We start from the raw sequence: 576,716 nt of genomic DNA, 5'->3' as shown, positions 1-576,716 counted from the left end.
ATTTTTAAAAGGTAACCACGGGTTTTGCTGATGGAGAGATCAGACCAGTAGAGGCTCAGATGGGACCAGCGTTTGGCAGAGATGATCTGGGATGCTTGAAACCAGATTATTTCAGCTAAGCTTGGTGGAAAGGGCTATCTCTCCAGTTCCATGTTTTTCTTCCACCTCCAGCACTGAGGGCCAAAATCATGGGGCAAGAACCAGAATGCTCAGTTTTTCCTTCTCTCTGCAATCCCATCCACACGGCTCCACGGGGTATTCTATGCTCAAATCACATCACTAAGCTGGTCATTACTGACAGGCAAGGAGCTGGCTCAAGTAGGACAGGGCCTGCTGGGCCAGCTACTTAGCACTGCCCTGCAACTCTGCTTTATGATTTCCAATTAGGAGGACATTATCTGGATCATCAACCATGACTCCTATATAAACCTAGTTACTCAAAGCAGCTCAAAACAATTATTTTGGGAAGATTCCAAGTTGGGTGTAGAAAGGTTGGTCAGGAGTTCCCTGCTGGAACATTTGTAACTAGCTACAATTTATTGGCTCATTAGGGAACAAGGACTAAGTAAGTCCACTTTATATGTTCAATCCCAGGTCATCCTTTACAGACAATTGTAGATATCACAGACACAAATACTTCCCACTTCACCAAAAGTCGAAATGACTGACTTGCTTAAGACCACATAACCCATCAAGCCAGAGAGCTGGCATTCAAACCCAGGTGTCACTCCAAAATCCACGCTTTTAACCTGTGTTCAACATTTTTCACATGCATTTGCACTTACAGAGAGTTTTGGTCCTTTGGAACAAAAGAATCATGCAAATTTGAGAAGTATTTCACTGGTATTGGGGGGGAAAAAGAACAAAAGTTCTCTGACCACTCTCAAAGCTGCAAACAGATTCCATGGAAAAGTAGCCAGGCTTAATTCTACCCGAGTGCACACAATATGGCCTTTGGGTAGTTGGGTATGTTTCTCCCCCAAGTAATATATCACCTGAGCCACAGTAGCCTGTAATGAATGTCTTTGATATATTACCATGGGGAAGTGTTCTGATGATTTACTGGGGTACACATCATTGGCATTATGAGGCAGCATTAATCAAAGCTATCGGATTGGCTTCTGAAAACCATTAGGTAAATCTGAAGCTCTACTAATGTATTCACCTTGGACCACAGTCCGGAAGGAATGAAAAGATTTCATTGCCTTTGCTTTAAAGCTGCCTTTCCATTAGTAAAACTAGTGTGTGTGTGCGTGTGTGTGTGTGTGTCTGTACATACAAGTTACTTGAAATTTTTAAAGTGCTTGTTAGAGAACTTTTTTGTTAAAAAGTTTTCTTAATCAAGTTGTCTCTCTGAAGGAAGAAAGGCCCTAGTTATACGTTCCAAGGAGGAAAGCTGTCCTGGCTTTGTAGATTAGTTGCCAATCATAAGAACCAGTGCATAAAACCAGAAGCCATTCACTTTTCAAGAATAGCTTGAAATCACTTGTTGGAGAGTTGATGAGTACAAATTTGCTGAAAACAAATAGAGGACAGAGGAAGCTGTAAAATGGGAATCCACAGACAACCGGATTAAGAAACAGAATCTTGGACTAGGTGCTCTGCTTCTTTAGGAATTCTGTCTCCTTATTGCCTGCTCCCTCCTTAAAAGGAAAAAAATAGTCTGCTTACTCTTTTTTGTTTTTTGAAACAGGGTCTTGCTCTGTCACCCAAGCTAGAGCACAGTGGTTCGATCATAGCTCACTGCATCCTCTGCCTCCTGGGCTCAAGCGATTCTCCTACCTCAGTCTCCTAAGTAGCTGGGACTATAGGCATGCACCTCCATGCCCAGCTAATTTTACTTTATTTTGTAGAGGCAGGGTCTCAGTGTCTTGCCCAGGCTGTTCTCAAACTCCTGGCCTCAAGTGATCCTCCCGCCTCAGCCTCCCAAAGTGCTGGAATTACAGGTGTGAGCCACCACTCCTGGCCTTGTTTACTCTTTTTCGAACAGAAGGAAGCCTGGCAGAGTTGTCAGTGCTAACAAAAAGGAGAAGAGCCTCCAGAACAAAGACCAAATGCTGGTGCTCATTTCTGCATTTGATTTTTTCAAATGTACCTATCAGCCTTTGTACAATGCAAGTGCTATATTTGAACGTCCCCTCCAAAACTCACGTTGAAAGTCAATTCTCAAATGTGGCAGTACTGAGATCTGGGTACTCAAGAGGTGATTGGATTAATCCATTTATAGATTAATGGATTAATGGGTTAATGGATTAATGGGTTATTTTAGGAGGGGAACTGGTGGCTTTATAAGCAGAGGAAGAGAAACCTGAGCTAGCACTTTCGCACACTCAGTCCCCTGGCAACGTGATACCATGTGCCACCTCAGGCCTCTATAGAGAGTCCCCACCAACCAGAAGGCTCTCACCAGATGTGTCCCCTCCATCTTGGATTTTCCAACCTCCAAAACTGTAGAAATTCTGTTTCTTTTTTTGAGATGGGGTTTTACTCTTGTTGCCCAGGCTGGAGTGCAATGACACCATCTCGGCTCAATGCAACCTCTGCCTCTCAGGTTCAAGCGATTCTCCTGCCTCAGCCTCCTGAGCAGCTGGGATTACAGGCATGAGCCACCACACCTGGCTAATTTTGTATTTTTAGTAGAGACGGGGTTTTGTCATGTTGATCAGGCTGGTCTCCAACTCCTGACCTCAGGTGATCCGCCCACCTCGGACTCCCAAAGCACTGGGATTACAGGCGTGAGCCACTGTGCCTGGCCTCTGTTTCTTATAAATTATCCAGTTTCGTGTATTCTCTTATAAGCAACAGAAAACAGACTAAGACAGTAAGAATGTTTACATTTGTTTTTAATCTCAAGTATGCTTTTACCAGTAAACATTTATCAACCAAAATTAAAGGGCTATTCACTGAAGTCCAGTTACCACTTCTGGATTTTCTCAGAGAAGCTAGGCTTTTCCCTGGGCTTGAGAAGACACAGTGCCTCCAAGGCTCAAAAGGACCAGTACTTCCTGACCTCGTTCATCCCGCAGCGTGCCTGTATATGCCTAAGCAAGCCTCACTCCCTATGTCCTGAGATAGAGGCTGGCAATGTGGGGAGTCCGGGTGGCCAAATGGGAGAAGTTGTTGATGACAGGAAGAAACAGAGGGACAACAGGCAATATTCTTTTCAGGGAAATACTTTTGATAATGAAGGGAAAAGAAAGAAAAGAAATTAAAGGATTGTAGACTTGGGCAGCATTTAAAACCTAATAGACAGTGGGTCCTTGCTCTCATGAAGCTAAGTAGATGAGCAGGCATTAATTAAATAAAAACACAAATAAAAATGTTAATGATCAGACACCCTGCAGCTTTTGTGCTAATCACCATTTCCTTAAGAGGACTCCCTAAACTTCAGAGAAATGATGCTTTTCAAGAGCTTTGCAGAGGTTTGTTAATCTCCTTCCCCTTCCTGCATGAACAACTTTATCTTCACTTACAATTTATTTTACTAGTTTACATTCTTCAAGAACAGATGGTCCACCTGACCTGAGATAGCTCCTCTCGCCAGCAGAGTGTCGCTGTTCTGAACCGATTACCTTGTCATGTTCTAAGGAAAACTATTTCAGAAACAGGTTACTAATGGGATGTTTTAGAACTTAACACATCATTTAAAAAAAAAAAAAAAAAAACTACAAGTGATCTCATAAAGTGTTGGGAAATGTTTGAAATGAGACTTTATTAAAGTAGCAGTATGCCCGCCATCAAGAGCTCTACATATAATGTCTCTTCTACTGCATAAAACTAGCAGTATTAATTTTTACTTCTAGATTCCTACCCACTGTAGGATGATTGCTAAGAAACATAACTCCATCCTGGGCAAAGCAACATTTAACATATAGTCTGTGAATCTTAAATAGGCTGCATTGTTTCCCTTCATTTTTGTGTGTGCTACATTCTCTAATTACATTCTCAGCTGCTCCAGAAATCATTTATTTGATCATTTATTTACCCAAATTCACTTCAGGAGCAGCAAACAGGTATGTCAGGTGTGGGAAGAGAGACGTCCAATGTCTTTTACAAAATAATTTCTTAAATCTCCCTGGTACATTGACTGGGCAGAACTGACTCAAGGACTGCTACAATCAGAAAACAACTTTATTCCTGTCCAACACACTACCCATCCAAGCCCACTGTCTGAGGCTAATTTTTCCTTGACCCCTGGATGAAATCTAAAGCTGATAGCTTATTCACTCCTCTTAGGTAGTAAGTAATACCATAATGACATTACTAATTATTCGATTAATTCTTAGATGATAGGCAAAATCATAAGCACTGTAGGAAGACCCCACAGGAATCCACTCATTCCTAGTTAACAAAAAGCCCTCTGATCACTTACAATCACACAAAAAACTAATCACAAAAACAGAAATGTCCACTTTTACCTAATAGTGAGAATCCGAGCTGCATTTAAGAGAACTTTCTCCTCGCAGAGAGATCAGGACTCTGCAGCAGGAAGACCTGCAGTGGAGAAAATCCTTCTCCATTTCTCCGTCTTCTTCTCTTGCTTCTGCACCCCCCGACTCACTAGTCTGGCTCTGGCTTCCAGAAGGTTGTAAGGTAAGAGAAGTGAAAGAAAAAGGCCATGGAAGATCTTCCTTGACCATCATCAATTTCATCTGGGGTTGATTTCCTCAGGTTGGATAGGTACTTTAAGCTGATCCTCCCTAAACTAGGTGAATGGTTAAAGGTGGCCACTTTTCTTAGGGTGCATCTTTGGGTTCTTCAGAGATCATGGTAGGAACATCAGACTATAATTCTCTTTTATTTTTCCAATAAAGGTCTTTTACTGCATCATTAAAATATCACAAATAGGTTTTAGGAATCATCTGGCATCTAGTTTCTGTAGGTGGACAACTCTTGGGTCTTATTCATCAGCCTGCTGAACTGTTTGTTTTTCAGAAATACAGATACAATCCAAAAATGTTCTGAAATCCTTGTTTTTAACTGTTGTGGCTTGCCGAATCAAAGCAGCTGAATTTGAAACAAGCTCAATGTTATTTCCTTCAAGGATTAACTCACCTTTCTGGGCTTGAGATACTGAATAAGCAACACCTGGCCTCATCCAAACCCATTGGATGTATTTTTCACCCAAGAAATTTTGGATGTCAATAAGAGACCCATTCTCCTGATAACAACGTTGTTGGGGAAGTGAGCATACACAGAGCTCGCCTTGTAACGGAAACTCAGTGTAACACCCTTGATCATGTTCTGTGCGTGACTACAAAGAGTGTGAATGACAGCCAGTTCTTATTTTCCTATCATTTGTCAACCCAGAGCCTTTTCTTTTTCTTTCCAGGAAGACTGAGTTCTACAGTCAGATTGTGATTAAAGTCCCTCTGCAGGGTTCCTCTGGAGCTCTTCACAATAACTGTTCATCCCTTTCAGAGTGATGTCAACATTCACTGCTGAGAATGGCCTTCATTCTTGCTATAGACATGGCAAAAAAAAAAAATCATACCATGATTCTCTTAACATGAGTAATGCATTTCCCTCTGGCTGTTTTATTTCTTTCTTTAGCCCCAGGGAATTTAGTGGTCCAACCCCTGGTTGGGTTCACGTCACCCCTCTAGGCAGTCCTCTCGGGCTGATTTTATTTATTTAGACCAGATCTTGATCTGTTACCCAAGCTGGAGGGCAGTGGCATGATCACAGCTCACTGCAGCCTCGACCTCCCAGGCTCAGGCGATCCTCCTGCCTCAGCATCCAGAGTAGCAGGGACCACAGTCACACACTGCCAAACCCAGTTAATTTTTAAATCTTTTTGTAGAGATGGGGTGGGGGTTGGAGCGGGGGCCGGGGGGGGTGGTCTCCCTATGTTGCCTAAGCTGGTCTCGAACTCCTGGCCTCATATGATCCCCCCACCTCGGCCTCCTAAAGTGCTGAGATTACAGGCATGAGCCACTGTGCCAGGCCATTGGGCAGATTTTAAATGTTTCTAGCAGGGCTGCCTCTCACATTGCCCACTTCTGGTCCAAGAAAAAAACTCGCACTTATTCTTGCATCTTCCTCTCCCCCTCGGTGGGATGTGTGGCAAATTCCTAAGCTGCAAAGATGCTGTCACTCTCTGTACCCTGCTGCTTCAGGGGAATAGCCATAGCATCTCATCTTTAGATTCCTGAGACAACAGTCCAGTGGGTCCTCAAACTCCTGGGGCACAAGCTCTCCAAGTGGTCTTCTTGCTGCTCCTTCCACTGGGACCCATCAAACTGGCCACCACAAGCCAACCCTCCTCCAAGAAATTCTCTCTACTATCCAGCAGCAGCCTTTTCTGTGTTTGAGGTGGGTGTCGGGCTTCTGGTCATCATCATGCCCTTTGGAGGCCCCTGTTAGTTTTCTAGCAACTCACTTTGGAATGGAGGCATACCTACCATCTATTGCCTGGGACTTGGACTGGGAAAGAGTTCATCTTATTTACCGGTGATGGAAAGATTCATTTATTCCACAGTAAGCACCTGGGCCCTCCTAGCCGTTATCAGTGCAGCTGCCATACCCAACCTGAGTCCCAGAATACCTTGCTGCACTGCCTGCACCCTGTGGGCTGAATGTTGGGAATTCACTTGGACCAAAGGAAACAAGAAAAAAATCACAGCAAAATTTATTTTCTTTGGGAACAAAGTTCACTTTCTTGGCCTTTCTCAAACAGACTCCAAGAGACACCCGAGTTGCCTTAAGAGGCTCACAAACCCAACATTCACACAAGGCAACCCCTATCTCATCCCTGAAATAGACACATAAAAGGGCTCCCCCAGCTGCTCCTCTCTGAGGCCTCCACCACTTGTTTTAATGACTTTTATTTTGAACTACTCTGTACCAGTTGAAAGTCACAGCCAATAACTCGGGCCAGTCTTGGCCACTGAGTGCCAGCCATTATGGTTTGTTTAACTTTTATGGAAAGAAGACCTCTGAGGCCAGGTGAGCTTTAATTACACCTCTTTTGTTAGTTCAGAGTTTCATGTTATGCCAAGAAAGCATCAGCCTCATACCTTGTTTATACTAGAGAGGAATAAGAGGGCAAAATTGCTCCTTTTCCTTTATTTCCAAATCACTCTTTTTTTTAATAGGTTAAAGTTAAGTTCTTATAAAACCTTCACAATAAAACATCATGCTTAAAAAAAGAGAGTCTCAGGTTCTTGGCACCGAGCATTGCCAGCACTTCACAGTTAGATTTTTCCTCTTAGCTAGCTGTTCTTTTCCTTTCAGCAGGAATGCTTTCTGGTTTTTATAGCTAAATGGGATGAGAGAAGCAAAACAGCAAGAGGTATTCATGTAGTCACGTTACATTAAATTTCTCTAACATAGAGTTCCATTAGAGTTTCTTTCTTACTCACAGAATACCATTGTGTATATATTAGGATTTCAGTCCCCCAAAGCAGGCCTGCTTACAAGAAATAGGAGATTAAAGAACTGATGTCTCTATAGAAAAAGAAATAACATGTCAATTGTGTTTATTTGTTAGGTTGCGTGATTTATGCTTTCTCATGTGAAGATGGAACAGAGAAAAGGAGACACGTGACTTTGTTTAGATAATTCCCAAGGAAAGTTGGAGTCCCTCCTTCATGAAAAGAGTTGCCTTTCATTTAAAATATAAATGGTACTGACAGCTTATGGGGAAGAAAAAGATTTCTTGTGTAAGAAATGAATTCAAGATGCATCTAATTTAGTCTCCAGAGGAGGAAGATATTTAGCATTCTAAGAGAAAAAGAAAAAAAAGTGAAATGAAGGAAGACTCCCATGAAACAGGAAATTTAAGGGCCCTTTCATGAAACTTCATATTCATATAGATGTGAAAAGGAACAATGCAATTTGAGTTTAAAGTATCCATTTAAAATTCTTTGGTTACCCAGGACACATTTCAGCCTCACCTCACTTCTCTATATCTTAATTAATTCTCATCCTAGGTGGATAATTAAATAAAATAATAATACTGGGCAAAAGCTTTAGAAAACTCTAACATGAAAAAAGAAAATATGTTAATAAAGTTTCCAAATAGATGTTCTCTTATCTTGTTTTCCTATTGGAAAAATAGGTGGCAAAGAAGGGCCAATTCTAACTCTACTTATATAATTTGTGATTTCACAAGGCTACGAATTAGTGCATGCAATTAACATTAATGAGTATCAAAAAAAACCCTTCTGTGTATTAAAAGACTATTGTCTTGCACTAGATGTTCATTTTTTCTTTAAAATCTTCATCGCTGCTTCAGAGGAAGTTATATTTTAAAAGAGAAAATCCAGATGTAAATGTGTAGCAAGAAAAAGGAAAACCAACCAAAACCAAAGCTATGTTTATTGACTATGCTTCAGAATAGAAAAATCTCAACACACACACACATGCTTTCTCTGTGGATTAATGTGACTGCAATAATCATGCAGTGAAAGTGACGATATAATGATGTACTTTCTAAAAATCTATTGGGGACAACTTGTCATCTTTAGCACTTGGAAAATGGGAACCACATTCCATCACCCCTATATAAGCCCTTCTGTGGAGAGTCTCCCTGCCCTAACCCACAGGCCTTTAATTCAGCCACAGAATGAGGCTGTTAATTCATTGGGAACTATACGCCCCTTTTCTTATTGGGAAGTTTAAAGTCCCTGAAACTTGTCGTACATTCATCTTACAAGCAAGAACTTTGTTTACAACATATAATGATAAAAGAATCTTAGTTTAATGCCAAGAATCAGATTATTGCCTCAAAAAATTACCTCCCAAAGGAGAAAGATTCTTATTAAAAGGGGAGGATTTCAGAGTCACTTTAGAACGGTACCTCTGGGTGTTATTTTTCAGGTAACATAAAGCATTTGAATTCAGCTGCTTTTTGATCCAAGTAAAACACTTCTGAAGATAAGTGAGGTTTGTTTCCTGAGTTAAGGACATCTTTAAGTGACAGATGCAAGCCAATAAAAGGCCTTTTTCAGGCTCATATAAACTGGAACAACGACAAACAAATTTCAAGACTGCTGAGAGATTGAGAAACCTCACAGGACACCTCGCATTTAACACATTCTCAATGGACTTCAGACTTCCTGGCTGTTCCTGAACTATTTCCTGTGAAGTAAGACATCATATATCAGTGTCAAAATGCACTTCAGCTGATACTTTCCACAGCTCTCAGACAAGTCCTCAACAATCCGGCATATATGAGAACCAGCCTGTGAAAGAGGAGGCAATTTTACCATGGGAATGATCTCACCATTGCTCAGTTGTGCATATGCATTCATTCATTTGTTCACTCAAGAAACATGTGAGGCTTCCTGTCCTCTAGTAATGGTTCCCAATCCCAGCTAACCATCAGATCACCTGGGCCCTCCCACCAGCTGTTGGTTTGGTGGGTATGGAGTGGGGCCTGTGCATCTTTTTTTTTTGAGATGGAGTCTTCCTGTGTTGCCCAGGCTAGAGTGCAGTGGCACAATCTCAGCTCACTGCAACCTCCGCCTCCCAGGTTCAAGCGATTCTCCTGCCTCAGCCTCCCGAGTAGCTGGGATTACAGGTGTGCGCCATCATGCTCAGCTAATTTTTGTATTTTTAGTAGAGACGGGGTTTCACCATGTTGGTCAGGCTGGTGTCAAACTCCTGACCTCATGATCTGCCCGCCCCAGCCTCCCAAAGTGCTGGAATTACAGGCGTGAGCCACCGCGCCCAGCTGGGGCCTGTGCATCTTAGTTTTTAAATGGTCCACAGCCAGATTTGGAACCACTCCTTTTGTATTTAATGATCTCATTGATGAGAGGTTTACAGGCAGCGGGAAACCATCTTTATTCTCTAAATTCTTGAGCTACCTCTTCATCCTGACATCCTATTCTGCTCCTCTTTTGTTACTGAGTTCCCAAAGCTTCTCAGGCCAGGGCCAGTGGTGGAAAGATTGGTGATGGACAGAGGAAAGAGAAAGAAGGAGAATAAGGTTTAAAAATGATAATGTGATTCACTTTCCCTTACCATTTTACTGCTGCTTCTATTCCAGCTGCCAGGAATGGTGAAATTCCTTATGCCAGACTATCCCTCCTGCCAGTAACAATTATAAGCTCTGGACAAAATATAAAAACCAGTTGTTTGAAGGCACTGGAGAATGACCAAAAGCAAGCAGAAACTGAGAATATTTATACTTTGAAAGGAGGAACACAGTTGGTGAGATCCACATTTATCCAGGGCACTTCCCATTGCCCGTGTGCATGGAGGACACACTCATGCAGCAGTGACAGTGTTGCTGGGCTTGGAGGTCAGAACAAGTATCCAGAGCTCCCAGAAAGGCTGAAAATTGAGCAGGAAAATCGCATAAAGAAGAGAGCTACAGATGGGGGGATCCACAATATCTGCATACAGACTCTTTCAAATTCTTAGCTAATAGGTGAACTGCACATGTGCTGGGTGAAAATCCAAGGAACCCAGTGGAAAGCAACACCTGGAAGCCTGAAAGAGATGTCAACAGTTGCCTGATACTGGAAGGACAGAGTTTAAGATTCATGTCCTTCCAATCTAGAGGGGCTTGGTAAACAACTTGAATATTCCACTGAAACCTTAGGACTATAGCTTAAGAATAAGGACCACATCCAAAGGCTAAGAACTGTGCTTATTTATGCTGACCTACTAAGATTCAGATTGATCCTTATAAACTCCTGTCTAAATTACCTAAGACTTACTCAAACCTGAAGAGATATTGGGGCCAATCCATTCTATTGTTGTTGTTGTTGCTGTTAAGAACAAGGACTACTTCTACTTGTACCAGTCCTTGCAATGCTCAGATTTCTGATTAATAAACCTAATAGGAAAGACTATAGATTTGTTTAAAAACTCAGAGCAATCAATAGAATTATGATTCTTAGATTCCCAGTGTTTCCTACCCAAATACTATCTTGTCTTCCATTCCCTCCATGAGTCAATGTTTTATGGCAGTGCGTAAATATGCAGCTTTATTTTAGTAACCAGTAGTTAAAGAGATTCAGTGCTTGCTTGTTTCATATGCAAAAATCACCAGACTTGAGGACCTATGAAATCACCTTCATATTTTTCTCAATGTCTAAGTAAATGATCTTAAGGATCTAAGTATTCCATGAAGATCCACCCTTATACAACAATTTATTGCTGTGTTCTCCTGCTATAAGACTTCAATTATTTCTTAATGAAATTGGCAGAAAAGGGACATAACATGTCAACTGAAAAGTTACAACTCTACCTGAAAATTTCTAACTACATCATTTCAAAAGATCTACAAAATTTGAAATGACATGATTTTGGTTATGATCGGTCTGTAGGCAGATACTCTCTGTTATCCTCCAGAATAAAAACTATTTCATTTTATCTAAGCTCCCAAAATCAAAGGCAATTAAGATTTTCAGGGCCTGGCGCCGTGGCTTGCCACTGTAATCTCAGCACTTTGGGAGGCCAAGGAGGGTCACTTGAGGCCAGGAATTTGAGGCCAGCCTGGCCAACATGGTGAAACCCTGTCTCTACTAAAAATACAAAAAATTAGCTGGGCATCATGGCACGCACCTGTAGTCCCAGCTCCTCAGGAGGCTGAGGTGGGAGAATTGCTTGAACTCGAGAGTTGGAGGTTTTAGTGAGCCAAGATCACACCACTGCACTCCAGCCCGGGCAACAGAGCAAACCCTGTCTCAAAAAAAAAAAAAAAAAAAAAAAAGATTGCTCAGGATTGCCCTTACAAGAGCTTCCTAAGACATGATTACAGGCCCCTTCACATGGGATGAAAAGGCAGAAAAAGTCTTCCCCTCTCTGAAGGTCTCCCCCAGCAACTCTATACTTCGTATATCCCTAACTGTGCCAAACAGAGGAAAGACAAAGCTGCCTAATAGGAGCATTAATTTGGCTGAGAGAAGCTTCACACCAGTAGTGTATTGGCTCTCTGAACAAATCTCTCGGTCTGGTGGCTACAATGTACTCTCCCTGCCTACACAGGCCGGGGGCAGCAGCTCAGTGGTCAGAGCTCCTGCAGCAGGCTGACTAGCGCTTACTGCTGCACCAGCTTTTTGCATTCCACATGCTGTGCAGTCCCTGTTACTCTAGGCAGCACTCAGCGTTTCTCTGTCAGCTGCCTCACTGATGATGAAATCCTTCTACTGTCCACCTCACAATTGCACATCCTTAAGATTTTAATCCCACCATTGACTCCCTCTTCTATATAAGGAGGAATCCATGACTGTTTGTGGTACCTGGGGGATTAAGAATGCCCAGCTCCTACTAAACACATGCCTACCCTATTACCCAGAAATGCATCCAAGACAAATCAGTCCATCTGTCTACTAAAATAAATGCACAACAATATTCATAGCAGCTTTATTCATAACAGAAAGTGGTAACACCCCAAATGTTCATCAACAGTAGAATGAATGAATGAATTGTGGTATAGTCACACAATGGAATGCCACACAGCCATAAAAAACAACGAACTGGCTGAGTGTGGTGGCTCACGCCTGTAATCCCAGCATTTTGGGAGGCCAAGGCGGGCGGATCACCTGAGGTCAGGAGTTTGAGACCAGCCTGACCAACATGGAGAAACCCTGTCTCTACTAAAAATACAAAATAAGCCGGGTGTGGTGGCACATGCCTGTAATCCCAGCTACTCAGGAGGCTGAGGCAGGAGAATCGCCTGAACCCAGGAGGCGGAGGTTGCGGTGAGCTGAGATCGAGCCATTGCACTCCAGCCTGGATAACAAGAGCCAAACTCCATCTCAAAAACAAACAAACAAACAAAAACTACAAAAATATATATGAATATCACGGATATTATACTTATAAAAGAAACTAGAAAAAAGAGTACATACTCTGTAATTCTACCTATACGAAATTCAAAAATAAACAAAAGTAACTGATGGTGATAGAAGTCAGAATGGTGGTTACTTCTGGGGGAAGAGGGGGTGTGTATTGACTAGGAAAGGGGCACAAGGGAACCTTCTGGGTTGCTAGGAAGTGTTCTAGTTCTACTTGGGAGATATTACACAGGTATGTATAGACAAAAGTAGAAATTCATTGAGCTCTCCACTTGATTAGTAATTTATTATATAAATTATATTTTCAGTAGAAAGTAAAAACTAAACACACAAGAATGCCTAGATCAAATCTTAGTCAATTCTGACTTAATACTGTTTGTAGATGACTTACCTTAAAATAACAAAGACATTTTCTGTACAGAATACTCTGTCGCCACCTAACATGCAGCTATCAAAGCTGCTCCATGGGCTAATGTTCAATGTGCCCAAGTGGATAAATGAACACCTCTGACTTGGTCTTGCACTTTGGCAAAGAAGAAATTGTAAACACTAAACAGATAGTAGATATGCATTTGGAATTGCTCATAACTGTGGGATGCTAAGAAACAAAGTGGATATGTTTACTTTTTAAGTTACTCTGATTGAAAATGGTAAAGATACTAAAACTACCAAAAATGGTAAAGACACTGAAAATTCATTATAAGCTATTCAATATGAAAAATATGTGTCAGTTAAGTTACAAACTCACAAACTACTACACTGAAAACCAATGACAATGCCTTTGCTAACTCAATGCTAAACAAGTAGCTTTTATTACCACAACTACAAAGAGTTCCATCAAATTGACATCTATCCCCACTTGGAAGGAAAATTGGCTCAATTTAGACAAGCTATAATTGGCTCATAACAATCAATCCAGCCTTCTGAGAAACAATATTGGCAATTACAGAGACATTTTCTTCATAAAGCTGGGTGCTGGCAGTCTCTGACAGCGGCCTGGGAGTGCCATGATCCATCAAGTGGATGCTAACTTGACCCATGATTTTTTGCATCATGAAAGAATCAAATTAAGCTCCATGGTAAATAAATAATGAAAAAAATCAAAATTTCATCAGAAAGTGGGAGAATAATGTCTCATCTACAACTAACATAACCCAGTTATAACCAAAAAGGGAAAACAAAATACAGAAACTCCTCAAAGCCCTTTCAGAATTTACAAATGGGTTTTATACAACTATCCAGGTCATTAAGCTATAAATATATATTAGTAGTAGTCTGTTATCAGGATGGATAGAACCTGTTCCTTGATGAAAAGCTACAGATGGGCCAGGTGTGGTGGCTCACGCCTGTAATCTCAGCACTTTGGGAGGCTGAGGCAGGTAGATCACTTGAGGTCAGGAGTTCGAGACCAGCCTGACCAACATGGTGAAACCCTGTCTCTACTGAAAATACAAAAATTAGCCGGGCGTGGTGGTGGGCGCCTGTAATCCCAGTTACTTGGGAGGCTGAGGCAGGAGAATTGCTTGAGACTGGGAGGTGGAGGTTGAAGTGAGCTGAGATTGTGCCACTGCACTCCAGCCTGGGCGACAGAGCAAGACTCTGTCTCAAAAAAAAAAAAAAAGAAAAAAAAATACAGATGTTTCAGAAAGAAAACATTGCTAGACTTTGTGTTCCCAATACAGGGAATTCCTGCTTCTATTCAGTGACTGTGGAACTCATTTCACCATAACAGTCCTATAGGATTCTGCAGAATTTCTCTCCTAACACAAAAACTACTCTCCATTCAGGAAAGGTAAAAAAAGAACAAATGGAGGCACTGAAACAAAAGCTGTCCCAATCAGGGGCTGGCACACTACAGCCCATGGGCCAAATCTGGCCTGAAGTCTTTTCATATGGTCCATGAGCTAAAAAATTTTTCTTACATATTTTAAAAGTTTATAGAAAAAACAAAGAGGGATATGGACTATGTGACAGAGACCACATGAGGCCTTCAAAGCCAAGAATATTTACTATCTGGCCTTTTACTGAGAAAATGTGCTGACTCCAGGTCTAAAGTATCAAAAATCCCTAATCTGCCTTAGCCTAATGTTTTGCCACCAGTGTTAATGGCCACAAGACTACCTCCTCAGAGCTCATACAGATTTTCTCTCTAGGACATCATTTATAGCATACCGTATGTGGTTAGGAATAACTCTACCGAGAACTATTTTTTGTCACATGCAGACTTAGCTAAATACTGTCAGAAGCTCATTAGTATACGGTTTTGTGCCCAGTAGGTACAAGCCGCCTTTCCAAAGGAGACATCACTCAAACCTTTATATGAATTCTAGTTCAGTGACCAGTTCCACTAGAAGAGAAATCAATGTTTGCTAAGTTGAAAAAGTGGCCACAAATTCTTCCCATTCCATATGCATGCTCCCTAGTATGCGACTTTACAAATCTGCCCACCAAGAAATAGAGTCTAATTATCTACTCTTTGAGTCTGGGCTTGGACATATGACTTAGTTTGGGCAACAAGGCATTAGCAATATGACACAAGCAGAGGCTTGAACGCTGCTTGCATACTGAAGCTCGCCCTCTCTTACTGCTCATAGGCACTCTCAGATCAACATCACATAAATGCACTTGGGCTAGCCTCTTGGATAATGAGAGACACATGACCCGGTTACCTCCATTTCCCTGCCAACAGCCAGCAACCACCAGATATGTGAGGCCATCAACTATCAATTGAGTGTAAATTCATGTGTGAGGGTCAGACATCATCATGTGGAGCAAAGCAGTTGTTCTAGTTGAGCCCAGCTCAAATTGCTCATCCCCCAAATCATGAGTAAATAAATGATTGTTTTAAGCTACTTAGTTTGGGGTGGTTTGTCCTACAGAAAATGCTAATTAACACAGACACAAAAATGCATTAGAACGTTATTGGAAGGAGCCACTTCAGGTCCTCTTGACAACAGCTACAATTGACCCACAGTTACATGTGTCATAATGAAAATGAACTTTCAACTAAAACCAATGGACTTCTACTCCCATGAGTGACTGCAAGTTGAGGCTAACCAACAAGCCTCCAAAACCTGGTTTCAAGGCACAAACAGCTTACCTGCGATCTTCAGGTCAAGCAGACAACTTTGTAAGTGCAAATTCCACCCAAGACAATGAAAAAAAAAAAAAAAACAGATCTTTTTGTTATGCCCAATCAAATGAACTGACTCCCATGTAAAATTGCTGTGTAACTAAAAGCTATTGCTTTCCTTTTCTATGACTCTACTTTTCTTCATTTTTTCCCCTCCCTTTTTTGAAGCAAAATACATTTCCACTACCTTGTTTTTAAGAATGAGAGACCATAGCTTCATCTGCTAACCTGCCTCTTGCTGGACCTGTTATCCATTTCTAGCTCCAGGCAACACTCAAATCATAGGAATACCTCTGCTTAATGCTAGCAAACAAATCCACCAAGTTTAAGATCTGAACATCTTCTATATACTTTAGAGCTTACCACAAATATCTCTAGACTCAGCTACTCAGGCTGTTGTTGTAATTACATAGAACTACACACAGTCAATATTTTATCTGGAGAGAAAAGTCAACCCAATGACATTTTAAATTATCTTGAGTGTCCATGGTACTTTTATAACCCGTCCGACTATTGGGGAATGTGACCAAAGGAAATAAAAATACTTACCAAGCTTGACAAGCAATCCTGTACAACTATCCTGATGATAGAAATACCTCTTATATTACAATTTACATATTTACTTATAATGTAGCACCTTGTAAAAAATAGAAAAATGTCCACGTTCAGGAAAAGTAGGATACAAGATGCCAACTCAAATAGTTTATCACCATAATTCTGGGAAAAAGACATACACTTTCAACTCTTTACATATATATTAATTATAGGGCCAGTGGGCCTGTTCTTTATCTGTGACCTCTATGTATACTGAGAACTACTCCTGGGGCGTATGTATTCCTGGTACATAGACTCCTTACCAGCTCCTTTGAAGATTTTAAGTCCTGTTCAGTCTCATCATCTGGGTCTCTTCAGAAGTCTCGTAGGAGTGACCTCCCAGGAGATGGTAGGAGTGTACTGAACTGCTTGAGGGTTTTAACTTTGGTTACGGGTCCCTGAATTCCAGAGATGTATCAATAACTTATTCCTCACTATGGCTGAAATTATAAATGTCACCATTCATACTATAAAGACCCAGAAAAAGAGCTATGATTTGCTTGCTGTCTTGGTAGAGGACCATCAAATAGCTTTACAATATTTACAGGCCTCGTAAGGGGGCATCTGTACTCTGGCTAATATTTCCCATTGTTTCTAGGTAAACACTTCAGGACAAGAAGAAAAAATTATTTTAAAAAGAATACAGACACAGGCTGATGATTCTCAAAGGTTTGACAGTCTGACACTTGAAATCTACCCCTCATTCTCCTACCTAGGTCAAATAAAAACACTGCCTTCATGAAATTCCCTAAACTGTAATGATCAGATTTCTCATTAGAAAATTTGCTTTTCTCTAGTGCATTTCTAATAGAGTCTTCAAAAACTACTGTGCAACTGATGTTTCATGATCAAATGATGATTCCATATTAGGGGGAGACAGAATTTCTTGTGGTTAATCTCTGTCCTCCAGGAGAGGCATATGACCAAAAGCAGGAATGACAAATCCTGAGGTGACTGCCCAGCCTCCCCCTGAGGATCCACGCCACACTGTACCCCCATGTCCTTCATACTTCATGTTTGTTAAACAGATGCATATATGGATGTATAATAGAAAAGAATGCTTCAGTGAGTTTTCTCTTAGTAACATCACAGAAATATTAAGGACCGTACTCTCCATTATTGTTCAAGTTACTCATATATAAGGAAATACCACAGCATCAGGACATCTTTTAAAGGATGAGTATATTTCAATTATATAATAATAATTCTTTTTTTTTTTCTGAGACAGAGTCTCACTCTGTCGCCCAGGCTGGAGTGCAGTGGCACAATCTCAGCTCACTGCAACCTCCGCCTCCTGGGTTCAAGCAATTCTCCTGTCTCAGCCTCCGAAGTAGCTGGGACTACAGGCACACGCCGCCACACCTGGCTAATTTTTGTATTTTTGGTAGAGACGGGGTTTCACCATGTCGGCCAGGCTGGTCTCGAACTCCTGACTTCAGGTGACCCACCTGCCTCGGCCTCCCAAAGTGCTGGGATCACAGGCATGAACCACTGCGCCCAGCCAGTTATAGAACTATTTTTTCATTGGGGGTGGTAATATATTATGAACTTAAAAATGCTACTTTACTTATTTTTAAAATGTTTTGAGTTAATAGAAAAACAATAAAAGATCTAAATATATATGTTTAGCATTTTAAAGAGTTATTAAGGAACTGGAAATCTGTAAGTAATAAGAAACATTTTGAAATAATCTTCTAAGAATAAAAATATTTATTCAAGATTCTATTAAAGTATACAAAGAATGAATTTAGGATTTAAAAGAAAGGAGCATTTTATTTATTATTATTATTTTTTTGGAGACAGAGTTTTACTCTGTGGCCCAGGCTGGAGTTAAGTGGTGCAGTCTCAGCTCGTTGCCACCTCTGCCTCCTGGGTTGAAGCGATTCTCCTGCCTCAGCCTCCCAAGTAGCTGGGATTACAGGTAAGCGCCACCATGCCTGGCTAATTTTTGTATTTTTAGTAGAGACAGGGTTTCACCATGTTGGCCAGACTGGTCTCGAACTCCTGACCTTGGGTGATCTGCCTGCCTCAGCCTCCCAAAGTGCTGGGATTACGGGTGTGAGCCACCCGCACCCAGCAGAAAGGAACATTTTGAACACGTTACCCAGTGTTAAGGCATGTTAGCTCAGCAATTTTTTTTTTTTTTTTTTTTTGAGACACGGTCTCATTCTGTCACCCAGGCACAACCACGGCTCACTGCAGTCTTGACATCCTGGGCTCAAGCAATCCTCTCACCTCACCCTCCTGAGTAGCTAGGGCTACAGGTGTGTGCAACCATGCCCAGCTAATTTTTTGTATTTTTGGTAGAGATGGGTTTTGCCATGTTGCCCAGGCTGGTCTCAAACTCCTGAGCTCAAGTGATCCGCCCTCGGCTTCCCAAAGTCTTGGGATTACAGGCATGAGCCACAGTGCCCAGTCACAGCCCAGCAATAGTAACAGCCTTGATCTTGATAGTCTACCTCTTAATAGCATGTCTCATAAATAGTTTATTCCGGAAGTTGGAAATTGTAAAATTTAATATAAAATAAAAATTTTAAAGCTTATAAAATCAAAAGTTCCATTTAGTTTGTTTTTACATACATAGTCTTATTCCAAAAGGATTTGAAGTGGTTGGCAGAGGAATGTGTACAGGAGTAACCGTGAACAGAAATAATCCTATAAAACAAAATACTGATGAATGCTGGGTGCAGTGGCTCACGCCTGTAATCCCAGCACTTTGGGAGGCTGAGGCAGGCAGATCACCTGAGGTCGGGAGTTGAAGACTAGCCTGACCAACATGGAGAAACCACATCTCTACTAAAAATACAAAATTTGCCAGGCGTGGTGGCACACGCCTGTAATCCCAGCTACTCAGGAGGCTGAGGCAGGAGAATCGCTTGAAACCAGGAGGCAGAGGTTGCGGTGAGCTGACATCACACCACTGCACTCCAGCCTGGGCAACAAGAGCAAAATTCCATCTCAAAAAAAAAAAGAAACCGTCGAATGGACACTAATTTTTTTTAAAAAGAAAAGCTCACGTGCACAGTAGAATAAATCCAAGATTACACTTCTACCCTAAAGTTAGAAAAGGCAGGCTTTCTATGGTTAGGGGGAAAAATCTACCAACACCTTTAAATAAAAAATGCTTTAACTAAACCAAGATTTTGCTAAAATCCTTCCAAGGCAGAAAAAACTATGAAAACCAGAAACCAAGGTTGGGGGGTGGGGTGTCATGTTTAAAATGAAGCAGCACTAAGCAACATTTCTCCAGCTTTCACCTTGCCCAGAGTCTTGTAGATGAATATCAAAAACAAATTAAAATCCACAGAGCAACATTTTTCTTCCACTTGTTTAAAGGAAACTGTTATAAGCAGAACTGTCCAAAGGGCCATATCAAAGAAAATGGGTTCTAAAGTGAAACCTAAAACATTCCAGTAACCAAATACCTGAGAGAAGCTGTGAGGAAGTGCATGTGGAAGGCTGACACATTTCTGAGTTTCCATAGATTTTTGCAGCTTCTATGTTCAGTGAGAAAAAAATCCCCAGGCAATGGCCCCTATTAGAAGTTTAAGGAATTCTAAATTGCTCTTCAGTAATTCTCAGCCTTGAGTGCCCATTAAAATTACCTGAAAAGGTCTTTTTTTTTTTTTTAATACCAATGCCTGGACCCCATCCAAGATCAATTAAATTGAAATCCCTTGGTACAAGGCCCAGGCATTAGTATTTTTTAAAGCTCCCAGAGGTTCTAATGTGCTGCCAGTGCTGAGATCCACTTAGCAACCTACAAAAATGCTGAAAAAGTCAAGGATGACTATAATTACTGTGTGTTTGAAATTCAGTTGCGACAGAAAATGATTTTTCTGGGAGGTAAATTTTTTTCACTAGTGCTACGCTGCCTTTCTTTTCATGTGCTTATACCCTCTACTATACAGTACGGAAATCCCTCAAGATAATAAGAACACCACCATTTATTGAGCACTTACATGGTATCAAGCACTGTGCTGGGCACTACCCACCCCCATCTCCACACACAATCACTAATGCCCATTATTCTGCAAAACTAAGTATTAAACCCATTAATCTGAAACAGCTGATAAGAAGGGGTTTCGTTGGCCCCTATCACAAAGCAAGAAGTTACAGAAATTGGGATTAGAACCTACATGTATCTGATTACGAAGCAATGCTTTTTATTTCCCTTTAATTTTATGTATTTATGTTGCAAAAGGTAATAGAGTTACATGTTTCACAGGTTTATAAAGGTTTATATGGTATACATAAGGCATATAAAAATTAATCTCACTGATAATTTTTTTCTATCACAACTGAAGTTCAAATACATAGTAACCACGATTATCCTTGATTCCTATCACTTAGCCTCTCCTATCACCCAGCCAACAATTCTCCTCCCTGGAGACAAACTTAGCAGTTTCTTGTTTATATAATATATTTACAAGCAAATACATGTAAGAATATGTGACATACCATACATTTGAATTCCTCCCCATCCCATTTTAAATAATTTCAACAATTGCATAGTTCATACACTATTTTGCACATGGCTTTTTTCAGTTTAACAGTGCATCTCAGAGATTATTCCATATCAATAAACTTTTTAAATTCTTTTTTTGTAATACATAGTATTCCATTGTACTGATGTACCATCACTTTAAAACCAGTCTATTATTGATAGACATTTGATTTTTTCTATTTGCTGTTATAAAAATGTTAGAATGAGTAACCTTGAGCTACATAATTTTATAAATACATACAGATAATTACACCTATAGATTAAATGCCTAGATGTCAAAAGCCATGCCCTTTCACTACTCTATGCTATCTCAGGATTCTAAGAAACAACTCACAATCAGACTTATGATGACTTATACTTATTTTATTTAAAAACTTTAAATACCCAAATTATGCTTTTCATTTTATTTAAAAAACTGGAAATTTTTTTCAGAATATGCTCAAAAACCAAACAGTCTGAGAGAGGGTTTTAAGCCAAGGTAAAATGACTTTAAAACCAGTGGCATAAACACTGTGCTGGCTGTCTCTTCTCGTTCAGAAGGTATCTGCCCCTGAAGACTCCATGTCCTCCTGCATCGTGCTGAGACTCAGAGACTGAGAGCAATCCTCGAGGTTCACTGAGGGCAGCGTCACTGACATCTTGGCAGGGGGCATCTGTGAAGCGGAGAGTGGCACTGCTTTCCCACCTGCACAAAGGAGAAGCTCATTCAGCTCAACATGCGTATCCTGAGTATTTACGTGCTTTATACTTTGCAAAATAATATGAGGTTGGGGGGGGCGCGGATTCCAAATAAGGATTGCACACGAGGGACTCTCTTGTCCCAAGGTGCTTAGAACTTGTCAGAGAGGTAAAATGCACCTTCCTCCTTTCTACCCTCACTCCTAATCAGTCAGAGACAACATTAGTATACAAGTTAAAAGTTGTGATACAGATGATAAATGCTAAGTAAGATCAAATGGGGTTAAGGGCCTAGTCTTTGAAATCCAGACTTAACTTCTTGCTGGCTGTGTGACTGTCAGCAAGTTATTTTACCACTCAAAAGTTCAGTTTCCCATATGTTAAATGGGATAATAGTACCTACTTTGCACAGTATAGTGAGGATAATATAGTGTCAGTGAAGAGCTCAACAACAGAGCTTAGCACTCAGTAAGTGGTCAAAAACTAAGCGCTCCCATTACCACTAAAAGATAGCCATTATTACTACTGTTACCATTAAGTAAATAGCTAGGAGAGCAATAAAACACTATAATAGCCAGAAATTAAAGGTTTGTGATTAGAGCAAGAACTTTTTTTTTTTTTAAGAGGTAAGATATGAGCCATGCAAAAGGCATTTGAAGTCAAAGGTTGCCAAGGCACTTTGCTCTTCCTCCTATTCCTAAAAAATAGACTCTTAAACTCAAGAGCATGTCATTAATAATGATTTACTGAGTGCCTAAGGGTGCTATGCTATCAGTCAACAGAAGTGATATAAGGTTAGCAATGTCAGAGGAAAAACATACTGCAGTGGTCATCCAAGTATTACTGATACTTGACTTTGGAAAGCATTTTTCTCTGTAAAATAGACTTTTCTCTCTACTGTAAAGTAGACATTATCTCTACATTTAATGAAATATGAAAAAAAAATTCCCACTTCATGGATTGAGAGCAATATTATAATGTCTAATATGAAAGCTAGCTGGTGGCAGAGGGCAGGCAGTTTGGGATAAATAATTCATTAATATGTAAAAAACTCAAAGTTGACTACATAAGTGTATGTATCTGCCTATACCCGAATTCACCCCTGTAAGTTTAAAGCACGATGCCTAAGAATATAAAGACTGTCAACTTGGTATTATTTAAAACAAACAAAAATCCTCATTTAAAATTTCATGGATTTACCATAGACATAAGAACAATAAATACATTAAAAATAAATGACCTTAAACAATCTTAAAGACATATTTCAGACAAGAGTCACAGTAATTTTTCTAAAATCCCTTTATGTTTTTCAAGTAGTTTCTACAGTAATAACATAGAATTTTTCATTAAATTTTTATAGGGGCCACAGTACAATTAAGACAGTTCTGGAGATTTTACTGATGACTCAATCACAGCTGTCCAAGATCAGAATACTTGTAAAAGGAAAATTCCTTTCATATAAGGAAATTTAACAAAGACTGTTTTAAATACTGTATCACTCCTTTTTGTTACTATTTCATTTTTTATAAAAAGCAGAGGAAGATAAGATTTGGTATCATTACAGCAATATCACAAACTATAATATAATACCATAGTATTTAAAAAGAAAACAAGTTTTATGTGAATTTAAATAGAATAAATATTTCAAATAGGAAAAGATTTTAGTCTTTTCAGTTTGTCAGGATGTAATAAAAATGCAATGAACAGACACTAAAGACTATTTTTTTTAATCTTTTTTTTGAGACAGGGTCTTGCTCTGTCACCTAGGCTGGAGTGCAGTGGCGTGATCACGGCTCACTGCAGCCTCAACCTCACAGGCTCAAGCGATCCTTCCACCTCAACCTCCCAAGTAGTTAGGACCACAGGTATGTACCACCATGCCTGGCTAATTTTTAAAAATTTTTTGTAGAGGGAGGGTCTCCCTATGATGCCAGGGCTGGTCTCAAACTCCTTGGTCTCAAGTGATCCTCCTTCTTCAGCCTCCCAAAGTGCTGACATTACAGATGTAAGCCACCATGCCTGGCCTTAAAAATGTGTATAGGACATAAGCATTAATAATATGTAATATTTAAATATTCTTATATTTTACAAAGCCATGATGCAGAATACACAAAATAGCTGAGGGAAGCAGCCAATATCAGAGCTCACCTCATCAATAAAATAAAAACTAACACTGGATATAACTAAGTCCTAGAGCAAATTAATTTTCCACTCATACAAACAACTTAATGTTACCTTCTAATCCATTCCTTGAGTTACGCATCTGCCAAAAACAACAGTGATACCAAATACTCTTCTTTTCTCTGTTAATTTCCCAAAACCACTTTGTATATACCTTCGTTTTCTACTTTGTGCATAAAATTACAGATTAAATTGCTCAATGTTGTAACAAGAGCTATAACTTTTTAGGGTGGGGGGATCTCCTAGAAGTTTCCAAGTCTCAAGGAACATACTGAATTCAATCACTGTAAGCATTTCTTGCAGTTATTGCCTTATATTTGTATAACAATTCAAATTTTGTAAACATGTTTTCACCATCATATTATCTGATCCTAACAGTAATTCTCGGAAACAGACAAGGCAACTGAGGCCCAGAGACATTAAAGTGGGCTTCTCCAAAAGCATATATGCACTAACTAAACATCTATATGAATCTTCTGCATGTATGGAGCTAAGAGCATACACAGATGAAGAAGACAGAGTCCTCATCCTCAAGAAGTTCATCACCTAGTAGAGGAGATAAACATGTATAAGAATACTTAAATGAAGTGGAAGGTAGCCATTGAGTTGGGACTGAAAAGATGGTGGGAAGGCAATGAAGGAAAAGAGAATAACAAAATAAAGTCAAGATAAAGTTAATGTGTTAAGGGAACTCTGAGTATTCTGATATCAAATATTGTTTGGATAGGAGGAATGGTGAGATAAGGCTATAAAGCAAGGCCAGGGCCAAGTCCTGTGAAAGCAGTAAGGAGTCACAAAAAATTTTGACCAGAGGAATAATTTGAGCAAATGTATGGTCTAATATCCAGCATCTATAAGGAACTTAAAACAAATTTATAAGAGAAAAACAACCCCAAAGGACATGAACACTTTTCAAAAGAAGACATACATGAGGCCAGGAAGTATATGAATAAAATCTCAATATCACTGCTTATTAGAGAAATGCAAATCAAAACCACAATGAGATACCATCTCACACCAGTCAGAATGGCTATTATTAAAAAGCCAAAAAATAACAGATGCTGGTGAGGTTGCAGAGAAAAGGAAACACTTACTCACTTGGTAGGAGGGTAAATTAGTTCAACCGTTATGGAAAGTAATATGATGATTCCCCAAACAGCTAAAAGCAGAACTATCATTCGACCCAGCAATTCCATTACTGAGTTTATACCCAGAGGAATATAAATCAGTCTACCATAAAGACACATATACGCAAATGTTCACTGCAGCACTATTCACAACAGGAAAGGTATGGAATCAACCTAAATGCCCAAGAATGACAAATTGGATAAAGAAACTGTGGTACATGTATACCATGGAATACCATGCAGCCATAAAAAAGAACAAGATCATGTTTTTTGCAGGAACATGGATGAAACTGGAAGCTATCATCCTTAGCAAACTAATGCAGGAACAGAAAACCAAATACTGCATGTTCTCACTTATAAGTGGGAGCTAAATGATGAGGACTCATGAACACAAAGAAGGAAACAACAAACACTGGGATCTACTTGAGATTGGAGGGTGAGAGGAAGAAGAGGAGCAGAAAAAATAACTATTGGGTACTAGGCTTAATACCCGGGTGATGAAATAATCTGTATGACAAATCCCCACAGCCTGAGTTTACCTATACAGGAAACCTTCTTCACATGTACCCCCAAACCTAAAATAAAAGTTAAAAAAAAAAAGGTAAAAATCATCCTAATAGCTGTGTGGAAAATAGAGAGAGAGGAGAGGGATCTACAAAAATAGTCCATGGAAGAACTAATGATCCTTGGCAGTGGAAATAGGGCCAAGATATTTTGGATGGAGACTTAGTACTTATAAAGAACCAAGTTTCACTCTGAAATGACAGATTTGGTTGACTGACTAGGCAGTAATAAGAACACCAACAAACTTGGGAGCGGTGATGAAGTTTTAAGCATAAGTCTCTTCATGACAGATCAAGAGTAGGGTCCAAATCAGGTCACTTAGGAATGGCCCCACCCAGACTGCTGGTGTGAGGCTTCTGTATGGGAAGGAGTAAAAGGCAGAGGGGATAAGAGAATGGATTCTGGAACAGGGCAGAGCTCAGCTCATCCATCCATCCAACAGATATCAACTGTGCACCTACTATGTGCCTGGCACTGTTCTAGACTCTGGAGAATACAGCAGTGAAGAAAACAAAGGATCCAACCTCACTGGCCGCACATTCTGTTGGGTTCAGGGGATGAATGACAAGTAAGGAAATAAATATCTAATATAACAGGAAGTACTAAGTACTACAAAGAAAAATAGGTGAAAGGTAAGAGGGACAGCAAATAATAAGAGACTGAAAAAGTTACGTAACTTCTCTGAACCCCAGTTTTCTCAACTATAAAAAAAAGTAAGTACCGACTTCAGAGGTGTTTTTTGTTTGTTTGTTTGTTTGAGACGGAGTCTCGCTTTGTCACCCAGGCTGGAGTGCAGTGGTGCGATCTTGGCTCACTGCAAGCTCTGCCTCCTGGGTTCATGCCATTCTCCTGCCTCAGCCTCCCAAGTAGCTGTGAGGGACTAAAGGCGCCCACCACCAAGCCCGGCTAATTTTTGTATTTTTAGTAGAGCTGGGGTTTCACCATGGTCTCAATCTCCTGATCTCGTGATCCACCCGCCTCGGTCTCCCAAAGTGCTGGGATTACAGGTGTGAGCCACCACGCCCGGCTAACTTCAGAGGTTTTTATGAGGATTCAGCGAGATAATACATACAAAGTGTTTTGTATAGTGCTGGAACATAGAAAGCACACAAACATATCAGCTCTTACTTTTATGTAATTGGAAAGCCACTATCTAAGAGGCAATGAGGCTCAGGGTGGGCTGCAAAAGGTACTTTGCTTTAGAAGGAGGAATAAGAATGTTTCACTGAAATACAATTAAGAAAAAAAGAGGGAGTGGGGAAAGAGAGAGTACACTCTGGAAGGCCTCCAAATAGTTATGCTAGTTTAAACTCTAGTTAACTGTGTTTTAATCAAGAAGTTATAGCAATAAAATGTACCATCTTATCTAAAGGTATTTGTTAATGTACATTTTGGGAGTTTTTTTTTTTTTTTTGAGACGGAGCATCACTGTGTCACCCAGGCTGGAGTGCAATGGCATGATCTTGGCTCACTGCAACCTCCACCTCCCGGGATTAAGCGATTCTCCTGCCTCTGCCTCCTGAGTAGCTTGGATTAATGGTGTTCACCACCGCACCCGGCTAATTATTGTATTTTAGTAGAGACGGGGTTTCACCATGTTGGTCAGGCTGATGTCAAACTCCTGACCCCGTGATCCGCCCACCTTGGCCTCTCAAAGTGCTGGGATTACAGGCGTGAGCCACTGCGCCCGGCTGAAAACTTTTTATTTAAAGTATTCATTTACACAAGCTAAATCACAGTTTTAGAACTTTGTAAAAGAACTCGTTAGACTGGGAACATTTAAAAAAGCATCACTTAGATTACTGTGAACAGGCGAAAAGGGTAACATTCATAAAAAAATTAATTTTTTTAAAGAAAAGACATAATATTTTAATAAATCACCATGAAAGCAAATATAAATCTTCTACCTCTATTAAATATAGTTTGATGCTTTTAAAGTTTGACTTTTTAAATTTGCACAGTCAAGTCATTACTCTATGATGTAATTGTTTCAACAGCTGTTTTCAGGTCTATAAAAAAGACTATTCCTTGATTCCATGGCTTTGCAGTGTGTCATTTAACCTGGCATGCATTTAAGCGGGGCATGCCATGGAGTCAGACCATGCATTAGAAGCTTCCTCAGATATAATTTAATACACGTTTTTGACATTTGAAATTCCAATTTTTTGCTTTAAAAATATTTAAAATTCATAAAGAAATTTTATGTTTTCTGTTTTTGGATGTCAGATTTATAAAACTAAGTAAAAGAAAAACTATAATTTATTCTGAGTAATAAGTTATGTAACGAATGGTAGGATTCAATTCTCTGAATTGTTTTTCCAGTGATAGTGGTGAAATATTAGTTCCTCTCCTGTTAATTGTGGCTGTCTTATTCTGACTGCAGCACTTACCAGACTGCACTGTAATTATTTATGTATCCGTCATTTCTACCAGGCAATGCATTCCTTAAGAGCATGGACAGTCTTTGGAAGTGACAGTCTTTGTGTTCCGGGTGACTAGTATAGCAGGTACACAGTAAGTATCTGTGACCTTATCACCTTGTATTATTGTTACTAACTTGTAAGTCTGTTATTTCCATTAAAGATGTGCTCCACTAGGACAGTGACTGTGTCTTATTTACCTCTGCATTCTACAAAGCCTCAGCATGATGCTGGACAAACAGTGGACCTTGAAATGACTGCTGAACCAAATTGATTTGTTTCTACCTAGAGAGTCTGTGGTTTCTCTTTGCTAACAGCTTGCTTAGATTCACACTGACCAGATCTTGTCTTTAAAATCAGCCCTGAGTTCCAGCAATGCAGTTGCTGCCCAGCTGTCTGTGAAAATGTTACAGTATTTCAGCTGTGTTTTATTGAGTTCTTGAAGCATTTTTCCTGTACACCCTGGGCTCATCCACTCTTGCTCCAATTCCTGTGTAAGCAGCTGCTGAACTATCCTGCTGTATTCAATTCTCCTCACATACTTAACCCAGTCCTACAGATTTGCAACATCATAGCCGCAGTGTTTGAGAATAAATGAAAGTCTTGATGAAGAAGGTGCCTCATCATTTGATGTTAAGTATAGTATGCAATATTTTATTTACTTTTGCTTTCCAGAATTAGTCACTATTAAACATTTCTTTCCTTACTCATGTTTTAGAAAGGGTAACTTAAAATGTTACAAAGATCTTATCCCAAAATATCTTTTAGGCATATGAATCCTTTTACTTTTTTTATTTTTCAAATGAGTTGACAAATGCTTATTTTAAAATTTATAATTTAAGGTAAAAACAAAGCAGTTCTTATAGGAAGAATAAATGTTCTGACACCTGTAAAAACAACTCCAATTCTTTTTCCTCTAAAAAGCAATCGTTAATGTGAAAGATCTGTTTCTTCTTATGCCAGGTTCCAGCTGCTTCACTTTGTTTAAAATGACTTCAAAGTTTAAACACTGTCCTGTCCCAAGAAATAACCTCCCCCAGATGGAATTATCTTGAGTCCTATCCTTAGTGCTCTGAATACCACACCTGCAGCCTTTTAATTCATCATTTTATAAACTTTCCAAAGCGAAACGATAGGTTTTCTTTCCTGTCCTCTAACTTACGCCTTTTGGAGAGCTGAGTTTATAACCTGGGGTGAATTTACAGATATTACATAAGAATTAAAAATTGCTATTAGTATTTCTACTGTGTTGATTATTATGAGAGAAAGAATCATAAGGAAATGAAAAAATCTGAACAGCTCCAAGTTCAAGAACTTTTAAAGTAAAAATCTTACCTGAAAATACACATGTGAGGTATGGATTAAGCTTGATTTGTGTCCGATCCATATCACCTGGTGAAACTACATAAAAATTTATTTTTTCAGAAGAAAATTAGTTAAGCATAGAAATAATCATGATTCATTCCTATTCACTAAAAGAACACAAACCAAATGCACTCCCACCGTTAGTCTCACAAAACCAGGTAAACAGAAGTTTGATCTAGTGGCCTTAATGTAAAGAAGGAAGTTAAACAGCTGAATTTTAATGACTATCAATAGAAAAATACTTTAACAGATTATTATCTTTATGCATCACAGATGAGAGAGGGGGGAAGCAAAGGGTCATGAGAAAATCTGAAATTTGTATTAAATAAAGGAAATTAATGGGCCATTTCTTCCAAGGTGAAAAGTTTTCACAGATTCTCTTACCTAATAATTTAATAATTACAAAAAGAGGTTTAGAATTTCCCTTCTTCCTAGGCCAGCCTGGAGCATATTACTCAACACAATCCATAGGAAACAACCCATAAAGCTGGCAGGGAGCACAGAAGAGTAATACACTATTATAGCAAAGCAAATTTTTAGTATTGAGATAAAATAGGCTGAGGAAAAAATCTTTTTTATGGCCAGAGAATCGGAAAGTTAACTGAGAGAAACCTATAGCACATATAGGTCTCAGGCCAACAAGACACCCTGGATACTAAGGGCATGGCTCCGTTATGATGCTGTTAATCTGTGCTGTGAAGTACAGTCAGTTAACAACCTTCTATAACTTATTTCAAACAAATTCTTGGGGTAGGGTGATATGAAAAAAATTATAATGTTGTATAATCAGTATTTCTTTTCTAATTTTCTTTAAGATAAAAATCAGTTATCTCTTAAGCTTCATTTATTTCACAAAAATTTCAGGTAGTACATGTACACAATGGAGTGTTATCCAGCCATAAAAAAGGATGAGATCCTGTCTTATGCAACAATATGGATAGAACTGGAGGTTATTAAGTTAAGTGAAATAAGCCAGACACAGAAAGACAAACTTTGAAGGTTCTCATTTATTTGTGGGAACTAAAAAATAAAAACAGGCCGGGTGAGGTGGCTCATGCCTGTAATCCAAGCACTTTGGGAGTTTGAGACAGGTGAATCACTTGAGCTTAGGAGTTCAAGACCAGCCTGGGCAACATGGCTAGACCTAGTCTCTACAAAAAATACAAAAAGTAGCCAGGTGTGGTGGCTCGCGCCTGTAGACCCAGCTACTTGGGAGGCTCAGGTGGGAGGATGGCTTGAGTCCAGGAGGCAGAGGTTGCAGTGAGCCAAGATGGTGCCACTGCATATCAGCCTGGACAACAGAGCCAGGCCGGAGAAAAGAAAAGAAAAGAAAAGAAAAAAAACAATTGAACTCATGGAGATAGGCAGTAGAAGGATGGTTACCACAGGCTGGGAATGGTAGTGGGAGTGGAAGGGAAGTGGGAATGGTTAATAGGTTTAAAAAAAAAAATAGGAAGAATGAATTAGGCCCAGTAATTTGCTAGCACAACAGGGTGACTATAGTAAAAAATAATTTAAATGCACATTTTAAAATAACTGAGTATAATTGGATTGTTTGTAACACAAAGGAGATGCATACTCCAATTACCCTGATGTGATTATTACACACTGCATGCCTGTATCAAAATATCTCATGTAACCCATAAATACATATACCTACTGTATACTCACAAAAATTAAAAATTAAAAAAAATTTACACTAAAAATTAAAAAAATTTTTGGGTGGATTTTTATAAGAAGATATTTAAATGGGCAAGTTTATAAGCATTCCATATTTCATTATGCTGGGCAATACATTCTCACTGGAGATAAACATTCATGTTAAACTATTATTGTTATACTGTAGAAAATTTAATGTTTTATAAGGACAAGAGTGTGGACAAATACAAGTTACATATATTTGATATCCACAAATAGTCCAAAATTAAACATACAACTGTGATATAGGTTTTGTTTGTTTGTTTTTTAAAGAAATGGGGTCTCATTCTGTCACCCAGGCTGGAGTGCAGTGGTACAATCATAGCTCACTGCAGCCTCGACCTTCTGGGCTCAAGGGATCCTGCCATCCTGCCACCTCAGCCTTCCTAGTAGCTAGAACTACAGGTGTCTGTCACCATGCCCAGCTCAACTGTGACACCATTTTTTAAAATCTTTAAATGTATTAAAAGTGCTTACTATGGGCCGGGCGCAGTGGCTCATGCCTGTAATTCCAGCACTTTGGGAGGCCAAGGTGGGCGGATCAGGAGGTCAGGAGATCAAGACCATCCTGGCTAATATGGTGAAACCCTGTCTCTACTAAAAATACAAAAAATTAGCCGGGCATGGTGGCAGGCACCTGTAGTCCCAGCTACTCGGGAGGCCGAGGCAGGAAAATGGCGTGAACCCGGGAGGCTGAGCTTGCAGTGAGCCAAGATCGCGCCACTGCACTCCAGCGTGGGCAATAGAGCAAGACTCCATCTCAACAACAACAAAAAAAGTGCTTACTATGATGTTAATGTTTAAACGCTATCTGTGTTCACTTCTCACTCTGTTTCTAAATTTCCAAGAGTTTGAGAGGGAAGAAATTATTACTGCTTGGTCCCTCCAGTTTAATAGAGCTCCCTTTCAAATTCTACAGAGAACATAGAGTATAAACATGAAAACAAAGGTATCAATACCACCTCAGAGATCACTTCCATTGAAGAACCACTTGTTTATGGCAAGTAATGAGAATATTACCTCCCTAACTGAGTTGATCAAGGATCTTAGCAGAGTATGCCACATAAAGGAAGGGTACATAAATGGTAACTATGACATATTGTTGTTGCTGTTATTGTAAACATAAAACTCTCCTCAGTCAAAACTGGGGGAGGATCTTGACTTCTGCAGTGATACCTCTTAACAGTTAAAAAAACAAGCCACTATCACAATATCAGAGTTGACCACTTTTATTCTTATAACAAGTAGTGGCTTCATAATTCTCACTCGTTGATTTACGGGGTTTACTGGAAGGGTGAGTATTGTGCTCTGCAGTTGATGATTAAAACAGCAAACATGGCCTACAACTAGGTCAACACAGCTTGAAAACTGCTTCTCAAGTTTGTCGGTTCTTACAGTTCTTTATCCTGCTGATCAAAACTGGAAAAAAAAAAAAAACCATAATACTGGTATTGAAGTCAAAAGACGAGAAGGAAAATTTTGGAATTATTTGATCTATAAATTTCTATTAACATTTCTATGGAAATTTTGAATGAGCAATGCTGACTAGAAATTGAGTTATATATTAACTATAAATATAATTTATATTTTTATCTTTACCACAAAAAGCTGACTTGTTAGCTTTTACTTAAATGTTTGAAGATACTACAAAATAAAGAACAAGTGAGCTTAGATTTGGAAACAGAATTCCAGCCTGGAAAAAAAGGGATACTGGCTGAAAAAGCTTTAATTGAAGGCACACAGGGAGTACTGTGGGATTGCACTACTTGTACACACTGTGCTTTTTCCAAATACCCCCCTTATTTCAATATTTTAGCTTTTCATTTCAAATAATCGTTCAAAATATTGTTGCTATCTCTGGTGCCAATTGAAAGTAAACCATGTTATAGTGTACACGCTTTTCAAAAATTGGTATTTTTCAATGAATACTACACAGCCATAAAAAAGAATGAAATCATGTCCTTTCCAGCAACATAGATGGAGCTCATAGGCCACTAACCTAAGTGAACAAACTCAGAAGCAGAAAATTCATTACCACATATTCTCACTTATAAGTGGGAGCTAAACAATGGGTACACATGGACATACGGATGGAAATAATAGATGATGAAAACTCCAAAAGCCGGGGAAAGGGGGGTAGGGTTGAAAAATAACCTATCAAGTACTATGTTAACTATTTGGGTAATGGGTACATTAGAAGCCCAATCCCCACAATTAAGCAATATACCAATATATCCATGCAATAAACATGCACATGTACCCTCGAATCTAAAATAAAATGACATTTATAAAAATTGGTATTTAAAAAAAATTGAAATTTGGGCTTTATAATAGTTATACTCTTATATTTTAAAAAATTTATTTTGGGCTTGAAAGCTTACCTTCTGACTCTTCAATGCTATTTTCAGTAAGAGTCACTGGTATAGCAATACTTACATCTGTAAATCTTTATAGTATTACTTTAAACAAATTCTTTATGGATTATTTAAGACAACAGCATAAAACTATAAGGCTGTTAACTGCAAAATAAGGATATAAAGATGAAGCCCCCCAAAATGTGAATTTTTTAACCCACAAAACAACATAAATTTTTAAAGGGCTGAAGTACAGAATTTAAAACAAAACTCAAAAAGGAGACATCTAAAATTAGTAACAGTCAGGATAGCTACATTTTTATACGAGTTTGAGTTCACTAAAAAAAAAAAAAAAAAAAAAAATCCAATAAATTATTAGGGTACTTAAAAATATATAAAAAGAAGTTAGTATTTGTTAAATAACCTGGCCAGATCCTCCAAATTAAGTTACTCATTGGCTCTAGTAGGTATACCAACTCTCTTAAATAATAGCATTTTCAGAAACAGGATCCTGGCGGCATAAAAGTATATATCCCACTGCCAAGAAGTTGATAGTTAATTCAGAAAATAGATGACCCACCTATCCTGAATGCAAATCACAATTAACTTGAGTAATGTACATTCAATTATTAAAGCTTATTAAAAAGCATTTAAGTACTTGACTGTATTCCTGTTCGTGTTATGACAGAGAGAGTGCCTGCCTTTTAGGGGCAAGAATGTCTAGAGGGACATTCCAGCATTAAAATTTGGTTGAGAACTGAGAGACTCTATGTTTTAATAGACAACTTTATCTACAACTCACTTCCTGTTAGTTGAACAGCCTGTGAAACAGCTACTAAAACAAATTCCTCTCAGATCATTCTTTATAAAAGCATGCCATAATAGTTTAAAAACTAAAAGAATCTTAAAAACTACAATAGGTTTCCCTGGTGAAAGAAGCCATACATACCGTATGATTTCATTTATGTGAAGTGCAAACAAGGAAACTAATCTAGGTTGTTAGAAGTCAGAATAGTGGCTTTATGCTTGTGGGAGTAGAGACTGTGGCTGAAAGGGAGCATGAGGGTCTTTGGGGGTCTGGCAGTGTTCAATTTCTTGAGCTGGATACTGCTTGCACAAGTATACTGTATTTGTGAAAATTCTTTGAGCTGTATACTTACGATATGTGTACTTTCTGAATGTATATTATTCTTCTATAAAAAAGTTAAAATGGAAAAAACCAATAGGGTAGTTTCAGCAATTAAAAGATTATACCTTTGTAGTTTTAAACTTTTTTCCAATGATAAAATTAAGCCAAATTACTGACATTACTAGGTAACCTTTAATATCAAATAAATAGTTACACTAAGTCATAGGCCATACTGCTGACTACAAAGATGAATTCCTTTCTTTTTTTTTTTCCTGAAACCTTGAAATACCAGTGCACTGAAATTATTCAGAAGCAGAAGGTGAGATTTTGTTGCTGCTGTAGTTTAACTCTCACAGGGCTTGCTGTAGTTTAACTCTCACAGGGCTTACTATCTAGGATACTTCATGCTCTACAACAATCAGCCACTTGATTTAATTGAAAGCACAAATTATAATCCAGTTTTAACTAATCTTCAGCATTTAAAAAATCTTAATACATTGTAAATTCACATTTAATTCCTTTCTTTGGTACAAAAGAAGTTTGCTGTTTCAGTTTATGTCTATTAAGCAATAATATCATAACTACACTTAAACTCAACCATATCTTTGTCAATAATAACACCCATAATCCTAATACACCTATGTTATACCAGGCCACAGACTGTTAGAGAAGGTCACTATTATAACATTCTTATAAATGACATTTGATAATTACCAAAGCTGATGGCAAAGTAACTCCCTAATATTTACTAAGCAGTTTGAAGCTAAGTGCCTCTATATCTATACACAGAAAATCTATTTTCTGAGATGGAAACCCTTCCTAAATATGAAGACTTCTCTCAAATTATGGCTTGTGGTTATCACTAAAAATACACTGTATTATCTGTGTAGCCTTGACAGTGGGTTTTGACATCTCTAGCCATTCCTAACTAAATATGGAAACAAAAATGAAATGTGACATAGTGACCAGTTCACTTCCCTAAGGCCAGACCTGGTAACTTTTGAAAGAGTGAAAGAATGAAAAATGAGCTTTCAAATACAGGAAGCCACTAGAAAATAAGAACATCACCATTCCACATCCTAAAATAAGAGCTTTAAAGATTTTCTGTTGAATAGCAAGTTTTGGGGCAAGGGGGAGAGAGGGAGAGGGTGGGTTTCTGCTCACTGTACACACGACACCAGTGGGAATAAGGGCCAGTCCAAGTTCTACGTTACCATTACTCTGGGTAATAGTTCCAAGCTGTGAGGCACAGCTGTATAGGCCCTGCCAGCAAGGCCATCGCAGCAGTGCTTTGATAGCGTGGGGCCCCGAAGTGTCAGGATATAGAGAAGGCAGCAGTTGTTGGCTGTGAAAACAGTCTGATACAAACCAGATGGGAACTTACTAGATGGGCAACACAAAGGAAAACAATTGGCTCATTCAACAAAGTCAGGCCCCTGCCCCAGAGAATTCACAGAAGACAATAACAGTCACCCAGAGTTGATGCAAACAAGAAACAGCCATGTGGTTACAGTTTAAAGAACTGTTTTTCCTTAGACTAAACAAAGTTTTGATTTCTAATTCTTGTACTCATTAATTGAAGTTTGGTGTACAGGTCTTTTTGCCAAAGATAAATATTTCATTTCTTTTGTGACACCAATAGAAACTAATTTTGTGCTGCTTCCTCTAAAGTGCTATGAACATAAGCTAAGCTATTTCAGGAAACTGGCAAATTTAGAAAATGATTGATCATGCTGACACAGTAATTAGAAAATATCCAACATATTATTTCCAGGACTTCCTAAGTCCTACTTTGTGTAATGTAGGCAGAATGACACAAAAGGCAATAATCGCAAGGCTCTCAGAACTATATTTCTACATAAATTGTTTTTTCTGACTTCATTAGGTGGTACAGTATTACTGCAATTATATTCCCAAGAAAAAACTGCTCCTGTTTTCCATAGCCTCTGTGAGGCTTATCACAAAAAAAAGTTCCTGACCATTCTGAGCTGACAAGTGTAACAAAGACTAACAATTAGATTTTAAGATACATTTTAGCAATAACATTTTACTTAAAGACTTATGTGGGTATATATTCCATAACGAGTAATTTGTTTTACCAGTTTAACAGAGAGCAAATAGCATTGGAGCTTAAAATAATTCACAAGTAATTGCATTTCTTCTTACTAGAAACCCAAGAGTAATTTTGACCTCTGTATTTACTCCAATTAAAAAATACACCCAAGAAAGTCTTAAATTTGGAATCACCATTTTTAGGTCAAGGATAAGGAGCCCATCAGGGACACTCTGAAAATAATGAGGTGTATTACACAGCATTTGTCATGCACATATTTAAAAATATTTTGTAATTATATAAAAGAGTGATCCTGTTTTATTTTGCTTTTATAATAATAATAATAAATAGATTTCTTAAAAGACATCTTTTCTGAAAAGGAGTTGGTTTCATTTCATTTTCATCTGTGGAACTGCAAAAATTACTATGGTATATGAGATATAAGACTTGGGTTTCCCAGTCAGCATGTGCAGGATTGCCCAGATTATACATACCCATTGGCTACTCCCATCCTAAAAGCTGAGGCTGAACACAAATACCCTTTCCTGTTCCATTAAATCTTTCATCCTATGCAAGGTAATTCTGAAGTAAGCCGGAGAAACAGAAGTGAAGTAACAATTTGGTATGTAGTTTGATGCCGTCTTATCAGCCATAGGTATTTACCTCCTCTTGTCTGCTGCATACACATACATGTTCAGACATACTTTTTTTTCTTTTTTTTTTTTAATTACACATTAAGTTCTGGGATACATGTGCAGAACGTGCAGGTTTGTTACATAGGTATACACATGCCATGGTGGTTTGCTGCACCCATCAACCCATCATCTACATTAGGTATTTCTCCTAATGCTATCCCTCCCCTATCCCCCACCCCCCGACAGGCCCCAGTGTGTGATGTTCCCCTCCCTGTGGCCAAGTGTTCTCATTGTTCAACTCCCACTTATGAGTGAGAACATGAAGTGTTTGATTTCCTGTTCCTGTGTTAGTTTGCTGAGAATGATGGTTTCCAGCTTCATCCATGTCCCTGCAAAGGACATGAGCTAGTCATAATACGCATGGCTGCATATTATTCCATGGTGTGTATGTACCACATTTTCTTTATCCAGTCAATCACTGATGGGCATGTGGGTTGGTTCCAAGTCTTTGCTATTGTCAATAGTGCTGCAATAAACATACGTGTGCATGTGCCTTTATAGCAGAATGATTTATAATCCTTTGGGTGTATACCCAGTAATGGGATTGCTGGGTCAAATGGTATTTCTGGTTCTAGATCCTTGAGGAATCACCACAATGTCTTCTACAATGGTTGATTTACATTCCCACCAACACTGTAAAAGCATTCCTATATCTCTACATCCTCTTCAGCATCTGTTGTTTCCTGACTTTTTAATGATCGCCATTCTAACTGGCATGAGATGGTATCTCATTGTGGTTTCGATTTGTATTTCTCTAATGAGCAGTGATGATGAGCCTTTTTTCAGATCTTTGTTGGCCGCATAAATGTCTTCTTTTGAGAAATGTCTGTTGCCCATTTTTTTTTTTTTTTTTTTGAGACAGAGTCTTGGTCTGTCCCCCAGGCTGGAATGCAGTGGCGTGATCTCAGCTCACCGCAAGCTCCGCCGTCTGGGTTCAGGCCATTCTCCTGCCTCAGCCTCCCAAGTAGCTGAGACTACAGGCGCCCACCACCACGCCCAGCTAATATTTTTTTTTTTGTATATTTTAGTAGAGACGGGGTTTCACCGTGTTAGCCAGGACGCTCTCCATCTCCTGACCTCGTGATTCACCTGCCTCGTCCTCCCAAAGTGCTGGGATTACAGGCGTGAGCCACTACACCCGGCCCCTTTGCCCACTTTTTGATAGGGTTGTTTTTTTCCTGTAAATTTGTTTAAGTTCCTCGCAGATTCTAGATATTAGCCCTTTGTCAGATGGATAGATTGCAAAAATTTTCTCCCATTCTGTAGGTTGCCTGTTCACTCTGATAGTTTCTTTTGCTATGCAGAAGCTCTTTAGTTTAATTAGATCCCATTTGTCTATTTTGGCTTTTGTTGCCATTGCTTTTGGTGTTTTAGTCATGAAGTCTTTGCCCATGCCTATGTCCTGAATGGTATTGCCTAGGTTTTCTTCTAGGGTTTTTATGGTTTTAGGTCTTATGTTTAAGTCTTTAATCCATCTTGAATTAATTTTTGTATAAGGTATAAGGAAGGGGTCCAGTTTCAGTTTTCTGCGTATGGCTAGCTGGTTTTCCCAACACCATTTATTAAATAGGGAATCCTTTCCCCATTGCTTGTTTTTGTCAGGTTTGTCAAAGATCAGATGGTTTTAGATGTGTGGTGTTATTTCTGAGGCCTCCGTTCTGTTCCATTGGTCTATATATCTGTTTTGGTACCAGTACCATGCTGTTTTGGTTACTGTAGCCTTGCAATATAGTTTGAAGTCAGGTAACATGATGCCTCCAGCTTTGTTCTTTTTGCTTAGGACTGTCTTGGCTATATGGGCTCTTTTTAGGTTCCATATGAAATTTAAAGCAGTTTTTTCTAATTCTGTGAAGAAAGTCATTGGTAGCTTGATGGGGATAGCATTGAATCTATAAATTACTTTGGGTAGTATGGTCTTTTTCACAATATTGATTCTTCCTATCCATGAGCATAGAATGTTTTGCCATTTGTTTGTGTCCTCTCTTATTTCCTTGAGCAGTGGTTTGTAGTTCTCCTTGAAATGATCCTTCAAATCCCTTGTAAGTTGTATTCCTAAGTATCTTATTCTCTTCATAGCAATTGTGAATGGGAGTTCACTCATGATTTGGCTCTTTGTCTATTATTGGCATAGAGGAATGCTTGTGATTTTTGCACATTGATTTGGTATCCTGAGACTTTGCTGAAGTTGCTTATCAGCTTAAGGAGATTTTGGGCTGAGATGATGGAGTTTTCTAAATATACAATCATGTTATCTGCAAACAGAGACAATTTGACTTCCTCCTTTCCTATTTGAATACCCTTTATTTCTCCCTCTTGCCTGATTGCCCTGGCCAGAACTTCCAGTAGTGTGTTGAATCGGAGTGGTGAGAGAGGGCATCCTTGTCTTGTGCTGGTTTACAAAGGGAATGCTTCCAGTTTTGCCCATACAGTATGATACTGGCTGTGGGTTTGTCATAAATAGCCCTTACTATTTTGAGATATGTTTCATCAATAGCTAGTTTATTGAGAGTTTTTAGCATGAAGAGGTGTTGAATTTTACTGAAGGACTTTTCTGCATCTATTGAGATAATCATATGGTTTTTGTTATTGGTTCTGTTTATGTGATGGATTATGTTTACTGATTTGCATATGTTGAACCAGCCTTGCACCCCAGGGATGAAGCTGACTTGATTGTGGTAGATAAACTTTTTGATGTGCTGCTGGATTCGGTTTGCCAGGATTTTATTCAGGATTTTTACATTGATGTTCATCAGAGATACTGGCCTGAAATTTTCTTTTTTTTTGTTGTGTCTCTGCCAGGTTTTCGTATCAGGATGATGCTGGCTTCATAAAATGAGTTAGGGAGCAGTCTCTCTTTTTATATTCTTTGCAATAGTTTCAGAAGGAATAGCAGCAGCTCCTCTTTGTACCTCTGGTAGAATGCGCCTGTGAATCTGTCTGGTCCTGGGCTTTTTTTTGGTTGGTAGGCTATTAATTACTGCCTCAATTTCAGAACTTGTTATTGATCTAGTCAGGGATTCGACCTCTTCCTGGTTTAGTCTTGGGAGGGTGTATGTGTCTAGGAATTTATCCATTTCTTCTACATTTTGTAGTTAATTTGTGTAGAGGTGTTTATAGTATTCTCTGAGGGTGGTTTGTATTTTTGTGAAATCAGTGGTGATATCCCCTTTATCATTTTTTATTATGTCTATTTGATTCTTCTCTCTTTTCTTCTTCATTAGTCTAGCTAGTGGTCTATCCATTTTGTTGATCTTTTCAGAAAACCAGCTCCTGCATTCATTGATTTTTTTAAGGGTTTTGTGTGTCTCTATCTCCTTCAGTTCTGCTCTGATCTTAGTTATTTCTTGTCTTCTGCTAGCTTTTGAATTTATTTGCTCTTACTTCTCTAGTTCTTTTAATTGAGATGATAGGGTGTCAATTTTAGATCTTTCCTGCTTTCTCCTGTGGGCATTTAGTGTTAGAAATTTCCCTCTACACACTGCTTTGGCTGTGTCCCAGAGATTCCGGTATGTTGTGTCTTTGTTCTCATTGGTTTCAAAGCACTTATTTATGTCTGCCTTAATTTCATTATTTACCCAGTAGTCACTCAGGAGCAGGTTGTTCAGTTTCCATGTAGTTGTGCTGTTTTGAGTGAGTTTGTTAATCCTGAGTTCTAGTTTGATTGCACTGTGGTCTGAGAGACTGTTTGTTATGATTTCTGTTCTTTTGCATTTGCTGAGGAGTGTTTTACTTCCAATTATGTGGTCAATTTTAGAATAAGTGTAATGTGGTGCTAAGAAGAATGTATATTCTGTTGATTTGGGGTGGAGAGTTCTGTAGATGTCTATTAGGCCTGCTTGGTCCACAGCTGAGTTCAAGTCCTGATTATCCTTGTTAATTTTCTGTCTCATTGTTCTGTCTAATATTGACAGTGGGGAGTTAAAGTCTCCCACTATTATTGTGTGGGAGTCTAAGTCTCTTTGTAGGTCTCTAAGAACTTGTTTTATGAATCTGGGCGCTCCTGTATTGGGTGCATATATATTTAGGATAGTTAGCTCTTCTTGTTGCATTGATCCCTTTACCATTATGTAATGACCTTCTTTGTCTTTTTTTATCTTTGTTGGTTTAGTCTGTTTAATCAGAGACTAGGATTGCATCCCCTGCTTTTTTTGCTTTCCATTTGCGTGGTAAACATTCCTCCATCCCTTTATTTTGAGCCTATGTGTGTCTTTGCATGTGAGATGGGTCTCCTGAATACAGCACACCGATGGGTCTTGACTCATTATCCTATTTGCCAGTCTGTGTCTTTTAATTGGGGCATTAAACCCATGTACATTTAAGGTTAATATTGTTATGTGTGAATTTGATCCTGTCATTAGGATGCTAGCTGGTTATTTTGCCCATTAGTTGATGCAGTTTCTTCACAGTGTCAATGGTCTTTACAATTTGGTATGTTTTTGCAGTGGCTGGTACCGGTTTTTCCTTTCCATGTTTAGTGCTTCCTTCAGGAGTTCTTGTAAGGCAGGCCTGGTGGTGACAAAATCTTTCAGCATTGGCTTGTCCCTAAAGGATTTTATTTCTCCTTCACTTATGAAGCTTTGTTTGGCTGTATATAAAATTCTGGGTTGAAAATTCTTTTCTTTAAGACTACTGAATATTGGCCCCCCACTCTCTTCTGGCTTGTAGGGTTTCCGCAGAGAGAGCCACTCTTAGTCTTATGGGCTTCCTTTTGTGGGTAACCCAACCTTTCTCTCTGGCTGCCCTTAACATTTTTTCCTTCATTTCAACCTTCTTGAATCTGACGATTATGTGTCTTTAGGTTGCTCTTCTCAAGGAATATCTTTGTGGTATGCTCTATATTTCCTGAATTTGAATGTTGGCCTGTCTTGCTAGGTTGGGCAAGTTCTCCTGGATAATATCCTGAAGAGTGTTTTCCAACTTGGTTCCATTCTCCCCATCACTTTCAGGTACACCAATCAAACGTAGGTTTGGTCTTTTCACATAGCCCCATATTTCTTGGAGGCACTGTTCATTCCTTTTCATTCTTTTTTCTCTATTCTTGTCTTCACACTTTATTTCATTAAGTTGATCTTCAATCTCTGATATCCTTTCTCCCGCTTGACCAATTTGGCTATTGATACTTGTGCATGCTTCACAAAGTTCTCGAGCTGTGTTTTTCAGCTCCATCAGGTCATTTATGTTCTTCTCTAAACTGGTGATTCTAGTTAGCAATTCGTCTAACCTTTTTTCAAGGTTCTTAGCTTCCTTTATTATGCGGGAAGGAATTAAAGAGAAGAAAACGTGATTATGATTAAGGCAATATACTCAGACTATTTAGGTTTAGATGACCTGAGTAAGCAAAGGAAAATTACAGCCCAGCTTTCTGTAGTCCTTTCCAGAGCTAATTTGAAGGAATAGAAAGGGTTAGAACATGCTCCTCTAGCTCGGAGGAGTTTGTTATTACCCACCTTCTGAAGCCTACTTCTGTCAACTCATCAAATTCATTCTCCATCCAGTTTTGTTCCCTTGCTAGCGAGTTGTGATCCTTTGAAGGAGAGGCGTCTGGTTTGGGAATTTTCAGCCATTTTGCCCTGGTTTTTCCTCATCTTTGTGGATGTATCTACCTTTGGTCTTTGATGTTGGTGACCTTCAGATGGGGTTTCTGCGTGGATGTCCTTTTATGTTGATGTTGATGCTATTCCTTTCTGTTAGTTTTCCTTCTACCATTCAGGCCCCTCTGCTGCAGGTCTGCTGGAGTTTGCTGGAGGTCCACTCCAGACCCTGTTTGCTTGGGTATTACCAGCAGAGTCTGCCAAACAGCAAAGATTGCTGCCTGTTCCTTCCTCTGGAAGCTTTGTCACAGAGGGGCACCCGCCAGATGCCAGCCAGACATCTCCTGTATGAGGTGTCTGTCAACCCCTGCTAGGAGGTGTCTCCCAGTCAGGAGGCACGGGGGTCAGGGACCCCCTTGAGGAGGCAGTCTGTCCCTTAGCAAAGCTCGAGCACTATGCTGGGAGATTCGCTGCTCTCTTCAGAGCTGGCAGGCAGGAACATTTGTCTGCTGAAGCTGCACCCACAGCCGCCCCTTCCCACAGGTGCTCTATCCCAGGGAGATGGGAGTTTTATCTATAAGCTCCTGACTGGGGCTGCTGCCTTTCTTTCAGAGATGCCATGCCCAGAGAAGAGGAATCTAGAGAGGCAGTCTGGCTACAGCGGCTTTGCTGAGATATGGTGGGTTCCACCCAGTTCCAACTTCCTGGCGGCTTTGTTTACACTGAGGGGAAAACCGCCTACTCAAGCCTCAGTAATGGCAGATGCCCCTCCCCCGACCAAGCTTGAGCATCCCAGGTCAACTTCAGACTGCTGTGCTGGCAGTGAGAATCTGAAGCCAGTGGATCTTTACCTTGCTGGGTTCCATGTCAGTGGAATCTGCTGAGGTAGACCACTTGGCTCCCTGGCTTCAGCCCCGTTTTGAGGGGAGCGAATGGTTCTGTCTTGCTGGCGTTCCAGGCGCCACTGAAGTATGAAAAAAAAACTCCTGCAGCTAGCTCAGTGTCTGCCCAAATGGCCGCCCAGTTTTGTGCTTGAAACCCAGGGCCCTCATGGTGTAGGCACCTGAGGGAATCTCCTGGTCTGCAGGCTGTGAAGACCATGGGAAAAGCACAGTATCTGGGCCGGAATGCACTGTTTCTCACAGCACAGTCCCTCATGGATTCACTTGGCTACAGGAGGGAGTTCCCTGACCCCTTGCACTTTGTGGGTGAGGCAACGCCCTACCCTGCTTCTGCTTGCTCTCAGTGGGCTGCACCCACTGTCTAACCAGTCCCAATGAGATGAGCTGGGTACCTCAGTTGGAAATGCAGAAATCACCCACCTTCTGCATTGATCTCGCTGGGAGCTGCACACTGGAATTGTTCCTATTCAGCCATCTTGCCCAGGTCCCTAAGATATATCTTATACATATAATCTTAAATATATTCGCTGAAGAGAAACAATTTTGTTGAAAGTTAATTTATCTCCCTAACACTATATTGAACATGTACCATCTTTAGCATTTCCTCACCAGCATCCTTTAAAGCTTAGGACAAATATAGGTTCATTTCCTATCTGTTAAAGGAGAGCTGATTATAACATGAGTATTCAAAAAGGAGAGATTTCCTAGAAACAGTCATGCTAATAAAAGCTAACACTTTCAGGGCTGGGCATGGTGGCTCATGCCTGTAATCCTAGCACTTTGGGAGGCCAAGGCAGGCAGATCACAAGGTCAAGAGATCGAGACCATCCTGGCCAATACGGTGAAACCCCGTCTCTACTAAAAATACAAAAATTAGCTGGGTGTGGTGGCACGCACCTGCAGTTCCAGCTACTTGGGAGGCTGAGGCAAGAGAATCACTTGAACCTGGGAGGCAGAGCTTTGCAATGAGCAAAGCTAACACTTTAATAGCTCTTAATATATGTCAGGTTCTGTAAAAGTGTATTTTATGTCTTTAATTACCATGAAATATCTATACCATATTACAGATAAGAAAAGCACAAAGAGGTTAAGTATTTTGCCCAGGGTCACCAGCTAGTAAATAGATGAGCTAGGATTTGAACTCATGCAATTTGTCTCCAAAGTGCCTCTAATTCTAAATAGAACAGAATCATCAAAAACAACTGGAGTCCTTAATCAGTGTTTCTCAAAGGGTGGTCCTCCCTCTTCTGCATCCGAATAACCAGGGGTACTAGTTTAATGTTTACATTCCCAGGCCCCATCTCAGGCAAACAATCACTTTAGGATCTACATTTTATTAACAAATACTCCTGGAGAATTCTATGTCTGTTAAAGTTTGAGGAATACTGTATTAGAGACTAACAATCTAGTAGTGGTTCATCCTATACGTATAATAAGACTATATCACTTCTCTGTTCTAATTTATTAATTTATTTTAGTTTTCAGTCAAGCTTTTAGTAAAAAGATCATCAAATAACAGTTTCTCACAGCCATACATTAAGACTGCACACTTCTGAATGGAGAGATCACTCACCGGTGAATTGCTTTTTTATGACACTGGACGGCTGCGTAGCTGCATCTCTGGCCTGAATTTATTTGAGGGCCATGTATTCTGAACTGAAAAAATCAAGCTTCTCTTTTTATTTTCATTATATGAACAAAAAGGGTAGAACTGGTTTAGTGGAATAATCCACTGTCATCTGGTTGAAATAGCCGGCCTAATTTATATAAAATTAAAATCACTAAAAAATTTTTAGTAAATGATTACTAGGTTGATTAGAAGAATAGCATTTGTAATACATCAACTTGCAGTTAATTTGGAGGACACTGTGGTATAATAAAAATAATACTGAGACAGGGAGTGGTGGCTCATGCCTGTAATCCCAGCACTTTGGGAGGCCAAGGTGGGAGGATCACTTGAGCCCAAGAGCTCAAGACCAGCCTAGGCAATATAGCAAGACCCCATCTCAATAATAATAATAATATTCAACTAGAAGTAAGATCAGATGCTACTCCTAATCGTAATCACAACCTTTGGTTCTCTTGAACTGGAGATGGTTCCTCTGCTCCCAAGTCTTAAGTATTTACCTCATTAATATCAAAATGTAAAGATTTTTATCAAATCTGTATTTACCTCTGTGATTATAAGGTTAAATTATTTGTAATAGCTGTTGAATAAAAAGGCTACTAATTGATCTAATAGTTTAAATTATATTTTATATCAATTTGGTATCTATTTTAAAAATCGTAATAAAAACTTTAAAGTCAAGTTTCAGGAAATCTGGTTAAGAACAATGAAGGGGTTGAAGAGGTTTTTGGAATGTTGGCAAGTCTTCAAAACAATCCTCGTGTATGGTTTTGGTGAGATGTGTTTAATGTCAAAAAGATGAGAAAAACCCAAGCTCTCCATATAATTATACAGTGTATAATTAATTTCACAAAAAGGAAATTAAATAATTTCCACAATTAAAATGCTTCTATATTGAAAAGGAAATTACTTTTAGTACCAACAAGTAAAAATGTTATAGAAATCCTTGCATAATATTCAATGTCTTATTTAACAGATTTTCCATGTCAATCCTTTATGCATTTTGCTCATTCTGAGGGATCATCCTTAGTTACGCACTTTGGCTGTTAGATTATATATATATATGACATAGATACAGATATTATATATAGATATGCATATATATATTCTATCTCTTAAAAAGTATAAATCCTTTCACATTGAAGCAGTTAAAATAATCACCTATGTTTAAAAATCCATTATTGTGCCAGAGAAATATTTTTTCTCATATGGATTATGCCTCTCTCATCCAAACATTCTCACATAAAATGTAAGAAATGTATATACATAAAAACAATCTGCAAGTTGACCTAACACACTTGTTGCCACGCTTATTTTTCAGCACTATAAGAAAACAGTGACAAGTTGACAGTTTAATTATAGAAAGATGTTTGCCTTTTCATATTTAATAGTATTCTGACAAATTATTTCTGAGATGCAATGTTTTAAAGAAATTATTCTTCTCAACTATTCCTTTCTTCTTTTTTTGTCTTTTTTCCTGGTTTAACAAGGACTCGTTTATCTTGAGGAAAAAAGGTCCCAAACATCAGGCTGTTCACAAAAATAACCCACAGTATCAACTTTAGAAACAAATCTTAAGACTACAACACTAATTATTTTTCTAGAGGACGCATTTGACATGCCAGCTCTCATTCACAAAACTAAGTTGTTGCATTTGTGTTGAACTGCCTCACACAGCACACTAATGTGGGAGTGTAATACACATACTTCTAACTCAAAGCTGCTTTCAGGAGCTACACAACTAAAAGAGACTGCCTTTGCAGTTAGGGAAGCAACTACTGAACTTACATACGAATGAAAAGAACTGTACTCCCTGCATAACAAGAGATTATTTTGGAGACAGTTGATAAAAACCACATAACCTTTTTAAGTCATAAAGAAGTATCAAAATTAAAAGCAAAAATTACAGGGTAAGACTTAACAAAACTACTAGGGCATCAAAGGAGGTGAAAATGGAACTAGGCGCAGGGCATTATGAATTAATGAACATGGGAAGGACAAGGATTGGGAGAACAGTGAGCATGTGCTGAAGATACTGTGGGAGAGGATCTGGTGAAAAATTTGATCTCAGACAAGCACCTACGTAAAGAAATAATGGGATAAGATTTCTAAACCCCACTATGTGCTTAAGAGTCACCTTCGCCATTGGCGCTGTCTCTGTCATCCTCTCCTTCTTCAGCCTCTTTTTCATCATCCTTGATCAACTCCAGCTGGTCATCCCCCATCTTCATTGTCATCATCATCCAGTAGGTCCTCCTCAGCAAAGACATCTGCAGCCCCCTCAGACTCCACCTTCACATTAGTCTCATCTTTCTTCATGGAACTGCTGCTCTGATCCTCTTCCGACTTATCATCCTTCATCTCTACTGCTTGTTTCCCCTGTTCCTTTTCAATTTTCTTCTAGGTTTTCTGAGAGAGGATCCACTTTTTGTTTTATCTGGGTCAATTCCTTCTTAAAGGCCTGAAGGTCATCTCCTTTCAACTTTCCAGACTTGGAAGATCCCTGCTGTCCTCTCTTAGAATTGAAGCCACTTTTTCCCCTTCATGAGGTGTTTCCTGATACATGCTGACATTTTGAGGGCACTACAGCCCAAGCAATATGCTGGGTAGGAGGAGGAGGAACATGTGCTGGGTAACTGTACATCCTATCATAATCCCTATCATAATGGAAAGTCATGGTCCAAGTCAAAAGAGGAGCTGTACATCTCCACCTACAGCGGCCTGGGTATTTCTCTCATTAACATATTAAACAAAGGCAAAGCCCTTATGAACAGAGCAGCCCACAATTTTGCCATACTTTGAAAAGATTGCCTCCACATCAGATTTCTTGAGCACAAGAGTGTTGAGATTCCCAGTGAACACACGGGAGTTCATGGAGTGAGGATCTGTCTTGTCGGTAACGTTGCTGGCCACTGTGTTGGATGATGAGGTTTCTCACAAAGCCGAAAATGTAGCTGAAGATCAAAAAAATCTCACAGAAGTGGGGAGGCAGAAGAGATTCGATTCTGAGACTCCTACTCCCGGGTACTATGTGGAGAAGCCAACTGCTGCTCAAGGTCGGCAAGGCGGCCACAACTGCTCAGTCTTCATCTCTTCACAAAATGGCCTTTCTTCTTTTTATCCCTGGAGAGCAGATGCTTTGTTTTATCCATCTCTCTAGGGCCACAGCACTTTCTATGGTACTTTATGTAAAGGGATGCTAAAAAAGATTAACCTAAGAATGAATGCACAATGGAATATTATTCAGCTATAAAAAAGAATAAAGTAATGATACCTGCTACAACATGAATGGACCTTGAAAACATTATGTTGCCAGGTGCGGTGGCTCATACTTGTAATCCCTGCACTTTGGGAGGCTGAGGTGGGCAGATTGCTTGAACCCAGGACTTCAAGACCAGCTTGGACAACAGAGTGAGACCTTGTCTCTACAAAAAATGAAAACAAAATTAGCTGGGCATGGTGGCACACGCCTGCCATCCCAGCTACTCAGGAGGCTGAGGTGGGAAAATTGCTTGAGCCCGGGAGGTCAGAGGCTGCAGTGAGCCATGATCACGCCACTGCGCTCCAGCCTGGGTGACAGAGCAAAATTCTGTCTCAACAACAACAACAACAACAAAAAACCCCAAAAAACTAAAAGAAAACATTATGTTAAGTGAAAGAAGCAAAAAGAAAACCACATCTTGTATGATTCCACTTATATGAAATGTCCAGAACAGGGAAATCCAGAGAGACAGAAAGTAGATTAGTGGTTGGCAGGGATAGGGCTGGGGAGGGTAGAACGGAAAATAATTACTAATAGATATGGAGTTTCTTTTTAAGGTGAAGAAAATGTTCTGGAATTAGGGATGGTAATTCAGCAACTTTTTGCATATACTAAAAACCACTGAGAATTTAAAAGGGAGAATTTTACAGTATGTGAATTATATCTCAATTTAAAAAGAGTGAATGAATGTCCACACGATTTTTCTTTCTCATCTAAAGTTCAAAAAGATTGCCCATGAACTAATATCTAAGCTGATTTAATTTTCCCCACCCTTGGGCATATTCTCGGCTGTCCCTACCCTCTGTTCAACTATTTTGTCCTCAAAGAATAAAAATCTATCTAATACTATAAAAAAAATCAATCTTTTGGAAAAGCAAATAAAAATCACTTTAGATTAGTCTACTGTGGCTGTTTGCATGACTGTCTACATTAAAAAGAGACAGTAATGGAAAAATGATTGTAATGAAATACTCTCATTTTTCTCTTCCCTTCCTTCTTCCGTCTTATTACTAAATAACAGAATTAAATGTTGTTTGGGGTTAACAGCAAATGATGTAATCATCAAATTCAATTCCATGAACATTTACTGATCACCACAGTGCTACAATAGGAAACAAGCTCTCTTAAATAAGAAACAGATAACATATCTTAAAAACAAATCACAACACTATCCCATATATCACTTTCTTTGGAATATTAAATAATCAGTCCGGGGAATACAGAGATGATAAAGGCAGCTCTTGTCAACAAGCTGTTTATCACACGATAAATATTTATTAAATGCTTATTCAATAAATAGTATTACATAAGGAAAGGAGCAACAGCTTTGCAATCAAGTCGATCTGGGCTGGAATTCCAGATCTTCATTTTCTAAATTGTGTGCTTTGGGAAAATTAGTTAACCTTCATGAATCTTATCATTCTCTCTTGTAAAACAGGAATAAAACTACCTGAATCAGGCATGATGGCACACACCTGTAGTCCTAGCTACTTGGAAGCTGAGGCAGGAAGACTGCCTGAGCCCAGGAGGTTGAGGATGCAATGAACTATCATACCCCTGCTCTCCAGCCTGGGTGACAGTGAGACTCTATCTCTATAAAACAAACAAACAAAACTACCTGCATGGCATGGTATTGTGATGAATAAATGAAATTAACATAGAACACACCTAGCAAACCTCTGGTAAATGTATTCCCATTTTTTGTTTTGTTTTGGTTTTGGTTTTGAGACAGAGTCTCACTCTGTCGCCCAAGCTGGAGTGCAGTGGTGTGATCTCAGCTCACTGCAACCTCCGCCTCCTAGGCTTAAGCAATTCTCATGTCTCAGCCTCCCAAGTAGCTGGGACTACAGGCATGTGCCACCACGTCCGGCTAATTTTTGTATTTTTAGTAGAGACGGGGTTTCGCCATGTTGGCCAGGCTGGTCTTGAACTCCTGACCTCAAGTAATCCACCCGCCTCGGCCTCTCAAAGTGTTGGGATTATAGGTGTGGGCCACTGTGCCCAGCAAAAAACTGTTGTTAAGATGATGATTATGTTCAAGGCAGAAAAGAGCTAGGGGAAGAGAGTGGGTTAAAATGAATAAGACGTTTTCAATCGGAGGTTCAGTAAGAACTCAGAAAGATGGAGCTGAATGTTGAAGAATAAGTAATTTGTAGGCATATAAAAGTGGAGAGAGAAGGAAACTCTGGGTGGAAAGAAGATAATGCAGAAAGGCATCGAAGCTTAGTAGCGCAGAGTGTGGAGGGCCCTCAATTAATGTTTACTGAGTTAAACTGTGTTGATTACACATTATATTGGATGTGCCAGTAAAAAACACAAGTTTTTGAGCTGACAGTTCTTCCCTTTCTGAAATCTAAAAAAGAAAATTTTAAACAAGAGTATTTCCACTGTAGATTTATTAGCATATACAATTTTTCTTTGTTTCCAGTTAGTCACTATTAATTATAAAACATAAATGTTTCAGATTTCTAGTCTAAATGGAAAGTATTTTTAAATAAACACCTAAAAATCCAATTTACATTGTATTGAAAATATACTGTATTATAAAATGTCAAACTATCTCCTCCTAAAGTGTTAAGAAAAAGATGTAAGAGTAAATAAATGTAATACAGTATCACATTTACACACCTTTTAACAACAAAACCTTTTATACCTTCCCAAGTGATAAGCTTTTAGTACAAGCTAATTAAGAAAATTCATAATAAGCAAAAGAAGTGTCATAAACTCAGTAATATGTACATCATTTTATTGAAGTATAATTTATAATCAGTAAGACTAACCATTGAAAAATTCTTAGTTATATAGACACTACCCCAATCAAGATATATAATATTTCCATCAAAATGGAAAAAAGTTCCCTCCTGACATTTGTTGTCAAACTCTTCTTTGAGGCAACCACTGACCTGTTCTCCATATCTATAGTTTTGCCTTTTCCAATAAATTTTTCCTTTTCCATATAAATGGAATCATACAGTATGTAGCCTTTTAACCTCTTACACTACATTTAATGCAATTGAGATTCACCTGTGCTGTTGTGTGTGTATCAGTAGTTCACGTCTTTTCATTGCTGAGTACTATTCCATTGTATGGATGTACCACACAGATTGTTTATCCATTTACTTGCTGAAGGACATTTTGGTTGATTCCAGTTTTGGGTAATTATAAAAGAAACTGCTAAAAAAGTTTTGAGTACAGGTTTTGTGTGAAAATAAGTTTTCATTTATCTTGCATGAATACATAGGAAATGGACTGCTGAGTCATATGGTAAATTTATGTTTAATTTTATAAGAAACTGTCAAACAGTTTTCCAAGGTGCAAGTTGCATTCTGCATTCCCACCAGCAATGTATAAGAATTAGAATTGATCTATATCCTCACCAACACATGGTAGTATCAGTTTCCTTGATTTTAGTCAACCTAATGGGTATTCAGTGGTATTTAATTTTTAATTTGCATCTTCCCAATTACTAATGATGTTGAACAATTTTCCATGTGCTTATTTGCCATCCAAGTATCTTTTTTGGTGAAGTATCTGTTCAAATCTTTTATCCATTTTAAAAATTGGGTTGTTTGTTTTCCTAGTGTTGAGTTTTGTAAGGTTTAAAAATATATTCTGGACATAACTGCTTCATCAGAAAGCAAATTTGCAAATATTTTCTTCCAGTCTATGATTTGTCCTTTTTCATTCTCTTAACACTGTCTTTTGAAGAAGAGAAATTTTTATTTTGATTAAGTCCAATTATCAATAGTTTCTGCAATATCTTAGAAATCTTTGCCCAACCAAAGGTCACAAAGAAACATTTTCCTCCTATATTTTCTTCTAGAAGTTTTGTAGTTTTAGGCTTTACATTTAGATCTATGATCCATTTTTTAGCTCATTTTTGTGTGTTTGTGAAATATAGATTGAGGTTCTTTTTTTCTGTATATAGATGAGCTCTGTCCAAACACCATTTGTTGAAAAGATTATCCTTTCTCCATTGAATTGTCTTTCCCATTTGTAAAAATCAATTGATCAACTGATCATAAATGCGTGGACTTTTTTTTTGAATTCTCTATTCTATCCTATTGATATTTATGCCAATATCCCACTGTCCTGATTACTGTAGCTTTATAATAAGTCTTAGAGTTATATAGTATAATCTTCCAACTTTATTTTTCTTTTTAAAAGTTATTTTGGCTATTCTAGGTCCTCTGCATTTTCTTATGAGTTTTAGATTCAGCTTGTCAACTTCTACCCAGAAATCCCTGCTGCAATGTTTTTGAGATTGCACTCAATCTATAGATCAATTTGGAGGGAACTGACATTTTAAATTCTGCCTTGTCCCTTTGGCAAATTTTGTACAGGACAGTTTCCAACCACTCTCCCAACAATAAGAAACTTCTAATAGTGCTAATAAAAGATTGTGGGACCAAGACTATTTCCTTCTTCTCTGCCAGGAGTGGATTCTTTTTTATCTTTACCCTTCCCCCAGCCACAATAGGTTTTCACCTATACCCTGGAAATAACAGATGTGTTGCCCCTTCCTCAGTGGCTTAAGGCTTTTGTTCTTAAAGGAGAAGGGTCAAAGTGGGGCATCCTGTCTTTCTGGCAGTGACAGCCACTCCCCTCATTCAGGCCTGCACCAGTGAGAGAGACTCTCTGCCTTTCCCAACAATCTTTCTCTGGAGGTCTGTGCAGAAGATGCCTACATGTGGGTGTGAACTCCACTTGTATCTGTGACTACCAATGGTTCTATACTTGGCCTTTAGAAACCCACTTAAAAAGTTTAACCAAATACTTCTTATCTGCTTGATTGGTGCCTGGTGTCTTCCTGTAACCACGCTCTGTCACAAGTGAGACAGTGCTTGTGTCTCACCTCTTTTTGGAGGAGTCTCTCTTTCCTTGGACTTTAGGCTACTTAATTGCTCTGCATCAGAAGCTCTCTGATGGGTTCAAGAAATGTTAATGATTTTGTAGTTTATCTGACATTTTATTATGGTTAGGGTGAAAGTGACACTTTCCAATTTCCTCATCCTAGGTGGAAACAAAACTCCCAAATTCAGCAACATTTCAAAGTGAATTTATTTTTTGTTAATCAATAATAGCATGGATTTGTGAACATTTATTCAGACAATGCTTGTTACACATTTGGATTCACAGATTTTTGGCACACTTATTAGTCTGTGCCCCCACCCCTCCCTATCAGAGACCCACACACATAGTTTTGAAATCCCTATCATATCTTAAGATTTTTAAAAATCAACTTAAAACCATTTTAACTATGGTTTTGAAATTACTAAGGTCAATTGTAGTTCTGATAGCTATTGTAATTTAGCTAAATTTCAAATACAAAGGAAAAAAATGCACCATTCTACTAAAAAAGAAAAATTATTTGCGCACGTGGTCAAAATTAGCTTCTAAGAATATATAAGCTTTGAATTTCCTAATGCTCACATATTTAAAGTCATCATCACAGCTATATGAGTATAAAAGGTGCTAAATTTTCTAGAATTTACCTCAGGACATAATGCCAGAAAGAAATATTTGTGATTCTGTATTTCCCACAAAAATGTAAACTGATTTTGACAAATAACAGCAATTACACCTATTACTTTCAGCACTTTGATACTTATTTTCTGAGTAACATGTGTAATCTACAAATAAGAAAAACTGAAAACTGCTGTGATTTTTTTCAAGCAAATTTGACAATCCAATCTATCATAGCATTTTACCATAAAACATATGACTTATTTTTTCCCCATCGACTGATAGTGTAGTATATAGTATGTTTGACTTTGTAATGATAATTTATTATGATGGTCTTAAAATTTAAAGAGAAAAAAAGAAGGAAAATAATTTTTAAAGTGTACTATTTTAATACATTACTTTATAGAACTTAATTGTTCCTGGGATCATCACAAATAAATTGACTTAAAACTAGCCTCTCATTTGTATTGATGAAAGTTAACTTGTATAGCAAAAGATGAGTAAAAATTAACTTGCACAGCAAAGGGGGAAAAATAGAAATGACCATTCAAATACTTTTTTAAAAAGTACTTTCACTATAAAACTGTTAGATACATTAATCAGTACATAGAATCAGATAAGTGGTATCACGTGGTCAAAGATAGACACAATAAATTCAATACCAAATAAAAAGGTTTTACTCTTAAAGGCTCCAAAGATACCGTTTGTCAGAACAATGAATTCCTCCATTTTATATTAAAATCTGAAAGTAATAATCAAGGGGGAAAAAAACTAAGTACTTTACTAAGTTCCTAGCAATACGGTGCTGGAATCTGTGTCCTACCATTCTTCAGTTAATTTTTAATGGGTGATCATTAAAACAGCTGCTACTGCTTCTTTCTTTATAGACATATATTAAACTACTACACATTTCAAGTGAAATACATGATACTTCCCCCTGAAATAGCCAAAATTTGGGGTTCTAGTATTCTTGGAAGCATTTATCTGCTAGAAAAGATGTGGTTTTAATTCCCTTGTGGTAAGGTGAATTTCCTTCATTATCTTCAAGGTTTCTATGTATGAGAGGACTGAATTCCTTCAAGGTCACCCAAAGTCCTGAGAGCTCCAGAGAATTATTTTGGCACTCTGACTTCTATTTTCTGGAACATTTGGCAGAGTTTCATCAGAGAAAAAAAATAATAAAACCCACAAAATCTATGGGGAAAAAAGTCATAACTGACTATATTTGCCAAGGCAATCATATTCATTCAAGAAATTTTCTAGTATGAAGATATGTACCAATTACAGAGTGAAAGACTTTGCCTATATTTAAAATGTTCTCTTTATAGCCCACTGGTATTTATTTGTCTTAGTCAAGGCTGGTATAGGTCTGCTCTCCTACCTTTTGTATTAGATGTAAAATTAAATGTAAAACATTTCAAATGTATTAAATCCAACTGTTGTAAACCCTTTCCACATAAAACTTCCTTCTACTAGCTAACATCTTACCAGAGATATTTTCCTATCAGCTGAGAAAATTAATTATTTCATTACATACAACATCCCCAAGAAAATGAAATTCATTTATAATGTCAAAAATGATTGATTTTTAAAAACATTAAAGAAACTATCATTGACTGTGAAGGACAGTTCATAAATGAGAACTCAGTAGAAGAACATGAAGTAAATTCTGACATTATCTTAGAAACATTTATCTGCCCATATCGATATACTATCATGATTAATTCTTAAGTCACCAGAAGAAGAGTTTTATAGGCATTTTCCATAGTACATTAATATTAACATACTATGGTGAGGTTAAAAAAAAAAAAAGGGTCAGGAGGACAAAGTTCTGAAAACTTGGAGCAAGAGGGGAACAGACAACAAATGGAAGAGTGAAAACCTAAACCTTAAGTGGCATAATCTTACTATTTTGAGCACTTCCTCATTTAGGTCCTTCCCAAAACACCAAATGCATAGTTACATTTGCAATTATACCGGCATTCAATAATATGCATTTGCTCAATTAAATATTATTTGAAAATTAAATAAAAATCATAGTTACAAAAGCAAAAAAGAAAAATTCCACTTCTCAAAATATTTCTAATACTTCTTCCATGATTGTGGGCAGAAAGTTTTTAAACAGAAGAGATCTTAATTTCTACTGCCAAATTTCAGATTTCAGGTTATGCAAAATGTAAATGACTAAGAAGCAAGATGGCAAACAAAGCACAAGGCCAACAGCCTTGTAGAAACATAGAGACAACATCAAAATGCTTGAATGCTGACTGTGGAATTAAAGGTAACCACACAAGTTTGATAAATAACTATGATATGGTCATCCATATCACAGTATGTAATATGAGAGGCAATTGCTTTTAAGTTATACTGGGTCAACATCACCATGCACTAAATAATATGCTTTATAAAGCACATTAACAGCCATAATTCCTGTCTTTAACATATTATAATTTCAAACAGACCTATATACAGATAAAAAGACCTTGGTATTCAATTGAACAACAACTAAAAGGCAAGGGTAAAGGAAAGACAGCAGCTAAGAATTTTAAAAATCCACTAGAAATAGTGTTTACTGGTAAAAAGAACAAACTAACATAGTCAAATATAATACCGATTCTTCATGTAAATGGACTAAATGAGAGAAAACAAAAGAAAACAAAAACCTAGAGAGCAGTGGGATGTATACAAAAGTAAAGAATTCTCATATTTGTTCAATATTCAGACAAGTATCAAACTATTGTACTATTACATAAAAACAAGTCTTACCTTGTTGCTGTGAAGGTGCAATATCAGATTTATCTCTAACATGTAGGTAACTTTGTGATGGTTTGTGTTCAACTTGCTTAACATCCTGATTTTGCTTTTGTTGGTACTAAATAATTTAAGATATGAAGTCATAATATTATTTTTTAGTTACTTAAAAAAATCTGAGAAGTCAAATTATTCAAGTGTTTATAATATTTTAATAATATGCTTGCTTTCTAGTTGCTTTTTATTGCCTTTTATTTATTAGCACGTCTACCAATAAATAGGTGACAAGGTACATATTACAAAAGAAAAGATGTTGCAAAAAAAAAAAACCTTTAAAAAGATTTGGATCATATATACAGATTTCAAATATTCAAGTCATTTCTATCTATTTTTATTAGAGAATTCAGAGCTACTTATGAATCAAACTACTTTATATACATATAATGGATTTAGACAGGATAAGAACTTAATTTGGCAGCAAACTCTTCCATATAACCACTTTTTGCATAAAATGAAAATCTGCATAATGCACTGCAATTTTCAAGGAGGTTTTATATATAGTAACATCATTTAATTCTCAGAAGTGTGAGTAGGTATTGTTATCTTCCATTTGCCATTCAAGAAACATACGCTCCATCATAAGCACTATCATCTCTCTCCCTTAACTATAACATAACCAAATTTGAAATTTACAGTAGTCACAAATCTCTTCATAATCACACATCACAAATTGTGTGATTTTCTTTCTTCTCTTTCCTATTTTATGTGCTTAATGATAAATGAGCCCCTGAAAACAGCTATTACAGGAGCCCCTGAAAACAGCTTTAACAGGAACTTAAAAAGAAATCCCTGGACCCTTATCAATAAATACAATCATAGAAGAATCTGAAACATCTGTCCACATGGACACAATGTAATCACTGCACCTTTGACAGGCACCCTCTTTATCTAGGGGTAAAAATTAGTAGCTCCAAGCTGCAGTAATAATAACTAGCCTTAACTCTGGTCTTCCAAGTTTAGAGCCGTTAGTCATGTATGTTTCTGCCTTGAAGGAAATATTATTTTGGTGGGTATTTCTAAGATGGGTACTAGGACTACCTCTGGCTCTGGCTGCTGAGACTTTGAACGTTTCTACTGGTTTCCTTACTTACTCACAGCGAATAAGAGCTGTGACCACAGGAGCTAAACTGCTTGTGTTCAAATCTGGGTAAGGCATTTTCTAGCTTTGACCTTGGGCAAGTTATTTAACTGCTCAATACCTCAATTTCCTCATTCATGAAATGGGGATAATAGTAACAACTACCTCATTAGGCTGTTACAAGGATTAAATAAGTTAAAATACGTAAAAAACTTAGAACAGCATCTAGCACTATAAATGTGTGCTATTATTACTAACCATACATCCCTGCTAGCTAAAGAAATCTAACAAGGGAATTTTTTGAGACCCTTTCTTCTGGTAACACTTCATAGTTTTATTCTAAAACAAGCCATCAATTAAAAGGCAGTAATCTTTTATTTTTAAAGTTTTATTGAGATATATGTAACAGATAATAAACTGCACATATTTAAAGTGTCCATTTTGCTGTTTTGACCTACCTATAAACCCATGAAACCATCACCACAATCAAGATAATACAAGAAACATATCCATCAATCTCAAAAGTGTTCTCACACCCTTTTATCTTCTCCTTCTTGCCCTTTCCACCTCTACCTCCTACCGTCCCCAAAAAAGAACTGAAATGCTATTACTATAAATTAGTTTGCATTTTCTAAAATTACATATAAATAAAATCAGTGTTTTGTTTTTTTTTTCTTGGTATGGCTTCTTTACTCAACATAATTTTTGTAAGAACCATCCATGTTATTGTTTGTATTCATAGTTCATGCCTTTTGGTTGCTAAGTATTCCACTGTACAGGATACACCACAATTTGTCCATTTACCAGTTGATGGACATCTGTGTTGTTTTCAGTTTCTGGTTACTACAAATATAAGGTTGTATGAACATTCACATACATGTCTTTGTGTAAATATATGTTTTAGTTTCTCTTGAGAAACTAGGAGTGAAATGCATGGTTCATATGGTGGGTGTATATTTTTAAATGGCCAAGCTCTTTTCCATAGGGGTTGGATCGTTTTACATTCCCAATCAGCAAAGTATGAGAGTTCAGTTGCTCCACATCCTTGCCGACACTTGGCATGACAGTCTTTTAGATTTTAGATATTCTTATGGATACGTAGTGGTAGCTCATTGTGGTTTTATTTTTCATTTTCCTAATGACTAACTCTGCTGAGAATCTTTTTTTTTTTTTTTTTTTTTGAGAAGGAGTTTTGCTCTGTCACCAGGGTGGAGTGCAGTGGTGCAATCTCGGCTCACCTTCCTCCACCTTCCAGGTTCAAGCGATTCTCCTGCCTCAGCCTCCTGAGTAGCTGGGACTACAGGTGCACACCACCATACCCAGCTAATTTTTGTATTTTTAGTAGAGACGGGTTTCACCATGTTGGCCAAGATGGTCTTGATCTCTTGACCTCGTGATCCACCTGCCTCGGACTCCTAAAGTGCTGGGATTACAGGCGTGAGCCACCATGCCCGGCTGAGAATCTTTTTATGTGCTTATTTGCCATTTATATATCTTCCCTGGGTAAAGGACTGGTCCAAATCTATTGTTCATTTTTAAACTGGATTGTTTGTTTTCTTGAGTTATGTGAGCTCCTTATATATTCTGAACGCAAGTCTTTGATCAGATAAGTGATTTGTAAATATTTTCTCCCAGTCAGTGGCTTGCCTTTTAATTTTCTTAACTGTGTTTTGAAGAAGTTCTTATTTTTGATAAGACCAATTTAAAAAATTATTATTCATAGATAGTACCTTTGGTATCATATCCCAGAAATGTGTGCCTAATCATGGTCACAAGAATTTTTTTTATACAGAAGTTATTAACAGATACTTCTTCATTATTAACTAGTTTTTCCTGATCATTGCTTGGTCACAGGTTGGTAATACTGAACCCCACATAATCATGTGTTCCATAAACAATCTTTATCTTACATATTTTTTGGTTTCATCCTTAACACATGTCCTGCTGCACAATACCATGAATACTTATTCATAAATTAGTTCAAAATGGGTAATTTTGAACGAATTGCCAATACACAAAATAAAAAACTACTTAATATTGAACTTTTTTAGATTAACATCTTGATGAGTAATTAACCTATTTTTTCGGTACACAAGATTGCATGGGCCATTGGCTTACCTCAGTATTAAATTTCTTATGCAATACATTTCTTATGAAACACTTTTTACAAATTTCAATGTAATAAACACTTATCAAGCACCTACTATATGCAAATTACTGAGCTAGGTATTGCATGCAGATACAGAGATGTAAACGAAATAGCTACCTTACTTTTATATATATTATTTTTATGTTTTATTTACTTATTCATTTTTTTTGAGACAAGAGTCTCACTCTGTCACCAGCTGGAGTGCAGTGGTGTAACCTGGGCTCACTGCAACCTCTGCCTCCCAGGCACAAGCAATCTGCAGCCCACGTCAGCCTCCCAAGTAGCTGGAACTACAGGAGCCCAGCTAATTTTTGTATTTTTTGTAGAGATGCTGTTTTGCCACATTGCCCAGGCTGGTCTCAAACTTCTGAACTCAAGCGATCCGCTGTCTCAACCTCCCAGAGTGCTGGGATTACAGGTGTGAGCCATTGCACCTGGCCATTACTTTTATTCTTTAATTTAAAGATAGGGAATTAAGGCCTAAAAGAGGCTAAGTAATGTGTTCCAGGGCACAGCTTGGGTGAACTTGATTTATATTCAGGCTTGAGTTAGGAAATAAAGGAGGCATGATTTGAAGCTATCTGACTCCAGAGGCTTGGCTCTTGACGGGGTACCATGCTAAGGCAACATTGTTTCAATTCTCATTTTAAGTAAAATACAAGTGCTATTAATTTGGTACCTGCGGAAAATCTTCAGCGGCTACTGGTAAATTAACATCATTTTCTTGTGCTGTCAGAAGTGTTGAGGGAAGAACCAGGTTACAATTTGGCTCCAACTCCAATTCTCCCAAACTCATTGGACCATGACTAGCACATGAATCTTCATAAATACTACCTGTTATCAAAAATGTAAACAAAAAGTTAAAATAAATTGTTAAATTTATCTTCAAAAATGAACAAGTAGTTGACTAAAACCACCAATATTTCTCACCTGCTGAATTAGAACTAGCAGCGTACTTAAAAAAAACACCTGGACCAAGCCTTCACTGCAATTAAAACCAAAACTCAGAATGCAAAAAGTACCACGTTCAAACAAATCCACGGAATATTCTATGTAAAGTTCCAATCAACAAGTTGCCCATGCAGTTCATCTGCAGCATCCTTCCCACATATGAACTCTTAATACTCCTGCTTACCTTTCCTATCTCTAAGAGTCAATAGAATACTTTCTATCTAAAACGTAATCTTAAAGCAAAGGGCAATTTCCTGCCTGGGAAATGCTGGTATTGGCTAGCTCTATTCTGTAGATTTTTTTCTTCAAGTGACCAAGCTCTTATTTTCTTATCTAAATGGCACCTCTGGCTGAATGCAGTAGATCATGCCTGTAATCCAGCACTTTGGGAAGCTGAGGTGGGTGGATCGCCTGAGGTCAGGAGTTTGAGACCAGCCTGGCCAACAGGGTGAAACCTGTCTCTACTAAAAATACAAAAATTAGCTGGGTGTGGTAGCACGGCACCTGTAATCCCAGCTACTCAAGAAGCTGAGGCAGGAGAATCACTTGAACCCGGGAGGCGGAGGTTGCACTGAGCTGAGATAGCGTCACTGCACTCCAGTCTGGGTAACAAAGTGAGACGTCGTCTCTAAATAAATAAATAAATAAATGGCACTTCAGTCAAATCAGTAAAAAGAAGACAAGAGCAGAGATATCTATGTATCTAACCACTGTATCTTTGTATTGCACTATATACTCCAAGCACTTTCATATATGAGTACATTATCTTATTACATTTGAACTTTACAATCATTCTGTAAGATAGGTTAGACAGCATTGTAACTGTCTCTCACTGACGTTACTAAGGTTCAGAGAAGTTAACTAACTGTCCAAAGTCAAAGAGCTAGTAAGAAGCACAAAGGAATTAATTCACTGCTCTCTGTTTCAGTCTTGCTAGACAACCTTTTAAAATATAGTCAATAGAAATAGACATGAAGTTATATGCAAATTAAGTTTTAAATATATATATTTAAATATTAAATATATTTTTTAAATATTAAATATATATATTTAATATTATATATTTAATATTAAATATATATATTTAAATATTAATATTTAATATTAAATATATATAAATATTAAATATATATTATATATTAATATATATATTTAATATTTATATATATATACTTTTTTTTTTTTTAAGACAGTCTCACTCCTGTTGCCCAGGCTGGAGTGCAATGGCATGATCATGGCTCCCTGCATCCTTGACTTCCCAGGCTCAGGTGATTCTTCTACCTCAGCATCCTGAGTGGCTGGGACTACAGGTGTGTGCTACCACACTTGGAAAATTTTTTGTATTTTTAGTGGAGACAGGGTTTTGCCATGTTGCCAAGGCTGGTCTGAAACCCCTGGGCTGAAGTGATCTTCCTGCCTCAGCCTCCCAAAGTGCTAGGATTACAGGCATGAGCCACTGCACTGCACCCAGCCTGAAAAAATATTTTAAAGACGCCATAGATATTTTCCATTTAAAGGCATTCTGTTGACAATTTCCTAGATATAGCAAATAATCACTCTGATTGATCTTTTACGTTAATCTAGTTTTCAATGGGCTTTTACATAAAGCGAAATACATCTATTGAGTTTTAATTTTTTTTTTTTTTTTTGAGACTGAGACTCACTCACCCAGGCTGGAATGCAGTGGTGCAATCTCGGCTCACTGCAACCTCTACCTCCTGGGTTCAAGCGATTCTCCTGCCTCAGCCTCCCTAGGAGCTGAGACTACAGGCATGCGCCACCATTCCTGTCTAATTTTTGTATTTTTAGTAGAGGCAGCATTTCACCATATTAGCCAGGCTGGTCTTGAACTCCTGACCTCAAGTGCTCAAGTGATCCACTCGCCCCGTTCTCCCAAAGTGCTGGGGTTACAGGCATGAGCCACCATGCCCAGCTGCATCGAGTTTTGATTTTTACTATTATGGTATCAAATCTGTATAAAACAACTTATCAAAATTATTACCTGATTCTCATTTAATTATCTAACATAAGATTAATTTAAATAATGGTAATAATACCTATAATTTAGAGTAACTAATGTCTCAGGCTTTATTTGCCTCTTTATATTCTGATACACCTTTTTCTATTCCTATGTGACTTGTTCAACATTTTTCTAAGAGTGGCAAATGAATTAAGAGAAAAGAATTACATATAATGTTAAAAAAGAAGATATTGAAAACTCTTTTGCTGATATATGGTATATGCCTAGAAAACCCAAGAGACTTTAACGAAAACAAAAGAATTCTATTAGAACTAATAAGAGAATTGGTAATGTGACTGGATATCAGATAAATAGATAAAAATGATTAGCTTTTTTCTACAGTATAGCAACATAATCAAGCCATGAAAGCACAGAAAGTATAAAAGATAGAAATATCTACATATAAATTTTTAAATTATATGGCAAAAAAAGATCATCAACAACGTCAATGAGCAAAATCTAAATTTGGATAAAGATATTTGCAATACAAATAGTAGAAAACATCTAAACTATAGAAACAGCTTTAAAACTAACAAGAAAAACTGAGAACCTCCCAGATGGGAAAAGAACTTTATAGGAGTACATACAAATGGCCAACAAACATATGAATGAAAAGACATATAAACTCACCAGGAGTCAGAAACATATCTTCATATTTCTACTGAGGCATGTAAAAAAACTAATCAACACAATTTCAGGAGGGGATGTAAGGAAAGGGCACTAATAAATTGCTGATAAAAATAAATTGGTTTAAACTTTCAAGAAAGCAACTTGGCATTATCTATTTCTAAACTAAAGATACATTTGCTTGTGTATAGAAGAGCTTCCCAGGAGTACATACACTGGAGTAAGAAGGGGTATATAAAACACAACAATCTGGTAGGATATGTGTGTGGATACTTACTCTAGCATTGTTTATAGAGCAAGGACATGTTAATAAACATCCATCAACAGAGAAACAACTAAATAAATTATTGGAAATCAACACTGTGAAGTTTTACGTAATCATTAAAATGAATAAATTTAAGGAATACCAGTTGACCTGGAATAATCTAAGGGTTTACTGGGTAAAACACAAAATGCAGGCAAATGTGCAAGATATGATCTCAAGTTGTAAAATAATGGCAATCACACACACCATATATATTGTACATGCATGTGTGCATATAATTATATGTGTGAGGTAAAAAACAGGAGGGTTATATGCCAGAATCTTAACATGGGTTACTTGGGATAAGGCATACATGAGACAGGAAAAAAGTGGTGGTGGGGAGCACTCAAAAAGTGTGTAATAGCTTTCACATAATATACCATCCTATAATTTAACAGATATTTACTATGTTCTGTATACTACATAACCTGCTAGGTGACAGGGATATGACAGTAAACAAGATAAAGTCTGTACCCTCACATGAGATTACAAATCAGTGTGATAAGAGCAATATTAGGCAGGTGATACTAGAGAATTATACAGAGTACATATGACAGGTATTTAACCCAGTGATAAGGGTCAGGAAAGGATTCTATGACAGCAACTGTAATAGTGCTGAATTTGCTGTGTCTTCTAACAAGCAGGCTCATTTAGTGTGTCTTACCTGTATAATGCAAGTTAGACCTTTAAAAGAGGAATATTTAAAATATTATTTCATTCAAGTCAAATTTAATTTAATTAATCATAACTAGAAATCCCTAATTTTACTTTCCTAGAATTTTGTTATAGTGGAAAGCAACCACAGCAGACTTTTAGAGAAGACTAAGTTTGCCTAAAATTGCCAGTCCAGCAAGAGTTTTTGGTCTGGCATATCTAATGGATTTTTTTCATTTGTATGAAAGTCAAAGGCATCACAAATTCAGTATGTATAAACCCCACTCAATCTCTTTCCTCCTAATTCTGTCCTTCCTCCATATTCGCTCTCTCTCAGTGACTGAGATGACCACCTATCCAATAATTCTAGACAGAAACCTAGGGATTTCTTAGACTTTCTGCTTCTTTTGTACTGCTCACATTCAAATGAATTCCTGTCCATCTCCTTAATTCTCTCTCAAATCTCCCTTTTTATATATCCTCACTACTGAATAATGTCTCATCAGGTCAACTTTAATGGTTGTCTAATCAGGCTCCTTGCCTCCAGTCTTATCTCTTCCAATCTATCCATCACATTGCACCTCAGATGATCTTGCTAAATAAAAGGTAAATATGATCATATCACTCATTTACTTATAATCTTTAACAGACTGATGAATATCACACAACATTCAGAATTGACAGAAACTTAAGGCTGAATTGTTCATGGGAATAAGTATAAAGTAAGACTGTTATTATTTCCCATTTTGTATACAAAGCGATCCTTACTATACTCCTTAATAGATCCATCCAGGGCTTTTCATGACCTGGTTTCTGCTCCCTGCTGCAATTTCACTACATCTTAAGCTCTAATTCTTTGACAAAAACACTGCATTTCCGTGATTAACCCTTGCTTTTTTTTTTTTTTTTTTTTTTTTTTGCCTTTGTCCCCTGTCTCATTGCATATTCTGCCTGAAAGGTCCCTCCTCACTCACCACATGGCAAGCATTTATTCATCTTTGAGGAGTCACTTCAAGCAAGACTTCCCTCATCTATGAAGTCTTTCCTGAATCCCTTCAACTACAATTGACCTGTACCTCCATCCTATACCGGCTTCTTCACAATAACTACAGTAATTTATTGCATGTTTTTGCTTTCTTATCTACTATGTCTACTAGAGAAAAAAAATCATTGTGAACAGGGCCTTACTAAGTTTCATATTCCTAGCACCTAGCACATGCTCAGCACATAGCAGGCACTCAAAAATGTCTTCTGAATAAGTAAATGAACAAACTGGAATATTCTTATCATAATTTACCATCTGGCTAATTCCCTTAAGATTCAATTTCACATTGGATCTTGCAGAAAACCTTTTCTAAGCCCTCACAAATGAGTTAAGTTCCTCCTCTGCACTCCCACAGCCGTCTGTGTTGTACTAGTCACACAATATTATAATTGTTATTTATTTCTCCCACACTAGTTAGTAAACGTCTTGAGAGCAGATATCTATCATCTTTGAATCTTGAGTGCTTAATGTAGTACTTACACAGTTCTAGGTATACAGTGGGTATTCAATACAGGTTTTTTGAGTAAATAAAAAGCTGTAGTTGGTAGTATATCCCAGGGTCCACAAATAATTCACTCAAATTATAGCTTACATTTTAGGTTTCCCAAGACAACTCCTCAAAGCCAATTTTGCAACTTTCAATTACTCAACCCAACCTGAGAACCTCAGGAATCAAGACAGTGATAGAGGACTACAGAAAATAGGACACTTACTGAAAATTAGCAGGGGTGGAGAGGGGCAAAGTAAGAATAGATGACCCTCTGTAAGCAAAGTTATTAAAAATCAAGATGAAAAGCAATACCAATAACTAGCATATATAGTTGATTCTCATCTATGGACCACAGTTATAGCCTGTGCTCACCAGGAGAAAATCTTGAAACAAGAGGAACAAATTAGTTTTCTATAGGCAAAGTCCTTTTAGTCAACTGTTGATAGTTTCTGATTCTATTAAGTACATATAAGATAGTACTTTTCATACTCCAAGCATTATTAAAGAGAACACCACCATGTGCCAAGCACTGTGCTTACTACTTTACATGCATTATCAAATACATGTACCTAATAACCGTAATAAGATAGACACTATTACCTCCAAGATAGCCCCCAATGATCCCTGCCCTCCTGGTATCTATACCTTTTAAAAGTCACCTCTTAAGTTGTTCCATGATTGGTCTGTGTTATCCATGGAATATGAAAGAAGTGATGGCATGTCACTTTAGAGATTAGGTTATAAAAGACATTATCAGCTGGGCGCAGTGGCTCACACGTGTAATCCCAGCACTTTGGGAGGCTGTGGCGGGTGGATCACTTGAGGTCAGAAGTTTGAGACCTGCCTGGCCAACATGGCAAAACCCCGTCTCTACAACAACATACAAAAATCAGCCAGGTATGGTGGCGTGCATCTGTAGTCCCAGCTACTCAGGAGGCCGAGGTAGGAGAATCACTTGAACCCAGGAGGCAGAGGTTGCGGTGAGCTGAGATCGCACCACTGCACTCCAGCCTGGGCAACAGAGTGAGGCTCTGTCTCAAAAGAAAAGAAAAAAAAAGACATTATGGTTTCCATCTTGATTGCTTACTTTCTCTTGGGAGATGTCTGCTACCACATCATTCACGGTCCTATGGACTGGTTAACATAGTGAGGAAGTGAAGCCTCTTGCTAAATCCATGTGAGTGAGCTTGGAAAGTGGATCCTTCAACCCTAGTCAAGCCTTCAGATGACCTCAGTCCAAGCCATCATCTTGACTGCCACATCAGGAGAGATCCTGAAAACCACCTAGGTAAGCCACTACCGGATTTGTGACTTTCAGAGTTCTGTGAAATAATAAATGTTTGCTGCCTTCAGCTGTTAAATGTGGGGTAATTTTGTACATAGCAATATTATCCCCACTTGACACATAAAGAAATTTGGGTTCAGGAACATTAAGTTACTTGACCAAAGATACACAGAGCTGGAATTCAAACCCATTTCTGAAACTCTCAAAGCCTAAACTCTTAGCTATTCTGCTATATTGCCTTACATATGTGCTCAATCTTATGTTATACCATATTACTTATTTTTTCCAATTAAACAAATACCTACAATGTACCTAAGATTAAAAATGCACTGTACTATAGGTAGTCTGCTAGGGTTACCAGAGATTTAAAAAGGACTGGAGAGGCTATCTCCTCAGGGAGTTTATTCCGTAACATTTCAACTAAGTACCTAGTTGCTCTCAGGTACCTAGTAGCTCTTAAGTACCTAGCAGTTCAAGTGATCTGCGAGAGCCACCTACTGTTAACTCTGTTTAATTGCATTCTGCACATTTAGCTGGACATAAATGTAAATCACATTTCATGCCATTTGAATCCTACAAATTTTAAAGAATGTAAAACATTTAATACTCTCATTATGTGTACAAAATGAGAAATAAGGCCAATCTTTACATTTATTCACATGGGAAATTCAGTCTCGAACTTCTCCCAGTTCTGAATGATACAAGATGTTCACTCAATATGAAACTAAATACTCTAACTTCAGGCTTTTCCTTTTCTGATTTCTGGCAGATCTGCATGCCTCCAGAAGTTTCTTTTCACTTAAGAGAAAGAAACAATGGGCATTTAAAAATCAATAATAAGAATATAGCAGATCCTCATTTATTTGTAAATTACATATTTGCAAATTTATCTACTCACTAAAATGTATTTATAACCCCCAAATCAATACTTGCAGCACCTTTGTGGTCATTTGTGGACATGTACAGAGTGGTGAAAAACTTAAATTACCTAACATGCATTTTTCCAGTTGATGCTGAACAACGATACATTCCAGCTTATTCCAGCTCTCATACTGTAAACAAGTGACCTTTTCACAGTATACGTAAAGCTGTGTTTTTCACATTTCATCCTTTTTTTTTTTTTGGTGATTTCACAGTTTAAAATGGCCCCTTAGTGCCGAAGTACTGTCTAGTGTTTCTTTTCTTTTTTTTGTTTTTTGAGACAGGGACTCGCTCTTTTTGCCCAGGCTGGAGTGCAGTGGCGTGATTTCGGCTTACTGCAACCTCTGCCCTCTGCCCTCTGAGCCTCCCGGGTTCAAGCAATTCTCCTGCCTCAGCTTCCCAAGTAGCTGAGATTACAGGCATCTGCTACTATGCCTGGCTAATTTTTGCATTTTTAGTAGAGATGAGGTTTCACCATGTTGGCCAGGCTGGTCTTAAACTCCTGACCTCAGGTGATCTGCCCACCTTGGCCTCCCAAAGTGCTGGATTACAGGCGTGAGCCACCGCACCTGGCCTGTCTAGTGTTTCTAAGCACAAAAAGCCTCCGCTGTGTCTTATGGAGAAAATATATGTGTTAGATAGGCTTCCTTCAGGCACAAGTTATACTGCTGGATTGTTCAATGGCTGTGAGTTCAATATTAATGAATCCAAAATATATATAAAATAAGATTTCTTTAAACAGAAACATAAATAAAACCAGGTTATATATTGATCAGTTGATAAAAATGTTATGACCAGAGGCTCACAGAAACCTAATCCTGTATTTCCCCTAGGAGCAATGGTTCAATATTTGTTAATATGTTTGTGGTGACCACAGAACATAACAATGGTCCATAGATGAGAGTCAGCTATATATGCTAGTGATTGGTATTCTCTATTCTATCCTTATTTCCAATGTGTCACAGCAGAAAGTTTATTTAAATTCTAAAATAGTCCTGAACGCACTGAGTGCTACTAAAATTCATATAGTATAAAGAATAAATTCTACAGTATTATCTAATTTAACCTTGTCCTAAAGATCTGTTATGTCAATTTTCATGGATTCATTATATTTTTCTAGTACATATTACAATAAATGCATCGGCTGGGCACGGTGGCTCACGCCTGTAATCCCAGCACTTTGGGAGGCCAAGGCGGGCAGATCACCTGAGGTCAGGAGTTCAAGACCAGCCTGGCCAACATAGTGAAACCCTGTCTCTAATAAAAATACAAAAATTAGCTGGGCATGGTGGCCCATGCCTGTAATCCCAGCTACTCAGGAGGCTGAGGCAGGAGAATAGCTTGAACCCAGGAGGCAGTGGTTGCAGTGAGCCAAGATCTTGACATTGCATTCCACCCTGGGCGACAGAGCAAGACTCCGTCTCCAAAAAAATAAAATAAAATAAAATAGGCCGGGCGCGGTGGCTCAAGCCTGTAATCCCAGCACTTTGGGAGGTCATGGTGGGTGGATCACGAGGTCAGGAGATCGAGACCACCCTGGCGAACACAATGAAACCCCATCTCTACTAAAAACACAAAAAATTAGCTAGGCATGGTGGCGGGCTCCTGTAGTCCCAGCTACTCAGGAGGCTGAGGCAAGAGAATGGCGTGAACTCGGGAGGCGGAGGTTGCAGTGAGCCGAGATTGCACCAATGCACTCCAGCCTGGGTGACAGAGCAAGACTCTGTCTCTAAATAAATAAATAGAATGAAATAAAATAAAAGTATCACAGTTAAAAAGTTTTAAGTGTATGCATGTGTATTACCAAAATTAATTCACATACCACCCAATGGTTCATGTACCAACATTGATATATGAATCACATTTGGGGAAACACTGCTACATATACTATAAAAAACGTTATCACCAAACTTTTCAATTATTAAAATCCCTTTTAATAAAGAAATTTTGCAAGCCCCTATCTGAAAATAGGTATACTTTTCTCAACTCAGATTAAGGATACTACTATGACACATCAAGAAAAAATATTTTGGTGTCTACCTGAAACTGTGTCAAATTGCCGAGATAATGGTTTAGGATCACATTGTTGATCCAAAGACTGTGCATTAGTGACAGATGGCTGCATATAGAGAGAATGTCCCATTAAGATGTTCTCTGCTGCCGCTGTTAGCTGGGGTCTTTGTCCTTCACTAAGTTCACCCACACTGTTTTCCAAGTCCTTTAAAAAGCAGAAACAATTGTTAAAACCATTATATTAAAATCAAGTCAAAACAGGAAATGTTTGCCAAATATCATGAACAATACCCTTTGACTCCTTGGAAGGTATTTTACAAACTGCCCTTCTATGCCACATATACATTACGTGCAAGAAAAGTTCAAGAAGTTAGTCTAATAAGCCTCGTGATAGGCATTGTTTTCAATATAATAATTTCATACATTTTATGAAATTAACCACTGTTTTTCAAGCACCAATTAAATAGCAATAAAACATATAAGAAAAATTATATTACAATTTAAAAGACTCAATGGGGCCAGCACGGTGGCTCATGCCTATAATCCTAGCACTTTAGGAGGCCGGGGCAGGTAGAACACTTGAGCTCAGGAGTTCAAGACCAGCCTAGGCAACATGGCAAAACCCCATCTCGACAAAAAATACAAAAATTAGCTGGGCATCATAGCACACACCTATAGTCCCAGTTACTTGGGGGGCTGAGGCAGGAGGCTAGCTTGAACCCCGGAGGCAGAGGCTGCATTGAGCGAGATTGCACCACTGTACTCCAGCGTGGGTGACAGAGTGAGACCCTGTGTCAACAAAAAACCAAAAATCAGCTGGGGGCAGTGGCTCACGCCTGTAATCCCAGCACTTTGGGAGGCCAAGGCAGCGGATCACAAGGTCAGGAGATCAAGACTATCCTGGCTAACATGGTGAAACCCCGTCTCTACTAAAAATACAAAAAATTAGTGGTGGCAGGCACCTGTAGTTCCAGCTACTCGGGAGGCTGAGGCAGGAGAATGGCGTGAACCCGGGAGGTGGAGCTTGCAGTGAGCTGAGATTGCGCCACTGCACTCCAGCCTGGGTGACAGAGCGAGACTCCGTCTCAAGAAAAAAAAAAAAAATCAAAACCACTAAATGCTGGTATGCATTACACATTGTTCATACAGCTTAAAATGGGAATAACAGAAAATTTCTCTCATTCTTCATGAATAAAAACTGCCTAAAGTTTGTTAGTGTAAACTTTATAATAAACAACTGATGAGGGGAATAATATACTTTAAACAGCATAAAGGTTACCCCATATATCAATAATAATATTTATAAAAGTATAGAGGCCTGGCGTGGTGGCTCACACCACCCAGCACTTTGGGAGGCCGAGGCGGGCAGATCACAAGGTCAGGAGTTTGAGACTAGCCTAGCCAACATGGTGAAACCCCGTCTCTACTAAAAAAAAAAGTACAAAAATTAGCCAGGCGTGGTGGCGGGTGCCTGTAGTCCCAGCTACCCGGGGGGCTGAGGCAGGAAAATCACTTGAACCCAGGAGGCAGAGGCTGTAGTGAGCCGAGACTGAGCCACTGAACTCCAGCCTGGGCGACAGAGTGATACTCTGTCTCAAGAAAAAAAAAAAGTATACAGATTATAGAAGAATACTTTAGTCATATTTAATAATGTTATTTTCTCTGGGAAAAATAAAAACACAAAAAGCACAAAAATTGTTGGCTGGGCATGGTGTCACGCCTGTAATCTCAGCATTTTGGGAGGCCGAGGTGGGTGGATCACCTGAAGTCAGGAGTTCCAGACAATCCTGATCAACATGGCAAAAACCCATCTCTACTAAAAATACAAAATTAGTGGGCATGGTAGCGCATGCCTGTAACTCCAGCTACTCGAGAGGCTGAAGCAGAAGAATCGCTTGAACCCAGGAGGTGGAGGTTGCGGTGAGCCGAGATCCCGCCACTGCACTCCAGCCTGGGCAACAAGAGCGAAACTCTGTCTCAAAGAAAAAAAAAATTGTTTTAAATGAAATCTATGAAATAAATGAACAAATGAAAAAATATAAGACTCCTATTTTCTTTATTAAAAAATTATATGTCCTAATCACTAGTACATTTTATGACTTGAGATATTCTAATTAATGAATTTACTAATTAAGAACTGAAGAAAAATTCCAATTATCTGAAAGCTCCCATGTTTCTCATTTAAAAGGGGTTTAATTTCAGCCAACAAGTGTTTTTTTTAACTAGACTATATGAAGAAATCACTGCTGAAATGCCTTTGATGATTCCATTGACTATAAAATAAAATCTAAACTTCTTAGCTCAACATTCAAGATTCTCTTCAATTTGCCTTCATTCTCCTATGTACATCTCTATCTCTCCTTATTCCCTTAGCCTGACTCTTCTTTAGGAATACTGATTGCCTCAACATCCTCTAAATTAAAAAATACTGTTTCACAATTAATATGAAATCCCTTGGAGACTCTTGGGCAGTGTTTAGAATGACGGCAATTATGTTTTCCCCACAAATTAATGAGAAATATTTCACAATGCCTATATTACTCTGACAGTCTACAGTAACTTCTCTGTTGTGAATCTGTTTTCTAGGATATTTGCAACTGCTGAACTATTTAACACCTTAAGAATACTCTATGACCCTACTGAAGACTTATCTTGCCTATTTACAAAATGGTCTCATACTCATAAGTATCTCTGAGTTTTGGATTATACTCAGTGCTTAAACTCATGCCAATTTAAGTCAGGTTGCCTATAATACAGAGTAATATACCTAGCCCATCTACATACATGTACAAATTACAGTTTTGCCATCAGTCAGCTCTCACTGACCAAATGCCCCTCTAAGCAAGAAGTTTCAAGCACAAAGAAAAACCACAACTTAGCAAAGCAATATTTTAACTTATAATGTATCAATATTACTAGTTCTTATTATATAGCCCTTTAGACAGGAAAATATGCAAAATATTAATAGCCCTTTAGACAAGAAAATATGCAAAATTTCACTGTTAATCAGACTGGCAAAAATTTAAGATTAAAAGCATTATGTGTGACATGGGAAAGGGATCTCATACAGCTAGGGGCAATTTTTCAGTGCCTACTTAAATTATGAATGCTTATATCTTTGAGCCAGCAATTCCATGCCTTAGTATCTAAATCTAGAAAAATAATTTCTCTTGAGTACAAGAAAAGGATTTTACACCTAGTATAGTTTGATTAGAGAATAATTGGAACCAATCTAAAAATCCTTCAATAGGAGAATAATTAAACTATGGTATACTACATGGTAGATAAAAAGAATATAGTAGATATTCAGGATTTATGTTAAATTTTAAAAAGCCTTGCAACCTGCTTTTTAAAATTTAAAATTGCACAACAATATATACACACACCTCAAAATTATATACTAAGCCAGAAATGGTGGCTCATGCCTATAATCCCAGGACTTTGGAAGGCTGAGGCAGGAGGATCACTTGCGGTCAGAAGTTGGAGATCAGCCTAGCCAACATAGTGAGACCCCGTCTCTGCAAAAAATAAAAAATTAGCTAGGTATGGTGCACGCTTATAGACCCAGCTACTCTGGGGGCTGAGATGGGAGGATTGCTTGAGTCCAAGAGTTCGAGGCTGCAGTGAACTGACTGAGCCACTGCACTCCAGCCTGAACAACAGACTGAAACTGTCTCAAAAAGATTCATATATATATATATATATATATATATATACACACACACACACACATATACACATACACAAATATATTTTTATACATATATAAATGCTATGCTTAGAAAAAGATCTGGAGAAGATAGAATTCTAACTTCTGCATTGCTGGTCTAGCCAGGACAGCACAGTAACAAAGGCTGCCAGCTCTCAAAGTCAACACTGGAGTAACTAACTACAGAGGTGAAAAAGAACCCATGGATTCTGAGAACTAAAGTAAAAGTTGTGAAAAGCCCCTGGAAAGAAAGACAGTTAACTCAAACTGGAACATGTGGAAAGAAAGGGGCTGCATCCTAGGGAGGAGGCTGTGTGGAGGGGCTTCATGAGAGGAATGAATGGAGAAAAGTCATTGTTTCTTCCTCCATTAATTTGAGATTACTGCTTGCCCCTCAACCATAAAAGTCTTCTTGTTAACAACCCCAGCTGCAAATGCTGGCGCCCCAGAGTAATATCAGGGAACATGAAGGCCTAGCTATGGTGACAACTACAGATGAAATCTGTCCAGAAGCCCATCCGTGGGCATCATTCCTTCACCTTCTTCCCCTCCAAGCCCCAGGACTAGTGGATTATAAACCCTCCCAAAGCAACGTCTTCCTAAGGGCTTAAAGACACAATAATCACCAGGAGGACTATACAGTGGAGTAACAGCAAACAGCAGGGACAGTGACCAAGGGTGGTTCTGTGCTGCCTGAGGCTTTCCTCCCTACGGCTCTCTCCTCCCCTCTTCTTTAACTCTCTGAAACAGACCATGGACTGGTTTTATCCTTACCCAAATTCTCAGACAGAATAGTTGATCCCATCAGTGAAATAAGAACTCACAGGTCAAAAGAACCAGATACCTGAGGAGTCAATAAGTTTAAAAAAGAAAAAAAAACAGACAACAAAGTGAATGATATTAATCAGACAGACAGACACAGAGTAGGCAATAAGAAAAGATATTAAAATGCAAAGCAAAAAAAAAAAAAGAATGTCAAGTATGAAAAACACAATAAATGGGATAAACAGTATAGTAGAGAACAAATTAATAGTTAGCAGATCAGATTGGGGAGCTCTCTCAGAATGGAGAAGAAAAGAAAGACAGAAAATTTAAGGGATAAGAAAAACAGAAATAGAAGTGTCAATATCTGGAAACAAGAGTTCTAGAGAGAGGGGGGAAAAATGAAAGGAAGAAAAAAAAAAGAGAAAGAAAGAATGAAGATAAATTTCCCAGCATCTAAAAGATAAAAACGTCTGATACAATTGAACGAATAAATACACTGATATTAGTGATTTCCAAAAAGAAAGAAAACTAGGATTAGTCAGTGGAATTTATAAATTATGCAGACACTTCTGCTATTTGCCACCTCTTTCTGTACCATTTGCTTGTCTCATTCTCTCCCTCCTTCCCTCTCCCTCTTTCTCTCTCCTTTCCACGCACACATGCGCTTTCTCTCTCCTTTCCACACGCACATGCGCTTTCTCTCTCCTTTCCACGCGCACATGCGCTTTCTCTCTCCTTTCCACGCGCACATGCGCTTTCTCTCTCTCCCCTCCCTCCTTTCTCTCTCTCAGCTTACTGGTTTCGATACTAATCATCCTAGTTTCTGTAGCTATGAGAGTATGTTTTTGAATTTAGCGACATAGATATCACAACTAATATTTTTCCAGTGAAATGGTCTATTGCTAACTGAAGTTGCAGAAAATTTAATTATTTTAATTCAGAAGGAATATGTTAAGCCTTCATTTTTTCCCATTACTAAATTTTATATCTTCTCCTACCTTTCCTAATCATTTAAAGTTTTAAAAATAAAAATAGAAAATAAAACCAACCATCTCCTTGGGCCCTATATAGTCTTCAGATCTCCAGCTCATCTAAAGCCAGTTGACATTTGTTCATGCAAAGACAACCAGATACGATAGAAACAGCACTATAGATCAAGAATCCTAGTCCCAGCTCCATCATTAACCAGTCTGAATGACAATGTTGTACATTTCTACCTGGAATTTCCTTAAGCACCTTAAATACAATGTGTATATCAAACTCATAACTTTCCCCACAAAATCTGGCACTCTTCCGTCTGCACTTCTAAGCCAACAACTCTATAATCACCCATCCAAGCTCCTAAGGTAGGAACCTCAAGATTATCCTTAAAAAAAAAAAAGCTTTTTTACCTCTCTCAACCAATGACCAATTACTGTCAATAAATCTCTCTCCTCTCTATTTCTGCTGTAACTGTCTTTGTTCATGTTCTCATTCTCTCTTGCTGGGACTACTCCAGTGGTGTTCTGACAGATCCCCCATGTCTCCCTCATTTGTTTATGGCTTCATACTCCTTCCTAAGGCAACTCCCTTGTCCAAAAACCTTCATGGGCTCCACAGTGCCCAAGCCTTACCATGGTCTAAATAAAATGTTCCCTATGATCATCTGGTTCAATCTCCTTCTCCAGACGTATCTGATTCTTCATCTAAAGTTCCAGCCACACAGAGATTTTCAATACTTTCCAAATATGCTTTAATATTTCTTGGCTGTCATCCCTTAACAAATGGTATTTCTGCTTCTGAAATGTCCTTCCCTTTCATTGCTGCCTGCAAAGTCCTACTCCATCTTTAAAGACTGACATCAATGTAATATCGTGTATGAAGTGTCATCTAACTTCAAGCAGAGTCTTTCCTCCTGTGTGTTCATATAGTACTTGTAAATACAGCTATTTGATCAGTTATTGCACTGTTGAATAATTACTTGTGTAAGCACTTATCTTCCTACACGACTGTAAGCTGCTTAAAGGTAGGGGTCATGTCTTATTTATCTTTGTATCTTTTCCAAGGTTGTGTCTGGCATATAATGGATACTTAATAAATAATTGCATAATGAATAATCCTCACAAAGCTTCAGCTTTTTTAGCGGTAGAACAAGGTGGTTGGAATAGATGGTCTAAATTCCTTTCAGTTATAAAACTCTACAGTTCCATAATTCCAAGTTAAAGTTGCTGTAACACTGACTCTTGAAAAAAATAAAATACTAGCATGCTTTAACTAGTAGTAAGAATATTTTAATTTTTTCCTGTATTTAGATCTAACCAAAAAAAAAAAAAGTCATTAAAGTTAAAAAGTACCTCTGAATGATAGACTGCTTGCTGGGAAACTGTAGACTCCTGGTTTTGTTTAGCAAAAGAAAGAATTGCATCTGCATGAAATTTTTTATGGGACATCCTAATCACTTGCCCTTCACTAGGAGGATCATCCTCCTAAAAGAAACATAAAGACAATTAATAAAAATAAATTATTTCAAACAATTGCATTTTTCTCAATTTAAGATTAATAAAAACTTATCAGTCATGAAATGATGATATTAGCATTTTTGGAGAGGAGATGAACTCTTTATTTTCATCTAGTTCTCATTTCCATTTGTCTATAATAAAAGCCCTCTATCTTTGCCTCAAATATAAACCACAGTATAATTTGGTACAACGTAAACTGGAGATCATAAAAACATAAAAATCAAACCGTCTGTCCCACGCAGTTGAGCTACCATGAATCATAAATATTTTATACGATATCATTATTTTTGGGTCACAGCCTCCTCATATTTCTGCAGTAAAGTAATGCCACAGTGTGGCAATGGGGGCAAAGCATTGTAATGCTGCAACTTGGACCACAAGCAAAAATGAAAAATTGTAGAAGTATGGTATGGCAGCTATAGACCTCAATGTCCCTTTGCCTTTGGGCTGACATCTGGCTTACTTGGCGAGGGCGTTGGTATTGAAGACCCTCACTGGAGCACCCTGTATAGGCTTCTTCATGCCTCAAAATAGGCCCATCCCAACAATGAGGAACAGTGTGGGCCTCAGAGTTCAACAAAGTAGATTATCTTGTAAATACAGATATTAACATGATTTTAAATTCATTGAAAGTATTTGTATTTATTTTTCATGAAATAAAGTTTATTAGCTCCAGATTATAAGTCCCTATCCCCTAGCTATGTATAGATAAATGCCCACTGGTACATGATTTCAAGTTATTTGGGGTTTTTCCAGATTGTACTTTTGTATTTGACTTTATTATGAATTTGTAGCATATGTGATTTAGGCATAGTAAAAATATCAAAATTAGAACTTAGTTTCAAATGTAGAAAAAGAGAAACAAGTTATAATTTAGTCTTGGTTCAGTTTAGCTATTTACTTTAAATAAATTTAAACATGGTTTGCCACTTGAAAAAGTTCAAAGAAAGGAGAAAAATGCTATAATGGTACACTAATAGGCCAAATGTTAGTAATGCTTCTCTGAAAATAAAGATATCTCATTTATGCCTTCTTCCCATATTATTTCATAAAAGTGATTGCTATGCTCTCTTCACAATTAGCTCAACCAATTACTTGCAATAAATAATTACTGTTTAAAAATTGTTTCATTAAAATCTTATCAAAAAACTTCTTAATGAAGTATTTTCATAGGCCTATGTGAAATAACTTAAAAAAATAGCAACAATGCTTTAAAAAGATGTGAATAAACATAGATGATAGTTGAGTACAATTACTTTTCCTTGCTTAGGTTGTTTAAAAATATATAAAAAGTAAAGATTTCTATTCCTTAACGGTTTTTTCAAAAGAAAATTCTTACTATCACTTCTATATATTTATATACAATGTGATATTTTTAAATACCAACTTTTGCTTCTACAGACCTAGATAAAAACTAGAAAGGGTTAACATCCCTGTACCTCATTTTTCTTTTTAAGCCATTAACTTTAAATATTTATTAGCACAAGGAATTATAATCATGGTTAGGGAAAAATAACAAATGTATTATAATACAGTTGGGTTTAGATAGGTAAGATCCTGCTTAAATATTGTACAGGCAACATACAGAGGTAACAATTTGCAATCAGCTAGATTTCATTACCTAATTACATTAAATGTATTTTTTTTACTATTAGAGCCACGAGGGTTAATAATAACTTTTTTCATTCTCACAATTATAAGATTATATAATGAAATGTGCAAGAAACCCTAAATTATTTCATGGTTACTTTACTAAATTTTGTGTCTATAACTCAAAAAATTGAGAAAAAACCTGATCAATGGCAACCAATTCATAAAGATATTCTTCCTATCAGAAATCAGTGTTGGAGTCAATCGTTACTTACCATTTCAACGGCATCATGCAGAGTGCTGGATAAGCTATCATTAAGGTTTGTCAGGTACAGTCCTACATCTTCTAAAACTAGAAATTAAAATATAAAAATTTAGAAAAAAAAGAAACACAAATTTAGTAAATAATCTGACCATAAAGCCACAGCATATTAGATTCAAAATTATACTGCAATGGAAATACTGGCAAAGTTTATAAACAAGCAATTCACAAACTACTCAATCTTACCAGTTTTTTTAAAGTACAATTTATAACTAAGATGAGAATTTTGTTTAACCTACCAGTTTGTTAGAAATTAAAAACTATAAATATCAATTGTAGTTATGAAATTGAGAAACAGGTATTCTCATATACTGTTGATATAATTAAAACTGATTAAGAGCTAAAAATCCTTTCTAGAACTTAAAGCAAAGAAAAAAAAATCCTTTCTAGAAAGCATGTTGGTGATGCATCTTTAAAGTAGACTCAGCAATTTCACTTTTAGGCATGTATTCTAAGGAAGAGACCAGATAACTGCACCAAGACATATATACATGAAAGGATGGTAATTAGAGAGTTGCGTATAGACTGAAAGCATTGAAAACAATCTAAATGCCCTCTATTAAGGGATTAAACAGACTACACAGCCATAAAAGAAAAATAAGAAAAATATGGAGTTATATTAAAAGATATCCACAATATATTATTAGGTAAAAAAAAAAAAAATTCAGGTTTCAGGCTGGGTGAGGTGGTTCAGGCCTATAATCTCAGCCCTTTGGGAGGCCAAGGCAGGTGGATCACTTGAGCTCAGAAGTCTGAGACCAACCTGGGCAAAACGGTGAAACCTCATCTCTACAAAAAAATATAAAAGTTAGCCGGGCATGGTGGCACATGCCTGTAGTCCCAGTTACTCAGAAGGCTGAGGTGGGAGTATCACTTGAGCTCAGGAATTTGAGGCTGCAGTGAACCATGATCATGCCACCTCTCTCTAGCTTGAATGACAGAGTGAGAACCTGTCTCAAAAAAAAAAAAAAAAAAAATTCAGGTTTCAAAACAATATGCATAGTAAGATCCTATTTTTAAAGGTAAACATACATCCACATACATATGTATTTATATGTCTATATATGCATAGACAAAAAAGACTGGAAAGGCCTACCCCAAACCATTAATAGTGATATTATTTCTGGAGGGTGGGATTATGAGGAAGATTTTACTTTCTGAAGTTAAGACCCAGAAAAGTTAACTAAATTGCATCGAGCCCCCTATTCTTTCTACTATACCATGTTAAATCTTGAAAGTTAAGTAAAAACACTTTAAATAGAAAAGTATTACTTAGGGAATTACTATAATCTAACAAGTGAAATCAACTAATACAAATTAACTTACTCTTGGGGGCCAATTTTTGACCACAGCTAAATAAAATCTCTCCTTCAGAGATGGGTTTATCTAAAGTTTCAGTTTCAGTGACAGTAACACTCAGTGTGCTCTCCAGTGTTGATGAATCAGAACCTGGCATCTGTGAGGGGGAAGGCGCCTTGGTGCCGGCAGGAAATGGCATAAAGGGAACTGGCTCTGGAGGTGGAGGCTGAGCAGGGAAATCCATACTCTCTGGTTCTTCATCCTTAGCCACAGACATTACACTAAGAAAATAAAGACATATTTGGAGCTTGTTAGGTCACTGAAGGCTTGTATTCATTTTGATATAAAAAACAGACTCGAAGACTGTCTCCTTTAGCAAAATATTTTTTTAAATCTGCACTACTATAATTAACAAGATTTTTAAAAATTGTTTTCATGCTTTAATCATACGCCATCTTGAAAGCTCTTCCATACACAGAGATATAAAATAAAAGTTAACTGATGATAGTAAATAATGATCCACAATAGGGAGAAATTGTTTTCTATTTTATTAACAATATAATAGATACCTTTATTTCTAGCTGTTTCAAACCTTTTAAGAAAAAAGGTGAAGGTATAATTTGATAATTTTTCAAAACTCAACATTTATGAAAGTTCTTTCTTTCAAAGTATAAGGTAGTCTGTGGTTTATAAAGCTTTGTATAATATTTCTATGTTTTCAATGGATCACATAAGTCAAACGTAAGTTGAAATGTACAGTTACTAGTGAGTATGTTCTCATTTACATAGCTCTTGGATGAAGTTCTTCTTGAGGTGAGTTAGGGTTCTCTTCTTCCAGTGGCAGGTCTCCATCACCCCATGGTTTGGGAAGCTCTGGGCTTGATACCTTCAATTTATCAATGGAAATATCTGACAAAGTTGGGGTAAAAACTGCCGCCGCTGGAGGAGGTGTAGTAGTAGGGGTAACTGTTGGAGTATTAACAAGCATGATGGCAGGCATATCATCTCCTAAAGATTTTTTTTTTAAAAAGGACAGAAAAAGATAGCAGTCAGTAAAGAACTCCATAGGATGGCATGATACACTGCTTCAGATATCCCTTACCATTTTCGCACACAAATAACGGCAATTATAATTAATAATAATAATGACAATGGTGGTAGCCATTAATGTGATAATTCCTAAATTTAGTAAAGCATTAAAAAATACCTTGAGAAGATATCATTGTTAATACCACCATATACTTAAAGTAGTCTAAGCATCTATTCAATTGTATACTTTTTTTTTTTTTGAGACAGCGTCTCACTCTCTTGCCCAGGGTGGAGTGCAATGGTGCAATCTCTGCTCACTGCAACCTCTGCCTCCCGGGTTCAAGCAATTCTTCTACCTCAGCCTCCTGAGTAGCTGGGATTACAGGCATGTGCCACCACATCTGGCTAATTTTTGTACTTTTAGTAGAGAGGGATTTCACCATGTTGGTCAGGCTGGTCTCAAACTCCTGACCTCGTGATTCACCCGCCTCAGCCTTCCAAAGTGCTGGGATTACAGGCGTGAGCCACCATGCCTGGCCTCAATTATAGACTTTAAGAAGTCACAATCAATTCCTAAATTTCCTTGCAAGAAAAAATGATTTACTAAAACCTAGTAAGCAACAAGTACACATACAACAATCTTATAAAGCATCTTATAAGACAAATCATGAAATTTAATAGTTGCTAAAATTAAAACTGAGTTATAGAAATAAAGTTTCTACCTTTTTCAGCACATATTTCTTTCACAGGAAAAGCCATATCATGATCCGAATCACAGGGAGAAGAATCTGGAGTCTTTACCAAAACACACTCCTTAGTAGGTGAAGGTGAGCGAGGAGGCGTAGGCTGTGGGGTAGCCAGTGGGGTGCACACTCTTGCCTAAAATAAATTAATAAAACAAGATAAACTGTGTTTATAATCACCCAAATAAAAGTAATTTGAAAATAATATGAACTCATTCACAGACTATATATAATTTAAATTGATGGCGGGGTTAAGTACCCTACCTCTTGAACCTCTACCTGTTAGTCTACGATTGGCCTGCAGCAAGTCTCAGGCAATTGAAATAACTCTGCCTCTGAAGTGGTCCCCACAGAATTCTAAGGCACCCTCTTTTAAAATAGAGAAGAAGTAATTTACATTCCTACCAACAGTGTATAAGCGTTCCGTTTTCTCTGCAGCCTCACTAGCATCTGTGGGTTTGTATTTTGTTGTTGTTTGTTTTTAAAATTTTTATTTTTAATTTTTGTGGGTACATAGCAAGTGTATATATTTATGGCAATCTGGTTTTTTTGACTTTTTAATAATAGCCATTCTGACTGAAATGGTATCTCACTGTGGTTTTAATTTGCATTTTTCTGATGATTAGTGATGATGAGCATTTTTTCATATGTTTGTTGACTGCTTGTATGTCTTCTTTTGAGACCATTACTGGGTATATACCCTAAGGATCATTATACCAAAAAGACACATGCACTCATATGTTCATTGCCACACTATTCACAACAGCAAAGACATAGAGTCAACCTAGGTGCCCATCAATGGTGGACTGAATAAAGAAAATGTGGTACACATAAACCATGGAATACTACACAGCCATAAAAAAGAACAAAAATCATGTCATTTGCAGCAACATGGATGGAGCTGGAGGCCATAATTCGAACAAACAAACAGAGGAAGAAAAAAACAAATACCACATGTTCTCACTTATAAGTGAGAGCTAAACATTGAGCACACATAGACATAAACATGTGAACAACAGACACTGTGGACTATGATGGCAGGGGGCAGGAGGGAAGAAGGGGGAATGGATTGAAAAACTGCTTTTGGGTACTACACTCACTTACCTGGGTCCAATATATCCATATAACAATCCTACACATGTACCCCCTACACCCAAATAAAAGCTGAAATTTAAAAAATAAAGAAGACGGAAAGATTAAATAGGTAAAGCTGATGATCAAACCCAATTACAGACATGAAGGAAAGGCATAAAACAGAAAGGAAGCATTTTAACTGATTGACAACATACCAAAAAATCAGGCTTTTTGCATACACACACACAAAAACTGAGTATATAAAAAGTAATGGAAGGATAAGAAAGAGTGGGAGTTAGGGAGAGATGAAGACAGCAGGGAGATGGAAAGTACTGGAGAAGGAAAAATGTAACAATTTAATATTAATTTGTTGAATAGGTAATCATTCAAATGGTTCAAAATTCAAAAGATACAAAAGGATAGTGAAAATTAAGTCTCTCTCCTACTCTTGTCCTTTCTACCTAGAGCCCTTCCTCAGAGTTATCAAATAATCTTGACTTCAGTCATTTCATATGTATGATATATGGATATATCTATGGAATAAGTTCCCAGAAGTGGGACTGCTCTATTAAAGGACTAATTATGTTTTTAATTTGAATAGATATTGCCAGATTTCCTGCTACAGGATTTTACTATATTATACTACCACCAGAAGGTAGGAAAATACAATTTCCCCCAGATTTATCAAACTTTTAGAGTTTTGCCAATCTGATCAGTAAAAATGCAATTTCAATAACTTTTTTCATATTATCTGAGGTTGATCATCTTCATCTTTTTATATGTACATGGGTGATTTGTATTTCTTCTATGTGTATGAACTGTCTGTCCTCTGACCATTTTAAAAGTATATTATTTGGGCCAGGCGCAGTGGCTCACGCCTGTAATTCCAGCACTTTGGGAGGCTGATATGGGCAGATCACGAGGTCAGGAGTCCGAGACCAGCCTGGCCAACATGGTGAAACCCCGTTTCTACTAAAAATGCAAAAATTAGCTGGGTGTGGTGGCAGGCGCCTGTAATCCCAGCTACTTAGGAGGCTGAGGCAGGAGAATCATTTGAACCTGGGAGGCAGAGGTTGCAGTAAGCTGAGATCGCACCACTGTACTGCACCCTGGGCGACATGAGCAAAACTCCGTCTCAAAAAAAAAAAAAAAAAAATATATATATATATATATATATATGTATATAAAATTTGACTTTTTCTTCATTCTAAAAAGTCTTTATATAAGGTGATTACCCTTTATTCTGTATTATGGGTTGCAAATTAAGATGCAATTTAAAACCATGAAGCATATTAGAATTTCTATAGCATTGTTTAATAATTAGTGTACTCTTAGCCTTCATTTTAAAATGAAAGAAGTACACTATGTCTTTTTTTCCTCTTGACTGCATAAACATATAGCATAGAAGTGTTGTTTTCAAATATAACACTATATTTAATATACATAGCTCATATATAACTCATCATGATGAAAGGATCTGAAGGTATTCTTCTAGTATTGGTAATGGATAATAAAAATGATAAACTATTAGTAACTGAGTGTTTATTTACCAAGTTCTAGGCACTAGATTAAGCTCTGTCCATATAACATCTCACTTAATCTTCCACAAAACTTTGGCAAAGAAAACACAGTACCATAAAGATGTCTATCCTTCTTAAATGCAACCAGTCAAAATTGGTTTAATTCCCACTGAAATCTCAACAATATTTTTTATGGAACTTAAGAACTAACTTTAAAATATATGTAAGAGATTAAATGGCCAAGAAAAGCCATGACAATTCTGAAGATAAAGAATGATAGGTTGCAGGCTGGGAGTAGTGCTTGCCCTACTAGATATTCAGGAAGCAGATTTCAGCAAAGCCATGGTCATTTAAACTAAGTATTCCATCTTTATTACAGAGATAAAACTAAAGTAGTGGAGCTTGGAATTCAAATTCAACTTTTACCAACCCCCAAATCCAAGCTCTTTACACTGGTTTTCCCACATTTTCTCATCCAATCACCCTCATGAAAATATATGCAATATATAGGCAGAAAGCAAACCAAAGTAATTGGCATAGAAAAAACCATAACCCTGACCACATCTGTACTGCATATATTCCCAATGAGCTAATAAAATAAAGCACAGATCAAAACTACAGATCAAATCTTTGGCACACTAACCACATTATACCACAACAATCTCTACAAAAGTAAGATACAGTATATAACTTTATATTTATACATCGAATGATGTTTAAATGTTTCATGTATATAAAATGATGTCCTTGTGATCTATTGGATCAGAAGTAACTATAGTTTTAAACAGCTGGTAATACAGAGTAAATTTTGGCTTTGTATAATTTCATATTGCTATAATAGATTATAAATTCTTTTTAACACAAGTAAGGTTGATTAAACAAGCAATAAAAGTTCCTGAAATGCATTTTTTTTAAAGATTAAAAATATCAGTTTATATGATAACGCAAAGCAATGTATGATCCTTGGCTATATCTTGATTAAAAAAAACTATAAAGGATACTTTTGAAACAATTAGGGAAATCTAAATATGGTCTCTATATTCTACATTATTAACATGCCAATGTTAAATTGGGGGGGGTGTGATAATGGGATTTTGGTTATATAAGAAAGCAACTTGTTCTGTGGATATACTGCTGATGCTTCTGAGGTAAAGTGTCATGATGTCTGCAACTTTCAAATGGTTTTCAAAGGATATATAATATATAGCAGATATAAAGACAGATTTTTATAAGTGTGCCAAAATATTATCAATCAATAAATACGAATGACCCTTGAATAAATAAATAAAAACCTAGGTTTGAACTGCAAGAGGCCAATCATACAAATTTGGTTTTTTCAACCAAATGTGGATCAAAAACAGTATTCATGAGATAAGAAATGCATACATATAGAAGGCTGACTTTTCATATTCTTTGGTTTTACAGGGCCAACTGTGAGACTCGAGTATGCAAGGATGGGCCAATTCTCCATGTATACCAATGGACAACTGTATAGGTAAAGGGTGTACATATGTTCATTGTATCATACTTTCAACTATTCTACAGATTTAAAAGTTTTTAAAATAAAATGCTGGGGGAAATGTTACTTTAATCATAGTAACAAGGAATAAAATTCTACCACAAGCTGGGCATGGTGGCTGGTGCCTGTAATCCCAGCTACTCAGGAGGCTGAGGCAGGAGGATCACTTAAGCCCAGAAGTTCAAGACCAGCCAGGGCAATAAATAAAGACCATGTCTCTAAAAATGATAATCGTACTTCTACCACAAACCATGATCTTATGGTATGCAGCTTAAAATTCATCTATTTTACTATTCTTCAATAAATGCATCAAAAATTCCCCATACCGGCAAATATGTTTCATTTGTTGAAGCATCCCCAGAAACACCTGTAGCAACAGGACCTTGCTTCTTTGCTTCTCTGTCACCCAGCATGACAGCAATGGTCTCAGCAAGAGCTTCATTCACAAAACGGTTAATCACGTCTGAGTTCACAGGAACACCAGCATCAACAAAAAGCTGGAGGGCGCCACTGCTTGTTCCTTCCACTAAAAGTAGAAAAAAAATTCAGAATAAGTGGGCAAGAAACATGCTTGCAATTCAAACTTTCATTATTATTATTATTTTTTTTTTCTTGAGATGTAGTGTCACTCTGTCACCCAGGCTGGAGTGCAATGATGTGATCTTGGCTCACTGCAACTGCCACCTCCCAGGTTCAAGCGATTCTCCTGCCTCAGCCTCCTGAATAGCTGGGACTACAGGTGCACGTCACCATGCTTGTCTAATTTTTGTATTTTTAGTAGAGATGCGGTTTCGCCATGTTGGCCAGGCTGGTCTTGAACTCCTGACATCAGGTGATACACCTGCCTCAGCCTCCCAAAGTGCTGGGATTAACGGCGACAGCCACCGCGCCTGGACCAAACTTTCATTCTTAAAAGTTCAGAGATGCGTTAGGAAAGAGAGAGGAGGAGCCAAGATGGCCGAATAGGAACAGCTCTGGTCTACAGCTCCCAGCGTGAGCGACGCAGAAGACGGGTGATTTCTGCATTTCCATCTGAGGTACCGCGTTCATCTCACTAGGGAGTGCCAGACAGTGGGCGCAGGTCAGTGGGTGAGCGCACCGTGCGCCAGCCGAAGCAGGGGCGAGGCATTGCCTCACTCGGGAAGCGCAAGGTGTCAGGGAGTTCCCTTTCCTGGTCAAGGAAAGGGGTGACAGACGGCACCTGGAAAATCGGGCCACTCCCACCCGGATACTGCGCTTTTCCCACGGGCTTAGGAAACGGCGCACCAGGAGATTATAGCCCGCACCTGGCTCAGAGGGTCCTAGGCCCACGGAGTCTCGCTGATTGCTAGCACAGCAGTCTGAGATCAAACAGCAAGTCGGCAGCGAGGCTGGGGGAGGGGCGCCCGCCATTGCCCAGGCTCGCTTAGGTAAACAAAGCAGCCGGGAAGCTGGAACTGGGTGGAGCCCACCACAGCTCAAGGAGGCCTGCCTGCCTCTGTAGGCTGCACCTCTGGGGGCAGGGCACAGACAAACAAAAAGACGGCAGTAACCTCTGCAGACTTAAATGTCCCTGTCTGACGGCTTTGAGGAGAGCAGTGGTTCTCCCAGCACGCAGCTGGAGATCTGAGAACCGGCAGACTGCCTCCTCAAGTGGGTCCCTGACCCCAGACTCCCGAGCAGCCTAACTGGGAGGCACCCCCCAGGAGGGGCAGACTGACACCTCACACAGCCGGCCGGGTACTCCAACAGACCTGCAGCTGAGGGTCCTGTCTGTTAGAAGGAAAACTAACAAACAGAAAGGACATCCACACCAAAAACCCATCTGTACACCACCATCATCAAAGACCAAAAGTAGATAAAACCACAAAGATGGGGAAAAAACAGAGCAGAAAAACTGGAAACTCTAAAAAGCAGAGTGCCTCTCCTCCTCCAAAGGAACACAGTTCCTCACCAGCAACGGAACAGAGCTGGACGGAGAATGACTTTGACGAGCTGAGAGAAGAAGGCTTCAGACGATCAAATTACTCCGAGCTATGGGAGGATATTCAAACCAAAGGCAAAGAAGTTGAAAACTTTGAAAAAAATTTAGATGAATGTATAACTAGAATAACCAATACAGAGAAGTGCTTAAAGGAGCTGATGGAGCTGAAAACCAAGGCTCGAGAACTACATGAAGAATGCAGGAGCCTCAGGAGCCGATGCGATCAAATGGAAGAAAGGGTATCAGGGATGGAAGATGAATGAAATGAAGCGAGAAGGGAAGTTTAGAGAAAAAAGAATAAAAAGAAACGAGCAAAGCCTCCAAGAAATGTGGGACTATGTGAAAAGACCAAATCTACGTCTGATTGGTGTACCTGAAAGTGACGGGGAGAATGGAACCAAGTTGGAAAACACTCTGCAGGACATTATCCAGGAGAACTTCCCCAATCTAGCAAGGCAGGCCAACATTCAGATTCAGGAAATACAGAGAACACCACAAAGACACTCCTCGAGAAGAGCAACTCCAAGACACATAATTGTCAGATTCACCAAAGTTGAAATGAAGGAAAAAATGTTAAGGGTAGCCAGAGAGAAAGGTCGGGTTACCCTAAAAGGGAAGCCCATCAGACTAACAGCGGATCTCTCGGCAGAAACCCTACAAGCCAGGAGAGAGTGGGGGCCAATATTCAACATTCTTAAAGAAAAGAATTTTCAACCCAGAATTTCATATCTAGCCAAACTAAGCTTCATAAGTGAAGGAGAAATAAAATACTTTACAGACAAGCAAATGCTGAGAGATTTTTGTCACCACCAGGCCTGCCCTAAAAAAGCTCCTGAAGGAAGCACTAAACATGGAAAGGCACAACCGGTACCAGCCACTGCAAAATCATGCCAAAATGTAAAGACCATCGAGACTAGGAAGAGACTGCATCAACTAACGAGCAAAATAACCAGCTAACATCATAATGACAGGATCAGATTCACACATAACAATATTAACCTTAAATGTAAATGGACTAAATGCTCCAATTAAAAGACACAGACTGGCAAACTGGATAAAGACTCAAGACCCATCAGTGTGCTGTATTCAGGAAACCCATCTCACCTGCAGAGACACACATAGGCTCAAAATAAAAGGATGGAGGAAGATCTACCAAGCAAATGGAAAACAAAAAAGGCAGGGATTGCGATCCTAGTCTCTGGTAAAACAGACTTTAAACCAACAAAGATCAAAAGAGACAAAGAAGGCCATTACAGAATGGTAAAGGGATCAATTCAACAAGAAGAGCTAACTATCCTAAATATATATGCACCCAATACAGGAGCACCCAGATTCATAAAGCAAGTCCTGAGTGACCTACAAAGAGACTTAGACTCCCACACATTAATAATGGGAGACTTTAACACCCCACTGTCAACATTAGACAGATCAACGAGACAGAAAGTCAACAAGGATACCCAGGAATTGAACTCAGCTCTGCACCAAGCAGACCTAAGAGACATCTACAGAACTCTCCACCTCACATCAACAGAATATACTTTTTTTCAGCACCACACCACACCTATTCCAAAATTGACCACATACTTGGAAGTAAAGCTCTCCTCAGTAAATGTAAAAGAACAGAAATCATAACAAACGATCTCTCAGATCACAGTGCAATCAAGCTAGAACTCAGGATTAAGAATCTCACTCAAAACCGCTCAACTACATGGAAACTGAACAACCTGCTCCTGAATGACTACTGGGTACATAACGAAATGAAGGCAGAAATAAAGATGTTCTTTGAAACCAACGAGAACCAAGACACAACATACCAGAATCTCTGGGATGCATTCAAAGCAGTGTGTAGAGGGAAATTTATAGCACTAAATGCCCATAAGAGAAAGCAGGAAAGATCCAAAATTGACACCCTAACATCACAATTAAAAGAACTAGAAAAGCAAGAGAAAACACATTCAAAAGCTAGCAGAAGGCAAGAAATAACTAAAATCAGAGCAGAACTGAAGGAAATAGAGACACAAAAAACCCTTCAAAAAATCAATGAATCCAGGAGCTGGTTTTTTGAAAGGATCAACAAAATTGATAGACCTCTAGCAAGATTAATAAAGAAAAAAAGAGAGAAGAATCAAATAGATGCAATAAAAAATGATAAAGGGGATATCACCACCGATCCCACAGAAATACAAACTACCATCAGAGAATACTACAAACACCTCTACGCAAATAAACTAGAAAATCTAGAAGAAATGGATAAATTCCTCAACACATACACCCTCCCAAGACTAAACCAGGAAGAAGTTGAATCTCTGAATAGACCAATAACAGGAGCTGAAATTGTGGCAATAATCAATAGCTTACCAACCAAAAAAAGTCCAGGACCAGATAGATTCACAGCTGAATTCTACCAGAGGTACAAGGAGGAACTGGTACCATTCCTTCTGAAACTATTCCAATCAATAGAAAAAGAGGGAATCCTCCCTAACTCATTTTATGAGGCCAGCATCATCCTGATACCAAAGCCTGGCAGAGACACAACCAAAAAAGAGAATTTTAGACCAATATCCTTGATGAACATTGATGCAAAAATCCTCAATAAAATACTGGCAAACCAAATCCAGTAGCACATCAAAAAGCTTATCCACTATGATCAAGTGGGCTTCATCCCTGGGATGCAAGCCTGGTTCAATATATGCAAATCAATAAATGTAATCCAGCATATAAACAGAACCAAAGACAAAAACCACATGATTATCTCAATAGATGCAGAAAAGGCCTTTGACAAAATTCAACAACCCTTCATGCTAAAAACTCTCAATAAATTAGGTATTGATGGGACATATCTCAAAATAATAAGAGCTATCTATGACAAACCCACAGCCAATATCATACTGAATGGGCAAAAACTGGAAGCATTCCCTTTGAAAACTGGCACAAGACAGGGATGCCCTCTCTCACCACTTCTATTCAACATAGTGTTGGAAGTTCTGGCCAGGGCAATTAGGCAGGAGAAGGAAATAAAGGGTATTCAATTAGGAAAAGAGGAAGTCAAATTGTCCCTGTTTGCAGACGACATGATTGTATATCTAGAAAACCCCATTGTCTCAGCCCAAAATCTCCTTAAGCTGATAAGCAACTTCAGCAAAGTCTCAAGATACAAAATCAATGTACAAAAATCACAAGCATTCTTATACACCAATAACAGACACAAAGAGAGCCAAATCATGAGTGAACTCCCATTCACAATTGCTTCAAAGAGAATCAAATACCTAGGAATCCAACTTACAAGGGATGGGAAGGACCTCTTCAAGGAGAACTACAAACCACTGCTCAAGGAAATAAGAGGATACAAACAAATGGAAGAACATTCCATGCTCATGGATAGGAAGAATCAATAGTGTGAAAATGGCCATACTGCCCAAGGTAATTTACAGATTCAATGCCATCCCCATCAAGCTACCAATGACTTTCTTCACAGAATTGGAAAAAACTACTTTAAAGTTCATATGGAACCAAAAAAGGGCCCGCATTGCCAAGTCAATCCTAAGCCAAAAGAACAAAGCTGGAGGCATCACGCTATCTGACTTCAAACTATACTACAAGGCTATGGTAACCAAAACAGCATGGTACTGGTACCAAAACAGAGATATAGATCAATGGAACAGAACAGAGCCCTCAGAAATAACACCACATATCTACAACTATCTGATCTTTGACAAACCTGAGAAAAACAAGCAATGGGGAAAGGATTCCCTATTTAATAAATGGTGCTGGGAAAACTGGCTAGCCATATGTAGAAAGCTGAAACTGGATCCCTTCCTTAAACCTTATATAAAAATCAATTCAAGATGGATTAAAGACTTAAACGTTAGACCTAAAACCATAAAAACCCTAGAAGAAAACCTAGGCATTACCATTCAGGACATAGGCATGGGCTAGGACTTCATGTCTAAAACACCAAAAGCAATGGCAACAAAAGCCAAAATTGACAAATGGGATCTAATTAAACTCAAGAGCTTCTGCACAGCAAAAGAAACTACCATCAGAGTGAACAGGCAACCTACAAAATGGGAGAAAATTTTCGCAACCTACTCATCTGACAAAGGGCTAATATCCAGAATCTACAATGAACTCCAACAAATTTACAAGAAAAAAAAAACAACCCCATCAAAAAGTGGGCGAAGGACATGAACAGACACTTCTCAAAAGAAGACATTTATGCAGCCAAAAAACAGATGAAAAAATGCTCACCATCACTGGCCATCAGAGAAATGCAAATCAAAACCACAATGAGATACCATCTCACACCAGTTAGAATGGCAATCATTAAAAAGTCAGGAAACAACAGGTGCTGGAGAGGATGTGGAGAAATAGGAACACTTTTACACTGTTGGTGGGACTGTAAACTAGTTCAACCCTTGTGGAAGTCAGTGTGGCGATTCCTCAGGGATCTAGAACTAGAAATTCCATTTGACCCAGCCATCCCATTACTGGGTATATACCCAAAGGACTATAAATCATGCTGCTATAAAGACACATGCACACGTATGTTTATTGTGGCATTATTCACAATAGCAAAGACTTGGAACCAACCCAAATGTCCAACAATGATAGAGTGGATTAAGAAAATATGGCACATATACACCATGGAATACTATGCAGCCATAAAAAATGATGAGTTCATGTCCTTTGTAGGGACATGGATGAAATTGGGAATCATCATTCTCAGTAAACTATCGCAAGAACAAAAAACCAAACACCGCATATTCTCACTCATAGGTGGGAATTGAACAATGAAAACACATGGACACAGGAAGGGGAACATCACACTCTGGGGACTGTTGTGGGGTAGGGGGAGTGGGGAGGGATAGCATTGGGAGATATACCTAATGCTAGATGACGAGTTAGTGGGTGCAGCGCACCAGCATGGCACATGTATACATATGTAACTAACCTGCACATTGCGCACATGTACCATAAAACCTAAAGTATAATAATAAGAAATAAATTAAAAAAAAAAAAAAAAGTTCAGAGATGCCGGCCGGGCATGGTGGCTCACACCTGTAATCCCAGCCCTTTGGGAGGCCAAGGAGGGTGGATCATGAGGTCAGGAGATTGAGACCATCCTGGCTAACATGGTGAAACCCCGTCTCTACTAAAAATACAAAAATTAGCCGGGCGTGGTGGCGGGCACCTATAGTCCCAGCTACTCAGGAGGCTGAGGCAGGAGGATGGCGTGAACCCGGGAGGTGGAGCTTGCAGTGAGCTGAGACAGCGCCACTGCACTCCAGCCTGGGCGACAGAGTGAGACTCCGTCAAAAAAAAAAAAAAAGTTTAGAGATGCCAATATACGTGTATGGGGGTGGGTGGGGGAGGGTGGAAAGAGGAATAAAAATGAAAATACAAACATATCTACTTATTATGAAAAAGACTAAGAGGACAACTTACATAACAAATATTCTCTGTAAATGAAAAAAAGGGAGATGAAAATTTACTCAGATGGCCTCTTCTCTACTACTACAGAATTTAGTGATAAAAATGGGCACATTAAATGCCCTTGTCTGAATACAACTCACATTTCCAAGAGTATAACAACAGGAAACTCTGTGATAGATCTTGACTAAAACAAAAGAATGCAGTAAATATGAAGGCAAACCTCCCTTCCTTCTAGTTTCAGATACATCAGTTATTAACATCTGCTGCAGTTGAGGTGCTTGTTATCAGATGTCCTATAGGTATATTAATATCTGAATGGGTTGTACTTCTCACTTACATGAATGTACATCAAATTAAGTAAAACCTCCTGAAGAGACTTTACTTGACTTAAAGTAGTGATATTTATAAAGCTCCATGTGGAAAATAAGTGGATACTAATCTGTACAACCTGATGGAGATGTGACCTCACCAAAGAGTACTGCTTAAGTAACACAACTATAGTAACAATATCCACAATTCCCTAAAAAGTGGGTAGAAGTGTAGTGGGATCACTTGTTGATGGGGTTGGTAGCAGCAATTTGCTCTTGAGTTACCATAGCAGAGACTATCACAATCCCAAATTAATATTCAACAATATATGTTGATACATCTCCTTTTTAGTTTTCATAATTCATTCTTTGAGCATGGCCCAAAATCAGAACATTGTTTTTATAAGGTCCCAAATCCCTACCCAGACACTGGCAAAACAAAAGCAAACACACATCTTTTACAGGGAAGAAAACAGGATCTAAATATCCAATTTGTAAATTGTCAGATTTTCACCAGGAAAACAATTTTCTCATAAATTTGTTGTTCATTTTTGTCCTTCCTTCAAAGATGAGATGATGAGAGAAAACCGGGATAGTAACAACAGAAGTAGGCATGTGAGCTATGCTAAATAGGACAAATTAGCCAAATGCAACAATAAACTCTATGAAGCTGGGATATACAGTATGGCTGAGAGGGGAATGAAGAAGAGCAAAGCAAAGAAACAAATAATAACTCCAAGGCTTTAGAGATTATGGGTGCTGGGAGAACTGTGATCTCAAAAATGAGAAGCATTTTAGACATACTAAGGATGAGATGCCAGGGGAGCATCAAGCAGAATATTCATCAAGCAGAACTGCAAGTTGTTGGCCCAAATACATGGCTTAGGGTTCATCAACTGACACAGGATAACCAATGTCAGGAGGAAACTGGAAAAAAACAGAAAAGAGGGCAAAGCATGGGAACTAGGGAAATAATTTTATTCAAGTAGCAGAAAATAAAATGAGAAATGAAGGTTTTAAAGAAGTTTAAAAAAAAAAAAAAAAAGAGGAAGAATAACAGAATGAAGTCTAAGAAGCCAACACCAGAAGAGTTTAAGAATCAGAGATGGTCAATAGTGCCTATGCTTGAGCCATACAGTAAAACAAGGATTTGAAAAAGGGAAGCATTTTTGACAAGCAAATGCTGTGAGAAAGGAGTTTCTTGAAGGGGAGGGCAAAAGAAGGCCAACCCATAAGGACCAAAGAGGAAGTGGGTAATGAGAAATTAAAGTGGTGAATATAGACTCTGAAGTCTAGGATTCGGGCTGTTAAAGGATAGTCTATGAGGGAGAAAGAATAGCTTATCCTGAGGCTGGAAAGAAGAAAAAAAGTAGAGATAATGATAAACAGGAATAAAAAAACAAAAAAAGAACAAAGTTAGAAAAACTTTCACTATCCAATTTCAAGTCTTACTATTAAATTACAGTAATCAAGAAGTATGGTATTAGTATAACTTGGAGGTGAATGGGACAGGATACAAAGTCCAAAAACAAAATGCACACATATATAACCAATTGATTTTCAACCAAGGTTTAAGGTAGTTCAATGGAATAATGATAATCTTTTCAACAAATGGTATTAGAACATCTGGATATCCATATGCCAAAAAACCCCAAACAAAAAAGAACTTGATCCTTACTTCACACCATAAAACTTAACTCAAAATATACTATAAACCTAAATATGTAATCTAAAACCATGCATCTTCTAGAAGAAAACATAGGAAACTATCTTAATGATCTTGGGTTAGCAAAGATTTTTTTAAAAGCAGCATGCAAAAATCCCTACAAACTACTAGAAAAAACCTGATAAATTAGACTTCTTCAAAATCAATCTTTTTGTCTTCAAAAAATAATGTTGAGAAAACAAAAAGGCAAAACACAAAGTAGAAGAAAATATTTACAAAACATATATCCAATAAAGGACTTGTATCCAGAATAGATAAAAAACTTCATACTCAGTAATATGAAGACACAACTCGAACTTAAAAATGGTCAAAAGATTTAAAAATATTTCACCAAAGTAAATATACAGATGGCAAATAAACATATTAAAAAGTTGTACATCATTAGTAATTATACTACTCAGTTATTAGTATAGTTAGGGAAATACCTCCACATATGTTCAGAAATGGCTAGAATTATAAACACTGATAACACCAAGTGTTGGGGAGGATGTGGAGCAACTAAAGTCACATACACTGCTGGGTGGAATGCAAAATAGTACACCCACTTTTGGAAATGTTTAGCAGTTTCTTATAAAGTTAAACATTTACTTATCATATGACCAAGCAAAATTAGAAGGTTTCTACACAAAGATTTGCTTATAAATGTTCATAGCAGCTTTATTCATAATAGCCAAAAACTGAAAGACTATGAATATCCATCAACTGGTAAATGGATTGACAAATTATGGTATATCTATACATTATGCTATTACTACATGCAATAGCATGATTGTCAAAATATTATGCTAATAAAAGAAGCCAGCCAACAACGGGCTACATATTGCACGATTACATATGTATGAAATTCTAGAAAAGGTAAAAATACAGTAATAGAAAGCAGATCAGTGTTGTTAGGGGCCAGTGGGCATAAGTGAGGTTTAGGAATTGACTGCAAAATGGCATAAGGAAGCTTTTGGAGAAGATAGAAATGTTTTTCTATCTCATGATTATGTGGCTAATATATAGCTGTGTGAACTTGTCAAAGCTTGTCAAACTGGGCCAGGTGCAGTGACTCACTCCTGTAATCCCAGTGCTTTGGGAGGCTGAGGGAGGAGGATCACTTGAGGCCAGGAGTTTGAGATTAGCCTGGGCAATATAGCAAGACCCCATCTCTACAAGACTGATTGATTGATTGATTGATTGATTGATTGAGACAGAGTCTCGCTCTATTGCCCAGGCTGGAGTGCAGTGACGCGATCTTGGCTCACTGCAACCTCCGCCTCCTGGGTTCAAGCAATACTCCTGTCTCAGCCTCCGGAGTAGCTGGAATTACAGGTGTGTGTCACCATACCCAGCTAATTTTTATATTTTTCATAGAGATGGGATTTCACCGTGTTGGCCAGGCTGATCTCAAACTCCTCACCTCAGGTGATCTGCCCTCCTTGGCCTCCCAAAGTGCTGAGATTACAGGCGTGACCCACTGTGCCTGGACCCAAAATTATTTTTAGCTGGGCATGGTGGCACACACCTATGGTCCTAACTACTTGGGAGGCTGAGGCAGGAGAGTTGCTTGAGCCCAGGAGTTAGAGGTTACAGTGAGTTATGATCATGTCACTGCAGTCCAGCCTCTAGCCTAGACGACAGAGGGAGACCCTGGCTCTAATTAAAACAAACAAACAAACAAAAAACTTGTCAAACTGTACACTTAGAAGTGGTGACTTTTATGGCAAGTAAACTTACCTCAAAAAAACAAGGAGGAGGTGGAAAGGAAGAAAAACAGGAGGAAGAGGAAGAGAAGGAAAAAATGGGGAAGAGAATGGGGAGAAGAAGAGGGAAAGGGGGAAAGAGAAAAAGAAGAGGAAGAAAAGAAAAAATGGGGAAGAGAAGGGGGAGAAGAAAAGGAAAAGGGGGAAGGAGAAAAAGAAGAGGAAGAAAAGAAAAAAATGAAGAAGAGAAGGGGAAGAAAAGAATGGCATAGGCTCCATAAAGAAAGAGGCTCATTTTAACCATTCAATGAATACTTAAACTCTTGTTGGGTATCAGGCAAGGACTAGGCACAAAAGGAGAAACATCCTTAAATCCTGAGTAATTTATAGTATAAAAAGTGAGACAGATATGGAAACCAACCTTAATATAATCTGATAATTACTATAACAAAAATATGTACAAAGTACTATGGGGATAACAGAGAGATTTGGGGTGGGAGGTATGAAGAGTGGTTTAATAATCTGAAAGCTGCAATATGAAATAAGAGGGTGAGAGAGAACTAACCATCACCAAAGAAGTACTAGGAAGTAAGGTTAAAAGAGCTTACCTTTTGTTACTGGAGGATTTACTTGACCTCTGGAATATATAAATCCACAATGAACTAAAGCTTTTGTCTTTTAATAAAAACAAAAAAAATTCCATTTCACTTACCAATGTCAGAAGTCAGTGGTTCACTTGTCTCACTGACTGAAACACTGATATTAGGTGCAATCTGTTGCTGGATTGGAAAGAGCCCAGAGATAATTCTTGACATTATTTCTTGCTCTACCCTGAGGGGATGGTGGGACAGATAAAAGCTGAGATTCCTCAATTTGATTGAAATGTAAAAAATGTTAGACATACCACCCTTAAAAATAACCTTTACCAATGCCACAAACATGTTGGTGTGAAAGCAGTCATTCTGAAAGTTAAATCTAGAAGAAAAAAAATAAAATGGGCTGGGCATCATGGTGCACACCTGTAATCTCAACACTTTGGGAGGCCACGTTGGGTAGACTGCTTGAGCTCAGGAGTTCATGACCATTCTGGCAAACAGGGCAAAACACTGTCTCTACAAAAAATACAAAAATTAGGTGGTACGTGTCTGTAGTCCCAGCTACTCAAGAGGCTGAGGTGGGAGGATGGCCTGACCCCAAGAGGTTGAGGCTGCAGTGAGCCGTGATCACACCACTGCACTACAGCCTGGGCAATAGAGTGAGACCCGGTCTCAAAAAAAAAAAAAAAAAAAAAAAAAGTACCTCTGAAGAAGATAAACGACACTCAACAGAATCTCCTTGTGGGAGATAGTTTATGAAATCAAATTAAAATCTTTTAGATTAGTCTAATGAAAAGCTTAAAAGAACTCCTAAACTCAAAATAAGACTTGGGCCAATGACTATCTGGCATATCATGTACCTAAACTGTTTGATTTCCACTCTGAGCGCACACATAAAAACCATATAAGATCAGAGCTAGAAAAGAAGTCCAGCTGCCTTCTCTTGAAGGCAATACACATATAGGCTGTATTATAGGTAGTTTTCCTCTTAAAATGTAAAGAAAAAATTTATTTCCAAGGTCATCTTCAGAAAGGGAAAGGGGAACAGGAGACTTCTAGAACATTTCTTTAGTGCAGTTAATAGACTTCTTAAAAATTATTATATAAATAATAGGTGTTCATTGTAGAAAATTTAGAAAATATGTAAGAGTTTAAAAAATTGATAAAGCTCACCTATAATCCTAGGTTCAGGGATAAACAGTTAATTTGGTATATATGCTTTTTCAAACTTTTGTTTTATGCACTCTTTTGTTTTGTTTTGAGACAGTCTCACTCTTTCGCCCAGTCTGGACTGCAGTGGCGCAGTCTCAGCTCACTGCAACCTCCGCCTCCCAGGTTCAAGCGATTCTCCTGTCTCATTCTCCCGAGTAGCTGGGACCACAGGTGTGCACCATCGCACCTAATTTTTGTATTTTTTTTTTTTCAGTAGTGACGGGGTTTCACCATATTGGTCAGACTGGTCTCGAACTCCTGACCTCAGGTGATCCACTCACGTTGGCATCTCAAAGTGCTGGGATTACAGGCGTGAGCCACTGTGCTAGCTGCATACTTACTTTTGAGTAAGATCTTGTAAACTGGGGTTACATTGTTAGTATCCTGCTTCGTTTATATGCCAATACATTATTAATATCTTTTTATATCACTAAATTTCTTCTAAACCTAATTTTCATGACTATATTAATATTCAGCCATTTCACTTATTCCATAACTTCCTTAAGGTTTCTTACAAGTAAAAATACAAATAATAGCATTCATTTCATATTCATATGTAACAAGTTAGCTGTTATCGTAATATGTAACAATAATAACATATTACAGCTTGTTGTTATCAGTATGTAACAAACCTAGAACAGTGCCATCTTTGTAGTGCTAGGTATTATATGGCCTAGTATAGCAGTCCCAACCTTTCTGGCATCAGGGATTGGTTTTGTGGAAGACAATTTTTCCACAGACCAGGGCAGGGGTGGTGGGGTAGGGGGTGGGGGGATAGATTCGGGATGAAACTGTTTCACCTCAGATCATCAGGCATTAGATTCTCATAGGGAGTGTGCAACCTAGATCCCTCGCATGCACAGTTCACAATAGGGTTTGTGCTTCTATGAAATCTAATGCCACGGCTGATCTGACAGGAGGTGGAGCTCAGGCAGTAATGCTCACTCACCCGCTGCTCACCTCCTGCTGTGCAGCTTAGTTCCCTGGTTCCTAACAGGCCACAGACCGGTACTGGTTTGTGGCCCTGGCCTAGTAGCAATCTATAATTACTTCCTTAGTATAAGTTTCTGGAAATGAAATGACTGGATTCAAGAACATGTACATTTTTAAGGCTTCCTAACAGTCTACTTTGCCAGAGTAGACAGACTGAGTACAAATATTCAAGAACAAAAACAATAACCTCCAACAATAGTTAAGCCCTCAGCATTATATCAAAACACTTTCCAGTGACTAAAGCAAAGAAAGTTTAATAAACAAAAGAAGACAAGGAATATTTTCAGCCACAATTTAATACTTTCCATTTATATTGGCTACTATGGTTCTATTCATACCAAAAACATTGTAAACTTACCATTGAATTAAGCTATTTTCCAGTGTTTCTTTTCTCTCAATAACTTTATCCAGAATATCGGCAGTGGGCTGAAAAGTAGAAGCAACTGGCGGAAATGGAGGACCATTATATTTTGTAGAATCAGCTTTAACACTTCTGTTAAACTCCAGAATTGGTTCAGAGTCTGGAATTTCATCACATTTTTCCTCTTCCTGGTAGTAACAAAAACAAAACTATTACATTCATATATTTGTTCCACATTTACTGAGTACCAACTATAGGCAAGGAATTGGTGAATTAAGAAACCCTTCTAAATTAACCAACAGCATTTCTAATTAGGTGGTATCACATTAATTATAATATACACATTAGTCATACATATCATATTGAGGAACCCTTAATCACACAATCAGTTTGTCTTTTTAGAACCCAATATTCATTTTATGCAATCACAAAATAAACTAGAAACATAATTATTCCTACATAAAACACTATTATTTCTCTCTAGAAATGTATGAACTTAATAATTATCATTAAAAAATTGATGCTTCCTGATATGGTTTGGATATTTGTCCCCTCCAAATCTCATGTTGAAGTGTGATCCCCAGTGTTGGAGATGGGGCCTGGTGGGCAGTGCTTGGGTCATGGGGGCGGATCCCTCATGAATGGCTTGGTGCCCTCCCCATGGTAATGTTAGTTCATGTGAGAGTTGGTTGTTTAAAGGAGACTGGCACATCCTCCTCTCTCTCTTGCTCCCTTTCTTGCTTTGTGACACACCTGGACCCTCACAGCCTTCTATCTGAGTAAAAGCTTCCTGAGGTCCTGACCAGAAGTAGTTGCTGGCACCATGCTTCTTGTACAGCCTACAGAGCCAGGAGCCAATTAAATATCTTTACTTTTTTTTTTTTTAAAGACAGAGTTTCATTCTTGTCACCCAGGCTGGTGTCCAATGGTGCGATCTCAGCTCACTGCAACCTCCACCTCCTGGGTTCAAGCAATTCTCCTGTCTCAGCCTCCCAAGATGCTGGGATTACAGGCGCCCACCACTATGCCCGGCTAATTTTTGTATTTTTTGGTAGAGACGGGGTTTCACCATGTTGGCCAGGCTGGTCCTGAACTCCTGACCTCAGGTAATCCACCTGCCTCAGCCTCCCAAAGTGCTGGGATTACAGGCATGAGCCACTGTGCCTGGCCTTAAATCTCTTTTCTTTATAAATTACCCAGTAATTCCTTTATAACAATGCAAAATAGACTAATACACTTCCAAAATCACTTTTTACTCTTATACAACTTATAATTTACATTTAAATATGCAATAAGGTCAGTCATCTTGCAAATTATTTGCATTACCACATCATAACCAAGAGAGTTATTTCTGGAATTGTTAAAATTTTTATTACAAAAAATATCATATGTGTTTAAAAGTAAACAAATAGCGTCCATGTACTATATCTGTTACATAAATAACATGAATTGCATTTATCCGCTCCTCAGCTTTAACAATTATCAACTTATGGGCAATCTTGTCTCATCTAGCCACTTCCCCCTTCACATATCATTTTGAAGCAAATCACAGATATCACATCGTTTTATCTATAAATAATTCAATCAAAAACACTTTGGGTCTCTCTAAATACTATAACTCAGTAATATCATTCCATTGAAAAATGAATTCCACACCTTATAAATGGCAGAGCTACTACAGGAACATTTGTCTTTGAATGCTAAATCCTCTGCTACTTCTATAACCATGTCTTTCACTTGTATATTGCATAAACAATTACCAAGTACCTTTGCTAGGCATTAGGAATATAAAAATAAATAAGGTCCCTGCCTTCAAAATTCTCATGTGGCACTCACATGAGAAAAGACATATCTGTGAGCGAATAACATTAATATACTGCACACCTCTGCGTATTCTAAAATTGGATTTCATTTTATGATTAACAAAACTGATCTTAGCTCTAAAAGTCAAAGAAACATGATCAAATGTGTTCTTTAAAGTCTACTGACATAATAGTCAAGTAGTTTCAATGTTCTATGATCTTTTCTCCCATCCTTTATAATTTACTTCCGCCTATTTTTCCCTCTATTTCATTATTTCTATCATTTCTATAACTCTTCCTTCCATATGGGATATTTCTTTGGATTAGCGATTCCTCACAACTTTTTTCTCAATATCAATTACTAGTCACCTCACTACGAATCCAAAAACCAAAATTAATACAATGAAAAAAAGACAAACTGGAGGAAAAGAAGCCAAAGGAAGTGGAAAGAAAGAAGAAAGTAGGAAACAGAAAAAATCTAGGTGGGAAACGGCAGATAATCATGAAGCTTCATGAAGGCAGATAGGTGATATAGATTAAAAACATTCTAGAATAACAGCTTTATAATTTTTAAAAGTATATTTAACTCAAAAGTAAAAGAAAGTATCTCAAAGCACTGTAACATAATATTGATAGTTCAAAGATAGAAAACAACCTGGAAAAATACTGGTAGAAAAATAATTTCTCATGGTTTCTAAGCTTTGTTACCTGTATGACATCGATTATTTCATCAAAGTTAGTTCCTGGAAACTTCACCTCTTCTTCATCTACCTTCATAACTTCTGGAGTCTAAGAAAGCATTTTCAGAAAGTTTTTGTTGTGCTTAACACTTTTAAAACTTATAAGTAATTTATCATATTTCCACCTATAGTATAAGCTTATAATTACATGGTCCTTTTAAATCATTTTAATACCCTATTCGGAATTGATTTAATTAGTAAATGAAATCCAAGCTAGTCCCCAAGCCATTAGGTCAACATTTCAATAGCTTTAAAAAATTAATCAGCTGTTTTTCTGTAAAGGACTCCGTCAGCAAATCACTTAATTGATCAACAGATTGATATGAGACTTCTCTTCTAGAATTAAGATAAAGAAAAGTGTTTACATGTGTAGATATCTAAGTATAAACATATATGAACTCACATGAAGATGGATACAGAATCAAATAATTCAGGAAAAAAAACAAAATAGTCATTTTACAAATCTAATCATTAGGCCTCATTATATAAAATGTAGTCATGCAATAGCCTCTTACTGAGAGCAGAATGATAAACAGTCCAAAAATTTATTACTTGTTATCACAGAAGTTTCAATAAACAGAAGGTTAACAAAAATTACTGATGAAAAAATTCAATTAAGCACAAATGTCACTTAGGGTCAGTTCTATTTCGTTACTTGTGATCATGAAAGATTGCTGGTGTTCTTTCTCCTTTTAAAACTGTACCCTCGGCCACATTTGCTTACAATAAACAAAACCTGGGGTAAGTTACAGTGCTATTTTGCTGTGTAGTAAAGCCATAACTTCATTATTCAAAAGCAAATAAATGCCAGGAAGAAATGCATATTTTTGTATCATGTCAACAGTAGAATAACAAGGTAACATTCCAAAATATAAACTCCCAACTATCACTATAAAATTCACTTAGGGTATCTATAATTACCATGTAAATCAAAGATTCATCACCAAAGCAACAGAAATTCTTTCTTTACATGAGAGTTTCACAACTTAAATTACCAAAAAGTTACACTAAAGATAATCACTTTCCAAATAGTTACAAATGTAAGGATCTGAAACAAACTTTCAAGTTCATAAACAATTCAAAATTTGTTTTGGGCTGGCGTGGTGGCTCACGCCTGTAATCCCCGAACTTGGAAGGCCGAGGTAGAGGGATCACTTAGAGTCAGGAGTTCAAGACCAGCCTGGCCAACATGGTGCAACCCCGTCTCTACTAAAAATACAAAAATTAGCTGGGCGTGGTGGCAGGCACCTGTAATCCCAGCTACTCAGGAGGCTGAGGCAGGAGAATTCATTGAACCGGGGAGGCGGAGGTTGCAGTGAGCTGAGATCACACCACTGCACTCTAGCCTGGGCGACAGAGCAAGACTCTGCCAAAAAAAAAAAAAAAAATTTGTTTTCAATCTTTTCTTCAAAATCTAAATTATTATAATAAGTTATCATTATGATAAAAGGCTTTAAATGGAGTAACATTAGTTAAAATCTACAGTCAGACATTACTTAAAATAATATGATAAAATTCTGAAATATACCTTTATCCAAGTTTGCACAGGAGGAAGAGATGCTTCTTTGGGACTAGACAGAGGTGAAAGGACATCAGCGCTACCATTTGAAATGCTGTCAATATCTACACTGGGTAATACCTAAAACAGAATACAATATTCAGCTTTCCGTTTATCATTTTTATTCAAACATTTTTATGAGTATGTGTATATACATGTATATGTGTGTGTATGTGTGTGTATACACATATACATAAAAATAAAGCATGCCCTTTAAGTATTTATTGTGAAGCCGATGGATAACAAAATTTTTTAATTATGAAAGCATATTTTATAAAATATGAGAAATAAAGAGGAAAACACACAAAATTCTATCTTAAGATAACTTCATTTTCACTATTCCCTTTGTCTTTTACTATCTACTTATACATAATTAAAATTTAAAATAGTGTTCATTCTTGATTTTTCATTGTGATTACAAGAACCATAAACACTTACCATGCTTTTGTATAGACTTCATAATTATATTTTTAAATGACTATATAACATTTCAACAAACATGTCTTAATTATTTAATTATGTTTCAATTGGAAAAATTTAGGAAATTTCCAATTTTTCCACTATTATATATATCACTACAAAAAAAACTTACACACACATACACACACACACACCCGCACAGTTTTCTTCCTAAACTCTAAATTAATTCACTATACTAGATAGCCAGATATTGGATTAACTTTCTGGGCCACAGGACACGAATACTTAAGATTCTTGGAAGTACTGATGAAATGTAATCCTAACAACCTCTATCTACATCATCAAAAACATAATTAAGTCTAAGTTTTACCCAACCCTCACCAAAATTAGATAATATGATTGTTTCAGCAATAATAGTTTTTAAACGGAAGCATCTTATTGTTATTTTAATTTGCATTATCTTGGTTACTGGCAAAATTTATTTAGTTTGCTTGCTGATAAACTGTACTTCCTCTTTTGTAGAGTCTTATTCATGTCCTTTGAACATTTCTAGACTTGGATCTGTGTTTTCTTATTAATTTATAGAGATCTTTATATTTAAAAATTAATGCTTTACTAGCATCTTCGTTTCATATGTTCTTACTGTGTGTTATTTGCCTTTTAATTTAGGATTCTTTCCCCCCGATCTAGATCCTCTAATTTCCTCCATGAACTGACTGTGCTAGTGATGCTCATTCGTTCAACACACAATGACCGGGTTTGCACTTGGCTCAGGGAGCTGTCCAGGCTGAAGTGTCCCCAGGTCTCCTGAAGCCTCCATAGCTGCTGCACCACTGGGTTAGTGGGCCTACACTGTCAGAAGGATGCCCAAAGACTGCTGTAAGTGAGGAGCACATTTGGCTTCATGTTGGGAGTTCCCTGCCCTGCAAGAATGACTGGAAGTTGAAAGGTTCCACGGCCAGGGCTTTATTGTGCACTTGCTCCTATCAAGCACAGGGCCGGGAATCTTCCTGAGACCCACTGACTGCCTCAGCCCTAACAACCTGGCTGTGAAAACACACTGTCAATTTTAGCTGCAGGGTGGAAGTCAATCTATGAGAACGAAGTGCTTGTGGAGCTACATGGGCAATTTCTAAGTCCCTGGAAATCTCTCAGGCTGGTGGGTTGAGGCTGTTCTGTATAAATTTGTGTAGAAGAAATGGATGGTTCGTTTGTTCAGGGAGGAGTGTCCAGTCAAAAATCAGTACTGAGAGCCTATTGACTGTTCATGTGGTGGCATCTGACAGCTCCAGGATTATCTTCTCCTCAGTGATCAGGATCCAAGAATGAGGCAAGTCTTCTCTCTTCCCAGAGGGCATACTAAGTTGCCCAAGAAAACTCATTTGTCCTGGCTCAATCAAAAGAGGAACCCTGGAGCAGTCCAAGGACTGGAGTGTTCTAATTATTTGTAAGTAAGCAAGGATGGTAAGATGAACACAGGAGTTGGAGTAAATCAGCCAAAAAGTTTACCACAGTTCATGAACACTTTCCTACAGTTGCCTCCTGACTGGTCAATAGAAAGTCGCATATAAATACTCATGTTCATTTTTGTCCAGACCTAGTGAAGACCTCAGCTTCTACAGCTGGATCCCAGGCCGAAGGGTAGACGTTTGTGAAATGTCAAAGGGTTTCTTCCCACATGAGCCTGTTGAAGTCTTGTATTCATTCAAGTCTTCTAACATATGTTAGTGTAAAGTTTGAAGTATTAATTATATAAGTCACATACATTAACTTTTTAAAATTAATTATAATACACAGTTCAATTGTTCCCTTTGGAATATCACCAAGCCACTTGTATATAAGTCATTGGCCTAGAAGAGCAGCTTAAATCATGCAAAACAGGATAGAAACATCATATTAATATCACAGTTTTAAAAATAACAGAGCCGGCCAGGCACGGTGGCTCATGCCTGTAATCCCAGCACTTTGGGAGGCCAAGGCAGGTGGATCACCTGAGGTCAGGAGTTTGAGACAAGCCTGGCCAACATGTGAAACCCGTCTCTACTAAAAAAAAAATACAAAAAATTAGCTGGGCGTGGTGGTGGGCGCCTGTAATCCCAGCTACTTGGGAGGCTGAGGCAGGAGAATCACTTGAACCCAGGAGGCAGAGGTTGCAGTGAGCCGAGATTGGGCCATTGCCCTCCAGACGGGGCAACAAGAGCAAAACTCTGTCTAAAAAATAAAAATAAATTTAAAAAAAAAAGAGCCATGATCAAAAGCAATATTTTCATGAAGCAATATAATGGATTTTCATACTAACGTTGAGCAAAAAAATTTTTTCTTCCTTAAAATTTTCTACTCATGCACCCTGGCATACCTGTACAGTAAGCTGAGGAGGATCCTTTTTTTCTGACTTCATTTCTACAATGGCTATGTTAGGTTTCTTTACTCCAGTTTCTACTTTTCGAGATGATGGAGGAATAGAAGTAGTCACAGTTACAGGGTGTGGCTTGCTGACAATCACTCCAGCAGGTGGCATGGTATCACTATTACTTTGGGTTTGTCCTAAGAAGTTTAGGGGAAAAAATAAGTCAATTAGTTCAGAAAAAAAGGGAAAAGTCTAATATACCATCTGGATCTTAATGGCTATATTCTCATATTTAAAAAAGCCTTATCTGACAATCACCTCTCCCTCCATCATCAGTACTGTCGACATACTCACCATACCCAGTGACTTTTATTAGGTACTTATATGTACTCAACAATTCACATCACTATCTAATTTAAACCTCAAAATAAAGGCTAATAGAAAGCTATTAATATTATCCACATTTTAAAATGTCAAAAACTTTCACTTCCAAAGTCCCGCTTGTTTTCTACATATCAAAGTAAAGAGGGGTAGTACAGTGTACTTGTTGAAAACACAGACTATAAAGCCAGACTGCCTCTGCCTGGGTTTGAATCCTGGCACCACTCTAGCTGTGTGGCCTTTGACAAATTATGTAACCCTTTTGTGCTTCAGTTTTCTTAGCTATACAATTTGTATATTACCATGTACTTTATAGGGTGGATTAAATGAGAGAATCTATGTAAAGTGCTCAGAACTGTACCGGGCGCACAGTAAGGACTTTAAAAGTGTGAGCTATTTTATTACTAGAAGATATGTTTAAACAGAGAGCTATTATGTTGACACGAAATTAACCCATAATATCAAAAATAAAAAAGTATCTTATGTTAAAAAAAATTCATACTTAAATTGTTAATCAAACAAAAGAACAGCAATGACACTAAAGGGAAAAAAGAACTAATTAGACTTGAAGAGCTGGTGTGAGGACAAAAATGATCTGTTCAATTTTTAACATGAAGACTCAGAGAGAAGACAAATAAGTAAATGAACAGCTATTGGCTTAGATTACACACCCACACAGCTTTCACTTATGAGAGCCTAGTTCAAAAGTACAAAAAAAAGTACCTTAATACTTCCCCAAAGATGTAATGATATTAACAAGATAATCAAACTTATTGAATTATTATGAATGTCCATAACATATTTAAACTTTTTTTTTTAAGAGACAGGGTCTTGCTCTGTTGTCCAGGCTGGAGTACAGTGGCATAATCATCGCTCACTGCAGCCTCAGACTCCTGGACTGAAGGGATTCTCCTGCTTCAGCCTCCAGAGTAGATAGGACTACAGGTGTTAGCCACCAAGCCCAGTTAATTTTTTTTTTTTTTTTTTGAGACAAAGTCTTGCTATGTTGCCCAGGCTGGTCTCAAACTCTTGGTCTCAAGCAATCCTCCCATCTTCCCAAAGTACTGTGATTAAAGGCATGAGCCACTGTGCCCAGCCAAAACATTGTTTAAAATTTCATTTCATCTACAATAATATAACATACCAAAAGAATTTTTCCTATTGGTGAAACTACAGCAGGAACCCATCATTTCAGAGATTGCTATTACACAGCATAAAATATATTGTGAGGCCTTCCCCACAAAAACAAATAACATTTACAGGAAAAGGTAGAGGACTATCATGTTAGTACCATTTTGTAAGTTCTGCTACTGCTAAGAGTTTAAAATTCAATGGCTGGGCATGGTGGCTCACGCCTGTAATCCCAGCACTTTGAGAGGTTGAGGTGGGTGGACTGCTTGAGTCCAGAAGTTCCAGACCAGCCTGAGCCACATAGTGAAACCCCGTCTCTAATAAATAAACAAACAAACAAATAAATAAATAAAAAAATAAAATCCACCCCACATATTTTGTTGATTCTTACCTAAAAGAATTGCCATAGGAATCAGATGACCTTCCAGTGTACCTGAAAATGTAGGCATTTCTCTACTTGGGCTGAACAAATACTGCTGATCGCCATGAGGTAACACAGGAATGGAATGTTTCATTTTAGAATCCATCTTCATAGGTTTCGTTGCATAGAAGTCAGTCTGTGTTCTTATTGACTTTACCTTAGTGCCTATAAAAATCACCAATGGCAGATATTTTAAAATATTGTTAGAATATCTACTATCCAGACATCCAGAAATACAACAGCTCTTCACAGAAAAATCTTAATTCTATATAAGGTTACAAGGCCCCAGAACAGAAGTAATATATAGACCAGAGGTAGCAAACTTCTTAAATGGCCAGACAGTAAATATTTGTCTGGCAGGCCGTGTGATCTCAGCTGTAATGACTCAGTTCTGCTGTTGTATCATGAAAGAAGCCATGGACAATATATACATGAATGAACACAGTTAGAGGCAAATGAAACTTTATAAAAATAGGCAGCTCACGAGTAGGCCACAGTTGCCAGCCCCTGAATAGACATACAACTTGTACAGCTACTATGACAAAATAGATATAATAACTAGAAAAAAATGTTAAATAAAGATTCTGAAGAATATTCCTACAATGTTTGAATTCCTTAAATTTTTTCCCATAGGTACGAAAAAGTTAATGATCATTTTTTGGAATTGATGATTTTCATTTTCTCATTACACCTTTACACACAACGTAATTCTGAATAACCAGCTTTATCTTTTTAAATTATGTACAGATAATCAAATTCTATACTTACTTAAACCTTACTAATTAATATCATTATACAGTAGTCTCTCCTTATCTGTGGTTTCTCTTTCCCTGTCTCAATTACCCAGGATCAACCTTGGCTGGAAAATATTAAATGGAAAATTTGAGAAATAAACAATTCATAAGTTTTTACAAATTATTTATTATTTTTTTTTTAGATGGAGTCTCACTCCACCCAACCTGGAATGCAGTGGTGCAATCTCAGCTCAATGCAACCTCTGCCTCCCAGGCTCAAGTGATCCTCCCACCCTAGCCTCCCGAGTAGCCAAGACCACAGACTCGTGCCACCACGCCCGGCTAAGTCATAAGTTTTACAATGTATGCTGTTCTGAGTAGCACGATAAAATCTCATGCCATCCTGCTCCATCCTGCCCAGGACATGAATCATCCCTTTGTCCAAGGTCTCTACACCATAGACACTACCTGCCCATTAATAACTTAGTTGCCATCTCAGTTATCAGATTAAAAGAACATAGTACATGTTAGGGCTTGGTAATATCCACGGTTTCAGGCATCCATTGAGGGTATTGGGACACATCCCCCATGAATAAGGGGGGACTACTGTACATTTTTTTCTGTTCCTATGATGTATACATACACATATAGCCATTATATCCTAAATCTTAAAAAATTAAAAATTTGATTTTATGTCTCTTTGGAGAAGTGGATAAATGTCTATGGAACACACACACACACAAAAGTAAAGAAAAGAATAAAGTAAACGGGCAAAGGAAAAGAGGCTAAAATATTTTCTAAATAATTTCCTGACATTACATCTTTACTTTTAACATGTGGGTGCTTTTTTTTTTAAAATGCAGGAACTGCCAAAGTTTTAGTGTTTAATAATTAATAGCACAACTGACCAAGGTCCAAGATGTGAAGATACTACATTCAAGAAACTGGGGGGTAAACTGCTTTATAAACTAACAATATAGTATGTGATAAGAATGCACACTTTATAATATAAAACCTGTCTACACACAGTAGTTAGCTGAAAAAAGCCATTCAATCTTCTCTTGGCTCAGAAAAATGATGTTCCAGATTCCATTATATAAATTATTAGCAACCCTCAACTCTTTTGTGTGGCAGGTATCCTGTTTTCACCTTCCAGTTCTTCCAGCCCAGCCTGTGTCATGGGGTCTGTGATGTTCTTCTCCAGATCATCAATGTGACTACTCATATCATCAATTCTCCCAATTATCTGGTCAGACATAGTCTGAAATTCATCTTGCATCTGCTGCAGGGGTGTCTATACCACCAAGGTGAGGTCCTGCAAGGTCTTAGGGTCAGTCTTGGCCATCTCCCCAGTGCTCAGGTTGGTGGTGATATCTCAGACCGTCACCTACACTTCCACTTCACATGTGGGTGTTTCTATGTATCTAATTTTTTAATGTATCTATTTTTTTTTTTTTTTCGAGACAGGGTCTTTCTTGCTCAGTTACCCAGGCTGCAGTGCAGTGGCACTATCATAGCTCACTGCAACCTTGAACTCCTAAGCTCAAGTGCTGAAGTGATCCTCCTACCTCAGCCTCCCAAGTAGCTGGGACTACAGGCATGCCCTGCTAATTTTTTAAATTTATTGTAGAGACAGGATCTAGCTATGTTGCTGAGGCTGGTCTCAAGCAATCCTCCTGCCTCAGCCTCCCAAAGTGCTGGGATTACTGTGCCCAACCTATATATCCAGACTTTTAAATATAGTTTCCTTCTGTTTATGATCCCAGGAAGAAAAATTGTAATACCATGTCTATATTCTTTCATCTTGTTCTCTGATAGTCATTCATTCTATTGAATGAATATTTTTCTTGAGTGTTTATTTAAAATGTTTGTTAAGCATTTAATATGTGTTAAACATTGTTTCTGGCACAAGGAATACAGAGGTGACTAAACCAACTGTACTCATGGAGCTTACAGTCTAGTAGTGACAAAAAAATAATAAAACAAATAAAAATATAACACAGGAAATGTGAAGTGCTATGAAGAACAATATGGCAGAGTGAGGAGATATAGAGGAACAGGAGATAATTCTTTGAATAGAATGGTCAGGGTAGAGCTCTCTAAGGAGCTATCATCTAAGAGCAGAGACGGAAGAATTGAGAGAGAGAACCATGCAAGTGTCTGAATGAAGAGCTCTCCAGACAGAGGAAATGGCAGGTACTGAGGCCCTAGGATAAGCATAAGTCCTTAGGTTCTGATATGGCTTGGCTCTGTGTCCCTACCCAAATCTCATCTCAAATTGATCCCCATGCGTCACGGGAGAGACCTGGTGGGAGATGATTGGATCATGGGGGCAGTTTCCCCTAATTTGTTCTTGTGATAGTGAGTGAGTTCTCATGAGATTTGATGGTTTAAAAGGGCATGGCTTTCTTTGCTCCCTCTCTCCTGCTGCCATATAAGACATGCCTTGCTTCCCTTCGCCATGCCTGTAAGTTTTCTGAGGCCTCCCCAGAGACGCAGAACTGTGAGTCAATTCCACTTTCTTGTCTTTATAAAAGATTACCCAGTCTCAGGTAGTTCTTTATAGCAGTGTGAAAATGAACTAATACAGGCTCTTAATCACTTCTGATCATTAAAAGGGTTATTGAATAAAGTTATTTTTGGATTTGAAAGCATTTTAAAACCTCAAATTATTTTTTGCAAAGACTTTCAAAACCCCACATATAAATTAATAGCAAAGCTACACTAGGCCAGGCACAGTGGCTCACGCCTGTAATCCCAGCACTCTGAGACGCTGAGGCGGGTGGATCACCTGAGGTCAGGAGTTCAAGACCAGCCTGGCCAACGTGGCGAAACCCTGTCTCTACTAAAAATACAAAAGAAAATTAGCTGGGCATCGTGGCTCATGCCTGTAATCCCAGCTACTCAGGAGGCTGAGGCAGGAAAATCGTTTGAACCTGGGAGGTGGAGGTTGCAGTGAGCCAAGATTGTGCCACTGCACTCCAGCCCGGATGACAGAGCAAGACTCCGTCTCAAAAAAAAAAAAAAATTATAGCAAAACTACACTAAATAAGAGAAAACTTTAGGGTAAATATCATCCATTAGGATAAGTATCACCCATAAGCTATATGCTCTCTATTTTAAATTAGTAAAATTTCTATATAACCTGACACTCTATATGATTGCATAACCTTTAGAAAGCAAAGGGAACCAAAGTAACCACCACAGCTCCAACTTCTAGAAAGGATAAGAGAGGAAAATGGGTTTGTATCTACTAGTTATCATATATTGTCAGCTGCAGCTTACTGATTGCTAAGAAGCTGAGAAACTATAATACATAACCAAAGTCAACAGACTCAGTATATAACCAAAAGTTGTATTTAAATACACAGTACCAGTGAAACAGTAGATGTGACTCAAAACACACAGTGATAAATGAAGATGTTTTCAGTTGTGCACAAAAGCAACAAAAAAGTTTTCACCTTTCTACCTAAGTCTCTTTGAAAACAAAACTGCTAAAGTGCTCATCAACACTTTTATAATAAACAGGATATGGCTGATCTTTCTGTTCATAATGGACCTAGGTCTTCAGGGAAATGTCTACTTTCCTAGATTATAATTTAGATGCTCAAGATTCATCATCACCCAGTGTGGGCAATGTGGTGAAACCCTGTCTCTACAAAACATACAAAAAAATTAGCCAGGCGTGGTAGTGTGCGCCTGTCATCCCAGCTACTTGGGAGGCTGAGAGGGGAGGATCGCTTGAGCCCAGTAGGTCGAGGCTGCAGTGAACCATGATTGTGCCACTGCACTCCAGCCTGGGGGATAGAGTGAGACCTTGTCTAAAAAAAAAAATTTAAAAAAAAATCATTTTCTCCTAAATAAAAATTTTATGATGCTTTATCTGAATATGCCATTTAATCCTACCTTTCTTCCCAATTATTCCTATCTTGGGTCTTTTTTAAAATGTTGGTCTATTTCTTCCTACCTCTCCTAAGAGGAATTATTTTTCCATCCCCAAGCATTATATAATTTGAATGGCAAGTATAAGCAATAAATACAAAGCAAAAAGAAACTTTACATATTAAACTGATACTATTAAGAAATGAGATTAAACATAAAAAATGAGATTTCTTACCTTTAACTCGTTCTATTACTTTTGGTCTCTGTGGTCTGGACTTAGGAGATGGAGAATTAAATCTGAGATATGGTCCTTTTTTAAGAGTGCTTCGATGGCCCTGATAAACTGGCTTTCCATAGACTTGTAACATATAATCTTCATCTTGTATTACTGGGGTTGCTTTCAAAAGCCCCTATGTGTACAAAGTTATTCAACTCACCATGAAAACAGTCATCAAACACTTACCTCATTTTTCTAAAGCCTCCTTTTGCTAGCTTAAGTATTATAATAAGAATGATTAAGTAAAAAATAACCTCTATTTTCAACAGCCCTTAAATTCTAGATACAGGTTTCAAGCATTAGTTCGAAAAACTTTAAATATAAAAATCATCCACCTAAGAAATATGAAAATTTTTACATTACTAAGTATATTTTCAGCACCAACAAGAAACATTTAAACACATTTTACATATTTATTATACTCCAGTACAATAAAAATACAATAACCTTAACCTTTAAATAATTTTATATATTTCTGAACCCACCTTCAACCATAATCTAAATGTCACACAAAGGGAGCATTTACTGAGCATCTACTAAGTACAAGCATTGAATTAGATGCTTTACTGATCTGCTCAACAATCCATGTTTGGCACTTAGAAACTTATAGCCTAGTTACAGCAGTCAAAAAAATTTCCTCCATAACATCTAGTACCATGCCTTGCATATACTAGGCACTAAACATCCATTTGTTAAACTGAAAAATAAACTATACACACACACGCAAATGAAACACAATTTTGAGTACCATAAACTAGAGAATCTAGTTTTTGGACTAGATGATCTCTAGATATACCTTTATACCTGCTATAACTACAAAATGATGATGCCAGCGTGTGAGATCTCGTAAGAAAGGAACTATTTTGTTCAGTGCTTTTCACATTATAAATCCAAAACCCTAAATATCAATAGTGTAAAGATAACTTACATTTGTATAGTCCTTCATATTTTTAAAACACCTTCACATTCACTTTGTTATTTATCTCTTAAAGGAAATGATCAATTATAACACAACAATTATGTTAAAAGAATAGATTAGGATCTTACCTCCTTTCTCTCTTTCTGTAAACTTGAAGCAGGCATGCCCCTCATAGGTAGATTTCTAAAATGCTCTTCTATTTGCTTTTGAGAATGTTTTCTTGGAACTACAGATTTGTTTACAGTTTTATCTTGTGTGTTGGTTCTAATATCTTTAGTCATATTCTGACCTTTCTTGGTTCTCTGATTCTTCTGATCAAATCTTTTTTGTTCATAATCTGTTCTTGACAGTTCATCCTTAACATAACCAAAGTTAAAATTACTTAAAATATCTACAAATAGTAATGCTTTCACATCAGAAAGTATTAGAATTTATTTTTTGCTGTTATATAAATACAGTTTAGCAGTTTTAAATGCGTTAAAAATAAAGGATATTGGCTTTATTGGATATATAAAAATCAAAATTCTCTGGAAAAATAAACAAAACCCTAAAAAGACTAGTATCTTTTGGAGTGGGGAATGGGAAATAATAGAAGGGTTGCAGGGGTAGCAGGACAACTTTGCATGACAAACCTTCTTATACTTTTTGATGTTTGAACCATATGAATTTTGCTAACAGTTTAAAAAATTAAAAATACATTTCAAAAAAAGCAAACAATTTTGTAACAAAACTCTGAGATAAATATAAATTAAAATCATGTGAAAGTTTAAACAAATATATTTTACATGGGATTCATTGCAAAAGAGTAAGATACATTGCCAGTTAGCTGTAGAGCGAAAACTAGACTTCAAATCTTCTGACTCTTAGTTCAACTTTTTTGTGTGTGTGTACCACATAGTACCTAAATTTTTCATAACTTCATTAGAAATCTATATTCTTCAACAACAAAGTTTTAAAATATATTTCTGTGTTTACTGCTGTGGAAACTACTGATGCTTCACCTTGCTACCCTTGTAAGTAGCATATAAGCACATCTACAGTCAAAAAAACACACCTTGCACCCCAGGACAAAATAACAGCTTAGCCTGCCTAGTTCTGCTCACTCAAATATATAAAATTTTTAAATTTCCTCTAAATTATGGATCCTCTAAGAAAGATAACTCCCAGACTTTTCCAATGCTGGATGTTTGAAGATGTACCATGCCCGTTGTGGATGTGAGAAAGAGGCTGTTTTTCCATCTGGAACTGACTTCTGTAAACTTAGTAAATCTACTTGGTTTTTTTCTCTTTGCATTACTCTGGTATTTTTACTTTGGCAGGCCAATGCTCCTAAATCCACTGTCTTCAAATATCTTTGCAAGTATAATTCTTTTTCCAAACACTTTTGCTAAATTTTCTTTCAGATTATTCATGTTTTAGGTTTTGTCCAACAATTTGCCAAATAAGAGCGAGAATATAATTGGAGATAATATACTTGTTAAACAAAGCTAAATTTATTACTAAGTAAACATAAAGAGTGACAGTTAAATTAAAAATAAGTGGATTTTTATATAAGAAATATTTTGAGAACAAATGTAATGCCTATAAATTGGAATCAATATTATCTTCTGAGAATTCACTTAATTTTCAGTTTTTTTCCAAGACATACCTGAATTTCTGCAGAAATAGTTTTAATCCATTCATCCACTGTCTTTCTGATCCTAATTTTCTCTGACATCTCTCTATAAAAGAGAAAAAGGAATTTTCTTAAATTAGCACTTACTGTCCTGAGCAGGACTTGGATCAGATCTAACTCTTATCTAGTTGTGAACCTACTATCCTAATATCTTTCATCTGAAAAGGAAAGGATATTAGGATAGTAGAATGGGGGCCTAATATCCTTCATCTGAAAAGGAAAAACCTTTGCTATTTGTTTTCATGGTATTAGTTTTCATCAAATATTTGAAGGATAAATGTTTGAAAAGCACATGTGGATCCAAGAAGATATGTACCAAAGAAAGAAAAAATTAAAAGAAAAATTTCCACCAGAAAAAAGTAGTACCACCATATATCTATATCCAAATTCCAACTTTATAATAAGTTCCACATTTTCAAAGTCAATAAAGAACCTTTTAAAAATATTAAAACTAATAGGAAAATACAGTGCTTAGAAAAAAATTATGAAGAAAGTGGAACTGGCAGACTCATAAATAACCTTGGATGCCAACATCCTCTTACCTGTTGGTAGATAAAGCATTGATAAGCGAATACATGGCAGCTCCATCTTTTGCACGAATAATAGCTTCCAGGTTTTCTTCAAGTAGTTTTTTATTGTTTTGTACTCCTCTCAAAATCTTCTCAGCATCTTTCAATACAGATCTTGTTGTATTGGTTGTTTGAAGCTTAACAGAATTCTGTGGAAGATCTGGAAGCTTCAACATACTCAGAGATTCTTTTGGCTTAAAAGAAAAAAGACCAGAAAGTTACTAAACTCACATTGATTCCTTTAATCAAAATAACAGCTATCACTATTGTTGAGGCCATACATTATACCAATATATTCTAAGGACTCAATTTGTCAAACTGAAGACTTACAAAAGAATACTTGGCAATCAAAGTGTTTTTCCTCCATTTAGAAACACTAATGTGGGCCAGGCATGGTGGCTCGCGCCTGTAATCCCAACACTTTGGGAGGCCGAGGCAGGTGGATCACCTGAGGTCAGGAGTTCAAGACCAGCCTGGCCAACATGGTGAAACCCTGTTTCTACTAAAAATACAAAAATTAGCCAGGTGTAGTGGCACATCCTTGTAATCCCAGCTGCTCGGGAGGCTGAGGTAGAAGAATTGCTTGAACCGGGAGGTGGAGGTTGCGGTAAGCTGAGATTGCGCCCTTGCACTCCAGCCTGGGCGACAGAGCAAGACTCTGTCTCAAAAAAAAAAAAAAAAAGAAAAGAAAAGAAAAGAAAACAAACTAATGTGAGTGTTAAATAAAATAGAGGTGGGAAATCCATAGCAGTGCTAAGCAGTCCAGCGACCAATAATAGCTCTCTCTCTCTGCTGAAGAAAGCTAAAATAAAATAAAATACAAGCAAGTTGGCTCTTTATGTATGGAAGATATGGCAGACATTGTGGACTGGATAAATGAAGTCCATTCATTCACAGGTCTCTTTTCCCCTTCCTCCCTTTCCAACAGAAGCTGGGAAGCCAGAGGTGGCTATATGGCTCAGTCCTGGTCAAGGAGCGATAAGTAGAAATCACTTGGTGAAGGCCTCTGGAAATACTTTATAAATGGAACAGACGTGGCTGACATGTCTTTTTCAGTGCTTTTTCTTCATCCTTCCTCCTAATTTCTATCTTTATAACTCTTTTATTCCTTTTTAATTTTTATCTTAACTAATCATCAATTTTAAGACCATTCCCACTTTACCTGGACCATGCTATTTGTTTCCTGCTCCTTTTGGCCAAGGTCATGAAGAACATCATCAGACTTCCGCATAGTCACTTTAGTTGTTTCTAGCTCTTCACAGGAAGGAAATCTTTGAGAAGGCAGAGTTTCAACGCTACAGAAGATTTTTAAAAAAGTTTCCTAAATTGTTGTAAATTCAGTAAACATTTCATTACACAAATCTTTGATACAGTCTTAGCTATATTACTAAATGGTATCCTATTAAAATTGAACTATGGAATTAATCAGTTATGTGATTAAACAAATGAAACACAGAAAATCACAAGGGACAAAATTATCTAACCAGAAAAGTTTAGATGTAGCAGAAAAGGAGCAGGAAAAGGTTATGCTTTCAAGAAGCTAACATCCAGAAGCACTTCCAGATTGGTGGAGTAATAACTTCTGAAAATCTGCTTCTCCATAAGCACAATGAGAACCCTATCAAAAATCATAAAAATCAAGTTTTTCTAACCTCTGGAAATTAAAGACTTGCAAGAACCCCAGGAAGATTTATTCAAGAAAAATGGCTGACTCTAGGTAAGAAGAGCAAGCTTTATGGAATTTTTTTAACTTGCCTCATTCTCGGGACCCTATTCCCAACTCTGTGGCGAACTCGAAAACCAACAGCCTCACAACCACTAAAGACAGTAGAATGGTTTCAAGCTCTCCTAAAAGTCTCATTCATAGTGTTTGCCTTTGTTTGACCTGACTCACTGCTAGCTCAGTAAGAAAGTATCCCCAGGGCATTTTTCAAAAACAGTGGCAATTGTTTAACATCTCAGCAGCCTGAGGCAGTGACACTAGTTGGGGCAAACAAGACTGTGGTCAACAAATGTTAAAAATCTAGGTAATAAGATGTCCAAAGTGGAGTTTTGAAAAGCTCCAACATATTCCTAGGAATCTAGGTCATGCCTTCTAGTCCACATACAGGGCTATGCACATGCCCAAGAGAGACCTGGGAAGGTCCTAATCACTCACTTCCGACCTTGAGGCTCTGTGCAAGTAGGAAGTGAAAGGCTAAAACAGACTCATATATCTGCCAGGCACTGGAGGCATGCTCTAGCACATGCGTGTGCATGCACTTGCACACACACATACACACACACACACACATGATCCATGGCAACGAGAGGGAGACTTATCAGTTCAAGGCAGTTAAGGAAATCTCTTTCCAATCATTAGCAGACTAAGCTAACAAAACAGAGACTTCAGTGGGGGCACATGACAAAGAATACAGACTTCACAGAATTAGTCAGGAAGGTCACTAAACAAACAGCAACAACAATAACCAGCAACAATAAACTCTGGGAGGTGAAAGAATCTAATTTCCAGAGTTGCCACACTATATTATTTAAAATGCCCAGTTTTCAACAAAAATTTATGAGACATACAAAGAAACTGGAAAGTAGAGCCCAAACACAGAAAAAAGCACAGTCAAAAGAAACTGCTGTTGAGGAATCCCAGATATTAGACTTACCAGGCAAAGACTATAAATCAGCTATTACTAAAAGAAACCAGTTTTAAAATTAAAGGAAAGTATAAGAATGAAGTCTTGCCAAATATAGAATGATCAATAAAGAGATAGAAAACATTATTTTAAAAGACAAACAGAAATTCTGCAGTTGAAAAATATAATAACTGAAATGTATAATTCACTAGAGGGGCTCAGCACCACATTTGAGTTGGCAGAAGAAAGAATCAACAAACTTTAAGACAGGCTAATTGAGATTATGAGGAAAGGATTATGAGGATAATTGGGGAAAGAAAAATGGATGAAGAAAAATTAAGTCATAGAGACCTGTGGGACACCATCAAGCACACCAACATACAACTCCTCATCAGAAACCATAGAGTCCAAAAGGCAGTCAGGTGACATATTCAAAATGCTGAAAGAAAAAGAACATCTACCAAAAATTCTGTATGTAGCAAAACTATTCTTCAAAAGTGAAGGAGGGGACACCAGGGGTGTGTGTGCAGAGAGGGATGACCATGTGAAGAGACAGCAAGAGGGAGGCCACCTGCAAGTGAAGAAGAAAGGCCTCAAAAGAAACCAACCCGGCCAGCACCTTGATCTTGAACTTCCAGCTTCCACAACTATGAGAAACCAAATGTCTGTTTAAATGACAACGAAAAAGTGAGAAAGAAATTAAGACAGTACCAGATTAACAAAAACTGACAAAATTCACTGCTAACACACCTACCCTATAAGAAATACTATCAGGAGTCCTTCAGGGTGGAATAAAAGGACATTGGGCTAACTTGAATCCATATGAAGAAATAGAGTACTGTTAAAGATGAACTATACAGGTGAATATAAAAGCCAGTATATGTATTTTTGTTCATATCTCTTTTCTTTTCGTATCTGATTTAAAAGAGCTGCATCAAGTAATAATTATCAGACTACACAGATGAGCTTATAATGTACAAAGATGTAATTTGTATGATAATAATAGAAGAAAAGGGGAGGGAACAAAGCTTTACTGGAGCAAAGTTTCTGAATAATATTGAAATTAAATCACTATTAATCCAAATTAGATTGCTTTAAATTAATATGTTAATTGTAATTCCTAGAGTGACCACTAAGAAAATAACTCAAAAAATAATAGTAGAGAAAACAACAAAATAATTAAAATGGTGCAACTAGAAAATGTCTAATACAAAAGAAGGCACTAAGGGAGAAACAGTGAACTAAAAGACCTAAGGCATATAGAAAGCAACATGGTAGACATAAATCCTACCTTATCAGTAATTACATTAAATGTAAATAGACTAAAATTATACAATATCTCCACATAAAATTACTCAACATATGGCTCCTCTAGTTCTTATTACTGTAGTTTTCAAGATGTTGAAGATAAATATAATTATCATGGCCCAGATTTGATTTTTTTTAAACCTTTTATTATATAAAATTTCAAATATACACAAAAATAGAGAAAATACTAAAATGAACCTCATACACCCAATATTTAACTACAACGATCATTAACTTTTGGCTAGCCTCATTTTATCTATACTCCCAACCTACTTGCCCCTAACCTATCTTGCATTATTTTTGAAACAAATCCTAGATATCATTTAATCAGAAATGAATAATCCATACATTAGAAATTAATAATCTGCATTTTGAAAAAATGAGATATTCATTTCATAGCTATATTATAGAAAGGGGGAAGATATATTAGCATCAAAAAATAGTAACTAAATCTAAGATAAATTTAAGAAGCAATGCTATAATTTATTAAAAGTCCCAAAGAAATTTGAAAAATCTGAACAAAACTCTTTTCAATCTAGTTTTCATTCCAATCTCGTTTTTACCTGTTTGTTTTCTCAGGAGTCCATCCTATTTTTGACCTAGTTAGTGAGGTGGTGTTTGATGATTCACTTTTTCTTGTCAAAGAATCATTATTATTCAAAATTTGTTCCAATAGTCTTACATTTCCTGAAATAGAAGAGATATAGTATCATTTTCCAAATACTAATTCATTTCTCTTGTATATAATATCTCACATATTGCATTCTAGCCTAAGTTAGCTTCTTATGATGATTATCTACTCAATTTATAGCCTACAAGCCGGGCGCAGTGGCTCACGCCTATAATCCCAGCACATTGGGAGGCTGAGGCGGGTGGATCATCTGAGGTCGGGAGTTCGAGACCAGCCTGACCAACATGGAGAAACCCCGTCTCTACTAAAAACAGAAAAAATTAGCTGGGTGTGGTGGTGCATGCCGGTAATCTCAGCTACTTGGGAGGCTGAGGCAGGAGAATTGCTTGAACCTGGGACGTGGAGGTTGCAATGAGCAAAGATCGTACCATCGCACTCCAGCCTGGGCGACAAGAGCGAAACTCCATCTCAAAAAAAAAAAAAAAAAAATTTATAGCCTACAAAGTAGCCTACAATTTAGGCCATAAATATACTCATCAAATAAAACTAAATATTTATACCTCATAAAAACTATACCACAACCAGGCGCAATGGTTCATGCCTGCAATCCCAGCACTCTGGGAGGCCAAGGCAGCAGGACTGCTTGAAGCCAGTGTCATCATCACGAAGTCCAGTAAAATAGACGACTCTTATAAATTAGTAAAGAAGAGATTTATCTATTTCTTCAAAGTACCAATAAGTGGATCTATCCTTTAGCCTTGTTTGTATGTAGTAAGACTACATAATAATTTTTGGTGTGAGGTTGCCTTCTTTATTAAAGATTTTATTATCTTGTGACTTTCTTAAAATTTTTTAAATGTGTCTAAGATAAGACTTGCATGCATTTAAATGATTCCAAGAATAAAAGTGTTTAGTTTAATATTTCACTTACTTTTGTTAGAAGGGGTACATTTTAAGACTCTGTAATATACTATTTTTCTTTTTAATTTTTTTAATTTCCATAGATTTTTGGGGAACAGGTGGTATTTGGTTACATAAGTTCTTTATTGGTGATTTGTGCGATTTTGGTGCACCCATCATCTGAGCAGTATACACTGAACCCAATTTGTAGTCTTTTATCCCTCACCCACTTCCCACCCTTTCCCCACAAGTCCCCAAAGTCCATTGTGTCATTCTTATGGCTTTGCATTATCATAGCTTAGCTCCCATTTATGAGTGAGAACATATGATGTTTGGTTAATACATGTCCCTTATAAAAGTTCTTGTTCTGTGTTAAAAAGTCCATATATGGCCAGGTGCAGTAGCTCACACCTGTAATCACAGCACTTTGGGAGGCCAAGGCGAGTGGATCACAAGGTCAGGAGATCGAGACCATCCTGGCTAACACGGTGAAACCCCGTCTCTACTAAAAATACAAAAAATTAGCCAGGCGTGGTGGCGGGTGCCTGTAGTCCCAGCTACTTGGGAGGCTGAGGCAGAAGAATCGCTTGAACCTAGGAGGCGGAGGTTGCAGTGAGCCGAGATGGCACCACTGCACTCCAGCCTGGGTGACAGAGCGAGACTTCGTCTCAAAAAAAGTTCATATATTAGCGCTTTTTCCAAGTGAACATGGTGATGAATGTTAAGTTTCTCTACGTTTTATTATTGAAATTCACACCTAAAAACAATATGAGGAAGCATGCTCTAAAAATGATCAGCCTTACCTTCAGCAAAGCATTGTTTTTTATTTATTAATAACAAAACTTGGCCAGGCACAGTGACTCACATCTATAATCCCAGCACTTTGGGAGGCTGAGGCAGGCAGATTGCTTGAGCCCAGGAGTTTGTGACCAGCCTGGGAAACATAGTGAAACCCCATCTCTACGAAAAATACAAAAATTAGCCTGGTGTGGTGGTGTGCACCTGTAGTCCCAGCTACTCAGGAGGCTGAAATGGGAAGATCAACTGAGCCTGGGGAGGTAGAGGCTGCAGTGAGCCATGATCACGCCATTGTACTCCACTCTGGGTGACAGAGTGAGATCTTGTCTCACAAAAAATAAATAAAAATTAACAAAACTTATTGAGACCATCCTGGCTCACATGGTGAAACCCCGCCTCTATTAAAAATACAAAAAATTTAGCCAGGTATGGTGGTGGGCGCCCGTAGTCCCAGCTAATCGGGAGGCTGAGGCAGGAGAATGGTGTGAACCCGGGAGGTGGAGCTTGCAGTGAGCCAAGATCACACCACTGCACTGCAGCCTGGGCGACAGAGCGAGACTCCGTCTCAAACAAAAAAAAAAAAAAAAAAGTTAACAAAACTTGTTCATTAAAGGTTTAAGTGATAATAACCTGTAAGACATAAAATAATTATAAATGTATACCTCCAACCCCTTTTACAAAGAATCTAAAGAAGCTTGATTTTCCCAGCAAGTGTCATTTAAAGTAAAATATTACAAATAGAGATCCCACTTCAGTTACTACTAGGCACAGAAAATCTCATGACAATTTCCTAATTTGGGATAGGTCTAGTAAAAGTCTCTATTACCTCTGTGACACGACACTTCCATATTTTCTTTTTCTTCCAAAAGATTTTCCCTCTTTGATAGTTCATCATCCCTTGAAACAGGTACAGGAGCAAATCTGCGAGGTGCTGGTGTCTCCAAAGGAGATTTCTGTTTATCAAAACTCGTATCTTCAACTTCTTTTAAAGGTGCTTTAACAGAAAATTTTTTAAAAACTTAACTTGCTTTTAAAAAGCTTTAAAAATTATAGCATATTACTCTTCCCTATACTTTAAAAATAAATTCAAAATTATAAATGATGAACAAATTATTAAGTGTAGAGAAATAACTTTACCCCATTAAAAATCAAAGGAAATGAAGACTACAAACATTTTACACTTACATCTAGTAAATACGAATCTATATGATAATATTCAGAACTACTGAAGCTGTGGTGAAACCGGCACGGCCAGATACTTTTCATGGCAGTGAAAACTGATAAACCATCTGGCAATAAGTATAGGAAGAATTAAAGTTTTATATACTTTAACATAGTAATCTTACTCTTATGAAATTATTCTAAGGAAATAACATAAAAGAAAGAAAATGTGCTTTAAATATGATGTTTATTACAGTATTATTTACGAAGATGAAACCCTAAAAAGTGCCTGAGTATCTGAAACAGGCTAATGGTCAAGTAGATTGTAAAATAATTATTCAATAGGCCACCCTTTAGTCATTACAAGTTAAAATTATGAAGACAACTATATAAAATATGGCAAATCTTTTTATGTGCTAGTAAAAAAGCTGTATAAAATGCTACAATTACAAATATGTAAACATGATATTTGCCCAAGAAAAAGCATAGAAAAATTAAAAGTTTAATGTACTGAATTTTTAATTTACTCATTATTTTCTTTCATTTGTTACTGTAACTTATATATACAAAGAAACAAATTCAATTTACAATCAATAAAATAGACACCTTTTTCATGAAAACTCAAGTTTAAGAAAAACAAAATTATAAGCAAGAAATTCTCTGGAATTGAGTTATGAAAGAAGTGTCCACTGCTATAGAAGGCACTCAGCTGGGTCATACTGAAACCTGAGTTCTGGCCCTAGCTCTGACATCCTCCCTCCCAAGTCAGGTAACCTTGAGCAGACAAGTCACACCATTCTGTGCTTCACTGTCCTCTCTTCCTAACTTAAAAATGGACTCATACTACTTCACAACAGTTCTTTGTTGTTGTTGTTTGTTTTTTTGTTTTTGAAACAGGGTCTTGCTCTGTCACCCAGGCTGGGGTACAGCTGCATGATCACAGCTCACTGAAGCCTCTACCTCCTGGGCTCAGGCAATCCTCCGACCTCACCCTCCGAAGTAACCGGGACTACAGGCATGTGCCACCACACCTGGATAATTTTTTTATTTTTATTTTTAGAGACAGGATCTCACTGTATGTCCCAGGTTGGTCTTGAATTCCTGGACTCAAGTGATCCTCTCACCTTGGCCTCTCAAAGTGCTGGGCACAACAGTTTTGGAAGGACCACTCATTTATTGCAAAATGTAAAGCACCTTATAAGCATGAGCAATCTTTAATGACTGTAATACAACACTGCTCTAACAAATCAAGTGTTGAAAATATTGTACTATATAGATCTGTATATCATTAAAGGGATAGTCGCTCGATTTTCTTTAGTTCATTATTCAAATATCAATAACTTAGAAAAACATTTATTCATTTATTTTAAATACTAAAGTTTTAACAAGTAAGCCACGTATTCCTTTGTTATTATAGAGTTTTAAAATTCAATCAAGATAAGCAGACTTGCATTACTAATTCTGAAAATATTTAGAAATGGTTTAAAAATGTACTCAGGTAGTTGCTCTGACAGAATCAAGAAAGAGCAAACATGCAGTTTGTCAGAGAACAGGAGAATTGATTTATTTACAAGCATTTTTGTAGTAAATAAGTAAATTTTTTCTAAATTTATAAGTGCTTCTGATAATTTATGAGGATTATTAATTAAAACCACAGATAAGAACATAATCCATAATTTAAAAAAATTTCAAAATAACCTAAAAATTACTTGACGTAAAAAAAAGAACTCATTTTATCTAAGACAAGGTAGCCTGAGAAAGAAAATTTCTAAAAAAGAACATTTAAAAAAAAATTGTTTTATAAAACGAAAACTCCTATAAATAAATTTTATAAAACAAAAACTCCTACTGCTCAGGAAATATGTTTTCAGCTTATGTAGCACAAAGAAAATTCATGGCTGACATTTTTTATTCACAGAGAACTACATATTTTTACCTTGTTTGGAAGCAAATGTGTTATATAAAGATGGATTACAGCTACCAAGATTAGGGTGTTCTGGTTTTACAGAATACTCTTCCACTGCTCTGGAGGAGGGCATACTAACAGGTTGAAAACTACCAGTCTTGAGTGCAGCACTAATAAAATGAGTCTAGAAGAAATAAGATTATTTTATTATTTTCAAATATCATTTGAAAGAGTTAGATGATAAAATACATTGAAATATTAGAGGAGTTAAACATAATTTACTGCATTTAATAAACAATGAAAAATATATATTACATTGCAACTATCCACTGTAGCGGCAGCAGTGATGCCACTGGAAAGATGTAGAAGCACAAAGATCTGACTAAGCCTGACTCTGCTGTGTGACCTTAATCATTTTCCTTAACCATTCTAAACCTCAGTGCTGTCCCTTCTCCCACAGACATGGCTCAGGGGCCATTGCAGCCGGCTAAGAGAAGACCAGGAAGGAGAGGCCCTCGCCCTAAACCTCTACTTGAATCAGAGAATTTTAAACAGAAACATCCCATCTTTTATATCCTAAATGGTAGGATTTTGTTTGAGGTCAAGGTTTGAAAATCATTGATAGTGAGTACTCAAATAAATATCCATGCTTAGCAGCAGCAATAATACATGCATTTGTATATAAATGGAAACTAGAGTGACAACATAGTTTTCAGCACTATTTATTAAAATACCTGAAATGGGGCCAGGTGCAGTGGCTCACGCCTGTAATCCCAGCACTTTGGGAGGCCAAGGCAAGTGGATTACCTGAGGTCAGGAGTTCGAGGTCAGTCTGGCCAACATGGTGAAACCCCGTCTCTCCTAAAAATACAAAAATTAGCTGGGTATGCTGGCAGGAGCCTGTAATCCCAGCTACTCAGGAGGCTGAGGCAGGAGAATCACTTGAACCCGGGACGCGGAGGTGGCAGTGGGCCGAAATGGTGCCACTACACTCCAGCCTGGGTGACAGAGCGGGACCCTATCTCAAAAATAAAATAAAATAAAATAAAATATCTCAAATGAGCAAGTATCTTAACTAATAAAACTGGTTTCAAAAAAGAGGATTTTATTGTTTTGTTTTGCTTTGTTTTAATTTTTGTGGGTACATAGTAGGTGTATATATTTATGGAGCACATGAAATACTTTGATACAGGCATGCAATGAGTAATAATCAAAATAGGGTTTTATGCCAGGCCAAGAAAAACCTAAAAAAATTTATAGTTTTACAGAATTTCTAAAAGTGTGTTGAGATCCCTCTATGTAAAACAGATGAAACAGACTCAACTAATTTCATTTCATTAAGCATTTACTGAACAACTAATATATCCAGTATGTAACCAAAACTTCAACTCTCTCTGTAATTATAAGCTTTATAAGTAAGACATCTAAATTAGCAAAGATTCCATTCTTCCAAAATTAGAAAGTCATTAAGTTACAGATTTAGTTATGGAAGGATGGAAGATGGCAGGTAAGTACTTAGGACTAAGTAAGAGCCTCTCCTTAAGGAATCAATGTGCTTTTCAAATGTGTCATCTCATTTTATCCTGAACAACAGAAAATATTTTCTAGGTAAAGAAATTGAGGCTTAAAGAAGTAAAGTTATCTATAAACTAATAGTTTATAGACTCATTCCTGGTCTCTCACTCGATAATTTGCTGCATACTCAATTTTAGTCATGCAGGGAGTACTTACTAAACTTTACTTGGTATGCATATAATCATTCCAATAAAATATTATCTTCAACCACATGAAAAGCTCAAGATAAACCCTGTTAAGTCTTGAAAATTATAGCAAATTAATGTCTACTTTATGATGATATATTAAGTATAATAAACTTATTTTAGTACATTCTTCTGAATTTGTCTTAACAAAAAAATATATAATTTAGAAAGTCATTAAATTATAGATATATACATATATATGTGTGTGTATATATACACACACACACACACACACATATATATATATTTGTTGTTGTTGTTGTTAAGATAGAGTCTTGCTCTGTCACCCAGGCTGGAGTACAGTGGCCCAATCTCAAACTCACTGCAAACTCCGCCTTCCAGATTCAAGTGATTCCCCTGCCTCAGCCTCCTGAGTAGCTGGGACTACAGGCATGTGCCACCATGCCCAGCTAATTTTTTGTATCTTTGGTAGAGACGAGGTTTCACCATGTTGGCCAGGTGGTCTTGAACTCCTGACCTCAAGTGATCCACCCACCTTGGCCTCCCAAAGTGCTGAGATTATAGGGATGAGCCACCATGCCCAGCCTGAATGTTATATTTTAATTTTTTTAAGTTTTTAAATCACAGTAGGCCAGGCGCGGTGACTCACGCCTCTAATCCCAGCACTTTGGGAGGCCAAGGCAGGTGGATCACCTGAGGTCAGGAGTTTGAGACCAACCTGGCCAACATGGTGAAACCCCATCTCTACTAAAAATATAAAAAGTTAGCTGGGCATGGTGGTGGGCGTCTGTAATCCCAGCTACTTGGGAGGCTGACGCAGGAGAATCACTTGAACCTGGGAGGCAGAGGCTGCAGTGAACTGAGATCACGCCACTGCACTCCAGTTTGGGTGATAACAGCGAAACTCCGTCTCAAAAAAATAAATAAATTTCATATTAATTAGAAAAAAAAGGAAATTAAAACCAACACATTTACATTGCTGATCATTCCCTCACTCACTCAAAAAAAAAAAAAAAAAGTTTACTGAGTGCTAAGTAGTGTTCTAGGAGTTAGAAATTCCAAAATAGGCCAAGCACAGTGGCTCATGTCTGTAATTCCAGCACTTTGGGAGGCCAAGATGGGCGGATCACTTGAGGCCAGGAGTTCGAGACTGGTCTAGCCAACATGGTAGAAACCTGTCTCTACTGAAAATACAAAAATTAGCTGGGCGTGGTGGCGCAGGCCGGCAATCCCAGCTACTTAGGTAGCTGAAGCATGAAAATCACTTGAACCTGGGAGGTGGAGGTTGCAATGAGCCGAAAACACACCACTGCACTCTAGCCTGGGCAACAGAGTTAGACTCCATCTCAAAAAAAAAAAAAAAAAAAAGAAAAAGAAATTCCAAAATAAATAAGAAAGTATGCTACAGCTCCTTGTGAGGATAACACTTTTTATAATAGCCCAGTGCCTTATTCTCAAAAGGCATTAAAAATGTTCATTATTTTAATTAAATGCAAAAGCAAACAGGTACACCAGGTAGTTCTTGTCCAAGGGTGTGCATCAGAATCATTATGAAGCTTTCAATGATTGCCAGGCACTACCTCAGGATCGCTGGCTCAAAATCTCTGAAAGGCCTGTGCGTGCGTGCGTGCGTGCGTGCGTGCGTGCGTGCGTGCGTGCGTGCGTGCGTGCGTGCGTGCGTGCGTGCGTGCGTGCGTGCGTGCGTGCGTGCGTGCGTGCGTGCGTGCGTGCGTGCGTGCGTGCGTGCGTGCGTGCGTGCGTGCGTGCGTGCGTGCGTGCGTGCGTGCGTGCGTGCGTGCGTGCGTGCGTGCGTGCGTGCGTGCGTGCGTGCGTGCGTGCGTATAATTTTTTTTTTTTTGAGATAGGGTCTCACTCTGTCATCTAGGATGAAGTGCAGTTGTGTTCACTGTAACCGCAAACTCCTGGACTCAAGGTCTCCTGCAGTCTCAGCCTCTCAAGTATCTGGGACTACAGGCACATGCCGCCATGCCAGGCTAATTTTTTTTTTTTTTCTAAGAGATGAGGTCTTGCTACATCAACCAGGCTGATCTTGAACTCTCGGCCTCAAGCAACCCTCTTAGCTTGGCCTGCCAAGCACAAATATTTTTATAAAGCTGTTCAAGTAATTCTAATGCACATTCCCAGACTGAAAACTGCTGATGTAAACCAATAGTTGCAACGTGATATAAGCACTTAAAAATGTGGCTGGGCATGGCAGTTCACGCATGTAACTCTAGCACTCTGGGAGGCCGAGGAAGGCAGATCACTTGAGGTCAGGAATTAGAGACCAGCCTGACCAACACGGTGAAACCCCACCTCTACTAAAAATACAAAAATTAGCTGGGCATGGTGGTGTGCACCTATAATCCCAACTATATGGGAGGCTGAAGCAGGAAAATCTCTTGAACCCAGGAGGTGGAGGTTGTAGTGAGTGGAGATTCCACTACTGTACTTCAGCCTGGGCAACCATAGCAAGACTCCATCTCAAAAAATAAATAATAAAAATGATATGAACAAAAACAGTGTAAAAGGAGGAAAAGCCAACTAAAGGGCGAGGTCTCACACAACTAGTGACATTTGAGATATAACATTCAGAGTTACCCGCATTACAGGAGAAGAAAGATGATAAGCAAATCATGATTTCAGAACTAAAACTGTTACAATCTAATGAGCTACTGCAATTATCAATGAATATTAGCTGAGAGATCCAAGTGATAAAAGATCACAGAATCTGTACTGGCTTTATTACAGATACCTGAATATCTATTTGTTGTTGCTGTAATTTTTCAAGATGCCTTATGTGCTGCTCCATAAACACATTCATTTGCTTTTCGTGATCATGACAATGTAGTTTCTCTTGTTTCCTCTGAATGCTTGTTTGCTGCTCTGTAACACGTTGTAGGTGTTTGTCAGTCTCCTGTAACTTACTAAGTAATTCTGTAACAGAATTGACTTTTGCTTCCAAATCACTCTGCACCTAAAACAATAAAAATATTTTTAAAAATTCACATCATAGGATACCAAAAATATGTCTAATTACTAGAAACGTTATTTAAATCAATTGGCATTGATAAGTGATCATATTTGAGCCTTTACCCACTAAATGTCTAATGATTTAATGCCTTTATTTTTAGAGTCACAGAAATGAAAGGCAGAAGATAGCTATCCTTAGATAAATGTTTCCTCTCAAACAAAAGAAAAAAAAATTGGCCAGGCGCGGTGGCTTACACCTGTAATCCCAGCACTTTGGGAGGCCAAGGCAGGCAGATCACGAGGTCAGGAGATCGAGACCATCCTAACCAACACGGTGAAACCCCCATCTCTACTAAAATACAAAAAATTAGCCAGGCATGGTGGCGCGCGGCCTGTAGTCCCAGCTACTCGGGAGGCTGAGGCAGAGGAATCACTTGAACCCAGGAGGCAGAGGTTGCAGTGAGCTGAGATCGCGTCACTGCACTTCAGCCTGGGCGACAGAGTGAGACTCTGTCTTAAACAAATCTGCCACAAATAATTTTATGATGCCTAAAACAAGATACTTAAATGGAAATTAAAAAGAAGAAAACAGCAAAGCAAAGTAGCTTTTGATATTTTACTAACATAAGGCTGAGTTAGGTCAGCAGCCTTGAGTTCTAGTTTTGGCTCTGTCACTTACTCGTTCCAGACTCATAGACCTACTCTGACCTGTTTCTCTGCTTCCCCATTTACAAAGTGACAGCTAAGGCACAGATTATCTCTAAGGTTCCTAAGGGTCTTCTAGCTCTCAAATAAAAATAACCGATTATCCAGGTTGCCAGGATCAAGGTGTTTCCCAGGATGTAGGACTCTCAGTGCTAAAACTGGGAAAGTTCTAAATTCGCCAGTGCCATCACAGTATTAGAAGGTAATTTTCACAATTCCTGAGAAGTAACACACAACCACAAATGGGAAAATTCTTTCAAATTGAGAGCAACTACAATGTTCCTAGTCTATAACTGGACACAACCATTTATAGACTCAGTTCTTAATAAGTACTTCTATATTTCACAAAGTAGTTATGAATATCTGGGAAGAAAAATATACCTTTATCAATGGAGCTGCGGTTGCAATGGCAGCAGCAGTTGCTGCAGCCACGGTTGTAGCTGAATCAATTCCACTGGGTGAAATTCTAGTCTCCTGAGTAACAGCATCCTTCTCTATGCCTGCATCTTCTAACAGATGTACCTTTACTTCCTTAAAAACAGGCATGCTTTGAGCTCTATAAATAAAAAAGCAATAAAAATGTATTCAGTAAAGTACATTGAACCATTTCAAGAAATACTTAACAAATGGTAATCTGCTGAAGGTGGTTTTGATTTTTTTAAATTAAATCACCTATCAAACAAGGTCATTTGGTTAACAAAATTTATCAAGGTCCAGGTCACTAAGGGCTAAAGAAATGAGAAGATAATTCCTTGAAGGTAGTAATATTATTTTGGAAAATAAGAATTAAACATATGAAAAAGGTATAGCACAATTACAAAGATACATTTTCAAGAAGTACAAATTTAAAACACTCACAAGGTGGCACGGTGGGATTATGCCTGTAATCCCACTTTGGGAGGCCGAGGCGGGTGGATCACCAGGTCAGGAGTTAGAGGCCAGCCTGGCTAACATGGTGAAACCCCGTCTCAACTAAAAATACAAAAATTAGCTGGGCGTGGTGGCATGCGCCTGTAGTCCTAGCCACTCAGGAGGCTGAGGCAGAATTGCTTGAACCCGGGAGGCGAAGGTTGCAGTGAGCCAGGATTGCGCCACTGCACTCCAGCCTGGGTGACACAGTGAGACTCCGTCTCAAAACAAACAAACAAACAAAAACTACTCAGAAAAAGCTCCAAGAATTAAAGTACCAAGCTTTACTCCTAAAGGCAGACAACCCAAGAAACACTATTGTTTTCTTTTTTCTTTTATTATTTTTTTAGAGACTAGTCAAGTACAGTAGTGAGAAGGGGAGAAAAAGTGGAGTAAGTTTGGTCTGTGCTGGGTGTGGTGGCTCACACCTATAATGCTAGCACTTTGGGAGGCCCAGGCAGGTGCATCGCCAGAGCTCAGGAGTTTGAGACTAGCCTAGGCAACATGGTGAAACCCCATCTCTACTAAAATACAAAAAATTCGCTGGGCATGGTGGTGCATGCCTGTAATCCCAGCTACTCGGGAGGCTGAGGCAGGAGAATCACTTGAATCCGGGCAGCGGAGGTTGCAGTGAGCCTAGATGGCACCACTGCACTCTAGCCTGGGTAACACAGCGAGACTCTGTCTCCAGAAAAATAAAATTTAAAAAAAAGTTTGGTCTGTAATTGACTGTGAACAATCAGTTGAGATAACTTACTACCTTCAGACAAGCTGCTGTGGTTTTTAAGTTATTGATAATTTTATCCTCCAAATATTTATATAAGAATTATAACATTATTGGCCAGGTGCAGTGGCTCGCATCTGTTATCCCAGCACTTTGGGAGGCCAAGGTGGGCAGATAGCTTAAGGCCAGGAGTTCGAGACCAGCCTGGGCAACATGGCAAAATCCTGACTCTACAAAAAATACAAAAATTAGCCAGGCGTGGTGGCACACACCTGTAGTCCCAGCTACTCAGGAGGCTGAGGTGGGAGGATCTCATGAGCCCAAGGAGGTAGAGACTGCAGTGAGTCATGATCACCCCACTGCACTCCAGCCTGTGAGACAAAGTGAGACACTGTCTCAGAAAATAAAAAAAAAAAAAAAGAATTGTAACAATTATAGCACTATTGATATACACTTTGTGACTATTGATATCCCACTTTATTGAGGTATAATTGAAAAAAATTGTATATATTTACAATGTGATATTTTGATATATGTATACATTGTAAAATGATTATAGTCAAGCTATTAGCATACCCATCACCTCACATAATTATCTTTTTATGTGATGAGAACATTTAAGATCTACTCTTAAATGTCTTAGCAATTTTCAAGCATACAATTCATTATTATTAACCATAGTTACATGCTGTACAATAGATCTCTAGAATGTATTAATCCTGTCTAAGAGAAATTATACCTTTTGACCTCTATCTCCCACTTCCTCCCCACCCGCAGCCCCTGGCAACCACCATTCTACTTTCTGCTTCTATAAGTCTGACTTTTTCAGATGCCACATGTAAATGAGAATACATGATATTCATCTTTCTGTACCTGGCTTATTTCACTTAGCATAATGTCCCCAAGAGGGATTGTTAACACCACTGAAAAGAATTTTCTGAATTCTAGCTCATTTAGATTTACTTAACAAACATCACTCAGGTAGGCTAGGCACAGTGGCTCACGCCTGTAATCCCAGCTCTTTGGGAGGCCAAGGTGGGTGGATCACCTGAGGTCAGGAGTTTGAGACCAGCCTGACCAACATGGTGAACCCTGTCTCTACTAAAAATACAAAAAATTAGCCAGGTGTGATGGCGGGCACCTGTAATACCAGCTACTTGGGAGGCTGAGGCAGGAGAATCGCTTGAACCCAGGAGACGGAGGTTGCAGTGAGCACAGATCGCACCATTGCATTCCAGCCTGAGCGACAAGAGTGAAACTCAGTCTAAAGAAAGGACAGGACAGGACATGAAACAGGGAGGGAGGGAGGAAGAGAGAGAGAGAAAGAAGAAAAGAGAAAAGCAGAGCAGAGCAAGACAGAATGAAAGGAAGGTCACTCAGTTTATTAAAATGTTCACAAAATACACTATTAAGAAGCCTGAATTAGGTGGGTGTAGTGCTACATGCCTGTAATCCTAGCACTGTGGGAGGCTGAGGCGGGAAGACTGCTTGAGCCCAGGAGTTCAAGACCAGCTGGGCAACATGGCAAACCCTGTCTCTAGAAAAAAAAAAAAATTAAAAATTAAAAATTAAAAATTAAAAAAAGACCCTGAAATAAAAACAAGTCCAGCAAATAGACACATATTTGCAATAAGGCATTTAATTAAATACTAAAAGAAAAAAGAAGGCTAGCCAGTTTGCTCAATATTTGGCCTCAAAGAAAACAATGAAAGGAACCACTGACAAAACTGAAGAGTCCCTAAGAAAGTCTAAGTAAAATTGGCAGGAATACATTGCATCTCCAGCTGCTGGACTCCCCCCTTTACTTTTAAAGGCATCACAGAACTCTTAAACTTACTTCTCTTTGGTATTTCCCCATTTCTACTAAGAATAACATTTTTCTCTCAGTCTCAAAATGTTGAAGTCATCTTGACTTCTCTACTTGCTTACCTTCTCATATCCAATTGAATCATAAAGAGTTGTCAATTATTTCATCACAATTACATGAAGAGTGTCATAGAATCATAGAGCTGGGAGAAACTTACAGGACATCCATCCTAATTTCCTAATTTTATAGATGAAGAAATTGCAGTCCACAGAGGTCACAGGATATCCTAATTTCCTAATTTTACAGATGAAGAAATGGCAGTCTGGCCAGGCACGGTGGCTCACGCGTGTAATCCAAGCACTTTGGGAGGCCGAAGCAGGCGGATCACGAGGTCAGGAGATCGAGACCATCCTGGCTAACACGGTGAAACCCCGTCTCTACTAAAAATACAAAAAATTAGCCGGGCGTGGTGGCAGGCGCCTGTAGTCCCAGCTACTCGGGAGGCTCAGGCAGGAGAATAGCGTGAAACCGGGAGGCGGAGCTTGCAGTGAGCCGAGACTGCGCCACTGCACTCCAGCATGGGCAATAGAGCGAGACTCCGTCTCAAAAAAAAAAAAGAAAGAAAAAAAAGAAATGGCAGTCCACAGAGGTAACAGGATTTACTTGATCACTGTCATAGAAATAGTTATTAAGTGGCAGAGTTAGGGCCCAATTCCCAGAGGTCTTACCATGACACCAGAGCTTTTTCTCTCAGTTTGGCACATTTCCCTTCTCACTTCTCTCTCTCAACCATAAAGTTTCATCACCTATTACTAACTCTTCCATTCTTCCAGTTTCTACTTGCTTAGAAGCTTCCTACACATGTCACCATTCAAAAATCTAAAATTATTCCTTATAAACAACTGAATTTGCTAATTTCCTCTGTTTGGCTTTCCATACACAAGGCACTCCTCACTAACTACACATACCATGCCATGCCCACAAGTGACTCCACACTTTGCCTCACCCTGCTCTCTCACCCTTCTTCCACCCAACTTATTACATCTTTCTCCTCCTTTAAGGTGCAATGCAAGCACTACCTTCTTCAAGAAGCCTGTTCTTCTAGCACTTCCTCTTGATCTCTCCCTTCATTGACTACTTTTGCATTTACTACCTACCAATGGAGGCTTGCTACTCAGCCATCCCAGGGTTTAGATATCTGTATGGGACAATTTAATAATATATTGAATGTAATTAATCACTAATTCTTCCATATATGTACATATTATCTCCCCAATTAAGCTGTAAGCAACCTGGGGTTGGGAACAGTAGTGGGACTTTTTTCATACCAAATAGCAAGTAACAAAGGGTTAGGTACATAGTAAGTGCTCAATATATATATTTAACCAATTGAGGGGTAGAGTATGAAAATATAATTCAGGAATTCCTTATTTTTAAGGTTTCTGCCTGAAGTCTGAAAGTGACTTATCTTTGCCCAAGAAGAGAAACAACATTACAAGGCTAGACATAAATTTCTTAATAAGCTTTTAAATTTTACTTTTTCCAATTATTACATTAATAAATGCTCAATGTGGCAAATGTAAAGAGCTATGACATATAAATGTCAAAAAAAATGCACATAACCCTCCCATTAAGAAGCAATTATTTCATTCTAGTCTTCTTTTTTAGCCAGTTTTTCTTTATTCTTAAACCCACTGAACATCCCAATGCTATGCTGCAACTATTCTCACCAAAGCCACTAAGATTCCTGCTTGCTCAATTCAGTGTACATTTTTCAGTCCTTAGCTTCCATTACCTCAGAGCAGTATATCACACTTGGAACCTAATTCCCCTTGGCTTTGTTAACACCATACCCCCTACATCTCTGGCCAAACTTAGCAGCATTTAGAAGCTAGCTTGCTTTCTCCACATACTCCTTAAATGTTTTTTTCTCAGACTGCATCCAGCCCTAGCCATCTTTCTTTCACTATCATAACCTCATTGAATCACTTCAACTATTCCCAGAGCTTAGACTTAGACTACCACTTACATAATGATGACTTCTGCATCTTAATTTTCAGCTTGCATCCCTTTTGTGAACTCCGCCTTTTTTTTTTTTTTTTTTTTTTGAGACAGGATCTCACTGTCACCCAGGCTGGAGTGTAGTAGCACAACCATGGCTCACCGCAGCCTCAACCTCTTGGGCTCAAGCGATCCTCCTGCCTCAGCCTCTCAAGTAATGAGGAGTACAAGCACATGCCACCCCGCCTGGCTAATTTATTGTTTTTAGAGATGGGGTCTTGCTATGTTGCCCAGGCTGATCTCAAACTCCTAGGCTCAAGCCATCCTCCCAGCTTGACCTCCCAAAGTGCTGAGATTATAGGCATGAGCCACTGTCTGGCAACTTGACCTTTATATTCCATTTTCTCCTGAACACTTCTTACCCACATTTCTCACAGGAACCTCAAACCCTTACCCGTGCCCAGAATAAGTTATCCCCCACAAGGATTTCCTTTCTCAATGAGTAATACTACTCACCATGTATTTGTGAAAGCCAAAAATCTGGGATTCAACCTTAGTGCCTTCCTTACCCTCATATCTAATTAATGATTCCTGTCAATTCAATCTCCTAATCATCTTCCAAATTTGTCTCTTCCTCTCCAACTGAGTATGATTCCCATTACCATACCACCAATGCCCAGTGTATTCAGGACCAATCTAATTCACTCCTCCCTGAAAACTCCAGAGCCAATTCATTTGCTGGACTACAGTCTAGCCATCTTCTAATCCATTTCTTCATATGGCTACCAGAGTGAGTATTTTAAGAAATATATCTAATTCTTTAAAACTTTTCAATGATTTGCCATTTATCTTATATTAAAGACCAAATTCCTTTAGAGGAGTTCATAACCTAGTCCCTTGCTTATCTCTCCAGTCACACATAAGGGAGTTCTCCCCTTGTTCTAGACACTCTGATCAGATTCTTCATTCCTCTAAGGCTTTAGAGTACATTATAATATCAATTAAGGCAAGTTCTCCATCATCCCATTTTTGCTTTTGCTTTTCCAAATTTATCTTAGCTATTCCAAACTGAATGTATTCTATATGGATGTATCCTTAATTCTGTGTGTATGTATATACACACATATATAGTATAAATATATACATACAGTATACACACTGGCACATACATTTTTTTTTCTCAACAGTATGTTCTTCTAGGTAAGTGTTAGAATTACATTTCCAATTTACATCTACCACTTATTCTCAAAATAACAAAAAATTTTAAGACTGACCACAGCCAAACATATGCTAATTTTGTAATAACTTATATTTTTACAGCGCTTAGTCTTCCCATCCAAGAACATGTTGAGTCTGTTAATTTATCTTAGCCTTTGGTTATTTCCCTTGACAAAATTTCATACGTCTTCGGACAGATTCTATAGACTTCTGGTTATGAGTATTCCCCAATTTTTTTTTTGGGGTGGGGACATTGCTATTGTAATTGTTATTTCATTTTATTATTGAATAATATGCTGAGTATCTGGTCACCTTCCTGAACTTTCATTAGTGTAAAAATTTCTGAGTTAGTGGTCTCTTGGATATTCTGAATACACAATATTTTCAACAAATTATAACTTTGCCTCCTCTTTTTCAATATCCATACCTGATTTCATTTTCTTATCTAACTGCTACAACTAAGGCTTCCAAATTAAGTTTAAAAAATAATGGACATCTTGTCTTGTTCCCAATTTTACTGTTAAACAGGGTATTGACTATAGGTTTCCAATAAACATTGTCCTTCATGCTAAGAATGTATCATTCTGGCTGGGCACGATGGGTCAAGCCTGTAATCCCAGCACTTTAGAAGGCCAAGGTGGGCAGATCGCCTAAGGTCAGGAGTTTGAGACCAGCCTGGCCAACATGGCGAAACCCCGTCTCTACTAAAAATACAAAAAATCAGCCGGGCGTGGTGGCACATGCCTGTAATCCCAGTTACTCAGGAGGCTGAGGCAGGAGAATCACTTGAACTCGGAAGGTGGAGGTTGCAGTGAGCCAAGATCACACCATTGCACTCCAGCCTGGGTGACAAGAGTGAAACTCTGTCTTAAAAAAACAAAAAAAGAATGTATCATTCTATTCTTAAAGAAGTTTGTGGGTATTAATATGTGTGTGTGTGGTGACTGAGTATAAAATGGGTATGGAAGGGAGGCATAGGGAGAGATTTGTTAAAGGATACAAAATTACAGCTACATAAGAGAAATAAGTCAGGAATATGTTACAGCTAGATAGGAGGAATGACTATAGTAGGATGAGTATAGTTAACAATGTGTTACATGGTTTCAAATAGCTAAAAGGAGGATATTGAAGGTTCCTAACACAAAGAAATGATAAATGTTTCAGATGATGGATATGCTAATTACCATGATCTGGTCACTATACATTATAAGTACAACACTATGTACCCTACAAATATGTACAATTATTTGTCAATTTAAAAAATAAAAAAATTAAGAAGATATCGGCATAAAATGTCATTAAATGTGACTGTAGTGCTTGTCACATATATTTTCTTATTTGATCAAATGATATAAATATTTTAATAGATCATGAATTATTATAGTAGCGCAATGGTTAAGAGCACTGTCTCTGGAGAGAGACTGCCTGGGTGACTTAAACCCTTCTATTCCTTAAGCTTGAAACATTATTAGACATGCTAGGCTTTTGTAAAGATCAAGTAGTATGTAAGAAGTGCAGCCAGGTATGTTGGCTCATGCCTGTAATTCAAGCACTTTCAAAGACTGAGGCGGGAGGACTTCTTGTGCCCAGGAGTTTGACCAGCCTGGGCAATATAGTGAGACCCTATATCTACAAAAAGTAAAAAAGTTAGCTGGATGTGGTGGCACATGCCTGTAGTCCCAGCTACTCTGGGGTGGGGTTAGGGGGACCTCAGGTCATAGGATTACTTGAGCCTGGGAGGTCAAGGCTGCAGTGAGCCGTGAACCTACCCATGAACTTCAGCCTGGGTAACAGACCGAGATCCTGTCTCAGCAAAATAAAAAACAAAAAGTAAAACAAAAATAAAGAAGTGCAGAGGACAGTGGCTGGTGCATAAGTGTTACATCAGAATTTGCTATTACCGTTTTTAAAACATTGCTGCATTCCAATCATTGTGTATTAATCTTTTAACATATAAGATATAATTTACTCACAACTTATTTATAATAATAATATATCAATACAATTGTATCTTTTTCTGTAACTATTAGAATAGTATTAGATTTAATTATTTTATTTCAAGAACTAGGTTTGTTTAAATTACAATAGCATGATGAAAATATCTCTGATGAAACTAATTGTTAGGTGTTGATACTTGGGCTAGATTAGCATCATAAAATGACATGAGGGGCATTCTTTGCTTTTCATTGCTCTGGAGCAGAATATATAGCATAATCATAATCTGTTTCTTAAAATTTTTCAAGAACTCAAACAAAATCATGACTGCTTTTGGAGATTGCTCTTTGAAGGCTTTTTTTCATTTATTTCCCAGTAACTGGCCTATTAAGATTGCTCTTTGAAGGCTTTTTTTCATTTATTTCCCAGTACCTGGCCTATTAAGATCTTCTTGGTTATATGGTTATTTTTGGTGAGTTATTTCTTTCATCTAGATTTCTTAATTTGTAGCATTCAAGTACACAGTATTCTTAATACACAGTATTCTTAATACCTTCTAAGTCTATCATTATGTCCTCTTTTTACTTCTAACATGCATTCTCTCACCAGTTTTCTGACTTAGACTTGTCCAAGATTTGCTTATTACACTGACATACTTCTATAACTAGTTGAAAACATTCTACTGTGTTTATGTTTTCTTTTATCTGGTATACTTGATTTCTTCTGCTTTCCCTGCTTTTTTTCCTATCATTCAGCATCTGTCTGTCTGTCTGTCTCCCTATTTTTCTGATGAGACGGGGTCTCATTCTGTCACCCAGGCTGGAGTGCAGTGGCATGAACATGGCTCATAGCAGCCTCAAACTCCTAGGCCCGAGTGATCCTTCCACCTCAGCCTCCCAAGTACCTGAGACTACAGGCACACACCACCATATCCGGCTAATTTTTAAAAACTCACTATATTGCCCAGACTTGTCTCAAACTCTTGGGCTCAAGTGATCCTCCTGTCTTGGACTCCCAAAGTGCTAGGACTACAGGCATGAGCCACCATGCCCAGCTTCCTTCAGCTTTTATAAGAAATTATTTTCCTGTTAAATTTCTAAAACTGTTTAGACTCTTTGTCCTCAAATTTCCATATGCTGTAATTTGATACAAAAAGGTGGTGTATTAACAGATCAATCCTAATTTCACAATAAGAGATATAATCAGATATCTATGTATCCCGATGTATTACACAGGAAGTATATAGTATCACCTATCAAGCATTCTTGCCACTTGACAGAAATTCAAGGTTGAAAGAAACATGTTAAAGACAACAAACGGATACATTCAGCAAAATCCAGAAGGTAGAAAATTTCTTAAGACAAACAAATTATAAGAAAAACAAAATAAGGGTAAATCTGTAGATTAAAACAAACTGAAGGCTGATCATGGTGGCTCACACCTGTAATCCCAGCACTTTGGGAGACCGAGGTGGGCGGATCACCTGAGGTCAGGAGTTTGAGACCAGCCTAACCAACATGGTAAAACCTCATCTCTACTAAAAATACAAATAATAGCCAGGCATGGTAGTGCATGCCTGTAATCCCAGCTACTCAGGAGGCTGAGGCAGAATTGTTTGAACCCAGGAGGTGGAGGTTGCAGTCCAGCCTAGGCAACAGAGCGAGATCCTGTCTTAAAAAAAACAAAAACAAAAACAAACTTAAGAGACATATCATTCAAATGTAAAATGTGGCTCTTCCTTAGATTCTAATGCAAAATTAAATTAACCACAGGGCGCAGTGGCTCACGCCTGTAACCCCAGCACTTTGCGGGGCCGAAGCAGGTAGATCACCTGAGGCCAGGAGTTCAAGACCAACCTGGCCAACATAGTGAAACCCCATCTCTACAAATATACAAAAATTAGCTGGGCATGATGGCAGGTGCCTGTAATCTCAGCTACTTGGAAGGCTGAGGCAGGAGACTGCTTGAACCTGGGAGGCAGAGGTTGCAGTGAGCCGAGATTGTGCCACTGCACTCCAGCCTGGGCGATGCGAGACTCCATCTCTAAATAAATAAATAAATAAAAGAAAAGAAAATGGGGAGTCTATAAAATTGGGATAGTAATGAAATCTATTTTATAGGTGTGTTAAATGAGTTAATACTACAGCCCTTCCATAATAACTGCTAACTGCTACTGAGTATTTTATATGTGTCTAGCAAGATGAGAAATGCTTTATACATATCACACAATATATATTTCACATAGTGAAAAGAAGGTTTTTCATATGTCCAAAGTACAAATGAAGCTGATTTTAAACATAAGAAATGGTCCAATTATTTTCTGTAAATGAAACTTACTTTTGCTTTAAAACTGTTCTTAGAGCATCTTTCTGTCCCATTGTATACTGAGAAATGAAGATGTCATTTGCTGCAAAATCAGACACAAAAATATATATTAAATTCCTGAATATTTATTAAACTTTAATAAGCTACTAAAAAAATCTTTTTTAACTAAAAGAATGTTTAGGAACTCAGCCATAGCATTCCACAATCGAAAAGGACAAGGAACAAATTAAGTGATTAAGCAATAATATAATCCTCATAATCCCAAACCCACAGCCAACATCATATTGAACGGGCAAAAGTTGAACACATTCCCCCTAAGAACTAGAACAAGACAAGGATGCCCACTCTCACCACTCTTCTCAACACAGTAGTGGAAGTCCCAGCCAGAGCAATCAGACAGAGAAAGAAAGAAAAGTCATCCAAAAAGTAAAAGAGGAAGTCCAATTATCTCTGTTCACTGATGACATGGTCCTATACCTAGAAAACCCTGAAGATTTCTCCAAAATGCCCCTAGATCTGATAAATGACTTAAGTAAAGTTTCAGGATACAAAATCAATATACAAAAATCAGTAGCGTTTCTATACACTAATAACGTTCAAGCTGAGAATGAAATCAAGAACTCAATGCCATTTACAATAGCGGCACACAAAAAATAAAATTCCTAGGAATACATTAATCAAGAAGGCGAAAGATCTCTACAAGGAGAACTACAAAACACTGATGAAAAAAATCACTGATGACACAAATAAGTGGAAAACATTCCATGCTCATGGATTAGAAAAATCAATATCGTTAAAATGACCATACTGCCCAAAGCCACCTACAGATTCAATGCAATTCCTATTGAATTACCAACATCATTTTTCACAGAATTAAAAAAAACTATTTTAAAATTCATATGGAGCCAGACACGGTGGCTCACGCCTGTAATCCCAGCACTTTAGGAGGCTGAGGTAGGCAGATCACTTGAGGTCAGGAGTTTGAGACCAGTCTGATCAAGATGGTGAAACCCCGTCTCTACAAAAAAAAAAATAGAAAAATTAGCTGGGTGTGGTGGTGTGCACCTGTAATCCCAGCTACTCAGGAGGCTGAGGCAGGAGAACTGCTTGAACCCGGGAGCCGGAGGTTGCAGTGAGCCAAGATCACGCCACTGCACCCCAGCCTGGAGAACAGAGGGAGACTCCGTCTCAAAAAAAAAAAATCTATAAACATATCTAATACTAAACCTCTGCAATAGGTTGGTAATAACAAGATAACCTTCACCATTGCAAACCTTATTCTGGATTTTATAGCTTCTAGTAATAGCTTAATTTGGGAAGAAAAACTAATTTAAAATGAAAATAATAAAAACTATAAGACTATGTAATAAACGTTTAAAAATAAATTCTACCCTTAAGAAGAAAATTCTGACACATACTACAACATGGATGAACCTTTAAAACATTATGCTAAGTGAAATAAGCCAGTCACAAAAGGTCAAATACTATATGATTCTACTTATATAATGTACCTAGGGTAGTCAAATTCATAGAGACAAGAAGTAGGATGCCCAGGGCTGAGGGGACGAAAAATGAGCAGTTAATGTTTAATGGGTAGAGTCGGGAGAGATGACAAAGCTCTGGATATGAAAGGTGATGATGATTGTACAACAATGTGAATGTACTTACTGTCACAGAACTGTACATTTTAAAGTGGTAAACTTTATGTTATGTATATGTTGTCACAATAAAAAAAAAATCAATATTATTCTTTTACCTTTTTGTTTGTTGTTCTCTTCTATTTTATCCAAAGGCAACACTTGCACTGCAACGTCTTTAGAAAAATCCTTTGGGATATGAAAGGAAGAAATAGGCTAAATAAACTTCATGATTTATTATTTATCAAGAACCACTTACTAGCTATGTGACTACTGTGTTCTGGGAGGGCAGGACTGTGTATTTCATATTCTTCATTTCCATCACCACGCAATGCTGATGTATCTTAAAGCTACTCAAAGATTTGTTGAATGAGTGAGTAATACACTATCAGACAAGTGAATGAATGAGTAAATGAACCAGCAAGCAAATGTAGCACTGAGGTTCAGACTCAAACCAGTTTGCCACTTGTAGCAGAGCAAGTCATTTAACATCTCAGTTGCTTCAGTGAAATGTGAAAATCTGACTCATTGTGAGTCAAACGGAATAGATAAGGATGGCACAACATCACAAAGATCACCCATTTATTCTCAATTATACAATAACAGTGTATCCATACATTTGAGAAATTTAGATATCATTAAATAAGGCCTGCCTAAAAAAAAAAAAGACAAAACAACAACAACAAAAAAACACTCCAAAGTCTAGGCATTTACTTAGGGATCAAGTACAGCACATAATTATACATTTTATTGTGAGCTTTTGACAAAATTGTCATATAGTCTCAATTGAATTATCAGTTTGCCAGCTTCAATTTTCAAAATAGCATATTGTGAAACTCTCATTATACAGACTTATTAAACTGACAATACATAGGTCAACACTATGATCAGCCGTCAAAGTCTGATTAGATCTCATAACCAAAACATTGTATTTATCAAATACTTTCGGCATTATAAAGTTAAGATGATAACTTCAAGTTATTCTTAAAGAACCTCCCTTCTAAGAAAACCAAAACCATTCTCACAAGTGTTAGAATGACATGCAAGCACACCTCACATTAAAGAAAAATTGTACTGTTAGTTGTTCCTTTTCTTTTACCTAAGAATATGTTAAGTCTCTGGGCAAGAACACCTTTTCCCTGAATAGTAAGAGAGTTTCTTTTCAGTTATCATATCTCTTTCAGCGGCCATTATCTTACTAATGGGTATTTTTGATTCTAGGGAAGGCCTTTTGTTTAATGTCTCTAACACCATTCAAAGTCACAATTGTAGTATATAAAACATTTGTTTTGGTAAGTGATATTTAAATAAAAACAAGGCATGCTGCTAATCAAACATAATTTAAGAATGCATTATTTGACAATACTGAAAATTTTAATGTGAGCATAATTAAGAATCCTTTTGCTTACACTTTCTGACACCATGGGATTTTCTAATAGAGGCTGGTGACAATTTCTAGCAGAAGTTAAGTCTGATGAACCTAGCAAAACAAAGGAATAGATTTTAGTGATTTTAAAATCAGATCCTTAGCTTTAGAAACTGTATAGGCATGATTCAAGATCTATAAACTCCATATAATGCAAAAGTTGGAAAGACAATTTACATGCAAAAAAAGTTAAGAAAATGTATTTAAACATATCTGAATGAAGGCTTTTATAGTTGATATTTGGGAAAATAAGGTTCGGTACTGACAATAAAGTGAGATAAGCATGAAACATTTTAAAATATAACCATACACGATTGGATGTGGACAAACTATGGGTAGAAATATGTATACGACGTAAAGGTCTAATTAACAGCAGGACTATTTGAGTGTCACCGCTGTATCCCCCAAAGAGCAGCATTATAAAAGCATTTTGCTGTTTTTGCTCACATATTCATTAATTTAATCCTCACAATTAGCAGCGAAGTGGGTAAAGCATATGTTATCCTTATTTTCACTGAGCTCTAGACAGATTAAGTGAATTGGAATATAGAAGCCATCAACTGGCAGAACTCCCTCTTTTCCCACTATGAACAGAAAGTAGTGCATTAGGTAAAAAGCACTACTTGGGGGAAAACTATAAAAAACACTACGCGGGGGAAAATAAAGCACATTATACAAGTTAAGTGTATCCACCATAGATATAAACAAAAACAATATGCAAAAGTCAATGCCAAAAAAAAAAAAAAAGCACAACAGGAGACGTTAAAGTTTCATTCATTCCATCTATTCAAACATTTTATAGGCTTCCTGGCCATTTTCCCGGGAAACAGGGTCAGTTTTCAAACATCTGTACAAACTAGACTTATATCTTACGTTTGGGAATTTAAACAAATAAGGACTAAAGATTTACTAAACTAAAACTGATTGAAAAACTACATGGAATCACATACCACGTGATGTTCCATTCAAGCTAGTCCCCGTTCCAACAGGAAGACGTTTATTTGCAGACAACGCCGGAGGAACACAGGGCAACTCATCTTTCAGCAAAACCAAATGATCTCCATGATTTTGAGAAACTACCTCACGAAGTCTCTTCGCTGGCATCTTAATCCTTTTTTTCTTCTCCAAGCTGACCTCAGAGCCTTTCATATTGTTGGTCACAAAACAAGTCCCACACTTATGGAAGGAAAAACTTTCTCTGTGTCCTTAAGACTTCAGAACAAAATTTTCACCTCTTTGCAAAGAACTGTTTTTAAAATGTCGAACATCCACAAAGCTGAAAATCTAAATTCTGATATTGAATCCAGGATTAGAGCTGACTATAAAATCATATTTACCCGTTAATCCCACTCAGTCTATTAATACACCACGCCAAAATGTGAAAGTGGGGATGACAAGAGAATGGCCACAGGAGCAACAATAACCATAACAGTGCACTCCCCAACCCCAGAGCTGGTAGGGCAAAACCAAACACATGTAGAGGCGGGCTTAAAATTTGTTGAGATGAGGCAGTCAAGCAGATAAAACCGAAATGCTATTTTTTAAATAATGACCCACATAAGAAGCGTAATAGCTTTCTTCAGCCACAGAGTCTTACACACCCCTCCAGATGCAATCGGCGGAAACATAAATTCACCCCTACGTGTCTCCAGAACGCCCGAGACCCGCGCCGTCTCGGGTGTAATCTGACAACAGCGTCAGTTGCCCGCGGGTCAACACCCAGTTCCCTTCAAACCCGCCCTCGAGACACAACACGCATGCGCGCCAAGAAACTCACCCAAAACATCCAACCAGAAAGCTAAGCGCTCTCTGGTGCTCTTCCATTCCTCTCCGGGTGGAAACACACTCCGGACATTACGGGGGTGTATTTATTTATTTATTTATTTATTTATTTATTTATTTATTTATTTATTGTAGCACATTGCCGCACAAGACCGCTCTACAGTCTCATCCAACACTTGAAGAGCTCCCGACTTATAATACTACTTGTGTTTACCAGGTACTGTTTACACTGTTTCGCTTCCGAAGACCGTTAGGGACGCGGGATTAGGTAAATTAGGCTTCCAAAAAGTTTCGACAGATTCGGGACATTATTGGAGAGGAAGTCGGGAATAGAAAGCGTCGTCTAAGCAGACAATAACAGAGGTTAATCCTTAGGAGATTTTAGAATTCGCTGATGGTACCTGCTTTTTCTTCTCGATTTCCTCGCGTTATAACGAATCGGCGTCTAAGGGTTTAAGTGTCACTTGACATCACTGCTCCCACGTGTTCTTTCCCATCTGGCGGCCGCGGCTCCTGTCCTGACCCTGACTCTCCCTCCCGAGGCTCAGCCGTCCCCCAACACCCCCCAGCCTTGTACTGATGTTGGATGCGAGAGCCTGTGCTTAAGTATGGTGTCTGTTCTCTGCCGTGAGAATCCGGGGTTCCCGGACGGGGGGTGGCAGGCTATGCTCCAGGAAAGTGGCGGGGTCTCCCGAGGAGGCCGCCGCACGTACTTGGGGCAGTGGGGGGTGCGAAGCGGGATAGCGCTTCGCCGGGTCGGGTGCAGACCTTCCTGGGGATGATGTCACCTGGGCGAGGGTAGGAACTTTAGGCCCTGAGCCACCCCCAACCCGGATCTGGGGAGTCGGGGGTCTTGTTTTGGGACATTGAATTAGACTATAAGGTATTTACGCTGTGACCTTGAGCTGCCCGGCGGAAGATCCTCCTTTAAATGAAAGTCGTCTTTAGACATAATACCAGGTCTGACACCCCTTTCCTGATCTGCTCATTTCCCAGGATGCGCTACTTAGAGCTTTCTCTTTACGCCTTACTGGAGGCTTTAGAATAATCAAAGCAGAAAATGTAATCCGATCTAAAAGCTAAATAACTAATTTTATTTCTTTTACATCTTGGCAGTCTACTTTCATAGAAGTCTAGACTTAAAATGGACTTTAAAGTCCGAGCGCGGTGGCTCACGCCTGTAATCCCAGCACTTTGGGAGGCCAAGGCGGGCGGATCACGAGATCAGGAGTTCGAGACCAGCCTGGCCAGCAAGGTGAAACCCCGTCTCTACTGAAAATACAAAAAATTAACTGGGCATGGTGGCACGCGCCTGTAGTGCCAGCTACTCAGGAGGCTGAGGCAAGAGAATTGCTTGAACCCGGCAGGTGGAGGTTGCAGTGAGCCGAGATTGCGCCATTGCGCTCCAGCCTGAGTGACAGATGAAGACTCTGTCTAAAAAAAAAAAAAAAAGACTTTAAGGGCTCGGCGTTAAAGACCCTTTTAATTATTATTTTTTTGCAACTTGCTGAGTTTCTCTAATGAGTTTTGTGTTTGTTTTTTTTTTTTTTTTGAAACAAAGTCTCGCTCTGTCGCACAGGCTGGAGTGCACTGAGACGATCTTGGCTCACTGCAACCTCCGCCTCCCAGGTTTAAGCGATTCTTCTGCTGCCTCAGGCCTCCTGAGTAGCTGGGATTACAGGCGCCCACCACCACGTCCAGCTAATGTTTTTGTATTTTTATTAGAGACGGGGTTTCACCATGTTAGCCAGGTTGGTCTTGAACTCCTGACTTGATCCACCCGCCTCGGCCTCCCAAAGTGCTAGTATTACAGGTGTGAGCCACCGCACGTGGCCATTATTTTTTATTTTAGTTACATTTTCTCTTCGTAATTGGGCTCATAGGTGGTACCTGTTTGTTCACGATTTATTGTATATTATGAGTGTACTGAAAGAACTACAATGTCAGAGTTGCCAGAGACCTTGGAGATAGTTTAACTCTTACTTTCTGGGTGAAACTTATGTGAAAGAAACAGTGACCTAAGATCTGAGTGTAGGCACTCCGAATTATTAAAATGACCAATAACTTAATTTGGATCTTACAGCTCTTTGTCATTACTCTTTAGTTCCTTTTTCTTTTTTTTTTTTTTCCCAGAGACAGGGCCTTGCTCTGTCATGATCATAGCTCCCTGCAGCCTTCAACTCCTGAGCTCAGGTAATCCTCCTGTCTCAGCCTCCTGAGTAGCTAGGACTACAAGCACGCTAATTTTTTACTTTTTTGTAGAAACTAGGTCTTGCCTTATTGCCCAGGCTTATTTTCTTTTTTACTTTCTTTCTTTTTTTTTTTTTTTTTTTTGAGATGGATCTTTGCTCTGTCGCAAAGGCTGGAGTACAGTGGCATGATCTCAGCTCACTGCAACCTCTGCCTCCTGGGTTCAAGTGATTCTCCTGCCTCAGCCTCCCAAATAGCTGGGATTACAGGCACCCACCACTCTGCCCAGCTAATTTTTGTGTTAGTAAAGATGGGGTTTCACCATGTTGGCCATGTTGGCCAGGCTGATCTGGAACTCCTGACCGCACGTGATCTGCCCACCTCAGCCTCCCCAAAGTGCTGGGATTACAGGCGTGAACCATTGCGCCTGGCCTTATTTTTTTACCCTAAATCAGCCCTCTCAACCCCTTTTCTTTATGACTGACACTTTTGAAGACACCAGCCAGGTTGTCTTACAAATTGTTCCATGTTGTAGATTTTCCTAATTATTCCCTCATGATTGGAGCCATATCAAACTTTGGCCAGAATACCACATAGGTGATGCTGTCTTACTGTATCCCACCAAGAAACACCTAATGTTGGCACCCATGTTTGTGATGCTAGGTTTTATGACTTAGCTTATACGTTTTTTCTTTGAGACAGGGTCTCTTTCTGTCACCCAGGCAAGAAAGCAGTGGTGTGATCATGGCTCACTGCAGCCTCAAGCTCCTGGGCTCAAGTGATCCTCCTGCCTCAGCCTCCTGAGTAGCTGGGACTACAGGTGCACACCACCATGCCAGCTCATTTGTATTTTTTGTAGAGATGGGGTTTTGTCATGTTGCCCAGGCTGTTGTAGAACTTTTGGGCTCAAGCTATCCACCCACCTCAGCCTCCCAAAATGCTGGGATTGAGCCACTGCACCTGGTGAGTCACTTAGCTTATAACATATATTTGGCTATTTGGAAAATATTTTTAGATAGATGATATATGTCATAATAGCTTATAAGACACTTTATAGGTCTTAAGTAGGTCATTTTATAGGTGCAATGGGGAAAATACTGGATTTTGAAGTCCAGAGACCTTAGTTAGGCTCCAGCTGTCCAGTTACTATCTGTATAAGTGACCTCATGTAAGTTTCTTAAGATTTCTGAACCATCCCTCCCAGAATTAATAGGAAAATCATAAGGGAAGTGTAATGTATACTTATACCTGGATAAATAAGGACAGCATGACATTAAGTATTTTTTTTTTTAATAGTAACACATATGCCAAAGAATTGTAACCTCAGAATAGAGGAAACTAATTTCACTTACTGAAAAGGAAGAAACTTTAAAAAAATAAATGATTAGCCAATAGAAGTTTACATTTCATTGAAAAGACTATTAGAACTTGAAGGGGACTTAGTAATCATATTACCTCATTTTTCAGGTAAGAATCAGGCCTTACTGGAGACATTCAAGCAAAGGTTGGACAACTACTTTTCCAGAACAGAAAGGAAACTCATGCATCAGAAAAGGTTAGAGCTTGATGACTGATAAGATCTCCCTTTATTCTTAAGTTCCCTGGTTCTATGATATATTTTGTTTGCCACAAGAATAACAGCATCATTGTAATCATTCCCAAGATCTAAGCCAGTGATTCTAGAATTCGCTTATTTCTTCTCTCCCTCTCCAGGTTTCAGGGATATAATCAGAAGGTAACCCCTGATGGGTCTTTGCCGCAGCAACATAAATTTGCTGTAATATCTGGAAACTAGGATCAAATAAAAGAACAACCACATTACTGCTACCTGTTCTCACCATCAGGTGGTTTATGTGGCTGGTGGAATTTGTCAGTCTAAGCTTACTATTAAATAACTGCAAAGTGAATAGTGAAAGACTTACAAGACCTCAAATTAGCAAGTAACTCTGAAAATCATTTATTTACTTAGTCATCTCCAGTATTTTCTCTGAACCAGTTGCCTACAATTATGTATACCATAATCTTTTTTTTTTTTTTTTTTGGAGACAAAGTCTCGCTCTGTCACCCAGGCTGGAATGCAGTAGCACAATCTCAGCTCACTGCAGCCTCTGCCTCCCAGGTTCAAGCAGTTCTGCCTCAGCCTCCCGAGTAGCTGCGATTATAGGTATGTGCCACCATGCTCGGCTAATTTTTGTATTTTTAGTAGAGACGGGGTTTCACCATGTTGGCCAGGCTGGTCTTGAACTCCTGACCTCAAACGGTCCACCTGCCTTGGCCTCCCAATGTGCTGGGATTACAGGTGTGAGCCACTGTGCCTGGCCTATACCGTAATCTTGATAGATACTGGTGACTACCAAGGATAGCTTTAGAGATTTAAGCAGACTTAAGAAAACTTCTGATTGTTAGCTCTTGAGTTCAACTGTACATCTGGAAAAAATATATTAAAAAAAAAAAAATACGAAATTGGTCTGGGCGCGGTGGCTCACGCCTGCAATCCCAGCACTTTGGGAGGCTGAGGCGGGTGGATTACCTGAGGTCGGGAGTTCAAGTCCAACCTGGCCAACATGGTGAAACCCTGTCTATACTAAACAAAAATTAGCCAGGTGTGGTAGTGCATGCCTGTAATCCCAGCTACTCAGGGGGCTGAGGCACAAAATCACTTGAACCCAGGAGGCGGAAGATGTAGTGAGCTGAAATTGCACCACTGCACTCCAGCCTGGGTCTCAGAGTAAGATGCTGTCTCAAAAATAAATAAATAAATAAATAAATAAATCTCAAAAATAAGTAAATAAAATACACAATTGAGTGATTCTAAAGAAAATAAATCATAATGTTAACATAGTGGTCTGTGAACGGTAGAACTATTTATCTTTTGTTTTTCAAATTCTCAATAAATATATTACTTTTATAGTATGATAAACTATTTCACTGAAAAGAGGAAACATGCACTGTTTAAGTAACGTATATTAATACATTAATGAATAAAGAAGATTCATACCAACAGCACTTGGGGCATTCCTCATATATGTCTTTTCAGATTTTTCAGTAACAACCATCATTTGTCACCAAGAGATATATAATAAGGACAAGATGTGTGTAGAGGCAGCACAGGGTACCAGTATGATACTTAGAGAACATTTAAAGATTTCATACTTTCGACTGGGCACAGTGGCTCATGCCTGTAATCCCAGCACTTTGGGAGGCTGAGGCAGGAGGATCACCTGAGGTCAGGAGTTCAAGACCAGCCTCACCAACATGGAGAAACCCCCGTCTCTACTAAAAATACAAAATTAGTTGGGCGTGGTGGCGCATGCCTGTAATCCCAACTGCTTGGGAGGCTTAGGCAGGAGAATCGCTTGAACCTGGGAGGTGGAGATTGTGGTGAGCTGAGATGGTGCCATTGCACTCCAGCCTGGGCAACAAGAGCGAAAACTCCGTCTCAAAAAAAAAAAAAAAGATTTCATACTTTCTGTCTCTCTGACCTCTGGTTGATAAGTCAATAAATAAGAATTTTAACCCAAAGAAATACAAGGATGGAAATTTAAAAAAAAAAGAACAATAGATTTTGGCATTATAGGAAGGAAATCAGATCTGTGTTCTTTTTTGATGTGAACTGTAGAAAGTCCAGTTTGCTGGGTGTCCTCCTGAGGTGCAGTGAGTGTACTGTCCTAATTCGACAATTCAAAAGGCTCAGGTCTAGTAGATGACCTTTTGAACTTTCGGCTAGGAGCCTATTGGTAAACCAAGTTCCTTAATGTATATTTTATTACCCTTGTATTTTTTTTCAAGTTCTCACAAAACAGTGATTTCATTTAATACTTCTTTAGAAGTTGTTTTACCAGTTCTTAGATCTTTTCAGACTGTTTTCTGAGTGGGAATCCAGAAGAACTCTAGCTTGGAATGCTTGCTAACAGTATCTACCACCTGCATGTTGTTCTTTGGCAGGTACCAGAAAGTTATACAATAACATTTTTTTTCTTTATTATTAAACTTTTTATTTTGAGGTTAGTGTAGATTGAAATACACTTCCAACAATTAATACAAAGGTCCCCTGTGTCCTTTACCCAGTTTTCCACAATGGTAACATCTTACAAAACTGGAGTACAATGTCACATCCAGGATACTAATATTGATACAATCAAGATACAGAATATTTCTATTACAAAGGTCTTGTGTTGCCTTCTTATAGCAACACCTACTTTCTTCCTTCTTCCTACTCCTTCCCTCATCCATTCCTTAACCCTTAGCAACCATGTGTTCTTCATTTCTGTTAATCTGTTATTTCAAGAATGTTGTATAAGTGGAATTATACAGTATGTAACTTTTTAGGATTGGCTTTTTTCCTCAGCAGAATTCTCCAGGCTTTTGCAAGTATCAATACCTCATCCTTTTTATTGCTGAATAGTATTACAGGTATAGATGTACCAATTTGTTTAACCATTCACCCACTGAAGAACATTTGGGTTTTCAGTTTTTTATTATTAAGAATAGAGTTTCTATAAAGATTCACATATAGGATTTCCTGTGAACACAAGTTTTCATTTCTCTAGGACAGATGCCCAGGAATGCAATTGCAGGGTTATATGGGAGATGAATGTATAACTTCTTTAGAAACTGCCAAACTGTTTACATTCCCAACAGGAATATGTAAGTGATTCAGTTTTTCCATGTCCTCACTAGCATTTGGTATTGCCACTGTTTTTTTTTTGTTTTGTTTTGTTTTTATGTTAGCCATTCTGATAGGTATGTAGCTTGTTTTGTTTTGTTTTTTGTTTTTTGTTTTTTTTTGAGATGGATTTTCGCTCTTGTCACCCACGTTGGAGTGCAGTGGCGTGATCCCGGCTCACTGCAACCTCCACCTCCTGGGTTCAAGCAATTCTCTTGCCTCAGCCTCCCGAGTAGCTGGGACCACAGGCATGCACCACCATGCCTGGCTAACCTGTATTTTTAGTAGAGATGGGGTTTCACCACGTTGGCCAGGCTGGTCTCAAACTCCTGACCTCAGGTGATCCGCCCGCCTCAGCCTCCGAAAGTGCTGGGATTACAGGCGTGAGCCCCCCGCCCAGCAGCTTGTTTTGGTTTTAATTTGCATTTCCCTAATGGCTAATGATGTTGAACATCTTTTCATGTATTTATTAGCCATATGTATTTCCTTTTTGCTGAAATACCTTCTTATGGCTCTTGCTTGTTTTCTAATTGGATTGTTTGTGTTTTTACTGCTGGGGTTTGAGAGTTCTTTATATCTTCTGCTTATTAGTTCTTTGTCAGTTATGTAGTTTGCAGATATTTCCTCCTGGTCTGTAGCTTTTCATCCTCTCAATGTTCTTTCATAAAGCAAAAGTTTTTAATTTTTTAATTTCATTTTTAATTTTCATGAAGTCTAATTTATTAATTTTTCCTCTTATAGATTGTGTTTTTGATGTGAAATATAAGAACTCTTTGCCTAGCCCTAAAGCCAGATTTTCTAATATTTTTCTAAAAGTTTTAGTAGTTGGCCAATCATGGTGGCTTATGCCTGTAATCCCAGCCCTGTGGGAGGTGGAGATGGAAGGGCTGCTTAAGCCCAGGAGTTGAGACCAGCCTGGGCAACATGGTGAGACCCTGTGTTTATTAAAAATAAATAGTTTTAGTAGTTTTATATTTTACATTAAATTCCTGATCCTTTTTTTAGAGAGAGGGTCTGTCACCCAGGCTGGAGTGCAGTGGCACAATCTCGGCTCACTGCAGCCTCCGCCTCCTGGGCTCAATCTATCCTCCTACCTCAGCCTCTCGAGTAGCTGGGACTACAGTATGCGCCACCATGCCCAGCTAAAAGTTTTTTTGTGTGTGTATTTTTGGTAAAGACGGGGTTTGTCATGTTACCCAGGCTGGTCTCAAATTCCTGGCCTCAAACCATCCGCCAACCTTGGCCTCCCAAAGTGCTAGAATTACAGGCATGAGCCACCATGCCTGGCTCCCCGATGCATTTTGAGTTAATTTTTGTATTAGGTGAGAACTTCCCAAAAATCAGTTGGGCAGGGGTGTGTGTGTATGTATGTGTGTGTGTGTGTGTGTGTGTGTGTGTGTTTGAGACAGGGTCTCACTCTGTTTTCCAGACTGGAGTGCAGTCGTGCAACCATGGCTTACTGCAGCCTCTACCTCCCAGGCTCAAATGATTCTCCTGCCTCACACTCCCAGGTAACTGGGACTACAGGCATGTGACACCATGCCCAGCTAATTTTCTTAATTATTTGTACAGACAAGGTCTCGCTGTGTTGCCCAGGTTGTTCTTGAACTCCTGGGCTCAAGCAGTTCTCCCTTCTTGGCCTCCCAAAGTGCTGGGATTACAGGTGTGAGCCACCTCACCTGGCCAGTTGGGTTTTTTGGTGTGAATCTGTTATTGGATTCTTTGTTATGTTCCACTGACTATTTGTCTGTCCCTCCACCAGTGGCACACAGAATTGATTATTGTTGGCTATTCATGTCTTGAAATCAGGTAGACCAATTCCTCTCACTTCAATCTTCATTTTTCAAATTTGTTTTAGCTATTGTGGTCCCTTTGCTTTTTATATAAATTTTATATAAATTTCCATATAAATGTTTTCCATATAAATTTGTGTATATTTATAAGAAATCTTGTTAGGACCTTGATAGAAATTGCAATAAGCCTGTATATCAGCCTTAAGAAAATTGGCATTCTTACTATATTGAGTCGTCTGATCTCTGAACACACAGTATGTCTCTGTGTGTTTAGGTCTTTGACTTCTTTCATCAGCATTTGGTAGTTTTCCACATACAAGTCCGTACATGTTTTGTTAGATTTGCCCCTAAATCTTTTTTTTGGTTTGAGTAATTGTAAATGATATTGTATTTTTACTTTCAGTATACATGTGTTCATTGATGGTATATAGAAATACAATTGATTTTTTAAATATGCTTATTGTGTATACTGGACACTGCTGAACTTATTAATTCTAGGAGTTTATTTGTAGATTCTTTCGATTTTGCATGTTTATAATTATGTTACATGCAAACAGGAACAGTTTTATTTTCTTCTTTTACAATCTTTATGTCTGTTTCCTTTTCTTGCTTCACTGCACTGGGTAGAACTTTCAGCAATATGTTAGATAAGAGTGGTGAGAGTGGACATCTGTCCTTGCTCACAATCTTATGGGAAAGTATTATCTTTCCCCATTAAGTATAGTGTAGCCTGTAGGTTTTTTTGTACATGCTGTTTATCAAATTGATCTTCCTTTTTTTCTGAGATATTTTGCTATGAATGGGTATTGCATTTTTTCAAATACTTTTTCTGCATCAAATTTTATGATCATTTGGTTTTTCTTCTTCAGTCTATTAATATGTGGACTTAAACGGACTAATTTTCAAATATTAAACCATTCTTAATCCCTGGAATAAACCCTACTTGGTCAAGTTGTATAATTCTTTTTATATATTGCTGAATTATATTTGCTAATATTAATAGTAATAGACTTTTTTATATCTTTCATGAGGGATATTTTTATGGTTTTCTTTTTTGTACTGTCTTTGTCTGGTTTTAATATCAGGATAATACCAACTTCATAAAGAAGTTGTCAGGTTTATGTATGTAGAGTTGTTTGTAATATTCCTGTATCCTTTTGGTGTCTGCAAAACCTGTAGTAATGTACACCCCGTTTCATTCCTGATAGTATAATTTGTGTCTTCTCTCTTGCTAGTAGGTTTGTCAGTTTTATTAATCTTTTCAAAGAACCAGCTCTTTCTTTTTTTTCTCTTTTCATTTAAATTGATTTCTGCTCTTTATTTCCTTCACTGGGTTCATTTTGCTCTTCTTTTTTAGGTGCTTGAGGTAGGAGGAGCTTGGATTACTGATTTAAGACCTTCCTTCCTTCCTTCCTTTCTTCCTCCCTTCCTCCCTCCCTCCCTCCCTCCCTCCCTCCCTTCCTTCCCTCCTTCCCTAAGTCCCTCCCTCCCTCCCACGCTCCTTTCCCTCCCTCCCTCCCATGCTCCTTTCCCTCCCTCCCATGCTCCTTTCCCTCTCTCCCTCCCCTTTCTTCCTTCCTTACCTCCACTTCCTTTTTTTTTTTTTTTTAACAGGGTCTTGCTGTTTTACCTGGGCTGGAATGCAATGGCATGATCATAGCTCACTGCAGCCTCAAACTCCTTGGCTCAGGCAATCCTGCCTCAACCTCCAAGTAGCTGGGAGTATAGGAAATGCCACCATGCCCAGCTACTTTTCTAACTTTTCTCTTTTGTTTTCTTTCTTTTCTTTTCTGTCTCTCTGTCTCTTTCTCTTTTTTTTTGGAGAGAGACGGTATGACTATGTTGCCCAGTGTATTAGTCCGTTTTCACACTGCTGGTAAAGACATACCCTAGACTGGGCAATTTACAAAAGAAAGAGGTTTAATGGACTTACAGTTCCACATGACTGGGGAGGCCTCACAATCATGGCTGAAGGCAAGGAGGAGCAAGTCACATCTTACATGGATGGCAGAAGGCAAAGAGAGAGCACTTGTGTAGGGGATCTCCTCTTGATAAAACCATCAGATCTTGGGAGACTTATTCACTGTCATGAGAACAGCATGGGAAAGACTTGCCCCCATGATTCAATTACCTCCCACCCTGTCCCTCCCACAAGTTCATCTTGAACTTGGGAATTCAAGATGAGATTTGTGTGGGGACATAGCCAAACCATATCACCCAGGCTGGTCTTGAACTCCAGAGCTCAAGGAATTCTCCCACCTCAGCCTCCCAAAGTGCTGAGATTACAGGCATGAGCCACCACACCTGGCCTTTTTCCTTTTCTAATGTATGCATTTAGTACTAAAACTTTTCCTCATGGCACTGATTTAGTTTATCACTGTGTAATGATGTCAGCATATTACCAGTTCAAGTGAAGTATAGAAACCTTAATTGTCTACATACATTTAGAACCACAATAGATGGTTTTATAATTTTTGCTTCAATCGACAAACATAATTTAGGAAACTCAAGAGAAGTGTATTGTACTTATTACTGTGTTTTCCTCCTTGATATTCCAGGACTACTACTTTTATCATTTTCTTTCTGTTTAGAAACTTGAGCCATTATTTTAGGTAGCTATGCTGGTAACACATTTTCTTAAGTTTTCCTACATTTGAGAATATCTTGATTTCTCCTTTATTCCTCAAGGTTGTTTTCACTAGATACAGGTTTCTGCATTGACAGTTCTTTTCTTTTAGCACTTGAAACATTTTGTGCCACTTCCTTCCGGCCTCCATAGTTTCTAAAGAAAAATCTGCTGTCATCCTAATAGTTTTACCCCTACAGGCAAGATATAGTTTTTCACTTCCTGCTTTCAATGGTTTTTTGTCTTTATTTTTTATGTTGTTTATTGTTATTTATTTATTTATTTATTTGCTACAGAGTCTCACTGTCGCCCAGGCTGGAATGCACTGACACAATCTTGGCTCACTGCCACCTCTGCCTCCTGGGTTCAAGCAATTCTCGTGCCTCAGCCACCTGAGTAGCTGGGATTACAGGTGTGTGCCACCACGGCCGGCTGCTTTTTGTATTTTTTTTTTTAGTAGGAACAGGGTTTCACCACGTTGACCAGGCTGGTCATGAACTCCTGACCTCAATCGACCCACCTGCCTTGGCCTCCCAAAGTGCTAGGATTACAGACGTGAGGCACTGCGCTCAGCCTTGTCTTTAGTTTTCAGATGTTTGACCATTATGTGTCCATGCAGGTTTCATCAGGTTTATGCTGTTTGGGGTTTGTTCAGCTTGTTGAATCGGTAGGTTTATGTCTTTTGCCAGACTTGGGGAGTTTTCAGCCATTATTTCTTCCAGTAATTTTACTACCCTACCCTTTTCTTCCTCTCCTTCTTGGACTCTAATGAGACAAAATATTCGTTCTTTTATACTTCTACAAGTCCTTTGTACTCTGTTAATGTTTTTCATTCTGTTTTTCTCTGTAATTCAGATTGAAGAATTCTGTTTTCTGGCTTCCAATTCACTGATTCCTCTGTCCCCTCCATTCTCTATTGATTTTATTCATTGAGTTTATTTTTGTTATTGTATTTTTCACTTCTTAAACTTTCCATTTGGGTCTTGATATCTTCTATTTCTTTGCTGAGACCTTCTGTTTTTTCATTTGTTTCAAGTGTGTTCATAATTGCTCACTGAAGTATTTACAAGGTGCTGTTTAAAAATCTTTGTCAGGTAATCCTAACACATATTACTCAATGTTGAGCATCTGTTGATTGTCTTTTTTTAATTCAGTTTGAGATCTTCCTAGTTCTTGGTGTGATGAGTGATTTTTTTAATATACTGTAGCTTGGACATCTTGCATATCATGTTATGAGGCTCTAGATTTTATTTAATCATTTTATCTGGCTCCTTTTGACAGTGCTCCATGAGGGGAAGTGGTGGGAGGTACCACTTCATTACTGCCAGGTGGAAGTAGAAATTCATGTTCCTCGCTCTGACACTTGAAGGGAGGGGCAGGGAGTTTCTTGTTACTGCTAGGTGGAGTAGGCATTCTGGCTCCTCACCAGGCTTCCACTGATAACTCCTTGGCTGGGAAGGACTATAGTGCTTTGTTACTCTCCCCATGTGGCCTCCACTGACATTACAGGAGGGTATATGGCCTAATTGTCATGAGGCAGTAATGCAAGTCCTGAATGTCAAGTAGGCCTCCTTAGATACCACCCCAGAGTAGATGGCGATGGGTACCTCATTACTGCCAATTGGGGTGGAAGCCAGGCTCCCTGTGTGGTTTCCACTGACACTCACTGGGGACTGGGGAGGCTTTTCTGTGCATACGAAGGAAATGACTTTTTTTTAAATGTCAGTAGTTACTGTGATTTTTTTTTTTTTTTTTTTTTTGAGACGGAGTCTCACTATGTGGCGCAGGCTGGAGTGCAGTGCTGCAATCTTGGCTCACTGCAACCTCCACCCAAGGGTTCAAGCAGTTCTCCTGCCTCAGCCTCCTGAGTAGCTGGGATTACAGGCATGAGCCACCATGCCCAGCTAATTTTTGTATTTTTAGTAGAGACGGGGTTTCACTATGCTGTCCAGGCTTGTCTCCAACTCTTGACCTCAGGTGATCCACCTGCCTCAGCCTCCCAAAGTGCTGGGATTACAAGTGTGAGCCACCGTGCCCAGCCTAGTTATTTTGATTTTATAGGATAAGAAAAAAGGAGGAGGGAAGAATAAATGCAAAAAGGAGGAAAGTATAGGTATGGTTGAGACTGGTGGAATGGAATTACTGTTGATTGTATGTGTTGATCAAAAGCAGAATGTTAATTTTTTTTTTGTGATGGTGGTATACACTTTGTCCTAAACTTGAATTTACTACTAGTTTCAACAAAGCTTCATAAAAATTAGTTTCAACAAAGCTTCATAAAAAATTTGTGTTTTTCAGAGATACTTTAATAATTGATAAGCTAATAAAGATTTGCACATCCAGTTTATCATTTTTGTCTTGGTTATCAGAAAACTCTTAACTAAATAAAATGTATAGCATTTATGTTAGTCTACAGTGTACATGATTCATGTTTTCCTTTTACATGCTCTTTAATTTCTGTTTTAAACAGCTTTATTTTATACAAATCTTTTTTTTTTTTTTTCTTTTGAGACGGAGTCTCACTCTGTCGCCCAGGCTGGAGTGCAGTGGCAGGATCTCGGCTCACTGCAAGCTCCACCTCCCAGGTTCACGCCATTCTTCTGTCTCAGCCTCCCAAGTAGCTAGGACTACAGGCACCCACTACCACGCCCAGCTAACTTTTTGTATTTTTAGTAGAGACAGGGTTTCACTGTGTTAGCCAGGATGGTCTCAATCTCCTGACCTGGTAATCTGCCCTCCTCAGCCTCCCAAAGTGCTGGGATTGCAGGCATGAGCCACCACGCCTGGCCTATACAAATCTTTTATATGAAATGCTCAACCTTTTTAGAACTAGCCAGGATATAGTAAATAAATAATGTGATACACATTCTTATATCTAGATTAAGTGAATCTAAGTCCTACATTTAGGATATGTGAAAATCTCAGGAATTCAGAAAGGCTTTTTTATTTACTTGTCTTCCCTTCCCTGTTGCTGCCACATTAGATTATAATTAGAAGTCTCTGATTAGTCTCTGTGATTGCCCTTTTTGAACTACAGAATGTGTAGTAGAATGTATAATTCCTGTAACTTTCTTTTAAAACTCTGAATATCCTTCATGAGGGTTGTCAATTACTAAGCAAATGGTGTTTGTTAACTGGTGTTTAACTGTTAGTAGAACCTTTGTATTTACATTGTAAAAGGATCATTAGTAGTAAGGGTCAGAGTTAAATTAGCAACTAATTTTAAGTGTATTTGGAGTGGCTGAGATATGTGAATCTACTTTTTCAACAATAGATTTTATTAAATCTAAATACAGGCCAAGTATTTCTGATGAAAATTTAGCATTCAAATTGAGATGTGGTATAAGTGTAAAATGCTTACCAAAATCAAAGACTTACTACCAGAAAAGGAACGTAAAATGTCTTATTAATACTTTTTATGTTGATTGCATATTGAAATGTTAAAATTTTTTATATTTTTGATGTATTCGATTAAGTATAATAGTAAAAAATTTAAAATAAGCAAATTGGTGACTAGTGGAATAGTTAAGTAATTTCAGGAAAACAGCAAAAATCTCTTGATTTCCTTTATTTTTGTTATTATTATTATTATTATTATTATTATTTGAGATGGAGTCTCACTTTGTCGCCCAGGCTCGAGTGCAGTGGCGTGATCTTGGCTCACTGTAACCTCAACGTCCCGAGTTCAAGTGATTCTCCTGCCTCAGCTTCCCAAGTAGCTGGGACCACAGGCACATGACACCACATCTGGCCAATTTTTGTATTTTTTGTAGTGATAGGGTTTCACTATGTTGGCCAGGCTGGTTTTGAACTCCTGACCTCAAGTGATCACATGCCTCGGCCTCCCAAAGTGCGGGGATTACAGGCGTGAGCCACCACACCTAGCTTTTTTTAATTATTTTTTTAAACCCAAACCTCACCGTCTTGGTTTCCTTTATAACCCTCCTAGGAATGGGGCTTTAAGTAGCTTAGCAAGGTAGCAGAGCAAACTATCTTAAAACTGGAGATTTTGATAGACAGGGCCTTTGAGTCCCAAACTAGCATTAGAAAATCGAATTCTCTGGCCGGGCGCGGTGGCTAATGCCTGTAATCCCAGCACTTTGGGAAGCCGAGGCAGGCGGATCACGAAGTTAAGAGATCGAGACCATCCTGGCCAACATGGTGAAACCCCATCTCTACTAAAAATACAAAAATTAGCTGGGCATGGTGGTATGCGCCTGTGGTCCCAGCTACTCGGGAGGCTGAGGCAGGAGAATTGCTTGAACCCGGAGGCAGAGGTTGCAGTGAGCCGAGATTGCACCACTGCGCTCCAGCCTGGTGACAGAGTGAGACTCCGTCTCAAAAAAAAAAAGAAAATCTAATTCTCAACTGTAAGGTTCTATGGTCATTAATGATCTGAGAAATTGGGGGTGGTGGCATACAATTACATACACAGATTTATAAAATATGAGCAGTGATTCCCTAACTCTTCAGTTAGACTAAAAACATTTGTTTATAGATTGACAAACTTGTTTTGAATTTTTAAATTAGGTGACTAATAAAGGTACCAGAAGAATATGGCTGCACAAATACCAGAATCTGATCAGATAAAACAGGTAAGGTATTCTAATTAAGGGGAAAAGATTTTGCAAAAAAATGTAAGGTGCTACTAATGCCACCATGTCAGGCTGGGTGCAGTGGCTCACATCTGTAATCCCAGCACATTGGGAGGCCCAGGTGGGTGGATCACTTGAAGTCAGGAGTTCAAGACCAGCCTAGCCAACATGGTGAAACTCCGTCTCCTAAAAATACAAAAACTAGCTGAGCGTGCTGGCGCACACCTCTAGTCCCAGCTACGTGGGAGGCTGAGGCACGGGAATTGCTTGACCCAGGAGGCAGAGGCTGCAGTGAGCCGAGATTGTGCCATTGCACTCCAGCCTTGGTGACAGAGCAAGACTCCATCTCAAAAAAAAAAACCATGTCAGTGGTTTCACAAAACAATTGTTTCATTTCCAAAATGGATATTAAATGTTATAAAGTGTATGTATTTTTCTTGTTCTTTTTTTTTTTTTTTTTTGAGACAGTCTCGCTTTGTTGGCCAGGCTGGAGTACAGTGGCACGATCTTGGTTCACTGCAACCTCCATCTCCCGGGCCCAAGCAATTCTCCTGCCTCAGCCTCCTGAGTAGCTGGGATTACAGGCATGCGCCACCCACGCCTGGCTAATTTTTGTATTTTTATTAGAGACAGGGTTTCGCCATGCTGGCCAGGCTGGTCTTAAACTCCTGACCTCAGGTAATCCGCCCACCTCGGCCTCCCAAAGTGCTGGGATTACAGGCATGAGCTACCGCGCCCGGCCAAGCATATATATTTTTCATCTGACTGATAATCAAGGAAAAATTAAATATTCAACTAGAAAATAAAACTATTCTGTAGATCATGCTGTACCCATTTAAGTCAGCATAATAACTATGATTTCAAGTGTTATAGTATATTTTGTCTAAATTTTGTCTTAAAATACCAGTAATTTAAGTTTCAAAGCATCTTTGTTTTAAAAACCAAATACTAAAGAACATTCTGGTTTGTTTGTAGTTTAAGGAATTTCTGGGGACCTACAATAAACTTACAGAGACCTGCTTTTTGGACTGTGTTAAAGACTTCACAACAAGAGAAGTAAAACCTGAAGAGGTATGAAAAGTGTTACTCACTAAAATTCTCCAAGCCTGTCATAAACACTATAAGTAGGATCCCCTTAAGCATTTCACTTGTTCCTACTTATTACAGGAATTTAGACTACCTTTTATGTTCCATTGCTTGGAAGAAACTGAAGCAGCCACTGAACCACGGCATTGAGTTTAACGGTGCCAAATTTAATATGACAGTTACATTGTACCAAGTCAGACCATTTTAGAGAAGATGCCTGCAGCTGCTGAGTTACTGTTTTCACAACAAAGATTCTTACTAATTAGCTTTCAGCCAAGATGGCCTACCTAGAGAAACTTGGCACAGCCTTTCTGTATGGCCCTGGGAATTCTGGTTGGCTTTGGAAAAAGCAAAGCTTGACTTTGGTGGCTCATATTGAAAACCTCATCCTATTAGAAGTCTTAACTTTTTTTTTTAAGACAGAGTCTCGCTCTGTTACCCAGGCTGGAGTGCAATGACATAATCATAACTCACCGTAACTTTGAACTCCCAGCACGTTGGGAGGCCAAGGCAGGTGGATCACTTGAGCCCAGGAGTTCGAAACCAGCCTCAGCAACATGGTGAAACCCTGTCTTTACAAAAAAATACAAAAAAAAATTAGCTGGACATGTTGGTACATGCCTGTGGTCCCAGCTACTCAGGAGCTGAGGTGAGAGGGTCACCTGAGCCCGGGAGGCAGAGGCTGCAGTGAGCTGTGATTGCACCACTGTACTCTAGCCTGGGTGACAGCGCAAGACCCTGTCAACAACAACAACAAAAAAGCACCAGCCCTCATCTCTACTAAAAAATAAAACGAAAAATTAGCCAGGTATGGTGGTGTGTGCCTGTAGTCTCAGCTACTCCAGGGGCTGAGGTAGGAGGATCACTTAAGCCCAGGAGGTTGAGGCCATAGTGAGCCACTGCACTCCACCCTGGGCAACGGAGAGAGAACCTGTCTCAAAAAAATAAATAAATAGGCCGGGCGCGGTGGCTCACGCGTGGAACTTCAGCACATTGGGAGGCTGAGGCAGGCGGATCACGAGGTCAGGAGATCAAGACCATCCTGGCTAACACAGTGAAACCCCGTCTCTACTAAAAATACAAAAAATTAGCCAGGCATGGTGGCAGGCACCTGTAGTCCCAGCTACTCGGGATGCTGAGGCAGGAGAGTGGCGTGAACCCAGGAGGCGGAGCTTGCAGTGAGCCGAGATCACGCCACTGCACTCCAGCCTGGGTGACAGAGCGAGACTCCCTCTCAAAAAATAAATAAATAAATAAATAAAATTAACAAAAAGTAAAAGGTTGAGAATTAAGAATGCTGTTTCTCATAAAAAGTTACTACTGGGTCTACATTTTAACAATCGAAACAAGAAGACAGGAATGTGGGCTTTCACTTAATACACTTGCAGAAAATCTAGTCCAGAAGCTTCTTGAAAACAGAGACTTATCATTGCTCTTACTGACTACAAACTGGCAGGCATTCAATATATATTAATGCTTGTCCGTGGATGAAAGTATCAATTAAAAGCTATAATCAGTTGCTGCCAATTAGTACTGTTTAATTCTCAGATATATTCAAAGAAAAGCAAACTACCCCACTGATTGTTTTAGAATACATGCATTTTAAAAAATTCATATTTTTGTGTTGCCTCTTGGATCTTCCCTTTTCATTCCTAGACCACCTGTTCAGAACATTGCTTACAGAAATATTTAAAAATGACACAAAGAATATCCATGAGATTTCAGGAATATCATATTCAGCAGAATGAAGCCCTGGCAGCCAAAGCAGGACTCCTTGGCCAACCACGATAGAGAAGTCCTGATGGATGAACTTTTGATGAAAGATTGCCAACAGCTGCTTTATTAGAAATGAGGACTCATCTGATAGAATCCCCTGAAAGCAGTAGCCACCATGTTAAACCATCTGTCATGACTGTTTGGCAAATGGAAACCACTGGAGAAACAAAATTGCTATTTACCAGGAATAATCACAATAGAAGGTCTTATTGTTCAATGAAATAATAAGATGCAACATTTGTTGAGGCCTTATGATTCAGCAGCTTGGTCACTTGATTAGAAAAATAAACCATTGTTTCTTCAATTGTGACTGTTAATTTTAAAGCAACTTATGTGTTCAATCATGTATGAGATAGAAAAATTTTTATTACTAAAAGTAAAATAAATGGAAATATCACTGAACAGTTGTTTATACTGTATGGTACCATAGTATTCTCACTGGACTGTGGATACGTTGAAATGTTTTTCAATCAGGATCATCCTCCAAGCATTCCTGTTCATTCATGTCTGCCTCAAATTGCTGGTGAATACATAAAATAGTTACTTGCTAATCATTTCAACGCACGATCCTTTTCTTGCCTCCCTTGTGTCAGGGTGGGCATTACATATATATATATTTTTTTTTTTTTTGAGACGGAGTTTTGCTTTCGTCACCCAGGATGGAGTGCAATGGCGCGATCTTGGCTCACTGCAACCTCTGCCTCCCAGGTTCAAGCAATTCTCCTGCCTCAGCCTCTCAAGTAGCTGGGATTACAGGTGTGTGCCACCATGCCCAGCTAACTTTTGTATTTTTCGTAGAAATGGGGTTTCACCACGTTGGCCAGGCTGGTCTCGAACTCCTGACCTCAGGTGATCCGCCTGCCTCAGCCTCCCAAAGTGCTAGGATTACAGGCGTAAGCCACCGTGCCTGGCCACATATTCTTATCTTACCTATGTTTTCATATATCTTCAGGAAACAATCCCATCTGCCCTAGTTTGGGAATGTTTAAGAGTTGACTGTTATACTGTAATGGAGTTCATGTTTGTGTTTTGTTCAAACGCTGACAGTCAAATATGATAGATTCCAAGGCTTGCCAATGATAAAAAGTGAACCAAAGTTAATGTCTTTTGGCTAATGAATCCTGAAATGAATCCAGGCTTTTGCAGGAAATTCTAGTTGATGCATACATATACCAAGCAGTTTAGTAAAATGGAAGTGGACTAAAACTTACTAATCAACTGGCTTATGAATGGATTTCATTTGATACCATTTTAAACCTATATTTAAGAGAATGCTAATTAGCCTGTATGTTTAAATTTACCAAAGTGATTTCTATGTTTTGTATGTTAATGGAAGTAGAAGTATTGTTCTGCTTTAAGACTGAACTGTTGAAATACGGATAATACTCAAGAAAATATACAATTTATTATAGTCAAAGGAACATGAAGAATAGGCTTGCTTCTGTTAAAGGAGCCAAAAATTCAGAGATTTCACTTATTTAAGATTTTGGGCAATTCACACACATACTTTGATATTTCTGTGTAGTCAAGCATAACATAGCTATTTACTGTGTACATTTCACAAAGATAATTAAATATGTGCTCACCTGGCAAATAAGGGGAATTTTGTGCAACAGCATCTCAAATACCTTGGGAGGGAGTGTGTGTTTGAAAACTTTCAGAAGTTCCCGTGGTTGCTCACACACTAAAAGGGCATTGCCGAGGTGTTGAACCCCCATTCTGTGCTCTCCTGAAACAGAATGACAAGTTTTGAGCAAAATTTTAAAGTTCTTTAAAACAGACATTCTACAAATCCAAGAAAGCAACAAGCATTAAAAATTAAAAGCATATCAAACTAAAGACTACTTAGACAAGTCTTGTGAAGAGTAGACTACAAATATGAGGGAAGATGTTGAGCTTCACAGTGGTGAAGCGGCAATATTAATAATTTTGAGCCAAATTACAGCAAGTATAATCTTACTGTTTAGAAGTGCACTCTTGCATTGGAAATGCTCGTGTTCTATAATTTGGGTATGGAGGGAAGAGGATACTGAGGTTTTTTGTAAGCAGTTGTCTGCTTTTATTAATAACTGATAGGTTATCTTTACATGTGTGATTGATAAAATATTATAGACGAAACATCTGATGTTCCAACTAAATGGAACTTAAAAAAAATAGATTTCACTATCAAAGAGTTGAAACAAGATTTAGTGTAACATGAATTACATACCCCGAGGAAAAAAATAAGAGATTTATGAACTCTTGATTTCTAAGCACAGTTTTAAAATGAGTTTTAGGATGATTGGCTTTGAAGTAACAACAAATGAAAATATGTGAAGAGTGAAAATTAATCATAGCATTTCTGTTTAAGTTAGAACATGGAATGACTTTAATCTCACTCCCTTGTTTTACTTTAAGGAAACTGAGGCAAAGATCAGTGAAATGATGTAAAGTTTCAATGCTGATTAATGCTAGCATTAGGAATATAATCTAATTTTCTGACCCTTCAAACTAGAGTACTGCCTCTCTTCAGGTATTCAGTAATCACAGGAGTTGAAATATTCACATACTTCATATAACTAGGTAGAAAATAAAATATGGCCCTACAGGTAAGTATAATAATAGATTTTTATTAGCTGAAACTAGTTTTCCATTTATCAGTTGAAATACATGGTCATAGGAAGAGAAGAGTGCGTGACAGAAAAAAATGCTTTCCAAAGATTTGTATTAAGCTTAAACAATAGGGATATGTCCTGACTTAAATACATTAATTTTACATTTTCAACATAAGATATAATAGTGCCTGTTCTCAAGATTGGTGGTGCTAACTGCCAAACAATCAATTTGGTCAAATAATTCAACCAACCAATAAATTCAATCACACCAGCTACTCAGAAATTTCAATCAAAATTATTGGCCCTATGGTCTCATATAGACATAGCCACCATTGAGATGGCTACAGAACTATATTTTACCTGACAGAAAATGACGAAAATTGTGGGTGGTAGCAAAGGGTAGTGGAGAAAGTTAAGAAGACAGCAGAAAACTGGGTGAAAAATTGCCACATTGGATAGAATACTGTACTGGTTGGTTCTCAATGTTTTAGTAACCTAGGGAGATTTTTTAAAAAATATTGACACCTGGGTTCCAGCCCCATAGATTCTGATTTAATTGGTTTGGGGTTTGATGAAGAATTAAAGAATAAGCAGCCAAGACCGAGAACTGCAATATAAGTAAAATATGGAAGTATAAAACTTCTGTAAAGAACTATTGGGGGCTGGGCGTGGTGGCTCACGCCTGTAATCCCAACACTTTGGGAGGCTGAGGAGGGTGGATCACTTGAGGTCAGTTCGAGACCAGCCTGGCCAACATGGCAAAACCCAGTCTCTACTAAAAATGGAAAAATTAGTCAGGCATGGTGGCACACACCTATATAATCCCAGCTACTTGGGAGGCTGAGACATGAGAATTGCTTGAAACCGGAAAGCTGAGCCAAGATCATGCCACTGCACTCCAGCCTGGGTGACAGAGTGAGACACTGTCCCCCAAAAATAAAAAAGCTATTAAATAATTTCGCAGTTAAAAATTTAAAAACCCAAGTTTGCAACGTGTGTTCAGATCACCTCTAAATCTAATTAAACTATTACATCATAGCTCTTAAGCATAAAGTAAATAGGAATAAAATGTGATAAAATACGTTATCTTTTTTCTTTTGACTTATAATTCAGAACTTTCTTTCCCACAATTTGAGGGCCCTTGTTTACAAAAAAGAATATAAAATTATGAGTACAAAATTACTAGGGGTGGCTGGGCGCGGTGGCTCATGCCTGTAATCCCAGCACTTTGGGAGGCCAAGGCGTGTGGATCACTTGAGGCCAGGAGTTTGAGACCAGCCTGACCAACATGGTGAAACCCTGTGTCTACTAAGAATACAAAACTAGCTGAGTGTGGTGGTGCATGCCTGTAATCCCAGCTACTTGGGAGGCTGAGGCAGGAGAATTGCTTGAACCTGGAAGGCAGAGGTTGCAGTGGGCTGAGATGGCACCATTGCACTCCAGCCTGGGCAACAAGAGTGAAACTCCATCTCAAAAAAAAAAAAAATTGCTAGGGGGCCTTAGAGGCCTATGCAAATAAAGGTCTTTAGACATAAGCTTCACAGGTTTATGTAAAGTCACTTCTGTTTATATCATTTAAGTCAGTTGTAACTGTACATTTTGTCATCAATATTTAGCAGGTATTTTTAGTCCATTTCAAAAATTACTCCATCTAAAAGCAAAAATTATTAATATTTAGCATGTATTTTTAGTTCATTTCAAAAATTACTCCATCTGAAAGCAAAGACCAATACTAAATAAAATACTAAAATACAAATTACAGTGATTAACGTGCAATGATTTTGAATGCCTGCAACTTTTTCATTTCTCAAAACCTTTATAATGGTTTTAAGCCACTGAATAAAAATCTCGGCCATTGCTGTGAGTTGTCTAGGATTTTGACTTCTTCTTTGTTTTTATAAATCCTGGAGGATGCTGCTTACAGATTGGAAAATAAAACCTTTTGGAAAAAAAAAAAAAAAAACAGAGGCAAAAACAGGTACAGGCACTGTGATATGCAAGGGAGTTTGCAACACTTAAAAAATATATATACATTGTACTGATGGGTGTAATGCTGATTTATCCAGCAACATCAGTTACTTCTTAAATTAAGAAGCCTCAAGACAAATTTTCCTTTCCAGGGTTTAACACCAGAATAAGGACATTATGATTATAATATTTATACAATAATAATATTATCTACCATCATTTTGCCTGACAATATTATGAAGTTTTCTCAAATCCATCTGGAATTAGGTAGGAATAAATTATTTATTTATTTATTTATTTATTTTTTGAGCCGGAGTCTTGCTCTGTCGCCCAGGCTGGAGTGCAGTGGTGCGATCTCAGCTCACTGCAAGCTCCGCCTCCCAGGTTCATACCATTCTCCTGCCTCAGCCTCCCAAGTAACTGGGACCTGCAGGCGCCCGCCACCATGCCTGGCTAATTTTTTGTATTTTTAATAGAGACAGGGTTTCACCGTGTTAGCCAGGATGGTCTCGATCTCCTGACCTCATGATCTGCCTGCCTCGGCCTCCCAAAGTGCTGGGATTACAGGCATGAGCCACCGTGCCCAGCCGGTAGGAATAAACTATAACTCAAAATATGACCATTAAGTGTAAGATAGCCCCGACAGGCATCACTCCACTAAACACAGTAAAAGAATGGACATTCATAGGGAATTAATTTATCAACAAAGTAAATAAGTATTAAGAATATTCTAAGAAAGCAGGAGCATTTTTATAAAGCAGTTAGAATTTTTTAAAGTTGTTTTGTTTGTTTTCTTGAGACAGAGTCTCTGTCTCCCAGGCTGGAATATAGTGGCAAGATGATGGCTCACTGCAACCTCAAACTCCTGGGCTCAAGTGATGCTCTCACCTCCGCCTTCTCAGTAGCTGGGACTACAGGCACATGCCATGGTACCCAACTAATTTTTAAAGTTTTTTGTAGAGACAGGGTCTTGCTTTGTTGCCCAGGCTGTTCTTAAACTGTTGGCCTCAAGCAATCCTCTTGCCTTGGCCTCCCAAAGTGTTGGGATTACAGGTATGAGCCACCACACCTGGCAAAAAGTTTTTATTCTTAACATTTAGTCACTTGGAAAACTCACTGACTTAGAATTTTATATAACAATAAATGAGGTATTTTTGTATTTGGCTTTGCTACTCCGTTTGCCCACTTCCAAGTCTACGACTTGAACACTAAATGCTAACATAATGCAAGAGTACAGTGTGATGAAGTGAACAGGCTGGGATAGTTTTTCTTTAATGAGGGAAGTTGGCTAACACATCCAGCTAGTTATTTGACATACAAATACTAATCAATAAATATTTCTCAAGTATAAGCTGTCGTAAGTAACTTACAAAAGAACATTTACATTCTTACCTCTAGATAACCAAAGTTCTCCCATCCGTACCTCTTGCAAGAAAAGTTCTTGCAACTTTTTATTCTTCGCTGGATCCCACAACTAAAATATTCATAAAATATTCAACAATGAGTAATGAATGTAAGGTATATGGTTACTGATCAAATTATTTTTTATTTAAAAAGGACATCTTGGGCCGGATGTGGTGGCTCACGCCTGTAATCCCAACACTGGGAGGCCGAGGTGGGCGGATCACCTGAGGTCGGGAGTTCGAGACCAGCCTGACCAACACGGAGAAACCCCGTCTCTACTAAAAATACAAAATTAGCCAGGCGTGGTGGCGCATGCCTGTAATCCCAGCTACTCGGGAGGCTGAGGCAGGAGAATCGCTTGAACCTGGGAGGCAGAGGTTGCAATGGGCCAAGATCACACCATTGCACTCTAGCCTGGACAACAAGAGCGAAACTCTGTCACAAAAAAGAAAGAAAGAAAAAAAAAGGACATCTTGAACCTAGTCTCTAAATCCAAAGTATGACAAATGTAGTTGTTCTTTATAATATTTAAACCAATTTTCTAAAATGGGATTATTTTAAGTGATTTAAAAAAACATGACATATTTGTTAGGTTGAGATGCTTATAATAAATAACTCTCATCCCATATTTTACCCAGCCACATATAGCAGAAATCCTACTGTAATTAATATAACAAAGGTAGTTTTGTATGTTGCAAAATTATTTTCTTGCCCAGGATATTAACAGTGCTTGTTGATTTGGTTGCATAATTTCTCTGGCTTACAAGGTCATTTTGGTCTTTTAGTTGTGAGACCTGTTCATGCAGCAGTAACTCTAATCAGGGAAACAAAAAACTATGCTAAGCCTTCTGTACTCACGCCCTCAAAAGGAAAGGGACAAAGGACGTGGTGGGGGGTTGGCAGGGGAGTGAGTGTTCAGAAGGATGCTTTGGTTTACTGCGGTTGGTTCATGAAGGCGACCATGGCCACAAGATGGCATCATCATTGGTACTACACCTAGGGCTGGTCTTTCAAGGTACACTGTGTAAACCCTAGCCCAAAATATCAACTCCACTGCCAGTTACTTCAGCTCCAATGTTTCAAATCTGTACGGTTTTCGTTTTTGTTTTCCCCCAATAATTTTCTTTTTAAAATGCAATGAGCCTGGAAAGGGGTCACTTTTTTTTTTTTTTTTTGAGACAGAGTCTTGCTCTGTCACCCAAACTGGAGTGCAGTGGCGCAATCTCAGCTCACTGCAAGCTCCGCCTCCTGAGTTCACGCCATTCTCCTGCCTCAGCCTCCTGAGTAGCTGGGGCTATAGGTGCCCATCACCACGCCCAGCTAATTTTTGTATTTAGTAGAGATGGGGTTTCACCTCGTTAGCTACGATGGTCTCGATCTCCTGACCTCGTGATCCTCCCACCTCAGCCACCCAAAGTGCTAGGATTACAGGCGTGAGCCACCATGCCCAGCCAGGGGTCACCTTTTAAGCTTGTATCATCAAATATACTAATAATCAGTAACATCAGAGGTTTTACTCAATAGATGTTTAGTGAGCACTGGCAACGGCAGGACACTCAAGGAAAAGCTGGAAGGAATTGGAGACCAAGACCCCTGTGCCCATCCCCAAGGAGCCACAGTCTAATAAAGGGAAAGTGATCATGTAGGTACAACAAGAAGTCCAATGTCCTCTGGGGCTCAAAGTACAGAGACGTTACATCTAGTTGGAGAACTGTCAAAGGCTTCTCAGAAAAGATAGTGTTTGAGATGTGGAGAGGTTCAGTGAAAGTTTGATGAGGAAAGTATAAGCAATGCAAAATTGCAGGTAACATAGCAAGTGAACTTAATTAGCTGGATTATGATAGGGTAAATGTTGGTTTGTTTTTTGAGACAGAGTCTTGCTTTGTCGCCCAAGCTGGAGTGCAGTGGCGCAATCTCGGCTCACTGCAACCTCTGCCTCTCGGGTTCAAGTGATTCTCCTGCCTCAGCCTCCTGAGTAGCTGGGATTACAGGCGCACGCCACTATGCCCAGCCAATTTTTATATTTTTAGTAGAGACAGGGTTTCACCATGTTGGTCAAGCTGGTCTCAAACTCCTGACCTCGTGATCCACCCACCTCAGCCTCCCAAAGTGCTGGGATTACAGTCCTGAGCCACCGCACCGGCCATAATAGGGTAAATGTAGCAACAATATTACCATTATTGAAGGCCAGCTATAAACTAGGAACTTTACATATATTATTTCCAATCCCTAGGAAAATAAGGCAGTCAATCGAAACAGGCACCCATCAAAGGCATAGCGCCAAGCTGAGGCTGGTTTTTTTTTTTTCTTTTTTTTTTTTTGGAGACTGAGTCTCACTCTGTTGCCCAGTCTGGAGTGCAGTGGTGTGATCTTGGCTCACTGCAACTTGCAGCTCACTGCAACCTCTGCCTCCCACGTTCAAACGATTCTCTTTCTTCAGCCTCCCAGGTAGCTGGGACTATAGGCGTGCGCCACCATGCCTGGGTAATTTTGCATTTTTAGTACAGATGGGGTTTCACCATGTTGGCCAGACTGGTCTTGAACTCCTGACCTCAGGTGATCCAATCACCTCGGCCTCCCAAAGTGCTGGGATTACAGGTGTGAGCCACTGCACCCAGCAAAGCTGGTCTTTAATCTGCAGAGGAGGGAGCTACTGCAAGGAATTACATATTCAGAGCTGCCATTTAGAAGAAATTTACTCTGACAGCATAAGAATAGAGGCAGGGTGACAAGTTAGGAAACTATTACAATAACTTGGGTAAAAGGTAATAAAATCCTTTAGTTGCAGGGAAGTAACAGAAATAGACAAGTGGGAGATATATATATATATATATATATATATATATATATGCAATAGAGCATTTGAAAATAAGAATTGGTCATTGTTTACGATGGATGAAGTTGATATTTAAACAAGATGAGTCAGGGTCATAGCAGGGAGGCTAGTGACACCAGGAGCATCATAAGGAAACAGGAGTAGGCACAGTGGCAAGGTGGGGGAGATGATGAATTTACTCTGGGACACACTAAGGTGAGGTGCCAACAGAATGTCCAGATGACAGAGTCTGGTAGGCAGATGAAACTTGGGACACCAGGTCTAGAGTAGTACATTTGAAATCACTTTTGGAGAAGGGAAGGATCTTCTAGGGAGTGGGGGAAGAATACAGAACCCAAGGCCCGTGTTTCACAAAGCATCACCTGAAGAAGCTGTTAAAACTGCAGTTTCTTGGGCTCCACCCAGACCTACTGAATCAATCTCTGGGAGTAGGGCCCAGGAATTTGCATTTTTAAACAAACTCTTCAGGTGATTCTTATGGATCCTAAAGTCTGACAGTCACTGTGCCAGTAAGAATTTCCCAGGCCACTGGATCAGGATTGCTGGGATCAGGGTCAAATAATCCATATTTTAACAAATGCTCCAGGTAAATCTAATGCAGCAATGGACCATACTTTGGGAAAGTCCTGGGAAGGAGAGGAAGAAAGACCCTAGAAAAGGTGAGAAGAGACTCTTTCTCTGCTTTGGTTTATTCATCTGTAAAATGAGAATAGAGGCCAGGCACAGTGGCTCCCTCCTGTAGTCCCAACACTTCAGGAGGCCAAGGCCGGCAGACTGCTTGAGCTCAGGAGTTCAAGACCAGCCTGGGCAATGTTGTGAAACCCATCTCTGTAAAAGTACAAAAAGTAGCCAGGCATGGTGGTATGCACCTGTAGTCCCAGCTATTTAGGAGACTGAGGTGGGAGAATCACCTAACCCCAAAAGGGTTGAGGCTGCAGTGAGCTGTGGTCATTGCCACTGTACTCCAGCCTGGGCAACAGAGTGAGACCCTGTGTCAAAAAAAAAAAAAATTAGAATAGAGTTGTGACAATTATATGAAAGAACATTTGAAAAATCCTGCTTGTGCTGCTTCCTCACTTGAAATAATTTATTATTTCATGTATGGGAAATAATATTAACAATTTATTAATAATTATTGATTTATATCAATAAATTATAGTATGACTTAGTTATGGCATAATTAATATGAATATAATTAGATTATAATTCAAATATAATTAATTTATATTAATATAAATCATTTATTATTTCCCATATGAACTGCCATTGACTGATTTTCCTGTCTTCAACTTCCTTTCTCCACACTGGAACCAGAATTGTCTTATTTAAAAAATAAAACCAAAATAATTGTGTCTGTTCTCTGAAATAAAGTCACCATCATTAGTTATCCATCACAACAGAAAAATGTCCTGACTTTTCAGTTTGGCATTCAAAGTCCTCCACAATAAGACACTAAACTCACCCTCAGTTATCTCTCTGGCCATAATACTCCTTGAGTATTACAATTTCATGTTCTGTGCCTCTGCACAAGGTGTTTCCCTCTGCCTACAATGAACAACAATATTCAACAAACATTTGCTGGGCACCTACCGCACTAGACTCTGTTCTAGGCACTGGAAACAATGGAGAGTAAAAAACAAAGTCTTCCCTCACAGAGCTTAGTATAATAAACAGAAAGCATTAATCAAATAATTACACAAATGTGCAAGTGAAACCATGGACAATGACGAGGGACATGGAGCTGTATGAGGCTCTGTCCCAGTCAAGTCAGGGAAGGTATCTCCATTCCCATGTCCAGCTCTTTGGACACTCCCTACCCAGTTAACTATGTCAAATGGGCTTTTATTCTCTACTGTGATTCCATTTTGAAACCCCAGAAGTGTCTTTGACTCCGCCTCTCCATTACCCTTTACTCAGTCGGCATGAACTGTATTCTTCCCAGTTAGCACTACCACCACCATAGTTCAGGATTTTTATTACCTCTCAACTAAATTGCTGCAATAGCTTGTTTTCTCTTCCAATCCATTAAGTACACTCCTGCCTCATCAATCTAAGAATATTTCTCTTCTGCCTTTCTTTGCTTCTTTTTAAAAAATTTCTGCTTAGAAATCTTCAGTAATTCCTCCATTGAATCTCAATTCCTTAACCTGGCCTTCAAAGCAAGCCTTCCCTAATTCAATCCCTACTTTCGCTCTCCAACCTTACCACCCACTATTCCTCAGTATGACTCCTTTGCCAAACTGGTTTACTGCATGTGCTTGGCAGATGCCCCACTTTGCATCTTTATGCACATGCTGTTTCCTCCATCCTGTATCCTCTCCCCTGAAACCAAGCCACAAATTCATCATCCTTCCAGGCTCAGTTCAATGCCACTTCCGCTACAAAGTCTCCGGAAAAACTGCATGTTTCAAAAATGGCTACCGCAATATTCCCGGTCACACAAGTGCTTTCAAAACCTTGCTATCCCTGTTGAGAGGTAGAATCTATTTCCTCTCCCTTTAAATTGAGTAGGCTTCAATGTTGCCAGAAGTGGTACCATCTGCTCTTCCACATGGGCACATGTTCTAGTTCACATGCATGTGCGTTCTCTCTCTCTATACACACACACACGCACACACACATATATATATATACACACACATACATATATGTGTTTGCTTGCCCCTTGGGACACAGCCCATCACGCAAATGAAGAATCTCAGATCACACAGACATGTGTAGGTGCTCTGGCTAACAATCTCAGCTAAGTAAACATCCAGCATCAACTGCGGATTGCTTGTGGCCAGGAGTTCTAGTTCAGCCTGGGCAACATAGGAACACCCTTGTCTCTTTCTTTTTTTATAGACAGTGTCTTGCTCTGTCGCCCAGGCTGCAGCTGCCACCTCCCGGACTCAAGCAATTCTCCTGCCTCAGTCTCCCGAGTAGCTGAGACTACAGGCACACGCCACCACTCCCGGCTAATTTTTGTATTTTTAGTAGAGACAGGCTTTCACCATGTTGGCCAGGCTGGTCTCAAACTCCTGACCTCACGTGATCTGCCCGCCTTGCCTCCCAAAGTGCTGGGATTACAGGCGTGAGCCACCAAGCCCGGCCCGCCTCTTAAAAACAACAAAAAGGGACTAATCAAATTTTGCCGCAGAGATTTAGAAAACACGAAGATGCCTTCTGCTTCTGAGCTACAAAAAAGGCCCTGCGGGAAAACAATCTAGAAGTTACTGCCATGTGACCGTGGCCAGCCTGGGTTTTTAAGTGTCCTGTGCGGCTCTGACAGGGCAAAAGGCTCCTCTTCCTTCTTCCAGTTAAAAGTTCCCGTTGTACAGTGTTTTGCTTTACAGCTGCCTTTTTATAACTCCAACTTCTTCCTCCTTCCTTCCCTCCCTTTTGTGAGAGGAGAGTGACTGGGCCTGAGGCGGTGCGTGGCGCGGGAGGGCAGGCCTCCTCCCGGGCACGGGCGGCTGAGGAACTACCTGCTGCCAAGCCCGCCAGGAGCCAAGCAACCCAGCGAGCCCGGACCTGCGTCTACTAAGCTACCTGTGCGGATCGAAAGCACTGCACCTGCGTGCCCCGCTCCTCAGCATTTTGAGGCTCGGCTCTTCTTTCTGCGAACACAACACGGCACGTGCTGGCTGGGAGGCCCGTCCCGAGGCAGGCGTGGGCCCAGTGGTCCTGCCTGCCCGGGCGCCGCTGGCCCTTCGGCAGAGGCTGCAGCGTTCACGGCCCGGCCTCTCACTGGGGGTGCCCTCCCGGCCGGCAGCCCGCCCGCGCTGCCCGTCCCGGCCGCGCCTCCGCCTCGGTCCCACTCACTGTCCCGCAGGCGGCGCTTGAACGCGGGGTCCCCGCGCCGCTTCCGGTCGAGGTAAATACAGTAGCCCAGGAAGGCGAAGGCGCCACAGGCCGCCGCGGCGGCCAAGAGGCCGAGGAGGAAGCGGACGGAGGGCATCTGGCCGCGGGCGTCCCACAGGCCGAGCGTTGGGCGCGGGCCGGCCGGCAGGGGGCGTCGGCGGGGCGGCCCATCCGGCCTCGGGGCCTCCTGCGCACCCGGTGGCGCGTTGACGCCTCGCACCCAGGCTTGCGGACCGGGGAGGAAGCCGAGCGTTCGGGAGGAAGTGTGCGGGAGCCCTCACAGCCAACGAGTAGCAGAGCTCTGTTCGAACCTACGTCTGTCGCACTCCAAATTCTGAACCCTTTCTCCAAACACACCTCTGCCCCTGTGTGTACATCACGCATTCAGGCAAAGCACAGTATGCTGCGAATCTGCTTTACTGGGAGCCGGTGGTCGTTTAGGTCTCTGTTCCCTCACCTGCAAAATCAAGTTGACTCTAAGGTCAACTTTGGTCACCTCCTAGTTCACATTGTCTAACACTAGCCCGTACTCCCCAACCTGGTATCCTTTGTCGCCTGAAAGGACCCAGCACTCCAAGGTCCAAGGGAGGAATTCAGAAGCAACACTGTTTAATCTAGAAAAATACGTTAAATTGCTGGGCTGAGCCTGACAGTCAAAGGTCCCAAAGCAAAAACAACTGAGAGTCCCATGATACTGGCCTAGCTGCTTTTCTAATATTTGCCTTACTCAGCGGACACAGCAGAAAGAAAGAAGGTAAGACTTTGTCCTAAATACCAGAGTTCTGACTTTTCTACTAAGGAGAAGAGAAAGCATAAGCTAGGGACCTAAAGAACTAGATAATTCATTTTTATTTAGGTTATACAATTGCTATTTACTGATTTACAATTTACTGTTATCACTAGTGTGTGCATAGCAAGGTGCTCATCACTGCTTTGAATACCAGTGGGTCTGGCTAGGTGCAGTGCTCACAACTGAAATCCCAACACTTTGGGAGGCTGAGGTGGGAGGATCACTTGAGCTCAGGACTTGGAGACCAGCCTGGGCAACATTGCAAGAACCCATCTCTAAAAAAAACAAAACAAGGGCTGGGCACAGTGGCTCATGCCTGTAATCCCAGCATTTTGGGAGGCCGAGGCAGGCAGATCACAAGGTCAAGAGTTTGAGACCAGCCTGGCCAACATGGTGAAACACTGTCTCTACTAAGAATACAAAAATTAGCTGGGTGTGGTGGCGCGTGCCTGTAATCCCAGCTACTTGGGAGGCCGAGGCAGGAGAATTGCTGGAACCCGGGAGGCAGAGGTTGCAGTGAGCTGAGATCACACCACTGTACTCCAGCATGGGCAACAGAGCAAGACTCCGTCTTGATAAAACAAAAACAAAACAAAAAAATACTGGTCGTGGTGTGCACCTGTAGCCCTAGCTACTCTGGAGGAATCACTTGAGCCTAGGAGTTGGAGGCTGCAGTGAGCTATGATCACTGCCACTGCACTCCTGCCTGGGTGACAGAATGAGACCCTGTCTCTATAAAAATACATAGGTGGCTGGATGTGGTGGACACACCTGTAATTCCAGCACTTTTGGGAGACCGAGGTGGGTGGATCGCCTGAGGTCAGGAGTTTGAGACCAGCCTGGCCAACATGGTGAAACCTCGTCTCTACTTAAAATACAAAAATTAGCCGGGCATGGTGGCACGTGCCTGTAATCCCAGCTACTTGGGAGGCTGAGGCATGAGAATTGCTTGAACCCAGGAGGTGAGGAGGTTGCAGTGAACTGAGATCAATCACACCACTGCACTCCAGCCTGGGCAACAGAGTGCGACTCTGTCTCAAAAAAATATATATATAGATAGGTAAATGATAAATTGGTAGATAGATTAAAAAACCAGTGGGTCTGAGTAGTAGCCTCAGCCCTCAAAATTTAAGAGTTAGCAGGGGTAAGTTACATATCATGCTTTCTTGAGTACTGTATGTTTTTTTCTCATGATAATTGTCTTCTAGAAGGGAACTTGGTTATTGTGAAAACCTGATTGTAAACACAGAGGAGAGGATAGTGTCAGCATCTTGTAAGTATTACTGGTGATTAGGGACTGGTTCAGAATCTTAGCAAGGGTTTAGCCCAGCTTCAATTGATCTTTCTTTAGGTTGACGGCAACTTGTCTTCTAAGACCACCAGTCTTGTGGCCTTCTTCCCATCTTTCACCTTCCCTTTCACATAGTTAATACCTGTGGTAAACGGAGAGGGATGGAGCGAGAGAAACTGTTGAGATTACCTGGGTATTCAGGAGCAAAGTAAACAGTGACACATAAAAATAGGAGAATTATTACAGCAATTAGGAATAAACAGATTTCTAAAGTTGAAATTGCCACAGAGAGAGGCCATGAGGAAACATAATTGAAAAATTAGGCAAGTTTCTATGGGACAGGTAGATATTTTCTTCTCAGATATAGGCACCACTCTTGCTAATTTGGTGATCAGAATTCCTATAAAGCTTTGATCATTTTCATATTGAGATAGCACTAATAATAGTTGTCTTCAAAACATGGTTCTATGCTGGATGATAGCTCTCTTTCTTTTATTTATTTATTATTATTTTTTGAGATACAGTTTCACTTGTCGCCCAGGCTAGAGTGCAATGGCACGATCTCCAGGTTCAAGCAATTCTCCTGCCTCAGCCTCCCGAGTAGCTGGGATTAGTGGCGTGCGCCACTATGCCCAGCTAATTTTGTATTTTTAGTAGAGATGGGGTTTCACCATGTTGGCCAGGCAAGTCTCGAACTCCTGACCTCGAGTGATCTGCCCGCCTCGGCCTCCCAAAGTGCTGGGATTACAGGCATGAACCACCATGCCCGGCCACTCTCTTTCTTTTAAATCACTTTATCGAGGTAAAATTGATATACAATAAATTGCAGATATTTAAGGTGTACAGTTTTATAAATTTTGACATATGTATGCATCCAGGAAACTATCATCAAAATCAAGATAGTAACCATATATCTATCTACCATTAAAGGTACTTCTTTAATAACTTTCTCCATCCTTCCTTTCCCTTGCCACAAACATGCCCTACTTTCTGTCACTGTAGATTAGTTTACATTTTCTAGAGTATTATATAAATGGAATCATATAGTATGTACTCTTTTATTGTCTGGCTTCCTTCACTCAGTACAATTATTTTGAGATTAATCCATGTTATTGTATCAATAGTTCATTTTTATTGGTAAGTAGTAGTCCATTTTATGATCATATCAAAATTTGTTTAACCATTCATCTGTTGAACTTTGAATTGTTTCCAATTTTTGACTATTACAACAAATAAAGTTTCCATAAACATTTATATAGAGGTCTTTATATGAATATGCCTTTCCTATTCTCTTGAGTAAATACCTAAGGTAAAATAGCTGAATCCTATGGTAGGGATATGTTTTTTTTGTTTGTTTGTTTGTTTTAAGAAAATGCCAGCCAGGCGCAGTGGCTCACGCCTGTAATCCCAGCGCTTTGGGAGGCCGAGGTTGGGGGATCATGAGGTCAGGAGATGGAGACCATCCTGGCTAACACGGTGAAACCCCATCTCTACTAAAAATACAAAAAATCAGCCAGGCATGGTGGTGGGCGCCTGTAGTCCCAGGTACTCAGGAGGCTGAGGCAGGGGAGTGGCATGAACTCAGGAAGCAGAGCTTGCAGTGAGCCGAGATCACGCCACTGCACTGCAGCCTTGGCGACAGTATGAGACTCTGTCTCGAAAAAAAAAAAGAAAGAAAATGCCAAACAGTTTTCCAAAATGGTTATACCATTTTGCAACATCAATGTATAAGAGTTCTAGTTCTGCTGGGCGCGGTGGCTCACGCCTGTAATCCCAGCACTTTGGGAGGCTGAGGTGGGTGTTCAAGTTCGGGAGTTCGAGACCAGCCTGGCCAACATGGAGAAACCCCGTCTCTACTAAAAATACAAAATTAGCCGGGCGTGGTGGCGCATGTCTGTAATCCCAGCTACTCGGGAGGCTGAGGCAGGAGAATCACTTGAACCTGGGAGGCGGAGGTTGAGGTGAGCCGAGATTGCGCCATTGCACTTGAACCTGGGCATCAAGAGCAAAACACTGTCTTAAAAAAAAAAAGAGTTCTAGTTCCTCAATATTGTCACTAACACTTGTCTGTGTCAAATTTATAAATTTTAGCCATTCTAATAAGGCTATAGTAGATTCTCACCATGAGTTTCATCTTGCATTTCCTTAATGCCTAATGATGTTGAGCAACTTTTTAAATAGACGTTAATTTTTAGAACAGTTTTAGGTTCACAGCAAAATTGAGTATAAAGTACAGAGTTCCTGTATCCCCCCGACCCCTACACATGCATAGTCTCCACTACTATCAACATCCCTCACCTGAGTGATACATTTGTTACAATTAATGGACCGGCACTGACACATTATTACCATCCAGAGTCCATAGAGTTTACATTAGGGTTCATTCTTGGTTTTGTACAAATGTATAATGATTTGGAAAAATATATAGTGACATGTATCCACAATTCTAGTATCATAGAAAATAATTTCACTGCCCTAAAAATCCCCTGTGCTCCACCTGTACATCCCTTCCTGTCCTCTAAATGCTGGCAACCACTTATCTTTTTACTATCTCCATAGTTTTGCCTTTTCCAGAATGTCATATATTTGGAATCATCCAGTATATAGCCTTTTCAGATTGCGTTTCTGCACTTAGCAGTATGCTTTTAAATTTTCTCCATGTCTTTTCATGGCTTGATAGCTCATTTTTTTTAGTGCTGAATAATATCATATTCTGGATATACCACAGTTTTTCCATTCATCTACTTGAAGGATGTCTCAGTTGCTTCTAGGTTTTGACAATTATAAATAAAGCTGCTATAAACAAGCATGTGCAGGTTTTGTTTGTTTTGTTTTTTTTAGACAAGGTCTTCCTTTGTTGCCCAGGCTGGAATGCAGTGGCACGATGATCAAAGCTCACTGCAGCCTCAGCCTCCCAGGCTCAAGCAATCCTCCAATCTCAGCCTTCCAGGTAGCTGGGACCACAGGCATGCACACTATGCCTGGATAATTTTTTTATTTTTATTTTTGTAGAAAAAAATATGTTGCCCTATTCTGGATGTGTGTACTCTTATGTTGCCCATGCTGGATGCGTGCAGGTTTTTGTGTGGCCGTAAATTTGCAACTCATTTCAGTGTATACGAAGGAGTGTGACTGCTAGATCATGTGGTATAATTATGTTTAGGTTTTTGTTTGTTTGTTTGTTTTTTGAGACAGAGTCTCACTCTGTCGCCCAGGCTGGAGTGCAGTGGCACGATCTTGGCTGACTGCAACCTCTGCCTCCCAGGTTCAAGCAATTCTCCTGCCTCAGCCTCCCAAATAGCTGGGATTACAGGCGCCCGCCACCACGCCCTGCTAATTTTTAAATTTTTAGTAGAGACGGGGTTTCACCACCTTGGCTGGGCTGGTCTCCAACTCATGATCTCGTGATCCGCCCGCCTCGGCCTCCCAAAGTGCTGGGATTACAGGCGTGAGCCATCGAGCCTGACCTATGTTTAGTTTTATAAGAAACTGAAGGCCGAGCACGGTGGCTCACGCCTGTAATCCCAGCACTTTGGGAGGCCGAGGCGGGCGGATCATGAGGTCAGGAGATGGAGACCATCCTGGCTAACGTGGTGAAACCCTGTCTCTACTAAAAATACAAAAATTTAGCCAGGCGTGGTGGCACGCGCCTGCAGTCCCAGCTACTCGAGAGGCTGAGGCGGGACAATAGCATGAACCCGGGAGGCAGACCTTGCAGTGATCCTGCAGAGATCCTGCCACTGCACTCCAGACTGGGTGACACAGTGCACTCCACTGGGTGTCACTGCACTCCAGACTGGGTGACACAGTGAGACTCCCACAGTGAGACTCCGTCTTAAAAAAAATAAAAAAAAGAAAGAAAGAAACTGAAGACAGCCAAACTGTCTTCCAAAGTGGCTGTAGCATTTTTGCATTCCTACCAGCAATGAGAGTTCCTGTTGCTCCACATCTTCCCCAGCATTTGGTATTGTCAGTGTTTTAGATTTTTGCATTCTAATAGGTGTGTAGTAGTATCTCAGTGTTTTCATTTGCAGTTCTCAAATGACATATACTTATGATATTGAACATTGTTTCCTATGCTTATTTCCCATTTATATATCTTCTTTGGTGAGATGTCTGTTGAAATCTTTTGCCAATTTTTAAATCAGGTTGTTTGTTTTCTTAGTGTTGCGTTTTAAGCTTTGTATATTTTGGATAACAATCCTTTATCAGTTCTGTCTTTTGCAAATATTTTTTCCCAGTCTGTGATTTGTCTTCTCATTCTCTTGAAGAACATCTTTTTTTAATGTGCATAATTGCCATCCATATATCTTCTTAGTTGAAGTATATGTTCACATCCTTAGTCTATTTTTTAGAAATTGCATTTTTTACTGTTTTGATAGTTCTTTCTATATTTTGAAGTCCTTTATGTGATGTGTACTACGCAAGTACTTTCTCCCAGTCTGTTTATTGTGTTTTTATTCTTTTAACAGTGTCTTTTAAAGTACCAAAGTTTTAAATTTTGGTAAAGTCCAATTTATCAATTTGTTACTTTATGCTTTTGATGTTGTATCCAGCAATCTTTGCCTAACCCAGTTAGGCAAAAGGTCACAAATGTTTTCTCCTATTTTCTTTTAGACGTTTTATAGTTTTAGGTTTTCTGATCCATGTTGTGATCTATTTAAGGTTGTGATCCACTTTGTTTTCATATATCTTGCAAGGTATGGATCCAAGTTAATTTTTTTGCATATGGATGTCCAACTGTTTCCCTCCCTCCCTCCCTGCCTGCTTTCCCTTCCTCCCTCCCTCCCTCCTTCCTTCCTTTCCTTCCTTTCTTCCTTCCCTCACTCTTTCTCTCTCTTTCTTTTTTTCTTTTTGAGGCAGAGTCTCACTCTGTTGCACATGCTGGAGTGCAATGGCCTGATCTCGGCTCACTGCAACCTCAGCCTCCTGGGTTCAAGCGATTCTCCTGCCTCAGCCTCCTGAGTAGCTGGGATAACAGGTGCCCGCTACCACGCTCGGCTAATGTTTGTATTTTTTTGGTAGAGACGGGGTTTCACCATGTCGGCCAGGCTGGTTTTGAACTCCTCACCTCAAGTAATCCGCCTGCCTTGGGCTCCCAAAGTGTTAGGATTACAGGCGTGAGCCACTGTGTCCGCCCTGCACCATTTCCTTAAAAGGCTGTCTTATCTTCACCATATTGCCTTGGCACCTTTGTCAAAAATCACTTGTCCATACATATGAGAGCGTATTTTTGGCTATTCAGTTCTATTGATCTATTTGTCCATCTTATTCCAGTACCACCCTGTTTTTGATTACTATAGCTTGATAATAATTATTGAAATTAGGTAATGCTAGGCCTTCAACTTAGTTCTTATTCAAAGTTCTTTTCGGCTTCTCTAGGTCCTTTTTATCTCCAGATGAATTTTATAATTAGCTTGTCAATTTCTACAAGATACCTGCTGGTATTTTTATTGGGATTGCACTGAATTTGAGGAGCAAAGAATCTCAACAATACTAAGTTTTATGACCCATGAACAAGGTATAGTCCCTCATAAAGACTATCTTTGTCTCAGCAATATCTTGCAGTTTTCAATATAGAGGTCTTTCCCATCCTGTCAGATTTATCCTGATATATTTCATATTTTTATGCTACTGTAAACGGTATTTTAAAATTTCCAATTATTCAATCTTTATTGCTAGTGCGTAGAAATCCAAATGATTTCTGTATACTAAACTTGCATCTCATAATCTTGCCAAACTCGCCAGTCTAGATACCTATATGATTTCTTTTTCTTACCTAAATGCTCTGGCTAGAACTCCTAGTACAATGTTGAATAGAAGTGGTGAGAGGCCTGCCAGGCGCGGTGGCTCACCCCTGTAATCCCAGCACTTTGGGAGGCTGAGGTGGGCAGATCACGAGGTCAGGAAATCGAGACCATCCTGGCTAACACGGTGAAACCCCTTCTCTACTAAAAATACAAAACATTAGCCGGGCGTAGTGGTGGGGGGCCTGTAGTCCCAGCTACTTGGGAGGCTGAAGCAGGAGAATGGCGTGAACCTGGGAGGCGGAGCTTGCAGTGAGCCGAGATCGCGCCACTGCACTCCAGTCTGGGCGACAGAGCGAGACTCTGTCTCAAAAAAGACAAACAAACAAAAAAAAACCAAAAGCAACAACAACAAAAAAGAAGTGGTGAGAGGCCAGGTGTGGTGGCTCATGCCTGTAATTTCAGCACTTTGGGAGGCCAAGATGGGAGGATTACTTGAGCACAGGAGTTCAAGCCCAGCCTGGGCAACATAGTGGGACCCTATAACTATAAAAACTACAAAAATTAGCCACGCATGGTGGCTCAAGCCTGTACTCACAGGTACTTGGGAGGCTGAGGTGGGTGGATGGCATCAGCCTAGGAGATGGAGGCTGCAGTGAGCTGTGATCCAACAACTGCACTCCAGCCTGGGTAACAGAGTCAGACCCTGTCTCAGGGAAAGAAAAAAAGCAAAAAAAAAAAAAAAAAAAAAAGGCAGCAGCAAGTAGAGTAGATATCTGTCTCATTCCTAATCTTGAGGAAGGCCGAGCATGGTGGCTCATGCCTGTAATCCAAACTCTCTGGGAGGCCAGGGTGGGCAGATCACTTGAGGTTAGGAGTTCGAGACCAGTCTGACCAACATGGGAAAACCCCATCTCTTCTAAAAAAAAAATACAATAATTAGCAGGGCGTAGTGGCAGGTGCCTGTAATCCCAGCTACTTGGGAGGCCGAGGCAGGAGAATCACTTGAACCAGGGAGGCAGAGGTTGCAGTAAGCCGAGATCGTACCACTGCCCTCCAGCCTGGGCAACAAGTGAGACTCCATCTCAATCCATCAATCAATAATTTGAGGAAAAACATTCAGTCGTTCATCATTAAATATGATGTTAACTGTAGGTTTTTCATAGGTGTCCTTTATCAGTTGAAGAAGTTCCCTTCTATGCTTACTTTGTTGAGAATTTTTATTGAGAACAGATGGATTTTGTCAAATGCTTTTTCTGCCTCATAAGGTTTTTCTTTTTTAACTTGTTAATGTGGTAAATTACATTGATTTTTATTTTGTTTTTGAGACAGGGTCTCACTCTGTTGCCCAGGCTGGAATGCAGTGGCATGACCATAGCTCACTGCAGCCTTGAACTCCTGGGCTCAAGCACTCCTCCTGCCTCAGGCTCCCAGGTAGCTGGGACCACAGACATGCACCACCACACCTGGCTAATTAAAAATTTTTTTTTGTAGCGACTCACTCTCATTATGCTGCCCAGGCTGGCCCCGAACTCCTGGGCGCAAGTGATCCTCCTGCCTCAGCCTCCCAGAATGCTGGAATGACAGGCGTGAACCACTATGCCTCACTGATTTTTAAAAAATATTAAACCAATCATGTATTCCTGAAATAAATCCCACTTGGCCCACGTTGTATTATCCTTTTAATATGTTGTTGACTTTTATTTACTGAAATTTTGTTTAGAATGTTTGCATGTATTTTCGTGAAGGATATTGGTCTTTAGTTTTCTTCTCTTGAAATGCCTTTGTCTGGTTTTAGTGTCATACTTATGCTGGTCTTGTAGAGTGATTTAGAAGCAATCTTCTTCAGTTTTTTGGGAGACTTGGAGTTGAATCACTATTATGCCTTCATTAAGTGTTTGGTAGACTTCACTACTGAAACCAACTGGATCTGGAGTTATTTTGTGGGAAGTTTTTTTTAACATCAATTCCACTTCTTTATAGATATAGGGCTATTCAGGTTATCAACTTCTGGAGTGAGCTTCAGTAATTCATGTCTTTCAAGGAATTTTTCTATTTCAGCAAAGTTGGCAAATATATTGGCATAAAGATGTTCATGATATTCCTTTTTTTTTGAGACAGAGTCTTACTCTTGCCCAGGCTGGAGTGCAGTGGGGCGATCTCAGCTCATTGCAACCTCCACCTCTTGGGTTCAAGTGATTCTTGTGCCTCAGCCTCCCAAGTAGCTGGGACTACAGGCACATGCCACCATGCACAGCTAATTTTTGTATTTTTAGTAGAGATGGGGTTTCGCCAGGTTGACCAGTCTGGTCTCAAACTCCTGACCTCAGGTGATCTGCCTGCCTCAGCCTCCCAAAGTGGTGGGATTACAGGCATAAGCCATCATGCCTGGCCTCCCTATCTTTAAAATAGCTATAGATACAGTATGTAGTGATCACGACCCTCATTCCTGATACTGGTAGTTTATGTCTTCCTCTTTATTTCCTGATCAGCCTGGATGCAGGTTTATCAATTTTACAGATCTCCTCAAAGAACTGTAGTTTATTTTTGAAGTCTATTATTGTTGTCACATTGAGTCCATTGTACTAAAATGCTACTATGCCAGAGCAGTATATGGTATATAGAAAGCACTCTATCAGTATTCATTGAATGAGCCAGTGAATGAAAAAAAAGGAACCACCAATTTCTCCATGTAAAGTCCTTTCATTAGGACTGTTTTAGACAACAGCAGTTAGTCTTTAGACATGAGACCAATCTGTTTTGAAATCAGCAATTTCCTTATCTCTTATTTATGTCTTTAGTACTAATAAGATAGAACTCAGTAGAAACTTCAGAGGCCAAGTGAAATGAAAGGCTTGAGGAAGTACCCCAAAAGAAGGCTAAAAGGAGATGAAACTTGCTACTGGCAATGAGGGAGGGAGGGAACCTTGAGAAGAAAACAGATGGGGAGGCTGGAGACACAGTGGATCAGAGAAAGAGTAATAAAACTATAACACAGTAATCTTGGGATATTAAAGGTATATGAAAGAGTTTAAACTCTAGTAACAACAAATGAAGGTCATACCCAAGAGTGATGACTACCTCAGTCATTACAGTAAAAATTTCAACTTAATAGCATCAGTGTTTCAAAAAGGTACGTGAGAAATGCTCAGATATTAAAGGAGAAGGGGTACATAAATTGACTTAGGAAAATTGTGAAAAATAGGATTTCCATTTATATTTAACACTGAAAAGTAATATACTGGGCCTATCTACTTCCTGACCTATTTAAAGGGAAGATTTTAAGATTTCTAGTCAAAGAAGGAAGCACAAAAGGGCCATGACATACCTAGGTGGAGAAAAGCAGAAATCTCTCATTGTATTCACCAGGCTAAAAAATCACCAACTTGATTAAACTTGAGTTCTAGTCTCAGTACCAGCCAACCACAGTGGCCTTGGGTTTGCATGCCTGCTATGCTGTTTGTATTTTGGAAGGTTTTTTTCCTCTGATGTTCAAATTGCACACATTTAGAAGTATGTCCTTTTTTGCCCCCTACCTTCAGGTATTTCTTTATAGAAGTACATACTTTTATTAATTTTCCTATATATATTCACCTATGCAACCACATCCACCACCCCCAAGGTTTCCTCCGGCCCCTTGGTAATCTTTCCCTTCCATTCCACCCCCTCCACATATCCCACTCCAAGTTTCCAGGGAACCACTGATTTATTTTGTTACTATACATTAGTTTGTATTTTCTATTTTTATATACATGGAATCAGAGTGTATACTTTTTGTCTGACTTCTTTCACTCAGCATAAGTATTTTGAGATTCATCTATTTTGTTGCTTATATTATCAATTTGTTCCTTTTTGTTGGTGAGTTGTATTCCATTGTATGGCTATGCAACAATTTACTTATCCATTCACTTGTTGATGGAAATTTGGGTTGTTTCAAATTTTTGCCATGATTTATAAAGCTGCTATATGCAGACATATGCTTTCATTTCTTGGGTAAGTACCTAGAAGTGGAATGGCTGGGTAACTTCTTTAACTTTTTAAGAAATTGTCAAAAATTTTCCAAAGCATTAACTCTTTCCTGAATTCAATCAAAAGAAAAACAAAACATAATATTTTCCAAAGTGGTTGTACAATTTTGCACTCTCACCAGCAGGCTATGAGAGTTCCATTTCCTCCACATCGTCCTCAACCCTTGGTATGGGCAAAGAGAACCTTTGGGATCTGGGATTCTTCTTATTGGGATTTATAAATACATTCATTTATAACTTAACTATTTGTACATGGACAAATCACTTTACCGCTGTGTCAGTTTTTTTATGTAAAGTGAAAGGTTTAGATTCTAAAATTGTTTTTAATTATTGTTTTCATTTCAGTGACATTTAAGAAGTTTCAAATCTATTTTTGAGTGGATAATACCTTCTTTTGGTTCAAAACTTAAAGGACACAAATGACTACAATGAAAATTCTCCCACCTCTGTTCCCCAGTTACAGTTTCCCCTTCCCAAAGGCAACCAGTGTTATCAGTTATCTTTCTACAGATATGCTATGCGTTCTCATTCTTTTTTCAGATACATAGTAGTCTATTTTTATCAGTGTGCCACAATTTATTTAGCTATCCCTGTAGAGACGCCATTTGCGTTAATTCTAATTTTTATGACAATCAGTGCTGCCACTAATAGCCTTGAACATATATTATTATACACATGGGTGAGAATACCTATAGGATAAATTCCTGGCGGTGGAATTATTGGATCAAGATATATGTGCATTCTTAATCTCAGTCAATACTGCCAAAATATCTCCCACAAAGGTACTCTAAATTTATACTCCCATAAGTACTGAAAAAGTTTCAGAAAATACCATTAGAAGTTTGCATACTTTTGCAAAGTATGGATGAAGAATGGATGGTTCAAAGAAATACCTAAAAGTTGGTAACCTAGACCTCCAAAAAATAGGAGAGTAGGAATGTACAATACCATGGAGTACAAAGTAGTCACATAATGTGGAATAATTATTCATTAATGTGAAAAAGTGTCCATACTCCATTGCCAAGTGGAAAAAAACTGATTTTAAAACCAGTGTACAACTCTATTCATGCTTTAAAAAGTTAGGATGTTGGCTGGGCGCGGTGGCTCATGCCTGTAATCCCAGCATTTTGGGAGGCCGAGGCGGGTGGATCACCTGAGGTCAGGAGTTCGAGACCAGCCTGGCCAACATGGTGAAACCCTGTCTCTACTAAAAATGCAAAAATTAGGCTGGTGCAGTGGCTCACGCCTGTAATCACAGCACTTTGGGAGGCCGAGGTGGGCGGATCACGAGGTCAGGAGATCGAGACCATCCTGGCTAATACAATGAAACCCCGTCTCTATGAAAAATACAAAAACTTAGCCGGGCGTAGTGGCAGGCGTCTGTAGTCCCAGCTACTCAGGAGGCTGAGGCAGGAGAATGGCATGAACCTGGGAGGCGGAGCTTGCAGTGAGCCAAGATCGCGCCACTGCACTCCAGCCTGGGCGACAGCGAGACTCTGTCTCAAAAAAAAAAAAAAAATTAGCTAGGCATGGTGGCGCATGCCTGTAATCCCAGCTACTTGGGAGGCTGAGGCAGGAGAATCGCTTGAACCTGGGAGGCAGAGGCTGCAGTGAGACAAGATCACGCCATTGCACTCCAGCCTGGGCAACAAGAGTGAAACTCCATCTTCCCCCCACCAAAAAAAAAAGTTAGGATGTTTATATGTAACGTTTAATATTTTTATACACATAGCAAAAGGCATGCAAGTATATATACCAAAATGTTAACAGTAGTTATTTCTTGTTACTTAATAATTTTTAGTTTTAACTCATTTTGATATTCTAACTTTTCTATAAAACTAAAATGTTTTAAAAGTTTCAGAAGTTATAAAAAATGCCAGATGGTCTACAATTTAAAATAAAGGATTTTGTTCAGACAAAAAGTAGTTCAGTAAGTAAAGGGGTTATCTGGAATATTATGGGGGCCAGAGGAATAAAAACCTTGTCTAAATTTGATCCTTGTCGGCCAACAGTTTTGGAGTCACCAAATTTTACCTTGTGACAGATTTTGAAAGGAGAAATAAGAAATGGAAAGTGACAAGACAGTAAAAGATAAGTTGGCATTTTCTCCTGCCCCTCAAAATTGCGACTTGCCAGTATTCTGATTCATAAAGGTTCCTGGCTCAAGAACTGAGTATTTAGTAAGAATGCAACCAGTGCTTCCAGAGAGCAGAGGCTTAAGACAGTACTGACATAATGGAACAAAAGCTGGACTTGGGAATCAGAAGAAATGGGTTTGAGTCCTAATTTTGACACTTCCTTGACCACTCTCTTGACCACTTGGAAACTGTCTTCTCTTGTGTCAAAATAACAGTGCTTCTTTCATATGGTTGAAATAGTATGAATGGAGCTTAATTCACTAATAGAGCACTCAGTTCTACCAATTCTTTTCATCTTATTTTGAAACAGTTCATTGGGTATTTTTAAAAATTATTAAACACATTTTAACATAGCAAGGAACAGAGAAAATATGATACTCAACTTATTAAATCATAACATTTGGTCATATTTACTTTAGCTCCTTTTAGAGGGGGGAATAAATGCCCTTGTATACCCTCCCCATGCCCTTCCTCTTTTTCCAGAGAAAACCACTATCTGAATTTGGTGTTCTTCATTCCCATTCATGTTATTTTTTTTCTTTTTGTTTTTTTGAGATGGAGTCTTGCTCTTGCCAGGCTGGGGTGCAATGGTGAGATCTTGGCTCACTGCAACCTCCGCCTCCCGGGTTCAAGCAATTCTCCTGCCTCAGCCTCCCGAGTAGCTGGGATTACAGACATGCGACACCACAGCTGGCTAATTTTTGTATTTTTAGTAGAGACAGGGTTTCACCATGTTGACCAGGCTGGTCTTGAATTCCTGACCTCATGATCCGCCCGCCTTGGCCTCTCAAAGTTCTGGGATTACAGGTGTAAGCCACTGCGCCCAGCTTCAAGTTCTTATATTTATGATGACATATACAAACTAATATATTATTTTGAATATTCCAATTTTGTATAACTGTTACAAGTATGATTTGGCAACTTGCTTTTTCTACTTGTTTTTGAGATGCTCAGCCATGTTGATACATTTAGCTGCAGTCCATTCATTTTAACTGATTTATAGTATTGCATTTTGTTAATATGCCACAATTTATTTATCCATTCTCCTGTTAATGGCCACTTAAAATGGTGTATATTGCTAGGGGGAATTCAAGATGGTACAGTCAAACAATCCAGCAATCTTACTTCTAGGTATTTACTCCAGAGAATTGAAAACATTATGTTCACACAAAAAGTTATATATGAATATTTATGGTGCCTTTATTCACAATTATTAAATGTCTGGTCATAGATAAGTTTAGTGAGATTTAATTTATGTTTCTATTTGAGAGCAAGTCTGGATAGGGAAGAAAGAGGAGAACTCCTGAAAGCAGTTTCCACTTGGTGGGAAAGGTGCCCCATCAAAAGAACACTCCCAGAAAAATCTGAGTGTATTCAGAACTATCTTGTCAAAAGTTAGCTATCATAGTACATATAGGGCCAATCCTGGAGAAAATGACTACATCAAGGAAATGGTTAATTGAAAGAAAACACTGATGGGGCAATCCAAATTGTTAAAGAGGAAGTCAGACTGTTACTAGATCATTATGCTGTTATCGCTGTTTGCTGATAAAATGATCGTATACTAGAAACCCTAAAAACTCTCCAAAAGCTCCTAGAATTAATAAATGAATTCAGCAAAGTTTCAGGATATAAAATTAATGTACACACATCAGTAGCTCTGCTATACACCAGCAGTGACCAAGCTGAGAATCAAATAAAGAACTCAACCCCTTTTACAATAGCTGCAAATAAAATAAAATAAAATACTTAGAAGTACACCTAACCAAGAAGGTGAAAGACCTCTATAAGGAAAACTACAAAACACTGCTGAAAGAAATCATAGACAACACAAATGGAAACACATCCCATGCTCTCAGATGGGTAGAATCAATATTGTGAAATTGACCATCCTGCCAAAGCAATCTACATATTCAATGCAATTCCCATAAAAATACCATCATTCTTTACAGAACTAGAAGAAACAATCCTAAAATTCAGGTGGAACCAAAAAAGAGCTGGCATAGTCAAAGCAAGCCTAAGCAAAAAGAACAAATCTGGAGGCATCACATTGCCTGACTTCAAAATGTACTATAAGGCCATGATCAACAAAACAGCATGGTACTGGTTTAAAAATAGGCACACAGACCAATGGAACAGAATAGAGAGCCCAGAAATCAGGCCAAACACAGCCAACTAATCTTCAACAAAGCAAACAAAAACATGAAGTGGGGATAGGACATCCCATTCAACAAATGGTGCTAGGACAATTTGCAAGCCGCATGTAGAAGAATGAAATTGGATCCTCATTGTTCACCTTATGCAAAAATCAACTCAAGGTGGATCAAAGACTTCAACCTAAGACCTGAGACCATAAAAATTCTGGAAGATAACATTGGAAAAACCCTTCTAGACAGTGCCTTAGGCAAAGACTTCAAGACCAAGAGCTCAAAAGCAAATGCAACAAAAACAAACAGATGGTACTTACTAATAATTAAACTAAAAAGCTTCTGCACAGGAAAAGAAACAATCAGCAGAGTAAACAGATAATCCACAGAGTGGGAGAAAACCTTCTCAATCTATGCATTCAACAAAGGACTAATATCTGGAATCTACAAGGAAGTCAGACAAAATCAGCTAGAAAAAAACAAACAAGTCTATTAAAAACTGGGCTAAGGACATGAATAGACAGTTCTCAAAAGAAGATATACAAATATCCCACAAACATGAAAAAAAACTCAACATCACTGATTTTCAGGGAAATGCAAATCAAAACCACAATGTGATACCACCTCACTCCTGCAAGAATGGTCATAATCAAAAAATAAAAAAAAAATAGATGTTGGCGAGGATGCGGTGAACAGGGAACACTTTTACACGGCTGATGGGAATGTAAACTAGTACAGCCACTATGGAAAACAGTGTGGAGATTCCTTAAAGAACTAAAAGTAGAACTATCATTTGATCCAGCAATCCCAGAACTGGGTATCTACTCAGAGCAAAAGTCATTATATGAAAGATACTTGCACACGCATGTTTACAGCAGCACAATGCACAATTGCAAAAATATGGAACCAGCCCAAATGTCTATCAATTAGTGGATAAACTGTGGTATATATATACACCATGGAATACTACTCAGCCATAAAAATGAATGAAATAACGGCATTTGCAGCAGCCTAGATGGAATTGGAGACTATTCTTTTTTTTTTTTTTCCTTTTTGGAGACACAGTCTTGCTGTATTGCCCAGGCTTGAGTGTGGTGGTGTGATCTCGGCTCACTGGAATCTCCACCTCCTGGGTTCAAGTGATTCTCTCCCCTGGGCTTCCCAGGTAGCTGGGATTACAGGTGTGCATCACCACGCCCAGCTAATTTTTATTTTAGTAGCTGGTTTCACCAGCTACTAAACATGGTTTCACCATGTTGGCCAGGCTGGTCTCGAACTCCTGACCTTAGGTGATCTGCCTGCCTCGGCCTCCCCAAGTGCTGGGATTACAGGCATGCACCACCACACCAGGCCTGGAGACTTATTCTAAGTGAAGTAACTCAAGAATGGAAAACCAAATATTGTATGTTCTCACTCATAAGTGGGAACTAAGCTATGAGGATGCAAAGGCATAATATGATACATTGGACTTTGGGGACTTGGGGGAAGGGGTGGGAGGGGGATGAAGGAAAAAAGACTACACAATGGGTACAGTGTACACTGCTCAGGTGACGGGTGCACCAACATCTCAGAAATCACCACTGAAGAACTTATTCATGTAACCAAACACCACCTGTCCCCCAAAAACTTACTGGGAAAAAAAAAAAAAATCACTGGTGGGCTGCCCATGCACATTCATCCCTGGAAACCAAGAGAAAACCTGAGCAATTTGTTACCCTCCAACTGGGACCAAAAAAGTTCTTTAAGGATAATAAATATATGTTTTGTGTTATAGCAGAAGGGCAACTAGTATAGGGTTTAAAGATAAAATACAGGATACGCAGTTAAATCTGAGGTTTTTGTGTCTGTTTGTTTTTGAAACGGAGTCTTGCTCTGTCGCCAGGCTGGAGTGCAGTGGCACGATCTCAGCTCACTGCAACCTCCTAGTTCAAGTGATTCTCCTGCCTCAGCCTCCCAAGTAGCTGGGATTACAGGCATGTGCCACCATGCCCAACTAATTTTTGTATTTTTAGTAGAGACGGGGTTTCACCATGTTGGCCAGGATGGTCTCAATCTCCTGACCTTGTGGTCTGCCCGCCTCGACCTCCCAAAGTGCTGGGATTACCGGTGTGAGCTACCGCGCTGGGCCTTTTGCTTTTTTTGAGATTGAGTCTTGCTCTATTGTCCAGGCTGGAGTGCAGTGGCACAATCTTAGCTCACTGCAACCTCTGCATCCCAGGTTCAAGCAATTCTCCTGCCTCAGCCTCTTTAGTAACTGGGAATATAGGCATGCACCACCACATCCCACTAATTTTTGTATTTTTTGTAGAGATGAGGTTTCACCATGTTGGCCAGGCTGGTCTTGAACTGCTGACCTCAGGTGATCCACCCACCTCAGCCTCCCAAAGTGCTGGGATTACAGGCATGAGCCACCACGCACAGCCTAAGTGTGTTTTAATAAATAACCATTTTTACATGGGACATCCTTATATGAGGAAATTATCTGTTGTCTGAAATTCACATTTAACTGGGTATCCTGTATTTTTATTTGCTCACTCTGGCAACCCTAAAATGATGGGATTCTTGAATCAGATTGTCTTGTTTAATGTAATTTAGCCTGGAGAAGAAATCCAATTACTTGTACAGAGTAATCATTTATTGTATCTATGTGGAAGTTCCTTAAGCTTTTCACAGTAGAACTTTTCAACATGAATTCTGCATGACAGATTACACAGTGAAGACAGCTTCATAATTATGTAAAGTAGAAATACCAAAATTATAAGCACTGTCCTTATTCTGTTTAAAGAGATACATAATGGATCTATATGAATAAAAGAAGTTTTTTTTTGTGCTTGTCAACATGGAAAACATTTGATTTTGTAATAAAATTTAAAGAACTAAAAAAATTTCTACTCTGTGAAAACATTAAGCATGTATTTGTTACAAATTCCTCATTAGGGCAAACTCCATTCTAAGAGTCAACCAACCTTCACTAATGATGGATGTCATCACTTATTGTACTCTTCCTTTAATGTGATAAAAATCTGTGTGTAACCACATGAAAGTAATGGGAAAAGGAAGAACAAACAAGGAGAGAAGGAAAAATAGCTCATCAATTTAGGAATATTTTCAGATCAGACTGTTAAACAAATCTACTTTAACACTTTTCAAATGATTTTTTTTTAATTACTTTGTGAAAAGAACCTTGGCTGGCATGATGGTTCACGCCTGTAATCCCAGCACTCTGGAAGGCCGAGGCAGGTGGATCACTTGAGCCCAGGAATTTGAAGACTAGCCTGGGGAACATGGTGAAACCCTGTCTCTACTAAAAACATAAAAAAATTAAACAGGCAAAGTGATGAACGCCTGTGAGTTCCAGCTACTTGGGAGGCTGAGGTGGGAGAATCATCTGAGCCAGGGAAATAGAGGCTGCAGTGAGCCATGATTGCACCCCTGCACTCCAGCCTGGGTGACAGTAGTCAAATGTAAGACCCTGTCTCAAAATAATAATAATAATAATAACCCTAAAGACCTCTTTTAAATGTCTGGCTTTAGGCCGGGTGCCGTGGCTCACACCTGTAATCCCAACACTTTGAGTGGCCAAGGCGGGTGGATCACTTGAGGTCAAGAGTTTGAAACCAACCTGGCCAATGTGGTGAAACCCTGTCTCTACTAAAAAACAAAACAAACAAACATATGTCTGGCTTTAAGAACTCAATCATCTAGTAGGATAGAAACACACATGCACAAGTAAACATCAGGTAAATTGTCAAGTAAAGTAATACAGATTGAAAAGCTATCAGAGCATAAAAGAGGGCACTATTCTGGTTGTAGTGAGAAGTCACCAAAAGCTTCACAGAAAAGTGGCTCTGGAGACACCTCTGGACAAGCAGGGCTAAGAGTGGTAGGGAACTGCTCAAACCTTGACTACCTGTCCCTTTTGCTTCTGTTCCCCTACTACTCTCAGCCCTACTTGACTCCTATCCTGCATCAGGTCTACTCTTGCCCTGGCTTATTACCTGGACCATTTCTACCAATCTCCCCTCCCCCATGTCCTTGGAACACTATACTCTCCATTATCTCTCCTTCTACTTCCCCAGCCAATTCATCATCTTCACTGGAGTTCAGTTTTACTGTTGCTTTCTCTGCAAAGCCTTCCCATACCACCCTTGCCTTCAAACTAGTGGGCTCTGTATCATTATCTCATTGCACACCATAACTTCATATGCTTATTATACCTGCACTTAAGAATTACATGAGTTTGGATAAGCAGAGACTGTAATAAAAAAATAATAATTACATGAGTTAACTGTTTACATCTACCATATTATTATACTGTGATTATACATTCCATGAATATGGAATATTCATGAAGATAAGGACTTTATTCTGTCTTGTTCACCATTGTGGCTCCTGGGCCTTAAGCTTATGCCTGGCACATAGAAGATACTAAATAAATCATCAATGAATGAATTCTGTTCATAGGTTTTATATATGGCTGAATATAGCTTTGAATGCTTTCACAATCTTGATAGCTATGTTAAATTACAGGGCGTAAGCCTGGGCGCGGTGGCTCGCGCCTGTAATCCCAGCACTTTGGGAGGCTGAGGCGGGCGGATCACGAGGTCAGGAGATTGAGAACATTCTGGCTAACACGGTGAAACCCAGTCTCTACTAAAAATACAAAAAATTAGCCAGGCATGGTGGTGGGTGCCTGTAGTCCCAGCTACTCAGGAGGCTGGGCCGGAAAATGGCATGAACCCAGGAGGCAGAGCTTGCAATGAGCGGAGATCGCGCCACTGCATTCCAGCCTGGGCAACAGAGCAAGACTCCGTCTCAAAAAAAAAAAAAAAAAAAAATTACAGGGCTTATAAGAAAGGTATGTAAGCAAATTAATTGGGCAATCCACATAGATTTTCATAACTTAAAGCAATTTCATAGAAGGCATAGTATGTAGTAGTCTTTTAATATGCTAAGTGTAACCATCTTTGTTAGTGAAAGAGAGGAAAACTAGAAATTTAACACAAAATAACAAACAATAAAAGCACACAATGGCCAGCTGGGCACAATGACTCACACCTATAATCCTTGCACTTTGGGAGGCCGAGGAAGAAGGATCGCTTGAGCCCAGGAGTTCAAGACCAGCCTGGGCAAGATAGCAAGACCCTGTCTCTACAAAAAATTTAAAAATTAGCCAGGTGTGGTGGCGCATGCCTGTAGTCCCAGCTACTCAGGAAGCTGAGGTGGGAGGATGGCTTGAGCTCAGGAGGTCAAGGCTGAAGTAAGCTGTGTTCACACCGCTACACTCCAGCTAAGTGACAGAGCAAGACCCTGTTTCAAAAATTGAAATACATAAAAGCACGCAATGCAATATTAAAACAGAAAGCACCACAATCTTTTAAATAACTTGATTTTACAGATGGCAACTTCCATTATATTAGAGTGTCTTTATATTTTTACTTTTTTTTTTTTTTTTTTTTTAGACAGAATCTTGCTCTGTCATCAGGTTGGAGTACAGTGGCACGATCTGGGCTCACTGCAACCTCTGTCTCCCAGGTTCAAGTGATTCTCCTGCCTCAGCCTCCTGAGTAGCTGGGACTACAAGTGCGTGCCACCATGCCCAGCTAATTTCTGTATTTTTAGCAGAGACGGGGTTTCACCATATTGGTCAGGATGGTCTCGATCTCTTAACCTTGTGATCCGCCTGCCTCTGCCTCCCAAGGTGCTGGGATTACAGGTATAAGCCACCGCACCCAGCCTATATTTTTACTTTCTTAGTTACATTTAAGAGGTATCTATCCAAAGTTTACCTAAACTCAAAATATGCTCAATATTTGAAATGTCATTGTCAATATTCACTTAATTTCATAATCCTTTCCCGCCTCCAAATAAAAGGATTTTAACAGTGTGTATCTATTCAATGAATACACAATTTTGCTCTTTGTAGCAACATCCCAATACTTCATGACCAAATTTGTATCAATTAGAAGGGACAGTACTCAAGCTGATAACTTATTTATCTCACATTTATTGAATTGCTACAGAAGGAAATCATTAAAATATTTGATGTATAAATCTAAGGTTGCCTCCTAGGTCCAACTGGATTTAAATGACACTTTTTTTTTTCATTTTTATAATTAGTAGAAATATTTTATTGTAAAGGCTGAATATACTAAAATGCTTGGTTTTGTGAAATCTGATTTTCCAACTGTAAGTTACAAGCACTTAGGAAAAAAGCAATCACTTAAATGAAAACTAAAAGTATAAAGCCTATGTTTAAAACATGGCCTTTATTAATACTGCCCACTGAGCTCCATTTTTATTTTACATTGAGATACTTCTGCTTTGCAAAGAAAAGACAGAAAAGTGCATTTTACAAGAGTACTTTTTTTGTTTTTAATTCTCTGAGAAAATGGAATCTGAATCACAAGTTCACAATGTAGTAAAATGAAATTAAGAAACAATGATTTCAGTAATCCTATGCCATCACTAGTGTTTAGCTCTGACTTTTTCTTGTAAATCAGATCCTGATATACAGTCTAGAGCATCTAGGTTATTATTCTACAGCATATTAAACACAGAAAAGGAGGTTTAAAAAAAAAACCCCTTTCAATGTACAAACATGAATTTAAAAATTGCTTTTAAAAAATCACCTTTTTACATAATATATATGCAAAACTGCTTTAAATACATGATTTTGGAAGAATTATTTACAAAATGTATCAGTCTGTGGAACAATTCACAGACAAAGCATACATAGTTGCTTTACTTAGTTGTTGCATCTCAACTTTGGGAGATATAAATTCATTCGGCAGTATAGCAAACATAAAAACTGTGACAAAGTTATCTTAAGGGCAACCAAAAATTTGATCCTCAAAACAGTTTAAATACTAGGACTGCCAAAGTTTCTAAATAAGGACATACTTTAATGATCCAGATGCCCGTTTATAGTTCTATACTGTTTGACGGACTGAGACAGACTCCCTTTAACACAGGCAAGGCTGCAGGATGCAACCTCCTGTAAAAAGGACAGCTGAGAGCTATTGTCATCCAAAGAGTGAATTAACCTAGAATTTTCTTTTTTTCAATTTTATTAATATTTTAAAAAATACATAAAAATACAACATCCAATGTCTGAATAAATATATTTAACAAGTTGCAAGATAATACCTTATTTTACACAAAAATTTCAGCTTTAGAAATCTTGTTAAATAACTTCATTGTTGTTATATATTTCATTTTTGTCTTTTTGTAACAAAATAAAAACTCTGAAATTACATAGAAAAAAGACAAAATATTTTTGTCAAGGGATAAGATAGTCCACTGAAAACTTATTCACAATTCCACTGTAAACATTAATAAACATTAAAATATTTGCATAATTGTGTGCTCAAAAATCCTATAAAAAGTGGAAGACTTATTACAACTGTAGTTTTCAGTCAACTACACTTCCTTTCACAATTTATTTTGTCCCATTTACACCTTTAATCCTGGGCACACTGCTGAACATATACTTTGGCAGTTCTAAATAGCAAGTGCTTCCACAAAAATAAGAAAAACAACAATAATGAAGAAAAACACAACATAAACCCCCTACTCACCAAGTGTTCAAATACATCTTAGTGAAAGTGCAGCAGTAACTATTCAGCTGGGTAATATTTTGATGTTTATCATGTGCACTTGCTTGTCTACGATTTCTATAACACCTGAAAGCTTTATTATACAAATTCAAATTTGCTAAGTGCCCTTTGTTCTATATCACAACAAACGAAAAACAAAAGTAAAGAGGAAAAATTATGACAAATATGGCAGGCTGCTTAACCTTCACTTATTAATCAGCTTATTTTTTGCAACAAGAAAAAAGAAGAGAGAGGGGAATAGATACAATCCAGCTTGGAAAAGTATACAGGATATACTTAGCAATGTCAAACCAGTTGAGTGCTTTCTGTGGTTGTAATTCAGGGTTTGGGGATTTATGTCCATGGCAGCAAACTGCTGGGAAGGTAGAGAAAATGTTTATCACCTGCATTCTACAGCAAGTACATTTTGTGGGGGAGATGATGATGAGGGACTCATTCCAGTGTCTGATGAAGCAGATGACATGGAGGCTCCCGCATGAGACACTGTGGAATCAAAACAACTAGGTTAGATCCAAAAACTGTTACACAAAGATACCCAGCTAACAGCAAATTAGAAATAAAATTCTTAACATTATTCACCTTAATCACAGGCCTCTATGTCACATGAAGGAGTAACAAATCGTCAGCAAAAATTTTGTTTGGCTCAATTAAATGGAGTTAGTCTTTGGTCAGTTAAGTACTACTCAACACTTAAAAAGACATCATAAAATGTAAAGATTAAAGAGACAAAAACTCTTAAACCTCTAGTTGGGAGAGCCCATGAAGGAACTTGGCTCAATCAGTAACAAGGTCAACCTGAGAAAAACATGGAACCATATGGAATTTCTGCTTTATCTATAGGTCATAGGACCAGAGGAGGATTAATTTAACTCAGAGGATTTCCTCTGACAGGTATGAGAATCATGGAGATCAGGATCGAAGTAATGATGTGTGATAAGCAAAAAGTCCTCAAATGGTTTTAACATAATTTTCTCCAGGAGGACATAACACAGATTAGGGATCGGTACTCTGAGCATTAGGTGTTTTGCCACTTTTTAAGTTCTTTGCTTTTATCTTCTCTTTCCTTGCAAAACTCTTGTCTTCTGCCAATCTTTGCCTGATTGTTCCTATTTAAAGTTTTAATTTTTGTTTATTCAAGTATCATGACAACCTCTGGGGCTCAAGCGACCCTCCTGCCTCAGCCTTCCAAGTAGCTAAGACTATGGGTACATGCCACTGCACCCAGCTAATTTTTAAATTTTTTGTAGAGATGGGATTTCACTACATTGCCCAGGCTGGTCTCAAACTCCTGGACTCAAGCGATCCTCCTGCTCCAGCCTCCCAAAGTGCTGGAATTATAAGCATGAGCCCCATGCCCAGGCAACAAATTCTTACATGTATGCTAGAAATCACTCAAATTTCAATTTAATAACTCATTATAAAAACCTAAACAAATAAAAATGGGGAAAAGACTATAATAAGCCGGGCATGTTGGCTCATGCCTATAATCTCAGCACTTTGGGAGGCCAAAGCAAGAGGATTGCTTTAGAACAGGGGTTCCAGACCAGCCTGAGCCACATAGTGAGAATGTGTCTCTACAAAAAAAACTAAAAAATTAGCTGGGTGTGGTGGCAGGCATCTGTGGTACCAGCTACTCGGGAGGCTGAGGTGGGAGAGTCGCTTGAGCCCAAGAGTCTGAGGCTGCAGTAAGCCGTGATCACGCCACTGCACTCCAGTCTGGGTGCCAGAGCCTGTCCCCCACCCCCGCCCAAAAAAAAGACGGTAATAAAAAAATCTTTTTGGCTGGGTGCTGTGGCTCACGCCTGTAATCCCAACACTTTGGGAGGCCGAGGTGGGCGGATTACTTGGGATCAGGAGTTGGAGACCAGCCTGGTCAACATGGTGAAACCCCATCTCTACTAAAAATACAAAAATTAGCCAGGCATGGTGGCAGGCACCTGTAATCCCAGCTACCCGGGACGCTGAGGCAGGAGAATGGCTTGAACCCGGGAGGCGGAGGCTGCAGTGAGCCAAGACTGCACCATTGCACTCCAGCCTGGGCAACAACAGCGAAATTCTGTCTCAAAAAAAAAGAAAATCTTTTTAATTGTCTGAAATGTATGTCACCTTTAGGAAACTGACCCCAGAGCAAGTGGTGGGTTCTCTGAAGAAATTTTAATTTGCTAATTTGTTCTTTTCTTCTTTTGATATTCAAAAGTTCTGTAAAGACTTCTTGCTATTTACAGTTTTTAAAAGAAAAGGATGAACATGAGAAGTCTGATCTCCTTCCATTTGCTCCATCCTGTTCCTATTTCTAGGAATTAAAAACTGCTAGACTTGGAGCACAATGGTCAAGGCCACACATGACAGGTCACTCTACCACAAAGTCATCCACTAAATCTCTACTAGAGACAGAAAACTTCTCTCAACATGATCAACCCTATCAGGTAATTTACCTTTTATTTGTTTTTTAAGAGACATCCCTTCTGGAGCTTTCCCCTCCTGTTCCATCCTACTCCTGGAATAGTTGCTTTCTAGGTCTGCTATGCAGTGGTCATCCTAGAGCTTCCATTCACCATCACCTTCAGATATTCCTTCACTATTTTCCTATGTAGGATTCCTTGTTTGCCGGTCCCATGTCTTCTTAGCTTGGCTTCTAGTTTCTAGTACTACCATTGAGAAATCGGATGTAAGACTCTTGATGCTGTTCTGAGATCCATTTCTTTTTATATATGTATCTTTATATGGTAAATTTTTAGAATCTACTTTTTTTTTTTTTGAGACAGACTCTCACTCTGTCACCCAGGCTGGAGTGCACTGGCGCGATCTCAGCGCTCAATTCCGGGTTCAAGTGATCCTCAAGCCTCAGCCTCCTGAGTGGCTGGGATTACAGCCATCTGCCACCATGCCCAGCTGACTTTTGTAGTTTTAGTAGAGACGGGGTTTTGTCATGTTGGCCAGGTTGGTCTTAAACTCCTGGCCTCCGGTGATCTGCCTGCCTCTGCCTCCCAAAATGCTGGGATTACAGGCGTGAGCCACTGTGCCAGGCCTAGAATCTACTCTTTATCCATAGGATTCTGAAATTTCATATGCTTTGGTGATTTTCACCCCCATTATTTACAGAGGGCACAGTGAGTCCTTTCAATTTTCTAACTCATATCCTTCAGTTCTAGAATTTTAAAAATATCTTTGATGACAACTTCCTCTTGTTTATTCAACTCTCCTTCTAGAAATCCTATGATTCAGAAGTTGGATCTCTTCACCAGATTCCATATTTCTCTTATTTCTTCTCTCCTATTGTCTTTTTGACCCTGTAGTGGAATTTCTTCAGCTTCACTGCCTTATTATTTTTTTTTAATTCCTGCTATCATATTTTAAAGATATCCTTCTTGTTCTCTGAATTTTTAAAATAGTTATTATGCTTTCGTTTCAACGTGGCAATATCTTTCCCTTTATCTCTGGATACAAATCGAACATCCCTAATCCAAAAATCCAAAATCTGAAACTTTTGAGCACCAACGTGATGCCACAAGTGGAAAATTCCACACATAAGCACTTACCACAAACTTTGTTTCATGCACAAAATTATTTATATAAAATTACCTTCAGGCTATGTGTATAAAGTGTCTATGAAACATAAATGAATTTTGTGTTTAGACTTGGGTCCCATCACCAAGATATTTCATTATGTACAAATATTCCAAAATCTGAAAAAATAAAAAACCCAAACACTTCTAGACCCAAGCATTTCAAATAAAGGATACTCAACTTGGATTAACTATTGAGAATAGTTTTGTGCTATTTTTTTTTTTAATATGGTACATTATCTGTTTTTTTCTTCCAGTTCCTTTTTATTCTCCTTTTTCTACTTTGTCTTCTGCCTTTATATAGGGGCTTTCCTCAAATGTCTGGTCATGTGGCTTCCACATTTAACATTAAAAAGCTGACTGAAAGCTGTATATCAGCATCAGGGCTTTTAAATATGGACAATGCACATGTAATGATTGGCAAGGATCTTGATTTTTGTTTCAGGAACATCCAAATAGTAGGTAGTTTTTCTTGGGCTGGTCATTTTCTTTAAAAGAATCTTCCAATCTCCTCCCAGGAATAAGCATAAGCTTGGCTGCCAGCTTTCAGGGAGCCAAGAGGATTAGGCCTTGGGTTAGAAGAGGGACAGCAATCTAACTATTCAGTATGCAAACTTTCACTTCCATCCATTATTTTGGTTTAGCACTTAATCATTACCCTCAGCTGTGGCTGGTGCCCCCAAGTCTACAAGCCTACTGATTTCCTCATTCTCTTTTAAGTTATCTATTTTCTGCTTGAGTTGGGGGTGAGGTAGACTTGCTTCACAGATAGGAAGAAGAGATCCAATTTCTCCTTCCATTTTCAACCAATCCCATTTTTCAGCATTGTCCCATATACCTTCTGAAAGCTTTTCTGGGGTTACATGGTATTAATTGGCTTGCTTCTTGTTGTTTTGTCCCACTACAAGGACAAGCAAGCTTAGTTTCAGCATTATCTCATGTGCTAGGACAGTTACAGTAGTCCATCTGTTATGCAGCTTCCAAAAGATATACTGTTGATATTTCTTGTCTGTTGTGGTCATTCTCTTGTCCTTTTGAGTTTAGGGCTTTTAATTTCCTTTACTGTTATTTTAGCAGGGCTTGGGGATGGACTGTATATGGACATGTTCATGTTTAACTGGAAGTCAATCCTACAACCCCCGAAGGGCTACCTCAGACACTACTCCCTCTCTGTGACTACTCCAAAGTAACCTCTCCTTCCACTAACTCCTGTACTTGTTAATATCATTCTCAGGGTACCCACTGTTCCATAGATGTTAAGATCTTTGAGAAGAAAGTCTGTATCTAACTCATTTCTGTACTTCTGCCACCTGGCAGAGTGCCTGACACATGGCACGTGCTCTTTAAAGTTGCTGAGCTGCAATATCTTATATTTTAGTTGCTTAGGAAATGATTTATAATCCCAACAAGATAATCTCCTTGAGAATAAGCCTTATGTCTCATTCATTTTGGTGAACCCCATAACAAATACAGTGCCTGTTAACAGATGACAATAAATGTTTGAGCAAAGAGTGAATTTCAGAAGGACTGTGCTCTACCTGAGAATCCATCACATTTAGTACAATCACACATTTTGAAAAACAGTTCATACTCCCTTTTAAGGGTGTCATTCTGATTAACTCAGCTGCTGACCTACTCATTTCCACAACAGAAAACACTAGGAATTTAAAAACAGCAATTAATGAATGTGTACTGTATTCAAAGAGTATCACATTTAAATCTTCTAAAATGATAGGATATAGTTTTGAAATATAAAGGGAGAAAAATTATAATAAAATTACCTTCCCTGTCTTTCTTTTTTAATCTTTTTCTCCTCCTGTCTATGGTTGCAACTTCAGACTTCAAAGACATATAATATTTTCTGATTTCCTGTAGTTTTTCTTGGAGAAATGAGATTCTCTCTGTACTGTTCATATTATCTAATTCATCTAAAAGGGGGGAAAAAAGTTAATTTGGATTTTAAAATAATTCTGTGAGAAAAATGATGGCAGTTCTATCAAACGTCTAACTCATAAATCAACAAAAGCTTTAGTTTATTAAAATCTACTACAGTAAGCTGAATAAGACTGTGAACAGGCAAGACATGAATTAGATTCATGATTAAGAATTATTTTTAGATCCCAAATTTTCTATACTAAACATTTATTACTTAAATGATCAGAAAAACATAAGAAAACATCAACACAAACTAACCCTGACCTATCTATAATTATAGTTATCAGAATAGTTTCCCTGTATTGACATTTTCTTCACTACTACTAGTTACATAATAGAAATAACTACTGGTTATTTCTAATTGTTAGTGCTACAAAGGGCACTTCAGTTTCACTGATTTATATAAGTCATACACGGCTTCTTAATGGATACCTTCCTGTAAGTCAATATTTATCAAGTCAGTTTTATGAAAAGACACAGATTTATACTTAACACGTGGTGATTCTTGCTAAGGCAATATTTGGAATAGCTAAATAGTTAATCATTATTCCTTATTTTATTAACATTAATCCAAGTTGATATTTTAAGATCTATTCCACTTTACAGTATTCATCTGTCAAGTTTTCTATAAGCTTCTTACTGAGTTGAAAGCTCCATTTATATGTCCTAGGGGATGAATTCGGATGTTTTTCTCTGTGTTTATCTTTCTCTCCATCTTTGATGTGCGGGGATATTCTTGCAGGAGATCGTGCAAGTTTCTGTGGCTTAGATACATTAAGATGCTTTACTGGGGTACATTTACTTGAATTGTCTGGGACAGGAAGATCTTCACTATCACTGCTTTGTCCTATAAATAATAAAAAAGATTGACTCAGATTATAAATAAAATTCTTAAATATCAAAATGCAACAGACCTAACAATTACATTTCTTGGTATCCTACAGAAATACGTGCACAAATGCACAAAGTTTATAACAATATAAAAAAAACAAAAAAACCTAAATGCTCACCAACGGGTAAATGGTTAAAAATGATAAACTATTGAATAGTTTCCTAAAGTTGTTAAAAAGAATGAGCTAGAGTTCCTAAGAATAAAAATGGCAAAATATCTAGTATAATACTGTTAAATGAAAATGCAAAGTTATAAAACAATATAGTATTGTTCCATTTATGTTTAAAACAAGCCAACAAACTGCTAAAAATACTAACACTATACAAAAGCTAGCATTGAAAGACACCAACCTGTTCCATTCTTTTCATTTTTGGCTGCAGCACTTGTTCGCTTTGGGGTACGCTTTTGCTTTTTTGCCATTAATCCACTATTTCCATCACTTGGCCTTTTCTGACCTGAAATAAGGGGAAAGAGAGAATGTTGAAAAAAAAAAAAAAGAGCAAGTATATTTATTCAACAGACTACACTGACATTTCTTTTTAATAAGAAAAGAAGAGAGAAAAGAAAAAGAAAGTACTTTACAGATTAACAGTACCTAAAACTCAACAGTTTTAATTTTTGGTTTCATATCAACACTTACTTTTCCCTAGAAAGTCCTTACCCTTCTCTCTGCTCTCTCTCTCTTGTACAATTATACTACAGGTACCAGAGGAAACATTAGTTTCAAATCCATTTGCTGATTCCCTCTCACAGAGACCTTCTTGAGATTCTTCAGCAATACTATCAACTTCAATCGTTATATCACTCTCACTTTTTACGCTTCGAGACTCATCTTGACTAAGAGTAAGTGGTGAAGCTACTGAAAAGTTATGTTGGACTACAGGAGGTAGGGCAGGTGGAATAGAAACAAGAGAGTTAGACTCAGAGCTTTCAACTGCTACATCCTCAATGCTGGTCTTATCCTTTTCATCCAAATCATCCAAATCTACTTCATGGCAAACCAAGGTTTCAGGCCCGATCAGAGGCATTGCATCCTCATCTTCTTTTAGTGGAATATTTACAGTTTCTTCAGCTGGACTATCAAATCTTTCACTAGTCAGTTGTTGGATGCATTGGTTTGACTCTGCTATCAATGATGGCATTCCTTCATTTTCTCTTTCAAAGTGCTGTTCAAAATTTAAGTTTTTCATTCCCTCAGATCCAATACAATCACTGGTCCTTTCTTGAGATACAGTATTTGTCATTTCCATTCCATTCTCAATTCTTATCTTTTTCTCTGGTGATGATTGTCCTAGTATTTTCCGTTTCAACTTCTTTTCTTTCACACATTGGTCAATTTCATCTTCTGTAGCAGAAGAAAAGTTTTTATTGTCTAATGAAGACAATTCAAGACTACGAGCTTCTATATGAGGTTCACTTCCTGCTTCATTCTGGCCAAATGATGAAATCTTTATAATTTCTAAAGAAAGATCTTTTGTCTTGCTTCGTCTTCCCTTTCCTTTTGGAGATTTTTCGGCTTCTTTCTTAACTTCTTCTGCTTGTTCCATTTTGTTCCCAAAAATCTGTACTATTTGTTCATTCTCTCCAACTTCTAACTTCAGGGTTTCTAAAGGCTGCATTTGAGTCCTATCATTTTCTTTTAATATATGTGCAGAAATCTTTGGATTTTCTTCATCTAGCTTATCATCATTCAAATTTTCATTTTTTTCTAGTTCATCTTTAAGAGAAAGTTCTTCATTTATTAAATTCTTTTCTAAAGCATCTTCTGTTTCACTATCAGATGAACAAGAGTCTGTAAGAGGAAATATTATTATATTATACAGGTTTTTATATTACCAATGTAATTTTATAATAAAAATCTTACCAAAAATAACAATAAAAATCTTTAATCATGTACCTCTGAATACCTCCCTGTAGAAATTTCTGAAATAAAACAAATCATAACATTTGTGCCAAGAATTTGAGGGGGAGGGGAAACTAAGCTCCAAGCAAAAATATATTACCTTGCATATTAGTAACTCAAATCTATATGAAAAGCTATTTTGCAATATTCCCCAGTATCATATTTAGGTACAACAGTCCTTAAAAAAGATCAAAGGATTAGTACCTAGACATCCTAGACATGAAGTTAATTTGTTAAGTGGTTTGAGATAGTATCTAGGAGGGACAGGTGATGGGCATTTTGTATCCTAAGAAAAGAATATGACATTCTACTTAAAATAACTGTGGAAAGAAAAGGTTTTTTTTTTTTCTTGTCTTTTCTTTGTGACACAGTCTCACTTGGTCGCCCAGGCTGGAGTGCAGTGGCGTGATCTCAGCTCACTGCAAGCTCCACCTCCTGGGTTCAAGCATTTCTCCTGCCTCAGCCTCCTGGGAGCTAGGATAGGCGCAGGCCACCACGCCCGGCTAATTTTTGTATTTTTAGTAGAGACGGGGTTTTGCCATGTTGGCCAGGCTGGTCTCAAACTCCTGACCTCAAGTGATCCGCCCACCTCAGCCTCCCAAAGTGCTGGGATTACAGGCATGAGCCACCATGCCCGTCAAGAAAAGTTTTTAAAATGGGCAATTGGAATCCTCAAAACTTTAAATATTCTTAACAGACAAGAAAGTACAGGAAACAAAAATTGTTCCCTGTAAGAGAACTTGTAAAATAATAAAGTAGGGTTCTAAGACCGTGTAGGATCTAAAAAATATAAAAATATTGTCCACATAGTGCTCAAATCCTCAAGAAGTTCAAAACTGCAAACATGAATTTTTTAGTGAAAAGGTGTATACAGTTTTATTTTGTGGTTTTATCATAAACAGAATGTAGAATTCATTTTCATGTTTTAAAAAATCCCTTTCAGTGGTAGTTTAATAAGGCTGGTATGTAGTTGTACAGACTGGACACTGCACACAGGTATGTCTTCTAAGAGGGTACCTTTCACTTTGTGGACATCTTAAACATTTGTCAGCAGATGGCAGTAAAGAGGAAGGATGTCCTTTTATAATTTGCACACAAGCACCATATGGACTAATAGCAAACATGTAGTTCAGTATAGCTTTTTTCTTGAAAGAAGAAAATTTTTATATAAGACAACCATTTAAAATTTCTTTTTTGGTGGCCGGGCACAGTGGCTCACACCTGTAATTCCAGCACTTCAGGATGCTGAGGCGGGTAGATCACTTGAGGTCAAGAGTGCGAGACCAGCCTGGCTAACATAGTAAAACCCCATTGCTACTAAAAATACAAAAATTAGCCAGGTATGGTGGTGCACACCTGTGGTCCCAGCTACTTGGGAGGCTGAGGCGGGAAAACTGCTTGAATCCAGGAGGTGGAGGTTGCAGGGAGCTGAGATTGCACCACTACACTCCAGCCTGGGCAACAGAGTGAGGTGGGGTCTCCCTCTGCTACCCAGGCTGGAGTGCAGTGATGTGATTACACTTGCTGCAGCCTTGACCTCCCAGACTCAAGCAATCCTCCCACCTCAGCCTCCTGAGTAGCTGGGACCACAGGTGCACACCACCATGCCTGGCTGATTTTTAAATTTTTTTGTGAAGATGGGGTCTATGTTGCCCTGGCTGGTTTAGAACTCCCGGGCTCAAGTGATCCTTTTGCCTCAGCCTCCCAAGGTGCTGGGATTACAGGCATGAACCACTCACTCAGCCTAAAATTTCTTAATTACATTTAAAAGTATACAGAGGTAGAAAAGTGGGGGAAACAAGTACAAGCAGAATAAAATATGTTCACCTATACTCATTATAAAACATGCCTGCACCACAGTAGTCTGTGTTCTCTTAGAACCACATGGTCTCAGCTTTGCTGAAAGATCCCAGATGAACAGCATTGAATTTATAGGAGACGCTGGTACAGGCTTTGAGGGAAAGTGTAGCACACATTAGGATGCATGGATTGTCAATTCACCTATTAAAATATATTATTTTTAAGATACTTATGAGAAAAAGTATTCCTAAATGAAAACATCACTTCATTTTAAATAAAAATGATATAGCAAAATATTTTCTTCAAATCAAATTTTATAGTTTAAATCATATGAAATTAAAGTCCTAGGTGATTTACAGGTTGAACACCCCTAGTCCAAAAACCTGAAATCCAAAATGCTCCGAATTCCACAACTTTTTGGGCACCAACATGACGCCACAAGTAAAAAATTCCACACCTGACCTCATGGGACATGTTGCATCCAAACACAGGTGCACAACAGTTTCTTCAGCAACCCCAAGCTAGTGTACAGGTAACCTTTTAATGAAAACACAGCATCGTAGGTGGAGACTGAAAGCCTGCTGTTTGTTTTCGCTGTTGTTTAGCAGCTGATACAGGTATTCTGGTGATGCTACCTTGCTGCTTAGTTTCCCCACACACACTATTTTTCCACTGTATTAATTGTAAGTCATATGTTTTACTGTTATGTAATTATGTGTGAATAAGTGTAAGAAAACTGCTTATCAGGAGGTGGCATATAAATTCAGAGTCAAGAATAACAGTGATGCCAAACGATCACAGACTGTTCACATGGGTGGCTGAGACAATTATACCTGTGATTTCTGATGGTTCAAAGAACACAATCTTTATTTCATGAGCAAAACTATTAAAAATATGGTATAAAATTAGTTTCAGGCTATGTGTATAAGGTGTATATGAAACACTAATTTTCATGTTTAGACTTGGGTCCTATCCCTAGAATATCTCATTATGTATATGCAATATTAAAAAAAAATCAAAAATCAAAAACACTTCTAGTCCCAAGCATTTTGGGCAAGGGATACTCAACCTGTACTGTGAATATTTCGCACAATGGAAGTTTTATTATTTATGTTATTGATTTTTTTTCAAGTCAGCCATCCTCAAAATCGAGCACCTTCCATTCCATTTGACAGAGGTGAGCTGTCTGGTATATTGCTGCGAGCACTTCTGGTACCTGATTTTCCTTCACTGTTTGCTGTCTTAGATAAGCCATACGGCATGTTTGATGAAAGGGTTGATTTTAAAGGAGGTCGTCCCCGTTTTGACTTCTGCCTCTCCTCATCTCTCTTTTCGTCCTTTTCACTATCTTCTTTATTCTGGGCAACAACAACAAAATGTATGAGAAGGGCCAATGCTTTATGAAAAATGAACATTCTACTTATCCAAAGAAAACTACATCTCAAAAAAGGTTTGATATTTTATATGTCACTTCCTAGTCTGTGCTTACAGAAGAATCAAGAAGAGTTATCTGGCTGGTCTGAGAGGTTATCAGAACTTATTAACATTAGTGTCACTGAAATTGGTATATAATCCTCCACTGCTGAATTTCTAACATATTTTGTATTTATGTAAATACAATATTGTACAATTTGTAATACTGCAATTATATTGTGATGGTCAGAGTCAGAGCATTAGAAGGCTATACAACTATTCAGCACTCCCCGCTGTTCCCTACTATCCCCTGCAGAAAGGAAAGATATCTATCATCCAGTAGACAAAACAATGGGCAAATCTCTTTGATTGACAACTGAATCAAAGCTTGACAACTGAAGATGAGGGTGAGGGTACAACTGGCCAGTATATATGTGTTTTAAAATTTTAATATTGGCTTCTAGCATTTAAAAGTCAAATTTCACATTTTAAGAAAGATAGTGGTCTTGAAAAATCCTAAAATCTGGCAACCCTGGGTCTGCATTCCCACAGCAGAGCGGTTAGTTCCATTCCATCTAAATGAGGAATGTGACCTCTCGTTTGTCACGGTTGGTCCTACTTTATCCTTCTATAAAGCCTCTACAGGAATTTGACTTTGAAAGTCATGCCCTAGGGGTTGCTGGTTTTCACCTTTGCTGAAACAATGTGGTAATGTGTTAGTTTTAAGCTCCTGGGTTATAAAGAGAAAATCACAATTATCTTTCAAGAATCAAGTTGTTTTTTTTTTTTTGAGACGGAGTCTTGCTCTGTCGCCCAGGCTGGAGTGCAGTGGCGCGATCTTGGCTCACTGCAAGCTCCGCCTCCCGGGCTCACGCCATTCTCCTGCCTCAGCCTCCCGAGTAGCTGGGACTACAGGCGCCCACCACCACGACCGGCTAATTTTGTCTGTATTTAGTAGAGATGGGGTTTCACCGTGTTAGCCAGGATGGTCTTGATCTCCTGACCTCGTGATCCGCCCGCCTCGGCCTCCCAAAGTGCTGGCATTACAGGCGTGAGCCACCGCGCCCGGCCAAGATGATTATTACAATAAGATTTATTAAACACAATACCGTATATGCATATTACTAAGCAAAAGAAGCCAATCTAAAAAGGCTATATGGTGTATGATTCCAATTATATGATATTCTCAAAAAGGCAAAAACTATGGAGAGAGAAAAAGTCAGTAGTTGTCAGGGGTTGGGGTGGGGGTAAGAATAAGCAGAACATAAAGGATTTTTAGGGCAGTAAAGCTACTCTATATGATACTATAGTGATGGATCCATGTCATTATATATTTGTCAAAACCCATAGAATATACAACACCAATAGTGAACCCTAATGTAAACGATGGACTCTGAGTGACAATGTGTCAATGTAGGCACATCAGTTGTAACAAACATCCCACTCTGGTGGGGGATGCTGACAATCTGGGAAGGCTACGCATGCATGGGGCAGACAGTATATGGGAGGTCTACATACCTTGTTCTAAACCTAAAACTGTTCTTAAAGTCTTAAAAAACACACAATACAATTTGGACAATTCCTACACATATTATAAAGGACATAAATCTACAAACATACTTTAGCTTTTTTCTTCTGTTTTTTCTTTGGTCCACCTTTGTCCAAAGGCCAGATTATCCTGTCAGCCTTCACCCACTCATCATACCTTAAAAAAAAAAAAAAAAAAAGAGTTTGTACAAACTTTATAAATTATAACCTTTTTGAAATGTATTCACCAAACAAAAACAACAGTGAGACAGATTAAATAGTTTGTTCTTAGTGTTGGCAAGAATATGAAGGGCACAGGGGCTGGTTTGCTGGTAACATGTGCCAGTAACTGTAGTAGGTATTTTGTATACTCACTAGGGAAAGGCAAGAGGATTTCTTAAGAGTTAACAGGTTTAGAGGGAGAGTCTTGGAAAGCAAACTCTAGATTCAAGACAATCTGAACTGTTTTGTTTTCCACAGCTTTTACAGACCTGAGCTTATAATCAGATTCTGCACTAGAATTCGTGCTACTGAATGAATAATAGAAAGCTAAGTCAGATAAATTCAAATTTGCAAGGTGATCAGTTTCAGGTTATTTTATCAAGTCCATTTCAACTTCCTTTTCCTCCTCAACACTCTCTCTAGTCTCTAGTATTTCCAATAAAATTTTCTTCTGAACTACACTGCCTTTAGGACTCTGAAATTTTTTAGAGATATCTGTATTTCACCTCCTTTATCTAAGTGTATTCTGTTTAGCTCAAGTTGAAAACTCATTTCCCCTAAACATTTACTTAAAAAATTTATTTTTAAATTTATTTTAAATTTTGTTTATTTTTATTTTTGGGGGGATAGTTTCAATGTTGTCACCCAGGCTGGCATGCAGTGGTGCCATCTCGGCTCACTGGAACCTCTGCCTCCTGGGTTCAAGTGATTCTCATGCCTCAGCCTCCCGATATCTGGGATTACAGGTGCCTGCCACCACGCCCAGCTAATTTTTTATTTTTCGTAGAGATGGGGTTTCGCCATCTTGGCCATGCTGGCCTCGAACTCCTGACCTCAGGTGACCTGCTCACCTCGGCCTCCCAAAGTGCTGGGATTATAGGGGTGAGCCACTGGACCCGGCAATTTTTTTAGAGAGGGTCTCACTCTGTTGCCCAGGATGGAATGCAGAGGCATGATCTCCTGGGCTCAGATTATCCTCCCACCTCAGCCTCCTGAGTAGCTGAGACAATGGGTGTACACCACTGCACCAAGCTAATTTTTGTATTTTTTATAGAGACGGGTTTTGCCATGTTGCCCAGGCTGGTCTTGAATTCCAGAGCTCAAGTGATCTGCCCACCTCAGCCTCCCAAAGTGCTAGGATTACAGGCATGAGCCATTGCACCTGGCCTTCTCAAATGATTACTATCACTTTTGAATGTCTATAGTCCAAGTGACTAATCAGGGACAAATAAGAAATTAAGCTTTCTCGAACTAAATAACAGTTTTTACATTATATAAATATACAAGTATTTATAGAATTAAGTCAAAATCTAAAAATATGTACAGTTAAGAAACAACACGCAGTCCTTGCTTTAGACCAGGAATGTCCAATCTTTTGGCTTCTCTGGGCCACAATGGAAGAAGAAGAATTGTCTTGGGCCACACATAAAATAACACTAACACTAATGATAGCTGATGAGCTAAAAAAAAAACCAAAAAAACAAACAAAAAAAAAAGCAAAAAAATTTTAAAAATCTCATGTTTTAAGAAAGTTTATGAATTTGTGCTGGGCCACATTCAAGGCCATGCCGGGCTGCATATGGCCTGTGGGCCACAGGTTGGACAAACTTGTTTTAGACTGTGGCGTGTTAATAGAAACTCATGTATCTGGAAACCATATTCTTGCTTTGTAAACCAGTTACCATGGAGATGTACAAAGTAAGGACATGGTTCCTTTATGCATGTATTTCAGTTGACATGGTACCATGACTACCTATACAGATGCTCCTTTACTTATGATGCCATTATGTCCTGATAAACTCATCACAAATTGAAAATATCCTAAGTCGAAAAATGCATTTAATACATCTAGCCTACTGAACATCACAGCTTAGCTTAGCCTACCTTAAACATGCTCAGAACACTTATATTAGCCTAGAGTTGAGCAAAATCATCTAACACAAAGTCTATTCTATAATAAAGTCTTAAATATCTCATGTAATTTATTGAATACACTGTACAGTATTGGTTGATTAGTCTCATGATTTCTTGGCTTTTTGCTGTGGCTGCACAGTCTGATGAGAGAGTATCATACTGCATATCGCTAGACTAGGAAAAAAAATCCAAATTCAGGCCAGGCGCAGTGGCTCACGCCTGTAATCCCAGCACTTTGGGAGGCCGAGGCAGGCGATCACAAGGTCAAGAGATCGAGACCATCCTGGCCAACATGGTGAAACCCTGTCTCTACTAAAAATACAAAAATTAGCTGGGCATGGTGGCGTGTGTCTGTAGTCCTAGCTACTCGGGAGGCTGAGGCAGGAGAATCACTTGAACCCAGGAGGCAGAGGTTGCAGTGAGCACTGTGAGCACAGGAGCAGTGCAGTGAGCACAGTGAGCACAGGAGGCAGAGGTTGCAGTGAGCACTGCACTCCAGCCTGGCGACAGAGCGAGACTCCATCTTTAAAAAAAAAAAAAAAAAATCAAAATTCAAAATTCTATGGCTTCTGAATGCATATAGCTTTTGAACCATTTTAAATTAAAAAAAAATTGAAGTTGAACCACTGTAAGTTAGGAACTGCCTGTACTATGATTTGAAAACTATCTCTCACTCATTAACCCAGTATCTAGTTTCTAAAACGAGACTGGCTATGAGCATCATATTAGGCTTTTAAACATCTGTACTTTGTTAACTTATATGGAAATGTTTATTCATTTGAACATTTACTGAGGGCCTACTAGTATGCACTGGATCAGGAAGTATGTAGAGAATAAACATGGCCCATGCTCTCATGCAACCCATAATCTGTTATAAAAGATAGACCTATAGTAAAATCAAGTATAGGCTGATGAGTGCAATAAGACAGTTATGTATCTCATCCAGGGCTAACAAAGGGATAACTCTATCCAATTCCATAGGAGGTATCAGACAACCAAGAAGCACAGGCCTGATTTTTAGTGTACTTGGTCCTGGCGACACTGGACAAAGCAGTATATCATGTAGGTACTTCTAGCACTAATATTGCTAACCAAGGATAGTCCCAGGATTTCTCAATGAGAGACCAGGACTCTTCTCACACTTCTTACACTTGCAGATACTCCCTTTCAGGAGTCTGGCTAAATTCTTTAGGAACCATGGTGGCTTCATCTCAATTGAACAGGCCAGAATTATACCAGCTTTTAGGAGTAGAGAAGAACAACGAAAAACCATGAACCAGGAGAGTACCAGTTAGGTAATTAATTAGAGAGATGACCAATCCAAAACCTGAGCGTATAATAAAATGACTGCTGAGAAGAGTCATAAAGTAAAACATTAAAAAAATGAGAAAGAAAGATGATAGGGGAAATTCTAGAAAGCAGAACAGACATATACAGATGTGAAACAGGAGTGGATAGTTGTGAACTAAAGAATCTGAGGAATAAAGATGGCTATCATGTGATGCAACTGGAAATATAATGACTGAAAGTTGGTAAGATATACTCCTTTTCCCCTGAATTCAATAACACATTGTAAAGAAAAGAAAACAGTTAACATTAATGGAGCACTAAGTGCCAGGCATGGTTCTAAGCATTTACATCTAAATACAAATATTATCACTACAGTAGTCCCTGCTTAGCCACAGCATAGTTCAATTACCCATGGTCCAAAAATATTAAGATATTTTGAGAGAGAGAAAGACCACATTCATATAACTTTTATTACAATATATCGTTATAATTGCTCTATTTTATTATTGTTGTTAATCTCTTACTGTGCTTAATTTATAAATTAAACTTTATTGTAGGTACGTATGTATAGGAAAAATCATAGGATATATAAGATTCAGTACTATCTGAGGTTTCAGGCATCCACTGGGGGTCTTGGAACACATTTCCAGCAGATGAGAGGGAACTACTGCATTATACAACACCTCTACAAAATAGGAACTGTATTTTTCCCAGTGTAGAGATGAGGGACTTGAGTCATAACAGAGCACACATCTAGTGTATAGAGAAACCCAGGAGCACTCTGGCTCCAAATAAATACAGGGCAACCAGAGATATTAAACATGCCAGATTTTGTAAAAGAGAACAAGAAAGGCAGCCCCTGACATTTAGGAATTTGCCTGGCACTACTGGGCCTTGGTGTTGCTTAGAGCTAGTCTGGCACTCATAGCTAGGCCACACTGTCCTGCTGTTGAAACATGAACAATTTCAAAGAGCATCAACATCGGACAAGTCCATTCTGTGACCATGATGTATCAAAACAAAAACAAGACAACTTCCTAATCGTGTCTGAACACAGAAAAAACAGGAACATTGTCCAATCCACAAAAACGACCAAACATCTTCTTTTTCTTGACTAATGTGGGTGACTGCTGTTTCTTTACCAATTATAATGTTACTGTGGTCTAACTGTCTCTCCTTCTAGATAAGATTTATTAAGAAAACCAATTATAATTACCCCAGCTTCCTGACAGGATCCAATACGGAGCAAAGTCTTTTTCTTTTTTTTTTTTTTTATGAGACAGGGTTTCGCTCCATCGTCCAGGCTGGAGTACAGCGGTATGATCATAGCTCATCTCAGCCTCCAACTCCTGGGCCCAGTGATCCTCCCACCTCAGCCTTCTGGGTAGCTGGGACTACAGGTGCGTGCCACCATGCCAGGCTAATTTTTAATTTTAATTTTTTGTAGAGATGGGGTCTAACTATGTTGCCAGGTCTGCTCTTGAACTCCTGGCCTCAAGCAGTCCTTCCACCTCCACCTCCCAAAGTGCTGGGATTACATGCAAGAGCCACCATGCCCTGCCTTTCTTAAACCCTCCCCAAAATCATCTAATGGAAGATCAAATTTAAGTTCTAACGTTCTTTTTTATTAATTAGTCGACTTAGAATTATTACAGTGCTTGACATAGGTTTGATTTCTGATTAATGAAACAAAGACTTGCACAGTTGGAAGTTGCAGGCCTGGCTCTCTGCTCATAGTCAGTAATATGTCTATGAATATGACATTAATATGTCTATGAATATGACAGTAATATGTCTAAGAATTATGAATTATTGTTTTCCCAAAGATGGTGCCTTGAGCCTTTGTTGATTCATTTAACCCCATATTACTAAGATGCCCTATGGTTCCCCTTGCTGTGTGTTCTCCCTCACTATAAATGAGTAATAAATGTAACTTGTTCTAACTACAGGTGTGATCCTGGTAGTCTCTGGCTAGAAGCATTGACACTGCTAGTGTAACAGCAGGAATGTCAAAGTCTTGGAAAATTCAGAATTAAGGTGTGCTTTGTAAATATATACCATTATTTGCTTTCACTCTTCATAACACTAAGTTGATGTTCTAGTCAATCATTGAAAAAATTTCAATAGTAAGAAAATACTTTCTTGCTTACCTGACATTCCATCCATAGTAATGTACCAAATATAAAACTTCTCCGTCATCAATTTCAGTGCTTTTAATACTGGCTTCATAAATTTTCTGAGTCTTTCCTCGTCCATATTTTACTTTCACTTTGGTTCCTGTTAGGCAGGGTTCCATGTCTTCCTCATCTTCCTCTCCTTCAGAGTCACATTTGCTTTCAGTTTCTTCCCTGCAGTAAGTTATAATACTGATAATGCTACTAATAACTTAATGGAGAATAAAATATGCTAAAAGAATCCAACAGGTAGATTATTCACAACCTAAGTATTACCTTAATAACATATCAGTGGAGGAGGAGAAGAAGGAGGAGAAGGAGAAGATTTTTGTGGCCTACTTACTAAGGAATTTATTACGTAAAGGTGCACTGTACCCAAAGTAAATCCATACTTTTTAAAAGCCAATCAAGTCACAGTTAATGATGATCTGTAATCAAATAAGTCACTTCTGACAAAACAAAATAAGAAAAATATGCTCTGAAAAAATTCTTTAGAATTCATATTTAAGTGCCACCTTACATGTAAAAAAAGATTTAAGGATATTTTGTAACTTCCTATAACTGAATTATCTTAAATCTGCTTTACTACCAAAATTAGAATAGTTCTTGGCAAGACTAGTTTTTTTGGTGGGCAAAATAATAAACAAGGGCTATCTACCTTAGTAACCATGTCTTTTAAACTAATTTATATTTCAAAGGTTTCCCAGCGCTTACAAAGAAAAGAAATTTGAGTATTAGGTCATTTGTTGACACTGTAGCATAGCACCACGAGAACAAAGCTTTACATTTGTGTTGAATTCTAGTTGTTTACTCATCTTCCATCAGCTTTTCTTTGTATTGATAATCAGGTATAAGGAAGATTAACACAGGGAGAGCTAAAAATACTTTTAATATTTTTATAATGAAACATTGTGTATCAATCCTGTAAAGACTCATAAGAGAACTGCATCAAAGATCATTCTAGTGTCACAAGCATTAAAAGCTCAACAAGTAGTATTGTGCTCCGAAATAAATATAGGGCATTATTTTGGTGATCCCTGGGGGTCCTGACATGAAGCTTTGACAGCCCATTTGCAGTGAGAATGTTTTCTCTTGGAAGGCACCTTCCAATAATAGACCGATAAGGTAAAAACCAAAACACTATGAGAAAAACTACTTAAAGATAATATTGTTCTTATATTCAAGCCTGTGAAATTTTCTCTAAAATAAATCTTTGTCCATTTACATAACAGTTATAGTCTTTTTAAATCACATTTTACATAGATGTATTATATGTTTTATATACATATTACAATATACATATTTTGATATTTTTCAGCTTTGCTTAAATTTTTTGTCCAAATATTTAAAATTCTACACTCATTATACTCAACTCCAATTAGTTCCTCCTACTTTTCCTAATCCTAATTATATTTCATTACAGAACTTTTTTTTACTCACTAACCTAGTTCATATGTAATTGTGATAGCTCCTGTGCCTATGTGTATTTAATCAAATTACCTCTCCCATTCACCAATCATCCTATTTTTCCGAATATTTATTCTCTCAATGGCAGGTCAGTTTTCCCAAATTTGGCTTAACAACTCAAATTTCTAGAAAATTTAACATCACATAATAATAGAAAAATAACTATGGAAGAGAGCTGGTATTACAAGTAAGTATGTTATGTTGTTGCTCATTTAAAATTCATTTTTAGTCGTGTCCTAAAATTAGTAAATCCATTTGACAACACTTACAGAAACAGCTAATAACTTGGTCAGAGACTACCTTGATCTTGCTGGACTGCCTAATATTTGACTATTTTTAAGTCAGTTCAGTCCATACTTGTCTAATACACAGAAAAAAAAATACAGTTTTTACTCAACAGCAAACAGGACGGACATTAAAAAATTTGAAATTTATTGGTGTGATGTGGGGCAAGAATGTATTTTCCAAACTAGAATCAGGGGTGCATGCCACTTAATCTAATACAATAACTTGAAAAAGAAAAATGTCTTAAAGCTAACACACAGAAACATCTGCTAGTACTGTGCACCCATGTGTTTGTTAGCTTTCCCACATTGTACCTTTTTTAAAATGGAATTTTTGCTGTCGCTGTTTCCTCTTGTCCACTTCCTCCATTTTTCTCCAGCTCCCTTCCCTGCTGTCAACTGCAGGACCTTTCTTTTGACTGGGTGGCGCAGCCTTCTTTGAGGCCACTGTTTAGGGCACAAGTGCTATTAAAATGGTGCGACCAGTATATTCTCCAATTCCGAAAGGCAATACACATCATCTTCACAATGTGTCTCACCTTCATTAGACAAGAGGAACGGAAGTCCCAATAAGAAAACATTCCCTCAAACCTGAATCTCTAAGCAGGAACAAAGCGCTGTTGTACCCCAGACAGGTGCTTCTGGAGAACAAACATAAGATAATGTACCTCTCTTGGTTCTTCTCTTCCTCTTCATCTGAGTCTTTGTCAGAATCCTCCTGTTTTTTAATTTTCTTCTCTTTTTGCTTTGGTGTATTTTTTCTCCCCAGTAGTAGCTCATTTTCTTTTTTCTCTGCAGTTTCATAGTCATCATCTACATCCTTATTTTCTGTATCATTATCTTTTAATTTGTCTTCTGTTTTTTCTTCTTCAATTTCCTTTTTAATAGAATTTACATCTCGAGCAATTCTCCTTCGTCCCTAGTAGAGGGGATAAAAACTTTAAAATAGCTATCACTATAAAGGGGAAAAAAGCAGGAAAAAATATCTTTTCCTTTAACCTTCACAGCAATGTCTCTGGCTTGAAATATGGCCCTGAAAACCAACTCAAAGGTACCTTTCTCTTCCTTTTGAAAGTAAATGAATAACCGATAGAATTACTTAATTACGTCCAGGTCTACTTTGGCTATATACTACCTAAGAAATATCTGTCAGAATCTGTTTGAATGAAAAAAGTAAACAACAACAACAAAAAAGAAATAAAAATTTTCTCCTCTGTTTACATCATTTTATCTCACTTTTATTATTTCTCGACTATAATAAAAATTTAAAATAAATTATCTAATGTTAATGATAAAATGTAACAATAATAAAACTAATCCCCTGAATTTTGCTTCTTTAAAAGCTCTGTGGTCTCTAATTGTACAGCTTAGTAAGACAAAATTTACATTGTCACTGTATTTGTGGATGATTACATTTTTAAAGGACTGAATTGCATCAATGGCAAAAAAGTGAGCAGACTTCTTTGAATGAGTATCTGGAGAGCTCGCTGGGCCAACAGCAATATGTCTTACCCCCACTAGCTTCTATCTAGCCCACTGAATGCTGAAATGACCATGACTGGTGAGCAATTTCACCACCTCCTAGGTTCTCCTTCAAGTCAACTTCTATACACTGGCAGAAGTCTCCTCTTCTTGGAATAAAGCAGATAAAGAGCCAGCAACTTAGGAAGCATTAGGATACAATTAATATCTCAGTAAACAAATGTTTTCCCTAGTTGCTGGCTACGTGCTATTTACACTTCAAAGGCAGAAAAAGAAGAAATTAATTTCTTTCTATCATAAAGCACTAACACACAAGTTCCAAGATGGCACTTCCATCTCCTCAGATCTACACACTGGCTGGCACATAGCAGGTGGCAGGTGCTCTTTTTTTTTGAGACAGAGTCTCGCTCTGTTGCCAGGCTGGAGAGCAGTGGTGTGATCTCAGCTCACTGCAACTTCTACCTCCCAGGTTCAAGCGCTTCTCAGCCTCCTGAGTAGCTGGGACTACAGGCGTGCATCACCATGCCCAGCTAATTTTTGTATTTTTAGTAGAGACAGAGTTTCACCACATTGGCCAGGATGGTCTTGATTTCTTGACCTCATGATCCGCCCGTCTCGGCCTCCCAAAGTGCTGAGATTACACGCATGAGCCACCCCACCCGGCCTAGCAGGTGCTTTTAAAGCATCTATAGGTAAATGAATGAAAACAACTGCTATACAATTTGGGTCTGTATACCTTTGTCCCAGAAATACCATTTTTATTTATTTATTCATTTTTTTGAGATGGAGTCTTGCTCTATCGACCAGGCTAGAGTGCAGTGGTGCAATCTCAGCTTGCTGCACCCTCTGCTTCCTGGGTTCAAGTGATTCTCCTGCCTCAGCCTCCTGAGTAGCTGGGACTACAGGTGAGAAATGCCATTTTTAGAAGCCTGGCTTACATATGTGGATAAGTGATGAGGATATTTTTACAAGCAAATGTATTACAGCACTTTTTTTTTTCGTATTTTTAGTAGAGACAGGGTTTCACCATATTGGCAAGGCTGGTCTTGATCTCCTGACCTCGTGACCCACCCGCCTTGCCCTCCCAAAGTGCTGGGATTACAGGCGTGAGCCACCGCGCCCAGCAGCACTTTTTAAAATAGTAAAAAATTGGGAGAAAATCTTGGAGAAGGTAGATTTATGGTTCATCCATACTAGACAGCACACTGCAGATATTTTATGTAGGACGAGGAAGGTTTTTAGGTAATGAAAAGAAAGTATGTCCACAATACATACAATAAAATATTATTCACCTTTAAAAAGGGAGGAAATTCTGATATGTGCTACAACATAATGTCTTACAGACATTATGCTGAATGAATAAGCCAGTACAAAAGGACAAACACTGTATGATTTCACTTATATAAAAGTACCTAGAATATCAAATTCATAAGTACAGAAAGTAAAATTGTGATTGCTAGGGGTTGGGGAGGAATGAGGAGTTACTGTTTAATGGGTACAGAATTTCAGTTTTGCAAGATAAAAATATTCTGGAACTGGACGGTGGTGACACTTATGCAACAGTGAGAATGTACTTAATGCCAATGAAATGTACACTTAAAAAGAGTTAAGGTGGCAAATTTTATGTTATATGTACTTACCATAATTAAAAAAAAAATTAAAACAATCTGGAAATTTCATGACATTCACTAGAAGATTCCATTTACTACATGAAAGAACAGTTTTAAAAACTGGTTTCTGAACTACAAGACAAAGCAATTTCACATTCTCTTTCATTAAATATGATTCCACCAAAAAATAAGACGTAGTAATTAAACTTCTTTGATAGTGTGGTAAATTCCTTTCTCTTTCTAAAATTTGATAAATCCTACTATGTAAACATCACTGGACGCTGATCCAAATGCTAGATGACAATTCCTAAATAGACCTTATATATTAAAGGAAAGAAGGAGCAAAGTTGGAAGATACAACCAGCATATATGTACACATCACTAGAGCTACACAGTGTGCTATAAAGTTACAAAGACAAGATACCATCTAGTTTAGGGCACAGGCAGTATAAAGAGGTGATTCATTTATTCAGCATCTATTTAATAAGCCTTTATTATGTGCCAGGCACTATTCTAAATGCCTGGGATCTGTCAATAAACGAAATAAACACTAATCCCTGACCTCGTGGAGTGTGATTCTAGTGTAGAGTGGGGCAAAACAGATAATCACAATAAACAGAATAAATAAGTAAATTACAGAAAGAGCAACATTAGAGGGACTGAGAGTTCCAAAGAGAGGAGGCAGGTTACAATTTCAGATAAGGTGACCAAGATAGCCTTCAATGAGGTGATACTTCAGCAAAAGACTTGAAAAGGAATATCTGAGATTCATCCCAGATGAGAATGACTTGATCGAATATAAACAGAAAACAGAAGGAAGGGTTTTCAGGTAGAGGAAATAATATACAATATATTTCAAAAAAAGTAGCTAGCTAAGCAGCATTAAATACTGGAAAATAAACTAGGTTCACTGTAGTACTTTTGTGTATATATGAAAATGGCTATAATAAAAAATTTTAAATAATACTTAAACCGGATAAAACTAGTATTAAGAACTCACCCTCAGAGATTTTAATTCTGTCTCTTCTCTGTCACTTTCACTGTTTGAATCGATATTTTCCTCAGGTTCACTCTTCACTTCTGTTAAAGGCATTTCTTGATCTAATTTGAGAGCCTCTTCCATTGATTCTTCTAAGTCTTTTTTTTCCTCTTTTACTTTTGGTTCATGGTGATGGACAGTTCTGAATTGAATATTTGCCGAACGGCAGTACTCCTCAAAACCATAGAGATACCTAAACAAACAACATTTCATTTAAGAAATCTTACAGTCTTTGCATCTAACTTGAATTCATGTTATTAAACACATTTTTAAAAAGTAAAGCCCAGTAATTTAAAAAAATTTTTGTTATTCTTTTCTGTGTTACTATTTTCTTGGTGTTTTAGATAGAATTATAAACAGAAAAACTGATCATAAAATGCCATCCTGAAACGTCTGAGCTTGTGATAACTAAACATAACTATCATAAGTTTTGATATAAAGGCTGTTCACCCGAAAAGATGTAGCTCTGTAACATGTATCATAATCGCAGACACTACCTGCATCTTGATTTTGGAAAGGAAATCAGGACAACATAAGAAATGGAGTAAAGCAGATTTGATGCACTGAAATAACTTTCAATCACAAGTATCTGTCAACCTAAACCTTTTTATATACTTTCTCTAACTTTAATGTTTCTAGATTGATGTATTCTTGTTAACAAAGTAAATGGAAAATATTTCCTATAAATATATATTCTTTGATGAATAAACTATACTACTTACTTTCTATAAGCAGTTTTTACATTGTAGGAAGCAGCTGAATTCAAAATAGGAATGCCAAGGTCCATATAAATTTGCTTCCATACAGCACCACTATCAATCTGGAAAATTAAGTTTTTATGTTAACATTTGCAAAGGGAATTAATCTTTTTTTTTCTTTTTTTTTTTTTTTTTTTGAGACAGAGTCTCACTCTGTCGCCCAGGCTGGAGAGCAGTGGTGCAATCAGGGCTCACTGCAGCCTCGACCTCCTGGGCTCAAGTGATCCTCCCACCTCAGCTTCCCGAGTAGTTGGGACCACAGGCATGCGACACCACGCCTGGCTAATTTTTGTATTTTTTGTAGAGATGGGGTTTCGCCATGTTGCCCAGGCTAGTCTTGAACTCCTGAGCTCAAGCAATCCACCCGCCTCAGCCTCCCAAAATGCTGGGATTACAGGCGTGAGCCACCGTGCCTGGCCAGGAAATGATCTTTATCCTAATATTCTATGTTCATTAAGAAAATGTATTTATTATCCAATGTGCATATATAATAATGCAATATAAGATAATTTAACTTTTTACCACATCAATACACGTTTCAAAAAGCAATGTTATACTTACATTGTCACATCCACCCTGATGATAAACCAGTCTGAAGAGTTTGAAGAGATTGAGATCTTTATAGCCCAAAACAGGTGGTTTGTTGATTGGAGTACCTTTTCAATGTAGGTAGAAATAAAATGTTTACTCAAATGAGAAATACTAATTTGAAAACAAAGCTGTCAATTTCTAATTTCCCAAATTTCATTAATTAGAGGCACATATTTAAAGAGCCTTAAACAATGTAAAAAAACACAAGATATTCTCTCTATTATTTATATAGCTTTGTGGGGATCTTCAGATTTTAGGTGTTATACTTCTAAAACAAAACTAATAAAGCCACCTCTTTAACTGCCAATGAATTGAGTAAAACTAAAGTAAACACTGCATGGTGTGGCCAACAATGTTGCTGGTTCAAGAAGCTTGGGCATAGGGCTGGGTGCAGTGGCTCACACCTGTAACCCCAGCACTTTGGGAGGCTAAGGCAGGAAGATCACTTGGGCTCAGGAGTTTGAGACCAGCCTGGGCAACATGGTGATATCCTGTCTCTACAAAAATTAAAAGGAAAACACCACAGGTGGTAGTGTGCACCTGTGGTCCCAGGTACTTGGGAGCCTGAGGTGGGAGGATTGCTTAAGCCCAGGAAGTGGAGGCTGGAGGGAGCCATGTTCACGCCACCACACTCCAGCTTGAGTGACAGAGCAAGACTCTGTCTCAAAAAAAAAAAAAAAAAAAAAGTTTAGGCATAAACAAACACAATAGAAAAGATAAGATTTACACCCTTGTTCCACTTTCACTACTTTGACACAAATGTTAAGACTGTTAGCAGCAATCTGAAGGATGACTTCTGAAGGCCACACAGAATGTTTAGGACCAATTTATCTTAAGATTTTGTAGGACTAACAAATGCCAAGGAGTATGATGGTTTATAATTTTTCTATTATTCTACCTATATTAGAAATCTCATCTTTTTCAGATAACGATTGGTCTCCTATTATGTTTAATTTGCTGAGAACAAGGATCAGGCTAGTTTATCTACTTTATTTGCCACAAATACAGCATTAGTAATTAGTGGGTAGGCAGATTAACATTATAACTGGTCACTTTCTATTTCTGAAATATCAGAATATTCTTTAGCTTTGTAAGTGACAGGAAAAACTAAATTGTATCAAAATACTTTCTCACTTGTTTCTATGTAAAATAGATATTAACAGTTTAATTCCAAATATTTTACTACTGTCAGGTGTAACTGATTCTAGGATTTATTTAAAATCCAAAACTAGATAGTCATGGTGGTTCACAGCTGTAATCTCCACACTGGGAGGCAAAGGTAAGAGGATCACTTGAGGCCAGGAGTTTGAGACCAGCCTCGGCAATATGGCAAAACCCATCTCTACAAAAAATAGAAAAATAAAAAATTAGCTGTGTATGGTGGCACGTGCCTATAGTCCCAGCTACTCGAGAGGCTGAGGCAGGAGGATCACTTGAGCCCAGGAGGTCAAGGCTGCAGTAAGCCAGGAGCAAATCACTGCACTCCAGCCTGGGCATCAAAGCAAGAACCGGCCTCAAAATAAATAAATAAATGAAATCCAAAACTGTTTATCTGCAATACTAACGAAAACAATGCATATACCTAGAATGCAAACATGTAAAAGAAATGACTACTTTAAAATAATGAGCATGAAAATACCTCTGTCTTCCATAAACTTATAAAGCTGCTGGAGGAAGTTGTCCCTCTCTTCAGGATCAAGTTCTTCCTCAGGCTGTAAAGATAAAATATATAAATGTATGGCACAGTGAACTGGAAAAGATACACGTCTTCTTTTATTTTTGTGAACCCAATGTAAAGTCATCAAATTTTAATAAAGCTGAAAAATCTGAATTTTCTCAATGTCCTACAATGACAGATTTTAAGTCATATTTATGAAGATATACAATGTCTACCCTTCAGCCCATTTACCACTCTAACTCTACCTTTCAGTATCACAGTAAGGACTAAGATTAGCCAAGAGGAAAACATTGAGGAATAAAATGGGAGTGTTACGTTTTCACCTCACCTGGTATTTTTTTTTTAAAGCCCATTAAAATACTATGTGGCCCACACAAATATACTGGCAGATGAGCACAATAATGACACATGTTCATTATATCATATATTTATATATAAAAATAATTTTCATATAAACATAGTTTTTGTTATTGTCAGATGAATATAAACCAGGGATTGCAAAGTCACAGTGGCAAAGGATTTCTGTTTAGATGGCACAATGTTTTAAAGAAATTTAAATACATTTAAGTGAGTCATATACATTCTATTTTACCCCAGACCTCATCACCCCCTCATCTCACAATAACCTGGTTTTCTCTTTTGCCTTTCTAGTATGGCCCCTGTAGTTGACTTTGCAACACCTAAAAATAAGATGATAAAATAATTCCAGAAGTAATTCTTAGGGAAGGAAACTAGATACATAATTACTTATTTAGCTTCTTTCAAAATTCTTAAAGTTTAGCAATACTACAGAGAAACAAAACACTGATATGTTTCCTCCATATAAATGATCATAACTTAGAGTATTACTCTCCTCTGTTCTAAAAGAAGAGCTCAGATTTTTGTCTTTTTTTTTGAGATGGAGTTTTGCTCTTGCTGCCTAGGCTGGAGTGCAATGGCATGACCTCTGCTCAATGCAGCCTCTGCCTCCTGGGTTCAAGCAATTCTGCTGACTCAGCCTCCTGAGTAGCTGGGACTATAGGAGTGTGCCACTACACCTGGCTAATTTTTTTGTATTTTTAATAGAGAAGGGGTCTCACCATTTGGCCAGGCTAGTCTCGAACTCCTGACCTCAGGTGATCTGCCCACTCCAGCCTCCCAAAGTGCTGGGATTACAGGCACGAGCCACAGCACCTGGCCTGGATTTTTGTCTTTACAAAGCCATATTCAAAACAAAGGCAATGCTCAAGCAATAAATGTTGAGTTTTCGGTGTCCAGAGGGCAACAGGCACTTTAAAATTGTGTTATCTAATAGCTGATAATATAGCCAGGATCAATAAGCATGTAGTTGATTAAAATATATAATAAAAAACCATGAGGCAATCAAGAGAAAGGGAGTAGGATCTTTTATTACATTATTTCTATTTCTTTTAGTACATTCATTCATAATGATTTATAACACTAAAATACTTCTACCAAATATAAAGAAATTTAAATCTAAGTTCTAACATGTGTCCAAAATCAGCAATTTACAAAGTTAATAATCACCATAAAGTAGTTAGTGAAGGTCATTACTTAATGCTCAAATTAAGAGATGGCAGTTTTTTCCCCATGTGAATTTAAAAATCTTGCTTTTACAAAGTTTACTGCCAATGAGTTAACTCAAGAAAATAGGTAATTCAATAGCCCAAGAACCACTTCACACATTAATTTTAAGAACTTCTAGCGTGGGGAAAAAAAATCAAAACCAAAAACCACTTATGCCAGACTGGCTCTATGCTTTGCCTGTGCCCTGTAATCATAATATTCTCTCTTCAGACGAAAACTTCATTCCAGTATTTTTTTTTAAAGACAGAGTCTTGCTGTCACCCAGGATGGAGTGCAATGGCACAATCTCAGCTCAATGCAACCCTCTGCCTCCCGAGTTCAAGCGATTCTCCTTCCTCAGGCTCCTGAGTAGCTGGGATTACAGGCATGCACCACCACACCTGGCTAATTTTTGTATTTTTAGTAGAGACTGGGTTTTGCCACATTGGCCAGGCTGGTCTCGAACTCCTGACCTCAGGTGATCCACCCACCTTGGCCTCCCAAAGTGTTGGGATTACAGGTGTAAGCCACTACACCAGGCCTCATTCTAGTATTTATGATCCTACAGAATTCAGATAACACTTCTGTATCCAATATATGTTAAAGCAATTCTTTAAAAAGGCACTAAAATCAAAGTTGCTCCCCAATACAAGTAAACAAAATCAACTCATCAACTGCAAATTAGGTTGTACCCAACATTTGATAAATTTTTAATGTTAAGAATATATTTTTATAGATAAAATTTGATTTATGTGTATTTTATTTAAAAGTTAGTGGGTAACCAAGAGTGCTTTAGGTTTCACGAGAAACTATGGCCGTAAAATTGTAGTTTTGGTACAGTTAAACAAGATATAAATGAATAAAGAATTCTACTTACAAACAAATGCCTTGAGGGGAAATTTCTTTTCCACCAAAAATAAATAAAACGACGCTATAAACAAAGTTTTAAACTTATCTGATGTTTCTGTGAAAATTAAAATTGCTTATCTCTTACAATAAGCCACTCCTCATAATTATTTTTGAAAACTAGCCTTGCTGCTAGTCACCTTGCAGTAAAACTGCATATGATAGAGAACGCCTCCAATTAGAAGAATGTGCCTTCATGACTTTTGTATGGGGCTCTTAATTGCTATCACGGTTTGCTTTCTCTGTCCATGGCATTTTCATAGCAATTTCTCTCCTGGTGAAGGCCTGGGACTGTTGCATCTTTCAAGGGTGTTGGAGTGCGAGAGGGTTTTAAGAATGGGAGGTAGAGGTCCACTAGACCATCTGAGACTTCTTCCCTTCATTTAGTCATTTACATTTATACAGGTAAAGAATAACTACGTACCCAGTAAAATGCCAGAGAGCCAAGAGTCACATTCATGATCATAATTTCAAGAAATTTCCAATTTTAGTTAGTATTAGTATATACTGCTTAGTATTATAAGTAGTTGGATATCTATCTACACTACTAGATTGTGAATTTTCTGACTTTAGGCACATGTCTTCAGATTAAGCTCAAACATCTACTGATGGTTACCATGAATCAGAGATTGTTCAAAAGCACTGTGGATTAAAATGAGAACACATGGTACCTTCTATTTTTGCTGCTCTGAGTTTGGCAGGAGGTGTAGAAAGGTAAAAGAAGCCAATATAACACGACGTGGTAAGTGTTGTAAAATACATCAAAGAATATAGGAGGAGCAAGTGAGGGAATGAATGGTTCTCCTCGAGATGAACTGGCAGTGGTAGTATTAGGCAGCTTCAAAATGTAAATAGTAGACAGCCCCGGAGCTAGAGCAAATGAGCGAACAGCGTTAAGCATGAGACTGACAAAGGCAGGCTGGGATTAGGAAAGGACTTTGTAATAGTATGCTAAAGAAACAAAACTTGATACTGTGGCTAGATGTGAAGCTTGAGACAGCTAAAGAGAATTAGATAAGATTTGTGTATTTAAAATTTCTCAACCAAGAATGAGTCTGATGGATTGGAAGAGAAAAGGAAGCCATTATAACAGTCCACAAGGAAGAGAATGCATGCCTGAATTAGTCCTGCCAGCTGGGATGGAAAGCTCACCTCTTCCCATGAAAGGAAGACGAAGAGAGAGAGACAGAAAGACAGAGACTGATGGAGGGATGGGGAGAGGGAGAGAGAAGGGGAGAAGGAAGAAGAGAGAACCACTGTGCCTGGCTTACTCATAATTTTACGACTAATGACTGCCATTTAGTTTAGACATTACTCATGTGAATGAAAATGATATCTGTGCAAATGAATTGTGTAGAGTTTTCTTGTTTCACATTCATTGAGTATGAAAGCTAAGATTTATGATAATATAAATGCAAGAGTCAGAGAAAGAGAGGAAATAAGAATAGTTGAGGATGTTCTTAAGACACAGGTGGGGCCGGGCGCAGTGGCTCATGCCTGTAATCCCAGCACTTTGCCGGGCCGAGGCAGGTGGATTATCTGAGGACAGGAGTTCGAGACCAGCCTGGCCAACATGGTGAAGTCCCGTCTCTACTAAAAATACAAAATTAGGCCGGGCACAGTGGCTCATGCCTGTAATCCCAGCACTTTGGGAGGCCAAGATGGGCGGACTGCCTGAGCTCAGGAGTTCAAGACCAGCCTGGGCAACACGGTAAAACCCCATCTCCCCTAAAATACAAAAAATTAGGCGGGCGTGGCGGCGTGTGCCTGTAATCCCAGCTACTCAGGAGGCTGAGACAGGAGAATCACTTGAATCCAGGAGGCGGAGGTTGTAGTGAGCTGAGATTGTGCCACTGCACTCCAGCCTGGGCAACAGAGCAAGACTCTGTCTCAAAAAAACCAAAACACCAAAAACAAAATGAGGTGGGCATGCTGGTGTGCACCTGTAATCCCAGCTGAGACTGCGCCACTGCACTCCAGCCTGGGCAAAACGAGTGAGACTCCGTCTCAAAAGAGAAGAAAAAGAAAAAAAAAAAAAGACACAGGTGGTTATGGCCCTTGACTTGCTGGCATTCACCTTATCCCTTGTCCAAATATATTAATCTGAAAATGAACGATTATGCATTTGGAAATGGCAAAAATTCTAGTAAACAGACTTCCTACCATTTTAGTGGGACGGGAAACTGATGTGGTTTGGCTCTGTGTCCCCATCCAAATCTCATATTGAATTGTAATCCCCAATACTCGGGGAGGGACCTGGTGGGAGGTGACTGGATCATGGGGGCAGATTTCTCCCTTGCTGTTCTCATGATAGTGAGGTCTCATGAGATCTGGTTGCTTGAAGTATAGCACTTCCCCCTTTGCGCGCTCACTCTTTCTCTCTCTCCTGTTGCCACGTGAAGATATGCTTGCTCCCCCCTTCACCTTTTGTCCTGATTATAAGTTTCCTGAGGCCTCCCCAGCCATGCCTCCTGTACAGCCTGTGGAACTGTGAGTCAATTAAACCTCTTTATAAAAGACCCAGTCTAACAAAGTTCTTTATGACAACGTGAGAACAGAGTAATACAGAGACAAATACAATTTGAAAAATAAGATCACATCTTATTTTTGTAGGAGCTATTAACTTTCTTAGCTAGCAAGTCTACTTTCCAATACACATTAGGAAGGTGGACAGATAGTGTCCAAATTGTCAAAATATGTCAGTAAAAGATGATGAACTTTACCCAAAGCTCCTCAGACCCATGTAACTTGTACACAGTTCTAATTGGTGGCTTGGGATAGTTTCCTAGCGTATAACATATCGGAGCCACAAAAATTGACATTTTTAAAGTGAGGAAAGGTATAACTAAACTTGATCTTTGTGGTTTCCCTGTACTGTGTATTGTATGTAACAGAACATATTATTGATGGGTATTCTCAGGTTTCAAGAACCCCTATGGGAATCCCTTAAAATTTTTGGTCAGGCTCAGTGGCTCCTGCCTGTAATCCCAGCACTTTGGGAGGGCCAGGCAGGAGGATCACTTGAGCCCAGGGTTTTAGACCAGACTGGGCAACATAGCGAAACCTTGTCTTTATAAAAAAATAAATAAATAAATTAGCCGGGCATGGTGGTGCGTGCCTATAATCCTAGTCCCAGCTAGGAGGCTAAGGTGGGAGGATGGCTTGAGCCTGGGAGGTAGAGGCTGCAGTGATCTATAATCAGCACTGCACTCCAGCCTGACAGACAGAGTAAGACTCTGTCTCAAAAAAAAAAAGAAAGTTTTAATAATTATATAACACCCCTACCTTTTCTGTGTATTGGGGGTGGGGGGTGGGGGGGTGTACTCCAGTATACCACACTCACTTTTTTCAATACCAAAGGACTTTTGTGCAATAATGTTACTTTGGACACAAGCAACTTTGTTTCTCCTTCATGATAAATAAAAGTAAGATCTTTTATTACATTCTTTTTTTCTTTTAGTACATTCATTCATAATGATTTATAACACTAAATACTTTTACCAAATATAGAGAAATTTAAATTTCTTTATGATGCTGTCTATAGTCCCTCTTCTGGCCCTCTTCATGGGCTCCCCTTCTCACCCCAACTCTGAAACTCCATCACAAGTCCTCACACTCCTCAGCTCTCACAATCCCTCCATCCCCTCTCCTTCATCCCTACCACCTCCAAAAATGAGGCTCAGTTTGAAGGCAGCAGGAGGAGTCCTCTGAAGTGGGCAGATCCCTATCATGGAAAGAGAGATGTTAAGACAGCACCCTCCAAGCTCCACTCTGGAGAGCTAAGCACTGCAAGGAGTACATCAGAAGTGGCAGTTCTGAGGACATGTCTGGACTGAAGGACTCACAGGAAGGAAGCAGTGATTCCAATAGCTGCTTACATTTTTTGTATAAAATTTTAAATTTATAATATATTAAATAGTGTGATTTTTTAAAAATGTGAAATATTAGAACTAAGGTAAATGCATCGAACATTTGTAAGCTGTACTCACCCACTTTAATTCAAGTAGAGCCCTCTTTGTTCCTACAGACATCTGTTGAATTTTTAAAATCTCAGCTGTTGTTTATCATTTACTCATTTTCTGAGTTTTTAAAACTTGCATTTATCTTTCCTATCATATTTAATACTAACAAAGGGAATGGGCAACACAAAGGCAATATTCAATGCAATATATCTTAACAGCTCAACAGCAGCTTCTGAACAATATCTAAGTGGCAGCAGGGGAGCTATAAGAAGTCCCATATCATGGAAGAATAATGGAAGGGAGAATAAAGAGGTGGGCATGGGTCAAATCATGATCAGGCAGACTTCTAAAGGCCTGTGATAAAAAACCCAGACTTCGTCCTGAAGGTGCTGAAAGCCAATAAAGGGTTACCATCAGGAACCACCTATGTTTTATAAAGATGTTTATGGATAATGAATTCGAAGAGAAAACACCACAAGGAAGATACCTGGAGTAAGTGGAACAAAATACAAACAAGGAGCATTGTTAATCAATAACTTTTACTACAAGTGACAGAAAACTATCCCAAGATGGCTTAAGCAAAAAATAATTTATTTTATAAACTCACAAAATTATGTAAGAAATTGAGATTGCCTACAGAGTACACAGCTTGAGAAAAGAGATATTATAAAGGGAAGTTAGATATCTTATCCCTTAGTTCCCCCTGCCAAGGTGAACTTTCTAGAACCTTATAACAAATCTCCCACCACCTTGTTTCAAAGAGTAATTTACTACAACAATTGAATAACCCATATTCATTCATTTAATGAAGGTTTAATATGAGCCAAGCAAGCTCTGTGTTGATAGCTGTTAGGTATATATACTGGTAGGAAAAGGAAAAAACAAAACTCCTGAGATCCCCTGCTTTCACAGATCTTACAGTCTAGAGGAGGAGAGAACATTTTCTTAAAAGCCTGTAAGAAATTCTGAAACCTCTCTAAACCTCGGTTTTCTTAATTATATATATAAATAAAAAGAGAAGGTTCTTAGAGATTTGTTGTAAGGTTCTAGAAAGTTCACTTTGGGGCTTGGCGCAGTGGCTCATGCCTATAATCCCAGCACTTTGGGAGGCAAAGGTGGGAGGATCACTTGAGGCCAGGAGTTCGAGACCAGCCTGGCCAACACGGTGAAACCTCGTCCCTACTAAAAGTACAAAAATTAGCTGGCCATGGTGGCACATGCCTGTAATTCCTGCTACTGGGAAGGCTGAGGCATGAAAATCACTTGAACTCGGGAGGTGGAGGTTGCAGTGAGTGGAAATCGCGCCACTGCCCTCCAGTCCGAGTGATGGAGTGAGACTGTCTCAAAAAAAAAAAAAAAAAAAAAAAAGAAAGAAAAGAAAAAAGAAAAAGAAAGTCCACTTTGGGAGGAACTATGGGATAAGGTATCTAACCTCCCTTCATAATCTCTCTTTTCTCAGGCAATGCACTCTGAGGCGATTTCATATGTATATATTTATTTATATACATATTTTCATAGACTGTTGTAAGGACTAAACAAACAGTCTTACTTTAAAAACCACCAAGTCTCCATGAATAAACTGAGAACATTATTTGGCGTGGTTATCTTTACTTGTTTGTATCTCCTACAAAAGGTAAACATTTTAATAGTGGTATAATGAAAGGTAGATCTTGATGTATGTTCTGGTACAACAGATATTTTTTTTGTCACAACACCTTAGGGAAACAGCAAATAAAGACAAATTTAAAAAGAAAGCTTAAAATTTTAAACTTTCAGTTAAACTTCAGGTTTAACTTAAAGTGAAAAGAAAACAAAACAAATAGTAAGTCTGGTAACTCAGGTGAGCCATAGGTCAAAATGACTACATAGGTTATCAATAAGCCACATCCCAAGTGGAATTCTGAAGAAATGTCCAGAAAGTTATCATATGTAAAAACTGAGAATTGACAATATATAGATTAAAGAAAACTGGGAGAAAAATTCACAATCTTTACAGACATATGTCATTTGGTGTAAGGACTAAGAGCCAAGACAGTATGTGTATTACAAGAATGCAATAATTAAATCTTGAGTAAATATTACATTAAATAATGTACATTATACTGCTTTTAGAAAAAGGTGGTATTACGCAATATGCTTTAGAAATATTTTAATCCAAAAGAATAAAAACCACAACCTCTTTTGTTCTCTAAAGGAATCACATATATATTTGCAGTTAGAAAAAAAAAAAAAATTACTGTAGATCCAGTACAGAGAACAGATTGGAGGAGGGCAAGCATGGACGTTGAAAGAACAATTAAGTTGTTATTGTTATTGCATTAGTCTAGGTAAAAGAGAACAGTGGCTTGGAGTAAACTGGCAGAAAGAAGAAAAGAAACCAAACGAAGTGGGCAAATTTGAGAGCTATTCGAGCAGGTAGAAGAGAATGGACCGGGTATCTGATTGGACAGGGGGTTAAGAGAAGAAGAATCAAGGTGACTTCTGTGTATCTGGCTTGGACAGCTGGGTGGATGTTGCTTTTATTAAAATGAATTAAAGACAGCCAGGGAAAGGATAGGTTTAGGGAAAAAGAAGACGAATGCAGTCTTGCACATACTGAGTCTGGGTATGTACAAGTTAAGATGAAATCCTTGGCCAGGCGCGGTGACTCACACCTGTAATCCCAGCACTCTGGGAGGCCGAGATGGGCGGATCACCTGAGGTTGGGAGTTTGAGACCAGCCTGACCAACATGGAGAAACCCTGTCTCTACTAAAAATACAAAATTAGCCAGGCATGGAGGTGCATGCTTGTAATCTCAGTTACTCAGGAGGCTGAGGCAGGAGAATTGCTTGAACCCAGGAGGCGGAGGTTGCAGTGAGCCAAGATCACGCCATTGCCTCCAACCTGGCTAACAAGAGCAAAACCCTGTCTCTTAAAAAAAAAAAGGATAAAATCCTCATTGGTTTGATATAAATGTCTCGAGCTAAGAAGAGACATCTTTGATGTACATACAGATATCGAGTCATTATGTCATTTTAGATAGGAAGTAGGCCAAAAATGTGATGTCGTCATGGATATCAAGCGTTCTAAGAAGTTAGGTATGTCAGAGGTACTGAATACTACTCAGTATTCAAATAAGATCAAGACAAAAATGTGTTTGGTTTAGTACAAAAGTTTGTTGGAGTCACTGGTGACCTTAGTAAAGTTGTTTTAGTTGTGGGAAAGCAAGACACACTACAGTGAATTAAGAGTAAAGTGGAGGTCATGAACAGTGTATATAACTCTAAGCATTCTGGCCATGACGATGAAGAAGGACTGTAGTTATCTAGAGGAAAGCACAGAGGGTGTCCGAAGACTAGTGGAGGAAATATGGAGGGGTTGTCAGAAGGCTGGGAGAGATGTAACCATGTTTTAAAAAGCTGATGAGAAGGATATAACTGAAAGGAGTAAGTTAAAGATGCAAGAGAAGAGAGTCGATAGTCTCTCTTTTCCTGAAAGGAGGAAGGGAATGAGATCCAGAGCATAACCTGAGAGACTCATCTTATAGAGGAGGACAAAACACTATCAATTGTGCCTTGAGCGAAAGAGAGCAGGCAAACAGGTTTACAGCATGCTCGCATCTGAAGCTCCCAATTTCTTTATGAAGTTGTGTGGAGTGGGTATAGGATTATTGGTTTAATGGAGGAAATAATGATTTGCTTACAGAAATTGGGAATTGACCAATAGTGCTGAAGGCCCAGTGAAATTTGGTAATCATAAAATTTAGAGTGGTACTATTCTTTCCTGTTGTACACCTACAGAAAATTTCAGGGCTCACATAAGAGATGATATATTCATAGTAAGGCACTTATAATTTCAGAGAACAGTTTTAACAACAGCCTGCCTAAAATAAATGATTACGTGATTCTTGTATTTTATCAGTTAACTGAGCCTATAATTTTTCCCCATTTGAAAAGGTACACATTTTAATCATCAAGATGTCATTTAAATGCTATCAAATCCAAGATTTTTAGTACAAGTCAACTATATCATATGACCACAACTATAAAATGCATTGATATAAAAGTGTTTTTTAATACATAAAAATATAGCTGTATGTAGCTGTATTTGTGTGTACAAAAGTGGAATCCTTATTAATCTGATTAGATGACCCTAATTGGGCTAGACTCTTACACTAACACTGTGAAGAAAGACTCTGCTAAATATATAAGGGCATTTTTGTTTGCTTAATTGGCTAAACTTCAAGATTTTAGCAAGTCAGTTGTCATATATGATTGCAAGATAAAGTCCCAATTATTCATGGAAGGTTGGCTTTTTAGGATCTGCTTAGAAATGCTTCACTGGCAACTTAAGTTATTAGATATACTTAAAATGTTAACATTACATTTAAAATATTCTTTAAATTCTACCAATTTAGCATGGATTTCCTAAGTTATCCAGCATTTACTGTAAGTTTATACCTAAAGTAATCTTGAATGACCACCAACAAATGCCTTTACAATCTACAAAAAGGCATAAATATGCACAAATAACACGATTTAAACATCAAAAATAATATTCATGTTTCCATGAACAAACTCAAGTACTTACGATTTTTTACAATAGTGGAATATAATCTTAGGCATTAATGTATCAGTGGTCCCTAAACAATTCCCAATATTAGAGAAATGGCAGTAGTTATTTAAAAATTGACTGAATTCAAATTTTCATTACTAAATAGGAAATTTTTAAAAGGGCCCAACCTATAAGCCTACTTATTATAAGCCAAAATGATTTTAAAAGCTAACACTGGTCATATTCCCCTTAATACTCAGTTTTCTAAACAACCATCCATTTATTTTACCCTTAGAAAACTCTTCTATATTTATCCAAAGTAAATATAAATCAGGAATAAATGAATAATTGATATGATTACTTATGTTTACATGGACTTTTTGATCAATTTCAAAGGTGAAAAATCCAGTAATATCTTTTCTAATACAAAATTTTCTTAACAAAAACATTTAAGTAATACCCATAAAAATATCCCCCAGGGATTTTTTCAATGTAATTATTAAGTTCAACTTTGAAGTAATATAGATAAAATTTACTTTCTGTCAGATCCTCAATCTTTTCCCACACAGTAACAGCATGAGATCTGTATTTTGTACTCAAATCCTGAACTACCAATACTTAGGAATTCAAATTAATATTAAGTGGAAAAGGTGCTCTTTCATGTAAAGTCACAGAATCTCAAATCTCCTTATTAAGGCTAGTTAGGATACCCAAAGCATCAAATATAAAAACAATGTTCACTGCCCATTAACACTGCAGAAGTATCTAACACTTGTATGATTCTACTGCATAAAATTTGCTTGCTATACTAAAAACACCAAATAACAGACTAGAGTATTGTTATAGTGATTTAGAGAACCTTACAAAAGATCTTTTTGATTATTGTAATGCAACATTGGATCTTCATGAAAAGCATAGCATCGTTACATTTTGTGAAGACTCTGATCTGTAATGTAATTCAACAGCGTAGCCTCACCTACATGGTGGTAAAGGCCCATAATGACTAAGCCAGGTAGGCCATGGCTTATCAGATTCTTATTCATTTTACACCATAGTCACTCCCCTCCTCTTTGTTGTATATAAAGTGCTTTTCAGTTTATCAGTATATTACACTTTTAAAAAATAACTGTTCAAGACAAGTTACAATGATTCAGCAACTAAATCTTAAACCCAAGAGCAAGAAATGCAGCTGATTTTTTTCTAAAGCAACAAAATTTTACTCAAGAAAATCTTCCTGTATGGCCAGAGAAAAAGAATTAGTTTAATAATTCAATAAAACATATGCTATGAAATTGACCATCCGAAAAATAAATAATCATATGAATCAGTGCCTAAATTCTGTAATTTTGCTGTTATTTTCCAGTAGATGAAAAGCATCCTGATTCACTTAATTTTAACAGGCTCATAATTTAGGTGACACATTTTAAGATACTATCCTTGTAAGCTTCCTTACCTTTAAAAATTTATTTACTATTACCTGCAAACAATAGGTAACAGAGCTTTGCCTCTGCTCTTCATTCTTTTATACTAACGTACACTCACAGCTTGAATAAAACATTACAATATTTATGAAATTAATCATTGTAATAACAGCACTACTTACAATTTACTATTTTATAGTCTCCCTCTGCAACTTTCTACAAAGCTCTTTTTACCCTCTTTGTTTAAAATTTCAGGGTTTTTGGGGGGGGGGGGTAGGGAAAATGCATTCTGGAAGGGACAGCAATTAAAAGTATTAGCAAAAATAAAGAGACTAATCTTTCTTCAATATTGGACAATATAAGATCCTAACTAATGTTAATTTAAAAAACAAAAGCTAAATCACAGATTTGCAACAGTTCACACCCTGAAAATGTGGCCTAATTAGCCTGAAAACATATAATCTATAAATAAATACAGATAACATACAAAAATCACATTTAATATTCTGACTTTAAATCCTGAATTTTGCCAAACTGTCTCATTATCATTTTCATTTCAAAATCTATCTTGTTCCAGAAAAATAGCCTTCATCCATTGATATTCTAAAAATAGACTCCTACTGTCTTTTTTACAAGAAAGAATATCGCTTGGTTCTGAGTCCTTCCCTATCAGCTACATCATCAATACCTAAAATTCTTATTTAATCCCGTTTTTGGCAATCAAAATGGTAACTAAACATACAAAAAAAAAATCTTACCTATATGCTGCATTTTCTTTCAAATGCAAAGTGGTTAGATTCCCCTTCTACTTAATCAGTACAGGGTCTGGACATTTTTCAGTCTGACTTGCAAATATTTGCTTTCCCTCTTAGGGCATAGCATCCGCAGGGTTATACAGCACTACTTACATTCTTTTCCACATAAAAATCAGACATTACATGAAAGGAAAAGAAAGACAGCCCATTTCAAAGCATCTGGCAAACCTCCATTGGCAACCTGCCAAGCCTCTGCTAAACCTTCCTGTCTTTCCGAGCATGCTCACTTAAAACCAACAGCACGTTACTATGGCAACTCTGTAGGCAGCCTGTAAGTATGAACCGCCATTCTGATTTCAGAGTGTAAAAAAACCAAATACTGCAGGGGAAGTAAAAGGAAAGAAATAGCGTATGCCCTTCATTACATATGAGTATACTTGTTTCATTTCATAAATTCATATATGTGTATTTAAAACAGAAACAAGCATCCCACATTTTTCCAGGCCAATATTTTTCATGCTCAAATAGGTCCCCCTTTTCAGTAAATTCATTGTCTTTGTCTTGCCCCTAAACCCTTTTACCCCGTAACAACCAAAAATATACCAGACAGTTTATCCCATTTGATACAACACTGCAGAATAGACAACAGTATTCATATAAGCAATCATGAAGTACTCCATGGATGATTTCCTACAATTATATGCATATTATAAATGACATGGCAATATTACAAAGAAAACCATTAGCACTTAGAACATACAATCTAAATCTTTTCTATGATTTATCAAATTGCCAAATAAAATTTTCTTTGGGGTTGGGATAGGATTTTTTTTTAACCTTAATTATCCTTGAAATATTGTGAAATGTCTGAAAGAGGTTTTAAAGTTGAGACAGGCCAGACCTGGGTACAAATCTCTCTTCTACCCATTTTAGTTGTGCCAGCTTGGGAAAGTTACTTAACTTTTCTGAACCTCCCTTTCCTTACCTTTAAAGTAGGATAACAACAGTTACTTCATATGTAGTAGTAGTTTAAATGAGTTAACACATATGAAATATCTAAAAATTACATTTTTTTCCCTCCTGGGTTGTTTTGGAAAAGACCCCAAAAAAACCAGTTTGCACTTGTTGATTAACTAACCTGAAAAGTATTTTCTTGTAATCTCTTACTAAAAATTAGTTCTGATTTACACACTATGCTATGAGCCAAAAAGCTTCCTCAACACCCAAATTAAGCAATGCTAGAAATGGACAGAAACAAATAATAGAGAATCTAAACAGAGGGAAAAATATATGAAGGTATTATTTTCACTAGAGAGTATTAAGATGTTTTTGTTACAAACATGAAATTACACCTACCACCTCTTCTTCTGTCTTTTTGGCCTCCTTTTCCTTCTCTTCATCATTTTCTTCAGCTGGGCCATCTTCATCATCACTACTGGATGACTCTAGGATTTCACTTATATCCATTTTCCAATTATCAGGAACAACTCTAGTTTTTAAGAAGATGCTTGCTTTCTGAAGCCCTAAGAGTGAAAATGTACTTCAGCAGTTGCTAAGGAATTGGCAGCATAGAACAATAGAAAAGGCATGGCATTCAGAATCAGAAGATCTGAATTCAAATTCAGCTGTCATTTATAAAATGATACAGTAAGCTTGAACATATTTCATAAGTTATAATGTTATATAAACATTTGTTATTACTTTACGGAATACTGTGAGACATCTTAATGGTAAAATATGAAAAGTTAAACTTATCTAATCACAAATCAAATATTATATCTAGACATTAAAAAAAAATCAAGTAAGAGTGGATATCAACTCTAAACAGTTAAAATGGTGGCACCAGAGAGTATCAGTCTTGCTTTATTCGCTATTTTCCAAATAGAGCCACAACATAAAATAATAAGGTAATTCATCTTTCTTTTACCTGGTTTAGTGGAGAGCTCAGATTCCGGTAGATTGAGAATGTCTACTTCCTTAATGTCCTTTCTTGCTATAGAGTAACTAATTATCAAGAACAAGGGGAAGAAAACAATTTATTCAATAAAAATTATCACTTAAATAGTCCATGTTAACACATAGAAAAATAAAAACCTCAAAATCAAAATATTGTCTATAAAATGTTTTTATCTTAGTCCTTAATGAAAGGTAAGAAGAGGAAATACGGGCAAAGTTAGTTATCTTAATTCTGAAGTTTTATATACTCAAAGTACATTGACAGCCTCACATTCACAATATTTCAATCTATACAATCCTCCTACAGATAGTACGGGGTAATTTATATCAGCATGATGTTTTCAACACTTGTAGACAACAATGTCTATTTTAATATTTGTGAAATTTATTTTTCATTTTAGTAAAAAAGCACATTTACTAGATAGTAATATTGAAATATTTTTATCACTATAAGATATATTATGGCATTAAATTTTTCACAGAGAACTATAACTCAAAAAAACTTTTTAAATTTCACTTTTTTGATCACAAAGCAGAGATGAGGTTAGGAAAAAGTTTCTGTAAGTCTGGATTTATTTTTTTTGAGACAGAGTCTCACTCTGTCGCCAGGCTGGAGTGCAGTGGCGCGATCTCGGCTCACTGCAACCTCTGCCTCCTGGGTTCAAGCAATTCCCTTGCCTCAGCCTCCCGAGAAGCTGGGACTACAGGCATGCACCACCACACCCGGCTAATTTTTTATATTTTAGAAGAGACAGGGTTTCACCATGTTGGCCAGAATGGTCTCGATCTCCTGAGCTCATGATCTGCCCACTTCAGCCTCCCAAAGTGCTAGGATTACAGGCGTCAGCAACTGCGCCCGGCCCAGAAGTCTGGATTTTTATCATGAAAAAAGTCAAAATAATTGCTCTTGTAATACAGATTAAAAAATAAGCTTTGGAGTTAATAATAAATGTCACATACTACTAGTACATGATAAAAATATAGAATTTTACAATTAAGGAAAAAAATCAATACCATCCTTTGCTAAAAAAAAAACTGTTCTTAATATTGTTCTCACATAATGTTCACAGTTTTTATATAAAATTTATTAGTGAAAAATACCCTACATCACAAAAAGTCAAAACCTATTAGGTAACAACTTCTCAGTTCATGAATGATCAGACTTTTAAAAATAAAGTTTTGGTGGGGGAGGTGTCTATCATTGTAATTCCATTTTTTTTTTTTCCTCCTACGTAACATCATTAAAGGATTCATTACTCACAATTTGGAATCAATAAATGATCGAACTAAACACTGATCCTTTTTCACTGTGATGTCATCATTACAGCTGGGAGATATTACCTGAAATATAAAATAAGAACAGATTGATTCCTATTTCCTGTGCTCAGGAAAACAGTATTTTTCAAAAGAACAATTCTGGATCCCCTAACTTCTCAAATAGATTATATTTTACAAAAAACAGCTTCATTATAAATAACTTCTATTATTAATGAATTACATACAAAAAAAATACCCTTATATGTTTTGTCTGCTCATTGGTTGTCTAGAAATTTAATTTATCCATAGTCATTAGATTATAAAATGAATAATTAATGAAATACAGGGCCAGGCCTAGTGACTCATGCATGTAATCCCAGCACTTTGGGAGGTCAAGGTGGACAAATGGCTTGAGCTCAGGAGTTCAAGACCAGCCTGGGTGGCATAGTGAGACCCTGTCTCTACCCAAAATGCCAAAAATTAGCCTGGTGTGGTGGTGTGTGCCTATAGTCCCAGCTACTCAAAAGGTTGGGATGGTAAGATCACTTGAGCCCAGGAGGTGGAGGCTGCAGTGAGCCAAATTCACGACACTGCACTCCAGCCTGGGTGACAGAATGAGACCCCATTTCAAAAAGAAAAGAAATATAAATTGAAATGTGACCAGCACTTTAAAAATATCAGGATTTATTCTAAGTTAAATTATTGTCCACAAAATAAAATGTATAATCTGTGATGAAAATTTGGCATATAATTTTTAAAAATATACTTGAATAGGGATCTTTTTTGAAATCTGGTCATTAAAAAAAATCTATGTTACCTTTTTTAACCAAGATGTGTACAATCCTTAGTAATTAAAACAAGTTAAAACATGAACAAAGAACTTTTTAATTCCTTAACTTCTGAAAATAATATCTTAACAGTATCAATGGTAAATAATCTCTGTATCCTTTATACAGCTTTATATTTTTTAGAAGATGATTAAATGTACCTGTTCATGCTCTCCCTAACACTAGCCTCTCTCTCTGCTACATTCCAGCAACATTCACAGACCTTTGTGCACTGATGGAAATGTTCTATATCTGCACTGCCCTATACAGTAGCAGTGAGTCACATGGTGCTAAACACTTGAAATGTGGCTGATGCAACTGAGAGAATGAATTTTTAATTCTATTTTATTTTAATTAAGTTACATTTAAACTTAAATGGCCACATATGGTTCATGGTTATCATACTGAACAGTGTATATCCAGATAATTGAATATTCTTGGCAGTCACATCAGCTGTCTTAACACCAGATGGAAGTATTTTTTGTTTGTTTGCTAGGTGCTGGTAATTATTAGACTAATAATATAGCTGTGCCAACCTTCAAGGAGCTAACAGTGTACTGCAGGGGCAAACATAAAAAGATACACAAAAAGAACACAATGGAGGATAAGTACAGTGATACCACTAGGCACATAATAGTATGAAAACATCAAGGAGGAAGATTTCACCTAACCTGGGCAAGGAAAAGGTGTGGCAGGAAAAGCTTAAGGTAAATTTTAAAGGATGAGTAGGCATAACCCAAGGTCTAATTACCTTACCTATGAACTATTTAATGGCCTTCAAATAGATTCCTGCCACCTCCAGTCTTTCTAGTAACACGCCATTCTTCATTCACATTCCTAAACATGTAGCTCAAATAACAACACTCTTCTGGAAAATTCTCTGCAGAATTATGTCCAAATTCCTTAGATGAACTTTTAAAGACTCTTCTGCCCTAGATTCAAATTATGTTCGCAGGTATATTTCCTATTATTCCCCCACTCACATCTAATATTTAGCCAAAATGGATTCCCAGAGCAAATAGTTCCATGAACAAACCCATTCCTATTTTTTTTTTCTGAGATGGAGTCTTGCTTTGTTGCCCAGGCTGGAGTGCAGTGGCGCGATCTCAGCTCACTGCAAGCTCCGCCTTCTGGGTTCACGCCATTCTCCTGCCTCAGCCTCCCGAGTAGCTGGGACTACAGGTGTCCGCCACCATGCCCAGCTAATTTTTTGTGTTTTTAGTAGAGATGGGGTTTCACCATGTTAGCCAGGATGGTCTCGATCTCCTGACCTCGTGATCCGCTCACCTCGGCCTCCCAAAGTGCTGGGATTACAGGCATGCTATTTTTTTAACCTATTTTTTTGTTTCCTCTAGTGAAGCTTTGCCTACTATCTTTAAATCCTTCAAAGCTCACCTCAAAAGCACCTGCTTTGTGAAGGCTTTCTATATTTTCCTCAAATAAATGTAATCTCTCAGGCCAGGGAGTCCTAATACTGAACATGTACTATTTTATATTACTGTCACTTGGATTATTCTGTACATTATACATAAAATCATCAAATATAAGAATAGTGTCTTACTTATTTTTTATTTTCAATATCCTCTGGTAAATGATAAATCTGAGTAAATAAAAGAATTTGTTATTTAAAAAAAAAAAAACTCTTGGCAAACCTACAATCTGAATATTCTGAATCAAAATTACTTGTTTTTCTATACAACTGAAAGGTTCAAGGGACTTCCAGAATTTCCCCATATAAATTAAATCTATTATCTAGAAACTGAGTAATATATTTACATGCACATAGAAACCTAAAAATATACTTTTGGTTCTTTACAGGATTATAATCTAATTTGGGATATATTTTGTGCCACAATTATTATTAGAGATAAGTGACACCAAAATTCAAAGGGGCATATTTATGTTAAGAGTATTTAGGGCCAGGCGCAGTGGCTCACACCCATGATTCCACCACCTCGGAAGGCCAAGGCCATTGTCTGAGCCCAGGAGTTTGAGACCAGCCTGGACAACATGGCGAAACCACATCTCCACAAAAAAATACAAAAATTAGCCGGGTGTGGGGATGTACACCTGTGGTCCCAAGCTACTCAGGAGGCTGAGGTGGGAGGATCACCTGAGCCCAGGGAGATTAAGGCTGCAGTGAGCTGTGACCACACCACTGCACTCCAGTCTGGGTGACAAAGATCCTCTCTCAAAAACAAAACAAGAGTATTTAAGAGAGACCTTGCAAAGAATGCAGGACTTGAGCTGAACTTTAAGAGATATTTAAGAGGGGACGAGGAAGTGGAGGAGGAAGTAAAGGAGTAGGAAGAGAAGAAAAAAGGCATTAATTTCCAATTATTTTTTATTCCTCTCTGAAATAATTCTCTTGTGTATCTCTTCTTCTTATTCCTTCTCTGTGTAAGCAAAAATTAGCTTTCTCTACCAACCCACCCAAAACTTGTCATTTCTAAAATCTTCCTTAAATTTTAGGTGAACCCCTCCTTTCTTACTCCATTCAGTACCAAATTTTTAATTTACTATACAATCTTTAATAACTATGTAATCTCTTACATGTCTACAGTAAGCTTCTTGAGGGCAATACATTTAAGCCTCGTATGTGTTTATCTTCTAAGGAACTTAGAACAAAGCTGAACTCACTGCAGATCCTCAGTAAATACTAATTAATTTAAGGCAGGGATAAATGCTTAGAGGAGTGATGTATCTTAAATACGGGGCAGTTAAAGAACTTGAGTAGAGTTTACACTAAAAATAGGAAATAAATTGAGAGCCAGGGATGGCCTCAAATATCCATTTAAAAAATGCAAAACTGATCAACTAGGCAGACTCACTGAAGGTTGTCGATTTCTGAGAATGGGACTATCATGACTAAATTAATATTTTAAAAAGATTTCTCAGCCAGGCATACCGGCTCATACCTGTAATCCCGGCCCCTTGGGAGGCCAAAGCGAGAAGATTGCTTGAGCCCAGGAGTTTGAGACTGGCCTGGGAAACATCATGAGGCTACATCTCTACAAAAAATAAAAAATAAAAAAATAGCCAGATGTGGAGGCACACCCCTGTACTTGTAGCTGCTTGGGAGGCTGAAACAGAAGGAACGCCTGAGCCCAAAAGGATGAAGCTGCAGTGAGCTGTGCTCACGTCACTGCACTCCAGCCTGGGAAACAAGAGTGAGACCCTGTCTCAACAGAAAGAAAAAACTGTTTCTCTATAAAAGTTAGTACTGGAAAATTAATCTGAATTAATAGTAAAGAAAGAATTCAAGAATCAAGTTAAGGGAACCCATGGTAATGGGAATAGAGTAAAAAGCCATTGGACATATTATGAGGGAAGAAATATAAAAGAGCTCAATGAAAGGTTATAGAGAATTAAAGAAAGAATAACCAAAGAAGACAGTGAAGTATTCTGGACCTGACTATGATTATTCAATTAAAAAATCTCCAATAAAGTCCAAATTTGTTTAATACTTTCAAAATATTTTAAATGCTTTTAAAAAAATCAATTTTAAACAAATATTTAGATGGCTGATTAACTCTGCAAAGAAACTTTACTTACCAAAGCAGGATACCATTCAGTCCTCTCAGTTGCAGACACCACACTTACAACTTTTCCTAGTAATTCATCATTAAGACGGCGCTTGTCTTCATCTTCCTCTTCACTACTTTCTTCTTCCTTTTCATCTTCAGTACTAAAAGTTAGAATAACTTGATCATTATCCTAACACAAACAATTATTTGATAGAGTATCGTGAATTTAATATAGTCAATTCAATTTCTAATGGACTACACCCCAAAGTAGTAGCCTCTTCATTCTTATTATAACTGAAGACATGGGTCCTTCCTTAGCCTCACAGAGGTATGTAGTCCTGAGCTGTCTATGGTAACTCTGAGTCCACTTCACCAGATCAATGCGTGCTTAGACTTAGGCTCTCATGCCACCACCAGCTGGGACAGAAAAACCTAATTACACCACCATTAAATACTTATTGTGCCAAATACTTTTTTTTTTTTAAGATTGCCCTTCTATTTTTATGCCAGATAATACAACTTTAATTTTCTAACTGGCTATGAAAATATCTCATTAAAACACCCATAAGGGTTTACTTAAGGTAACTTATCTGGGCAATGAAAGTTTACCCTTAAGTTTCAACAAATTTTAAGCATATATATATATATTTTTTTGGAAATGGAGTCTCGCTTTGTCACCCAGGCTGGAGTTCAGTGGTGCTATCTCAGCTAACTGCAACCTCTGCCTCCCAGGGTTCAAGCGATTCTCTTGCCTCAGCCTCCCGAGTAGCTGGGATTACAGGCGCATGCCACCACACCTAGCTTATTTTTGTATTTTTAGTAGAGACAGGGTTTCACCATGTTGGCCAGGCTGGTCTTGAACTCCTGACCTTAAGTGATCTACCCGCCTCAGCCTACCAAAGTGCTGGGATTACAGGTGTAAGGCACTGTGCCTAGCCAAGCCTACATTTTTAAAATAAAAATAACTATGTACTCCCCATTTGAGCTCTTAATTAATATATATTGAATTTGACATCTTGAAGACATCCTGCAATATATTGATAATGTTGGAGTTTACTAAAGTATGCAGAGCTATTAACTCTTATTAAATGGCTCAAAACCACTTGGTTCATTATATTTTTATGGTTTTAGTCCTTCTTTTCTTCTCATAGACTTCTCAGCTGTGAGACAACACAGTTTTCTTTATTGACTGCATCTACTAATCTTTCCTGTATTTCCTTTTGACACATCTTCCAATCGGCTGCACTCTGAGAAACCAGATAACTCAACTTGTTAAAATTATAAAATAAGTATAAGGGAGTTTTCAGTAGAAGTCTATGGAGTTAGCTTAGAAACAAAATACTGGGTATTGAATTATTAAATATATATCATGTCCTGAGTACTTATTACACACTGATAAATTTATATACATTATCAGCTGGGCGCAGTGGTTCACGCCTGTAATCCCAGCACTTTGGAAGGCTGAGGCGGGTGGATCCCTTGAGGTCAGGAGTTGGAGACCAGCCTGGCAAGTATGACAAAATCCCATCTCTACTAAAATACAAAAATTAGCCAGGTGTGGTATCACACACCTGTAGTCCTGGCTACTCGAGAGGCTGAGGCACGAGAATCACTTGAACCTGGGAGGCAGAGGTTGCAGTGAGCCAAGATCGCACCACTACACTCCAGTCTGGGTGACAGAGTGAGACTCCATCTCAAAACAACAACAACAACAACAACAAAGAAAATTGTATACATTATCTAATACAAAAACCAGCAAGACATTACTGTTCCCATTTTCCTCAGCTATAAATTGAGAATAATAATATCTTGCAGGTTTTTGTGAAGATTTGAGTTAATATACATAAATGTAGTTAACTTTAAAGAGGTTAAGTAATTTTCCCAAAGTGATATATCTAGTATATGGCTGAGTTAGGATTTCCATTTAGGGTCCTCAGAGGTCTTTTATTATTTTCTGGTTTGCAGCTTAGGTGTTATTTGACTTTGCCTTTAAAAATACTCATTATATACTCCCCAGCAGCAGTGAGTACATATCTAATACCGGGATCTTGGTTTCTAAATATTAATTCCCACTAAAATAAATGAGGGACCCTTGCAGAAATGGCCAACTCCAGGGTTGGCGCAGGAAAAAAATTAACATGAGCCTAGGATACCTTGTCATGCCAGAAGGTGAAAAAGTGCTCAAGAAATGGTGAGGCCATATCAAAAGAACACAGAAGCCATCCTGGAAAGGCTCCCTTGGCTAAATCTGGAACAACCTGAATTATAACCCATTAAGTAAAATTAGAATCCACAGCATTAGGAAAAGAATTTCATTATAGCTAAGTGATAACCAAAAAATGTAGCAAGAATGAAAAATTAGAAAAATCAGCATTTTGCTATCATAATAGTACTAACTGATTCAGGCAAGAATTATTAGTACATGATAAAACTTGTGAATCAAAGTTTGACAGAGAATAGAATATTTAAATAGTCTCAAAGTATCTCCACACAGATTTTACAAAGGGGAAAAACGGTAACTATAGTAATTCTGAAGTTGAGAAATTTGGCAGGCACCACCTTAATCAAAGTTAGTATCACCAGATATGGGACAAACTGATAATACTTCTTGCTGTGCTTTCCTTCAGGACACAACATCACTTATGGAGTATAATATATAACCTGAATCTAACAATGAGAAAACAATCCGACAAACCCATATTAGGGAACAGGTTACAAGACTATTGTCTTGTATTCTTCAAAAACGTCAATGTCGTTGGCTGGGCGTGGTGGCTCACGCCTGTAATCCCAACACTTTGGGAGGCCCAGGCGGACAGATCACGAGGTCAGGAGATTGAGACCATCCTGGCTAACACAGTGAAACCCCATCTCTACTAAAAATACAAAAAATTAGCCGGGCGTCGTGGCGGGCGACTGTAGTCCCAGCTACTCGGGAGGCTGAGGCAGGAGAATGGTGTGAACCCGGGAGGCAGAGCTTGCAGTGAGCCGAGATCCAGCCACTGCACTCCAGCCTGGGTGACAGAGCGAGACTCCGTCTCAGAAAAAAAAAAAAAAAAAAAAAGTCAGTGTCATGGAAAAAAAAAGGCTACAGAATATTTTCAGATTAAACGAGACTCAAGAACCACATAAACTAAATGCAATGCATGATCTTGAATTGGATCCTGTAATCAGGGGAACTGGGGGACGCTATAAAGGCTATTATTGGAACAACTGGCAAAGTTTGAAATATTAACCATATATTATGATAGTAGTCTATCAATGTTAAATTTTCTAAATTTGGTATTCATACTTTGGTTATGTAAGAACATCTCCTTGTTCTTAAATATTTAATGATAAAGGATCATGATGCTTGCCACATCCTCTCAAATAGTTCAGCAAAATAAAATTATTACAAAATATAAAAATAATTAGTATAGGCTGGGTGTGGTGGCTCACGCCTGTAATCCCAACACTTTGGGAGGCTGAGGCAGGTGGATCATGAGGTCAAGAGATCAAGATCATCGTGGCCAACATGGTGAAACCCTGTCTCTACTAAAAATACAAAAATTAGCTGGGCGTGGTGGCAGGCGCCTGTAGTTCCGACTACTCAAGAGGCTGAGACAGGATAATCGCTTGAACCCGGGAGGCAGAGGTTGCAATAAGCCCAGATTGCACCACTGCACTCCAGCCAGCCTGGCGACAGAGTGAGACTCCGTCTCAAAAAAAAAAAAAAAAAAAAAAAAAATTAGTATATATAGAGGGAATCATAAAGCAAATGTGTGAAAAATGTTAAGAACTGGTAAATCTAGATAAAGAGTATATAGACATTAGGCCAGGTGCAGTGGCTCACATCTATAATCCCAGCCAGCACTTTGAGAGGCCAAGGCGGGCAAATCACTTGAGGTCAGGAGTTCGAAACCCGTTTGGCCAACACAGCGAAACCTCATCTCTATTAAAAATACAAAAACTAGCCAGGCGTGATGGTGCTTCCGTAAACCCAACTACTCAGGAGGCTGAGGCAGGAGAATCACTCGAACCTGAGAGGCAAAAGTTGCAGTGAGCCAAGATCATGCCACTGCACTCCAGCCTTGGTGGCACAGAAACTCCATCTCACCAAAAAAAAAAAAAAAAAAGAGTATATAGACATTCATACATAGACATTCGTGTATTATTCTTGCAATCTTTAAGTCTGAAATGTTTTTGAAGTAAAAGATAAACAAAATATACTCACTTAAAATAGAAAAATCATCATATCAATTAAAAACTTTGGGCCTGGCACAGTGGCTCAGGCTGGGCGTGGTGGCTCATGCCTGTAATCCCAGCACTTTGGGAGACTGAAGCAGGTGGATCACGAGGTCAGGAGTTCAAGACCAGCCTGGCCAATATGGTGAAACCCCATCTCTACTAAAAATACAAAAAAAAAAAAAAAAAAAAAAATTAGCCGGGTGTGGTGGCATGTGCTTGTAGTCCCAGCTGCTCAGGAGGCTGAGGCAGGAGAATCGCTTGAACCCAGGAGGCGGAGGTTGCAGTGAGCCAAGATTGCACCACTGCACTCCAGCCTGGGCAACAGAGCGAGACTCCGTCTCAAAAAACAAAATCAAAAACAAAACAAAACAAAAAAAGCTTTGGCAAAGTACCGTAAAACAAAAATAATCTTTTTGAAGTAAGAGTTGTTATCATTCCTGGGCAAATAATGGGAATAATTAAGAACAAGGTCCACTCAGGGTAAAATGTCTAACATAAGGATACAATATGCTATGGAAAGCTTACCCAAATGAATTTAGCCATCCTAACAAAATCCCTTGTTTAAGGTTATAACAATTGTAATTAAAACGATACCATATATGAAAAAACTCACACAGGAAGAGAAGATCTCCTTCCTCTGTTCGTCTTCTTTGCAATTACTGGAGTTCCAAAATGCTCTGGATTTGTTAATGGAAGCTGGTCAAGTGTCTGTATAAGAAATAGATTAATTAAATCACGTTTTACCTCTAGATCAGTACCTGTAGTTCAATCCAAATAGTCCATCCGTGTCACCCTACCTCACTCTCTGCAAAATGTCTCTCTCCTTTCAGACAAAGCGAGGTACGTCTCAATGTTCGCTCATCACCATCATCAAACACTATAATAAGCAAAAGATAACAGAGAATTTATGCACACTAATGAAATAAAAACTTAAAAGCACAGAATGCTATTATTGCTATTAATTAGAGCTTAATATTTGTAAGAACCATTATTTTAGTCATTTTTCAAAACCTTTACAATGAGCATACCATGCCATATTTTTCATTCTTATAGATACCAAAAGCACAGGTTAAATGGCTGCCCACAACTGCTTAAGTATTTCCATCTGCTTTTTTTATTTCTATCACTACAGAACCACCATCTTAACTCATTGGCAACCTAGTCAAAGCATAAATATTAAATTAGCTGCAATCCTAGAAGAATGAACAAAAACCTGATTTAAAAAAAAAAGTACTACGGATCTTTCCACAAAAGTTTAATATTAGAGCACCCCTAACTTCCAGAAACTGACTCCTGGTATTGCTATTGAATTATTCTACTGCTTCTATTTATTTGCATGATAACCTACTACACATGTACTGGCTGCCAAATTCTAAAGTCATAAGACACAAGTTCTTTCTTTTGTTAGAAAAGGATATAAGTAGTCTGTTTAAAAAAAAATTTTTTTTTTAAATAAAGACAGGATTTTGCTATTTTACCCAGGTTGGTCTCAAACTCCTGGCCTCAAATTATCCTCCCGCATAAGCCTCCGAAAGTGCTCGGATTACAGGCATCAGCCACTGTACCCAGCTGAGTAGTTTAGAAATAAAGGTTGAAATAAGGAAACAGAAAGATAAAAGTTTTTAGGGCAGGCATGGTGGCTCATGCGTGTGGTCCCAGCTACTGGAGAGGCCATGGTGGAACGACTGCTTGAGCCGCGAAAAACCAAGGCTCAACCATGGTTAGTGAGCCATGATTGTGCCACTGGGTGACAGCAAAACCAAGATTCTGTCTCAAAAAAAAAAAAAAAAAAAAAGACAAACATAAAGGTTTTTTAAAAAAGACACTTTAGACCAGGCGCGGTGGCTCACGTCTGTAATCCCAGCACTTTGGGAGGCGAGGTGGGCGGATCACGAGGTCAGGTTAGGAGATCGAGACCATCCTGGCTAATACGGTGAAACCCTGTCTCTACTAAAAATACAAAAAAAATTAGCCAGATGTGGTGGCGGGCGCCTGTAGTCCCAGCTACTCGGGAGGCTGAGGCGGGAGAGTGGCGTGAACCCGGGAGGCGGAGCTTGCAGTGAGCGGAGATCTTGCCACTGCACTCCAGCCTGAGCGACAGAGCGAGACTCCGTCCCACCAAAAAAAAAAGAAAGAAAGAAAGAAAGAAACTTTAAAAAAAAAATCATAATTACATAGAAGCTTTCTCAAATTTTTTTTTTTTTTGAGACGGAGTCTCACTCTATCCCCCAGGCTGGAGTGCAGTGGCGTGATCTCAGCTCACTGCAAGCTCCGCCTCCCGGGTTCACGCCATTCTCCAGCCTCAGCCTCCCGAGTAGCTGGGACTACAGGCACGTGCCACCCCGCCTGGCTAATATTTTTGTATTTTTAGTAGAGACGGGGTTTCACCGTGTTAGCCAGGATGGTCTCCATCTCCCGACCTTGTGATTCACCCGCCTCAGCCTCCCAAAGTGCTGGGATTACAGGCGTGAGCCACCGCGCCTGGCCCTTACTACGTATTTTTAAAAATCATACTACTTGGCCGGGTGCAGTGACTCACGCCTGTAATCTCAGCACTTTGGGAGGCCGAGGCGGGCGGACCACCTGAGGTCGGGAGTTCGAGACCTGCCTGACCAATATGGAGAAACCCTGTCTCTACTAAAAATACAAAATTAGCCAGGCGTGGTGGCACGCGCTTGTAATCTCAGCTACTCGGGAGGCTGAGGCAGGAGAATCGCTTGAACCCGGCAGGGAGAGGTTGCAGTGAGCAGAGATTGCGCCATTGCACGCCAGCCTGGACAACAAGAGCAAAACTTCGTCTAAAACAAACAAACAAACAAAATCGTACTACTTGACTGTATTTAAACATTTCAAGGAAATGGGGTAAGGAATTTTACAATTTATCCCTAATATTCTCCTAATCACTAACAATATATTATTTTGATAATTGTATAGGTTTAACTTTTGAGACTGTATTCTGATTTTAGCATCCAACATTTATAGTTTATTAAAAAGAAAATGCTCTCAGAAGGTACCTCATTGCCCCAGGTTATGAATAAAATTATACTTCAGATACTTAACATCCATATTCACTTAACAAGAAAGCATATATATGTACCCAAAAACAATTATCAAGATTTAGTACTAATTTTCACAATTCTAGATACTTTTTTCCATTCTAACAGAATAAGTTAGTGTTAAAAAAAGAAATTCTACATTTCATTTGATATCTTAGAATTTTTTAATTGGTTACCTAGGAAATTATAATCCTGAATTATTTTCTTAAAAGGTTGTTTTATTAGCAAACACTTTGCCTTCAAATCCTACACTTATCTTTAATGAATAAGTTTTTTGAAAGAAAATTATATAAAAGCTTTCAACATGTTAAATATTTATCTACTTCACTCAGTTCTCCCTCTTAGACTACAGATACCTAGCTTAGATTCTTTTACATGCAGGAGACAATGTGGAAAAAATTAAAAACTCCTGAAGCACATACTCAAAGAACCACGATTCTAAAAAAGCAGCTGTGCTATACACAGTCAATGATCCAGAAATTAATGACTAGCTGCAGGCACAATGACAGGTTAAAACACAACATCCTCCAATGATTACATCACTGCTCTGCACTTGAGTAATAGTGCGCGAAATATTTGATATAAAAATTATGATTCATATAGTGTCAAGTCTAACAAATTAACCACTGTTCTCTTAAAGTTTTTAAATCATTAAATTATCACAAACCAAACTTAATATAATTCTTGTTAGTATTAGTATCTGTAAGTATAAGATTTCAAAAAGAATAAAACCTGAAAGGTTTTCAACTTTTCTTAATGCCTACAATACCAAAGATGACGATACTAGACACACACACACACATTTAAATGGAGGTATGAAAAAGGAAAATATGAATGTAAGACCAACACTCCAAAATTTATATAACAAAATATTTTCTATAATGTTTTATCATTAATCAATGGCAGCCCTAAACCAAAATGTTCTGATGAAAAATTTCAACAATTTCAACATTTTAAACAAAATATTTCAGCAATTTTTGAATTTCAACAATTCAAAAATTTCAATAATCACTTTGAAAGAAAATCAGATTTTTTGAGGGAAAAATTCATTTCACTTAAATATACCTTATCATGGATAGAAATTGTTTTTTTAAAAGGGATTGCTCAAAAGGGGATTATGATACAAACAACTATTTTACAGTTTTATATAGGAACCCTCCCAACTTTAAGTGAACAAAAAGAAATAATTTAAGATGTATTTATTTATTTAGAGACAGAGTCTCATTCTGTCACCCAGGCTGGAGTGTAGTGGCATGATCTTGGCTCACTGCAACCTCTGCCTCCCAGATTCAAGTGATTCTCGTGCCTCAGCCTCCCAAGTAGCTGGGATTACAGGTGCACGTCACCAGGCCTGGCTAACTTCTGTATTTTTAGTAGAGACAGGGTTTCACCATGTTGACCAGGCTGGTCTCAAACTCCTGGCCTCAAGTGTTCCACCCACCTTGGCCTTCCAAAGTGCTGGGATTACAGGTGTGAGCCACTGCACCCAGACTAAGATTTTTTTAATTCACACAATTATACAAATATATGTTGGGTACTTTATAAATTTGTAATTTTTCAAGATTTTCTGAAAAATAGAAAACCCAACAATGGGGGGCGGGGGTGTGATGGCTCACACCTGTAATCCTGGTGCTTTGGGAAGCCAAGGCAGGAGAATCCCTTGAGTCCAGGAGTTGGAGACCGGCCTGGCCAACACAGCGAGACCCCGTCTTTTAAAAAAAAAATTTAAAAATTAGCTGGGTATGGTGGCAGGTGCTTGTAGTCCTAACTACTTGAATGGCTGATGTAGGAGGATCACTTGATCCCAAGAGTTTAGGGATGCAGGGAGCTATAATTGCCACTGCAGTCCAGCCTGGGCAACAAAGTGAGACCCTGTTTCTATATTTCTATGTTTTTTATAAAACCAACAACATTATGAACTTATCAATCATGACATCCCTGATGATCAAAACCATGAAGAAGCTCCATCTAAAAGAAACTTCCTCTCTTAACTTCCATGTTAGAGCTCTCATCTAAAAGAACACAACATTTGTAGACACTGAAGAGTATCATTTTTGTAAGAGTGAAATAATTAATGCTGTATATAGCAAGTCTAGCTTCTTTTTAGTTCAGTCTTCTACAGCATGCTAAGAGGAAAAAAAGTCAGACTACAAGGATTTAATAATTCTATGAAATGTCTTATGTTTTCCAAAAATGGCTTTTGAATAGATTGTTCATTGAGTCTAGCAGAACATACTTATAACTAAAAGTGGTATATCTGTTACTATGTTAGGTATTTTGACAGCTAATTTTCGATGTGAACTTGACTGAATTAAGGAATACCTAGAGAAGAGGTAAAGCAATTACTTCTGGGTGTGCCAGAGGAAACTGGCACATGTGTCAGTGAACCAAGTGGGGAAGATTCACTCTCACTGTGGGCAAGTACCATCCAATTGGCCGGAGGCCCAGACAGAACAAAAAATGAGAGAAAGGGATTTCCTCTCTCTCCTGGAGCTGGGACACTCTTCTCCTCCTGCCCTTGGACATCAGAACTCCAGGCTCTTTAGCTATGGGACTCTGCACCTTATACCAGCAGTCTCTCAGATTCTCAAGGCTTTGGCCTGGGACTGAGAATTATATCCTCAGCTTCCCTGGTTCTAAGGCTTTCTTTCTGAATTGGACGAAGCCTAGCTATTGGCATCTCAGGTCTCCAGCTTACAGAGAACCTGTCATGGTCATTCTCAGTCCTGATAATATGATGAGCAAATTTCTCTAATACTGGGGTCTGCAACCCCCAGGTCACAAACCTGTACCAGTCCATGGCCTGTTGGTAACCGGACCGCACAGCAGGTCAGCGGTGGGCAAGCAAGCATTACCAACTGAGCTCTACCTCCTATCAGATCAGCAGTGGCATTAGATTCTCATAGGGGCACAAAGCCTTGTGAACTGCACAAGCGAGGGATCTACCAATAGGTTGTGCATTCCTTATGAGATGCTAATGCCTGATGATCTAAAGTGGAAGAGTTTCATCCCGAAACCATCCCCCAGCACTCCCATCCATGGAAAAATTGTCTCTCATGAAACCGGTCCCTGGTGCTAAAAAGGTTGGGGACCACTGCTCTCAGAAATCCCCTCTCGTAACAATCTGTCTATCTATCATCTATCTATATCTTATTGGTTCTCTCCAGAGAATCCTAATAGGGATTAAAATATTAAAATCTATTAAGAGGAAAATGACAAAGCTGAGACTTTCACAGTAACACCAACCATACTAAACACAATAGACAAAGTAATGCCAATGCAAACAAACACACAAATCCTAACCCTAATCAGCTAGAATTCAAATAAAAGGATCTGATCAACTACTAAATACAAAGACCCATTTCCCTGTTATCACAGCACTGATACTGAAAGATAGTAAAATAATAACAGTAAATTAATTTTATCTATCTATAAATATAATTGGCTATCACTTATTAAGCTTCTACCATGTCCTAATACTCACAACAGCCTCTACAAAGTAGGAACCATTATCTTCCTTTTATAGATAAAGAAACTGAGAATCAGAAAGTTAACTGATGAGCTACAATTTAGTTAAGGGGGTATCAAAAGACATAATAGGCACGAAACAGAAGTATAAAATGAAGTCTGAGAAAGAAGTCATGAATTCTGTCTTTGGAAAATTAAATATCATTATTGTTATATCCATGTACAGCAGTTATGATTAACAAAATTATAGAATTCTTCACATAATGAAGTAAACATTTTAAAATTTAAAACATACGGATGCCCTAGGTAAGACCAGTAGTTTAAAAAAAAAAAAATTATTTATTTCACAGGGCACGGAGGCTCATGCCTATAATCCCAGCACTTTGGAAGGCCGAGGCAGGTGGATCACTTGAGCTCAGGAGTTCGAGACTGGCCTGGCCAACATGGCGAAACCCCGTCTCTACTAAAAATATAAAAATTAGCCGGGGTGATGGCGTATGCCTGTAATCCCAGCTACTTGGGAAACTGAGGCAGGAGAGTAATTTGAACCTGGGAGGTGGAGCTTACAGTGAGCCGAGATCGCGCCACTGCTCTCCAGCCTGGGCAACAAAGCGAGACTCCATCTCAAAAAAAAAAAAAAAAATTTAACATTAATGGTATGTATTTATGTTACACAACATGTTTTGAAATATGTATACAATGTGGAATGGCTAAGCAAGCTAATTAACATGTGGATCACTTCACAGGCTTATTTTTTTGTGTGTGGTGAGAACACTCAAAATCTACTCTTAGCAATTTTCAAGTATGCGATACATTGTTATTGGCTAAAACCACCATGTTGTACAATGGAGCTCTTGAACTTATTCCTTCTAACTGAAATTATGTATCATTTAACCAACATTTACCCAATCCCTCACCCCACGCCCCCCCCAACCAAGCTGCCCCCACCCCTGATAACCAACATTCTACTCTCTAGTAAGAGCTTGACTTTTTAAGTGAGATCATATGGTATTTGTCTTCCTGTGCCTGGCTTATCTCACTTGGCATAATGTCCCCCAGATTCAACCATGTTGTTAGAAATGTCAGGATTTCCTTCTTTTTAAAAGTTGAATAGTATTCCATTATGTATATATATCACATTTTCTTTATATATTCATCTGCTCGTAGAGACTTAAATTTATCCAATATCTTGGCTATTGTAAATAGTGCTGCAATAAACATGGGAGTACAGATACATCTCTGACATACTAGTTTCATTCTTTGGTTATATACCCAGGAGTGGGATTGCTGGATCATATGGTAGTTCTATTTTTAATTTTTTGAGGAACTTCTATGCTATTTTCCATGATGGCTATACTAATTTACTTTCCCACCAATGGCGGGCAAGGATTCCCTTTTCTCCATATCCTTGCCAGTGCTTGTAACCTTTTATCTTCTTGATAATAGCCATTCTAGCAGGTGTGGGGTAAAATCTATTTGTAGTTTGAATTTGCATTTCCCTGATGATTACTGATGTTGAACAGTTCTTCACATACCTGTGGGCCATTTGTATGTCTGCTTTTGAGAAATGTCTATTCAGGTCCTTTGCCTATTATTTTCATTTATTTTTTTTTAGATTGGAGTCTTGCTCTGTCGCCCAGGCTGGAGTACAGTGGCGTCATCTTGGCTCACTGCAACCTCTGCCTCCAGGGTTCAAGCAATTCTCCTGCCTCAGCCTCCCAAGTAGCTGGGATTACAGGCATGCAACACCATGCCCAGCTAATTTTTGTATTTTTAGTAGAGATAGGGTTTCACCATGTTGGCCAGGCTGGTCTCGAACTCCTGACCTCAAGTGATTCACCTGTCTCAGCCTCCCAAAGTGCTGGGATTACAGGTGTGAGCCACTGTGCCCAGCCTTTCGCCCATTTTTAAAATTGGGTTGTCTTCTTGCTATCGAGTTGTTTAAGTTCCTTATAAATTTTGGATATGAACCCCTTATTAAATACAGAGTTTGCAAATATTTTTTCCGATTATGAAGGTTGTCTCTTCACTCTCTGGATTGTTTCCTTCTGCTGTGTGGAAGCTATTTAGTTTGATGTAATCCCAGTTGTCTAGTTTTGCTTTTGTGCCTGTGCTTTTGGGGTCATTAAAAAAAAAAAAAAAATCAATGCCCAGGCCAGTGTCATAAAGCCTCTTCCCCTATGTTTTCTTCTAGCGGTTTGACAATTTCAGGTCTTAAGTCTTTGATCCACTTAGTTAGTTTTTGTATATCCAGTGAGATGAGGGTCTACTTCCATTCTTCTGCATGTAGATATCCAGTCTTCCCAACACCATCTACAAAGAGACTGTCCTTTCCCCAATATGTGCTCCTGGCACCCTAGTCAAAGATCAAATAACCATAAATAGGTGGATTTATTTCTGGGGTATCTATTCTGTTCCACTGGTCTATGTGTCTATTTTTATGCCAGTATCATGATGTTTTGATTACTATAGCTTTCTAGTATATTTTGAAATCAGGTGGTATGTCTCCAGTTTTGTTCTTGATCAAGACTGCTTTAGCTTCAATAGTTCTGTTATTCATAGAATCAACTGTGATAACTATAGAAGTCCCTCAGCAGCTAAGGTTAAAACAAACAAACAAACAAACAAAACTCCAGGAATCTGAAAATTTAAGAAATTAACACTCAAATACATAATTACATTAAGAAAATATCATGGGAATACTAAGTCTTAGGGAAGGCCATTTAAAAAATGAGTTAAAGCCTATCATAGGATTAAACACTTTTTTTTGTTTACTACTTTATTTCTTAACGAATTATCTTCTAGTCAGTAGAATAGCCACCTGGGTTTGAAAACATTTTGTGGTTGATTTTAACATTTGTCATAAGCGAGTCTGACTACATTAAAAACCTTATAAACCTGCAGGACATTCTACAAAATTTAATTAATTCACCAGTTGAATCTAAACCTCCTCTACTCAATATTAACTAGAACTTACACAAAATCTCATATAACTGATGTTCAAAACAGTAACTACAAGGTACAAAATAATCTGAATCTTAAGTTCTTGTTACAAAAACATTAATATAGATGATAGATTTTAGTGCTAAACTTGTTAAATGATCTGTGTGTGTACATTTTCAAAGTTAATTACTAGAATTACTGAAATTTTTATCCTTTACCTTTTCCTTACTTTTCAAGTATATGTTTTTATATTACAAAAAGGCAAAATAGAGAGTACCTTCAAAATGTCTTACTGACAGTTGTATTTACCAGGAGTTAGTGGTAACATTTACGTGGACATATTAATTCCTTTTTTAAAAAACATAACTAGAGATTTGGGCTGGATAGAGATATGAATTCTAATCCCAATTTTAACACCTTTTGAATGACTGAACAGATAACACACTTCCACATATTACAGATTCTTTAATGGCAAGGATAAGAACTATCAATGAGTAAACTATGGTAGCAATGGCAGGAAGAGGAAATATTTCTATTGCTCAAAAACAGAAACAAAAAAATCCCCTTGAGTTGGTGCTGTTTACTATTCAACATTAAAGGGGAAGCCAGGAGCAGTGGCTCATGCCTGTAATCTCAACCCTTTGGGAGGCTAAGGTGGTAAGACTGCTTGAGCCCAGGAATTCAGGGCTGCGGGGAGCTGCCTTTTTTTGTTCAGATAGTGCTACTGAACAAAAGCCTGGGCAACAGAGCAAGATCCCGTCTCTAAAACAAACGAACAAACAAACAAGAAATAAACCATTAGAGGGTAAGACATCACCAGATTTTTTAAAAACTGAGTCATACTATATCCATAATCTCTTTCAAAATTGGTTAATCAAGTTTAACAGAAGGGAAATTGATACCTGTATTATGTAAGAAGTTAGTATCACTGACTCTAATGATAACTTTAGATCACTAATGATGATAACTCCTATTTGATCCAAACCAGCAATGTGGTATCCTCTTGTTTTATTTTTAATAATCTGACATAATTTCTGGTATCTCATGAAACCAAAAGGGTAACGGAGGTCATAAACACTTTGAATAATTTTCTGACTATACCTACGTATACTTTGCTAGGAACTAGAAATCAAAAAAATTCCAGAAAAGAGCAATTATACCCAACAGGTAGTAGGTACTCACTGAAAGAAAAATACAGGATGTTCATGACCCAAGAGGTTTTACATTTCATTTTACTGTTTTTTTAAACTAACTGGTAACTCAGGTCATTATACTCTGATCATTCTTTATGTGATCCACTCCCTTCAATATCTAAATGTTCTTTATAGCAGTGCTATCTTGAGTTTTCTGAATGGAACAGTGCCTTTCAAAATCTTTTTATGAATTTCCTTCATGCACATAAGTGCAAAAATCTTTAATATTTTGAATTTTTCTCCCAAATAAATCTGTTTTTCCCTGTTTTTATAAGTGTGAACTACCTGCATCAGAATCACTGACATGCTTATTGAAACATTCTTGTATTGCCATCCCCAGGCCTACTAATTGGAGAGGCTTGGAGTCCTCAAATCCTCATTTTTCTAAGCAAGCACCAAGTGATTCTTATGTACACTAATGCTTGATACCTCAATTATATGCAATTAAGATTCTAAAGCTCTTTGAGAACAAGAATTATACAATTTCTTCTGTAATTATCCAACACAGAAAATCACCATAGAGAATGCTTAGCAGTGACTAGTTTTTAGAAACACTAAAATGCTACTCATGTAGAGGACAAAGGTTGCTATTCATAATTGAATAACTACTCTGGGATAAAGAAACCCAAAATGAGAAAACCTGAAAAGTAGTCCTTCTGTAGAGCATGCGCATTTTATCAGTAAAGCTTCATAAGTAACGTGAGTACAACCTTTATAGTGAGTACAATATAAGGTGCAATATTAATATCTGAATATGCATCATATATTTTCCGGTGATTCCACACACACCTGTAATTTTTATCAGGTCTTAGTTTAATAAAGCAAAGGTGTATTTACTTAATCTCTAAGAGTTAACATTAAGCTTAGTTTTTATTTGTTTTGAGACGCAGTTTTGCTCTTGTTGACCAGGCTGGAGTGCAATGGCACGATCTAGGCTTACTGCAACCTCCGCCTCCCAGATTCAAGTGATTCTCCTGCCTCAGCCTCCTGAGTAGCTGGGATTACAGACGCCCACCACCACTCCCAGCTAATTTTTGTATTTTTAGTAGACAAAAGGCTTCGCCATGTTGGCCAGGCTGGTCTCGAACTCTTGACCTCAAGTGATCCGCCCACCTCGCCCCCCCAAAGTGCTGGGATTACAGGTGCGAGCCACCGCATCCGGCCACTTAGTTTTTAAAATTTAACAACTATTAATAGCCACAACTAAGCTTCCTAAAAATATGTAGTTCAGAATAATAGCACCATTGTGAACCAACACTAAATTCTAGCAAGTCCAAGAAGAATCAAAGAGGTTCGAAAAAAGTAGTTACACACAGCAAATTGGTACTACTAATAGAAGGCATAGGGTAAGACAGAGAAATTTTTAACCAAAGCATAGTTCTTCACAACATTGAGCATCAACTGGATGTGAATGATTTTTACCCAAAGCAACAAATCAAGTAAACTAAAAGTAAACCTAAATGGTCATTCTTTTATTTCTACAAGAAAACCACAAAATAATTATACCGCTTAAACCAGGAAATAAGTATAAAAACCAACAATGCTATAGATTGGATGTTATCCTCAGGATTGTGTAGTTTGAAAGTACTGAGAGGCGATTTGGAAATGTTACCTAATGCTATTTTCATCAACATAATGACAGCAACTATTTAAGTACTACTTTAAGGTTTTAACTTACAAAAGTATTACGACACTTGTTGCTTCTTACTATTAATACAATAAAGTTACCTAAAGCCAGTATAAGCTTATGCACGGAATGTTAAGAATGCATTCATGCATTCATATTAGGAGCATCTATATTTTTCTTAAAAGCTGTTTTCTTTTTTTTTTGAGACCGAGTCTCACTCTGTCGCCCAGGCTGGAGTGCAGTGGCATGATCTGGGCTCACTGCAACCTCCACCTCCCAGGTTCAAGCGATTCTCCTGCCTCAGCCTCCTGAGTAGCTGGGATTACAGGCATGCACCACTATCCCCAGGCTAATTTGTCTATTTTTAGTAGAGACGGGGTTTCACCACATTGGCCAGGCTGGTCTCGAACTTCTGACCTCAAGTGATCCACCCGCTTCAGCTTTCCAAAATGCTAGGATTACAGGCATGAGCCACAGTGCCTGACCTTGAAAGCTGTTAATATGAGCACCCACACTGTATCAAAAATTGAAGACTAAGTTACAATCACCTATTCTTGAATCTACTATGGTCAGGATTTTTTAAATCTGTAAATTGTCTGGCAACATCTACATTACCCTTATATAAAATATGTAGCAATACAATAACGATCGCAACTATGCAATTTTAATTGCAATTATAGAAGTGATCACAATCTTGTGATCTAACTTTCTTGAAGAGAAACATCAAAATAACCTAAAATAGAAGTACATTCTTGGATGAAATAGACAAAAGTGGCCAAGTTACTGTAAGAGATAAGAATGTAAGGGCATTCTTAGAATTTTAGTCAGCTATATGCAGTAAACTGACAGGAAATAATATATATTTCTCCACCAACACAATGATTCAGTGTATCCACAAAACACAGATATATGCAACCTCCAAATCAAATCTGTGTTACTTAATTACTTACCCACGGTATACCAACTAGCATCTGTCAACTTGCTGATAATAGCTTCCTGAAAAGATCCATCTGATGTCCTTGTTTCAACAATAGCTCCAACCTAAAAAATGTGAAATCCCAATTTCCTTACCAAATTTAAACAAATAAACCAAATCACTCCCACCAACTATATAATCTAGCTAAGAAAAATAAACACCATACTTATGATAAAGTTCTAAGACAGTGTAAGATAGAATTATCATTCATAGTACTTATCTATTTATTATGCAATTTGAGCTCCAAAACACTTTGACAGAAGTTAGGTAGCTATTATTACTACTTTACACACTAAAAATTGCAGTTCAGAAAAAGAAAATAATTTGCAGAGTCCAGCATGACAGCCCAGTCTCTTAAGTCTTACTTTAGAGCTTTTCCACTATATCACATTGCCTTCAAGAAAATTAAATCGAAGAACTGTAAAATTATAAGACAACAAAAATAGCATCCATTTTCTTTCACAGAAACAGTGAATACTGGATTCAGCATTTGTATTTAAGGGACCTTTTAGATAAAGGTTCACCTGGAGAGATAGGGATGGACCAGTTGACCTTCTTTCAGTTCCCAGACCTTTGTGTATCAGATATTAACTAGAGTGGTACTCTGATATAACAGATTTATTACATAAACAAATGGCCAGAAATGGATGGAAAACGTAATCTAGGTATTCATTAAATTGAATTAGGAAGTGAACATAGTTTACTTGGTAAATTAGAACAACCAAAGATTGATGGTTATGATACTCAACTTAGAAGGCTAAACATCACCTCAGATACAGCAACAATGTGAAAAACAAAGCCAGGTATCCAGTTCAAGAATTCAAAACAGAAAGGTAGGTGAAAAACTTAACATGTTTATATATATTAAATTACCCTTCTAGAAGATGTTTAGTATTCTACAACTTAGAATACAGCCATTGCAATATCATAATTTATACTAATTATATTTAAACCCTTCATATGTATTGTTTTCTGATTAACGTTCTCATAAAATGTTAAGTCTATGTAGAAATGTAAATTCAGTAAATATGGTATAAATCTATGATTATTTTAGATTTTAAACCGTACAACATACATACTCTTAAAGGACCCTTTACTTGGTCATCTTGTACCAATTGTGTGGTATTATCCTGTTTCAGGAGTACCTGAAAAACATTTTGCACAATAATTTGCATATTACTTTTAAAACAAATACCTTTATAGTAACACTATAACAATAATGTCTTTAATTTATGCTTTCTTAGCACCATGTGGTGACCCCTGCTAATGTAATACTTATTACATTCTCTTATTAACTGTGAGCTCGAGGGCTGAGTCTTCCCTTCATTGCTATATCCCCAACAGTTAGCAAGTGTCAATGCATATTATCAGCCCTTAATAACTGTCTACTAAATGAATGAACTATATAATAATCTGTAATGATTACTATAAAAAAAACTGCCTTTATTGCTTTTTATCAAGTCACAAAAGGTTCTGATTGCCACCAAGTACACAAAGAAAAACAACAGTATCAAACTGTATTGCCTATATGAAAGGTAAACAAATTAAAACCAGAACTCTGATCCTTTATAAAGTGAAGCTAAGCAATAATCATAATATGCACTGATACAAACAAGTGCTCCCTTCTACTACACATCTAAAGACAGAGTAACTCTATGTTACAGATGGCTGGTTACTATGGTCCAAATAATAGATGGTCCAAATAAATTCAAAATCTAGGTAATGTATGATAAGACCTCCTAAAATAATCATTGTATTAATTTTAAGTAAATAAGAGCCACAATACCAAATTTGAATTGTTAAAGAATCTCAAATAAATATAGAGTAATCAAATCCTATATAGCTGACATGATAAAAACACTGTATGAAACAAAAAGAAATGAATGTCAATTGACATCCTATCCTAACAATACTTGAAGGTTCATCAAGAAAACTGAAACATCAATTTTATAATAGTCACAGATACATCTATTTACCCTACAAATCACACTCATCTAGTCAATGTTTCTCAAACTTTTTTTTTTTTTTTTTTTTAGACAGGGTCTCAACCTCCGCTTTCCCAGCTCAAACAATTCTCGTGCCTCAGCCTCCCAAGTAGCTGGGATTACAGGCGTGCACCACCATGTCTGGCTAATTTTTTGTATTTTTACTAGAGACAGAGTTTCAACATTTTGGCCAGGTGGGTCTTAAACTTCTAGCCTCAAGTGATCTGCCTACTCTGGCTTCCCAAAGTGCTGGGATTACAGGCATGACCCACCGTGCCCAGCCTAATTCTTAAACTTTTAACATGCATCAGAAATATTTAAAGGGCTTATTAAAACACAATTACTGGATCTTACCCCCAGAGTTTCTGATGAAGTAGATCTGGGGTGGGGAAAATTTGCATTTGGAACAAGTTCCCAAGTAAGGCTGATGCTGCTGGTCTGGGGCGACCCCTTTAGGAATCACTGCTCTAGTTCACCGATTCATTCAACAAATTTTGAGTGTCCACTATGTATCAGGCACTACTCTATGTGTTGGGCCTAGAACAAGTCAGACGTTTCCTCCTTTTATGGTGCTTAATTCTGGTAGGAAAACATCAGATATATAAGTGAATAAAGCAAACTGCAATACAGCATGATCCAATACCAATGACATAATTTTATGACTGGCGCAGTAAAAAAAAAATCTGGAAGACCACATCAAATCTCTTTGGAGTCATATCAAGGAGGACTTTCACAGTGTTCTATACCACTGCAGGATGACTGTAGTTAACAATGCTATATTACATGGTTTCAAATGGCTAAGAGGAGGATACTGAACATTCCTAACACAAAGAAATGAAAAATATTTGAGATGATAGATATGCAAATTATCTTGATTTAATCACCATACATTATATGTATCAAAACATGACTATGTAGCCCATGAATATGTAAAATTATTATTCATCAACTTAAATAAAATTTTTTAAGGAGGACTTCATGAACTATATGATATACCTCTATAATGTTAAAAATGTTTATAATAAGCATAGGAGGTATCTAAGTATAAAGTAACAAAGACTATTAAAAATATATTCATATAAAAAATTACTGGCAGGAATCACCAAAAAAAAAAGTTATTTCAGAGTAAAAGCATCTTAAAAAAAAAATTTTTTTTTTGAGATAGGGTCTTGCCCTGTCATCCGACCTGGAGTGCAGTGGCACAATCACAGCTCACTGCAGCCTTGACCTCCCAGGCTCAAGCAATTCTCCCATCTCTGCCTCCAGAGTAGCTGGGACCACAGGTGCCTGCCACCACACCTGGCTGATTTTTTTATCTTTTTTTCTGGACAGACAAGGTCTCACTATGTTGCCAAGGCTGGTCTTGAATTCCATGGCTCAAGCAATCCCCTCACTCAGGCTTCCCAAGTGCTGGGACTGCAGGTGTGAGCCACTTCACACAGCCAAAAATATACGTATGTATTTTTAGTCTCCCTCTGTCACCCAGGCTGGAGTGCAGTGGTGCGATTTCGGCTCACTGCAATCTCCACCTCCTGGGTCCAAGCGATTCTCCTGCCTCAGCCTCCCGAGTAGCTGGGACTACAGGTGTGCATCACCATGCCAGGTTAATTTTTTTATTTTTTGGAGATGGAGTCTCGCTCTGTTACCCAGGCTGGAGTGCAATGGCATGATCTTGGCTCACTGCAACCTCCGCCTCTCGGGTTCAAGCAATTCTCCTGCCTCAGCCTCCTGAGTAGCTGGGATTACAGGTGCCTGCCACCACACCCAGCTAATTTTTGTATTTTTAGTAGAGACGGGGTTTCACCATGTTGGTCAGGCTGGTCTTGAACTCCTGACCTCAGGTGATCCACCCGCCTCAGCTTCCCAAAGTGCTGGGATTACAGGTGTGCGTCACCATGCCCGGTCCAATTTTTGTATTTTTAGTAGAGACAGGGTTTCGCCACGTTGGCCAGTCTGCTCTTGAACTTCTGGCCTCAAGTGATCTGCCCACTTCGGCCTCCCAAATTGCTGGGATTACAGGCATGAGCCACTATGCCCAGCTGCAAAATAAACCTTTTAAATGCTTTTTTACACTGTCTTGAAAACATAATTCCTGTTGTATTTGTATTGTCCTAAACACTGAAATTGTCTCTACCTGAACATTAAATGAGGGAAGAAAATAGATTACAGTCCAAGTATGCTACCACAAATAGTTAAGATCCAAATGACAGGAAATATCATGAGCATGGTATTTTGATGGTAGCATTTTGGAATACCTTCTCCTTTTGAGTTCTTTATTTCTTGACTTTTGATGTGCTTTTCCTGTAAGTTTGGTATATAAAGGGTTTTCGTATAATGACTCAATAAAATGCTGATTTGCAGTCTCTCCCCAAATTTCTTCAATCTAGAGTTAATAAAACTATTGCATAAAAACAAATATTACCTTAACTTTCACCAGCCTTTTCACAGTCTTAATCTTTGCCTCACAGAAGGCACCTCGGTACTTGGCACTGACATCAGTTCCCACTGTCAGGTAGGCAGGCTCATCCGCCGCCTGGTGAAAGGAACATAAACTGTGAATGTCATTACTATGCCTCCCTACTCCAACCTCAAGTCTCATTAAAAGGTTGTGTTTGAAGCATTAAGAATATTAAAATGACTTGTTTATTAATATCATTGAAAATTTGAAAAATACCCTAAACATTTGATTAGCAACCTTTCATTTTATAGACTGATATCCTGATATGATAAAATGTTTTAAAGTTGTAATTCAAAATTATCAGTGAGTAAATATGTTTTTTTCTCCAGATACAAAATTTTTCAAAAATTCTACTATTATATAAGCAGAAAAACAAAAAAAAGAAAAATATTTCATATTACACATATCATAAAACTCAGTTATTCATTTATAGCTTCCTGAAATTTTTCAAATTAAAAGAAATGTTGCTACTAACACTAACAATACATAACTGTTTATTGACATGGCCACATAAAGGTAACATCTTTTCATAAGGAAAGTATCATTTGGAAAATTCATCTGCTAAAAGCTGCACTTGAAAGGTTTTAAGTCTGAATTCAGCCGATGAATGCAGATACGAACTGATGGCTCAAGACTTGTAGGCATACCTAGTTTACCACACTAATCTTCTTAGTATAAAAAAATAAGCGTTACTAAGAAACATCTACCTTCAGCAAAGGGACACGACCAGAATGATACATAGAAAGATGTAAGAAATGTCACTCTACCACTCATTTTAATTTTTAGAGTAACAGGATGATTGCTATCTCAATCTGTCATTTTACCTTTTTTTTTTTTTTTCCGGAAGTTAAAGTGTATCTATACAAGTTCAACTTAACATTGTTAAGTGCAAAGTTAACAGTGTACACTTTGGAGATACGTTTTTAAGTAGAAAATGATTTTTTGTTTTCTAATTAAGTTTTCCCAAGTAATATTAAAGAAGGTTAAATATGTCATTTACTTCAAGAAAATAGAAAACCACGAGAAAGTTTGGGAAAATGCTATATTTCAGAGCTTAATATAATGAAACAGTAAATAACACAAGAATTGGGTACCTTTTAAAGTAAATGCATTTACAAAAAATACAAATTGAATAGGAATGCTTTTGGCAAATAAAAATCTGACCTGAAACATTCAATGGCCACAGCATTCAAGAACACTATATGAGATCCTTTCCCTTTAACCATCCACATACTGATATTTGCAGTCATTCTCAGTAGAATATATATCTTTTTAGGATAAGTATATGTTTTAAAATACTTACTGGAAAGATTTAACTGAAACTATTATTATAGTTCAACTTCAAATATTTTAGCCACATAAGTTCACTTTACACACAGAAGAAATGATACCTTCATTACTTAATCCACGTATTCTTTCTTTTAGAAAATCGCATTGGCACAGGGGAAGAAAAAAATTTACAAAAAATCCCCCAAAGAACCAAAGCAGGACAAAAGCTTTACTTCTGCAAAGGTTGCTGCCAACACAGGAAGTGTTTAAAAATACTATCCGAATGGACAACAATTGAAAGGCTGCACCAGCCTTTCCAAAGTACTGCTACAGAGAGGGCCCAAACTCCGCATTTAGACACACAGATCATTTCTCACCCATTCAACACATCCTTCTATGCCGAAACTGCTGATCGGTAGGAACATCAATTTTGAGTAGCAAAACAAATGACATTCCACGGCACTAGCCTTACGACTGGCAGTGTCCAGGGCGCGAGGATCGGGGCAGCGTTGACTCCACTTACCTTCATTTTTGTTGGTGATCTGTGGGGTTCCAGCTCAGCGAGCTATCTTCGCAGTCGCTAGAACTACGGGGAGGGGGAAAGACAGGCACAGACAGAATCAGTCAACTGCGGGGAGCGACCAAGGGAAAGAAAGTAAACAAACGCCAGCGGGGAGGGGCAGAATCCTCACCAGCCAAGGGACAAGACCCCTTACGAGGGCAGCCAGGACGCAGGAGCTGAGGGGGCAGCGAGAACCCCACGCGCGCCAAAGGGCAGCCCGTTCCGCCCCAGAGCTCGCCAGCGGCCCACCGCGCCCCCGCCTCTCTGGCCACTTGACCCGTAATGCTCAACTCGGAGCTCCAGGACAGATAGCTCCGAAAAACGCCAGGGCTCCGTTCGGGCTTCCCCAGGTCCCCCGCGGAGGCGACCGCCGAGCCTCCGCTCCGCTGTCCCCCGGATACCCCGACTTCGGCCCGCGCCCCGCCTCCGCCGCTCGGCCCCCTCGGCCCGCCCCGGGCCCGCGGTGGCGGCAGCGGAGTGTCACGGCGCCATTGCTCTCCTTCCTTCGCTCTGCACCATGTCAGAAAAGAGAAGCGCTCCTTCACCCAAAGGGGCAGGGGCCGCGGCCTTCAGCCGGGAGCCGCCAGAGCCCCGGGGGACCCGCGCGGGGGAGGGGGCAGGGGGCGGAGGGGAGGAGGAGGGGAGGTGGCCCGGACAGGGTGTGGGAGGGGAGGGGAGCCGCACCGCAGCAGCCGCTGCCTCCTCCCAGCGCCCGCCTCAACTTTTTGTACAGCCCAGAAAGGTATCAGCTCGCAGCCCCTCGAGTCCTGCCACGGACTCCGCAGAGGTGGACGCGCCGCGGAGTTGGGGGACGGCTCCCCCAAGCAGCCCGCTCTTCACGGCGCGGAAGCAAACTTAGCGGCGCGGCCAGCCCCACAGCCATTTTCCCGGGAACCCGGGGAAGCGGACGAGGAGGCGGCTGCAGCTGCGGCGGCGGTTCCTGCAGTTGCTGCCGCTGGTCAATGGCTGGCCCCTTCCCTTGCGCTCGCCGCGCCACTTGCCTAGCATCCCTCTCCCCACCTCCAAAGCTTCCAACTGCACCGGGACCCCGGGCAGCAGCAGCTGCTGCTACTGCCGCTTCGTCCATTCAGTATCCCCCGATTCCCCTCTCCCCACCTACCAACTGCGGGTGAAGTGCGCGCTGTCAGCTCCAGAGTCCTCCTCCCCTCTGACCTCCGTGGGCCCCCGTCCGGGCAGCACCACTCCCAGCCGCGGCTGCAGTTCCTGCGCCCGGTTCCCCACTCGCCCCGATTTACTGCCACAATCCACCAAATAACAAGCTGTTGAGCAGACTCGCTTCTACACGAACTCCTATTGGCTGCTCATGACGCCGAAGAGCTTCGGATAGGACCTCGCTACCTGCCGTCCTCATTGGATGTAGCTGTGAAACTTCATGGATTGGTGAGAAAAACAGCAGGTAGGACATCTTCCACTTATGATTGGCTTTTTCCGAAGACCAACGTTATTGGAGAGTTGGTTATTGAGTAAGCAAGTCCTGAGAAATGATTGGTAGAGACGACTCCGGATGTGCTTGACTGGGCACTGATTGGTGAATTGAGGGGTCAGGAAGAGCAGTTCGACACGAGGATTGGCGGCGGAGTGTCCCATGGAAACGGAACCCAGAATTGCAGCCAGGGGCTTGCACGGGGGCGGGGCAGGGTCTTTCCAAGGCGCCTGCGCTAAACCAGCTTCTCGGCGCCATTTTGTCTCGGCAGCGGTGGCCGTAGCTCCATCGCATTTTATGTTTCTGGCGAGAAGGGAACGGAGTTTTCATCAGGTAGATTGGTTTTTGTGCAGCCGTCCTCCACCGTTTCCTCCAGGACAGCACCTAGTCGTGGCCGGAAGAGTCTCAGAGCTGTCAGAAAGGTCAGTTGGAGGCTATGGTTGTCCGATTGACTGGGGGGATGGCGCAGCCCTAGCGGCACCGGCACCGGAAGTGAAGGAGCCGTAGGCAGCCATGGTAAAGTTCTCCCTGCGGCGGGGTGGGGAGAAGGGGCGGGATGAATGGGGGCGAGGCTTCCTCTCCCGCCGAGAGAAAGAGATGGAGGAGAGGCAAACGTCTTTCTTGGAGGTTCTCTTTCGGGCTTTCGAGAATGTGAGAGATTTTCTGGATTCTGTCCCACTGCAATCTTTCCTGTCTTTGGAAGTGCATTTCGGGGACTTGCCATGTTCTCCACCTGATTGGCACCAGCTGTGGGAACCTTCTTAGTTAAGACAGGGAAGAAGTGGTTCTTAGAAACATCCTGCAGGGGTAGAGGTTTCCGCGTGCTCCTCACGGGATAAAGCTGTGAGGAAACTGGAGAAACCGCTGGCTTTCTGGATACTGAGGAATTTATTTGCCAGCGTATACGCTGCTTCTGTGACCTTAGACAAGCGTCTGTGTCACTCTGCACGAGGCTTATGCTACTTTTTGAAAGCAAACAGTGGTTTTGCAGGGACTGAAAACATCTTGGGTAAAAGGATGTCCCCGATAAGATAGACGTTGATCTTGTTCTGTTAACATCTTGTATTCTGTTAAACGAAACAGACACATTTTTAAATAGTGGAATTGGGGTATAAATTGACTAGTTTTATAGAATGGAGTAATTTTTAAAATGTGACATATCGTCACTAATCCACGTGGACTAAATTTTCTCGGTAAGAAAACAACTAAGCAGAATCAGTTTTTTATTCTTAACAGTGATTTTGCTCAAAAGTATTCATAAAAACGTGAAATGCATGTTGGCATTTCTAGTGAGTGACCTAGTCACACTGGATAGATCCTAATGGTTACCCTCAGTACCTCTGATTTAAACCCTACTGCTATATTGGTGGGGCCCATGATTAGAAAATGATTGTGTGACCTAACAGTTACTGGGTTTTTTGGCAGTTGTGCTGAAGAAAACAAAACATCTCGGTGATTACTGAGGTGAGTCATACTGTCTAAAAATCCTTAGAATTGCGGGGGACTACCTGGAAAAACTTTCTGTGGATGAGTAAAGGAATACCAGAATGGGAAGAAGCGTAGTTGAAAGATGTTTTGTTTGGTCAGATTCAAATGAGTCTGTATAATTAGCTTTCTGGTGTAATATTTTAGAATGAAATCCCAAAATTAGGACATCCTTATGGACTTGTTTACCCATTTACGTGGTTCTCATTTCTGGACTTTGATATACCTAATGTTTTTGTTATAAAACATTATGCGTATTTTTGTGATTTCCTCCCCCCCACCCGCCTATTTTAAAAAGTTCTTATATAGAAGAGATCTTGTAAATGGGAGTGTTTAGGAGTGAAGCAGTTTTTTTTTTGTTGTTGTTGTTGTTTTTTTTTGAGACAGTCTCTGTCATCCAGGCTGGAGTGCAGTGGCGCAGTCTCGTAGGAGTGAAGCAGTTTTTTAAAAGATCTTATAAAACAATATATTACTGAAGTTTCTAGGGGGTAAGCATCCATAATTCCACTATCAAAGTTTAAACTGTTATTATCGAATCCAAATAATGCATGGACATTTGGAAATTACTAAAAAGCCCAAAGAAGAATACAAAAATGTCTTCCCTCCTCCAAAAGGTAGTTACAGTTTATACTATAGTTATATATTATACAAAAGGCTTTGTCTTTTCTGTTGGTTTTGTTTTACAAAATATTCTAGTGTTGTTCATTTTCTTACCATCTATTTTTCTTTATAGAAAACATTGGGAACATTGGAAATATTTTATTGTAAAGCATAAAATTATGTCTTCATAGTGTTTTGTGGGATAAATATACCATAATTTATGTAACGTGTTTATTTTTCTATAATGGTAGTAATATGTCAGTGAATATCCTTGTACATGTTTTGCAAAATATTGTGTCTAAGAAGGTCGTTGCAAAAGTAATCGTGGTTTTTGCATTATTGGAATTTGCCATTTGATGTTGGACTGCATTGTTAAATAAATGTGGTTATGTTATACATAATTTTAATGGGCATTTCTTGTTTTGTTCTTTTGGTAATGACTTACTACTTGCTGTTTATTTCATGTTTATTTTATTTTATTTTTGAGACAGAGTCACGCTCTGTCGCCAGGCTGGAGTCAGTGGCACGATCTCGGCTCACTGCAACCTCTGCCTCCCACGTTCAAGCAATTCTCCTGCCTCAGCCTCCCGAGTAGCTGGGAATTATAGGCGCGTGCCACCACACCGGCTAATTTTTTGTATTTTTAATAGAGAAGGGGCTTCACCATGTTAGCCACGATGGTCTCGATCTCCTGACCTCATGATCTGCCTGCCCCGGCCTCCTAAAGTGCTGGGATTACAGGCATGAACCACGTGCCCAACCTTCATGTGTATTTTAGACAATGAAAATGATGTTAGACAAAAAAGCAAATTCGAGCAGTTTTCCTTTTTGAGTTAAAAATGGGTTGTAAAACAACAGAGACACCATATCAGCAATGCATATGATTCAGGCACTGTTAACTTACAGTGCAGTGGTGATTCAAGAAGTTTTTTGTTGTTGTTGTTGTTTGAGATGGAATCTTGCTGTTTCAGGCTGGAGTGCAGTGGCATGATCTTGGCTCACTGCAACCTCTGCCTTCTGGGTTCAAGCCATTCTCCTGCCTCAGCCTCCCCAGTAGCTGGGATTACAGGCACGCACCACCATGCTCAGCTAATTTTTGTATTTTTAGTAGAGATGGAGTTTCACCATTTTGGCCCAGGCTGGTCTCGAACTCCTGACCTCATGATCCGCCCGCCTCGGCCTCCCAAAGTGCTGGGATTACAGGTTTGAGCCGCTGTGCCTGGCAGATTCAAGAAATTTTGCAAAGGGGAGGAGAGTCTTGAAAATCAGGAGCGTAGTGGCTGGTCGCCAGAAGTTGATAACTACCAGTTGAGAGCAATCAGCGAAGCTGATCCTCTTACAGCTACTTGAGATGTTGCCGAAGAACTCAATGTGGACCATTCTACAGTCCTTCAGCATTTGAAGCAAATTAAAAAGTGAAAAAGCTCGATAAGTGGGTGCCTCATGGACTGACCGAAAAAAAAAAATCATTGTTTTGAAGTGTCGTTTTCTCTTATTTTATGCAACGACAAACCATTTCTTGGTCATATTGTGATGTGCAAGAAAAAGTGGATTTTATACGACAACTGGTGATGGCCAGCTCAGTAGATGGACTGAGAAGATTCTCCAAAGCACTTCCCAAAGCCAAACTTGCACCAAAAAAAGGTCATGGTCACTATTTCGTGGTCTGCTGCTGGTCTGATCCACTATAGCATTCTGAATCCCGGCGAAACCATTACATCTGAGAAGTATGGTCAGCAAATCGATGAGATGCACCAAAAACTGCAACGCTTGCAGTCGGCATTGGTCCACAGAAAGAGGCCCAGTTCTTCACAATGCCCTTCTGCATATTGTACAACCAATGCTTCAAAAGTTGAACAAATTGGGCTATGACATTTTGCCTCATCCGCCATATTCACCTGACCTCTCTCCAACCGACTACCGCTTCTTCAAGCGTTGCGACACCTTTTTGCAGGGAAGACACTTCCACAACTAGCAGGATGCAGAAAATGCTTTCCAAGAGTTCATCGAATCCTGAAGCATGGATTTCTACACTACAGGAATAAACAAACTTAAAAATGTGTTGATTGTAATGGTTTCTATGTTGATTAATAAAGATGTGTTTGAGCCTAGTTATAATGATTTAAAATTCACGGTCTGAAACCGCATTTATTTTTGCACGAACGTAAATGATGAATTTTAGATGCTGAAATTTCTGGGCATCTAAATCTTCTTTCACATCCCTGATTATTTTTGGAATAAACTCCCAGAAGTGGAAATACAAGGCTGAAGGCCTGGTGTGGTGGCTGAAGCCTGTAATCCCAGCACTTTGGGAGACCGAGGTGAGCAGATGGCTTGAGCCCAGGAGTTAGGGACAACATGGTGAAACCTCATCTCTACAAACAGTGCAAGAAATCAGCCAGCATGGTGGCATGCACCTGTGTTCCCCACTAATCAAGAGGCTGAGGTGGGATGATCACCTGAGTCCGGGAGATCAAGGCTCCAGTGAACCATGATTGTGACAGTGAGACTTCATCTCAAATATATAGATGTGTATATGTGTATGTGTGTGTGTATATATATATGAATGGATTATGTATTTAAGGCTAGGGATGCTTGTATAGTCCATCAGAAAGCTTTTTTTTCTTACTGCACTTTATTTGTTGTCCTTTTTATTACTGCCCTGCCCCCCAAAAAAATTTCTGGTCTTTCTTTAGCTTTATTTCTGAACATTTTATCTTGGACCTCTCTTTCTTCAAGTAGAAATAATCGGCTGGGCGTGGTGGCTCATGCCTGTAATCCCAGCACTTTGGGAGGCCCAGGCGGGTGGATCACCTGAGGTCGAGAGTTCAAGACCAGCCTGACCAACATGGAGAAACCCCATCTCTACTAAAAATACAAAATTAGCCGGGCGTGGTGGCGCATGCCTGTAATTCCAGCTAATTGGGAGGCTGAGGCAGGAGAATCCCTTAAACCTGGAAGACGGAGGTTGCAGTAAGCGGAGATCGTGGAATTGCATTTCACCCTAGGCAACAGGAGCAAAACTGTCTCAAAAAAATAATAATCACAGTCTTTAAGTTACACATACCATAAAATATATGAGAATTTTTCTTGGACCCTAGGGGTGATTTTTTTTTTTTCCACTTTAGGTGAGCATTTGTACAGTGAAACATTTTGCTACACAAAAGTGATGTTTAGGAATAATAACAAATTATTTTCATGGTTAGTTAGTTGTGTTTAACTACTTTGTGTTTCCCTGTAGTCTTCTCTAAAGTTTCCCCTTCTTGTATGTATTCATTCTCTCAGTGCTTTTGTAGCCTGATAGGACCCCCTGTATGTGTGCCTCTTTGCATTTGTTTGACTCTTCCCAAATTTGAAACTCTCTTCCCAGAAAGCAGCAACTGTTTTATTTAATCACTGTTAGGTTCCCCCACCTGATAGGTGCTTTGTTGTGGATACTTCTTCTAAATCTGTATGCACATTTGTACACAAAATGTGAAATAAGCCAACTTAACATCTTTCGTTTTCTTAGGTTTTTGTTGTTGTTGTTGTTGCCGTTGTTGTTGTTCAGGTTTGTTTTGTTTTTGAGGCTGGATCTTACTCTGTCACCCAGGCTGGAATGCAATGGCATGATCATAGCTCATTGCAGCCTCAAACTCATGCCTTCCGAACAGCTGGGACTACAGATGTATGCCATCAGGCCCGGCTAAATTTTTTTTTTTTTGGTAGAGATGGGGTTTTGTTAGTTGCCCAGGCTTGTTTTTTCAACATAACAATAATTCTTTCTTGAAAATTAATGTTTCACAGATGCTGTCTTAACCTTAAAATTTTTAAATATTCCAGATACTTAGCTTAATACCAAATTGATTTGTAATTGCTAATAAAATATAGATTTAGAGGACCATTAAGAATGTGTCATGCTCGCTTTGGCAGCTTATCTACTAAAATTGGAACCATACGGAGATTAGCATGGCCTCTGTGCAAGGATGACATAAGAAGCATTCCATTTAAAAATAAAAGCATAGAATGTATCAGAGTATTAGTTTCTTCCGACCTCTTTTTATTCTCCAATCTCTTTTTAAGTATTTTATAATATCTTAATGGTAACTATAGATGAATATTAGTAATTACCAGACAATGTTTTGGGTATAAATGAATGAAATTATGAAGTAATTGTATTTTTGTAACCTATTAGTTAAATGAGCCCAAATTAATAGGAGTCATAATTATCAACTTTTTAATGTTTCTGCGACATAAGGTTATATTGAAGAATGTTTTATTTCTTTGATAAGAGTTTGAACGATAATACATAATTATCTTCCCAATGTGGTATTTTAGATCGAAATCTCAAAGTTAGCACATTCGTACGGATTTGTGTACCCATTCGTGTGGTTTCCAGTTTTAAGTACTTGATATTTTTATCACAGAACACCATGAACATGTGTGTGATTTTTTTTTTTTTTTTAACCAGTCTTATCAATGAGAGTGTTTAGGAAGGAAGCAAATTTGTGTGTGTGGTTTTTTTTAATCAACAGTCTGTATTCTGAACGTCTGAGTTATAACATACTCAAAATTTTTAAAAAGTCTTTTGTCTTTTAGAATAAGACTGATTTTATGGGAAAATTAAGCAAATGCTCCAGTTTGAAAAACCTGGATCTGCGATCTGTTTGTGGTAAGTAATTTTACTTAGCTACTCTTAGGTAATCAAGACTGGTCATGTTGCGTGTGTGCGTGCGTGCGTGTGTGTCTGTGTGTGTGTGTGTGTGTCTGTGTGTGTGTGTGTGTCTTTTGAAAAATGATAAACGGGCATGGTGGCTAACGCCTGTAATCCCAGCATTTTGGGAGGCAGAGGCGGGTGGATCACCTAATGTCAGGAGTTCGAGACCAGCCTGACCAACAAGGTGAAACCCCGTCTGCACTAAAAATACAAAATTAGCCGGGCGTGGTAACACATGCCTGTAACCCCAGCTACTTGGGAGGCTGAGGCAGGAGAATCACCTGAGGCAGGAGGTGGAGGTTACAGTGAGCTTAGATCATGCCAGTGCACTCCAGCCTGGGCAACAAGAGTGAGACTCCGTCTCAAAAAAAAAAAAATAGAATTTGTTCAACTGTGCAATTGTTTCTGTACACACGAGTATATATTGAGAAGTGGAAATGATTGCTGTGTTGAATGTAGCAGCTTTCCTAAAGATTCAGGTATTTTATGGAAAGTTACATAATTTACTTATTTGTAACCAAAGCAGACTTTGCAATTTCTATATTGTCTTTTGCCCTATTCAATTTTTATTTATTTATTTATTTTTTGAGGTGGGGTATCGCTCTGTCCCCCAGGCTGGAGTGCAGTGGCATGATCTTGGCTCACCGCAACCTCTGCCCCTCAGGTTCAAGCGATTCTCCTACCTCAGCCTCCTGGGTAGCTGGGAATACAGGTGCATGCCACCATGCCCGGCTAATTTTTGTGCTTTTAATAGAGATGGGTTTCACCATATTGGCCAGGCTGCTCTCGAACTCCTGGCCTCGTGATTCACCTGCCTCGTCTCCGAAAGTGCTGGGATTACAGGGATGAGCCACTGCACTCGGCACCGTGTCAGATTTATCTGCTGATTTTATGGCCACATGGAGTCATAGATAATGGTTCGTATAATTCAAACTGGAATGACAGCGTATTTTAGGATTCGGATTCAAGCAAATATGAGTTACATAATGGCTTTCCTACAAGGATCTATGCTGCAGAAGCTTAAGGTCAATAAAAGGGAGAATGTAATTACACATGTGGAAAGTGAATCTAAGTAGTTATTTCAAAAGATTTAAGCAATCTATATAACCTTATTTATAGACTTAAATGGCTCCTGATAATAGATTTGTCAAAGTTCTGTATACAATCAGATCTAGTGGTTCTTTTAAAAGAGACAAATTGCTTTAGAAAGAGCAGAAAGAAATTTATAATGGTTATTAAAGGCTTTTCAAGGATAGTGAGATATAATGTGTAAAATTAGAAGGAGAGAAGACATTCTAATTGGATGAAAGATTGTGAGCAAGAATACAAGGAAATATGTATTTGGGACAGAGGGTAAACCAGCTCAGAAAGGATGATTGGCTGAAGATTATGTAGGGAAAATTGTGTGTGGCCAACCTACCCCTGTTTCTAGGGTTAGCTGCACATCAGAATCCAATGAGGGTATTACAGGGTTCTAGAGGGTCTTGGAAGATTGGGTGTAAGCAGAAATTGATCATTATTTTTGTCTTGTCTTATTTCAAGTTTTACAAATTATAATGGAACTAAACAAAATAAAATGCAGCCATGCATGGTGGCTCACACCTGTAATCCCAGCACTTTGGAAAGGCCAAGGTGGGCAAATCGCTTGAGGCCAGGAGTTCGAGACCAGCCTGGCCAACATGGTGAAACCTCATTTCTACTAAAACTACAAAATTTAGCCTGACGTGGTGGCACATGACTGTAATCCTAGCTACTTGGGAGGCTGAGGCAGGAGATCCTGGGAGGTGGAGGGTGCAGTGAGCCGAGATTGCACCACTGCACTCCAGCCTGGGCAACAGAGTGAGACTGTCTCACAAGAAAAAAGAAATCACTTTTAATGCCACTTTTAAAGAGATTTTTAAAATTTCTTTCCTCCTTGTCTGTATGTATTTTCTTTAGTCTTAGAGTAGTTTTTGGTTTTCTTTGTTCCTTTAACATTATAACAAGCATTCAGTGTAACGGACAGTCTCTATAATGATTTTAATGTCTGAAAATATTCCATCAAGCTTTTTTATCCTTCTAATTTTTCTGTTGCATGACTATGTAGGTTTCATAGTCCTTCAGTATTGTGCTTCAGTTATCTTCTGCATGCATACAGTATTTTCTCTTTTGGACTGTTCTTTTAGGAGTACATTTAAAGAGTCATTGTATGAACATTTTTATGACTCCTGAAACATTGCTGTGTTGTTTTTCAAGCTGGTTATAATTTACACTATCACCCTCCCTGTGAGTTTATTTAGCTAGTGGCATTAGTCTATAATTTTCATTTTTACTAATTTAATTGGTACAAAATATATTGAGCTCTTTTTTTCTTTGTAATGTTTTTGTTGTGAATTAGTGAAATGGGACCTTGTTCTGTGATTTCACTTACTGATTCTTTTACAGGTTGTCAATTCACATTTCTAATTATGTATTAGAATCTTGATATTTTATTTCTTCATTGGTTGAGTTTATTATATAATAGTGGTAACTTGCTGCACATATTTTTCCATACAGATTTCCCTTTTAATTTTAGTTACTTTTGCTGAGAGTTCTTGAAAAGACACAGAAAGGCATAGCATAAACAAAATACAGTGTTGGAAAATTATTTAGAAACAATACCCATTGTAACTGAAGAAATGACACAGGAATTGGAAGTAGGGAGACAAGATACTGTTGAAGTGGTATCAGCATGAGATGAAACGAGTAGGATCTGGAGAGAGAAAGGAATAGGTGAGCAAGGAATTGTTTTGGAGAGGAGGAAAACTTGACAGCATTTGATCTCTGATTATAGAGGTAAAGAAGAAAGAAAACGAAACATACTCAGGATTTAAGAAAGAGGGAACGAGCAGTACCATTCACTGATTTGGCAAGTCAAGAAAAGCCACTGGTTGGTAAAGATGATGAAATCTGTTCTAAACATGCTAGTTAGAGCTTGAAATGTCCAGTAAGCATTTATTCTTCGTTTTGTCAAAATCTTTGTGGGTTCCCTAATTGGGACAAGGCATTGTCCCAAACCTTACATTGTTTCTACATTGTGACTTTTAATTCCATTCTATTAGACTTAAGTGTAACTGATACTTTAGTTCAACTTGAATTAAGAAAAAATAAGTTCAGGAAAACCAGATGATTCTCAAATTAAGGAGAGATTTGTTTTTCATTATTGAAAAAAATATAGTTTTGTGAGAACATAAATTTTCTTGCACCAAAATAAGTTCATACTAACTTGTTATAACATGTTTGAACAGGATCCAGTTTGAGGCACTAAGAAGGATAGGACATCAGTTTGCAAAGAGCCCCTATCAGGGCAAAATCCATTCTGCTAAAATTGTAGCAAGGACAAACATCAAATTGATGGTGAAAGTTGTGATGTGGAAGAATGGTGAAATCATTGATACTTTACCAATAGTTTATGGGGACAATGCCCCAAAGAAATCAGTAGCAGTTTACAAATGCATAACTAGTTTAAGACGAAGCAAAGTTTTAGATGAAGCCTGCAGCAGCAGACCAGTCACATCGATTTGCAAGGGAAAAGTTAATCTTGTTTATGCCAACATCTCAATTGGTTCAGCTTACACAATTTTGATGGAAAATTAAATTTGAGCAAACTTTCCACTCAGTGGATGCCGCCACAACTGTACACCCAGATCAGCTGAAGACAAGAGCAAAGCTTTCAATGGAAATTTAAACAAGTGTGATCAAGACCCTAAAGGATTTCTTTGAAAATTTGTAACAAGAGATAGAACATGGCTTTACCAGTACACTTTTGAAGACAAAGCACAGTCAAAGCAATGGCTACCAAGAGGTGGAAGTGGTCCAGTCAAAGCAAAAGCAGGCTGGTCAAGAGCAAAGGTCAAGGCAAAACAGGTTTTTGGAATGCTCAAATCATTTTGCTTGTTGACTTTCTGGAGGGCCAAAGAACGATAACATCTGCTTATGAGAGTATTTTGTTGAGAAAAATTAGCCAAAGCTTTAGCAGAAAAACACCTGAGAGAGCTTCACCAAAATGTACCCTACCCCAACAATGCAGCCAAGGCCCTTCATCAAACTAGGGCAGTTTTGCAAGAATTTTGATGGGAAAATATGAGGCATCTACCTTGCAGTCCTGATTTGGCTCCTTCTGACTTCTTTGATTCCTAATCTTAACAATTTTTTTTAAGGGCACCCATTTTTCTTCAGTTAATGTTTAAAAGACTGCAGTGACATAGCTAAATTCCCAGGACCCTCAGTTCTTTAGGAATGGACTGAATGACTGGTATTATTGTTTACAAAAGTGTCTTGATTTGGTGGAACTTATGTAGAGAAGTAAACTTTATGTTTTTTATCATTTAATTCTATTTTTCCACAAATTTTTTGAAGTCCCTTCATATATGTATGTTTTAAAAGGGCTCAAATGGAATAGAGTGAAATATCTTTCCTTTTCCCCTCTTCCTGAGTGCACTAATTTTTGTGTATTCTGTTTTAGTTTATTTTTAAAATAATGTCTAGAGGGAACAGGTATTTTTATGGAACATGAATGTTTAGCCAGGATTCTTTATCTGAAACCCAGGTAAAGGTGTTAAGTGTCTTGTTTTTATAAATCATTTTTATTTCAACAAAATGTTCAGTATAAGAAATTTCTTTTAATAATTACGTCAAAACGTGCAGTAGGTGGACTTTTGAGCTAACTCTGGAGAAGGAGCTGGATTTCACCAGTTAGCCTCCTGTGGATCTGCCACCATCATCACCCTCCCACCCCACCTCCACTGCCTTTTTTCCCAAGACTTTTTAAAAAATGTTTTATTGGCCAGGCACAGCACTTTGGGAGGCTGAGGCGGGCATGAGATTGGGAGTTTGAGACCAGCCTGACCAACATGGAGAAACCCCATCCGTACTAAAAATACAAAATTAGCCTGGCTTGGTGGCACATGCCTGTATGTAATCCCAGCTACTCTGGAGGCTGAGGCAGGAGAACCACTTGAATCCGGGAGGCAAAGGTCGCGGTGAGCCAAGATTGCGCCATTGTACTCCAGCCTGACCAACAAGAGCGAAACTACCATCTCAAAAAAAAAAAAAAAAAGCCGGGTGTGGTGGCCCACACCTGTAATCCCAGCACTTTGGGAGGCCGAGGCAGGCAGATCACCTGAGGTCAGGAGTTCAAGACCAGCCTGGCCAACATGGTGAAACCCTGTCTCTGCTAAAAATACAAAAATTAGCTGGGTGTGGTTTCAGGCAGCTGTAATCCCAGCTACTTGGGAGGCTGAGGCAGGAGAATTGCTTGAACCCAGGAGGCGGAAGTTGCAGTAAGCCGAGATAGCACCACTGCATTCCAGCCTGGGTGACAGAGCAAGACCCATCTCAAAAAAATAAAGTTTTATTTGCTGCTCTCTCCTGATTTTGTTTTAGAAAAAAGCCAGTCTCTTATCAATTACATACCAATCACAATATTAAATATACATATTTTTTCTTTTTGATTCCACTTTTTAGTCTGCTTTTATGAAACCTAACTTTTTTGGAGTTTTACTTTTGGGATGGTATGTGAGCTTATGAAATTTGAGCTACTTTTTAATATTTATCAAGACAGTCTTTGATTTGATTTAAATAGGTACTTAAAATTTTTTCCATTGTAGTGCTAGCTTTGAGTTACAAAGATACCTGTTTTCAGATTGAGGAAAAAAAACAGTATATTTAAAAACCTAACATATGTGCATCAGTTTACAACTTTCTGAGTTTTTAATGAATGTGTGGTTATGTGTATGTTTTTATTGCTTCACTTTTTATCTCTTTTGACACCTTTTGTTATTTTTTTCTAATAAAAGTATTTACATAGAAGCATTCAGAGTGTCAACAAAACAGCTGCAACTTTTCTTTTTTTGCAATTGCAGAGTGGTGTTCAGTTAACAGAACAATTATTTCGTATAAGCCACATCAGAGACGACTGAAGATGAAAAAACTACCATCCCCATATATAACTAATTTGTGCTGTGCACCAACAAGAACCTGCTTTAAATTTCCATGGCAATTTACAACCCCCATACTGTACCAGGCAAGGTTAGTGGCTACTGAAAATACCACCAGGACAGGGCTATCTAAAGACATATTTAGTAGTGTGTTAACTATACAAAAAAAGACACTGTACAGTTTAAAACATTTTACACAGCCTTACATTTCAGTTTTTTTTCTTTAAAAAGAGTGAGTTGTGTACAGGGGAGTTAAATGTTTTATAGACAAAACCGCTAAAACCAGCGTATTCATAATCAGCGTATTCATTATCGTCGTCATCTTCATCTTCCTCCTCATCCTCTTCCTCCTCCTCATCCTCGTCATCTTCCTCATCCTTCCTTTTCTTGCTTTTTTCAGCCTTGACATCTCCCTTTTTCGCTGCATCAGGCTTTCCTTTAGCTCGATATGCAGCAGTATCCTTTCTGAATTTTTCCTTCAGCTTTGCAGCCTTCTTTTCATAAGGCCGTTTGTCATCTGCAGCAGTGTTAGTCTGCATCTCTCCCAGTTTCTTTGCAGCATAATCAGTGGACAGGCCAGGATGTTCTCCATTTGATTTTTGGGCAATACTCAGGCTGAAGGGAGGCCTGCTTGGGTGCATTGGGATCCTTGAACTTCTTTTTTGTCTCCTGTTTAGGAGGAATATAGGTTTTCATTTCTCTTTCATAATGGACCTCGTCCGCCTTTGCCATATTTTCAAATTTTCCTTTCTCTTTAGCAGACATGGTCTTCCACTTCCCTGAGCACTTCTTAGAAAACTGTTTGAGAAGTTTACTGAAGCATCTGGGTGGTGATGCTTATGCTCCTCCCGACAGGTTTGCACAAAAAATGCGTATGATGACATTTTGTCTCTTGGCTTCTTAGGATCTCCTTTACCCGTGTTTAGTTATTTTTCCTCAGCGAGGCACAGAGTCACCCAGTGCCTGTCTGGCTCTCACTTGACACCTTTTATTTTTTTAAGGATTCTTAAGTCATTTAGGTTACTTTGTAGGTTTTTCCTGTGCCCCCATAAGAATGATAGCTTTAAAAATTATGCCGGGTTGGCAAAGAACGTACTTCCAGCTTTAGAATGTGTAGGTATAGCCAGGATTTTTGTGAGGAGGGGTGATTTAGAGCAAATTTCTTATTCTCCTTGCCTCATCTGTAACATGGGGATAATAATAGAACTGACCTGACAAGGTTGGAATTAGTATTACATGGTAAATACATGTAAAATGCTTAGAATGGTGTCAAGTGTTTGGGAAGTACTTGGGTATGAGGTGGTGGTGGTGGCGGTAACATATGTAATACTCTTACGTGCATATCATTCCAAGAGAGTTTTAAATGTATACGTTTATTGCATTGATATACAGAAATTAAGCATCTACACCCTCTTGTCTTGATTGTGAGACCCTACTAAAGGTCATATCCACCTCTCTCCAACCTTATTTTTTACTACTTCAAGCATCATATGCTGCAGTCACATTCAACTATCATGGTTCTCTTGTACAAGCCATATGTTTTCTCATTTACTTATGTTCATACTGTTCTCACCAATTTGAATGTTATCCTATCTCCCTGTATTCAAATGCTACCTTTTTAAGTGAAGTTTTCTGATAGTTCAGTAGGTAGAACTATATAGGTAATCATCATGTGAATTTCATATGTTTCCTCTTACATGATTCTTTAACACTTTTTGTATTGCACTTTAGCCTTTTATTTACATATGTCTCTTTTACTGTGTTATGCAATCTTTACAGGCAGAAAACTGTACCTTTTTCTTCTTTGTAGGTTTAGAACCTATCATAGGCCTTGGGACTTAGTAGGCATTCATTTGTGTAATGAAAATTTATAAAAGGTATCGCAAGCTAAAAGATTATGTTTAATGGACAAATGCATGCCAGTAAAAATGTGTTTTGTCAGTGTTTGTACATTCAAGAATGTCCTGGCCAGTCACTTAAAATGAAATCACTTTTTTAAAAAAAGATTGTATCTCTAAATAACCACCAGAGAATGGTTTTTCTGCTTGTTGTTACCTCATTTTTCACAGATCTTCCTAATAATTATCAGTGGTACAAATTTGGGAAAAGTTCATCCAGGGCTAAGGGTTCGTCACCTGCCAATAGTGGGATAGATAAGCCATGTGGCTCAATAAATTGTTGAATCCATAGTCTCACCCTCCAAGTACTTTTCTTTTTTAATTACAATACCATAATGCCTTTAGGTGTGAAACTGGGTATAGCCTGAGAATAGGAACTGGATGAGATATTTCATGAAGACCACTTGAGCCTTGCTTGCTGTGGTATTGCTATGGGCGTGGCATCATGATTTGGACGAAATGAGAATGGCAGGAATTGGGGAGATAAGTTAAAATATCAGGCTCATAGTAGGCCTTCATAGAGTTAAAGCAGTAGTTGTGTGCACTTAGCTCCAAAATTCTCAGAATTTTTACAGTAATTCAACAGGACATTGGATTGAATAAGCACTCTAATACTGAAACACTGGATTTGAAAACTGGATGTTATGTGTTCTACTCATAAGCCTGTTACTCATTGGCTGTGACCTGGGATACACCACTGTTTTTGCTTTTAGAGAATGAGGGTCATTGGGCTAGGTATTTATAGCTCTATTTTAGGGTTGCAGTCTAGCACCATATTTTTAAAACAAGAATTCTAAGCTTCTAATATCCACCTGTTCCTTGCAAGGTTAACTTTTTTTTAATAAACTCAGAATCAGAAGTCTTAGACATTTACTTGATAATTTTAGCATTTGAGGAACTGGCTGATGTTCCTGGAATCAAATTCTGACAGAAACTTTAATGCCCCCTCTATCTCACTGTTTTATTTAACAAGAGTTCTGATTGCTTTCATTGGTTGGTAAAACAGATATTTCAAGTAATAGCCACACTGATTAATTTCATTATGGTGACATTTCATTAATGTCATTATAGTGACATTTCAGTTTTATATATGTGTCTATGCTGCCCACACACAAAAGTACTACAGTGTGATTCAATATTTTCTTCTGTAGTTCATTTGTATAAAAAGTCAGATGTGGGGCCGGGTGCGGTGGCTCACGCCTGTAATCCCAGCATTTTGGGAGGCCAAGACGGGTGGATCATAAGGTCAGAAGTTCGAGAGCAACCTGGCCAATATGGTGAAACTCCGTCTCTACTAAAAATACAAAAGTTAGCCGGGCGTGGTGGCGCGCATGTGTAGTCCCAGCCACTTGGGAGGCTGAGGCAGAAGAATCGCTTGAACCCGGGATGTGGAGGTTGCAGTGAGCCGAGATCATGCCACTGCACTCCAGCCTGGGTACGGAGCAAGACGCCATCTCAGAAAAAAAAAAAAAAAAAAGTCTGATGTGATCCACAGAAGTGGTTTCATGACTTTACTGTAGGTCTGTCTCAACCTGCTTTGGACAGGGTGAGGAATCAACTAGATAATAACGTTTTAAATTTGTTTGGTACTTTAAGATTTGCTGGACACTTAGATATACTACTGCACTTATGTGTAATAGCTTAAAAGTTGGATACAAATTAATCATTACCTGAAAAATTTCTAACAGCAGTGGGTTGAGTGGGAAAAAAGGCATGGAGGATGAATTCATGGTCTTTTTTTTTTTTTCTTTCTGTTGGCGTGTTTGATACGTTTAATATGTTACTGAGTCTACCAGTTCAAATAGCCCACTTAGGGATCTTAGGGATTTGTATTTATTTACATTTAGGGTTACCTCAAATCCTATGGCAAGCAAAAAAATAAAAATAAATCCCCAATTATTTCCCTCAAATCAAACCAGAATTCCTACTGTTTCTCAAAAAAATCTTAGTTTCTTAGTCTATATATGCAATCATAAAGCTTCTTCCAGTGTTTGTATAATTTTGGTGGCCTAGATCTTGGTCAGATGGGACAGGGAGGGGAATTTTTTTTTTGTATGGAGGAACATAACCAAAAAAAAAAGCACCACTTTCTTGTTTCTTATTCCTCTGTGTATCACGTGATACTGCTTTTAAGGCCTTAGAATTGCCGAGGCCGTGGTAACCCAAGGCAGACTTGCTGTTTTCCTCTCAAATTTGAAGTTCTGCATTTTATTAGTCAGGAAGAACTAGTCTGTTACCAGTAAATACTTAAGCCACAAAACTTGCTTGTATGTGCTGCTGTGTACTTCCTGTTTTGTCAGATTTCCATTTAGGGAAAGGAATGGATTTTATGCTAGGCTAGCTTCTGAAATTCAGTTTGGAAGCCGTCCAGATATCTAGAGCGGGTGGTGGGGGAGAATGGCATGTCTTGTCTACATATGATGTCATTTGTCAGAAAGATTCATTTGGCTGCTTATCATGAAAGAGAGGGTTGCCAGGAAGCAAGAGAAACCTTTCGGTGTCAGAACTATTTAGTGTATGACTTGCCTACTTTGTGGCTTGCCTTTAGGCTTTCCATGTCAAATGTGTTTAAGGTTGTGAATGAATTATTAGATTGCCTATGAAGGAAGGATCTATGTTCATCTCTAGTAGATTTTTATTCCAGAAATATGTAAGAACTGCATTTAGACACATTTGCTTCACTTATAGAAGAGGCAGGTCAAAGGTTAGATGGTAATTAGAACTGGGCTACATTGTAAATGTTGAATATGTTTTGGGGGAAAGTTGCAGTAAAACCATTTTAAGAATCTTTTGCAGCTAAAATAGTAAATAGAACATCTAGTTATAAATGATGAATTTTCTGTCAGTTTTTATCCTATGAAATGAAATTCCAATTAGTTGTTAATAGAATGTGTGAGTAGAATATGCTTTTAGTGTAATCCTGAATCCTACTAATACTGCTGGTAACGGAATATTGTTTTGCAATGGTAGAACCAAAGCTCGTCTATAAAATTCTCTTTGACCAAATTGACCTGGTCTGCATTAAGTCAGAGCTAATTTTCTCTTTTTTGACCTGTCAGTCAAATATGAAAGATGCTTTTCAATCCCTGACCATTAGTGAACAGTTACAGAATTTCTTCTTTATTGGCACCCTGGCTCTTTGTTCACTCACATGTTGGAAATGTTCTCCTAACATCTGTATGTTGTCTTCCTTGGGAGCTGATGTTGAATTCTAAAATATTTGGAACCATCCCTGTAAATTTTCTGCCAGATTCTTCCCTCCCCTCCTCCCCTTCCCCCCACCCCCCACTCTTTTTTTCATCTAGGTGTATGTATGCTGCTATTTCTGAGACTTACATTCCTTACACAATCACGAAAAAAATTTTCCTAGATACCCATCATCCCCTACTGCTTCTTCCCCCATTTTGCTTTCTAAATGTCATCTCTTTCTTTTTTTTTTTTTTTTTTTTTTTTGAGTTGGAGTCTTGCTCTGTTGCCCAGGCTGGAGTGCAGTGGCGTGGTCTCGGCTCACTGCAACCTCCGCCTCCCAGGTTCAAGTGATTCTCCTGCCTCAGCCTCCTGAGTAGCTGGGATTACAGGCGCCTGCCACCACGCCTGGGTAATTTTTATATTTTTAGCAGAGACGGGGTTTCATCATGTTGGCCAGGCTGGTCTCGAACTCCTGACCTCAGGTGACCAACCCATCATCTTGGCCTTCCAAAGTGCTGGGATTACAGGCGTGAGCCATCACACCCTGCCCTAAGTGTCATCACTTTAAAAGTAACCTTTTCTGTTACTCTATTCTCCTTTTAATAACCTGTTTCCAAATCAGTGATTCTCAAATTTTAGAGTGTTAATAAGAATTACCTCAGGTACTTATTCAAAATACAGATTCCTGGGTCCCTCTTCATACCTGGTGAATTCAAATCTGTAGAATTTTGACTTAGGTGATCTTTGAACCACACTTTGAGAAAGTTGTCTGTTGCATGCATTCCCACTATCATGTAAATTCTGTTCTTCATATTTTTACATAGTCTACTTTGTTTTAATTACTGGAATCTCAGAAGTTTTTTGCTCATAATTATTGATAATGCTTTTTCTCCTGAATTCACTCATTGGAGGGGTCTTCCACTAGGTGTCCAGGAAATGTTCCCAAATTCCCTTCCATATTTGTCAGAATTTATGTCTTCTCCTTCCCAAAGCACATGTTTATAGTTCAGTATAGACATACAAGTATATGTATACACAGCTCTTTTTTATTTTTTTTTTGAGACAGGGTCTCACTCTGTTACCCAGGCTGGAGTGCAGCAGCACCATCTTGGCTCACTGCAACCTCTGCTTCCTGAGTTCAAGCAATTCAGCTGCCTCAGCCTCCCAAGTAGCTGGGACTACAGGCGCCCGCCACCATGCCCGGCTAATTTTTGTATTTTTAGCAGAGATGGGGTTTCACTGTGTTGGCCAGGCTGGTCTCAAACTGCTGACCACAAGTGGTCTGCCCACGTCGGCCTCCCAAAGTGTTGGGATTACAGGTGAGAGCCACTGTGCCCAGCCTGTATACACGTTTAATAGACCTTGCCAGTGATTTTTAGTATCTGCTTTTCTCACTGGGGAAAGAACTATATCTTAACTTTTTAAATTTTAATCTTCCTTGGTGATGTGATACATCGTAGGCATCCAAATATTTGCCTTGAATTTTTACTGCTATCACTTGGTTGCTGCTGATACTCAAACCAGTCAGACCTACTAAATATCATATATTATTATCTTTATACCTGTAATTTTCCTATAACATTTCCTTTTCTCTAAATTACCAGAATTTTCTTTAGTGCTGTCTTAAGAATAATTCCCTTATATTATATTAATCTTGAATCCCATTGGCTTTTCCTGAAAAAAAATTAACTCCCATTTCCACGTGGATCTTAACAGTTCAACTCTTTATTTACATGAATTTCTCTCCAAACTTTGTGATTCCATGTAGTAGAAATGAAATGTAAGTCCAAATGATACATTTCAAAGACAAACCCAAGATACATGAGTAAGGAATCCTGCTCATCAACTATCTTTATATGTTAATCACATTATACTAGTATTTATTTCAAAGAGATACCTGGACTGGAAGGATACACTTTAATAGAGTACCTCTTGAAGGGGTTGAGTGGTCAAAGAAGGAATATTACTTTTACTTGTCATGTTTTAATATTTATATGAGGGACAGTAAATAGGTACATATGAACATACCATATAACTTAAGGACATACATTGCAAAAACAATGGAGGCTGGGCAGTGGCTCACACCTGTAATCGCAACACTTTGGGACGCCGAGGTGGGAGGATCACTTGTCAGGATTTGAGACCAGCCTGGACAATATAGAGAGAGCATGTTTCTTCAAAAATTTTTAAAAATTAGCCAGGCATGGTGGTACATGCCTGTGATTCGAGCTACTTGGGAGGCTGAGGTGGGAGGATAGCTTAAGCACGGAAGGTTGAGGCAGCAGTGATCTTTGATCCTGCCATTGTACTCTAGCCTGGCAACAGAGTGAGACCCTGTCTCCGGAAGAAAAACAAAACAAAAAAACCATGGAAGCAAGCAAAAAAAAAAAAATTCCTAAAATAGTTATTCCAGGTTGTGGGAATATGGATGGCTTTCTTCTTTGCCCTCTTTGTTATTTTTGTTGTTGTTGTTCAGATGGAGTCTCACTCTGTCGCCCAGGCTGGAGTGCAGTGGCACAATCTTGCCTCACTGCAAGCTCCACCTCTTGGATTCAAGCAGTTCTTCTGTCTCAGCCTCCTGAGTAGCTGGGACTACAGGTACCTGCCTCCACACCTGGCTGATTTTTGTATTTTTAGTAGAGACGGGGTTTCACCTTGTTGGTCAGGTTGGTTTCTAACACTTGACCTCGTGATCTACCTGCCTCAGCCTCCCAAAGTGCTGGCATTGCAGGCGTGAGCCACCACGCCTGGCCTTATCTTTTTTTTTTTTTTTTTTTTAACTTTATACAAACAAGGTCTCGCTATGTTGTCCAGGCTGGAGTGTAGTGGCTATTCACAGGCACTTTCACAGCACACTGCAACACTGCTCAAGCAGTCCTCCCACCTCAGCCTCATGAGTGGCTGGGACCACAGTTGGACACCACCACACTGAAGTCTTTTTGGTTTTTTTTTCCTTACTTTTTTTTTTTTTGGTGGTGGTTTAGTTTAAGCAGCAACATGTGAAAAGGTATCTTTAAAATTCACCCCACTTTAAAGGAGGGTAAGATATAATTTAGTGGTTTTATAAGGAAACAGCTTCTCAGAATATTTTGTAAAGGGCAAGAATCACGTTTTCTATTTCGTGTGTCCTTTAACAGTTCTAATAAGCAATTAATGTTTATTATGATTGAGGTATGCTGGGTGCGGTGGCTCATGCCTGTAATCCCAGCACTTTGGGAGGCCTAGGTGGGTGGATCACCTGCAGTCAGGAGTTCGAAACCAGCCTGACCAACATGGTGAAACCCCGTCTCTACTAAAAATACAGAATTAGCCAAGTGTGGTGGTGCGTGCCTGCAATCCCAGCTGGTTTGGAGGCTGAGGCGGGAGATTGCTTGAACCCGGGAGGCAGAGGTTGCAGTGAGCTGAGATTGTGTCATTGCACTCCAGCCTGGGCAACAACAGTGAAACTCCGTCTCAAAAAAAAAAAAAAAAGAAAAAAGACCAGGCGCGGTGGCTCCCCAGCACTTTGGGAGGTCGAGGTGAGCAGATCACAAGGTCAGAGTTCGAGACTAGCCTAGCCAACATGATGAAACCCCGTCTCTAGTAAAAATAGAAAAATTAGCACCTGTAATCCCAGCTACTCGGGAGACTGAGGCAGGAGAATCGCTTGAACCCAGGAGGCCGAAACTGCAGTAAGCCAAGATCATGCCACTGCACTCCAGCCTGGGCAACAAGAGCAAAATTCTTTTTGGGGGGGCGGGGGGAAGAGGTATATTTTTTGGATTAAAATGGAATGCTTTCCTCAAACTGTTAAAATTAGGTAGTGTTACAAGTTTAAAGAATAGGTTTAGCCAGTGTGATTATTGCAGTGTAATAAAAAGGATCCCAGGTGGCACACATGCTAGTGTGGTGTGCAGATGCTCAACTGAAGTGAAGGATAACATGCGTTTCAACATTTTCTATATACTAGGCAGTTTTTCTTAAGTCTTGGTTTATTGTGATATAATACAGTAAAATTTACTCTTTATACGTATCATTCCATTAATATTAACAAATTTAAACAGTCTTACAGCTAAATACAATCAAGATACAGAACATTTCCATCACTACAGGAAGGTGTTTTGTGCTAATTTAACAACTTCTTACCATGCTCAACCCCGCCCACCCCCATCCTGAGAACCACTGCTGTGTTTTTCTGATCATATAGTTTGGCCTTTTCAAAAATGTCATGCAATTGGAATCATATAGTATGCATGAGTCACGTAGCTGAAGTTTTCATTTCACTTAGGTGAACACCTAGAAATAGGAGTGCTGGGTTATATGCTAAGTGTTAAACTTCATAAGCCGCTAAACTGTTTTCCAAAGCATCTGTACCATTTTCCTTTCCTGCGAGCAATAAAGCATCCATTAGTCTACGTACTCACCAATGCTAGTGTGGTCAGAATGTATAGTTTTAATTGTACACATTCTAATAGATGTAGAGTGGTATCTCATTGTGATTTTATTTTGCATTTTCCTAATGAATATCTTTTCTTATATATTTGTCATTCGTGTGTCTTCTTTAGTAAATTGTCCTATTGTTTTGCCCATTTTTAAAAGTTGAGTTTTCATATTGTTCAATTTCGAGAGTTCTTCATATATTCTGGACACAAGTCCTTTGTCAGACATGTGATTTGCAAATATTTTCCCCCAGAGTTTTTCCTGTCTTGTCAGTCCCTTAATAGTGTTTTTAGGAAGGAGAACAGCTGCTTTTAATTTTGATAAGGCTTGTCAATTGTTTTTCTTTTATGGATCATGCTTTTGGTGTAGTATCTGAGAACTCTTTCTTAAACTAGTCTCACACATGTCTTCTGTTTTCTTTGAAGCTTTATAGGTTGAGGTACATTTTGGTCTATGATCACTTTTGAGCTACTTTTTATATATAGGTAGTATAAGATATGGTTTGAGGTTTTTGTTTGGGGTTTTTTTTCTTCCTGCATATGAATGTTCAGTTGTTCCAGCACCATTTGTTGAAAAAACACTATCCTTTTTCTAGTAATTTGCTCTTTTACTTTTGTCAGTTGACTGTATTTGTGGGTCTATTTTTAAACTCCATTCTATATTATGTCTACATCATGAACTTTATATTTAGTCTTGAAATCAGGTAGTGTGGGTCTTCTAACTTGTGCTTTTCAAAATTGTTTTGGCTCTTCTAATTCCTTTACTTTTCCCACATAAATTTTAGAAACAGCTTATTGATTTCTACCACTTTCCCCCAAAAAGCCTCTTGGGAATTTGACTAAGTTTACATCGAATCTAATAAATGATTTTGGAGAGAAGTGATATCTTAGCAGTACAGTCTTTTCTGATAACACTTCCTGTTTTTCTTTTTCTCATTTAATAATTTTCCAACATTACAACCTTGGACAAATTTAGATTTCTATCTGAATAATCCCAGTTTTGTTGCCATTTAAAATGGTACATAATCCTTATTTTATAGATGAGAAAATTAAGTCACTTGCCCAAGTCACACAATTACTAAATGACAAAGCTAGATTGAAATCTATTAGCTTATAAACTAATGTCCTGTTTTGAACTACAGTACTAGTTTTATTAAATTGTTGTGGTTAAACTGGGATAGAGAGGAAGCCCTAACTTCTTTTAAGAAAAAAAATCCCACTACTGTAGTTCATAAAAGAATTGGTCCCCCCACACTTACGTATTTTCAAAGATTCAGTTTTCCAGATCTGTTCAGGTGATAAACCATGTTTTTTTTTTTTCTCCCTTCCTCTTTCTTTGAGACAGAATCTTGCTCTGTCACCCAAGCTGGAGTGTAGTGGTGCTATCATAGCTCACTACAGCCCTGAACTCCTGGGCTCAAGATATCCTCCCACCTCAGCCTCTTGAGTAGCTGAGACTACAGGCGCATGTCATCACGCCTGGCTGACTCTTTTTTTGTAGAGAAAAGGTCTCTCACTATGTTGCTTAGGCTGGTCTTGAACTCCTGGGTTCAAGCGATCCTCCTGCCTCAGCTTCCCAAAGTGTTGAGATTACAGGTGTGAGCCACCACACCCAGCCTCCATGTTCATGTTAGTTTAGAAGCCTTCGACTGACGCATTTCTGCATCAGTGATTTTCAAATAGTATACCTTATCCAGCAGTTAATCAATATGATTTCAATGTGTACCTTTAGCATGTGAATAGTTATTTGTGCTCACCAGTTGAAATACAAGGAAAAGGATTTTTTTTTTTTTTTAAACAACTCTTCAGTTTTGTGCGGGGGTGGGGGGGGTGCGAGGTGGTGGTATATACTTTATTATAGTTCAGCCATAATAGATACATATGGTCAGTTGGAACAACAAAAAAAGCTATACTTGGTTGGGGTTACAATAGCTGCATTTCATGTTTTGAAGTTCCTTTGATAGGTGGATATTTTTACAAAATGAGAATATTTCTAATCTTAATTTGCTACTTTTCCTGTGAAATGAAGAATATTCTAATGTTGAGATCTGTTAAACATTGATAACCTACAAGTTGATTTTCTTATTTTTTAGGTCTCTATGAATAAAGAAATAAAAGCAAATAGAATCTTATCAGATAAGTGCTGTTGTAAGTCTAAATATATTTTATTCTTTGGAATCTCTAAAGCAAAACTTTTAAACTTTTTTTTTTTTTTTTTTTTTTTTAGGTACCAGCATCAAGATGATTTATGGTAATAAGGTACTCAGTCTTTGCTTAAAATAAATTTTACATTTATCAAAGTAAAATTTACCAGTTTTTTTTCCTAAAGAGGCTAGTCATATCTCATCAGTGGTTACAAAGTATCCTTACAATTGAACCTACACTTGTTAATCCTGTTTAGTGTGTATGAAAATCACTTGGTGGCCGGGCATGGTGGCTAATGCCTGTAATCCCAGCACTTTGGGAGGCTGAGGCGGGCAGATCACAAGGTCAGGAGTTCGAGACCAGCCTGGCTAATATAGTGAAACCCCATTTCTACTAAAAATGCAAACATTAGTCAGGCGTGGTGGCAGGTGCCTGTAGTCCCAGCTACTTGGGAGGCTGAGGCAGGAGACTCTCTTCAACCCGTGAGGCAGAGGTTGCAGTGAGTCGAGATCATGTCACTGCACTTCAGCCTGAGCGACAGAGCAAGACTCCATCTCAAAAAAAGAAAATTACGTCACTTGATGTTCTTTCTTTCATAAGAGTTGAAGAGCTAGGTATATCTGCTTATATTATGGCATCTATAGTAGCTTAGCTGCTCATATTTGGGTCTCTTTAGAACCAGTGTCTTTCAAAGAGGGTTTTAACTATGCTGGTATAAATTTTAAAAATAGATACATTCAAAGAAGAATTAAGATTCATGTGACATTCATACTTTGGAACTTTGGGAAAGTATAGGAATGACCATAGATTGGCTTAGGGATAGTCAATTTACCTGTCTGTAAATGGATCCAATTTAGTATTGTTCCTGTATTTTTCTAAGACCAACACTTGTGTCATTCACAGTTAAATATATGAGTTGTGGCCAGGCCCGGTGGCTCATGCCTGTAATTTCAGCATTTTAGGAGGCTGAGGTGGGCAGATTGCTTAAGTCCAGGAGTTCAAGACCAGCCTGGGCAAAATAGTGAGATGCTGTCTCTACAAAAAATTTTTAAAAGTTAGCCAAGCATGGTGGTGCTTGCCTGTGGCCCCAGCTACTCGGGAGGCTGAGGTGGGAGGATTGCTTGAGCCATATGCTCTAATATATTTTAAAATACATATTTTAAATATATTTTGAGTGGTAAAACATAGCAGATAATGTTACATAAAAGCAGCCATGGTAATGACATATGACATTACTGGTTTTGAGTTGTTTGTGTAGTAGTTAGCTATTAATATTCAGCTATAATGATTTGCTATTTAAACTACACAAATGCTCAAAGTCCAGCGATAACCCTGCACCCAAATTCAGTGGCTAGATTACCTTCTTAGGAAAGCACAACACTTGAATGGAGTGACATTGGCATGAGTCCACTAGAGGGTGTGTATACGTGGCCTGAGTTCAAATTGTTTGTTCCTGCTGTGAGTACTGCTTTTCAGCTTCAAGTTATTCTTCTCCGCCACAGTACTGTTTATTCCACTTACTAACAGTTCTGTTTACAGAGCACTTTCACATAAATTCTGATTTTTAAGATGAAAGCTGTCTGATGTTAGTATTTTTATTTTAATCTTTAGAGATCAAGAAATTTTTTTAGTGACAGAATAGGAACTTCATTGATCCTTAAATCCACCCCTCACCACAATAAAGGAAAAAAGCAAAAACATCCTTGACTCATGTATTGAAGGGTCTTTTTTGAGAAGGGTCAGTTTTTGAAAAATTATCCAAAACTGAAACATCTGTCATCTGTATCACATCTAAAGATTAACAGTGACGGATAACCACCAGTTATTTCATATGAAAGTGGGAAACCGTATCAGTTATTTGTCCACTAAGTTGGTAGGTGCTTTTTGTACAAAAGCCCAGGAGAATATGATCTGTAAATTCTAGTTGAGTGATGAAGATGGGGCTTTGAATTAATCTACAGTCTTGGAATTAATTCTGCAGCATTTTAACCACAGAATTTTTAAGTAGTCATAAATCTATATTTTAATATTGAGTAAATGTCCTCATTTACCCCCACCAATTTTGTAAAGCAGATATTAACCAAACTTCAATAGTTATAAGACAAAAATTTAATGAAAATTGGACAGTATGTATAATCCAGGGCTAAATAGTTACATTGGACTGGAGTAGAAATTTAAAATACAATAGATGCTGGAGTAAATGTTACATATTATCATCATCTGATTCATCTTCTTCCTTCAGAGATTCCTGTTAAGAGAAAACAGGTGTTTAAAATTGATTTTTAAAATTGTTATATCCCACACCTGTGGACACGTTACGCTACAACAACCTGAATTAAGTGGTTAAATTCCTTTACTTGTAACTGAATGAACAGTTTTACAATAAGATACCCAAGCAAAGTTAATTAAGCAAATGTTGCTCTAACATGCAATGACTGTATCTTTGATAGAATATATACTTAAGAGGCCTGGTGCAGTGGCTCATGCCTGTAATCACAGCACTTTGGGGACGGGGGTGGGGGGGGCCAAAGTAGGCAGATCACGTGAGGTCAAGAGTTTGAAACTAGCCTGGTGAAAACCTGTCTCTGTATTATTGGTGAAGCCAAAAATACAAACAGTAGCCAGGTGTGGTGGCATGCTCCTGTAATCCCAGCTACTTGGGAAGCGGAGGCAGGAGGATCGCTTGAACCCTGGAAGCAGAGGTTGCAGTGAGCAGAGATGGTGCCACTGCCCTCCAGCCTGGGTGACAGAGCAAGACTCCGTCTCAAAAAAAAAAAAAAAAAGAACAAATATTTAAAGTATTAAAAGTCCTAAAAAAAACTTTGCAATCTAAACCTCCCAAGTTTTTTTTTTGGAACCAAGGTAACTTTACCCACTAGAGATAACCTAGAAAATTTCTTTCTTTAGTTCAACTGAACTATCAGTGTTATTTCACAGAAACCACCCCAGTCTATTTATATTATTCAACACATAATTTTGGTTAGAGAATTTTTTTTTTTTTTTTTAATTAGGGATGGGGGTATTGCTGTGCTGCTCAGGCTGGTCTTGAACTCCTAGGCTGTGATTCCCTGACTGTACCTAGCCAAGAGAAGTTTTTGTGCTGTGGCTTACCTTAGCATATTTCTCTGCTTCTTCCCTTATATCTTTTGGAACAATTTCATGTCTTCCATTAGTTACTGTAAATTAAGCCACATGTGTAAATGAATTTTAAATTGAGTACCATATTGTAACTTGCAGTATACCATAGGATCTACCCAGTCCACATATCTGACTCACCTAAGGTTGCAAAGTTGTACTATGAGTAATACTCGAATATTTTTGTGTGCTGCTTCTACATGAGATTATATGTGCCTACATATTAAGTTCTTATGGAAATGAAAGTAAATTATGCTATTTATAAATCCTAAGCATTAATTTATAGCATAATATCTTAAAACCATGAAATGGATGTTTCAAAAAATAACCTGTTCACAACTTAAGTCAATTATTAAGCAGAACTTTCCCTTCATTAGACAACCTAGTAAATTTGTTTTAGCTTTCATTATATTAGAAAGGACACTCAGTTGTAACTTAGCTGTGGTACAGATCATTCCTAAGGCAAATAAATGTACAAAAACAACTTACATTCACCAACCCAGCTGAGTTCTAGTTCAAAAGCTTTATCCTTAACTTCATCATGTACTATGTAAATTCTAGAATAGAAAAGGGAAAGGTAAGATTTTGGTAACCTCCAAACACTAGTAGTTCACAGACCCATAGTCAGTACAAATTAGAATGTCCGTCCATAATAAAAGTATCTATAAAATTACACAAACACATTCTACATAGTATTTAACATTAGAGAAGACAAATTACACAGGGACTGAAATAAAATGAAACATCTACTCTCCCGACAAATGTTGAATATACCTAATCAACCCAAGTTCAGTTTATTTTTGCACATTGCTTTAGAGATATGACTTGGCTGGGCACAGTGGCTCACACCGGTAATCCCAACACTTTGGGAGACCAAGGCAGATGGATCACTTGAGGTCAGGAGTTTGAGACTAGCCTGGCCAACATGGTGAAACCCTGTCTCTACTAAAAAAAAACAAAAATCAGCCAGGTGTGGTGGTGGGCACCTGTAATCCCAGCTACTCAGGAGGCTAAGGCAGGAGAATTACTTGAACCCGGGAGGCAGGGGTTGCAGTGAGCCAAGATCACACTACTGCACTCCATCCTGGGCTACAGTAGAGCAAAACTCCATCTCAGAAAAAAAAAAAAAAAGATATAACTATAAAAGATAACTCATAAAGAACACGGATTCACTAGGAAGAGGTGTCATTAACTGCCCTTTTAGAATATTTATTTTTTGTCCATTAATTTAAATATTTTTAAAACCAACTAAGTGGCTGGGCACGGTGGCTCCTGCCTGTAATCCTAGCACTTTGGGGAGGCAGAGGCGGATGGATCATGAGGTCATGAGATCGAGACCATCCTGGCCAACATGGTGAACCCACATCTCTACTAAAAATACAAAAATTAGCCAGGCGTGGTGGCATAGGCCTGTAGTCCCAACTACTCGGGAAACTGAGGCAGGAGAATCGCTTGAACCCAGGAGGTGGGGGCCGCAGTGAGCCGAGATCACACCACTGCACTCCAGCCTGGGCAACAGAGTGAGACTCTGTTTCAAAAAAATAAAACTAATTTATGTGCTTGCAATTATTAGTGGTCTCTTCAACCTACAGCTTCTTGGCAGTAGTCTTTTTAAGCCCCTTGTGCACTTTATAATGGCATATATGCCACATAACCTGGCCTTCACATTGTAGTACTTTACAAATTACAGCAAAGAAGGAGGCACTGTCATGCAACATATTAAAGTAACATAAAAAGTATCAAGAGGCCAGGTGCGGTGGTTCACATCTGTAATCCCAGCACTTTGGGAGGCCAAGGTGGGTGGATCACAAGGTCAGGAGTTCAAGACCAGCCTGGCCAAGATGGTAAAGCCTGTCTCTACTAAAAATATAAAAATTAGCCAGGTGTGGTGGTGGCCGCCTGTAATCCCAACTACTTGAGAGGCTGATGCAGGAGAATTGCTTGAACATGGGAGGTGGAGGCTGCAGTGAGCCAAGATCGTGCCACTGCCCTCCAGCCTGGACAACAGAGCGAGACTCCATCTCAAAAAAAAAAAAGTATCAAATTAAGTACAGTAGCAGAGTATAGCTTTATCTAATACTATGCACTGAGTTACATACCTTACTTTTTGGAGGGTCTTCTAAAACCTTGCTATAATATGAGAGGATCTTGATTTTCTAGAACTAAGTAAAAGATAACATGCTGCTCCATTTTCTTAAATGATGAAGGGATGGCTTTCCTAACATATAACACTTAACAGATGACTACCATTATACCTAAATATAAAAGATGGTGAGAACTGATTTCCAGAAGGACTTCAAAGGATTGGTTCAGTGAAGGAAACACAGTATATCATGATAAAATACTATACAATTCGAGGAAGATATCTGACTTCCTTTCTTAGCAGCTCTGCTGTATGTTGGTTCCTAGTGTTGCCGTTATTAACTGACAATCATAGAATGGCTTCTGCTTGTTTCACAACTGAAACTAGGAGGGCGGAGGGGAGGAGGTGGCAAGAGGGGTAAAGGCAGCAGCAGTAATGATGGACCGGTTTATAAGAGACTGTGAGTGTCATGTAAATATTATGTTTATTATACAATAGAGCCCATTGGAATTTTTTTCTTCCACGTATTGTTAGATGTAAAACCTGATACGCTACCATACAGACAGCTGATTGACTAGACCTTGCTCATGTAGTTCTAATGTGGAATACTTAGAGTTGTTATGAATTATGATTATAACTTTTGAATCTAAAAATCTGGCTACACAACGTATTTTGTTGGAATCTTTTTGTAATACCAAATGTCTACACTCTTTGATCTAGAAGAATCACAAAATTTTAGAAACATCACTACCCAGGTTAATTGACTTTTTTATTGTTTACTGTCCAAATATCTGTTACATATTAATAGTATTCTACTTTATATACCTGTAATAAACTATTCAGGGTTTCTTAAGCTGGTTTTTGAAATGTTTCGTAATACTGCTCTTCTTACCTTGTTATAGGAACTTTTATAATAAACCTGAAAAAGTGAAACATATCTTTCCCAAATAAATAGCAGATTATATAAATGAGCCAGCTTCATGGATCATGTATTGAAATAATTAGTTGTAACCTATAAAGTTTGCAAGCATTCTTAGAGGCAATCTTAAGATTACTATTATTAGGACTTAAGAGATTTGAGAAGTTGGGAGCTAACAAATTAAGACTCTAGTGGTATTTTGTATGTCCTTAACCTGTAACAGGAGTTTATTTTGTCAAGCTATTTTTCCCATCCTATTCATTACTACTAAAAAATGTTGCTTAAAAACATTTTCTTCCTTCGTGACGCTTACAATGTTAAACTTACCTTCTAAAAATTATTCACTAAGTTATTTTACAGGAAAACAGCTTCTTAGGATTAATGTAATATATATATACAAAGGTCAAGTGAAATATTTTTGTGGATGGTAAGAAAAATTTCAACTTACATTTTTGCAACTTCTTTAACGATATCACGGCAGGTCATTTCTTTCATCTATAGAAAATAAAATGTATATTGTTCATCAGAAGAACATTTTCCACTTGTGTAATAACTATTTTCACTTTTATACTCAGATATAAAACCAAGGAAAATAACCTAGAGTCTGAAAAAGACCAGAATCGAGATTTCCTGATTCATATTTTAATGTTTTGAAATTTATACTCCAGGCCGGGTGCAGTGGCTTGCGCCTGTAATCCCAGCACTTTGGGAGGCCGAGGTGGCCGGATTGCCTGAGGTCAGAAGTTCAAGACCAGCCTGACCGACATGGTGAAACCCTGTCTCTACTTAAAATACAAAAGAGCCGGGCATGGAGGTCGTGCGCGCCTGTAACCCTAGCTACCCGGGAGGCTGAGGCGTAAGAATCTCTTGAACCCAGGTGGCAGAGGTTGTAGTGAGCCGGAATCACGCCACTGCACTCTAGCCTGGGCGACAGAGAGAGACTGTCTCAAAAAAAAAGGAAAAGAAAAAAATTTATACGCCAAAAAAGATATTCTGAGATAACCTGTAGTTACCACTAACTTTGTGATAAAATTATAAAAATCCACAGCCATCTATGAATCTATAGGCAAACCTGACGTTTGAACGACTGGTGAAGACATCTGATTTTCTTTATAGCCAAGTTAGGATAACAAAATGCAAACAAATCATTAATATCTACTATATGCAAGATATAGAAAGATGAAGGAAGGTGTAAGAAATTATCCTTCGTGGAACTATTCAAAGCAAAAATGCAAAATACCAGGGAAGACTTTGAAGAACCAAGATTTGAGCAGGTTCTTAGAATATAGATTGGATTGGATTTGATTTCAAGAAAGATGAACGTATAAAGCAGAAGTGGGAAACCAAAAGCTTTTTTCCAAATTAGAATTAAGCATTCTTTCAATGAACACTTGGAAATCAAGGTAGAAAAATACCCCTAGGGCCTAGCTGAGGAGTCTGTATGTCGTTGGGTTTTGATAGTAACCAGTGCAAGATTTTATTATTAGACGTGGGTTTCTGAATAGACAGGCATTTCTGAACAGACATGACAGGATCAAAACAATGTTTGAGCAAAGTGCCCTTCATCTATTGTGGATACGTTGGGGGATGATGGAATATAGTGAAAGATAATGGGTGCTCATACAGCAGTCTAGACTTAAGGTGATTCAACTGCTATATATTTAAACTAGATTATCTTTTTTTTTTTAATTTTGAAATCTGGATGCTCAAGCTCTGCCTGCACAACCACATGAGGAAGAAGGAACAATGACAACAACAAAAATAACACTAAATTTAAATTTAAGAATACAAATTTTAGGAAATAGACAAACTATTATTTGGGTACAACTAAAGGCAACTGGCATAGACTCAAATATTTGGGGGAAGAAAAAGACTAAAAGAGATCTAAGGAAGAAAATGTGAACCTCGTTAGTTTGAAACAGTTAAAAAGACAGTGTAGAAACTGCTTAGGCAGTTTGATTATGGGACTATTAGATGATACCTGGGTCTGATAATGGTATAAGGAGAATAAAGTATTTAGGGATCCAATATTACGCCTGCAGCTTTTTTCAAATAGTTCATGGGGGAGGGGGATGTGTAAGTGGTTAACTGAAGTCTAACTAGATAGGTTTGTTGTAAGCTTATGATGTTTACAGTTCTTCATGTTAAGTTGAGGGTGATGGGAAGGGAAAGAAACTGATCTTTAAATTTTTGTCCTTATTAGTTAAGTTCTGTATTTAGTGAATTAATTGCATCCTAAAAAGTCAAACTTGAAAAGCACATTTTAAATGGCAAATATATTTTTTATATATGTTTGTGAAGTTTTTATTTTTTGGTAAACTGACCATCAGAAGAGAACAATGATACAGAGGCAGGGGTCAGCAGATGGATTTTGTAAAGTATCAACTTGTAAATATTTTCAAGTTTATTAGCTGTATGGCTCTGGTTTCTGTTCCGTGTTCCAAATGTTAAAGTCTACTGTTGTATTCTAAAAGCAGCCATGGACTGAATGTAGCTGTGTTCCAATAAAACTTACACAAAAGCAGGCAGTGGGCCATAATTTGCAACACCTGATTCACAGCATAATTTTGTCACAAACTGAAAGTGTTCCTCAATTAAAGTGATTTTTTTTTCTTGATTTTTCTCTGGGATTTATTGTTTTTCCCATTCCTTGCTAGGATTTAACTACAGAAAGACAGATAGTAACTGCTCTAAATATTCTAATTTCCTTTATTTTTTTGAGATAAGGTGTCGCTCTGTTGCCCTGGCTGGAGTGCAGTGGCGTGATCATAGCTCACTGTAGCCCCCAACTCCTAGGGCTCAAACAGTCCTCCTGCCTCAGCCTCCCAAGTAGCTGGGACTACAGGCATGCACCACCTCACCTCGCTAACATTTTGTTTTAGGAGATAGGGTCTCACTCTTTTGCCCAGCCTGGTCTTGGAACTCCTGGGCTCAAGCAATCCTCCCAACTTGGCCTACCAAACTAGTAGGATTACAGGGGTAATCCCCCTCAACTGACATAAATATTCTTAATTTTCAAATTTCCATATAATAGTATGGAGAGATGAAAACAAAAGGAAAAGAGTAGAAGATAGGAACCTAGCATCATACTAGTAAGTGTGCAGTGGAAAAGAACATAGGTCTAAGACTCATAAGGTCTGGATACTGTTCAGAACCAGCTGATTCTGTGGTCCTATGCAGTGTGTTTAATCTGCAGTTGAGCTTGGGCTAAATGACCTCTAAGATCCTTTTGTCAACTTACTAAAATATGAAACAAATCAGGTTTTATAAGGGGTTCTAGAACTTAGCATTGTATAAATGCCAAGCGCTAATAAATATTTTCTAGAAGCTGGTCTTAAATAAGTTGAATGAGTAATTAGTTGAGCAAGGTTCTAGTACAGCATTAACATTAAATGTATGTGAAATTGTATCTCACTTCAGTTTACCAAAACACGCTGACAAATGGTATGCCTGCTTAAAATTTTAGGCAAGTTTCTGACAGGTAATCAATAATATTGAAACAGTATCCATGAAGTCTTTTAAGTTGATCAATGCATGGCTAAAAGGAAGACCAAGTTTTTAAGAAAACTTTTTCACACTAATAGCTGAATTTAAGAGTATAGGCTTTATGCCTTATCTGGCTAGGAGCAAAGTTAAGAGAACCAGTGGAGCACAGCCAGACATAAAAGCTGTGTTCCAAAGAAAGAAAGAATATAGGAAAAATATAACTTTTTAACTCAAAATTTTAAACAAAATTTTCAACAAAATTTTCAAACTAGAGCTTACAGAGATTCATAAATAGGTTTCAAGGATTTTGTGAAATCATATCAAAAGTTGTGTTTTTCTAGATTGAGGCTTTATAGCAGTTATTCAGAATCTATAAAGGGATGTATAACACAACTCTACAGATAATATGTTATCAGCTTTCCCATTTAGTGACTTAGCAGCTTCATAAACTCTCCCATTCAGTGACTTAGCAGCTTCATAAACTCTCAACATCAAACCACACTATATCCTTACACCGAGCTTCTCCAGCCACAGGCTGCATGGGGCCAAACACAAATTCGTAAACTTTCTTAACACATTATGAGATTTTTTTTTTAAGCTCATCAGCTATCATTAGTGTTGGTGTGTTTTATGTGTGGCCTAGGGAAGCCAAATGATTGGACATCCCTGTCTTAGACTGAAATGTCTGCGGTGATAAAATTCACTGGGGATGACGATGTAGTAAAAATTCAAGCATTAATTATTACCTGAAGCTTCTCTATTTCCGTCTTTGCAGCTTGCCTGGCTTTGCCAATGGCACAGCCCCAATAACCCTATTTAGAAAAAAATATAATCATTGAATTAGCACACTATCATATATAATTAATGACTACTAATATTACTATTTATAACCCAGTGAAAGGATGTTAAATGACTTTTAAAAGCAAGTATAGAAAAATATAGTCAAACACAGTCTGATGAATGCCAAAGGGCTCAAAAATATTAAAATACCAAACAATTCTAAAACAACTTGTATTTTTAATAAAGGTATATCCAAAAATATGTAAATTATGTAATCATATACACTTTAAGACATTTTGGGGAACAGGAACGGAAAAGATTTTAGCACTACGACAATGAAAAATGAAATTATATATTCCTGAGAGACAGAAATAAAGTTAATTCCTATGAGTTCGGTACTCTAAACCCCCGATTTTATTATTTTGTATATTTTTTTAAAGATAAGGATGCACAGCCGGGCGTGGTGGCTCATGCCTGTAATCCTAGCACTATGGAAGGCCAAGGTGGGCGGACTACCTCAGGTCAGGAATTGGAGACCAGCCTGGCCAACATTGTAAAACCCTGTCTCTACTAAAAATACAAAAAAATTAGCTAGCTGTGGTGGCAGGTGCCTGTAATGCCAGCTACTCGAGAGGCTGAGGCAGGAGAATCGCTTGAATCTGGGAGGCAGAGGTTGCAGTGAACCGAGACCGCGCCACAGCACTCCAGCTTGGGCAACAGAGTGAGACTCCATCTCAAAAAAAAAAAAAGATGCACACATATATACTTCTGTTACAGCAAAACATATTTAAGAATCTTCATTTTCTTCAATTAGTAAAAATGACAAAAATGTAAGGATAAGAAAACAGTTAAGAAACGGTAACAGGCCGGGTGCAGTGGCTCACGCTTCTAATCCTAGCACTTTGGGAAGCCAAGGCACGTGGATCACTTGAGGCCAGGAGTTCCAGACCAGCCTGGGCAACATGGTGAAACTCTGTCTCTACTAAAAATACAAAAATTAGCCAGGTGTGGTGGTACAGGCCTGTAATCCCAGCTACTTGAGAGGCTGAGGCACAAGAATCCCTTGAGTCCGGGAGGCAGAGGTTACAGTGAGCCAAGATTGCACCACTGCAGTCTAGCCTGGGCGACATAGCAAGACTCTGTCTCGAAAAAAAAAAGAAATGGTAATAATTTAGAGAAAGCTCTTAGAAATCACATTTAAACCTTCTCTTTAAAAGGGAAGGCAGGGCAAGGTGGCTCATGCCTATAATCCCAGCATTTTGGGAGACCAAGGTGGGCGGATTACTTGAGATCAGGAGTTTGAGACCAGCCTGGCTAACATGGTGAAACCTCGTCTCTACTAAAAATACAAAAATTAGCCGGGTGTGGTGATGCATGCTTCTAATCCCAACCTACTCGGGAGGCTGAAGCAGAATTGCTTGAACTGGGGAGGCGGAGGTTTGGCGCCACTGCACTCCAGTCTGGGTGACAGAGCAAGATGTTGTCTCAAACAAAATTAGGTCCAGTGCTGTGGCTCACGCCTGTAATCCTTACACTTTGGCAGGCCGGGGTGGGCAGACCACCTGAGGTCAGGAGTTGGAGACCAGCTGGCTAACATGGCAAAACCCCATCTCTACTAAAAATACAAAAATTAGCCAGGCATGGTAGCACATGCCTGTAATCCCAGCTAATCGGGAGGCTGAGACAGGAGAATTGCTTGAACCTAGGAGGCAGAGGAGGTTGCAGTGAACCAAGATTGAGCCACTGCACTCCAGCCTGGGAGACAGAGTGAGACTCCACCTTATAAATAAATAAATAAAATAAAAGGGATGACATGGCTGGACATCAATGTTCACGCCTGTAGTCCCACCATTTTGGGAGTCCAAGGCAGGGGGATTGCTTAAGGCCAGGAGTTTAGAGATCAGCCCTGGGAACGTGGAAAGACCTTGTCTCTATAGACACCAAAAAAATACAAAAATTAGCTAGGCATGGTGGCATGAGCCTGTATTCCCAGCTACTTGGGAGGCTTAGGTAGGAGGATCGCCTGAGCCCAGGAGTTAAGAGGCTGAAGTGAGCTATGATTGTGTCACTGCACTCCAGCCTGGGCAAGAATGAGGAAAAAAGAAAAAAGACATTAAATACAGTTTTAAGACAGTATTTATAGTAATAAAGGAAAATCACATATTCAAAATACTATATGCACTAGTTTCTATAAATAACATACTGAAAACAACAAATCTTTGATCTGCCTCTTATCGGTTATTAATGATAAACAAGAAAACATGGCTGGGCACGGTGGCTCACACCCGTAATACTCGCGCTTTGGGAGATCCAGGTGGGTAGATCTCTTGAGGCCTGGAATTCAAGACCAGTCTGGCCAACATGGCAAAGGCCTGTCTCTACTAAAAATACAAAAAATTAGCCAGGTGGTGCACACCTGTAATCCCAGCTACCCGGGAGGCTGAGGCAGAAGAATCGTTTGAACTGGGAGGCAAAGGTTGCAGTGAGCCGTGATCACGCCACTGTGCTCCAGCCTGGGCCACAGAGTGAGACCCTGTTCCCCCAAAAAGGAAAAAAAAAAATTCTGTTGGACAAGAGGTTGTTGTAAAAAAGAAAAATTACTTTCCTTGAATGAGTTTTTTCTAATTTCATATAATCTTATAATGAGACTTAAATACTAATGAAATACCATTAAACTAAAATAGAATTTCAAATGATTCAAAAGTACTCACATATGAAACACCTGATGGGTCAATCATGTAGAGTTGCGCACCGTCATTCACACTGTAAGACCCTAACATGAAACTGCATAAAAGTATACAAACAGCTTAAACCATGGCAATAACATAAAAGTATTTTTGAAAAAATTATTAAAATGCAATTATATGTTGTTTTTGAGATAAACTAATACACATATAACTCATAGTAAGTACTTTGAAACAGTGGTTTCAATTAATTAAAACTAGTACATGAGATTATTCAGAATTCATGTAGCTTCTGTTTGTTTAGTATTAATCTGTCTAATGAAGGTCTCCTGGAAAGTCTAGCAGTACAGGGAAAGGAGTAATGATAGATGAAAATCACAACTATGAGAGAGCCCAATAAATAAGGCATAAACACAAAAAGGTCAGGGAACAAAATTCCTGATGGAGAGTATACTGAATCCATGTGAAATTCTTTCCACCCTTCATTCTGTTTCCCAATATCCTGCCAATCATTTCTCTGCAATAATCAGAATTGGTTCAGTGTATTTTTCTATGCTCAACAAATTAGGCTATTAGCTGATTGTATGAAATACTGATTTTCTGAAATTGCGACATACAGTGGGCACTGTTTCCATGAGTTCTGCATCTGTGGATTCAACAAACCACAGATAGAAAACTTTCAAAAAACATTGCTTCTGTACTGAACAACTGTGATTTTCTTGTCATTATTCCCTAGACAATACAGTGTAACAGCTGTATACACTGTGTTAGGTATTGCAAGTAATCTAGAGATGACAACATACAGGAGGATATGCACAGGTTATATGCAAATACTTAACCATTTTATATCAGGGACTTCAGCAACCTTGGATTTTGGTATTCATGGGAGGTCCTAAAACCAATCCCCCACAAATACCAAGGGACAACTACATTTGCCTTAGAGTAGAAAAGAAATCAGCATCATCTTACACATCATATCATATGTGGAATATTTTAACTATTCAATTCCCATCCCTACCGTCATTTCCTTCCATTTTCTACCCTGATATGAGACTTATCCTTCAGAATATGTAGCTCATTGTCACTATTTTAAAGCCTTTCAACATTTCCTTTGAAGAAAATCAGCATGGAGCACAGACTTTTATATGACTAGACTCCTTCCTACATCAATATCATCTCTAAACCTCATACTCTACACACCAAGCATACTTAACTCTCTCTGGCGCACGTATTGTCATACCAGTTCCTGTGCTTGCAACTACCAGGTCTCCCTACATCTCACAGTCCTCCTTGCCTCCTGTCCAGAAACAGTCCGTTCCCTAATTGTTGTCCCTTTATCATATCACTAATATTTTATCAATGTAACTTCACACGTGTGTCTCCACATTTATGACTAACTTAGTGCCCAACAGATGTTTACTGAAAAAGTTCTCTCTGGTCCAGTGCGGTGGTTCATGCCTGTAATCCCAGCACTTTGGGAGGCTGAAGTGGGCAAATCACTTGAGGTCAGGAGTTCGAGACCAGCCTGGCCAACGTGGCAAAACTCCAACTCTACTAAAAATAAAAAAATTAGCCGGGCGTGGTGGCAGGCGCTTGTAATCCTTGCTACTCAGGAGGCTGAGGCAGGAGAATGGCTTGAACCCGGGAAGCGGAGGTTGCAGTGACCCAAGATCATGCCACTGCACTCCAGCCTGGGCGACAGAGTGAGACTCCATCTCAAAAAAAAAAAAAAAAAAAAGTTATGAAAAAAGAAAGTTATCTCTACTATTCTTACTCCCTTAAAAGGAGTAGAGAAGTTAACTGATGAACTCAGAGCTCAGTTGAAAGGTATTTTACATAGTCTGAAAACAAAGTGTTTCATAATGTAATTTAACTGAGAAGCTTAAGAATGACTAATGTCAGCCTGGGCAGCATGGTGAGACCCCGTCTCTACAAAAAAAATTTTGTTAATTAGCCAGGCATGGTGGCCCATGCCTGTGGTCCCAGCTACTTGGGAGGCTGAGGTAGGAGCATCGCTTGAGCCAGGTCAAAGCTGCAGTCAGCCATGATGGCACCACTGCACTCCGGCTCAGGTGACAGAGCAACTGTCTCAAAAAGTAAACCAAAACATAAAACACTAATGTAATATTACCAATAGAATAAAACTCAAGTTTTCTTTAATATCTTAGTAATTAAATATGACTGATGATAAACAACTCAAAGGTAGGACTACAGCTGAGCACTCAGATGTTAGTATATGTATTATTTTGACCAAACATGTTTGACTGTTTTAAGTCATAAGCCAAACATGTCTTTTCATTTTAGAAAAATCTAGTCACAAGTCTTCTCTGTGAAGCCAAATTTGAATATTTATACCTATTCCAGGTCTTTATGCAGCTGAATCCCCACTTTACCCCAAAATAAAATATCAGCACTTCAACAGAAAGAGAAACTGTGCCTAATGGGAATTGTGAGACGTAATTTTTAAAATTACCTAAGAATATCAGGGACTAATACCAGAGAGCTTATTATAATCAGATTAAAGTCACTGTTATCAGTTCCTTGTTTTATAATCACTTCAGACCTATATAGTCCTTTTCACCATTTAAACTTTTTTTTTTTTTTTTTTTTTTAAAAGAGGCAGAGTCTCTATTGCGCCGGCTAGAGTACAGTGGTATGGTCACAGCTCACTCCAGCCTTGAACTCCTGGGCTCAAATGATCCTCTCAAGCAGCTCCTAAGTAGCTGTGACTACAGGCATGTGATACTACACCTGGCTAAATTTTAAATTTTTTTGTAGACATGGGTTCTCACTGCGTTGGCCAGGCTGGTCTCATACTCCTGGGCGCAAGGGATCCTCCCACCTCAACCTCCCAAAGTACTGGGATTACAGGCGTGAGCCATGGCACCCAGCCTCAAGTAGTTTCTATGTACACTGTTTTATTTAATCATTGCCCTAATACTTCTCGACAAGAGTTCCTATTTTTAAGTATGTAAAAGGCTAAGATGCTGGGGAACATAATAAATATCTATAGTACAGATCTGCCTTTTGAATAATTCACAAAATTTCATACCTGCAGCCAAAAGGTCTAACAGCACTGTAGAGTGTATATGCATGCACATACATGGCCACTCTGTCTGCAAGATGCTATGGAGGGAAGCAGAAGAGCTTATTAATAAACTTCTATTACTGTCCAAAAGGTTCCTCAATATGTTATCAACTTACTTTTAGTGGAATGTTGTAGCCAAAGTTAGATCTAAAGTTGGAAGCTTCTTCTCTTGCTATGTCTGCTAAAGAACGAGCATCTGCCAACAAACCTGCTACTGCCTGAAAAAAAAGCACCAGTTTACTAGAGAAGCACATTCCTATCACAAATCAAAGTCTGCAATTAATACAGACGTATTAAACTTTTTTTTAAACAAGTATTACCATTCAAAATAAACTTTTTTGGCTTAAAGGTCTCTCTACAAGGCATTTTGATGCTTCAGTATGAAAGTATAATTTAGAAATTTACTAAGTATAACTTCATTGCTTTGTCCAATGTTCATACTCAGGAAATTTCCTCTTTTTTTTTTTTTTTTTGATACGGAGTCTCGCTCTGTCGTCAGGGCTGGAGTGCAGTGGCATGATCTCCGCTCACTGCAAACTCTGCCTCCTGGGTTCACGCCATTCTCCTGCCTCAGCCTCCCGAGTAGCTGGGACTACAGGCGCCTGCCACTGCGCCCGGCTAATTTTTTTGTATTTTTAGTAGAGATGGGGTTTCACCATGTTAGCCAGGGTGGTCTTGATCTCCTGACCTCATGATCTGCCCACCTCAGCCTCCTAAAGTGCTGGGATTACAGGCGTGAGCCACCGTGCCCGGCCAATATTCAGGACTACTTCTATCATAAATCCTCTTCCCCTGATTTACTACCACTACCTCATTATAAAGAATAAAAACCATGGGTCTTGGTCAGATTTCTTTTTTGAGACAGAGTCTCACTGTGTCACCTAGGCTGGAACGCAATGGCGCCATCTGGGCTCACTGCAACCTTTGCCTCTCAGGTTCAAGGGATTCTCCTGCCTCAGCCTCCCCAGTAGCTGGGATTGGCTAATTTTTATATTTTTAGTAGAGACAGGGTTTAGTTTCGCCATGTTGGCCAGGCTGGTCTTGAACTCCTGACTTCAGGTGATCAGCCCGCCTCAGCCTCCCAAAATGATGGGATTATGGGTGTGAGCCACCGTGCCCGGCCCAAATTTGATCTTTTCTCTAAGGTTATTACAGGTTGAGGATATCTAATCCAAAAATCTGAAATTTAAAACGCTTCAGAATCTGAAACTTTTTGAGTGCCAACATGACACTCAAAGGAAATGCTCAGGCCGGGCCTGGTGGCTCATGCCTGTAATCCCAGCACTTTGTGAGGCCGAGGTGGGTGGATCACAAGGTCACGAGTTCAAGACCAGCCTGGCCAAGATGGTGAAACGCTGTCTCTACTAAAAATACAAAAATTAGCCAGGCGTGGTGGTGGGCATCTGTAATCCCAGCTACTCGGGAGGCTGAGGCAAAGAATTGCTTGAACCTGGGCGGCGGAAGTTGCAGTGAGCCGAGATCGCACCACTGCACTCCAGCCTGGGCAACAGAGTGAGACTCCATCTCAAAAAAAAAAAAAAAAAAAAGGAAATGCTCAATAGAGCTTTTTGGATTTTGAATTTTCAGATTAAGGATGCTCAGCTGATGAGTATATAATGTAGATATTCCAAAATCGAAAAATATCCGATATACTGCTGGTCCCAAGCATTTTAGATGAGGGATACTCAACCTTTAAGTGTTTTGTTCTAAAAGGCACAGTTGCAAATCTTTTTCAGCCTATTGGCTGAATAAACTACAATGATAAGCCATTCATCTTTCAAGATTTGTGGCTTTGAACTGCAGTTACTAGGCTGGGCGCGGTGGCTCATGCCTGTGATCCCAGCACTTTGGGAGGCCGAGGCGGGGGGATCACCTGAGGTCAGGAGTTTGACACCAGCCTGGCCAACATGGTGAAACCCTGTCTCTACTAAAAATACAAAAATTAGCCAGGTGTGGTGGCGGGCACCTATAATCCTACCTACTCCCAAGGCTGAGCCACGAGAATCACTTGAACCTGGGAGGCGGAGGCTGCAGTGAGCCGAGATCACGCCACTACACTCCAGCCTGAGCAACAGAATGACATTTTGTCTAAAAAAAAAAAAAACAAAAACGAACAAAAAAAAAAACAGAATTGCAGTTACTATGTATGTGCTGAGAGGCCCTGAGGCACTGCAGTGAAATCACATGTTAGTGTGGCATATTTTTCTTTTTTTTTTTTGAGATGGAGTTTTGCTCTTGTTGCCCAGGCTAGAGCACAGTGGTGCAATCTCGGCTCACCGCAACCTCCACCTCCCGGGTTCAAGGGATTCTCCTGCCTCAGCCTCCCGAGCAGCTGGGAGTACAGGCATGCGTCACCACACCCAGCTAATTTTTGTATTTTTAGTAGAGACAGGGTTTCTCCATGTTGGTCAGGCTGGTCTTGAACTTCTGACCTCAGGTGATCTGCCCGCCTTGGCCTCCCAAAGTGCTGGGATTACAGGTGTGAGCCACTGCACCTAGCCTAGTGTGGCATATTTTAAGTTTGGAGAAAAATGTCCAAGTAGTTCCGTTTGAACATTAGATTGTTTTACTACATTCCTTTCAATGCCGTCACATCTTTGAGAAGCTTGGCTGTTAGTGGTTGCTGTCAAAAAAATTAAGTACTGTGCAAAAATCAGTGTGGAACAGGAAATGACAGTGGCTGCATCCAAATTTGGGAGGTTGTGCAGTGTACATACTAGAAATTTTGGTTGCTTAAAATAAAACATTTTAATTTTTAAATAAAAATATTTTTCACTATGTGTGTATTTTTTTTTTTTCAAAAATGGCTACTAAGTTTTTAGGATGTAAACACTAAGTTCTTTGGACCTAAATACTTAATAAACGAAACCATTAGGTATTTTCAGCCTAGGGAAGCCATGAGAAAAACTACTGAGACACTTAAGGTACCATAAACCAACTAAGTTTTTGAAACCCTCTAGCCTAGGACAGTTACAGAATTTAAAAATGGTATCAAAATCTTTAATAGCCTTTTTTTCCTACGCTACCCAGTAATAGTAATAATGATAATTACTAACAGATACTGAGCACTCATTACATGTTAAGCATTTTACATAATAATGTTTAACCTCACAACAACTGTATGTGCCAAGTACTATTATCACCCTTGTTTTGCAGACAAGGAAATGGGTGTTTAGAATAGCTTCCCCAAGGTAACCCACGCCAGTAAGTGACACCACTTAAAGAATCTTCTATTGCTTTAGAGAAAGCTTACTGTAAAGTCACATAATTCTCAAATCACTTAAAGATGACAACTGTGGAAGGAGGGAGGATATTAAGTCTTAATTTTCTCCAGCCCTCTTCAATGTCTAATGTTGACCGGGCACACTGGCTCATGCCTGTAATCTCAGCAACTCAAGAAGCTGAGGCAGTAGGATCGCTTGAGCCCGGGAGTTCAAGACCAGCCTGAGCAACACAGCAAGATCATATCTCTTAAAAAAACCCAAAAAGTTAGCCAGGTGTGATGGCACACTTGTAGTCACAGCTGAGGCAGAAGAATCACTTGAGCCCAGGAGCGCAAGGTTGCAGTGAGCTATGATCATGCCACTGCACTCAAGCCTGGGCAACAGAGGAAGACGTGTGTGTGTGTGTGTGTGTGTGTGTGTGTGTGTGTGTGTGTGTGTGTGTGTGTGTGTGTGTGTGTGTGTGTGTGTGTGTGTGTGTGTGTGTGTGTGTGTGTATGCATAATTTTTTTCAAAATATAAACTTCTTCTAGTACATAAGTGTGTGTGTGTGTGTGTGTGTATGCATAATTTTTTTCAAAATATAAACTTCTTCTAGTACATAAAAGAATACAAGATCACCTCCTACTAGCTCGGTTACAATCTAGCAAGTTTCATCAAAAAGTATCAGTTTCACTGGCAATAATAAATCTGTTCAGCATTATTCTTAGCAAACTAACACAAGAACAGAAAACCAAAAACCACATATTCTCTCTTATAAGTGGAAGCTAAATGATGAGAATTCATGGATACAAAGACAGGAACAACAGACATTGGGGCCTACTTCAGGGTGGAGGGTGGGAGGAGGAAGAGGATCAGAAAAAATAACTATTGGGTCCTAGGCTTAGTACCTGGGTGACGAAAAAAATCTGTACAACAACAACAAAAAAAGTAAAAAGAAAATTTACATATACACAATGGAATACTATTCATCCTTAAAAAGAAAATGCTAGTCTGGGCACGCTGGCTCATGCCTATAATCCCAGCACTCTGGGAGGCCGAGGCGGGTAGATCACTTGAGGTCAGGAGTCCGAGACCAGCCTGACCAACATGGTGAAACCCCGTCTCTACTAAAAATACAAAAATTAGCTGGGTGTGGCAGTGTATGTGTGTAATCTCAGCTACTTGAGAGTCTGAGGCAGGAGAACTGCTTGAACCCGGGAGGCAGAGGTTGCAGTGAGCTGAGATCGCGCCATTGCACTCCTTCCTGGATGACAGAGTGAGTCTCCGTCTCAAAAAATAAAATAAAATCCTGTAATTTGCAGCAAAATAAAAAAATCTGTTCAGGAGAAACATACTGTTGAGATAAAATAATCTTTGAAGAAGAAAAAAATTAGCTTTATGGTTTACTGGTTATACTTTATCAGTACTTTTTGTGTTTGTGTGTAACATTAAATCTCATTTAGATATAAGAAAGCCATCAGCTGAACGATATGGGTCATATAAGGTGTCTTTTCATTTAGAAAGGGCTCTCGAGTAACATGCAGACCCAAGTTTGAATCCCAGCTTTTCTTTACTAGCTGTGCATCTATTTTTTCACCTGTGAAAATGGCATTAGGCCGGGCGCAGTGGCTCACGCCTGTAATCCCAGCACTTTGGGAGGCTGAGGCAGGCAGATGGATCACTTGAGGTCAGGAGTTCGAGACCAGCCTGGCCAACATGGTGAAACCCTGCCTCTACTAAAAATATAAAAATTAGCTGGGCATGGTAGTGGGCACCTGTAGTCCCAGCTACTTGGGAGGCTGAGGTAGGAGAATCGCTTGAACCCAGGAGGCAGAGGCTGCAATAAGCTGAGATGGCACCACTGCACTCCAGCCTGGGTGACAGAGCGAGACTCTGTCTCAAACCAAAAAAAAAGAAAATGACATTGATATAACCTTCACTGGGTTGTCAAGATTAAACAAGGTAATTTATGTAAAGAGCTCCCAGCATAGAACCTAATATACAGATATTCTCCTTTCTTCCTTTCCTTTTCAGGTGGCAGGGTTAGAATCATTTCATTCTTTTTGTTGTTTTTTTTTTGTCGGTAGTGGTTCTCACAAAGCCAAGTCTGCCATCTATGTAGGGTAACTTTAGTATATGTCAGTCATGTATTTATGGCTTGGCTTGCAATTTAGTCACTCACAACTTAGATACCAACTGCATGAATAACTTCAGTGATGCCCTATGAAACTATTATGGATGTGTTCACTTTTCCTTTTCATTAAACATCCTTTCCTGATGTTCCACCTTATATAAAGGTGTTCGCTATCTGATGGCATCTTTGACAGTGATCCCCACAAGAGATACAGAAAGCTAAAGATTCTTCACCTCTCAAGCATATACCTTCATTAGTGATGTGTGCTGCCAAGATCTCATTTCTACGCATACTCCCCACCCCTCTCCCTCACCTGCTCTTCTTTCAGCAACTTGGTTTTTCCCCTATCACTAATAAGGTTATGAGAATGCTGCCTTTCTACTGGACAGTGAACTGGACAAATGCAGTAACTTGCTCTGATTACTTTTGTGACTGCACAGTGATCTATTCCAATCAGTTACTTCAAAAGAAATTGGACAAGACAAAAAGGAACATTTTAAACATGACCTTACCATTCCAACATGCCGATCAACATTAAAAAGTCGTTTGTTGGAACCTTCTTCATAAAGTTTAGAAAGGACTAATTTTTCTACCCCAAAGACAACACCATCTTTGCATCTGATTCCAATAGCTGTACTGAAACAAGGAGAAGAAAATCAGTTTTTTAACTGAAAATAAAAGAAACTTCATAAACTTAAGTTTACCAAAAAAACAAAATAAGTAACATTTAAGGCATGCCAAATACCTTAAAACACTTGAAAATCAGGAAGAGAAAATACACTAAAGTGTAATAAATACATTAAATCCATATAAATATCATGTCACCCTCCCTCCAGAATCCAGTACATCATTTGACTAAAAATATATTAATATGTAAGTATAAAAATGATGCTAACGAAACACAATATGGCACAGTGTCTGGCTTATGATAATCATGTTATAAACAAATGTTGACATAAATTCATGTCCATTAAAAATGGTACATAACAGACATAAAAGGTTAGATACAAACTAAAAAGTTAACAGTGACTGCTCTGGGTAGAAGGATTATGATTTATTCTTCCTTTTGCTCATCTCTTTCTTCCAATTTTTCCATAATAAACATATTGCTTCTAATAAATATATAAAAATAAAATATATGTTCTGCTACAACTGTTTAAAATAAAAAGATCTTAAAATAACCTCTTAAGACCAGGCACGGTGGCTCATACCTGTGATCTCAGCATTTTGGGATGCTGAGGCAGGAGGATCTCTTAAGCCCAGGAGTCCAAGACCAGCCTGGGCAACTTGGCGAAACCTGGCTTAGCCAGGCATGTTGGTACACGCCTGTAGTCCCAGCTACCTGGGAGGCTGAGGTGAGAGACTGCTTGAGCCCAGTTAGGTGGTGGCTGCAGTGAGCCAAGATTGCACCACTGAACACCAGTCTGTGCAACAGGGTGAGACCCTGTCTCAAACACACACACACACACACACACACACACACCCTCTTAAGTAAAATGTGGACAAATTACATGTTGCCATTTCAAGATGAAAATGTGTTACACTTTATTCTTCTATTCCTTTTTAATAAAGATAGTTCTGATCGGAAACAATAGAGACAAAATAAGCAATGCTTGATTGTACAGTTTTCTGGTAAAATTATCTCAACTTTTTCTTTTTTTTTTTATTTTAAAGAAATGGAGTCTTGCCATGCTGCCCAGGCTTGAATTGAAGTCTGGGGCTTAAGTAATCCTCTCACCTCAGCCTCAGTAGCTGGGACTACCGGCACAACTTCTCTATTTTGGATAATATCACCAAGCTCTACATCCTCCATGTTGAGCTTCTATTTACTATTAATTTTTTTCTTCAAAATTTCCTTCATATCCACTTCTTTACAATAATTATACCAGCATTGCGATCCTTATAATTTCAGGCCTAGATTACTACAGCATCTTTTCTACTTCTCTAATCCATTTTATCTAAGACCAGCATAATTCCTAGCTTTGTTTCATTTTGCCATAATCATAATCTAAAAAGGGATCCACAACCTAAAAAGCAGGGGAATTGTGTTATTCACAGGCCTCTTAAAATATGATGAAACTATGGCATTTCTTCCCAGAAAAATGAACAGATGCACACAACAAATTTTCTAAGAATTTCTGACACTCCTTCCCCAACACTTTAGGTGTCTTCCATGGCTCCCCTTGCAAGTTTAAACTCCTGAGAGTCTGGCAGAGCCCCCTGAGCATATTCAACTTCCTGTTATAAATTCTGTACTCTACTGGTTACCTCACTGTCAACCTTCAAAAACCTCATGTTCATTTTTGATTCCATGTCTTTGAGGTTATCCTGGATGCTAGAATACATTTCCTCTTCACCACTGCCTATTTAAATGAATTTCCCCAAAAGGTTTGCAAACTTAGTTGAACTCAAGCTCTACAGGTCAGAATGTAACCTCAGGACTTTGGAAGGCCCAAGTGAGAGGATTGCCTGAGGCCAGAAGTTCAAGACCAGCCTGGCCAACATTTTGAAACCCTGTCACTACTTTTTTTTTTTTGGAGATGGAGTCTCGCTCTGTCTCCCCAGCTGGAGTACGGTGGCATGATCTTGGCTCACTGCAACCTCTGCCTCCTGGGTTCAAGTGATTCTCCTGTCCCAACCTCCCAAGTAGCTGGGATTACAGGCGCCAACTGCCACGCCCAGCTAATTTTTTGTATTTTCAGTAGAGACGGGATTTCACTGTGTTGCCCAGGCTGGTCTCGAACTCCTGAGCTCAAGCAGTCCACCTGCCTCAGCCTCCCAAAGTGCTAGGATTACAGGCGTGGCTCACGCCCAGCAGGCAGCCTGTCTTAATGATCTCAACTCAACATCTTCCACACTGTTTAAAATATTCTTGAAAATCTGGAAATCTCTGAGATCCTTTCAGGCAGTCTTCGAGGTCAAAATTATTTTCATAAGAATTCAACGACTTCGGCTCACACCTATAATACCAGCACTTTGGGAGGCCTAAGCAGGCAGATCACTTGGGCTCAAGAGTTCAAGACCAGCCTGGGCCACATGGTGAAAACCCTGTCTCTACAAAAAATTTGCGAGGCGTGGTGGCACATGCCTGCGGTCCCAGCTACCTTGTGGGGCTGAGGGAGGAGAATAGCTCGAGACCAGGAGGTCGGGTCTGCAGTGAGCTGTAATCACACCACTGCACTCCAGCCTGGGTGACAAAGCGAGATCCTATGTCCTGCCCCCCAAAAAAGTTTTTTTTTTAAAAAAAAAGGAATAATAGGCTGGGCGCAGTGACTCACACCTGTAATCCCATCACTTTGGGAGGCCAAGGCAGGAGGATTACTTGAGCCCAAAGTTCAAGACCAGCCGAGGCAACATAGTGAGTGAGACCGTGTCTCTTTTTTAAAATAAATAAATAATTTTTTTTTTTTTTTAAGTAAGAAGCTATCATTTGTTCACTTTGGGTGTAGTATCAAAGGACAGGTTACATACATCTTTAAAAAGAAGAACTTTTAGGCCGGGTGCCGTGGCTCATGCCTGTAATCCCAGCACTTTGGGAGGCTGAGGCAGGCGGATCACCTGAGGTCGGGAGTTCAAGACCAGCCTGACCAACATGGAGAAACCCTGTCTCTACTAAAAATACAAAATTAGCTGGGCGTGGTGGTGCATGTCTGTAATCCCAGCTACGCGGGAGGCTGACAGAATCGCCTGAACCTGGGAGGCGGAGGTTGCGGTGAGCCAAGATCGCGCCATTGCACTCCAGCCTGGGCAACAAGAGTGAAACTACGTCTCATTTTTAAAATCCTAGCTTTTTCTTTTTTTGAGACAGAGTCTCTGTTGCTTAGGCTGGAGTGCAGTGGTGCAATCTGGGCTCACTGCAATGTCCACCTGCCAGGTTCAAGTGATTCTTCTGCCTCAGCCTCCCAAGTAGCTGAAACTACAAGCGTGTGCCATCACACCTGGCTAATTTTTGTATTTTTTAATTTCTTAGTAGAGACAGCGTTTTACCATGTTGGCCAGGCTGGTGTCAAACTCCTGACCTCAGGTGATCCACCCGCCTCAGCCTCCCAAAGTGCTGGGATTACAGGCGTGAGCCACCATGCCCGGCTGCATTTTTTTCTTCATTCAGGAAAAAAACACATTTGTTTTTAAGGTTTCAATTTTTAAAGATATTTCCTCATCGTTGAATAAATCCGACTTTTTAAAATCATATTTAGGCTGCCCGCGGTGGCTCACGCCTATAATCCCAGCTCTTTGTAATCAACAAGAAATATAGGACTGGGGCTACTCTCTGGGAGTCCGAGGTGAGCAGATCACTTGAGGCCAGGGGTTTGAGAACAGCCTGGCCAACATGGCGAAACCCCGTCTCTACTAAAAATGCAAAAATTATCTGGGCATGGTGGCACATGCCTGTAATCCCAGCTACTGAGGAGGCTGAGGCAAGAGAATCACTTGAACCCAGGAAGCGGAGGTTGCAGTGAGCCAAGATCGTGCCACTGCACTCTAGCCTAGGTGACAGAGTGAGACTCAGGTCTCAAAAGAGAAACAGACATAGAAAAAATCTTTGCTGAATCGAACATGTGACTAATTGCATAAGACATTTAAAACACAAGATGTATGAGAAATAAAAAATAACAAGGTCACAAACCTAATGGCTAAGGAAGCCTATGATACAAATCAAGAATTTGAAAATGGAAAACAGATGATAATGAATGTGATTTATACACTCTGCAACATGGATAATCTAAGTGGATAATCCTGGAATCAACGAGAAATATAGGACTGGGGCTCATGGAAAGCATCTGGCCTAGAAAGAGATCTGGAAATGAATAAATTGAGATTTGGGGACATATACTAATTTGTACCAAAGTAACGTAACAAAGCCTAATCACCAAAAATATATAAAATAAAAGGAGACATGTAATACCTGGTTAAATGTTTCTTACCTACTATTTTCCACAGCCTTCATAGCATATTCAACTTGAAAAACTCTTCCGTCAGGAGAGAATGTAGAGGCTGACAGGTCATACTTAAGGAGAAAAGGGCAACAGTAAGCTTGTATCTTTGGCAGTAATGACCATACAGTTTCTTCCCCTCTAAATGGCTTAAACATCAGGAACCTGTTATATCTCAACAAAGACCTTGCTTTCAAGAGAGGAAAGGGAAACTTGTCAGAGCAGCAACAGTAGCTAAGATAAAGCTATATACCTTAGATTTCAGCTATTGAAGAGTAATGGATACAAGTCCCAGGTGAAGTCAGAACACTTTTCACACAGACTACAAAACTCATTTTTGAAAAAGATTAATATGGGGCAGTAGAACCAGCACTGGAGTTCGAACATTTAAATTTGTAACGATAACTCTGCCATTAACAAACTAAAAGACTTTAAACAAATCATTCCGCATTCACCAAGCAGTTAATGAGTATCTATTATGTTAGTCACTATACCGAATACAAAGGTCATCACTCATTCATTAAGTCCTTCAATTTCAAATCAGACATGAATCTAGGTGCTAGAGATACAGCAGTAAATCAGAAAAGGCACTAAGATGAAAATAAAAGAGTAAAGCAATGGAAGGAACTACTACAGACTACATCATCAGGGAAGGCCTTCTGGGCAGTTATATTTAGGCTGAGTCAGACCTAAATGACAAGGAGCTAGCCATTTAAGATATGAAGGAAAAGTCTTCTTGGCATTTGGCACAAAGATCTTAGGGTAGAAATAAGGCTAGCACAGTGAAGAAACAGAAATAAGGTCACTGTGTCCCAAGCACTGTAAGCAGCAGAAGAGTAAACTGTGTTAGTGAGGTAGCTGAGGGCCAGATTATGTTGGGTCTTCCAGGTTGGAATAAGGACTTTGTATTTTATTCTAAATGCAATGAGAAATTTAAGCAGGGGGAGTGGTATCATCTACATTTTTAAAAACATCATTCTGGCTTTATGTGGAAAATAAATTGTAGAGAGAACAACAGAAGCAAAGATAAGGTGTTCCAAAGATAGTGGTAGTAGCTTAGAAGAGAGAAGAGGTAGAAGGGAATATTTTTTGAGAGTAAAAAAATAAAAATAATAAAAATAAACTTGCTAGGCCGGGCGTAAATGGCTCATGCCTGTAATACCAGCACTTTGGGAGGCCGAGGCGGGCTGATCACGAGGTCAAGAGATGGAGACCATCCTGGCCAACATGGTGAAACCTCGTCTCTACGAAAAATACAAAAATTAGCTGGGCGTGGTGGTGCGCACCTGTAGTCCCAGCTATTCGGGAGGCTGAGACAGGAGAATTGCTTGAACCTGGGAGGCGCAGGTTGCAGTGAGCCAAGATCGTGCCGCTGCACTCCAGCCTGGCGACAGAGCAAGACTCCGTCTCAAACAAAATAAAAAAAAAAAAATAAACTTGCTAAAGCGTTGGTTCTGGGAGTAAAGTAAAAAAAGGAATTAAAGATGAATCACAGATTTTTTCATATGACCATTCACTGAGCTGAAGACTGTAGTAGATGCAAAATGGCAAGGTGAGGAGAAAACCCAGAGCTCTACTTTCACATGCAGTACAAAATGACTTTTAAACGATCAAGTGGACAGACATGTCAAGCAGACAAATATTCATATCTGGAGTTCTCGGGAGAAATGAAGACAGGAGATAAGCCTTCAGCAGTGGTACTTTCTGAGTCTGTTTCCTGATCTGTTAAACCCAGATCATTAACCCTACCACTGTTACTAAAATATCCCACATGGTTACATTATCAAGTATTCTTTAAAAGGTTTGTAGAATGAAATACTATCAATTGAAGGTAATATTAATATAATTGCAAAGTCAGTTTGCTACAAGATTTAATATTGAGCATTTACTCATCCAAGAAAAGTATGGCAGAACTTTAGCATTCATAACCGAATGGATTAAACCATTCCAGACATAAGTTGCCTATTATCAAATTTACAACACCAGTACTTGAACTTAAGGCTGAGCATGAGGATCTTGTTAAGAAGTAGAAATTGAGGAACTGAGAAACTCATTATTCACTAACTCTAGAGCAAATAACCAATAAATCTTTTAGAAACTGTATTTTCTATATAGAGAAGTACATAAAAGGAGTAAACTGACTGCACATATGCAATACGTTTAACAAAGGAAAGCCAAACAAGTTAACAAGTCCCACTGCAAAATCCTCAACAGTCTGAAAAGTCTGAAGCTGTTAAGTTCCTAAGTAACCATTTAAACGTTTACGGAATAAATGTCTACAAGCGCTGTTAGGTAATTTGTATAGGAAAAACGAGAAAGGAAAAACTGAAGGATTCATCAGATTGTTTTTCAGACCATTTTTATTAGTTCTGTTCCGACAGGGTTTCCAGTGACTCTTAAACTGAGCGGTCAATGATCTGCACACTTAAAGACAGAGAAGGCCCGTGAATCAGCAGCACCCTGGGAACTGCAAACGCAGTCCACAAAAAGCACGATCTCCAGACCGTGGAATCCCAAATCTCACTGCCTCGGTGGTTCTCAAGAGAACACACTATTTCAAGCCCCACGAGTTTCCACTTTCGGTTTCCCTAAGTGGCTGAAGAAAGTGACTCAGCAATCCAAAGCGGTCCAAACCTCACTGCGGCGACGCCAAGCCGGCTACACCTGCGCTGAAAAGCTTCAGGAGTCACGGTCACCTGAGACGCAGGCCTAGCATATAGGGGATAAAGACGACCGGTCTCCAAACAGCTGCAAATGGCCCACCCAGCCGAAGGCGGTCTCAGAGCACCGCGGGTCCGCGAACCCCATGTGGTGTGTCCGAGTTCCCTTCAACCCCAATCCTTAGGTTAAAGTATTACACCGACAGACAGCGAACTCACCCCGGTGCCGATTGAGCTCATCGTGCTAAACCCAACGGGACGCGTAGGGATTCCAGGCCTGGAGCGCTTCCCCTATTCCACAGGATGCCGCAAACTAGTAACAGGCCCGCTCATTGGCTGAACCGCCAACCAATAACTTTTTTCTCTGTGGCTATTCCGCGGCTCCGGCCCCCAGGACGAGGAGTATTGTGGGAAAGAAGCGGGACGGGAGAGACTGGAGGCGCGCATGTGCAGAAGCAATGGAGGCGGGGTTGGGGAAAGCAAAGATTCTTCCTTCAGTTTACGTACTTTGAGCCGCTTGGCATCGTGGTATCTGAGAAGCTGCTCTAGTCCTTTCTTTGGAATTATTATTTATATTTTATATTATTATTCTCTCCTCACTTTATTCTTTCTTTAAGCCAAAGGGAGAGATGCTCGTATACTCTCACAAAAAGTAGAAAAAGCAGTAGGCGCGAAGTAACCTGTCTTCCTCCGCGTCCCGACCCTGACCCAGAATGGCATCCACTTCATCTTATGCTCAGGCTGTCGTGAAGTTTCACTTCAAGGGTATCGTCTTTGAATTCAGCTTAGAATTTTACAGAAGTATTAGTGCTCTTTCTATGAGTATAACGCTTTTTGGTAAGAGTTAAAGATAAGTCTGATTAAAGATATTTTTTGAGCGCTAATATATTCCATGTGTTCAAGAAAAAGCCGTGAACAGAACATACCCCCATTTCTAATGGAATTTCCATTCAGTGGGAAGAAATAGGTAACAATAAATAAGCAAAATAGTAAGAAGGAAGAGTGCTTTAATAGACAATGGAGGTACTACCTTTAGGCAGTGTGCTCAGGGAATGGCTTTCTGAGTGAGTGATATTTAAACTAAAATAGGGTAACAAAAGACAGTGGTTTAGGGAACAGTAAAAAACTTGGCTTGCGCTGGGAACTGTCACGTCAGAGTGACCTCTCATAATGATTAAGTGGGGAAGAATGACAGGAAGAGAACAAGTGCACATGAGACCAAATCTTGAAGTGGTTTGAATTTTAATCCGATTGTAAATAGGGTATCAGCATTTTTTTACTCCTAAATATTAATACGTCAGTGTGTATTTTCCCCCAACACAGGAACATTATTTCACATAGACACAGTATTATTGTGAAAATCAGAAAATTAGCAATACTATGATCTATCAACTTTATGCATTTTTTTTTTTTTTGGTAAATGGCCCAATAACGTCCTTCATAGCAAAAGAAAATCCAAGATCACACCTTGCATTCAGTTGTCATGTTTCCAGTCTGCTTTAGTCTGGAAAATAGTTGCTTAGTATTCCTTCAGTTTTCATGGCATGAACATTTGTGAAGAATACAAACCATTTATTTTGTAGAATATTCCTTAATTTAGGTTTGATTTTTTTGTTATTTGATTCAAGTGATGCATTTATGGCAGGAATACTACAGAAATGACCTTGTATTCATGCATGTCAGAGCATTATATTAGGAGGGACATGATGTTAGTTGTTTTATTGCTGATAATGTTAACTTTGATCACTTGCTGAAGATTTATCCCTGATAATGTGTCATTTTTCCCTTTGTAATTAGTATCTTGTGAGGAAATACTTTGAGAATATGTACACATCCTGTTTACGCCTCGACATTTCACTCATTAATTCTAATATCTGATGATTCTTATTTGAATTGAGTATTACAATGGTTGCCAAATGGTGATTTTCTAATTCCATCATTCTTTTCACATTTATTATTGGTTTTCTACTGTGAGGTTATCAGGAGTTTTTAAAGCAGGAGAATTATATGATTTGATTTAAATCATTAAATGAGCTCTTGTTTCTGTGTGAAGAATGATAGCTAAGGGAAAGAAGAGAGGCCGGGATACTAGTTGGAAAGTTATTGCACTTTTGTGAGCTAGCAGTAATGGAGAGTGATTTGGACTAAAGTGGTGGCAGTAGAGGTGGAAATGTGTAGATGGATTTCAGACGTGTAGGGTGCTATGGTTTGAATGTCCCCTTCAAAGCACGTGTTGAAATTTAATTGCCAATGTAATGGTATTGCGATGTGGGGCCTTTAAGAGGTGATTAGGTCATGAGGGTACTATGGATGAATGACATTTTCGGAATGGGTTAGTTATCTTGGAAGTGGGTTCCTAATACAGGGATGAATTTCACTGGATTTCAGCTTTCTCTGTCTCACATATTCGCTTGCTCTTCTGATCCACTGTCATGGGATAACACAGCACAAGGCCCTTGCCAGATGTCAGTGCCATGCTCTTGGACTTCTAAAACCATGAGCCAAATAAACTTTTCTTGTTTATGAATTACCTAGTCTGTGGTATTCTGTTATAGCAGCAGAATATGGGCTAAGACATAGGGCTTGCAGAATTGGATATAGAAAGTAAGGGGGAAAAAGGAATTTCAGTTGCTTTTTCCTAGTAGTGAAGCATTACAATTGATGTTTTTATTCTTGAACAAATCGAGAGATAAAAGGACTTGAATGACTTGGAAGACTAGCCACTTAATTTAGCTAACCCTCGTTAAAACATTCCAGTTGTAACTTTTTTTTTTTGAGACCGAATCTTGCTCTGTCACCCAGGCTGGAGTGCAGTGGCATGATCTCTGCTCACTGCAACCTCTGACCCCTGGGGTTCAAGCGATTCTTCTGCCTCAACTGCCCGCGTAGCTGGGATTACAGGTGTGCACCACCATGCCAGGCTAATTTTTGTATTTTTAGTAGAGACCGGGTTTCACCATGTTGGCCAGGCTGATCTCACACTCCTGACCTCAGGTGATTCGCCCTCCTTGGCCTTCCAAAGTGCTGGGATTACAGGCGTCAGCCACTGCACCTGGCCTCTGGTTGCAGTTCTTTCCTGGGGAGTTCAGATTTAGACCAAGATAGTCCAAGAAAGTGGTGAAGAAAGCTAAAGGTTAATAGTTGCAGAAGGGTTGGCCTTGGAGGTAAACCGTAAGTACTCAAAACTTGTTTAGGTATCCAGTTAATCTTTTAATTAACATCATTACTTGTGTGTGATAAACACTATTTGAGTGTCTAGTGCACTCAATATTTACTAATAATTAAGAATTTGGGGGCTCTTTCGGCCGGGCGCGGTGGCTCACGCCTATAATCCCAGCACTTTGGGAGGCCAAGGCAGGCGGATCACCTGATGTCAGGAGTTTGAGACCAGCCTGACCAACATGGTGAAACTCTGTCTCTACTAAAAATACAAAAATTAGCTGGGCGTGGTGGTGCATGCCTGTAGTCCCAGCTACTCTGGAGGCTGAGGCTGAGGCAGGAGAATTGCTTGAACCCAGGAGTTGAGATCACGCCATGAGTTGAGATCACGCCACTGCACTCCAGCCCAGTTAGACTCCCTCTCAAAAGAAAAAAGAAAAAAAGGCCAGGCGTGGTGGCCCATGTCTGTAATCCTAGTCCTTTGGGAGGCCTAGGCGGGTGGATCACCTGAGGTCAGGAGTTCAAGACCAGCCTGGCCAACATGGTGAATCCCGTCTCTACAAAAAGTAGCCAGGCATGATGGCGGGTGCCTGTAGTCCCAGCTACTTGGAAGGCTGAGGCAGGAGAATCGCTTGAACCCGGGAGGCGGAGGTTGTAGTGAGCCGAGATCATGCCACTGCACTCCAGCCTGGGCGACAGAGCAAAACAACTCTAAATGTATACTATTTTATGACATATCTTATTATTTTTAAATTGAATACCTCAGGAAATGTGATGGCCCAGGTTTCTAGCTTCCAAATACTGTGCTTTGGGGAATACTATCCTAAGAATTCTTTGTTATTTTCAGGTTTAGAAATTGGTCTTTAACTTGCACTGCTAAGTAGTAGTATAAACACCACACCCCTCTCCATTATCACAGAAATTAGAATAATTTCATTTTCTTTTTTTTTTTCTTTTTTTTGACATGGAGTCTCGCACTGTGGCCCAGGCTGGAGTGCAGTGGCGTGATATTGGCTCACTGCAACCTCCACCTCCCAGGTTCAAGCTACTTTTCTGCCTCAGCCTCCCGAGTAGCTGGGATTACAGGTGCCGGCCACCACGCCCGGCTAATTTTTTGTATTTTTAGTAGAGATGGGAGTTGGGGGCGGGGAGGTGGGGGAGGGGTGGCACTATTTTGGCCAGGCTGGTCTCGAACTCCTGACCTCGTGATCCACCCGCCTCGGCCTCCCAAAGTGTTGGGATTACAGGCATGCCGCGCCCGGACAGAATTTCTTATCTAGAAAGGTTCACCATCATTTCAGAATATATGTATTTCCATATGACATTATTCCGGTATCTCCTATGGTAATTTGATTAAAATCAGGTTTCTGACCCTTTGCCTCTTAGAGTTCACATTCTCTACCATTAGATTCAGAGACTATAATTCTTTCCTCCCAGCTTCTGTCACTTGAGGAAAATAATAGCACCCTCCAAACGTCCTATCTCTCATTGTTAGACAATTACTCTAAGAAGATCTTATATTAATTGACTCGAAGCCCCCTTTTCTGAATTTAACTCTCCTTCATCAGACCATACTAAAGAAAATAGCTAAGCCCCGCGGTTGTTCAGGGAAACTAACCCTCAGAGATTGGACTTTGTTTCTAAATGCGGAGCCCAAACATGTAGGAATCCGGAATGCCATTTGATGGAAGTTGGATGGCCTTGATATGTGTTTCTGTAAACAAAACATATTGGTTGGTAAATATTTTTAAACACTTTGTTAAAAAGATTCAATGACTCTGTAATGATAAAGATTCGCATAAGTTTTCAATGATCTTTGGATACATATACAAACATTCTTAAATCTAAGTACAATTAAATATTTAGAACGCTCTTAAAAATAATCCTGAAGTGCCGATCTAATAGTACGTTATAAATTTTTTTAGTAAAGAAAGTACACGAAGAATATAAAACCGTGTAGTTAAACACTCCTCAAGAGGTAGAAATGCAAGCCGTTACGACAGGCGCCCGGCTAGCTCAGTCGGTAGAGCATGGGACTCTTAATCCCAGGGTCGTGGGTTCGAGCCCCACGTTGGGCGCGGGTTGTACTTCATTTTTCTGAAACTTAAACGGTTTCAGTAAAGCACTTAAACTACAGAGTTCTTAAGCAGAATTAATTTAAACACTTTCAATATTAACCAGATTCCCCACTAAAAAGTTAACCTTTTGTAAACGAAACAGGTCACAAACTGTTTGCACAATCGAAATCACACGTCCTCCCCGTGTTCTCCTTAAAATACAGAGGAAACCAAATGCCCACTGTTAAAGACTAGTTTTTTGTGTTACTATGCATACTTGGATAGTTGGTGGTAGACGGCAGTTTTAATTGTTATCTTAACAAACCTATGAGCCCCACATTTTGGCTGCTCTTCCAAAATTTAAGAGACCGGATGTAAAAACATTCAGAGGCACCTGAGGACTCCGAAGAAAAAGAACCAATTTATCCTTCTCTGTTTCTCTTCCTCTCTCTCTCTCTCTCTGTCCTTTTTCCTCCTCTCAATATGGAGTCTGTCCCTGAAGAAATATATAATGAAAAATAGTTCTTTTTGTAGTGAGATTTATACCACCAGTGCATACATCAAGTTTTCTTCCACTCTTCTTGGGGATGGATACTAGGAAATTAAGATTCTAGTAAAGGCTCTTTAAAGACGTACAAAACAACTGAGATATGAAAATTAGGATAGGCAATTGGATATGTGAGGGAGGAAAGGTTTCCGCCTTCTCCCCTTTGCACTGAGAACTGTGAGGTCAGCAGAATGTCCTCGCCCACTCGGACCACCACAGCCAGACACATTCCAGGATCTCACCTGCCAGACCACGTAGGCAAACGGTTTATGCTCCTTCCTACCTGAAGCCAACCCTACCTAAAGCACTCGATCCTGTACCCTCCACGTGTCATCCCCCAGCTCTCTACTAAAGGATCAATTTTTCTCCCTTCTTGATTTTTCCGTTCAACACACAAACATGCTGTTATTTATCTTAAAAACTTCGACCTAGTTTCCTCACAGGCTGCCATTCTATTTATTTCTCTGTTCCCCTGTGTAGCAAAAGCCCATCCCCTTTTGCCTAAGCTCAAGTTTCCCCTCCCTCCCATCTCTTAACCCTGACAATGTCCTTCAGCCATAGACCAAAAAAAAAAAAAAACCAAACAAAAAAAAACCAAACAAAAAAAGCAGAAAACCCCCACACCTGTTGTCAAATACGTTTAGTTTATTACTCATGGCAACAAGGGAGAAGTGTGGGGTGATTCAGTAAGATGGTGATTATAGGATCTTGGCTTTTGTTGGGTAATTTGGGGGAGGGTCTAAGTAAGTAGGGGTTCTGAATTGGGTGCTCTCAGAAAACCAGGGCAATTCTAGGATCTGAAATCTTATCTATAAGGATGGCAGACTAAAGGAGGGATAAAGATGAAACTGATAAAGTAAGACACTCCTTTACCAAGAGGGGTGTTTGGTGTTTTCAGTTGGACAGTGACCAACTTGTCTGAAGTGTATGTTATGTGAAAAACAGAAGAAAAGCATAGTTTGCTGAAAGCGTCACATCAATCTGTAATAGCATTGAGGCTTACCTGTGTTAGATTAGTTCCCAGATGTCAGGCACTTCTTGCTCTTCTCAGCCCACCCTAGTCAGGACTTCCTGCCCCTCCCGGCACACCCCACTAGTTACTAAATTGTACATGAAAAGGTCATCATTCATCTCCACAAAATCGAATTGTTAATTGCAAGGCCTAATTTACTTGGACTATCAGAAATTTGTTACAAATTTGATCACTGCATGCTGGATCCGCATCTCCCCCTTGGCTTCCAGGACACTAATACTTTCTTGTTTTCTACCCTATCTCACCAGCTACTTCCTTTCTCTCCTATCTCTTCACTTGGGAATGCTCCAGGGATGGGTGAGTCCTTGGTCCTCTTCTTTATCCACACTTATGCACTTGGTGATCTCACAGTTTTAAATACCAGATACTTGCTGATGATTCACAACTTTTTTTTTGAGACGGAGTCTCACTCTGTCACCCAGGCTGGAGTGCAGTGGCATGATCTTGGCTCACTGCAACTGCCGCCTCCCAGGTTCAAGCAATTCTCCTGTCTCAACCTCCCGAATAGCTGGGACTACAGGCACCCGCCACCACACCCGGCTAATTTTTGTATTTTTAGTAGAGACAGGATTTCACCATATTGGTCAGGCTGGTCTCGAACTCCTGAGCTCGAGTGATCCACCCGCCTCGGCCTCCCAAAATGCTGAGATTACAGGCATGAGCCATTGTGCCCAGCCGATTCAAAACTTTTAAGAGAGCCCAGATCTCTCTCTTAAATGTCAAACGTCTATATCCATTTGGATGTGTAGTAGATATCTCATACTTAACATGTACAAAAACTAATTCTTGATCTTTGCCCCAAAACTTGTTTCTCCTGTAGTTTTCCTTTTTTTTCCCCATTAACGGTAACACCATCCTTCTAGTTGCATGGATGAAAAATATTGGAAACATTATTGATTCCTATCTCTCCAACCCCATTGTGAAAGTGTCTTTCAATATTCCCCTCCCATATTGACTGTGAACTTGGCCACGTGACTAACTTTGGCTAATAGGACAACAGAAAGCATGATGCAAACAGTGTCTTGAGGAGAACTCACACAATGGAGCTTGGATCCAAGCTGCCAAGTAACAAATCAGTATTCTGAGACCACCATGCTGAGGGAGCCTAAGCCAGCCATGTGGAGAAAAGCATGTGGAAAACAGAGAAAGCATGTGGAGAGGACTGACACTGAGACTTGTAAACAAGGCTGTCCTAGACCTTCCATCCCAGCACACCAATTAAATACAGCCAGGTGGCTATCTCCAGCTCATACTACGTGGAACAGAACTGCTCACCTGAGTCTTGCCTGAATTCTGACCCACAAAACCATAAGCAAATAGGATTCATATTGTTTTAAGCTACTTTTAGAAGTTTGTTACATAGCAATAGGTAACTGAAACATCCACATAAGATCTATCAGGAAATCCTGTTGGTCTACCTTCCATGTATCCAGAATCAGGCTTCTCATCTTTACTGCTAGCACCCTGGCTTAAAACATCATCTTACTGGGATTACTGCAATGGTTTCTTAACTGATTTTCCTGCTTCAGTTTGTCTCTCTAAACTCTATTCTTAACACAACATCCAGAATAATCCGGTTTAAACAAGCCAGATCTTGTCATTCCACTCAAAACCCTCCAATGGCACCCTGTTTCACTCAGTAAGATGTATCCTTACATGATATCCACCCACTCCCCCATCTACTATTGCTTTTCTTCTTGCTCACTCTACACAAGCCAAATTGGTCTCCTTGTCAATCCTGGAATATGTTAGGTATGCCTTTCCTTAGGGGTTTTTTGTTTTTTTTTTTTGAGACAGGGTCTCACTCTGTCACCCAGGCTGGAGTGCAGTGGCGTGATCTTGGATCACTGCAGCCTCCACATCCCGGGTTCAAGCAATCCTCCTGCCTCAGCCTCCGGAGTGGCTGGGATTACAGGCATACAGGACCACACCTGGCTAATTTTTGTATTTTTGGTAAACATAGGGTTTCACCATGTTGACCAGGCTGGTCTTGAACTCCAGACCTCAAGTGATCCACCTGCCTCAGCCTCCCAAAGTGCTGGGATTACAGGGATGGGCTGCCACAACTGGCTTCCTCTTCTTACAAAGATGCCAGTCTTACTGGATCAGGGTGCCACCCTAATGATTGCATCTTAATTTGACTACATCTGCAACTCTATTTCCAAATAAGGTCACGTTCACAAGGTACAGGGGTTGGGACTTCAACCTATCTTTTTGAGGGACATAATTCAACCTATAACAGAGGGCTACATTCCTTAACTTCAGCCACTAGTTGTCTGCTACTTTACAGCTAGTTTTAAAGCTCTATTTCAGTCACAGATCCTGTTTTTGATATTATTCAATGATGAAAACTTCTCATAAATAATCTAAATTCACCAAAATATGAGGTCAATATAAATGTAAAGTTCATGTTTACTGAAAAAAGAGATAATGTTAATAAAATAGTAAATCCATCCAATTGGCAAATAATAGTATACCTATTCCTGGCAATCCTCCTGGGAGGTTTCAAAGTTAAGAAATAGACAAGCCTTGTTCTAATGGAGCTTATATTCCAGAAAAGAAGATAAAATCTCTGTTGAAACGATTACAAGGTAAAAGTTAGAAGTGCCCCAATTATGGATACTGTGCTTAAGGAAAGAGTGCTATGGAAGAGCGGTAGGATTAGAGGACACAGGTATCCCGAAAGAATGAAGCCAGCAAAATTTCAACAAGAGGTCGTTCATTAAAAACAAATGAAAAAATAAAATAAAAGTTAAATGATTGAGTACATATTTCAAGAACCTCTGCCCTGAGAAGATATAAAGCACAAACGCAAAGATTAATGGCATTGTGAATACATTTTTATAAAGCAGTTGTAACCTTATATAAAAATGAAGTATCTTTTTTCTTAGAAATGTAGAATTGCTCATTAAAAAAACTGTAAAGTTAAAAAGTGAACATTTCCACACTTTGCTTAACAAATTCTTGACTATGTCACCAAACATTCTCAGTCCAAAGATCAAATATATTTCTGGAAAAACAACATTATTATAATATGGACACCCAAGTACCAAAATAAATTTTTTTTTAAATGGGCCCATGTTAGTATTTGAAATAACTGGTAATGGTTAACACTATTTATGCTTTAAATGGAGTTACTGCTGGAAACACAATTAATGAGCCCAGAACAGGTTATGTGAACTGTGGAGAAATACTATTCTTTTTGAAAAACAAGCAACATAGGCCGGGTACGGTGGTTCACGCCTGTAATCCCAGCACTTTGGGAGGCCGAGGCGGGTGGATCACGAGGTCAGGAAATGGAGACCATCCTAGCTAACATGGTGAAACCCCGTCTGTACTAAATATACAAAAAATTAGCCGGGTGTGGTGGCGGGCGCCTGTAGTCTCAGCTACTCAGGAGGCTGAGGCAGGAGAATGGCGTGAACCCAGGAGGCGGAGCTTGCAATAAGTGGCGATCGCGCCACTGCACTCCAGCCTGAGTGACAGAGCGAGACTCCGTCTCAAAAAAATAAAAAAGCCACACAACAAACTTCCAAAATCAAACTGCTTTACTATACTTTATTGATATAAATACAACAAATCTCAATAAGTACCAGCTACCATTTTACCACTACACAAGAGAAACAAAGTCAAAAGAATTATATATTAATGCAAAGAGTAAACACAGAAAGCTTTCACTTCCACTATAGTCCCCTATAACAAAACATCCTACATACTTTGTACAATTTGCTTATAATTGGTTAAATATTTGATATGAAGCAAGGTTGATTTTTAATCAAACTTCTATTTCTCAGTGGAAAACGCTCTCTTCATCAGAGGTGGTTGAGTTTTCCCGACATCAAACATCATTTCCAAAGGTGGGTTATTGAGAGAACACCAATCAGGTATACGGCCCGTCTGATTATAATATTCCTTTGAAACAGAACGGCTCCCAAGTATATCTTGTAATGCTCCAAAAATAGCCCCTGTGTGACAAAAATATTTTTTATAGCTAAGATGAAAACTTTTACCAGAAAACTTTATGTACATATACATCTACTTCACTATATGACAAAAGTGGACTGGTAAAATTCAGCAATGCATAGCCACAATCTTCAAAGTAATTCCAGTTAAGCCATTCTTTATTTTACATTTTGAATAATAGGGTAAGCCATAACTCCATGTTAAAGTAATTGAAATGGCCTTTAGCAGATAATAGTGAATATGATAACAAGTATTATTGCATTTAAAAGCAAGTGAGATAGAGTGGAGTGAAAGTATTTTCAACTTTGTGTAAATACAAGCAATAAGATTCTGAGTTTTCTCTCTCACAGCTAAGGTTACATATCAATAAATAAAATGGTACTGCAAAACCCAATAAACATCACCATAATGTCCTAACATTCTATAGTGAAGACCTTATTAAGACCCACAAGGCAGTCTTTTAAAAACAATTCCATTACTAAATCAATTTGTCCTAGATCAAAACTATGTTTTGACCAAATTCTATTTTACAAGAAATAATATAACATTCATTTTAAAATGCCATACTACTTTGTTTCTCTCTCTGAATGTACAATCCTGATACCTTCCAGCTCTAACTGCATCATAAAACACATATCAGAATGTATATAAATGTACATATTCATGATTGTTTTTCCCTTCAAAGTAGTTACAGCTGACCCTTGAACAATGCAGGGATTAGGGGTGTGGACCCCCAAGCAGTTGAAAATCCATGTATAATTTTTGACTCCCCGAAAACTTAACTACCAATAGTCTACTATTGACTGAGAAGTCTTACCAATAACATGAATAGTCGATTAACACATAAACAGACCAGTATCTATCTATATATATATTTATACATTCATGATGTATCTTTTTCTTAATTTTTTTTGATATTTCTAGGCTACGTGGTTTGTCTATGTTTTTTCAAATTGTTGCAAATCTCCAAAATTTTTCCAGCATATTTCCTAAAAACAGCATATGAGTGGACCCACATAATTCAAACCCATGTTGTTCAAGGGTCAGCTGTACTTACTAGGTTAATTGCTTATTTCAGTGAAACCATCACTACTTAAAACATTTAAAGAACTCAGTCACAAATATAGTCATAAATTAAAGAGGCCAATTTTCATATGTGGCTCACTAGCTTTGGAAGACATTAAAATAAACATTTTAAGAAATGGTAAGCCAGGCGCGGTGGCTCACACCTGTAATCCCAGCACTTTGGGAGGCCGAGGCGGGCAGATCACCTGAGGTCAGGAGTTTGAGACCAGCCTGACCAACATGGAGAAACCCCGTCTCTACTAAAGATACAAAAAACTTAGCCAGGTGTGGTGGTGGGCGCCTATAATCCCAGCTACTAGGGAGGCTGAGGCAGGAGGATTGCTTGAGCCTGGGAGACGGAGGTTGCGGTGAGCTGGGATCATGCTATAGCACTCCAGCTAGACAGGCAACAAGGATGAAACTACGTCTCAAAAAAAAAAAGAAAGAAAGAAATGGTAGCATCACTGGAATAAATTCATGGCTTTCACTATTTGAGAGATGACTTTAACTAAATGAGGACGTTTACTTAATATCACAGTGCAAATGCCAAGAGAAACAGATATAAAATTCTGAAAATTAATACAATTTAAGAAAAAGTCAGCTGGGCGAGGTGGCTCATGCCCAGCACTTTGGGAGGCTGAGGTGGGTGGATCACGAGGTCAAGAGATTGAGACCATCCTGGCCAACATGGTGAAACCCCGTCTCTACTAAAAATACAAAAATTAGCTGGGCGTGGTGGTGCGCGCCTGCAGTCCCAGCTACACGGGAGGCTGAGGTAGGAGAATTGCTTGAACCTGGGAGGCGGAAGCTGCAGTGAGCCGAGATCACGCCACCGCACTCCAGCCTGGTGACAGAGTGAGACTCCGTCTCAAAAAAAAAGAAAGAAAGAAAGAAAGAAAGAAAATGTCAGTGTTAGTTCTATTTATAAAGTGGGCAGTTCTGAACCCTGAATGATTTATTCTAATATACTCATTAATAGTGTCATTCAGAGACCAAATACTATATAATCATTACATTTTAAAAGTGAAATTCTTACCTCCCAACCAGGCCACACAATTAGCTTTTGCAGGTGGGGTATGAATTCGAAATGTCTTAGTGCCAAGTGCTTTTTTATATTTTGGTTTTTCTACCAAATACCTTATTTCTGCAAGCAATCTGTGGAGAAATCCTGGCAACATAGAAGTGCCACCTATGACTACCAAATTCTCTGCTAGTTGCTTCCTGGTGTCTATCGGACACTGTTATTAAAAAGAAAAAAAGGAGGATTTATTCTGAACTGTATAAATAATGTTTGACTGAACTTAAGAAAATATACATATTATATATACTATTATTATACATATGATTATTATTATACTACAGATTAAACAGGTGATCATTTGTATCACAAAAAGGGCCACAGCAAGGTTTCTTTCATGTAGCAAATATAACCACCATAAAAATACTGCCAAATATATACATAAACTTCAAAGATTTTAAAATATTTTAAAGTCTAAAAGTATAGAATTTTACATTCCACAGGGCATATGTGAGTGTTCTCACTGTCAGGGTAGCAATGATTAAGTAGGGCAAAGAGCATGAGAAGAAATAACTTCTCTTTTTTGGGATAAGGGAAGTATGTGGAAATTTAATTTTTCTAAGGTGTATTCACAGTGCCAGTTGTTAAGGAGGAAGATAACACTCCTAGAAAAATTATGGTTCTACATCAGTTCTCTTTAAGAGTTAGCAATGATCAGGTCCTTCAATGAATGGAGCCCTAGAGGTAAACATATCTTCCAAGGCAATGGTATTTCATGCGAAGTCCTATAATTACATAGTCATTAAACAAAAGAGACATATTATTGCCATATGTCCTTTGGAATTTAAAATTGAATACTATACAACCCTGAATTGGAAGGAACCACAAGCCACATTAGGTACAAAATAAAAATCTGGTCCCTGGTCTTAAAAGAATGCACATGTTGCTGGGCTTGGTGGCTCACACCTGTACAGCCCTTTGGGAGGCCGAGACAGGTGGATTACCTGAGGTCGGGAGTTCAAGACCAGCCTGACCAACATGGAGAAACCCCATCTCTATCAAAAATACAAAATTAGCCAAGCATGGTGGCACATGCCTGTAATCCCAGCTACTCGGGAAGCTGAGGCACGATACTCACTTGAACCCAGGAGGCGGAGGTTGCGGTGAGCTGAGATCATGCCATTGCACTCTAGCCTGGGCAACAAGAGCAACACTCTGTCAAAAAAAGAGAAAAAAAAGGCCAGGTGCGGTGGCTCACGCTTGTAATCCCAGCACTTTGGGAGGCCGAGGTGGGCGGATCACAAGGTCAGGAGTTCAAGACCAGCCTGGCCAACATGGCAAAACCCTGTCTCTAAAAAATATAAAAATTAGCCGGGCAAGGTGGTGGGTGCCTGTAATCCCAGTTCTTCAGGAGGCTGAGGCAGGAGAATCGCTTGAACCCGGGAGGCAGAGGCTGCAGTGAGCTGAGATCGCACCACTGCACTCCAGCCTGGGTGACAGAGCGAGACTTTGTCTCAAAAAAAAAAAAAAAAAAAAAAAAAATGCACACGTCCATGGCACTCATTATCCTGGGGTTTGGAATGTTGTAGATGCCATTTCTCAGTGCCAGAGTAAAACTCATGAACTATAAAATTTTAAAATGAAAGTTTAAAAAGTTAAAAAAAGGACCGTATTCTGTAAAAATTAATAAAATTTAATAAGCAGATTAGTTGTTGACACATATTAAAAATAATATGTGACAAGGATTGCTAGTTGCCTAAAATAACATTTAAATTTTATATTTAAAGTACTGTGATAATAAAAGGAATTTTTTGACAAGATAAAATACCTGTATAAGGGAATCCAATATTAAAGTGGCAACTGATTGCTCTTCATTATCTTGTTCAAAAAGAATTTCCACAACTGAATCTCTAATGGGATTTGAAAAAGAGAGCTTTCTGTTGGTGTCAAGTATTATAATATTACACAGAATATACCATTATTTCCATTTACCTAGTATTTTTAAGTATCAATACTACATTAACAAAGAATAATTATTAAAATACAAGGTGTTCTCATTTGTAAATGGAGAAGATAACCATGCCTGCCTCACAGGGGTTGAGGTGAAGATGCAATGAGTTAATAGAACAGGGTCTGGCATATAGGAGGTATTCCCTAAATTATTAGCTGTTACTATTATTATGTATAGATTTACATTTATTTTGTGTCCAATTATAACTCCCCAAACCTAATAAGAGAAAAGAAATAGTATTCTATGGAAGTTAGTAAGATTCAACAAGCAGATTAGCTAGTGATACAAGAGATTTATAAGCAACCACCCCCCATTTCTTTGTTTTTTAAAATAATACAAGGATCACTAGTTGCTTAATAAAATATCCATTTTCCAGTTTAATCTCAAATTAAAATTACTCTATTACTTTTTGGTAGCATGAGGAAGATCTTTGTGGTGATGAAAGAGTTCTATATTTTTAAAAAAATTATATATATTATATTTAAGGTACACAACATATTTTGATATATACATATATACACACACACATAATGAAGTAATTACTACATTCAAGCAAACTAACCTATCCATTACCTTCCATAAGCAGTAAGAGCACCCAAAATCTATTCTTTTTTTTTTTTTGAGACAGAGTCTTGCTCTATTGCCCAGGCTGGAGTGCAAGTGGCTTGATCTCGGCTCACTGCAAGCTCCGCCTCCTGGGTTCATGCCATTCTCCTGCCTCAGCCTCAAGAATAGCTGGGACTACAGGCACCCGCCACCGCGCCCGGCTAATTTTTTGTATTTTTAGTAGAGACGGGGTTTCACCGTGTTAACCAGGATGGTCTCGATCTCCTGACCTCGTGATCCGCCCGCCTCGGCCTCCCAAAGTGCTAGGATTACAGGCATGAGCCACTGCGCCCAGCCCCAAAATCTATTCTTAGCAAATTTTCAGTATAGAATACGGTGTTACTAACTAAAGTCCTCATGCTGTACATTAGATCTCTAGGCTTATTCATCACTCATAACTGCAAGTTTGTGTCCTTTGACCCTCTCCTCATTTCCTTCCCCTCCCAACTCCTAACAACCACTGTTTTACTCTCTGTTTCTAGATATTTGACTTTTTTTTTAGATTCCACATATAAAAGTGAGATCAAGCAGTATTTTTCTTTCTGTCTGGCAATAGTTCTATATCTCCATTGTTGTAGTGACTGTAGAAATCTACACATGATAAAATAACACAGAACTGACATATATTTTATGCCAATGCCAATTTACTAGTTTTGATATCATATTATAGTTATATAAGATGTTTAACCATTGGGAGAAACTGAAAGGGTATATGAGACCTCTCTGTATTATCTTTTACAACTGCCTGTTTATCTGTAGGATTTGAAAATAAAAAAAGATAAAACTCCATTTTTAAGCTGGATATATTGTGCCTCCACCCCATCCCACTAGTTAAAATATTGTATTTACCAGCCTCTGGCCAGATGCAATGGCTCATGCCTATAATCCCAGCATTTCAGGAGGCTGAGGCAGTGCAGGGGAATGGCTTGAGGCCAGGAATTCGGGAACAGCCTGAGCAGCACAGTGAGACCTCATCTCTTAAAAAAAAAAAAAAAAAAAAAAAAAAAAAAGTCTTTCTTGCAACTAGATGTAGTTAAATACCAGACAATGAATGAGATGGAGGCAGAAGTAATATGTCGGACTTTTTTTTCCCCCTTTTGAGACAGAGTCTCGCTCTGTGCAATGGTGTGATCCCGGATCAGCCTCCCAGGTTCAAGCAATTCTCATGTCGCAGCCTCCCAAGTAGCTGCGATTATTGGCCTGTGCCACCATGCCCAGCTAATTTTTTGTATATTTTCAGTAGAGACGGGGTATCGCCATGTTGGCCAGGCTGGTCCCGAACTCCTGGCCTCAAGCGATCTGCCCATCTCAGCCTCCCCAAAGTGTTGGGATTATAGGCATGAGCCACCGCACGCAGCCTATGTTGGAGTTTTAATTAAGAGTTAAGCACTTTCTTCTTTCCCTTCTTAGGACTACTTGCTTGAAACAAAAACATGGTAGTTAAAACTCCAACAGCCATCCTGGACCTCAAGGACAAGGGCTACATCTCAGAGATGATAGATGGAAAGATGTTTGGGTCTCTAATATGAGATGATAATATCATCCCTGGATGATCTACCTCTGAACTTTTCTTTTACTTTCAAATTTTTTGAGTAGGGTCTTGCCCTGTTGCCAAAGCTGGAGTGCAATGGCACAGTCTCAGCTCACCGCAACCTCTACATCCCAGGCTCAAGCAATCCAACAGCACTGGCATCCCAAGGTGCTGGGATTACAGGTGCGAGCCACTGCGCCCAGCCTTGAACTTCTTTTAAATGAGATAAACTTCTAACTTGTTGAAGCCACTATTTTCAGGTTTGTATAACTGTGGCCAAATCAAATCCTAACCAATGCAATACAAAATTAACTATACATATACAGGTATAAACTCTGTTTTTTATAAAATTGGGATATTATGCATAACTATTTTAAAGCTTTTAAAAATCCTTTTCAAAACATAAAATCCTCTTCATGAGACTCAATCTACTAGCTAATTTTTTCCACTTCACCACTAAAGTATACTAACTGAGGCCTGCAGTATGCTGAACGGGCATAGCTGGTCAGGCCCTTGCCACTGTGCCTGCAGACTTCTTCCACCAGTTGAGCTGCATGCTTACAAAGAGTCACTCTTCTTTTTCCAAATCTTTTGTCAGCTGATTTGATATTAAAATTACATAACTTAACAATTATTACTTAACCAATGAAATATTAAGGTAGAAAACAAGTTGTTCTTTCTATGAATGTTGAGAGCTTTGGAAAGACAAGTTAATTTTTAAAAATATTTGTAACATAGGTGAGACAACTGTGAAAGTCTAGAAGAAAATAACTACATGGATTCTGTTTATTTTTAGTAGAGATGGGGCTTCACCATGTTGGCCAGGCTGATGTCAAACTCCTGACCTCAAGTGATCCGCCCGCCTTGGCCTACCAAAATGCTGGGATTACCGGCATGAGCCACCACGCCCAGCCAACTAGATGGATTCTGTACCAAGACTGATTCCTAGTAACTTTAAGCTCTTACTGTACTTATAAAAAGAAAAAAAAAAGCTGGAAATCATAAATTATGAATTACTGGTTTATATAATTTTAAGTCAGAACTCTATAAGCAGACTTAGCCTCAAAGAAAAGGTCTTGGAAAAACATAAATACACACAAATTTTAAGTTAAAATAAAATGTTTAGTATAAGATTTTTTATAATGGTCCTTTACTTTAACCCTTTTTTTGCTTCACCACCAACTACTAGTCAGTATTGTGTCTAATTAGAAGGTTTCAATGGAACTATACCTTTTGGTAGAAACAACATGTTAGGCTGGGTGCGGTGGCTCACACCTGTAATCTCAGCACTTTGGGAGGCCAAGGCAGGCGGATCACCTGAGGTCGGGAGTTCGAGACCAGCTTGACTAACATGGAGAAACCTCGTCTCTACTAAAAATACAAAAATTAGCTGGGCATGGTGCGCATGCCTGTAATCCCAGCTACTCGGGAGGCTGAGGCAGGACAATTGCTTGAACCCGGGAGGTGGAGGTTGTGGTGAGCTGAGACCACATCATTGCACTCCAGCCTGGGCAACAAGAGCGAAACTCCACCTCAAAAAAAAAAAAAAAAAAAAAAAAACCACAAAAAAAAACCAAAACACAAAAAATATGTTAGTAAATGTAAATTAATTGGGTTTGGAATGTAAGACATACTGGCTTCCTTTATTCACAACGCATTTTCCTATTATTTTGGAACCAACAATTCCATGTTCATTGAATTTTCTTTTTTTTTTTTTTTTAAAAGAAAATAGAGATGGGGAGCCGGGGGTGGTGGCTCATGCCTGTAATCCCAACACTCTGGGAGGGCAAGGCGGGAGGATTGCTTGAGTGGAGTTGGAGACCAGCTGGGCAACACAGTGAGACTCCATCTCTACAAAAAAAATTTTTTAATAAGAAAAAAAAGAGATGGGGTCTCGCTCTGTTGCCCAGGCTGAAGTACAGTGGTACAATCATAGATCACCATAGCCTCAAACTCCTGGGCTCAAGTGATCCTCCCACCTCAGCTTCCTAAATGCTAGGACTATAGGTGTGTACCACCATGCCTGGCTAATTAAAAAAAAATTTTTTTTTGTACAGACAGGGTCTCAAACTATGTTGCCCAAGCTGGTCTTGAACTTTTGGGCTCAAGATATTCTCCCACCTCCACCTCCCAAAGTGCTGGGGTTACAAGTGTGAACTACCAGCCAGGCGCAGTGGCTCACGCCTGTAATCCCAGAACTTTGGAAGGCCAAGGCGGGTGGATCACCTGAGGTCAGTAGTTCGAGACCAGCCTTGCCAACATGGTGAAACCCATCTCTACTAAAAATACAAAAATTAGCCAGTCATGGTGATAGGCGCCTGTAATCCTAGCTACTTGGGAGGTTGAGGCAGAAGAATCACTTGAACCCAGGAGAAGGAGACTGCAGTGAGCCGAGACCGTGCCAGTGCACTCCAGCCTGGGGGAAAAGAGCAAAAATTCCGCCTCGAGAAAAAAAAAAAAAAGTGTGAACTACCATGCCTGGCCTCTGTATTTTCTTTAAATAGTTATCTTCTTCTTTTATACTGAGATCCAATAAACAATCAGGAGAAAATTTTAAAAAGTAATAAATTTAACTTAAATAAGAGATTAAAATGATATAAAAATAGCTAGCAAAAAGTACTACATTCTTACTCTTTTGCTGGTCCTACCGCCTTTAACTTCTGTATATTTATGTTCATTCTTTTAATACTTCAAGCTCTACATTAACTCAAAACCTAATAGGATGTTCAATATGTTACATAATAATAATTTTTTGTGTACCTTCTGACCTTATATTTTACAAGGAAACTTTTATAATATAAATTTTATAAAGTTGCATTATAAACAAATGTTATATTGTTACTAATATGCTTATGTAAGTCTTAACAACAACTTATATTGGATCATCAGAGAGAATAGTCAAATCAATAAACGGTGAATTACTAAGTCTTAAAGACTGAGTATATTTGGAAAAATGCATTCTTTCTAACAAAAAGTTTTAAAGCAGGAGTTAGCAAACTATGGCCTGAGAATGAAATCCAGTCACCACCTGTTTTTGCATATAAAGTTTTACCGGAACACAGTCATGCTCACTCATTTAAATATTATCTATGGCTAATTTTGTATTCCAACTATAGAGTTGAGTAGTTGCAACAGAGACCATATGGACCCATAAAGCCTGAGCAATTTTTTTTTTTTTTTTTTGAGATGGAGCTTCGCTCTGGTTGCCCAGGCTGGAGTGCAATGGTGTGATGTCGGCTCACCACAACCTCTGCCTCCTGAGTTCAAGCGATTCTCCTGCCTTAGCCTCCTGAGTAGCTGGGATTACGGGCATGTGCTACCACAGCTGGCTAATTTTGTATTTTTAGTAGAGACTGGGTTTCTCCTTGTTGGTCAGGCTGGTCTTGAACTTCCAACCTCAGGTGATCTGCCCGCTGCAGCCTCCCAAAGTACTGAGATTACAGGCATGAGCCACTGTGCCCGGCCAAGCCTGAGCTATTTACTATCTGGTCCTTTACAGAAATATTTTGCTAACCCCTGTTTTAAAGTGTCATACTTCCTGCCCCACTTCAAAGAATGGTTAGTTTCATGAATTGAACTAATTCTCAATTACCTTGATAAATAGGAGATAATATATATATTTTTTAATTTTTAAAAATTTAAAAAGCTGAATAGGCAGGGCACGGTGGCTCATGCCTATAATCTCAGCACTGCTGGAGGCCAAGGTAGGCGGATCACCTGAGGTCAGGAGTTTGAGACCAACCTGGCCAACATGGCGAAACCCTGTCTCTACTAAAAAATACAAAAACTAGCCAGGCATGGTGGCAGGCACCTGTAATCCCAGCTACTTGGGAGGCTGAGGCAGGAGAATTGCTTGGACCCAGGAGATGAAGGTTACAGTGAGCCGAGATCATGCCACTGCACTCCAGCCTGGGCAAGAGGGCAAGACCTTGTCTAAAAAAAAAAAAAAAAAAAGAGCTGAATAAAATTAATCATGAATAATGAGGCTTAACAATAAACACTTAACTGTTAAAATGGCAATAGTGAAATAAAGGCTCATACAAATATTTTTAAAAGCCAAAAGTTTATTTTAGTTTACTACTTTGCTATAAAAATTAAGATCTAACCTGATTGATCCAAGGACATGTAAAATCTTCTCTCCATCTAATGGATAGTCAACATTTGGGGGTGGGGAGGGACGCTGAAATATACATATCATAAACATAAGTCCACACATGTTGTAACCTTTGCAAAAAGATGCTTTTTTTTTTGTTTTTTAAACTTACCTCATTATTCCCATCAATATTAAATTTTGCTGCTTGGATTTTTAGTCCTCGCTTCAGATCACTTAAAAAGCAAGTACGCACTTAAAGGAAGAAAAGGAGACCTTGTTACGGCTAGTTATTATAATTGAATAGAGTGTACCTACACACCAGTTAAAACAATTCTATTCAAGTGAACATGCTCATCATCTATTCCTTTGGATTTTATAAACTCTATTAGTTAGCTAACAATAATTTGTTCATTAAAATACCTGTTTTGGCCAGGTGCAGTGGCTCATGCCTGTAATCCCAGCACTTTGGGAGGCCAAGGCAGGTGGATCACCTGAGGTCAGGAGTTCAAGACCAGCCTGCCCAACAGGGTGAAACCCCATCTCTACTAAAAATACAAAAAATTAGCCGGGCATGGTGGCGGGTGCCTGTAATCCCAGCTGCTCCGGAGGCGGAGGCAGGAGAATTGCTTGAACCTGGGAGGCGAAGGTTGCAGTGAACCAAGATCGCGCCACTGCACTGCAGCCTGGGCAACAAAAGTGAAACTCCGTCTCAAAGAAAAAAACCAAACCAGAACAAAACAAAACAAAAAAACAACCTTTTTCATTGACTAAGGTGTCATAAGACATGTTGTACATTCATCTTGTGTAAAACCTCATTTTAAAAAATCACCTTTGAGGAAACTGTTGTTTGCTATCTCTTGTATAAGGAGGACCACAGTAAAAATTAATTTTACCATCATAAAAACGTAGCTATTCTAATTGAATAGCATATTTCTTTAAACCAGATTTTCTTTCTCCCTCTCTCTGTCTGATTCTTTTTAAGGAATCTTGTTGTGAAAAGATGTTACCAAAAAGAAATTGGAAAAAAAAAGAAATAAAATTAATAAAAATCTTGGTTGGTCAGAACACAACGCCAATTTTTTTTTTTTTTTGACAGAGTCTCACTCTATTGCCCAGACTGGAGTGCAGTGGCGTGATCTCAGCACACTGCAACCTCTGCCTCCCGAGTTCATGCGATTTTCATACCTCAGCCACCCAAGTAGCTGGGATTACAGGCACATGCCACCATGACCAGCTAATTTTTGACCAGCTAATTTTTGTATTTTTAGTAGAGACAGGGTTTCGTCATGTTGGTCAGGCTGGTCTTGAACTCCTGACCTCAAGTGATCCACCTGCCTTGGCCTCCCAAAGTGCTGGGATTACAGGCATGGGCCACCACGCCTGGCTGGTACAATGCCAAATTTTGCTCTTAGTTGCAATTTAACATTCCTTAGTTTTGGGCTTTTTGTAATGATTGTTCCTCGTTAGCACACCCCAACACTATCACTTTCTTTCTACTATATCACTTTACTTTTTGCATTTTGAAAACTTTTTCTTTTAAAAATTCCATTGCAAAGTATTTTTTATAATAAGCTGCTTAAAATTATTTCAAGGTAGTTAAGGAATACTTTTTTTAAAGTAGAGACAAAATTGATGTTAAATGCAAGAAATCTGACAACTTGGTTGTATTACTTGTAAAGCATGTTAGCCATATATATTATGAAAAGAATTATGTATTATATATGATATAATGCATATTGATATGATATATATATTATACACAATTCTTTTCATAATACATTATGCAGTGAATTTCATTCACTAATTCAAAACACATGTGTTGAGAATCCACAATATGCTACTATGCTAGTCAGTGAGCTAGGCGCTAAAGCTACTTATATGTTTTATATTTTATTCAAGTTCTCGTGACTATCTAAGCAAAGTAAATACCTAGCCTTGAGATCTTTTTTTTTTGTTTTTGAGATGGAGTCGAGACTCACTTGCCCAGGCTGGAGTGCAGTGGCGCAATCTTAGCTCACTGCAACCTCCGCCTCTGGGGATCAAGTGATCCTCCCACCTCAGCCTCCCAAGTAGCTGGGACTACAAGTGTGCACCACCATGCCTGGCTAATTTTTCGTAGTTTTATTTTTATTTTTTTGACACAGAGTTTCACTCTGTCATCGACGCTGGAGTCCAATGGCATGATCTTGGCTCACTGAAACCTCTGCCTCCCAGTTCAAGATCACACAATACAATGAATACGTGTATGCTGCATATTAGTTTTTGTTTTTATTTTCTTTTGAGACAGTCTTGCTCTGTCACCCAGGCTAGAGTGCAGTGGTCTGAACTTGGCTCACTGCAGCCTCCACCAGGAGATCCCAGGCTCAAGTGATCCTCCCACCTCAGCCCCTCTAAATAGCTGGGACTACAGGTCTGTACCACCATACCTGGCTAATTTTTGTATTTTTTGTAGAGACAGGGTTCATCACGTTGTCCAGGCTGGTCTTGAACTCCTGGGCTCAAGTGATTCACCTGCCTTGGCCTCCCAAAGTGCTGGGATTACAGGGGCCAGCCACTACACCCAGCCTGCATACTTGTTTTGTTTTGTTTTTTTAATTTTTTTTATTTATTTTATTTTTTTTGGACAGAGTCTCGCTCTGTTGCCAGGCTGGAGTGCAGTGGCGCGATCTCGGCTCACTGCAACCTCTGCCTCCCAGGTTCAAGCAATTCTCCTGCCTCAGCCTCCCGAGTAGCTGGGACTACAGGCGAGCGCCACCACGCCCAGCTAATTTTTGTACTTTAGTAGAGACAGGGTTTCACCATGTTGGCCAGAATGGTCTCGATCTCTTGACCTCGTGATCCACCCTCCTCGGCCTCCCAAAGTGCTGGGATTACAGGCATGAGCCACCGCACCCAGCCCCTGCATATTTGTTTTTAACAGAAAGGGTTTCTACTGAACATACCTTCAACAACATGCTTTCTTCCTTAACATTATGGACCTTCTTCCAAAACAATACTCTAGCTCTTAACAGCTACATAACATTCCTTATAACGAAGTTACCAAACTTCATGCAATAACCCTTTTTAGATGGGATGCAACACTTTGAATTTTAATAAATATGCCAGATTGCTTTCCAAAAAGGTTAGTTTGCAATCCTTACTAATAATAATAAACATTCATTTTCCTACAATCTCACTAATAACAGATGTCTTTCAAATTTTTGCCAATCTGATGTCTCCCTGACTAATGGAAGAGTTAAACATCTTTTCACAGGTTAGAGGTCATATGAAAAGAAAATACTCCACATGGTCAACAATTGTTATATCATGGAGGATAGAAATGGAAGAGAGGAAAGGAAACCATTTTACCTGAGATATTTCTGTGTTATTTGAACTACTGTAATAAGCATTACAAATGATTGAAATTTTATAACAATTGAAAAGAATTTAGGTAATTAAAACACATAAAAGATAATAGGTAATATAATGGAAAGCAAGATCTATTTTGTAGCCCGAGCTCTAACCCTACCTACTTGTGTGACACTGAACAAATAACTTAACATTTCACAGCCCCAACTGTATTAGATTATCTCCAGCTCTCATTTAACTCTAAAATCCATTACTGTCTATCTATTAAACATCCTAAATTATTAACATTAATGACATGCCAAGTATTGAAGATTATATTTTAAATGTATTTTATTTTAGTGAATAAAAATACCAGAAAACCTAATTTGAACATTATCATAGAAATTCACTCCAGCAAAGTAGAAGCAATAAATCCCACTTAGGTGAATCCAATGTACTGTGCAGTACTTTGGTCACAATTCCGGAAGTTTTTAGAAAAATGTATAAAGAAAACTAGAGTAAAAAACATTATACTACATCAAACCAGTAGCTTTCTTAAGCAATTTAACTGTTCTTTCACACTGCAAAATACTAGATCCCTGGTAACCCTGCATACTCTGTATACAAGTGAGAAGCTGCTTCAGTAACACATCATCACTATGCCACAGCTTCCCTAAGTGTGAAAAAAAATTGGAATTTGTACTTAGAGTATCCCATAGCCTATATATTAAATACTTTTAGGATATTATATTATGAATATATTTTCTATCTGTGTAAATGTTTAGAAGTATATGCCCTCCAAAGTAACACTTAAGGATGAAAGGGACAAAAATGAGAACTTAGTTTACCTTTAATGTCCTCTAAGACACCTTCCGGAACTGAACCTAAAATAAATATTTCATTTAGAATTATAAAACTTTAATAATAATTAAAAACAGTCTATTAAATTGCCTTCACATTTCTATTTTTCAATTTAGAAAAAACTTTAAAAATACAACTAGTATAATTTTCTCAAAAAGTCTAACAGAAAAATTTAATTTTGTTTTAGGGAAGAAATATCATCATTCAAAGCCAAGACAAACCATGGAAATTGAAGCAAAAAATTGAAGTTTCAAGTTTGTCTTTCTGGTGATAATAAATAGTTGTCAGTAACGTGCTAACATATTTTTAAAAAGTACCACACACAATCTTTTAATCTTGTCCTTCAAGGTAAAGGTGACATTTAAAAAACAACTGAGAAAGTACCTATTCATTCTTTTTTGAGTTAGGTTCTAAATACTAAATGAAAGAGGCTCATTCAAAGTTCACCTAAAGATACGAAGTATATCTATCTTCATGCAATACAGGGAGCCTTTGGAAAGTGAATGTTTGGATATATTACCACTGTTATAAAATTTTGTTTCCAAAAATCTGTCTCAGAAACAAAATTTTCTAATCTAAAGTCTTCGAAACTAAGAATTTTTAACCTTGGGGCCAGGCGTGGTGGCTCACGCCTGTAATCCCAGCGCTATGGAAGGCCAAGGTGGGCCGATCACCTGAGGTCGGGAGTTCAAGACCAGCCTGACCAACATGGAGAAACCTCGTCTCTATTAAAAATACAAAAAGCTGGGTGTGGTGGTGCATGCATGTAATCCCAGCTACTCAGGAGAATGAGGCAGGAGAATCGCTTGAACTCGGGAGGAGTTTGGGGTAAGCCAAGATCGTGCCATTGCACTCCAGCCTGGGCAAAAAGAGTGAAACTCCGTCTCAAAAAAAAAAAAAAAAAGGATTTTTAACCCATTGTAAAATATGTAAAAATATTTTCATTGATTTATAAGAACAAATTATTGATATCAGAGAAGACAGACATCTATAGCTGAAAAATAAATCATTATTTAATAAGCATAATTATGGCCTTCTTCCACCTGGATCTACATTTGTTGTCAACTATAACTTTCAATTCTCAGAGCCATTAAAATTAAGTATTAAAATTAGGTAAACTTAGAAACCACACCATTAAAATGTTAAGCCATAATTTTTTTAAAAAAGCATATTTAATATTTAATTATATTGCAAAAGATTTTTATCTTTAGTAAGTATAACTTTAGAATTATTTATTATTTTACCTTTATTATCTCATCCTTTCCAAAGGCTTACTTTTGTGTTTCATAATATAGTAACAATAGTACATATATAGTTTATAAATAAACAAACAGACATACTAAAGATAACATGTTCAAAATACATGATAAAAAATTTTTGAGGATTTCCTATCTTTAAGTGTTAAAATTTATCAAGAGGCTAAAGATATGCCAGAAGATTTAATCCTGATTATAAATAGATGAGAGAAATGTAACTTGACTGTAAGAACCTGCAATTTAAAAATAAGTGCCAAAACCTACAGCATTCCACAACTTCAATGCACTCTCTTGGAAGATTTATATACATTTTAACATGTGTCAAAGAACTTTGGTAATATGAGAAACTGTTTTCTTTAGGCAAATGTAAGGCAGGCCTGGAAATAAAGAGTTTAATTTAGCTAAGAGTAGATGCTGCTTTGGGAAGGAGCTCCTTAATCATAAGGAGCAAATAATCATAAGGGGCAAATAATCATAACTATTTAAAGTTTACAAGTCAAGAATAGAAACAAGAGGCATTCCCTGGCTCTGGCTCTAAAAAAAAACACTTACATTTCAGTTAGGAAAATAAGAAGCATAACATATTGGTATATAATTTAAACTGTACATTTTTCCAATCAGTGTACTTAGGTTAGCCTTTTTGAGTTACTATGATATATTCATTCTTTTTTAAACTAAGTTCTAAATACTAAATGAAAGAGGCTCATTCAAAATTCACTTAAGGATACTCAAGCATATCTCAGACTTGCATGTAATCTTTGCTAAGAACCTGGAAAAGAGACATTTTACATTTGTTTGCATTTTTTTCTTTTTCTTTTTTTGAGACGGAGTCTCCCTCTGTCACCCAGGTTGGAGTGCAATGGCTCGATCTCGGCTCACTGCAACCTCCGCCTCCCGGGTTCAAGCGATTCTCCTGCCTCAGCCTCCCGAGTAGCTGGGATTACAGGCCTGTGCCACCACGCCCAGCTAATTTTTTTTTTTTAATGTAGAAACAGGGTTTCACCATATTGGTCAGGCGGGTCTCGAACTCTTGACCTCAAGTGACCCACTCACCTTGGTCTCCCAAAGTGCTAGGATTCCAGGCATGAGCCACCGTGCCCAGCCGTATTTGCATTTCTGATCCTACTAAGTGGGTGCTTCAGCAAATATTTATATGATTTGATTCCACAATTTTGTAGGACTGCATGGCTATCACAGACTCAGATTGTGAGTATTAAAAGGAAAGGTTAGAATCAGTACAAGGTTGACTAGAAAAAGAATATCTAAGAATGTATCATTTATAATTTTATGGAAATATTATTGGGTTTAAAGACCTTTACAAAGAACATCTTGGGATGCTACATTGAATTTATTATCTTTGAAGACCTTTTATAAATTACCTGTCACCAAAATATACTAAGACATCACAAAGTTATCTGGAATTTGAAAGCTATAATTGGATCTACAGAATGAAAAATGCTATTAACTTAACTATCAATAGGGAACAACAGGAAAACATAGGTATGCCTAAGTGTCGTGAAAATCTGGCTTTCCAACATATATTCAATGCCCCAGCACTATACTAGGTGCTACAGATTGAAAAATAAATAAGACCGGGATCCTCAAAGTCTCCTGGGGGAAACAAGTGAAGTTAACAGGCAAATGAGAATGTGTCATATGTGCTATAATAAATTACTGCCGAGGGCTTAACAGAGAGGAGCAATTTATTCTGCTTAGGGAAGATGAGGAAGGCTTCACCATTAAGATGACATTCCAGCTGAGTCATGCAGAGGGATCAAAAACCCAACTAGGCAAAGAAAAACATCCCAGGGAAAGAAAAAGAATAAACGAAGGCACAGGGCTGTGCTAGGACTCACGGTGCCTCGACAACTGTAAGAAATTTACTGTAGCTTTAATAAGGAGCAAAGGATAAAGTTTAGTGATCTAAGGATAAGAGGCAGAACAAACTCAGATTTTGAAGAAACATTTATATCCAACAGATAATTTGGATTTTAACTTGTAGGAGCTTACAAAAATTCTCAAGCAAAAGAGCAATGTAGTTATATTTATTTTGTGAAAAATTGGCTGGGCACAGTGGCTCAGGCTGTAATCCCAGCATTTTGGGAGGCGGGGGCTGGTGGATTGCTTGAGCTCAGGAGTTCAAGACCAGCCTGGGCGACATGGCAAAACCCCATCTCTACAAAATGTACCCCCAAAAAATTAGCCGGGTGTGGTGGCTTGCGCCTGTAGTCCCAGCTACTCAGGAGGCTGAGATTGGAGGATTGCTCGAGCCTAGGAGGTGGAGACTGCAGTGAGCCAAGATCACGCCACTGCCCTCCAGTCTGGGCAACAGAGTGAGATCCTGTCTCAAAAACATAAAAATATTTGTGGAAAGTTATTCCAACAGTGTGAAACAGACTGAATCCATCCAGAGTAGACTTCTGTAATAATCTAAGCAAGAAATGAGGGCTTAGATTAAAACAATGTCTTTGCTCTCAGGTGTTCAGTGGTGTGGAAGGTGAAAGAAAAATGAGATCTGAAAGAGATTTCTGAAGAATTGAAAGGCTATGATAACTCCCAGTTTTGTAAAATGGGAGACAAGGAAGATACTATCTTTATCTAATAATTGAAATGAATTTGAAGAAAGACATAATGTGTTCACTTTTGGAAATCTTAAGTTTGAGGGGCCTAGAGATATATGAATATCAAGTTCAGAAGAAGGATCAGGCCCAGTGACACATTTCAGAATCAACAGCACGCAGACGTAGAAGTTGTGGGAGTAGATAAGATCACATATCAAAAGCCAGTAGAGAAAAAGAAGGAATAAACACTAGATCCCTAGTGGAATACCAGTAGAGAAAGCAAGAGCAGAGGAAGCCAGAGGAATATTTGGGGAAATAATAGACAACTACTAAAAAAAAGAATCCTGAAAGCCAAGGAGAAGAAAGCATTCAAGAGTACATGATGATCCACAATGTCAAAAGTTCTGGAAAGGATGACTAAAATCAAACTATTGAATGTAGTGATTAAAAGTTCAATGGTGAGCTTATAGTTGAAGCAGTGCCATCAGAGTGGCATGGGAAGAAAAGAGAATAATCATGCAATGAAGCAAAGACTAAAATACAAGTTGAAGAAACAAAAAGAGAGTGTAAACCACTCCTAAACCACTTAAAATGAATTTACCCATCACTGAGGGAAGGCTCTGTTCTTTGGCAGCACTTGTATCAACAGTACATTGTTCCAATAGTTGAGTTTCCAACTCTCTGAAATTAAAAAAAAAAGTTACTGGAATGAAAATATTGAAACTGATACCCTTATTTGATACTTTTAACTACATAATAGATTATTATGCTTTTTTTTTGGAGACAGTCTTACTCTGTCGTCCAGGCTGGAGTGAAGTCGTGCAATCCCGGTTCTCTGCAACCTTCACCTCCTAGGTTCAAGTGATTCTCCTGCCTCAGCCTCCCGAGTAGCTGGGATTACAGGTGCCTGCCACCATGCCCAGCTAAGTTTTGTATTTTTAGTAGAGATAGGGTTTTGCCATGTTGGCCAGGCTGGTCTCAAACTCCTGACCTCAGGTGATCCACCTGCCTTGGCCTCCCAGAGTGCTGGGATTACAGGTGTGAGCCACCACACCCAGCCCGATTATTATGATTTAAATAAAAATGATCTTCCTGCTAGGCATGGTGGCTCACGCCTGTAATCCCAGCACTCTGGGAGGCTGAGGTAGGTGGATCACCTGAGGTCAGGAGTTTGAGAACAGCCTGGCCAACATGGCGAAACTCTATCTCTACTAAAAATACCAAAATTAGCCAGGCATGGAGGCACATGCCTGTAGTCCCAGCTATTCGGGAGGCTGAGGCAGGAGAATCGCTTGAACCCAGGCGGCAGAGGTTGGGGTGAGCCGAGATCATGCCTCTGCACTCCAGCCTGGGTGACAGAGCGAGACTCCATCTCAATAATAATAACAATAAAGGCCTTCCCCATGACATAAGTTTACCTACGTAATAAACCTGCACTTGTATCTCTAAACTTCATAAAAGTTAAAAAAAAAAAGAAAAAAAAATGTGGTACATATCCACAATGGAGTACTATTCAGCTATAAAAAAGAATGAGATCCAGTCATTGGCAACAACATTGATGGAACTGGAGATCATTATATTAAGTGAACTAAGCCAGGCATAGAAAGACCAATATTATATGTTCTCACTTATTTGTGGGATCTAAACAGCAAAACAATGTAACTCATGGACACAGAGAGTAGAAAGATGGCTACCAGAGGCCAGGGAGGATAGTGGAGGGATACAAGGGAGGTGAGGATAATTAATGGGTAGAAAAAAATAGAAACAATAAGACCTACTATTTAATAGCACCACAGGGTGACTATAGACAATAATAACTTAATTGTACATTTTAAAATCATGTAAAGAGTTTAACTGGATTGTTTGTAACTCAAAGGATAAATGCTTGACGGGATGGATAACCCATTCTCTATGATGTGCTTATTTCTCATTGCATGCCTGTATCAAAACATCCCAGGTACCTCATAAATATATACACCTACTATGTACCCACAAAAATTAAAAATTAAAAAAACTGGTTTATTCTTAAAAAATGAATATACTCAAAGCTAACAGAGGGTGGAATGAATAAAATTCACTGTCCATATCACAAGCCCTCTATTGATCACTGATCAACAAACAGATTAGCAACTGTTTTTGTGGCACAGGTGAAATGCATGTGTTAAATTCCAAGAAACTTACTTGTGAAGAGCTTTTCCTCCTAGGGGTAGTGCTCCCCAACAATTTAGAACTGGGATTCCTTCATATATCTATAGAGTAGTCAAGGATACTCCTATTTTAGGAGATAAAATGTGGTTTCCTTGATATTTTCCTCACCTTCTGCAGTAGTGTTCTAAATATGCTTTAGTGACAAATTTTTATTTCTTATTTTTAACATAGTTACAGAAAAATCAAAGAGTAAGTTTTTTTCATGTTCTTCATCAAAGAAAACAGAATAAAAATACACATATGCACATGACCACACACAATTCATTAGATACGGCTGGGGTATCTGATAAAGTAGCCACTAGGCCTGTGTAGCTACTTAATACATGAAATATGGCTAGTCTGAATTGAGATGTGCTCTAAGACTAAGCTACATACCAAATTTAGAAGGTTTTAATACCAAAAAACCCCACTAAAATACCTCATTATAATTTTTGTATTGATGGAATATTGGAATATTTTGAATACATTGGGTTAAATAAAATATACTATTAATTTCATCTTTTCTCATGCCTTTTAAAATGTGGCTCTTAGAAAACTCCATTAACTTTTTTGAGACAAGGTCTCGCTCTGTAGCCCAGGCTGGAGTGCAGTGGTGCGATCTCGGCTCAGTGCAACCTCCACCTCCCAGGTTCAAGTGATTCTTGTGCCTCAGCCTCCCAAGCAGTTGAGACTACAGGCATGTGCCACCACACCCGGCTAATTTTTGTATTTTTCGTAGAGATGGGGTTTTGACAAGTTGGCCAGGCTGGTCTTGAACTCTTGGCCTCAGGTGATCTGCCCACCTCAGCCTCCCAAGGTGCTAGGATTACATGTGTGAGCCACGGCGCCCAGCCTAGAACACTCTAAATTACATACATGGTCCACATTATATTTCTACAGGACAGAGCTGAGAGGGAAGTAAACAATATTTACTGTGGGTTTGCTAAGTATATTGGTAAGAGCATCAGCTTTGGAAACAAACATGGGTTTATATCCTGGCTACGTGTTTATAAGAAGAGGAGTCAACTACCCATCCCAACTCTCAATATTCTCATTTATATAATGAGAATAATAATACTCATGTTGCATGGTTGTTTTAAGAATTAAACACAAAGTACTTTATACTAAAAAACACTACTGCTTGATTAAATTCCTTAGGAGTTAATGATTCTTAATTTCCTTCCATGAATATTTTTTCTAATAAATATACATGTAGATCTCAAAATTGCAAGAGTCTTACATTCATGCATGTCAACATCCTTTTCAATAAAGCAATCTCCACTAGGACAATTCTAAGAGATGCTCATCTATACTCTGCTTAAATATTTATAATGGAAAGAAATGTACTAGTTTATATGGTCAGTAATTACACTTTGGGACAGCTTGAATTATTAGTAAGTTTTTGCCTATGGTCAATGATATAAAAACCACAGCACGTACTGAGAAAATTACTATGTGCCAAATCCTATGCTGAACACTTTATGTATATTACCTCACTCAACTAACACAACTCTTCTATGAGATGGAAATATTATAATCCCCAATTTATAGATAAAGAAACTGAGGCCCGAAGAGATTAAGCTACCTGACCAAGTAGTAAAAAGCTTAGCTGAGATCTGCATTGCACTTATTGTGTATTTGATTCTAAAACCCAAGCTTGTAAACACTAAGGCATATTGCCTTCATGAAAGCCTCTGGAGATTAAAAAAAAAAAGAAAAGAAAAAAACGTATTCTTTTTTTTTTTTTTTTTTTTTTTTTTTGAGACAGAGTCTCGCTCTGTCGCCCAGGCTGGAGTGCAGTGGCACGATCTCGGCTCACTGCAAGCTCCGCCTCCCGGGTTCACGCCACTCTCCTGCCTCAGCCTCCTGAGTAGCTGGGACTACAGACGCCAGTGAGCTCTTCAGCTATTTGAAGGCTGATTTCATGTTGCCATTAAGTTTTGAAATCTTTCTGGATTGAATGTACTCATTTCAGTTTCTCCAATTACTCTTTGTATGATTTTTTTCTTAAAACTTGACTATCCTAGTCAACTTGACACATCCTGATTTTTCTTTTAAAAACTGAACATAACATTCATAAGGTATACTCCTGGAGTATATCCTGGGACCAAATGATGATAACTTCTACAAAAAGTAAACTTAAGTCTTACAATCCTGTGAACTTTTTCACATTGTAATTCATATTTGTACATAGTAACCCAAAATAGTTCAGTACAATACAAATCATTTATAATTAGCCTAATTATTTTAGTTAAAGTAGAGTAAAAACTGCAAAGGTGGCTGGCTGACAAAAAAGATATGGGTAACACCAGGCTTTCCCTATATCCACAATCTAGGACCATGGCAGAATTAATTCCAAGCGTCAGAAGAGCCATTAGATGACTTGGAGCAAGCAAGACAGATGGAACCTAGAAAATAACAAAATCAATACAACAAAACCAGAATGAGTGTCATTATTTGAAGGTATTTGCCTTATATCCAAATATATTTGAAAAAATTCACAGGAACATTATATTAATTTATATGGTGATAGCTACTCAACCATTTTATCAGAGTAATTAAGAACTAGTTTGTTGATTTATATAAATTCACTCAATAACCAACATACACTGTAATAAAAATAGCTCAACTGTTTCATTCCAAAATGACAATTATGAAGCATTTTTCTTTACTCTTGTTCTCTTTTGGAAGGGAAAACTGAAACGGATAAAAGAAGAGTTCTAGAGGCTAGGCGTAGAGGCTCACACCTGTAATCCCAGCACTTTGGGAGGCCGAGGCGGGCGGATCACCTGAGGAGTTCGAAACCAGCCTGACTGACATGGTGAAACCTTGTCTCTACTAAAAATACAAAAATTAGCTGGGTGTTATGGCATCTGCCTGCAATCTCAGCTACAAGGGAGACTGAGGCAGGAGAATTGCTTGAACCCAGGAGGCGGAGGTTGCAGTGAGCCAAGATCACGCCATTGCACTCCAGCCTGGGCAATAAAGCAAGACTCTGTCTCAAAAAGAGAAAAAAAGAAGAGGTGAAGAAACATAAATTTAGAGGAAGATGCTAAATTTAAAAAATAGAGAGATGCCTTTACCATTAAGATGAAGATAGAGAAAAAAAATTCTTCATTGTCTTTATTTGCAAAGTTTGTAATATGAACTATATATTTTTACTTTTTCTTTTTATTTAAATTTTTATTTTTAACTTAGAGACAAAGTCTTGCTCCATTGCCCAGGCTGGACTGCAGTGGTGCAATCACAGCTCACTGCAGCCTCGACCTCCTGGGCTCAAGCAATCCTCCCACCTTAGTCTCCTGAGTAGCTGGGACTATAGGTGCATGCCACCACATCTGGCTAACTGAACTGTAATTGGCAGTTAAAATTAAACCAAAGAACAAAATATAAAAATAGTTGGCTCTGTGCAACATTTTTTTCAGTAAGAATTTGCCAGACCTGGTGGCATCCCAAATACTAGATATTCAATCAAAATATGAGAGTCCATCATAATTGAATGGCAGACAAAATAATGGCTGTATTCCCCTTATCTAAATAGATAAATTAGGTATTCTAGTCATATAGAAGATAAGAATATTAACACAAACTCTAATTATAAATACAGAGGATATTCTACTTTATTCAGATAACAGCTGACACGACTTCTTGTTTTGCTTTATGTTCTCCCTACTGCAAATGAAATTCCTGGACTCATGACATCAGTAAGTACTGGAGGCTATGCAACCTGATTCCCTGTACCGGCTTTACAAAAATGTAACTTAGAAATATTAAGTGCCTTTACCTCATAAAGACATTGTGATTTTTGGTATTAGGTATGTTTTGAATTCAGTAGAATGTATGAAAATACATTTATATGTGCTTAATTTCTTACACACTTAACACATATAATCTTCCATTTTCCCTTGCTAATAAAACCTAAATTTTAAGGCAGAGATTTTTAAAAATTTGAATAATTAAGATTCTGGTCTACTATGAAATATACTAATCTTAAAACATATTCTTGGTCATAAAATAATCCTGACTCCTATAAAATCAAAGCTACAGGTAATATTACTTATATCATGAGGTAAGTCTCATTCCTGGCACTACCAACTTACTCTAAGGGAGGCACTGAATATTCCATTTTAAAGGAATTTGAAACCTAAAATGACAGAATTCAGAACAGTACAACTAAACAATGGAAGCTAGAAAGATCTGGAAGAAATACATCACAAAGTCCACAGCACAGAATATACCTTTTAATTCTGAAAAACAAACAAACAAACAAAAGTCCCCAAATAGAAAAATCTATATTAAAATAAACAGTAATAAAAAGAAATCTCCAATTATGTAAGTGTTGGATGAAATGCTAAAGCATGAAATAACCACACAAAGGAAGAAAATAAATGGCCAGTTTGAAGAATCTTCTGTCATCCGGTTCCCCAACTACGCTGCGTGCCATATACAATAAGAGACAAAATAAGGGCTTTTATTAGTTTAAGTTTTGAGTACCTACCAACAAAAAAAAAGAGAAGAAAGATTCCCTAAATATTGGTAAGAATTTTATTGCTTCTCTTTTTATTTCAAAAGCAATTTACTTATTTGATATAAAGACAGGTACCTCAAAATATTTGAAAAGAACACGAGTGAGCGTCTCTCTGAAGTGAGAAGGACATAATACCGATTCAATAATCACAACTCGGCGGTCTCTGGGATTCACCAATAGATGCCTGAAAAGTGACAGTTTTGGTTTTAAAAATAAGTAAAAGTTTTTATTCATTTTGTTAAGTCATACAATTTAAGAACAGTGAAACTGTACTAACTTAGTTTAAGATATTTTATCACAAAAAGACATCTTCATTTTATTACCTCAGAAAGATAACATTTCTGACCTCTTACTATGTATCGTGCAGTGTGCTAGCAACTTCATTAACTTATTTATCTCAGAAACCTAAAATTATAGCCTACTATCATTACCAACTTGAGCCATTATATAGATTTTTTTTTTTTTTTTTTTTTTTTTTGAGACAGGATCTGGCTCTGTTGCCCAAGTTGGAGTGCAGAGGGGCAATCTCACCCCCTGGCAACCTCGACCTCCTGGGTTCAAGCCATCCCCCTGATCTCAACCTCCCGAGTAGCTGGTACTATAGATGTGAGCCACAGCACCTGGAGATATTTTCTTTTTTTTTAGGTTACAATAGTAATATATACTCACAAAGCTCCAAATATTATGACAAGTAAAACTTGCGAAGTACTAGAACCTTATATTTCTACTACCCAGAACGACCGCTGATAGAAGTTTGTATATTTTTTTCATTCTTATGGATGTATGGGGGTATGTTTTAACAGAAATATTCATTCCATAGATGTGGTTCTTTAACTTGCTTATTTCACTTATCAATATATCCCACACACCTTCCTGTACTACTACATACAGATGGAGAACTCTTTTTAAAGAGCTGCATGGTATTTCACTGTATGAATGTAGAATAATTTAATTATCAGTTCACTTCATTAATGAATATTTCATTTTCAATATTTGTTTATGTCTGCCAGTTTTCTAGTCTTCAAATATATTTTGAAAAGGTTGAAAATAAGCATGTAAAAATGGCAATAGAAGTCAATTTTTTTTTTTTTTTGGCCTCAGATGTAATACAAACAATTATCACTATGGCATTAGGAAAATCTATCTAATCATAAAAGCTAGAAAACAAAATGTATCTTACCTGAAATATAGTATGTGGATGAATTCCTTTAGGTAGGAATATAATTCTTCTGTATTGATATTATACTGAACAACTCTGATAGGCTGTAAAAAATTAAAATGATTTATTAATTTATATTAATAAAATAACCTCAAATTAAGATTAAAATGTAATTATTTACTAATACATTTTCTGGGAATAAATTAAAAGCAATCTGTATTGAGAATATAGAAATTAAATACAGAGTAATCTCTTAAATTAGGAATCCTTAAGAATTGGAATGTCTAAGATGGCAGAATGTTTTAGTCTGTGGTAATGGAAGTGTGTGTTCATAGAAGTAAAGAGCATGGCTCACATGCATTTTTCCTCCATCTGACTTATCATTTTGGCTTGACTGATAAAAATCAGCTTTGAGGCCAGGTGTGGTGGCTCATGCCTGTAATCCCAGCACTTTGGGAGGCCGAGATGAGTGGATCGGATCACTTGAGGTCAGGAGTTCGAGACCAGGCTGGCCAACATGGTGAAACGCTGTTTCTACTTAAAATACAAAAATTAGCCAGGTGTGGTGGCGCGTTCCTGTAGTCCCAGCTACTCTGGAGACTGAGGCAGGAGAATCACTTGAAAACCCTGGAGGAGGCTGCAGTGAGCTGAGATGGCTACACTGCACTCTAGCCTGGGCAACAGAACCAGATTCCGTCTCAAAAAACAAACAAACAAACAAACAAATTTCCAGCACTTTGGGAGGCTGAGGCAGGTGGATCACCTGAAGCTAGGAGTTCAAGACCAGCCTGGCCAACATGGTGAAACCCTGTCTCTACTAAAAATACAAAAATTAGCCGGGCGTGGTAGCGTGTGCCTGTAGTCCCAGCTACTCGGGAGGCTGAAGTGGGAGAATCACTTGAACCCGGGAGGTGGAGGTTGCAGGGAGGTGGAGGTTGCAGTGAGCCAAGATCGTGCCACTGCACTCCAGCCTGGGCGACAGAGTGAGACCCTGTCTCAAAAAAAAAAAAAAAAAAAAAAAAAAAAAAAATCAGCATTGAATAAAAAGCATCAAAGGCTTCCTCAACTACTCAACTTGGTTCAGTCCCTGTTAGTCCAAAAACACTGATATCTTCTCTTTTGCAACATCGCCACGCTGAATTACTTGTAAAATGTCCCCCTTTCTGCTAGATTATAAGTTCCATGCACAAGAACTATTTCTGGCTTGCTTATGATATATCTTTCTTCAAATAATACAGTTCTAGGTACATAGTAGGTTGTTCATAAATATGTGTGATAAAAATGACAACACCATTAGCACAAAAGCAGCCTACACACATATTACCAAGCCATGAGTGCTAAGTCAATGCTAATATATAACAATGGCTTCACTTATGATCCTCAGAAAGCTCTCAGTACTCTGATGCATCATTGGCAGACCTCTCTTCATTTACTCTTTCAAAAGAAGTACCATCGTGGCTTAAAGAAGATTCCAAACCATATATAGTCAAATATAAATAATTTTTTAGGTATCTGTCTTTTCAAATGAAGATAAAATCTCGTCTGGGCGCAGTGGCTCACGCCTGTAATCCCAACACTTTGGGAGGTCCAGGCGGGTGGATCACCTGAGGTCAGGAGTTCGAGACCAGGCTGGCCAACATGGCGAAACCCCGTCTCTACTAAAAATACAAAAAAAAATTAGCTGGGTGTGGTGGAGGGCGCCTGTAATTCCAGCTACTTGGGAGGCTGAGAGAGGAGAATTGCTTGAACCTGGGAAGAGGAGGTTGCAGTGAGCAGAGGTCATGACACTGCACTCCAGCCTGGGTGATGGAGAGAGACTCCATCTCAAAAAAAAAAAAAAAAAAAGATAAAAGCTCAATGCACCAAGGAAAGTGGCAACAAGAAGGTACAAGGTCTAATCCAGTAAGAAATCTATCTGGTAACACAGTAATGCCAATTGTTATAAAGCAAAATGACATGAAAAATTAGTAAACAGGAACTTCCATCCCCCCCCCTTTTTTTTTTGACATGGAGTCTCCGTCTGTTACCCAGGCTGCAGCGCAGTGGTATGATCTCAGCTCACTGCCACCTCCGCCTCCCAGATTCAAGCGATTCTCCTGCCTCAGCCTCCCGAGTAGCTGGGACCACAGCTGCCTGCCACTACACCCGGCTAATATTTATATTTTTAGTAGAGATGGGGTTTCACCATGTTGGCCAGGCTAGTCTCAAACTCCTGGCCTCAAGTGATCTGGCCACCTCAGCCTCCCAAAGTGCTGGGATTACAGGCAGGAGAGACCACACCCGGCTTCCATCACATTTTTGAACATCAAACCACCAATATCTACCATATTTCTGGCTTGTCCAAGGATTTGCAGAAAATTTTAAAATCAATGAAATGATTCCTTAATCAAGTATAATTAAAAAGATTTCTGGACCGAGCACAGTGGCTCACACCTGTAATCCCAGCACTTTGGGAGGCCAAGGCGGGCAGATCACAAGGTCAGGAGATACAGACCATCCTGGCTAACATGGTGAAACCCCATCTCTACTAAAAAATACAAAAAATTAGCTGGGCGTGGCGGCAGGCGACTGTAGTCCCAGCTACTCGGGAGGCTGAGGTAGGAGAATGGCCTGAACCCGGGAGGCGGAGCTTGCAGTGAGCCCAGATCATGCCACTGCACTCCAGCCTGGGCGACAGAGCAAGACTCTGCCTCAAAAAAAAAAAAAAAAAAAAAGATTTCTGATGTATGTAAATGCCAAATATAAACTGCTGGTCTCGTCTATTCTGCTATAACGTGTTTTGTTTTTTTTTGAGATGGAGTTTCGCTCTTGTTGCCCAGACTGGAGTGCAATGGCACAATCTCAGCTCACTGCAACCTCCACCTCCCGGGTTCAAGTGATTCTCCTGCCTCAGCCTCCCGAGTAGCTGGGATTACAGGCATGTGCCACCATGCCCGGCTAATTTTGTATATTTAGTAGAGATAGGGTTTCTCCTTGTTGGTTAGGCTGGTCTGGAACTCCTGACCTCAGGTGATCCGCCCGCCTCAGCCTCCCAAAGTGCTGGGAGTGAGCCACCGCATCCGGCCAACATGTGTTTTTATAAAACCAAATATGCTTATATGCGATTGCTAAAAAAGGAAATAATGTCAGAATAATGTTATAGTTGTATTAGTTAATATTAGGCAAGACAAGCTATAATTATAATGGAAGTATAACCTTCATCAAGAAAAAGAAAGTCATCAACTCAGTTATCACACAGGTAGATATGCTTTCAGATCTAGTCATAAGAAAAGTTTAAATCACTCCCTACACCAGCAATTCGTGCCTCAAAGTGGACCCACGACTCTGTTGGGCTGCATTTCCTCCTAGTTGCTACTTAATAACAGTCCCATTGGCTCAGAGCTTGCTACCATCTGCCCTGACTCAGAACCCACTGGCTAACATTTTCAATCCATGACTTTATTTTTATTTGTTTATTTTTGAGACAGGGTCTCACTCTGTCGCCCATGGTGGAATGCAGTGGTGCAATCTTGGCTCACTGCAGCCTCAACCTCCTGGGCTCAAGTGATCCTCCCACCTCAGCCTCCCAAGTAGCTGGGGACTACAGGTGCGCACCACTTCCATGATTTTCTTTTCTTTTCTTTTCTTTTTTTGAGACGGAGTTTCGCTCTGTCACCCAGGCTGGAGTGCAGTGGCGCTATCTCGGCTTACTGCAAGCTCCGCCTCCCGAGTTCATGCCATTCTCCTGCCTCAGCCTCCCAAGTAGCTGTAGCTGGGAATACTAGCGCCCGCCACCACGCCTGGCTAATTTTTTTTTTTTTTTTTTTTTTTTTTTTGTTAGTAGAGATGGGGTTTCACTGTGTTAGCCAGGATGGTCTCGATCTCCTGACCTCATGATCTGCCCGCCTTGGCCTCCCAAAGTGCTGCGATTACAGGCGTGTAATCTGCCCAGCCCACGATTTTATTTTTAATATTCCCTAAGATAGCCTCCAGCCACGCTCAGCTGCCTGCCAATCCTATTTAAATTTTGTGGAGGCATCAGTTATTGTTTTTGCTAGTCCTCTGATTACAAAGTTACACAGGTTTTGTATGGACTACCTCAATCTTATTTTTCCCCTAAGCCTGTTTTGTTTTGTTTTTCAAAAATGTACCATTTTGCAGAACAAAGGTATTTTCTGGAATGCATATATAATGTTACTGTGGTAACAGCTACATCTCATTTTTTAACAAGTGAATTTTATAACATGCAAAATCATTCTTTCTACTGGTTGTAATTTCTAATCTGCCAAATTAGCTGTGGCAAGAAACTTTTTAAAAGTTTGTTTTCAAAATTCTTTGGGTTTTGAAACTATAAATAGGGGAATAAATATCTGATATATTATAAAATAATTCAGTGGTTATAAGACTTATAAAAGTATTTTACTGAGGTTAAAATTTTTCTCTTGATGTATGATTCCATTTACATAAAATGTATAGAAAAGACAAATCTATAGAAACAGAAGGTACACCCTAATGGGCTGAGGATAGGAATGAGGATTAATTGTAAACGGGTATTAGGGATTTTACTGGGGTGATGAAAACATTCTAAAACTGGATTATGGTGGTAGTTGTACAACATGATATACTTATGGTGTGCAAAATTAGACCTTGATAAAGTTGATTTAAAAAGAAAAACTTTTCCTTGGAAATATAGCCACAAAGTATATATTTAGTACTGTTTCTTTTTTCTTTTTCTTTTTTTTTTTTTTTGAGACGAAGTCTTGCTCTTGTCCCCCAGGCTGGAGTGCGATGGCTTGATTTTGGCTCACTGCAACCTCCGCCTCCCAGCTTCAAGCAATCCTCCTGCCTCGGCCCCCTGAGGAGCCGGGATTAGAGGTGCCTGCCACCACTCCGGGCTAATTTTTGTATTTTTAGTTGAGACGGGGTTTCACCATGTTGGCCAGTCTGGTCTCAAACTCCTGATCTCAGGTGATCCACCCGCCTCAGCCACCCAAAGTGTTGGGATTACAGGCATGAGCCACCATGCCTGGCCGTTAGTACTGTTTTAATCAATCTTACTTAAAGTCATATTTTAAAATATTTTATAGTACAGTGTTTATTTTGCTAATTTTTTTTTTAAATACCTTAGGCATCCCAGCTCTTTTTATCACACTAGGAATTATACATCTTGGACCAGTTTCTCCAGCAAATCCACACCTGCAAATAAAAGGAAAATTGAAACAACTTATAGTATTCTTTTAAATATTTGTCACAGAAACCAATTTTCTCTGTATTTGTTTCAAAACAATGGCCACAACAACATTTGAAAATACCTGATGTATTTAAAGGGATCTAAAAAAAATCACTCCACAAAACTAATAAGTTAATACTATTTATTAATGCTTGTGTATTAACAGAAAAAAATTCTATCAAATTCGTGATACTGAAAAAAACAAATGTATTATTTTAGGGCAGCATTTACTTTTTTTTTTTTGAGATGGAGTCTGGCTCTGTCACCCAGGCTGGAGTGCAGTGGCGTGATCTCAGCTCACTGCAAGCTCCGCCTCCCGGGTTCACGCCATTCTCCTGCCTCAGCCTCCTAAGTAGCTGGGACTACAGGCGCCGGCCACAACGCTGGGCTAATTTTTTTTTTTTTTTGTATTTTTAGTAGAGACGAGGTTTCACCGTGTTAGCCAGGATGGTCTCGATCTCCTGACCTCGTGACCCGCCCGCGTCGGCCTCCCAAAGTGCTGGTATTACAGGCGTGGGCCACCGCGCCTGGCCAACTTTTTTCCTAGTTGTTAATTTTAGCAGAATTTTAGGCAAGACATATCTACAACTCTGAATCTGTACTACATTATGTGACTTCATTCATATAATTCATCTGTATCACTCATTATTCCATCATTCTAATATTGTTAGCTTCCATACTGGTGTATTCACTTTCAGTCTACTTCTTATGATTATGCATACATATTTGACATAGTTATAATCACACTTCATACATAATTAACTCATACAGTAAGCTTCTGCCCATATTAACATAATCTTCATTGCTATCACTTTTTTTTTTTTTTTTTTGAGGCAGGGTCTCCCTCTGTCGCCCAGGCTGGAGTGCAGTGGCACAAACTCAGATCACTGCAGACTCCGCTTCCCAGGCTCAAGCGATCCTCTCCCCTTGGTCTCCCGAAGTGCTAGGATTTCGGGCACGACACTACCGCCGGCTAAATTTTCTGTTTTGTGTAGAGCTGGGTTTCTCCATGTTGCCCAGGCTGGTCTTGAACTACTGGGCTCAAGTGGTCAGCCCGCCTCAGCTTTCCGAACTGCTGGAATTACAGTATCATTTTTAAAACCACATATTTCATTATTTCAAAAACGATGCTCTTTTCTTGAGTATTTAGGTATTTCCATTTTTGTTTCATGTTAGTAAAACAAAAATTTGCTAAAAATAATCATCATACTAGTTTAGTCTTAACATCCTGTCTTCTTGTCCTGTCTAGTTTTTGATACTGCTCTCCTCGTATTCCCAAATAAGTCTCTCCATCTCCTCCTATTCCCGTCTCCATGTTTACTTGCATCGGTGCTCCTCAAACATCTCAGAATGCAAGCCATTAAACTTCAATTCCTTTTTTTTACTTCATACATTTATCTTATCATCCTCCTGCTGTCTTTTTCAAATATAGCTTTTTGCTTATTTCTTCCAAGTACAGCCAAAATAATTATCTTTGAATAGAAGCCTCAAACTGTTTATTATGCTTTCAAAATAATTTTAATAAGAAAATATAAATAAGGAAGGGCCTCGCATAGAACAATAAGAGAATGTCATTAATCAAGGACTATGTTTAATCCAATTCTGGAGTTCCTGGGGTCCAATTTTTAAATAGGCTCTCTTAACCACTTAGTCAATAAATAGTTATTAAATACCTACTATACGTCAGGAAGTGCCTAGAGATACAAAAAGATTTTTCAAATGTTTCATTTTCATAAATACATATATGATGTAATTGCCTGTTACTTCCCTGTCTGTTGAGCCCATCACAAGGACTCTTAATCTGGGGTCCCAGGACCACAATGATTGTCCTCCAATTCCCTGAAACTGTGTGTAAGTATCTTAAGATTTGTGCATTTGTGGTTTTCATCCAGCCATTAAAGAGATCTATGCCATCCGAAAGGTTGAGAACCTGCTCTCTATTGTTTACAAGTTGGTTTGTTTAAAACATGTCAAATCTAACCTTCGAGTTTAGGGGAGCCAACAAAGGATTTCCAGAATCTTATCTATAGGGTTTCACCTCTTAATGTGCCCAGTCTCCCTAATTCTTGAGGAGTGATAGCCCTGTCTTAAACATCTTTGTATTTTCAGCACCAAAATAAGCTCCGTTCAATATTTTATGATGAAATTCGTCATCGAGCATTTACATTCGGTTGGCTGCCTTCCTCAACTGATGAGCCCAGGGTAAGCGGGGTCTAGGTCACGGCTGTCATCCCCTACACAGATGATCCCAAAGGGTTTGTTGGGTTTGGGGTGATGACAAGGGGCTGCGACGAGGGCAATTCAACCGAAGCTCCCTGGGCCTCTCTGGGAGTCAGACCCCGATCCTCGGATTCGCATCGCCCAGGGAGTAAATAATAAGAGCTGTTATTTGCAAGGGCGCTGGTTGAAGAAAAGGGGAGGCCCGGAGCTGCCCAGCGAGTCGGCGATGAGGACCCAGGCAGTGTCTGGGGCTCGGCCACCCGCCCTCCCCTCGGGTCGAACACAGCTGGCGTCATGGCCACTCACTTGGTAAAGGCCTCTCCCAGGTCGATCACTACCGCCGTCTTCTCCCCGCCGCTCCCCAGGCCCTCGTAGAGCGGCATGGTAATAAAGAAGACTGAGAGAAGAGGGTCGCAGTCTCCGCGGCCAACAAGCCTCGGCGCTCGAGGGGCGGGGCCGGGGCTCCGACGCTCGGGCGTCGGCGACGGCGGGGGCCTCGCGCGGCCGCTGCGCGCTTGGCCCGGGCTGTCCCAGGCTGTGCCTCATTCTGCGTTGGACCCAAACTCTTGCAGGTGCTGCCCTCTCCAGGACTAGGGGAAAAGAGGCGCTGGCGGGCGCAAATCCGAGTGCAGGGACGCGGAGGCCGCGGCGATCAGGCGCGCCGGGCGCCCCGAGGGGGCGGAGCCGGCCTCCCTGTCCTTCCCGCCCACCACGCCCCAAAGCCGCACCCACGCGCGGCTGTGAAGAGGTTCGGTCTCAGCTCACTGTGAAGAGGTACCTGAGGACCTGGCTGCCAAGGGGCAGCCGAGAGACGACGCAATTCCGAAGCTTTGATTCATGCTCTTGGGGGGCAAAAGATGCTGAGATCCTATTCTGTGCTCGGCGTTTTGCCTAATATTTAATCTTCTCAAGAAATAACAAGAATCTGTGTTTTCTTATCTGTGGGGACCGACGCTCAGAGAGATTAACTTTCCCAATGTCCCACGGCAGAGCCAGGAACAAACCCACAGACTTCCTGATTGCAAAGTCTATGCTAATGATGCTTTAGAGAATAATACGTACAGACAATACTTTGGTTGGTAGTCTTTCTGAAAGTTTTTATTTTACTCCAGAATTAAGCAGCTAAAGTAGCATCTGTGAATCTTGAATCTGTCCATGGAGGAGCGGTCGGGATGGTTTAGTAGATGAACATTGAAGCAAAGGCCCCTATTAGGTTGGTGCAAAAGTAATTGCTGTTTTTCCCATTACTTTTAACATTTACATTACTGTTTACATCTTTGTCACTTCACAGCTTTCTGTGAAAATATTTTTTTCTTGCAAATATTAGCTCTAACTGTATCTATGCATAGGAGCGGAAAAGACTGTCAAAGGAGAGGCTGTGCAATAAGAAAAGAGTGGTTCAAGGGTAAATCGGTGAAGAATAGCAACATTTAGCTGGTGTACTGGGTTGATGTCCCCCCAAAATTCTTGTCCACTGGGAACCTCAGAATGTGACCCTATTTGGAAATAGAGTCTTAGCAGATGTAATCAAGTTGAGATGAGGTTATACTGTATTAAGATGGTCCCAACTGTCCGAGTGCAGTGGCTCACACCTGTAATCCCAGCACTTTGGGAGGCCGAAGCGGGAGGATCCCTTGAGCCCAAGAAGTCTAAGGCTGCAGTGAGTCGGGATTATGCCGCTGCACTCCAGCCTGGGCATCAACAGAGTGAGAGCCTGTCTCTCAAAAAAAAAGAAAAGGCCCTACTCTAATGGTTGGTAACAAGAGTTAGTGGGGTAGTTGGGGATAAGTTATTTCCATAACAAAAACTAAGGCCGTAACAATGCAGACGTTTGGAATGTGATATTAGTAAAATTCATGTTTAAGTCCAAATTACTGATCAATGATCCTCCTTGAAAGCAAATTGCTAGAGATAGGAGAATGAAGTTGGAGTTGTGATGGGGAGGAAAACTTTAAGAAACGTGGGAATAGATTAAATTTTTTGCTTAATAGGGTCAGAGTATTTGAATAGGACCCCTTACTTGAGTTCGGATTCTGTTTCTGCCACTTTCTGTCAAGTCCCTAATACCGCTGATCATCCACTTCCTTATCTGTAAACTGTTCTGCTGCTTCACAAGGTATTTGTAAGGATCAATTTGAAATTACGTTTCTGAAACTATTGAAATGATGAAATTTATTATTACCCATTGTATGTTTTCCATGACAGCTCACCAGCTGTATTTGTTTCCTAGGGACTGCTGTAACAAAGTACCACAAACGGTAGTTTAAGGAAACAAAAAATTTATTCTTTCACACTTCTGGAAGTGAGAAGTCAGAAATCAAGGTGTCAGCAAGAGCAAGGTCATGCCCTCTTTGAAGGCTCTTGAGGAGGATCCTTTTTTGTCTTTTTTTTTTTTTTTTTTTTTGAGATGGAGTCTCGCTTTGTCGCCCAGGTTTGATCTCAGCTCACTGCAGCCTCTGCCGCCCCAGGTTCAAGTGATTCTTCTGCCTCAGCCTCTGGAGCAGCTGGGATTACAGGCACCTGCCACCACGCCCAGCTATTTTTTTGTTTGTTTTCGATTTTTAGTAGAGATGGGGTTTCACCATGTTGGCCAGGCTGGTCTCGAACTCCTAACCTCAGGTGATCTGCCTGCCTTGGCCTCTCAAAGTGCTGGGATTACACCGCGCCCAGCTTTTTTTTTTTTTTTTTTTTTTTAAACAGTCTCGCTGTGTCATGCAGGCTGGAGTGCAGTGGTACAACCTTGGCTCACTGCACTCCAGACTGGGCTCAAGCAATTCTCCTGCCTCACCTTCCCAAGTAGCTGGTGAGAGGTGACAGCGTGCTGGCAGTCCTCACAGCCCTCGCTGGCGCTCGGTGCCTCCTCTGCCTGGGCTCCCACTTTGGCGGCACTTGAGGAGCCGTTCAGCCCACCGCTGCACCGTGGGAGCCCCTTTCTGGGGTGGCCAAGGCCAGAGCCGGCTCCCTCAAGCTTGCAGGGAGGTGTGGAGGGAGAGGCGCGAGCGGGAACCGGGGCTGCGCACGGCGCTTGCGGGCAGCTGGAGTTCCGGGTGGGCGTGGGCTTGGCCCCGCACTCGGAGCAGCGGGCTGGCCCCGCCGGCCTCGGGCAATGAGAGGCTTAGCATCCGGGCCAGCGGCTGCGGAGGGTGTACTGGGTCCCCCAGCAGTGCCAGCCCACCGGCGCTGCACTCGATTTCTCACCGGGCCTTAGCTGCCTTCCCGTGGGGCAGGGCTCGGGACCTGCAGCCCGCCATGCCTGAGCCTCCCACCCTCTCCGTGGGTTCCTGTGCCGCCGTAGCCTCCTGTACGAGCGCCACCCCCTGCTCCATGGCGCCCAGTCCCATCGACCACCCAAGGGCTGAGCAGTGCGGGCGCACAGCGCGGGACTGGCAGGCAGCTCCGTCCGCAGCCCCGGTGCGGGATCCACTGGGTGAAGCCAGCTGCGCTCCTGAGTCTGGTGGGGACGTGGAGAACCTTTATGTCTAGCTCAGGGATTGTAAATACACCAGTCGACACTCTGTATCTAGCTACTCTGGTGGGGCCTTGGAGAACCTTTGCGTCTACACTCTGTATCTAGATAATCTAGTGGGGACTTGGAGAACCTTTGTGTCTAGCTCAGGGATTGTAAACGCGCCAATCAGCGCCCTGTCAAAACGGACCACTCGGCTCTACCCATCAGCAGGATGTGGGTGGGACCAGATAACGGACTAAAAGCAGGCTGCCCGGGCCAGCAGTGGCAAAGTGCTCGGGTACCCTTCCACACTGTGGAAGCTTTGTTCTTTCTGTCTTTGCAGTAAATTTTGCTACTGCTCACTCTTTGGGTCCGCACTGCTTTTATGAGCTGTAACACTCACTGCGAAGGTCTGCAGCTTCACTCCTGAGCCAGCGAGACCAGTGAACCCACCAGAAGGAAGAAACTCCGAACACATCTGAACATCAGAAGAAACAAACTCCAGACGCGCCACCTTAAGAGCTGTAACACTCACCGCGAGGGTCCACGGCTTCATTCTTGAAGTCAGTGAGACCAAGAACCCACCAATTCCGGACACACTGGGACTGCAGGTATGTGCCACCTTGCCTGGCTAATTTTAACATTTTTTGTAGAGATGGGTTTCACCATGTTGCCCAGGCTGGTCTTGAACTACTGAGCTCCGGTGATCCGCCATCCTCAGCCTCCCAAAGTGCTGGGATAACAGGCATGAGCCACCATGCCTGGCCTTCTTTCTTGCCTTTTCCTAGCTTCTGGTGGTTGCTGGCAATCCTTGATGTGCCTTTGCTTGTAGATACATAACTCCAATCTCTGCCTCTGTCATCACTTGGCCTTCTTCCCTGTGTCTCTGCATTTTTCACATTATGTACTCCTCCCTGTGTCTTCACATCACTTTCCTTCTTTGTGTGTCTCTGTGTCCAGATTTCCCTCCTTTTTTCTTAATTGTTTTTCTTTTTTATTTTTTCTGTATTCTGCTGAACAAATTTCCCTCTTCTTGTTTATTTTTATTTATTTTTTTTTTTGAGACGGAATTTTACTCTTGTCGCCCAGGCTGGAGTGCAGTGGCGCAATCTCAGCTCACTGCACCTCTGCCACCTGGGTTCAAACAATTCTCCTGCCTCAGCCTCCCAAGTAGCTGGGATTACAGGCACCTGCCACCATGCCTGGCTAATTTTTTGGGTTTTTAGTAGAGATGGGATTTTGCCATGTTGGCCAGGCTGGTCTCGACTCCTGACTTCAAGTGACCCGCCCGCCTCGGTCACTGAGGTTAGGAGTTCGAGACCAACTCCCAAAGTGCTGGGATTACAGGCATGAGCCTCTGCGCCCGGCCTCCCTCTTCTTCTGAGGATATCAGTTACTGGCTTAGGGTACATCTTAACCCAGTATGACTTCATCTTAACTTGATTACATCTGCAAAGGATCTAATTCCAAATATAGTCACATTCTAAGATTCCTGGTGCACCCGAATTTTGGGGAGGACACTGTTCAACCCAGTACACAACCTAAATGTTGTTGTTCTCCATGGTTCTGCTCTTGAACCTCTTTTCTTATTGTACACCCTCTCCTTTGCCAATCTCTTCCACTCCCATAGATACAGCTAGAGATAATATTTGTTGAGTTCTATTTGCTAGCTCTCCTTGCTATATATAATCCCATTTATTCCTCACAACAACTTTATGAGTGAAGTGTTATTGTTACTGGAAAGGGGTCTCAATCCAGACCCCAAAAGGGTTCTTAGACCTTGCAGAAGAAATAATTTGGGGCAAGTCTATAGAGTAAAATGAAAACAAGTTTATTAAGAAAGTGAAGGAATAAAAGAATGGCTACTCATAGGCAGAGCAGCAGCGTGAGCTGCTTAACTGCTTATACTTATCGTTACTTCTTGATTATGTGCTAAACAAGGGGTGGATTATTCATGGATTTTCTGGGAAAGGGTTGGGCAATTCCTGGAACTGAGGGTTTCTCCCCCTTTTAGACTATATAGGGTAACTTCCTGATGTTGCCATGGCATTTGTAACTGTTGTGGCACTGGTGGGAATGAATGTCTTTTCAGGTGCCTTGACATTATATTCTTCGTGTTTCTTTTGTTTGGGATTAAGTGAACTTGGACCTGTGGTTTTATAGTTTTCATCAAATTTGGAATATTTTGACCTTTGTTTCTTCAAGTAATTTTTCTATACTGACTCTTCTCCTTTGGGTAGTCCAAGTACATATGTTATTAGGTGGTTTAAAGCTTTCTCATAGCTCACTGATTCTTTGTTCTTTTTGCTTTTTCTCACTTACATTTTTTCTCTGTGTTTCTTTTTGTATAGTTTCTACTGTTTTGTCTTCATGTCTATTAATCTTCTCTTTTGCAGCATTTAATCTGCTATTAATCCCATCCAGTGTATTTTTCACCTCAAAATTGTATTTTTAACTTCTAGAAGTTCAATTTAGGTCGTTTTCTTTGTATCTTTTTTTTTTTTTTTTTTTCTAGACAGAGTTTTGCTCTGTCACCCAGGCTGGAGTGTAGTGGTGTGATCTCCCCATTGCAACTTCCGCCTCCTGAGCTCAAGTGATCCTTCCATCTCAGCCACCCAAGTGGCTGGGACTACAGGCACATACCACCATGCCCAGCTCTTTTTTTTTTTTTTTTTTTTGGAGAGACAGGATTTTGCCATGTTGCCCAGGCTGGTCTCGAGCTTCTGGGCTCAAGCAATCCACCCATCTCAACCTCCCAAAGTGCCGGGATTACAGGTGTAATCTGCGCCCAGACACTCTTTGTATCTTCTGTGTCTCTCCTTAAACATGCTTGTGTTTTCCTCTACCTTCTTGAATGTATGGACTATAAATATAATAATTATTTTAATGTTCTTATCTACTAATTCTTTTTCTTTTTTTTTTTTTTTGAGATGGAGTCTTCCTCTGTCTTCTAGGCTGGAGTGCATTGGCACAATCTCGGCTTACTTCAACCTCTGCCTCCCTGGTTCAAGCGATTCTCCAGCCTCAGTCTCCTGAGTAGCTGGGATTACAGACATGAGCCACTATGGCTGGCTAATTTTTTGTATTTTTAGTATAGACGGGGGTTCACCATGTTAGCCAGGCTGGTCTTGAACTCCTGACCTCAGGTGATCCACTCGCCTCGGCCTCCCAAAGTGCTGGGATTACAGGTGTGAGCCACTGCACCGGGCTTGTCTGCTAATTCTATCACCTGTGCCCTTTCTGGTTCTATTTCTATGTTTTCCCCTTGCTATGAGACATATTTTCTTTCTTTTCTGCATGACTGTTAAGTTTTGATTAGATGCCAGACAGTGTCAATTTTACATTGTCAAGATGCTGATTTTTTCTTTTTTATTATTTCTTAGAATATTCTCAAGCTTTGTTCTGGAATGCCATCAAGTTACTCAAAAATAGTTTTATCCTTTTGGGGCTTGCTTTGGTAGGTGGGACCAGAACAGCCTTTAGGCCAGAGCTAATTTTTCTCCACTAGTGAAGTAAGACCCCTCTTTTAGTATTCTACCTAATGCCCGAGGTATTACAGTTTTCAATTGTGGTTGGTGGGAAGACAAACACTTCCCAGCTGTATGTGAACTTCAGGGAATTAATCTGCCTTCGCTTTTCTGGTGGTGTTTTTCCTCCAGCCTTGAGTAGTTTCCTTATATGCATGTAGCTAAAAATTCAAGGAGAACCCTGTGCAGATTGCCAAAGCTTTCTCCCTTTTTGTGCAGCTCTTTCCTCATTCTGCAGCTTTCTCCCTTTGGTACTGTCCTCTGCGAATCTTACTGCTTTAGCCTTCCTGAATTTATGAGTTTGTCCCTAGTGGGAGCAGTGTGGGTTCCCTCTCCCTGTGCTGCATCCTGGAACCTCCAGACAACAGGCTGAAGCAATCACAGAGCTTACCTTACTTGCTTCCTTTTTGTCAGGGATTACTGTCTTGCACTGCCTGTTGCTTCCTATCTGCAAAACTTTGTTTCATATATATTATGTCCTGTTTTTTAGTTGTTTTAGGTAGGAGTCCCTGTCACTCTATCATGTCTTACAGGAGAAGTCCCTCCAGAAACTGATTTTAAAACCAATATTTTGTATAAATAGTTGTGTCAGTTATCTATTGCTGCCTAACAAATTTTCCCAAAATTTAGTGGCTTAAAACAACCACCACTTATTTGCTCATGATTTTGATAATTTGGCTGGGCTAACACAGGTAGTTCTTACATTCCACATGGTGTCAGCTAGACTCACTCATGTGTTTGTAGTCAGTTAACAGGTCAGCTGGGGACTAGCTGGTCCAAGAAGGCCTCAGTCACATGTCTGGCAGATGGTGGTGGCTTTCAGTGAAGCCCCTCTCTCTTTGTGACCTCCTACCCTCTTGAACATGAAACCAGTTTTATTTAATTGATAACAGAAGCATACCAAAACCCTGAAAGCTGAAGTGGCAGGGTTGCTTAAGGCCTAGCCTTGGAAGTCACACAACATCACTTCTGTCTCAGGCTATTTAGTTAAAGGAAGTCACAAGCCCAGCTTAGGTTCCAGGGTGGGGAAATAGACTCCATTTAATTGTTCGAAAGGGGAGTGAATTCACACAGTGAAGAAGCACAGACACAAAGAATTGCAATTCTTTGTAGTAGATTGTCATAGTAACTAGTCAACAAAACATGTATTTAATGGCATCGTTTGTTTTGAAACTATCTTCTGGGTTAGAGGACAGTCTATTATAAGGAAATAACTAGTTTATTTTGGCTCAAAAACCTTATTGTGGGAGGATAACCCTTTAGACCTTTGCCCTTTGAGGTGTCAGGATGTGGACTAGAGAAACTATTGGGCTGTAAGTGGCTAGGAGATCAATGTTAATACCCTCTCCTGCCCTTCCAAGAGTTCACATATTCTTGTGTAGAGAAAAGAAAGAGGAAAGGGAAGAGAAAAAAGGAGAAGATAGAAAAAAATAGTACTAGTTCACAAAATATAGGAAAAAGAATTATCTTCTTGCCATCTGTGAGGCAAAAAAGGACTCTTGCCATTGCATGGAACAGAAACCTAACTCAAAACTGTCTTGCTTAACTGAAATCCTGAAATAGAATGGGGCATCAGGCATGGCTGGATCCTGTGCTAACAGTACGATCAGAATATTTCCATCTTTCTGTTTTCCTTTAGGTTGGCTTCATTCTTAGGCAGCCTTTCTCCTTGTGAGGGCAATGTGGCTCCCAGAAATTACAGATATATACCAACCATTATAGCCATACCCAAGAGAGAAAGCTTCTCTTTTTAAAATTCCAGCACTTCTGGTGCTGACTGGCCCTGCCTCAGTCCATGTTCATACTTGAACCATGAGCAGGACAATGAGATACTCTTATTAGCCAGGTCTTCTGCCCATTGCTGAGGTGGGCTCTGCCCTATGAGAACGAAAGGACAAAAAGTGGGGGAAATGTGGTTTCTCAGCAGAAAACCAGGGTATTTTTCTTAGAAGCAACGGGCATAGATGATGGACAGGCTGAAACAATGGAAGCCCTAAGCTGCCTCTGTCCTTTTCTCTCATACACAGCCTATTTTACTCCATTCCCACTGTACTGCCTAATCTAAATGAAAATAATAATGAGTCCTGGGAGCCCATGTTGATAAACTGTTCATTCTTAGTTACCAAAGCCCTCCTCAGAGCTAATGATCACTGCCTCCAAGAATACTCAGCTTCTTTAACTCAGAAACTGATGTTGGGTCCAGAGCAGCTGGGAAGGTGACCTAATCTTAGGTTTCTGAATGAGCTATAAAATCCCTGTAATGTTTGGTTGATGAAGAAGAGTTTTCATCAGCATCAGTGACCCAAGTAGTTGCATTTATAGCTAGAAGTTTATTTTATAACCAGAGTCACCTAGATCCCTTTCCTTCCATCTTTTCCTGTCCTAATGAGTTGCAAAGTCCTGTAAATTCCAACTCTCTGCAATCAGAAATGTGTCACCAGCTGTTTAATTGGTCTCTGGCCTCTCCACAGTCCACTGTCTATACCGCAGGCAGAGTGAGCACTCTAAAATGCAAACATAATCATGACACTCTTCGCTTAAAATATTTCAATGACACTCTGAAGTTCTCAGATAAAGCAGCTGCTGTATCAGCCAACCAGTAGTTTCCCAAATGTATCCTGCTACTTCACACTTCCTATATTGTGCCTAGAATGTCTTCTTTATCTGGCTGCTTTCCTTTTTGTCTTTCCAAATTCTGCGGAAGTATAACCTCCTTTGAAAAGCCTTCTCTGACCTCTGGTCTATGTTAATCTACTTTAGATCTTCATCTGGCCTTTCACAGCGCCCTGTGCATATTATAGCACATTAAAACACAAGTTCTACTTAGTTTGCTATTGTATCCCCAGTGCCCAACATAGCACCTGCACATAGTAGGTTCTGGATAAATATTTGATAAATGACTAGCACCTATTACTGTAAAGTAGTCCTTTATTTACTGTGTCTTCACTGTGAGATTAGGAACTTTACAGGCCAACACCTAGAGAGGACTGAGTATGGGCTAGGCACTTAGTAGTTTTTTTGAATAGATAACAGTAGCATGAAAATGTGATCAGCTGAACAGTTCTCAGCTCACCTTAAAGCCAATTGGCAAGGGATAGTAGGAAACTTCTTTAGAGTCTGAGCATTTAGCTATCCATCTATGTGACTGACCACAATAGTGGTTTTGAAGCTAACCTCTTAAAGAAAATTTCATGCCACATTTCATGAATGCTTGTAACACATTGTAATAAAACTCCAAATAATGAGCTAGAGCCCACAACCAGCTGGAATTATGGTAGTGTGTCCTCTTCTAAGAAAGAGAAGTAATTCACCAGAGAAAAGTACCAGGAACTATGTTAAGGTCAGGACACATTCAGGCTGATTTATTAGACTCTTCATTTCTGTAGAACCAGACAATGAAAATGTATTGCCAACTACAAGGTATGACAAAATCCTGAACCATCAATCACAGAATCAGTTACCCACACATATTTCTACTTGTAAAGGGAGAGAAAATTGGCTAAAATATTTAATAAAGCTTTTTATAAACCATTCATGGAGCATAAAAGTATTCATTTGCTGACCTAGCATTCTATTTCACTAATATTCTACTATAAATGATTTTCCTGCTGTGCCTGCCAATGGACGGACAAAAATGGAAGTTTTCTTGTTTCTCCACATTTGTACCTCAGGTCAGCATCAGATGTGGAATTGACCCTAACAATTTAATTTTTTAATATTGTTGCTAAGATGAGAGAATGAGGCTTTTTTGTTTTTTCTAGTCATTTTCTTTTGTTAGTCTCAACCAGGTAAGTTTGATATTTTATAAATAAAAATGCTTAGGTTGATCTGATTTTTAAAAAATGTTTCGAAGTAGAATGATTTGAGAATGTCAGTTACAGTTCTGTTACTCTAAGGTCTTGTTTACATTCAAGGCAATGATGGAAAGAACATTATTCCTTAGATATTTGACCCATGCATAGTAACATTATGGTCTTGTTGAGGCATCAGTAGGACATACTGTTAAAGAAAAATCTGTTGATAGGGAACTTTTAATAAGTTACACTTTTTTTGAGACGGAGTCTGGCTTTGTTGCCCAGGTTGGAGTGCAGTGGCCCAATCTCAGCTCACGGCAACTTCTGCCTCCTGGGTTCAAGTGATTCTCCCGTCTCACCCTCCTGAATAGCTGGGATTACAAGCGTGTGCCACCACGCCCAGCTAATTTTTTTTTTGTTTTTTGAGACAGAGTCTTGCTCTGTCGCCCAGGCTGGAGTGCAGTGGCGCTATCTCTGCTCACTGCAAGCTCCGCCTCCTGGGTTCACGCCATTCTCCTGCCTCAGCTTCCCAAGTAGCTGGGACTACAGGCGCCCACCACCACGCCTGGCTAATTTTTTGTATTTTCAGTGAGACGGGGTTTCACCATGTTAGCCAGGATGGTCTCGATCTCCCACAGTGCTGTGATAACAGGCGTGAGCCACCGCGCCCGGCCAATTTTTGTATTTTTAGTAGAGATGGGGTTTCACCATGTTGGACAGGCTGGTCTGTAACTCCTGACCTCAAGTGATCCACCTGCCTCGGCCTCCCAAAGTTCTGGGATTACAGGCATGAGCCACCGTGCTTGGCCAAATTATACATATTTATTATAGAAAATTCCTATTTTGTTAACAAAAGCAGTGATTTCTCTCTTTCTTTCTTTCTTTCTCTCCTTCCTTCCTTCCTTGCTTCCTTCCTTCCTTCCCTCCTTCCTTCCTTCCCTCTCTCCCTCCCCCTCTCCCTCTCTCCCTCTCTCTCTTTTTCTGTGACAGAGTCTCTCTCTGTTGCCCAGGCTGGAGTGCAGTCTCGGCTCACTGCAACCTCCGCGTCCCGAGTTCAAGTGCTTCTCTTGCCTCAGCGACCCGAGTAGCTTGGATTACAGATGTGCGCCACCACTCCCAGCTAATTTTTGTATTTTTAGTAGAGACGCGGTTTCGTCATGTTGGCCAGGCTGGTCTCAAACTCCTGGCCTCAAGTGGTCCGCCCGCCTCAGACTCCCAAAGTGCTAGGATTACTGGCATGAGCCACCATGCCCATCCAGCAATGATTTCTTTTCTAGTATGTGCAGGCAGAGTGCTAAGTCTGATATCTCAGTTAATCCTTGCAAATCTTTATTTATCAACATATGAAAAAAATCTCCTGCTCATAGAGGTTAAGTAACTTGTATGAGGTCATACTGCTAGTGTGTGACAAAATTTGGACTTGCTCTTCCTATTACCCCACATTGCCTTCTGAAAAAAGAAATGACAGCTAAATTATACATGTGTTCATCAGGCACTCCTAAAGGGAAAAAAAAAATCTGGAGCCAAACCATTTAAAAAAATGTGACAAGATATATCTAAAATTAAACAGTGCATTGAAGGGTGTGATTTGTTCTGCTACAGAAAAAGTATTCCCAGACAGTCTAGATTATGTCTCTGATCAATATGCTCAGTGAGAGAAGGATATTCCATTTTCTGAAAACGATCCCACACATTTCAGCTGCAAATAGTTAATTAGTCATTTCATAGCCAGAAAGAAGGGAGTAATCCTTTAGTGTCCATATGGCATACGTTTTCCAAGCTTATTTTTACATTCCCTTCAGTCCTTTCAATCCCAGCCTGAAAAGATTACTTAGATGATTTAGATGTAAAGAAATGTTATCATGTACACTCTATCAGGACATGCATTGAGCCCTTCTTCTCAAAGGCCTTATCAGACAGAGGTTGTTTTACCAATGGGGTTTATTTCTCCAAGAAACAAATTCAAGTAACAGAAACACTGATTACAAATTTTGTACTAAGCAAATACTGTTAAAATATTTTAGATGTGATAATGATATTATGGTTATATTATTAGGAAAGAACTCTCTTTTAGAATTGCATGATGAAATATTCATGGGAAAATGATATCATGCCTGAGATTTACTTCAAAATAATGTGGAGAGAGAGGTTAGTGAGTTTGCAGATGGGGCAGATGGGCCATAGGTTGATGGCTGCTGGCCTGGGTCATGGCTATTTGGGGGTTTATTACACTAGTATCTATATGTTTATGTATTTAAAAATAAGTTAAAAAATACACTCACCTCTGGAAATATATAAACAAAAAAGAATACAACAAAAGAAAAGGTTTAAAGCTTTTTTAAAAAAAGAAAAAATAATAATAAAAATAAAAAATTTAAAAGTTAAGGTTAAAAAACAAAATATGCAACTAACAAGGCTGACTCACATGTTGGGATATATATTCACTTTATAATAATCCTTACCTTCAAGTACACTATTTAGGGTAGAACAGCAGTACTCAAAGTATGTTCTGAGAGGATTGTTTGTTGTCCATAGGCATCAGTGTGTATCAGCCAATATTTATATCAGGATAACATTTTCATTAATGTTTTGGTGTAAGAAATTTTGATGTGATTTTCTCATTGGGGTCGTCCAAGAAGAGCATACCTAAAAGAACCCAATTTTCCCCATTATTTTCCGGGAGGTTTTGTTGTGGTCATCATTGTCATTGCTGTTGTTCCTATTGTCATTGCTGTGGTACTGTTTTCTGTAGTGGCAACAGTTGGGAGTGTGTGAGGTATGTGGTATTGTGGCATGTGGGGTTCTGCCACAGTCGTCTGTCGTTTGGAAATATTTGAGAGGCACTGCTCTAATGATTGAGTCTTACCATGACGTCTATATTCTCACTTGTCGTTAAAGATTGGTAAAACTTAGTCACACATCCTTACGGAAAATAACATGCCATATTGCCTAATGTTGTCAGCAGGCATCACGAGAGGGAAAGAGAAAACTGTCAGTCTATGTCCTGTAATTCAGGGACAAGGGTGGAGGCAAAAGCAGAGCAGCATATGTTCCTCAACTGAAAAGTGGATAAAGACAATGTGGTACAGCCATACAATGGAATATTATTCAGCAATTCAGCAACAAAAAGGAACAAACTGCTGAAATACCCTGCAACATTGGATGAATGTCAAAATCATTATGTTGAATGAAAGATGCCAGATACAGAAGATAATATATGATTCAATTTATAGAAGCTGTCCACAAAAGGCAAATCTATACAGATAAAAAGTCGAGTTTCCTAGGGCCAGGAATGAGAATGGGCATTAATTCTAAGTGGACATTAGGGATCTTAGTGGGGTTATAGGCATGTTCTAAAACTGGATTATGGTGATGGTTGCACAACTTGGTAAATTTACTAAAAATCATGGAATTGTATGTTTAAAACCAGTGAATTTTATGATATTTATAGTATATGTCAACAAAGTTGTTTTTTATAAAAATCAAATCAGCTCTAAAGTCTTATTTTTCACTTTTCTTTTGATATTTTTGAGTGTGTGAGATGTGGCGGTGATCAAAGCTAGTGGAGTGGTGTAGTCCAGAAAGAAGGTTTGCCTGTCACATCTTACAATGTTCCAAATGCCTGACTTGGAACTCCAGTACCAAGAAGCTTTGTATAAAAAGTTGTTGGCGTGGGCCAGGTGCGATGGCTCATGCCTGTAATCCCAGCACTTTGGGAGGCTGAAGCAGGCGGATGGCCTGAGGTCAGGAGTTCAAGATCAGCCTGGCCAACATGGTGAAACCCCATCTCTACTAAAAATTCAAAAATTAGCCAGGCGTGGTGGCAGGCACCTGTAATCCCAGCTACTTGGGAGGCTGAGGCAGGAGAATCACTTGAACCCGGAAGATGGAAGTTGCAGTGAGCCGAGACTGCACCATTGCACTCCAGCCTAGGTGACAAGAGCGAGATTTCATCTCAAAAAAAAAAAAAATTGTTAATGTGGGTTGCATGTCTTTTAGAAATGTTTGAAAGGCCTTCTCATTATCCTAGGGGAAGAGGCTTCTCTTCTTCAATTCAGAGCCAATCCCTGCACTTGAGCTCTGGGCCTCATCCCTCACACCTTCTCAGTGGCCATGCTTTCTCAGTTATACCTGCCTCCTTCTGTTTCTCACCAGCATCTTTTAAAAAAAGAAAATCCTCCCTTAGCCTTATCTTCCCCTCTAGATGCCACCCTATCTCTTTTCCATTTGATCTTTGTGAAAGAGTTGTCTACATTCATTGCCTCATCTTTCTTTCTTCCCATCATTCCTTAACCTATTGCAGTCTGGATTTTGCCACTTGACCAATATTGCTCTTGCCAATCACATCAGTTTCTTCTTCGTTTGCTAAATCCAATGGACATAGGTCAGTGTTTAGCCTATTTGACTTCTCTGTAAATTTTCAAACTGTTGACTGCTCTCTCCTTGAAACTTTCTCTTCCCTTAGCTTCTACAACGCTACTCTTTTTTCGTTTATCACATATTTTATAGATATTTCTTTGGAGTTGTCTGCTATTCTGTCTCTTAACATGTTAATATACTGTTCTCTACCATTTTGTCTTGGGATCACTTGTTTTCTCATCTCCACACTTGCTTCCTCAGTTATCTTATTCTCTTTCGTGGCTTCATTTACCATCATATACTCATGCCCAACCCCACTCTCACACAGGCTGTAACTTCAGCTCACATGTGTTGCCTGAGCTTCAAACTTTATTCTCCAACAAAACCAGACAAATTCTTTGCAGACATCCCACAACCACCTTATGAAACTCAACATGTCCAAAACTTAACTACTCATCATCCTTTGAAAAGTGTCCCCATAGCCTACATTTTTTTTTCAATCACTATGAAAGATCTTTCAGGAGCCCAGGCTGGAAACCAGAAATAGTTCTTCTCAACTCCTTTCCTTTTACTTCCCATTTCCCATCAGTTACGAAGTCCTGCGATTTTTCCTTCTCGTATATCTTGGGTCTATTATCATTTGTCTTAGTCCGTTCACACTGCTATAATAAAATACCGTAAACTAGGTATCTTATGCAAAACAGAAACTTATTTCTCATAGTTCTGGAGGCTTGGAAGTCCAAGATCAAGGTGTCTAGTGAAGGCCCACTCCCTAGTTCACTGAATTGTGCCTTCTCACTGCAACCTCACATGGTGGAAGGGGCAAGGCAGCTCCCTGGGGCTTTTTTTTTCTTTCTCAAAATTGGGGAACTAATCCTATTCATGAGAGCTCTGCCTTGATGACCTAATCACCTCCCAAAAGGTGCCACCTTTTAATACCATCACCTTGTGGGTTTGGATTTCAATGTATGAATCTGAGGGGACATAAACCTTCAGATCATAGCCGTTTCTCTCCATCCTTACTACTACTACATTAGTTCAGGCCTTCATCATCTTTCTTTCCCACTCTCTCTTGAATTTTACTTGTATATGAACACAGCATGGTAGCCATACAAAGATTTTAGGTTCTTTGCACTGTCATTTGAGTCTTTATGATCAGTGAATCTGTGAGAGGGAGGTTTGGTGAATATTGTCTTTTTCCAGAGTTCAGGGGTCAGACAGCCTGTAGGATTTGGAGATGGCATCAAAGATGACTTTAGCCAAGTTGTCCAAGTAGGAGTGCAGTTCCTGGCAGAAGTATAGCAGTTATCGATGTCAGTAATCAGCAGAAGTCTCTTAGGCACAAGAACAGAGAGATAATGTCACTTCATTTAGGGGCAAGAGTAAGATGCATCCCTAATGAGACCCAGCACCCTGTCACCTTAAAAGAGAGTATCACCTGGCAAACATGAAGTGCTTGTTAATCTTGTTCTCCTAGCACAATTCACAGGAATTAAGCTATCTTGGTCAAGATGATGGCACCATTGACTTCCATGAAGCAGCTAGACTGTCACATCTGGCCGGGCACGGTGACTCACACCTGTAATCCCAGCACTTTGGGAGGCCGAGGCGGGCAGATCACGAGGTCAGGAGATCGAGACCATCCTGGCTAACACAGGGAAACCCCGTTTCTACTAAAAATACAAAAAATTAGCCGGGTGTGGTGACAGGCGCCTATAGTCCCAGCTACTCGGGAGGCTGAGGCAGGTGAATGGCGTGAACCCGGGACGCGGAGCTTGCAGTGAGGGGAGATAGCACCACTGCACTCCAGCCTGGGTGACGGAGCGAGACTCTGTCTCAAAAAAAAAAAAAATAGACTGCCACATCAACCCAATGGCCACAAATGCCTTCAGCCTGGGTCGTGGACTGCCCCAATCTGTTTAAGGATGAGCAAGATCTTCAGGGCCTTGAGTGATTGCCCTAGGAGACGGGGGAGAAAAACCCCTCAGACTCCTTCATAAGCAGAAAGAGATCCCCTCCAAGGAAGTAATGTCCATGGCCTTGGCCAGGTGGCCCAGCTTGTATACCAAGGACCACTCCTCGTCCTAGGCCTTGCTGCCAAGGCCCCAGCCATCACTGAGAAAGGATTCTATAAACTGCCTCAGTCCCTGACTCGATTGTCTTTCCCAGCGCATCAGAGTTTAGTCAAAGAACCAGCATCTTCATCTGCTGTTTGGTATGTCCTCTACAAAGTAAAAGCCCTCACCATCTCCTTCCTATGTTACTGCAACTGCTTCCTCACTAATTTTCCTGCCTTTAAGTATCATACTATCCCTTCATATTTCTCACCTAGTTTTATTTCTTCACACTGCTGCCCAAGACATCTTTCTAAAGCCTAGCCCTCATCATGCCATCTTCCTGCTTAAAACCCATAATCATCAGGACAAATTCCAAATGAATTCCAGATTTCTCAGTATGCCAAACAAAGTCCCTCATGACCTGACCCCTGCTCATCTCTCCCTGGCCTTACCATTCCCCTCTTAGAACTCTGCGAACATAGTAGTGAACTATGAGTATTTCCCAAAATGTGTGTGCTTTTTCAGTTCGCCCCTATGACTTAGCACACTGCTCCCTCTCCTATCTGGAACACCTTCATCCTTCAGGACTCAGTTCAGACATTCCCTTTGTTAGGAAGTCTTCCCTGGCCCTCCAGTTTTTACCAGTGCTTCTCCTTTGGGTTCCCTTCACTTTCTGTACAAACCTTTTATTACTTTGTTTTGTAATTTTCCCCTTTTCTTATCCACCCTTGGTCTTCCAAATATTTGAGTCTAAGGATGGTGTTTTAACTTCTTATTCTCAGAGCTGAACATACAAAGTATTCAATAATTTTTAAAAAATCGATCAATGATGCATAGAACAATGAATCAATTAAGCATATAATGAATGAGTAAAACAGAGCCTGTAATTTTCCCCCTTGTTTATAATTTTCCCCCTTGTTTATGAAGAAGAACAGCCAACTAACCTTCAGAGGAGAGATCCAGGCTTGTTGCCCTAAATTACCACTGCACAGTAAACTGCCTACAAAGCTCATTACATTGAGGTCTATCCTAGTAAACTATAAGAGAGTAATTCCCTTGATCCTTTCTTTGTTCTGATTTTTAACATGACTTTTGTCAGCTGGTTTATAAAAAACAATTAGCATGGCCAGGCACATGCAGTGGCTCATGTCTGTAATCCCAGCACCTTGGGAGGCTGAGACAGGAGGAGTGATTGAGGCCAAGCGTTCCAGACCAGTCTGGGCAACATAGTGAGACCCTGTCTCTACAAAAACAAAGTAATTAGCATCTAGTTTCAAACAACCTGGAGAGAAATACTTTAATTTTTGGATGATACTCCCTTTTGCATGTGAGAGAAGGCAATCAGGAAGAAAACTGACAAGAAGTGAGTTATTTCAATGGGTCTCATGTTGATTAATGCCCCACACTTCTTCTCAGTTGTAGTTTTCTTTTGCACTTACCCATCAACGTCTATCACTGTACAAATATATCACTAAACATCATCCTAGGGTAGCATTTCTTTCTAATTTTATCACTTAATTATGATTCAGTGTTTATTTCTAGTTTGGCAAACAGGACATTAAAAAATGTCAAACTAAATAAAGTTGGCAAATGTTTTGATTTTAAAGCATAAATAATTTTTTCCTCCAAAGTATAATTTAATTTTTCTAGAAAAGTTCAAACAGGCTTTGTAGTTTTTGACAATATTCAAGCATTTTACATACATAGGATAAAAACCCATCTTATTAACTTTTTTCTTTGGAAAAATATTCATATTGCACAGAAGTATATGAAGTAAAGTGTGTCCTTTCCCCAATACAGTCCTCTGCTCCTTCAACACCACTCCATATAGCTCACCACTCTCACATTTTGGATATTTTCTATGTGTACGAACACACACATTATTTTACATGAATGTGATAATTGCTTCTAAAACTTATTTTTTTTCACTGAAGTTACCTTAAAAAATCAAATTAAGTCTATATATATTCTCTCACCTCTTCCTTTTGAATAGCCATAGTTTTCATGGATTCATGGATGTATTATTATTATTTTTTTTTAGCAGAGCCCTTTTAGTGACTTAGATTATTTTTAGTTTTTCTCTATTATCAAAAGCCACAGTGAATTTTTTTTTTTTTTTTTTTTCCCCAGAGATTAGCTCTGTCACTCAGGCTGGATCACTGCATCCTCAAACTCCTGGGCTCAAGTGATAACTCCCACCTCAGCCTCCCAAGTAGCTAGGCACATGCCACCACACCAGGCTATTTTTTTTTTTTTTTTTAATGGAGTTTCGCTCTTGTTGCCCAGGCTGGGGTGCAATGGCGCTATCTTGGCTCACTGCAACCTCCACCTCCCGGGTTCAAGCGATTCTCCTACCTTAGCCTCCCGAGTAGCTTGGATTACAGGCATGCACCACTATGCCCGGCTAATTTTTTATTTTTATTTTTTTTTATTTTTAGTAGAGACGGGGTTTCTCCATGTTGGTCAGGCTGGTCTCAAACTCCTGACCTCAGGTGATCTGCCTGCCTCAGCCTCCCAAAGTGCTGGGATTACAGGTGTGAGCCACCGCGCCCAGCCATGCCAGGCTAATTTAAAACTTTTTTTGGGCCAGGTGCGTTGGCTCACGCCTATAATCCCAGCACTTTGGGAGGCTGAGGCGGGTGGATCACGAGGTCAGGAGTTCAAGACCACCCTGGCCAACATAGTGAAACCCCGTCTCTACTAAAAATACAAAAAATTAGCCGGGCAAGGTGGTGGGCGCCTATAATCCCAACTACTCGGGAGGCTGAGGCAGGAGAATCACTTGAACCCAGGAGGCAGAGGTTGCAGTGAGCTGAGATCATGCCATTGCATTCCAGCCTGGGCGACAGTACAAGACTCCGTCTCAAAAAACAAACAACAACAGCAACAAAAATGGCTGGGCGCAGTGGCTCATGCCTCTAATCCCAGCACTTTGGGAGGCCGAGGCGGGTGGATCACCTGGGGTCAGGAGTTCGAGACGAGCCTGGCCAACATGGTGAAACCCCATCTCTACTAAAAATACAAAGATTAGCCAGGCGTGGCACCTGTAATCCCAGCTACTTGGGAGGCTGAGGCAGGAGAATCGCTTGAACCTGGGAGGCGGAGGTTGCAGTGAGCTGAGATAGCGCCATTGCACTCCAGCCTGGGTGACAGCGCAAGACTCCATCTCAAAAAAAAAAAACAAAAACTTTTTTTGCAGTTATGGAGTCCCACTATATTTTGCCCAGGCTGGTCTCGAACACCTCAAGTATCCTCCTGGCTCAGGCACCCAAAGTGCTAGGATTACCGATGTGAGCCACCACATCTGTCCTACAATGAACATTCTTTAAAAAATATATATATATATATTATATATATATACACACACATACACACACACATATATAATGTATACATACATATGTAGTCTTTGTGTACTTGTATATGCAAGTATATCTATAAGATACATTATAGTATGTATATATACTATAGTATGTATATACAAGTATATCTATAAGATAAATTTCTAAAAGTGGAATTGCTGGGTAAAGGAAATGTGTGTATATATATATATATATATATATACACACACACACACTCACACACACACACCCATATATAGTTTTGTATATATATATTAAATGCAGCCCTAAAGTTGTACCAGTTTACACTCCCACCAATAATAAATAAGAATGCCCATTTGCCTAACTTTCTCTAATACAGGGTAACTTCAGTCTTTTAAATCTTTACTCATTTGATAGATGGGAAATGATATCACATTATTATCTTAATATAGCTTTCTGTAACGATGACTGGGGTTGAATATATCTTTATGTGGTTGTTTTATATTGCCTACTTATGTTCTTTGCCCACTATTCTATTGAATTGAATGTCTTCTTTTAGTGGCAACACCGGAATTTCTATATAGAAAGAGCTTAAGATAAGCAACCTTGTTGGAAAGGGTAAAGCTAAGGACTTTGCCTTAAAATTGTGATTGTGCCTTAGTTTACATAAGATTGAGAAAAGGTCTATTGTTCGTTGTTCTTATCAAAAGAATGGATGACAGGTAATGGAAATGGCCTCCTTATCCCCTTGTCCCACTTTGATTTTATGACTGCTTTTATTTGATTTATAAGAGCCCTTTATTTATGAAATAAATCACCTCTTTTATGTCATGTTTGTTACAAATATTTTTCCTGCTTCTTCTTTCAACTCTATTTAAAGTAACTTTTACCCTTCAGAATCTTAATTTGTTTTTCTTAAATGAGACGGGGTCTGCTGTGTTGCCCCAGGCTGGAGTGTAGTGACTATTCACGGGTGCAATCCCACTACTGATCAGCATGGGCGTTTTGATCTCCTCTGTTTTTGACCTGGTTCACCCCTCCTTAGGCAACTTGGTGGGCCTCCACTCCTGGAGATCGCCATAGTGATGCCACATTCAGTGTGGACACCCCAATGGCATAGCGCACTACAGCCCAGAACTCCTGGTCTCAAGAGATCCTCCTACCTTAGCCTCCCGAGTAGCTGAGACTATAAGCTCATGCCACCATACCCAGGTAGAATTTCAATTCTGTATGAACTAATTGGTTATTCTTTGTATGGCTTCTAAAATAACTGTCATATTTAGAAAACACTTCTATAATGCAAGGCTATAAAAATACTTATTCATTATTTCTGATACATTCATGGTGTCATATATTTATGTTTAAATTTCTGACTCACCTTGGTGATATTTTTAGCAAGAAAGAATACAGAAACCCAGCTTTAAAAAAATGGTAACTTGGTTGTGGGATGTAGTTACAATTTTAAAAAATGTTACTCTAAAATTCTATCAAGATCTAATTATAGGCCGGGAGCCGTGGCTCACATCTGTAATCCCAGCACTTTGGGAGGTGGAGGCAGGTAGATCATTTGAGGTCAGGAGTTCCAGACCAGCCTGGCCAACATGGTGAAACTCCTATCTCTACTAAAAATACAAAAATTAGCCGGGTGGTAGTGGCACGTGCCTGTAGTCCCAGCTACTTGGGAGGCTGAGGCAGGAGAATCGCTTGAGCCTGGGAGGCGGAGGTTGTGGTGAGCGGAGATTGCCCCACTGGATTCTAGCCTGGGAGATAGAGAGAGACCCTGTCTCAAAAAAAAAAAAAAAAAGTAGAGAAAAATAAACAAATGAGCCTCTTTTTGTTGTCATTACTCAGAATTTGTTTCTGTTGCTTCGCAACATTTCAATGAAGATATTCTTTTTCAATATTTATTCTGGTTCACAAATTAAATGTTGCTAAAATAAAGTGACATCAGGGCAGAACAAAATACAAAATGGCTGCATACATGCAGTGTAGTTCAGTATGAATTTGAATGTATTCCACCAACACAAGACGATTTGAAAGCAAGTGTAATGGACCAAAGGTTTGTGTTCCCTCCAAAATTCATGTGTTGAAATCTTACCCCCAAGGTGATGGTATTAGGAAGTGGGGCCTTTGAAAGGTGATTGATATTACTGCCTGTATACAAGGGGCCCCAGAGAGCTAACTCACCCCTTCTGTCATGTGAGGACACAGTGAAAAGATGGCCATCTGTAAAGAGCACCCTCCCCGGACGATGAATCTGTTGATGTCTTCATCTTGGATTTCTCAGCCTCCAGAACTGTGAGAAATACACTTCTTTTTTTTTTTTTTTTGAAATTTCATAAGGGATTTAATTCAGAAAAGTGGTCCCATGTTTCTTGGAAGTCTTTAAAAAGTCTTTAAATATATTTTTTATTTTTACAAATTTATGGAGTACATGTGAAAGTTTGTTAATTGTATATAATCTGTTGTTTATAAGTCAGTATGGTATTTTGTCATGGCAGACATAATGGACCAACATGATAAGTTTCTATTATTTTTTGTGTGTCATTCAGCAAACTTGCCCCGAAGAATCTATTATCTAACTGATAGAATGATATGGTATATTTAGGTGATTTCTTATTGCCCTCTTTTTTTTTTCTTTCTTTCTTTTTTTTTTTGAGATGGAGTCTTACTCTGTTGCCCAGACTGGTGTGCACTGGTACAGTCTTGGCTCACTGCAACCTCCGCCTCCTGGGTTCAAGTGATTCTCCTGCCTCAGCCTCCCGAGTAGCTGCGACTACAGGCACGTGCCACCACACTCGGGTAATTTTTGTATTTTTAGTAGAGACAGGGTTTCACTATGTTGGCCAGGCTGGTCTTGAACTCCTGACCTGGTGATTAGTTGGCCTCTGCCTCCCAAAGTGCTGGGATTACAGGGGTGAGCCACCACGCCCAGCCTGTCCTCTTTTTAAAAGTCAAGAAAATAGTTATAGTTGTTAGAGTATAAGGCTCTTAAAGGCAGAGTAATTTTTTTTTAAATGGTGGGGTCTTGCTATGTTGCCCAGGCTGGCCTTGAACTCTTGGGCTCAAGCAATCCTCCAGCTTCAGCCTCCTGAGTAGCTGCAACTACAGGTGTGCACCACTGCACCTGGCTTGCGGATAGGTTTTATTCAACATAACAGTGGCACTAAATAATTTTTTAATAAATTTAAGCTGTAGAGTACATATCTTAAAAGATATATTTGTGATCATTAAAATTTGGAATTTGGAATTTGAGAAAATTGAAGTAATTTCAATCTGTGATTGAAGATTTCTTCTATAGTTTTTTCTCCTTTTATTAAAGAAAAAAACCTAGGTCATGTTTATGTTCAGAGTTTATATAATAAGCCTATTTTAGTTCAAAAATATATACAGTCAAAAGATAATATTATACTTAGATACAAAAGGACCCAGCCAGAATAATGTTTCTCATTTATTGAATGGATCACAAGTAAGATAGATTAGTCAAGCTAGGAACTAACAGACAAGGCTTTGCTTCTGCACCTACATCCTTGAGGCAGAGGGACAAGGACAATGGTGTACAGAGGTGGCAGGAATGAGTTGGGAGACAACGGTATAAAACAGTATAAAAGGGATGAGCCTTGGCCACCTGAAGCTTCCGAGCTTGGCATTAGATCTTTCTCATCGGTTAATGCCTAACTTTACCTGACTCTTCTGGCCCTCTCCCAAACTGGAAAGATGGCATGAATCCATGGCCTTTGTTTAGGATTCTTTATTAGTATCACTTCTGTTTTAAGTGAACCCTAGGCAAAGGGTTCATGTCAACTCTAGGGAAAGCATGACTTGGTGGTCTTCTATTCTGGGGCCAGGGCCAGGAGATCGAGTACTGGTTGATTGGTGTCATTTTTATATTTCTCTTTTCATTCACATGCAGAATAAATGGTACTTTCTCTCTGTCTCTCTCTCTCTCTCCTCACCCCTTTCTTTTAAGTGCATGATTTTAATGAAAGCTTAATTCAGTGTGATCATGGTGATGGTCTAGGGAAACTACAACAGGCTGTAATTTCTTTTTGTCAGCCCACAGAAGTCATCCTGAACAAAAACAACCTTAGCTTCAGCAAAATGTAGGCAGTAATTAAGATGAAGATGTGGGCTTTTTGCTCAAATTAAGAGAGTTTCTTTGATTTGCTTTACTAATGAAGCACTGTGTGGTAAGATTTTCAAGCTCTCAGTTTCTGAAAAAACCTTCTCAGGAACATAAAAAATCATTCTCAGTAAGTGGCAACCATTATTTCTATAATGGCATATATTTGTTGATCTTTGTGTATGTTTATAAAATATGTATTGTTTTTACTTTAAACATATCTTTTCTTACCACTCTATCACTATTAAAACATAATAGAATGAAGTTTTTAAAATATCAATGATCACTTTCAGGTTTTTTCTTTTTAGTGTCTTTTCTACTTTTATTTTTAATTACAAAATTAATATATGCCTAGATAAAATATTCAGACAATACAGAAACATATAAAGTAAAATTTTAAATCCTCCTATCTCTCCCAGTTCTACTCCTTAGAAGTAGTCATTGGGAAATAGTTTGGTGGGCTTTCAGACAGTTTTCTATGGGTATAAAAACATATTAAATTAAAAACATTAACTCTTTTCCAGAACTTTATGTTGTAGAGAAGAAACAGTGCTACTTTTTTTTTTTGAGATGGAGTTTTGCTGTTATTGCCCAGGCTGGAGTGCAATGGCACAATCTCAGCACACCACAACCTCCGTCTTCCAGGTTCAAGTGATTCTCCTGCCTCAGCCTCCTGAGTACCTGGGATTACAGGCATGCACCACCATGTCCGGCTAATTTTGTATTTTTAGTAGAGATGGAGTTTCTCCATGTTGGTCAGGCTGATCTTGAATCCCTGAACTCAGGTGATCCATCCGCCTTGGCCTCCCAAAGTGTACTTTTTATTTTTGGTAATTTTTATTTTGAATTAATTCCAGACTTATAAGAAAGTTGCAAGAATAGTACAAAAACTATACACTTCACTCAGATTCTCCAATTGTTAACATTTTACCACATTTATTTTATGATTATCTCTGTTTTTATATATATGTATTATTTTTTCTGAACCATTAAAAAGTAAGTTGTGTTTATGACATCCTTTTCCCTAAATACTTCAGCTTGTATTTCCTAAGAAGGACATCCTCTGTCATAACCTTAGTATAAGTATCAAAATCAGGGAACTAACATTGATACAGGGCCAGGTGCGGTGGCTCATGCCTGTAAATCCCAGCAGTTTCGGTGGTCGAGGCGGGCAGATCACTTGAGGTCAGGAGTTCAAAACCAGCCTACCCAATATGGTGAAACCCCGCCTCTACTAAAAATACAGATATTAGCCGGGAATGGTGGCACATGCCTGTAATCCCAGCTACTTGGGAGGCTGAGACATGAGAATCGCTTGAACCTGGGGGGTGGAGGTTGCAGTGAGCTAAGCTCGTGCCACTGCACTCCAGCATGGACAACAGAGGGAGACTCTGTCTCAAAACAAAACAAAACAAAGAAATACATCGATACAGTACTATCATCTGCTCCACAGATTTTATTGTATTTTTAAAACTGTCCCAACAGCATTACTTTTTAATTGTATCATCATTTATTGAAAAGAATGTGTCAATCGATATGTGCCCTAACTTTTCTTTTTTTTTTTTTTTTTTTTTAACAAGTGTCGAAAGGAATGGGCTGGTTTACTAACCACAGACAATTTAGGCACTTCCATCTCCCTGTTATCTCCATGTTTCTCCCCACCTCCCATCCTCTATCTCACACACCGACATATACGGATACACACAGGCACACAGATACACTGATACAGACAGACACACACCAGACAAACACACACCCCTCAGTAGCCCTCTTTAGCATTTCTTGAACATGCCTTTTCTCACCTTTTATTCACATCCTCTTCCCAAAATGCTCTTCCTCTTATTTTCCTTTTTTGACTGGCAAAATCTCACCCCACTTTCAAAGCCTCCTATTTGACAGATCTTCTAACTCAGCCTCCCTCATGGGCACTTAGTTGTGCTTCCTTTGTGTTTTCTCAGCTTTTGGTACAAATCTGCTTTATAATATTTCTTATTTTACCATCACTAGTTAGATTTCTACCTGATAGTTACACTATCTGCTTATGGAAAGCAGAGACTTTCCAGGATCTAGCCCAGGGCTCAGAATAGAAAGAATCATTAATCAATGCTGGTTTAATACTGAGTGGTCTATAAGTCTTATCTTCTCGTGAGTAAATGTCAGCAAAATGAATAAAATACTGGTTGCCTTCTTGTAAGTTACATTTTTCTTTCTTTTTTTTTTAATGTAAAATGTGTCATACTGAAGCAACGGAAGGAAAACTCTATAGCTTAAGGATCTACCTGAACTGAACATGATTAACACTGATGAAAGAAGCAAGACTTAAGTAAACGAAAAGACAGTCCATGTTCGTGGACTGGAAGAGATAATATTGTTACAATGGCAATACTACCTAAAGCTATCTACAGATTCAGCACAATCCCTATCAAAATTCCAACACCCTTTTTTCACATAAATGGAAAAGATGATCCTCAAATTCATATGGAATTGCAAGGGGCCCTGAATAGCCAAGACAATCCTGAACAAAAAGAATAAAGTTGGATTATTCATACTTCCTGATATCAAAAGTTACTACAAAGCTACAGAAATAAAATTACCGTGGTATTAGCATAAGGATAGACACACAGACCAATGGGATAGAATCGAGAGTCCATAAATAAACCCATACATCTATGGCCAATTGGGTTTTAAAAATTGTAATAACATGAACATAGATAGTGGAATAATAGACATTAGAGACTTGGAAAGGTGGGAGGATGGGGGAGGGTGAGGGATGAGGATTATCTAGTAGGTCCAATGTACACTATTCTGGTAATGGTTATGCTAAAAGTCTAGACTTCTCCACTGTGCACTATCTCCATGTAAAAAAAAAAACTGCACTTGTTCCCACCCCCAAATGTATTTTTAAAAATTTTAAAAATAAAATTAAATTAGCAGAAACAATTGTGATAAAATACACATAACATAAAATTTACCATCTTTTTTTTGAGATGGAGTCTCACTCTGTCGCCCAGGCTGGAGTGCAGTGGCACGATCTCAGCTCACTGCAACCTCCGCCTCCCAGGTTCAAGCGATTCTCCTGCCTCAGCCTCCTGAGTGGCTGGGACTACAGGCATGTGCCACCATGCCCGGCTAATTTTTTTTTTTTTTTTGTATTCGGGGTTTCACCATATTGGTCAGGCTGGTCTCAAACTCCTGACCTCATGATCCACCTGCCTCGGCCTCCCAAAGTGTTGGGATTACAGGCATGAGCCACTGTGCCCGGCCAAAATTTACCATCTTTTAAAGTGTACAGTACAGTGACATTATATACATTTGCATTCTTCACCATCCATCTCCAGAACTTTTTTCATCTTGCAAATCTGAAAATCTGTACCCATTAAATAGTAATATGTCCAATTGATTTTTGATAATGGTAACAAATCCATTCAATGGAAAAAGATAGCATCTTCAACAAATGGTTCTGAATTTCCACATGCAAAACAATGAGGTTGGACCTCTATCTCTCATACCATATACAAAATTAACTCCAAATCCATCAACAACTTAACCGTAAGTGCTAAAACCATAAAACTCTTAGAAGAAAACATACGGCTACAACTTTGGATTTGGCAATGGATTCTTTTTTTTTTTTTTTTGAGATGGAGTTTCACTGTTGTTGCCCAGGCTGGAGTGCAGTGGCACAACCTCAGCTCACTGCAACCTCCACCTCTCAGGTTCAAGCAATTCTCCTACCTCAGCCTCCTGAGTAGCTGGGATTACAGGTGCCCACCACCATGCCTGGCTAATTTTGGTATTTTTAGTAGCGATGGGGTTTCACCATGTTGGCCAGGCTGGTCTCGAACTCTTGACCTCAGGTGATCCACCCACCTCGGCCTCCCAAAGAGCTAGGATTATAGGCGTGAGCCACCACACCTGGCCTGGATTCTTAATATGACTTTAAAAGCATAAGCAACAAAAGAATAAATATATAAATTGGACTTCATCAAAATTAAAAATTTTTGTGCATCAAAGAACACTGTCAAGAAAGTGAAAAGACAACCTATAGAATAGGAAAAATACTTGCCAATTTTATATATGATAAGGGTTTAATATCTAAAGTATATAAAAAAATTCTACAATTCAACAACAAAAAGACAAATCATTTTAAAACAAAATGGTTGTAAACAAACAACAAAAAGACAAACATTTTTGTCCATCTTACAATGGACAAAAGGCTTGAATAAACAAACATTTCTCCAAAGAAGATAAACAAATGGCCAATAAGCACTTGAAAAGATGTCAACATCATTAGTCAATGGAGACATACAAATTAAAACTACAAGCTATCACTTCACACCTACTATGATGACTATTATTAAAAAATGGAAAATAACAAGTGTTGTTGAGGATATGGGGAAATTGAAATCTTCGTAAGTTAGCAATAGGAATGTGAAACGGTGCAGCTGATGTGGAAAACAGTTTGGCAGTTCCTCAACAAGTTAGACACAGAATTACCATATGAGCACACCTGGGTATATACTCAAAATAATGGAAAAGAGTTACTCAAAAGTATACTTGTACATCAATGTTCATAGCAGCATTATTCACAATAGCCAAAAGGTGGAAACAATCCAAGGGTCTATCAACAGAAGAACGGATAAACAAAACGTGGCATATACATACAATGGAATACTATTCAGCCATAAAAAGGAATGAAGTTCTAATACATGCTACAACATGGATAAACATTGAAAAATATTATGTTATGTGAAATAAGCTAGACACAAAAGGACAAATATTGTATGATTTCACTTATACGAAATATCAAGCAAAGGCAAATTTATAGAGGCAGAAAGTAGATTAGAGGTTACCAGGGGCTGGAAGTATGGGAGAGTGTGGTTATTGCTTAATGGACGTAGACTTTCTGTTATGAGTGATGAAAAAGAAAATACATAGTGGTGATAATTGTATAACATAATTAATGCCTCTGAATTTTACACTTAAAACTGATGAAAGTAGCATATTTTATGTTGTATATATTTTACCTCCCCACTTCTTCCTAAGAACCTGCCTGAGCCTACCTCAGAGCCTGAGACCCATATGGGTATTAGAGACTAGTTACTTTTCAGAGAGTGAAGGGAGAGACTGCCAATTAAGGCAGGTCCCAGTACATGAAATCAGAGTCAAGGTGAGCAAGAGTGTCCTTTTAAAGTTTAGAATCTAACACTCTTGTCTTTCCAAATTTAGTTTATATCAAGACTCACCCAGTCTAACTGCTTTGTCCTCATCCGTAAAGATTCTGATTTGTTAAGTTTGAGGTGGGCTGGAACACTTATTTTTAACATGTTCCCCAGATGAGTGTGAAGCCAAAGGACAGAAGTATTCCTAAAGATATTTGTTAATATACTCTGAAAAGAATGTCTTCTGGTGTCTGGAGGGCCCCTGACTGTAATATTCTGTGGAATATTTGCCCTTTCAATGCCAAGCTTAGATTCCTGCTTCTGGCTCCCAGCTGAGGGCTCCGGACTTCCATCTGCATGCTTAGCCCTGCCCCAAGCTTGGGGACCAATCAGAGGGTCGGTCTTCTGCTGACTCAGCGTCAGGTCGCAGTGACTCAGCACCATGTGGCAGCTGTTCCTCCTGATCTGATCTTGTCACCGGCTCTGACCTTGCTCTCATTTTCTATCCCAGTTATGATAATTGGGTCTTTGTTTTGTCGCGAAACCCCTGTCCTTTTCTTGCCAGTTTTCTCAGGGGAGTCTGTCCCTGAATCTTGGTCTTGGGAGGAAGCTTTTCCTGCCTTGGCTCAGTACTTTTTATTGAAAGTACTCACCTTCAAGATTTTGTAAGATCCACTCTATTCCTCAATTCCTTCCCATTCCCATACCCTTCCCCATTATACATAATTCCCATTTAAATTCCCTTTCTTCTCTATTTAATCTCCAGGGGTTTGGTGCCTTTCCTGGGACTCCACTTCTGACTCCATTTACCTTCCCACTAATACTCCACCTTGCTGGTCTGTCCTAGTAAGCTGCAGGCTAGCTGTGGAGGCACCTGACCCCCTAATACTTCACAATCTGCTTTCTGTTGGATTCCCTGGTCCTGGGCTCTGCCTAGAGCCTGCTGGAATATCCCATTACCCCCACTGCTTCCTGCTGCGCACTGTGGGGAAGGGACAAGGAATGAAGAGTTATGGGTATCCTCCATGTTTTGGGTGCTATGGTAGGTGCTTTGCAAGTGTTGTTTAATTTAATAGATTATTTATTTATTTTCTTTTTGACAGAGTCTTGCTCTTGTCGCCCAGGCTGGAGTGCAATGGCACGATCTCAGCTCACTGCAACCTCTACCTTCCAGGTTCAAGTGATTCTCCTGCCTCAGCCTCCCGAGTAGCTGGGATTACAGGTGCCCACCACCACGCCCAGCTAATTTTTGTATTTTTAGTAGAGACAAGGTTTTGCCATGTTGGCCAGGCTGGTCTCGAACTCCTGACCTCGTGATCTGCCCGCCTCGGCCTCCCAAAGTGCTGGGATTACAGACATGAGCCACCACACCCATCAGAGATTATTTTTAACCTTTTATTTTGGAATAATGGTATGACACACAGAGGTAACTTGCCCAAGGTAAATGCAGCTGGTAAACTGCAAGACTAGAGTGTTTACTGAACTGGCTCTAAAATTTCTATTTTTTGGCTTTATCAAGCAGGTGTGGACTATCCTGTGCTGGTGGTGGAGGTGGGGGTGGGGTGACAGGTTCCAGTCTCTACTGCTCCCTTTCTGCCCTGTCCTTCTTCCATTCACTCTCCCATGCCAGGCAGTGCTGGAGGACACCAGGCATTTCTCCTGCTTTGGTTGAGTATTTGCAATATGTACCAGGGCTGGTGTGAAGTATATTTTCCCACGCACTTTATGTTCTCATTTATTGTTAATTCCCTCTGTGGAGGAAAAGTTTAAAGTATGTCTTTTAGGTTGCATATTTACAACAACTAACCCCCTAATAATACTTTAAAACAATGAAGTATCTAAAAAGACTGGAGTGTATATAGTGATTAACTATGATATATAACTTTGAACCAATAATATTTTCTACACCATTAGCAAATCAGGACTGCTTTGATCTCACTGTCAGCAGAAACCTACTTCTCACCTACTCGATATAAATATAGAGCAAGAAAGGAGCTCCTAGAGTTGAGTTCCTCAGCTGTTCTGTTTTGTAGATTAAAATAGGGAGATGATCAAAGTATGATTTTATGAATCACATGATTTATTGCCATAGAAAGAGATATTTTTCTTTTTCATAATGCTGAAAGAGAGGGAGAATAACAAGAACAAATCTCACAGGGAATATATTAATACTCAATAGACAGAGTGCATTAGCCACAGAATCAGTGAGTTCCAATTTCATTTAGAGCCCATTATTAAAGTCTAGTTACTCAGTTAGGATGGAAGCAGGCCTCTGCGGATGTAGAGTCCAATCATAGTTTGAGGCATACAATGGAATACTATTCAGCCATAAAAAGGAATGAAGTTCTAATACATGCTACAACATGGGTAAGCTTTGAAAATCATTATGCTATGTGAAATAAGCTAGACACAAAAGGAAAAAAGCTCTCTTGTAGAAACCTACAAGAAGTTCTTGGCAAAGATGGTTTGACCAACACAGCAGAGATCCTCAAAGACATGCAATGATGGGCAAGGTCCCTCCAGGCTAGCAGGTGGTGCTGGTGTTGGCTGGAGATGCTTTGGAGAATAGCTTGAAGGCTGACAGAGAGTAGCCCTGCCGCAGCCTAAGCTCTCAATCTGTCTGTCAAAATCTTGGGTTTGTATATGTTTTGGAGTCCAGTAGTAGGAGGCCAATAACTCATTTATATGGTTGGATAAAGTGTGACATAGCATTCTCACAGGAAGGAGGATTAGACTCCATGTTATTCCCACAGCAAAACATGTAACTCCTACAACAAACTATGTAAGTATTTGGAATCATTGCAAAGCTACATAACATCCTATTTAGTGGGAGTACTATCCCAGAGGGCAACCGGCTTGTTGCTAAAATGCCCACAGTATAGCTGAACTTTTTGAATTTTTCTCTAGGGTAGGAAAATCCATAGGATTCTAATGATCCTGTTGACTCTTCATACTTGTCTGGCCCTATACAAATTTTTCCTGGATTGCTTTATGGAGAAGGCAGAAGGGGATTTCCATCCCAGCAGAGTTTACAGAACAATCATATGTGTAACTATTGCAAGGAAGCAAATTTCAGCCCCGCATATAATTTAATCAATTTCTATTATTAAAACAAAAATTACTTGAATCACCCAAGCACTAAACTTTGGACTAATTTTTAAATTCTTTTTATCTCCCAAGTTCAGTCATTCACCATATTCAACTGTCCCTCTCCTCTCCCACTCGCTTGCTCAAAAATTTTCCAAGGTCTTCCTCTTCTTGCCTTATAATTAAGGCCAAATGCCTTGGCTTAACATTCAAGGCAGCCACAATCTGGTCTCCGCTTAACCTCTGCTGCCTTATTTCCCATAGCTCCCTTATACAAATTATGCTACCATGACATGCATGCCCCTACTCCTGTGCCTAGTTCATTCCATTCCCGCAGCCTGAACCCTACCCTTGTAAGTCTGAGTCCAACTTTTCCCTTCGTGCTAGCTCAAGCCCCACTTTCTCTGTGAAAATTGTCCTGATTGCTTTAGCACACAGTTTTCTCTGCTTTCTCTCCTGCTCTTTTCTTGCCATAATTGATGCATGCGCCCTACTTAGCACAGTGATCCTGACACCTTGTAAGTGTTCAGCAGAGTGGGTAAGAAGATCAACTCTGGAGCCAGACTGCTCGAGTTGGTATTCCAGCTCTGTTGCTTGCTTGCTGTGTGCCATCAGACAACTTAGTTAACTTCTGTGAACCTCAATTTCCTCGTCTATGAAATAGGAATAGTAACTACACCTTGCAGTGTTGTTGTTTTATATATATATACAATCTATAAATATATAAAAATGTAATATATATCATATATGTATATATACAAATACACTGTATAGATGCATATATTTTGTATGTGTATATGTTTGTACACATGAAGTTACTTATACTTTTGCACAGATGTTCTATGTTCTTCACCTAATGTTTGCTATTTGACAGTAGGTATTGGTTACTTATGCCGCTAATCCCAACCAACTCAGAAAAAGTTCAGGTTAACGTACAAGGATAATTATGGAGGAATACATCACTGACAAACACACCATCTTGCAAATGTAAGTTGTGGGATAGCACAGATGAAGAAAAGTCCAGAAGGATAGAAAGTCCAGAAGGTCAGCTCTGGACCGGAGGTGGAGAATGGGTGGAGGGGGTCAGCAATCCTCCTGGAGAAAAGGGATTTTCAAATCCTTCGAGAGGAGAGATGAAAGGATTTGGCCAACTGATTTGGGCCCCATTTCATTTCCCTTCGGAAAGGGAGTGCCTGCTGCTGGCTTGGTGGGGTGGGGGGTGATTCTAGACTGCTGGGGAAACTAGTGCAGAGCTCAGTGCATAGGAAGCAGGGCTGACTGGCTGCTCATGATTGGCTTGAGGCTCAAAGAAGCAAAGAAGAGACTACATTTTTGCTTTGGGTTGCCCAGTCCTGCTCACCAGTCTTGGAAAGGAGACAAAATTTCCATCTGGTTCTGCAGACTGTGAACTTGAGTGGTGTATTCCTTGGGCAGAATCACTCAGGGTGCTGTGCTGTGCAGGTGGTGGGTGGTGGTGTTAGTGGTGCTAGTGGTGTGTGTGTGTGTGTGAGAGAGAGACAGAGAGAGAGATGGGATTGATGGGGGGACATTATGTGACAAACTGTGAGTATGTAGGGGGCATTTAGGCGGGGGGATGGTACAAGCTGAGAGGAATGTAGGCCAGAGGCATCCATGCTGGAGTGGGTGATACAGGCTGGGAAATGATTCAAGCTGGGGAGATGTATCCTGGGGGAATTCAGGCAGGGTGATACAGGTTGTGGGATATAGATTGCGGGGATACAGACTGGGGTGCACGGGCTGCGGAAGGTGTTGTATTAAGTTTCTATGTTATATAACACATTTTTACACACTTAGTGTCTTAAAACACACCATTTATTAGTTCACAGTGCTGTAGGTCAGAAGTCCAGCATGGTGTGGCTGAGTTCTCCACTCAGTGTATCCCAAGGGGAGAATGAAAGTGTCAGCTGGGCTGTGCTCCTTTCTAGGGCTCAGGAACCTCTTAAACTCACAGGATTGTTGGAAGAATTCAGTTCCTGTGGTTGTAGGAGTGAAGCATCTTGATGGCTTTTGGCCACGGCATTCCGAACCACTAGAGGGCGCCGCCCGCAGTTCCTTGTGTGGCTCCCTTCCCATGTCGTCTCATGCTTTGAATCTCTGACTTCTCTGTTTATAACCTCTACATCCAGACTGAAAGGGTCCATTGATTATGTCAGCCCTACTAGATAATCTCCCTATTTTTATTTTTGAGATAGGATTTTGCTCTGTAGTCCAGGCTGGAGTGCAATGGGGTGATTGGGGCCCACTGCATCCTGGAACTCCTAGGCTCAGGTGATCCTCCCACCTCTGCCTCCCTAGTAGCTGGGACTACAGGCACGCACCACCAGGCCTAGCCCTCTCCATATCTTAAAATCAACTGATTTGGGACCTTAATTACATCTGCAACTTCACAGCTGCACTAGATTCATGTTTGACTAAATTACTGGGAAAGGAGTCATGTTTGACCGAATTACTGACTCATGTTTGACTGAATGACTGGGAAAAGAGTAATTACTGAATTACTCTGACGTGAATTATGCATGCCAGAGGCTACGAGTCTTTGAGACCGTCTTAGAATCCTGCCTTTCAAGAGGAGATACAGGCTGGGGGATTGGGGAGTGATAAAGGATACAGTCTAGTGGGGGAATAGGTTGGGGAGGATACAGGAAGGTGGATAAAAGCCGAGATGGATACAGGTTAGGAAGTGGTACAAATTAAGAGAGGATACAGGCTGGGGCATGATGCAGGCTGAAGAGAGGATAAAAGTCAAGGGAGGATACAGGCCAGGGAGAATACAGACTGTGGGAAGGTCTGAGGAGCCGAGGAGTGATACACACTAAAAACAATACAGGCTGGAGTGGGATGCTGGAGGAGGCACTGTGGGCAGCTGGGTGCCTGACACGTGGCTAGTTGACTCTGAGTGCTAAGACAGAACTGTGTGCCCAGGTGTGATGGGGGCATTCCACCCAGCCTCGGTAATCAGGGAGAGTTTCCTGAACAGGATGGCTAAGGTGAGTTTGGAACCACGTGTAAGTATCCTTAGCCAGACAAAGATGTTCAATTCGGGTGAGAGAACATGAGCCCATCCCAGGCACAGAGGTATCAATGTAGATTATGATGCTTAGTTGGGAAGCTAAATCTTTGTCACCAAGGCTGGAGTGCAGTGGCATAATCTCAGCTTACTACAACCTCTGCCTCCTGGGTTCACGCGACTCTCCTGCCTCAGCCTCCTGAGTAGCTGGGACAACAGGCGTGCACCACCATGTCTGGCTAATTTTTGTAGTTTTTAGTAGAGACAGGGTTTCACCATGTTGGCCAGGCTGGTCTCCTCAGGTAATCCACCTGCCTTGTTCTCCCAAAGCGCTGGGATTACAGTGTGAGCCACCGTGCCTGGCCGGGAAGCTAAATCTTTGGTTAAACTCTTAAATGTTTTTCTCTCCCCTTGAAACAGGAAAGTGCCACTGAATAGGAGAGGAAGAGTCCTGGATTATGCATCCAGAGATTTGGGTTCCTGTGTATGCTTTGCCCTGACATTGGGCAATCTCTTGCAGGTTTAGTGTCTCATTTGATAAATAAGGAAATTGGAGCAGATGAGAAGCACACCTCCATAATTATTATGTGTTTTGAGATCCTTAAACGAGATAAATCTATTAAATATATCTGTAATAGGCCAGACATGATTATAATTCCAACTTATTTTCAGCTATGTAAGTCATGTAATTGGTTCTAGTTAAGTGCAGTTTCATAAAATGCTAGATCATTTAAATAATAGTATAATCTTAATAAATTTAAAAACATTTTCTGCCTACGTAAGAATGTTTCTGCTTGGGGAAAAATTTAGTGTTAATGGGAACCTGGTGGATGGACATAGTGCAAATTAGTTAGTTAAATTTGACAGTTTCATTGGTGAAACTTAGTGAAATTCCAAGAAAATACCACAGAATTATGCCAAAATTACCATTCTAAAATCTATTCCCAGAAAATTGTTCTTTCCACAATAACCTGAAGTTTAAATATAGGGATACTGATAGGTCCATTTTTATTCCCAGTAAGTTCCTCAAGAAATAAAAAAAATCCATTAGCCATCAACTCAGGAAATACCTGCTTCTATAGCTGAAAATCAATACTTCATTACCCGGGTCTGCACTTGTTTCACATAATAGTATTCATTGAAAATGTAATGGGTGTTAAAGACACTGTGTTTAGTACATTACACCTTATCTCATTTAATTCTCCCAATAATCCTAGGATATCAAAACTATTATTATCCTATTTTGAAGCTAAATGCATGCTCCTGGTTCCTATGCAATACTTTTGCTTAGATTGTTTGAACACTTATTTGCTCTCTTATCCCAGGAAAGGCCAAGAACCTCCAGGTGGCCTCTACAGCAGTTCAAGTCATGTTATTAAGAAATGGCTCAAAGGCATAGCCAGATTCTACTACTAAGGAGAGCTGCAATGTAAAAAAGGTGCCACTTGTGGATTTTCTGGTCTGAAAATATGCTCCTTTTGGGAGAGTGATTTTCCTGTGCTCCCCCTCTAAATATATAACTGTTTTGCTTCAACCAGGGAAGCTACTGAAAATACTCAGCATGGCAAAAGCACTAGCCAATCAGAAGAGACCTTCAACTGTGCCAGGCTGTATTAGTCTGTTAGGGCTGCCTAACAAAGTACCATGAACCAAGTGCCTTAAACAACAGAAATTAATATTCTCATAGTTGTGGAGTCTAGAAGCCCAAGATCAAGGTGTCAACAGGGTTGGTTTCATCCGAGGCCTCTCTTTGTGGCTTGTAGATGGCCACTTTCTCTCTGTGAGTTCACATGGTCTTCCATGTCTGTCTGTGTCCTTTTTATAAGGACACGAGGCGTATGGGGTTGAATTTTTAATTAATTACCTCTTTAAAAACCCTCTTGGCTGGGCTCGGTGGCTTACGCCTGTGATTCCAGCACTTTGGGAGACCAAGGTGGGAGCATCACTTGAGCTCGGGAGTTTGAGACCAGTGGGCAACATAGCGAGACTTTGTCTCTACCACACACACACACACACACACACACACACACACACATACACACACACATACACAAAATTAGCCAGGCATGGTGGTCCATGCCCGTAGTCCCAGGTACTCAGGAGGCTAGGCAGGAGAATCCCTTGAGCCCAGGAATTTGAGGTTACAGTGAGCTATGATGGCACCAGTGCACTCCAGTCTGGGCAACAGAGCAAGATCCTGTCTCTAAAAATAAAAATAAAAATTTAAAAAAGACTCTCTTTCCAAATACAGTCACATTTTGAGGTACTTGGAGTTAGGGCTTCAGCATGTGAATTTTGGGGGAATATAACTCAGTCCATAACACAGACGTTACTCCCATTTACTTCAGGATGGTGGGGAGGAGGCGGAGGAGTTGAGGCTGGGAAAGGGATGACATTGGGCAGGCTTGGAGCAACAGCCTGGGATAATGGATAATTTCTTCCATATATTTATCATCTGCTTTAGATGTCCTTGATGTCTGCCACATTTCTTATACCCAGGTAGAAGGAGAGGGAGAGGAAGTAAGATCAATTGCTTATGTTTGTGCCTTGGGCAAAAGAATGGGCCTGTAAAACTGCTTATGAATGAATAATGGATTGCACCACGTGAAATTTTGTTATATTCCTCAAGGCTGCCTCAAACACAGCAGTATACTGGAATTAAAGGCTCTGAAATTGAAAAGGATTGGGCCAAAGTGCTCAGGCTTATGTCTTTGAAACAAGGAACAATGTATACACTGGAGAAGACATTAGATTTTAAAAGCAGCAGTATGAAATCTAGAAAGTAGAAGTATGAGAAGAGAAAATCAGAGGAATAGAATTTAAAGGAGAAATGGAGAGTAACAAGGAAAAAAATCTTTTTTTTTTTTTAATGAACCGAACAGAATATGATCTGACTGAGAAGTGCCCATCAATGTAAGATTGATTGCTAGGAACAATGTCATAAAATGAACATTAGCTGGCAATGGCAAGGGCCTTGAAACACCTTTTGCAAAGAGAGAAACAGAAGGAAAACAAAACATGTCGCTATGCCTGACTACCACTTATAGAAGGCTCCTAAAAGCAAAAAGAGAAGAGAAAAGAAAGAACATCACACGACCCTCCATTTATCTTTACTGGGAATCTTTTGGAGAAAAGTTCATTTATTCTTTTGTGGTGATGCCTCACACTTTAGACCAGTCCAGAAGTAAATAATAATCTCTGTATGAGACATGCTTTCAATCACCCTGATTCTGAAGGAAGTCTTTCCACCCCTTTGGCTACTTTTGTAAACAAGTTATGGAGGAATTGCTTTGGACTGATTCTGCAAAGTGAATCTTTTATGCCTACTTTATATTGTAGGTCTTGAGGAAAAAAATAAAAAATAAAACAAAACATATTGCTGTGGCTACTTCCAAGGACTTAGGCCTGCATGAAATCTAGTTCTGGATTCATCTCGAAGCAGGTTTCTGTTTTTGTTTTTAATCTTACACTCAGGGTATTTCTTGTTCATGTACAACTCCTCTTTGTTTTTTGTTTTTTTGTTTTGTTTTTTGAAACAAGGTCTCACTCTGTTGCCCAGGCTGGAGTGCAGTGGCATGATCACGACTGACTGAAGTCTCAATCTCCCAGGCTGTCTCTACAAAAAATCAAAGAATTAGCCAGGTGTGGTGGCTAGGTCATGTTGCTTAGGCTGGGCTCAAACTCCTGGGCTCAAGTGATCCGCCCATTTTGGCCTTTCAAAGTGCTGGGATTACAGGTGTGAGCCACCGCGTCAGGACTGCAACTCTTCTTTAAATTAATGTGAACTTCACCAATAGAAAGGATCACAGACTTGTGGTTAGAAAGGGACTTGAAACATCAATTGGTTCAGTCCTCCGGTTTCAGAAGGACACATGCACAGATGGACTGACCCCTTCTCAAAGGATCTAAAAAATAACTAAATCTTAAGTCTCAGAGGCACTTACATTGGAATGTATCTTCCCAATTTGAATGAGATTGATGTATTTCATTCTGAAGCTAGCCAATTTCCTCTGCATGTGAGTAGTATTCAGTTTCATGCTTCATAATTATAAAATGTTGAGCATCGTAGTGTTACATATTTATTTAGGCATAAGCTATGGCCATGATTGGTCAACAAATACTTTTTGAGCAGCTGCTACGTCAAGGCACTTCTGTAGGTGTTGTGGGAGATGTGAGATTATTTAAAACACACTGTCTTAATTCAAAGAGCTTATAGTTTTCTTGGGGGAAAGACAGTTACACACACATGCACTAACTATATTAAGAATTGGCTTTCCATGTAGACTTTATCAAATAGCTCTACTTTGAGGTAGTATCATGGAAAAAGATGATGAAAATCCATACTCCCTTTAGATCATGAAAGAAGCCTATAAATAAATTTTACATTGTGTGTTATTGGTAATGTTTTTAAGTACATACCTTTTCCTCTCAACTAAATTTAAGATTCCCAGGGAATGTTGAGTTCAATTATTGATCTTTGCATACTCCACATACCTCCCACAAAACAAAAACATCTGTTGGTGATTAACCATGGAGCTAAGCTCAATGCCAAAATACACACATAACCCACATTACATGATGCAGTGCCCATGGCTTAATGACTGTGAAACACAAACTCATCTAGGGCTGTTTGGCCAGCAAAATTAACCAAAATTTATAGGAATAAAAAATTTAGCAGGAGGTTGAGTGTTACACTGAAGGAAAGTCTTTTTTTTTTTTTTTTTGACTGACATCCATACCATATTTAAACCTTGGTCAACCAGTATTCAAATTGTTGGTATTATTCTGATTATGAGCTACATTGTAATGGAGAAAATCTCCATTGATAGTATCCTGTCCTTTGCTTTTGCTGTCAACGTGCTCTTTGAATGTACTCTTGTGTGTCCTGAACTTGATGTTAATAACTGAATCATATTCTTTAAAAGTGACATAAACAACATTTGTTGGAAGGTGGATAATAAATAATAATACAGTTCTTCTCAGTAAATATATTTGGTAGCTTTTCCACATCTACAACTATTTCCATAACGTCCTCACTGAGTGAACTAATGGTGTTTCATCAGAAACCCACAACCCAGTGAGACTTAAATTCATCCTGGTTTTAGGAGCCTACACAAAAGAGAATATATAATCTCTCTTGCTAATCTATTCCAGCGTCTAAGAATTTTCTGTGACAAGAGTGCTTCCTTGAGCCTGAACTTTGCTTCTCCTGGTAAATCCATTTTCTTTAATTCTACCCTTAATAGAGACAGAGAAGAGTAAATAATCTTTCTCTGCAACATAGGCAGTGGTTATGTATACCATTATGTCAGGAATAAATATCTCAAACCCATTGTTTAAGATAAGGAGCCTATGAGAGTCATTGATTTATTTACCATTGAACATTAAAAAATACAAAGATGGAGATAAGACTCTTTTGTCTGACAAAGTAAAAGGCAATTCATATCTTTTTTAGAGTCATGGATGCCATTTTGAATACACAATAGTTACTCCTGATGACCAATTCATTTAGAATTAAAGGATATATTCCACAGAAGACATTATACCTTTGATGTTCGAATCTCTTGAAAGGGATTTTTATAGACTGTCTCACAAGGACATATTCATGGCAGTAAAGGAAAGGACAAGATTTATTTTTTGTAAGTGTTTTCAGCCTCTTTATCTAAAAGAGCTTTTTAAAAATGGCTGTATTCTTTTTGTAATTTTGTTTCTTTCTGTACCTGCGTTAGTGGTCCGTTCCTCTCTTATCTTGCTTTTTCAAGGCAACAGACAAAATTCCCTTTCTTAGAACTGAATAGAAAGTTCAGGGTCTAAATAAATCCAACACTTAATAAGAGAATATTGAAAAGAATAGATTTTTAAAGAAGCAAATGTAAGGCATACAATATTCTGCTTCTATAATTGTAATAACTTTCTTGAGGAGAGCAGAGAAGCAAGAGGATTCACCTGAGTGTTAGGTAATAAAGACAGGTAAATGTAGTGGACTTGTGTATTAGCAGTTAAAAGCAACTACAGGCCAAGTGCAGTGGCTCACGCCTGTAATCCCAGCACTTTGGGAGGCCAAGGTGCGTGGATCACCTGGGGTCAGGAGTTTGAGACGAGCAAGGCCAAGCGAAACCCTGCCTCTACTGAAAATACAAAAATTAGCTGGGCATGGTGGCGCGCACCTGTAATCCCAGCTACACGGAGGCTGCGGCAGGAGAATGGCTTGAACCTGGGAGGCAGAGTTTGCAGTGAGCCGAGATCGCACCACTGCACTCCAGCCTGGGCGACAGAGGGAGACTGTTTCAAAAGAAAGCAACTACAATGTATAAAAGTCTGTTCCAAAGCCTTGTTTAAGGAAAATTGTTTTATTATGGGATTTATTCTTCCTACTTGTCTTCACAAAAAACTGCATACCAATGACATAATTTAGTAGGAGGTAAAAATCTAAGCCCACTGGCACTGCAGTAGTTCAAGATGGGTCATGCCAAGTGTTCAGAGGGTTTTGGATGCAATGAAAACATCTATCAGAATTAATAAAGCTGATTCTGTCTAACATGATTACCATTATCTACATCATCATCACCACAAAAATAAAATATTTATTGAATACCAAGAGTGAGTGGAGTATACTTAGCAATATTATTTTACACTAAAGTCCACTCCTGGGAATTAGAATTCCAACTTAAAAAATTAAAAGCAATCAGTCAGGCATGATAGTGCATGTCTGTAGTCCCAGCTGCTCGGCAGGCTGAGGCACAAGAATCGCTTGAATCCGGGAGGTGGTTGCAGTGAGCTGAGATCGGGCCACTGCACCTCCAGCCTGGGCAACAGAGCGAGACTCTGTCTCAAAACTAAAAACAAACAGAAAAAATTAAAAGCAACAAGAAAGTCCCCAAGGAGAATTAGAGTCAGGGAGCAGTTGGGCAGAGAACAGTGGGAGATGCTGAAATGCTCATGTTCATAAACTTTTAGGAAGGCCAAAAGGAAAAGACCATCTATTGCAGGGAGGACTTCAATATCCAACTTACAAATGACTCCTGTTCTACATAGCAGCTCCTGTTCTTCAACTTCCATGGCAGGACCTCCTTGTTGTGTATTTGGGGAGCCAATAAGAACTATAAAATTCAAGGAAGGAATTTTATAAAAAGGGAGGAAAAATCACTGAAAAACAGGAATGGTTTTGAGGAGATCTCAGGTAAACTCAACCTTCCAAGAAGAATTTTTTCTCATGTGGCTCTTCCATTTCATTTTATTCGATGGCCTCAAATCCTTGTGGTGGTACAATTTCAAATGAAAACAAGACAAAACAAACTGCAACAAAAAACGCCCTCAGCAAACGGTGATGCAGAGTCTGGGGAGGACCTGTCAGCTGGTCTGCAAGAACCCTTATGAAGTGGCACTTACCTCGGTAAAGTCAGCTCTGCTCAAGGCCTTGTTCTTAACTTTGCAAGACCAGAAACCCAATTTTTGTGGGCGTGAATAGATGTGTTAGGAACAGACGCAAACAATTCACTCACATAATACAGAATAACAATTTTATAGAGGTCAAGCAGACAGAAATGTTCGTATCAGCAGAGACCCATGTGCCATATACATGGGACTTGGTATGTGGGAATCAAACTAAAGACAATTAGTTACCATACCCAACTGAGTGACAGCCTCTCCAAGGACACCATAATGCTTACATCTGCATTGCCAAGGCTCTTCCCTCTGTGTGGTATTTGAATGGGTGTTGTTCACTCTGGCTCTTGGTGGTTGGTTATCCTGTTCTTTGCTACACTTGACCAGTTCCTCTCTGACACAAAGACTTTCTACTAACCAGGACCAACTAATTGCCTAAAACTGAGAGGGCTACTAGATAAAATGCAGGATGCCCAGTTAAACTGGAATTTCAGATAAATCACAAATAATGTTTCAGTATCGTCTGTCCCATTGTTTTAATATTTGGGACACACTTTTGCTAAAAATTGTTTGTGGTTTATCTGAAATTCAAATTTAACTGGGAATCATCTGTTTTTATTTGCTAAATCTGGCAACCTTAAAACTGCCTTCCTAAGTTTCCTTGCCTATTACCTTGATTGGAGTTTTTTTGTTTGTTTTTTGAGATGGAGTTTCGCTCTTGGCCCAGGCTGGAGTGCAATGGCACGATCTTAGCTCACGGTAAACTCTGCCTCCCAGGTTCAAGTGATTCTCCTGCTTCAGCCTCCTGAGTAGCTGGGATTACAGGCATGCGCCACCATACCCGGCTAATTTTGTATTTTTAGTAGAGACAGGGTTTCTCCATGTTGATCAGGCTGGTCTCGAACTCCCGACTTCAGGTGATCTGCCCACCTCGGCCTTCCAAAGTTCTGAGATTACAGGTGTGAGCCACTGTGCCTGGCCTGATTGGAGTTTTTATTATTCCCAAGCTCTAAATCTCCCCTTCACACCGCCCCCTACCCCCCGCCACCGCCCCACAGTTTCTTGCTTTACCTGTAAAAGGTTAATAACATTCATTGTATGTGGATTTACTTATTTGGCTTGCACAGTACAACTTTCCTTAACCCACAATTTGTGTGTGTGTGTGTTGAGGGAAGAGAAGAGTAAATCTTATGACCACTGCCATGTATCAACAGCAGCTGTTGAGATAAACTGTATAAACCAGAGTTGTTGAAAGCAGTACAAACCGTTTTTGGAAGGATACAGGACTAGTATAAATGAGTTCCAATAAGATCACTTTACTTTTACTGCACACCTGAAATAATTTATATTGAGGAAATGGGAGACGGGAATTTTACTATGAGAGAAGGGTAATTTTGAAGAATGGAAAATTTTGAGTCTAACTCAGGTCTGAAACTAGAATTCTGTACTTGGAACTTAAATAATCGTGTGGCTACTGAGTCTCTAAGAAGAGTAGGATGTTAGAAAGGGATACTGAAAAGGAGGCAGGAAGATGTCAAAGAAACTTGGAATGTCTCAGCCGGGTGCGGTGGCTCACGCCTGTAATCCCAGCACTTTGGGAGGCCAAGGTGGGAGGATCACGAGGTCAGGAGATCAAGACCATCCTGGCTAACACGGTGAAACCCCATCTCTACTAAAAATACAAAAAATTAGCCAGGAGTGGTGGTGGGCGCCTGTGGTCCTAGCTACTTGGGAGGCTGAGGCAGGAGAATGGTGTGAACCCGGGAGGCGGAGCTTGCAGTGAGCCGAGATCGCGCCACTGCACTCCAGCCTGGGCGACACGGCAAGACTCTGTCTCAAAAAAAAAAAAAAAAAAAAAAAGAAGAAACTTTGAATGTCTCAAATTTGTGTGTAAATGTGAGGAGAACTGGAATTCCTTCCTCTTGCTGTCTCTCCTCTTCTGCCTGGCCATCTGGTCAGAACACCCAGAATTCAGGTTAGTTTTTTTTTTAAGTACTATTATTTACCTGTATTTGGGTTGAGTAGACTTAATATTGTGGGCTAGCTAGCAGCCCCGCCATACTATATAACATTGTTTTTACAAGAAGATGTGGTCTGAGTTTCAAACAACTGGCTTAAAAATAAAATCCTGAAATACAACGTGGTCAGGCTGGGTGTGGCTTATCCACCTGGTGGGTACTGAATCCAGGTAGAAGACCTGGCCACAGTGCAATGTATTGCACTGAATACATACAAAAAGCAGATCTCAGGCCAGGGGTGGTTGCTGACACCTATAAACCCAGCATTTTGGGAGGTCAAGGCAGGCAGATAACTTGAGTGCAGGAGTTCAATACCAGCCTGGATAACATGGCAAAACCTCATCTCTACAAAAAATTAAAAAAAAAAATAGCTTGGTGTGGTGGTATACGCCTGTGCTCCCAGCTACTCGGGAGGCTGAGGTGGAAGGATTGCTTGAGACTGGGGAGGTTAAGGCTGCAATGAGCAGTGATCGGGCCACTGAATTCCAGCTTGAGTGACAGAGCATGACCCTGTCTAAAAACAAACAAACAAACTTCATAGATTCAATTCAATCCAATCACATTCTGGAAGTACCTTATGTACCCATAACAATGTTTCAGTCAACCACAAACTGCATATAAAATGATGGTCCCATAAGATCATGATGGAGCTGAAAAGTTTCTATCACTTAGTGACATGGTAGCCATCGGAATATCCTAGTGCGATGCAACATAATGCATTACTCTCCTTTGTGTGGTGATGCTGGTGTAAACAAACCTACCACACTGCCGGTCATATAAAATTACAGCACATACAATAATGTGCAGTAAACACTTGATAATAATAAATGTCTATGTTACTCTGGCTTATGTATTTACTGTACTATACTTTTTATCATTAGAGTGTACTACTTGTACTTGTATATAAGAATGTTAACCGTAAAACAGCATCAGGCAGGTCCTTCAGGAGGTATTGCAGAAGAAAGCCTTGTTATCACAGGGAGATGACTGTTCTATGTATGTTATAGCCCCTGAAGTGGGACAAGATGTGGAGGTGAAAGATGGTGATAATGATCCTGACTCTTTATGGGCCCAGGCTAATGTGTGTGTTTCTGTTTTGTTTTTTAACCAAAAAGTTTATTTATTTTTTTTTTTTGAGACAGAGTCTCGCCCTGTTGCCCAGGCTGGAGTGCAGTGGTACGATCTTGGCTCACTGCAACCTCCGCCTCCCAGGTTCAAGCGATTCTCCTGCTTCAGCACCCCTAATAGCTGGGATTACAGGCACGCACCACCACGTGGTTAATTTTTGTATTTTTAGTAGACACAGGGTTTTGCAATGTTGGCCAGGTTGGTCTCGAACTCCTGATCTCAGGTGATCCACCCGCCTCAGCCTACCAAAGTGCTGATATTACAGGCGTGACCCACCTGGCCTTTAAAAATTTTGTTTTTTAAATAGAAAAAGGCTTATAGAATAAGGAAATAAATGAAATATTTTTGAACAGCTGTACAACATGTTTGTGTTTTAAGCTGTGTTATTACAAAAGAGTCAAAAGTTACCCAGCCGTGGTGGCATGTACCCGTAGTCTCAACTACTGGGGAGGCTGAGGCAGGAGGATTGCTTGAGGTTAGGAGGTCCAGGCTGCAGTGAACTGCGATTGTACCACTGGACTCCAGCCTGGGTGATAGAGTGAGACCCTGTCTCAAAGAGAAAAAGAGTCAAAAGTTAAAAAAAAATTAAGTTTATAAAGTAAAAAATTATGGTAAGCTAAGGTTAATTTATTATTGAAGAAAAAATGTTTTTGTCTACAGTACAGCCTAAGTGTACATTGTTCACACTACAGTAGTAGTGTAGTATACAGTTATAGCCTACATAACTACAGTAGTGTACAGTTATGTCAGTAGTGTACGGTTATGGACATTACAGTAGTGTACAGTTATGTCCTAGGTCTTCATAGTCTCACTCATCATTCGTTGACTCACCCAGAGCAACTTCCAGTCCTATAAGCTCCATTTATGGTAAGTGCTCTATACAGATACACCATTTTTTATCTTTTATACTGTATTTTTACTGTATTGTTTCAATGTTTAGATATAGAAATACCATTGTGTTACAATTGCCTACAGTACTGAGTACAGTAACATGCTGTACAAGCTTGTAGCCTAGGAGCAATAGGCTATACCATATAGCCTTGGTACGTAGTAGGCTATGCCATCTAGGTTTGTGTAAGTATACTGTTATGCTTGCATAACAACAAAATTGCCTAAGGATACATTTCTTAGAATGTATTCCCCTAATTAATCAATGCATGATTATACATAGATAATAATTTCTAAAGGGAGGTGGAATGGGTAACAGTGCATACCTGCTGGGCACCGTGGCACACGTCTGTAATTCAAACACTTTGGCAGACTGAGGCAGGAGGATCGCTTGAGTCCAGGAGTTTGAAACTAGCCAGGGCAAGATAGGGAGACCCCATCTCTACCAATAATAATAATAATAATAATAATAATAATAATAATAATAAAATTAGCCAGTCGTGGTGCCGCATGCCTGTGGTCCCAGCTACTTAGGAGGCTGAGGTGGGTGATGGCTTGAGGTCCCAGGAGGAGGTCGAGGCTGCAGTGAGCCATGATGGCGCCACAGCACTCCAGCCTGGGTGAGAGAGTGAGATCGTGTCTCAAAAACAAACAAACAAACAGAAACCAGTACATACCTGTGCATTGTGTTAGGTGTGGGGGTCAAAGGTGAGCCAGCTTTTGCTCTGACTTCAAGGTGTTTATAATTAACTACAAAAGGGGACTAAGGTATTATGAAGAAGGGAGTTAATAAGCACAATAGGGGACAAATGTGAAGAGTGCTCTGCAAATGTAAAATGCTGCGTTGGGGAGGTTGTTCCAGAACAGGCCTTTAGATTCCGACACCTCTTTCCACACCATTAGAAGTAACAGAAAAAGAAAACAGTCCTTGAGAGGCTCAAGAATGGAGGACATAAATTCCCGGTGGCCACGCGAGCCAGATGACCTTGGACAAGTTACACAGCCTTTAGCCTTAACCTCCTACCCTGGTAAATGAGAACTACAATATCTACTCTTCTATCGTGCAGATTAAGTAGGTAAAGTAATGGGCAAAGCATCTACTCTTGTGCCTGGCAGGAGTAAGGGCTCAATAAACCTTACTTGTGACTAGCACTAGTTTGCAACTTCTCCGAGGGATTGAGAAGGGACATTCTGTGTAGAGTTACTTTAAGGGTCCTACTTAAGGGCACCGCCAAGCCGTCCATAGTTTCCACAAGGAACACTGCAGTCTCAGATTTGCGCTCCTTGCCTGAACCAAATACAGCAAAATTGAGGTTTTTCTTGTGTAAACGGTGCCCTGGTCTCTTCCGCGTAGGTAGGGAGGGGGAGCTGCCGCAGAAGCTCCGGCTGTAAAGAGGCGAAGCGAGCACGGGATCTCCGAGGGGTTCCAGCTGCCTGGACTCCAGCAGAAGCCGCCCCCGCGGGAGAGCGGAGGCGGAGAAGTGGGCGACGAGGGGCGTGGGCGACGGCGTCGGCTGTCAGTGCCAGCAGAGCCAGGGCGGGCACACCTACTCACCGCCCAATCCCCGGCCGTAGCCGCGGCCTTATGAATAAGCAACAAAGCGAAGCGCCCTCCCCCTAGCGTCCCAGACAGCGGAGGGAGTCGCCGCCGCTGCCGCCGCCGCCGCCGCCGCAGGGCCCGCCGCAGGGATGCCGAGCGCCCGCGCCGCCGCTGCCTCTGTCCTCCGCGCGCTGCTCAGCTGAAGGCGCACAGGTGAGGACGGGCCTGGCTCCGGCCACTTGGGCGGCCGCGGCTGCACACGTGGCGCCGGGGCAGGGAAGGAACCGGAGCCTCAGTGGCGTGGGGTCGCCCCGGGAGCGTAACAGTCCCGGGAGCGTTGCAGCCCTGGGTGCGCCAGGCGTGCGCCCCGATCCTCCTCCGGAGCGCGGTGCCCAGGTGCGGGGTGCGCGGGGGCAGCTCCCGGCAAGCTGGGCGCGGCGCGCAGGCCTCGAAGGACTCACCGCACTCCTCGCTCCAGCCCAGCCTCCCAGCTCCGCACCAGCGAGCCGGCCTTTGTGCTGGCGGAGCTTCCAGGGCTGGCTGCTTTTGTGTGGGCTTTTCTTTCTCTTTCTCCCTCCGCTCGCAATCCCACAGCAGTGAGAGAGAAGTTCCCCAAAACAACGGTTTACTCCTTTCAAACCGTCGATCGCAATGTCCCCAATGCCACTCAGAGCCTAACAATCGAGGAGCGAATCGTTGCTGCGGTCACCACCGAAATATGTCCTGCCACTTTGCAGAAAACAAACAGTTGAGTGTTTAGCGCAGAGATGTCGAGCCTCCTTGCTCAGCCCCTGACTCGTCCCCCAGGACGCGGCTGGAGGACGCTCCTTGGAAAGGTCACTTAATTAGAAAGAGGGCCTGCGGGTTAGATCTGGGGGAGGCGAGGCTCTGCTTGAGACTCCGGAATAGTTGGGAGGTGCTGCCGGAGGTGCCCAAATGTCTCATGTGCCTCGTGGTCACTGACAGAATCTGACTTGTGTAGATTCCAAACATGTAGAACCTTGGCTGGCGAGGAGGCAAGCAGGAGTGAACAAAACAGGACCCTTAAGAGTTTGGGTTCTCAAAGATGAGATGATCCCGAGGATCCGCCTAGCACTTGGCATCCAATTTCAGTGCAGAACTGATGTGGAATAGAGGAGATGGCTGCTTTAAAGTGTCTGCCTTCTTTCTTTGGAAGTTTTAGTTTGAAACTTGAGGGGGAGTGGGGAGTGGTTCACAAAACCATCCCTAGAGTTCTGAAGGATCTCTTCTCCAAAGGGGAAAAATTCTTGAGTGGTCAGAATTCACATGCCTGTTCTTTCTTTTAGTGTATTTCCTTGATCACAAGTGATGCTGTTGGGCTCCAAGGAGTATCCTTTTAGCCAAGCATCTACAGTCATTGACTGACTTCGGCACACATGCCAGTAGAACCCCACAGCAGCATCTATTGAAACACACAACCGGGTAAGGTTTCACAGTATCAGAACATTGCTTCTTTTACACACAGAGGTTTAAAGGTACTCTGACTTGCTCTTATAAATAAAGTGTTTTTTTTTTTGTATTTGTCATAATGATGAACCAAGCACTTGTGCAGCAGACAGATTTGATATTGGTTGAGTTTATTCATAAAAACTTCCAAGGCTCACCAAGTCTAAGGTAGCTACAGCAACGGAGCCAATTAGAGAGATGTGAATTTGTCTTTGTTTTCATGGGAGGCTTCTTACTACGTATTCCGGAGTTTCCTGCCAGACCTTTACAGTATTATAATTTGGTATTACAGAAATGGTTTGATGCTAAATATAAGTATAGAATCAAAATGAGGAAAACGGATTTATCTGTTATGGAAAATGTCCACTCTCCACCTAAAGGTGTCCTTTGCCCTTTATTCTGTAGATGTTTGTCTGAAAAGTTGTGTATGGAATTGTATTTTTGTTAATTGAACTTAAAAAAATTCTCACATAGGGAAGCTGTCTATGCAGAGGGAAACTGGTTTTAATTTTTGTAAAATGAAAACTCATTCCCTAAGCAAGATGTGAGGTCAATCTTATTTTTCCATATTGTGTTTACTTGGTGATTATAAGAGAAGTATCTGAAACTAGTTTCAGCTTCCCTTTAAATGTCAACTACTTAGAGATCGAGCCAAGCAAATGGCTACATTTGTGTACCACAAAAACCAGAAATGAGGTGTCCAACTGGGTCACTGAAATAAACTGTCTGATGGATGGAGAAGAGCTTGTTGATCAAGATTCATCAGGATAGGATTCTGCAGACAGCAGAAGCCTCTCAGGTCACATTGTCTACATGATAAAGCTGAAAGGGGAAGCTCCATGAAAATACCTTGGGGAAAAAAATGCTTCTCCATTTGTGGCTGATGTTACACATGCTTCAAATTGCTCACATTTCTGTATTTGACGGGAATGCATGTCAGTAGCATGCTAGTATGTCTTATATTGCATGATACTTTCCTTTTTTTCAAACTGCTTTTATGTCTATTATCACCTTTGTGTGTGTTTTCCACCCTTCGAAAAAATATAACAAGCATTATTATTTCTACTTTGCAACAAGAAAACTGAGTTTCAGTGATTTGCCTGAGGTAGAACTGGAACTCGAAGAAGCCTGTTTTTAAATCTTAAAGTCCATCTCCTTTTACCAGGGATGAGATGATATGCTAGGGGTGATAAGCACGGATATCTTCATTTGTCTACATCACTAATTTGTAGAGACTAAAGCTTGTGAGCTCAGTATGTAGAACTTAGGTGAGGTCTTCAGGGATGGTAAAGTACTTTTTACTGGTATTTAGTTTCCAGAGTAGCTATTTTGACCCCAGCCTACTTACCCTCTTCACTGCCAGCCCTGGGGCTGCTTTCCTCCTGGGGGACCATGCTTTTCTTTGTGGTTACTTACTCCTTCTCCCTCCTTCCATTGTGATGGAACATGCTGCTGAAAGGATTGTCTGTCATTCAGCTATTTAATTTATGGTGAAGTATAGCTGCAGCCCAGATCCTAAAGCCAATATAACAGACCAGTGATGATTGTCAGTAGCACGGTGAATCAGAAACGTGGTACCTTAATGCCATTTGCTACAGCTGGGTTAATAGAGTGATAGTCTTTATAAGCTCAGCTTTAAATAAATACAATAGTATTGGCAATAAGATAGTGTTGGCAGTAACAGCCTTAAGGATTTAAAAAAAGAAAAAGTAAGACAATGATAAATTAATCATTGAGGAATGGTCATGAAAAGGACAAAGTGGAAAGATTAGGACACAAAATGGAAAGATTATGAACACACAAAGATTATTAAGACACTTTCCCCCTCATCAGAGAATCACTAATTGTATTTCAAAAGGTGAGATGGTATTTGGCAAGCATGTTGACTTGAAGCTGTGAGACTTGTTACCTGTAACTGTTGGTCTGTTGTGTGTGTGTGTAATAAACTCTGAAACCTTAAAATATAGCAGAAATGAGAACACATAAGTTATTGTTATTGTTAGAGTGACGCATTAAATAAGTAGCCAAAATTGGCTAGGTATTGAATAAAACATACAATTAGACATGGTTAGACCAGGAAATGTCATTAAAAAAATCTTACAGTACAAAATAAGGACTCGAAACATTCTTTTTCATATTCTTAAATGGTTATTTATATTCACATCATGCCAACAAATATTTATGGAATCTCTCCTCTTTGTGCCTACCCTCATTACTAATTATGTATGCAAACAAAGGAATGGTAAAGACTAGTGTTTGTACGCAAAGAACATAATCTCATTTGAGGTGCTGAGACTTACATGACAATTCATGCTACAGGAGCTAGGAGAAGGCTGGGGAAAGAATGGGCCAGAATGGGATGTGACCTGGGAGGCCAGGGTTTGGCTACCTGGGTAGGGAACCATGGGTCGTACAGTGTCATTCTCAAAACTTGGGAGCCTGAGAGCTGAGCATGGTAGCTCACACCTGTAATCCCAACACTTTGGGAGGCCAAGGTGGGTGGATCACGAAGCCAAGAGTTCGAGACCAGCCTGGCCAACATGGTGAAACCCCATTTCTACTAAGAATACAAAAATTAGCTGGGCGTGGTGGCACGTGCCTGTTATCCTAGCTACTCGGGAGGCTGAGGCAGGAGAATTGCTTGAACCTGGGAGGTGGAGGTTGTGGTGAGCCTAGATCGTGCCACTGCACCGTAGCCTGGGCGACAGAGCGAGACTCCATCTCGAAAATAAAACAAACAAAAAACCAACTTAGGGGCCTGAGATGAGTATGGCACATAAAAGTGCTATGTATGTGACTGGTGATGGTGTTTATACTGGGCACCAGTGGTATGGGGTTACATTATTAGATATGGACTTTGGCAACTGTATATTTGGGGACATTATATGCTGTGTTTTGGGAAAGCAGAGAGTTGTGTGGCAAAGGTAGGGACGTTGAATTCTGACAGAATCCAAAAGATCAAAGACAGACACTATCTCTTAGGCAAGTTACTTATCCTCTACCGGCCTGTTGTTTTCCTCATTTAAAAAGTGGGATAATGACAGTATTTACCTCATTAGGTTGTTGTAAGGATTAAATAAGATAATTTCCACTGGGCACTTAGAACACTTGGCACATAGCAGCTCCTAAGTGGTAGCTGTCTTTGATTGATTATTTCAATTTTTAGTCTTAAGAATAAACCAGCTGAGTGTGGTGGCTCACAACTGTAATCCCAGCAATTTGGGAGGCTGAGGTGGGCGGATCATGAGGTCAAGAGATTGAGACCATGCTGGCCAACATGGTGAAACCCTGTCTCTACTGAAAACACAAAAATTAGCTGGGTGTGGTGGCGTGTGCCTGTGGTCCCAGCTATTCAGGAGGCTGAGGCAGGAGAATCGCTTGAACCTGGGAAGAGGAGGTTGCTGTGAGCTGAGATCTCGCTACTGCACTCCAGCCTGGAGACAGACTGAGACTTCGTATCCAAAAAAAAAAAAAAAAAATTAACCCTCTGGATTGTATAAAATAGATTGGAGAGGAGAGACCCTAGACAAGGTCATCAATTAAGAGGCATTTAAAATAATAACTATCCAATGAGGTGATCAGAAGTTATAATTCCAAAAGAGATTATGAGAGGAGGATCCACAGCAGTTGTGAATCTAGAATGTAAAGGAGAGAAGAGTTCAAGGTGGCCACCAAAGTTCAGATGAAGATGGTTGTGTTTGAAGCGTCATCAAAGTAACTTCCAGTTGACAATGAAAAGCCAAGATGAGGTAGCTTTCTTCACCTACCCCACAGCAGCTCTCTGTAGTTTTTGTGTATATCATAAGAAAAGGAAAATATAAAGCAAACTGTCACCAGTTTCTTGGCACACTCTACAGCCCTCCCGTGTCTTGAGGACTCTTGGGGCGATGCTCATTGTGCCTTAATATTATATATGAAACTCAGTTGACACTGGAAATAGTAGCTTCATCACTGGTGAGAATGATTTAACATATTGGTTTCCCTTTTGTGTCTTCATTTTGGTAACATACTGAAATAGCAGTATTCATTTTAGTTGGAAAAAATATTGACCAAGTGCTTACAAAATCTGATTAAGTCTAACCAGATGGCCAAGGCTGGTATTTTTTATGTTGCCTTTTATTTGTCTTTGAAACTTGAATATGCCTAGACTTGACAAAGAAACAGATTCTGGACTGTAGCTATGTAAGATTGTCAAAGATAATGCCTGACAGAACAGCTTATCTTGCTCACTGGTGGCAGAAATGCAGTAAATTGTTCAGGAGACTGCCAAGCTATTAGGATAGATAGCTTGATAGCAAAAGATAGACAAAGTGCTACTGACCTGCTCTGAAGGAGATGCTTTTTAAGCTGTTCAAAGCTGATATCCAACATCAGTTGGTAATTTGGTTAGAGCTTATTTATCTGAATTAATTTGCATGGAGAGATACAGTGAAAAGAAAGCAGCATCCAAATACGCAGTGGGAGGGAAAAGTAAGAGGAATGTTCTTTTTGTTTGTTTGTTAAATATTCTTATGATTGAGTTAATTGAAGATAATTAAGACACAGAATTCCAATATGCAATGGAATCTCTCCTCCTTCCACTTCTCCCAGCAAAGTGGGCTATAGACATTCATCTGTTTGTTCAGCCAATATTTACTGAGCATTTCTTCTGTGCCAGGCACATTGCCAGGAAGGGGATCCAGTGTTGAGGAAAAAGGAAAAGGCTCATAGCCTTCAAAATATGGTTGCAGATGGTTATTTAGGTTTAGAAATATTGTTGAACTGACAACAGTGTTCTCGTTTATTCTTGAGCATCATGTAACTCCCATTGTGGGACATTAGAAAAATGGGAGTGACTACATGAACCTATACTGGGCTTTGAAAGGTGGAGAAAATCCTGGAATTTGAAGGTCATCTATCAGTTTATCTGAGTTCCAGACGTGTTTTCTGTTATTCTTTTTACAGGTTGTCTTTTTTCCTTTTAACGTATAGTCGTTGCTTTCAATAGTGGGGAGAGGGAACATATGGCCTCAATACACAGACGTAGAAAAAGCTTTCATCAATGCCTTTGAAAAGGGGGGAAAAAAGCAAAGGCTTGCGGTTCACCCCCACTCTTTCTGTTGTAATTGAATTTAGAAAGCAGGTGGCTGACAATCACAGAAGGCAAGTCTTTTGGAGCAATAGCAGAATTCCCTTCACGCAAAAATTCTAAAACCCAAGATACAGATGAAAATAAAACTTGGAAGGAAAATTATGTTTTGGAAAGGCAGTGGGGCTGTATTAAGTCTTTATTATTTATCCCTTCTTCCCTTGATCTGATTTGTTTGTAAAATTTTTCTCTCAGTCCACATGACTCCAGAACATACACATAGCACATGAAGCATCTGCTCCACCATTTGAATGCCTTTCCTACTTGATGGCAACATTATAGGAATATAGAAATATTTGTATTTTTATTTTATGTCATATAGGTGAGGTATGAGAATAAAATCATGGATGAGAAAGGGATTTCAATGATTATTTTAATTCCTCATTTTGTCAAAGGAGAAACTGAGACCACTTGCTCAGTATCATATAGCAAGTTTCAACATCAATAAAGCTAATATTCAGGAATCATTTTTCTGATGCCAGCCCAAGTCCCTCTAAACTCTATTACCATTCATGATGGCCTGGGGTTTTCAGATTTTTATTCAGAAGTATGGGATCATGTGGGCCAAGGTTTTAGGCCACACGTTTAGTAAGATTTCACTGAATAGAAAAAGTATTTGTTTAGGAAAGGGCAGCTATCTGAACAGATCAGAAATGAACCACAGAGTTCTATAGCTTTTGTGACTCTTGAACTATATAGATAGAATTTAGTAGGTCAGTTTGTCTGAACAGAAATCCAAAGGCGTAGTTTCATTGACTGTCGATTCTCTTGTTTCACAGCTATCATTTTTTTTTTTTGAGATGGAGTCTTGTTCTGCCACCCAGGCTGGAGTGCAGTGGTGCGATCTTGGCTCACTGCAAGCTCGGCCCCCTGGGTTCACGTCATTCTCCTGCCTCAGCCTCCCGAGTAGCTGGGACTACAGGTGCCCGCCACCACGTCCAGCTAATTTTTTTGTATTTTTAGTGGAGATGGGGTTTCACCGTGTTAGCCAAGATGATCTCAATCTCCTGGCCTCGTGATCCACCTGCCTCGGCCTCCCAAAGTGCTGGGATTACAGGCGTAAGCCACCCCGCCAGGCCTCATATGTTTTTGTTGTTGTTGTTGTTGTTGTCTGTCTGTTTTTGAGACAGGGTCTTTTCTCTGTCTCCCAAAATGGAGTGCAGTGGTATGATCATGGCTCACTGCAGCCTTGACTTTCTGGGCTCAAGTGATTCTCCCACCTCAGCCTCCTGAGTAACTAGGACTACTGGCGTGTGCCTGGCTCATTTTATAGAGATGAGATTTGCCATGTTGCTCAGGCTGGTCTCAAACTCCTGGGCTCAGATGATCCTCCTGCCTTGGCCTCCCAAAGTATTGGGACTACAGGTATGAGCCACTGCACCTGGCCCCTACATTACATTTTTGTTTTAAGGAAGGCAAATAGAGGCATCAAGCCAAATTCAGTGATCTGTTACCTGGCTATGAACTAGAGTGCATCCTGGCTCATCTAAAGTACAGTGATAACTAATGTCCAGAATGTTGACATGCTGTGGCACATGCTGTTTCCTCTTTATCAAATATCTTTGCCATTTTCTCTTTTTTAAAAAGAACAATGTGGCCAGGTGTGGTGGCTCACGCCTGTAATCCCAGCACTTTGGGAAGCTGAGGTGGGTGGATCGCTTGAGGTCAGGAGTTCTAGATCAGCCTGGCCAACATGGTGAAACCCTGTCCGTACTAAAAATACAAAAATTAGCCGGGTATGGTGGCGGGCACCTGTAATCCCAGCTACTTAGGAAGTTGAGGCAGGAGAATCACTTCAACCTGGAAGATGGAGGGAGCAGTGAGCTGAGATTGCACCATCAAACTCCAACCTGGGTGACAGAGCAAGACTCTGTCTCAAAAAAAAAAAAAAAAAAAAGGTTGGGCACGGTGGCTCATGCCTGTAATCCTAGCACTCTGGGAGGTTGAGATGGGTGGATCACTTGGGGTCAGAAGTTCGAGACCAACCTGGCCAACATGGTGAAACCCCGTCTCTATTAAAAATACAAAAATTAGCCACGCGTGGTAGTGGGCACCTGTAATCCCACCTATTTGGGAGGCTGAGGCAGGAGAATCACTTGAACCTGGGTGACAGAGGTTGCAGCGAGCTGAGATGGCATCAGTGCACTCCAGCCTGGGCAACAGAGTGAGAGTCCATCTCAAAAATAAACATACAAATAAACAAAAACAATGCTAGCTACCAGCATGTAATTTAATATTCAGATATGTTTGTTTCAAACCCCCATCTGCATATGGGGAAACTTAGCACCCATCTCATTATCCTTGCAGATTGTTTGGGGACTTATGTTTCTTCTAGTCATCTCTGGCTTCAGTTTTCTTCAGCTAAATTTGTAATCCCTGATATGCTGTTTCTTTTCTGCACATGACACTATTGTACTCGTGCTGTCATTCCATTCCTGTATTTCCCTGAAGCATCGCGGACTCAAGATTTCTGTGTAACAAATTACCCCGTAGCTTAGTGGCTTGAAATAACAATAAATATTTGTTATTTTATACCAGTTCTATGCATCACGAATTTGGGAGTAACTTAGCTGCATGGTTATGGCACAAAGTCTTTCAAGAAGGTGTAGTCAAGATGTCAGCTAGGGGTGCAGTCATCTGAAGGGTTGACTGGGGCTGCTGGACCCATTTCCAAGATGGTACACTCATGTGGTGGTGGTAGTTGGCAGGAAGCCTTAGCTCTAAATCCATGGATTCCTTTTTTCTCATGTAGAAAAAGTCAGTCTTCTTGTGCCGTGTGGTGGTGTGTGCCTGTAGTCCTACCTACTTAGGAGCTTGATGCAAGAGGATTGCTTGAGCCCAGGAGTTCAAGTCCAGCCTGGGGAAAGAAAAAAAGAGAAGAAAGGGAAGGGAAGGGGAGGGGAGCTCACGCTTGTAATTTCAGCACTTTGGGAGGCTGAGGCAGGTGGATCACTTGAAGTCAGGAGTTCAAGACCAGTCTGGCCAACATGGTAATACCCCGTCTCTAATAAAAATACCAAAATTAGCTGGGCATGGTGGTGCACGCCTGTAGTCCCAGCTACTCGGGAGGCTGAGGCACAAGAACTCAAGAGGCGGAGGTTGCAGTGAGCTGACTTGCACTGCATTCCAGCCTGGGTGGCAGAGTGAAACTCCGTCTCGAAAAGAAAAGAAAAGAAAAGACACAAAAAAAGGAGGAAGGAAGGAAAATTCCGGCTTCTTTTTGTCTTCAGCCGTGTAGATCATGTCCTGAGGACTTTACCTTTCTTCTTTCTTGAAAGGACCTATAAGACTAAATGAGATAACACATGGAAGCTTTGAAACTCCTTAAGGGAAGAAGGCCTTATGAAAATAAATTTCTAAATTTCACATGTGCACATCATTTGCTTAACTTAGATCATTGAATGATTAGACATGAAAGAAAGAAAAAAATGTAAACTTTATGAAGTCGAGGTTTTTATTTTAGAATTTTAGTTTCAAGGTTTAATTTTCTAGAAAACTTGCAGCATCTCTGAGAAATTTCTGATGATGGGAAAAGAAAAGGCCCTACTCAGCAAAATAGATTAAAAAAATAACTGAAACCCTTAAATTTGGGGGAAAATTAACAATTTTAATATAGTTTTAGTTGTAATGAGAATGTGAGTAATTTATTTCAAATACTACAATAAATTTTTTATCTTATAATAATGGGTATTCAATAAAGATTGCTAATTTTAAAATATATTTTGTTTTTTTTCTGAAACTATTAACCTTGCTTAACTCTTAAACCTTTTCTAATCCTTAAATTTTGCAACATGTTTTGCCTGTAATTTTTATAGTTGTGGCAGAGAATAACAAATGATTTAAGCATTTAAAATACATATTTTCTTTTCTTTTTTTTTTTTTTTCTGCTCCAGTCAACGAAAGGGACACTTTATTGAGGCTCCAGGGCCATGGGGCCTGGGCAGAAGGCTGCTGCCCTTCGAGGAAGGAAGAGCCTTATTTGACCTTCTTCTTGGGGTACAGGTTGTTGGTGTGACCGCATTTCTTCTTGTGGCAGTTGATAGCACCGCGGTGCAGGCAAGCATAGCACTTGCAGCAGATCATCTTGTCACAGTTGTATTTCTGGATGAGCTGGCAGAGGGAAAGCTCAGTCATGCCACCTCGCAGGCACAGCACCAGGTTTAGGGTGGACTCTTTCTGGATGTTGTAGCCTGAGAGAGTGTGGCCATCCTTCAGCTGTTTCCCAGCAAATATCAGATGCTGCTGGTCAGGTGGGATACCCTCCTTGTCCTGAATTTTGGCTTTGACATTCTAAATGGTGTCAGTGGGCTTGACCTCAAGGGTGATGGTCTTGCCCATGAGGGTCTTCACAAAGATCTGCATCTCTGTGTCTGCAGCCTGGCCGCCTCGCTGAAGAAAAAGAGCTAAAAGACATATTTTCATTGAAAATTATTTACTTACTTTAAAAAACTCTTAGAAGTAACTGGTATTCAGCATTTAATGATGATATTTAGTGTTTTCAAACCCATTTTTCTTAGTCCATTTGGGCTGCTATAACAAAGTATAATAAACTGGATTTTTATAAACAACAGAAGTTTATTTCTTACAGTTCTGGAGACTGGGAAGTCCAAGATCAAGGTGATAGTAGATTGGGTGTCTGGGTAGGGCTCACTCTCTGGTTCATAGAAGGCACCTTTTTGCTGTGTCCTACATGATGGAAGGGACCAGGGAGCTCTTGGGGGTCTCTTATTTTATTTTATTTTGAGATGGAGTTTCGCTCTTGTCGCCCAGGCTGGACTGCGATGGTGCGATCTTGGTTCATTGCAACCTCCGCCTCCCGGGTTCAAGTGATTCTCCTTCCTCAGCCTCCAAAGTAGCTGGAATTACAGACGCCCGCCACCACACCCAGCTATTTTTCTTGTATTTTTAGTCGAAACGGGGTTTCACCATGTTGGCCAGGCTGGTCTCGAACTCCTGACCTCAGGTGATCCGCCCACCTCGGTGTCCCAAAGTGCTGGGATTACAGGTGTGAGCCACTGTGCCCGGCCCTCTTTTATATTTTATTTATTTATTTTTGAGACGGAGTCTCCTGTCCAGGCTGGAGTGCAGTGGCATGATCTCAGCTCACTGCAACCTCCGCCTCCCAGGTTTAGGCAATTCTCTTGCCTCAGCCTCCCGAGCAGCTGGGATTACAGGTGTGTGCCACCGTGCCTGGCTAATTTTTGTATTTTTATTAGAGATGGGGTTTCACCATGTTGGCCAGGCTGGTCTCAAACTCCTGACCTCAAGTGATCTGCTGGCCTCGGCCTCCTAAAGTGCTGGGATTACAGGTGTGAGCTACCGTGCCTGACCTGGGGTCTCTCTCTCTTTTTTTTTTTTTTTTTTGAGATGGAGTTTTGCTCTTGTTGCCTAGGCTGTAGTGCAATGGCACGATCTCAGCTCACTGCAACCTCTGCCTTCTGGGTTCAAGCGATTCTCTCGCCTCAGCCTCCTGAATAGCTGAGATTACAGGTGCCAACCCCCACTCCCAGCTAATTTTTGTATTTTTAGTAGAGATGGGGTTTCACCATGTTGGCCAGGCTGGTCTCTAACTCCTGACCTCAGGTGATCCACCCATGTCGGCCTCCCAAAGTGCTGGGATTACAGGTGTGAGCCACTGTGCCTGGCCCTGGGGTCTCTTTTATAAGGGCACAAATCCCATTCACGAGGGTTCTGTCCTCATGAAGTCATCACTTCTCAAAGGCCTCACTTCCTAATACCAACACGTTGCTGATTAGGTTTCAACACATGAATTCTGTGGGCCACAAACATTCAGACTGTGGCAACACTTAAAAAGTTATTTGAATGAATGTGTAAGACTTACTTTTTATTTCTTGGACATGTTGCTATTTCTACAGTCATTTGACTACATGGTTAATAGAGGAATTTGGAGAGAATATTGCAAATGGGACTTCAAGGGTAAATTATTTCAAGTAGGTATTTAAGAAACAATGAACTTAATACTTGAACTATGTGTACCTTTTTCTAGGGAACCTCAAGTTAAATCAGCAAAATTCAGCAGGGAAAAATGAACTGGGTTATCTATGTCTCAACGGTGCAAAGAAATAGAACAGTCCTCTCCTACCTACCATCTCTGTGTGTTATAAAGTCAAGGAGATTATTTTACTTACGGTTTAATTTAAAGAGACTTATTTACAACATGTATTTATATGACAGTTTGATATGCTTTATTTTTCTGCAGGATTCAATTACTGGACTTGTCAACTCTGCCAGTGTACGTGCCATTTCTCTTCCACTATGAGTGGACCGATTGTATTGCACATTTGTCTGGCTTTCTGTAGCCTTCTGCTTTTCAACATTGCCACACAATGTCTGGCCTTCCCCAAAATAGAAAGGAGGGAGATAGCACATGTTCATGCGGAAAAAGGGCAGTCTGATAAGATGAACACTGATGACCTAGAAAATAGCTCCATTACCTCAAAGCAGACTCCCCAACTGGTGGTCTCTGAAGATCCAATGATGGTGTCAGCAGGACCATCGGCAACAACATTAAATAAAGCATTCTCGATTAACAAAGAAACCCAGTCTGGACAAGCTGGGCTCATGCAGACTGAACACCCTGGTGTTTCCACTGCTACTGAGTCAGGTGTCCCCTCAGTTGAAGAAGTATTTGGTTCCAGCCAGCCAGAGAGAATATCTCCTGAAAGTGGACTTGCCAAGGCCATGTTAACCATTGCTATCACTGTGACTCCTTCTCTGACTATTGATGAAAAGGAGGAACTCCTTACAAGCACTAACTTTCAGCCCATTGTAGAAGAGACCACAGAAACCACAAAAGGTTTTCTGAAGTATATGGATAATCAATCATTTGCAACTGAAAGTCAGGAAGGAGTTGGTTTGGGACATTCACCTTCATCCTATGTGAATACTAAGGAAATGCTAACCACCAATCCAAAGACTGAGAAATTTGAAGCAGACACAGACCACAGGGCAACTTCTTTCCCTGGTGCTGAGTCCACAGCAGGCACTGAGCCTGGAGGCCTCACACCTGATAAGGAGAAGCCGTCGCAGATGACAGCTGATAACACCCAGGCTGCTGCCACCAAGCAACCACTCGAAACTTCCGAGGACACCCTGAGTGTTGAGCCAGAAACTGACAGTCTGCTGGACGCCCCAGAAGTCACAGTGAGTGTCAGCACAGCTGTTCCAGCTGCCTCTGCCTTAAGTGATGAGTGGGATGACACCAAATTAGAGAGTGTAAGCCAGATAAGGACCCCCAAGCTTGGAGACAATGAAGAGACTCAGGTGAGAACGGAGATGTCTCAGACAGCACAAGTAAGCCATGAGGGTGTGGAAGGGGGCCAGCCTTGGACAGAGGCTGCAGAGTTGGCTCTGGGGCTGCCTGAAGGGGAAGCACACATGGGCACAGCCCTGCTAATAGCGCATGGGAATGAGAGATCACCTGCTTTCACCGATCAAAGTTCCTTTACCCCCACAAGTCTGATAGAAGACATGGAAGTTTCCATTGTGAACTTGCTCCAAAGTACGGGAGACTTCAACTTCACGGAATCCACCAAAGAAAACGATGCCCTGTTTTTCTTAGAGACCACTGTTTCTGTCTCAGAATATGAGTCTGAGGCAGACCAACTGTTGGGAAATACAATGAAAGGTAAAAGAAAAAGAAAAACAGGCTTTGGTTTAATTTGGAAACTTTCAATTTTTTTTTAATGGCAATTTAGAAATAGGTTGAAGTTTTAATGAAAAGCAGGCCAGGTGCAGCGGCTCATGCCTATAATCCCAGCATTTTGGGAGGCTGAGGTGTGAGGATTGCGTGAGCCCAGGAGTTCGAGACCAGCCTGGGTGATATAGTGAGACCTCTTCTCTGAAAAAGAATAAAAAAATGAAATTTAAAAAATGAAAAGCAGAAGCATACAAATACATCATCTATTTTATATAAAAATTACACCCAATTCCTGTAATCCCAGCACTTTGGGAGGCCAAGGCAGGCGGCTCACTTGAGGTCAGGAGTTCGAGACCAGCCTGGCCAACATGGTGAAATCCCATCTCTACTAAAATACAAAAATTAGCTGGGCGTGGTAGCAGGTGCCTGTAATCCCAGCTACTCGGGAGGCTGAGGCAGGAGAATCGCTTTAACCTGGGAGGCGGAGGTTGCAGTGAGCCAAGATTGCACCACTGCACTCCAGCCTGGGCAACAAGAGTGAAACTCCCTCTCAAAAAAGAAAAAGAAAAAGAAAAAAAAATTACACCCAAATATAAATCCTGCCTATAGACCAGTGTTCTTTAACTGGGGATAGTTTTGTTTTGCTTTCCCCTTCCCCCAGGGGACATTTAGCAATGTTTGGAGACATTTTTAGTTGTTAGAACTGAGGGGTGCTAAGATATTGTTAAATATCTTAGACTACGTAGGACAGCCCCCCATAACAAAGGATTATCCCAGCCAACATGTTAATAGCTCTGAGGTTGAAAAACCCTGATACTATTATTTTTGTTTTAGACTAATATTTTTCAAACATTTTACTATGAAAATGTATAAATATACAAGAAAATGTGAAAGAATTAGCTATATGTTTAAACTGTAATAAACAATGTTGGATACTTATATACACATTGTTCTAAAATATGCTCACATCCCTTATATTTCTTACAAAAAAAGCTTTAGGTAAGTACTGTAGTTATCTCATAGTATTAACTATATGAATTTTCTAACTTTGTTTTCCTAAAAAGAAAACATTTAGAAATAAGGAAGGGGGTAGGGTGGAAGATAAATCATCTGCTTGCTTGGTTCTGCATTTTCTACTTTCTTTTGGCCTTTGCATCTGTGAATATTATAAGCTGGAAAGCCTTCTATTTGTTGTTGATGGATAATGGTTTTCTTTTATTATGGGTAGTTGGACAGATAACAACATTGGGAAGGAAAAGCTTAGTGTAATGTATACATGCTCATTCCAAATTGTTTTGGAACATGTACAATGTGTTACTTCAGCCGAGTAGCCCAATTAATAGAAAATATCAAATCAGTAATATGTTTTATAAGGTGTTGAGATTGAATTAAAATGGTGAAAGATCACTTGATAAATGACAAAAGAAAGATAGAATTTTACGTGTCGATTTCATTTTTATTTAAAGACTGAAAGACCCCGTGTGCTATTCAGTTTTCATAGAAGCTTCCATAAAATGTCTTGTAAGTTGGTTTTTACATGGAGTTGGGTTCACATGGCCATGAAGACCTCATATGTTGCTCATATGACTGAGCAACAAGTTTACTTCAGTTCTTCATGGAACTTTTATTTTTGGAGCATTAAGTCATATAGCCCCAGATTGTTCACTGCACAATTGAATCCATGATTCTTATGTACTAAACTTGTATTAGCTTCTATTAGTACAGCCTAAAAAGTAAAATGGAATTGGTAATTTCCTGATTATTTTGGTTTTTGAATATGGTTCTTAGTCATAATTGTCTCAGCAAATTATAATCTTTTAACGGGCCACTTCTTTTAATTTCTAGCACATAGCACAATTCCTGGCACATAGTAGTTACTCAATAAATATGTTTTCAATGAATTTACAAATGTGGATATAGAACCATTCAGACTGGAGTTATCCAATGTGATTCCCTACTTTACCCCAAATCAATCAAACAACTTCTAAATGTTCTTTGTACCAAGAGGAACAGTCAAGTTACTACTTTTGTTTTACTTTTTTTTGTCCCATAGAGTTAAAAGGAATGGGAAAGATTGCAATTGACAGCAGTTGTTATAGAATAGCCAAAATGTTTTACTACTCATTTTCAGGTGATCATAAGTATTTTTCTGAAGTAAACAACTTAAATGCTAATCATTTAGAGTCCAGGGACCACTTAGGACATTATCTTCTTCAGAATATGCAATGATTTCTTGGTGTTTTTAGATATTATTAACAGATGAGTATGTTGAGATTATAGTCAGTCCTTTGAGTCAGTTAGCTGCTTCAACTGAAGATCAGGTTTTAAAAATAATATATAATTATTTTTTCTCCTATATGAAGTAGGAAGAATGAGAGATGTTAGGAAACTTTAAAGTTTATTTAAAAAAATTTTGTTACTATTTCTAGTTCTCACTTTTCTTTCTCTAACAGCAATTATTTATTCAAGATACTATGCATTTTGATATTTCTTGCTATTTCATAAAACTACAAACAGCGCCTGCATATTTATTTTTGTATATGTTGTTCTCAAAAGTGTTCATTATGCTTTCAAAAATGAGGGCAACATAGAGAACAACACCTACTGCTTAAAATGGCAAAACTATATGTTATTGTCTTCTTGTGGCAAACAGAGCATTGCCCTATGTGCTAGAGGTACAGAAAGACAATGAATCCTGGCTCTCTAGGGATTTACAGTAATATTGGAGAAAGGAAAAAAAGAGGGACAAAATTCAAACAATGGTGTAGAGTGCAAATATGAAGCTCGTGTGAGAACCTTACCCTAACTCACATTGTTTGTCCTGTAACCAGGTATATTAATCCATCAAACGTAAAAATCTCTTCAATTCAAAAGGAAAAATAGTGTAAACTGGGTGAGTACCAAGAAAAGGAACTGCTTATAGTGAAAAACAAACAAATACACATTATTTTAAAGCAAATACATTGTTTTCAAGGCAACTTTTTTTTAAAGTAATAGGATATGCCATGATGTCATTAATAAAAATTTTTTCTTTTCTTTTTGAGACGGAGTCTCCCTCTGTCGTCCAGGCTGGAGTGTAGTGGCATGATCTCGGCTCACTGCAACCTCCGCCTCCTGGGTTCAGGCAATTCTCCTGCCTCAGCCTCCCAGGTGGCTGGGATGACAGGAATGTGCCACTACGCCTGGCTAATTTTTTTGTGTTTTTAGTAGAGATGGGGTTTCACCATATTGGCCAGGCTGGTCTTGAACTCCTGACCTTGTGATCCTCCCGCCTCAGTCTCCCAAAGTGCTGGTATTACAGGCGTGAGCCACCGTGCCCGGCCTGTCATTAATAAAAATTTTGAGAAACCTTTTTAAAGCTATCCCTAGAATGTTATTTTTCATTGTATAACTTACTGATCATGCTAAAATACTTAGTATCGAGAACTAATATTTTAAAAAAGAGAGACAATAAGGTTTTCAAGAAATTAAGTTTTTATTAGTTGCTCTGTACAGTGTTTGAAATTTCTAGCATAGCCCCTTCATAAGAAGAGGGCAAATCTTGACTTATAAGTAGTCTGTAGAAGGCAAAACATTTATATGATCTGAAGAGAAAGCAGAGTATTATTATAAACAGTCTTTAATACTGTATTTGAGGGAATTATAATGTTGTAAAGAAAGTGGGCCTGTGACAGATAATGTCATACCCTGCCAGTTCTATTCATTTCCTTTTCTGATCTAAAAGCAAATGCACACCTTCTACAGAGGCCTCTCCACGTTGTTCCTTGGGCATAGTTAGTACAGTGGTTAAGAGTGCTGGCAACGTGACCAAAGGCAGGCTCCGTAGCTTTTCTAAACCTAAGTTCTGTAAAGTGGAGTTATAATAGCTGGTAATTATTGAATACTTAACCAAATACTAGGTGTTTTACTTGTGTTATCTAATCTTTGTAGTAACTCTATGAGATAGATACTATTATTATCCCCATTTTATAGCTGAGGAAACTCAAGGCCCACATATGTGAAATAATTTGTTTATGATCACACAGCTAGTAAGTGACTAAGGCAGGTTGGCTCTAGAACCTGCATTCTTGAGCACTATGATGCAGCTTCTGTGGAATGATATTAGTACCTATCTCCCTGTAGTACATATGGGAGGATGCATACTTAAGATACTGTATGTCATGCACTTCGCATGGTGTTTAACATAGAAACTCAGTAAATATTAGTTATTGTAATTATTACTCCTTTATTTTAAAATGCTAGCTTCCCTTGACCCTCCAGAAATGCAAATGTGAAAATTAATACACTGTATACAAATGTTTCTGAGAGTTTTTGAGTGTAACTTAGTTCTGTATAATTTGTTTCTTAACAAACTGATTATGTTGACATTCAAACATGTGCCTGAAACGGAGCTCAGCTATTGATCTTCCTACTTTGTTTTAGATTTCATTTTAGCTTTTTCCATGAACTTCTTTATCTCTGTTGTAGATTGATTCACAACTACTGAAAGCTTGACAGAGAAAACATTTATTTACTGTCATTTTACTTCTGAGTTCTCTCTTTGCTTTCCCAGTTCCTGAATAGCATCTGCTCCCCTCCCCCCAAGTTTTTAATCATATCTTGATTTAAAAAAAAATAGGGATTTGGTCTATTTTTAAATGTTTTCCCCCCTTTAAGACATCATCACTCAAGAGATGACAACAGCTGTTCAAGAGCCAGATACCACTTTGTCCACGGTGACACAAGAGCAGGTTGCTACCCTGGAGCTTATCAGAGACAGTGGCAAGACCGAGGAAGAAAAGGAGGACCCCCCTCCTGTGTCTGACGTTCCTGGTGTTACTCAGCTGTCAAGAAGATGGGAGCCTCTGGCCACTACAATTTCAACTACAGTCGTCCCTTTGTCTTTTGAAGTTACTCCCACTGTGGAAGGTCTGTAAGGGAGGATATTGGACTCTGTTTTGTGGGTGGATCTCTTCTGTTAAGTGGACTAGGAATAGAATGAGTGAGGCAGCTGACATTGCCATCAGCGCGCGCGTGCGCACGCGTACACACACACACACACACACACACACACACACACACACACACACACACACACACACACACACACACACACACACACACACACACACACACACCCCTTTACCTGGAAAGGGGTGTGAACTCTGTCTTGTTTGAAGAGGTGTGGCAGAGCCTCAAAAGGACAAGGGTTGGCCGGGCACGGTGGGTCACGCCTGTAATCCCAGCACTTTGGGAGGCTGAGGCGGGCGGATCACGAAGTCAGGAGATTGAGACCATCCTGGCCAGCCTGGTGAAACCCCGTCTCTACTAAAAATACAAAAAATTACCCGGGCGTGGTGGCGGGCGCCTGTAGTCCCAGCTACTCGGGAGGCTGAGGCAGGAGAATGGCGTGAACCCAGGAGGCGGAGCTTGCGGTGAGCGGAGATGGCGCCACTGCACTCCAGCTTGGTGACAGAGCGAGACTCTGTGCCAAAAAAAAAAAAAAAAAAAAGGGACAAGGGTTTAGTTTGTAAGTAAGGTCTCCTGGTGGCTCACCTCTGGGTCCTCAAAGGCCAGACCCCCTGAGAAGGCTCTTCCTGTTTGGCAACTGTGCTGCTAGGAGCCGGAGCGGGGAGATGAGGTGAAAAAAGCATGGACCTGAATTTGAATCGCAACTTTGGCTTTCACTAATATTGTAGCCTCAAGCTAAGTTTCTTAACTTCTGTAAGCTTTGGTTTGTTCACCTCTAAATAATGCCTATCTGTTTTATAGGTTATTTTGAGAATTTGAAATCATGTCTACAAAGTGCTTTTTCTATATAGGACGCTCTCAAATGCTCTGATCTCTTAAAGGCAGTGAAGTTTTCAAATCTGTGTGAAAGCTACTACTGTTCTAGAGTCTCTGGACTTGGGAATTCCTGGGGCTATATTTGGCTGCTTTTAAATTGACATTCCAGACCCAGATCTAGGCTCTTACTCTATGACTTGATTTTGAGAAAGACACTCGGTCTTTCCAAAGTAGTCTTTGAAATATAGTTTAAGATATTATTGTTAAATATTTTACCTTTGGCAATACGTAATATAAAATCCTACAACATCCATAATATTGCCAATAGAATAAATGGGAGATTAAAATTTAAAAACAGAGTTCTGATTAGAGATAATACATTTTCCTGGAAGACAATACATTTTCCTGAAAGTCTTTGCTTTGGGGTGTTGGAGTAATACAATATGGGAAAGGAGAGCTGACCCAAGTGCCAAACTTATTGTATTGTATGATGTTGGTTCAATCATTTCTTGCCTAAAAAGTGAAAGCACATGCTTACATTTGCCGTAATGATTATCTTGTCTGTTGTGTTTGGCAGAACAAATGGACACAGTCACAGGGCCAAATGAGGAGTTCACACCAGTTCTGGGATCTCCAGTGACATCCCCTGGAATAATGGTGGAGGAACCCAGCATTTCCCCTGCACTTCCTGCTTCGGAGGCGTCCTCTGAGAGAAGAACTGTTATTCCATATATTACTCACGTTAATACAGCTGCCTCATATGGCCTGGACCAACTTGAATCTGAAGGTATTCATGCTTTGAAGGGGATCTTTTCAAGGACTGGTTGAGTGAGTCACTGAGCAAATGTTTTCAAGAAAGAATTAAGTAGGAGTATATTCAATCTGCAGTATAGATCAGAGGACAGTAAACTACAGCTGGGCCAAATCTGGCCTGCCACTTGTTTTTGAATAGCTTGTAAGCTAAGAATGGTTTTTACATTTTGAAATGATTGGAAAAAAAAGTCAAAAGAAGAATAATATTTTGTGACATAGAAAAGTTATAAAAATTCAAATTTCAGTGTTCATAAATAAAGCTATATTGGAACACAGCCATACTAATTCATTTTCATATGTATGTGGCTACTTTTGTGCCATAGCAGCGGAATTAAGCAGCTGTGACAGAGACTCAGTGGCCCACAGAGACTGAAACATTTATGATAGGGCCCTTTATAGAGCAAGTTTGCTGACTCTGCTATGGATCTGTGGTTCTCAACTATAGTTGACCATTCGAATTACCTTGGAGAGCTTTTGAAACCTCCCAGTGCCTGAGTCACTCTCCAGTGATTCAGATTAAGATGGTGGGGGGTGGAATCTGGCATCAGCATTTTAAAAGACTGCCTTAGATGATTTCAGTATTCAAGTTGGATTGAGAATACTAGGTTAAGATGGAGATGTTGAGTTTCCCCACCAGATTTTCTTGGTTGCAAGTTTTAATGTGGATTGTGTTTTAACAGCATTGCTCTGGTTGTTAATGCTGGGTTATTCTCCCTTAGGAACATCTCTGGGTTAGTCTGTGCTACTATTTGGAGATAGGCAGTCTCTTTATTTACTAAGACCAAGAAATTCATGCCAAATTGTACTTTCCAAGACATTGGCTTTGAGCATGTAAAAGAAACTTGGGGCACGGCTGCCTATCAACAAATAAGAAGACTAGAAATATGACACATAGTCACTTAATTAATCAGCATTTTGGCAGGTGAATAGTTCCTGGCTGGAGATACAAAATGTCCAGAGATTTATAGTGCAGAATTTCTTAAACTAATCTGGAACACTGGTAAGCTTTTGGGCACTCAATTAGCCATGTGTTTGCTGCAGTAAAAGACGTCGGATGTGCTATTATTTTGTTTTGTCTAAAGCAGGGAAGGAGATGGAGCTAGGTTTGCAGCTAACTCTGGTGCAGACTTTCTGGGTAACACTGGTTGGCTGCTGATAGAGGAACATGACATTTTAGGAGCAGTGTGGAGAATTCCACAGTAGAAGGCTGGTTTAAGAAACAGATCAAAGTGGACTCAAAGGCTAACAGCTCTTGCAATCCACATTAAGATAAATACTGTATGACTTTGAGTTTAGCATCTCATATTAACTGTCTGCTCTCCTTGATGCCATCTGGAAAAAGCAGGTTTCCCTAAATTAACCTGAGTTAGACATGACAGCTTTACCCAGCAGGGCTCATTAAATCAGAGAAAAAAAAATATTTGTGAATAATCCATACTTGTGAAACTGCAGTAACTTTCTAAATTTAGTAGATGATGGCAGTTGTATTGAAATATGTTAGAATTTTCCGACACGCCTAAGGTGTCCTGGGGTTTTAGTTCTTTTCTTCTACACAATTCAATTTTAGCTACTTTTTGATAATATATTTTGTTAGTTTTTGATCTAAATTATCCTTGTCATGGGTCACAAAAATATTTTTGGTCAAAAGATATTATTTTTGCTACATTGTTGGGCTTCAGATTTTGAATTAGCACATTTTTACTCGTAAATACCAAGGAGTACAACTTATGTTTAATTAGTATACGTTAATAATACCACTGTTAGTTTTATGCTGGTGCATCTAGTCCTCTGAAAGCTGAATTGACTACACTGATTTAAACAAATCAACCTACTAGACTCCTGGATGTATTGGAGGCCTCTATTTTCAATGCATGTTTTTCTACCTTGCCCAGGAATGTAAGTGCAGCTTGAAGCTTTGACTGGGTGAAACATTTTAATTCTACCATAAGTTTATGCCTAGAGGCAGGTAATTTTTTTTCTTATCTAGAACGCTGTATTACTTACGTCAGGTTATCAGCCTTTCTTGTTTTAGTCTCTGTGATGAGTTTATATGTTATTTTAACATCTTCCTTTTCACTAGGGGGCAGGAGCATTTCTCTGAGAAATGAGGTACTTTTCTCCATGGGATTTGGAAAGGGACATCCCTTGTTAGATATTAGACACCAAAGAAGAATGAACCTTTATGGAAATTTCTGAATCCACATCTCTGTTTATCCTTTAAGAGATGACTAACAGCCCAGATCAGTCTAAAAATGATGTCTACTTGTACCCTGTCTTCTTCCCTGCTTCTCACGTCTCTACAACATGATGACTGAGAGGGGGTATGAGTTTTCAAGGGCTGTCATAACTAAGTACCACAAACTGGGTGGCTTAAAACAACAGAAATTTATTCTCACACAGTCTGGAGCCTGCAAGTTGGAAGTCAAGGTATAGGCAGGGCTTGCTCTCTCCAAAGCCTCTAGGGGAGGAACCCCAGGGTTTCCTTGGCTTGAGGCAGCATGACTCCAATCTATTCACATGGCCCTCTGTGTCTCTGTGCTCAAGTTTTCCTCGCTTTTTAAGAATACCAGTCATTGGATTAGGGCCCATCCTAATGACCTCATCTTAATTATGTATGCCAAGACCCTATTTTCAAATATGGTCACATTCACTGGTACTACCGGTCAGGACTTGAACATACCATTTTGAGGGACACAATTCAACATGTAACAGGAGGTCTGCTTCTGAAGAGTTTGCCAGCTGTCTGTGAAGACAGACGTGCTACCTGAGTGATGTGAATTGGTAGAGTGGGAGAAGTTTTGGTGTGTTTTCCATTTCTTAGTCACTGAAGAAAGCCTGCCTTGATAAGTGCCTGCCACCTTGTGCATATTTCAGTGTCTTTTTATCTTGTCAGCAAAAATGCAGTTTGATTTTTGAAGGGATAATGGTTTATTTTTCACCTTGCCTGATGCATTTGACTTCTATGTATGACTTTTTTTTAGGGAATAAATATTCTTACAATGATAAATGCATTATACTCATTTCAGGCATACCTCTATGAGAGCTGTATTCAGCAGCTTTGAAATACAAACATAACAAACATGTTCTTTTTATTCAAAATAGGATAATGACAGATTTTATACATATTTTATAACTGTATAAATTAATTTTTGGACATGATCTTTGTATAGGTTGATTTTCTTCTCTTGTTGAATATTAATGTCTTTCCTGCTCCAAAATGCCAACTTAAAATTTCTGATTAGTCTTGAAAACATACTTGGAATTTATTTGGGTTAACTCTTTAAAATATTTTAGTACTAATATTTCTTACCTACTTAAAGAAGTCCCACTTTCTGTATGTTAGAAATCTGTCTGAAGATATCTACTTACTCTAAATAAATCAAACTTTTATTTTATTCTTTCTGTATACCCCCATGGAAGATGGAAATTCATCTGTGCTCTAAAGTGACAATAATAATTCTGTAGCATGGAAGGTTGTTGCTTTGGCAATTCCACATTCAGAAAAATCTATTGTGGGTCTATTTGTGTCAGATAGTAGGTTTCTAAGAACATGTGGGAGATAAGAATATAAAAACAGAGATTTCTCAGATCTTGTGATTAAGTCTTTGACGGTCCTCCCTCCCAACCCCCCGCACTTCTTCCCTTAATATTTGGAAGTCAATATCTGGGCCTTCCAGCTAGTGGGAAATGGGGAGCCAGTTGGTGCTTGCCATGGTGCGGACCAGACAGAGACAGGAATACAGTGACAGGAACACTGAATTTGCTTGGCCTCTTCTGGGTTAGCTCTTCTGCAAGAAAAAAGCAATTCCAGTGTCCCTCATCTCGAGAACTTGAATTCTTTTTTTTTTTAATTTTTTTATTTTATTATTATTATACTTTAAGTTTTAGGGTATATGTGCACAATGTGCAGGTTAGTTACATATGTATACATGTGCCATGCTGGTGTGCTGCACCCATTAACTCGTCATTTAGCATTAGGTATATCTCCTAATGCTATCCCTCCCCCCTCCCCCCACCCCACAACAGTCCCCAGAGTGTGATGTTCTCCTTCCTGTGTCCATGTGTTCTCATTGTTCAATTCCCACCTATGAGTGAGAACATGTGGTGGTGTTTGGTTTTTTGTCCTTGCGATAGTTTACTGAGAATGATGATTTCCAATTTCATCCATGTCCCTACAAAGGACATGAACTCATCATTTTTTATGGCTGCATAGTAGAGAACTTGAAGTCTTGATCTGATTGGTCTTATTTAATATCTTTCTGTGGGCATACATGTTGAGTGTTGAGTATTATCCCATGATATTATCTCAACCCTGTATTAGTCTGTTCTCATACTGCTAATAAAGACATACCCGAGACTGGGTAATTTATAAAGAAAAGAGGTTTAATAAAGTGAAAGAGGTTCCACATGGCTGGGGAGGCCTCACAATCATGGCGAAAGGCAAAGGAGTAGCAAAGTTACATCTTATATGACAGCGGGCAAGAGAGCTTGTATAGGGGAACTGCCCTCTATAAAACCATCAGATCTCTTGAGACTTATTCACTATCATGAGAACAGCATGGGAAAGACCCACCCCCATGATTCAGTTAGCTCCCACTGGGTCCCTCCCATGGCACATGGGGATTATGGGAGCTACAGTTCAAGATGAAATTTGGGTGGGGACACAGCCAAACCATATTAAATCCCCATTTCCTCATTTGTTTCAAAAGGCCCACTTATTACAGGCCTTATGAAACAAACTCATAGTAATTGACTTGCTGGAGAATTACCTTTAACATAGAGATTTTTAATTCTTGGCCGGGCATGGTAGCTCACACCTGTAATCCCAGCACTTTGGGAGGTTGAGGAGGGGGGATCACGGGGTCAGGAGATCGAGACCATCCCAGCTAACACGGTGAAACCCCACCTCTACTAAAAATACAAAACATTAGCCAGGCATGGTAGCACACACCTATAATCCCAGCCACATGGGAGGCTGAGGCAGGAGAATCACTTGAACCCGGGAGGCATAGGTTGCAGTGAGCCGAGATCACACCACTGCATTCCAGCCTGGGCAACAGAGCAAGACTCCATCTCAAAAAAAAAAAAAAAAAAAAAATCCAATGGAGAAACTATGTTTAACTTTATTTAATAACTTAATTTTTTAAAATACAAAACCAAATATATCCTTTAACTATAGTTTTTTTCTTTTCTGACAGTTTTTATTTGCTTTTCTAAGATGGTTTTGTCTGTCTTTATGTTTAGTTTTTAAATGATTGCATTTTTGACTTTTTTTTCCCAGCCAGACACCATACATGGGGCAGAAAGCTGTCATTATTTTGCCACTCATTGTTTAATCTATTTCAGAGATATCCATTTTCCTGCCTTCATGTGTGCACATGTCTGCATGCATGTGTATGTGTGTATTTAATATCATGGTTGTTTTTGTCCTCAGAGAACAATTCCAGTATTTATTTGCAGTGTCTCTTAATTTCATTTGCTGAAGAGATAGTGGTATTATCTCTCTTTCCTTATCTGGGGTTTCTAGTTCTGTCCCCTTCTGGGGTCTTCTTTACTGATAATGGGAATTTCAGGAGAAAGTTATTTTTGAAAAGTGTGCCTTCATTCAGATGACTGAATGATATTCTTGGGAGTCTGGTGGCCTCATACTGAAGCCAACGTCTTTGTCTGTTTCTTTTATCATCAATCAGAAAAAAACTGAGAAATACATTGTTAAAGTAGCATTAGGGAGAAGTTTTTAAGATATTTTTCTTTTTTTTTTTTTGCAGTTGCAAGATTTAATAGAGGGAAGACAGAGCTCCCATACAGAGGGAGGGGACCCAAAGAGGATAGCTGTTGCCAGCTCAAATGCCTGGGTTTATATCCTGATCATTGTCCCTCCCACTGTGCTCTCAGGTGATAGATGATTGGCTATTTCTTTGCCTCCTGTTTTAGCCTAATTAGCGTTTTAGTGAGCTCTCTTTACTATCTGACTGGTCGGGTGTGAGCTAAGTTGCAAGCCCCGTGTTTAAAGGTGGGTGCAGTCACCTTCCCAGCTAGGCTTAGGGATTCTTAATCGGCCTAGGAAATCCAGCTAGTCCTGTCTCTCAGTCCCCTCTCTCAACAGGAAAACCCAAGTGCTGTTGGGGAGAATGGCCGACGACCGCCCTAACTGCTTCCTGCTGAATTGGGGCATAGTAGGGGTTGTGCAGTTGAGATTTCCTCGGGAGGGGTGCCTTTGATGTCATTAACATCAGAGTACAGGCTAGCAGGCCAGTCCAGGGATCTGTGGTAGATTTTAGTCATGGACTGCATCTGGGGCTCCATTTGAAGAACGATTTGTAGTTTTACAGCTTGGATTCTGGAAGAGACAAACTTAACAAAGAGATTAAAGATACAGGCATTGAAATATATGGCCTGCAGTGCAGGGGATTATTTCTTTGGCATACTTCATAGGCCCTGACTATCTGCTTGATAGTTTTGAAAAGGCCTGGTCCAGTAAATAATAATTTGGCCATCTGATGGGTGCTATCAATGCCTAAGTGAAAGGTTTGGTGAAGGTTTTTAAGTAATTTCTATTGGTTAGCTGCAGGCAAAAGTATTTTTCCTTCTTCGGTGGCTAGCCATCTGGAGAGGAGAAAAGTATGTCCTCATGAGGTTCCCTATTCTATTTTTCCTTCTGAGTAGTGGGGCTTGGTTTCCCGGAGGGGATTACCCCATACTAGGGGTCCTTCTATAAGCATTTCTAATGAAGGGTCCTGCCTTGCGGTTCTTTTGGCTTCAATGTCCACTTGGTGGTTTCCTTCTATTTTCCTTTCCTTTCCTTTCTGATGACCCCGGCAGTGTAAGACGGCCACCTCTTTAGGTTTCTGTGCAGCCAATAATAATCTCCTAATGGCTTCCTGATGTTTGATAGGTGTTCCCTTGGAAGTTAGGAATTCCCTTTCTCTCCATATTGCTGCATGGGCATGGAGGACTAGGTAAGCATACTTAGAGTCTGTATATATATTTACCCTTTTTCCTTCTCCTAATTTTAGTGCCCAAGTGAGGGCTATTAGTTATGCCAACTGAGCACTAGTTCCTGGAGTGAGGGCATTACTTTCAAGTATTCCATTATCACTGACCACTGCATACCTCGCTTTTCAAAGTCCTCTTTCTACAAAGGAACTTCTATCAGTATACAAGCTGAGGTTGGGGTCAGTCAAGGGAACCTCTAAAAGGTCCCGTCGAGCAGCATAGGTTTGAGCAACTACTTATTGACAGTTATATTCTATATTTTCTTTATTGTCTGGAAGAAATGTGGCTGGGTTAAGAGTTGCACAAGTATGCAGTTGCAGCACTGGCCCTTCAAGTAATAGAGCCTGATATTTAAGTAAATGGTTGTCTGACAGCCACAAGTCTCCTTTAGCAGTGAGTATGCCATTCACATCATGAGATGTCCACACAGTAAGATCTCTTCCCTGTATTATTTTAACTGCTTCAGATAGTAAGACTGTTACTGCTACCACTACCCATAAACAGTGAGGCCAACCCTTTGCCACTACATCAATTTCTTTACTCAGGTATGCCATGGGTTGCAAGCTTGTCCCTTGGATCTGTGTAAGGCCTCTTAGAGCTATTCCTGTTTTTTCTGTGACATATAAAGAAAAGTCTTGCCCTGTTGGCAAGCTTAACACTGGGGCTTGGGTTAGGGCCGTCTTTAGGGCCTGGAAAGCCGCTTCTGCTTCAGGTGTCCATCTTACTGAATGGGTATTGGCTTTCTGAGTTTCCTTAATTAGTGTATATAATGGTCTGGCTATTTCGCTGTACCTGGGAATCCATATTCGGCAGAAACCTGTTATGCCAAGGAACCCTCTTAGCTGCTTTAGGGTTTTGGGATGAGGATAAGCCAGTATAGGCTGGATATGTTCCTCACTGAGGGCCTTGGTACCTTTGAATAATTTTAGCCCTAAGTATTTAACCTGCTGTGAGCAGAGCTGAGCCTTTGGTTTGGAAACCTTGTAGCCACAGGTAGCGAGGAAATTTGAGAGCGCTTGGGTGGCTTGATGGCACAAGGTTTCTGAACTGACGGCTAAAAGTAAATCATCCACGTACCGAAGGACAAGAGCGTCCAGGTATGAGAATTGGCTCAAGTCTTGGGCTAATGCCTGGCCAAATAGATGGGGGCTATCACTGAACCCTTGGGGTAAAACAGTCCAGGTGAGTTAAGACGTTGGGTTTGAAGGATCTTCAAAGGCAAACAAGAATTCAGAGTCAGGATGTACAGGGATGCAGAAAAAGGCATCCTTAAGGTCCAGGACTATAAATCACTCTGCTTCCTCTGGTATTTGGGAAAGCAGAGTATAAGCGTTAGGTACAGCTGGGTCTAGAGGGACAATGGCCTCATTGATAATCCTCAGATCTTGCACTAACTTCCACTGTCTGCTGGGTTTCTGTACTCCTAAAATTGGAGTATTGCAGGGGCTATTGCATGGTTTTACTAGGCCTTGGGCTTTTAGGTCCTTAACAATCTTTTGGAGTCCTTGTTGAGTCTCGGGTCTAAGGGGATACTGCCTTTGGTAGGGAAAGGAGGCGGAATCCTTTGGTTTAACTTGAACAGGATGAGCATTCTTTGCTTGTCCATATTGTCCTTCTGTTGCCCAGACTTCAGGATTAATTCCTTCTTCAAGCAGGGGACAACAAATGGGTATTCCTTCTCCTATGTTCAGTTGTATAATGGCCCCTGCTTTTGCTAGAATGTCTCTCCCTAACAAGGAAGTGGGGCTTTCAGGCATAATTAGAAAAGCATGTGAAAAGAGTAAAGCTCCTCAGTCACAACTTAGTGGCTGGGAGAAGTATCTAGTGACTGGCTGTCCTAGGACCCCTCTGATAGTGACAGATCTGGAGGACAGTTGTCTGGGACAGGAGAGTAAGACTGAGAAGGCTGTGCCAGTGTCCAGGAGACAGTTAACCTCCTGGCCCTCAATGGTGAAGCATACTTGGGGCTCTGTGAGGTTGATGGCATGGGCTGGTGCTTGCCCCAGTCACCCTCAGTCCTGCTGCTGGATCATCTGATTAGTGGCTTCTGACTCAGAGGACCTTCACCCCCTGGGGCAGTGGGCCTTCCAGTGATTCCCTTGACATTAAGGGGCATGGACGAGGGGGCGGCTTACTTCTACTTGGACAATCTTTTTTAAAGTGTCCTTGTAGACCGCACTGGAGGCAAGCCCTATTAGGCATTAGATTTGCCCAGCTTTTCCCTTTTCCAGAGCCTCCAAAGTCTGCTTGCCTGAGGGCCATGACTAAAGTGGTGGCCTTTTTTTTTTTTTTTATCCCGTTTGTCCTGTTCCGCTGCTCCTCCTGATCTCTATTATAAAAAACCGAGGTTGCTAAGTTCAATAGGGTTTCTAAGTTTTGCTGTGGGCCTAAGGCGGACTTTTGAAGTTTTTTTCTAATGTCTGTAGCTGACTGGGTGATAAACTTATCCTTTAAGATTAGTTGGCCTTCAGTAGAGTCAGGTGACGGGGAGGTATGCTTTCTCAATGCCTCCCTTAGTCTCTCTAGAAAGGCAGTAGGATTTTCTTCCTTTCCCTGTGTTATAGTGGACATCATTGAATAATTCATAGGCTTCTTCCTAGTTTTCCTTAGTCCTTCTATCATGCAAATTAGCAAAATCCCATCAGAAGGCCATATTTATAAAACCAAGTTTGAGTGATTTTTCCTTTGGTTGCTGCTGTGTGGTATATGATGTTAAAGATCAAGAAGAGTGTGATAGGCTTGAACTGTCTCCTGCTATTTGTGATTCTGTAGTGTGAGATTATGAATGTTCACTCTGTGTTAAGAATGGGCACGAGTATTGGCTTTTGTTCTTGTAAATGCTTTGGATTCTGATTTAACTTTGCCTCAATGACAGAGCCACTTAACTGATACACAGTGGAGATGACATGGAAAAGAGTATTCCATGGAATATGCTCTTCATTTGATTTTAATGGTGAACTCAATGCTAGGTCTTTCTCCCCCAGATGCCTGTTCTGTTGAATGGGAATTAAATAAAAAATAATTTTATAACTATTAACATGAACACATGAAACATCTAATACTTTTTGCCAAATATGTTAGGGAAGGATGAGATTTCCTTTTCTTGTTTTCATTTTTGTGTCACTTTAAGTGTCTTATATGACAGATTATGAAACACAGAATTGCTGGGGATTTCAGTTATCAGTTGCCTCTTATGGTAAGTCATTTTGTTGTCTTTTCCTGAAATCATCGTGCTTTCTTTGGCATTTATGACAGAGCTCTATTCCTAAGTACCTGCATGCTCTGTGGGTTAGTACATCCATTACTTAGCACTCAGAATGGTCATCACGTTTGCTAATAATGCTCATATAGCCTGTGGTATTTCAAAAATATTTGAAATCAATATTCTGAGGTATTGCCATAAAGCTGTGTTCACAAATTCTGCTGTTGAAGAAAGATAACTGACATTTACTGTCATTTTTCTGGTATGCTTTCCTGCCACAGGGAATTCATTTATTGGTATAATTGCAATTAAGTAACCTTGTAGAGTTGGTTCCCCTCATCTATTTTTTTGTGTGTGTGTGCCTTTTTTTGCCAGTCCGGCCCTGCTTAGTAAGCTTATCTTAGACACTCATAAAATTATACAGAATGGCTCATGATGGTGAAAGGATTTAGCTTTGTACATATTCAGTGGTTTTATTTATTCTTTCAGTTATGTGTGCATTTAACAAGTATTTATTTGGCTGTTCAGATGATACCAAGAATAATTGGGGGTGGATCTTGCTCTTAAGGGAGCACAAGTGCTAGTAGAAGAGGTAAGATAGATATCTACAGAACAGAAATGCAACATAGAAGTAAGGACTAAACTCTGATGTTTTAATCTTGACCAAATTCCTATCTAAGGGGTCTGGAGAGTCATGCCCTACAAATCATAAATTTTCATCAGATGGGTTTTATTTAACCCTATATATTGTGACTTACTTTCCAACTTGACTCTGGCATAACATTATGAGACAAGGAAGAAAATATAAATATTTTACCCCAAAACATGTTTCTTTGCCATATGTTGAAATGGCCCTGCAAAGCGTCCTTTGTGGAGAAAAATGTGCTTCTGTAAAGAATCTCCGTTAACGAAGCTAGATCTTTTTCTTCCTGACCTTCCCAATCCTAAAGAGATTAACTAAAATCTGAATAGGAAACATTTGTCACCTATTGTTTCTAAGGGCAGCCACTATAAGACTTCAAAAGAACTTTTGTCTCCACAATCTTTATCTTAACCTGAACATTCCCTTTCTGTCAATCCCAGGTCTTCCCCACCACCTTGGGCACATGTTCTCATAACCTCCTGAGGGTTGTGTCACGGGCCATGGTTATTCATATTTGGCTCAGAATATATCTCTTCAAATATTTTACAGAGTTTGACTCTGTTCATCGACAGAAGGCAGAAAGGATCACAAAAAAAGGACTCTAAGTAAGAGTCAGGAGAGAAAAAGGACTCTAAGAGTCAGGAGAGACTTTAGTTCCATCTTAGAAAAACACTGGATTGGTGTATACCCCTGTGTGTCTTTGTGTGTGTGTGTGTGTGTGTGTGTGGCATGGGGGAGTGTTTGTGTTATAGATTTGTGTATATATGTACAGTAATGTGCTGTATAATGAAGTTTTGGTCAACAACACACCTCATATATGACAGTGGTCCCATATGATTATAATATTGTACTTTTACTGTACCTTTTCTATGTTTAGATACACAAATACTTACCATTGTGTTACAGTTGCCTACAGTATTCAGTACAGTAACAGGCTGTACAGGTTTGAAGCCTAGGAGCAATAGGCTATACCTTATAGCCTATGTGTGTAGTAGGCTACACCTTCTATATTTGTGTATGTACACTCTGTGATGTTTGCATGATGACGAAATCGCCTAATGACACATTTCTCAGAATGTATCCCCATTGTTAAGTGATGTACAACTGTATATTTATAATTTTATTGATAATTGTAGAAAAATGAGTGGGAACAAACCTAACAATATGGAAAAAATTCTAAAGAGTGGTGAATAGAAACCATATGCATCACACTAGCAATAAATTATTTTATAGCCATGCAATCAACCAAGTCATAGCTCACTGGTTAGATGAATTATTTCTTAAGAATAGCTTTTAACAACTGGAGCAGCGCTTTTCCATGAAGAACAGGCAATCAGGTGCTCAGCCTCAGGCTAATAAATATCTAGTTTACAGTAAACTAGAAATTTCTATAGAAAGAGATACATGTCTCTTTTGAGGGTGATGTTCAGACTCCTGGCAAAAGGATTTGTTCTGACTGTTTAATCTGGGCACAGACTCCAGGATTGAGAATCCCTGTGGGCAGTGGTCCAAGCAGGGCTTTCCGCGTGTAGTGGCTTTTGTGCAGATGCTGAGGTAAACACGTAGCTTGGAACTATATGTGAGTGGTAGAAATTTCAAAGATATTTTAGATGCTTGCAGAAAATTAAGGCATTTTCAAAGGCATGATTTTTCAATATGAGGATAGACATATGTAAGTATTCTTTGATTGGTGCAAACATGAGAATTTTATTGCATTGGAGGACAAACGATTACAAACCTTAAAAATGTATAGAATAATGTGTGGATAGTATCAACTACACTTTATCAAGCTGTATTCATAACCATGGAGTTGTTTTGCCATCGGACTACCTCTTAACATTTAAATGAATGTATGTCCCTGAGGGAAAAGATTAGAAGAAAAATGTAATACACCAATTTAAATGACCTTACAAGATTTAAAAATTATCACATTTGGAAGCATTACATTGGTCCTGAAAGATTTACATTGATTTTGCCCTCATTTACCAGGGCCTTTTCTTCTCCAGCCATTCTGCCTCCTTCTACATTGCTTATCTCTAGACACAATAGTCTACAGAAATTTCTTCTTCTGTTAAAACAGCATAAAGAATCTGCAACGTTTTAGCAGGAGAAGGAGATTCTCCAGGTGGGCAGGAGCCTGGTGCTGCTCCCTCTGGATTTTTTCAAGGTGTCTGCTTCACATGCTCTCTGAGGAATCCTGTTTCCTATTAAAACTCTGGCTCAGGAAGAGATGTACATCCTTTCACTTGTTTCAACTGAAATTAGTAGAAATTTTTAAAAGACCTGGCTCAAACCTAAGGGAACACAAAGCAAATAAACTGAGAAGTGAAAGAAACAGAAAATGAATTAGGTTCGTCTGGTACAAATTTCTCTCTGATCTTCACTAATGAGTTTCTAGGGATTATGGGCCCTGACCCATTCCGTACTCTGTCTGTTTTATATTCTGTTCCCAAAGCACTGGAACAAATATTTCAGGCACTTTGCCAGGCTTTCTGGCATCTCAGTGCTTGGCTTTTTTTTTTCCCCCTATGTAAAGGGTAAACTTCTGATTTTCTACTCCCCACCCCCGCCCCCACATAGAATAGTCAAGACCAAGATATAAATTTCTCCTAGGGCTCACCACCAAGTAATAGTGAGCCCCTACCCCCTGCATATGTACTGTCTGTCCTGTTTACAGGTTGAAGGACACACATTTAATTCCTAGGCAAGTGACAGTCTGACAATTGTTATGATTAATACTATGTACATGCCACCCTTCAGAGAAAATTCCATCCCAGTTAAAGGTATGATTCATTTCCAGGCAGTATAGCACTGTTCTCACCACACAAGAAATACACCCATATGATAAAAAGATCATTCTGTCACTTTCTGTAGCAAATAATACTCAGAGCTCCTCTGCTCCATAAACAGGGAGCTATGAAGTTGAGGCCACGAAAGAAACAGAAACAATTCAGCTCAAACTTATTCTCCTCTATGAAGCCTCCTGGACCACTCAGCCCACACTGATGAGTAGAATAAGTGAGTGGAAAACGGCTCTCTCCCAGCACTTTGGGAGGCCGAGGCAGGAGGATCGCTTGAGGCCAGGAGTTTGAGTCTCACAACATAGTGAGACTTCACCTGTATAAATTTTTTTTTTTAATTAGCTGGGTGTGGTGGCATGTACCTGTAGTCTCAGCTGTTCAGGAGGCTGAGGCAGGAGGATTGCTTGAGCCCAGGAGTTCGAGGCTGAAGTGATCTGTGATCATGCCACTGCACTCCAGCTTGGATGACAGGGTGAGACCTAGTCTCTTTAAAAAAAAAAAAAGTTATACTCATTTGAAACATATACGTGACATAACTTAATGAAAATTGGAGTTCTATAAAGGCATTTAAATATTTATTTTGAAGAGGAAGATAGGGTGTTGTTGAGTTTATTTCCATTCAATCAACATATACTGAGTGCTTATTCTGTGTGAGGCACAATGCTTGATCCTGGGAAGTGGGGCACAAAGATGGATTAAGGTAAAATATCTGCTTTCAAGGAGCTAAATGCATGCAAGTATGATAAAACAAATGCATATTTCCACAAATTATTATGTAAGCCTCATTTTAGATAGGTTGAGACATGCTTTACATTTTGAAGGGGAAATCTACTTTCATACATATTTTTGCATAGTCAATAATCAACCTAACCAACCTATAATTTATCTTTTGAGTGTATGTGGATTTTTATACACAAGTTTTGTGTATGTTTGCTTAAAGCAAGTAGTCCTTTAAGATGACTGATTAGCTGAAGAAAAAGATATTATTCCAGATGGCTTGGAATTTACAGATATAATATTAATATAGCTTTGTGTTTCTCTTTATAGCATACTTGAGAAATAGGATTGCTGTAGTCTCGTTTTCTAGAGGGAAATATATGAAGCTGTCATCTGAATCATAAGTGAGTTATTTAAGGAGCAGATGTTAAGCCAGGCACAGTAGCTCATGTCTGTAATCCCAGCTACTTGAGAAGCGGAGGCAGGAGGGTCTCTTGAGCCCAGGAGTTCAAGACTGCAGTGAGCTGTGGTTGTGCTACTGTACTCCAGCCTGGGTGACAGAGCGAAACCCTGTCTCTAAAATAAAGGAGTAAGTATTGAACTCTAGAACTTGTAATTATTGCTACAGGGCTCTACCAGTATAACTTTGGGGCAGGATTTATAGAAGATAATGGATAACATGCCAATTATATGGGCTCATGGCCGAAAAGGAGTTGTTGTGAGCAGTAAATGTGAAGGTACTTATGTAAACCGGTATCTTCAGCTTGTTAACCAGATATAGGCAATGCCATTATCAAGAGCAGAATCCTCAAGTTTAGAGAAAGTAATATTAAATGAAATAAGAAAATTATTCATTTGTTTATTTGTTTATTGTTGAGACAAGGTCTCACTCTGTTGTTTAGGCTAAAGTACAGTGGCGCAATCATAGCTCACTGCAGCCTTGGCCTCCCAGGCTCAGACAATCCTCCCACTTCAGCCTCCTGAGTATCTGGGACTAGAGATGTGCAGCACCCCACCCAGCCAATTTTTGTATTTTTTTGTAGAGTCGGGGTTTCACCATGTTGCCCAGGCTCGTCTCAAACTCCTGGGCTTAAGAAGTCTGCCTGCCTCGGCCTCCCAAAGTGTTGGAATTACAAGTGTGAACTCCTGCACCCAGCCAAGAAAATATTTAAACAGCTGCCTGAAATGGAAATTGAATCCAAAACATTTTGCCACTGGTGTTTGAAGTGGACTATCTTGTCTCAAGCCTTTTTATTTTCTCATGAATGTACCTTTTAAATATTGTTAAGGCTACAATGGAGGAAATTTTGAATTATTATATTTACTATTATACAGTGAATGGAAAATTTGAAATTTAGTAAAAAGTTTTCAAAAAATTTGTATAGATTAATAATGGAGTTTAAAAAGTAATGGTGATGAGGCATTTAACAAGGAGAGAACTGAATAAATTAACAGACATGTTTAAGGTAATGTCTATTTTTTTCTTTCAACTTTTAGGTTTGGGGGTACATGTACAGGTTTGTTACATGGGAAAATTATGTGTCACTGGGGTTTGGTATACGAATGATCCCATCACTCAGGTAGTGAGCCTAGTACTCGACAGTTTGTTTTTCACTCCTCTTCCTCCTTCCACCCTCCACCCTCAAGTAGGCCCCAGTGTCTGTTGTTCCATTCTTTGAGTTCATATTTACTCAATGTTTAGCTCCCACTTACAAGTGAGAACATGTGATACTTGGTTTTCTGTTCCTGTGTTAATTCACTTAGTTTGATGGCCTCTAGGTACATCCATATTGTGGCATAGGAAATGATTTTTATGGCTGCATAGTATTCCATGGTGTATATGTATCACGTTTTCGTTAGTCTGCCATTGTTGGGCATCTTGGTTGATTACCTGCCTTTGCTATTTTGAATGGTGCTGCTATGAACATATGAGTGCATGTTTTTTTGGTAGAATTATTTGTTTTCTTTTAGGTGTATACCCAGAAATGGGATTGCTGAATCAAATGGTAGTTCTGTTTTAAGTTCTTTGAGAAATCTCCAAACTGCTTTCCACAGGGGCTGAATTAATTTGCATTCCCATCCACAGTGTACAAGCATTCCCTTTTTTCCATAACCTCACCAGCATCTGTTATGTTTTGACTTCTAATAATAACCATTCTGACTGGTGTGAGATGACATCTCATTGTGGTTTTGATTTGCATTTCTCTAATGATTAGTGATGTTGAGCATTTTTTCATAAGTCTTTTGAGAAGTATTTCTTCATGTCCTTTGCCCATTTTTAATGGAGTTGTTTGTTTTTTGCCTGTTGAATTGTTTAAATTTCTCATAGATTCTGGATATTAAACATTTGTTGAATGGATAGTTTGTGAATATTTTCTCCCATTCTGTTGGTTGTCTGTTTACCCCCTTGATAGTTTCTTTTGCTGTGCAAAAGCTCTTAAGTTTAATTAGGTCCCACTCATTAATTTTTATTTTTGTTGCAAATGCTTTTGGGGACTTAGTCATAAATTCTTTGCCAAGGCCAATGTCCAGAATGGTATTTTCTAGATTTTTTTCTAGGATTTTTATAGTTTTATGTCTTACATTTAAGTCTTTAATCCATCTTGAGTTAATTTTTGTATATAGTGAAAGTTAGGGGACCGGTTTCAATCTTCTGCATTTGGCTAGCCAGCTATCCCAGCATCATTTATTGAATAGTGAGTCCTTTCTCCATTGCTTGTTATTGTTGACTTTATTGAAGATCAGATGGTTGTAGGTGTGCAGCTTTATTTCTTGGTTCTCTATTAGAAGGTAATATTTAATAATAACATTTCAGATTTGATCTAATTTTAAAATATACCCAGATTACAGATTCTCTTATGAGTATTTGAAGTTGGAGAATTTAAAAATGGAGTTTGAAAAACAAATAAAAACTCTCACTCAGCTCGTTGGACCTATTTACAGTAGATAAAATAGATGATTTTGAATATGGATGCCTTTGAAAAGTACTTTATTTGGATTTCAGATTCTGACAGAAAACTAATGGGTCTTGACATAGCAAAATGACTAGATCTTGGGTAAAACATATGCTTTAATAAATTAATGGGATTACAAGTAGTCAGAAAAATCTTCAAGGATTGTGCTTTCTGGCTTGGTGTATTCCAAAGGTGGGCTGAAACCCAAGGAATTAACTGCAAGGAAGAGGTAACGGTGCTCTAGGACAAATAGTGATATCATTGTTGTACTAGGTGTCTACACTTGAGCCACTAGTAAGATGAGGAACCTGGACGAAAATTTCCACATTAAGCTTGTGTAAGGGGAATAAAATAAAGTAGTTCCAGGTTTGTATCACACCCTGACTTCCCACAGAAGCAAATGTAAATTCTCTCTGGAAAAAATCATGTCCAATAGAGTCTCATAGGTTTCCTACAGATTAGAACCAAGCAAATGTGAGGAATAAAATAAATGTGTTGTAATAAAATATCAACAAATTAACAAGGAAATGAACCACCATGACAAAGCCAAGTAAGATTGGCTTACTCTTTACTCAGGACCTTTGTTACTAAAACTATCCAGATGTAGATATAAAATAACCATTTATAAAAGCTTTAAGGAAATAAAAAAGTCACAAAATCAGGAGGTAATAAAACACTATCAAAAATGACCTAGCAGATTTTTAAAAATAACCAAATAGAACATTTAGAAATATAAATATAATTTTTGGGGAAAAAAAGCCTCAATGACAGGTTAAATATTCCAAAAGAGAAAATTAATGAACTGGAAGATCAATTTGAAGACATTGTAAAGAGTGTAGCACAAAGAGACAAGTGAGAGAACATGAAAGAAAAGCTAAGCTTTATGGAGGGTAGAGTGAAAACTTCTCACTTATCTAATCAGATATCCAGCAGGAGAAAATAGAGAGAATGGAAGAGATATGGAGATAACAGGGGGATAGGATTCATAGTGGTAATGGCTGAAAATTTTTCCGAAACTGTGATAAAATGTGAATCCATGGACATAGGAAACACGTGTATCACACAAGATAAATAAACCGTCAAAAATGCAAACACAAGCACACCAAAAGATGTACAGGAGTGTTAACAGCAACACTGATTATTTGAAAAAGCAAAAATCTTGAAATAACCTAAATTCTAATCATCACCAGTAGAATAGACAAATAAGTTATGCTATGTTAATACAATGGAAGACTACGTGGTGCTAAATATGAACGGATGATTGCCACATGCAGCAATATAGGAGTTGATCTTGCAGTGAAAGAAGCTAGACACTAAGAAATGCATACTCTATAATTCCATTTATAGAAATTTCAAAAACCAGCAAACCTAATCCATGGTGTTAGAAGTCAGAATAGTGCTTACCTTTGGGGTAATGATGGTGGTGTGAAGGGGGCTTCTGGTACAATAGAATGTTGCTTTTTTAAAAAAGAATCTGGGTTGTGAATATGCTGGTTCATGATGTAATAGCTTATTAAGTTGTACACTTATGGTTTGTCAACTTTTTGTTTGTTCTACATCAATAAAAAAAGTTAAAAATAAAAATTCTCAACAAGATATATTGTAATGAAATGAAAGAACAATGAAGACAAAGAAATCTGAAGATCCAGATTTAAAGGAAAAAAGCCAGAGGAAAAAGGTTACCTACAAAGGAACAAAATTTAGACTGAGAGCAGACTTAGCAGCAATGGTGGAAATGGAAACCAAAAGACAGGAGAATCTCTTTAACGAATTAAGAGAAATTAACGAATAATCTAGAAATATGTGCCTCTATTTTTAAAGAACAAAGGCAAAAATACTGGCAACAGATTTTAGAAAAGGAACTTATGAAGGCATTGCATTTAGGGAAGAAGAAAGATAATTCTAGAAGGAGGGACTGAGATGCAAGAAGAAATAGTGAACAAATAAATTGGTAAATATGTACATAAATCATAAGCACTCTGTATAAAATATAATTTCTAATTTATGGAGTAAGAAGAGAGGACAGAGCTAAAATAGTGGACAATAAAATAAATTGGGAAGATATAGTCACGATTAAAGGACTCTAAAGCCCTTCTTATTGAGTGGTAATATAGTGATTAAGTTCAGTCTTTGGTTAGTTAAATATGTGTGGTAAAATTTAAGAGTAACAGCTGAAAAAATGCAGTAGGCAGTAGAATGTATAATTTGTAAACCAGTAGTGGGGGAAAATAGAATAAGAAAAAAAAGCCAAAAAAAGAAAAATTAAGCACAGAAAAAGTGGAAAAAATAAAGTAACAAACACAAATATATCAATAATGACAATAAATACAAGTGGGCTAATTATGATGTTAGCCAGAGGTTTCTTGTTGACACCCTTTATCAGTGTTATGGACCGAATTGTGTCCGTAGAAAATTTATGTGTTGAAGACTTAATCACCAATGTGATTGTATTTGGAGATAGGGTCTGTAAGGGGGTAGTTAAGTTATATGAGGTCATAAGAGTGGGGCCAAATCCAATAGGACTTGTGTCCTTATGAAAAGAGAAAGAGGGCTGGGAGGGGTAGCTCATGCCTTTAATCCCAGAACTTTAAGGGGGGTGAAGGCAGAAGGATTGCTTGAGACCAGGAGTTTGAGACCAGCCTGGTCACCATACAGACCCTAATCCCTACAAAAAACGAAATAAATTAGCTGGAGATAGTGGCATGCACCTGTAGTCCTAGCTACTCGGGAGGCTGAGGTAGGAGGATTGCTTGAGCCCAGGAGTTCAAGACTGCAGTGAACTGATTGTGTGATTGTGTGACTGCACTTCAGTCTGGGTGACAGAGTGAGACCATCTCTAATGAAAAAAAAAAAACAACAAAAAGAAGGAAGAAGAACAAGAGACACTAGAGTCTCTGCAGGAGAGGAAATGTCATGTAAGGACACAGCAAGAAGGTGGCCATCTGTAAACCAGGAAGAGAGGCCTTACCAGAAACCCACCTGGCTGGTGCCTTGATCTTGGACTTCTAACCTCCAGAACTGTGAGAAAATAAATTTCTGTTGTTTAAGCCACCTAGTTTCTGGCATTTTGTTATGACAGCCCAAACTTAGAATCAAGTTGTCCCTTCTTAGTTTGCTGAAAGCTTAGATTTTGTTTTTGTCTTTTTGGACATTGTGTGCATGTTGGATTTTTATCAAATGCTTTTTCTGCATTGATATTTCTGTACCTTTTAAGATGATGGTATGGTTTTCTTTTTTAGGGAGTTACTATATTGAATTATACTCATTGGTTTTTGAATACTATAAATACAGCTTTATATTATTATATATTATCCTTCTTATGTATTGTATTCAATTTGTTAAAATCTTCAAACAAAATAAAATTTGAGACAAAAGCATTCCTTGACATATATAAAATACTGTCCCCAACTGTTAGCAAATATGTTATCTTCAATCACACATGAAATATTTATAAAAATTGGCCATAAACCAGTCCATTAAAAAAATCCTGGCTGGGCACAGTGGCTCACGCCTGTGATCCCAGCACTTTGGGAGGCTGAGGCAGGTGGATCATCTGAGGTCAGGAGCTCAAGAGCAACCTGGCCAATATGGTAAAACCCAGTCTCTCCTAAAAATTAGCCGGGCATGGTGGTGTGCACCTGTAATAAAAAATAATTAGCTGGGCGTGGTGTGTGTGCACCTGTAATTCCAACTACTTGGGAGGCTGAGGCAGGAGAATCACTTGAACCTGGGAGGTGGAGGTTGCAGTGAGCCGAGATGGCACCATTGCACTCCAGCCTGGGTGACAAAGTGGACTCCATCTCAAAAATAAATAAAAAATAAATTTAAAAAATCTCAACAGATTTTAAACAATTGATATCATGCAGGCTATATTCTCTGATGGTTGTGCAATTAGGTTAGACATTAATAATGAAAAAGATAAATTGCCCCATACTTTTGAAAATGGAAAAAAAAAACACTTCTAAATAACTGGTGGATCAAAGAAGAAATTATAGTCGAAAATCAAAATATTTGGAAGTGACTCAGAGAAAATATATCAGACTTGTGGGGCGAAGATGAAGGATTATATAATGGGAAATTTTTAACCTTTAGAAAGCTCCCTCAGTGAGTTTGTTCACTTTAAAAAATAAAAAAGTTTCTGTTATTGTATAACATGGTGACTATAGTTAATAACAACATATTGTATTCTTGGTAAATGCTGAGAGTGGATGTTAAGCGTTCTCACCCCAGAAAATAACTTTGTGAGGTAATGCATATGTTAGTTAGATTTAGTCACTCCACAATACATATATACTTCACAACATCATGGTGGACATGATAAATATATACAATTATCAACTTAAAAAATAAAACCCAAAAGCTTAGAAAAGAGGAAAGGATGAAAATTAATGAAAACTTCCACCTTAAGCTATTGATACGGTTTGGCTCTGTGTCCCCACCCAAATCTCATCTTGAATTATAATCCCCCATGTGTTGAGGTGGGGACTTAGTGGGAAGCGAATGGATCATGAGGGTGATTTTCTTGGGCTGTTCTTGTGGTAGTGAGTTCTCATGAGATCTGATGGTTCTGTAAGTGTTTGACAGTTCCTTCTTCACACTCACTCATGCTCTCTCTGACTCCTGCCACCTTGTGAAGAACGTGCCTGCTTCCCCTTCCACCACCACTGTAAGTTACCTGAGGCCTCTCCAGCCATGCAGTACTGTGAGTCGATTAAATCTCATTTGTTTATGCATTACCCAGTCTCAGGCAGTATCTTTATAGCAGTGTGAGAATGGACTAATACAGCTATAAAAACAAAATAGAAGAAACCCAAAGAAAATAGAATGAAGTAATAACAGTAAGATTTCAATATTTTATTTTTACATTGCATTAATTCAGAACAGCTTAGTAAACTTTTGATAAAATTTATATGGAAGAGCAATAGGCCAAGAAATAGCCAGTGTACTCCTAAAGAAGAAAAAGAAATTGAAGGAAGGTGTCTGTAAATACCCTAACAGATATTAAGACTTATAAAGCTCTTACTATATAATTATATATTTGGACAATGAGGACAGGGACAGGAATAGTCAAAGTGGCCAGTGAAGCAGAATAGGCATGGAAACACACTTCTATAGAGGGTCTTTGACATGTGATGAAAATTGCACTGCAGAGTGATGGGGAAAGCATTTAAAATAAACAAAAAGTTCTGGGACAATTCGTTGTCCATATAGAAAAAACTGTATTGAAGCCACATCCTACACAAAAATCAGTTCTATGTGGTTTAAAAACAGATGTAATAGGCAAAACTTAGACTGACTAAAATTGTAGAATATTTTTCTGACCTCACAATAAAGTTTTTTTAGATATGACACAAAAAATTGCTAACCATAAAAATCCTGATAAATTCAGTGATATTAAAACTAAAACCTTTCATAAAAGGATGCTAGAAAGAAAGTGAAAATACAGCTTCTAAAATTAGCAAAGATATTTGTAATCCATATAACTGATAAAGGATTGATGTCCAGGATAGAAAGAACTCTAAAAGAATCAGCAGAAAAATGACAGACAGCCCAGTAGAAAGATGAGTGAAAGACATGAGTAGGCATCTCACACAGATACTGAATGGATACACAATCTCATTAGTCATTAAGAAAGTGCAAATGACATCTGGAGTGACATTTTATACACATTGGATTGAAAAGAAACTAAATGTTTGACAATGCCAAAGGTTGATGAGGATGTGGAGCTAGGGACATTTATCTAGACATTAGGATGTTGAACACTTGTATTCCTTTTAAGCTAGCAATTCCACTTTTAGGAATGTACCCTAGAGAAACCCTTGAACAAATATACTAGAGATCATATATGAGTGTTCAAGCAGCACTATTCATAACAGCAAAAAAAAATTAGCAACAACCAAATACCCGAAATGTTCCTTGACATGGGGATAAACAAATTGTGACATATATGCATAATGAACAGTGTATATCAGTGAAAATTAATGAACTAGTGTTTTGTACAACAAGATGTGCAAAACTTAAAACCATAATTTTGAATGGAAAGAAAGTCCCCAAATATAGCAGTCAGTAACTTTGTATGGCTTTAAGGGGAAGAAGGATGTTAAGAGGAATATGCAGATAGGTGTAACAGTATTAATAACTTACTAGTCCTTAAATTGAATAGTGAGTTCTCTGGGGTTCATTTCACTATGAAGCTTAATAAGATAAATATGGTATATGTATATAGTCTAATATATATCTCATATTACATGATAAAAATGTAAAAGCACTTGGCAGGAATATTTCCATTTTAGAAATGTAATGAAATTCGATGTATTCTAAGTCAGCTTAACTTTGTGAGTTGCTGGATTTTGTGGTAGTTATTTCAGAAAATTCTGGTATCCCTTAGAACCTTATGATCCTGGAGGGCCATCTGCTGGAGAGTCGCTGCACATCCTCAAGACAAGTTTAATATTTTCTTTCTGGCTTTTAAGTTTTGCACCCAATTTGATGCCCAAGTTAAAAAAAAAAATCTGGAAATAGAAGCAGTGTCATTTCTAGGGCTTCAGTCACTTTATAGGTGGAAACAATGGCTTTTGATTGTTATTGGCATAAGAGTTCCCAGGAAAACGTATGCCTACAAATGTTTCTTCTTTGAGAAAGATGCCACTGGGATGTGTCGGAACCATTCCCTTCATAGGAGAAGTGGGAGAAAGGCTAATATGTGCTCAGTCCATGCCTGGTGAAGCTACCCTGTTTCTTTTCATGGCATCCTTCTTCTTTTTCACATAGGCTATTTTTTTTTTTTTTTTTTTGAGACGGAGTCTTACTTGGTCGCCCAGGCTGGAGTGCAATGGCGTGATCTCAGCTCACTGCAACCTCTGCCTACCGGGTTCAAGTGGTTCTCCTGCATCAGCCTCCCAAGTAGCTGGGACTAAGGGCGTGCACCACTACGCCCGGCTAAATTTTGTATTTTTAATAGAGGCAGTTTTTCACCATGTTAGCCCGGATGGTCTCGATCTCCTGACCTCATGATTCACTTGCCTTGGCCTCCCAAAGTGCTGGGATTACAGCCGTGAGCCACTGCACCCGGCCTCTAATTTGTTTACCTTAGATTTAATTTTAAACTTAGTAGAGGGAAGAAAAAGCCACTAAAAGAGAAATTTGACATGTAAAACTCATGAATAAATAGGCAAAAGATGATGATTCAAACTAATGATTGCTATTCCAAAAAGGCAGAAAATACAAGTGAGACCCTATTCTCCTTGAAAGTCAAGATTATACAGCAGATATTGGGGAACAGGTGTTCCTGCTCTGGTTCTTCCTGCCATCATTGTTGGGATGACACATTCTCAACCAAGGTTTTTTCTATCTTTGATGCATTAGTAACAGCCTGGAAGTGCTAGCTACTTCTGTATCTTCTGGAGATCTAAAAAAGTCGAAGCTGTGATAAAAATGCAGTTAGAGAAACTGAGCACCTTTGGTGGGAACTGCCTATTAAATGACACATATTTGTAGTGGGGTCAGATTACTAAAATTACTCAGGGTCATAGGGCAAAATTTCTCCCATATATTTTATTGATTTTGTTGAGAGTTAACCCATGGCTGTGGTCCTGAACAAAATGAAGACTCTCGATTTTGGTAACCCTAGACAGAAATATTTGCAATGAATAAAGAAAACAGGTCTGATCTAGAGAGGCAAAAATTCTGGTTTTGCACAAGCTCATTTAAGCCTCTGCTGTGATATTTGAGCATCGAAGGCAGTTTTTTTTTCACCTACCAAGTAGCCTGTAAGTAAAACAAAACTTATAAAGCTTGTTCCCTGTTAGCTAACAATGTAAGTTTGGAGAATAAAGCCTGAAAAGCTGTTTGAGTCACTTGGAAGAAAAGCCCCATGTAAGTACAAAGTATTGTCGTGGGCTTTGAACAGCTGTTAAGAGATTGTCAGAGATCTGCCAGACAGATAAAGTTGGCTTAGAGAGGGTACCGTGTAGACACATTTTGTCTGCCTGTCACTTGCAACAGGACATTTCTCTATGTGAGCTGTGGACACACTATTTAATATCACTAAGCATCTCTTGGCCATGTGGCACTGTTCTCTGACACTTCTGTTTAACGTTTCTTAGTTTTATTCTTAACTGTTTCAGTTCACCTCAAGCACAGCAGTCAGAAATTGAACCATGTCCCAGTCCCTCTTGCATGCTGAACCATCTAACTGTCTGAACACCTAAGTTAGGGTTTTGGCTGACAACTCATCCAGGTTTTTCACTATTGTTAAGTGTTGGAATTCTTGACAGTGGACATGCTGGCAGGAGCATCAGATTAATCCCGAATGACTTGATCTCGGTAAGGATGCTATGGAAAAATCCATTAGCTCCATGGCAAGGAGCCCGTTGTTCCTGTCTGTGCATGCTGGACTCAGTGGGACATGTCTTCTAAGGAGATGCTGGATCAACAAGAGTGAAAAGGGAATTTTTCATAATGTGGATTATGTGTTTGGGAGTGGGAACAGTACAGTTTGTTGGGAGGATTTTGACTGTCAAGAGAGATGGTTACTTAGAAACCATTCTTCCTGCCCCTTTGCTGCTAGGGTTGCTGTTAGTGTTTGTGGTTATGACGTAATCAGTGCCACGTCAACTTGTGAAAAAGAAGTGTCAGTTATGAGGATGAACTTTCCAATTCTAGGTAACATGACTAGAAGGAACTTTTCAGGCTGAGCTCTCTGAATCTTCCTTTCCTGGATTGCAATGTTTTTAGAGATTGTCAGAAGAAATATAACTTTACATCTTTGAGCATTATCACTGGTTATTGACATAGGACATGTTTCTACTATGCATAGTAAACCAAGATCAATTATTTCCTTTTTTCTTTCTTTCTTTTTTTTTTTTTTTTTTTTTTTGAGATGGAGTCTTACTCTGTCGCCCAGGCTGGAGTGCAGTGGCGTGATCTCGGCTGACTGCAACCTCTGCCTCCTGGGTTCAGGCAATTCTCTTGCCTCAGCTTCTCGAGTAGCTGGGATTACAGGCATGTGCCACCATGCCTGGCTAATTTTTGTATTTTTAGTAGAGACAGGGTTTTACCATGTTGGCTAGGATGGTCTCAATCTCCTGACCTCATAGTGATCCACCTGCCTTGGCCTCCGGAAGTGTTGGGATTACAGGCATGAGCCACCATGCCCGGCCCAATTGTTTCCTTTTAGAGGTTCAGTTTTCTTTCTCTATGCTGTCTTTATTTGGAATAATTGTATGTTCGTGTCTTTTACCTTGACCCCATTCTTATTTGCGGTTCAGATGAATGAAAATAAAATTTGGGGTTTATTTAAACAAAATTGCAAAACTCAGGCATTACCCTCAAACCTTTAAATATAACTTGGTAGTGTTATTTGATTGAGTTCTTTAATTTTAGTTCTTGGGCCAGGGATCTTGTTATTTTTGGCATAGTTTTATTTGCTGAATGTTTATGGCATGTCATTGTTCTTTGTGTTCAGAGATGTTCGTGACATCATTATTTATTTTGGGTGTAACTAATTGAAAGACTGGCTGAAATACAGATGACTTTCTCTTCAGTTTTTATGAATAGAAGATGAACTCTGGTTTGTTTTACAGCTGTTGGTCTTACATGTTGACTTTGTGGTTGCAAGAGTATTCAGAGGAATGTGTTACTGATTGTTTAAGTGTTACTCTGTGATTCCTTAGATCTGGGTTTAAAAAAACCACATCTATCTCATTGTTTATACATTTATTCATGTATTCATTCATTTAAAAAATACTTATCGGGCGCCGTTGATTGCCAAGTACTCACTAGTCATTGGTGATATACCAGGGGACAAGACCGTCTTTCCTTTATTTGATAGTTTTCTACATTTCTGGTTCAAGTTACTATAACATACATTATTTTGCTAATTTGAAGAAAGGTGATAATATCTTTGTTACTGATCTGTAATAGTAGGTTCTATTGGTAATTGAAGCAGAGTATAGGTGATATACAACTAAAAATGTTTAATGGCTGTAAAATAATTGTAGGCTCCTAAAAAGACCATTTTCTGGCAGAAAAAGATTATGAGAGAATAAGGTAGGCTAAAAGAGAAACCTCATTCTAATAAGGCTGACTTCCTCCTATCTTCTCCACACAGTTACCAAAACTTTCTTTTTCTATGACTGTCTTCTCAGGCTAGCTCTATGATTTGGTAAATATTAAAAGGACAAATAGTAAATCTTATGAGTTGCTTAGTGGTGAAGGGTGAAGCTAGTAGTACGAGGAGAAAGCTTTCCTCTTGTATCCCACATGTAAATGAGGGACCTTTCTTACTTTCTCATAATATAAATTGTATACTATTCAATAAGAAGCTTCTAGAGAGAGTACTCCTTGGTTTTATTGTCTGATTCAGAAGAAGGCATCTCCTGTTAGACATTTCAGGGCAGAGAGAAGGAGAAGGAAGTCTCTACCAACATGAGTGAGTGTGGGAGAGTTTATGAGACATGTTGACCCTAGCAGTGTCCTCCAAGTCACATTATAAACGTAGCAGCCTTCTTGTTGGGCTAGGCTTGCTTACCTGCAACCCTCTCTTTGGGATAGATAATAGGATGGAGTAAAGTGACTTTTGATGTTCCTTTCATTTTTTATAATTCTATACTTTAAAGAGAAGAGATTGGCTGAAGATGTTGAGGACCAAGTTGTCTTTGGTGGATGCTAGTGGTCAGAGAACAGTGATCCTAGGTGATCAGGATTATATAGTCACAATTGTTTTATCAATACAAACCTCTTAGGTTTGTGGGGAGCGAAGGACGCTAAAATTAATTTTATAATGCTTCAAAAATAAATAAATTGGGTCAGACACAGTGGCTCACAGCTGTAATCCAGTACTTTGGGAAGCTGAGGTGGGAGGATCACTTGAACCCAGGAGGTTGAGGCTGTAGTGAGCCATGTGCACATTACTGCACTCCAACCTGGGTGACAGAGCAAGACTACATCTCAAAAAAAAAAAAATAGTGCTCTTTTTAGACAGTTCGTATTTATAGGAGGAAGGTACACAAAGTTTTTAAATAGGGTTTTTTTTGGGGGGTGGGGCAGGGGTTGGTTTTATGAATAATAGAAATTTATTTCCTCATCGATCTGGAGGCTGAGAGGTCCAAGACCAAGGTACCAGCATCTGGCAAGGGTCTTCTTGCTGCATCCTCATGTGGTGGAAGAGCAGAAGAGCATGAGCCCACTCCCATAGCCGTTTTTGTAAGGGCACCAATCTATTAATTTCCAAACATGAATTTTGGAGGACGCAAGCAGACCATAGCAGGGAGGATTCTTCCTGCCTCTTCCAGCTTCTAGTGGCTCAAGTACTCCTCAGCTTGTGGCTTTATCACTCCAGTGTCTGCCTCCCTCTCCATATGACTTTCTCTTTGTCTCTGTGTCTGTATCTCAAGTCTTTCTCTGCCTTATTCTATTTTTTTTTGAGATGGAGTTTTGGTCTTGTTGCCCAGGCTGGAGTGCAATGGTGCGATCTCGGCTCACTGCAACCTCCACCTCCCGGGTTCAAGCGATTTTCCTGTGTCAGCCTCCTGTGTAGCTGGGATTACAGGCATGCATCACCACGCCCAGCTAATTTTGTATTTTTAGTACAGAGTAGGTTTCTCCACATTGGTCAGGCTGGTCTTGAGCTCCTGACCTCAGGTGATCCGCCTGCCTTGGCCTCCCAAAGTGCTGGGATTACAGGTGTGAGCCACCATGCCCGACCTCTGCCTTACTCTTATAAGGACTTTTGTCATTGTACTTAAGGTCCACCAAGATAATCCAAGACTATTTCATCTCAAGATCTTTAACTTACTTGTAACTGCAAAGATTCTTTTACCAAGCGAGGTCCCATTTGCAGGTTCTAGGGGCCCAGATGTGGGTTTATCTCTTTGGGGCCACTGTTCCACCCTCTGCTGTCTCCAAAACACATCTCAAGTCTGTCTACTTTTCCACCGTCACTGCACCACCATGGTTCTTCTCTCCTGGGACTCCTGCCATCAGCCTCTCTTGCTTTCCTTTCTCTACCCCATAACTCATTTCCACACAGCCTGAGGGATATTTTAAAACCCTGCCCCAAACCATGTATCCCTGCCCAAGGCCCTCCAGTGCCTTCTCTTACCTGTGCAGAGCTGGTCTCCTGCTGAGAATTTACATCTTCACACAAAACGTTACCACCTTGAGGTGAGCTCCCAGTGATTTTGAGCTCATGTGCTCATGCCACTCTTCCACCACCCAGCCCAGCAGGCCACCAAGTTTCATTTTATTCTCAGCATTTATCACAACTTGAAAGCATTCTCTCTCTCTCTCTCTCTCTCTCTCTCCTTCATTCACCCATCCCTCCTTCAACCCACCTACCTACCCATCCATTTGTGAAATTAAAGAACAGACTTCTTCTTTGTGAGGAATATCTTTAACGTATTTTAAAACAGTTTCATCACCTGCCCTCCTCTCCACACCCTCTCCCCCATTTTCTCTTCTATTATTGGTGGGTTCTTCATGTCCATGGGCTCTGGGCTTTTCACAATCCTCACCGCTGTTTCCTATCATGCTACCTGGCAGGGCAGGCAAAACAAATTGAGATTTTTTTTTCTGGTTAAAATCTCCAAACAAAGTTGTAAAAAAAAAAAAAAAAGCCCAAAGAATTTTAGAAGTGTCATTTTTATATAAGAAATGACTTGCTAGAGTTTCTATTTATGGATTGACTATTACCTCATTGAAGGACAAAAGGTTAAGATTTTTGGCACTGAACTTCTTTAGATGTCAGACCATTGCTTGGGCTATGCAGCAGATGCATTTCCTTTTCAGTCCCCACAACTTGCTGCTGTTGCTTTCCTGCTCATCACTTCTGTGAAAATCATTGTCCTTTTCCTTCTTCTCTTTTTTGGTCTCTTTGTTTGAACTGTCTTCTGCTTTCATTTCACCATTCTGATGGAAATCTAAGTGTTGTTTTGTGGAACAAGTCTCCCCCTTGATGTCTCCAGGCACTTCCATGCCCAATTTGTGACAGAATTCTCTGTTTTCATTTCTGCTTCTTGGAGACCTGATACCAATTTGTAAACAGTGTCATGTATGGTGCTGTCATGACCGATGTACTGCAGTGAGTGGGTGTGACGCATCACAGTCCTACATGCGGGGCAGGTGTTGTTCTCTTACAAATACTTTACCAAGCAACCCCTACAGAATGTGTGCAGACACTTGGTCACCCTGGTTGCATCAATGAGGTGCCCACTACACAGGCGGCCGGTGATGTGGGCCTTAGTGTCCCACAGCTTAATCCTTCTGGTCAACATCTTTGGCTTTTCCTCTGGATGTCTGTCTGCTTGTTTTTCTTTCTGCCTTAGCATGGAGGCCCCACGTCATCACTCTGACTCACCGATTCTGCCTCACTCTGCACTCTGGTTCACTTCTGGCCCTTACTGTTTTTCAATTTTCTAGCACAGAAACAGTCACTTTTGAGGGATGCCCAGGAGTCCCTGCTACATTGTGAAGCTGTGGTCTTGGTCTTGGGGGTACAGGCAGGGGCACTCCAGGAGAAGGAAGGGGTGCCACTCCTTTCAGATCCACCCCCAAGAGGAGGAGAAAACACCTGTCAAGAATCTAAAATAAAGACATGGAAGTCCCCAGATAGTTTTAATGGTTCCTGATAGTTTTCCTAATAATCTAAATTTCCATCATTTTTCCTCTATCCAGCCTCCTTTTCAACTTCTCTTTAATTAGAGTCCCTGGTCCATCTTTATAATTACTCCTTCACACACAATCAATACCCTTTCTTACCCTCTCTCTATCCCTCACACTCTCCACTGAGCTCTTTTGGTAAAACTTGCTGCTGGTTAAATCTCTGTGCCTACTCACCTCTCCACCCATGCCTGCACCCAAGCAGCTGAATGTGGCTTGAGAAAAACTCACAACCATCTTAACAGGTCTCACTTTAGATATATGATGTCACATCTGAAGTGGGCCTAGAGAGCTGCCTGGCAGTCCTGCCCCATTTCTCTGAGAATGTACTCGCCCACTCTCCAAGACGAATATTTCACGCTTTTTCCTCTTGCCTCAAACCACCAACATTTCTCTTTTCCTTTCCAGTTTTTTTATTTGACTGAGAATAAAAGAAATATAAAGATCCCCTACCCACCAAATCTACCCACCTTCCTGCACCGTGCCTCTTTCTCTGCCTTCCCTTTTTCCTACCGTTGCAGGGGAGAATGTATCCAAACCAGCCTGTGCACTGGACCCTGTCTTCTTTTAGTCATTATGAAGAAGCCAATCTGTCCACTGTGCACCAGGCTTAGTTTTAAGTACCTTATAAATTAACTAATGAAATCCTTACAACAGCCTTGTGAGGTAGGAATAATATGAGTTTTACAGATGAGGGGGTTGAGGCACAGCAAAATTCAGCAACGTGTGCAAAAATCACACAGCCATAATAAATTTGTGTGGCTTCAGAGTCTATGCATGCAGCCACTATAATACCGTGTCTCCCAGGATATTCTCCCGCAGCTGCTTCTGTCTTTCCTGCCTCATTGATTGCCCCTTTCGATGAGATCTGACCCATTAACTTACAAGCAGGTTCTATTTTCTATATTCTATTTTAAGACCCTACCCTTGACCCTGTGTCTGTCTCCACCTGCACCCTGTTTTCTCTGTTCTCCTTTTAGCCAAATTTCTGGTAAGAATTTTGTTTTTGTTTGCTGTGTCTTCTTTTCTAATCTTTTTTTGAACCACTCCAACCTGGCCTTTGTCCATGTCATTCCTCAGAAACAACTTTTGTCAAGGTCACCTGTGTCCTCCTAATGTCCAAGCCAGAGGGACACCCTCAGTCTCTTACTCAGACCCTTGGAGATGCTTTCTTCATTTGCCTTCCTTGACACCACACACTTCTTGGATTTTCTCCCACCCCGGTGGTTACTCCTGTTTCCTGTGTGGATCTTCCTCTGCTGGTCACCCTCTAAGTGGTGGCTTTGCCCGGGAATGTGGTCTGGACCATTTCCCTTTCTGTCTATACTCACCTTCTTGATAATCTCAGCCAGTCTCAAGGCTTTGAATATTATTAATAAATTGACAATTCCCAAACTTTTATCTCTAGCTTTGAAACTTCCCTAGACGTCCAACATTTCTTTGGATGCCATAGGCCATCACACAGTTACTGTATCTCAAATGCAAATTCTTGCTTTGACTCTTTATCTTTTAGATCCCATTTTCAGTCATGTGGCATCTTCCTCCTGCATCTCACACTGTAATTATCAGCAGGGTTCTACCTTCAAATTACATCCCAGATCTGACTACCTCTCTCCTCTTTCCAGATTGTACCCTAGTCCAAAGCACCATAATCTATTCCTGGTTTTTAAATGGACTCCTTATTAGCCTTCTTTCTTCATCTCTTGCTTTGATGCAGCCTGTTCTCCACCCTGTTGCTAGGTTCATTCTTTAAAAATATAAGTCAGTACTACCTGTTCTCAAAAAACCTATTGAAATAAACAAAAGACTTAAAAAAAAAATCGTCAGATCTGGCCCCTGCCTACTTCTTCCTACCTCATTTCCTGTATTTGCCCCGTCCCTCCCAGCCCAGGCTTCTTTGCCATTCTTTGAACACAGCAAGGCCACACCTGCCTCAAGGATTAGGTCCTTGCCATTTCCTCCACTGGGAATGCTCTTCCTGTAGATGTTGACCTAAATTAAACAAGATAATTCATTATTTTGGTATGGCCTCTGTTCAAACTTTACCTTGTCAGAAAAGCTTTCTTTAATCACCCTTTCTAAAATAGCTGTGCCTGGCGTTTTCTATCTTCTTGCCAGTTTTAATGAGAGTGTAGAGTCACCTGTCTATTGGTATATCTGTTTGTTTGCTGTGAGTCTCCCTGAGGGGCATATGGGCTCCATGAAGGCAGAGACATTTTTGCTGTATCCCTAGTGTCTGCAACAGCACCCTTTGGGGGGTTGATAAATATTTGTTGAATTTTTAGAATAGTGACAGGTATTAATCCTACAAAGTTAAAGGATATATAAGAATAAAAAAAGATTAAAGGTGATTTTTTTTTAAAGTTAAAAAGCCCCTAAATGATAGAGGAAAGGTAGTATGTGTGGAGAAAGTTGTGTAGAAGCAGAAAAGGAGAGTCTCAGAATTCTTGGGTGGCTCCAGTTGTTCTTCCTCCCTTCTTTTCTCCACCATAGGAGGAGAATTACCTGTTGCAGTAACTGCTGTGCCGAGAGTCAAGGGGAGAGACCAAAGGGAAGGCCTTCTGTGAACTTTGTGGGCACTTACCAGGGACTGCAGGGGTACATCCATGGTGAGGATGGGGCCTTGAAGTATTGCTAGGAAATTAACATTGGTGAAACAAAATGAAATTGGGAATCATATGTTCCTTACACCCACTCCACTTGAAGCATTGAAAATGACAACTTGTGGTGAAGTGCCATGGCTCACACCTATAATACTAGCATTGTGGGAGGCCGAGGGAGGAGGATTGCTTGAGCCCAGGAGTTTGAGACTGTGGTGAACCATGATCACGCCACTGCACTCCAGCCTGGGTGACAGAGCAAGACTCCATCTCAAAAAAAAAAAACAATAAAATAAAATAAATAATAAAAAAAAATCAAGAAAACGACGAATTGTGAATGTTAACTCTTACAATGAAGATAATGGTAATTTTTAATGTGTTGCCTTTCTGACCACTCCTGGTGAGTATCCCATTTCCCAATTCCTTTAGAGTTGGGTTGAGAATGTTGATGCAATTATTTCCAGTTTCTTGGATTACTCTTCCTTAGAGAGAACAAGATCCAAGAGTGAATTAATGTGCTCCTCACTTACCATTGTTGTGATGTGGATGAATAGAAAAAGCCATGCCAAAATAATGAATTGTCTCCTTTAACATTCATTATAAAGCTATAAAGGGATGGGAACAGCTTCTTTTGAGTTCTGTTAGTATTTCACAGTGTGCTAACTGATAAACTTTTAATGATCTCCAGAAAACAGCAAGGGGATGTTTACTACCCTTGTAAATATAAATGACTTTAATAACAAATCATATTACTTGAACTTTGACTCCCGGTAAACATGATACCTGATACTTATCTGACATAACTATGGTTTTGAAAGTTTAAACTCTAGGACATATGGTGGGTGTGTAATCCTGCAAAGTTCACATTGTCTGACTTTGGCTATAAAGATGTGTTTCAAAAGGCCAAACAATTATTTTGTAGTATTTGGATCATTTCCAAGGATTCATTTGTTTCAGCATAAACTCATTATATGTTTATTCTTCCCTTTGATTTCTTTTTGCCTAGAGGGAGAAGAAGATGAGGATGAAGAGGACGAAGAAGATGAAGATGAAGAAGAGGAAAATGAGGAAGAAGATGAGGAAGATAAAGATAAAGATTCACTGGATGAGGGCTTGGATGGTGACGCTGAGCTGCCAGGTTTTACCCTCCCTGGTATCACGTCCCAGGAACCAGGCTTAGAGGAGGGAAACATGGACCTGTTGGAGGGAGCTACCTACCAGGTGCCAGATGCCCTCGAGTGGGAACAGCAGAATCAAGGCCTGGGTAAGAGTCATGTGTATTTCTCTTTTCCTCCCTTCTCCCCTCCTTTTATATTTCTAAGATGACAGCCTTCTTTCATTGCCATCTATTGTAAAGAAAAATGGGTTTTCTATGTTTATGGGTGGTTTCTACATTTATGGGTGGCTAAGAATATAAGTATAAACTCATCAAAGAAATAACTGATAATTAAAAATTAAAAATTATCACTTATTTCTTCGATGAGTTTATATTTATGCCCTTAAGTAGCCAGGCTCCAAATAGTCTCCAGCTGCCTATTATGAGCACAGTTGCCTGATGTTTGGAAGAAATTCAGTTTTTCCTTCCCAGTTGGGAGACAGTTGTAGGCTTTAGGAGGATATCTGCACAGGGAGGAGATATGTGTAACCAGGATGCTGGACAAGCAGCACCAGGGGACAGAGTCGAAGAACAAATGCATTTTTTGTTCCACTCTGTCCTTTGGGAATTTGTTCCCTAGGGGAAGTTCTTCCCCTGCTTGTAGGTGAGCAGTTGGGCAGTCCCGTGATTTTTCTGTTCAGTCTTGTGGCTGCATTACCTTGTCAAACATGATTTCATTTCAGCAGCTAGGGTGGCCAGACCACTCCATGCTCACTCTCTCTTATTCATGGCCCGTGCTTGTGGTGAGAGACTTGGAGGATGCAGGCCGCTCCTCAGCTCGGCACTTCCTTCCACATCGACAGGAAAGCTCCCCAGTCTGTCCTTCTCCTCTTGTCAGGGGAGACACTATTAAGCTCTCAGTGACTCCTTGAGGCCCTATTCCCTTGACCTGAGGTGAATTAATCTCTTCTGCAAGGAAACTCTTCTCTAAAATGCTCCTAGTCTTTAACAGCTAGGCCCATTGATTCCTTCAATGTGGCAGATGTTAGGTTTAAGAGTCAGAAAAACTGGTACAAATACTAGTTTTGGGGATATGTCATTGAAAACTTGTAAGTTGGTCTGGGCCTTTGCTCTGGATGTAATTCTGGGAGTTGCACTCTATAGATTGGCATACAGGTTGTAGTTGACATGTAGCTGGGATTTCCTGTGGAATATGCTACAGGAAGGAGAGAAGATAATAAGAGATGGGCTTCCAGTGGACAGACATTTCTTGAATTACTTTCTGGCCAAATTCAACATGCATTGGGCAATGATTACTTTAAAAACATGTCACATGAAACTGGTAAAAACTTATAAGGGTATCAAAACATTATAATATCAAAATACTGTAACACAAACACAAAATAAGATGATCTCTGGTCTGTGAACAAGTGAATGAATATTTATTCTGAAATGCTTCTGTTCTACATGAACAGGTTTGAAATGAATGAAATAAGATACAAAATACAAAGATAATTTATACCGAACAGGTTAAAAGCAGACAAAAATCTACACATAAAGTAACTCCTCAGGTTGTGCACAGCTTTATAGTATGGAAGTATCATGTACAGTTAAACAGCTTTTCAATATGGATGGGATGGATATTCAGACGCTCTAGTACTTTACTGGAGAAAGGAGCAAGGGAGACAGGGTTGCCTTAGCACAGAATTAGGAACATCATATGGCATCTACCCTGGATTGTGATCAAAGAAATGAAGTTTCACCACTTATGAAGTGGACTTGCCATCTATGAGTAATTATAAGTAATTAGAGGGTCTTAGAAAACTATAAGGAGGCTCTGAATCAAGGCTAAAATGATCATTTGGGCTGTGGTATTATCATGCTCCTCAATGCAAATTTACCACTGAATAGGAGTCAGGTTTTTAAGGAATCAGCTTTACTGAGGTATATATTATATACAATAAATTGCACCCACTGAAAGCATACGATTTGATGAGTTTTGAGAGTTGTATACACCCATGCAACCCCCATCACAATCACGCCACAGAGCATTTCCATCATCCCACCACCAGTGATTCCTCATGCCCTTTTGCAGTCCATCCCTCCCTCAGCCCCCAACCTCAGGTAACCATTGGCCTTTGGTCACTATAGATTAGTTTGCATTTTCTAGAATTTTGTACAAATGACATCATATGGTGTATACCATTTTGTGTCTGGCTTAGATCACTTAGCATAAAGATTTTGAGATTCAACTATGTTGTATGTATCAGTAGTTTGTTCCTTGTTATATATAACATACACACATGTACACACATGCACACACCCACACACACATCCACACACATATATATAGCTGACTAGTGTTCAATTGTATGGATATACCATGTTTTGCTCATCTAGTCACCTGTTGATGAACACCTGAGTTGTTCCCTGTTTTGGCTAATAGCAGTTAAATTTTAAGGCTTGTCAGGCTTGAGGCTTAGGACAAAAAGCTCTGTTGTCCTCCTGTCCTGACTCCTGATTTCAGTCCCCTTGCACAGCTAAAGTTCTTTTTTTTTTTTTTTTGAGAAAGAGTCTCACTCTGTCGCCCAGACTGGAGTGCAGTGGGGTGATCTCGACTCACTGCAAACTCTGCCTCCCGGGTTCAAACAATTCTCCTGCCTCAGCCTCCCGAGCAGCTGGGACTACAGGTACCCGCTACCATGCCCAGCTAATTTTTGTATTTTTAGTAGAGACGGGGTTTCACCATATTGGCCAGGCTGGTCTCAAACTCCTGACCTTAGGTGATCTGCCCACCGTGGCCTCCCAAAGTGCTGGGGGTACAGGCATGACCCACCGCGCCCAGCCACAGCTTAAGTTTCTTAAATTAGTGATACCAGTTTAGTAATTTTTTATGCTTTTAAAAATGACTTCTCCAGATCCTGAGTTTTTAAAAATATATCAGACTTTTTCTTATTATCTACTATTTCTCTAGGTGTCTCTTACTTTTTGCTGTTGCTTCTTTTTCTAATAAATTCATTTTGTCAACATGTTTTCAGCATTGTGGGTTTCCTGGGAACCAAAGCAAGGAACAAATATTTCAAACTGTTCTTCTCACTGTGAGAAGATTGTGTTTGAGGGGTGTCTGGGTCTAGAATTTTATTAGCCCACCAACCTTTTCTCAGAAGGACAGGAATATCTCCTAGTAATTCAAAACCAATAACAACTTCTGGATCAATATTAAATGGTACAGTTTACTAGATACTCTCAGGTCAGGTAAAATAGTAGAAACTCTTTCCTTCTTTGTGATGGATTTTGTGGTAGGTGGAATAATGGCTCCCCAAAGATGTCCATGTCCTAACATCTGGAACCTGTGAATAAATTACCCTACATGGAAAAAGAGACTTTACTGATTTGATTAAATTAAAGATCTTTAGGCTGGGCACAGTGGCTCACACCTATAATCCCAGTGCTTTAAGAGGCTGAGGCAGGAGGATTGTTTGAGGCCAGGAGTTTGAGGACAGCCTGGGGAACATAGCAAGACCCCATCTCTACAAAAACCGCAAAAAGTTAGCTGAGGGTGGTGTGTGCCTGTAGTCCCAGCTACTCAGGAGGCTGAGGTGGGAGGATCACTTAGGCCAGGTGTATTATTAGTTTGTTATCATGCTGCTATGAAGAGATACCTGAGACTGGGTAATTTATAAAGGAAAGAGGTTTAATTGACTCACAGTTCTGCAGGGCTGGGGAGGCCTCTGGAAATTTACAATCATGGCAGAAGGGGAAGCAAACATGTCCTTCTTCACGTGGTAGCAGGGAGGAAAATTGCAGTGGGAGAAAAGCACCCTATAAAATCATCAAATCTTGTGAGAACTCACTCACTACTGTGAGAACAGCACGGGGAAACTGCCCCCATGATCGAAGCACCTCCCACGAAGTCCGTCCCAGGACACATTTGGATTATGGGAACTACAGTTCAAGACGAGATTTGGGTTGGGGCACAGCCAAACCATATCACCAGGAGTTTAAGGCTGGAATAAGCCATGATTATGCCACTGTATTCCAGCCTGGGTGACAGAGTAAGACTCTGTCTAAAAAAAAACCCAAAAAGTTAAGGATCTTTAAATTGGAATGGGTAGGTTATCCTGGATTATTGGGTGGGCTCATTATAATTAAACGGTTCTTATAAGAGGGAAGTAGGAGGTTCAGAGTCAGAGAAAAACATGTGATGATGGGAGCAGAGGTCGGAGTGATGTAGCCATTAGCCAAGGAATGCTGTCAGCCTCTAGAAGCTGGAAAAGGCAAGGAAACTGATTCTCCTTCAAGGCCTCTGGAAGGAATGCAGCCCTGCCAATATCCTGGTTTTAGCTCAGTGAGACCTGTTTCAGACTTTTGACCTCCAGAACTGCAAGGTAATAAATTTGTGTTATCTGAAGTTTGTGGTAATTTGTTAGAGCAGCCATAGGGAATGGATTCAGATCTCAATAGGTATTTAAGGAGCAGCAGCATTTTGCAGCATTTTGAAAGCAGAGCCTCATGGCAGCTATGCTCAGAGTATAAACATTGTAAAATTACGTATACTTTTTCCTGTAATGAATCAATAAAAATGCAAACACTGAGATCCTTTGAAAAGTAATTCTATTTAATATGATAACACTTTAATTGGCTGTCCTCTTCATTCCTATTTTTAAATGGGGTTGTTTTATTTATAGGTTATCACCTCCATTTTTACAATATGAATGGTATTCCAAAGCAAATGCTAAAACCCATATAAATTTTAAAAAATGAACAGATTGAGGTGGGTAGTGAACTAAAAATAATGCAAACTCTTGGAATAGATTATAGTCTCATTTCCTGTGAAGTGCCAAGAGCAGGAACATAGATGACTTTCTAAGGCAAAGCAGTAGATTCAGGCCTCAAATTCTCTGTACTTCTGTTTTCTGCACTGTTACATATGCATTGCCTCTGAAGCTTTAGAGGGAGAGAACTTAGTTTCTTCATCTTGCTGCAGGGAATTGTGACTGTGGAGTGAACTGTGTGTTGTTGGGATAGAGAGCATCAGGAGTGAAAGTTCCATGTTTTGATGGAGGTGTATTGACTGATGGGTCAAACGCTAGTTGCATATAGGAAGCTCTGTATTCACATATGCAGAATTAATTTCTTCTCTCATCTAACAGGTTCATTTTCACATTTATTAACAAGAACCTGTACAGAGAGCAGACACTGTGACCCACACCACTTCTTATCCTGTTGCTATAATAAATCACACAATTATCCTCTTTAAAGTATAAAAATCAGTATGACCAAAGATGAATCAACCTATCCATTTTAATGTTTATTTCCAATGTAATTAATACCTGGTGATTCATTTCTTTATTCTTGCTATATTTGTTAGAATGCCTTCAGTTATAGATTATAGAAATCCTAACTCAAATTGGTTTATAGAATGAAGAAATACATTTTTTTCCCTCAAAACAAGAAGTCCAGAAATAAAGCTCCTGGGTCTATTGATGCAGAACCCCAGTTGTCAGCAGTGACACAAGTGTTTTCCATTTTGCTCTACTACTATCCTTGGTGTGTTGACTTGGCTCTCAGGCTGGCTTCCTTTTAGTTGCAATGGCTGCAACAATTTCAGGTTTCACAGAAAAGACGTTGTTCAGAGAAGGAAGGCAACTGTCTTTTCACTGTGCTGCTTTCTTTCCTTTTTTTTTTTTTTTTTTTTGAGACGGAGTCTTACTTTGTCGCCCAGGCTGGAGTGCAGTGGCGTGATCTTGGCTCACTACAACCTCCACCTCCTGGGTTCAAGTGATTCTCCCACCTCAGCCTCCCCAGTAGCTGAGATTACAGGCATGCACCATGCCTGTAATTTTTGTATTTTTAGTAGAGATGGGGTTTCGCCATGTTGGCCAGGCTGATCTCGAACTCCTGACCTCAAGTGATCTGCCTGCCTCGGTCTCCCAAAGTGCTGGGATTACAGGCATGAGCTACTGTGCCTGGCCCACTGTGCTTCTTTCTTTCTTTTCTTTTTCTTTTTTTTTTTGAGACAGGTTCTCACTCTGTCTCCCAGGCTGGAGTGCAGTGGTGTGATCTCAGCTCATTGCAACCTCCACCTCTCGGGTTCAAGCGATTCTCCTGCCTCAGCAGCCCGAGTGGCTGGGATTACAGGCACACACCACCACAGCCCAGCTAATTTTTGTATTTTTAGTAGAGATGGGGTTTTACCATATTGGCTAGGCTGGTCTTGCACTCCCGACCTCAAGTGATCAGTCTGCCTTGGCCTCCTAAAGTACTGAGATTACAGGGGTGAGCCACTGTGCCTGGCCACTGTACTTCTTTCTTAAGAGAGAGGCAGCCTTTCAAGAATCCCCCAGTAGACTATATCATGCCCCTGCTTGGCTGAGATTAGGTCACATGCCCATTTCTGAACAATCGTTGGCAAGGGGAATGTGATCACGTGATGGGTGGAATGGACGGAGCCAGAGGGCAGTTACCACGTGTGTCACTCATGGTTTCTGTGTTGTTCTGTTTTCTTCTCTTGTCGGTGATACACATCTATGTCTCTTCTATCCTCTAAGAATCCCATGATCAATCTTGTTAAATTATTATCTTTATTTGGTTTGAGTTCATGAGTTCTGGACGAGAGCTTGAGGGTGGCATTGTTCCATCTCAAGAAGAGACCATTTTTGGCTACTTTAGAATTTGATTGATGTTCCAGGTGGATAAAGCTATCGGTTTGTTAATGGAGAATTATTATAGCTCTCTTTACTTTTTTCAGAAGTCTACATCTAACATTGGAATGGACACTTGATTGAGGAAGTGGTAAATTTTTCTCTGGAAATCCTTAACAAACATGATGCTTAATTAATGGTCTAGGGATGTTTGTGTAAAACAGAGGAATGGAGGGGAGCACTCATGTATCTATCTTTTAACCAGATACTCATTGAGCACCTACAAAGTGTGTGCTGTATGTTCTGAAAATAGTGAGAGGCTGACAGATAAAGAGATACATAGTCATGGGGCAGAGTGTGGTCTCATAAATGTGAGGTCAGTGGCTGAGCAATTCTATAGTGAGGGACTAAATCATCACTTATCACCAGGGCTCGCTTTGAGTGGGCAGCCCTCTCATTTGAGGTGTGACTTCAGGGATGCACTGTCTGATCCTCTAATTTATATCAGCCTTGCTGTCCTCACACAGTGCCTGCTTTCCAATATTAGAGCCTTCCTTTGCATTGATATGTGTCTTCAGAAGGCCTTAGAAAAATGCAGAACTGCTATCTGGGTAGAACAACTCATGAAGACATTATCATTTATTATGCTCTATAAGGGATTAATTTATCAGGTTCATTAGCTGCTCATTTGGCAAGATGAAAGGGAGAGGCACATAAGACGCATGTGTTTTGAATTGGTAGGAGGGTAGACTGCATTGCGGCCTAAGTGTGGGAAGTAGGCCTTCTGGAAACAGAGCACTTGACTGTGAGGAAGTGAGACCCTTAGCCCTAAAATATGTCAGCACTCTCTTCTCTTCCTCCTTTTTCTTATTATCCATTTAAAACACTTAACATGTAGCTAAGATTGACTACTTAATATAGTGCAACACAGACTGTGGCAGCAAGGAAAAGATGCTTTGCAAAAAATAGTGGGAAGTGTGAGATTTCAAACAGCTCCTCATTGCAACAAATGTCAGTGTATTTTGATTTCAACATGTTAAGCTATGGCTTAAAGGTTTGCTCGAAGCTGCCAAGACTAACATAATTAAGTATGTGTATGGAATGAGTGGAAGGAAAGAAACCTCAGCCCAATGTAACCAGCACAAAGAGAGATGGTAGATTGGCTAAAGCCCCTAGACGACTGCTCTCAATCTTGGCTGCCAGTGGAATCCATTTCTTAGCGCTCCTAGAGAGCTATAAAAATTACTGATACCTGGATGCTACCCCTATAAAACAAGTGTCTTAAACTGAATCTACTGGTTGTGCCCCAGGGGTGAGGCAGCTTCTGTTTATATAGGGAGATGGAGAAAGAGCATTTTCAGAAGTGTTGCTGTACATTGTGAATGGAATCCCCATGAGCACAAATTTACATTACTTTTAATGATCTTTTATGTGTTAGATTAATGTGTCTTAAAAAAAAACCCTCAGCTTTTTATAATCATATAGAGATTAAACAAAGTCAATATTCATGATTTAATTTTCCTGGAAAGCTCATGGTCACATTACAGACTCCTAAATCTGGACCATGGAGGTGTATACTCAGACACCTGTATCCAGGATGAGTGGGCATCTCCCAGTAGGAGCTTCCTCAAGTAGGTATCTGCCAGACGCCTGAGAGTCCTTCCATTCCCAAGATGGTACCCAGGGTTTCTGAATTAGAGAGTAATGCCATTCACTCTTTCTCTGGAAAGAATGGAATTATTTTTCCTAGACAAGAGAAGCAAAGACGTGGGTGCAGACCTCTTTTTTTTTTTTTTTTTTTCACATTAGCTAAGACACCCTGGTGCTAGAGTTTAAAGCAGAGATAATGATCTCTGCCTTGTGAGGATGAACATGTAAAAGAAACTAAACATAAGAAAAATGAACACGTAAGAGGAGGATGCCTTTTAAGTCTGATAATTTTTTTATTCATAGATATTTCCATTTGAATTGTTGGTTATTTGTGGATTTGTAGTAGTTGGGAATGTCTAGGGAAGAATATCTATATGCTTGTGGTAAAGGATTCAACAAACTCAGGATTTTAGTAGGTTTTAAATGCATGTATTGCCTGAGTTTTCCTCTTATGTATTTATATCCTGCTGTATTGTACCTATTTGTGCTAGAAACTCCAAATCCTCTTTTTAGCATGAGGTAGGTTATAAATAGGTTAAATACCCAAAAATGAATAGACTTCCGTCCTGCTGCTCATTCCCAACTGTGCTCGCAGATGTGCACTGCGAACTACAAACACAGAATTCATTAGAACCAAAAGTCAGAAAGAGAACTGGCCAAGCCTAAAGAAAAGCAGGTGCTAGCCTAAAAGGAATTTAATGTACTCTGTGTTTTTCTTTTATTTTTATGTTCACGAGACTTCTGATGAACAGTTCTAGATATTGGTTACAGTCAAATTCTTGTTTTCCTTTCACATAAGATACTTTAAGGTATTTGGAAAGAGGAAAGGATTGATGGCATAGATAATTTTGTGGGTTGTCCAAGTTTTTCTTTATTTTATTTTATTATTATTATTATTATACTTTAAGTTTTAGGGTACATGTGCACAATGTGCAGGTTAGTTACATATGTATACATATGCCATGCTGGTGTGCTGCACCCATTAACTCATCATTTAGCATTAGGTATATCGCCTAATGCTATCCCTCCCCCCTCCCCCCTCCCCACAACAGTCCCCAGAGTGTGATGTTCCCCTTCCTGTGTCCATGTGTTCTCATTGTTCAGTTCCCGTCTATGAGTGAGAACATGCGGTGTTTGGTTTTTTGTCCTTGTGATAGTTTACTGAGAATGATGATTTCCAGTTTCATCCATGTCCCTACAAAGGACATGAACTCATCATTTTTTATGGCTGCATAGTATTCCATGGTGTATATATGCCACATTTTCTTAATCCAGTCTATCATTGTTGGACATTTGGGTTGGTTCCAAGTCTTTGCTATTGTGAATAGTGCCGCAGTAAACATACGTGTGCATGTGTCTTTATAGCAGCATGATTTATAGTCCTTTGGGTATATACCCAGTAATGGGATGGCTGGGTCAAGTGGTATTTCTAGTTCTAGATCCCTGAGGAATTGCCACACTGACTTCCACAATGGTTGAACTAGTTTACCGTCCCACCAACAGTGTAAAAGTGTTCCTGTTTCTCCACATCCTCCCCAGCACCTGTTGTTTCCTGACTTTTTAATGATTGCCATTCTAACTGGTGTGAGATGGTATCTCATTATGGTTTTGATTTGCATTTCTCTGATGGCCAGTGATGATGAGCATTTTTTCATGTGTCTTTTGGCTGCATAAATGTCTTCTTTTGAGAAGTGTCTGTTCATATCCTTCATCCACTTTTTGATGGGGTTGTTTTTTTCTTGTAAATTTGTTGGAGTTCATTGTAGATTCTTGATGTTAGCCCTTTGTCAGATGAGTAGGTTGCGAAAATTTTCTCCCATTTTGTAGGTTGCCTGTTCACTCTGATGGTAGTTTCTTTTGCTGTGCAGAAGCTTTTTAGTTTAATTAGATCCCATTTGTCAATTTTGGCTTTTGTTGCCATTGCTTTTGGTGTTTTAGATATGAAGTCCTTGCCCATGCCTATGTCCTGAATGGTAATGCCTAGGTTTTCTTCTATGGTTTTTATGGTTTTAGGTCTAATGTTTAAGTCTTTAATCATCTTGAATTAATTTTTGTATAAGGTGTAAGGAAGGGATCCAGTTTCAGCTTTCTACATATGGCTAGCCAGTTTTCCCAGCACCATTTATTAAATAGGGAATCCTTTCCCCATTGCTTGTTTTTCTCAGGTTTGTCAAAGATCAGATAGTTGTAGATATGCGACGTTATTTCTGAGGGCTCTGTTCTGTTCCATTGATCTATATCTCTGTTTTGGTACCAGTACCATGCTGTTTTGGTTACTGTAGCCTTGCAGTATAGTTTGAAGTCAGGTAGTGTGATGCCTCCAGCTTTGTTCTTTTGGCTTAGGATTGACTTGGTGATGCGGGCTCTTTTTTGGTTCCATATGAACTTTCAAGTAGTTTTTTCCAGTTCTGTGAAAAAAGTCATTGGTAGCTTGATGGGGATGGCATTGAATCTGTAAATGACCTTGGGCAGTATGGCCATTTTCACGATATTGATTCTTCCTACCCATGAGCATGGAATGTTCTTCCATTTGTTTGTATCCTCTTTTATTTCCTTGAGCAGTGGTTTGTAGTTCTCCTTCAAGAGGTCCTTCACGTCCCTTGTAAGTTGGATTCCTAAGTATTTTATTGTGTTTGAAGCAATTGTGAATGGGCGTTCACTCATGATTTGGCTCTCTGTTTGTCTGTTATTGGTGTATAAGAATGCTTGTGATTTTTGCACATTGATTTTGTATCCTGAGACTTTGCTGAAGTTGCTTATCAGCTTAAGGAGATTTTGGGCTGAGACAATGGGGTTTTCTAGATATACAATCATGTCGTCTGCGAACAGGGACAGTTTGACTTCCTCTTTTCCTAATTGAATACCCTTTATTTCCTTCTCCTGCCTAATTGCCCTGGCCAGAACTTCCAACACTATGTTGAATAGGAGTGGTGAGAGAGGGCATCCCTGTCTTGTGCCAGTTTTCAAAGGGAATGCTTCCAGTTTTTGCCCATTCAGTATGATATTGGCTGTGGGTTTGTCATAGGTAGCTCTTATTATTTTGAGATATGTCCCATCAATACCTAATTTATTGAGAGTTTTTAGCATGAAGGGTTGTTGAATTTTGTCAAAGGCCTTTTCTGCCCCTATTGAGATAATCATGTGGTTTTTGTCTTTGGTTCTGTTTATATGCTGGATTACATTTATTGATTTACGTATATTGAACCAGCCTTGCATCCCAGGGATGAAGCCCACTTGATCATGGTGGATAAGGTTTTTGATGTGCTGCTGGATTTGATTTGCCAATATTTTATTGAGGATTTTTGCATCAATGTTCATCAAGGATATTGGTCTAAAATTCTCTTTTTTTGTTGTGTCTCTGCCCGGCTTTGGTATCAGGATGATGCTGGCCTCATAAAATGAGTTAGGGAGGATTCCTTCTTTTTCTATTCATTGGAATAGTTTCAGAAGGAATGGTACCAGTTCCTCCTTGTACCTCTGGTAGAATTCGGCTGTGAATCCATCTGGTCCTGGACTCTCTTTGGTTGGTAAGCTATTGATTATTGCCACAATTTCAGATCCTGTTATTGGTCTATTCAGAGATTCAACTTCTTCCTGGTTTAGTCTTGGGAGAGTGTATGTGTCGAGGAATTTATCCATTTCTTCTAGATTTTCTAGTTTATTTGCATAGAGGTGTTTATAGTATTCTCTGATGGTAGTTTGTATTTCTGTGGGATCGGTGGTGATATCCCCTTTATCATTTTTTATTGCATCTATTTGATTCTTCTCTCTTTTTTTCTTTATTAGTCTTGCTAGCAGTCTATCAATTTTGTTCATCCTTTCAAAAAACTAGCTCCGGGATTCATTAATTTTTTGAAGGGTTTTTGTGTCTCTATTTCCTTCAGTTCTGCTCTGATTTTAGTTATTTCTTGCCTTCTGCTAGCTTTTGAATATGTTTGCTCTTGCTTTTCTAGTTCTTTTAATTGTGATGTTAGGGTGTCAATTTTGGATCTTTCCTGCTTTCTCTTGTGGGCATTTAGTGCTATAAATTTCCCTATACACACTGCTTTGAATGCATCCCAGAGATTCTGGTATGTTGTGTCTTTGTTCTCATTGGTTTCAAAGAACATCTTTATTTCTGCCTTCATTTCATTATGTACCCAGTAGTCATTCAGGAGCAGGTTTTTTAGCTTCCATGTAGTTGAGTGGTTTTGAGTGAGTTTCTTAATCCTGAGTTCTAGTTTGATTGCACTGTGGTCTGAGAGACAGTTTGTTTTCATTTCTGTTCTTTTACATCTGCTGAGGAGAGCTTTACTTCCAACTATGTGGTCAATTTTGGAATAGGTGTGGTTTGGTGCTGAAAAAAATGTATATTCTGTTGATTTGGGGTGGAGAGTTCTGTAGATGTCTATTAGGTCTGCTTGGTGCAGAGCTGAGTTCCATTCCTGGGTATCCTTGTTAACTTTCTGTCTTGTTGATCTGTCTAATGTTGATGGTGGGGTGTTAAAGTCTCCCATTATTATTGTGTGGGAGTCTAAGTCTCTTTGTAGTTCTCTATGGACTTGCTTTATGAATCTGGGTGCTCCTGTATTGGGTGCATATATGTTTAGGATAGTTAGCTCTTCTTGTTGAATTGATCCCTTTACCATTATGTAATGGCCTTCTTTGTCTCTTTTGATCTTTGTTGGTTTAAAGTCTGTTTTATCAGAGACTAGGATTGCAACCCCTGCCTTTTTTTGTTTTCCATTTGCTTGGTAGATCTTCTGCCATCCTTTTATTTTGAGCCTGTATATGTCTCTGCACGTGAGATGGGTTTCCTGAATACAGCACACTGATGGGTCTTGTCTCTTTATCCCATTTGCCGGTCTATGTCTTTTAATTGGAGCATTTAGTCCATTTACATTTAAAGTTAATATTGTTATGTGTGAATTTGATCCTGTCATTATGATGTTAGCTGGTTATTTTGCTCGTTAGTTGATGCAGTTTCTTCCTAGTCTCGATGGTCTTTACATTTTGGCATGATTTTGCAGCGGCTGGTACCGATTGTGCCTTTCCATGTTTAGTGCTTCCTTCAGTAGCTCTTTTAGGGCAGGCCTGGTGGTGACAAAATCTCTCAGCATTTGCTTGTCTGTAAAGTATTTTCTTTCTCCTTCACTTATGAAGCATAGTTTGGCTGGCTATGAAATTCTGGGTTGAAAATTCTTTTCTTTAAGAATGTTGAATACTGGCCCCCACTCTCTTCTGGCTTGTAGAGTTTCTGCCGAGAGATCCGCTGTTAGTGTGATGGGCTTCCCTTTGTGGGTAACCCGACCTTTCTCTCTGGCTGCCCTTAACATTTTTTCCTTCATTTCAACTTTGGTGAATCTGACAATTATGTGTCTTGGAGTTGCTCTTCTCGAGGAGTATCTTTGTGGCGTTCTCTGTATTTCCTGAATCTGAATGTTGGCCTGCCTTGCTAGATTGGTGAAGTTCTCCTGGATAATATCCTGCAGAGTGTTTTCCAACTTGTTTCCATTCTCCCCATCACTTTCAGGTACACCAATCAGACGCAGATTTGGTCTTTTCACATAGTCCCATATTTCTTGGAGGCTTTGTTCATTTCTTTTTATTCTTTTTTCTCTAAACTTCCCTTCTCGCTTCATTTCATTCATTTCATCTTCCATCACTGATACCCTTTCTTCCAGTTGATCGCATTGGCTCCTGAGGCTTCTGCATTCTTCACGTTGTTCTCGAGCCTTGGCTTTCAGCTCCATCAGCTCCTTTAAGCACTTGTCTGTATTGGTTATTCTGGTTATACATTCGTCTGAATGTTTTTCAAAGTTTTCAACTTCTTTGCCTTCGGTTTGAATTTCCTCCTGTAGCTCGGAGTAGTTTGATCGTCTGAAGCCTTCTTCTCTCAGCTCGTCAAAGTCATTCTCCGTCCAGCTTTGTTCAGTTGCTGGTGAGTAACTGCGTTCCTTTGGAGGAGGAGAGGCGCTCTGCTTTTTAGAGTTTCCGGTTTTTCTGCTCTGTTTTTTCCCCATCTTTGTGGTTTTATCTACTTTTGGTCTTTGATGATGGTGATGTACAGATGGGTTTTTGGTGTGGATGTCCTTTCTGTTAGTTTTCCTTCTAACAGACAGGACCCTCAGCTGCAGGTCTGTTGGAGTACCCGGCCGGCCTTGTGAGGTGTCAGTCTGCCCCTGCTGGGGGGTGCCTCCCAGTTAGGCTGCTCTGGGGTCAGGGGTCAGGGACCCACTTGAGGAGGCAGTCTGCCCGTTCTCAGATCTCCAGCTGCGTGCTGGGAGAACCACTGCTCTCCTCAAAGCTGTCAGACAGGGACATTTAAGTCTGCAGAGGTTACTGCTGTCTTTTTGTTTGTCTGTGCCCTGCCCCCAGAGGTGGAGGCTACAGAGGCAGGCAGGCCTCCTTGAGCTGTGGTGGGCTCCACCCATTTCGAGCTTCCCGGCTGCTTTGTTTACCTAAGGGAGCCTGGGCAATGGTGGGTGCCCCTCCCCCAGCCTCGCTGCCGCCTTGCAGTTTGATCTCAGACTGCTGTGCTAGCAATCAGTGAGACTCCGTAGGCGTAGGACCCTCAGAGCCAGGTGCGGGATATAATCCCCCGGTGTGCCATTTCCTAAGCCTGTCGGAAAAGCACACGATTTTCCAGGTGCCGTCTGTCGCCCCTTTCCTTGACCAGGAGAGGGAACTCCCTGACCCCTTGTGCTTCCCGAGTGAGGCAATGCCTCGCCCTGCTTCGGCTGGCGCATGGTGCGCTGCACCCACTGTCCTGCACCCACTGTCTGGCACTCCCTAGTGAGATGAACCCGGTACCTTAGATGGAAATGCAGAAATCACCTGTCTTCTGTGTCACTCACGCTGGGAGCTGTAGACCAGAGCTGTTCGTATTCGGCCATCTTGGCTCCTCCAAGTTTTTCTTAAAGACTGACATTTAATGATGTTTTCACAGCTATGTAGGAATTCCATGCCAAAAATCTCAGGCAGACAGCACTGAAGCTTCAGGAATTCATTAATTCCAAGAGTCATAGACAGAACCCAGATTAACCCAGATGCTGTTCACTTTGCCCAGGTCACCTGTGGAACACTGCAAATTCCCTTCTCCTCCCTCTAAATTTTCTTTTGAGAAAATGAATGTGAAGCAGCTTTAAGTCTCAAATGCTAATGTAATGAAGGAAACCCATAAAATAGAGTTAGTTGAGTGTCGCTATAGTCCAGTGGCCACCATGACAATTTAGTATGTCCAGAGCACTCAGCTAACCCCTCAGGTGAAAAGCCTCCCTGCGGATGTTCCTATGTTGAGGAAGAAAAATTAACCTTGGTTGTTAAAATAACAACCTTTGGACCAGCTGCATCTCCAGACTCAGGGTTCACAGAAGCAATACTATAAGTAGTAGGTTATGTAGGATCTCCTAAATGAACTGTCAAGCTGGCCTCAGGAAGCTGAAGATATTTTTGAAATTCAAAAGAATTGATGGTGCAAAGTGAAAATACAACAAACCGAAAGTGAAGAAGAAATTAAATGTTAAAACAAGGAATCAGAGATTTAAATCAGGAAATTAGAGGAGCCAACAGTTCAAGGGTCAGAAGCATTTCTTAAAATATCTTTATCTCTTTTATATACTCTTGGTATATTTAGGAATCTCTGTGTGCTGTCTGGTCTGTCTTCCTGCCTGTTTCTTTTTGTTGCTCTGTCTGAGACCTCTATCACCAGAACAGGTATCAAACATTCCCTACCCACTTTTTCTACCTTTGTTTTTCTTTCTTGGAATAGTTGTCTCCCCTCTCCATGTGTCTACACCTGGATCTAGGTTTCCTGGGAACCCTAACTCACACTGAGCCCTTCCTTTTGAAATGCTTCCAGTCATTTGTCAGTATTATTTAATTTCTATTCACTGCAGTATCTCATTTTGCTTACTTTTTGGGGAACCTCAGAACATCTAGCACACAGCATGGAGTACTGTTGATTCTTAAAAGGGATTTTTCTTCCAGCTGATCGCCATTCTGGGCCTGAAATTTTCAAGCACAGTTGGGAGGAGAAAGGGGATGCTCTACTGCATCTCTCCTGGATAGTAATATGGGGGGTGGGGCAAGGTTTTTAGATGACATGAGGTTAATTTGTGGAAAACATGGTAACTGATCAGGTACTGAGGGTTTTCTGTCATGCTTATAACTGACACTAAGCTTAGCTATCACATGGCAGGTAGAGCTTCACCTCATTGTTATTTTTGCTGGTTCTACTTACTCCAAAGTGTTTTTAATGTCTACAGAGTCTTTAGTAGTCCACTAACTATAGCCTGCTTTCTGGTCATAAACTTTAGAGAGTATTTTGAGGCTAGTTTTTTCCAGAATATCACCTAACATTTTATATATTTTTTGGAATGAACTTTGAGCGATTCTTCACTGTAGAAATGATCAGACCTTAGAAGGGTTGAGCCAATTACATTGATTAGCTTAGCCTCTGAATCAGAGGAAAATCACATGGCATTCTCACGGAGTGGTTGAGCAATTTAAAAATTTACACATAGTTAATTAGGTGGCTTTATAGAGATAAAGCCTTTGACAGCTCCTACCAAAGAATGAAAACAACTATTGCATCACCTAGATGGAAGTGAGACATTTATAAACCTGATTCTCTCTGCTGCTGGTTCATTGCTTCCCCAGCTCTGAGAATCAAGTCCTCTTTTTGTATCTCACTTCTGAATGTAGAAAATTATTATTGTGATGTAGCATTTTCAATGTTTTAGGTTCCTGCTTTGAAAATATTTTATCTTTTTATTTCTTTAATGCCCTGTAGGAGCTGTTGGGTTAATGGTACCACAGTTTCACTAAAAATAAATTTGAACTTGTTGGTTAGGAAGAGCCTTCTGGAAACTGGAAACCTAAACCCAAATATCTTGGCTCCAAATTATCTATCTTGATTTTATTTCTTCTTAATGTTCTTTGTGAAATAATAGACTCAATGCTTCCTAGAAGCTGAAGCTCTTCTCTATATTTTCATAATTAAATTATATTGAATTAGAGAATTGGAAAAAAATCACATTTCTTTTATTACAAATGCATTTCTTATGGGAAAATTCAGCAATCACTTTTCCTTTGGAGAGCCAGAAAAGGAGACTTGGAACTAATCCAGAAAATAACCTCTTCATTCACTACAGTTAATAAAAACATTAAAAAGACATATTATATCTGAGGAGAATGCTGTGAACTAATTTCTTTCTAATCAGAATGCACTCGTAGGCTCAGTTGGGGAATTATTGAAATATGAAAACATCTAGTAGGCTCTTCTGGGAATTAAACAAGAAGAAACACTAGGAAAACTTGGAAGTTTTTCAGAAAGGAAGAAATTAAGTATAAATTGTCCTCTTTGAAGAAATACAAAGGAAGGTAAACAAAGATGATGTTAAAGAGTTTCCAACTGTGTTAAAACAAAATGGAGAAAGTAGTCAAAATGGGTCCTTATCTCTTGATTTGAGGTTACATGATGCTAGTTAAGGTGAATTACTTAATTAAATGCTCTTGGTCCACTCTATTAAGAATCTGGAATATTTGGAGTCTTCCAAATTTTACTTGGTTTACTTAATCTGGATCAGAGAAAGAATGCACTTAACTTTTGCAATTCAGAAACAGAGTAATTTTTTCCCCATCTCCAACTGAGACCATAAAAAAGGATGCTAAAGCCTTAAAGCTAAGCTTAGTGATCAGGTGAAGTTGAAATCAACTTGTTTATTTCATTTCAGCATTTGAGAATTAATGGCCACAGGGTTCTGCTTTTCCAACTCAGAACCTTTCTGCTTGCACAGAATGATTTACAGAATCTGGCACAAAATATAGCTGTATGGTCAACAACAGGTCCCAGTTGAATTCATGTGAAGAACTTTCAAAATAAACTTTACAAACACACAGATTATCAAGACCCAGGGAAGGAATTTAAAATGAAGTGCTCACAACTTAGAGGATTTTGATTTACACCTTCCATCTCTCAGTTTTCCTGCAGGGCTGAAATCTTTCTGAAATAAGGGGATTTGAATTTTCAAGCTGCTCCTCTTGAAAGAGGATAGTGACTGTTTGGAACAGGAAGGATTTGATGAATCCTTGGGGGTAAATACCCAAAGTCATATTGGCAACTTCCAACTGCAGAAGATTTGTGTGAAATCAGCCATAAGCACTGGGTGAACTACCACCTGGGTTTGTTTATCACAAACCTGATAAAGTATTGCACATCCCACAGGACCAGAGCCTTGGGCTTCTGAGTTCTGCCACGGGGGAAATAGATCAATAGTAGAGGCCGTGCACACAGAGTTAAGGTGAAGAGTGGTTTCCAACTAGACCTGACAGCTCAGGATCCAGCAATGGAAACCACAGAAAGATAGAAAGACAACTCATTTATTTACTCCACTAGTAACAAGAAGGTGGGGCAAACCATGGAGAAAATTCTGATGCGAGAAGTTTGTTTCCAGTGGAACCTTGCAGCCTTTTCTTCTTCCTTCTTCGTGGTCATCATTCTCACTTTGCATTCTTCATTTGAGCACTGGCCACACCTCCCCAGGACTGTCCTGGGATCCCAAGAGGCTTCACTCTTCTCTTAATCCGCCTCACTGTATCAGAACACTCTTACTTTAAAACCTTGGTCTAGTGACTTTATGATGGACCACCAATAATTCATACTTGTTAAAAGATAATTTTTAAAATAAGGTATAATCATGATTCTCCTATAGATTTAAAGTGAACACGTCAGAGATTTTATTTAACTCGTTATTAATGAAGAAGCCAGGCAAATACCATAACTGGCTCAAATGAGACATGAAAGAACCACAAATCTATGTGGAGTCAAAAATTGTTGAAATGAATTTACAGATGGATGCAAGACTGACTTTTTCCAATCAGCAAGGGTTGTCCCTTTTCTGGATATTTAATTTGCTTGTTTAGAGAATTATTTGTTTTGCTATTGGTTATCTGTAATTTAAAAAGTTATAAAATAGTTCAAAGGCAGTGAAAGGTGCAGAGTCCTAATGGAGTCAGATGATTCTTAGGGGTGCCAGCACTCCATTGAAAGGAGTTTGTTTGTTTGTTTGCCTTTGAGATGGAGTCTCGCTCTGTCACCCAGGCTGGAGTGCAGTTGTGCAATCTCAGCTCACTGCAACCTCTGCCTCCCAGGTTCAAGCAATTCTCCTGCCTCAGCCTCCTGAGTAGCTGGGACTACAGGCACATGCCACCATGTCTAGCTAATATTTTTAATTTTTTTAAGTAAAGATGGGGTTTCGCCATATTGGCCAGGCTGGTCTCAAACTCCTGGCCTCAAGTGATCCACCTGCCTTGGCCTCCCAAAGTGCTGGGATTACAGGCATGAGCCACCACGCCTGGCTGATACTTAATATCTTTCCATTATTCCAAAGTTTAAATTTTGGAAGCATTTTTATAGTGAAAGAATAGCTTGCTAATGAAAAAAGTTGACTTATGGACTTTGGATAGGTGGGAATGTATCTGTCTGCAAATGCCAGTTGCCAAAACAAACAACTCTAAAGTCTCAGTGGATTAATATACTGGTTCCTTGCCCTCTTCATAATCCACTGCCACTCAGTTATTCTTCCACCCATATCTCCATCATCTTCTTGGACCTATGCAACTTCACTAGATCCTCTGCAGCTAGCCAGGAGGCAGGAAAGAGAGAGAACTTAGGGAAGGCTACCTGAGACTCCTCAGCCTAGAATGGCTTTATTTTCCTTCCATTCAAATTATGTTAGTGAGAACTAGTCACATGACCCCACCTGGGTGGAGGAGGAGCAGGGGGTGGTGGCAGTACATGTCATTTACCTGAAGCAGCCTGGCTTGGTGAAAACTTAGCATTTTCAGGGGTGGACTTTCTTAAGGAAGGCAAACCCCAGAAAACTGGGAAAAACTCCATTTGCTATTTATAAATTATTGCTAGATCATGAGTGATTGAGCAGAACAATGTCTGCTCTCCAGGAGCTGATGAGTCATGGGGAAGAAAAATCTGTAATGCGAGGTAGGATGTGAAATATGCTGTGGAAAAAAAATGCTCTGAAGGTACCAAGTGGAGCCCTGTAAAGCATTACAGACAACATGCAGGGTGGCAGTTGAGAGGCTAGAGTTTGGAGTCAGGAGGTCCTGAACTGAGGCCTTTGCTTTGCTGCCATTGACCTTGGATGAGTTTTTAACTTCTCTGAGCTTCAATTTCCTTAACTTGAAAAAGAGCATACTAATTATTCACTCATAGGTTAGATCTGTGTGTGCAAAGTGAAGCAAAAGCCCATTTATCCTCAGCCTTGAAGGTTAGGCAGATTTCAAAAGGTGGAAAGGGGCAAAGGAGCATTGTAAGAGAGGAGCAGGTGAGCTGCTGGAGCCTTGGTTCCTTTACCCGCTACTTCCTCAAGGAGCTTTTTTATATTGGGAGTTCCCAAGAAGACTGTATGAGGAAAAGGAATCCACTATCAAAAATAAATTTGAAAACTCCGTGTTCTTGGGAGTGTTGCTGATTCATTGTTTTTTCCAACATGACCCAATGGTTGTCAGCACAATCTTTTACTGACTGTTAAGTTTAACCAGTTTAGTGTGAAGAGATTTACAGTTATCGCTTGTCTTAGAGATGACACAAATAATTGATGAGAGTTTTTCACTTTTCAGATATTACTTTTTCAAGCTATAGGTAAGCTTATAGTATCTTGCCTATATTTTGGCCTCTGAGGTTTTTTTTTTCTCCTCCCAAGTTAATTATATATTTTAATTTTTGGAACATATAAGATCATTATGGGATGCTATTAAGAAAGAAAAAAAAATCCCAACATGACTACCTTAAAGGCATTTAGCATAAAGGCAGCAGCATTAAGATATGAACTTGGCCAGGCACGGTGGCTCACGCCTGTAATCCCAGCACTTTGGGAGGCCGAGGCGGGCGGATCACGAGGTCAGGAGATTGAGACCATCTTGGCTAACACAGTGAAACCCCGTCTTCACTAAAAAATACAAAAAAAACTAGCACCGATGGTGGCGGGTGCCTGTAGTCCCAGCTACTTGGGAGGCTGAGGCAGGAGAATGGCATGAACCTGGGAGGCGGAGCTTGCAGTGAGCTGAGATAGCGCTACTGCACTCCAGCCCGGGTGACAGAGTGAGACTCCATCTAAAAAAAAAAAAAAAGATATGAACTTGAAATTTGAGAGTGTTTTGTACTACTTAGTAGCCTCATACAAGTTTATATTTACAAGTTTATATTCAACTTCTCTGCACCATAATTGTTTTACTCATTGTATACAAGTGAGCACAATCCTTTGGAGAAAGCAAGCACAGTGTTGATCATTAATGTGCACACAAATCCCCCTAGGGATCCTGATACAAGGTGGGTTCTGATTCAGTAGGTCTGTGTGGGGCCTGAGACACTATGTTTGTACAAGGCTCCCAGGAGAGACTGATGCTGCTGGTTTGTGGATCATGCTTTGAGGGGCAAGGGGCCAGAGGATGCACTTTTTGCCTGAGAAGTTGAGGAAACCTCACTTGGGAGAGTAAGAGGTACTCTTATTTATTTATTTACTTAGAGACAGAGTCTTGCTCTGTGTCCCCGGCTGGAGTGCAGTGGCACAATCTTGGCTCACTGCCAACTCTGCCTCCCGGGTTCAAGCGATTCTCCTGCCTCAGCCTCCTAAATAGCTGGGATTACAGGTGTGAACCACCATGCCTGGCTAATTTTTCTGTTTTTAGTAGAAATTGGGTTTCACCATATTGCCCTGGCTGGTCTTAAACTCCTGGCCTCAAATGATCTGCCCGCCTCGGCCTCCCAAAGTGCTGGGATTACAGGTGTGAGTCACTATGCCTGGCCTATTTATTTTTATAGAAAGGTATACATTTCTTTATTATTTTTTATTTTATTAATTATGAAAATCTTAAAAAAAATAAATTCAACCTCACTGTCACACAATATAGCCGTGTAACAAACCTGCACATGTACACCTGATACTTCAGTGGGGCACAAATGATCCCATCACCCAGGTGGTGAGCATAGTACCCAATGGGTAGTTTTTCAGCCCTTGTCTCCCTCCCTCTCTCTCCCTTCTAGTAGTCCCCAGTGTCATTTGTTTCCATCCAGAGGCTCTCTTTTAAAAAGGAGTTAGAATTTTATAATATCTACTTCTATTAGGGCTACGTTCATTTGGTCTTTCTCATCCCTCATTACAGACAGAATTCTTTAGACCCTTAGACTAGCTAGTTTTGACCGGGCACAGTGGCTCACACCTGTAATGCCAGCACTGTGGGAGGCTGAGGTGGGTGGATCACCTGAAGTTGGGAGTTTGAGACCAGCCTGACCAACATGGAGAAACCCCGTCTCTAATGAAAATACAAAATTATCCAGGCATGGTGGCGCATGCCTGTACTCCCAGCTACTTGGGAGGCTGAGGCAGGAGAATCACTTGAACCCAGGCGGTGGAGGTTGCGGTGAGCTGACATTGTGCAATTGCACTCCAGCCTGGGCAACAAGAGCGAAACTCCATCTCAAAAAAAAATATATGTATACATATATATTAATCTTAATGATAGTGACAAAGGCACCTCATCTGCTTGTCTTAGCATCATTGGCAGTCAAACCTGGCTGTTGCCTACTGCAAATGAGTGATGAGGGTGAACTATGTCACTCTTAACTGCTGTGTCAAATCTTACCGACAACTCTTTCACCATAATCCAGTTACTCAGATAGATCATTTCTATAGTTACTGTTTTGTTTATAAGTAGTGTGGAATTTTAGAACTTTTCTGTGGCTGGTTAGAGTAGTGCCAAGGAAGCCAACCCCCAGCTCCCCTCAGGTAAGGATCAAGGTTCAAGTCTAGAAAAAAGCCAGGTGTATGTGCTTTTCATCACAAGAGAGTCCTAGTCAGAGCAGGGTCGGAAGGGCATATCCAGTCTTGCTCATGGGAAGAAAATGTTCCAAGTACCTACTTATTCAGAAAGTTTTTATTGAACACCTACTTTTACATAGAATGTTTGTGGGCACATAAATATATGGTAAATTTAGCAGTAGTAGCTCTCATTTCTTGGGATCTTTCTTTATACCTACTATGGTTTGAATGTGTCCCCCAAAATTTATGTGTTGGAAGCTTAATCCCCAATGCAACAGTGTTGAGAGGTGGAGCCTTTAAGAGGTAATTAAATCATGGGGGCAGAGCCCTGTTGAAGGGATTAATGCCTTTATCATGGGAGTGGGTTAGTTATCTTGGGAGTGGGCTCCTGGTAAAAAGCGGGAGTTCAACCCCCTTTTCTTTTCACTATTGTATGTGCTCTCTTGCCCTTCTGCCTTCTGCCATGGGATCATGCAGCATGAAGGCCCTTGCCAGATGCCAGCACCATGCTTGTGTACTTCCCAGCTTCCGGAAGTGAGAAATAAGTTTCTTTTTTTCTTTATAAATTACCTGTTCTCAGGTATTCTGTTATAACAGCAGAAAACAGACTAAGACAATGCCCATACTGCTAAGCACTTGATATACTTTACATCATTTAGGTTTTATAAGTAGGTATCATTATTCCTCATTTACAGTTAAGGAAGCCTAAGGGTGTGCCACAGGTCAAAAGGTTTCCAAATTCCATGGTCTCAAAATAGCTGCAACATTCCCAAGCATCATATTCAGATGTGAAGATGTGTGGCAGAAAAGAGGGATTATTACTTCTTATGAGCCTTTTGAAGAAAGACTTTCCCAGAAGCTGCTCACACATCTGCCTTCATCTCACATTGGCCATGGTTGTATCATATGCCTATGTTTCAACCAGTTTCTAGCAAGAAAATGGAACTACATTGGTCCCATTGGCTTAGGCCAGGGGTCAGCAAAGTACAGCCCCTGAGACAAATCCAGCCTGATGCCTGTTTTTGTAAAGAAACATTTTTGGGAACACAGCCAAGCCTACTTGTTTACTTATTTCTATGGCTGCTTTCACCTCACAACATTGGAATTGAGTAGTTGCAAGAGACCTTATGATCCATAAACCTAAAATATTTACTAACTCACTCTTTACAGAGAAAGTTTGCTGACACCTGGCTTAGGCCAGTCAAGGTCTATATCTGTACCAACAATGGTACAGATTGCTGTACCATGTACATGGGCAGAAGTAGGGTTTTTTTCCAACAAGGAAGGAGTGAGTGGCTGTTGGATAGGCAACCAGCAGTGACTGCTACAGAAGGGCCTCTTTATTCCAATGAAGCAGAGGTGCTGTAATAGACTTTTGTGTGGGAAGGTGGCTGCACCTCAGAGACAGTACATGATTGTACAGGTTACAGCCAGAGGAATGCATTGGATGAGAGGGTAAAAATAGAAAGAAAAAGAAGTGATGACTCCTAGGTCTTGGCATGTGTGGGATATAAACATTCCTTTCAAATTCAGATTATTAAACTAGTGCAGGGGCCCATGCAGTTCCCAGCAGCTACATGCAGCTGTGACAGGGAGCACCAGCAGCTGAGCAGAGGAGCTCATAAGCTTTTGCCCTGCCCTGCTGATAGTTTTAATTTCTGAAGATCAAGGAGACAAGAACTGCTAATCTAATCAAGGAAGAACTGGTAGTTGAAACGTGAGAGGTAATATCTGTTTCATCTTAGAGTAGGAGAGAATGCTGGGCTTATTTAGTAATACCTCTGGACTTCAGCAAGGCAAATACCAGAAAGCTAAGGGAAAAGTATCATCTCTATCCATTAACTCTACATGGGTACACAGTACACAATTAGTAGTAGTTCCTGAAAATTTCTATCCTGATAGTACAGCTACAAATGAACCTGATGAGGAAGCAAAGGGTGGAATTTTAAGTAGCAATGCGGTTTTAAGAGGAATTTGGATTTCAGAAGAAAGAAACAGGATTGTGTGGGAGCAGTGGATTAAGAAAGATGTGGATTCCAATCTTGCTTATATCACTTGCTAGCTCTGTGAATTTGAGAACAGAGTTTAACCTCTCGGAGCTTCAGTTTTCCTATTTGTAATTTAGGAGAATAATAATTTACCCATACAGAGTGTTCTTGCCAGCCAGTGCATCCACTCTTGCTCTCTTTCTCTCTCTCTCTCTCTCTCTTTTCTTTTTGAACAGAGTCTCACTCTGTCACCCAGGCTGGAGTGCAATAGTGCAAACACATCTCATTACAACCTTGACCTCCCAGGTTCAAGTGGTCCCCCCACCTCAGCCTCTTGAGTAGCTGGGACCACAGGTGTGCACCACCCTTCCTGACTAATTAAAAAAATATTTTTTGTAGAGATGGGGTCTCACCATGTTGCCCAGGCTGGTCTTGAACTCCTGGGCTCAAGCCATCCTCCTGTCTCAGCCTCCCAAATGGCTAGGATTATAGGCCTGAACCACTACGCACAGTCTACTCTTATTCTACCTAATTTTTTCACTCTGCCTGATACATGGTTTCATCAGTTCTCACTCTTTACAATCTTTAAATCTTACTCATTCTTAAATAGAACAACCACCCTTTTGTAACCAGTGTGTTATTAATCACTAAACGTGGGTTAGCTCAGGGCTGTCTAGCTTGTTTCTTCAGCCTCCCGTGGTCCTGCAGACCCATCAAATACATCTTACCACCTAGTATCCATGGCCCCCTCATTGGGCTTATGACTGGTCTGGGACATTGGCTGTGGTGTGGAGGGCCTACTGGGGTGTTCAGAAGGGGCTAAGCTAAGCAAGATTATGGTATAGGCAGACATCACTGCTGCTGGCCGGGTAGAGGGTGAAGGCTTGGTGTAGACAAAGCTAAGTCTAGTGGCCCCGATGGGAGGAATGAGGGGCCCGAGTCTGGGTTCAACTATAGGATTCTTGGCAGGGCGGCTGGTGAACAGTCAGTTAGCAGTTAGTTGCTCGCAAATAGCTCATGAACACTCAAGTAGTGCTCTTGAAGGTTCCCTTTTGTCAGGTCTGCTGTCATCAGGTGGTGGCCCTAGTCCCTTCTTTGTCAGTTTCCACAGGATCAACTTCCTACCGCCTTTATCCCTCTTCCATTTTCCAAAGCTTTGTTCTCCTTTTCTTTCTTTTTAAAAAACCAGCTTTACTGAGATATAATTTACATATAATAAAATTCACTAGTTTAAAATGTCCAATTCAATGTGTTTGAGTATATTTGCATATTTTCCCTAAGAATATGGGTGAGGGGTTAAGCAAGTTTGGGATCTGCTACTGCATTCAGGCAGTAGACCCCTGTTTTCTTCTTTTGATTCTGAAAACAGAGTTACAAATTAGAGTTCCAGGTTGAAATGAAAATACACTTAGTCCTTTCCAGTCACTGAGCCACTTACATAGGGAAGAAAAGATTGGTTGGATTGCTTTAAATAACAGTAGATAGCCATAATTCTTGGGAAAAGCAGGATAATGACTTTAAGACCTAAAGGGTCATTTATCTGCTGGCTTCATCCCCACAGTGTTTTCCAGGCACATGGGCATCTTTTCCCATTTCCACAAACTTTCACAGAAGAGGATTTGATCTTCTGGCCTGGAAACTTACTCTGCTTAATGATGAGGAAATTCTTCAACAACGACACAAATAATAGTTGCCGCCGCCGCCTCCTCCTCCTCCTCCTCCTCCCCTTCCCCCTCCCCCTTCTCCTCCCCTTCCTCCTCTTTCTCCTTTCTTCTTCATCCTTCTTCTTTCTTCCTCTTCTTCCTTCTTTCTTATTCTTCTTCCTTCTTGTTTTTAAACATACATTTCTTCTTGTGTTTTTAGTAAGTACCAGTTATTGGTTATAATGGTAACATATAAAACCTTATTTAATCCTCTCAATAACCCTAAGATATAGATAGTGAAACTTTCTCCATTTTACATATGAACAAATTAAAGCTCAAGGTAATGTATTCAGTAAATGGCGGAGCCAAGATTTGAACGCATGTTTATATGATTGTGAAGATGCTGCTCTTTTTTCTTTTTGACCATCACCAAATTTTTATTATACTTTAAGTTCTGGGGTACATGTGCAGAACGTGCAGGTTTGTTACATAGGTATACACGTGCCATAGTGGTTTGCTGCACCCATCAACCCGTCATCTACATTAGGTATTTCTCCTAATGCTATCCCTCCCCTAGCCCCACCCCCCAACAGGCCCCAGTGTGTGATGTTCTCCTCCCTGTGTCCGTGTGTTCTCATGGTTCAACTCCCACTTATGAGTGAGAACATGTGGTGTTTGGTTTTCTGTTCCTGTATTAGTTTGCTGAGAATGATGGTTTCCAGCTTCATTCATGTCCCTGCAAAGGATATGAACTCATCCTTTTTTATGGCTGCATAGTATTCCATGGTGTATATGTGCCACATTTTCTTTATCCAGTCTATCATTGATGGGCATTTGGGTGGTTCCAAGTCTTTGCTATTGTGAACAGTGCCACAATAAACATATGTGTGCATGAGTCTTTGTAGTAGAATGATTTATAATCCTTTGGGTATATACCCAGTAATGGGATTGCTGGGTCAAGTGGTATTTCTAGTTCTAGATCCTTGAGGAGTCACCACACTGTCTTCCACAATGGTTGAACTAATTTACACTCCCACAAACAGTGTAAAAACGTTCCTGTTTCTCCACATCCTCTCCAACATCTGTTGTTTTGTTTCCTGACTTTTTAATGATCGCCATTCTAACTGGCATGAGATGGTATCTCAATGTGGTTTTGATTTGCATTTCTCTAGTGACTAGTTATGATGAGCTTTTTTCATATGTTTGTTGGCTGCAGAAGATGTGGCTCTTAATATATGAAGCCACATCCCTTTCATAGTTTTGTGTGTTCCTTCCAGCACTGTGCTGGAGCCAGACATATTGAATTGCAAGAGCCTATGGTTAAAAGTTTTGGGAATTTTTAAAATCAGCTCTTAAACATAGCCATTAATAGAAATCAAATTATATAAATTTACAACTAAATAAATTATATTACAATATTTTCATATGCTCAAAACTCTTCACTTCCTAATTATTTTACTATATGTTACTTCTGTCTGGGCTTTGGAGGCTATTTACATCTGTTGCATGGTATGGTGGAAAACCGCATCATGGTGTGCCACTGTGTATCTTTTCCCAACTCTGCATTCTGTGATGTCGTATTGGTGGTTGGAAATTGGCCATGGTGAGAGGATTTACACCACAGAAATGAATAAATACTACAAATCAGAGCTTGATTTACTGTCTTGTTGATTGTCTAGACTTAAAGTGATGGAGTAATGTTAATACTGCAAATTAAACTAAAAAAAAAAAAAAAAAAGAACTGTGTTGCATCCGCTGCCAAAGCTAAGAGAAGCTTCAGTTTAATGAATATAATTCATATCAGGATAAGGAATAGTTTAACAGTGGATTACATATCAGATTTAATGTTCATAAATTTATTGGGAAAAGAGTGGGTTAGGGTACAACTCCACTTGTCAAATCGTAGATGAATTGCAAGCATCAGTTAGTTACAGATAGAAGAACTTGACAAAAACCAGTGAAAGCATTCTGTGAGAATCAATTGGCTGCATGGGGCTTGCAGCCTGGCATGAGGTTGTCCCCATGAGTTTATCCCTGCAATTACTTCATCTTAAGCAAAAGGTTGAATCAAGGTGAATTTGAGGTTTCCTGCATTCTTAAATTCTGAATTTTTATGGCTGCTTGTTGTACTTAGCCTTTTAAATGTGCTTGTTGGTTTATCAAGAGAAAGGCAAATATAATAAAACCTCAATGATTCAATTTTGGGATTTGAGATGATACTTTGTTAAATTTGTATGGCCTTTTTGTAGTTTACTACATGTTTTAGCACACATTATCTTGTTTGTTCCTCTAATAATTCTAACAACCCTAGCATTGAGATAAACAGGGAGTTATTAGCGTTACCATTTACTGTTGAGGACACTGAGGACGCTGTTCGTAACTTGCTCCAAGTGCACAGATATTGAGCAGAAAGGCCAGGTCTAGGGCTTCCAGGTAGTTTCCTTGATTTCTCACATCTCTTCTCTTTGATCTGCTTAAACAAAGAATTCCATTGAGCTAGTAGTAGTCACATCATCATATGTCTTCTGAGCATACGTTGAACAAAAAAGTCTGTCTAAAAGTAGATTGCAGCGTTAGAAGACTATTTTTTTTTTCCCAGTGAAGTAAACAAACCTATCCTTTCTGATTACGTGAGGAGCTTAAGAGGAAGTAACAGTTGATTGCTTGTTAGGATAATAACTACTTTAGAACTCAAAGTCAGTGAACATGAATGTGCCCACACCAGAATAGGTGTTCAGTAATAGAACAACCTGATAGAGGACAGCAGCATGGGATGTGTTTGAGTGTAATCACAATCAATGCAGCCTCTAGTATCTTTTATACTTTTTATAGCATAACCAGCAGATTGACTATAGTGATGAGGATAACACAGAGTGACTTCTTAAGTGAACAAGGGACACTAGAAAAACAACAGTGTTTTATTTTTTAAAAATGGCATAAGAATGATTCCTTATGCTATTTTAGGATTTTTGGTGTGTTTCTTTTCTTCTTCTCATCATTTATTTAGCTTGGAGTTGCCATATTTTTATGGGGCAAATTCCCAAAGAGGTGGGAATTTCATGAAGCCAAATATAGACATAAAGGTGATATTCAGATAAAGAGGAACGGTGTTTGCTGTGCATTTCCTCTAGTGAGGCAAATGTATGTGGTATCGTCCCTTCTGCTTATTTGAGCAAGCCCCCAAGGAGGGGTGCTGTAGCCAGAAGTTGCTATTTAGGGCTCTGTCCCTAATTTACCATGGGATATTTTAATGAAATATACACAGAAGTATTTTCTCCGTGGAATGGGGATACCTGTCTGTAAGAATCATTATGCATGATGACAGGGTGACATCCAAACACCCTGTGGTCTTATCTCAGGCACCACTTACCATCAGCAAGTTAAAAGATGGCTCTTCCTTGAACTCAGCAGTAGGTGTCGCTGCAGTCAACTGAAAAGGAAAGCCCTGGCCAAAAAGATTTTTTTTTTTTTTTTAGATGGAGTCTCACTCTGTTGCGCAGGCTGGAATGCAGTGGTGCGATCTCGGCTCGCTGCAACCTCCGCCTCCTGGGTTCAAGCATTTCTCCTGCCTCAGCCTCCTGAGTAGCTGGGATTACAGGTGCGCACCACCACACCCGGCTAATTTTTTTTGTATTTTTAGTAGAGATGGAGTTTCACCATGTTGGCCAGGCTAGTCTCGAACTCCTGACCTCAGGTGATCCACCCACCTGGACCTCCAAAAGTGCTGGGACTACAGGCATAAGCCACCGTGCCCGGCCCAAAAGGATTCTATTAGAGGGAAAAGGAAAGGAGCTATTACAATTGAAAGTATCTATTACAATTAGTTATCTAGATTTCTTTCCCACCCCAAACTCAAATCCTTCACTACATACTATTGTTTATCTTTTAAAATATGACGTGTCTTATAATCAATAAGTCTCTTCAGACAAAAAAGTTGCTTCTGTAAACCTTGCAATCCATCTATCCATTCATTCATTCAACAAATACTTCCTATGTGCCTACAACTTGTGAGGGACTTGCTAGGCTTTAGGCTTGCAATGGTAAACAGTAGTGATAGTCTGGCTTTTTGGAGCTTACTCTCTGGTGGGCAGACAGGCAACTAAAGAGGTAATACAAAAAATTATAGTACAGAAAGACTAGTATAATCATAGGAAATGAACTAGATGAAATAGAAGGAGACAACAAGGGAACCTGAGTTGAGGGGTCAGAGATGATCTCTTGCATAAAATAGTGTGTAAAAAGGTGCCCATAGCATGTGTCAGGGCACAAATTAGAAAGCCAGCATCTGGATTCCTTTACTCCATCTGAGATTCACACAGGTTCTTGTCATGGTGCATTTTATCTCCCTTGTCATCAGCACTATTTGAAATGCATAAAGAATATCCTTCCTCCTGATTTTACTTAGATAATTTGAAATACCTAAAAAATTAATCAGGATTTATATTGCTGTCATTATATCTCTCTTGAGATACTGAAAACTGCTTAGTGTCTTGTCAAATACTTTGATAAATACTCTTGATTATTTTATTAGCATATGATATATGAAAGATAAAATCAAATGTTGAAGCAGTCTGTCTTTCCCTTATTTCTACATTTACTCCTCACTGGGGTGTTTGAGTTAAAAAAAAAAGCTTCAGTTTCTATCAGGAAGTCAAAGTCAGCCTAAAACACAAGTGGGAGCCAGTTTGGCACCAGTTATATGACCTGACTGGCAATAAAGAACTGGCCATTGCATTAGGTCTTGGACATTTTAAGAAGATAATGAAGAAGGAAATATTGATAAGAAACATGAAGTTATTCTATCAGTATTTGTTCTATCTCTAGTGACTCATGAATTACATTTCAAAACCCTAAACTCAATTTATTAAGAGTTCCAAATACTGATTTTTGGATGAGTAAAGCCAGGAGACCAAAAAATTTGTAGGTATTGAAAAGATAGCAGAAATGTGTTCTGATGAATCATTAACAACTTTTCTTGCCTGTTTTATAATTGTCATGGCAAAAGTTCCTTATTATAATTATTACCTGTACTATTATATATAATATATATAATATATATTATATATATATTTTACTTGACTCTGGGGCCTGCACTCACCTTATTCATCCAAAAGAACACTTATTTTTCACATTATAAAAGGTACGGCCTCAAGGCTAGTAGGACTATAACCATTTTTCTTAGAATAAAGAAAATAAGTGTTCAAATGTATCAGGTTACAAAATAACAGAAAGACAAACATCACATGTTCTCATTTATTTGTGGGATCTAAAAATCAAAATAATTGAACTCATGCACATAGAGAGTAGAAGGATCATTATCAGAGGCTGGGAAGGGTAGTGGAGGATTGAAGGGAGCTGAGAATGGTTAATGGGTACAAAAAAATAAAAAACAGAAAGAATGAAGAAGACCTACTATTTGGTATCACAACAGGGTGACTATAGTCAATAATAATTTAATCATACATTTTAAAATAGCTTAAAGAGTGTAATTGGACTGTTTGTCACTCAAAGGATAAATGCTTGAGGGGATGGATACCCCATTCTTCTCCATAATGTGCTTTTGCCAAGAGCTGGACATTCAGAACAGTGAAAGGCCTAACTGTACACAGTTCTTAGTTTTTGTAGATGAACCCCTTGACATTTTTATGTCCAGGAATTTGAAATGTTTGGTCTTGTCCTAATTTGTAAAGGGAAACATTGTAATATTGTGGGAGGAGGCATGGGGAAACTTCTTATTGCTCTAGCCTTGCTGTTAATTTATGGTGTGGTCTTGGGTGACTCTTAGTTGCTCTGAGCCTTTACTGTTTTCATCTGTAAAAAGGGGCCTGATGTGAGGTCAGCATGTAGAAACCCCTTCACTTTTCCTCTGTGCTCACCCCCAGTGTATTTGGGCCCACCTTCCTTTTTGACTCAAAGGAAGAGGTGACCTACTCCCTATTTAAGTACAGCCCTGCCACCTGCATGCTATCTGGAGCTTATCACCTTCTTCCTCCTCTTTGAGCTGGTAAGGAAACTGAGCCATTTGGGAACCCTCATTGTCTAAGTTAGAAATCTGGGTGCCATCTCTAATTCTTCTCTGCTTCACTCAGTTCTCGCATCTACTCAGTAGCAAAACCCCATTCATTTTGTCTCCTAAGAGTGACTGTTCAATTTACCCTTCTTTGCCATCCTCCTTGCCTTCAGCCAGCATCATGTATGTCTTGCCCAAACTATTGCAGGAGCCTCTTTACTGATGTTCTTTCTTGCAGTTCCTCTGTTTCCAGTCCCTTCTCTACACTGTGTTCAGAGATATCTTTCTAAAACACAAATCTTATTATGTTCATTGAGTATCAGCAACTCCACTGAACAAATATTTGTGGTGTGAACGGGTGTTATAACAGGTTCCGAGAGATGATCAATTTGAATAAGGCAGCATGGTCCCATTTAAATGAAAACCTTGTGTTGGCTACTTGTATTACCTATAGGATAAAATGAATTTCCTTTGCATGGCCTTTGATGCTGTACGTCAAATTTCCCTTCCTATAACCTTACCTTTGAATGCCTCTTCTCTTGCCGTCTGCATACTTTATATCCCTGCCACCAAACTCTTTTTAATCTGAGCATGCAGTGTTCTTTCATGTTTCTAAGATTTTGCATATCCGGATCTCTATGTCTGGAATTCCCTTTCCAACTTCTCCCTTGGCCTACCCATTGTTCCCTATCAGATGAAACTGTCATCTTATTTGGGAGAATTCTCATTAATCTATTATTTCCTTGTTTATACTTGTACAGTCCTCTATTCATAGTGTTATATTGTATTTTTAAATGTCTGTCGTATGAGATTTTGAGCTACTTGAAGGCAGAAAATTTGTGCCATATTCATCGTTGTATTGCCTATGATCTATCATAGCATATAGCACATTTTCAGGGCTCAATAAGTGATTGTTGATTACTAAAATGAATGTACGTACACTGCATACATGCATGGGTGGAAGTGGATATCACAATGTTTCTTATCTCAATGGAAATGTCAGTAATTGTGGAAAGAAGAAACTTGGAAGTTAATACTAGCTTTGATCTTGTTGATCTTCCAGGTAAGTCTTTGATATCTGCAGGTAGATCATGAACTGATGTTGGTCAGGGGATCTTTGGACTAGATCGTTATAGTTCTTTAGAGTCCTTTTTATCTCTCTCTCTCTTTTTTTTTTTTTCGAGACAGAGCCTCACTCTGTCACCTAGGCTGGAGTGCAGTGGCGCGATCTTGCTCACTGCAACCTCCGTCTCCTGGGTTCAAGTGATTCTCATGCCTTAGCTTCCCAAGTAGCTGGGATTACAGGTGTGCACCACCATGCCCAGCTAATTTTTGTATTTTTAGTAGAGATGGGGTTTCGCCATGTTGCCCAGGCTTGTCTCGAACTCCTGACCTCAGGTGATCTGCCTGCCTCGCTCGGCCTCTCAAAGTGTTGGGATTACAGGTGTGAGCCACTGCGCATGGCCTAGAGTCTTCTTTAAACTGTAAAAGTTGATAACTTTATTTTGGTTATATCAATTCAGTTCCAAGAGTTGGAACACTTTCCTGGTAACACTTTTGCCTGCTGGCTGAGAAACAAGTGTAGTTTGCTGAACGTATCTTGTCACTGTCTCTTTTCCTGGTACTCTGAAATCCACTTCTATGTTCCTAAATGACAAATCATTAGGCACATTCCCAAATGCATTGGTTGTCAGGTAGGCATCATTAGGCTAGTGAGATGTCTTAGTTTCAGCTGAGTAAGGCAAATATGATTCTATGTAATCATGACAAGCACAAGGGATGTGGCATTCTGAGAAACAAAGAACATCTTTCAAGACTACAACATTTTCAAGTGTAGGCAATTACTCCAGTCAGTGAATAGTGATCAATATATAAAGCTTAAGGTAGGAACATTAATGCTTCCTTTAGTGCAGAAACATCAGCATCAGCAACTAAAGCTTTTTTGGAGGGGGGTTGGAGGATAGACAGAATTAACTGATAATTCCTCCCATCGTGGAAAGTTGATTTTTGTAGTCAGTTTGCAGATATATCAATTTTCAGGGATGTGAATAATAAAAAGAACTAAAAGCTTTTACAGGATGTCTTTTCAGTATCCGCTTAACTCACATTCTTGCTTCCTCTTAATCCCCTAGCACCTATGTCATATCCATTATCATCCTGAAAAGAAGAATCATTCAGGTCACTTAAATGGTGCTTCAATGACATACCATCCATTAGAATTCACAAAAAGCCAGTACTTTCCAAAGAGAAATGTGACACTCTCTTTCACTTGTTCTTTCTCTTCTTTTCCTTCCTTGAACTTTCAACTTCTCTTGGGATTTTTTATTTTACATATTTTCATAAGGTGATCATTTTTGCAGACAGTGACTTATCACCTCCTAAAAGCAAGTCCCTGGTTGGCTAAAAGGAGTAAGGCAGGTGTTAGTATTCATCCATTTCCCCCATTTTGGTTTATTTGTTTGTTTATTCTGGCTATGAAGCTGGATATACTCAAAGCGAAAACATGTGGATAAACTATATAACCCTGGCTTTACACCCAGGAACAAGTGGATAGGTCTCTGGCTCTGTCTGCCACCATAAAGAACTCTTTTTTGGAGCAGACCACACAAACACTTGGAAGCCACAGAATGATGCAAATGTCTTGCTACCATCTCCCTTCCAAGCTATGCTGGCTGTCCTTACACAGATTCTCATAAATCCCTCTTTCCTGGTCAGCCTCCCCACTTCTTTCACCAATCTGTCCCAGGACTCCAGCTTCATCCTGTAGTTTTGTGAACCAGCCACTAAGTCCTGTTTTGCATTGCTTAGTTAAGAAGGCCTCTTTCTTCCCACTAGATTGGAAGCACCAGGAGGGCAGACACTTTGTTCATTCACATGTGTCTCCTTGGTATCTAGAACAGTACCTACCATGTAACAGACTCTCAGTACATTTTTGTTGAATAAATAAATGAAACTTTCAGACAAATAACCCTCTCTGTTTCTGTAGTGTCCACCTCTCATAGTATAATGCTGATGCCTTAGGCTAGAAGATGGAAGGGTACAAAGCAGATAAAAGGTGAAGAAACCCCATCCTGCTGCATTTTAAAAGTGTTTGAAGAAGATGGGAAAACTCACCAACAATTCCTCTACGCATAGGAAACAAATGGCCTATTCTCTTCCAGTCTTTTTTCTATTCATTTTTCGCTAGTTGACATTATATTTTTTCCATGTTGTATCAGGTCACTCTAAGTTACTATTGTAGATTAGTCAAGCAAAATGGATCTGCTAAAATTAGTAGTAACCACATTTTGTTTATTTGTGATAGTATTTTCCTTTGAGTCTAATACAAATGATTTTCACATTTAGATGTTTCTAAAATCATGGGTAAGTCTTGCGGTTAGTGTATATACTTAATGTCAACAGTAAATCTTATTATCCATGACCTTTCAAGATCCATGAAATATAGTATTTGGAAGTAGCATGCAGTACAGCTGTTTTTGGTTTTTCCTCATGGAAAAGCGAACATACTGACCTTCCTTCTGGCTAAAAACGTTTCTCCGAACTCTTCAAAGCCTTCGTGGTTCCCCCTTCTCCCTGTTTATTTTTTAATAACATTAATTATTTTTATTGAGGTAAAATTTACATAACGTAAAATTAGCCACTAACCACTTTAAAGTGTACGATTCAGTGGCGTTTAATAAACTCACAGTGTTTTGCAGTCATTACCTCTATCCATCTCCAAGACATTTTCATCACCCCAAAAGAAAACCCTGTACCCATGAAGCACATGAAGCAATTACTCCCCATTCTCCTCTGCCCCAGCCCTGGCAACCAACCACTAGATTGCTTTCTGTCTCTACAGATTTACCTATTCTGGATTCCCTGTTTACTCTTCAAGGTAACTATGAAGAACAGGACTGGCTTTCTCAACTGGCATGTGGAGGCAGAGGATTTGTGGCATGGCTGTGACACATTATAACATGTTTATACATGCTGAGATACTATTACCAGGATTGACCACTAAACACACATGCTGTTGGCAGTTGCAGAATTACCCTGGAAGTTTCTAAAAATTAGTGCACATTTTAATTGAAGTAAATGAATGATCAAGACTACTAACATGGCAAGAAAGCCTTCTAGTGATGAAATAATGTGAAGAGCAAGGCCTAGTTTAGCTAGGTCCCCCACGCCAGGATCTCAGCTTTAAGGAATTGGTGGAGGCTCCTCCTAAGATTGGCTGAAGAGGATCTGCCTCCAAGCTCACATGGTTGTTGGCAGAATTCAGTATCTTGCCAGCTGTAAGACTGAGGGATTCAGGTTCTTGTTGGCTGTTGGCTGGAGGCTGCCCCCAGTTTCTTGCTATGTGGACCCCACCACAATCCAGCTCACAACAGCTTGCTTCATCAAAGCCAATGAGAGAAAATCTGCTGGCAAGGCAGACATTGCAATCTTATGTAACAGTTATGGAAGTGACATCCCATCATCTTTGTCGTATTCTGTTGATTAGAAGCAGGTCACAGGCCCTGCCCACACGTAAGAGGAAGAGATTACTCACAGACATAGTAGCAGGAAGTGGTGATAACATGGAGGCACATTGCTGTGTAAATGCAGTCGTGCAGTCACGCATCTGTTCACGGAGCTGGTTAATTTCTCTCCTCCAGTAAAGAATAAATTAGGTAATGAAACAGGCTCATTCTTAAGGACAGTGTAGGCATGAAGAGAAGCTCTGTCGAGGGTATGCTGTATACTTGCAGTATGCATAGAACCTACAAAGACTCACCATTTGTATTGATTTTTCAAGGGAAACTGGAAATCAGTGAGGTTCTTCAAGGAAGATGATAAATGATGATGATGCTTGGTAGGTTTAGCCTCCATGTCTGATTTGAGGTATCTCCCTGAGCCTCAAGGCTCCAAAGAATGAAAGGCTGCAATCACATCATAGGCAACACATGCAGATAGATTCTCTCTCTCTCTCTCTTTTTTAAGATGGAGTCTCACTCTGTTGCCAGACTGGAGTGCAGTGGCGCGATTTTGGCTCACTGCAACCTCTGCCTCCCAGTTTCAAGCGATTCTACTGCCTCAGCCTCCTGAGTAGCTGGGATTACAGGCGTCCACCAACACGCCCAGCTAATTTTTGCATTTTTAGTAGAGATGGGGTTTCACCATGTTGGCCAGGATGGTCTCGATCTCTTGGCCTCGTGATCTGCCCGCCTCGGCCTCCCAAAGTGCTGGGATTACAGGCATGAGCCACCACACCTGGCCAGATTCTCTTAAGTCAATGGCATCGTTTGGTAAGAATTCATCCTACAAGATCCATCATTACCCAGATGTACTCTGAAAAAATTCTGAAACCATCAGGGGGCTCTATTTGATGCATTCAAGAGTGAATTGTACTCTGGCTGGCAACATACTTTCTGAGAAACATTTTTTGATCCCAAATAGCATTAACCTTGCTTGATCAACAATATCATTTATCTGTTTTGGCTCTGAATTACTCCTGGCTCTTTTAAAAAATCAGTGGCACCTAGCACAATATCATGTATATGGCAAGCAATAAAAATAATTTGGTAAGTTCTTATGAATTCTTATGAATTCTAATGCATGCATTCCAAAGAATGTTTTACATTCTTTGTCACATTACTCTGGTGGTAATTGTAGGAATGGAGTTTTTCAGAGTATCAACATTATTGGAATAAATGTAGTCTTTGATTGACTTATTGGAATAGAAAAACATCCGTTTGTATAAATAGTTGTGTGTTTAAGAGCATTCTTACTCCTTGATAATGTTGTCTTCTGCCTCATCTGAGAGTTGTCATTGTTTGCTTCCAATATTGTAGTGAATACAGTGGTTGTGAATTTAAATAGCAAAGATAGTGAGAATCAGAGGTATCTCATGGCATTAGAAACACTAACAACTGTCTTCTGCTTATTCTTTATAGGTGTTTCTAATTAGAGTTTTGCTAAATTTTCTAATTAGAGTTTTACTTAGGATCCTATGTTAAGCTATTCAGGGAGGAGTGGGTAATAATGTTTTGAGAAAAGTTAATGAATGCATAAATATTATAAGTGACAGTTTCTTGATATGATAATCTTGTGTTGGAATTGTTAAGGCAAAATTTTAATGCCAATATTTTGGGTGTTGGCTCAACCTATTGTTGATATTGTAAGTATAGCTAATTCTTTGTTAAAAATGTGTGTATTACCTACATCAGCCATTTACTTCCAGGCTGGCTTCCTTTTGCAATCTGGCTGTTTCCAAGCTACTTCCTTTCACTGCTATTTCCATTTGATATAAACAGATTACAAACTCATTTTTTAATTGCCTAAGAAAAATGTCAATTAAAAAACAGACCAAATTCCAGCCAGGTGGAACATTTCTGTTTGTTAGTTTTATTGTTTATGCCACCGCTTGCCTCTGTCAGTCTGTGTGATTGAGAGCTACCTGTGCAGCTTGACATGGGCATTGATTTTGCTTTCTTATTGATCAAGGAAGACATGAACTGGGAGGTTGTGATAGATGACAGTACCAAAGTGTTCCTGGCAAAAGTTGTTCAGCCATGTCCTTCTCCAACTCATTAAATCAAAGCAGAGTTCTAAAAATGATATACCAGGCCTTGCAAAGCTTTCTTGGGATGCAGATAATCATATTTTCTGCTTATTTGGAAAGCACCATGACCTGCCTACTAATCTTTAATAAAATGTTATTTTAAAAGAACACATGAATCCTCTTCCCCATCTTTATGTTGAAAAACTCCCCATTGAACCTATGGCTCTTATTATGGGTCAAATTGTGTTCCCCCAACCCAGAAGATACGTTGAAGTCCTAACCCTCGGGTCTTGTGAATATGACCTTATTTGGAAATAAAGTCTTCATATATTTAATCAAGTTAAGATGGGGTCATTAGGATGGGTCTTAATCTAACATGGCTGGTGTCCCTATAAGAAGAGGGACGTTTCGACACAGACACAGACATGCAGGGAGAACGCCATGAGAAGACATGGAGACACATTGACAGAGTGAGGAGGTCACTTGAAGACTGAGGTAGAGATTGGAGTTATGTTCCCTGAAGCTAAGGATCCCCTGGAGCTGCCACAGCCAGGAAGAGAAGGAAGGACCCTCCTCTACCTCTTCTAGGGGCTCCGTAGGGATCATGGCCCTGCCAGTACCTTGATTTGGGGCGTGTATTCTTCAGAACTGAGGAATAAATTTCCATTGTTTAAGCCACATTGAGGGTGGTGTGTTGTTGCAGCAGTGCCAGGGAACTAGTATACCCCCTTGAGTGACCGCTCTTTACTTCTCTTCTCCCCTTCATGGCCAAGCTGCAAATTGGCTAGATCACTCCACTCTCCTAAAATTGCCCTTGCTGAGGTCTTCAGTAACCTCCCAGGAGGGGCTGCAAATTATGGAGCCTTATTGTCTGTATTCAAGCCCAGACTCTGCTCCCTGCTAGCTGTATGACCTTAGGCAAATTATTTAACTTCTCTGAGACTTCGTTTGTGTTTGTCAGTAAAATGGGCCTATCTCTGGGGGCTGCTGTAAAGATTAAAAAAGTTAATATAGCTAGAACACTTAGCCTAGTGCCTGGCACATAGCTAACATTTAATGGGCACTGTTTCTGTTAATATCATTTGCTGCATGTGTCATCCCTTTTCAGTTCTTCCATTGCCTGACTCTGCAGCTTTGGACTCTGCTGGCTGCTTTCTTCTCTATTTCATTGCCGTCTAGTTATCCTCCGTGCCTCTGCCTGTTTCTTCTGTTAAGTCTTTCCTGGGAAGGCATTGTAGCTAGTGCATAGAGCCCATGTGTTGGAATCTAATAGCTCTAGGCTCAATTCTCAGCTTTGCTCTTCTTTACTTGGGGGACAGGAGGCAGAGTCTTACTCTGCCACCCAGGCTAGAGTGCAGTGTCATGATCATGGCTCACTGCAGCCTCAAACTCCTGTGCTTGTTTACCTATTCAGCCTCCCAACTAGCTGGGACTACAGGCATGTGCCACCACACCTGGCTAATTTTTATTTTTATCTTTCTAGAGACTGGGTGCCACTATGTTGCCAGGCTGGTCTCAAACTCCTAGCCTCAAGTGATCCTCCTTCCTTGGCCTCCCAAAGTGCTGATATTACAGGCATGAGCCACTGCACCCAGCTACCTTTGCTCTTCTTAAGTGAGTGATTTTGAAGAAGTTAGACTTTCTGGGCCCCAGTTTTTGTTTGCTTTTTTTTTTTTTTAAAGATGGGTAAATCTGACCTGATTGGGCTTGTGTGAGGAGTAAATGAGATAACATAAGCAGAGGGCCCAATGCAAGCTGGATTCTGACTTTAACCCCACCTCTGGCTCATCCCCTGGCCACCCCCACCTCCAAGTTGAAGGCTGCCTTGTAGGCTACGTACTTGGTGCCTTCCACAGCTCCAAGGGGAGTCATTTACTTGAAGTAGAATGTGATGCAGCAGCCCTGCCTCCCTTTTCCCCGACACGACTTTTGGTGCAGAGATGGATCTGGAATATTCATAAGGTGCTGCAAAAAAACCCCACACGATGGAAACTATAGTCATATTTGACGTTTTATCTCACTAGCCTTTACATTCAGTGGTTATCAGGACCCATGGCTTTCATTTCTCCTGTAACTCTCAGAAATATCCTTTCTTGAGGAAAGCAATTAACCAGATTCTGGCTTTGGAGAGGATAGCAGGGAAAGCAGAAATAATATCTGATGGAAAGCTACAGTGTCAGTCCTGATTTCGGAAAGGATTGATTCTAGGCAGGCAGTGAGGTGGGCTCGGCAAGGTGGTGGGAAGGCTGGAAGTGGCCCGTGTGTGGCTTTACCCGGTAATGGTTATCACTAGTAGGAGGTGGACTAGAGGTATAGGAATTGGATTCTGGTGGGTGGGGTGTCAAGATCACACCTTGGAGGAAGGACTGGCCAGTGAACTGGAGGTCAGGAAAAGTCGCTCGTCCTAGACTTGGCAATTGGTTGAAATTCATAAGAATCCGCATGCTCTGGACTGAGCCAGCCCAGGGCTAAGGTGTCAGGGCTGAGAGGGATGGATTAGACTCCTCCTTAAGTGTGGCCTGGCTGGGCTAGTCAAGGAGGAGCCTCACGGAGTTGGAGCTCAGCATGGAATCTGGAATGTGACGTCATTCTAAGGCTCACCAAATTGGGCTGAGGGGCTCAAGCAGGGCTATTGATGCAGGCTGCTTCTGTCACCCTTAACTTGGGAACTGAGGTAGGCCAAGGCTGCATCAGTGGTCCCAGCTGAGAGGACCTGGAGGGGTGAGAGATAAGGACAATAAAGCATTATTGTTGTGACTGCCACAAGCATTATTGCTTGTGATTGCAGAGGCAGTTTGGGAATCTGGGAACTCTAAAAACTTCTTCCCTTTATGCATTTGCTGTACATATACTGTGAAAAGCCCTGTGCCAGCCCAAACACCCCAGAGATACCTTTTCTCCCTGGTTTTCATTGCTTCTGAAGAGTAGTGACCTTTTTCAGACAGAGAGGTATTTTGTAAATCATACCCTTAGAAATGCTCCATCTGGTTGTCTTATTTTTACAACTTTTAATACAGATTCGATGGGCACAGTTTGGGGAGGATAATCTACAAAGTCAATGTCACAGATGCTTAGTTTTTCTTTGTTGGCAGTATCTGGGTCTAAGACTTACAAATGCCACAGTGTTTAGTGGTCAAACCACAGTTTCATAGTACCATCAGTTAATAAAATGTAAAGTTATTTTCAAAGTCTTTATATCCCTACCAGATCTTAACCAGTCTTTGGTTATGGCAGTCAATTTATCTGTTAGAATTCGGACCAAATGGCCTTCCACGAGTTAGAATAAAGAGGGAAATTAGTGTAGGGGAGTACTAAGCCAAAGACATGGGATTCCCTTCTTTGTGGTAAAGAGTTATGAGGAAATAACAGCAAAGCTGACTCATTAATGCTGCCTTCACTACCTTGTTTAGGAGAGTCTAGAGATGAATTAATTACTCAGTCTTTTCAGTGTAGGTAGACAAATGAAAGAGTGAATAAAGTAGAGCTCAGGAAACGTAGAAGTAAAGACAATTGTGATCATATTAATAAGATCCAAAATGAATCTAATATTGATTAAAACAGACTGTAATACAATGGACTTAATATGAAGACATGAAAGCATTTCTCCTTTTTGCAGGTTCTAGGGTGGTTTTGTGTTTTAGTTTGTCTGAATCTCACTTTATTTTCTACGTATTGACAACATGGCTTAAACCTGTAAACATCCTCCTGACAGATCCTGTTACTTAGCTTTTCAGTTGCTTGAAATCTGGAGCTGTAGTCACAAGAGAGTCTATCAGTCTGCTCAAAACAGGGAGCTCACATATAACGTAGTGTCTAGGGCTTTGTATGCTGCACGCATCGAAGAATGATACCTTTGGAAAAATGATCAACAGTGTAAAATTAAAATTTTTCCTATGCATTAAAAACTACTGGCTCTGATCAAAGTCCACAGACTTAGCTGGTCATTAATTCTCCATAAATGCCATACAAAGAGAGAATTACTGCTTCAGAGGGTTTTCAGTGGCACATTTTTGGTGAATGTTGTGGTATAAACTGGTATTTACAAGGTACTTTTGAGATGATTAGTGTTAAGTATTAGTTGAACCATTTCCAGTAGTCCATTTGAAACCCTATCCACAGGCAGCAGCTGAAGGGACATTTTGAATCTATATTCTCTAGATCTTGGGAATGCATACTGGTCATAAATGTTGACTTTAATTAGAGCTTACTCTGATGAAATTTGGCATCCTTACAGGGCTCTTCTGAAATCTTGCCCCCCTTTCTACAGTGATATCACTGTCTAGGGTTGCACAGAGTGTTTGGCAGAGTGGCCTTGCATTGGCATTCATCGGGTCCCCTGGGAGCATGCTTTCCCAGATCTATACAGACCCTGGGAAACATACAGCACCAGAAGGGCCATATTAAATGGGTTATGCAGGCTTCTCCTGTTTCTGAAGATGCCCAGCCTGACCTGTGCTAATGCAGCTCTCTGCTGATGATCACTTAAACCCCACAGGCCCTTCTCTTTGCATCTTTCGGATAGATTGCTTGTTCAACCTTAAACTGTCTGCTCTTTCTACCTCTGTCTACCGCATGGTTTAGCATTTAAAGATTCTTGTCATAAGATTCGGCCACCTCCTTCATGAATCCTTAAGGACTGTCCCTAAGACTCTTCCCAACATCTCTCTTTCTATTCTGTGGACTATGATGGAACATTCCAGTGCTTACTTCTTTAATTTTACTGCTTTATGAGCAAGTCTGCAATGAAAAACAATGGTGGAAAAATGCTGACTTTCCTACCTTTTCATTCTGGGGCAATTATTAGTCCAGTGGGCCGTCTGTACCTGTGGGTTCTGCGTCCGTGAATTCAATCAACTGAAGATCCAAAATATTCTTTGAAAATTGCATTAATATCTGTACAGGTCACAGAGACCTTGCTGACAAAACAGCACGTGGGAAAGAAGCCAGCCAAATCCCACCAAAACCAAGATGGCCAGGAACGTGACCTCTGATTGTCCTCATTGCTCATTATACTGTAATTATAATGCATTAGCATGCTAAAAGACACTCCCACCAGTGCTATGACAGTTTGCAAATGCCATGGCAATGTCAGGAAGTTACCCTGTATGCTCCAAAAAGGAGAGGAACCCTCAGTTCCTGGAATTGCCCATCCCTTTCCTGGAAAACTCATGAATAATCCACCCCTTATTATTCATGAGGTTAGCACATAATCAAGAAATAAACATAAAAATAGCAAACCAGCAACCCTTGGGCCTGCTCTGCCTATGGAGTTGCCATTCTTTTATTCCTTTACTTTCTTAATAAACTTACTTTCTCTTAAAAAAAATTGTATCTGTACTGAATATGTACAGACTTTTCCCCTTGTCGTTATTCCCTAAATAATATAACAACTATTTACATGGCATTTATGTTATGTTAGCTATTATAAATAATCTAGAGTTGATTTAAAATATATGGGAAGATGTGCATAGTTACATGCAAATACTACACCATTTTATATCATTATCTTGAGCATCCTCAGATGTTGGTATCCAAGGGTTGTCCTGGAACCAATTTCCCATGATACTGGGGATGACTATACTATCTTCCTTTGCTGAAGAAAAAGTGAAAACTAGATTTGAACAGGAAAAAGATTAATCAACCTATGACTCTCTGAAACTCCATGCATTTGAGTTTCTGTGTGTACTGTGGTTGTTTTCTATTGCTTGTTTGAACTTCCATACTATACTGTTCCTGTGTTGCAGTACTCAAATAGGTTTACTAACCTATTTCTCTAGCAAGGTCCTCTGTTTTGTTGATTTGAAAGTAAGAGTGGTTGCATAGGTAGTAGTGAGTAAGGGACAGCTGGGTCTTTGCACCTTTGCTGCAGACTATTAGAGCTTGTCTTTAAAGATCATATGGTTCAGGTAACACTTTTACTCTAGAGGACACTTAGCTCCTGTGCAGCTAAATAGTTTTCCCAGAGTTATAACCTGTGAGAATCCCTGGTCTTTTGTCTCTCAGTCTAGCATTTTGGTCACCACATCTACCTGCCACACGAATTTCATTCACTTGATCTCTGTCCATCAGAATACACACACACACACACACACACACACCCCCCACCCACACCCACACACACACCCCCACACACACACCCACACACACCCACACACACACACCCTCACACACACAGCCTCACACACACACCCACACCCCCACACACACACACACCCTCACAGACACACACCCACACACACCCTCACAGACACACAGCCACACACCCACACCCACACACACCCACCCACCCCCACACACACCCACACACACACACACACACCCACACACACACACACCCTCACACACACACCCACACACACACACCCTCACACACACACACCCACCCACACACACACACACACACCCACCCACACACACACACACACACCCACACCCACACACACACACACATACCCTCACACACACACACACACACACACACACACACCCCCCACATACACACACACACCCTTTGGAAGATAGCATTTTAGACAAGAGTACCACCTTTTGAGCTAGTCACACCTAGGTTTGAATTCTACTCAACACTAACTAGTTATATGACTTAATTAATTCATCCTTCTAAGCTGTATATTTTCCTCATCTGTAAATTGAAGATAATAGTTCATAAAGTTGTTGTAAGGATTAAATAATTTAATGCATATGTAAACTGCTTAACAAATTGCATAGTACCTAAGTGTCCTGTAAAATCTCTATCTCTACTCATATGTGCAAGGCACTGAGCCAGGTCAAAGAGTCAATGCAAAGAGATACTTCTTATTTAAATAGGAAAGCATCATACTTCTTATTGTATTTCTTATACAATTTGACTTAACATTGCTCTAGTTATATTACATAGGTTATGTACTATATTGGTTTGAGATCCTTAAAGAAGAGAGAAGTTTATTTTTTTTCTCAGATAAAAGTGTGAGGTAAGCATTCCAAATTGGTAGGTGCTCTGCTCCACAAATCATTCAGGGATCCAGGGTCCTTCTGAAGTTGTGCTCTGCCACCTAGTAGGGCATTGTTGATGTCTGGGGTATGGTAGGTGGGAAGGAAGGAGAGTGTGAAGGAGGCAAACTTACTCTCTTAAGGTGTGGGCCCTGAGTTGCACATCACTTCCACTAACATTTCATTGGCAAAAACATAGTCACAGGGCCACATCTAACTGCAAAAGACTAGAAAACTAGGGCAGGTGGGCCACCCATGACCAGATTAGGGTTTTGTTGTTACAGAAAACGGGGAGGATGGGTTTTAATGGACAACTAGCAAGCTTTGCCTTAGAGAGCCAACACTGATGAGGGGTTGTGTGGCATGGTAGAAGGAATCAGTCAGGACCTGGTTTCTGACTCTACTTCAGCCAGAGGCTTGCATTATGACCTTGGCCACATGCCTAACCCCTTGCACCTCAGTTTCCTTAGTATGAAGGAAGACCTGGGACTGCTGATCTCCAAGATTTCTTCCAGCTGTATGAAGCCCTCACTGATCACCTTGTCTCAGTGGTTCCCTTTCTCCTCCTGAAGCATCTCTTCACTGTGCATCTCATGGGACATAACTAATACAACTTTACTTGCTAAGAGCTTTTATTACCTTTCATTAAACTATGGGATTTGTAAAGGAACGAGTATATCATAGCATTTTGAAGGTATCAGAAGAAGATCAAACAGTATATATAAGTTGGTTGATTGGTTGGTTGGTGAATATGAATAATTTGGAACTCATTTGATAAAGATACTATAGATATGAAGTACCGCAGAATGATTTTCTTTGGGAATGAAGCAGAGCTGAGAGAATAACCTCTAAGATCTGTTCTGTGCTCAAATTTTATGATTCTATGATTCAGCAGCTCTTCTTCAGTTGGGAGAAATCCCATCTTGGTTTCCTTTGGTGGCACTCCCTCTAAAAAATTATCACCAAGTTGAACTTCTGGATAAAAGTTTCCGTCGCCTCCAGTAGCTTCTGCAAGGTCAATTTAATGCATGGAGTTTCAGAGAGTCATAGGTTGATTACTCTTTTTCCTGTTCAAATCTAGTTTTCACTTTTTCTTCAGCAAAGGAAGATAGTATAGTCATCCCCAGTATCATGGGAAATTGGTTCCAGGACAACCCTTGGATACCAAATATTATATTTTAATAAAAGAAAATATTCTCACCTCTATGAATAGAGCTTTATTTTTAAATCCTTTAGCCTTTCAGGCAAGGGTCTGAGTACTTACAGGATATTAAAATGCAGGACCATGTAGTTTGCTGAGCTTTTGAATCATATTTTGTACATTTAAATCCTAAAACAAATCCCTTAGAGATTCACTTTAAAACAGTGTATTAAGCATTTATTCTATAAAAATCCAAGTCCCTGTTTTGAAGTCAGCCTCCATCAAGTTTGTTCCTGGTAGGAGTGACTAAGTACCAAATAAGTACAGCAGTGCTTCTCCAAATTCTGTTGAGCATTTGAGTCATCTGGGCATCTGATTAAAGTGCAGATTCTGATTCAGGAGGTGTAGGTTGGGGGGTGACTGAGATTCTGCATTTTAACAAGCTCCCAGATGATTCCCTGATGCTGCTGGTCTGTGGACTGAGCTTTGAGCAAGGATGTAAGGAATATTTCCCATTTACATGACACTTAAAGATGTTCTGCTACTAGCTGATTAAATATAGGGTAATTATGTTGCCTCATATTACAGTGATTTGTATCTGTTATCTTTTTAAGACTGTAAGATCCTAACACCCAGGAAAGAGCCCTATTTATTCTACCTCATCTTCTCCTATAAATTTAGCACACTTTCATGTACTCCATAAGCCTTTGAAACTAATTGTTAAATGATAGAAAAGTCTAACTGAATGCTGTTTCATTCCATGTGGTGAGTAGAGGATATATACAGCTATCTGGCCTGGGACATATTTGTTGCTTTCTGTCTCAGAATTAATATATGAGAGGAAATGTGGCCCCATAGAGAATCAAATTAGAAATATTTTTTCTTAGCGCTTTATTTTCCTGCCTATAGTAGAGACTATTGACATACACATTAGCAAATGGCTTGAATAGTCCTCAGGGCTTGGGGCAGTCACTGCAGCTATTAGAGTAAAGTTATGAAAGTTTACATGGCTTTCTTTATTTAGCAGTGGCAGCATAGTGTGTGCCTTTCTTGAAATCCAGTGTAAGGGAGAGGGTGACTCCATGGTCTGAACCAGGACAGGTGGGAAATAATGAGCATATTTGGTTGCCCTGAACCAAACCCAAATGAAATTAAATGGTGAGGTACGGAACATTATTATTATTATTATTTTTTGAGACAGAATCCTTCTCTTGCACACAGTGGAGTGGCACGATCTTGGCTCACTGCAATCTCTGCCTCCCAGGTTTAAGTGATTCTCCTGGCATTACAGGTGCCTGCCATCAAGCCCAGCTATTTTTTGTATTTTTAGTAGAGATAGGGTTTCACCATGTTGGCCAGGCTGGTCTCGAACTCCTGACTTCAGGTGATCTGCCTGCCTCAGCCTGCCAAAGTGTTGGGATTACAGGTATGAGCCACTGTGCCTGGCCTGGAACATTATATTTTATATCCAAATTTTCAATGCAATGTAGTACTTTGTGCATAAACCATCACATACAAATTTTATGTACTACTGCAGGCCTTGGTAGTTTTACTGGCAAGTGACATTCCCACATAATTGCTTTTGGAAGAAGAAATGATGTCCTTGGATATTATATAGTTAAGAAACCGTATAGATATAATCTTGCAGGCAGCTAAATCTTCACTGCCTGTTCAGTATGACTTCAAAGGCTTTCCTATCACTCAGCTGGCCAACATAGAAACTGAAAGGAGTGGAAAGTGGCCGTGGTAATGCCAAAGAATCTGTGTGCTACCAGTCTCCATAGAGAAGTGGGAGGTTTATGTGGTCATTCACACAAAACCTGCTTAGCTCCATTCCCCACTTCACAGGCGGAGTCACAGACTGTCCTTGCCATCACTCATGTGCTCTACTTGACCCTGAGCTCTGGGCCCAACAGATCAGGGTTTGATTTCTGGCCCCACCACTGACTGAGTCACCTTGCGTAAGTTATTTTGCTTTTCTCTGTGTTAGTTTTCTCATGTGTAAAATGGGGATAATAGATTAAATACTTTCCACAGAGTCTTTGAGACATACCAAGGGCACTAAATCTAAATATTATTTTCTTAACATCCCAACTCAGAGAAGCCAAATCTTTTTGGCTCTCTAGAGCTTAAAATCCAGCATAGGATAGAATATTTATAAGCACTGTATGGTATAGAAAAGTGAAAAGCATGACCTAAAGACCCATGTGTGATTGTCACTACGGAATGGGGTTGTGACTGATGTGACCTGTAGCACATGTGAACATTCTCCACTAACGAAAGTTATGGAGGTGAGGTGAGGATCCTTAGGTGAGGCTCATGCAATGCCAGAGAAGACAGTGTGCTCCCAGACACAGGGACTGCCCTCATGGCACCTGCATCTTAGTTGGGGTGGGGAAGGGACAGACATTCATCAAGTCATCACCAGTCTTTAAGTTATGACAAGTTCTATAAAGGATATTAGGTGGCTAGAGATCTTCTACCAGGGGCCTTGGCCTGATGGGGGTCAGAGAAGGCTTCCCTGGGAATGTGTTTATGAACTGAGATATATAGAGAAGGGAAGCAGGGGCTGAGGAAGGGAATTGATCTGTGAAGGCTGGAGGCAGGAAGAAGTATTTGAAGACTTCAGAGAAGGCCACTGTGCCTGGAGCCAGCAGGAAGTGCAGTGGGGGCTGGTGAACCAACAGTGACCAAACCCTGCAGGGTGAGGGTTTGGGATTTTATGCTGTGAGCAATGGGGTGCCATGGAGTAGCACATGGGTGCCATGGAATGGCACATAAAATAGGATAGAATAGCACATATGCTAATGTTCTCCTTGAATTTTAAAGGCATCACTCTGGCTGCAGGATGTCTTGTAAGGACTGCTATATAAAGAGTGGAAGTGGAGTGAAGAAGTAACAAGAATAGATGTGAGGAAGCCAGTGAGGAGCTTGTCACAATAGACTGGGCAACAGGAAAGATAGCTTTTACTGGGACAGGAAGAAGAGTGGATGAATTCAAGAGTAATTTAGGAGGTAGGATCAAAAGGTCTTGGTGGCTGACTGGATCTTGAGAGCAAGGGAAGGGCAGTGTTAAAGGGGTGACTCCTAGTTTCTGGATGATGCAGGTGTGCAGGTAGGGGTGTTCTCCCTGAGATGAGAGAGAGCAGGGCAGAACCTGAGTTAGGGGAAGAGTAGGGGTGGGGAGAGGGAGCAATCACGAGTTCAGTTTTGGTTATGCTGAGTTTGAGGTACATGAGAGACACTGAAGGAGAGAAATGTCTGGAGCTCAAAGGAGAGGCAGAGCTGGAACTGTGAGCTTTGCAGCCAGCGTTGGATGGTAACGATGCCATGGGAGTCGGTGATGATGCCTAGGGTGCGAGGTCAGAGGGACAAGGATAATGGCTTAGAACTGGACCCTGAGGAACTACTATAATTCACAGGTGAAGTAGAGTAAGTCAGACCCTCCGAAGAAGCTGAGGAGGAGCAGCCAGAGAGGTGAGGGGAAACGTGGTGTCACAGAAGCCAATGGAAAGGACTGTTTCAATATAGAGGGAGTGGTTGACTGAGGGAATGCACCCAGAGGCAAACCAACACAAACAGACAGCTCGGAAAATAAAAAGCTCTGAAGTCAGGAGACAGTTCGAATCTAGTATTTTTAGAATGTTCCCATGAACCCCGCTCTTCTTTAGCTTCCTCCATTGTAAAATGGGATAGCAGCAGAGTTCTTTCGAGAACTGTGTGAGATGTGTGTAAGATACTTGGCACAGAGCTGGCACCCAGCTACTGGGGTCCAGCAAATGGTAGCTGGTATAATAATGAGCACAGGTGTGGTGGAGGAAATGAGAATAAGAGGAACAGGGGCGTGGGGGTGCGCAGGACACAGTCCCTGGTCTCACTGGAGCTCAGCGTTTGTAGCTGGGAAGTTGAAAAAGTTTAAGTGAATCCAAAGGAGGGACCTTGGATGCTGGGCCAGCAGGGGTTGCAAATTCTGGGCCTAATCTGGTTGGGAGATGACCAGGGCCTAGAGTAAGGGCAGGGCAGGGAGGGGAAGGCAGAGACCCTTTGGGTAATTTATCAGGACTTTGGAAGTGGTCTGGAACAGAATCGAGAGGTTGAAAGTTGTTTTTAGCATTCAGGCTTAGAATAGGGTTTTCTCTTTCTTTCTGTATATTTGAATTGTTAACTAGATCATCAGGCCTAGCTGTCTTTTAAAGAGTGCTCTATGAAACTCAGTTGGGGAAGCAGCAGACCACTGTCACCTTGTTCTTCCTGATGCAAAGTGAAGACTGGACACTAAGCCTGGAGCCTGGAGGGACCTCCAGAAGTCAAGGAGAGAGTTCATATAGACCGTTCAATTTGAAGAAATAGAAATTAAATAAAAAATGACTTCAGTCCAGATGATGCCCTGGAATGAAAAGGACAAGGATGGTTTGATGTAACAGATGATGACTTATTTTATTAAAAGTTAAGGAGAGAGAGGCAAAAGAGTTGTCTCTACCCTGTAAAGGTTCTCTAAATGAATATGTTGGTTATTCAAGTGCAAGTACTTATTTTCTTTGGTGGAACTATTCCTTTTGTAATTTTGGCTGGGCTGACAGTTCCATCAGCTGAACATTCAGTAGTCCTGGCCTAGACCAGTGGTGTGCCAGGAAGTGTGTACATTAGAATGAGTGAGTGTGGGTCTTACATCAGAGGTTTGTGTCATCTGTTAGATTTTCTAGCCTCCCCATTCTTAGGAGCCTGAAGCTGCTGAGAAAAGATGAATCTGTTTACTTTGGAGGGGCAGCTTGGCTGATTTGGTATTTTCTGAAGTCATCAGCTGGCCCTAGAAATTGATGTGGTTAATTTCATTGTCATCCTCTGTGCTGCTCTTTACCTGCTAAGTTGCCACAGATTTTGTATCGTTGATGATCATTGGCAAGAACATAAGAACAAATACTAGGTTTGATAACCCCCTCCCCCAAATAGATCCTCGAATCCCATATGGATGCCTGATCAACCATAGTTGCATTCCCCAAAAAAGATATCACCTGAATTACAGTGTAGAAAGAATAATAAATAAGGAATCTTTCCTTTAATTGTAGAATTTTCCTTAAATAATGTCTTTCATCCTATTTCATTTCTATTTGTGACATAATGTCACATAATGTTGATACCATTAAGATGTGGAAGAGTTTAATGCCAGACACTCTATCTGGCAAACAAGAACAGGTGGTTGCCAGGAGCTGAGGGGAGGGAAAATTGCAGAGCTGTTGTTTAATGGATATAGCGTTTCAGTTTTGTAACATGAAGAAGTTCTGGCTATTTGTTGCTGCACAACAATGCATATACTTAACATTGTTGACCTGCACACTAAAAAATGGTGAAGATGGTAAATTTTACATAAATGTTATGTATTTCTTAAACCACAATTAAAAAAAAACCCAAGAGCAATAAAACAGAAAAAAAGAGGCAAACCTCAACACAAGGCAAAACTGAGTCAACAGCTAAGCTCTTCTTGTTCCTTACCTTCAGGCCTATTGCTCTGGGAGCTGTCACAGATCTTCATGTCTGTGCTTTGTTTCCTTATGTTCCCCCTTGATCAATTCCTCCTATAGGAGAATGTAGTCACTCACATGGGTGAATGGTTTGCCACTGACTATCACCAGGTAGAATGGGTATAGAGAGAGGAAGGCATGAATTTGAGTAGTGTAAGGATAGGGCTTTGAGGACTGTGGTCCTCCTTAGGCTGGTGTGGCCTGAACTGTGAGGAAAGCAGCCAGAAGTTCTACTCCAGCATTTAAGGACCTATCAGGAGGGTCTGTTTGTCCCTGCCCTCTTCCACAACACTGCACCTGCAGGGCTAGAGGGTGGGTTACCCTAACAGCATTTGCTTTCCCAGTTGAAAGAGCAATGCACAGAGGTAAAAGCCATTGGGAAAACGCTTCACTTGAAGCCAGCAGTTAGAAGGTGAATGTCATGCCGTGGGACCTCAGATGTGCACCATAGACAAATTACTGCGAAATCCGGGTTTGATTCAGTTCTTTCAATTCTCTATTTGAGCACCTAGATGGAGAAAAAAGCCTTGACCAAAAATGCTTCTGTCCATTCACACTGTAAGCCAAAGGAACATTGAATCATAAAGGGAATAAACTGGGATTTAGGATTCAATAGTTGAGACACACAAAAAAGAAGTGTTGCTCTTTTTCTGAGCAGTAGTGGAGGGGCCCAGGTTGTGAGAAGGATGAGCTTACTGTGTCACACCATCGTGCCTCCAAGTCATTCATTTTAACAGTCCAGGGAGTGAAGTGAGTTCTCTCCCTGAGTTTCAGTAGCAGTAAAACTTCTCCCTAATTAATGCCTTTGTTTATTTTATTTTATTTTTTTTTGTGACAGCCACCTCTGTCATCATGGGCACTTAACCACTTGTCTTATATTAATTCTCACGAGGGCTTCCCTGTGGGACTTTAAGCTCCTTGAAGGCAGGACCTGGGTCATAATCATCTCTGCATCCATCCTTCAGCAAGTTTGCAGAAGAAGCTTAATCAAAGGTTGATTGAATCACCCCAGAGAAATTACATGGGCTGTTCAGGTTCAAAACATTTGATTCTTCTGGCTGTAATTCTTTGTTTTTACTTTGTAACCTAAAATACATGTTACTTTTGGTGCTGAAACTGTCATGCATAAAACTTACTGCTGACACAGACAGGAAGAGAGTATCTTTGAAAATAATGTGCAATTGGGAATCCATGATTATGACATTTTTTATACTTTAGAAATAATTATATCTTGCAGCAGTGAATCATCTATTCTTTGTGGCACAGTTTTTCTTTGATTTTTCTTTTTTTTGGGAGGGAGTCTTGCTCTGTTGCCCAAGCTGGAGTGCAGTGGCGTGATCTCGGCTCACTGCAAGCTCCGCCTCCTGGGTTCATGCCATTCTCCTGCCTCAGCCTCCCTAGTAGCTGGGACTACAGGTGCCTGCCACCACACCTGGCTAATTTTTTTTGTATTTTTAATAGAGATGGGGTTTCACCATGTTAGCCAGGATGGTCTCGATCTCCTGACCTCGTGATCTGCCCTCCTTGGCCTCCCAAAGTGCTGGGATTACAGGCATGAGCCACCGCGCCCGGCCAGTTTTTCTTTCGTTTTTCTTAAATTTGTTTCTCTCATCAGTGAGGCTTAATGCTATTTTGATCAGAAGTTCAGTAGGTTCGTTTTCCCATTTATGAAATAAAGAGTTTAATTATGGGTGAAAAACATTTTCAAGTTGCTTTTGAGTGACTTTCTCGCTTCGTACTCAATGTCAGTCACTCACAGAGATTATTTTCCTCGGCTCTCCCTTGTCTTTCTAGGTCATATGTCTCGCTCTTGTTTTGCCTCTTGCTTATACTCACATTCTTTGTTTTTTTCCTTCCTGTTTTCAACATTTTTCTCATGCTAGTTTTCTTGGTTGTTGTTCCCTTCAAAGAAAATTGCTCTTCTATTAGAAAAAGTGCCAAGTTCTCTCCAGAAGCAGACAAGCATAAAGTGCTGACTGCCAAGGTGAACGCTCAGCAATTTGAAAGGCAGGAGAAAGCCACACTGGTCAGTGTTATTGGAATGCTTCTTATCATCACCACACAAATCCAGTTCTCTTTTTAGGCAGCCTGCTATTAATTACATCCAAATCAGCTTTTCAAAAAGCAAATGCCGTTCATTAAATTTGCACAACCATTTAATCTTTTTGCTTCATCTATGATTGAGTCCATAGCAACCTGATGTAGCTTGATGCCTTTATATTTTTAGAATAAAAGAAGTAAGTTAGTAAGGATCACTTATAGGCCTGGCAGATGACAAGATAAAAGATGCAGTTGTCTTTGATAAGGGGTCTTGGGTTTTTCCCATTATAAGCTTTTGTGACTTTAACTCTCCAGAGATTCCAGTGTCACCTTTACCTCTTTGGTGAGAGGTCCTTTTGCGCAACGTGTATGAGTTCATACTCAGTTAATGAGAATTCCTTTTTGCAGGATTCCACTGGAGCTAAATTGGTAACTTTAACAGTTTCCTCCCTATCATACCCAAGGCTGCAGGCATTTTCCTGTTCTGCTTAGAGAATATTTCTAAGCTCTGCCTCACTCTGCTTCAGACCTGCTCACTTGTCTGGTTTCCTTGGTTTCTGTTCTCTGCCATCTACCCAGATCCTTCTACTTTACCTGGCTTTTCTGGGTGGATCCTTATTTGGTGGTTTGCTTGACTTATGACCTGGGGACTTGGCGGGTCCCTAAGGCTTTTTTTTCCTATTCCTATGCAGTGCAACCTCCCATCCTTTACCCAAGCTCCTTAATTACTGCACCTTAAACCAACCTGGATTCATTGCCTCAGATTCTTACTTCTTGGAGCAGGGAGGAGTCAGACTCTATCATTAATTTTGGACGGTGACTACCTCATCTGAAAAGTATATGTGGCTAGGAGGAGAGCACAGGCTCTGCAGCCAGTCTCCTTGTGTTCAAATCCCAGGTCTGCCACTTACAAGCTGTGTGATTTTGGGCAAGAAGTTTAACCTCTTTTACCCCAGTTCTCTCATCTGCACAATGGAGATAATGGCTGTACCTACCTTACAGGGTTGAAATGAAGAGTAAAAAACTACTCTATGTAAAGGGCTTAGAACAGTGTGTCTGCTACACAGTTAGCACTATATGTTTTAACTAAGACATTAAAACCCACATTCACTAAACTCTGACTGCCAGCAATAAGGCAGATGGATTAGATCAATGTTTATCAGAGGGGGATCCAAATGTTTACTGTGAGAAAATTTAAATCTTGTGCTCTCATTTGGATGAAAATGTAAGTACATCAAGATAAGCATATTTTTGGATTATTTGGACAACTTTTCATAGCTGATAATCCCACGTTATTAGAAAGCCTGCATTTGCATTGTGTTTACGGTCATATTATTATGCAATGATGGCCATGATACTGAGGCTGGCTGCAAGGAAGGCCTAGCTGTGGTCTTAGAGAAAAGAGTGGAGGGGGAATAGAGTCTCTTCCAGTACCTGTAATCTGAGCCTGTCAAACTGTTAGAGACCAGCTCTGTAGCAGTCAGTACATAGCCACATTTTAGTGACTGGTGCACTAAAACAAATTTGGGTTTTATTAGGATTTTACTTAATTTAGGAATTTGTTTTGGTTTTATAGTAATATAAAAGAGCTATCAGGATTAGGAGTTTTATGTAGGCTTAGGGTTACATTTATTTAAGTAACATTATAATAAAAATAATTTGTTAGCACTGGAGGGCCATAAGAATTTTTATCTCATAAAAGGAGTCTGTCCAGATATTTCTCAAACCTGGGCAAGATGAGACCACTCTGTGCTTCCCAAATGCCAGTGTATGAATTGTGCTAAGAAGGTGGTAAAAGAAAATCCTTTGGGAAGTTTGTTAAAAATGCAGACACTTGGGCTGTATCCTGCAGTTGCTGAGCTGGGCCAGTGAACATTTATTTTTGCTGAGTTGCTCAGGTAATTTTGCTAAGCAACAGGTTTGGGCTCTTTGAAGTAGATGGTCTTTCAGTGTTCTTCATAGCCCTGGGATTTTAGGATTCCGTGTCTTCATCTTCGAAATTGACATAATGGTACTTGTGCCTTTCTTACTGCACAAGGGAGTAGCAAGCATTAATGAGGCAATTTTTGTAAGTGTCCTTGGAAGAAAAGTACAATTTAAATATATTGAGGCTGGAATTGAACTAGATCATCTCAGCATGCAAATTGTCCCCTCAGAACAAAGAGGTGACTCACGTCATTAGAACATCTCAGCAAGTTGTTGATTTCTGCTACCAGGGGTTTAGTTTCCAAACATATTGGTCCATCTGTAGCATGGAATCAAGCCCTGTGAAACCTGGTCTATTACCATGGGATTTACAAATTAGCAACAAGGCTGGAGGAAATGTGCATAATGAGGCACCGTGTGCTTATTGTATTATACTACTTTCCTTGGGCTGCCATAACAAAAGACCATAAACTGGGTGGCTTACAAGAGAAATGTGTTCTCTCCCAGTTCTGGTGGCTGGAAGTAAAAAGCCAGGTGTCAGCAGGGTTGGTTCCTTCTTGAGGCTGAGGGAGAGCCTGTTTCATGCTTCCTTCCTAACTTCTGGCTGTGCCTGGTGATACTTGGTGTTTCTTGACTTGTAGATTGCTCACTCTAATCTCTGCCTTCCTTGTCAATGGCTGTCTTCTTCTTGTGTGTGTCTGTGTTTTCACATGGGATTCTTCTCTGTGTGTCTTGTTCTCTCTTCATCTTCTTATAAGGACATCAGTCATATTGGATTAGGGGCGTATCCTACTCCACTATGACCTCATTTTAATTTAATTGTATCTGTGACCACCCTAATTCCAATTGGGTCACATTCTGAGGGACTGAGGGTTAAGCCATCAACATATATTTTTAGAGGACAAAATTCAACTCACAAGACCATGTTTCCTTCTTTTTTTTTTTATTATACTTTAAGTTCTAGGGTACATATGCACAACGTGCAGGTTTGTTACATATGTATACATGTGCCATGTTGGTGTGCTGCACCCATTAACTTGTCATTTACATTAGGTATATCTCCTAATTCTATCCCTCCCCCCTCCCCTCACCCGACAACAGGGCCCAGTGTGTGATGTCCCCCTTCCTGTGTCCAAGTGTTCTCATTGTTCAATTCCTACCTATGAGTGAGAACATGTGATGTTTGGTTTTTTGTCCTTGCAATAGTTTGCTGAGAATGATGGTTTCCAGCTTCATCCATGTCCCTACAAAGGACATGAACTCATCCTTTTTTATGGCTGCATAGTATTCCATGGTGTATATGTGCCACATTTTCTTAATCCAGTCTATCATTGTTGGACATTTGGGTTGGTTCCAAGTCTTTGCTATTGTGAATAGTGCCACAATAAACATATATGTGCATGTGTCTTTATAGCAGCATGATTTATAATCCTTTGGGTATATACCCAGTGATGAGATTGCTGGGTCAAATGGTATTTCTAGTTCTAGATCCCTGAGGAATCACCACACTGTCTTCCACAATGGTTGAACTAGTTTACAGTCCCATCAACCGTGTAAAAGTGTTCCTATTTCTCCACATCCTCTCCAGCGACTTTTTAATGATCACCACTCTAACTGGTATGAGATGGTATCTCATTGTGGTTTTGATTTGCATTTCTCTGATGGCCAGTGATGATGAGCATTTTTTCATGTGTCTGTTGGCTGTATAAATGTCTTCTTTTGAGAAGTGTCTGTTCATATTCTTTGCCCACTTTTTGATGGGGTTGTTTGTTTTTTTCTTGTAAATTTGTTTGAGTTCTTTGTAGATTCTGGATATTAGCCCTTTGTCAGATGAGTAGATTGCAAAACTTCTCCCATTCTGTAGGTTGCCTGTTCACTCTGATGGTAGATTCTTTTGCTGTGCACAAGCTCTTTAGTTTAATTAGATCCCATTTGTCAATTTTGGCTTTTGTTGCCATTGCTTTTGGTGTTTTAGACATGACGTCCTTGCCCATGCCTATGTCCTGAATGGTATTGCCTAGGTTTTCTTCTAGGGTTTTAATGGTTTTAGGTCTTTTTTTTTTCTTTTTTATTATTATTATTATTATACTTTAGGTTTTATGGTACATGTGCGCAATGTGCAGGTTAGTTACATATGTATACATGTGCCATGCTGGTGTGCTGCACCCACTAACTCGTCATCTAGCATTAGGTATATCTCCCAATGCTATCCCTCCCCCCTCCCCCCACCCCACAACAGTCCCCGAAGTGTGATGTTCCCTTTCCTGTGTCCATGTGTTCTCATTGTTCAATTCCCACCTATGAGTGAGAATATGCAGTGTTTGGTTTTTTGTTCTTGTGATAGTTTACTGAGAATGATGATTTCCAATTTCATCCATGTCCCTACAAAGGACATGAACTCATCATTTTTTATGGCTGCATAGTATTCCATGGTGTATATATGCCACATTTTCTTAATCCAGTCTATCATTGTTGGACATTTGGGTTGGTTCCAAGTCTTTGCTATTGTGAATAATGCCGCAATAAACATACGTGGGCATGTGTCTTTATAGCAGCATGATTTATAGTCCTTTGGGTATATACCCAGTAATGGGATGGCTGGGTCAAATGGAATTTCTAGTTCTAGATCCCTGAGGAATCGCCACACTGACTTCCACAAGGGTTGAACTAGTTTACAGTCCCACCAACAGTGTAAAAGTGTTCCTATTTCTCCGCATCCTCTCCAGCACCTGTTGTTTCCTGACTTTTTAATGATTGCCATTCTAACTGGTGTGAGATGGTATCTCATTGCGGTTTTGATTTGCATTTCTCTGATCGCCAGTGATGGTGAGCATTTTTTCATGTGTTTTTTGGCTACATAAATGTCTTCTTTTGAGAAGTGTCTGTTCATGTCCTTCACCCACTTTTTGATGGGGTTGTTTGTTTTTTTCTTGTAAATTTGTTGGAGTTCATTGTAGATTCTGGATATTAGCCGTTTGTCAGATGAGTAGGTTGCGAAAATTTTCTCCCATTTTGTAGGTTGCCTGTTCACTCTGATGGTAGTTTCTTTTGCTGTGCAGAAGCTCTTTAGTTTAATTAGATCCCATTTGTCAATTTTGGCTTTTGTTGCCATTGCTTTTGATGTTTTAGACATGAAGTCCTAGCCCATGCCTATGTCCTGAATTGTAATGCCTAGGTTTTCTTCTACAGTTTTTATGGTTTTAGGTCTAACGTTTAAGTCTTTTATCCATCTTGAATTGATTTTTGTATAAGGTGTAAGGAAGGGATCCAGTTTCAGCTTTCTACATATGGCTAGCCAGTTTTCCCAGCACCATTTATTAAATAGGGAATCCTTTCCCCATTTCTTGTTTTTCTCAGGTTTGTCAAAGATCAGATAGTTGTAGATATGTGCCGTTATTACCGACGGCTCTGTTCTGTTCCATTGATCTATATCTCTGTTTTGGTACCAGTACCATGCTGTTTTGGTTACTGTAGCCTTGTAGTATAGTTTGAAGTCAGGTAGCGTGATGCCTCCAGCTTTGTTCTTTTGGCTTAGGATTGACTTGGCAATGCGGGCTCTTTTTTGGTTCCATATGAACTTTAAAGTAGTTTTTTCCAATTCTGTGAAGAAAGTCATTGGTAGCTTGATGGGGGTGGCATTGAATCTATAAATGACCTTGGGCAGTATGGCCATTTTCACGATATTGATTCTTCCTATCCATGAGCATGGAATGTTCTTCCATTTGTTTGTATCCTCTTTTATTTCATTGAGCAGTGGTTTGTAGTTCTCCTTGAAGAGGTCCTTCACATCCCTTGTAAGTTGGATTCCTAGGCATTTTATTCTCTTTGAAGCAATTGTGAATGGGAATTCACTCATGATTTGGCTCTCTGTGTGTCTGTTATTGGTGTATAAGAATGCTTGTGATTTTTGCACATTGATTTTGTATCCTAAGACATTGCTGAAGTTGCCTATCAGCTTAAGGAGATTTTGGGCTGAGACAATGGGGTTTTCTAGATATACAATCATGTCATCTGCAAACAGGGACAATTTGACTTCCTCTTTTCCTAATTGAATACCTTTTATTTCCTTCTCCTGCCTAATTGCCCTGGCCAGAACTTCCAACACTATGTTGAATAGGAGTGGTGAGAGAGGGCATCCCTGTCTTGTGCCAGTTTTCAAAGGGAGTGCTTCCAGTTTTTGCCCATTCAGTATGATATTGGCTGTGGGTTTGTCATAGATAGCTCTTATTATTTTGAGATACGTCCCATCAATACCTAATTTATTGAGAGTTTTTAGCATGAAGGGTTGTTGAATTTTGTCAAAGGCCTCTTCTGCATCTGTTGAGATAATCATGTGGTTTTTGTCATTGGTTCTATTTATATGATGGATTACACTTATTGATTTGCGTATGTTGAACCAGCCTTGCATCCCAGGGATGAAGCCCACTTGATCATGGTGGATAAGGTTTTTGATGTGCTGCTGGATTCGGTTTACCAGTATTTTATTGAGGATTTTTGCATCGATGTTCATCAGGATATTGGTCTAAAATTCTCTTTTTTTGTTGTGTCTCTGCCAGGCTTTGGTATCAGGATGATGCTGGCCTCATAAAATGAGTTAGGGAGGATTCCCTCTTTTTCTAGTGATTGAAATAGTTTCAGAAGGAATGGTACCAGTTCCTTCTTGTACCTCTGGTAGAATTTGGCTGTGAATCCATCTGGTCCTGGACTCTTTTTGGTTGGTAAGCTATTGATTATTGCCTCAATTTCAGAGCCCGTTATTGGTCTATTCAGAGATTCAACTTCTTCCTGGTTTAGTCTTGGGAGAGTGTATGTGTGAAGGAATTTGTCCCTTTCTTCTAGATTTTCTAGTTTATTTGCATAGAGGTGTTTATAGTATTCTCTGATGGTAGTTTGTATTTCTGTGGGATCAGTGGTGATATCCCCTTTATCATTTTTTATTGCATCTATTTGATTCTTCTCTCTTTTCTTCTTTATTAGTCTTGCTAGTGGTCTATCAATTTTGTTGATCTTTTCAAAAAAACCAGCTCCTGGATTCATTGATTTTTTGAAGGGTTTTTTGTGTCTCTGTCTCCTTCAGTTCCGCTCTGATCTTAGTTATTTCTTGCCTTCTGCTAGCTTTTGAATGTGTTTGCTCTTGCTTCTCTAGTTCTTTTAATTGTGATGTTAGGGTGTCAATTTTAGATCTTTCCTGCTTTCTCTTGTGGGCATTTAGTGCTATAAATTTCTCTCTACACATTGCTTTGAATGTGTCCCAGAGATTCTGGTATGTTGTGTCTTTGTTCTCGTTGGTTTCAAAGAACATCTTTATTTCTGCCTTCATTTCATTATGTACCCAGTAGTCATTCAGGAGCTGGTTGTTCAGTTTCCATGTAGTTGAGCTGTTTTGAGTGAGTTTCTTAATCCTGAGTTCTAGTTTGATTGCATTGTGGTCTGAGAGACAGTTTGTTATAATTTCTGTCCTTTTACATTTGCTGAGGAGTGCTTTACTTCCAACTATGTGGTCAATTTTGGAATAAGTGTGATGTGGTGGTGAGAAGAATGTATATTCTGTTGATTTGGGGTGGAGAGTTCTGTAGATGTCTATTAGGTCTGCTTGGTGCAGAGCTGAGTTCAATTCCTGGATATCCTTGTTAACTTTCTGTCTCGTTGGTCTGTCTAATGTTGACAGTAGGGTGTTAAAGTCTCCCATTATTATTGTGTGGGAGTCTAAGTCTCTTTGTAGTTCTCTATGGACTTGCTTTATGAATCTGGGTGCTCTTGTATTGGGTGCATATATATTTAAGATAGTTAGCTCTTCTTGTTGAATTGATCCCTTTACCATTATGTAATGGCCTTCTTTGTCTCTTTTGATCTTTGTTGGTTTAAAGTCTGTTTTATCAGAGACTAGGATTGCAACCCCTGCCTTTTTTTGTTTTCCATTTGCTTGGTAGATCTTCCTCCATCCCTTTATTTTGAGCCTATGTGTGTCTCTGCACATGAGATGAGTTTCCTGAATACAACATACTGATGGGTCTTCACTCTTTATCCAATTTGCCAGTCTGTGTCTTTTAATTGGAGCATTTAGCCCATTTGCATTTAAGGCTGATATTGTTATGTGTGAATTTGATCCTGTCATTATGATGTTAGCTGGTTATTTTGCTCATTAGTTGATGCAGTTTCTTCCTAGTCTCGATGGTCTTTACATTTTGGCATGATTTTGCAGCGGCTGGTACTGGTTGTTCCTTTCCATGTTTAGTGCTTCCTTCAGGAGCTCTTGTAGGGCAGGCCTGGTGGTGACAAAATCTCTCAGCATTTGCTTGTCTGTAAAGTATTTTATTTCTCCTTCACTTATGAAGCTTAGTTTGGCTGGATATGAAATTCTGGGTTGAAAATTCTTTTCTTTAAGAATGTTGAATATTGGCCCCCACTCTCTTCTGGCTTGTAGAGTTTCTGCCGAGAGATCCGCTGTTAGTCTGATGGGCTTCCCTTTGTGGGTAACCCAACCTTTCTCTCTGGCTGCCCTTAACATTTTTTTCTTCATTTCAACTTTGGTAAATTTGACAATTATGTGTCTTGGAGTTGCTCTTCTCGAGGAGTATCTTTGTGGCATTCTGTGTATTTCCTGAATTTGAATGTTGGCCTGCCTTGCTAGGTTGGAGAAGTTCTCCTGGATAATATCCTGCAGAGTGTTTTCCAACTTGGTTCCATTCTCCCCGTCACTTTCAGGTACACCAATCAGATGTAGATTTGGTCTTTTCACATAGTCCCATATTTCTTGGAGGCTTTGTTCATTTCTTTTTATTCTTTTTTCCCTAAACTTCTCTTCTCACTACATTTCATTCATTTCATCTGCCATCACTGATACCCTTTCTTCCAGTTGATCAAATTAGCTACTGAAGCTTGTGCATTCGTCACGTAGTTCTTGTGCCATGGTTTTAAGCTCCATCAGGTCCTTTAAGGACTTCTCTGCATTGGTTATTCTAGTTGCCATTCGTCTAATCTTTTTTCAAGGTTTTTAACTTCTTTGTGTTGGGTTTGAACTTCCTCCTGTAGCTCGGAGAAGTTTGATTGTCTGAAGACTTCTTCTCTCAACTCGTCAAAGTGATTCTCTGTCCAGCTTTGTTCAGTTGCTGGTGAGGAGCTGCGTTCCTTTGGAGGAGGAGAGGTGCTCTGATTTTAGAATTTTCAGTTTTTCTGCTGTTTTTTCCCCATCTTTGTGGTTTTATCTACCTTTGGTCTTTGATGATGGTGACGTACAGATGGGGTTTTGGTACGGATGTCCTTTCTGTTTGTTAGTTTTCCTTCTAACAGTCAGGACCCTTAGCTGCAGGTCTGTTGGAGTTTGCAGGGGGTCCACTCCAGACCCTGTTTGCCTGGGTATCCACAGCACAGGCTGCAGAACAGCGAATATTGCTGAATAGCAAATGTTGCTGCCTGATCGTTCCTCTGGAAGTTTCGTCTCAGAGGGGTACCCGGATGTGTGAGGTGTCAGTCTGCCCCTACTTGGGGGTGCCTCCCAGTTAGGCTACTCAGGGGTCAGGGACCCACTTGAGGAGGCAGTCTGTCTGTTCTCAGATCTCCAGCTCTGTGCTGGGAGAACCACTACTCTCTTCCAAGCTGTCAGACAGGGACATTTAAGTCTGCAGAGGTTTCTGCTGCCTTTTGTTCGGCTATTTACAGAGGCAGGCAGGCAGGCCTCCTTGAGCTGCGGTGGGCTCCACCCAGTTCGAGCTTCCCAGCCGCTTTGTTTAACTACTCAAGCCTCAGCAATGGCGGGCGCCCCTCCCCCAGCCTCGCTGCCGCCTTGCAGGTTGATCTCAGACTGCTGTGCTAGCAATGAGCAAGGCTCCGTGGATGTAGGACCCTCTGAGCCAGATGCAGGATATAATCTCCTGGTGTGCCGTTTGCTAAGACCGTTGGAAAAGCGCAGTATTAGGGTGGGAGTGACCTGATTTTCCAGGTGCCATTTGTCACACTTTCCCTTGGCTAGGAAAGGGAATTATTCTCTGACCCCTTGCGCTTCCCAGGTGAGGTGATGCCTCGCCCTGCTTTGGCTCATGCTCGGTGTGCTGCACCCACTGTCCTGCACCCACTTTCCGACACTCTCCATTGAGGTGAACCTGGTACCTCAGTTGGAAATGCAGAAATCACCTGTCTTATGCGTTGCTCATGCTGGGAGCTGTAGACTGGAGCTGTTCCTATTTGGCCATCTTGGAACCGCCCCCTGACCATGTTTCATTTTACTTAGAGAAACGTAGGATACTTCACATTTCTGAATGAGTTCTTTTTCCAAAAATTGATTTGAAATGCAGAGGGCATTCCCCCTTAGAAACCATCTTCTGTGTCACAATGAGGTTTCTGGGGCAGCCCATAACAACTGATTTAGTTCACAATATACTGGAAGTAGAATTTCTGCTAAGGGTCCTATAGAACCCAAACAATGCACCAGACAAAATCTTGGTGGGAAAATATATTCCAGGTTTCAATTTAGGGTGCTTATCTGACCCAGCAATTCCATTACTGGGTATATACCCAAAGGAATGTATATGATTCTGTCATAAAGACGCATGTACATGTATGTTCATTGCAGCACTATTCACAATAGGAAAGATACGGAAGCCACCTAAATGCCCATCAGTGGTAGACTGGATAAAGAAAATATGCTACATATACACCATGGAATACTATGCAGCTATAAAGAAGAACAAGATAATGTCCTTTGCAGGAGCATGGATGGAGTTGCAGGCCATTATCCTAAGCAAACTAATACAGGAACAGAAAACCAAATACTGCATAGTCTCACTTATAAGTGGGAGCTAAATGATGAGAACACACGGACACATGGAGGGGAACAACAGACACTGGGGCCTATTTGAGGGTGGAGGGTGGGAGGAGGGAGAGGGTTAGAACAAACAATGATTGGATACTAAGTTTAATACCTGAGTGACAAAATAATCTGTACACCAAACCCCTGTGACACAAGTTTACCTATATAACAAACCTGCACATGTACCCTTGAACCCAAAGTAAAAGTTAAAAAAAATCAATTTAGGGTGCTAAGAACCCAATTTTTCTCATCAGCTCCACTGACTCTGGTGAGTCTTAGAAACTTCATACTTGTGTTTATTTCTTTCTTGGTTCTTCTGTGTTCATTTACGTTTCCTTTTCGTTGTTGTTTTTGTTCCCTGTTTTGGTTCTAGTATTACTTTTTATGTTATTGTTGTACCCGAAATCCCTTGTGGAAGGAGTGGAGAGTAGGGAAGGGAAATGCTCTGTGCTGTGGACAGTCTTTGTCCCACTTTCCTATTAAAATTTACTTGTCATAATTCCTGATTTTTTCAGCATCATTGCTGCAGTTCTAAATGATACCTAGCTATCTAGTATTTTAATTTCTCTTTTGTGTATGAGGAGTTCTAATGCATTTACTTCATAAGCCATAGTATTGAGTTAGAGGGGCTCTCAGGAATGAGAAGCAGGAAATTCTGATAGGTTGACTTTGTGTATCCTTCACATCATGTTGTTTAAACAGTTTTTGTGCTGGCTGTATGTCTCAGCCCTGTTCTTTTACTCCAGGCTCCTTAATGAGCCACTGCTATCAGTTCAGGGAGGCTAATCCCTGGACTTAACCCTTTGTGGCCCTTCCTTTAGATGGCAGAGTTAATGGGAAAGATTTTCTTTTTTAAAAATAATCTCTGCAAAGTCTTTTCCTGAAATCAACTGGTAGATATTGGTAAAGTGTTGTAAAAATGCAGTGTGTTCAAATATCTTCAGAATATCCATTCTGAATAAACATGGGTAAATAGGCTTTTCTCTTTTCCTTAATTCAAAGGGATTGTGTTAGTTCAGGTCCTCTGATAAACAGAGGCAAGATGGGATTACTTGTGGCAGAGATTTATAGGGAGAAACACCTGGAAAGGATAAAGAGAAGGGAATAGGAGTAGGTGGTGGGGAGAGCTCTCAGATTGCGATGCTAGACTGACTGCTGTGAAAGGAGGACTGAGAGAAAGACTCAGATGATAGTTCATTTCTAAGAATGTTTTTGCCAGGCTGCTTGTGAGTTCTGGAGCTGAAGTCGCCCACTTGAGGACTCCTGTGTCCCACAGGAATGAGTCTGCACAGGTACCCTGCTGTGCTCAGACATTGCCTGGGAGCAGTCCAGGGGAAGCGTGGACACTGCACAAATGTGGTAGTGGCTCCAGGGGTGGAGGTGGGTGCCTGGGACTGTCAGTTACCTGTGCACCCCAACGGCAGAAGAGCTACGCAGTGCATTTCCATGCCTTTCTTAGGGATCCCTCTAGGGGTCCATGAACTTTAACGGTAAAAATTGCATCCTTATTTTCAGTAACTGCTAACTGAATTTTAGTGGTTTGTCTAATTGTGAGTGTAGCCAGTAGCCATAATGCAGTATATGTGTCTTTGTCACCAATAAATATTACAGATAATTTCATATCACATTATAGTTGTCACAGATAACTCAAAATGTCATTTATGCTCATCATTACTTTGAAACTATAGTAGTTATTAGACCGGCCACTAGATCTTTTTATTTAATCAGATAGTACAAAGACATATTTACTATTGTATCACAAATTTAAAAGATAACTTGATAATGGAATTTAAGTATTTCTTTAAATGTTTCTTTAGATGTATTTTTCTATGTATTTTATTTTATGCATTTATAAATAGTGTTCTAAGTAGGGGTTCATAGTCTTCATTGGACAGTCAGATGGGTCCATAGCACAAAAATGATTAAGAAGCCCTCCTGTAGATAGTATTCAGTAAGACTATATTATTTATATGAGTCCAATAGACTTACCCTTCATCGGGCTCCTAATGTATGAGAACAATAGCCTCAGTTCTCATTAGAATGTATTATGGTAGAAGATGATTCATTGATTTAACCAGTAGTGTCTTCTGCATGCCAGGCCGCCTCTGGTGCTGGGGCTGCAGCAATGAGCAAAACACATAAGTCTCATCTGGGTTCTCCAGATGAGAGATCTAGTGTAGGGCCCAGAGCAGACCTCTCCCAGGAAGGGCCCTTTAAGCTGAGTCTGAAGAATGAGTGGGAGTGAGCCAGGAGAAGAAGAGGTGAAGACAGAAGGAAGAATAAGTGTGAAGGTTTGGAAGTGGGGCACTCAGCTCACCGTAAGAACTGAAATCATACGGGGCCTTAGAAACTGAGTGAAGGTCAGACTTTTTCCTGAGGGCAGTAGAAAGCTTGGAAGGGGTTTTAAGTAGGGAGTGATGTGATCAGACTGCCTTTCAAAATGTTGCTTGGAAAGAAACAAGAGACACCCTTGTGGTACTAAGGTGAAAATGAAGGTGGCGTGGCTTGGAAGTAAATGATAGGAAACAATGGCAGAGAGAACTTTTCAAGTTACTTTTGTCTGATTTCTGTTGAAGATTTCTTTTTGGCTCTGTGAGAATGACTGGGCCCTGAATTTCAATTTGTTAGTGTATCATATATCGCATTACAATTTTGGAAGCATTTTTCTTAGAGTTGAGATGGCCATAGTAGCTGCAGTTCTTGCCAAAGTCTGTTGCAAGTGCCTCTCTGGGAGCATAAAACCTCGCACAAATTTTGGAAAAATATTTCTCTGTAATGTTGCACCACGGAGCAAGTGGCTGACTTGGTCAGGCTCTCTTAGTGTACATTTGTAACTTGCTGCAGTGTTAATGGCCTAACTTCTGCATTAGGAAGAAAATAAACTTATCATTAATAATGTACATGATTATATTGCCAATTAAACAAAAGCTCTGGCTGCCTCTTCGTAAGAAACTTGTAAATGGGTTCAAGGTTTGTTTGTTACTGGGTAAAAACAAATCCATTTTGGTTGATGGCTAATTCAGGGCCATGCACAGTTAGGCAACTCATAAAAGTATATGAAAATGAGTCTCTGGGATAATCAGATTTTATTTCTAGTGTCTAATCGATGCTCAGAGCTTTGGGATTTAATTATGTCTGCTGAAGAGACACAATTCAATTTCTCTTCCTCCCTTTTAAGCCTAACTGCAGTCTTCATTTTAATTCATAAATACATAACACTTTATAGCTATTTTCTGGCCCAGTACCTGGTACCTATTAGATACTCAATAGAAGTTGGTTACGTTATTGAATTCCCCTTCTAACTGAATGAAAACACATCTCAAATAATAACCTAATTCTACTTCTGGGCATATATACAAAAAAATTGAAAGCAGAATCACAGATAGATATTTGCACATCCATGTTCATAGTGGCATTATTTATGGTAGCTACAATGTGGAGGTACCCTGAGTGTCCATTGATGGGTGTATGGATAAACAATATATAGAGGACTATTATTCATCCATAAAAAGGAAGGAAATCCTGACATATGCTTAAAAAGGAAGGAAGTTCTGAAATATGACAGGGATGAACCTTGAAGACATTATTCTAAGTGAAATAAGCCCATCCCCAAAAGACAAATACTATATAATTCCACTTACATGAGGCATCTAAGGTAGTTAAATTCATAGAGACAGAATGCTGGTTCCCAGGGGCTAGCAGGAGGGGAGAATGCAGAGTTTTAAAAAAATGGGTATAGAGTTTCAGTTTTACTTGATGGGAAGTTCTGGAGATGGATGGTGCTGATGACATTATGAATATATGGTAGTTAATTTCACTGAATTACATACTTGAAAATGGTTAAGATGGTCAATTCTATGTCATGTGTATATTACCATGATAAAAAAATTGGGAAATCAACGCAGGTGTGGTTTTGCTTCTTTTCCCTCCATTTTTTGCCTAGTGGTTGACTCTGTACATTTTACAATTACTCCAAAGAAATAAGAAGTGAGAAATTGTTTCAGTAAGAGGACTTCCTATTTCTGGCCATCTAGGCTGGCTGGCCTGCCTGTAATGCTGGGCAGCAGGTGGGTATCACATGGGCACTGAGGCAGGATGAGTCGAGTATGTGTGAATGGAATATGACTTCTACTCTCTCCCCTCTCTTTGGCACCCACCCAGCTTCCAGGAGGGCCCACATAGCTTCTTTACCCCATCTTCTATCCCTTAGCACATTCTCTTAGTGTCTTCATTCACTTAGTGTAATGTTTTCAAGGTGCATAAAAATTTTATTTTGTAGATGTATCAGAACTTTATTTCTTTTTAGGGCTGAATAATATTCCACTGTATGTCTATACTGCATTTTGTTTATCAGTCAGTTGATGGACATTTGGGTTATTTCCTCCTTTTGGCTACTATGGGTAGTGTTGCTATGAACATTCCTGTACAGGTATTTGTTTGAGGACCTGTTTCCGGTTCTTGTGAGTATATACCTAACGGTGGAATTGCTGGGTTATATGTCAATATTTTATTTAACTTTTTGAGGAGCAGCTGAGGTTTTTCCACAGTGGCTGCATCATTTTATGTTCCCACCAGCAATGTATGAGGGTTCTAACTTCTCTACATCCTCACTAACACTTGTAATTTTCTCTTTTTTTATGGCCTTCCTAGTGGATGTGAAGTACTACCTCACTGTGGTTTTGATTTGCATTTCCCTAATGCCTAATGATGTTCAGCATTTTTTCATGCCTTTATTGGCCATTTGTATAAATGCTACAATGTGGGTAAACCTTAAGAATATTATGTTGGCTGGACACGGTGGCTCAAGCCTGTAATCCCAGCACTTTGGGAGGCCGAGGTAGGCGGATCACCTGAGGTCGGGAGTTCGAGACCAGCCTGACCAACATGGAGAAACCCCGTCTCTACTAAAAATACAAAAATTAGCCAGGCATGGTGACACATGGCTGTAATCCCAGCTACTGGGGAGGCTGAGGCAGGAGAATCGCTTGAACCTGGGAGGCGGAGGTTGTGGTGAGCCAAGAATGCGCCATTGCACTCCAGCCTGGGCAACAAGAGTGAAACTCCATCTGAAAAAAAAAAAAAAAGTTATGCTAAGTGAAAGAGGCCAGACCGAAAGGTCATATGTTGTATGATTCAACTTGTATGAAATATCCAGAATAGGTAAGTCCATAGAGACAGAAAGTGAATGAGTGGTTGCCAGGGGCTGAGGAGTGAGGGGAATGGAGAGGGACTGCTTATGGGTCTAGGGTTTTTTTGTGTGTATGTGTGTATTTGGAGGGTGGGTGTTGATAAAATTATTTTAGAACTAGATAGAGGTAATGGTTGTACAACATTGTGAAAATGCAAAATGTCACTGAATTGCACACTTTAAAATGGTCAATTTTATGTTATGTGAATTTTACCTCAATAAATTAAAAACCAAAAACACCTGGTTAGAAGTTGAGCCTGGATTTCTGGTTCCAGCAGCATGGTGGACTGAGTGACTGTGGATTTCTACATCCTGCTACAAACACGGAGAAGTGCTGGATACGTTACGACAAAATTTTTAAATATGCAGCTGATCTTGGAAGGAAATCTGTTGTTGTCAGTGGAGGCAACTTGAAGCCTTAGTACTGGCCTCCTGCACTACAGTCATGGTGTCCCGGCAGGGACACTGGACCAAATATAATGCTGGGATGTTTAACACCGACGTGGCATCAAGAGACATGGCCTTGGCTGGTGGAGGGCAGGGAATGGGAGCTGAAACCCCTGCACAAAGATGGCACTCTGGAAAAGCTGCCCTTCAGCGAAAGGAGGTCTGGAAAAGTTACTTGCCAGCAAGCCAGGGGAACATCAAAGGAGCACCTCTGTTTCTGAGGCTGTGAGTGAGAGAGAATAAAAGACATGAAGCCCCAGCCTTGCCTTCTTGATGCAAGAATCCCTAACTCAGAGATTAATGTGCAACCCTGTTCCAGGTGGGTGAAGCTCCTGGTGTACTCAGCACAAGTGAACAAGAAATTGTTCATTTTGTAGTGACACTGCTGCAATTCAGGGTGTACAGGATTCCCATGGGTAAAACACTCTCCATGAAAAATAAGTTCACTTGAAAAATTACAGATCACACAAGGAAACAAATGTTCCAGCAGGAGGGAAAGTGAATAAATGTAACAAACAGGAAGGGTAGCATCTTAAGAACCTGGCCAAGTGGAAGCATGTTTCCAGTGACTAAGGAATGAGGAAGTTGAGATTGGCTGTACTTCTTCATATATAGTTGAACAGTTGCTACCAGGGGTGTGTAACATGCTTGCTTAAGGGATTAAAAAAGGGGAAAGAGAGTCTGGCCTGTTCACATGCTCTCCTGTAATGGTCGGTCAAGACCTTTAGGTTTTTTCCTAAGGATCAAGAGTTCAAGGAAACTTTCAAGTAATCTATTTAGATGGCAGAAAAGTTCTGCCTTTGAGCATATTAACTGCAATGCTTTTGATGTATAAAAAGCTATACATATTTAATGTATACAACTTGATGAGTTTGGGGACAAGTGTACACCCCTGAAACTATCACCACCAAAGCCATAAACATATCCATCACCTCCCAATGTTTCCTCTTGTCCCCTTTATTATTATTATTTGTTGTAGGAACACTTAACATCTACTCTCTTAGTGGATAGAACATGAGCTAAATTTTCTCAGCACACACACACACAGGTAACTGTGTAGATGTTAATAGATATGTTAATTAGTTTGATTGTGGTGATCATGTTTACCTATATCAAAACACCAAGTTGTACACCTTTAAAACATATTATTTTAACAGAGATGGCCTATGACTTTCAAGACATCACGAAGAGTCACACCAGCCTCTCAATACCAAAAACTAAAGGGAGATGTCCTCCCTGAACATGTAACTAATAGATCTTATGTTTTAAATTAGAAAATGACACAAAACTTCAGAGACTCCATCTTCTCCTAGCCATTACCAACTCAGGGTTACAAGTATCTTCTTTAAATAAAACTCAAAACCGCAACTTAAAAAAAAAGATCTACCCTTTTAGCAGATTTTAAGTGTACAATACAGTATCATCAGCTATGGGCACTATGCTGTATAATAGATCTCCAGAACTTATTTATCTTACATAACTGAAATTGTCTACTCTTTAATCATCAATGCTCAGGTGTTCTTAACCAAAGATTTGCCTTAATCTCTCTTGAGTGTGCAGCTTGGTATTTGCCCATTATTGTGAGGAGTGAAGATTACGAACTGGTAAATGGAACTTTTGGAAAACAAACCCTGAAGCTTCCTTGAAAACCACTTTAGTACTTATTTAGCACTCCACTTCTAATTGATTTCATCTGCTGGCTGAGTCAAGGCACTGGGGAGGTGGGAGCTTCTTGATGATTAAGTAGAATCATGTCAGAAACTCCAGCTAAGGGCCAATGGCAAACAAGAGACTACAGCCACTTGGTCAGTAGGCAGTCTTCTATTTACCTTGGCCCTATGTTCAAGCCATGGCTTTTTATCAGTGGAAGCCCCCAAATTTATATAAAGGAGAAGAATGCTTGGGGACCTTGTCTTGATGCTAAAGTGGCTTATCACCTTACATAAAATTGAGAATGAGGAGGGACCGAGGGTAGAGCTGATGGGCTTTATGGTTGCTAAACCCTTGATTATAACTCAAGATGGCAAAGTTTTGATTCAGCAGATCTGGTAAGCAAGTCACACAAACTTGACTTTGCACTGGAAGCTTGATGATACTGAACTTCAGAAAGCAGTAAACTTTCTGTTAAAAATAAAGTATGAAGGCCAAACTATTTTCTTTTTCACCAATGGATTGAAGATCAGGTAGTGCAAATGTGAGAAGAGATCTCATGAGAATGAGAATTTCAGGTCCCCTGAGCATGCACTTGATGCTGCTGGGTGGTAAAATCATAGATCAGAAACCTTGGTGCTCAGCAGAAACTTCAAGATTGCTTAGGTAAAGAGCAGTGATTTTTTTTTCCGCTTCACGATCAAGCATAGGGGGAGGCAAATACTTTTTTTTTCTCCCGTGGTGAATAATGGGAAGCAATGTTGTATATTATTGCTTTCCTTTTTGGGAAGAAAAAGGAAGACACATTGAGGGATACTTTCTTCCTCATTTATGTATCATATATTTCCCTATGGTTGAAGTTCATGACAGGCTTCTCATTACAAGAGTTGTGATAATATGGTTTATAGTTTATCAGTATTATTAACACTAATAAATAACCCTGGCAGGATGTACAGTTGATTGCAGGACGTTCTCTTTGCATCTTCCCACTAGGTATCTAGTATCATTCCTAAATTTGCAATTAACTAAAGACATTCTTAATATTACTTGAAAGTAGAGATTAGGGTATCTGGGCTCTTTGCACCCTTCTTTGTAAATATCAGTGCAGAGCTTTCAGAATTAATTGCTTCTTAGATACACGGTTAATGTTCACTTAGCCCTATGCAAAGAAATGGGTCATTCTATTTATTGGAATCTTGCTGTTCTGTAATTATGTGAAGGGCAAATTATTATAGACAGAGTTTCTGTGTGATTTTGAAGCAGGTAAATTTAGCATCATCAGAGAATAATCTGTAGCTAGAAAAACTCAAAATTCTTTAAAAACATGCAGATAATACTTAAAACTTAGTAAGTTTTGTTATTCTTAAATGTGTTATATAAGTTGGAAAAAAGCTTCATTTCTTGGGTTAGAAATAGCATTTATGGTTAAATAACAAGAAAGAAAAAGAGCTGGTCTCCATTTATTTCTTGACATTGTAGAAATACCGTAATTGAGATTTAGTTACACATGCTTTGAACAAAGGACTATGCTCTGATATTTATTTAGGTGGAGCATACATTTCTCTTTTCATTGATTAAGATAACAATCAAGTTTCCCACCTTGAAAGATGTGATATTGAAAATTTTTCTATTAAAGAGACTATATTTATAACTCTTTCAAAATTCAATGGGAACCTAAGGAATCTAGCTAAAAGTATATCTTACACAATGCTGTATGGGAGTGCTATGTTTTATAAATTCAGGTAGCCTGAAATTCTTCAGTTAGAATTAATTTAGATAAACAGAGATGGCTTCTACCTTGAACTTGGCCATTTTGCCTGCCTTCCTTATATGCCTCATTCTGTGCATTTTAATGCAGGCTCATTTCATTTGATTGCCCTTCACTTTATTGAACTTTGCAGATATTGCATTTCTTAAAAATTGAGGGTTTGTGGCAACCTGCACTCAACCAGTCTGTTGGTGCAATTTTCCCTATAGCATGGGATCACTGTGTGTCTCTGTGTCACATTTTGGTAATTCTCTTGATATTTCAGGCTTTTTCATTATTATTATATCTATCATGGTGATCTGTGATCAGTGGTCTTTAATGTTACTACTGTAATAATTTTGGGGTGCCACCAACAGCATCCATATGAGATGGTGACCTTAATTGATAAATGTTGTGTGTGTTCTGACTGTTCTACTGACTGCCCATTCCCTAATCACTCTCCTGTTCTTCAGGCCTCCCTATTCCCTGAGACAAAACAATATTGAAATTAATGCAATTAAAAGCCCTACAGCGGCCTCTAAGTGTTCAAGTGAAAGAAAGAGATACACATCTCTCACTTTAAATCAAAGGCTATAAATGTTAAGCTTAGTGGGGAAGGCATGTGAAAGTTAAGATAGTCTAAAAGCTAGGCCTCTTGCATCAGTTAGCCAAATTGTGAATGTAAAGGAAAAATTCTTGAAGAAAATTAATAACACTACTCTAGTGCACACACAAATGATAAGAGATAGAACAACCTTACTGCTGACGTGGAGAGAATTATAGTGGCCTGTGTAGAAGATCAAATCAGCCACAACATTCCCTTAAGCCGAAGTCTATTCCAGAGGAAGACCCTAACTCTCTTAAATTCTATGAAGGCTGAGAGAAGTGAGGAAGCTGCAGAAGAAAAGTTGGAAGCTAGAACAGGTTGGTTCATGAGGCTTAAGGAAAGAAGCTGCCTCCATAATATAAAAGTACAGAGGGAAGTAGAAGCTGCAGCAAGTTATGCGGAAGATCTAGCTAAGATCATTGATGAAGGTGGGTACGCTAAACCACAGGTTTTCATTGTAGATGAAACAATCTTATATTGGAAGATGTTATATAGGACTTTCATAGCAAGAGAGAAATCAGTACCTGGCTTCAAAGCTTCAAAAGACAGGCTGACTCTCTTGTTAGGGGCTAATGCCACTGGTGACTTTAAGTTGAAGTCAATGCTCATTGGCTATTCCTAAAATCCTAGGGCCCTTAAGAATTATGCTAAATCTACTCTGCCTGTGCTCTATAAATGGAACAACAAAGCCTGGATGACAGCACATCTGTTTACAGCATGTTTTACTGAATATTTTAAGCCCACTGTTGAGACCTACTCTCAGAAAAAAAGATTCCTTTCAAATTATTACTACTGCTCATTGACAGTGTACTTAGTTACCCAAGAACTCTGATGGAGATGTACAAGGAGATTAATGTTGTTTTTATGCCTACTAATACAATGTCCATTCTGCAGTTCATGGATCATGTCTTATTATTTAAGAAATACATTTCATGAGGCTATAACTGCCATAGATAATGATTCATGATGGATCTGACCAAAGTAAGTTGTAAACCTTCTGGAAAGGATTCATCTTTCTAGATGCCATTCAGAACATTCCTGACTCATGGGAAGAGGACAAGCCATCATTAACAGGAGTTTGGAGGAAGTTGATTCTAACCCTTATGGATGACGTTGAGGGGTTCAAGACTTCATTGGAGGAGGTAACTGCATATGTGTTAGGAATAGAAAGAGAATTAGAATTATAAATGGAGCCTGAAGATGTGACTGAATTGCTGCAGTCTCAGATAAGACTTGAATGGATGAAAACTTGCTTCTTATGGATGAGCAAAGAAAGTGGTTTCTTGAGATAGAATTTACTCCTGGTGTGAACAGTGTTGAAATGACAACAAAGGACTTAGAATATTACAAGAACTTAGCTCACCAAGCAGTGACAGGGTTTGAGAGGATTAATTCTAGTTTTGAAAGAATTTCCATTCTGGGTAAAATGCTCTCAAACAGCATTGCATATATAGAGAAATCCTTCATAAAATGAAGACTCATTCAATGCAGCAAACTTCATTGTTGTTTTATTTTAAGAAATTGACACAGCTACCCCTGCCTTCAGCAACCACCACCTGATTAGTCAGCAGCCATCAGCATTGAGGAAGACCCTCCATCCGGCAAAAATAGTCTGTCAAGGCTCAGATGATCATTAGCATTTTTTGGTAATAAAGTATTTTTAGTTAAAGTATGGATGTGTTTATTTAGACATAATGCAATCTCACACTTACTAGACTATACTATAGTGCAAATATAACTTTTACAGACACTGGGAAACCAAAAAATTTGTGTGACATATCTTATTGCAGCATTTGCTTTATGATGGTGGTCTGGAACTGAACCTACAATATCTCCAAGGTATGTCTGTGGTTGGTTTTAATGTACGAAATGAATGAAATTGGTATGGCAAAGGGCCAGCTTGCCTGTATGGTGACTGAATTAGATTAGTGTCTTAGTTTGAGCTCTCCCTAAAAGTAGACCCTGTGACAGGATTGGGTATAAGGAGTTTATTTGGGAGGTGATCCCAGGAAGTATGGAAGTGTGGAGAGGGAGTGAGGAAGTGAGGTGGGGAGGGTGGAAAGCCAATCAATAGAGGAGATGCTAATGAATGGATTATTGCTGGAGCTCCTTGCTGCTGGGGATTCTCTGGGAAGCTGTGTAGAACACATGTCAGAAATGAGGAAAACTGGGGGATTTACCTGATGTAATGAGGCAGAATAGTGGCTTCCCCAAAAGACGTCTACCTCTTAATCCCTGGAACATGGGGATATGTTACCTTACATGGCGAGAGCTACTTAGCAGTTGTGATTGACTTAAGGACCTGGAGATGGGGAGATTGTCACAACGGTCTTTCTGAGAGAGAATTAGGAGGGTTAGAGTCAGAGAAGAAAATATGACAGTGGGAGGCAGAGCTTGGAGAGTGGCGGTGGGGACAGAGAGAGAGAGAGAGTTGAAGATGTTATGCTGTTGACTTTGAAGATGGAGGAATAGGCCATGAGCCAAGGATTGCATGTGGATTCTAGAAGCTGGAAAAGGCAAGGAAAAGATTCTGTCCTAGAGCCTCTAGAAGGAACTAACCCTGTTGACACCTTGACTTTAGGCTATGAGTCTGATTTTTGGCCTTTCTGCCTCCAGAAATATAAGATAACAAATGTGTGTTGCTTTATTCCATTATGTTTGTGGTATTGTTATAGTAGCTTTAGGAAACTACTATACTATACCAGTGTATTAATATACTTGCAGCCCTCCTTGGTTGCAGATGGCTCCTAGGGTGATAACTTCTCTGTGTTTCTGGCCAACCCACCAAAGGCTAACCTGAAAAAAGGTTTTGTTTGATCAATGAAATGTGAAAATGTCCTCATAAATGCTTGGAACGAGCTCTTCTGGGTTGTTTCACATGAACAGTCCAGGTTTCTGAGCCTCTCTGACCATTCCCTACCTGTCTTTTCTCCTGGCCCTTTCTCCTCTGGCTGGTCTTTAAATGTTGGGGAACCAGGATTATGATCTTGACCTCCAGTCTCACTCTGTGATGGATAATTTTATGTGTCAACTTGACTGGACCATGGGTGCCCAGGCATTTGATCAAACACTATATTGGTTGTGTTTGTGAGGGTGTTTCTGGATGAGATTAACATTTTGTATTAGTCCATTTTTATACTGCCATGAAGAAATACCCGAGACAGTGCAACTTATAAAGAAAAAGAGGTTTAATGGACTCAATTCCATATGGCTGGGGAGGCCTCACAATCATGGCAGAAGGCTAAGGAGGAGCAAAGGCACATCCTACATGGCAGCAGGCAAGAGAGCATGTGCAGGGGAATGGCCCTTTATAAAACCAACAGATCTTGTGAGACTTAATCACTATCATGAGAACAGCATGGGAAAACCCCCCCATGATTTAATTATCTCCCACCAAGTCCCTCCCAAGCCATGCGAGGATAGTGGCAGTTACGATTCAAGATGAAACTTGGGTGAGGACACAGCCAAACCGTATCGCATTTGAATCTGTAGACTGGGTAAATACCCTCCTAACGTGGATGGGCTTCATCCAATCCATTGAAGGCCTAAATGGAACAATAAGTCCAACTGCCCTATGAAAAGGGGCAATTCCTCCTGCCTGACAGCCTGAAAACTGAGACATTGTTTTTTTCCCCTCTGCCTTCGGGTGTGAAACACCAGCTCTTCCTGGGTTTTGAGCTTGCAGGCTTTTGGAGTACATCAACTCTCCTGGTTCTCAGGCCTTTGGACTTGGGCTGGAACTAAACCAGTGGCTCTCCTAGATCTCCAGTTTACAGGCAGTAGATCTTGGAAAGTCTCAGTTTTCATTATCACATGAGCCAACGCCTTATAATAAATCATTCTCTCTCTCTTCAGCATTGCTCCTTCTGAGTTTTAAGGTTCACCCTAAGATTTCTGCCACTCAGTTGGCTGTTGCCCAATGGAGAGCTAAGGATGTTGCTACCCTGGCACACAGGACTGAGTTGGAAAAGTCCTTGGCGAACATGGAACTAAGAGATCCAGTTTATTTTCTCTGAATGAGAAAGACATATACAAAGAGAGTCCCCTCACCCCACACACACCACAGACAGGAAGAGAGAGACAGGGAGAGAAAGATAATAGAGCAACAGAACCAGGCAGACATCCAGACACAGAGTCAGAGAGAAAGAGACAAGGGGAGGGAGAGAAAGGACAGACAGACAGAAATCACAATGTGATATGCAGAGACACCATGAGAGACAGAGACAGAGGGAGACACATATAGAGGCAGAAAGAGAAGCACATTTGTCAGAGAGAGGGAACAGAGAGGAGAAGGTAAAGGAGTCAGAATACCAGGTGAGCTAATACATGCCGCCTCCCAGCTTGAGTATCTCCCATCTCCAGAACTCAGGAAAGCCCCGTGGGCTGTGATAAGGTCTCCTTGGCCCACCTGCCCTCACCCCTCCCCAGAGTGACCCATGGGTGTACCGAACAGGCTTTAGAGCCATAAAGATCTGAGTTCCGATTCCAGATCAGCTGCTCTTTAGCTGTGTGACTCTGAGCACTACTTGAGCTTCATTTTCTTTATCTGTAAAATAGTGGATAATAGTATCTACCTCGCAAAATTTTTGTGAGGTGTTCAACAAATCTTTATTATTATTTCAGACAAATCCTGGATCTCTTCTGGCTCCCATCCCTTCCCCTTTAGTAAAAGGGAATTTATGCATATATCTGGGATAAATATAGTCCATAAAACTTTGTTACTGGAAATAAATGAAAATTAAACATACTCCTCTAAATAAACAGTTTGGGATACGTTTCAGCCACAGCCCATTAAAACACATCCATTGGTAGGATGCATGGAAATGTTATTTTATTTTTTTAAATTATATTTTATTATTATTTTTTTGAGACAGAGTCTCACTCTGTCACCCAGGCTGGAGTACAATGGCGTGATCTTGGCTCACTGCAACCTCCATCTCCTGGGTTCAAGCAATTCTCCTGCCTCGGTGTCCTGAGTAGCTGGAACTACAGGCACATGCCACCATACTCGGCTAATTTTTGTATTTTTAGTAGAGACGGGGTTTCACCTTATTGGCCAGGATGGTGGAAATGTTATTTTATCTGCAGCTGCATCTTTGATCTTCACACCTTTTTCGTTAGGCAGAAAAACTAGGAGAGTGGCAAGTTGCTACACCTGGGACTCATATACACAAGAGGGTGCTGGCGAGCATGAGAAAGGATCTATTTTTAATAACCCATGACTACTTTTTTTATAAAAAAATTAGTTTTTAATTGACAAATAAAAATCATATATATTTATCAACATGACTATTGAAATTCAAAACAACATAATGTTTTGAAATATGTATACATTGTTGAAAGGCTAAATCAAGCTAATAACATACTTAGTCTTACCTCACATACTTAGCATTTTTGTGGTAAGAACACTTAAAATCTACTCTTTCAGCAATTTTCAAGAATACAATACATTGCGATTAACAATAGTTATGTGTTGTACAATAGATCTCTTGAACTTATTCCTCGTACCTATATCCTTTGACTAATATCTCTCCAACATGACCCCCTCCTACACCTGGTAACCACCCTTCTCTGCTTCTGTGAGTTATACTTTTTCAGATTCTACATATAAATGAGATCGTGCGATATTTGTCTTTCTGTGCCTAGCTTATTTTACTTACATAATGTCCTCCAGGCTCATCCATGTTGCTGCAAATGATAAGATTTTATTCTTTTTTTATGGCTGAATAATATTCCAGTGTGTTTATATACAGTACCACATTTTCTTTATTCATGTGTTGACTGGCACTTAAGTTGATTTTATATCTTTTTTTTTTTCAATCTTTTTTTTTTATTATACTTTAAGTTTTAGGTTACATGTACACAATATGCAGGTTAGTTACATACGTATACATGTGCCATGCTGGTGTGCTGCACCCATTAACTCATCATTTAGCATTAGGTATATCTCCTAATGCTATCCCTCCCCGCTCCCCCCCACCCCACAACTGTCCCCAGAGTGTGATATTCCCCTTCCTGTGTCCATGTGTTCTCATTGTTCAATTCCCACCTATGAGTGAGAACATGCGGTGTTTGGTTTTTCGTCCTTGTGATAGTTTACTGAGAATGATGATTTCCAGTTTCATCCATGTCCCTACAAAGGACATGAACTCATCATTTTTTATGGCTGCATAGTATTCCATGGTGTATATGTGCCACATTTTCTTAATCCAGTCTATCATTGTTGGACATTTGGGTTAGTTCCAAGTCTTTGCTATTGTGAATAGTGCCGCAATAAACATACGTGTGCATGTGTCTTTATAGCAGCATGATTTATAGTCCTTTGGGTATATACCCAGTAATGGGATGGCTGGGTCAAATGGTATTTCTAGTTCTAGATCCCTGAGGAATCACCACACTGACTTCCACAAGGGTTGAACTAGTTTACAGTCCCACCAACAGTGTAAAAGTGATTCTATATCTTGAGTATTGTGAATAGTGCTGCAGTGAACATGAGTGCAGATATCTCTTCAACATACTGATTTATTTTCCTTTGAATATGTACCCAGTAGTGGGATTGCAGGGTCACATGATAGTTCTATTTTAATTTTTTGAGGAACCTCCAAACTGTTTTCCGTAATGGCTGTACCAACTTACATTGCCACCAACAGTGAACAGGGATTTCCTTTTTTTACATCCTTGCCAAACCTTGTTATCTTTTGTCTTTTTGATAATAGCCTTTCTAATAGGTGTGAATTCATATCTCATTGTACATTTAATTTGCTTATCACTGATAAGCAAATATTAGTGAAGTGAAGATAAACAAAGATAATTAGTGAAGTTGAACGTTTTTCATGTACTTTTTGACCATTTGTATGTCTTTTTTTTGAGAAATGTCTATTCAGTCCTTCCCCCATATTTGTTTTCTTGCTATTCAGTTATATGAGTTCATTATATATTTTGGGTATTAACCCCTTATCAGATATATAGTTTGCAAATATTTTCTCCCATTCTATAGCTTGTCTTTTCACTCTGTTGGTTGTCTCCTTGGCTATATGGAAGCTTTTTAGTTTGATAAAATCCCAGTTGTCTATTTTTGTTTTTGTTTCCTGTGCTTTTGGAGTGATAGCAAAAAAATCATTGCCATGTCCAATGTCATAAAGCTTTTCCCTTTTATTATCGTCTAGTAGATTTATAATTTCAGGTCTTATATTTAAGTTTTAATTCATTTTGAGTTGATTTTTGTATATGGTGTGAGATGAGGCTCTAAGTTTATTCTTTTGCATGTGGATATCCAGTTTTCACAAAACAACTTGTTAAAGAGACTGTCCTTTCCCCATTGTGTGTTCTCAGCACCTTTGTTGAAAATCAGTTGATGGTAAATGCGTTAATTTATTTCTGGGCTCTCGAGTCTGTTTCATTGGTCTATGTATCTGTTTTTATGCCAATGCCATGCTGTCTTGGTTATGTAATATATTTTGAAGTTAGGTACTTTGATGCCTCCAGCTTTGTTTTTTGTTGTTGTTGTTGTTGTTGAAGATTGCTTTGGCCATTTTGTGGTCTTTTGTGGTTCCATACAAATTTTAAGATCATTTTTCTCTATTTCTGTGAAAAATGTCATTGGGATTTTGGTAGAGATTGCATTGAATATGTAGATGGTTTTAGATTATATGGACATTTAAACAATATTAATCTAGTCTGTGAACATGGGGTATTTCCATTTATTTGTGTCTTCTTCAATCTCTTTCATCAATGTTTTATAGATTTTAGTGAACAAGTCTTTCACCTCCTTGATTAAATTTATGCCTAAGTTTTTTTTTTGTAGCTATTGTGAATAGAATTGTTTTCTTGATTTCTGTTTTAGATAATTTGTTGGTAGGATATAGAAATGCTTGATTTGTGCATGTTGATTTTGTATCCTGCAAATTTACTGAATTTGTTTATAACTTCTAACCATTTTTTTGGTGGAGTTTTTAGTTTTGTATTTTTATATAAATAAGATTATGTCATCTGCAAACAGCGACAATTTAAGTTCTTCCTTTTATTATTTTGAGACAGGGTCTTGGTCTGTTGCCAAGGCTGGAGTGCAGTGGCATGAACACAGCTCACCGCAGCCTCAATCTCCTGGGCTCAAGCAATCCTCTCACCTCAGCCTCCTGAGTAGCTGAGACTACAGATGTGCCACCACGCCCAGCTAATTTTTGTAGTTTTTGTAGAGACAAGGTTTTGCTGTGTTGCCCAGGCTGGTCTTGAACTCCTGGGCTCAAGTGAGCCACCCGCCTCAGCCTCCTGAAGTGCTAGGATTACAGGTGTGAGCCACTGTGCCCAGCCAAAGTTCTTCCTTTTTAATTTGGATGGCTTTTATTTGTTCTCCTACCTAATTGCTCTGGCCAGGACTTCCACTGCTAAGTTGAATATAAGTGACAAGAGTGAGCATCCTTGTCTTGTTCCTGATCTTAGAGGAAAAGCCCTCAACTTTTCACCATTGAGTATAATATTAGCTGTGGGCTTGTTATATATGACCTTTATTCATGCCTACTTTCTTTTCTGTGTACCTTTCTCTCTACTAGAAGGAGACCAGAGGCCTTATTATAGCACTGTGCTCTTGGATTTGCATTAAATAAAATTTCAAGGAAGATAACAAAACAGAGGGATTAGAGTGAATCTGTAGCTGTGGGCTGAACTGTGAGCCAAGTGGAAAGGCTCTAACTTCTTGTGTTCACTATCAGCAATCTACTATCTTTAATTTGCAAAGGTTTATGGAATTTTGGGGGTTTTGTTGTAAAATGTGTTTTTTTCTTAATTTAAAAGTAGTGAGAAATTGTGATTTGCTAAATCCTAAAAATACAGAGAATAAAAGAAAAATCACCCGTAATTCTACCAATTAATCAACTGAATTGATTAATTCAGTTAACATTTTGATGTGCATTGTTCAAATTTTACACATAATATTTTTTATCTACAAACTCAGGCTCACATTATACTACACTGTTTTTTTCCTTTGCAATGTATAAGTTGAACAACATCTTGCCATTAAGTATTTTAAAAATAATTTTATTTTCATATAATACTCTGTAGACATAACCTAAGGTTTTGTTTTCCCTTGAGTGTTTAAACCAATCCTGTTTTGTTGGATATTAATATTGTTTACATGCTCCTTTTTATTATAAATATTTTGTGAACATGATTTAAACAAAATTTTTGTGCATATTCATGGTTAATCCTTTAAGATACATGTCTTCTATAACTGGAGCTTCGTATAAAACATTTTAACCTTAATAAAGCTTTTGATATGGATTGCAAATCTCCCCTCCACCTCTGTACCTTTGAAAAGCTGTATCCATTCATACTTCTTTACTGTGATGTTTGTCTATTTTTTAAAAATTGCAGCTGTCAGTTTTCCTGTTTATAAATAATCATCTTTAAATTTTTTAAAATTTAAATTTAAATTCTATTTTATTTTTTTGTAGAGACGGGAGTCTCGCTATGTTGTCTAGACTGGTCTCAAGCAATCTGCCTGCCTTGGCCTCCCAAAGTGCTGGGATTACAAGCATGTGCCAGTGTGTCTGGCCATCATCTTTTTTTTTTTAACTAAAAATATTTCTTTATAATTTTCTTTCTTCTTGCATTGCATTCTCTTATCATTTTCTACTCCTTAAGTTTTAAAATGTTCATTGCATAAAATGTATATTTATTGCGACTTGAATGTTTTACCAAAAACTGTTTATAGGATCCTCATGAATGAGAATCATGCTTATTCAAAGACTGTGAACTCACTTAAATAAATATTTTCTGAAAGAAGGAAAAATACTTATTAAGCACCTGAGTGTTCAATACTGTGCAGGGGACCCTGGCGGATACCTGAGAAGCACAAGGCATGGCGCTCTGGGGTCTCATATTCTTAGATGGGGAAACGTCATCAGGCTCACAGTCTAAGAATAGTGTTTCCTCAACCTTTTTAGACCTATGCCCACCAGAATACTTACTCACTATCCTCTCTCTCCAGCCAAGAATATTTTGCCTGGCTTTCCCACTCTGTGTTATGAATTACTGAACTAGATCAATGGAACATGCTTCTTCAGATATCTGTGCACATGTAAACATCTTGCACTGATGTGCCTTCTTGCCTTCAGTGAAGAATTTCTTCATTAGATAATCATCCAAAGTAGGACTCTGTGAAATTTACTCTAAGAACCTAAGATGTGGACAGTTTACCAGTGAAGCCTGGCTTGATAAGGCCTAAGTTAAAATGCTTCTCTTGGCGATGAGTTTCCTACAGTACACAAGCCTATCAGTGCCTTGGACCCTGGGTTGGTCTTTGCCTCCTTTTCCTCTTCTCCAGGCTATCCCTATCCTGCACCATCTTGCCTCCTCCACTAGGTGCTCATATTAACATTCCTGCCTCCACCTCTCTTTTGATTTGCCCTATTTATTGTATAATACCCAACTGAGTCACTGATTGCAAGCATCTTGCTTCAAAGGTTGGTGGGTTCTGCCTTGCACTCTCGCAACTGGCTTTCCTCCTCTGTTCTTCACTCTTTCAGTCCCTACATTGCTGCTTGTCATCCACTTCTTATAGACTTGGTGGCCTAACCCCTTTCTCACTGGAATTAGGTCTTATAACTTCTGCTGACCCACTTTAAAGCATAATGCCTGATCAAACACAATGTACGTGATAAATATTTGTTGAATGAACAAATTGGAAACATTATCTTGCTTCTATTTAAATATGTGTCATGGGCTTAAGTGAGACGTATTTACAAAATACTCATATTTTACTTACCTTTCTTCCCCTCCTGCCCTAGATTTCTGTACTAAACACTTTGCGTTTGTTATTTCTAATCTTCACAACAATCTTGCAAGACAGATATTGCCATCTCTCTATATAAGGAAGCTGTGGGTCCAGAGTTTCTCCAAATTCACTCAGTGAATCAGTGGTGGATCTTACTTCTCCATGGAACCACTCCTAGAATCACTAACCCCTGGCCTTATTCTTGAGGCCCCTAGACTTTCTTCTTTTGACCTCCCCATGACCCTGTACTTATCCTGATTGATCACCACCATCTTTGTCTGAATCCCTTTGAGACAGAGGGAGCTAGGAGGGAAGAACAAGAGAGAGGTCTTGACAAGGGCTCTACATGAGAGATTAAAGCCAGGACCTGAGGGAGGTAGAAGGGCCAAAGGTAGCTTCACATTTTCAACTTGAAGGAGCAGAAGAGTGGTAGTATCACCAAAAGAAATTGGTAGTTCGAAAGGCTTACTCCTGGGTTTTAAAATCAGGTTTGAGTTCCAATGACTTTCTTTTTTTTTTTTTTTTTTTTTTGAGATGGAGTCTTGCTCTGTTGCCCAGGCTGGAGTGCAGTGGTGTGACCTTGGCTCACTGCAACCTCTGCCTTCTGGGTTCAAGTGATTCTCCTACCTCAGTCTCCTGAGTAGCTGCGATTACAGGTGTCTGCCACCAGGCCTTGCTAATTTTTTTGTATTTTTAGTAGAGACGGAGTTTCACCATGTTGGCCAGGCTGGTCTTGAACTTCACCTGCCTCTGCCTCTCCAAGTGCTGGGATTACAGGTGTGAGCCACCGTGTTCGGCCTCAATGACACCTTACTCTCTGGTTAACCATGAGCAAGTCTCTTAGCTTCTCTTGAGCCCCAGTTTCCTCATCTTTTCCCTGAGCATAATCTGACCTGACTCTCATGTTTGTCATTCGTTTGCTGTTCAAGTGATGCAATGCATGTGGCATGCTTTGTAAAGGGTGGAGCTGTGTGCATGCTAGCCATCATCAGTATTTTCAGATATGTTATACTAGAGTCAGATTGTAAATGGAGGCACCGACTTCTTGGTTAAAGTATATCTATGCGAGGGGCCAGCAAACTGTAGTCCATGGCCCATATGTAGCCTGCTGCCTGCTTTTGTATGGCTCCTGAGCAAAGAATGCTTTTTACATTTTAATAGCATTGAAAAAAATCAAAAGAAAAATATTTATGACATTTGAAGATTACATGAAATTCAAATTTTAATATCCATAAATAAAGTTTATTGGAGCATAGCTGAACCTATTTATTTATATATTGTCTACGGCCACTTTTGTGTTACATAAGATCAGAGTTGAGTAGTTGTGACAGAGACTATACACTCTGCAAAACCTGAGATATTAACTATCTGACTCTTCATAATAAAAGTTTTCTGCTCTGTTTCCTTCCTTCCTATCTGTTGAAGCTTCTGAAAAGCAGAGAAAATTTCAGGAAATCTTAAAAGTTTTTTTTACACTTATTTCTTTTGTTTGATAATAAAGGTAAAATGAGAATATATTTGTCTTTTTTTCCTCCTTTCTGATGCTTTTAAAAGTAAATCTTCATTCAATGTTGAAACATTATTATGACTTTGAAAGGTAATTAAGGGTAAAAAACCACCAACAAACTCAAACCAACCTTAACATGGCCATTCTAACACATATTTCAAAAATGAAATTGATGCTTCCTTCTACTCTTGGCTTATTTATGTATTCCCAAATGGCTGTAACTATGGTCTACATAAAATTTCATAGTTGATCAGCCTTTTTCAGTTGGCTTTGTGAATATTACTTGGTGATTGCTTTTATTTTTCATGGTGGTTGTATTGCTATAGAATGGTAGTTCACAAGTTATATGTCTTTCTGAAATACTTCTTGTTCTTGCCTTTCATCCAATCCTTGCTTCTTCAAATATGATTGCAAATGCTTCTCTTTGGAGCCAGCTCTTGGCAACCTGGGCTTGCTTATTTTCCCTTCCTCCCTTAATCTCTGCCGTCTGATATTGATTCAAGTGCAGCATTCCCACTGAGCTTACAAACTGAGAAAGATGAGAAATAAAGCCAAAGAAAAAGTGTCAGAGAATAAATGAACTTGATATTTTAAAGGTGATTTTCACTTTGCCCACACCTCCCCACTAATCTTTCAATAATAATAGAAAAAACATTTAGCAAACAAAAATATTCTCCATTTATGTAATAATAATATGAGGGATGTTTGTGCTGTCCATTGCATTTCTAAATAAGTAGAAATAAAAATAAGGCCATATTGTCATTATGTTATATTGTTAATCCTTTTACTGTATTTAATACAAAAAACTCTTTAATTTGTCAAATTAACTTCATACCATGAATTATAAGTAAAAGATGGTTATTTACATTTTATTATCTTATTTTTTCCTAGTGAGAAGCTGGATGGAAAAATTAAAAGACAAGGTAAGAAAAGTATTTTCTTCAATTGGATTATTTTTAGGGGCATATAGCTTTATTAAGCAAAAGATCTTCAGAGTAGTGGAGCTTTAGTTTATTATTCTGATTCTGGTAATCTATCTAAAGATTCAGGGCCACTTACAGTACCCTGCAAAAAAGAAGGCTTTCCCTTTAAATCCCTTCTTTTAGAACACAGGAGACACCTTATTCTTTGCAGTACCATTCACTCTTATAAAAGTATAAGAATTTACCTTGTTTGATATGCTCCACAGAATAATATCGTTGACATATCAAGGTGAAGTTTCTTTTCGGGAATTTCCGGATTGTCATCCCATTCCATCTGGCTTTTTTTTTTTTTTCTAATATGAGACTCTCTAGGTATGCAGTTTATCACCGTGCTGCCACTTACTAGGTATTGATTAGCTGACCTGTCTGGAATGGCCAACTATAGATAAAGATTTTCTTTTTTTGCATTAATTCTGCCATCTACATAGTGATTGACAATGTTAACTTCCAGGTTGATATTGTTCATTTTCTTTTGATTTTCAATCCTCTCCAAGTTTTCACTTTTGGTTACTTGGTAATTTTAAACTGAATTACTCATAAAGGTATTGATGGAGTCCTGAATTCCTTGTTGTAGCCAGTGTCAGATCCCATTGTTACAGCCCAGCTCAAATTTCACTGGGATTTCAGCTAAATGGAAATCTTTTCAGTGGTCAGATATTGAGTTACCTTCAATTCATCAGTCTCAATATATTTCTATTGATGGCATTCCATATCTTTTTTATTACCTGCAGTCAATTTCCCTCATATTTGAATTATTAATATTATTTTGCTACAGCTTAATATTAAAGAATACAACATTCAATTGCAAATAAATTTATATAATTGTATTAATTCTCCTTACTATTTCTGCTTCTCAGTAAAATTTAGCACAGATAGTTTTTGAGAATGAGACTATTTTGTGTTCATATAAATTAAAATTGACATTGAAAAATTTTAAGCCTGTTGAGGTCAATGGATGCCATTTTGGTATTTGTAATGGATCCAATTGTGAAGAGAGGTGGGCTGTGATCAGATGGACTGAGAAAAACTTGGGGGGAAGAAAAGCTCAAAAGTTTAGAACTGGATATATTTACATTGGTAGTGTTTCTTGTTATTTTTCAGGGAAAAATATGATGCAATGAAAATTAAACAGGATTTGTTATGTTAACCTAGGAATTCATATATCCTTGTTTCCATAGAAAGTATCCTGAGTTATTTAAGAAAGGGACCAAAAAAAAAAAAAAAAGCGTAAGAAAATAAATTTTGGCATGTAAACGGTTTTGAAATTTGATATTGTTAAATTTCTTATCTGCATGTATATATAGCTTTACCATTCCCTAAAAAAATCTGTACAGCTTTAGAGAAAGGCCATTTTTTTTATTCCTATGAACCCTTTATTCTTGTCTTGTCTCAAAATCTTTTTTTTTTAATGTATACAATTTGTGGATTTTAATATATGCAAAGATCCATGAGACAATCAGTACTTCTCAAAATCTTGGTACCTTTTTCTTGCTCCATTTTATCAAGAGAAATAATTTTGTATGTGACCCCTAGTTTTCTGGCTTATTTTGAAGTTTTTTCAGCTTTCTCATCACTTTCTTCTGTAGTATTTTTTTCAGTATATTTTAATTAAAAAAATTGTAAGAAGAAAATTTTGGATTCCAATAGTGACTGTCATGTGTGCCTATATCTTCATCTTTTGACTCTTGAAGGGACTCTTTAAATCTTCCCCATGTTCCCTGCCTTCTTCCATGCTTGAACGATTACATGCTAATTTGATATGTATATTTTATATGTATATACACACATGTGTACATATATCTTCGTTTAACAAGTCTTGCAGGTGATCCTGATACATGCTGGAGTTTGAGAAGATACATGTACATAGATCTTACACACACATATATATATACACATATGTCTTCCTCACTCTCTGTTTGTCCATCCATCCATCCATCCATCATCTATTAAAGTCTTGTTAGTCATTATCTTCAGAAACTATTTGAGTACAAAACTGTTGTCTCTTTGATGAAAGTCACAGAATCCCTTAGAACTAAAAACTAAACTACAGGCCTAACCTGGCTCTTCAGGCAAGCCAGGACACTCTGTCAGGTTAGCTTCATTTAATTGTTCCAGTATTGAGTCTCTGTTGGTTATCTGGATTCTAGAAAGGGTGGTGTTTTCAAAAGTTCTGAATTATTCCTCTTGTTGTTGTAGTTTAGTGTTTCTATATTAAGATTAAGATCAGCTGTGAATGACAGACAATCCGCCCCCACCCCCAATGACAATGGCTTAGCCAAGATAGAAGTTTGTTATCTCTCTCTCTCTCTCTTTTTTTTATTTGGCAGAGTCTCACTCTGTCACCCAGGCTGGAGTGCAGTGGCATGATCTTGGCTCACTGCAACCTCTGCCTCCCGGGTTCAAGCGATTCTCATGCCTCAGCCTCCTGAGTAGCTGGGATTACAGACATGCACCACTATGCCCAGTTAATTTTTGTATTTTTAGTAGAGACGAGGTTTTACCATGTTGGCCAGGGTGGTCTTGAACTCCTGGCCTTATCTGACCTGCTCGCCTCGGCCTCCCAAAGTGCTGGGATTACAGGCATGAGCCACTGTGCCCGGCCCCTATTGTGTCTTGTTTTTAAGTCTGGAGATAGTCACAGGTTAGTGGGGAGTTACACAGTGAGAGGGGCCTAAGCTTCTTCTATCTGATGCTCCACCATTTGTGACCTTCATTCCCAAGGTCACCTCATGATCCTGGATGGCACTTCTGACTTAGCTATGTGCATATTCTAGCCAGAGGAAGGAGGAAAAAGGGGGAGGCTAATGACACCCTTTTCTTTTTAAAAGGGAGGATAAAAGCACTGCCATTCTTAAAGGGGAAGAATAAAGGCTCTGCTCCCCTTTTATTGAATGTATCTTGAAATTTTCTTATGCCACTGACATATCATCTTTTTGGTGAAACTTACCACATGGTTGTACCCAGCTTCCCAGCAGGCAAGAAGTCATCTTTATTTTGTGCCCAGTCCCAAATTGGAAGCTCTTTTGCTATAGAAGAAGAAAAGAATGGATATTGAAGGACACTTCCTGTATTAATTCCATCATTAACTGTCTTCTTGGCTCATCCAAGTTGGTGATCCTTGTTAGGCAAGTTTTAACTTGGCTACCCATTAGTATATCTTTTCAGCATCTAAATTGATTTTCAAAACTGAAGATGCATAACAATTTTAATTGTGTAATAAAGACCAGACCTGTTGTTATATCAATAAAACCAATCTATTTCTTCTAGCTTTAGGAAACCATCCAGAAAATGAATGGCCCAGTCTATACTTCATAGCAGCAATTCTCAATGTATGGTCTGGACTAGCAGCATCAGCATCACCTGGAGCTTGTTGGATGTGCAAATTCTCAGACTCCACCATAGACCTACCTCCCAGGAACTCTGGGAATGGGGCCCAACAATCTGCATTTTAGCAAGTCTTGCAGGTGATCCTGATGCATGCTGGAGTTTGAGAACAACCATTGCACAGAAATCATAAGGATGCTGTCTCAATTCTGCAGACTTTAGGCAGTACACCATATCATTTGGTTGCCTATGGCTTTCTAGATGACAGATGTTCTGAACAAATATGTTATCCTAAGAAGGAAGGATACCTTTCTTGTTGACCTCAAACAAACAAAACTTCAAAGCCAAGCAAAAACAAGTATATTTAGCAATATTTGACTTATAATTTAGTTTAAAATTTAAAACTTTATTTGGAAATAATTTAAAATTTACAGATGAGATACAAGAGTAAGAATGGTGCAAAGAACATTCCTACACCTTTACCTGGATGTGCCTGTTGTTTGCATTTTACCCCATGTGCTTTATTGTTTGCTGTCACATTCTTCTCTTTTTTCCTGAACCATTTGAGGATAAGTTGCATGTGTTGTGGCCTGTTTGCCCTTATATACTTCAGTGTATATTTCCTAAGAATGAGGATATATTTTAAGCAGATCTCTGTGCAGTTATTAGCTGGAGTATATTCAATATCAATATAATACTTTTATGGAATCTGGCATTCATATTTCAGTTTTTTCAACAAACCCAAAATATCCTTTATAAGAGCATTTTTTCTCCTGTCTCACAGAATCCACTCTAGGATTATGTAACACATTTAGTTGTCATGTTTCTTTAATTTCCTTTAATCTGGAACATTTTTGTAGCCATCTTTTATCTTTTATGACATTAACATTTTTAAAGAACACAGTCTTTTTAAAAAACAGAATATACTTTAAGTTTGTTGGATATTTCCTCATGATTAGATTCAGGTATGCATTCCTGGTTGGAATAATAGATTGGTGCAAGTGTGTCTTTCTCAGGGTGTCACATCTCGGGGAACGTGTATATGCAATAATTTGGAACAGAGAAAAAGTACTAGGCAGAATTTGTAACTTAAAACTGTGTGCATGTTGTCTTATTTATTTTCATTGCTGAAGAAATCAAGTCATGAGCAATTCTAACAGAAGAACTTATTTTCCCTTAGTCAGTTTTGAAAGAAGAATAGTTAAATTATATCTTAAGATGGTACGTTGCTTTGCTCCCATCTTGTAATTTACTTGTAATTTCAAAGCAAGGCAGATGCCACCAAAAAAGAAAAAAAAATAGAGGAGACAAAAAAGAGAGATGTAACTGAAATTTTGTGAAATCTACTTAATTTAGAGCTCTAGCTAAATGTAACCATTCCACAATGAAAGTATACTTTAAAACATCATGTACATGATGAGTACGTACAGTTTTATATGTCAATTTACAAATATATATATTAATTTGAAAAAATAAAGCTCCATAAGTAAAAGGCTTAAGTGTGTCAATAAGAAATGCGGAAATGGTGACATATTTGAGAATACCGATGTTGTTGGTGTGGGATTAAGTTAGAGTATGAAGAGACATGCACAGAGGCTGATCAAGTTGACCTTCCAAAAGTTCAAATGTTACTGTACATGAAAAGCCTAATCATCTGGGCTTAAAGTTTATCATATTTCAACATGTGTGTGTTTCCGTACACTGGGAATGGTAATTAAAAATAATTCACAGTTCTTGTGTGAGCACCAACACTTTGCTGTTGTTCAGTATTTTCCCACATGGAAAATTACAGAGTTTTTGTAAGCCTTAAGTAGATTTGGAAGAACTTTAGAAAAAGTTTGGGCTTCTACAAAGCAAATTAATTAATTAATTAATTTTTATTATACTTTAAGTTCTAGGGTACATGTGCACAATGTGCAGGTTTGTTACATATGTATACATGTGCTATGTTGGTGTGCTGCACCCGTTAACTTATCGTTTACATTAGGTATATCTCCTAATGCTATCCCTACCCCCTCCCCTCACCCCACGACAGGTCCCGGTGTGTGATGTTCCCCTTCCTGTGTCCAAATGTTCTCATTGTTCAGTTCCCACCTATGAGTGAGAAGAAGGCATATTAATTTATTGAAAAATGTCTAGGCTTTGTTTCTTCGGGAAAAATACTTAGTATGCTGAGGAACAGTGCTATTGTTCTCAAAGTAATGGAAAAATTTCCATATTTTGCCCTAAGTTAAGACTCTGGGAGGCAGAAACAGTGAGGGAGCTGGCTGAGCACAAGAGGAAAGTGCTGCTGTTTCATAAAGTCTGATGTATTCCTTGGATGTCCTGCTAGAAATGTTGGGAAAACATCACAGCCTGCATACTTCAGCACTTTCAAGAAAACTTTTATCCTCTATCCTGCTCCGTTTTTGGCTCACTTTGAAAAATACTAAAACAATTTGTGCTGTATTAGAAATTTAAAAAATAGTCATATAAATGAATAGACATGAACAATTTAAATTGTTTATGTATTTTGCATGGGTAGACTTCTAGGAAGGGCTTCTTGGGAGGCAAACCATTACCTGTGTTCCCCCGTGAAAGGGCTATAGGTTAGTACATACCCTGTTAGCCCATAGGAGTCTTATTGGCCAAGGTGTAGGGATCACTCTGAGTACAATGGCCTTGCCCTGAGCTTAGGTAGGTCCTGAGGTACTTACTCAAGTCCAGGGATCATCCTGGTCTCTGAGGATAAAAGTATCCATAGTGACACCTTGGAGATACTGGAGACATCGATGAATTTGACACTTCTAGGATCTTTTGGAGGTATCGTGTTGTTGGCAGTGATCTTTGTGTACTTCTCTGCCACTTCCTTTCTTTGGGGCTGGGACATTCAGAATTCCCTCCCAACCTCCAACTTTGTCTTGTCTATTGGGAAGGTGATTCCATTCATAGAAATCACTCCATCCATTTTCTGTGCACACTGTCCCCTTGTCCTTGTCTTTTCTGCCTTTGCTCCAACATCTAACATTCCTCCCCTTGCCTTTGCAGGCCCTTTTTTTCCTTGTTTTTGGAAGCCCTCCCCTTTTACTCACAAGCATTTTCGTCTTTCTTTTCTTACTGTAATGCAGCTAAGACAGACAGAGAGGGAGAAGAGAGGATCACCACTGTCAAGGCCCTCCTTTTACCCACCAGCAAACACACTATTCCAGAGGACACTTTGACCTCCTTTAAGCTTGACTCTGGCTGATATTTCCAATTTATAGCATTTTAGTAGTCCTGGCATTCTCAGAGGCTTACTTCATCCATCTTTAATACAAATTATATTTCTGTCATCAGAACCTGAGGTTGACAAATGTGCATAAGCTAGTGGCTGGAGGTGCCACTAGTTCTGGTTGATTTATTTCAATACTTCTATGTATTTGAAATATCCCCAAAATAGGCCTATCTCTCTCTCTGTTGCCTTCTCCCTAAAAAGTTACTGTATTTTAGGTTTAGTTTTATCTTATAACAAAGCAGACAGGAGAATTCAAAGTATCTAAAAACCTGCTGCCATCCAGCAGAAATGAGAAACCCAGGGCGGCGTGCTCTGTTTAGCATCCTAATGTGTGTTTCCTTTTCTATGCAGGCTGGTTACATGTCTGGGATGCTGGTGCCTGTAGGGGTTGGGATAGCTGGAGCCTTGTTCATCCTGGGAGCCCTCTACAGCATTAAGGTTATGAATCGCCGAAGGAGAAATGGCTTCAAAAGGCATAAAAGAAAGGTATGGAACCAACAATAGCAAAACCTAATCAGTTTCAGAACATTCTTTGCTTATCTAATTTACTTAATAAAGCACATGGGGTTTAATGATGCTTGGGCGGTATTGACGTGCCCAGTGGTCTGGATTAGCTGCTGTAGCTCCTGCCTCGGCTTCGTTTGTTAGCATGTCTTTTAAAGTGGGCCTGTTTCTCAGCTTTGCTCTGTGGCAGAAAGAGTTTAATGCTTTTCTCTTTTCTTTCTCTAGCAGAGAGAATTCAACAGCATGCAAGATCGAGTAATGCTCTTAGCCGACAGCTCTGAAGATGAATTTTGAATTGGACTCGGTTTTAATTGGGATATTCAATGATGCTACTATTCTAATTTTTATTTTGGAGCAGAAAAAAAAAAAAAAGAACAACCTGCCACGTTGCTGCTATCAGGCCATTAGTCCTAGTGTCTGCTGGGTGCTGGGTAGTAGATTTTTCTTGTACTGAGCAGAAATAGCATGTTGTATTTTAGACGTATCATGCAGTATTTGGTTTTATTCTGTAGTGAATTTTCCACAACCGTGGGCTACAACTCATAAATATGCAGCATATATGTTTTTCAGTAGGAGTTGCTACATTAGGCAGAGTAAATATTTTGTAGTTTTCCACAGTGTCTTTTCCTTGGTTTGAATTACCTGCATTGAGAATAATGATTGTTGCCACCAAGGCATGCTTGACTTTGAGATATAAACCTTAACAAAGAATAACTTCTCAAGATACACTCTACCTACTTGAAACAATAGGCTTGTGGGCCATGGTACATACTGCATTTGCATCAAACTAGCAGTAACTCAGAATGAAATCATTTTCATTAAGAAGCTCTCTCAGCATATTAGGATTATATGTAGATTTGTACGTATTTTGCATTATGTACTTCAGTCTCCCAGTTTTATTATTTCTCACCTTCTGTTTTATTCTTATTCTTGGCGAGGAAAAAAATGCACTAGAAATAATACATTAAATTGACTCTTAGTCTTAATGTACGCTTGCTGTCTTAAATAGTGTGATTGAGTCCGACAGAGTCATACATGTTTATGATTAAGAGATATTCTTTTTGTGTACTATTTGATTTTGCCGAGAAAAAATGAAGAAGAATTCAAGAATGAGATGAGGGTAGGTAAGCTCTCAGAGCATTTCTGTCTGCCATTTGGTTCTATGCTTATGTGGCTACTAATGTGACTAATTCAGTGTTGTATTTCCACATCTGTGGTCTTCACCATGGAAAAGGTGGGCTACCATTGGTCCTTATATGACTTTATTAGAAAAATAGACATTCTATCGTTTGTCTGCCCAGTGGCCAGAGTCCTGGTGAACAACAGAGCTCATGGGAAACTACCCTCTCTCAGGGCACCCCACTAAGAGGATGTTAAACTATGTTCAATCATTTCTCATCTCCCTTGGAATGTAATTCCCTGCCTTATACAAAATAGGATATTCCAATGCGCCATTTGAATCTAGGGATTGAGGATTTGTAGTTAGTTGAGTTTTGGGGTAAAGGCTTGGCTCATTGCCATGGAAGAATAAAAGTTATTTATTAATAGTGCTGTCACTGTGGAGAACATGTTGGTGTTTATTAGAACTTGTTTACTATGTTCAAGAAAAGTTGCACAGTTATTCCTCATAGCTACTATGTGAGGTAGGACATTTGTTTTTATTCTCCCATTTGACTGAAGATGGAACTGAAGCAGAGAAGTGAAATGATTTTCCAAAGTTGTACCCAGAGAGAATCAGCGTGAGAACCCACTTGGACCCAGCCATGCACCCTTATCTTCAGTTCAGTAACCTTTTCATAGACTTTGGTGGAAGCAGTGACATTTCAGAGTCCTTCTTTAAAACAAATGTTCTAAGGAAATAGCTGCCTGGTCAAGGAACATTTAATGTGAATTTCCATCTTTGTTAAATGAATGATGCCTTTCTAATTTCTCTCTTACTTACACAAGTTCTTTCCTTCTGCATCTCAGTTATTTCCTTTACAGTCATACATTTAAGTATCACCTCTATGGAACTAATAGAGAAAGCTTCCTAGAATCCGTTTTTGAATAATGGCTGGCTCACAAGAACATTTTCATCGAATAATTTTAACTCTTTTTG

At 39.4% G+C, this 576,716-nt stretch overlaps 7 protein-coding genes, 1 long non-coding RNA gene, 1 other non-coding gene and 7 pseudogenes across 44 annotated transcripts; 5 read left to right on the top strand and 11 right to left on the bottom strand.

Moving 5' to 3' along the window:
• Nucleotides 1-3,832: 3,832 nt before the first annotated feature.
• LOC112128727 (large ribosomal subunit protein uL6-like) lies at nt 3,833-12,023 on the bottom strand (annotated as a pseudogene).
• A 9,317-nt stretch (nt 12,024-21,340) lies between these two features.
• Nucleotides 21,341-148,048, bottom strand: KIAA0586 (KIAA0586 ortholog). 15 transcript variants are annotated; one of them, XM_024231884.3, is made up of 32 exons: nt 147,256-148,048; nt 146,289-146,359; nt 144,999-145,068; nt 143,255-143,324; nt 132,705-132,879; nt 131,401-131,622; nt 126,955-127,108; nt 124,684-124,851; nt 122,092-122,215; nt 118,756-118,888; nt 117,567-117,787; nt 116,998-117,070; nt 115,478-115,705; nt 114,389-114,563; nt 109,508-109,702; nt 107,614-107,801; nt 104,808-104,918; nt 103,248-103,328; nt 100,735-100,925; nt 98,288-98,406; nt 86,787-86,986; nt 82,327-82,483; nt 81,361-81,583; nt 80,603-80,856; nt 79,230-79,306; nt 77,200-77,331; nt 70,420-70,597; nt 60,762-60,916; nt 56,811-56,916; nt 29,298-29,363; nt 25,469-25,553; nt 21,482-21,677 (listed from the first exon to the last, which is right to left on the bottom strand). In XM_024231884.3, exons 1-32 carry the CDS (start codon nt 147,452-147,454, stop codon nt 21,482-21,484), a joined length of 4,797 nt encoding a protein of 1,598 aa, XP_024087652.3. In that variant the 5' UTR covers nt 147,455-148,048. The 15 variants fall into 15 exon arrangements, 13 of the variants coding, with proteins under 13 accessions (XP_054386652.2, XP_009247397.4, XP_054386658.2 ...); XM_054530677.2 differs by lacking the exon at nt 25,469-25,553 and having other exon boundaries at nt 21,341-21,677; nt 98,288-98,433; XM_009249122.4 differs by lacking the exon at nt 25,469-25,553 and having other exon boundaries at nt 21,341-21,677.
• Nucleotides 42,948-48,577, bottom strand: LOC129049907 (heterogeneous nuclear ribonucleoproteins C1/C2-like; annotated as a pseudogene).
• On the bottom strand, nt 109,717-114,380 carry LOC129049908 (heat shock factor-binding protein 1-like; annotated as a pseudogene).
• A 52-nt stretch (nt 148,049-148,100) lies between the features above and the next one.
• TIMM9 (translocase of inner mitochondrial membrane 9) lies at nt 148,101-167,221 on the top strand. Of its 7 annotated transcripts, none has more exons than XM_054530690.2 (6): nt 148,504-148,693; nt 151,745-151,832; nt 159,659-159,774; nt 163,893-163,957; nt 164,933-165,028; nt 166,700-167,221. In XM_054530690.2, exons 4-6 carry the CDS (start codon nt 163,919-163,921, stop codon nt 166,832-166,834), a joined length of 270 nt encoding a protein of 89 aa, XP_054386665.1. In that variant the 5' UTR covers nt 148,504-148,693; nt 151,745-151,832; nt 159,659-159,774; nt 163,893-163,918; the 3' UTR covers nt 166,835-167,221. The 7 variants fall into 7 exon arrangements, with proteins under 7 accessions (XP_024087736.1, XP_054386665.1, XP_063571952.1 ...); XM_063715882.1 differs by lacking the exon at nt 159,659-159,774 and adding an exon at nt 152,323-152,441; XM_063715883.1 differs by lacking the exon at nt 159,659-159,774 and adding an exon at nt 150,221-150,280 and having other exon boundaries at nt 148,555-148,693.
• On the bottom strand, nt 167,166-179,682 carry TOMM20L (translocase of outer mitochondrial membrane 20 like). 2 transcript variants are annotated; one of them, XM_054530687.2, is made up of 5 exons: nt 179,426-179,682; nt 179,153-179,220; nt 172,774-172,855; nt 168,406-168,548; nt 167,166-167,339 (listed from the first exon to the last, which is right to left on the bottom strand). In XM_054530687.2, exons 1-5 carry the CDS (start codon nt 179,559-179,561, stop codon nt 167,286-167,288), a joined length of 483 nt encoding a protein of 160 aa, XP_054386662.2. In that variant the 5' UTR covers nt 179,562-179,682; the 3' UTR covers nt 167,166-167,285. The 2 variants fall into 2 exon arrangements, with proteins under 2 accessions (XP_054386662.2, XP_002824843.4); XM_002824797.6 differs by having other exon boundaries at nt 179,177-179,220; nt 179,426-179,681.
• Nucleotides 179,683-201,855: 22,173 nt separating this feature from the next.
• Nucleotides 201,856-276,661, bottom strand: ARID4A (AT-rich interaction domain 4A). Of its 5 annotated transcripts, none has more exons than XM_009249119.4 (24): nt 276,363-276,661; nt 275,204-275,266; nt 273,376-273,486; nt 270,048-270,113; nt 268,943-269,033; nt 256,503-256,582; nt 256,319-256,413; nt 251,510-251,642; nt 247,132-247,211; nt 245,842-245,918; nt 245,271-245,437; nt 230,731-230,803; nt 229,062-229,156; nt 228,465-228,562; nt 227,704-227,935; nt 224,280-224,530; nt 221,837-222,034; nt 216,354-216,438; nt 214,477-214,678; nt 210,279-211,409; nt 209,968-210,072; nt 209,366-209,572; nt 208,572-208,718; nt 201,856-203,707 (listed from the first exon to the last, which is right to left on the bottom strand). In XM_009249119.4, exons 2-24 carry the CDS (start codon nt 275,207-275,209, stop codon nt 203,604-203,606), a joined length of 3,834 nt encoding a protein of 1,277 aa, XP_009247394.3. In that variant the 5' UTR covers nt 275,210-275,266; nt 276,363-276,661; the 3' UTR covers nt 201,856-203,603. The 5 variants fall into 5 exon arrangements, with proteins under 5 accessions (XP_009247394.3, XP_002824840.3, XP_063571949.1 ...); XM_002824794.5 differs by having other exon boundaries at nt 214,537-214,678; XM_063715879.1 differs by lacking the exon at nt 276,363-276,661 and adding an exon at nt 275,373-275,641 and having other exon boundaries at nt 214,537-214,678.
• A 258-nt stretch (nt 276,662-276,919) lies between these two features.
• Nucleotides 276,920-288,562, top strand: LOC134760147 (uncharacterized). 3 transcript variants are annotated; one of them, XR_010137059.1, is made up of 4 exons: nt 276,920-277,108; nt 283,350-283,422; nt 286,280-286,375; nt 287,951-288,562. It is a non-coding gene; the product is annotated as an uncharacterized LOC134760147 (long non-coding RNA). The 3 variants fall into 3 exon arrangements; XR_010137057.1 differs by having other exon boundaries at nt 286,734-288,562; XR_010137058.1 differs by lacking the exon at nt 287,951-288,562 and having other exon boundaries at nt 286,280-287,817.
• LOC112128857 (U6 spliceosomal RNA) lies at nt 282,668-282,763 on the top strand (annotated as a pseudogene).
• An 830-nt stretch (nt 288,563-289,392) lies between the features above and the next one.
• LOC103892361 (high mobility group protein B1-like) lies at nt 289,393-295,293 on the bottom strand (annotated as a pseudogene).
• A 7,872-nt stretch (nt 295,294-303,165) lies between these two features.
• On the bottom strand, nt 303,166-330,600 carry PSMA3 (proteasome 20S subunit alpha 3). Of its 2 annotated transcripts, XM_002824793.6 has the most exons (11): nt 330,400-330,600; nt 327,512-327,594; nt 323,099-323,222; nt 317,366-317,467; nt 317,214-317,287; nt 314,189-314,261; nt 311,444-311,509; nt 307,660-307,706; nt 304,699-304,766; nt 304,186-304,250; nt 303,166-303,322 (listed from the first exon to the last, which is right to left on the bottom strand). In XM_002824793.6, exons 1-11 carry the CDS (start codon nt 330,418-330,420, stop codon nt 303,278-303,280), a joined length of 768 nt encoding a protein of 255 aa, XP_002824839.1. In that variant the 5' UTR covers nt 330,421-330,600; the 3' UTR covers nt 303,166-303,277. The 2 variants fall into 2 exon arrangements, with proteins under 2 accessions (XP_002824839.1, XP_063571950.1); XM_063715880.1 differs by lacking the exon at nt 304,186-304,250 and having other exon boundaries at nt 330,400-330,541.
• A 4,744-nt stretch (nt 330,601-335,344) lies between these two features.
• TRNAK-CUU (transfer RNA lysine (anticodon CUU)) lies at nt 335,345-335,417 on the top strand. Its single transcript has one exon. It is a non-coding gene; the product is annotated as a tRNA-Lys (tRNA).
• A 5,089-nt stretch (nt 335,418-340,506) lies between these two features.
• On the bottom strand, nt 340,507-375,083 carry ACTR10 (actin related protein 10). Of its 2 annotated transcripts, XM_009249118.3 has the most exons (13): nt 374,878-375,083; nt 372,245-372,317; nt 367,164-367,246; nt 366,059-366,167; nt 363,756-363,863; nt 361,450-361,517; nt 359,870-359,949; nt 355,439-355,474; nt 351,436-351,515; nt 351,277-351,350; nt 344,851-344,932; nt 343,041-343,242; nt 340,507-340,941 (listed from the first exon to the last, which is right to left on the bottom strand). In XM_009249118.3, exons 1-13 carry the CDS (start codon nt 374,952-374,954, stop codon nt 340,760-340,762), a joined length of 1,254 nt encoding a protein of 417 aa, XP_009247393.2. In that variant the 5' UTR covers nt 374,955-375,083; the 3' UTR covers nt 340,507-340,759. The 2 variants fall into 2 exon arrangements, with proteins under 2 accessions (XP_009247393.2, XP_054386651.2); XM_054530676.2 differs by lacking the exon at nt 355,439-355,474.
• A 217-nt stretch (nt 375,084-375,300) lies between these two features.
• ARMH4 (armadillo like helical domain containing 4) lies at nt 375,301-575,604 on the top strand. Of its 7 annotated transcripts, none has more exons than XM_054530674.2 (9): nt 375,301-375,784; nt 378,363-378,630; nt 436,252-437,679; nt 442,348-442,599; nt 444,035-444,244; nt 478,849-479,106; nt 567,446-567,477; nt 574,466-574,600; nt 574,844-575,604. In XM_054530674.2, the coding sequence occupies exons 3-9, from the start codon at nt 436,308-436,310 to the stop codon at nt 574,910-574,912; spliced, it is 2,328 nt and encodes a 775-aa protein (XP_054386649.2). In that variant the 5' UTR covers nt 375,301-375,784; nt 378,363-378,630; nt 436,252-436,307; the 3' UTR covers nt 574,913-575,604. The 7 variants fall into 7 exon arrangements, with proteins under 7 accessions (XP_054386649.2, XP_024087707.3, XP_024087708.3 ...); XM_054530673.2 differs by lacking the exons at nt 375,301-375,784; nt 378,363-378,630 and adding exons at nt 423,292-423,649; nt 424,744-424,879; XM_063715877.1 differs by lacking the exons at nt 375,301-375,784; nt 378,363-378,630 and adding exons at nt 423,493-423,649; nt 424,744-424,879 and having other exon boundaries at nt 574,847-575,604.
• On the bottom strand, nt 433,922-434,426 carry LOC100434208 (ubiquitin-like; annotated as a pseudogene).
• LOC112128802 (polycomb group RING finger protein 3-like) lies at nt 474,259-474,863 on the bottom strand (annotated as a pseudogene).
• Nucleotides 575,605-576,716: the final 1,112 nt, after the last annotated feature.

Source organism: Pongo abelii, chromosome 15, assembly GCF_028885655.2.
Source record: "Pongo abelii isolate AG06213 chromosome 15, NHGRI_mPonAbe1-v2.0_pri, whole genome shotgun sequence".
In the NCBI taxonomy this organism is placed as follows: Eukaryota; Metazoa; Chordata; class Mammalia; order Primates; family Hominidae; genus Pongo; species Pongo abelii.
Note: the sequence above shows the minus strand (reverse complement) of the source record. Positions and strands in the feature narration are given on the sequence as shown.

What these genes read in the sequence shown, in the direction of transcription:
- KIAA0586 (XM_024231884.3), bottom strand. Translation starts at nt 147,454, where the DNA reads ATGAAAGGCTCTGAGGTCAGCTTGGAGAAGAAAAAAAGGATTAAGATG. An exon ending in TGCATGATGCCGTTGAAATG is followed by an intron (nt 77,332 to 79,229) that starts GTAAGTAACGAT and finishes TGTTTCTTTTAG; the next exon opens with GAGGATGATCCTCCTAGTGA. An exon ending in AAGCAGTCTATCATTCAGAG is followed by an intron (nt 70,598 to 77,199) that starts GTACTTTTTAAC and finishes TGCTTTTTAAAG; the next exon opens with GACTTGGAAAACAGTGTGGG.
- TIMM9 (XM_024231968.3), top strand. Translation starts at nt 163,919, where the DNA reads ATGGCTGCACAAATACCAGAATCTGATCAGATAAAACAG. An exon ending in AATCTGATCAGATAAAACAG is followed by an intron (nt 163,958 to 164,932) that starts GTAAGGTATTCT and finishes GTTTGTTTGTAG; the next exon opens with TTTAAGGAATTTCTGGGGAC. An exon ending in GAGAAGTAAAACCTGAAGAG is followed by an intron (nt 165,029 to 166,699) that starts GTATGAAAAGTG and finishes TTTCATTCCTAG; the next exon opens with ACCACCTGTTCAGAACATTG.
- TOMM20L (XM_054530687.2), bottom strand. Translation starts at nt 179,561, where the DNA reads ATGCCCTCCGTCCGCTTCCTCCTCGGCCTCTTGGCCGCCGCGGCGGCC. An exon ending in AGTGCTTTCGATCCGCACAG is followed by an intron (nt 172,856 to 179,152) that starts GTAGCTTAGTAG and finishes TGAATATTTTAG; the next exon opens with TTGTGGGATCCAGCGAAGAA. An exon ending in AAATTCCCCTTATTTGCCAG is followed by an intron (nt 167,340 to 168,405) that starts GTGAGCACATAT and finishes TGTATTCACCAG; the next exon opens with CAATTTGAGGCAGACATGAA.
- ARID4A (XM_009249119.4), bottom strand. An exon ending in GTAAAAACTGCTTATAGAAA is followed by an intron (nt 227,936 to 228,464) that starts GTAAGTAGTATA and finishes TTGTTTGTTTAG; the next exon opens with GTATCTCTATGGTTTTGAGG. An exon ending in AAATGAAAAGAATGGAACAG is followed by an intron (nt 209,573 to 209,967) that starts GTTGGTGTCTTT and finishes TATTATTTATAG; the next exon opens with GACAAAGCAGTGATAGTGAA.
- PSMA3 (XM_002824793.6), bottom strand. Translation starts at nt 330,420, where the DNA reads ATGAGCTCAATCGGCACCGGG. An exon ending in TGAGCTCAATCGGCACCGGG is followed by an intron (nt 327,595 to 330,399) that starts GTGAGTTCGCTG and finishes TTTCTCCTTAAG; the next exon opens with TATGACCTGTCAGCCTCTAC. An exon ending in GTTAAAGAAGTTGCAAAAAT is followed by an intron (nt 304,767 to 307,659) that starts GTAAGTTGAAAT and finishes TTTCTATTCTAG; the next exon opens with AATTTACATAGTACATGATG.
- ACTR10 (XM_009249118.3), bottom strand. Translation starts at nt 374,954, where the DNA reads ATGCCGCTCTACGAGGGCCTGGGGAGCGGCGGGGAGAAGACGGCGGTA. An exon ending in GAGCCTTCCCTCAGTGATGG is followed by an intron (nt 355,475 to 359,869) that starts GTAAATTCATTT and finishes TATTTATTTTAG; the next exon opens with GTTCAGTTCCGGAAGGTGTC. An exon ending in ATATTGATGGGAATAATGAG is followed by an intron (nt 351,351 to 351,435) that starts GTAAGTTTAAAA and finishes TGTATATTTCAG; the next exon opens with CGTCCCTCCCCACCCCCAAA.
- ARMH4 (XM_054530674.2), top strand. Translation starts at nt 436,308, where the DNA reads ATGAGTGGACCGATTGTATTGCACATTTGTCTGGCTTTCTGTAGCCTT. An exon ending in GTTGGGAAATACAATGAAAG is followed by an intron (nt 437,680 to 442,347) that starts GTAAAAGAAAAA and finishes CCCCCCTTTAAG; the next exon opens with ACATCATCACTCAAGAGATG. An exon ending in GGACCAACTTGAATCTGAAG is followed by an intron (nt 444,245 to 478,848) that starts GTATTCATGCTT and finishes CTTTTTGCCTAG; the next exon opens with AGGGAGAAGAAGATGAGGAT.